The sequence below is a fragment of the Podarcis melisellensis genome (assembly GCF_964234715.1).
Source record: "Podarcis melisellensis genome assembly, chromosome: Z".
Classification (NCBI taxonomy): Eukaryota; Metazoa; Chordata; class Lepidosauria; order Squamata; family Lacertidae; genus Podarcis; species Podarcis melisellensis.
Window position 1 is genome coordinate 17,610,260 of NC_138547.1, and position 576,716 is coordinate 18,186,975.

The 576,716-nt window shown below is 45.5% G+C and overlaps 8 protein-coding genes and 5 long non-coding RNA genes across 28 annotated transcripts; 7 read left to right on the forward strand and 6 right to left on the reverse strand.

Moving 5' to 3' along the window:
• Positions 1 to 40,445: 40,445 nt before the first annotated feature.
• On the reverse strand, positions 40,446 to 44,965 carry LOC309362319. Of its 3 annotated transcripts, none has more exons than XR_014164898.1 (3): positions 44,691 to 44,891; positions 41,615 to 41,978; positions 40,446 to 41,263 (listed from the first exon to the last, which is right to left on the reverse strand). It is a non-coding gene; the product is annotated as an uncharacterized lncRNA (long non-coding RNA). The 3 variants fall into 3 exon arrangements; XR_014164899.1 differs by lacking the exon at positions 40,446 to 41,263 and adding an exon at positions 44,155 to 44,380 and having other exon boundaries at positions 41,274 to 41,975; positions 44,691 to 44,965; XR_014164900.1 differs by lacking the exon at positions 40,446 to 41,263 and adding an exon at positions 44,155 to 44,380 and having other exon boundaries at positions 41,274 to 41,978; positions 44,691 to 44,964.
• COL5A1 (collagen type V alpha 1 chain) lies at positions 43,543 to 218,020 on the forward strand. Of its 4 annotated transcripts, none has more exons than XM_081897750.1 (66): positions 43,543 to 44,248; positions 82,325 to 82,492; positions 84,929 to 85,142; positions 86,343 to 86,505; positions 117,395 to 117,526; positions 119,118 to 119,276; positions 120,513 to 120,755; positions 121,977 to 122,141; positions 122,652 to 122,708; positions 125,661 to 125,702; positions 126,027 to 126,089; positions 132,720 to 132,794; positions 133,212 to 133,304; positions 137,521 to 137,577; positions 138,289 to 138,342; positions 140,639 to 140,692; positions 142,642 to 142,695; positions 144,766 to 144,819; positions 145,444 to 145,497; positions 146,480 to 146,524; positions 148,955 to 149,008; positions 150,574 to 150,618; positions 151,956 to 152,009; positions 152,957 to 153,001; positions 153,981 to 154,034; positions 155,682 to 155,726; positions 158,222 to 158,275; positions 164,426 to 164,470; positions 166,913 to 166,966; positions 167,530 to 167,637; positions 168,553 to 168,606; positions 174,211 to 174,264; positions 176,738 to 176,782; positions 176,895 to 176,948; positions 177,070 to 177,114; positions 177,834 to 177,887; positions 178,062 to 178,115; positions 180,166 to 180,219; positions 181,976 to 182,083; positions 182,508 to 182,597; positions 183,173 to 183,226; positions 184,312 to 184,419; positions 187,153 to 187,260; positions 187,884 to 187,937; positions 189,135 to 189,188; positions 189,806 to 189,913; positions 190,015 to 190,068; positions 190,174 to 190,281; positions 191,093 to 191,146; positions 192,009 to 192,116; positions 193,026 to 193,079; positions 195,571 to 195,624; positions 196,054 to 196,107; positions 196,961 to 197,014; positions 197,123 to 197,230; positions 197,522 to 197,575; positions 199,632 to 199,685; positions 200,085 to 200,192; positions 201,054 to 201,107; positions 202,101 to 202,136; positions 202,644 to 202,697; positions 203,438 to 203,696; positions 204,361 to 204,473; positions 208,512 to 208,709; positions 213,170 to 213,403; positions 214,223 to 218,020. In XM_081897750.1, the coding sequence occupies exons 1-66, from the start codon at positions 44,143 to 44,145 to the stop codon at positions 214,367 to 214,369; spliced, it is 5,667 nt and encodes a 1,888-aa protein (XP_081753876.1). In that variant the 5' UTR covers positions 43,543 to 44,142; the 3' UTR covers positions 214,370 to 218,020. The 4 variants fall into 4 exon arrangements, with proteins under 4 accessions (XP_081753876.1, XP_081753878.1, XP_081753879.1 ...); XM_081897752.1 differs by having other exon boundaries at positions 208,641 to 208,709; XM_081897751.1 differs by having other exon boundaries at positions 43,550 to 44,248; positions 208,512 to 208,580.
• Positions 86,641 to 104,401, reverse strand: LOC309362339. Its single transcript, XR_014164925.1, has 4 exons — positions 104,075 to 104,401; positions 100,406 to 100,435; positions 99,763 to 99,859; positions 86,641 to 88,326 (listed from the first exon to the last, which is right to left on the reverse strand). It is a non-coding gene; the product is annotated as an uncharacterized lncRNA (long non-coding RNA).
• Positions 218,021 to 222,634: 4,614 nt separating the features above from the next.
• On the forward strand, positions 222,635 to 389,935 carry LOC309362340. The gene is made up of 3 exons (XR_014164926.1): positions 222,635 to 222,804; positions 383,541 to 384,197; positions 389,259 to 389,935. It is a non-coding gene; the product is annotated as an uncharacterized lncRNA (long non-coding RNA).
• On the forward strand, positions 275,613 to 323,511 carry OLFM1 (olfactomedin 1). 2 transcript variants are annotated; one of them, XM_081897881.1, is made up of 6 exons: positions 275,613 to 276,244; positions 305,119 to 305,268; positions 311,564 to 311,719; positions 314,079 to 314,298; positions 320,461 to 320,567; positions 322,170 to 323,511. In XM_081897881.1, the coding sequence occupies exons 1-6, from the start codon at positions 276,179 to 276,181 to the stop codon at positions 322,842 to 322,844; spliced, it is 1,374 nt and encodes a 457-aa protein (XP_081754007.1). In that variant the 5' UTR covers positions 275,613 to 276,178; the 3' UTR covers positions 322,845 to 323,511. The 2 variants fall into 2 exon arrangements, with proteins under 2 accessions (XP_081754007.1, XP_081754006.1); XM_081897880.1 differs by lacking the exon at positions 275,613 to 276,244 and adding an exon at positions 295,849 to 296,552.
• LOC309361865 lies at positions 337,548 to 350,688 on the forward strand. The gene is made up of 3 exons (XR_014164677.1): positions 337,548 to 339,489; positions 349,083 to 349,157; positions 350,202 to 350,688. It is a non-coding gene; the product is annotated as an uncharacterized lncRNA (long non-coding RNA).
• Positions 366,462 to 383,926, reverse strand: LOC309362332. Its single transcript, XR_014164919.1, has 3 exons — positions 383,806 to 383,926; positions 371,203 to 371,287; positions 366,462 to 366,920 (listed from the first exon to the last, which is right to left on the reverse strand). It is a non-coding gene; the product is annotated as an uncharacterized lncRNA (long non-coding RNA).
• Positions 389,936 to 433,146: 43,211 nt separating the features above from the next.
• On the forward strand, positions 433,147 to 550,774 carry PPP1R26 (protein phosphatase 1 regulatory subunit 26). 3 transcript variants are annotated; one of them, XM_081897784.1, is made up of 3 exons: positions 433,147 to 434,446; positions 435,714 to 440,135; positions 550,760 to 550,774. In XM_081897784.1, exon 2 carries the CDS (start codon positions 435,775 to 435,777, stop codon positions 439,177 to 439,179), a length of 3,405 nt encoding a protein of 1,134 aa, XP_081753910.1. In that variant the 5' UTR covers positions 433,147 to 434,446; positions 435,714 to 435,774; the 3' UTR covers positions 439,180 to 440,135; positions 550,760 to 550,774. The 3 variants fall into 3 exon arrangements, with proteins under 3 accessions (XP_081753910.1, XP_081753911.1, XP_081753909.1); XM_081897785.1 differs by having other exon boundaries at positions 433,147 to 434,325; XM_081897783.1 differs by having other exon boundaries at positions 433,148 to 434,353.
• On the reverse strand, positions 443,701 to 446,743 carry PIERCE1 (piercer of microtubule wall 1). The gene is made up of 3 exons (XM_081897975.1): positions 446,454 to 446,743; positions 445,744 to 445,822; positions 443,701 to 444,162 (listed from the first exon to the last, which is right to left on the reverse strand). The coding sequence occupies exons 1-3, from the start codon at positions 446,597 to 446,599 to the stop codon at positions 443,974 to 443,976; spliced, it is 414 nt and encodes a 137-aa protein (XP_081754101.1). The 5' UTR covers positions 446,600 to 446,743; the 3' UTR covers positions 443,701 to 443,973.
• On the forward strand, positions 448,103 to 452,170 carry MRPS2 (mitochondrial ribosomal protein S2). The gene is made up of 4 exons (XM_081897957.1): positions 448,103 to 448,241; positions 449,627 to 449,731; positions 450,311 to 450,440; positions 451,407 to 452,170. The coding sequence occupies exons 1-4, from the start codon at positions 448,202 to 448,204 to the stop codon at positions 451,942 to 451,944; spliced, it is 813 nt and encodes a 270-aa protein (XP_081754083.1). The 5' UTR covers positions 448,103 to 448,201; the 3' UTR covers positions 451,945 to 452,170.
• Positions 462,427 to 482,467, reverse strand: DIPK1B (divergent protein kinase domain 1B). 2 transcript variants are annotated; one of them, XM_081897901.1, is made up of 5 exons: positions 482,329 to 482,467; positions 466,743 to 466,877; positions 465,702 to 465,809; positions 464,073 to 464,249; positions 462,427 to 463,486 (listed from the first exon to the last, which is right to left on the reverse strand). In XM_081897901.1, exons 2-5 carry the CDS (start codon positions 466,797 to 466,799, stop codon positions 462,674 to 462,676), a joined length of 1,155 nt encoding a protein of 384 aa, XP_081754027.1. In that variant the 5' UTR covers positions 466,800 to 466,877; positions 482,329 to 482,467; the 3' UTR covers positions 462,427 to 462,673. The 2 variants fall into 2 exon arrangements, with proteins under 2 accessions (XP_081754027.1, XP_081754026.1); XM_081897900.1 differs by lacking the exon at positions 482,329 to 482,467 and adding an exon at positions 470,997 to 471,622.
• AGPAT2 (1-acylglycerol-3-phosphate O-acyltransferase 2) lies at positions 485,659 to 514,704 on the forward strand. The gene is made up of 6 exons (XM_081897944.1): positions 485,659 to 486,067; positions 503,613 to 503,746; positions 506,143 to 506,318; positions 507,357 to 507,452; positions 509,269 to 509,341; positions 509,975 to 514,704. The coding sequence occupies exons 1-6, from the start codon at positions 485,871 to 485,873 to the stop codon at positions 510,139 to 510,141; spliced, it is 843 nt and encodes a 280-aa protein (XP_081754070.1). The 5' UTR covers positions 485,659 to 485,870; the 3' UTR covers positions 510,142 to 514,704.
• On the reverse strand, positions 515,532 to 534,596 carry EGFL7 (EGF like domain multiple 7). 7 transcript variants are annotated; one of them, XM_081897948.1, is made up of 10 exons: positions 534,360 to 534,596; positions 531,741 to 531,812; positions 523,180 to 523,362; positions 522,414 to 522,536; positions 521,596 to 521,711; positions 520,468 to 520,563; positions 519,783 to 519,938; positions 517,981 to 518,051; positions 517,227 to 517,389; positions 515,532 to 516,559 (listed from the first exon to the last, which is right to left on the reverse strand). In XM_081897948.1, the coding sequence occupies exons 3-10, from the start codon at positions 523,257 to 523,259 to the stop codon at positions 516,537 to 516,539; spliced, it is 828 nt and encodes a 275-aa protein (XP_081754074.1). In that variant the 5' UTR covers positions 523,260 to 523,362; positions 531,741 to 531,812; positions 534,360 to 534,596; the 3' UTR covers positions 515,532 to 516,536. The 7 variants fall into 7 exon arrangements, with proteins under 7 accessions (XP_081754074.1, XP_081754071.1, XP_081754075.1 ...); XM_081897945.1 differs by having other exon boundaries at positions 531,741 to 531,815; XM_081897949.1 differs by having other exon boundaries at positions 531,741 to 531,808; positions 534,356 to 534,596.
• Positions 550,775 to 576,716: the final 25,942 nt, after the last annotated feature.

Here is a 576,716-nt window from a genome sequence, read left to right on the forward strand (position 1 = left end):
GATTCCCTTCCATGAGCACGGTTTTAACAGTGAGTTTGTAAGTGACTGTGGAGGTCAATTCTGGATCCACACGTCCTTCTGAAGTGGGGACATAGGTTTCCAGGCGGGAGTTGATCACAGTGAGGATTTGCTGAGTGTGCCTTCCTCTCACCCCTTTCATCCTGCGTTTGAGCATCTTCAAAGTCCATGACACCTTTGGTAAAGGCTGTTCTCCAGTTGGAGCGCTCACAGGCCAGTGTTTCTCAGTTGTTGGTGTTTATACTACATTTTTAAAAGATTTGCCTTGAGAGAGTCTGTAAACCTCTTTTGTTGACCACCAGCATTACGGTTTCCACTTTTAAGTTTCGAATAGAGTAGTTGCTTTGGAAGACGATAATCAGGCATCCGCACAACATGACCAGTCCAACAAAGTTGGTGTTGAAGAATCATTGCTTCGACACTGGTGATCTTTGCTTCTTCCAGTACACTGACATTATTTCACCTGACTTCCCAAGTGATGTGTACAAATTTTCGGAGACACCGTTGATGGAATCTTTCAAGGAGTTGGAGATGGCATTTATAAGTGGTCCATGTTCAGACCCCAGGAGTATGTACATGCAATGAAGATTTTTTTTTTTTGCCCCAACATGCATAACTCTTTACACTTGTTGACACTGAATTGCACTTTCCATTTTACCACCTATTCACTCAGTTTGGAGAGTTCTTTCTTTCTTTCTTTCTTTCTTTCTTTCTTTCTTTCTTTCTTTCTTTCTTTCTTTCAACCAGAACTGCACACAGCCTTCTGGGAGTCAAAGGCTCCTGGAATATCAACAAGACGTCATCCTCAGATGCATTTGTTTCAGCACTTCAGCTGAAATATAAAGGATGCTTCAAAGCTGGAAATGATTCAGGAGGAAGCAACTAGGGTAATAATAATAAAAAGGTTATAATCACATGTGGAGACAGTTGAAAGGGAGGGAGGCTCTTAAACGCTGAGGAAATATTACGAGGGGTATATCCTGACAGTTTTCAGATTTTTCAAAGGATGTCAAAGGGGAGAGGGGATGGTTCTTCCCTCCGCTGTTCACCTGATGTTAGGAAGTAGAATCATACAATTGTAGAGTTGGAAGGGACTCGAGGGTCATCTAGTCCAATCCCAGGTGAGCTCCCCCATTGGTCTGGAGGAATGCTGCAGGTAGTACACTTCCCTTGTGTGCCCTCTTTAACAGGCCAGCTGCAGCCAGATGCAACTGAAATTTGTATCACTTTTTATTTATTTTATTTGCTTATTTATTAAAACACAACCCGTTTTTATGTCATACATACATGCATTTGGGATTTTTGATAAAGAAAAAAAAGAACTTAAACTTTTAGTGTGGCAGCACCTACACTTTGGAACTCCCTGCCTCTTGACATTAGGCAGCTGTCTTCAATGTACTCTTTTTGACATCTGCTGAAAACCTTTTTGCTCAGACAAGCTGACTCAGATGTTTAGCATGCTGATGAGAGTTTTAGTTCATTTTTAGCTCATTGTTACATTAACTTTGTGAAAGGTTCAAATTATTGTTCTTGATTTTTCCTATTGATATTTAAAAAATATTTTTGTAAACTGATTTGAGGGCTTGTTTTACAATCAAGCAGTACATGAATTTAATGAAATAAAATAAAAAATACAAGTTTTTCATTTGTAAGCAAAAATAAAGGAGACTGCCATTTATCAAATGTATTAAATTATGTTTTTAAATGACTGAACTTTCAGTTAAACATAGTAGGTTTTTTTCACATTTAGACGTAGTTGAAAATCATCTACATGTAGTTCGCTGCCTCCTGTTTTACACTGATTTGATTCAGAATTGAGCCCCTCCAAATCCCCCCTCAATTTATCCATTTGCACCAAACTAAATTGGGAAGAGGGGTCACTTTGGTGACTCTTAGGGGGAGGGACTGTCCAAACTGTCCCAGCAGTTTTGCTTAACCTCAAAACCAGCTGCCACAGCAGTGTGGAACATCTGGGCTGGGAGCTGACTGAGTGGCCCTCCAGAGCCTTCTTGCTAAAAAACTAAGACACACCAAAAATGCAAATAACATTTTTAACTCTCTTAATCTGCTGACTCACTTCCTATACTTTGTTATCTCGTATTTTATATATCCTCAGAACAGCAGGGACTAGAAACTTGCTTGAAAGATGGATGATTATTCCCATGACTGCACACAGGAGACATATTCGTGGCAACCCTGGGCAAGATTCCCTTTAAGGACTCTGGTGGGGGCAGGGAGAGCTGAATCTACATCCTACAGACACCACATCCTGAGTCAATCAAAACAAAAAATTAAAATCCTGGGCACATCTGGAGCCCTGGCCTTGATGCTCTGCTAACTGAGCAGCAGGAAAAGGAAATTGCTTTGGGAGCGACTGATGATGCAACCATGGGTTAGAAAGGGTGGGGTGGAGCAGGTCAGAAGGGAGAGGTTGAATGACAATACCAAGCGGGAAAGAACAAAGAGAAGCTGTCCCAGAATGATGTTGTCTATCATCCAGAGAGGGAAAGGTTTAAAACAGCTGGCATCATGCAGGGAGCATCTCTTTGCCTGAGCCAGAACTAAACAAAGGGCAAGTCCCAGACCTGCTGCCCTTGTGGATGATATAATCATAGAATTGTACAGTTAGAAGGGAGCCCAAGGGTCATCTAGTCCAACCCCCTAAAGTGCAGGAATCATAGTTTTAAAATTGCCAACAGATGGCCATCCAACCTCTGTTTAGAAACCTCCAGTGAAAGAGACTCCACCACCTTCCAAGGGAGCCAGTTCCACTGTTAAATGGCTCTTACTGTCAGAAAGTTTTTCCTAAAGGCAGTGAATCTCACTGGTGTGCCAGGAGAGGATGGCAATCATGGTAGGAAGATTCAAGGACAATCAAATAAACATTTTAGTACTATACTACACTGAAATGTTTGTTTGTTTGTTTGTTTGTTTGTTTAGCAGAATATGGTTAGATATCTTTTCCAAATCAAGCACTGCTAGTTGCTTATTTTTGTTTTTCACTGTGTTTCTTATCAATAAAAAAATGTGGTGTGGTGCAAGCAAATTTTTATTCTGAAAGTGTTGCACAGAGGGGGAAAAAGCCTTTGAACCACTGTCCTAAGGTATAGTCAGAATCTCTTTTCTTGTCATTTGAATCCACTAGTTAATCTCAGGGTTATGGGTTCGAATCCCCACTTTGTGCAAAAGATCCCAACATTGCAGGGGGTTGGACTAGTTGACCCTCGTTGGGCCCTTCCAACTGTACAAGTCTATGAAAAAGGGTCCTTCAAACAGCAGAAAACAAGTTTGCTCCATATTCCATGTAACCAGGCTTAGAACAAGTCCTATAGGGTATCCTAATGCATATGCATGATAAATATAAATAAATATTTAAGGGACAAAACAAGCATTGCGTAGGAGATGCATTTGACAAATTAATTTCTTTATTTGAAAATGTATTTAGGGACCACCTTCCTGCCCACAGGGGCCCTGAAGCAATATAATGCAATATAAAAGTAGTCAGAGGACATCCTCAGTCCTACCTGGAGATGCCAATGGGCAGCTTAACCTGGGACCTTCTGCATGAAAAGCAGGTGCTCTAAAACTCCCAGCAACATAGGTAGTTGTCAGATAATTGGTACAATTAGCTCAGTATTGCTTGCACTGACCGGCAGTGGCTCTCCAGGGTTTCAGACGGGGATGTTCTCAACCCTACCTGCAGATGTGGGGAAGATGATGATATTTACTTATTTATACCACACTTTTTCCCCTGAGGGAAAAAGGTGGCTTACAGATGAAAACAAGAACTGCTAAACACATAGAAGGATCAATCATTAAAATACAATTAAACATGGGTAGAATTAAAACTATATACATATATAGAATCTGTTTAAAAACATACTGTTGTGAGTTGTAGGGCAGGGGAGTGGGGAGGAGGAAGTACCCTGTATGAGAGACACCTCCAACCCCTGGAACCAGCAAGTGTTAAAATATGAGCCAGGTTAGTGTTGAGGCAATCGCCTGGTTATGAGCCATTAAGAGAACAAAGGAAAGAGGGCTCTCGGCAAGATGACAAATGGGTGGGGCTTCTTGCTCAACTTGGAGATAGTTAGAAGGACAAAGCCTGAATTTAGAGCTGAGTTGCAGTGATGTGACCTAGAAATAAAGCAGCAAGCTGGAGAGCCAGAGAGCAATGTTTGATGTCTGTTTGGATCTAAGACTGCAGCTATGGGAGAAACAAGACCTGCTTGGCATGTTAATGTTGTGAACCCCTCCATCATAGGCTAAACCGTAAATCATAAAGACACCACAGTCTCTTCTGTGCCTCATTCCAAAAGCAAAAACAAGCCCTGGGTAAGCACCAGCAGCACCTGGAGTGGATTGAACCTGGGACCTTCTACATGCAAAGCAGATGCTCTACCATTGAGCTGCAGCCGTTGATTTCCCAGAACACTGTGCCTCTTATTGAAATCAGCTGCTTTTAGGCTGACCAACAAGATTGGAAACCTGTGATCTTCCATATCACACAATGGTTTAGGCACAACATGATTGACGGAACAGCAAACAACATGGATTTATTTTTGTTGTTGCTTGTTTTTGACATTTCCTTTCTTTCTGTATGACAACTGTGATTCGATTTCAAAGCACACCTTGGGAGCCAAGATGCCTCTTCCTAGAAAGCCAGAGACAGAGAGGACTCTCACGATGGCAACACCTGGGATTTAAGCCTGCAGGAGAGGCTTCCAGGAGAATGCAAAACGCATGGAGCAGGTCGTGCCTGCTTCTCCAAACTGAGGCCATGCTGTGAGTATGCAAGATTGCTTTTAATTTGTACATATCCCAAGAACAGCAGAAGGGGAGGGAGGAAGGCAGGGAGATAATGATCCTTTAGGGGAAAGCAGTGTCAAATCTCACTTCCTTTTCTAGATAGTTTTAGGAATCTTTGCTCCCCCTCTCTTAGTTGCCTTCATTTGGTCATTCCCTCACTGTGAGGTTACAGGGAACCAGGGGCCTTCTTGGTAGTTTCGACTGCCCTGTAGGTGCCCTCCTATCAGATGTCAAGGAAATAAACAACTATTTGGCTTTTACAAGCCATTTGAAGGCAGCCCTGTATAGGGAAATTTTTTAATTTTGGTCTTTTAAATATTTTTGTTGGGAGCCTGGGGCTGCCAGAGTTTGACTGGGGCAACCTACTCAGATGCGAATAACAACAACAACAACAACAACAATAATAATTCATTGAAATCATCCTGTAACTCAATCTGATAGGCCATGTAGTACCTGTCCCACCATCATGTTTGCTGTGTGATCCCTGATTTGCTGAAATCACCCCATGGTGTCATGGACTGGCTGCATGCAGATAAGTGGTGGGAGGCACCAGCAAGGAAAACCCCAAGGGAATCCCCAGGGGAAGAACGCTAGGAGCTTGAGGGCTGATGGTGGGATGACAATGAGTGGAGAAGAAGAGGCAGACTGGGAGGATGAGATATTGGAAGCTGAGGAGGTGACAGGATTTAGTGAGCAGGAAGAGGCTGTGGCAGAGAGCAGTCCAGAGGAAGGAGGGCAAGGGAGCCAGGAGACAGAGGTGGGGCAGGCTGCTGAAGAAGCCAGGGCGTCTCCTCCTCCTGCTGCAACCTGGTCCCCTCCCTGCTGTTCTCCCAGAACACGCAGAGAAATGAAGAGGGTGGAGCAACAAGAGGCAAGAAGACAAAGCCTTGGGTTGCTGGGGGAAGAGCCTTAGACATCGTGGGAAGGTGGAATATTCAGTCCTCACAACTGCCTCATCGGGGCAAGACCTACTGGGAAGAGTTGCTGCTATCACTAGGCCTGCAACATTTTGATTTCTTAAGAGTTTCTCAGACACTGCTTTTGGATACAGTATTCCGTTTATGTCTGGGAAATTCCGGATATATCGCAACCCTAGTTTTCTATGAATAAAGAGTTAACTTCACTGACACTGGGTGTTTTAATGCTGACCTGCTCCTGACTCCAGCTCCCGACACATGGCCACATTCACACAGCATTACGATACTACTGTCAACAGTCATGGCTTCTGCCAAATAATGCAGGGATCTATAGTTTGCTAAGGTTATTGAGAGTAGTTAGGAGCCCCTTCCTATCCCCCATGTCCTCCCAGAGCTATAGTTCACAGAGTTTCCTGGAAGAGGAATTGACTGTTTAACCACTCTGGGAATTGTAGTTCTGGGAGGGAAACAACTCTCAGCGCTCTTAACAAACTGCACTTCCCAGGATACTTTGCGGGAAGCCATGACTTCAAAGTGGGGCTTTAAATGCATGATGTGGCTATGGCTTAAGATCCTGCTCTTTCAGTTTGCTGCCAAAGATACCTGTGGCTGTTGGAGGGAGGTTGTTTTGGTGGGATATTGCAGTCATACACAACTATACACAACTACTACTTAGTGCATGAAGGGGTTAAAGACCACAAAGTTGTATTGCTAGATACAGTCAGTTCGGTCATGCCCCCACAGATTTATTCTGTTTTCAATGGCATAATGTATTCATCTGGATTTTTTAATGTGTTGTCAAATTGCTTATAGACCTTTGGGTAACAAGTGACTAACAAGCCATAATAATAATAATAATGATAATGATAATGATAATAATAATAATAATAATAATAATAATAATAATAATAATAATAATATCATATAGGACTTTTTTTAAGATCAGAAAGTACAGCAGAATGGGGATGGAGCAACTCCCCTATGAAGAAAGATTACAGCTTTTGGGGCTTCTTAGTTTAGAGAAAAGGCAAGTAAGAAGCAATATGATCGAAGATAAAATAGATAAATTAAGATAAAATGATGGATGGTGTAGAAAGAATAGATAACACCAGAACCTGTGGTCATCTGGTGAAGCTGAATGCTAGAAGATTCAGGACAGAGAAAAGAAAGGACTTGTTCACACAGCACAGAGTTAAACTATGGAACTCACTCCCACAGGATGCAGTAATAACCACCAACATGGGTAGCTTTAAAAGAAGATAGGACAAAATCATGGAAGAGAAGGCTATCCATGCTACTGGACACAATGGCTCTGCTCTGCCTTCACAGCTGGAGGCAGCAATGCTTCTGAATGCCAGTTGCTAGAAGCCATGGGAGATGAGAGGGCTCTTGTGCTCAGGTCCTGCTTTTGGGCTTCCCATTGGGGGCATCTGGGTGGCCACTGTGAGAACAGGTTGCTGGCCTAGATGGGCCATTGGCCTGATCCAGCCAGGCTCTTCTGTTGGAAGAAATGTTTAATGCATAGAATCACACGCCTCTCATGAATGCTTTGCAATGGGAAATTAAATCATGCACCCTCTTAGAATGAAATTCTAAAGCCAGAGAGAGAGAGAGAGAGAGAGAGAGAGAGAGAGAGAGAGAGAGAGAGAGAAATGGGAGCCTTCTTCAAACAGGTGAATAAAACTTTCCAGACAGCAGCAGCTACAAAAGATTTCCTCCACCCAGTCTCTAGCAATGAGGAATGGGGGCACCGTCTCAGACGCTTCTGCATCAGGAACCCGTAAGTGATTCATGAGTCACGAAAGCTTATGCCCTCTGGTTATGGAAATTGGAAAGTGACCTCCCGACAACTAGGGGGAGAGGGAGAAGTTCTTGATACAGGAGCGTTCACCTCAGGCTCCTGCTGCCGCCTGCTCCACCCTCCACTTTGCAACCAGAGCATCCTGTCAAAATGAATCAGAATCATCTAAGACATGCAGAACTACATGATGTCCTTTTCAGAATTGCCCTGGCATGTTTGCCTATGGAACATCTGTTCCTGCATACCGAGTGCCTTATTGTTTGTGTTCGCTGCCATTAGCTCAGGTGGAATTAAAGACTCCCCATCTTCTTTACAGCTGGTCCCATCTTAAGGTTGTTCTCATTCTCAGAAGACAGCAGGACGATAAGGTTCTCTTTGCTCGGGGATCTGCCTCTTAGTGACTTTTGGGTCCAGCTCTACCTGAGGAACATAAGCACATAAGAAGAGCCCCATGGGACCAAGTCAATGTGCCTTCTGGTCAAGCATCCTGGCCTCTCACAGTGATTCCTGGCAACTGGTATTTAGAGGTGTTCTGACTCCAGCAGTGAAGGTAAAACATAAGAACAGCCCTGCTAGATCAGGCTGGTGGCCCATAAAGTCCAGCTCCCTGTTTTCACCATGGCCAACAAGATGCCCCAATGGGAATCTTGCAAGCAGGTCCTGAGCAGGAGAGCCCTCTCCCTTCACACAGTTCCCAGCAACTGGTATTTAGAAACATTGCTGCCCCTGATTGTGGAGGCGGAGCATAGCCATTGATAGCCTCACCCTCCTCTGTGAATTCCTCCAAAATCCTCTTTTAAAGCCTCCAGTCCTCTTTTAAAGCCTTTGGAAAGTTGGTGACTTTCCAAAGGAGGCACCTGGTTGGTCACTATGAGAACAGGATCCTTTGGCCTGATCCAGCACCCAGGCTCTTTCTATGTTCTTACGCCACCTCCTGGGACTGGCCCCCTGGCCCCTGAGGTCATGCTCTGGAGCTGCTTTCTTTGCTGAGAAAAGGGTTGGGCTTGATGCCTTTCCAGCCCTGCTTCTGACGCTGCACTGATTACATTACTTTGTTGCACGATGTTCGGGGTGAGGGAAGGGGGTTTGCAATGGCGCCTTCCAGCAGATGCAGAAACCTTGCTAAATTACATCCTGATTGTAATCCCCTCCTGCAGATGCTCACCACCTTCCTTTTCGCCCCACAAAGCAGGCCGACAGGACTTTCGACAGACAGCATCCAATGAGAGCACGTCAGCAGTTAATGGGGAGTGATTATGTTTCTCCGACGTGTGTTTTCAAATGAAGCAGATGCTGGATCCTCCCTGCTTGCCAACATCTCTCTGTTTTTAACTGCTCCTCGGGGAGCCTTCCCTTCCCTTATTACCTTTGAAAGTAGGAGTGTGGCGTCAGTGTTCAAGGAGAGAGAGAGAGAGACTGCCTGTTTCCATCCCTCTCCCCTTCTCTCGTCAGTCCTGCACAGTCTTCTCCATTCCTCACTATAGAGCCACATTTCAGTGGCAGTGATATCTACTTTATACAAGGTTCAATCCCAGCAGCATCTCCGGGTAAGGTTGGGAATAAACCCTGTCTGAAACCCTGGAGAATTGCTGCTAGACAGTGTAGACAATACTGAACTAGGTAGATCAGTTTAATGACTCAGTACAGTGGAACCTCAGGTTACATATGCTTCAGGTTACATATGCTTCAGATTACAGACTCCGCTAACCCAGAAATAGTACCTTGGGTTAAGAACTTTGCTTCAGGATGAGAACAGAAATCGTGCTCCGGCAGCAGCAGGAGGCCCCATTAGCTAAAGTGGTGCTTCAGGTTAAGAACAGTTTCAGGTTAAGAATGGACCTCCGGAATGAATTAAGTACTGTACTTAACCCGAGGTACCACTGTATAAGGCAGCTCCCTGTATTCTTATTTAATTCAGCCCTTTATTCAAAACAGGACTAGAATCTTAAGGCTTCTTGGGGAGAAGGGCCGTAGACCAATAGCAGATCACTTGATTTGCAAGCAGAGTGGGATAACCAGCCTCATATAACCTACATCAGGGTGGTCCAAGGGCCACATGCAGCCCCCTAGGCCTTTTTTGGAGGCCCTCAGCAACATTTGACGCCCTCCCCTGCAGCCCTTGCCCTGCCTTTCCAAAACCAGGTAAGTGAGGTGCTGAACTTTGGGAGGGCAGCGTGCAGGCTCCCTGTTCGCAAGCAAAGAGGCCATAGAGCCAGAGGATATATCTGAACAGAAGAACAAGCAAAACAGCTTAAGGTATCCCCACCTCCTTGGGAGTTCCAACATCACAGTAGATCTCAATGGCAGCTACTCTCTTGGCATTACAATTTTATTTATTTAAAATTTATACACTGCTTGTTTTAGGGTTTTTTTAAGCAAAAAAGCACTGTAGTATATATGGAAGAGACTTAATATTTGGCTGGTAGAATAGTTTTTTTTTACTATATTGCTTGATCTACTTCAATAGAAACAGTTGAGAACAACTATTTAAAAACATTCCAAAAAATAAAATGAAAATGAAAACAGCAACAAACTAAAAACAGATTAAAGCACACATCAACATTCTGCATGTCTGGGCAGGCTTGTCTAAAGAAAAATGTTTTTAGCAGGCATCAAAGAAAGTACAGCGAAGGTGCCTGCCTGTTGTCACTAGGCAGCGAGTTCCAAAGTGCCATCATAGTATGGTGGCTATGGTGCCACCATAGTAAAAGATTAAATTCTTACAGATGCAGTGGGCATTATGTAGCAGCTGTGAAAGGGCCAGTTCTGCGGACTGAAGCAGTTGAGTGAGAGTATATGGGGCAAGGTGATCTCACAGGTAAACTGGTCCCAAGTTGTTAAGGGCTTTATAAATTACCAGTACAGTAATAGCAACACAGTCTTCAGACTCTGAGGACTCCAGCTCAGAGGACATAGCAGACCCCATACCTTTCAACATTTTTGCATTGAAAATAGGGATGTCCTATTCAATAATAATAGTCTATATAAATACATAGTAAAACATTAAACATTTTAAAAAATGTTTCCCTATACAGGGCTGCTTTTCGATTGGCTTGGGGGTCAGATAACTCCACATTCTCCAACATTTCTCCGATGAAAATAGTGACAACCTACCATACCCTCCAACATTTCTCCAATGAAAAATAGGGATGTGCTAAGGAAAAGCGGGGTAATTCCAGGGTCAAATCAGAAACCAGGATGGCTTCTTTAAATCCAGGACTGTCCCAGTAAAATAGGGGCACTCAGAGGGTTTGGCAGCCTCCCCCTACCAGTCTTGCCTGACCTCTAGCCTAGGCTCCAATACTGATCCGCCATGCTTCTTTACATTCGGGATTCTGCCTTCTTTTGATCTAGGCATAACCCTCAACTGTGCCTCACTTTGCTTTGATGGAACCTGACCTATGCTTGGACTGTCTCTATTTCTTGGATTTGGAGCTATGGCTATTGTGTTATGTGATCTGGTCTTTCTGTGCCTGCAGCAAGTGGACACTTGAGCTGTTAGGAAGATATAGCTTTCTGAGGCTAAGAGCTGTTCAACAGTGGAACAGACTCCCTAGGAAGATGGTGGACTATCCTTCCTTGGAGGCTTTTAAGCAGAGGTAAAAGGGCCAACTGTTAGGGGTTCCTTAGCTGTGAGTTCTGCATTACAGGGTGCTGAGGTAGATGGGCCATGGGGCCCCTTCCAACAGTTCCATGATTCTATGAAACAGCCCCTGTTTCCATCCAGCGACCTTTCTGTATTTGTTTTTTGCTTCCTCTTTTGCCCAGGTCTCCTTTCCACTCTTAAAATATTCATTTGTTGCATTTTTCTGAGCTGCCCCATAACCAGTGTTACATGGTCATCTCCACCACTTTCCAAAGAGGGGAAAAATGTTCCTCAACTTGGCATCTCTTGTGGAAAATGTTAGACATCTGATCAGAATCAACACACGCTTTTCGGAGGAGAGTGTCTGCCAGCTGGTCGAGGCCAAGCAGAGACAATTAAAACAGCTTTTTGTAATGTACAATCTCCACCACCTCCCTCCCGAAAATATTAAAGGACCAAAAAAAAAAAAAAGTGTTTTCCAATAAGGCCAAACAGCTGCTCCTTGTGAGTCGAAGACCTGGAAATTTTATTATCATTATTTTATTTGTTAACTTTATATATTAATTTATCACACACACACACACACACACACACACACACTTCATCTGAGGATCCCAGGGTGACTTACATAATACCTGAAGGAGCAACTCCACCCCCATCGTTCAGCCTGGACACTGAGATCCAGCGCCGAGGGCCTTCTGGCGGTTCCCTCATTGTGAGAGGTGAGGCTACAGGGAACCAGGCAGAGGGCCTTCTCGGTAGTGGCGCCTGCCCTGTGGAACGCCCTCCCATCAGATGTCAAAGAGATAAACAACTACCTGACATTCAGAAGACATCTGAAGGCAGCCCTGTTCAGGGAAGTTTTCAATATGTAACGCTGTATTGTTTTTAGCACTTGATTGGGAGCCGCCCAGAGTGGCTGGGGAAACTCAGCCAGATGGGCGGGGTATAAATAAATTATTATTATTATTATTATTATTATTATTATTATTATTATTATTTAAAAAAACTAAGCAGATCAATGAGAAATAACATCATGGAGAGGCTGTGTGGTGGAGCAGAAGGATTTGATGAGGGAGGATGTCCATACTCATGGGCAGCACATCTGCTGGGCATGCAGAAGCTTCCCAATGGCATTTCCAGGTAGGGCTGAGAGATACCCCAGCTTGGGACCTTGTGGAGCCACTCCTGCCTGTCAACGTAGAACATTGGTCTTCTGTGTTATTATTTCGCTTATAGAAAACAATGAGGACTAGAATCTTACATTGTTGGTTTTTTGGCAGAGAGCTATAGTTCTGTGGAAGAGCACCTGCTTTTATACAGAAGGTCCCAGGTTCAACCAAGTAGGGCTGGAAATGTTCCTTGCCTGAAATCCTAGAGATTGTTGAGCCAGATGAAGCAACATTTTGGCTCATTAGGCAGATTTCCAGATCCCCTCCTACCTCCAATGTCAGAGGCAGAACAATAATGACCACAATGTTTAGTTGAAGGGGATATAGATCAGCGGCATAGCATGAGGAAGATCCCGGGTTCAATGCAGAGCATTTCCAGGTAGGGCTGCGAACATCCCCTGCCTGAAACCCCAGAAAGTCCCTGCCAGTCATTGTTGACAGTACTGGATTCAACAATGCAAATCATAGAATAGTAGAGTTGGAGAGAACCCTGGGGATCATCTAGTCCAGTGCCCTGCAATGCAGAAACTTGCAACCTTGACATTATCAGCACCACACTCTAACTCAGTGTTTCCCAACCTTAGTTCTCCAGCTGTTTTTGGACTACAACTCCCATCATCCCTAGCTAGCAAGACCAGTGGTCAGGGATGATGGGAATTGTAGTCTGAAAACAGCTGGAGACCCAGGGTTGGGAAACACTGCTCTAACCAACTGAGCTATCCAGGCTCAGTGCACTTATTTGGTATAATCACACAAAGATTCTTTAGTTGTGCTTCCTTCATTGCAGGAGGTTGGACTAGACGACACTTGGGATCCCTGCCAAGTCTACAGTTCTATTGTTCATTTGCTTAAGCTGTACAATTGGGCTAGTCTGCAAGTCCAGGTATGCTCTTTCCGTCCCTCAAATTGGCAGAGTGGGTCAATGGGTCTTCTCAATAGAAAACTCCTTAGCAGACTTGTTTTGTACAAAACAACAACCACCTCCCTCCCAGAGCAGCTTCTACATTCCCACACGAAATGTCACAATGCAAGATGCAAAGCTGATTGTAGACTTGCATTTGAGGCAGTGAAAAGAAAGTCAGGTGGTTGGATGTGGGGAGGGAAATGATCTCCCACTCACCAGCCACCCCCCGCCACAACCTGGAGGTGTGTCGTTGAGATTAGAAGGCCTTTCGCTCCAGGCCACACATATCAAAACCCTGCCTTCATTTGCCTGACACTGTACCTTCTGCCAGGGGTGGATTATGATTAAGTTGGAACGTGTTTTTCCCGTGTTTTTCCCCACCTCTGAAAAAGAGCAAAGGCAGCAGAAGACCTGGGCACCCTGCCCCTGGCTTCATCTTTGAACACTTTGCTGTTGATTGATGGGAGAGCTGGGTCCCCTTCATTTGCCAAGTCAAACCCACCTTCCAGTCCCTGCTGGTATTTACCAGTAAAGGGACCCCTGACCATTAGGTCCAGTCATGGACGACTCCGGGGTTGAGGCACTCATCTCGCTTTATTGGCCGAGGGAGACGGCGTACAACTTCCAGGTCATGTGGCCAGCATGACTAAGCCACTTCTGGCGAACCAGAGCAGTGCACAGAAACGCCATTTACCTTCCCACCAGAGTGGTACCTATTTATCTACTTGTACTTTGAAGTGCTTTCGAACTGCTAGGTTGGCAGGAGCAGGGACCGAGCAACGGGAGCTCACCCCGTCGTGGGGATTCGAACCACCAACCTTCTGATTAGCAAGTCCTAGGCTCTGTGGTTTAGACCACAGCACCACCCCATCCCTCTTTTACTGGTACTTATTTTTTTAAAAAACACAATTCACTTTTCATTGTAAACCATCCCAAGGTGTTATACGATAAAAGGCAGCTTGGAACAACCTCAATCATAAGGACATAAGAAGCACTTGCTGGATCAGTCCAATGGCCCACCTAGTTCACCATCCTCTTCTCAGAGTCACCAGCCAGATGCCAGAAGAACTTCCTGACAGTAAGAGCTGTTCGACAGTGGAATTTGCTGCCAAGGAGTATGGTGGAGTCTCCTTCTTTGGAGGTCTTTAAGCAGAGGCTTGACAACCTTATGTCAGGAGTGCTCTGATGGGGTTTCCTGCTTGGCAGGGGGTTGGACTCGATGGCCCTTGTGGTCTCTTCCAACTCTATGATTCTATGATTCTATGCCCCAATTGGAAGCCCACAAGCAGGAGCCAAGTGCAAGAGCCCTCTCCTTTCCCGTGGCTTCCAGCTACTGGTATTCAGAAGCATTTACTGTCTTTGACTGTGGAGGCAAAGTGTAGCCATTGTGGCTGGTAAGCGTTTATAGACTTCTCCTCCATGAATCTCTCCAGTGTCTTCTTAAAAATCATCCCAATTGGTGGCTATCACTGCCTCCTGTGGGAGTGAGTTCCACAGTTTAACTATACATTGCATGGAGTAGGACTTTATTTTATCCACCCTCAATCTTCCAACATTCAGCTGCATTGAATGTCCATGAGTTCTATTCTTGGGAGTGAGAGAAGAATTCCCTTCTCTATCCATTTTCTACATACCTGGCATAATTTTATAAATTTCTAACATGTTGTCTTGTCCTCTCTCCAACCCTCCCCCCCCCCGGTAAGTCCCAATCTCTGCAAGATTTGTGCAGTTTCTCCATCCCTTTCATCATTTTGATTACCCTTTTCTAACTCTACAATATCCTTTTTGAGGTGAGGTCACCAGACATTTACACAGTTAATAAACAAATAGCTAATAATTGAGGGGGAGATGTTTAGGCAAGCGTACCCAGATATGTAATTTGATTTCATAATGAACATTTTTAACTGCTGGTTTTATTTCTGTTTTTATCATTCTTTTTAGACCAGCTTCCTTTTGGTTACTGGGAAGAAAACCATGGTGCCCATCAGATGTAGATATTGCATTTCAGCACCTTTAACAAACTATAGTTCCCAGGATTCTTTGTGGGAAGCCATGGCTGTTTAAAGTGGCATGGCACTGCTTCAAATGTATAGTGCAGATTGTTTGAGAGGGGCAAATTGGGTCAGTTCATTTAAAAATGGGAACCAGGCGTAGCCTAGCGAGAGATGTTCTGTCTAGCAGGTTGCATCAGAACAATATAACGAATCTGCCAGCTCTCTCTTTCTCTGCCTCTAGATCATGATGCTTTTTGTCATGCTCTCCACTAGCAGATAAAAAAACATCAGCCAACTGTACTCATCAGCTCTTTATAGGATCAAGCCCTCGCACTGCAGGAAAACCTCCCCCCCTCCCCAGTTTATTAATTTGGTTTGTGACAATCTGCTCTCCATGTGTTTGACTGGAGGTGGCTTTGTTATTCTGGCAAGCCTGTTGACAACTGCAGTGCACTGAAGCCACAACCCCCCACCCCTTTAGCTGCTATTTTTTTTCTTTTGGATCCCAGTCTTCAGTTCAAACTTCTGGAGAACAGGATGCCACACTGAGATACAGTCAGGAATGTCCAGCGTGTGTTTTTAACCCATAAAGGTTTTTTTGAGTTGGGAAATGTAAACCAAACAGGGGGTTATCCAGTGTTGGTCCTACTAATATCAGTATGATAATACATTTCTAACCTAGCTGCAATTATTTCAGTAGGCGTGTTTATTGCCTTGCAGACGATTGGGTCATATAGGCATTTGCAAAAATTCTCTCTGGGAATAATGCATTATATCCCAACTAAGTTTTACTCAGGAGTATATCACTGAAATTAATGGCCGTAAGGTAGTTATGCCCATTAATTCTGTATCTCACCAAGTAGAAGCAAGGAGCCCCACTTCAGATGGTGATCTTTGAATGCACAATGGGCTATGGGGATAGGAGGTGGAGCAAGCACACTTGTCTCCATACACACCCTTTTGCATGTGGAATTTCCTGTTTATGATGATAGAAATTGTGCTGCAATTGGGAAGAACAGTCGCTAATAGATAAAAGATGGTGTAAACTAGGGCTGTGCTCTTGCACACGCAGAGCTCAGTGGCAGAACATCTGCTTGGCATGCAGAAGGTCCCGGCTTCAACCCCCTATGGCATCTCCAGTAGGGCTGGGAATGTCCCCTCCTTGAAACTCCAGAGAGGCATTTCCAAGGAGCATAGACAGCACTGAGTTAGATGGACCAGTGGTCTGACTCAGTAGAAGACAGCTTTCCTTTGTTCCTATTGATGTCAGCCCTATATTTAGAACTGTGAAGACTAGAGACAGCAATGCTTCCAAATCCTAGTTGCTGGAAGCCATAGGAGAGGATAGTGCTCCTGTGCTCAGATCCTGCTTGCTGGTTTCCCATAATAGGCATTTGGGTGACTATGGTGGAAACAGGATGCTGGACTAAAGGTAAAGGTAAAGGGACCCCTGACCATTAGGTCCAGTCGTGACCGACTCTGAGGTTGTGGCACTCATCTTGTTTTATTGGCCGAGGGAGCTGGCGTTCAGCTTCCGGGTCATGTGGCCAGCATGACTAAGCCACTTCTGGCAAACCAGAGCAGCGCATGGAAATGCCGTTTCCCTTCCCACCGGAGCGGTACCTATTTATCTACTTGCACTTTCGAACTGCTAGGTTGGCAGGAGCAGGGACTGAGCAACGGGAGCTCACCGCATTCGAACCGCCAACCTTCTGATCGGCAAGCCGAGGCTCTGTGGTTTAACCCAAAGCGCCACCCGCCTCCCTGCTTTCCCATAATAGGCATTTGGGTGACCATGGTGAGAACAGGATACTAGACTAGACAGACCATTAGCCTGACCCAGCAGGGCTTTTGCTATGGAGGCCTATTGCGACAGCAGAACCTTCATGCTCAAGGTCAGCCTACCTTTGAATACCAGAACAAAAAATGGAGAATATTTTTTGTGTGCTCATGTCCTGCTTGTGGGTTTCCCACTGGGGGCATCTGGTTGGCCACTGTGAAGACAGGATGCTCATCCTAGATGGCCTAGCAGGCTCTCCTTTGTTTCTGTCTTCCTCGTCTGCTTCCTCCCCGTCTGGTATAACTTCTTAGTTGGAGAGCAATTTAGGCTCAGCTTGAGCCATACTGTTCCTGGATGAGATGTTTTGCTGGAAAGCAGTGGGTCTCTTCTGGCAAATTTTGGAGTCTGATCATTGAAGACCGTGATGTCGACCCTGGAGGAGTCGAGCAGACTTCGAACTCTTCTCTGAGGACGTACCCCACCTTCATATCTCACCTACGTCAGGATTACCTCATGTTCATAAGTTTAGGAATTTCCAGTCAGCCCTGCCAAACTGTTCAGCTGCTGCATTAAAAGTTTTCACCTTTCTTTGGACTGTACTTTGCCCCATCCCCATTCATTCTTTCTTCCTGTCATTCCTTTTCCACCAAGTGGTAAGAATGAAATCTGGTGCAAGTTACACTGTCTGTGGCTGGCTGCTGTGAGGGCAGAATCATAGAATCACAGAACTGTGGAATTTGAAGGGACCCCAAGGGTCATCTAGTCCAATCCCTTACAATGCAGGAAACACAGCTAATGGAAATGACTAATCACAGGGTGGAGACATTGGAAGCTGTCGTGCACCAAGTCAGATCCTTGGTGCAGCCTGTTGAGCACTGTCTATGTTGACTGGAAGCACCTCTGCAGGCTTTCAGACAGAGGATATTCCCAACTGTACTTGCAGATGTGAAATTCTAATCCTCATTTGTTTAAAACAAAGGGCTGAAGTAAATAAGAATATAAGAAGCTGTCTTTATTGCAAGTCAGGCCTTTGGTCCATCTAACTCTGTATTATCTACACTGACTGGCAGGCGCTTTCCAGAATTTCAAACCGGGGTCTCTCTTAGTCCTGTCTGGGGTTACTAGGGATTGAAGCTGGGACTTTCTGCGTGCAAAGCAAATGCTCTACTGCTGAGCTGTGTCCTTTCCTGTTATGTATAGTGGTACCTCGGGTTACATACGCTTCAGGTTACATATGCTTCAGGTTACAGACTCCGCTAACCCAGAAATAGTACCTCGGGTTAAGAACTTTGCTTCAGGATGAGAACAGAAAGTGTGCTCCGGTGGCGCAGCGGCAGCAGGAGGCCCCATTAGCTAAAGTGGTGTTTCAGGTTAAGAACAGTTTCAGGTTAAGAACGGACCTCCGGAACGAATTAAGTACTTAACCCGAGGTACCACTGTACTAAGCTTGGATCCTAAAACAATTGGCAGGTAGGATCCTAGAATGCAACAACTGATTGGCTTGGAGGACAAGACCAATCAGGCTCCAGGAGGGAAGCAGAATCAGCCAGTTGAACGGGATTCATTGTGTAAATAATGTATATAAAAGTCTGAGGTTTGGGGGGAAATTCAATCACTGTTTTACAAGCTGCAATAATGAGCATGAAATCACTACAGGACTCTGAGTCTATTTCATTTCCCCTAAACATAAGTTTCTAGTCCTCCTTGTTCTGGATGGAAGACTAAATTAAGTGTGAACCTGGGAAGCTGTCTTCTAGATGGGCCCCCTTTAGCCTGATCCAGCAGAGCTCATCTAATGTTTGGGACTATAACTTTCACCATCTTTATACTGGGACGGGGGGCTGTTGGGAGTTATGGTCCAAACCAGCCAGGGAAAGCTGCCTTGGGACTATTCTCCCCCACCTCCCCTATTCTCATCTACCTTTTTAAATACAGGGGGGTTTCTGTTGTCATGGCTATTAAAACAGAGGAACATTCTGGCCCTCAAATCCCCCACTGGCATTCTGAACTGATTCAACCCAGAAACAGTTTTACCAGCTCATTCTGTGGAATATGGAATAAATTTACTTTCTCTGTAACCTCAGACACACAGAGAGTATTTTCTTCTACTTCTTGGACAGGTGCTCCATAGGACCAAGATGCCAACTGCGTTGGGCTATGTATGAGTTGCAGGAATGAATGAGGTCAGTGGAGCAAAACTAGCCAGCCTGCATTTTCCCAGTTGCTCATGTGCTCAGCCTACTTCTCTCCTCCCAACTTTGCCCAAGACCTTAGCAGGGACATGTTCTCATGGTGGTCCATAAAACCAATGGAAAACTTGAGCCTTGATACTCATCAGGCTGCCCAAACTCTCCCTCTTCCCTCAATATAGGAAGTCGCTCATTTGGCGCCTTCCAGGATTGCGTTACATCTGTGTTTCTAGCTGTCCAAAGACTTCAGTGGAATGGAAGTCTACTTTGGCCGACTGAAGAGCAGAATGTAAGAAGAGCGCTGCTGAATCAGGCCAATGGCCCATCTGGTCCAGCATCCTGTTCTCACAGTGACTGAGCAAATGGCCATTATGGGAAGCCCACTCAATGATTTTGGTATAACATAATGTTAATAACCAGAAAACGAAAATGTTAATAAAGAGTATGACAACAGAAAAAGCAGGGTTTCAAATTTGAAAAAATAAAATACATAGGTATTTCTATGACAAATATGAATTGTATGTTGTTTCAAATTAACTATACCAAAACATGGGCTGAAATAAAAACAAGGTATGTCAAGATGGGAGGTGCTAGAACTGTAATTATTGAGTAGAATCTCAGTGATAAAGATGAATGTTTTGCCTAGAATGATTTTTTTTTATTTAAAACAATACCTATTTTGACCAATGATTTACTATTTAAACAATGGCAAAAAGATGTATCTAGCTTTCTATGGTGGGGGGGTGTTAAAGTATTGAACAATGCAAAGGAAAGGGGAGAAAGGGGTTTACTTGACTTGAAATTGTGCTTTGCGGCTTGTTGCTTAGTGTGGATGAAGGAGAGGGTGACACTGAGGAATAGGAAACTTGATTCAAGGTTTGGATGGCATGGATATTTGTGTTATGATAAAGTCAAAGTTAATGTGGATTTTAAAAATCAAATTAATACACATGCCATAGAACTTGGAATAGATATAAACCTAGGTTGTGTGCTCTTACAAATTTCATCACAAAAAGCTTTTCACACCAAAGAGAAATGGTTAAATCACTGGCTGAGGAAGAGGAGTGCGGGGGGGAGCGCACCGACCCCGGCAGTGTGATCTTGGTGGGGTGCTATCACGGCTGCCCCCTCGTCCGCACTGGGCGCCATGCTCCTGCAGGCAGCACACCACACCCTCAGGACGCGCACCATGCCCCTACAGGCAGCATGTCACGCCCCCAGGACGCGCACCAGCCCTGCCCCACCTGCTCTCCGCCCCCTGGTGCCAGAGCATTAAGTTCCACCACTGGGTTAACTTATCAAGAGTTATTAGAGTGGAGTCAAGGAGATTATAACATCAAAACAAGGGAACAGTTAACAGTGGAATGTGATAGTTCCCAATGGTTTTCTCATTTACAACTAACACAGAGATTTTAGTTGGATAAAAAGACTTTTGGCACAGAACAAAAAAAAGATTTTGAAATACAATCGTGTACAGATGATGAGCACGTTATAAACTTATTGAAATTTGAAATACAAGAACAAGAAGTTAAAGAATGCATGATTAAATGGGCAAAAAAAACCAAACCCCTGGTTATAATATGGAACAGTGGGAACATATATGGATTAAAGGGTTAAAATACGAATTATGTTATGATCTGAAATTTTTACAAAATGATGTATCATTGGCACCTAACTCCCGAGAAGTTATTTAGAATGTATAAAAATGTTCCACATGTATGTTGGAAGTGTAAAGAACATGAAGGGATGTTTTATCATGCTTGGTGGACATGTAAAAAAGCTAAAAAATATTGGATACAAATACATACACTGATACAGAATATTTTGAAGGTTAATGTTCAATTGAAACCAGAGCTCTTCGATATACAATTAGAACAACACAACGAAACATTTCAGTACATGATCACTGTGGTGAGACTTTTATATGCACAAAGATGGAAAAAATTCTTCATTACCTGGCATGGAGGAATGGTTGTTGACATTATTGGGCTTAGCTGTGATTGCAAAGTTGACTATTGATTCACTATCAATATTTACTAAAGATTGTAAACTCTATATATACCTCTAGCTTGAAAAAGAAAATGAACTTATTCTATCTGGGTTTAAGGACTGAAGAAAATATTGGTTTATAGACAGTGGAAATGTTGGGTGTTATCTTGAAGTAGATGCTTTGAACTATTTTCTAAGAAACCAAAGCTCCCCTCCCCTTTCCTTTTCTTCTATCTGGTTTTTTTTATTATTTAAAAAATGGTTTACTTATTTACCTTTAAAAAAAAATATTGCGTATTTGATAATCTTTTTCAAACTTTAATTATATATATAAATATATATATGCAGGTTTTGGTGTCCTCGGGTGTCTTCCCGTGTAAAAGTTGGGGTGTCTAGGCGACGTTTCGACGAGGTCTCACTCGTCATCTTCAGGCTGGTGCTTTCGGCTTCTTGTTACTGGAACAGAGCAGGATCTCAGTGTTTGAGTTCCTATAAATACTGTTGAGGGGGTGTGGTGTATAGCCTCCAATGTTCTGGGCAGAGAGGAAGTTCCCAGGCTAGTGTGCCTTTTCTTCTTTTGTTCCTTAATTACTTGAGGGATATCTTGAGTGATTTCTTGAGTGATATCCTGAGTACCACTTAGGTGGGTCATTAGGTGTGGATTAGTTGCTAAAGTCTTTGTGTCTTGACCTCTTGAACTTTGTGAAGAGTTTTTCTGAGAAGATGGCTGTACTGCACTTAGTTGTGCTCTGGCTTGGCTTCGTGTATAGGGGCGAGCTGTGGTTTTGTGGCCTGTGTCAGCCAGATCTGTGTAGGGATTGCAGGGGGGTGCAGCATCCGGAGGTGCCACCATGGTTTGGCTACTGGATGGTGTCTGTAATTTATCTGTGGAGAGGGTCTGGGTTTGGGTCTGGTGTGGTTGATTGGTGATGGCGTTCTGTGTGCCTCTGGATCTGGTGTCAGTTTTTGTGGGGAGGGCTAATTTCCAGATGTCTGGCAAGCGGGATGTGTCGTCACGCTTGTTCATGTTGTGAGGGTGTTTTAATTACTTAATTACTTGATATCCCTCAAGTAATTAAGGAACAAAAGAAGAAAAGGCACACTAGCCTGGGAACTTCCTCTCTGCCCAGAACATTGGAGGCTATACACCACACCCCCTCAACAGTATTTATAGGAACTCAAACACTGAGATCCTGCTCTGTTCCAGTAACAAGAAGCCGAAAGCACCAGCCTGAAGATGACGAGTGAGACCTCGTCGAAACGTCGCCTAGACACCCCAACTTTTACACGGGAAGACACCCGAGGACACCAAAACCTGCATATATATATATATATATATATATATATATATATATATATATATATGCTTCCGTAGATTTTCACGGGTACAGGAATGCAGGTTTTGGTGTCCTCGGGTGTCTTCCCGTGTAAAAGTTGGGAACGCCATCACCAATCAACCACACCAGACCCAAACCCAGACCCTCTCCACAGATAAATTACAGACACCATCCAGTAGCCAAACCATGGAGGCACCTCCGGATGCTGCACCCCCCTGCAATCCCTACACAGATCTGGCTGACACAAGCCACAAAACCACAGCTCGCCCCTATACACGAAGCCAAGCCAGAGCACAACTAAGTGCAGTACAGCCATCTTCTCAGAAAAACTCTTCACAAAGTTCAAGAGGTCAAGACACAAAGACTTTAGCAACTAATCCACACCTAATGACCCACCTAAGTGGTACTCAGGATATCACTCAAGAAATCACTCAGGATATCCCTCAAGTAATTAAGGAACAAAAGAAGAAAAGGCACACTAGCCTGGGAACTTCCTCTCTGCCCAGAACATTGGAGGCTATACACCACACCCCCTCAACAGTATTTATAGGAACTCAAACACTGAGATCCTGCTCTGTTCCAGTAACAAGAAGCCGAAAGCACCAGCCTGAAGATGACGAGTGAGACCTCGTCGAAACGTCGCCTAGACACCCCAACTTTTACACGGGAAGACACCCGAGGACACCAAAACCTGCATATATATATATATATATATAGATATATAGATATATAGATATATATATATAGATATATAGATATATATATCTGTTCCAGTAACAAGAAGCCGAAAGCACCAGCCTGAAGATGACGAGTGAGACCTCGTCGAAACGTCGCCTAGACACCCCAACTTTTACACGGGAAGACACCCGAGGACACCAATACCTGCATTCCTGTACCCGTGAAAATCTACGAAAGCATATATATATATATATATATATATATATATATATATATATAGGAAGCCCACAAGCAGAACCTGAGCACAACAGCAATACTCCCCCCTACTGCTGTTTCCAGCAACTGATATTCAGAAGCATTTCTGCCTCTGACTGTGGAGGCAGAGCACAGCCACCTTGGCTAGTAGACCTAAATAGCCTTATCTTGCATGAGAGGTTGAGAAGTAGAGGCTTTCTTGGTTATGCACAGAATGGTCATCTTGCGAAAAGCAGTCCTCTGCTTGGAGCAATATCTGGACCAATGCTGGGTACACACCAGACATCTAAAGCGCATTACTTCCCCCCAAATCCTGAGAACTGTAGTTTGTTAAGGGAGCTGAGAATTATATCTTGGGAGGGGTAAACTATGGTTCCCATAATGTTTTGGGGTAAGCTATGTGATCCTGTCTTCACAGTGGCCAACCCCATGTGCATTATGTGAAACCCACAAGCAGGACCCAAACACAACAACAACTCTGGGCGGCTCCCAACAGAATATAAAAAACTTGATAAAACATCAAACATTAAAAACAGGGCTGCTTTCAGATGTCTTCTAAAAGTCAGATAGTTGTTTATTTCCTGGACATCTGATGGGAGGGAGTTCCACAGGGCAGGCACCACTACCAAAAAGGCCCTGTGCCTGGTTCCCTGCAACCTCACTTCTCACAGTGAGGGAACCGCCAGAAGGCTCTTGGTGCTGGACTTCAGTGTCCAGGCAGAATGATGGGGGTGGAGATGCTCCTTCAGGTATACTGAGCCAAGGCCATTTAGAGCTTTAAAGGTTAGCACCAACACTTTGAATTGTGCTCGGAAACTGGGAGCCAATGTAGGTCTCTCAAGACCAGTGTTATATGGTTTCTGCGGCCACTCCCAATCACCAGTCCAGCTGCCACATTCTAAATTATTTGTAGTTTCCGGGTCACCTTCAAAGGTAGCCCCACATAGAGCGCATTGCAGTAGTCCAAGTGGGAGATAACTAGAGCATGCACCACTCTGGTGAGACAGTCTGCGGGCAGGTAGGGTCTCAGCCTGCGTACCAGATGGAGCTGATAAACGGCTGCCCTGGAAACAGAATTGACCTGTGCCTTCATGGACAGCGGTGAGTCCAAAATGACTCCCAGGCTGCACACCTGGTCCTTCAGGGGGACAGTTGCCCTATTCAGAATCAGGGAGTCCTCCACACCTGCCTGCCCCCTGCCCCCCCAAAACAGTACTTCTGTCTTGTCAGGATTCGACCTCAATCTGTTAGCCGCCATCCATCCTCCAAGTGCCTCCAGGCACTCACATAGGACCTTCACTGCCCTCACTGGTTCTGATTTAAGAGAGAGGTAGAGCTGGGTATCAGCTGCAAATTGATGAACACCCAGCCCAAACCCCCTGATGATCTCTCCCAGAGGCTTCATATAGATGTTAAAAAGCATGGGGGAGAGGACGGAACCACAAGTGAGAGCCCCAGGGTCTGAACACCCCCCCCACACACACACACTTTCTGGACATGGCCCAGGAGAAAGGAGTGGAACCACTGTATAACAGTGCCCCCAGCTCCCAGGCCTTCTAGACGGTCCAAAAGGATGCTATGATTGATGGTATCAAAGGCTGCTGAGAGCTCTCCCCACTCATTCAGTATTATTCAGAAGCAATGCTGCCTCCCAACTGTGGAGGCAGCCTTCCCTGGTGAATATGTGGACTGAATCTGGGACCTACTTCAATCAAAACACGTTCTCTACACTCAGCTCTGCCCCTAAACACTCTGCAGGTTATCTATAATTTGCTATTTCCCTAAACATAAAGTCAGATTCTAGTCATCATGAAAGTTCTGAAAATGGGCTGGATACTGTATCCATAAATTAAATAGGAATGTAGGAATCTTCCTTATCAGATTATTGGTCCATCTAGTTCAATACTGCATACACTGATTGGCAGTATAAGGAAACCCTCCCTGTGCCTTTACTCCATTCATGTTGTATGAATCTGAGTGTGATTTTGCTTGGGATTTTGAAAATCTTCAAGCCAGCATCACTGTGGAGAATATTACTAAGAGGAGAAAATAATAACCATCCATGCAGACAGTACCCAGTCAATGGAAGAATTAATCTTTCCGCCCACTTCTTAGCTGGTTCAACATTCCCCTGTGGAATAACCAACAGAATACGAAGACAGTTACTTACACTTTCCAGTTTTTTTGGACCTCCTTTTTTGCAACACACAGGCCCCACCCCCAAATTGCTCTGTAATAATGAAGAAATCTATTTCCAGTAGCTGAACTCACTCCGGACTCTCCTGGGATTAATTAAGTATCCTCACATTTCTGAGAAGTCTGTTTTCTGTCTGAGGAGGAACCTTGGCTTGGCAGCTGCCAGATAAATCTGCTAAAATATACCACAGGATTGAAGCACACTTTGCTGGGCTTTTTCTCTTTTTTTAATAAAAAGGAAAGGCACAGACTATTCTTGGTGTCTTAAAAAAAAAATCAAATAGGATTAGGAAAATGAGAAATTAGCATACAGATTTGAGACCGTGATTTGGGACTCTCAGAATGAAATGGGTTGGAGCTCACAGAATAATGGAATTGTACAGTTGGGAAGGAACCCAAAGGTCAACTCCAATGCAGGAACCACAGCTAAAGATTCCCAGATGGATGGCAGCCCAATCTCTGTTTTAAAACTTCCAGCAAAGGAGAGTCCATCACCTTCCAAGGGAGTCTAATCTACTGTTGAATGGATCTTACTGTTAGAAAATCATTCCTAATGTTTAGTCAGAATCTCATTTCTTGTAACTTGAAACCATTGGTTCAGGTCCTGCCCTCCAGAGCAGGAAAAAACAAGCTTGCTCCATCTTCCATGGGACAGCTCTTGAGATATTTGAAGATGCCTATCAGGTCTCCTCTACTCCAGGCTAAACATTCCTTCAGCCTTTCCTCACAAGGCTTGGCTTCCAGACCCTTGATCATCTTGGTCGCCCTCCTCTGCACACATTCCAGGACAAGCTACATGTTATATTTAATGAAAAACTTGCAATCAAAATAATTTATTATTGTTATTATTTTTTCTGGTGGTGGGAAACTCCCCTGTGAGAAAGGGTACAAAGGTCAGGGCTTTTTAGTTTAGAGAAAGGGCACGCAAGAGATGCCAAGGTCAACCTTTATAAAATTATGCAAGGCATGCAGAGAATGAACAGAGAAAAGTTCTTCTCCCTCTCTCATAACACCAAGACTTGTGGACATCTAATGAAGCTCAACATTGGAAGATTAAAGGCAGAAAAGAAAATCCTCCTTCACCCAAACTATTGAACTTCCCCCTCTAAGATGCAGTGGTGACCAACAACTTGGATGGGTTTAAAAGATTATTGGACATATATCAATGGCTATTAGCCACAATGACTATGGTTCTGTATTCACTGCCAGAGGCATTGTGTTGCTGAACACAAACTGCTGGAAACTACAGGAGGGGAGAGTTGCTGTTGCTCTTGGGGGCTTCCCACTGGGGCATCTGGGGGACCACTTTGATATTGGACTAGATGGGCATTTGTTCCAATCCTGCAGACTCTTCTTATGACTTCCACTGAATCAGATCATTGGTCAACACAGGTTGCGAATTGCTCAGCAGTTTCAGGCAGGAAGTCATTCCCAGCCATTACTGGGGATGCCAGAGACTGAAGCTGGGGCCTTCAACCTGCAAAACAGATGCTCTACAACTGAGCTGCAAACCTTCCCCTAAAAATAAAGTAAAACCATAGTCCTCATGGTTCCAAAGACTATCAGTGCTCTAGCATTCCTTCCTCATCAAGGAAACCCAAACGTCTTCTTGCATTCCCTCCATATCTCTTGTGCATAATGGAATGCCCCAGGACATAAAAGACCCTCCTCTGCCATCCTCCTCTAGCAGCAATCTTCATTCAACATCACAGCACTTATGGTAAGATGTATGCATACCCCTTAGACAATCAATGCCCTATTTGATTTAATTGCAATGTTCAAAGCATGTTGCCTTGTTGTATGTGGGACAATTGACATAGTGACATTTTTTTCCAGCCCAGGGAACAGCAATGAAAGACAGTCTTGGAGTCGTGAAGGGAAAGCAGTCCCTACTGATAGAGCAACAAGGCTGGTTTTGTAGGAATGGTAACTATAGATCAAGCTGTCGTTTTGCTTTTCCAATCTTGCCCTTGTAATGGGAATGCGGAGGGACATGGAGGAGCACTGTGCTCTCAGATGTCCAGATTCCAACTGGCAATCAATTGGCAATGGATGTTCTTTAACCTTGATATGCAGCTCAAAAGTATTGCGTTTGGTACACCTACATAAATCCCCAGAAAAACATGTTGCAGAATGTTGCTGTCACTTCAGTGCTGTTTAGAGATGGATAAATCTCTCTTATTTTCCAATTTATCCAGTCTTAAATTCAGTTTTTCACATTTCTGCAGCAATTTATGATTTAAAAAAGAAACTTTTCTCATAGTAAACACAATTTTGTATGCAGTTTTGGCTAACTTACATATTTTTTGCAGTGTGGTGTAATGGTTAAGAGTGATAGACTCATAATCTGGTGAACTGGGTTTGTGTCTCCGCACCTCCACATGCAGCTGCTGGGTGACCTTGGGCTAGTCACACTTCTCTGAAGTCTCTCAGGCCTAGTCACCTCACAGAGTGTTTGTTGTGGGGGAGGAAGGAAAAGGAGAATGTTAGCCGCTTTGAGACTCCTTCGGGTAGTGATAAAGTGGGATATCAAATCCAAACTCCTCCTCCTCCTCCTGCTCCTCCTCTTCTTCTTCTTCTTCAAATGCAATGCATTTTTATAACTTATTTTCTTCGATATCTGCTGATTTTATGTCCATTTCTACCTACCATATGCATTCTTGGAGATCTCCATTGCAAAATTCAGAGAAGTGTGGAGATTTGGGGTTTGATATAAAGGACTATCAAAAAAAACTGGCAAAGAGGAACTGAGAGAGAATGAAGAGCCTCGGATGTAAGGTCTCCAGGCTGATAGCAGATAGACTGACGGACATTGGGGATTGAAACCGGGAAAGGGGGGGGGGGGAGTTTGGGAATCCAAAGGGTGTATAACTATATTTTGATTTTTTCTTCTTTTTTATTTTGTTTTGTTATGAGTATAAAAATGGGGAAATCGTGGAAGGGAACAGGGGTCGATCTTAGAAAGATTCTAATGTATAAAGACTGAGGTTTATAAGGTAAAATTGGTTATATAAAGTGAACTAAATATAATAAGGAACTAAATATAATAAGGTCAAAAATTGGGGATAAGAACTTGTTGAACCAAATAAATGGAATTGGAATACAAGAAGGGGAGATGTGGGGAAGTCTTGGAAGCATGTCATTGAAAATAAGGCTTAAATGGTGAATGCTTTTTAATCTTTTTTCTCTTTTTTCTTTGTTTGTTCTTTTTTTCCTGTATTTTTTGAAAATTTCAATAAATATGGTATAAAAAAAATTCAGAGAAGTGTGAATCTTGAAGGATTTGCTTATTCTATGATTTGCTTATTAGTTTGATCATAACCAGTCTTTTCTCATTCAAATGCAAACAATTTCTCCTCTAGTGCTGTTAGGCACCCTTTTTCTTCTCTTTGGTTATTGCTCCTGCTTCTTGGCACCAATTTCCTTCTTCTCTATTCACAGGCCTTAGAAATCATCACCCACATGGACTATTGTCTGTGAGGGGAAAACCACATATATTGATTATGAACATGCAAAGTTGGTTAAGGAAAGCCATGATAGAGATGTAAAATTATGTGTGGCATAGAGAAAGTGGATAGAGAAAAGTTTTTTCGGCTTCTCTCATAACAATGAAACTCATGAACATTCAGTGACGCAGAATCATGGAATTATACAGTTGTAAAGGACCCCGAGGGTCATCTAGCCCAACCCTCTGCAATGCAGGAATCTCCACTAAAGCATCCATGACATATGGCCAATCAGCCTCTGCTTAGAAACCTCCAAGGATGGAGAGTCCACCACCTTCCGAGGGAGTCCACACCACTGTTGAATATCTCTTACTGTCAGAAAGTTGTTCCTGATGTTTGGTTGGAATCTCTTTTCTTGTGACTCGAATCCATCTGGAGCAGGAGAAAACAAGCTTGCTCCATCTTCCATGGGACAGCACTTCAGATATTTGTTGACCGCTGGAGATTCACCACAGATAAAAGAAAGTCCTTCTTCACACAGCACATAGCTGAAATATGTGGTGGCCACCAACTTGGATGGCTTTAAAAGAGGACTGGAGAGATACTAGCCACCATGGCTATGTTCTGCCTCCACAGTCAGAAGTAGCAATGCTAGAAACTGTAGGAGGGGAGAGGACTCTTGTACTTGAATCCTGCTTGCTGGTTTCCCAGAGGTAACTGTTTAGCCACTGTGAGAACTGGATGATGGACTAGCTGGACCATTGGCCTGACCCAGCAGGTCCTTCTTATGTTCTTATGCACATGTCTGATCAAGAACACCTGGTGGGGCTGAGGGCCCCCAAAATTTTCAAAGAGGGGGCTGGGCCTCCTCAATATTCCACAGCCAGCAGTAGGTCTTGTTAGGTCTTCCTGCAGCTGTGGCAGTGTTGGGAGATGCTGTGCGGGTCAGTGTGACCTCATGCCAGACACACTGGTCCCCACAGTGTCTCCCAATGCTGTGGGGAGCAGCACAGCTTAGCTAGGCTACACTGATTCCTGCAATGTCTCCCGATGCTGCGGGGACCAGCACAAAGGCTGCCCTGGCCTGCTCAGCACCTGGAGACACATGTGACAAGTGATGTCACATGTGTGCGCCAGGCTCCTTCAATCTTGGGGGCAACCCGGCTCCTGTATGGCTGATGCAGCTGGATCTACCAATAGCCTGACCTGGTATAAAGTCAACAGAGCTGCCAACATTTCTAATGATGGGCAGTGTTTGAGAAATTCGGAGGGAATTCAGGTGGGGTGGTAGCCTTCATGAATCTGGCATTTCAACAGAAATGGGGACGTTAGACGTTCCAAGTGTTGCTGGACTACAACTCCCACCATCCCCGGACCTTTGGCCATGCTGGCTGGGGCTGATGGGAGTTGGAGTCCAGATAACTTCTGGAGGGCCACAAGTCCCCTCACTTCCTGCGTTAGACAGATGGGAGCCATGGTCTGTGGAAAATAATCTGTGCAGGGAAGTCGAATGAAACATACCTCACCAGCCCCTCTTTCTCTCTCCCCCTTTTAAGGCCTGTTGTTGGAAACAGTGAACAGACAGAAGTTGGAGTTAGTCATGTTTGAGACCGCTTGGAAGCTGGATCCGATCCTTGGAGTGACTCACCCAAGCAAAACCACCGCTTTGCTTAACATTCCTGTGTCGCCCTGCAAAGCCTCATTTGCTGCCTTTGTTACTGAGTCTCCTCTAAATGGAGGGGTCGTTTGCTTCCTCGCATTGTGATTTGTGAACCATCAGTGCCAACGGGGGCAGAGTGTAACATAAAATGCTTTTTTTAAAAAAAGCCACAAAAATGAGAGGATTTGGAGCACTGCATAGTTCTTGGAAGAGGGAAACCTGTAATCTTGGGGCATCAAAGCTCCGACATGGGCTTCTCTTGGGGCTTGTTCTCATACAAACGGATTTTTTGAGTGAAGGAAGGGCTGACATATTCAGAAATTCTGATCTGAACTTGGTAGGCAACTTCTGCCTCTGAACTTTGGCTCTTTTTATATCCCTGCTTTATTTTTCAAAGGAAGGTCACAACTGGATATCAGACCCTCCAAGTGTCCCTATTTTCCAGGGACGTCCCTGATTTAGAGAAGCTGTTCCGGTTTCTGATTTGAACCCAGAATGTCCTGCTTTTCCTTACGACATCCCTATTTTCATTGGAGAAATGTTGGAGGGTATGGAGTTATCCATCCCCCAAGCCATCTGAAGGCAATCCTGTATGGGGAAGATTTTTTTAATGTTTAATGTTTTCTTTTGTTTTTATATATGTTGGAAGCTTCCCAGAGTGGCTGAGGGAACCCAGTAAGATGTGTGGGGTATAAATGGTAAAATTATCGATATGGAATGGGACAGTCCTATTTTCATCAGAGAAACATTGGAGGATATGGGATATGGGTGAATCTGTCAATCTTAAGTTTTCTCAGTCCCTCCATCATTGCATAAGAACATAAGAAGAGCCTGCTGAATCAGGCCAATGGCCCATTTAGGCCAGCATTCTGTCCTCACAGTGGCTGACCAGATGCCCCAGTGGGAAGACTGCAAGCAGTATCCAAGCACAATAGCTTCTGCCCTCCTGTGGCTTCCAGAAACTGGTATTCAGAAGCTGCCTAAGCCAGTGGAAGTAGAACACAAGGAGAGCTCTGCTGGAACAGGCCAAAGGCCCATCTACTACATCATCCTGTTTTCCCAAAGGCTATCCAGATGCCCCAATGGGAAGCCTGCAAGTTGGACATGAGTATAAGAGCACTTTCCCCACTTGTGGTTCCCAACAACTGCTATTCAGAAGCAAACTCAGTGGATAAGAGTAGCCCTGCTTCTGCATCTGGCCAAATGCTTGTCTGGACCAAAATCCAACCAAACACCTCTGGGAAGCTGGAATCCAGCTCTTCTTATGGATGGCTTTACAAGGGGATTTTAAAAATTCATGGATGATAAAGCTATCAATGGCTGCTAACCATGATGGGTGTTTGACCCCCATGGTTGGAGGCAGTAATGCTTCTGGATACTAGTTGCTGGATATGGCAAGAGGGAAAGGTTGTTCTTGCATTCAAGTCCTGCTTGTGGGCTTCTTCCTACTGGGGCATCTGGTTGTCCACTGTAAGGACTAGATGGACCCCCTTCAGTCTGATCCAGCAGCCAGGCTCTTTTTGTGTTCTCCCTTCACCATTGGAGGCAGGAAATGCCTCTGAATCCCAGTTGCTGGGAATCCCAAATGGGGAGAGTGCTGCTGCTGCATTCAGGTCCTCCTTTCTCATTGCAAAGGAGAGAAACTAGCAGGGCCTCTTTCCTCCACCACTGCCAAGGCAGCTTGTCTCTTACTTCAGTCTCTGTCATGTTCATTCATCTGCTCTGTTTGTAAGACAGTCTTGGAATTGACACTGCAAATGACTTTTCCAGCTGATTTGGGGCCATTTTTAATGTTTGACAGATGTGGACGGACTTTTTTTCCTGCCCCACCCCCTCTTTGTTTTCAACGGAGCTGGAACTGGTGATGTTTTTGTTCCAAAACTCCCTGGCCTTGCTGAGAGCCAGTTGCCAAGCTCAATCTGTTCCCTTGGTCGAGGGGAGGCTGCCAGCACAGCTTTGGAGATGCCTCGTTATTGATGAACCGCTGCGGTGCAGGACAGGAGGAGGGCTCAAAAGTGGTGCTGTGCAGAGATTTTTCCCACATTCCTTACTCTCTCTCTCTCCAGAATCATAAACTTTTAGGGTTGGGAGGGGATCCCAAGAGTCACCTAGTCCAACTCTTTGCAATGCAGGAATCCCAGCTAAAGAATCTCTGACAGGTGACCATCCAAACTCTGCTTAAAAACCTCCTGTGAAGGAGAGTCCACCTTTTTCTCCTGACCAGGTAAGGTTATGTTTTCCTCCCTTCTCCCCTAACCCCAGAATTTGTGGACAGTCAATCAAGCTGAGTGTGTTGGTAGATTCAGGACAGACAAAAAGTCCTTCTTCACACAGCAAATAGTCAAAACTGTAGAACTTCCTCCAGCAGGAGGCAGTGATGGCCACCAACCTGGGTGGTTTTAAAATAGGATGAGACAGATTCAGGAGGAGGAGACAGCTATCAATGTCTATGCTGTGCCTCTACAGTTGGGGGCAGGAATGCTTTTGAATAGCAGTTGCTGGAAACTTCATGGGGGGGGGGAGATGGCTCTTGTGCTCAGATCCTGCTTGTGGTTTTCCCACAGGCATCTGGTTGGCTTCCATTAAAGTCATTCTGATTGTTGGCCATCCCTGACACCTGTGGGAATGAGTTCCACATTTTAACTCCGTGCTGCTTAAATTAGTTCTTCATTTTATCTGCCCTGAATCTTCCAACTTTCAGCTTCACTGAATGTCAACAAGTTCTAGTGTTATGAGAGAGGGAGGAAATTTGTCTCTATTTTATGGGTGGTACCTGACTCCCAGTAAATTAGTAGAAATGTATAAGTTGGAATCAGAAACCTGCTGGAAATGTAAAAAGAGAAGGGGTGTACCTTTTTCCATATGTGGTGGTCATGTAAAGTAGCAAAAGCTTTCTGGGAAATGACTTATAATGAGTTGAAAAAACTGTTGAAGATAACTTTTGTTAAAAAAAACCAGAAGCTTTTCTTTTAGGTATAATTGGTGGAGAGGTACCTTAAGAACAGAAATATATATATATTTAAGTATACTACTGCGGCTGCCCGAATGCTTTATGCCCAGAGATGGAAAGAAGAAACATTTCTAACAAAGGAGGACTGGCATTTAAAACTGATGGAGTATGCAGAAATGGTGAAACTTACCAGAAGAGTGAGAAACCAAGAAGAGAGGCTTTAAAAAAAGGAATGGGGAAAATTTATTGACTGTTTGGAGATGTGTTGTAAACAACCTAAAACATTAGCAGGATTGACATAAACATGTGCAGCAAGAAATAATTAAAAGGGAATACAAAGAGAAAATTATTAAATAGGCTAGAACTGGATATGCAGTAACAAAAAGATATAAGCTAAGTAACCGCAGAAAGGAGGGGAGGGAAGTCGAGGGAAATGCAGATCGATTGTATAAAGACTTTGTTTATTCGTTAAAATATTTGTAAAACGAGAAGAAGAAAAAACGATAGTTCATTAATCCTCTTGGGGGCCCAGCACTTACTAACAATGATACAAAGCAGTGTTTTAATGATACATTGTTTATTTGTTAGACTGTACATAACTCAGAGATTTTTTGAAATATTAATCAGTATGTTAATGCTTTTAAATAAAAAATACATGACAAAATTTGCCTCCCTCCGCTTTCTCCATGCCAAGCATTATTTTATAAACTTCTATCATGTTGCCTCTTACTCACTTTTTCTCTAAATTAAACACTTCAACTTTTCTGCACAGGGCAATTGTTCCATCTTGTCGATTATTTTGGTGGCCCTTTTCTGAACCTTTCCCAAGCCCACGTTATCCTTTCAGAGGTGAGGCAATCAGATGTGTACACCGTATTCAAAATGTAGTCATGCCATAGATTTGCATAACAACATTATAATATCAGCAGTTTTTGTTTGCAATTCCTTTCCTAATTATCCCTAGCATGGGATTTCCCTTTTTCATGGCCACCGAACACTGGGTCAACATCAGGACATTTTCGCTTTTTACTATCTGTCTTGGACAGATTCTAATTCCATCTTTGGTGATTTACGTTCTGCTCATCAAATGATTGCAGTTTCTCAGACAAGCGAAAGCTCATCCTGCGTGTCAAAATGAACAAAGAGATTTTCATTTGGTAAGTACAGTACTACTGAGTTGGAGGAAGGAAAAAAAAAAGACAAACCCTCCTAAAACATCAGAAAGCAAAGCTGTTGGCTAGTTTAGGAATTGCTGTGTTAACAGACTCCTCTCTCTCCATCAGATTTCCAAGAGTTTCCCAAGAGCATTGACTTTATTTTCTTGCTTGTTCCTTAGCCATTAAAAAAACCCTAAAAATATTTAGGCTGCAGAATTGTATGGAAAGACTTGGAAGTCAGATTACAGTGCAGCCTTAAGACTCAGATATGAGTGAACAGAATCCAAATGATTATTTTTATTTTTTTGCTTTAAGTATCCTGGGCCAAAAATCCCTCCCACTTCTCCACCTCCTATCCATCCTCCAACAGTTAATGAGAGCGAGTGTTGCATAGTGGTTAGAAGTGTCAGACTAGGACCTGGGAGGCCAGGGTTCAAATCCAGCACTTGGCCAAGAAGCTTGCTGGGTGGCCTTGGGCCAGTCACTGCTTCTTAATTCAAACTACATTGCAGGGTTGCTATGGGAATTAATTCAGGATGGGAAGAGCCATGTGCGCCACCTTGAGCTTCTTGGAGAAAATGGTGGGATATAAATGCAACAAATTAATAATAAAATAAATTGTATTTGCACATTTTCAAAGAGGAGGGGAAATTCTGGTGAAACCCCAGGGCTGCTGTGTGCAATAGAATTGCTGACCAAGGGCTCAGAAAGCTTACTTTCCCTTTGCCTCTCAACTCCCTCCAGTCTGGTTAACACATTGAGCATCTACACTCCCACAATGTGCTCTGACCAAGGACTAGTTCTACAAGGAACTGGACCAGGCTGCCAGGAGGGTCCCAGAGTTGGGAACCATCATATATGGGACAACTGCCACTTTGATATTGACAGCATCAATGAGAACGGACAAAGGCTCACAGCCTCTTTATCGCAAACACATTCTTCTCTATCAAGGCAAAACACTGAGTGTCCTGGAGACATCCAAGGTCAAGGCTTCCAAGGTCAAACCAGTCTGGGATCTGTTGTTCTCGTTTGCCAAAGGAGGGCATAGCTGTGTTGTCTGGCACCAGCCAGACTTGATTGTCACCAGGTGAAGAGCACTGAACTGTGTTTGTGTCACACAGAGTTACCACAGTGCTGACTGCGACACAGATCACTCCCTGGTGGCAAGCAAGATCCATCTCCAGCCAAAGTGGGCCCATAGCACAAAGCAGAAAGTGTGGCCTCAAATCAATGCCAGAACAGTCATACCTGAACTTTGTGAATGCTTCTCTGATTCTGTCAAACAAGCTGTACTGAACTGCCTCACAGATAGTGTCGAAGCAAGGTGGAACCACATCAAAGAGGTAGCCTACAACACAGCTATGTTCTCCTTTGGCAAACGAGAACAACAGATCCCAGACTGGTTTGAGACTGACATTGAGCCTCTTCTGGCTGCAAAGTGTGAGGCTCTTGTGAACTACAAGCATCTGCCCTGCAGGAAGACATTCACTGAAAAAGGCAGGGAGCAATGCCCAGCAGATTGCCAAACAATGTGCCAGTGACTATTGGCTAAAGCTGTGTGGGAGCATCCAATTCACTGCTGCCACTGGCAAAACTCACATATGTACAAAGGCATGAAGGAAGCCTTTGGACCAACAGCCAGGAAAACTGCACTCTGAAAACCTTGTCTGGAGAGATCATCCCAGCAAGTAGATGAAACAATGGACCAATCATTATCAAGAACTGTACTCACTGACACAGCAATCGACAGCATCCAGACTTTGCCTGTCTTGGAAAAGCTGGATGTTCCTCCCTCCCTCAACTAGCTGAATAACGCCATCAACTCCCATGACAATGGCTTGCCTCTCCGAAAAAGTATGAAAGAATGTGATGAAGGTCTACAAGGCTTGCATGTTGAGCATGCTGATTTTTGGAAGTAAGTCATAGGCAACTTACAACTACCAGGAGCAACACCTCAACTTCTTTCACATGAGCTGCATCAGAAATTTTGGGTATCACATAGCAAGACAAAGTCTCAAACAAAAACGTGCTCTCCCAAGTCCACATTCTCAGTATGTTTGCACTCCTGTCTTAATGATGTCTACACTGTCTTGGTCACGTCCACAGAATGGAAGGCGGCAGGATCCCCAAGGACATGCTCTATGGGAGAGCTGGCTTCAGGCACCAGGTCCATTGGCAGGCCAACTCTATGCTACAAATAAGTCTGTAAACATGACATGAAGGCTTGCAACCCTACCATGTGGGAATCCCTTGCAAATAACCATGGTGCCTGGAGACAGATAGTCAGGTTATAGATCCACAGCTGTGACCATAGGAGAAATGACCCCTGGGAGGAGCGCAGGGAGAAGCGCCAAAGTGTATCTGCAGCAGCACAACCAGATGCCTTCATCTGTCCCAGAATACAATAAAACATGTCTCTCCCGTATCAGTCTCTTCAAATATGTGAGGGGTTGTCACATGGGAAATGGAGCAAGCTTGCTTTCCACTCCCGAGGGCAGGACCTGGACCAGTGGATTCAAATGACAAGAAATGAGATTTAAACCAAACAATAGGATAGAACTTCCTGAGGGCAAGAGCCTTTTGACAGTGTGATGGACTACCTGGCCCATCTAGCACAGTATCCTATTCTCACAGTGGCCAACCAGATGCCCGTGGGCATGACAGAGCTAAAATTCCCAGAGTTCCCTGGGAAGCGGTACTGGTGGTTAAACCCACTCTGGAACTGCAGGAGGGAAGTTGTCTTCCAACACTTCTCAGAACCTTAAATAAATTACAGCTCCCTGGATTCTTTGTGGGGGAACTTGACTGTTTAAAGTGGAATTGTAACGCTTTCAATGGATGATGTGACCAGAGGCATAGCCAACATCCTCCTGTCAGCAGCAGTGGAGGAAGCTGCTTGGGCAACTGGGGCACCACACCCACAGGGGCAGGTCTGCCTGCCTCCTCCCACTCAGCCGCCCTACAGCTGGTGGGGAGGCAGCTGGCAGACTATTTGGGCAGCACAGGAGAGAGATGGCTCGGGCGCGTTGCAGGCACTGTGGTGAATTCCACCCAGCATTTTGTCACCCCCCTCAGTGGTGACACTCAGGGCAGACCGCACCCATGGCACCCTCCCTTCCTCCACCCCTGCCTGTCAAATGTCAAAGAGAGAAATAATTATATGATTTTCCACAGAAGGCAATGCTGTATTGGGAAGTTTTTAATGTCTGGTGTTCTGTTGTGTTCGTTTATATTCTGTTGGAAGCCACCCAGAATGGATGGGGTAACCCAGTCAGATGGGCAGAGTATAAGAAATAAATTATCATTGTTGTCATCATCATCATCATCACTGCCTTACACTGTCAGAACATTGGTCCACCAGCATCATAAACTGGCTGAATGAGACTGAAAAACAGAATCCACATTCCCGGAGAAGAAAACTTTGGAGAACTTGGAGGGTAGATTTTGGACCAGCATCTAACCCTTATGAGAATAGGAATCTGCCTAATGAGTCAAACCCTTGGTTTAGCTGGCTGATTATTACCTACACTGACTGGCAGCAGTGGATTTATGAGGTTTCAGACAGAGGACATGCCTCGCCCTCCTTTGGAAAGGCCACCGGGGACTGAGCCTGGGACCTCCTGCCTGAAAAGATTGGGCCCTGGCACAGAGCTGTAGTCCATCCCCATAATATAAAGTAAGTTTCTAGTCATTTTTCTGAATACAGAACAGAGTTTCGTAGGAAGGAAGGCCTTATGCCAAGTCAGACTCTTGGTCCATCTAGTTCAGTATTGTTGATGCTGACTGGAAATGCCACCCTAGAGCTTCAAGTAGAGAAATTCCTAGTCCAAGCTGGAGATGCTATCGAGGCTCAAAGCTGGGATCTTCTGCATGCAAAGCAGGTGCTCAGCTTAGGAACCATGGCTCTTCCCCTGAAAATATAGATTCCAGTCTTCATGGTTCTGGATAAAGGACTGGATAAAAACAGGAGCATGGATCCATCCATCTCAATGCTGTCCACACTGAGTGGCAGCAGCTTTCTAGGCTGTCAGGCACGGTGCCTTCACCAGCCCTACCTGGAGATGCAATTGGGGATTGAATCTGGAGCCTACTGCACTAAAAGTTATTGTTGGCATTCATTGCTCTGCTTGTGGCCCCCAGGTTTCTCAGAAGGCAATGTGGCCCTCAGGATCAAAAAGTTCATCCACCTCTGTGCGAATGTGGATCTGTTTTGAGAGGTCAGTGGCTGGGCCCATGTTTGGCTTGCAAGAGGTCCCATGTTCAATTTCTGGTCTCTCTGATTAGAAGAATAAATTGCCAGAAAATAGGAACAGAGGAAGTTGCTTTATAGTATGAGTCAGGCCTTTGGTCCATCCAGTTCAGTATTGTACTGAGGAGAAGGAGGAGCAGTGAGATCCCATGAGAATTTCATGAGTACTCTCAAGATTTTGCTAGAAACTATCACTGCTTCACTATTCACCACCAGCAGCAGCAGCTGGAATGGAATGGGGTGAATGGTAAGGACATGGGTGTGTCACCCCCATGGGATTCCTCTGCCTGAGCCCTCTCCCTTAATCTGCGTGATCCAGCAGGCTTTTCTGATCATAGAAGCATTATATTGTAGAGTTGGAAGGAATCCCATAGATCATCTACTCCAACCTCCTGCTATGCAGGAACCTTAACTAGTGCACCCATGACAGATGGCCATCCAACCTCTGCTTGAAACATCCAAGGAAGGAGTGTCCACCAGCTCTTCTCGGAGTTTATTCCACTGCCAAACAGCTTTTCCCACCTGAAAGTTCTTCCCCATGTTTAGTTGAAACCCACTTTCTTGTAACTTGAAGCCATTGGTTCAGGTCCTACCCTGAGTCTATCTAGAAATACAGCTCTGTGGCCTTAATCCCTTCATGTACTAACTAGCAGTTGTGCATAGTTATGCTTGACTGTAATCTCCCATACTTTCCTGCTGACCAGTCTGTAGTCACCTGAGTCTTTCCCCTTCCCCCTTTTTAGAAGATGGGGACATTTGCCTGCCTCCAGTCTGCCGGGACCTCACCAGTTTTCCAAGAATTCTAAGATTACGTCCACAAGCTATATTAGAATCCTTGGTTGCAGCTCATCAGGCCCTGGAGACTTGAATTCTAGGTGATGTAGTTGGGTGATGTTCTTCTGCAAGCAGCAAAGGTGCTTCCAAAGCAGACCTCAGCAGGACTTGAACCCTCTTGCTCTAAGCAGGAATAAGTCCTCCAAGCCCTCTTGATATGTGTTTAATTAGGGTTTGAAAACCTCCCATTAATTTTTAGCACCGTCCCCAAATTGATTCAGACCTAGGCCAGATGTGGGTAGGGTGTTCCCCAAGGCTGGCCACAGATTTAGGGACAGGAGGGTGTCCCTAGCTCTAGCTACCACCACCAGATGGATTATTAAGAATGAACACTGTGGTTGAAAACAGTTGACTAACGTAACAACTTCAGAAACCTGTGTAGGGTTGTTGCAAAGTATCAGCAGAGAGAGAGATGAACCTTTTTCTTTTGGCACTCAGACATCTCTCCGGCACAACAAACAGATTTCAGGTATGCGCAAATTCTGGATGATGGTTTGTCAAGAAATAAGCAAAATACACTAACATCCTATTCCACTTTGGTTGTTTTTATTTTATTGATTTGTTTGATTTGCTCCAACAAAATCTTTTTTAAAAACAAAAAAGAATAAAGGCTGTCCCCACTAGCAACTATCTTTGTCTCTGAAATGTCAGAGGGCGTGCAAATGAGGGTGTGGGTTTGCACATTTCTATGTAACTGGGACGCTCCTAAGGAGGTCAGTGACCCTTCAGGCTCAAGTGATCCTCTCCAGTGGGGAAGATTCCAGCTTTTACCACAACAAAACCATACGTTTGACACACTGGAGAAATCAAGAGGGGAGTTGGCTAGGCTGCATTCGTGGCCTCTAAAATGACAGCATGCAGGTCCTGACCAACTTTGTGATTCACTTGATATTTGTCATTCTTCATCTCTCTCTCCTTTTTTTTTTTTTTTTTTGGTCTCCAGATGTGGGGCAACTCCCCCGCCCCTCATTTTGGTCGGCACAAATAGCTCATTGTCTGGAATCGTGACCTTTTCAGTTTAATGGCAAAGCACCAGCTACTGCAAAGAGAGATTTTGTGGATACCTTGATAGAGTCTCCATCGAAACTGTGCTGGAGATACTTCCCTTAGGGATACAGGGATGTGTGCATTTCAACTTCTCGTATTTAAAATCTTAACTTTGGTTCTCCACATTTCCAACAACACTTGCATTTTTTTTTTGAAAGTACACATGAAAATCCATGCATATGTTCATGTACATTTCACGTTCATACTTGGCTGAATGGGCTGCAGATCTTCTTATTCTCATATAATAAACATATGCAATAAGTCTCTCTCATCTTTTTTTCTGAAGCTTTGTACTCTACAAAAAAACAAAAACAAAGGTGAATAAGAGGAGACACGATAGAAGTGAATGAAATGGAGACACTGGATAGAGAAAAGATCTCCCTCTCTCATAACATTAGGACTTTGTGTGGGCATCCAATGAAACTGAATGTTGGAAGCTTAAGGACAGGTAAACGAAAGGACTTCTTCACATAGCGCAGTTAAACTTTGGCACTTGGGCTGGATCTAGACACATCCAACGTTTCAGTTTAAAGAGTTGTGAATTTAAACAGGGAAAACAGGTAGAGAAAAATGGGATTCCACATCACCATCTGGTGGCTCAATGTTATATTGCGTATACAACGCATATAAATTGCTTTTCCTTTACCAGTCTAGCTGACTCCTTGCTCCCACAGGAGGCACTGATGGTCACCAACTAGGATGGCTTTAAGAGATTATTTGACAAATTCATGAAGGAACAGAAGGCTATTGATGGTTACTAGTGACAATGGCTATGCTCCACCCACATGGTTGGAGGCAGCGATGCTTCTGAATACCAGTTGCTGGAAACAACAGCGGGAGAGAGTGCTCTTGTGATTGGTTCCTGCTTGTGAGCTTCTTCCTATCGGGGCATCTGGTTGGCCACTCTGAGAACAGGCTGCTGGACTAGATGGGCCATTGGCTTGATCCAGCAGACTCTTTGTATTTTCCATCTCAGCTGTTGGGGGAAGTATGTTTCTGTATACCAGCTGCTAGAAATCAAAGCAGAGGAGAATGTTTCTGTTGCATTCAGTGCTGGAGAAAAGCTAATACATTTCATTCTGTTGAATTTGTAGTTAATGCAAGTTTTACTTTAAACCACCAGCGGGCATTGCTTGTGTAGCAATCTAGCCAGCATTAGTTTGTAGCTCTCTGTTTAAGTTAACTCCACCCCCAAAAGCTGAGCTATTAAAAAAAAATTCTCTCCACTTGTTGAGGCAAAATGTCTGCTGTTTCTCTATCTCATCTCCACTCATCCTATAAACAGTTCCTGCATGAATAAAACCTTCGAACTCCAGAAACCATAAGTGATCTAATTCTCCAAGGTGCAAGCTCTCCTATCAGGTTTTGGGCCCAGACATTGATTTAGAACTCCAAACAAAGTTTCCCTGAATTTTCCCTTCCAAAAGCCTTTTCATCTAAGCTGCCCTTCTCCAACAAGAAAGCAAAAAAGAAGAGGAGTGGATTTCAAGTGAAGTGAAGAGAAGCAGGTGGTGAGAAAAAAATAAAAGAAAAGAGCAGGCTGCAAGATCTGCTAACACTTATATCCTGCTTATGGCCTTCTTTTTTGGGTATCTGTTCAGCCACTGTAAGAACAGGATGTTGGACTAGATGGGAGATTGGCCTGATCCAGTAGGATCTTCTTAACTATTAAGTTATTATTATTTATTAAATTTGTATACCACCCTTCACCTGTAGATATCAGGGCAGTTAACAACATAAAAATAGAAGAAAAACCACAAAATACGTAATAAAAAACTAAAACAAAACAATAACCACCCTCACCCTCTCCCACAAACACATTAAACAGAATACAGTGGTACCTTGGTTTTTGAACGTCTCGGAAGTTGAACATTCTGGTTTTCGAACGCCAAAACCCTGGAAGTAACTGCATCGGTTTTCGAATGCTTTTCGGCTTCCTTATTGAGTTTTCTGTAAGTAAATGCGTCCGGAAGTAACTGCTTCAGTTTTTGAACGTTTCGTAAGTCGAACCATCTTCTGGAATGGATTATGTTTGAAAACCGAGGCACCACTGCAAAGGATGTTACTGAGCCAAAGGCTTGGTTGAAGCGGAACATTTTAGCCTGGTGTCTAAAGGTGTATAATGAAGGTGCCAGGTGAATGTCCCAGGGGTGAGCATTCCACAAACAGGGAACCACTGCATAACAGGCCTGTTCTCATGTTGCCACCCTCTGTACCGCTCATGGAGAAGGCATGATGATCACAGGGCTTGGTAGGTTCCTATGGAGAAAGTCAGATTTGGTAGATTTCTACATTGCTGGCTGGGAAACAGCCTTCCCTGCCATCATGGTCAACTGCTGCCAGCCAGTGCAAACAGCACTCAGCTAAACAGATGAAATCTCTGTCTCTTTTACCCCCATGTTTGTTCATTTTGCTCTGTTATTTTATTTGAATGCATCATTTTTTAAATGCACGATTTTTTTATTTTCAAATGCATCACTTTTAATGCATCAATTCTCCCGCGACTGGATTTAAACTTCCCGCTGGGGTCTCCTCTGCCTGCCTGTTCTCACGCCCTAGTTGGAGGGGGAGCTTGAAAGGGTGGGGAAGACAGGCCTCTCTCTTTGCCACACACACAAAATTTTCTTTGCAAACTCCTTCCCTCGCCTCCCCCTCCCATCTGCGGAGAAGGGAAGAAGAGGCGGGGATTAGGGCTCTTCCGAGATCCTGATTGGCCGAGGCACTTCTGGATTGACATCCTATCCTCATCTGCTCTAAGAGGAGAAAGAAGAGAAGGAGGAAAGAAAAAAGTTTCACTCCCAGATCAGAGAAGGGAAAGGGGAACATCACGGTGTAGAAAGTCATCCCCGGAAGGCAGATCAAGCAGAGGGCCACTGGCAGAGGTGGAAGAGGACAGCAGTGGGCTCCCTTAAGGAAAGAAAGGAAAGGCAAAGCAGCGACCAAGCAAACTTTTTGCAGACTTTTTGGAGAAGAGGCAGAGCAGCTGGAAGGAGACGTCCAGTCTCCTCCTCTTCCATCCCAAGCATCCAAACTCATGGCTTCGTAAAGAGAACATTCCTTTGGGGGGTGGGGAGGGATATATATTAAAAGAAAGAAAGAATATTCCACCAGGCTTGAGGCTGCGTCTTTTGCACAAGCAAAATAATAATTATCCCTGTTTTGTCTCGGTGGACGATGGATACTCACACAAGATGGAAAAGGAGGACTTGGGTGATGAGGTCCATTCACCCTTGGAGTCTAGTAATGTGTCTTCTCTATTCAGTAGCCCAGAGCCACGCAGGTAAGTGGGACCAACAACTCAGTTGTTTTTGCTATAGATGCAGATTGTTTATTTTACTTCTTTTTATTTTTAAAGAGTTTTTGCCCTCGGGTCACGCAATTATTTTTTCCCCATCGTGTTCATACATGATTCCTAGAGGGAAAGGTTTGAGGCAGTGCTTAGATTTGGAATTGCCATATATATATATATATATATATATATATATATATATATATGCACATATATTCTCTCTCACACTCTCTCTCTCTCACACACACAGACACACATACATACAGTATATATATGCAGTAGCAACTGAAAGAGATGCAGGAGCAAATCTAGGTTTTGCACTGTTTTTGCACTATCATAAATAATTTTAGCAGCCTCAATCCTTTGAATGCCGTTTATCAAGGGCTGGGACGGGCAAAAGGAGAAAACTTCAGAAATGCAAAGTGTTTCTTACCCGTTTCTAGGGAGGGAGAAAGGTTTCTTGCGGAAGATGTTCTATACAGTTTGCAAAGGTCTGTTGCTTGGGATTATCTCTCCGTAGCGTAACTGTGTCCAGCTGCAAACTCCCGCCCCCCGCCTCGCTCCTGAGGAACAATCTGGGGATCAAAGGCAGGAACTTTGCAAACTCAAATGAACTTAGAAAACAGACGCCCCCTAATGTGCCTTAAGTGAACTTTATGGAAACAAATTCTTGCGTCTAAAACTCAGAGCGGGTCAGTGAGACCAACGCAGGAAATCATGTTACTCCAGTCCCAGATCAGGGTTTCATGAAAGAAGCCCAAAAATGTTCCATGATCTGTGTTGCCTTTGACTAGTGGGTCGTGGAAGAGATGTTTTCTTACTGTTACACCTGGATAGAAACCAGATCAGCCAGACTGTTCCAATAAGGATAGCTTTGGAACAGTATTACATTTTGTTTTTCAAAGAAACAAGATGGACTGTTAGTTTTGAGATTGGAAAATGCCATGAAGTGAAATATTTGCCATAAACATTTGTTCTGGGCTTCCTACTGCTTCTTATGTATGTACAGTATTTACAAAGTGCCGGAGATGGGTCTGGAGACTTGTAGAGAAGAAAGAGGAAAGTCTCTGCTGCCTTAGGAAATAACAGGAGGGAGTGATGAGCAGAGACACCTGTATTATAGTGGGTTGGAGTCCATAACCCTTGGGGATCCCTTCCAATGGTTTGCTTTGTATTCAGTTACAGCAAGGTTTATTGCAAGTCATAAGAACATAATAAGATCCTGCTGCTGCTGATTCCCCATCTAGTTCAGCATCCTATTATCACAGTGCCTGTCAGATGCCCTTAATGCAAAATCCACAAACGGGACCCAAGCAGGACACAGGCTCACAAAGGCTACGCTCCCTTAGTGGTTTCTTATCAGTTTCTTAGAATAGATACATTCATGGAGGACAACGCTATCAGTGGCTACTAACTATGATGCTCCATGTTGGATCTCTGGTACTGGGGCAGTATGCCTCTGAATGCCAGTTCCTCTCGTTTCTGCAGGCAGTAGTGCTGGAAGGTTGTTGGTAGTGTATAAAACAAGCTCTTTACATAGGGCTGACCCTCAAACTAGGGCTCTGCTTTGCATGCAGAAGGTCCTGGGTTCAATCTACACCCGCATCTCGAGGTAGGGCTAGGGAATGCCTCATCATAGATACCCTGGGAAGCTGCTGCCAGTCAGTGTAGATAACACTGAAGGAGATGGACCAACAGATCTGACACTTGGTATAAGACAGGCTCCTATTTATAATCCAAAACAATGAGGATTAGAATATTGCTCTATTGTAGAGAAAGGGCGGTAGCTCCAGAGTAGAGCATCTGCTTTGCTTTGCTTCCAGGAGTCCCCAGGTTCAATTCCTGCTGGAAACTCCAGGTAGGACTCGGAATGTTCCCCACCTGAAACCAGTTAGTGCAGATGGTCCTGAGCTAGAGAGACTAATAGTCTGACTCAGGATAAGGCAGCTTCCTGTGGTCCTATGTTCAGAAGTTGTTGCACTCCATCATCCCTGCTCATTGGACATGTAGGCTGCTGAGCCTGCTGGCAGCTTCTGTGGGGGCTGCTGGGAGTTATACTCTAGCCGTAATTAGATGGCAGCAGGTTAGGAAGGCTGCTTTATGAGTTGTTTGACAGTGTGGCTGGGCGATATATTGTCCAAAACTGTTTTGAAGTCCAATGTCATGATATCAGTTTCATAATTTTTGACCTGGCAATATATCATGAATCAGGATGTGTGTGTGTGTGTGCGTGCGTGCGCACACTATGCAAAAATCACAATGCAGGAAAAAGTGTGAAGCCAGCCTCTACATAGCTCCATCCTTATTTCAAACATCATGATATATCTGTACATCACAATGTATAGCTAGTGAAATGGCATGATGTTGAAAACCAGATATTGCCCAGCTTTATTCAACAGTGGAACAAACAAGAAAGTTTATCCTTTGTTGGAGGTTTTTAAACAGAGGTTGGGTAGCCATCTGCCAGGGGTTCTTTAGCTGTGAATCCTTCATTGCAGGGGATTGGGCTAGATGATCCTTGGGGACCCCTCCCAAATCTACAATTCCATGTTTCTATGACCTCATTTATCATTTTGCCTTACTGGAAAGCCTCTGGACTCTAGAGAATTCTGGAGACCCTTATGGGTATTCTGCTGTGGAGCCCTGGCATGGGCTGCAGCATCTCTCTTAGATTCTACAATCCATGCCAGAATTTTTGGCAGGACAGACCCTGTTTGCTAACACTTTTTGGAAAGGAATCCAGTGGTGTCCCTAAGAGTGACTTGTCAAGAACCATCCAGTGAGTTTCATAACTGCACTAGGAACACAGGAACACAGGGATCCGTTTTCTGCCACTGGTCCAGCTACCTCAGTACCATCTATGCTAGCTGGCAGCAGCTCTGCAGGGCTTCAGGCAGGGGCAGAGCATGTTTTCATAGCCCCTGGGTGGTACACATGTACAGGAAGGTGCAGAGGGCAAACAGAGCCTGCTGCATGCTAGCCCAGCCCTTGCTGCTGATGCTGCTAGAGCAACACCAACCCATGAGCCACTTTTCGAGTCTGGGATCTGGGGAGGGTGGCATGAGGGTGAGGCTGGGATTGAAGGGCACATAGTATCCTTCTCACACTGCCTGCCCCGAGCAGCTCTAGATCCCAGCCTCCTAAAGTGGTGCAGGGCTAGCTCAGGGAGGGTGGCATGATCAGCCAGCAGCTCCCCCACCCGCTACTTCCCTGAGCATTTCTGAACCTATCTGGAAATGCCACCAGGGACCCGGGACCTTCTTTGTGCAAAGCAGGTGCTCTGCCATTGAGCTATGGAGGCCCCCAGTTCCCCTTCCCAGAGCTACAATTCCCAGAGTGGTTTAACAGTCAATCCCTCTTTACGGGGAACTCTGGGAAATGTAGTTCTGGGAGAAGAAGCAGGGTTCTCCTACCACCTCTCACCACCCCGAACAAACTACAGCTCCCAGGATGCTTCAGGAGAAGAAGCCATGAATGTTTAAAGTGGCATTTGATGTGAAATGTGGCCTTGGTCACCCACCCCAAATCCAAGCTGTCTTGTAAAATAAACGAAACTGAAGGGAAAGAAATGTGATTCCCATTTCCTTCAGCTTTACCCCCACTGTGTGCCAGGCGTCCAGATGTGACAGATGAAAGGCTCTGAGTAGGCTTGCATGGGCGGGGGAAGGGGGGGCTCTGGGGAGTGACCTAATATTACAGGCTTGCGGTCCTGGTCCTGTAGGGTGCCAACTTACAAAGTTAAAACCCTCAGCGACTACCGAATAGAGCTTTGTGTTGGGAGAATCCCGCCCACACAGCTTTTAGGCTTTCTGCAGACAGCAGTTGTTGGAAATATTTTCATATGTAGTACAAGATGCTTTTCTCATCCTTAGCTCTTTGCCATGACTTTGTTAGGCAAAAGCACATAATCTGCAACCAGAGGCTGCAGGCTAAATGGTTTTTTTTTAATGCAGCTTCTCAATTGCAAATGATATTCTGAAGAAAAACTTCCAAGTGGAGTGTCCTGCATGCAAGAGCTTCCCATCAGGGCATCTGGTTGGCCCCTGTGCATAGGCACCATCTAGGGTGGGCCTGGGGTCCCCCCCAATTTAAGGCAGGGGGCCACATCTCCCCAAAATCTGCAGGGGAGTGAAAACATGCCGCATTACATGCTTACATTAACCAAGCAGTCCATGTGGCATACTTGTGTCACTCACGCCTGCCCTGTGGCATATGCGCGACACGTCAGCACATCATGCGATCTGCGCGCATGATGTCATCATGTCACATGGTGTGCTGACGTCACTCATGCACATCGCGTGGCACCAGCCCCTTCAATTGCGGGGGCAAGGCGGCACACTTGCCGCTTTGAGAACAGGATGCTGGACCAATGATCCAGGAACCAGGCTCTTTTTGTGTTTCACAAAGAGGTGTCTTAAATTCTCCCATGGAAAATCCCAGAAGCATTCAAGAATTTGAAGGGATGGGTTAGCCGCTAGCCAATAAGGCCCATGGGGAGTGAATCCCCCCAACATTGGCTGGGCGTCCATTCAACAAGGCGGCTGGGGAAGTGGCAGCGAGGCCAGAGACCCTTGTGGCAGCCAAGGTGGGATGGGGATTTTTGGATGTGTGGGGTGCCTGGGTTGCCCCCCCCCCCCCACAAATTGTGCACCAGGGACTACAGTTGCTTCTGGCTACTGCTGAGCTTGGGGAGGAGGAGGAGCTGGCACTTGTCCCAAGAGGTGCTAAGGGAACTTCCCGCTGCCTCTGCATGGTCTCTCCATGGCTGCTGCTCCATGGGGAGCTCATAGTGACTGCTGGAGAATGGGCGGGGAGAGGCTGTGGCCCCACCCTGTGTGACATGCTGACTCTGAGGGGCAGGCAGAGGGCAGGGCTGCCCTGGGTGAGAAGAAAGGGGGAGCAGAGCAGAGCACAAGGAATCTAGATATTTTATTTATTTTTTAAAAGCCCCCCAAACCCTTTACATCCATGCCCCTTTTGAAAATTTATATACACTCGTACCTTGGATCCCAAACGCCTTGGTACTGAGATGTTTTAGCTCCCAAACTCCACAACCCTGGAAGTGAGTGTTCTGGTTTGTGAACATTCTTTGGAACTCAAATGTTCGATGAGGCTTCCGCAGCTTCTGATTGGCTGCAGGAGCTTCCTGCAGCCAATCAGAAGCCGTGCTTTGGTTTCTGAATGTTTTGGAAGTCGAATGGACTTCCGGAACGGATTCCATTCGACTTCCAAGGTACGACCATATTTGTGTATGTGCTTGTAAATCCACTGAAGAATAAAATAAAATAAAATCGAGATTAAGGGGGTGTCTCAAGACAGTGGAGTGTGCATGTGCTGTGTCCTGTTTGTGCAGTGGTGGTGACACCCAACCTTCTTCTCTGTGCTGGGGGTGGGGAATGGTGAGTGAGAAGTGCCCGTATTTTCATCCAAAGAATGTTGGAGTGTATGAAACCTTAAAAAGAGTAAGGACTATCATTGGGTTATCTGGACCCTTCTTGAAGGAGCTGTGGAAAGAGATTAGAATCAACCAAGATGGAAACAGACTCAGCCTCCAGACAAATGGGATATAATGTTAAGATGCCTTCGGCTGAGTCACTGTGGGTGTGAATTTGCTTCTGTTTAACTTGGGTCATTCCCCATGTGTGAAGATAGGCTTGGGAAACTGGAGAGGTGATGATGTCACAGGGGCAGCCCTGGGGCTTGTCTGGGGCGACAGACTCCCTCTCCAAAGATGGGCATTCCGAGGCATGGAAACCTCAGTCAATGCTGTGTTGTTAATTCTAGTGATTTCCCAGCAAAGTGTTTGTTCTGAGCAGGATGTGATTGAAACATATCAGGTGAATAATTGAAAGCATCCCTCTGCCTGTTGTGACTTTGGATAGAGTCCACTGTATGGCTTGCAGCATAACACTTGCCTGGGGATGGGGATCCTGGGATAGATAGGGCTGTTGTTTGGTGGGTAGAGCACCTACTTTGCACACAGGAAGTCAGAACCATAGGGACTAGGATTTTACTTTATTTTTAGGAGAGTAGCCATAGTTCAGTTGTACAACACCTGATGCTGCAATGAACACTGGACCTTCTTCTGTGACCAAGTCTCTCTGCATCAGCTCAAATTACCACTGTACATGCCTCCACAGCTCTCTTTCTGCATTATCCAACTCCCCATTGCTTTGAATTGTATTCTGTGCCTATCTTTGGGGCAGGTGGGAGAAACAACTCCATTTTGCTTCATTTTACCAATGTTAGATTTGCGTGGCTTTGTCCAATCTCAGCTTCATTGTCCAAGTGTCACAAGGTCTGCATCAGCATCCCAAAGACATTCTGAGGAGTCAGATGACTCCCAGGTAGCTGGCAAATAAATTCAATTCAGTTCTGCTTTTATAGCAACTCAGTATTTTAGTGTGGCAGCACCTACACTTTGGAACTCCCTGCCTATTGATGTCATGCTGTACTCTTCCCTGTATGATTTGCAATGCCTGCTAAAAACATTTTGTTTGGGCAAGACTACCCACATGCTTAAAGGATGCGGGTGGTGCTGTGGGTTAAACCACAGAGCCTAGGGCTTGCCGATCAGAAGGTTGGCGGTTCGAATCCCTGCAATGGGGTGAGCTCCCGTCGCTCGGTCCCTGCTCCTGCCAACCTAGCAGTTCGAAAGCATGTCAAAGTGCAAGTAGATAAATAGGTACCGCTCCGGCGGGAAGACGTTTCCATGCGCTGCTCTGGTTTGCCAGAAGCGGCTTAGTCACGCTGGCCACATGACCCAGAAGCTGTATGCCAGCTCCCTCGCCCAATAAAGTGAGATGAGTGCTGCAACCCCAGAGTCGGTCACGACAGGACCTTATGTCAGGGATCCCTTTACATTTACCTTTGCCCAGATGCTTAGAAAATGTATATAAGTTTTGATCTGTTTTTTAGGCTATTTTTCAAAAGTCTTAAATTATTGCTGTTAATTATTATTACTGATAATCTTATTGTTTTATCTTTTTGTAAACTTATTTGAGGTTGTGTTTTTTTACTACCAAGCTCTGTATAATTTTTACAAAACAAAACAAATAAATAGAAACCTACCAAGTTTGCATATTCTGAAACAATATGCAAACCAAAATACAGCCATCCTTTGCAATTCACACTTTCTTGAATTTTGTTATCCCATTTTCCAGCCAAGCAATAAGGTCAGTGGTTCAAATCCCTGCAACAGGGTGAGCTCCTGTTGCTCGGTCCCTGCTCCTGCCAACCTAACAGTTTGAAAGCACGTCAAAGTGCAAGTAGATAAATAGGTACCACTCCGGCGGGAAGGTAAATGGCGTTTCCATGCGCTGTTCTGGTTCGTCAGATGCAGCTTAGTCATGCTGGCCACATGTTCTGGAAGCTGTACGCTGGCTCCTTCGGCCAGTAAAGTGAGATGAGCGCCGCAACCCCAGAGTCATCTGCGGCTGGACCTAACGGCCAGGGGTCCCTTTACCTTTGCCTAGTGCTGGGTGACATCTCGTTTTCAACCTTCACGGTTTTCCCCACATTGTGATTTTTGCATAGTGCATGCCCACACACACATCATGATTAATGATATATTGCCAGGTCAAAAATTATGAAACCGATATCATGAAAAACCAGTTTTGGACTATATATCACCCAGCCCTGGTGTATACTAGGATAAAGGGTTTATACATTGCATATATGCATGAAAACCATTTCCCCCATTCATTGCAAAATCATTTCCCCTATTATAATGGATGTTTGTATGAACATCCATTATAATAGGGGAAATGGTTTTGCAAAAAAAAAAAAATGTTTATGTCAGGCAGATGTGTGTATATATTGAGAAATTCCTGCTAAAATTCTGGTTCATGAAATTCATGATGGCTGTTAAAAAAGAAAACCATATAGTGCAAGCTGATGTAGAGGTGGGGAGAACTTTAGAATGGAAGAATGGGTAACTTAAATCAACAGATTTTGGAATTCACAGGCTGATAACAGAGCTGAGTGTGACTGAGATCTCAATGCCGTGTGAAGCTGAATGTTGGAATATCCAGGACAGATAAAAGAAAGCCCCTCTTCATGTAGCGACTAGTTAAACTATGGAACTCACTCTCATTGAAGGCAATGATGGCCACCCAACCTGGATAGCTTTAAAAGAGGATTGAATAAATTCATGGAGGAGAGGGCTATTCGCAACCACTAGGCATGATGGCTGAGCTCTGCCTCCATAGACAGAGGTGGTATGGCTCTGAATACCAGTTGCTGGGAACTGCTAGTGGGGAGAGTGCTGTTGCACTGAGGTCCTGCTTGCAGAATTCCCATTGAGGCATCTGGAGGCCACTGTGAGAACAGGACTCTGGAATAGATGGGCCACTTGCCTGATCCATTCGCCAGCAAGCCTCCCCCTTATAAAGAGGCAGACAGTCAGGTCAGGTATCCATAGCAGAGACCAGAGTAGGAATGGCCGCTGGGAGGAGCGCAGAGAGAAGAAATGCAATGGTGCATCTGCATCAGCACAAACATCTGCCCCAGCTGCAACAAAACATGTGTCTCCCATATCGGTCTCTGTAGCCACAGCAGGTGCTGTAACTTTCCAGCACTTTTACTTTACCTCCAATGGTGCACTCTTCAATTGTCTCCTGAGACAAACAGATGCCAACTAACAACTACTTTCTTAAGGTAATCTGTATTTGGGTAGGATTTGGCTCCTTGAGTGCCGAAAGTCTGCCTCAGCAAGATATAATCCAAAAGGACATTGACCCAGATTTGTTATCTGGGCTGGGATTCTGGGACTCATGGTGGTGTCTGCTTGAGGGGTGAGAGACAGCCTGTTCCACTCTGTTTGTTTGACTGTGCTCTGGTATCCAGGAAACAGATCTGGAGAAGAGGTATAGAAGAAGGCAGTGCAGAAAGGGAGCCAAAGGCAATGCAAACTCTGCCAAGGAGGTCTTGGCCATGGTGCTCTGACTCCCTGGCCACTCCTTGCTGGCTGTCAATGCTAGGGTCTGGTGAGGGTCAGGAAGCGTGTGCAGAGTGCATTCAAGAAGACAGGGCTTGGATCCAGCTGCATCTCAATCAGAGGGCTTTTAGGAGAGGATGGTGGGGATGCCCTGCCTCCTTATCTGAGTTGTTGAGGTCCCTCATTCTTGACCTAAAGGATATGGCTTCTGTTTGTGTGACACTGAACATTACCAGGCATGTTTGTGTTTGGATTAATTGCATTTGAGATCCTGGGAGCTTTGATTCCTATTGTGGACCATCGGAGCTAGTGGTTTTCCTTGGAACATTCTGAACAGAGCTAAAATGGAGACTCTTCCCTCACTCAACCATATTATCTGAGCCTTGTGGAATCATAAAAAAACCAGCAACTGGTATTCAGAGGCATACTGCCTCCATCAGGGGAGTGCAATTTCTTACAAGTCTGTTTCTTCATTCAGGAGAAAATGCTAAATTGTCCCTTAGAACATAAGATAAGTCTGCTAGTTTGGGCCAGTGCAATCTATTCCAGCATCTTCCTGCTCTTTCCAGCAACTGGAATTCAGAAGCATTTACAGCAACTTCCTACTGAAGCACATGCATATATAAAATAAGAATTCAGAATACTCCCAGTTTTTAACATATCCTCCAAAATTTCATCAACGAAACTGAGGATGTCAAGGAAAGAATGGAGCTGGAGACTCAGTGTAATTTCACCTAAAACTGAATGGCCACAACCTAAGTAAAGGGAAAAGGGACCCCTGACCATTGGGTCCAGTTGTGACCGACTCTGGGGTTGCGGCGCTCATCTCGCTTTATTGGCCGAGGGAGCCGGCATACAGCTTCCGAGTCATGTGGTTAGCATGACTAAGCCACTTTTGGCAAACCAGAGCAGCACACGGAAACACCATTTACCTTCCTGCCGGAGCGGTACCTATTTATCTACTTGCACTTTGAAGTGCTTTCAAACTGCTAGGCTGGCTGGAGCAGGGACCGAGCAACGGGAGCTCACCCCATCGCGGGGATTTGAACCGCCGACCTTCTGATTGGCAAGTCTTAGGTAGGCTCTGTGGTTTAACCCACAGCGCCACCCGCATCCCTAAGTAAAGGGTAAAGGGACCCCTGACCATTAGGTCCAACCTTTAAAAGAGAATGAGATAAATTCATGGAAGAGGAGGCTTTCAATGGCTACTATAAGGCAACAATGCTTCTGAATTCAAGTTGCTGGAAGCCACAGGAGGGGAGAGGGCTCATGTACTCTAGTTCTGCTTGAGAGTTTCTCACTGGGGCATCTGGTTGGCCACTGTAAGAAAAGGATGCTGGACTCGATGGTCCATTGGCTTGATCCAGCAGACAGGCTCTTTTTATGTCCTTATGAGCAAGTAACTCCAGATGGGCAAAGCAGCTGATCCAAGTAACTGTAAGTGACTATATGCCAAGTAAATAACATGGTGTATACGCAGGTCAAGGCTGGCCAGAGTACTTCTCTCCAGACGTGTGGACCACAAGTCCTACCTGCCTTGCCTAGTCTTGACTAGGGCTGGGTGATAGCTGGCTTTCAAAAATGTCACATACCAATATATCATGATGTCTGAAATAAGAATGGAACAGAATATGTTATCCTTGGGATATGTGTGTGTGTGTTTGAAAAATGAGACATTTTTGTGGCAAGACGTAAAACAGTAAAATACAGCTCAATAATTGGAAACAGGACTTTCCTGGAGGGAGCTTTGTTGCAGCTTTATTTCACGATACTCGGGAGTTGACGTATAAAATGAACTTCTGTTCCGATGTCCGATTCCTGGCTCAAAATAGCAAGGGGAGAGAGTTTCTGTTGCTCAGATCCTGCTTGCAAGTTTCCGACAGGTTGTCCACTGTGAGAAGCGGATGCTGGTCTAGATGTGCCATTGGCATGATCTAGCAGGGCTCTAATTATGTTCCTCCTCCACTGTTGAAGCCAGAATGCCTCTGAATACCAGTTGCTAAGAACCAGAGGCGGGAAGAGTAGCCCTTGTGCCCAGATCCTGCTTGTAGGTTTCCCATAATGGGCATTTGGTTGGGCACTGTGAGAACAGGGGGCTGGACTAAATGCACCCGCCACCCCCTTGGCCTCACCCAGTAGCCACGTTCTTCTGACCCTCTTATCACATACACACAGAATTCAGGTTACTAAACTGGCATGCCCCCCAACATTTTGGGACTGCAAATCAGGGCACACACACACACACATCATGAGTCACGATATATTGCCAGGTCAAAAATTCTGAAACCAATATCACACTATGAACTTCAAACCGGTTTTGGATGATATATTGATATATTGCCCAGACCTAAAACACACACACACACACACACATTTTATGACAAGCTCTGACTGCTTAGGACCATTTATTATTTTGAGCTAAAATGCATGATTCAGAGTAACATGGGGAACTAATTCTCTCTCTCCCCACCCCCAGTTAGATTCCTTTTGGGAGGCTGATGTCATCATTTTTCAAGAGGGTAGCTGGCAAGTATTGGGCCTGCCAGAAGTGACAGCCTTTATTCCAAAGGAGAGCAAAAAGTGTTCAGTAGGACAATCTGTCAAAATTGAAAATAATAGTTGCTGGATTAATATTTTTCTTAAAGAGGGCATCCATAACATTCAGCTTGTCCATGATATTCTCAGATTCCTCTAAATAAAAATAAAATCTGGCAACCATATCAGAAAACTTGAGTCAGCAAAAATAAACCCAGGCAGGCTTGGAACTGGATCAGTGGTCTCCACAATTTGACTTGTGTTGCACTTGATTAAAGGACTGGGAGTAAGATAAACCTTTTTGTTTTTAATTTCCTGCCCCCAAAGCATCATTAAAAAAAAAAAATTGCATGACTTTAGAAAACCATTAATCAAAATGGGAGCATGAGGCTTCGGGGAGATGGAAAGGGGTATATTTGCCTGTGGGTTTAAGACTATGGGCACTTGATATAGAAAGCTTGGGTAACAAATGGACCGTTCTCCTTGGATGAAGGCATGTTGTTGACTTAAAGCATGGAGTTGGTAGTAGCCACATTCACACCATACATTTTAAGCACTATGATGTGATGTAATGGTTAGAGTAAGAATATTTTATTTATTTGCTTATTCATTTATTGCATTTATATCCCACCTTTTTCTCCAAGGAGCTCAAAGTGGCACACATGGTTCTTCCCCTCATTTAATGCCCACAACAACCCTGTGAGGTAGGTTAGACTGAGAGGCAGTGACTGGCCCAAGGTCACCTACTGAGCTTCATCACTGAGTGGGGATTTGAACCCTTGTCTCCCAGGTCCTAGTCATCATTTAATCCCCACAACGATCCTGTGAGGACAACAGCACATCCATTTCTCCAAAACAAACTAAAGAAAATCCCCACAACAATGCACAAATCCACATGGTCCTGGAAGGGACAAGTTGGCAAGCTATCCCCATTCCCATCCCCACTAAATCCCATGGCCTATCGCCCACTATTCCAACACGCAGCACAAAACCTCCAGATAAAAACCTGGCAAGCCAGATGTCAAAGAGAAGAACAACTACCAGACTTTTAGGAGACATCTGAAGGCAGCCCTGTTTAGGGAAGCTTTTAATGTTTAACGGACTACTCTATTTTAATACTTTTTGGGAAGCCGCCCAGGGTGGCTGTTAAATCCAGGAACCTCACCAAGACGTTGGAAAGGCTGCACCTCCAAAGGAACATACCTCCACATGTGGTGGGAATGCCCTAAAATCCAACACTTCTGGACAGCAGTCCTATATGAGATGTGCAAAATAACTAAACAGGTATTAGAACTCACCCCAGAACTGGCCCTACTAAACATCTCCAAGATCATAATGACCACTTACATTATTCAGAGCTTATAACCCACATACTCTCAGCAGCCAGAAGCACTGGAGAGACCTGTCAGGAGGGAACATGGACCAGTGGTACCAAATTGTATGGGAAACAGCCTTACTAGAAAAGCTAACCAATAAACTGAAGCTGACACAGGGACAAATAGGACTCCTTCACCCCAGTATGGCTCCCCCTTATCACATACACAGCCCAACAAGACAACAACAAGAATCCACCGAGAGCATACAAATGAATCTGGCATACCTCACCCAACAAGTCCTCCCCCCCCTCACAAACGCAAACAAACCCCACTGCAGCCAACCACAGACAACCAACCACACCCTGCCCCCCAAAACCTCACAACCAAGGAAATGTAATAAGAGAACCTACCCAGTTGATGCTGACACAAAACTCTGCACGTACACTATACAAAATAATATAAGCCTCACCACCCCACCCCTCTTCTTCCCCAAGCTTATACAGTACTCAACACTAATGTCTCACAACAAATGTAACTGATTTGTAAGAAAGACTGTACATTACAACCTGAAAAAGAGGCATGGCATGTGCTTTTGTAAACCAAGATAATCTTTAATAAATTTTTTTAATAAAATCCCGTGAGGTAGGTTAGGCTGAGTAGTAGTGGCTGGTCCAAGTTAGCTTCATGGCTGAGTGGCATAATTGAACCCTGGTTTCCAGGACCCAATCTGACACTCTAACCACTGCAGCAGCAGTACACAGGTTCTCTTCACCAATGCATGTGGTAAGGTATATGTTGGTGTGAGTATCTCTGAACTTCTGCATTTTTATTCTTTTGTGCCTGGGCGTAAAAAATGCCTGGAATGATAAATTGTTTTGTCACCGAGCATGTTTTGCATTAATGTTGGCGTCGGGTCACCGTAGTGTCTCACTCAGGGGGTTGGAACATTCAGACGGAAACTGTTGTCACAGTTGGAGTGCTGGAGGCAAAAGGCACGTCCAACACAAACATGGAAGCTGTCAAACCGTCCACCGACTTGGAACCAATTCTGAGGGGGAAATGGGTCTCGGTTTGCTAGCAAGGCAATCTGCTAAGATGTCCCCTGTGCCAGCAGGGAAAGGGAGAGGGCGATTTGACCTCCACTCCTCACGCCAGTTTAAACTCTGACACCAATGCACAAATCGGTAAACATTATTATTCTTCAAAATCTGCACTGCTCTGTCTTTTGCAATGTGGTTCTCCAGTTGGTCACCTCACTTCAAAGATGATACAGCGGTACCTCTGGTTATGAACTTAATTCATTCCGGAGGTCCATTCTTAACCTGAAACCGATCTTAACCTGAGGTACTACTTTAGCTAATGGGGCCTCCCACTGCCGCCGCAGCACAATTTCTGCTCTCATCCTGGGGCAAAGTTCTTAACCCAAGGTACTACTTCCGGGTTAGCAGAGTCTGTAACCTGAAGTGTTTGTAACCTGAGGTACAATTGTATTGCAGAACTGGAAGAGGTTTCAGCAAAGGGCAACCAAAATGATCAAGGGGAAAGAGAAACTCCTCTCAGGAAAGGCTGCAGTATTTGAGAAAATGTTGCCACATTAGAAAAAAAGGTGACTAAAAGTTGACATGTTATAAGTTTTTAAAATTATGCATGGCATGGACAAAGTGGGCAGGGAATAGTTTTCCTCCCTCTAATAACCTTAGAACCCGAGGACATCCAATTAAGATGTTGGAAGATTTAGGACAGATAAATGAAAGTCCTTAAACTATGGAACTTACTCCCACAGGAGGCAGTAATGGCCACCAGTTTGGAGGGCTTTAAAAGAGGATTGGCCAAATCCATGGAGGAAATTATGCAACCGGTGGCTACTTGTCATGGCAATTCTTTACCTCCATATATGGAGGTAGCAATGCTTCTGAATCCCAGTTGCTAGAAACTGCCGGGGGGGGGGGGGGGAGAGAGATCTGGTGTTGCACTCAGGTCCTGCTTACTGGTTTCCCACAAGCATCTGGACAAACAGTGTGAGAAGTGGATGCTGGACTGGATGAGTCCCCTTTGCCCTTATGCAGCAGCCAGGCTCTTCTTATGTTCTTATCCGAACAGCATGTTTGAAAATGCACATATATGGGCACGGTGGTGCAAAAAAAAAGTGCATTACTGAAAATAATAGGACATGCTTGCCAAAAAGCTTGTAAATTAGGAGAAAGTAGGACCAAACAGGTGATGAATCTTCACGAGGGTGCAGTGCTTTGTGCAGAAAGATAGTGACTGTGCTCAACTTTTGAGACCAGGCAGCCCTTATTTATTTGTGTTCTCCTCATTGTACAGGGGAACAACTTATCTGTTCTTCAAACAAGTGTACTCTTGCTATCAAATGATGGTGCATCACTGCCCTAGTTTCTGAGTCTCAAGTTCCTCATCTCTTAGGAACACAGGGAGCTGCCTTATATTAAATCAGTCTTCTGAATGTGCTGCCATTGAGCTATATCCCGGCCCCTAAACACAGAGTGAGATTCTAGTCCTCAGCCTTCTGAAGAACAGGCTGAAGCTTTACCACTGAGTTACAGTCTGCCTCCTTGAGAACTGATGCTTACATAGGAAGCTGCCATATACAGAGACAGGCAATTGGGTTCAATCTAGCTTAGTATTATCTACACTGGCAGGCAGCAGCTCTTCATGTTTTCAGGTATGGAGTCTCTCCCAGCCCTACGTGGAGATGCCAGGAATTGAACCCAGGACCTTCTGCCTCTGAGTTATAGCCCCTCCTCTAAAAGCAAGATCCCGATCCTCCTGGCTGTAAATAAATATGCTGTCTTACATTGGTCTGTCTAGCTCATTATAGTCTACACTGATTGGCAGTGTCTTTCCAGGGTTTGAGGCAGGGGTCTTTCCCTCCCTGCAGGGAGATTCCAGCAGGGATTGAACCTGGGACCATCCAACAACCACCAGCTACCAAGTTACTGGAGCATACAGTTCCTGCGCCAATGAATCCAATTCAGAAGTAACCTTGAGGAAAAAATGATGATACCCTGCTTATGATTCTCAGCAACTGATGGAATGCGCAGCTATGGAGGCAGAGCATGATTACTTTATTCTCCATGAATTTGGCTAACCCCTCCCCCTTTTTAGGGCCACTTGAGTCTATGGCTATCACTGCCTCTTGTGGGAGTGAGTTCCACAGATTAACCCTGTGCTACAGGAAGAAGGACTGTCTTTTCTCTATCCTGAATCTTCCCCCATTCAGCTTCATTGGATGTCCACTAGTTCTAGTATTTAGGAGAGAGGGAGAAAAACCTCTCTCCATCCACTTTCTCTATGGCATTAGCTTGGCAAGTTAGCATGAGTGCATCAGGATGTGGTGTGTGTGTGTGTGTGTGTGTGTGTGTATTAGGTTTCATGCCTGGTTTTGTCCACCTCGTTTCACAGGGGACTGGGAAACTAGGTTAGAAATTTGAGGAAAGTACAGTCATACAGAGCATTTTCTTTTTTTTAAGGGAACAGGAATTCATTGTTCTTCAAAGGAATTTCCTCCTGCGAAGCAAGAAAGGTGGAATTGTGTAGCCTGCGGGCGAGTAGGAAATCATTGTCTTATCCAAATAAATAGAAGTTGGCATCTAGAGGGCTTCGGTCTCTCTTACAATTGCTGTTTCCACCAGGGAGGAGAATGCAACCCTCTTTGGTCATGAAGCAATTGGGCATTTCAGAAATACTAGGAATTCTGAGATGTTCCAAGGTACTGTACTGTGGATCAATAAATTGGGGGTTCATTGTTGCTGCTTTGCTGACAAGCTTTGGTTGGTAGCAAGCATACGAGGAGGAGGAGGAGGAGGAGGGGCTCGTTGGATCTGCTTTTTGCAGAGGACTGACCCAAACTGATGCTCATGAATTTGCAGATTGGAACACCAAGTTATTTAATTTAGGTGCATAAGATGAGCCTTGCTGGATTGGATGATAGGCCCACCTAGCCCAACATCCTGCTCTCACAGTGGCCAGTCAGATGCCCCAATGGGAAGTCCGCAAGCAGGATCTGAGCACAACAGAAATTCTCCCCTCCTGTGGTTCCCTGCAACTGATAGTCAGAGGTTTCCAACAGTGAAGGAAGAACATTCAGCTTCACTGAATGTCTGTGAGGTTGAGAAAGGATTGAACTCCAGTGGGCACATGGAGAGAAGCAGCGATGATCCTTGCATAAGGCTAGCATGAAGAGAGTTCTGGAGTTCAAGAGGGTGAGGAGGCAGCCAATGTTCAATGAATCCCATTACATAAAACACATACTGTATTTTAAAGGGCCCTTCTTGCCCATCAGAACTGCATCACAACTTCAGGACACATGTCCAACCCCATAATACCATTCTGGTTCCTTTTGGAATAGTTCCATTTGGTTTTATCTGTTCTTATCATTGTAAATTAACTGTTGTAACATACCTTGTGAATTTCTAGTGAAGAGCAGGTAGGAAATCTTACGACCCGAGGCAGCGATGCTTACCATGTGGACAGCTCAGTTGATTAGAGTGTGGTACTGATAGCACCAAGGTAACAAGTTTGATCATCATATGGGACAGCTGCATATTTCTGCACCTGCGGTGGGTTGGACTAGATGATCCTCAGGGTCCCTTGCAACTCTACAATTCTGTGATTCTATGCTGAATACTGGTGGCTGGAAACCACAAGAGGGGAAAGCACTCCTGTGCTTGAGTCCTGCTTGTGGGCATTGGGGTGACCACTGTGAGAACAAGAAGCTGGACTAGATACCTGAATGGGCGTCTCCACCCCCATCGTTCTGCCCGGACGCTGAGGTTCAGCACCGAGGGCCTTCTGGCGGTTCCCTCATTGTGAGAAGCAAAACTACAGGGAACCAGGCAGAGGGCCTTCTCAGTAGTGGCGCCCGCCCTGTGGAACGCCCTCCCATCAGATGTCAAAGCAATAAACAACTACCTGACATTCAGAAGACATCTTAAGGCAGCCCTGTTCAGGGAAGTTTTTAATCTGTGATATTTTAGTGTATTTTTTGTTTCTATGGAAGCCGCCGAGAGTGGCTGGGGAAACCCAGCCAGATGGGCAGGGTACAAATAATAAATTATTATTATTATTATATTATTATTATTATTGGCTATTGGCTTGATTCATCAGGCTCTTCTTATACTCCTATGATTACAAAGTGGACATGCTGAGCAGAGATGCTGATTCCAAGGCAAAGGCCTCTGGATCCTGTTACTTCAGTTAGCCGAACAAGGCTCTGTAGCAGGGGGTGGGGTGGGGGATCATTGTTCGGCTTCTTTGGGAGTGAGTGGATGGAGCAGGACTGAGCCAGTTTTTCCATTTTAGCAAGCAAGGGCTGACAGCAATGGGACAGATTCAGTCAGGTAATCCACATCTGCTTAATATCACTCAACACATGATTAAATGAGGCATGGTGGAAATTCCTGCTATGAAGCAAAATGGAGCATCTGCAAAAAGACGGAGAGAGCTCTGGAGTCTGAGAGGGTTGGGAGACAGGCCAGTGTGCCCCCACCGTCACCCCAGTTCCCTCCTCCCAACTAAAAGAGAGGAGGGAAATGCAGCTTAGCCCATACTTTTCCTGCTGAGCCACAGAGGTTAGGGAGGCCATTTTTGATGGATGGGTAACTTAAAATGTTCCAACATTATTATGGCAAAACTATTGGCTGTTTTGCAGAGATGGCTTAGCATCATAGAGTTAGAAGGGACCCTGAGGGTCATCCACATTGGTGTTATGTGAACCATGGGTTAAATTACACAGTGCTTGGGCTCATGTCTTGGGGAGCACATCCCCCACATCTGGATGTGCTGAGATAAGGGTGCCAGGTGCACTGGGTTACCATAGCAACACCAGCCAGGTCAACTGTGTTCCTTTCTGAGCCATTCACCCTCCCATTGGTCCAGGCCATATGCCTATGTGTAGAGACGGGCATTGCTTTCATTATGTCTAGTCCTGTTGCATGTTCGTGTCCTGCCCTGTTTTGAAGCAGGGTCTGACTCTGAATCTGTGAGAGTCAGAGGAAGAGACTGTGGGTTTTCCATGGCAGCATTAGCTAGCGTGTTGATAGTGTTGATGGATCTCTCCATACATATGTATCTTTACCTCAAAGGCCATAAGGACTGCACATAGTAGATAACAGTGTTTAGCATTGTCTTGCATCTGGAGACAATAAACACTTGGTTACTTTGAACTGTGTGGGAGAGGAGTTTTCCTCTTAATTGGGGGCTCTGGAAGAGGATGTTCTGCTGGGAGCAAGAAATCTCTGAAGACTCTGCTGGGGCTCCACATACTCTGCAGATAACATCACACTGGTTGGGGTGTGGTGAATGACCAACTGACTTCCACAAGTCACCAACAATCCAGTCCAGACACCTTCAGTTCAGGTGGCACAGCTAAAGAATCCATGACAGATGGCCATCCAACCTCCACTTAAAAACCTCCAGTGAATGAGAGTCAACCATCTTCTGAGGGAGTCTGTTCCACTGCCTGGAGTCCATGTCCAGTTCTGGGCACCGTAGTTTCAGACTGATATTGACAATTTGGAATATGTGCAGAGGAGGGTAACCAATATGACAAAGAGTCTAGCAACCAAGCCTTATGAGGAACAGTTGAAGGAGTTATGAATGTTTAGCCTGGAAAAGAGTAGACTGGGCTCAGTGTTAGAGCATCTGCATTGCAGGCAGAAGGTTCTAGGTTCAGTCCCCTGTGGCCTCTCAAGGTAGGGCTGGCAAAGGCCAGCCTAAGTGCCTTAAACTCTAGAGAGCCACTGCCAGTGTAGACAATACTGAGCAAAGTGGACCAGTGGTCTAGCTCAGTATAAGACAGGGGTTCTTTAGCTGTGGTTCCTGCTTTGCAGGGGGTTGGACCAAATGACCCTTGCAATCCCTTCCAACTCTACAATTCTCTGATTCTGTGATAGCCGTATTCAATTCTCTGATTCTGTGATAGCCATGCTGTCACATGGAAGATGGAACAAGCTTGTTTTCTGCTGTTCCAGAGGAGACACTTAGGAAGAATTAGGAAGAATTTTCTGATAGTAAGAGCTGTTTGACAGTGGCACGGACTCCCTAGTAAGGTGGTGGATGTGATGGTTCAGAATTTATCTGGTTAAATTCCCCTGGTGTGTGTCACCTGCTAACGTCAGCTTACAGAAGCTGGGCGGAGACAGAAGCTTTTAGAAGCTAAGAAGGAGGAGTTTTTCCCTGTACTTTCACTTCCCTCTGTGTATCTGTGAGGGAGACATGGCTGAAAGAAGCCCTGGACTTTGTTTGCTGTAATGTTTTAATAAAGAGCTGTAAATAGACGAACCTGTCTATGTGTACTTACAAGAAGCAAGACTGCTTTACACGCTGTGCTTCAACTCTGCTAAGCCGTGACCTGAAGACAGCAGGAGTTATTGCGCAGCTCGAGAGGAAGTGTGCCGGACCCGTTATAAACCGCTGTAGGTGATTGATGCGGATCGTAAAGCTGTCTGACGTTGCGGCTCTATCGATAAGGCAAGATCGATAGATATCCGAACAGTGGACTCTCCATCCTTGGAGGGTTTTCAACAGAGGTTGGATGGCTACCTGTCAGGGATCATTTAGCTGTGATCCCTGCATTGCAGGGGTTTGGACTAGATGACGCTTAGGATCCCTTCCAACTTTACAACTCTGTGAGTCTATGATTCACTACTACCACTGATATTTAATCTACATTTGTGTTCCTGAAATGTGCACCTCACCATATCAGAAAATATTTCCTCAAGGAGGAAAGGGTATGACCTCCTCCACATAAATTTATGATGCCATGAATGAGGAGTGGGTGTGTTATAGGTCTTCTCCCTCACCCTACCCTGGCAATTCAATCTAATTTAGTTCTTTCCTCCTGGCCCATATCTCATTTGTCAAAATCTTCATTATTCTTGGAATCAAAGTTCTGGGCTTTGTCTATAATACTCATTTCTGGATCTGCATTCGTAGCCGTTTTCCTGGAGGCTTAGGAGTGAAAGGTCCCAAGAGCCACACTCATCTTCTTATTCCCTTTCAGGGGTATTCAAAACCAGTAAGTCAAAATATTTATGTGGCTCCTTTCTGTGGTTCCTGGTTCATGCTGTGCCAAATGTCACAATTCCCTTTTGTGCAAATTTATTTTCTTTGCTTATCCAGGAAAATTGTGCTTGAGTTTCAGAAGCCCACCTCCGTGGGGGGGGGGGGGCTTTGGGCAGGTTGGTCACCTGCTGGGCTGGGGGCTTCTGTTCCACAACATAGGATCTCTATGTAGTGTAGATCTCCTATACAGTCCTTTTTCAAGCAGTTGGTGATCATGGTTTCCATCGGTTTGCGCAGAGGCTGCTTTGAAAAGCTTAACCCAGGAAAACTGTGAGTGAATTTGATGTGTACAGAATAGGGCTGGAAGGGTCTGTCGATGTCACTTCCCTGTTTCTCATTTTTTCTATCTTAAATTCAGTTGTCAACATTTACTTAACAATTTGTGATTTAAAAAAAATACAAATATTCATCAACATTTTGGTGCGACTCTTCTAATAAAATATATTTGTGTGCAGTCATGAGCAATGTACATATTTTTGCAAGTCACTTCTCTCAGTATGAAGCATTTTTGTAGGTTGCAGCAGTTCGAAAGCACCCCCGGGTGCAAGTAGATAAATAGGGACTGCTTACCAGCGGGAAGCTAAACGACGTTCCATGTGCTGCGCTGGCTCGCCAGATGCAGCTTGTCACGCTGGCCACGTGACCCGGAAGTGTCTGCGGACAGCGCTGGCTCCCGGCCTATAGAGTGAGATGAGCGCACAACCCTAGAGTCTGGCAAGACTGGCCCGTACGGGCAGGGGTACCTTTACCTTTACCTTATTCATAGACACACACATTTAACTGTAATATATGTACACAAATATTGAACCTTAATATATGCACACTTATTTTTTTGTAAATTCTGATTGGAGAACCACGATGTTAAATTTGGACAAGGGCTAATTTCAAAGGGTACCTGTGTATCAGTTCACAGATTGCTTTGGAGAGTGCAGATTTGATAGATCCAGAATTAAACATCAGCTGAACCAAATTCATTCCCCATCCCTGGTATGGAAATGTTGTTGATTATTTCGGAGTGGTGGTGGGGAGAAATAGCTCATTAGGGCTGGGTGGTATCTGGCTTTCAACTGGTGATATATCACCAGCTAAACACTGTGATATACTGATATATCAGGATGTCTGAAATAAGGATGGAGAGGCATTGGCTGGCTTCATGGTTTTCCCTCCATTGCAATTTTTGCATAGCACACACACACATCATGATTCACAATATATCGCCAGGTCAAAAATTATGACACCGTTATCAAGATATAGACTTGAGGCAATGATTTTCAATATATCGCCAGGTCAAAAATTATGAAACCGATATCACAATATGGACTTCAAACCGGTTTTGGACGATATATGGATATATAGCCCAGCCCTATAGCTCATGTAGTTTCTAAGCCAATCTGATGTGAGATATGGGGAGCTCTTTCTGGTGGATTTTTAAATCAAGGCTTGACAAATGTACAGAACTCACAGGAACTCAGTTCCAGCACCTCTCAGGTGAGCGCCATTGCCATTCTGAGAGAACAAGGGAGGTGTTCATGGTGAGTCCCAGCACCTATTTTTCTAGAAAAGGAGCACTGGATCGAACTATGTAGAGGTGAACAGTAGGGGTGGGTAATATCTGGTTTTCAACATGGTGATATATCACCAGCTAAACGTCCTGACATATTGATATATCACAATATCTGAAATAAGGATGGAATTATGTAGATTCATTGTCTGGCTTCATAGTTTTTCCTGCATTGTGATTTTTGCATAGCACACACACATTCACGATATATTGCCAGGTCAAAAATTATGAAAACAATATCACAATATGGACTTTAAATCGATTTTGGACGATATATTGATTTATCACTCTCCCGTACAGGGCTGCTTTAGAGAGGTGGACAGGGCCAGAGGCAATGGTATAAAAAGCAACAGGTGTGACCGTTACGTTTTGCACGGTAAACTGTGCTTCAGCCACATCTAAGTCAGAGGAGACATTCCAAACAGGCAAAAGCAATCAAGAGGAGAGAGCGTGGATCAGAGCTGCTCCTAGGGATGTGGAGTATGCCCTGAGAATCCCAAGCACTGCACGGGTTAGTCTGGAAGTTCCTCAGCTCTGTCTTAAAGCCTCTGGTCAGCCTCATTAGAAGCAGAATGATAAATAAGATGGCCTTTTTAAAAATAAAAAAAAAAATCTGTTCAGAATGATTTAGAATCCTGTATATTCATGGGAAGCTAAACCTTGTACCTTATCAGTATTTTCATAGAATTACAGTGGACACTTGGGTTGCGATTCGGCACTTCTGCAAATGTGCAAAGTGTGATTTAGCACTTCTGTGCACGTGTGACCACCAAAACCCGGAAGTCACCTGTTCCGGTACTTGCAGGTTCGCCGCAGTGCGCAACCCAAAACGTGCAACCCAACTGTCTGTAACCCGAGGTATGACTGTATAGACTTGAAAGGGACCTAAAGAGTCATTTAGTCCAACCCCTTGTGTAGGACCTCAATGTAGGAACCACATCAATTTGTTCTAAGAGTTAATTATTATTATTTATTGAGTTTATATACCGCCCTATACCCCCGGAGGTCTCAGGGCGGTTCACATAAAAGATCAACATAATAACCACAACATATATAATCAAAACATAAACAACAACCTAATAACACACACATACACACCAAATTAATTGTGTTTCAGGGCCAAAAGCCTTTGCAAACTGATGTTCAGGGGGGGAATGAAAGCAAAGAATCATAAACTCATAGAGTTGGAGGGGGTCCCAGGGTCATTTAGCCCAACCCCTGAAATGCAGGAATCATAACTAAAGGATCCCTGACAGATGGTCACCCAACCTCTGTTGGAAATGAAAATGCATTTAAAGGTGTTGGAAACTGAGCATTTGTTCATAAAACACATAAAGTTCAAATGTGAAATCTTCATACGATCTTGGGGTGGAACGTGGCGGTGTGTGGGATCTGCACAAAACAGAATGGAATGGAGCAGCGTGATGGAAACAGGATGGGATTTTACTGTTTGGTCCATCCCTTGCTTGTGGAGCTGCCTGTTCTGTTGAAGTGAGTAGCAGAAAAGGGTGGATTTTGCAAGTTAAAATTAAAAACCTGGCACCCTAGACCAGGGAAACAAGTCCAGTGCTCATCTGCAGCAAGAGAACACCGAGTCCAAGTAGTTTATTTTGCACACAGATCGGGTAAGAAAACAGCCTAGATTGTAAATCGAAAATTTCCAGTCATTTTTCTGTTGGGCAGAACTCCGTCACTTGACTTTGCTCCCTGCATCTGTGAAATCTAAAAAGTGGTGGTTTTTACCCGAGGGCAAGCAAAGCTGGAAAAAGGCTTTGCTTGTTAAGCGTGAGTTTTTCATCTGATTTTACAAAAGTCAGTTTAGGCAGTGGAGGCGGCTGCCAGCTCCCTCTACAGGTTGGCGGTGTCAACCAGTTTTGTGTTTCACACACAAAAGGTGCCAGATGTTCCCTGTGAAGAGTCACTCTGGGCCATGGGAGTGCCTGCACATCTGATTTAACATCCTGTCTTTGAAAGGAAATGCATAAGTGGGTGGGGGGCTCCAAGACTTAACAAAAGTAAATAAATTTTAAAAAGGCTTCTTCATGCAGTGATGCAGTACATACTTTGACTGTGGAATTGCCGCAGAACGTAGTTATTGCCACCATCTTGGATGGCTTTAATGGAGGATTAGACAAATGCAAGGGGACGCGGATGGCGCTGCGAGTTAAACCACAGAGCCTAGGACTTGCCGATCAGAAGGTCGGCGGTTCAAATCCCCACAATGGGGTGAGCTCCCATTGCTCGGTCCCTGCTCCTGCCCACCTAGCAGTTTGAAAGCACGTCAAAGTGCAAGTAGATAAATAGGTACTGCTCCGGCGGGAAGGTAAACGGTGTTTCCGTATGCTGCTCTGATTCGCCAGAAACGGCTTAGTCATGCTGGCCACATGACTGTACGCCGGCTCCCTCGGCCAATAAAGCGAGATGAGTGCCACAACTCCAGAGTCAGCCATGACAGGACCTAATGGTCAGAGGTCCCTTTACCTTACCTAGACAAATGCATGGAGATGCTCGCTTGCCACAATGCTTTTGAACACCAGTTGTTGGTAAATGCATGAGGCTCCCCTCATGCACAAGCACAAGCTCCTCTTGTGCTCAGGTCCTCCTTGTGAGCTTCCCATTGGAGCATCTGGATGGCGACTATGAAAACAAGACTCTGGACACTTTGGCCTGATCAAACAGGGCTCTTCCTATGCTTCCTGTATTGCAGGGGGTTGGACTAGATCTGCGATGGCCAAACTTGGCCCTCCAACTGTTTTGGGACTACAACTCCCATCATCCCTAGCTAACAGGACCAGTGGTCAGGGATGATGGGAATTGTAGTCCCAAAATAGCTGGAGGGCCAAGTGTGGCCATCACTGGACTAACTAGATGATTCTCAGGGTCCCTTCCAGTTCTACAATCCTATGATCCTGATGTGGTCCTGATCTTTTATCTGACTTGAATCAGGGGGTGTCTTTCCCAGCCCTCTCTGGAGATGCCAGTGGGGACTGAACCAGGGGCCTTCTGTGTGCAAAGCAGATGTTCTAACCACTGAGCCCAGGCCCTTCCGATTTCTTTAAGTTCCTGCATGGCTGAGGAATTTCAAGGGAAATCAAAAGTTTTATGCCTGTGTCTTTCAGTTTGATTTTGGGTTTTAAAAAGAGTAGTTTTGGTGGTGCAGAAATATTTCCTGCTTGATCCTTGTAGTGAATAGTCACACTGCATAACAGTGATGTTACGAATAAGGACAATTTAGATTTGGGGTAGGATCATCACAGTTAGAGATCACTGGCAAACTACTGAGTTAAGATTGAAGGCTTAGGCATTTCCAAGGAAGGAAAAAGTTTCTGTTGAGGCTTGTGGATTTTTTTCTTGGGGGCAACTTGCAATCCTCCTCACGCATCTCATTTAAAATTATTCTCTGTCCAAAAGGACATGCTGGCCCTGTATTTTTTATTTTGTTAGCCATTTAAACTGTCTTTATGGTTAGCCTCTTTCCAGGGTGTAGAAGGTCATCCTTATTGTACCCGTAGAATGACTCTGAATCCATCCAAAGTGTAGCTGTGGGTGGTCCTTTTTCCACTCAACACAGAACTTTCCAATTAAGTCAAGGTGTCCCCTCCATGCCCCCTGGTCCTGATGGACACTTCATTAAAGTCTGCTTTTCACCTTATTTCTTTAACCTTGGTGGTCTAACAACAGGCATAACTACAGCCAAACATTTCCCTTATGTGGACTGGCTTGTTTGTGTCCTTTTGATTCTGACTACATTGTCAGTCAATAGGATGTTGGTGGAGGAAACAGGCCCATAGCTGTATGGATTCTGAGAACATCTAGATCCATCCTTCAGCATCTGATAGGCATGGCGTGGTCATAGGGTGGAGGCCTCCATGCTATCAGGGGCACCAACTCCATAGATGCAGATGCTCTCCCTCTCTCGTGATGCAAGAACTCATGGGCATTCAATGAAGTTGAATGTTGGAAGATTCAGGACAGAGGAAGGACTTATTCACACAGTGCATAGTTGAAATATGGAACTCCCACAGGAGGCAGTGAAGGCCACCAGCTTGAATGGCATAAAGAGAGGACTGGACAAATACAGGGAGAAGGCCGTCAGTGGCTACTAGCCACAATGGCTCTGTTCCACCTCCACAATCAAAGGCAGTCAATGTCTCTGAATTATACCTGTTGCTGGAAATCGCAATAGGGGAGAATGTTGCTGCTGCTGCACTCAAGGTCCTGCTTGTGGGCTTCCCTTTGTGGCATCTGGTTGGCCACTGTGAGGACAGGATGCTGAACTAGATGGGACATTGGCCTGATCCAGCAGGCTTTTCTTATACAGTAATTGATTGCCTGAAAATTGCTTTTAAAAACTGGCAAATGATGTGGGTGTATGGTGTCTACAATTCATATGAGCTGCCATCTAGGAAAGGCAGGTTCAAATTGTGCAAGCCTCTCCCTTACAGCTTCAGGCATCCCAGCTGTAGCATGGGAACAATGGAACATAAATATTAATGTCATCTACAAGGTGATCACATTTATTCTGGCACATACTTTCATGGCTTTTTGAACTGCTTTTCTAATTCTTAAGAAAATCTAAAGTAAGAGTGAGCAAATCAGTTTTTTCCCCTCACACATGTATCACTTTAGCACACATTCACTCATATTTTCTCCTATTTCTGAATTAAACCTTCAGGGTTTCTTTTTTGTCGTGGTGGTGTTTTAACGATCCACATGAAAAATTATTTTTAGGTGTGTATTCCCTTAAAAAAATTAATCATCCCTTGAAATTTGCAGTTTTGCAATGCAGTTCTCCATTCATTCACTCATTCTTTTGATTTATATACTTCCCTTTATCATAAGATCTCAGGGTGGTTCACAGAATAAAATGCTGGATAATAACAAGTAAATAAATAGAACAGCAAAGCAACCCCCACCCCAGTAATGTGTAAAAAATTGCACATCCTTATGTAAAGTGTTCATAAAAGTTCATATGTTACCGAAAATAACACTTCACTGCCTGTACCCCTCCATTTCCCACTCCTGGCACTGTTCCAGGATCAGCATGGACTGCTCATCCATTTTCAACTTCAGGCACACATCGCTCCTAGCCTTCTCTCCAGGAAACACGGATCCCACGACTGACTCCAGTGTTACAAAAGCTGGGTGCCTGTCCCCCTCTCTATTCTGAGCGGTGGCAAGAGCCCATGAGGTCCCACACACACACCCAGGGTCCATGTCCCTTTGGAGAATGGAAGACATGGTGGAGACTGTCATGCTTTGAGAACTATAGTTTATTCACCTGTTTACACCTTCAGTTTGCATGGGGGGAGTCCAGATGTTACTGCATACACATTTCCAGAGGCTGCACTTAAGACAATCTTTAGGCTGCCTCCCTCCAAGATGGATCTCAGCTCTCCCCCCCCCCCATTTTCCCCAGAAAAACTTTTTCCTGTCCCCTCAAACACTCCCCATCACTTTGGTAACCTTTCAAACCGCTGTCTCTGTTCATACCTGGGAGCGGGGCTGGGGGCTGGGGATGGGCGGAGAGTTCTCTAGCATTGGCAGCCACCCACAATGGGCCCTCAATGGCCCCCTATTGTTGCCTTAATGACCCTGGCTTGGCCAATTTACCCAGGAATTCCTCTGCAGCTTATATTTCTCCCTTCCCAACCCAAGCAATCACAATCCTAGAATTTATTAATTTCCAGGGTTTACCCTAAATCTATAACAATTTATTATTTATTATTTATTTATTTATACCCCACATTTTTCCCTGGCAGGACTCAGGTGTGCTAGTTTAGGCAACCTTGCTTTGCAATTATGTGTATATTAGAGGAAATTGCATTTTTAAAATGCCCTTGGAGAAAACTGCAGCAAAATGCGCCTCTGTAAATCAATCAATCAATCAGAATGGTTTAACAACAATTATATTTAAAAACACACACATAAAGAAAGTTAAAATTGGAATTCAGCTAACTATTATGGACAGATGTATTCTTAATTGTTTTATGAATTGAGGCTTTAAAAAATAATAATCTCAAATTGGTGTTGAAATGAGGAGAACTGAACTGGGAAAAAATGAGAAATGGGGAGAAATGGAAATTGACAAATTCACTGCTCCCAAACTCTGAGTGTGGCTAACAATGGATCTCTTTCTCTCCCTCACTCACTCTCCCTCTTAATGTCCTATCTATATCCCAGCATACCAGTACTTCCCTATCTTGTCTACCTTCCTATCTATCTCAGCCATTCTGATTGCAATTTTTCAGCCTTCTGTATCGCAGCATCTTCTTAGCATATAATGCTCAGTTCTTGTTGTAGCTGAGTGGAACGAAGCAGGCAGGCAGTTGAGGAATTTGGAGGGGGGGCCCTTTGCAATCGTGGTTATGAGGCCATTCCAAAGGTGAAATTCTTGTAGAAAGTCCCCCATCTCCTCTCTGGCTTAGCAATGGAACGTTTTTGTGCTGTGGAATGTGGCAGTTTTCCCAGAATGACTAAGCAAGCAGGGATCTCCCAGATGGCCTCTCCAATAGTTGGTCTCTCTCAGCCACTCCATGCGACACTAAACCTCTCTCCTCCCCACCCCTAAACCTTGCAACTGAGCATTTGCACAAAATCCAGAGAGCGCTGCCTGAGCTGGTTGCCAGTGAACTTGCTTACATTTCTTTATATTTATTTATTGGTTTTATATCATCACATTGGTAAGCCCAAGGCACAACTAAATTAAAAAGACATTTCACAGAATCACAGAGTTGGAAGTGACCGCGAAGATGATCTAGTTCAAACCCCTACAATACAGGAACCTTTCACCCAAAGTGGTGCTCAAACCCACAAACCTGAGATTAAACAAACCCACTTGGCAAAAACGTCTGGAAGCTGAATGAATGAGCAGTAATACAGAGGTTGGATGGCCATCTATCAGGGATTCTTTAGCTGTGATTGCTGCATTGCGGAGAGCTGGACTAGATGGCTTTAGGGGGATTCCTCCAGCTGTACAATTCTGTACAATTGCTGTACAATTCTGTACAATTGCTGTACAATTCTGTAGTTCTATAACATCACATAACAGCGATGGGCCCAACCTTTGTGGTGACAGCCTGGAAGTGGTCCTAGTAAAGACATTCTGCCCTGCCAAGCATAAGGATTGTGGAGGACACAGGAGAAGCTTGGATTACACCATGGAGCTGCCATCGACAGACCCTGATTGACAACCTTAGTCAGTGTTTTATTACTCCATTTCTTGTAGGATATCGGAAACTGCCTTAATGAAAATGGTGCCTCCTGATTAGTGGGCCTGCTATTTATTTATTTTTTTAATAAAAAGGTTGCATTATTTTTCAAACCAGAAAACGTAGATGACAAAGAGTCAGAGAGAGAGAGAGAGAGAGAGAGAGAGAGAGAGAGCACATTTCCTAACACGTCGCCAACTGTGGCAAACTTTCTGTATCAGCTTAAAATCAAAGTTTGTTTGTTTTTTTAAAAAAAGGGAAACTCCATATCCAGATTTAATGAATTAACTGAATTAATGAATTAGCCAATATTCCAAAAAGAAAAAACAGGAAACACTTTAAAAAAACACACCCAATTGCTTGGGATTTATTTAATCTGAAGACATCTTGACATTTTACCTTGGAAAGACAGCCCCTGCCACATTCCATAATTGTGATTACTGGATTGGAGTAATATCCATTGAATTCCTTGTTCATGAAACACAAATACAAAGTTACCCGATTTGCACCTCTCGGATTAAGGGCGCAGCCGGTAATTCTTCTCTGCACCAAACTGAATATATGAAAAAACACATATTAAAATGTTTTGGGGGGAGGTGCGAAATGCTTTAAAATATGTGTTTCCCGTATTTTTTAAAGAAATAATTTGCAGATCAATGCAGAAATGGAATCCAATGGAATTATGGATAGAGTCATAGAATTGTAGAGTTGAAAGGGACCCCGAGGGTAGTTCAACCCCTTGTCCACCAGCTAGTCTGCTCCACTGTTGATAAAAAGGGGAAGCTCCATGAAATGGAACTAGACATAGCTGTAGGAAAAACCTTAGCTTCCTGAAAAATCTCCTGTTTTTATTTAAAACCAAACTCAAGTGGCTAGCTCTCATGGTTACAAAGATGACTACATGATTGTTAGGTCCTAACTGCCAGCTAAATTAGAATAAATCATTCCTATGTGGTTAATTTCCATGACATGCCTGGAATTTTATTCATTTAATCCAAATTTTGCACAGTTTAGCTAAATAGCAAACAGATTCCTTTGGGCTCAGTGCCTGGCTGCTAAGACGTCGCTTTGCCAGAAGGCAATACAATGGGTAATAGGTTAGTGCTGTGTCAAAAACTTATCCTGGGCTTTTCCTCTTTCACAGAATTGCAGAGCTGGAAGGGACCATAAGAGTCATCTAGTCCAACCCCCAGCAATGCAGGGACCTTCAAATGTTATCAATGCTGCCTTCAAATGTTATCAATGGGGAGAGAAATTCTCATGGGCAGTGAAATTCTCATGGGCAGGGTTCAGGATTTTTGTGGTGCTTACTTTTGAAGTGACTGAGTAGTGTTTGTGGGTTCCTTTTATTTCTGCCTGCAAATCCAGACTCTTTTGGAAAGTGGTGGACTCGCCTTCATTGAAAGCTTTGAAGCAGAGGTTGGGATGGCCATCTGTCATGGATGCTTTAGTTGATATTCCTGCATTGCAAGGGGGTTGGACTAAAAGACTTCAACATCCCTTCCAACTCTGCAATTCCAAGGTTCTATGGCTGAATGTGAATTTGAACCCTGGTCTTGCAGTCCCTACACTCTGAGCACTACATGACTCTGGCTGTCATGAACACAGGAGTGGCATGCTTCCACCTTCCTTTTACAACTTGCTGAGCTGAACTTGGTTTAACTGGGCAAATAGCTGAAAAGGGGATTTGATTCCACAGGAGATCTTGGCTTCAGCTGTGCTGGCAAGTGATGGCTTGCTATACCAGAACAGCGAGGGAGTTTTTGGGGCAGAGATGCCATTGCAAAATCTGTGGTGCATTGTGCCAGGTTTTGATATTGAAATTCTAGCCTGTGGTTTGTTTGGGCTGGTTGAGAGCCATGCTTAAACGCAGACACACACACACACACACACACACACACACACAGAGCAGAAGTGCACATTCCTCCTCCACAGCTGGTTCTAGCCAATGGTTGAATGGATTATAACTTACATCAGCTCCAGCCAGTATATCTGCCTGGAAATCGCCAGGTTGAGGGAAAGGCTCTGCTAGATGCAGCCAGGTTGAGCTCTGTCACATGTCATGAGCTGGTGTTATGAGGAGGGAAGCTGTATGTTATTGCCCTGCCCTGCCATACCAGTTCAATAGCATTTGTTAGAGGGAGAGGAGGGGTGCTCTTGTGCTTGGGTCCTGCTTATGGCATTCCCATTAGAGAATCTGGTTGGCCATTGTGAGGACAGGATACTGGACTAGGCCAGCAGGCCCTTTCTATTTCCTTATGTTCTGTAATTTAGGCACTTGGGGCTGCCCCAAAAAAGACCCTGTCAAGCATAGATTCTAGCTGGAAGATTCAGGACTGATAGAAAGAAATCCCTTCTTCATGCAGCACACAGTTAAACTATGGAATTTGCACCCACAGGATAGCCACCAACTTGGTTGGCTTTAAAAGAGGATTGGACAAATTCATGGAGGAAAAGGCTATCAATGGCTATTAGCCACGCCAGCTGTGCTCTGCCTCCATGCTTGAAAGCAGCTGTGCTCCTGAATACCCGGAGCTGAGGGTGATGAAACAATTGCTGAGATGGCTAGAGTGCCGGTGGTGGAAAACTCATTCTGAATCTGAACGGACACAGGTTAGAGCTCAACATAGAGCCTACCAAGTGGTGATAGCGACAGCAAAGAGGACCTTCTTCACCGCCTCTATTGCATCTGCAGAAAACAAAAGCACAAGTCTCTTTCAGGTGGTTCACAATTTAGAGAAACCACCTGCATCATTGGGGCCTGGTAAGGACCCCAAGATCTCCTGCAATGATTTTTGCAGATAAAGTCGCTCAGATTCAGAAAGAGGTAGACTCTACCATGGGAGTAGGGTGGGGGCAGGAGAATGCTACAGTCCTGTCTAGTCAAGTTGTGTGGGATCATTTCCAATCTGTTACCTCTGAGGATGTGGACAGGCTGCTTGGACGAGTGAAACCCACCTGTATCCTTGATCCTTGCCCATCCTGGCTCATAAAAGCAAGCCGGGAAGAGCTGGGCAGCAGTGGGCTTCGCAGGGTGGTGAATGCTTCCCTCTGTGAGGGAGCCTTCCTAGACCCGCTGAAAGAGGCGGTTATTAAACCACTACTTAAAAAAAATCTTTGGACCCTGCCAATATGGCCAACTATCACTCAGTCTCAAATCTTCCATTTTGGGGCAAGGTGATTGAATGGGTAGTTGCGGAACAACTCCAAGCACACCTGGAGGATGCAGACCATTTGGATCCCTTCCAGTCAGAATTCAGGCCTCACCATAGGACTGAAATTGCCTTGGTCATGCTGGTAGATTATCTCCGGCGAGCTAGGGACAAAGGTAAAAGCTGCTTCCTAGTTCTGCTGGATCTCTCAACGGCGTTTGATACCATCGACCATAACATCCTTCTGGACCGTCTTGAGGGGCTGGGAGCTGGGGGCATTGTCATACAGTGGTTCCGCTCCTTCCTCCTGGGCCATGTTCAGAAAGTGGTGTTGGGGGATGAGTGTTCAGACCCCTGGGCTCTCACTTGTGGGGTGCCTCAGGGTTCCGTCCTCTCCCCCATGCTTTTTAATATCTATACGAAGCCGCTTGGAGAGATCATCAGGGGGTTTGGGCTGGGTGTTCATCAGTATCTCTTTTAAATCAGAACCAGTGAAGGTGGTGAATGTCCTGTGTGAGTGCCTGGAGATAGTTGAAGGATGGATGGCGGCTAACAGATTGAGGTTGAATCCTGACAAGACAGAAGTACTGTTTTGGGGGGACAGGGGGCGGGTGGGTGTGGAGGACTCCCTGGTCCTGAAAGTGGTAACTGTGCCCTTGAAGGACCAGGTGCGCAGCCTGGAAGTCATTTTGGACTCACAGCTGTACTTGGAGGCACAGGTCAATTCTGTGTCCAGGGCAGATATCTACCAGCTCCACCTGGTACACAGCCTGAGACCCTACCTGCCCACAGACTGTCTTACCAGAGTGGTGCATGCTCTCGTTATCTCCTACTTGGACTACTGCAATGTGCTCTACATGGGGCTACCTTTGGAGGTGACCCTGAAACTACAACTAATCCAAAATGCGGCAGCTAGACTAGTGACTGGGAGTGGCCGCCAAGACCAGAAAAACCTACATTTGCTCCCAGTACGTTTCCAAGCACAATTCAAAGTGCTGGTGTTGACCTTTACAGCCCTAAACAGCCTTAGCCCAGTATACCTGAAGGAGCATCTCTACCCCCATCGTTCAGCCCAGAGGGCCCAACTGTGGTGCAGCTCCGAGGGCCTTCTGGTGATTCCCTCACTGCGAGAAGTGAAGTTACAGGGAACCAGGCAGAGGGCCTTCTCAGTAGTGGCACCCTCCCTGTGGAACACCCTCCTATCAGATGTCAAAGAGATAAACAACTATCTGACTTTAAGAAGACATCTGAAGGCAGCCCTGTTTAGGCAAGTTTTTAATGTGTTAATGTAGGGAAACCCAGCCAGATGGGCAGGGAATAATAATAATAATAATAATAATAATAATAATAATAATAATAATAAATAATGCCAATTGCTAGAAAGAACAGGAGAGTGCTCAAGCGCCCAAATCCTTTTCACAAGTTTCCCACAAGTTGACCACTGTGAGAAGAGCATGCTGAACTAGATGGGCCTCTGGCCTGATCCTGCAGGCTCTTCTTATGGCTAGTTGGACCAGTGGCCTGATCCAGTAGGCTCTGCTTATGTTCTTATGAAAACCTTTCCAGCCCAGTGCCACTCTAATGCCAGTGGCATTCCACCACTGGGGCACCAGCATCAAGAAGACCCTCATGTGTGCCTGTGTCCCAAATGCTCAGTAAATGCTGCATGGATAAGGGGGTCTCTCTGCACAAATGTACCACCTCAGCAGGTGTCTGTGGGAGCAGATGATCCACCAGATATTTAATATTTATATCCAACTAAGTTCTACTCAGAGTAGACCCAGTGACATTAATGGACCCAAGTTAGTCACCATCTGTTAATTTCAGTGGGGCTATATATGTCAGAGCAAGCACCCTGAACTTGGCTCAGTAGCAAATTGGCAGCCAACGCAGCTGCTCCTTCACCATCATTAATATGCTCCTGGCAAGCTCTCCTGGTTAAGAGCCTAGCTGCCACATTCTGTGCTGGATGCAGCTCCTGAATGGAGCCAAAAGGCAGTCCCATGTGCAGTGCATCACGTATAGCCTGCCCTGGCACAGCCTGTTTTATCACACCCTACGAGCCTTTGCATTAGGCAGGTGCCATCTTCAAGGGTGGCATTAGGAGGGAAACCATGTGGCATCCATAGAAAAGGAAAGTTGCTTTTGATCGGCGGTTCAGCAGAGGCATGCACCATGGCAGACTTCCAAAAGATACCCACTTCTTCCTTCCTTTGTTCTTGTCTTTTCCTCAGGCATATTACAGCTAGTGATTAGCCAAATCATATTTTAGTCATTTTCCCTCTGGCAATGAAAATTCATGCGCCTTCTTGTGTTAGCAGGCCACAGAGTAATCCTAGAGGAAAGAGGCAGGGGGGTCTGAATATTATGGAAGCCTGTTCCTGAGTCCCATTGAGACTTAAGCACATAAGAATAGCCTAATGGATCAGACCATTGGTCCATCCAGTCTAGCACCCGGTTCTTACAGTGGCCAACTAGGTGCCTGTTGGAAACCTGCAAGTAGGATTCGAGCACAAGAGCAAATTATCCCCACCTACCATTTCTAGCAACTGGTATTCAGAAGCATTGGTGTCCTTTCCTCCATGAATTATTCTAATCCTCTTTTAAAGTCATCCAAGTTGGTGGCCATCACTGCCTCCTGCAGAAGGCAGTTCCATAGTTCGACTATGTGCTGTTTGAATACTTTCTTTCTTTCTTTCTTTCTTTCTTTCTTTCTTTCTTTCTTTCTTTCTTTCTTTCTTTCTTTCTTTCTTTCTTTCTTTCTCTGTCTTTAATCCTCCAGTATTCAGCTTCACTGGATGTCCACAAGTTCTTGTGTTATGTGAGAGGGAGAAAAGCTTTTCTCTATCCTTTTTCTCCATGCCATGCATCATTTTATAAACTTCTATCGTGCTGCGTCTTCCTTGCCTGTTTTCAAAACTAAAAAGTGCCGAATGTTGCAACTAGGGCTGGGCAATGCCTGGTTTTCAACCTAGTGTTATATCACCAGTTAAACATCGTGATATACTGATCTATCACAACGTCTGAAATGAGGATGGAACTATGTAGATGCATTGGCTGGCTTCATGGTTTTTACTGCTTCGTGGTTTGTGCCAGTGCCTGCTCTTGTGATTTGCTGCCTCCTGCAGGAGCTGGCAGAGTAAACAGGGGCTGCAGGAATCAAGAGAAGCATTGCCTGCCTTCACGGTTTTTCCCACATTGTGATTTTTGCATAGAGGGTGCACACACACATAATAATTTGTGATATATTGCCAGGTCAAAAAACATGAAACTGATACCACCATATGGACTTTAAACTGGTTTTGGATGATATACCAATATATTGTCCACACCATAGATCAGCAGATTTTGTTCCTTTCCTAATGATCCCAAACACGGAATCTGTAATTTTCACAACTGCTGCACACTCGCACTTACTGGGGTGATGGTGTTAACCACCCACAACCTACAAACCTGGCAGAGCATGGTGGAGGACTCATAGTTGGTTCAGGGTTACTTCCGCAGGCGAGAACTTGGAATGTGTTAGTTAGGTTCTCCTGGCTAGAAGGCACATCCTTCATGCCATCCTCTGGCTCAGGAGAGGAGTCCCTTTCAGGACCTTGTAGAAACCACTCTCTGTAGGGAAAATGAGCTTTCCATCTGGTGGGAGTATTGTTATTTTGAGCCATCAAAGTCAAGCAGGCCATAATGCTGGCCAATTGGACATCCTTGCAACAATTTCACCTTTGACTTTCCCCATGGCACGTTGCAAGATGAATTTTGTAGTGATAGTGGAAGTCGAGGGGTGGGGTGGCGGGGCGTTCTTTTAATCTCAGACACTCTTTTTTTTCAATCTCAGAAAGAAAACTCTGCATGGGCACTTAAATCTTATTCCCTATATCAGTGGTATTGTTGTTTACACTGACATGTTACATTGGTTGTGTATTCTTTTTGTAAAGCGCTTTGGCTGGGTTTTTTAAACATTATTCAGATTTATTCAGATTTATATTTAATTTGTATATCATCCTTTATCTAAGGAACACTAGGCAGTTTAAAATATAAAAACAGTAGAATATATAACATAGTTACAAATAAAACAATTCCTCTCCTACCCACCGTTTAAAAGGCCATAGATTGTTTAATCAGCCCAAGGTTTGGCAGAAATGGATACATTTGAAGGAAGGAAGGAAGGAAGGAAGGAAGGAAGGAAGGAAGGAAGGAAGGAAAGAAGGAAAGAAGGAAAGAAAGAAAGAAAGAAAGAAAGAAAGAAAGAAAGAAAGAAAGAAAGAAAGAGAAATGCAAATATTTGTTTGTAATTTGGGGGGTAGTTTTTGTTTTCAAAAACTTTTTAAAAAAGAAAACTGTTACAGAAAACTATATAGGGAATATAATAAGTCATTGAAAAGAGGGAACACTGTTCTTCTGTTGAATGGAAACCACTGGGGTTTGGGATATTTAATGCATTTAAAGGCCAGGGAAAGCTTACAACATATTGAGGTTCCTGAGGAAAAGTGTCAGCGAGAAGGAGAATTTATTTTCCTCAGCCAAAATAAAGAAGTCACTTCACTATACTGAGTTAGCCCCGTTTACCTTGCTTCTGAACTTTCACCTGATTATTAGATTTGGGTTGCATCCAAAAGGAGAATAAGAGGTGACATGATAGAAGTTTGTAAAATGATGCACGGCCTTGAGAAAGTGGACAGAGAAACATTTTCTCCCTCTCTCATAACACTAGAAATCATGTACATCCAATGAAGCTGAATGTTGGAAGATTTGGGACACACAAAAGCAAGTCCATCTTCACACAGTGCAGAGTTAAACTATGGATCTTGTTCCCCCGGGGAGACAGTGATGGCCACCAAATTGGGTGGCTTTAAAGAGGACTGGGCCAATTCATAGAGAAGAGGGCTATTGATGGCCACTAGCTTGCGCTTGGGTCCTGTTTCAGGGTTTCCCACTGGGGCATCTGCATGGCCATTGTGAGAACTGGATGCTGCACTAGATGATCCAGGAGGGCTCTTCTTATGTTCATAATGTTGGTTCTACTCAAAGCAGAGGAACTGAAACAGATGGGCATGGCTAACTTAGGTCCATTTAATTTCAATGGGTCTACCCTTATTTGGATAAAACCTATTTGGATACAACCCTTTCTCTCTTTTCCTTGGAAATAAATTATTTGATGCTTTTGTTGCTGTTCTGTTTCATGCATGTGGTTATGTGGAATAACCAAATGGCAATCTCTTTTCACCTTTTAATCCCGGTGCTTCTTCTCCCCCCCCCCCCCTTACAGCTGAACCTGCAGATCTCTTGAAGGTATTAGATTTTCACAACTTACCCGATGGCATATCGAAAACAACAGGTTTCTGCACAAGCAGGAGGTCTTCGAAAGGCGCAGATGTGGCATACCGTGTGACCAAGGATGCACAGCTGAGTGCCCCAACCAGGCAACTCTACCCTGGTAAGACCTGTTTTTATTCTGAGGTTATACAGTTAGACCATGCATCCATCTACCTACTCTGACTAGAAGCAGCTCTCCACAGTTTCAGACAGAAGACGTTCCTTGCCCTACCTGGAGATGACATTGAGAATTGAACCCCGGACCGTCTGCATGCACAGCAAATGCTCTGCCACTAAGCTACAGCTTCCCTTTAAAAAGGAAAGAAAACAAGATTCCAGTCCTCATGGTTCTGAGAAAAAGGTCTAATTTAAAAAGGAGCCCGAGGAAGCTGTTTTATTATCAAATAGAACTCTAGGAAGCGTCGAGGTTTTTAATCTATTGTTACTTTTAAATTTGGGGAATTTGAAAGCCTTTAAGATACATGTGTAAAAACTGTCTCGGTGGCTTCTCTCTTTGAGTTAGTGTTGCAATTCTTCAAAACAAAACGCCACAAGTGTTTTCCCACTCCCCATGTTTTGCCACGCTGGCAGTGGCTAATGCAACAGGATGCAAAGACCCTAAAACTACCAGCTTAGGAGAACAAAACCTTCTAATTATCTCAAAATATGCTAAGAGGCAGAGGGTGCTTGGGTAGAAAGAGCTCTGTGGCTTTGTCTTCATCTCCCCATCTTGACACCCTTGATATTCAAATCCCCCAACCTCCATTTCCCTTGGAGATGCTCTGCAATTACTTCTGTTGTCTTTCTTTTAGCATCCCATCATTTGCTTGCTTGTGAGCTACAGTAACATCTAGTTATTGGGATGATGTGTGTTATTAAAGAAGAAAAGGGATGAACGGTTTCAGAAAGTCCTAGGCAGCTGGCCAACTGACACATCCAAGGTCTAAACAAGGCCCTTTGGCTTATTGAGGGGTTTCGTACACAGGGCTTGACTTCATGGAATCATGGAATTGTAGACTTGGAAGAGCCTCCAACAGGTCCTCTAATCCAACCCCCTGCAAGGCAGGACTCAAAGAATCACTGACGGGTGGTCACCCAACTCTTGTCAATCTGCTTTGCAAAGCTCTGTCCCAAAATATGCAAAAACTCAGAAGAGTTGAGGGACATCATAATGTTCTAGTCCTCATAGTTCTGAAGCATGGGCTGAATTAAATAGGGCCACCAGAATCTGCCACACCAAGTCAAGCCATTGGGCTTCCCAGTTCAGTTGTCTATACTGACTGCTAACCGTTTTCCATATTCCAGACAGGTGCTCTACCACTGAGGTTATGACCCTTTCTCTAAAAATAAATAAAGATTCTAGTCCTCATGGTATGGAATAAAGGACTGAAATAACCAGGAACATAGGAAGCTGCCTTCTGTCAAGCTAGCAGATTGCTCCAAATAGCTCAGCACTGTCTACACTGGCTGGCAGCAGCTCTCCAGGGTCTCAGAGAGGAAGTCTTTCCCAAGCTTACCTGGAGGCTTACCTGCTATTGAACCCGGGGCCTTCTGCATGCAAAGCATGTGCTCTTCTAGAGAGCTATGGTTCCCCCACGCCCACGCACCTTAAAAAAATGTTCTGGTCCTTGTAGCTTGGAATGAATAGCTGGATTAAACACAATGTAGGCAGTTGTTTTCTGCTAAGTCAGAACATGGCTCTATGTAGCTCAGTACAGTGGTACCTCGGGTGACAAACACCTCAGGTTACAAACACTTCAGGTTACAGACTCCGCTAACCTAGAAGTAGTACCTCAGGTTAAGAGCTTTGCCTCAGGATGAGAACAGAAATTGTGCAGTGGCAACGGGAGGCCCCATTAGCTAAAGTGATACCTCAGGTTAAGAACGGTTTCAGGTTAAGAACGGACCTCCAGAATAAATTAAATTCGTAACCAGAGGTACCACTGTACAGTGGTACCTTGGGTTACATACACCTCAGGTTACATATGCTTCAGGTTACAGACTCCGCTAACACCGAAATATTACCTCGGGTTAGGAACTTTGCTTCAGAATGAGAACAGAAATCGTGCTCCAGCAGCGCAGCAGCAGTAAGAAGCCCCATTAGCTAAAGTGGTGCTTCAGGTTAAGAACAGTTTTAGGTTAAGTACGGACCTCCGGAACGAATTAAGTACTTAACCCAAGGTACCACTGTACTGTTATCATTGACAGCTAGTGACTTTCCAAGGTTTCAGGCAGGGATCTCTCCCAGCCCTACATGCTTGTGATACTGGGAATGGAACCTGGGACCTTCTGCATGCAAAGCAGGTGCTCGACCACTGAATTACAGCTTTCCCCCAAGGAACACTGCCTTCTCTGCACATTTTGAACTCATTGCTTTGGGTCCAACTCTACAATTCTATCATTCTATGATATTTGGTCTCATTCCCATTTCCTTTTTGAAAAGGCCGCCTAAGCAAGAGGCCTTTGTCACCAATCTTACAATATTGTGGTTTGGGGGTTATGCTTCCATTGCAGGGAATTAACCACTCTCTCTCCCGCCCCCCTTTTCCAATGCCAGCCTCTCCATTCCCTGAAGACTTCTCGATCCTAACCACTGTAAAAGCAAAGAAAGGGGGCCAGTCCTTCTTGGTGTCTATCTACAATGAGCAAGGCATACAGCAGATTGGTGTGGAGATTGGGAGGTCTCCCGTATTCCTATACGAGGACCACACAGGGAAGCCAGGCCCTGAGGACTACCCTCTCTTCCGGGGCATCAACCTCTCAGATGGCAAGTAAGTCTGGCTTGGAACAGGTGGGTGAGACAGAGGGGTGTCAAAGATTTCTAATAAAACAGAAATGGGAGAGGACGTAGCCAGGGGTCATTTCTTCATCCCATGTCCTGAACCAAAACAAATGCAGCAAATAAGTACCTAAGAATAGCCCGCTGGATCAGGCCAATTACCCTTCTAGTCCTGCATCTTGTCCTCACAGTGGCCAACCTTGTGGATGAAACCCACAAGCAGGATCTGAGCACAAGAGCACTCACCCATCCTCTGGTTTTCAGCAACTGGTATTATTCAGAAGCATTATTGCCTCCAACCATGACCACTGAGATGCCTCCAGGATATTGTAGAGTTGAAGAAGGTTCAGAAAAGAAGATGGAGCGACTTCCCTATGAAGAAAGGCTGCAGCATTTGTGGGGCAGCAGCATTTGTGGGGCTGAAGCGCTTGTGGCTTTTAAGCTTAGAGAAAAGGTGATGAAGAGCAGACACGATAGAGGTTTATAAAATGATGCATGGCATGGAGAAAGCAGAGAGAGAAAAGTGTCTCTCCCTCTCTTATAACACTGGAATTTGTGGGCATCCAATGAAGCTGAGTGCTGGAAGATTCAGGACAGATAAAAGAAAGCCATTCTTCATGCTGCATGTAGTTAAATTGTGCAACTCACTGCCACTGGAAGGGGTGATGTCTACCAATCACCTAGCTTTAAAACAGAACTGGACAAATTCATGGAGGATGAGGCTGTAAATGGCTACTAGTTGTGACATCTGTGCTCTACCTACACAGCTGGAGGCAGCCATGCTTCCAAATACCAATTTCTGGAGACCACAGGAGGGGAGAGTGCCCTTGTGGTAACTGCTTGTAGGTTTCCTATTGAGGGCATCTGGTTGGCCACTGTGAGGACAGGATGCTAGACTAGATGGGCCATTGGCCTGATGCAGCAAGCTCTTCTTCTGTTCTTAAGAAGGACCTGAGCAAAGAAGCGCTCTCCCCTTCTGCATTTTCCAGCAACTGGCATTCAGAAGCATTATTGTCTCAGTCCATGGAGGCAGAGCATAGCCTCCATCATAGCTTCTATCCATTGATAGCCTTGACCTCTATTAATTTGTCTTTTATTGACTGTGGGCATTCTGACAGGTTGTCCTCCTGGAGGCTCTTCATAAGATTCGGAGTCTCCATTTAACGTTCCGGTGGGGCTTCTTATTTCCCAGGTGGCATCGGATAGCTATCAGTGTCCACAAGAAGAACGTTACCTTGATATTGGATTGTAAAAAGAAGGTTACAAAGTTTTTGGACCGGAGTGACCATCCCATCATCGATGTCAATGGCATTATTGTGTTTGGAACAAGGATCTTGGATGAAGAAGTATTTGAGGTAAGCATGAGAGAGAAAAGAGCTACTGAGAAGCCAGAATGGCATTTCAGGTTGTTGAAATATTGAGGGTGCTTTCTTTCTGTTGGAGAAGAATGTTCCAGATCAGAAATTGAGGGGTCACCAATATTGGGGGTTTTTTTAATTTCAGAGTGGCTTACATTACAAATGGTTAGAACACAACAGTCCCTGCACTCAGGCACACATTTTAAAAGACATGGCATGAGAGGAAAAATGGATGAGAAGGGAGAGAGGTACCAAAATCTGGAAGGATGCTTATGATTCAGAAATGCATTTTCCTAGCCCTGTCCAGGTTAACTATTACAACCCCTGTGTTGGGTGGGGGGCAGCTCCACCCCACCCCACCTAAGGGGACACTACTGATGGAGGGATAGTTATCTAGAGTATCAGGTGTCTGTGTTTTCCAGCACATGTGATTAGCAGAAAGGTGTGTGTTGTGTACAAAAGCAAGCATTCCATGTGGATCTGTCCAGTGGAAGGTGTGATCCTTAATTGTCAGTAATGGTGCACTGTAGCTCATGGCATGGAGCTTTCTCCCACAAGCCTCTAAGAAGCTCCAATCTAGATGTACCCAGGATGCCTTGATAAGAGCGAGAACAGGCAAAGCGGAAGGGTTTGTATTTTTCCAGAGGCTGTCATTCACCATGCATATCAGTGACAGAAAGTTCCTTGTTGTGAATTATTGTAGGGCAAGATCTGTAAGGACCTGATGGAACTGTTTTATGGAGTATTTAATTATGTATGAGTTTTATAACTAATTTCATGTGTGTAGAGCACTTAGAAGCCATTCTTTTTATAAAACAATAAACAAAAACAACATCATTTCAGCAGGACACATAGACACCCTAAACAAATCTGGAATGTTTCTAACCACGAATGGTTGCAGACTTGTTCCATAATGGTGGCTGTTTTTAAAATAAAATAAAATAACATACCTTTTGGCTGAGCTGACTAATGAGGAAGCAGATTCCATTAAAGGATAATGTATTTTGGTGCTGATTTCCATCATATTGTAACAAGATCCTCCAAATTGGACCATTTTTAAGCTTATGACCATGTAGCTGAATAGCCAAGGTTGGTTTTGGCAGCTGATTCAGACACCAGGCGGCAGATTTCATCACTGTCCCAAAAGCTAGACTTATTCCCTGCAAACTGGCTGGTCTTAAGTATCAACCAGACACCTATATTTTCCTTCTCTCCCCCCCCCCCCTTCCTTACCTCCTCCTCACTTTTTAAAGATATACATTTTATTGCTTCACCCACCACCACCCAGAAACTACCTTGCAAGCATTTACTCATTCATTATCATTATTTTGGTCAATGTGTGTTCACAATGAAACAAAAGCCCTGCCAGGTCTTCATGCTGGTGTAGCTGGGAGAGCATGGAGGCTCCCTACAACCAATATTTCATTATTTCCACATATTTATACAAGAAGCAGCAATCAGTATTCAACCATGCCACCCCCACCCTGCAAAAGCACCAAATGTCCATTTAATTGCATTTAACTTGCAAGTCATTTCAGTTGCCAGATGTCCTCAGAGGCCTATAACCATGTACTATCAGTGTTGCATATATTACAGAACTGTGCCAGGTTGAATGAACAGTAGTGGCTTGATTGTTAGTTTGACTCTCTAGGACATGTTTGCATTTGTCCATTAATATTAAGCCCCAGAGTGGTGAAGTCCAGATATGAAACAGGTCTGCACTTAAAGTCTACCGATAACTTGCAAGAGTAAGTCAAGGGAGTTTCTGAAATGGACTTGAAATATAAATTCTTCCTCGCTGGTAATTCCAAATGTCACCTAGAAATGAGGATTCAACAACAACAAAAATGTGTTGGTAGCTCTCAAGCTGCCACCTACTTTCTCTGCTGATCGGTGCTCCTTAGCTTATTAACTCACTCATTCAGGGTTTACATTAGAAACACAGGAAGTTGCCTTCAGACCATTGATGATGCAATATTATTGAACCTGCCTGGCAGGGGCTTTCCAGGATCCCCAGCCCCACTTGAAGATAGTAAGGGTTGATCCTCATACCTGCATGCTAAGAAGATGCTCCACCGCTGAACCCTAAAAAGTTCCTATCTCTTGCAGTTCTGAAGGAAGGACAGCATCAAATGGACTGACTGGCAGGGACTCTCCAGGGTTCCAGTCTTTTCTCAGTCCTAGCGGGAGATGTTTCAAAGGATTGAACCTGGGGCTTTCTGCTCGCAAATCAGATGCTCTACCAACGGAGCCCCTGCTGTTCTCCATAGGCCCCTTCCTGTTAGTGTCAGGATAGCTTTAAGATGACAGTTTCTGAAGCCTTTGTCTGAGGGCTTTGTCAGACAGGGCGGTATCTAAAATAAACAGCCTAACTTTTGGCTTGACAGGAGGGGTCATAATAATAGCGTTAATAAGCTCTGTGTCCATTGGGCTGTCATAAAAACTTAATCTGTCCACCCTGTCGCTAATGGCTTGATGGAGAGAAGAGAGTTTTCCAACTGTTTTTTTCCTGACATCATAGGCACCAACTCTGTAGGTCTGAGGTGTCTTCCGCCCCACCATAGTCTATTGGAATGGGGCTGAGCCCCCGCAATCCTGAGGGGCCAGGCCTCGTAGCAGCAGCAGTGGGCCTTGCTGGACACAGGAGTGGCAGGCCTTACCGGGCCTGTGACAACAGTAGGCCTCACAGGGCCTCGCTGTGGTGGCAGCAGGCCTGACCAGTGGTGGGTCTCACCCCCCCCCAACGTTGAGCACAACTCGGCATCTCTGATCTCAATAGAGAATGGGGGCTCATCTTATGTTTTTATGATTATAGACCACTTTGGTTGCCCTTATCTAGCTCCACTGCTTTGTATAATATATTTATTACGGTATTTACTCGAATGTATCTTGGCCAAATCACGTCAAAAATAGAGTGTGCATTAGATTTGATGGCGCATTTGCATTCACCAGCAAATACTTTTTTTCAGTTTCAAGGTTGTGAAAATGGAGGTCCGCATTAGATTTTGATGGCTCATTAGATTTGCATAAATACGCTTCCTTTAGAATCATAGGACTGAGGAGTTGGAAGGGACTGCAAGGGTCACATCTAGTTCAGCCTCCTGCAACTCAGGAATCCCAGCTAAAGAATCCTTGACAGATGGCCATTGACCCCTGCTTAAAAAACCCCAAGGAGGGAGAGTCCACCACCTTGCGAGCCAAGGCCCTGTGACTCCGTTGTTTCCCTCATTATGAAATAACCAGACAAGACAGAAGATATATACAGTGGTACCTCAGTTTACAAACTTAATCAGTTCCGGAAGTCCGTTCTTAAACCAAAATCGTTCTTAAACTGAGGCACGCTTTCCCTAATGAGGCCTCCCACTGCCGGTGCCCTTCCGCCATTCAGATTCCGTTCTTAGACTGAGGTAAAGTTCTCAAACTGGGACACTATTTCCGGTTTTGTGGCGTTCGTAAACTGACTAGTTCGTAAACAGGGCTGTTCTTAAACCGAGGTACCACTGTAGAATGGGTTCAAATTAGGCCACAACTTTATTGATTACAGATGTGAATGGTTTGGCTTAGGCACAGGGTGGAGCCATCCCCTCCAAGCCCTCTGCTGGGAGAGCATCTAAGGCTGAACTACCACTAGAGGAAGCCCTAATGAGCTACATCAAATAGGGGTACATCTGAGGGGTCCCAGTTGGAAGGAGTGCTATGGCCCTGGCTCCCATCTGGGCATTCGGATAGAAGCCCCTCTTCCTGGATCCCTTTACCAGGATACCCTTAACCAAGGAGGGGCAGGCAGAGGTAACAACCTTCCCTCGAACAAAGACTAGGCTTAAAGGTAAAGGTATGGATGGTTTCTGTAAATCTTGGGCTTTTCCCTGGAAAGCAGGGACACTTGGGGGATCTGTTGCTACAAGGTAGGTGGAAACCCAATGGCTAGTGCCAATTTGCCAAGTGGAAATCTTCCTACCTGGCCCTGAATATGGCAGCCAACAGTGCCATAGCAAAGTCTAGTCTGCAGAAAGAAACTTATGAAAAAGTGAAGGGAGGGTGGGAGAACTGATTATGGTGAAGTGGGAAGGAGGCCTGGTCAGGCCTCAATTTATTGCCCCTGGGTGCAGACCCAAGTGGCATTTATTGGTTGGTTGGGTCTGCCCCCAAGGGGAATTCCACCTCACACTTGCCTGCAATTGGCCAATCTTTGGGCAGGCAAATCCAACTAGACAACCTTCCCAGCTTGGAGATGTGGGCATGGTCAGGCTGCAATGACATCCAACTATGAAAGGTAAGTGGACTTCTGAGACCATAGAATTATAGAACTGAAGAGTTGAAAGGGATCCCAGTGGTCATCTAGTCCACCCCCTGCAATGCAGGAATCACAGTTGTTTTATTTTTGGGTTCCTTTTCTAATGATTCTTAGCAAGGAATTTTCTTTTTCTCAGTTGCCATGCACTGGGTGTGCCTTGTTGAAATCCTCTATCTGCCCACACCCCATCTCCTAGCTGCAATTCTGCCAATTCTTCAGATATTATATCAAGGGAGGGAGGAGATGGTTGACTTTATAAAACCCACAATTATGGCTAAAGTCAATAATCCCCCGTTTCATTGTCCCTGTTCACAAGCTTCTATTCTCACCCAATGCACCACCCTTTTTGCCATCTGTCATAGTTTAATGGGTTTATAGCAGGGATTATTTGGACTCATCCGCCTGTCAGATTAATGTGTCATTATCAGACTGAATGGGATCGCTCAGCCTGAACCAGTCTAGGAGAGACGCTCTGAGCTCATTAAGAGAGATAATAAAATGCTCTTGAAGCCTCATCTCCGCATTACACACTGCGAGCAGATAACTGAAAAGTCTAAGCTGTCGGAGTCAGGAAGGGGTTGTTCTATCTCAGCGGTGGAGTTCACACCTTGCACGGGTGATTTCAGTGTCAGTGTCTGGCTTACACACACACACACACACACACACACACACACGTCTCAGTAGATTTAGGGAAGCCACATCTGTGTTTGTCCATATGCCCCAAAGAACATGAGAACAATATGCTGGATCAGGCCAATGGCCCATCTAGGGCAACATTCTGTCCTCACAGCTGCCAAATGCCACACAGAATCTAGGATTCTGGATAGACTGCTTTTGGCCTTGGAGGTTCCACAAGAACATAAAAAGATCCTTTTTGCTGGATCAGGTTGGTAGTAGCCCATGTAATCCAGCACCCTGTCCTCGCAGTGGCTGACCAGATTTATTTATTCATTACATTTATTTCCCACCCTTTCCCAAGGAGCTCCATTTCCCCATTTAATCCCCACAACAACCCTGTGAGGTGGGTTAAGATGAGCAGCATCCCAGTGCAGGATGCTTCCCTTCCCCTCCTTTGTTTTCCAGCAACTAGTATTCAGAAGCATTGCTACTTCCAATTGTGGAAGCAGATTGTAGTCATCGTGGCTAGTAGACATTGATAGCCTTATCCTCCACAAATTTGTTCAGTCCTTCTGTAAAGCCACCCAAGTTAGTGGCCATCCCTTCCTCCTTTTTCTCCATAGAGCTCAAGGTGGCTTGCATAGTTCTGAGCCTTTTCATTCCCCAAAACAACCCTGCAAGGTAGGTTAGACCAAGAGTGAGCACTGGCCCAAAGTCTGCTTCATGGCCAAATGTGGGAATACGAACCCTGGTCTCCTAGGTCCTAATCCAACACTCGACAGTTCCTCTTTTCCCAGGCCTTTGGCTAATTAAACCATTTATGCCCTTTTAAACTGTGTGCTGGGGGTATTGTTTTTGTTTGTTATTACAAGGTGTGTGTGTGTGTGTGTGTGTTCATATTGTAAACCACCCTGTGTTCTTTGGATGAAGGGTGGCAGAGAAATAAAACAAACAAGCAAACAAACTATTACACCACACTGGCTGTGTTGACAAGGTTGTTGGGAAAACTAGGAGAACATGCCAGCAGAACTACCCTTCCCCAATATGCTGAAAGGGTGGGCACGGCCAGGGTAGGACATCATAAATAGATGTGGAAGGAAGCCTCCTCTTTGCAGGTGCCTGCTTTGGGTTCACAGCTGTGTTTGAATGATCCATTTCATTTGTTTCTGCAGACTGGTGGCAACTCTCCCTCTCCCAGCTCACTGTTTTGGAACAATCGCTGTAATTTGGCAGTGAGGCTGGTGCTCTGAAATGGGGCATCCTCCATCCCTCTGTTGAGTTGAGATCCAGACACCTACTTTAGCTATTCCTCCCCCATCCCACTTGAGTTAGCTGCCAGAGGGAGTAAATTTATGACCTTGGCTTTGTGTTGGACCACCTCGGCCAACAGTGATTTCACTTTTCTTCCTGCAAAGCCCTTTAAGGAAGTCTCTCTTTTTTTTTAAGCCTCCAGTACATCACATGGAGCGATGGAAAAACTAAAACAGCGAGTGCCAGCATTTATTCTGGCACTCATTACATTACAGGGAAATGGACGGTTCTTCTCCACAAGCTTGGGGTGTAATTTATGGTTTTCATCATTGGGGTTTTGCTTTGGTTTAGCTCCCCCTATTGTTATTGTTATTTTTCTTTTTTTAAAGAAAGAAGGGTCTTATTTTCTCCTGGAACAGTCAGTCACTTTGAGCATCTGGATCAAATCACCAGAATGTTCTGTGTGTGTGTGTGTGTGTGTGTGTGTAGGTGGTGAGTCGTAAGTTTTGCCTATTGGGAAAAAAATGAATGTTGTCATCTATCTGAGGTTCTACCTCTGGAAAAGTTTATGATTGCGTCGAGACGGCCTTGCGTTGACTCCAAGCAATGCTGTCACTTCAAGAAAAAATGGTCATCTACTCCAGTTGAGGGCAGACTCGTAAGGAATTGGGATTTTGTGGCACCCATGAAGGCTCAGAAGCCTCCTCTGGTAGCTGCCTGGTGATGTACTGACTAGAGTGTAATGGTTAGCAATAGGGAGATGGAGAAAAATCCAGAGTGTAGTAGTTGGAATGTCTGACTAGGACCTTGAGAGAGGCCAGGGTTCAAATCCTCACTTGGCCATAAAGCTCACTGTGTGTGACCATGTGCCAGTCATTTTCTCTCAGTCTAGTGTATGTCACAGGGTTGTTGTGAGGATAAAATGGGGCAGAGGAGAGCCATGTACACCACCTTGAGCTCCTTGCAGGAAAAGGGGGGGGGCATAAATGCAATATATAAATGCTTGCTCTTCCCTCATGCCTCTGTGGCTTGGCAAGAATCCAGGGGTAGGCCAGAACAATCATGGGTTCAATCTTTGGCATTTTCAGGTGAGTCTGGGAATATCCCTATACAAAACCTTGGAGAGCTGCAGCCCTGTGTTGACAAAGCTAAGCTAGGTGGACCAAAGTTCTGGTTCAAAATAAGGCAGCTTCCTCGATTTCTCTTTAAATCACTTCCCGTTTATACAGACGTATGAGGACGAGAAGCCTGTGCTAGTTTTGAGAGATGTAGCTTAGTGGCAGAGCATCTGTTATACTCACAGAAAGGTCCAGGGTTCAATCCCTGGCATCTCCTGGTAAAGCCATGGTAGCTTTTTATGCTCTCACCAGAGGACAGTGTGAGGAAGCTCACAAGGGCAGCAGCACTGAGTGTGTGTGCACTTTTGTGTTGGGAGAGGCTGTTGTCGGGCATTTGGATGAAAACACCAAAACTGAGAACACAAGAATGTAAGAGTAGCCTCCTGGATCAGGCCAGTGGCCCATCTATTGCCTGTTCTCACTGTTGCTAAGCAGATGCCTATGGTCAACCTGCAAGCAGGACCTAAGCACAAGAGCAACCCTCTCTCCTCCTGTAGTTTCCAGCAACTGGGATCCAGAAGCATTGCTGCCTCCAATTGTGGCAGCAGAGCATAGCCATCATGGCTAGAAGCCTTCTCCTCCTCTATGAATTCGTCTAATCCTCTTTTAAAGCTGTCTAGGTTGGTGGACATCACTGCCTCCTGTGGGAGGTAGTTTCATACTTTGACTATGCAATGCGTGAAGAAGGACTTTTTAATGTGCCCTGAATGCATTCAGCTGCATTGGATGTCCATGAGTTAGGAGAGGTCCACTCTACCCACTTTCTCCATGCCCCACATATTTTTACTTAACAGGTAGCAGAAGAGGATCTGAATATTCTAGTCCAATCCTCTCACCTAAAACCAACTAAGAATTTTTTTAAAGCAGGCCAAAGTTATTATGGAATGCAAACCGAATTTTAATAGACTAAAAGCAAATGGAGGAACAAAACGAGTCATTCTTGGTTCCCTGCTCTTGCATTTCCCAATGAGACAGGGAAAGAGGAACTCTTTTCTCAGGATGCAAATGTTTGAGAACCCGGAGGATGGATTTGAGCACGACACCAGTGCTGGCAGAGCAGACCCCCTTTGGCAACCAGTGGAGAGCAGTCCATGCATTGGCTCATTACAGGGGATGGATAACATGAAGCACAGCTCACCATCAGTCTTTTGGCTTGTGGCTGCGTTTTGGAGGTTAGGTTTCCCTGATGGATAATGAGAGAGCAAGGGTGTAATTTGTTCCATGGAAATTATAACCTTACCATGGTGCTGCCTCTTTGGATGCTCATATTCCCTCTTTTCCCGCCTGTGAAACAAACAGCTTCTCTGCTCCCCCACACCATTTCCCTGAGACAATCCTTTCCTATACAACCGTAGTGGAGTCCAATAAATCTGAAATATTGTTTTCTGTTGTATAAGTCATAATTTAAGGACATTTTTGTTATAGAAGTTTAAACACTAGGCAATATAGGAACATTAGTTCCATTCCTTCCATAACATCTGCATATCAAATTGATTTATTGATAATAAATATCTATAACAAGTAATCTTGGGGTGGGCTTTTTAGTTTTAAAGGATTTAACCAGTCATTCTAGTATCTCAGATGTCTCAGAAGCTGAACGAAGTTGTTAAGAAATGTTGTAGCTGTAGATATTGCCATTGGGTTGCATACTATAGCTGATATTTAGCTCTTAACAGCATACATTAAAAATTCATCTTCATCATGCATCAGTTGATCCAAGCACCATCTTTTCTCCAATTTTGAAAGTTGGGTTTCCCCATAAAGTCAATTTACCATGGGAAAATGGGTCAAATCTTTTTTTTATTAGACATTGTTTGCATAGCTTTCCAACTGATACAATTGTTTCCAGAGATAGCAACATTCGATTGTATTTTGAAACTAATACTGTCCATCCAACCAAAGGTGCACTGTATGTATGTATGTATGTATGTATGTATGTATGTATGCATACAGTGGTGCCTTGGTTGCCGAACGGCTTGGCTCCCAAACAAATCAGCTTCTGAACACTGCAAACCCGGAAGTGAGTGTTCCGGTTTTCAAATGGTTTTTGGAAGCTGAATGTCCAAAATGGCTTCCATGGCTTCCAATTGAGTGCAGGAAGCTCCTGAAGCCAATTGGAAGCCACACCTTGGTTTTCGAATGGTTCTGGGAGTCGAAAGGACTTCCGGAACGGATTAAGTTTGACAACCAAGGTACCACTGTATTCCAGAGTTGCTTCTAATATTTAATGCTTGACAATAAATGACCATGATGATATCACTGAAAACCACGAGCAGGTGGAGAGGAGAGTGGCTCTTGTGCTTGAATCCTGCTTGGGGGCTTCCCACTGGGGCATCTGGTTAGCTACTGTGAGAGGCTGGACTAGATGGACCATTGGCCTGATCCAACAGTTTTTAAGAAATATAGAAACCATCCACTTTGGTGGGGAGTGGAATTATTAGTAATAATAATACCCACCAATCTGGTTGGATTTTCAAAGCCACTCTGGGTGACTTACAGCATATATTGAAACATAGTAAGCTGGTTCCCACTGGCCTGTGGGAGCATCCAATTTTTCCCTTCTATTATGCTTCTGAGATTGAAACACCGTTGAGGTGTGTCATTGTTCTCTTTGAGCTGATGGTTGAAAATTAGCCACAGCTTGTAGTAGTAGCAAATACAGGATCTTGGAGGAGGTTGAGTTCCTGTGCCATCACCAGGATTATATACTTCCACACACACCAGAAATTAGTGGAATTTACCCTCACCCCAAAGATAAGGCAAGCCCTCCTGCTCACATACACCCCAACCAACTGTAAGGAGGAGCCCAGTCAGATAGGCAGGGTAGGTAAAGATAAAGGTACTCTTGACCGTTAGGTCCAGTTGCGGACGACTCTGGGGTTGCGTGCTTAGTTCGCTCTGTAGGCCGAGGGAGCCGGCGTACAGCTTCCAGGTCATGTGACCAGCATGACCAAGCTGCTTCTGGCAAAACCAGAGCAGAGCATGGAAACGCCCACCAGAGCAGTACCTATTTATCTACTTGCACTTTGACGTGTTTTCGAACTGCTAGGTTGGCAGGATCAGGGACCAAGCAACGGGAGCTCACCCCATCGCGGGGATTCAAACCGCCAACTTTCTGATTGGCAAGCCCTAGGACCTGTGGTTTATTATATCATAAATCATAATTCATAAATCATGATTCATAATAGGTAATTCATAAAAAGTAATTCATAAATTATAAATCATAAAAAGTAAATCATAAATCATTACTCATAATTCATAAATAGCAATTCACAATTCATAATTTATAAATTATAAATCATGAATATCATAAATACCATGATTCAGGGAACAGGAATCAGGAACCATAAATAAACCACAATTCATAATTCTTAATTCATAATTCATAAATATCATGAATCATAAGTCAAAAAAGAATTCATAATTCATAAATATCAGTAATTGTAAATCATGATTCATAATTCATGATTTATAATTCATAATTCATAAATATCAGTAATTGTAAATCATGAATCGTGAGTCATGATTCATAATTCATAAATACCATGAATCCTAAATCATGAATCTTAATTCATAATTCATAAACATCATGAATCCTAAATCATGAATCGTGATTCGTAATTCATAAATATCATGAATCGAAAATCATGAATCATAATTCATGATTCATAGGCTTGATTAGCCTCTCTCTGTTCTTCCCTCTGCACAAAATTACAGTGGTGCCCTGCAAGACGAACGCCTCGCAAGACGGAAAACCCGCTAGACGAAAGGGTTTTCCATTTTGGAGGCGCTTCGCAAAATGAATTTCCCTATGGGCTTGCTTCGCAAGAAGAAAATGTCTTGCGAGTTCCTGCGGGTTTTTCCCCCTCCCCCCCTTTTTCTAAGCAGCTAAGCCGCTTATCAGCTGATCCGCTAAGCTGATAAGCCGCTAAAAGCCGCTAAACCGCTAATACTGCTAATCCGCTAAACTGTCAATGGGCTTGCTTCGCAAGACGAAAAAACCGCTATATGAAGACCCTCACGGAACGGATTAATTTTGTCTTGCGAGGCACCACTGTACCTGTTCTTGTGACAGTAAAGGGCATCTCTGTCACCATAGAAATAGTCACAGAATGGAGTGAGATTTGTTTAGTCGCCATTTGAAAGAACCATGTGGACTAGGATCTAACTTTAGTTTTAGGGAAAGGGCCACAGCTCAGTAGTGGAGCATGTGCTTTGCATTCAGATGAGCCCGGGTTCTTGATGGCATGTCCAGGTAGGCCTGGGGGGAAAATCCCTGCCTGGAACCCTGGAGATCCAATGCTACCTGTCAGTGCACAGAATACTGATCAGTGTTCTGAAAGAGTGTAAGACAGGTTCCTAAGTACAGTACTATGAACAGCTGTCCTCCCAAGGAACACTCCCAAAATAATCAAAATGGACACCTCCATGGATTGGCTAATTGGAATCCCCATTTAGTCTCCATCCTAAGACAGACATGCCTAGTCCTCCTTGGAGTTAGGCAGATTTCAGAGTAGATGGGAAGCATTAAGTGCATCATCACTCAAGGGACAGGATGGGGGCCTGTAAGAGTGTGTTCCTAATGAGTTCCACAGGCTTTTTGGAGAGAAGGCTGTGTCTCGTTTTACCTCTCTGCCTGTGTCTGTTGTGCAAACGAACCGGCTCCAAGAACATGGAAAATCCATCTCCTGCCAGATGGATGGTTTTCTCCCTGGCACACAGTCTCCTACTGGATCCACTTCAGGAGATGAAACCCTTTTAAACAAAACCGTGTGTGCGGGTTTCTCCCTGAGTCAGGAAGACTAAAGCTTTGAGATGGGGATGGGGACATTGCTCCAGCATCATACAGAGAAGGCTCCACCCCTTCCTGGCTCTCAACCACTCAGCTGAAGTCAGGACACATAAAAGAAAGTTCTTAGTTATGCAACTATGGAACTCACTCCCACAGGAGGCAGTGATGCACACCAACCTAAAAAGGTAAAGGGATCCCTGACAATTAGGTCCAGTCGTGGCCGACTCTGGGGTTGCTACGCTCATCTCGCTTTATTGGCCGAGGGAGCTTCCAGGTCATTTGGCCAGCAGGACTAAGCCGCTTCTGGCGAACCAGAGCAGCGCCAGAGTGGTACCTATTTATCTACTTGCACTTTGACGTGCTTTCGAACTGCTAGGTGGGCAGGAGCAGGGACCGAGCAACAGGAGCTCACCCCATCATGAGGATTCGAACTGCCGACCTTCTGATTGGCAAGTCCTAGGTTCTGCGGTTTAAGCTACAGCGCCACCCACATCCCTGCACACCAACCTAGATTGGTTTTAAAAAAGATTGGACAAATTCGTGGAGGAGGAAAGGGCTATCAATGACTACTAGCCACAATAGCTGTGCTCTGCCTCCCGGTATTCAGAAGCATGACTGTCTCTAATTGTGGAGGCAGAGCATAGCCATTGTGACTAGGAGCCATTGCTAGCCTTATCCTCCATGAATAAATACATGATTATTCAGAAATAATGTAAGAATGAAAGAAGAGACTGCTAGATCAGGCCAGTGGCCCATTGGGTCCAGCATCCTGTTTTCCCAGTGGCCAACCAAATGCCTCAGTGGAATGTTCTCTCCTCTTGCAGTTTCCAGGAACAGGTATTCAGAAATATTGCTGCCTCCCACCATGGAGGCATAGCACAGCCATCCTGGCTAATAGCCCTCATTAGCCCTCTCCTCCATGAATTTGCCCAGTCCTCTTTGAAAGCCATCTAAGTTGTTGGCCATCACTGCCTCCTGTGGGAGGGAGTTCCATAGGTTCACTATGCATTGCTTGAAGAAGGCTTTTTTTTTAATCTGTTCTGAATCTTCCTGCAGTCAACATTGTTGGATGTCTGCCAGTTCTAGTAATATGAGAGAGGGAGCAAAACTTTCCCCTCGACTTTCTCCATGCCATGCATTGCATCATTTTATAAACTTCTGTCATGTTGCGTCTTACTCACCTTTTCTCCAGACTGAAAAATCCATTCCCTTGATCGTTTGGGTTGCTCTTAGATTGTGATGATTTCATTGGAAGGCACTAATTTGCTTTTTGAGTTCCTGATTCGACGAATTTAGAAATATGTTGCACCCAAACATACACTAAGTGTGCATGCAGTGTAGAAATTTCCTGAGCTGTTTTCCTGGCAATCATCTGGGGCTCCTCCCTCTTAACCCCCCACCCCACCCCACCCCCATGGCCCTCTTTGGCTATTCATGACTCACGGTGGAAAAATGTCAAAACAAGTGTAAGGACATTTAATTTGATTTGTTTTGGCTGGTTGGAACACAGCAAACCGGGCATCTGAGCAGGCTGTATTTTCCGCACACACCCCACCCCCTAACAAAGAAGTCAAGAATGGAATAATCTGGTGAGTGTAGGTAGCTCTTGCTTTAATTGGCCCAGCCTCCTTAGTAACTTTTGGAAGATCAGAGACCATCCGTAGTCTAGGACTGCTGAATTAACAAGACAATTTGGCCTGATCAACTAATTTTTCAAGTGAGCTTTGTGAGTATCTGAGTTTGGAGGAGCTTTGGGGGAGAACCACTGTCATGAGCCTTCCTCCCTCATTGAGCATACCTGCTTACCCCTATTAAAAAGGATACGAGCCCTGCTGGATGAGGTCAGTGAGCCTTCTGGAAGAAAAGAAAAGAAGAAAAGAGGAGATATGATAGCCATCTTCAAATATCAAATGAATTCAAGTTACAAGAAAGAAGGCTCCAAATAAACATAAGGAAGAACTCTCTGAGGGCAAGAGCTGTTCGACTGTGCAGCGAACGGGAGGTTGTAGAGGCTTTTAAGCAGATGTTGCATGGCCATCAGTCATGGATGCTTTAGCTGAGATTCCTGCATTGCAGGGGGTTGGGCTAGATGACCTTTGGAGGTGCTTTCCAACTGTACAATTATATGACAGTGAAAAGTTTGGGGAAACTGGAAGACAGATTTAGGCACATTTCTCCTTAGAATAAGCTCATGCTTGGCTTGGGGGCTCTTCAATGTGTAACACCGGTATGATTTTGAAAAATTAAACGGCCTGTTTCGCTGGGGCTGTTTTGATGGTTTGGAGGCCGGGGAAAATTTGAATCCCTGGATTAAATGCCGAAACCAAAACCCAATGGCAAATGGGGACTTATGCCAAGGAAGGAAACTTAATATCCAATTGAACAGAGAAAGAAAACACCAGAGTCAGGGGTTGCGACTTAACTCCCGAGAAGCTGCAGAGATGAAACCAGGGTTTGGGCAGCCTTTGGCAGTGCAGAGCCCCTTGAATTTGGCTGACGGAGGCATTTTTGGGATCCCTCTGGACTCACTCCGTTTCTCCAACAAAAACTTAGCAATTTCCATCACAACAGCAGCCTGTTTTGGATCAAGGGGCCAGTTCGGAGGAGACAGACGGTTCCCGCATCGATCTGCAGCGGGCAGGGAGGTGCCAGCAACAACATCCCAGTTCCCAGCCTCTATTTGGCAGCCAGCAATAGATGTGGAAAGGATCCGAGCCTTATTCTTGGCTGCTTCAGGACGCCATGTAGGAATGAGAAGTTGGTGATGGGGAACCAGGAATGGTATTGTGTTTTGCTGATTCCTGGCTCTGCCTGGTTCTTGTTATAATTTTATGATCGACTATGGTGTCGATCATGCCAACCTTACAAAGTAGCCCACAAACTACCTGGGCTGCCCACACAATACCTGAGAGGGATTCTTGAGCTGCAAATGATTCTTGCATTGCAGATGGTTGGCCTAGATAATCAGTGGGTTCTCTTCCAACTCTACAATTATATGATTCCAAGTAATTTGTGTGGGGTCAGCTCAATACATTTTTGCTAACCAGAGATAAAGGGAGGAATGTGGCTCAGAGGAAGAACATCTGCTTTGCATGCAGAAGGTCCCAGGTTTGATCCCCAGTAGTGTCCTCATAGTGTGACAGCAGAACACTTCCTTCTGTAAAGTTGGAGAGTCGCCACTACCGCTCAGTGCAGACAGTAGTGAGCTTAATAGCCTGTCTGAAGGCACCTCCTATGTTCCTTTTTAATTCAGCCCATTGTTATACAGAACACTGAGAACTCAAATCTTACTTTATTCTCCTCATCAGCTGTAGGGACGGCATGCCAACCTATGTCCATTATGTGTCAATCATAGGTCTGTTCCATCCAAGAGAATGCATGAAAACATATGCACGTAAAACATACATTTTTTGTACACACCTCTTCCCAGCCTCTACAGAATTTCAAATAAGGATGTTAAGTCTCTTCCTTTAAATTCCTGGGAGTCCATCTTAGGGAAGACCTTACTTGGAAGGTCAATACAGCCCAGGTGGTTAGGAAGGCCCAACAGAGACTTCATTTCCTTAGGGTCTTGCGAAAGAACAATGTTAGACAGCAACTGATGATTTCCGTCTATCGGTCCATGATAGAAAGTGTTCTCTCATACTGTATTATGGTGTGGTACACTGGTTTGACAGCCATGGACAGAAAGTCCCTACAGAGGGTGGTGAAGACAGCACACAATATCATGGGCTGTCCCCTGAGTCTGCTAGATGTCATCGCAGGAGACCCTTGCCTAAGAGGAGTGAGGAACATTTTCAGGGATGACTCACACCCTGGCCAGCACCTTTTTTAATCTCCTGCCCTCAGGCAGGAGATATAGAAGCATGATAAGCCGCACCAACAGGTTAAAGAACAGTTTCTACCTGTGAGCCGTGAGGCTGCTGAATGGAAGACAGCAACATTGCAGCTGATGTTTGGGATTGGTGGTCGTAGGACAGCACACAGAGTGTAACAAGGACTGAGAGATTGTGGGAGGGAGCGGGGGGCTCGTTTAATCTCACTGTAAACAAGTGGTACAGTGACAATAAAGTATTTATATTTCTTCCCCCCCCCCCCATTCTCAGCCCTACCTGGAGAGGCTTTTGGGATTCAAACTGGGACCTTCTGAATGCAAAGTAGATGCTTAGTCACTCAGCCTTGACCTTTCTCAAATAGATTGTGTATGGAATGGAGATCAAGGAAGGGCTTTTGGTGGTGCCATTCGCTTGTGAACATAAGGATATGAATGGCTCGGTTGGTTAGAGCATCATGCTGATAATGGCAAGGTTGCAAATTCGAGCACTGTATGGGATAGCTGCATATTCCTGCATTGGACTAGATGATCTTCTGACTCCTTTCCAAGTCTATGGTTTATCATCATAGTTGCCCATAGCAACTATGGTTTGAAGCTGTATTGTCAAAAACCACTACTCATTTTTACTTATCAGTAAAGTGTGTACGTGTGTGAAATACCTGTGCAAATGCAGGGGGGCATGTTTCACTCATCTCTACGCCTTAACACACTTTCATAACCCCATGCTTGATGGAGGCCATATGATAAATTGTTGGAAAGGGATTTGTATGTCACAGGGGGCCCAGCCAGAATCATGAGGGTGCTAGCAAAGTCACTTAAACGATGCTGACTGAGTCCAGAGAGAAAAGAAATGCTGATAAAACTTTACTGAGGAAACAAGGCATGTAATTTGAGCAGAAAGAAACAGATGTTCTGTCTTCCTTGAGACCTTGTACATCACAAGGAGACATTCAACCAGACATGGGAAGGGGTACTCCCTCTCAGCCACACAGCCAATCAGAGCACGGGTACCTCACAAAATAACATTGCACCTTCCCTGGTTGCTAAGCAGCACTTCTAACCGCTCCACTCTTGGCCAATTGACTTCCCAGCAGCAGAATTAATTCTTAAATTCCAAACTGAGTGATCCCTGCCCTTGCACTTCCAATGAAGGGTGCAGGTGGTCTTACCTACAAAAAGTAGATACAAAAAGCACCCAGATTTTAAGATCTATAACAAATGGGAAAACAAGGTTTGACATTATTTGTCCTGTTCTTTTTCCTTTTTATGGGCTCAAGAGAGGTACTTGAAAGGCTTTGTCGTTTTTGTTAAAATAGATTTCTGCAGAAAGAGAGAATATGGATTTATTGGCAGCAGACTTGACAGTCTACAGGCAAGAGAAACAAAATAAACTAGCTTCCAAATTGCAACCAAACCACTTTTGCAGACTGGAAAATATTAGGATGGGCTGTTTAGGGTGGACTATTTTGGTATCTGATTTTTTTTCCCCTTCTGCTTTTTTTTTTTTAAAATTGCACTGCTATTTTGCCTGGTTTGGCTGAGGTCAAATTACAGTAATCCACTACAAGATGCTTGTAATGATAGAGCTTGTAATTTGTTGACACTCCCTTAATGCTAAGAAGTTGACAATTTGAGGATTTGCCCTTGAGTCCCATTACCTAGACAGTTCCTTAGGTCTTCACTTTTGAGTTCTAGCAGAGATTACAGGAGGCTCCTCTGAATTAAGTTTCTTTAGAAAACTGCTGCTCAGTCCTGGGGCCTGTTGGTTGGACTCAGAAACATTACAATACTCCTTGAAAATGTTTGCTCTCTCTAGAATTGTTGCAGAAGGAACAAAGCCCTCAAAAGGTGGTAGTGGTGGGAAGAGGAGGAGTCTCAAAATAGGACAGGGGACATGAGCTGTGACACCACCTATCCCACAAGCGGTGTCACTGCATCTTCTCCACTATGAAGAACCTTCCATAGAGTGACACTGCCCAGACTGACCGTTGCTTCCTTCTGGGCAGGAAGCAGTATAAAATGACTTCCTGTTTCAGGAATTTATTTTTCAGCTTGAGAGTCAAGGTCTACTTGTGGTCTAGTGTCTCTGGTACTGATCTTTAGTCCTCTTGACACCTGGTCATTAGTCTGGTTCAGTTCTAAGGCAGCTTTCTATGTTCTTATTTAATTCAGTCCTTGATTCAGAACTATGATAACTACGATCTCACTTTGTTTTGGGGGATGCAGCTGGGTGCCGGAGTACCTACTCTGCATGTAGCAGGCCCCAGTTCAATTTCCAGAATCTCCAGAAAGAGCTAGGAGAGAAACCCACTGCCAGAAACCCTGGAGAGTGACTGCCAGTCAAAGTAGACAGTACTGAGCTAGATAGACCAAGCATCCGACTTGAGATAAGGCAGCTTCTTACATTGCTATTTAAATCTGTCCTTATTTCAGAGCCATGAGGACTAGAGTCATATTTATTTTTATGGGAAGGGCTGTAGCTCAGCATATTATTATTATTATTATTATTATTATTATTATTATTATTATTTTGCATGCAAAAGGTACCTAGTCCAATTTCCCACTGGCATCTCCAGGTAGAGCTGGGATGGTCTCCTGCCTGAAACCCTGGAAAGCTGCTGCTAGTCATCGTTGACAATACAGTCATACCTTGAGTTGAAGTAGCTTCAGGTTAAATATTTTCGGGTTGTGCTCCGCGGCAACCCGGAAGTAACGAAGCACGTTACTTCCAGGTTTCGCCACTCGCGCATGCGCAGACACTCAAAATGACGTCACACGCATGTGCGGAAGCGGCGAAGTGCGACCCGCGCATGCGCAGTTGCGTGTTACATTCTACTCAGGATGCAAACGGGGCTCTGGAACGGATCCTCTTAACATCCAGAGGTACCACTGTACTGAGCCAGGTGCACCCAGTGCCCTCCAAACACCGTTATAGTAACAATAACAGCAATCCCTGCTAGCTCATGTTAAAAGTCTTTCCAGCAGAGGAAGAAAATGTTGACTAGAATGTGGTGAAATTTGAATGAAAAGTCACACCGCTTAAATAACAACACACGCACATACACACACACACACATGCCCTAGCTGTTTTGGATTCTGTGGCTTTTCTCCATGTGTTTTCAATCAGCCAGGGTTTTGGAACAGGAGCCCAGAATGCCTTGCTCCATTCGAGGCGAGAGAGAGGAAAATGCTGATCTTGCAGATGTAATAACAGAAAGAGCTGTTCCCCCCTCCACTGCCCCGTAGCAGAAGAATGACATCTGAGAGCTCAAATAAATCAGCCTTCCTTAAATCAACCTTCCTTCCCCTTTAAAGGAGCATGAATTGGTAACTAAATATTACTCTAACGAAAGAAAGAGAAGAAACTGCCGTGTGTGTGTGTTTGTGTGTGCTGCTTATTCAATCATCACACCAACCCACTACATTTTTGGCCCAGTGACTGAGAGTCGACTGTAGAATTGTTATTTTTCTTATTATTTCAGCTATTTATATACTGGAATTTTGAAGGAGAGAAGAGAAGGCTATCAATGAATACTAGCCTCTACAGTGAAAAGAAATCTTATGCCAGAAATTATGGAGAGGTTCTGCTAGCCAGTGCAGACAATATTGAGCTAAAGGCAGTTGAAGGCAGCTTCCCATGCTCCCATCACTTTCTTCTGAATGATGAGGACTAGAATCTGATATTGTTTATAAGGAAAGGACTATGGCCTAGTGGTTAGAATGTCTGCTTGACATGCAGAACGTCTCGGGTTCAGTCCCCAATGGCATATCCATATAGATCTGGAAGAGACCCCTGCCTGAAATCCTGGAGAGCTTCTTGCCAGTCAGTGTACACAACTGCTCCCCAAATCCTGGCGTTAGTTGTTTTGCACAAATCTCCCATCAGTCCCAGCTGGTCCAGAGCATCTGGCAGACTTTGGGTTGGAAACGCAACACTGAGCTATGTGGGTCATTAGTACGACCTGGTATAAAGGTCCTATATGATCTGCAAGACCAGATCAAGGATTCATTCAGGGGTGCAACAGACATTAGGGCGGGCACCTTGGTCTCCCTCTCAGTTTTAATTGTTTAACGTGCTTACTTGCTGGATCGTGTCATCTGATTTTCAAGCCATATTGGAATTGCTGTTATGCAAGTGCATTAAATTAATACAGACTCTTATTTCAGAAAAGGGTATTAAGGGGGCAGAGTGACTGGCCTGTGTGGAAAAGTTGCAGCATTTGGGACTTTTCAGTTTAGAGAAAAGGCAAGTAAGAGGCAACATGATGGAAGTTTATAAAATTACACATGGCATGGAGAAAGTGGCTAGAGAAAAGTCCGTCCCCCCCCCCCCCCATAATATGAGGACTCGTGGGTATCCAGTGAAGCTGAATGTTGGAAGATTCAGAACAGATGAAAGAAATGCCTTCTTCATATAGCTCATAGTTACATCATGGAACTGCCCTCCACCCCCCCAGGAGGCAATGATGGCTTTAAAAGAGGACTGGACAAGACTGGACATGGAGGAGAAGAGGGCTAACGAGAGTTTATTGGTCACAATGGCTGTTCCCTGCCTCCACATTAGAGACAGCAGTGCTTCTGAAAACCAGTTGTTGGGAACATCCGGAAGGGAAAGTGCTCTTGTGCTTAAATCCTGCTTCCAGATTTCCCCAAAGAGGCACCTGGTTGGCAACTGTGAGAACAGGGTGCTGGACTAGATGGACTAGCAGCCTCTTCTTATCCTCTAATTTTATTTACAGTCATACCTTGGGTTACAGCCGCTTCAGGTTGCGTTTTTTCGGGTTGCGGTCCACCAAAAGCCAGAAGTACCGGAACGGGTTACTTCCAGGTTTCGGCGGTCGTGCATGCGCAGAAGCACTAAATCGCGCTTTGCGCATGTGCAGAAGCGCAGGGTCACAACCCACACGTGCGCAGATGCGGGTTGCGAACGCTGCGGGTTGCAAACACTGCGGGTTGCGAACGTGCATCCCGCACGGATCACGTTCACAACCCGAGCGTCCACTGTATTTATTTATTTAAGTACATTAATACGGACTCATTTTCCCAAGTGCATTACTGCCTGCCACTGAACTGTAATGATAGTGCTCAGGCAATCCATTTCTGGAGTCAGCCTGGAGTCACTAAAACTGTCACAGTGATGAGTGCAAGCAAATAGCCTAGTTTACTGTGAGCAAATTGGCATGGCATTTTAAGCACAGCATTTTAAGACTTGGCTGGCAATGATCAGTTAGCGCCCCTCATTCGCCAGAGCCTTGCCAGTCTCAGTTTGTCAAGAGTTGAGGTCCTGCTGTACTGATGCTGTCTGCTGAGCAATGTGCTTTTGCCAGTAGTGTCTTATTCCATTGGGTGAGCCATCAGTGATAGACTGGAGCTGGGAATCTCCTGCATGTCTGCAAGCCTAATATAATGCAACGTAAGCCACTTCTAAGTGGTTGGTAGATCAGTATGGTGGCAAATGCTTGTATTTATGCCTCCCCCCTTTTTTTAGAGGGTGGGATAACTCAGCAGGACATGCCCAGGCTTCATTCCTTTGGCTCTTCCTTTCTGCTGCTAGTTTACTTCTGGGTGTCCATGAATCCCAATGCTAGCAGAGGAGAGAAAAACCTTTCTTTATCCACTTTCTCCATGCGCTGCATCAATTTATTACCTTCTATCATGCCATCTCTTGCTTGCCATTTCTCTAAACTGAAAAGTCCCAGAAACTGCAATGTTTCTTCATGGGGAAATTGCTCTATCTGCCTTGACCATTTTGGCTGCCATTTCCTGAACCATCCTATCCTTGATGGGGTTGGGCATCTGGAAAAGAGGGTACTGGTCCAGGGTATCTGAAAAGAGGGTGCTGGTCCAGGAGGAAAGACTCTTCTGTTTTCATCAGAAACCTGGTGAACTTTGTCATTTGCCAGAAATATTTCACTCCCATCAGAGGTCTCTGGCATCTTTGTTGAAATTGTCCAAAATTTAGCAACCTGGATTATATACAGCTATGGAAAGATATTTTGGGGCAGAGGTGAAGGTTGCATATTGTTATAGGCCACCCCAATCCATGCCGAGCTGTGCATGGGGTTCCAGGGGTCTTGACCCCAACTGTGCTCCTTTGGAGAACTGATATTGCGGTGGTGACTGCTGTGCCTTTAGAAATATGGTTTGGTTAAACATGAGGGTGAAAGAGGAGAGCGCAAAATATGGTTTGGAGCTCAACATCAAAAAAACGAAGATCATGGCCACTGGTCCCATCACCTCCTGACAAATAGAAGGGGAAGAAATGGAGGCAGTGAGAGATTTTACTTTCTTTGCCTCCATGATCACTGCAGATGGTGACAGCAGCCACGAAATTAAAAGACGCCTGCTTCTTGGGAGAAAAGCAATCACAAATCTAGACAGCATCTTAAAAAGCAGAGACATTACCTTGCCAACAAAGGTCCGTATAGTTAAAGCTATGGTTTTCCCAGTAGTGATGTATGGAAGTAAGAGCTGGACCATAAAGAAGGCTGATCGCCGAAGAATTGATGCTTTTGAATTATGGTGCTGGAGGAGACTCTTGAGAGTCCCATGGAGTGCAAGATCAAACCTATCCATTGTTAAGGAAATCAGCCCTGAGTGCTCACTGGAAGGACAGATCCTGAAGCTGAGACTCCAATATTTTGGCCACCTCATGAGAAGAGAAGACTCCCTGGAAAAGACCCTGATGTTGGGAAAGATGGAGAGCACAAGGAGAAGGGGACGACAGAGAACGAGATGGTTGGATAGTGTTTTCGAAGCTACCAACATGAGTTTGAGCAAACTGCGGGAGGCAGTGGAAGACAAGAGTGCCTGGCATGCTCTGGTCCATGGGGTCACAAAGAGTCGGACACAACTAAATGACTAAACAACAACAACACCTTCAGTCTACACAGAGGGAGTACATCTCAAGAGGAGCTTGCTCCCCACAGTCGTGCAGCACTGGAGTCCAAGGCATCCCTCCCAGCCTGCCTTCAGCCAGCCAGCCAAGACCATTCTGCCCTTTCTCAGCTATTCCAAGCCTCATAGCAAAGGCCCCCAACTCTTCCTGTCACCTCACACCAACTTACTCTGGCAACCTTCTAAATCCCCTATGTCTGTTCACACCTCAGGGCAAGGTGGGGGGAAGACTGTTCTCTTGAATTACCAGTGGCCCTCAGTGGGCCTCTATTGTTTCTTAATTGTCCTTAATTGGTCAGATTGTTTTGCATAGACTAGCCCAGGAATTCCTCTACAGCTTGAATTGCCCTTTCATATTCCAAATAATCAAAATGCTACCATTTATTAATTTCTACTATCCACTAATAGACTCCAATGCCTCATATCTCTAACTATATATTTGACATCTCCCTGCCAGGGATGATAGTGGGTGGGAGAAGATAGGTTTTCTCCTGATATGTTTGGATTAAGACTTTGAGGGGGTCTGGTAGCCATCAGCCAGGAAGTAACACGAATTAACCTTATGACCTCTGCAAATCTCAGCTGCTAAATACAGAGCAATAGGTTATTCTCAGAGTTGTCTAGTTGGGTGAAGATTTGGAAAGAGCCGTGTTTAGAAAGTAAGCCTGCACAACAAGCTTTGCAGATCGTGTGTGTGTGTGTGTGTGTGTCTTACACACAGACACACAGGTAGGTAGCTGTGTTGGTCTGATGCAGTCGAAATAAATTAAAAAATTGTCCAGTAGCACCTTAAAGGTAAAGGTAAAGGGACCCCTGACTGTTAAGTCCAGTCACAAACGACTCTGGGGTTGCAGCGCTCATCTCGCTTTACTGGCCGAGGGAGCCGGTGTTTGTCCGCAGCCAGCTTCTGGGTCATGTGCCCAGCATGACAGCCCCTTCTGGCGAAACAGAGCAGCGCACGGAAACGCCGTTTACCTTCCCACCGGAGCGGTACCTATTTATCTACAGTACTTGCATTTTGATGTGCTTTCAAACTGCTAGGTTGGCAGGAGCAGGGACCAAGCAACGGGAGCTCACCCTATCGTTGGGATTCGAACCATTGACCTTCTGATCGGCAAGCCCTAGGCTCTGTGCTTTAGACCACAGTGCCACTCCCTCCCCATCGTAAAGGTAAAGGGACCCCAGACCGATAAGTCCAGTCGCGAACGACTCTGGGGTTGTGGTACTGTTAATGACTGCAATTAGTCCTACAGCTGCGCATGCGTGGGTCGCAATTCGGCACTTCTGCGCATGTGCAAGCACAATCGCCGAAACCTGGAAGTAACCCGTTCCGGTACTTCTGGGTTCAGCGTGGTGCGCAACCCAAAAACGCAGAACCTGAAGCGCCTGTAACCCAAGGTATGACCGTACTGGATTCTTGGCTCATTACACATGCTAAAGCTATTTTTGGTCATCTGCATACTATCCCTTGCTTTTTCCTGTCGGACTAATTGCAGCCGTTAACAGTAATCAACAAGTTTACCATACCCATTGAGTTAATTACCCATCTCCTACTACCCTTCTGAGAAAAACCCCAACCCACCCTCCCACTATTTATAAGGGTCTGGTGACTTCTCTTTCAGTGTATCTGAAAAAGTGTGCATGCACATGAAAGCTTATGCAGGGGTTAGCAAGGTTTACCTCACCTGGGCCAGTTCACTCCAGCGGAGATCCCTCTGTGGACTGGATTGCGCATGCGCATGAGTGCCCACACCCGCGATTTCCGGTGTTTGTGCAGACATGATTTCCGACACCTGCATCTGCGCAGATGTGATTTCTGGTGCTGCGGAAGCGAGTCCCTATGCCGCACTGCGTTGGTTTAGCGCAGTGCATGGGGACTCACTGAGTGGGCGGCTTGGTTTGGGGGTGGCTCATGGATCAGTTAAACAATCCCTGTGGGCCACTTTTGGCTCATGGGCCTTAGGTTGCCTACCCCTGCCTACCCAGAACAAACTTAGTTGGTCTGTAAGGTGCTACTGGATAATTAAAAAAAAAAATTATTTATTTCAACACATACACACACAGAGAGAGTAATTCCTCACATACCTTTCTCTGTCATTGAGGCACATACAGCATCTCAGCTGAGGGCATGGCAGATGCAATGGGAACAGGGATAGGCATTATTTTATTTATTGCATTTATGTCCCACCTTTTCTCCAAGGAGTCAAGGTGGAATCCAAGGTTCTTTCCCCCCCCCCTTTTAAACCCTACAACACCCTGCAAGTTGGGTTAGGCTGAGAGGCAGTGACTGGCCCCCAAGGTCACACTCAGTGAGCATCATGGCAAAGAGGGGATTTGAACCCTGGTCTCCCAGGTCCTAGTCCAGCACTCTAACCACAATGCCACCCTGGTTCTCCTAACCAAACAGTGTCCCTGCATGCATCCTTTAATCACCCCACTCTCTGCTCCCCCTATACCTAGAGATTTTGATAAACCATGGCTGGGTACAAGCTGGAAATTTGCAGGGGAAGCCCTAATCATCATAATCACATTGCTACTACTACTACTATTGTTATTGTTATTATTCACCCTTCACCTTAAGGTCCAACATGGGTTACAGCATTACAACACAATATTAAAAACAGTTAAAAACAACTTACAGAAAAAATAAATCACAATATATTACCCACCACCCACCCTAAGGTTCCGAGATGGGTTACAACAATTAAAAACAGTTTAAAACAATTTACAATCAGAGAAATAAGGAGGGTTATGTTGAATAGTGGGTAGACATGGCAGACGACACAGCGATTTCTCCAAGCAGCTCTTTATTTTGTAAGCTGGAACAGAAGACTGAACAGCAAACAGCTCAGCCGGCCTGCTTTTATAGGCAGCTGGCTGTCAACATTGTAGCAAGAACAACCCAGGGTTTCCCGCCTAAAATAACTGACGTGGACCTGAGTGAAAACTACATAGACAATACTCCTGGTGGCCAGGGTGAGAACTTCAATACATAACAGGTTATACAGCAATAAAAGGGAAAAAACTATACAACAAAGCCATTATTGTTTTTGTATTTGTTTTTGTTGTTATTTGAACAGACATCAATTAACCATTGTGAGGGGAATGCATTCTTACTTGCCTACATAGGCCTGGCAGAATTGAAAAGTTTTCAGCAGGCATTTAAAAGTTGGCACAGTAGGTGCCTGCTGAATCTCTAGCAGCAGAGAGTTCCACAGTGATGGCACTCAAGGCTCCACATACCCCCCTCAGGTGTCAGAAGGCAGGGTAAGGAGGTGTATCTTCAGTATCATCCGGAAGCTGCGCAATGAAGCTGTCAGATGCATCTGTGTGGAGAGATTGTTCCACAGCTTAAGGGCCTCCTCCCCTGGGCTGCCACCTTCTGAACTTCTGAGGGCAGAGGAACAGCTAAAAGGGCCCCCTCTGCTGATCAGCTAGCTGGCAGCAGACTATGTATTTGGAACCTACATTTGTGTCCACCACCCACATGCCTTCTAAATATTGAGCTCAGAGGATTTCAAGGATCTTTTTGCTAGAAACATAACCTATGTTTGTTTTTGAATACTGGCAACTCCCCATTTACGTGGGGCTTATACTCTGGGCTCTCCAAGCTCTTAAGTGAAATGCTTACCCTCCAACATTTCTCCAATGGAAACAGAGACGTCCCATTCCATAATGATAATTTTACTATTTATACCCCACACATCTTACTGGGTTGCCCCAGCCACCCTGGGCAGCTTCCAACATATATAAAAACATAAAGCACTATTATTATTACTATTACTATTACTATTATTACTATTAAACTTCCCTATACAGGATTGCCTTCAGATGGCTGGGGGGCGGGGCGGCAGATTGGATAGCTCCATACTCTCCAACATTTCTTCAATGAAAATAGGGACATCCTAATTCAAAGCGGGACATTTCGAGATCAAATCAGAAACCAGTACGGCTTCTCTAAATCAGGGACGTCCCTGGAAAATAGGGTCTGGAAGTGGCGTAAGTGGGAAGCACCCTGGAGAATCCTCGTTGCTCATGAGGAGACCCTTCCCTGTCACTCTCATTTCGTATAATAAATAAACCTTTTTAAATTCATTTTGGGGGGCATAAGGTTCAGTTTAAACGTTTACAGATTAACTCCCCACTTGCATGCGACCACACACACAAACAGCGCTTGGAACCCAGAAGTGGAGGCAGCTCATGAGGAGACCCTCCACAGAACCTCATGAGGAGGGTCTCCTCATGAGCCGGTGGTGCATGGAGGCTTTGTTGAGGCTGATCAGTGCGCATGGTAGTGCAGCAGACTCTGTCCTATGCTCAGCTGAGCAGCCTCAACAAAGCCCTGCTGCACCTCTGGCTTGCGAGGAGAGGGAGGGTCTCCTCGTGAGTCGCCTGCTATTTCTGGGTTCCCAGTGCTGCACATGTATGCGCTTACATGCAAGTATATCACATGCAAGTGGGGAGTTGCCTGTATGTGTTTCACCTTAACCTTACGGCCCAAAAGTTTCACACGTAAATGAATTTTTAAAAGGTTGATTTATTACATGAAACAACAGTGACAGAGTATCTGGGTGCTACTTCAGACATCGGAGTTACAGTATAAGCAGTACAGTACAGTACATACTGATCAAGAAGTTGCAGTTACTGCAGAATGCTGCAGCGCGATTGCTGACAGGAGTGAGGCCTTGTCCATGTATCTGCACTAGTTGCCGATTTGCTTCTGGGTCAAGTTCAAGGTGTTGCTATTAGTATATAAAACCTGACCCCAACATCACCTTACTGCATAGGTGCCCACCTGACCGATTTGATCAGCAGAAGTGGCACTACCACAGTTTCCACATAGTACCTGTTGCACATTTACGGGGGGAAATATTTTAGTGTGGCGGGACTTATACCCTGGAACTCCCTGCCTATTGACATCAGGCAGGTGCCTTCATTGCACTTGTTTTGGCACATGCTAAAACATTCTGTTTAGTCAAGCCTCCCCGGATGTTTCAAAGGTTGATGTGATGAATTTTGATTTGTTTCCATCCACTATTGCTTTAACTTCTTGTATGTTTTACAGTATGGTTGTAAACTTTTCTGGTGATAATTTGATTTTTTTTTTTTGTAAACTGCTTTGAGGTTTTTTTTTATTTCCACAATTAGGCCGCATATACATTTTATAAAATAATAAACAAGCAAACAAATACAGTGGTACCTCGGGATAAGAACTTAATTCGTTCTAGAGGTCTGTTGTTAACCTGAAACTGTTCTTAACCTGAGGTACCACTTTAGCTAATGGGGCCTCCTGCTACCACCACGCCGCCGGAGCACGATTTCTGTTCTCATCCTGAGGTAAAGTTCTTAACCTGAGGTACTATTTCTGGGTTAGCGGAGTCTGTAACCTGAAGCGTCTTGTAACCTGAAGCGTCTGTAACCCGAGGTACCACTGTAAAGCACACATTGAGCTAAAGAGTAAAAGAAGGAGACCTATCAAAAGCCTAAAGAGAGAGTAACTCTGACATTTTTCAGAGACTCGTATGTGAAGTAGAAAAGGGAGGGAAAAGGGTAAACCTGTCCGGAAGTGAAGGAGAGTGTCAAGCTTGTCCTTGAGAATGCAGATTGAAAAGGCGGCACATGTTGAAGCTGTGAGAGCTAACCAACCATGGACAATCTGGGGCTTAAATACTATTCTGAGCCCATGTTAGGTTATGGACAAGGGATGAGTGATTTGCATTAACACCTATATTCCTTTGTTCTGTTGTTTCTTTTCTGTTAAGTTCCTGTCTGCTGGTTATTCGGTTTTTCCTTAGTTGGTAACTGAAAGAATACAATCCCAGTGAGAAATTCCTAAACTGGATATCTTTATTCCCTGAGTTCTGAATTTACCTTACTACTGCCTATGTAAAACTCATTCATTTTACAGGAGATGCAAATTAAATTTTGCTCGTGACACCAGATTGCTGTCCTGATCTTTACATAAAATCACAGGAGATCAGGAAGCTTTCCAGAACACAAGAAATTTCACTGAGAGGTATATTTTATATCAAGTTTATGCCAGCAGTAATAAACCATAGGAAAAGCTCAGATTGGCATGCACCAACTGGCACCTGTCCTGGACCATGAAGCCCCTTGGTCTTTTGAGGGCCTCTTACTTTGCGCTGATCTTGAGCGACTGCTCTGATGCCCTCCTGTTGGCAGGGCCAGATTGTGGCTGTGATGCTGTCCACCTCCCTCCAGATGTTCTCGCTGTCTGGATAAATTTGGTCATTGGCATGGGAAAGCGAGCAAGAGTGGTCTGTTTACACACCTTCACGTCCAGCCAGGGCTAAAGTGAATTTTTGACCACCAGCCAAACAACAGCAAAATGGGTTTGCTAAGGCTTGGTGTTGGAGCCAAATTGAAAAAACGAGAAAGGGAAGAGAAGCCACAAAATATCCTCCTAAGGATGCACATTTTTGCACATTATTCTTATTATTATTAATCTCTTCTAAGTGCTGGTTTGCCTAGGAAACGGTAAGGCCTGGTGATCAGGCCTATTATGGATGAGACACTGCTGTTTGTTCCCTGTGGGTTAAGGGAGAGGAATGGCGGGGTGGAAAAAGAGAAAAGGGAAAAAAGAAGAGGTGGCTGCACGTACTCCTTGCTCTGTCCCTTGACAGATTCCCTTTGAGGGTATGCAGCCACACACACACACACACACACACATACACACACAGAGAGAGAGAGATAGAGAATATTTCAGTTGTACAAGATAAAGTGAAAAAAGAGAAAAAGAAGAAGGAAAGTACAAAGAAAAAGAAGAAAAAGTGCAATAAAAATACATAGTATAGCAGAATAAATGTAACCAGTTACACTTTCATGCACATTATATAGGTATATAAGTACAATTATTGTCCTAATACTGTATATGATTGTTGATAACCTACAATAGTCATTCCAAATGCCAATATATTTATCCAAACAGTCTGTATCTTTAAGCAATCCATTCATGTCATGTCTTCAGTCTATTGATTAAAGGGGACCATAACGTTATTATTCCAGTTCATCAATGGCAGTCTTTTGGCCATAGTTGGGGCACGTAGAATCTATTTTCATTGTCCAGTTGTCAACTTCCATACAGTAGGTATATACAGTGGTACCTTGGTTACAGACGCTTCAGGTTACAGGCGCTTCAGTTTACAGACTCCACTAACCCAGAAATATTACCTCGGGTAGAGAACTTTGCTTCAGGATGAGAACAGAAATTGTGCAGCGGCGGCAGCGGGAGGTCCCATTAGCTGAAGTGGTACCTAAGGTTAAGAACAGTTTCAGGTTAAGAATGGACCTCCAGAACGAATTAAGTTCTTAACCCGAGATACCACTGTAATTTAAAAAAAGGGTATGCAGCGCTTGACAATAAAAAACAGTTCCCTGTCCTCCCAGGTGATGGGGATGGTGTCCATCTTCTATCTCTCTCTCTTAATAAACTTTATTAAACAAGAAGATATCTTAAAATACACACAAAACAAACATACAGTACAAACATTCTATAAGAAAAAAGAACTTTTCTATAAGAAAAAAGAACTAAACCCATTGTACTATTTTGCATTCAATTTTTTTTACACAGTTTCTTATTAATATTTTTCTATATCTTAATTTAAACTTTTTAAAATACTTCCTTATATCACAAGACTCATTCGATATCTGCCAGGAAACGTTTATTATCACAGTACCCTTTGAGATGTTCCTTAATCATTATCCATTCCTTATTAAGTAACATCTTGTGTTGAGTTTCCTCTCACTGTCCCAGTTCTCCTTGCTATCTGTAAATACTCTATTAATTTGGCTTGCCATTCAATCTTTGAAGGGATGGTATCACTTTTCCAGTTTCTTGCTATTAGAATCCTTGCTGCAGTTGTTGAATACATGAATAATGGTCTAATTTTATTCTTGATCTGTGATGTCATGATTCCCAATAAAAATGCCTCGGGTCTTTTAGTGAATGGGATATTAAACATTTTCTTTAACTCATTATAGATGGTGGGTGTCCGCCTTGCCACAGTGTGTTGTCCCATGCTTTTGTGTCATCTGCATCTTTTCTGTCTCTCTCCTCCCAGGGTGACATCCAGCAGCTCTTCGTGGTAGCAGACCACCGAGCAGCCTACGACTATTGTGAGCACTACAGCCCGGATTGTGACACAGCTGTCCCAGATGCGCCGCAGTCCCAGGACCCCAACCCTGATGAATACGTAAGTGGAAAGAGATGGACGACTGTCACAATGTCAGTGCAAAATCTGGAGGCAGCCTGCTGGCTCAGCAGGGAGACAGAAGATCCATTGCTCCCCATGCAATCCAGAGCAAGGGATGGCAAGGCAACCCCATGCGATCCCTTCATGGAAGTGGAGTGATGAGCCAAAACCACCCCTTCCCCAATAAATAACACCCCACTTTTCTATGGGGAGGGAGGGATCTGCCTCTGCTTCAGTTTCACATCGGTTTATTCATAAACCCACTCCAGTCTGTTTTAGATACCATTCGACTCAGGGTAGACCCATTGAAATTAATTGAAATTAATTTTAATGGGTCTACTCAGAGTAAAACTTAGGTGAATACCACCTTGATTTTTTTTTGCTTTAAATACCTACGAAAATTCTAAGTGTCTTTTTTTTAACATGGGCTGTATGTACAAGCAAGTGTAACAGACTTTGTGTAAGCATATACACCATGCATTCAAAGCATATTCCTTCCTGCAAAGAATCCTAGGAATGGTAGTTCACCCTTGCAAAGCTACAGTCCCCAGCACCCTTAGGTAAAGGGACCCTGACCATTAGGTCCAGTTGTGGATGACTCTGGGGTTGTGGTGTTCATTTCGCTTTACTGCCCAAGGGAGCCGGTGTACAGCTTCTGGGTCATGTGGCCAGCTGCTAAGCCGCTTCTGGTGAACCAGAGCAGCACACCTTCCCGCCGGAGCAGTACCTATTTATCTACTTGCACTTTGACGTGCTGTCGAACTGCTAGGTTGGCAGGAGCTGGGACCGAGCAATGGGAGCTCACCCAGTTGTGGGGATTCAAACTTCCAACATTCTGATTGGCAAGCCCTAGGCTCAGTGGTTCAGACCACAGCGCCACCCACATCCCTTAAACTACAGCTATTACTACTACTACTACTACTACTACTACTACTATTATGTTGGGTGAGCTTTAAATGTATGGTGGGTATGCAGCCTAAGCTATAGCAAAAGAAAATAAAAAATGGAAAAAGCATTAATGGGCAGGAGCCTTGGCTTTTAACTGCAATGAGCTGACTGTTCCATGGAGTCTACACTCACACAAAATTCCGTTGACTAACACATCCACTCCCAAACAGGGCTCCGCTTCAGCCATCTCTATTTCATTTGCAGATATTTAGGTTAGAAGAGCCTTTCTAGATCAGTCCCATTAAAGTCCACCATCCTGTTCTCACAGTGGCCAACCAAATGCCCCAAATAGGAAGCCCACAGGCAGGACCTGAACCCAATAGAGTGTCCTCCCCCCCAACTTGTGATTCCCAGGAACTGGTAATTAAAGGCATGTTGTATCTGACTTGTATCTGAACTTGGCCACTGTGGTTAGTAGCTGTTGATAGCCTTTTCCTCTCCAGATGTTCATCATTTTAAAGCCATCCAGGTTGGTGGCCATCACTATAGCTTGTGGGTAACAAACCCCATAACTTAACTCTGTGCTGTGCGAAGAGGTTCCTCCTTTTGCCTCTTCTGATCCTGACTCAGTGAAACTGTGGATGGTGGTGACAATGCCTCACAGCCTCCCCATGTTCTAGCTGCTGTGCTTTCTGCCTTGCAGTACCCAGATGGAGATGGGAACCTCGAAGTGGAAGGAGAAACTTACTACTACGAATATCCCTACTATGAGGACACAGATGACACAGGCAAAGTGGTACCACCTACGACCCCAACTACAGATACTGAAGAAGTGGCACGGGAAACGGCTGAAACCATTGAGGTATGGAACAGGGGGGCCACAGCTGGATTGGTGAACTGGTTCCAATCCAGCCCCCTCCCCCTATTTTCAGATGCTGCACACATGGCATAGAAACATAGGCCATGTTTGAAGAAGCTTTCCCTGTGGCGTAGGGTGTAGAGATGCTATTGGTTCTCCCAGAGTGGCTTCCGTAAGCCCTTGTATTAAGATACTCTTTGAAATAACAATTTAATTCATAAGGGACACAGATGTCATCTATTTTTACCCTTTTGACATGTTGCAGCACTAAGCCAATGGTGTAGGGGGTGAAATATCCTAGGCTTTATAAATCCTAAAGTGGGGTGTCCAGTAACAGGGCACTGCAGAAGGTCATGCCTGGGCTCAGGCAGATGTTTCCAGATGGTTATTATGTGATATTGATATACAGAACTGGATGGCTCTCATTTTGGGGTGCCAACCCAATCCAATGTGCAAAGGTTTTAGTATTATTCCTGGAACGGTACCCCCTGATTTGCCCCTTGTCCATTTACACAGGCTGAGATGGCTTTTGACAGAATGTAGGTTAAATGCTTTGCAGGTGATGGGGGCGTTATAGGACTCAGAACGGCATATATAAATATTTCACGGCCATCTGCTTTAAAGAGGACAGCATGGTACAATTCTTAACAGAGTATACTCTGTGTTAGGAGAGCTTGAAGCTTGGGTGAATTAGATTGGAATAATCATTTATAGTTTCTGGAGTTCAAAGGGTTTATTTATATAGGAATATATTTACAAGATGAGTGTAGATGAGAAAGAGAAAATAGCAGGCATCTTTCTCAACTAGTCATATAGAACCGTCGCATTTGTTAAACAGGATTCAGAGAAGTGAGAGCCATTGATTGCACCTGAAGATCACACTGATTAAAATGGATTCGTTGTTCTGAATTTGTGGGGGAAGTTTTGTGAACGAGTCTTTTATGACAATGTACTTACTTTGATGCTTATTTTTTTGCTTTGTGGTTTCTCTATTAATATGATGAGTGTGTGGTATGGTTTAGGCTTGGTTGACCAGAAATCAGTAAACTATTCCTTTTCATATTTTAAATATCTGTTTAATTAATTAGGGGGCACAGGTATCAGCCAGTTTGATTCTTCTGACATGCTGCGGTGCTAACAGTGTAGAAGGGCATGTGTCTCCTAGCTTGTGTGCATCCTAAGAAAGGGTATCCTCAAATATCAGGTAACTGTGGCCTCTTCTTCTTTTTGTGGAAACAGGAACTTGCCCCTCCATCTACAGCATCCCCACCCATTGTAGAGAGAACTCAAGAGGAGACCACGGTGAAAGAAAGGGTAGAGGACCCACTGGTGGATGAATATAATTATGGAACCATAATTGATGAATATTACACTCCACTCCCTGATGAAGATATCAGCTATGATGACCTTGATAAGCTCCCAGAGGGTGGCGTCGAGGTGGAGGTTCCCACCAGCACAGTGATCACCCTCAACGGAACCAATGTAATTCTTTGTGGCCTCAAAACTGTGATCCGTGTTCTGTCTCGGTCTGTAGCCCAGGCATTTTGGGTTGTTAACCCAATCAAGTTCTACCCAGAGTAAACCCACTAGAATTAACAGGCCTGATTTTGTCATAAGGACATAAGGAGAACCTGCTGGATCAGGCCAGTGGCCCATCTAGTCCAGCATCCTGTTCTCACAGTTGCCAGCCAGATGCCTCAATGGGAAACACACAAGCAGGGCCTGAACACAAGATCAGCACCCTCTCTTGTGGTTTCCAGCAACTGGTGCTCAGAAGCATTACCATGGAGGCAGAGCATAGCCATCATAAGGGCTGTAGTTGTTGAGGCTAGTCAGTTTCAGATGAGTCTACTCTGTGTAGGACCAACATTGGCTACAGCCCACATTCTTGAACTGCCTCATGGGTTCTGAAGTTGTCTTTAAGTTTCATTTTAGAAAGTTGATGGCTGTTGGTGGATCCTAGTAAATTGGTGATTATGCCAAGGACCGCTGCTCTTTTGCAGGGGAACATTATGCATACCTGGATCAACACAGCTGCCTGCATTTTCAAACCTTGGAGGTGTACCTGTGCTGCTTGAGTGGGGTGGCATGTCCTCATGATGAGTTCCTGCTTTTCAGATTTTACAACAAGAGTATTCAGTTGGGTTTCTGTTCATGTGGGGCAGCAGTAAGGCCTAATCTACAATAAATCCATAATTTAGTGTGGCAGCACCTATACTTTGGAGCTATCTTCCCTTGACATCAGGCAGGTGTCTTTGCTGTACTCTTTTTGGCACCTGCTAAAAATATTTGTGTTTGGGCAAACCTTTTCAGACATGTGAAATGTTGACAGGTGTTTTAATCTAGCCTTTAGCTTACCATTGACTTTAATTATTTTTTTGAAAGTTTTAAATAGTCATTATTCTATTCTTTGCATAAACTGCTGTAAGGTTGTTATGAATTTTGGGAAATTAATGAATCATAGAATTGTAGAGTTGGAAGGGAACCCAAAGGCCATCTAGCACAATTCCCTGAATTGCAGGAATCACAGCTAAAATGTGCTACCCCCCAAACTTATGTTTTAGAATCCTCTGCAACCAGCAACAGCTTTGGTATGCAGAAGCTTATATTGGAATGGTCCACTGATGGTAGGAAATCTGGAAATCCCTCTGGCTTGGAGGAAAAGGTCTTAGCGCCTCCTGTTTTCTGTTCTCTTCCACTTAGGATGCAGAACAAGGGCGTGAAGGAGGAGAAGACCCCAACAAGGACTTCACGGAGGAGACCCTCACAGAGTATGAAGATGGGTACTATTACGGCAACTATGACCGGACAGATTCTCCGGACATTGGACCCGGCATGCCTGCTAACCAGGACACGATTTATGAAGGGGTAAGGGAAGACTTGGTTCCTTGAGAAATGAGGAGACTGGACTTCACAGTCCACGCTATGTGGAGGTGAAGCCAGTGCCTTGGATTAGTGCAATGGTTCCGAAGATGAGCAGTTGTGCCCCCTGGGGATTGCAGTGGGATTGCAGTGGGACTAAGAGGCAGGTGGATTCTTCCAGGTGGGTTCTTCCAGGAGCCTGGATTGCTTATTTACAATTGACTGGGCTAGAGTCTGGAGCAAAACACTTTCCTCGCTTTGTATTATGGTGGCCTAGTAAGCTGTTAAAAACTGAGATAGGTAGATAAAATATTTTCTTTCTGAGTTGTTTTTCCTAAAAGGATCTGTTTTAAAAAATATGTAGATGTCAGAGTCTCATTGGACAGATGAGATGTTCTGCTTCTGCAACACTCTGCTTGGTGGCAATCGATTTGGTGGCAATGAATGTAGCCAATGAAGTGGAGCAATGCTCATTGTTCAGTGAGTTCTTGCTTTTGTTTCCTGTGTCTGCTGCAGATTGGTGGGCCACGAGGTGAAAAGGGACAGAAAGGGGAGCCAGCCATAATTGAACCGGTAAGAGCTGTCGCTTTGCCTTTGCCTTGCAGCTGGAGAATCCATGTGGAAATTGTGCAATGATAACATTTAGAAATCCATCAATTTATCAAACCAGGGCAAGGATGGGGAAACCTCAAGCCTGCAGGTCAAATGTGGCCCTCTGGGCTGCTCTGTCTGGCTCTCAGGACAGAGGGCCTCGACCCACAATCTCCTTGAGTGTTTTTGCCTATTTGGAATATGTCCTTGAGCTGTGATAATGTCTCTTGCTAGCCAGGATGGGAATGTGTTTGTGTATTTGGCCGTGCCCACACCTGCTGCTCCACCTAGTTTTTTTTGCTTCTGGCCCTGTCCACCACTAGGGTTGCCATATTTCAAACAGTGAAAATGTGGACAGAAAAGTTGTGAGCTTCCTCTCTCTTTTTTTAGTTTTGCCCAAAGTTGTTGAGCTTTTGGGCAAAATCGCAAAAACCAACAACCCTCCCACCAATTTTTTGAGCTATTTTTATTTAAAAACTGCAAAAACGGCACTGCTGACATGGGTAGCCATACGGCTGGATTTTCCCGGACATTTCCCCAATTTTCGCCTGGACACTGCTGCTGACTGCAGTATTCTGGACGTGTCCGGGAAAATTCGGACATATGGCAACCCTATGCACCGTTGACATATGACCCCTGGAAGGCTGCTCTGAGTAGAACGAAGCCCATGGACTGCATAAGTTCTCAACCGCTGAAATAGTTGCAAGAGGTTCTCCAGTAACAAGGAGGGATAACTGCAAAGCAATCTGTTCTGCATTTCTGTAGTTTGGTGGCAGGGTAGAAGTCTATCCTATCTTTCTGTCTTCTCCTTTCCCAGCCTCCAAAAGTTCTCTGCCTAATAATAATAATGATAAATTTATTATTTATACCCCGCCCATCTGGCTGGGTTTCTCCAGCCACTCTGGGCGGCTTCCAACAAGGATTAAAAATACATCCAATGTCACACATTAAAAACTTCCCTGAACAGGGCTGCCTTCAGATGTCTTCTAAATGAGCTGGATCTTTTCACTCTGATGTTGAGGTTCCCGTCTTTTTTAAATTTGCGCAGAATTGTTTATGTGGGGGGACATGACAAAACAATGGCATCTGTTACATGCAATCTCAGGTCTTATTAAACCAATTCATAGAAGGGAAGGCCATCAATGACTACTAACCACAATGGCTACATTCTACCACTGCGGTTGGAGGCAGTCAACGCTGCTTCTTGAATACCAGTTGCTGGAAACCGCAGGAGGGAAGAGCTGCTTTTGCACTCAGGTCCTGCTTGCAGGTTTCCCCTGTTGGCATCTGGTTAGCCGCTGTGAGAACAGGATGCTGGACTAGGTGGGCTGCCTTTGGCCTGATCCAGCAGGCTCTTATGTTCCTCAGCCCAGCTGCTTCCACACCCTTTCAACAGCTATTGCCTTCTCTGTTCCGTAAAAAGAAAAAAAGCAACTCTGTTTTTCCAGCTCAGTCCTCCCCATCTAACATTTTCTGTACACTAGCGACCTAATTAACCCAGTTTTTTGCTGGCAGACCAGCCAAAGTAACAGCAAGCTTGTCTGACTTGCAAAGTTGAAAGGTCTCCATTTGCTACTTCTCCCTGATGATTTCCCTACAAGGGGAAATGAAGTCAGAACCAACTCCTCCTCTTAACTGTTTTCTAGCTGCCTCCCATTCTTCCCTCACCCCTGTCTCTGAGGGAGCTTGCAGCTGAAACACTAGTGTGTGTGTGTGTGCAACAGAGAAAAATCAGAGATGCCCTCAGCATGGAGGGGGATCTGCTGAAAATGGTTGCATAAGAATTTGGCAGCTCTGAGCAGGGTTTGAAAATGCCAGACCACCGAGAGGCTGCTAGAATGTAAACAAGACCAAATGCTTGTATTTTCTCTCTCTCTCCACTGTCCAAAAAAAGAAACATTCTGGAGCTTTTTGCTTTTTTTTTTATTAATGCACTCCTTATCAGGCTTAGATGCATTCCAAGCTAGGCTCGCTGGATGCCTTCCCCCTCCCCTCTTCAACTCCACAGAGGCCCTTCAAGTCACTACATAATAAATTTACTTGAAGTTGAGGCCTTGGGTTTTTTGGGGTGGGTGGGGGTTGCATTTCAGCTGCTTACTGTACTTTTCAGAATGGCCACTGTGTGTGCCAGTTTTCTTGAGCTCAACGTGCAGCAGGATCTTGCAACCCTGTCGTTTTTGCAGTGCATAAGGGGGTAAAAGCAGCAGCTGCTACAGAGGAAGAACACAAGAAAAATAAGAAGAGATGAGTTGCTGGATTAAGCACCTAGTCCACCATCCTGTTCCTACAGTAGCCAGCCAGATGCCCCAAATGGGAAGCCCCCAGGCAGGATCTGAGCAGAACAGCAACTCTTCCCTCTTGCATTTTCCAGCAACTAGGATTCAGAAGCGATTCTGCCTCCAGCTGTGGAAGCAAAGCATAGCCATTGCGGCTAGTAGCCATTGATAGCCCTGACCTCAATGCATTTGTCTAATCCTCTTTGAAAGCCATCCAAGCTAGCAACCATCACAGCCTCCTGCAGGAGGGAGTTCCACAGTTTAACTATGCACTGCATGAGTAACTCTTTCATCTGTCCTGAATCTTCCAACATTCGGCTGCACTAGATGACTGCAAGTTCTTCTGTTATGAGAGAGGGAGAGAAACTCTTCTCTATCCACTTTCTCCACACCATGCAGTTTTGTACAGTTCTATCTTACTCACCTTTTGTCTCAACTACTGCACCCTTTCCTCATAGGGGAGTTGCTCCATCCCCTTGATCGTTTGGGTTGCCCTTTTCTGAGCCTGTTCCAACTCTGTTATTCAAAATATGCAATTTTGTACTATTGCAGAATTCAGTTTTTAGACTGCATAATTTTTTATTTTTTTAAAAAAACAAGTTTAGATTCCCCACTGGCCTGTTTGTTAAATGTATTGCAATCTCTTTCTCTGTTTCAGGGGATGCTCATTGAGGGCCCATCTGGGCCAGAAGGACCAGCGGTGAGTTGCAAAATATGACCTATATATTCCGTGCTTTCCCCCTATTTTCTCTCACTCATCACAACCTTGTCTCTTTGTGTGTCTTTTGACTGCTGCCTGAGTGCAGCTGTTCTCTGGGTTCAATTACTTCCATATGATGGGCATGGTTCTACAAGCCTTGTGAGGTCAATTTGACCATGCTAAAGTAAACACATCTTTCTCATACTTTTCCTGTTCAGTGTGTGCATGCACACACACACACACACACACACACACACACACACACACACACACACTTCCTTTTGTCTTGCAGCTAATTTCCCTTCTTTTTTTCTTCCACATCAGGGTCTTCCAGGTCCTCCAGGTACGACTGGTCCAATGGGTCAAGTTGGAGATCCTGGCGAAAGGGTGAGTTATCTTGCAAATTCCCGATGCTCAGAGCACAGGGAGTGAGCCCTAGTACAAAATGCTGCTGCTGTCTTTCTGCAAATAATTTTTCTGCCTTGATCTGAAACCACCACTAACCACACCTCTGACATTGATGGGACTGAGAAGATGTTCTTTCTCAAGGATCAAAGTGACTGGGCAGGTTCACATAGAGAGATAGGTAGTTTGGGCCCAATTTCTCCATCTGAAGTTGTTCCCTAAGGAGATTCTGGCTGAAGCTGAATCAGAAGTAAATGTTGAGTTGAAATATGTTAGCATAAATCACACAGGATGACATTCTAAGCAAATCTGATTCACACCAAAATTGGATTTCATGGGAAATGGCGGTTTCCTTTGCTGGCCTGCCAGAGCAAACTCAACAAAACTTCTTTGTTATTATTATTACTACCCAGTGTCCAGATCATACTTGGACCACAACAATTGACTTGGGTTTCTGTTGCAATACGATGCTTGCATTTGTAAGATAATGTAATTTTTTTTAAAAAAAAGCATGCTTAAATTGAGTTTTTGAATGTAAGGAGAGCATGCTGGATCAGGCTCATGGCCCATTTAGTCCAGCAGCCTGTTCTCACAATGGTTGGACAGTTGCCTGTGAGAAAACAGCAAGCCTGAGCACAAGAGCCCTCTCCCATTCACATGGTTTCCAACAACTGCTATTCAGAAACATTACTGCCTCCGGCTATGGAGGGCACCGCATAACCACCCTGGCTAGTAGCCATCGATAGCTCTCTCCTCCTCCATGCATTCTTCCAATCTTCTTTGAAAGCCATCCAATTAGTGGCTGTCACTTCCTCCTTGTTCCCTGGTTGCCATGTAGTTGCATGGAGAAGGCTCCCTATGTGATTCTGACAGTGGCCAGCAGGAGGAGCTCCAGTATGCAATCTGTTTCTTCTAAATGGATCCTCCCCACCCCTGCCATTGGTATAATAATCTGGGATAAATTTTCTGCTCAGTTTGGATTATTTCCTGGGCTGGCAATTGTTTCCGCTTGAAGTTCAAAAGCAACTCTGGATGCCTTTCTTATGACACCTACTCTAAGCCCATGTGACATGGTTTTAGAGCTCTTGTTCAATAAACAATGCAGATTAGTCTGCAGGCAGCAGTCAATATACCGTGTTATATTGTGTGCGCATAGTTATATGCAACCTGTAATGCACAACACACAAACACACATTTCAGGTTGTACCTAGGGATGTAAGATGGTAAAGAGGAGACTGAGAGGAGTTACAATTTGTTGTTGTTGTTGTCTAGTCGTTTAGTCGTGCCAAACTCTTCATGACCATGACCCCATGGACCAAGAGCACGCCAGGCACTCCTGTCTTCCATGGCCTCCCGCAGTTTGGTCAAACTCATGTTGGTAGCTTTGAGAACACTATCCCACCATCTTGTCCTCTGTCATCCCCTTCTCCTTGTGCCTGCAATCTTTCCTAGGGAGTCTTCTCTTCTCATGAGGTGGCCAAAGTATTGGAGCCTCAGCTTCAGGATCTGTCCTTCCAGTGAGCACTCAGGGCTGATTTCCTTAAGATTGGATAGGTCTGATCTTCTTGCAGTTCATGGGACTCTCAAGAGTCTCCTCCAGCACCATAATTCAAAAGCATCAATTCTTCGGCGATCAGCCTTCTTTATGGTCCAGCTTCACTTCCATACATCACTACTGGGAAAACCATGGCTTTAACTATACGGACCTTTGTCAGCAAGGTGATGTCTCTGCTTTTTAAGATGCTGTCTAGGTTTGTCATCGCCTTTCTCCCAAGAAGCAGGCGTCTTTTAATTTCGTGACTGCTGTCACCATCTGCAGTGATCATGGAGCCCAAGAAAGTAAAATCTCTCACTGCCTCCATTTCTTCCCCTTCTATTTGCCAGGAGGTGTTGGGACCAGTGGCCATGATCTTTGTTTTTTTGATGTTGAGCTTCAGACCATATTTTGCACTCTTGTCTTTCACCCTCATTAAGAGGTTCTTTAATTCCTCCTCACAATACAATAGCCATCTCCAAATATCCCAAGGGCTTTCCCATGGAAGATGGAGCAAGCTTGTTTTCTCCTGCTCCGGTGGGTAAGACCCAAACCAATAGCTTTGAGTTACAAGAGAAGAGATTGCTACCAAACACCAGGAATAATTTTCTGACAGTAAGAGCTGTCTGACAGTGGAATGGACTTCTTTGGAAGATTGTGAACTCTCCTTCATTTGGAGGTTTTTAAGCTGAGGCTGGATGGAGATGCTTTAGTTGAGATCCCTGCATTGGGCTAGATTACCTTTGGTGTCCCTTCCAACTCTTTCAGTTCTATGATTCTGCTATGATTGGAGATATAAGAAGGCCTCGTTTTTCATCCCACTTGCATTTGTTGCATGAAGCACTATTTCCCTTGCACTGCAGTTTGTTTCCCACGAAAACCAAACAACGGTTATTCATCTTGCTGTCTAGTGTGACAAAATCATGGCACATTCCTAGTTCCTCTGGGCACAGTGGTGGAGGAAGCTGCTCGGGCGCCTGGGGTAGTGCGCCACAGGGGTGGGGTGCACCTCAGGGTCTCCGCGGTCTGCCTGCCTCCTCCCACTCATCTGTCCTACAGCTGGGGGGGAGGCATCAGTCAGACTGTTTGGGCAGTGTGGAGCCTGCGCACGCCCAAGTCGCTGCTTCTCTCCCAGGAGAGACGCACGGCTCAGGTGCGCTGCAGGCCCCGTGGTAAGTGCCGCATGGCATTTTGTCACCCCCCTCAGTGGTGACATCCGGGGAGGCTCACACCCACCGCATCCCCCTTCTTCTGCCCCTGTCTGGGCATATGCTGATGTCCAATGGTGGGATGAGAATTGTGCCCCTTAGAAATGCAAACATGCAGGGATTCAATTTGTGTGAGATTGTTTGGAGAAAATACGGAATAACAGACACAGACCTGCTTAAAATGTATATAGGAAGTGCAGTGTAAGCGATGGAAGTCAATCAATGAAATTTTATTATTATTTTCATATTGAGATATCTGAAGAATAAACTTGGAAGAAATTCTTCCAACATTTCTTCTTCTTCTTTTCTCTTTATTTTTTCTTCTTTTTTCTCCTATGTTCCTTTTTCATATATATGTACTTATTTGAAATATATATGTATGCATGTATTTGTAACATTTTCCTTATATTTTGTAACAATCATGGAGGGATTCAAAGAGACCTACTGGGTTTCCTTAGTACAGTGTTTCCCAACCTTGGGCCTCCAGATGTTTTTGGCCTACAACTCCCATCATCCCTAGCTAGCAAGACCAGTGGTCAGGGATGATGGGAATTGTAGTTCAAAAACAGCTGGAGGCCCAAGGTTGGGAAACACTGCCTTAGTAGATGAGTATTACTGTCACATCTGTTTTACAGCAATTGATTTAGGCCTGACACCTAGTGGCATCCTTGCAACACTGCAAGCAGTTTCTGGGTGATTGTTTTAGACTTTCTTAAAACTGAGCTGCACTGAACATTACAAAAATATATTTCGTTTATTTTAACCTTTCATTGAGTGGGTGGGGAGCGATACAAAACCCTCCCTAAAAATAAGTTATTTAATTGATGCTTTTGGGAGAGATTGCACCGTACCATATTTACAAGGTGCAGGTAGTCCCCCACCCTTTTTAAAGTATTTTAAACATTTAAGGCACTCTCTGCAGCTTCTCAAAGACTGCAATTCCTTGAACATCTTGGAAATGATGCCGCCTCACATTGCATTGAGGAAGTGTGGCCAGCAGGGGGCAGTGTGTGGCTCTTTCCACAACTTACAAATGTCTGCATTCCCTGGTTGATACCCAGTTTTCTTTCTTTTCTTTAATTTTTTTTTAAATCAGCATACTCCCTCTCCTAAAATTTCAAATTTTAGAGAAATTCCTCTCTCTCTGCTCCCAGAAATGAGCAGGAATCTCATCTGTGCTTTAGCTGAAGCAGGCCTGGGTATATCATGACCTCAGAGAGATAATTTTTGGGCTTCTTTGTTTCTGATCAGGTTTCCCTTCTGTCTGGTTCAAGACAACGGGCAACTGTTTTTTCTAAACAAATAAGTATGCTTTGCATCTATTAAAGGGATTACAAATCCCTTTATTTTAAAAGAAAAAGGAACATGGTGCTCATTCATGACATTGCAAAAGTATTTTTAAAAATCACAACAAATGCTCCGAAAGAGTTTAGGAGAAGAGATTGCTAGATCAGGCCAGTGGCTCATCTGGTCCAGTGTGCAAGCAGATTCTGAGCACAACAGCACTCTCTCCACTTGCGATCCATCCCTGGGATTCTATAAATAACACAATGGTGATGTAATTTAAGTAATTAATTGTGTAAGCCGTGTAATTTCACCACAGTGCATAGTGAAATGAATAGCATAGTTTCTGGTGGAAGACGCATTGCAGTGGAATGGAAACAGTCCTGAATGTGATGAATACAGGGTGGAATATGATGCCTTTGTACATCCCTGGGAGAATAAACTTTATTATGTACTGAAGTTCTCACCCTGGGCCAGCAGGGGGATACTGTAGATAGTTTTCACTCAGGTCCACATATGCAAATAAGGGATTGAAAGTGATGTTCAGTGATTGGATAGTTACAAAAAGTTGTTATAGTTGCATGGTAGTGGAGCTCTATATAAGCAGGCTGGCTGAACCCTTCAGTTCAGTTCTTTTCTGGCCTGTGAATAAACAAGAGCTGTTGAAGAATCGCTGTGTCTTCTGATATGTTCACCCACAACTTAACAAACTTCATTCTGAATCCTCTAATAAGAACTGATCATACCATTGGTCCATTTCAATGGTGCATTTCAATGGGATCCAAATGTCCCTGTTTTCCAGGGACTGTCCCTTTTGTATGGCATCCAAGACCCCTATTTTTGTCCAGACCTACAAACCTGGCCAATCACCTTGCCCCAAGAAAGATGCAGATGGAGAAAATGCAGGCTTTTGGCCCAAAGATGGAATGGTTGTCTACCAACCCAATAACCCCTTGGACAGCAATAGGCCAGAAAAAGCCTGGGGTGAGACCTGGCCACTATAAAAAACATCCTGATCAAGTTGTGCTCTAGTCTGAAAAATCAGGCGATTGCTATAATTTGGGAGAGGGATTTGGGGAAGGGCAGAGTATCTGCTTTGTATGTGCAAGGTCCCAGATTGAATCCCCAGAAAAGACAACTCCTACTTGAAACCCTGGAAAGCTGTTGCCAGTCAGTGTAGGAAATCTTGAGCTATCTGGACCCAAGCATCTGACTTGGAATAAGTTGGCTTCTTACATTGCTATTTAAATCTGCCCTTGATTTGGAACCATAGGGACTAGAACCTTGTTTATTTTTATGGGAAGGGATGTAGCTCAGTTGTAGAGCACTTCCCATCTTCCCAAGTTCAATTCTGGCATCTTCAGGTAGGGCTGGGAATACCCTTTGCTTGAAACCCAGGAGAGTCTCTACCAGTCAGTGCAGACAACCCTGAGCTAGTTTGACCAGTGCTCTGACTCTCTGTCCTTTGTTCACATTATCATTTGTTTTCTCCCGGGGCTTCCTTCTGCTCCCAGTCCTGTTGAGGGTTGGGTCTGTCAAACGGGTGGCACTGAGCTATTGCTTTTCCGATGCAGCGTCTTGTATTTACGACTCTTCGAGGGCCCAGTAATAATCTTCCCCACGGTTGTGACATGACAGAGCATGAAAGACTCAGCCATGCAGCATCAATCCTGCCTTGTAAGGAAGTCAATACTGCAGCTTGTCCTTTCGGAAGGGGCTGGGGCAGGCAGCTCCCTTGGTGGCTCCACCCAGCTGTGGGCCTCGATTCCCTCTGACTTTGTTTGGGGGAGGAGGGACAGGACTTGCACTTCAGGGCAGAGGAGGGAGAGGACTGGGATTTGTTCGGTCTGCTTTTCGAAATAACATAAGAGTTCCCAGTGGATCTTCTGGTTGGCCACTGTGAGAACGGGATGGTGGATTAGATGAGCCCCCTTTGGCCTGATCCAGCAGGGCTCCTCTTGTGTCCTGAAGTAACATTTGTGAGATGGTTTATAATTTAGTGAATAAAGGAAGATTCACAATAACAGGGGTCCCCAAACTAAGGCCCAGGGGCTGGATAAGGCCCGAGGGACTTGTTTATCCGGCCCGCAGCGACCCCTGCTGCCTGCTCTTACCGGTGCTGCTCTGCATGGCTGCCCACTTCCGGGTCAGAGGAGCACCGGAAATAGTTTGTGCGCATGCGCAAGCGTTATTTGCGCATGCGCAAGCATGTGTGCATGCGCAAGCATTATTTCTGGTGCACATCCGGGTCAGAGGAGGCCTGTGCACACGTGCACAAGCTATTTCCGGTGCTCCTCCGACCCAGACGTGTGCTGGAAATAGCGTGTGCGCACAAATATGGGCACGCACTCCCCCACCCTGCCTGAGGCACGGTAAGTTTGCTGACCCCTGATCTATAAAATTCCCTCTGCTTCCCACCACTTTTCCTCTCTCAACTAGAAAGGTCCCAAAAGGAAGAGAGTAAACACTTGGGTCTCCTCTCCACCTGACCGCTGCATCCCGCAGTCTCTGCACCGTTAATAAACCCAAAATAGTTGCATTGTCCAAAGTTTTTAACACCTGTTCTATGTTCTGTTCAATTTGCAGGGGCCTCCTGGACGAGCAGGCCTGCCTGGGGCAGATGGTTTGCCAGGACCTCCTGGGACTATGTTGATGCTGCCGGTGAGCACCCGTTAACTGGCAATTTTACAGTATAAAGACAACTTTTTTCACACAGGCACTTGCTGTTACCTGATACAGCATCTTAAGGTCATTTGGCTGTGTGGAGGAGAATTCCAGTGACTGTCAGTGGGGGGAAAAACCTGACTGTTGTAAGATGAGGTGGCAGAAGATTATTAGACCAGGTGACACACACGTCTTTCCTTTACAATCAAAAAGTAAATCTCACAGCCACTTGAAACAGCAGGTGGGGTTTTTTGCCCCCTACAATGTCCTGTTGGGAATGGTGCTACCAATCTACTCTCATTCCCAGCAGCCCTCCAGAAGTGAGATAATGTTGTCCTTCCCACCTCACCCCACCCCCCAAAAAAGGATGTCATTCTCCAACTGATCCTCTTCTTTCTGCTTTCTCCACTTCAGTTTCGGTTCAGCGGGGGAGGTGATAGCGGCTCGAAAGGCCCCATGGTCTCTGCTCAAGAGTCCCAGGCACAAGCCATCCTCCAACAAGCCCGGGTAAGTGACAGGCGCCACTTTGGCATGTGGGACACTGGGCCAGCTTCTCTCTACTTCGTTCGCATGGTGGTGGGTGGCATAAAAGCAGTAATGAAATTTGTAAAACAACTACGAAATATATCACCCATCAGCTGATGAGCTCTGATTCCTGCATTGCAGGGGGTTGGGCTAGATAACCCTTGGGTCCCTTCCAACTCAACAATTCTATAATTCTATGCTCAGCTGAGTATGCCAGATATAGCTGGATCACCCCTCAGGGAAAGGCTATGTGAGCAGGGGAGGTTTGGGCAGGCACCTGCATGACATTAGTGTAGACATCTGCTTGCTGTTTGCTCAGGGTGCATTCCAAAAGGAAGGTGCTACCATGCTAAACACCCTGCTTTTAATCAATGAAAGATGAATCTCCGGAGCATACAGCAACCCTAAGAGTGCCTCTCCTGAGAATTGAAGTGACTAGGCAAGGATACACAAGGTCAGGCATTCCTGGGCAGGGTTGCCAGGTCAGAAACTTACCAGCCTCTGATATTTCAGGATTCAAACCCTGAGACTTGGGGGGGAAACCCAGGTAAAGTCATTGCAGTGGACCCTGGAGACAGAGGTTAATTGGGAGAAGGGAGCAGAAGAGGGCAGACCCAACCAGAGTGTCTGTGCTATAATTTGCAGTGCTATCTTGCCTGGCTGAAGTTTGCAAGCTGCATTCGCAGTCTTCCTTTTAAAAATAATAATAATAATAATAAAGAGACTGTCACCCATAGTCCCTGGAGATGGAGGTTAATTGGGAGAGGGGGCCGGAGGAAGGCAACCCTCTACCATTTTGTAGCCAGCTCCTGGTGGGCTGAAGCTTGCAAATTATTATCAAAGGCACTTCTGCCCACCTGGAGATTCAGGACCTCCCCCTGATACCTGAAAGGGACCAGGCAAAGAGGGAAGTTTCAGGTCAGACTAGGAGGTCTGGCAACACCATTCATGGAAGTTTGTAGAACAGTATTGTCTGGCTCTGGAAGTCACTAATTTAGCATTCAAGTGGCCTGCTCAGATCCTAGGCTCAGGGAAAGGGCCATAGCTCAGGCACAGAGCATCTGCTTTATAAGCAGAAGGTCCCAGGTTCAGTCCCCAATGGCATCTCCAGGTAGGGCTGGAAATTTCCCCTACTTGTGGCTCTAGAAAGGCATTTCCAGTCAGCATTCCTGGCATTTCCTGACAATATGGAGTAAGATGGACCAAAGGGTCTGACTCTGCATAAGGCCTCCTACGTACCTCAGCCCCTGTATTCAGAACTATGAGGACTAGAATCTTACTTTTTAGGGGATGGAACACATCTCAGTGCCAGGGCCCGAGCTTTGCATGCAGAAGGTCCCAGGTTTGATCCCAGGCATTTCCAGTAGGGCAGGGAGAGACCTGCTATCTAGAACTTTGGAAACACAATGTCAGTCAGTGCAGATTGTACTCAGCTAGATGGACCAATGCTCAGACTCAGTGTAAGGCAGTTTTCTGTGTTCTGTGTGGCTGCATGAAATTTAAGCCAGGTCTCAAATCCCACCGATATCAGCTAATTGTTCTTTGCTTTTCACTTTATATATATTTCTCCATACTTTGGATTTGGCTTCCTAAGACCAAAGCAGTGACTTTTCCCCCCATTGGCCTTTTAATGGTGGAGCAGTTTAGTTAAACTCACAGCACACAGCTCACTAAATTATCTTGCACTTCTCTCCGCTGCCGCTCCCCCTCCCCAATGCATTATGATTGCAGCCCTTGGTTGGATTTTAATTACTGGAGAACACAGATAATTACAGGTCTTTTAAGGGATTGAATTCTTGCAATGGAACAAATTTGTCCTGGCGACGTTATAAAGTGCGGACAGGCCCATTACCTGCCAAAAGATTTATTGACTCTGGCCTAGCTACATGACTTTTTAATTAGTAGTTGAAAACAAAAAACAAAAAAACCAAAGATCCCTAGACTGTGACAATTTCTGAAGTTCTGGATCCTTGCTCTTTTCATAGAGGGCAGCGTTCCCCAACAAGGCACTCTGTAGGTGTTGTTGGAATCCAAGTCCCATCAGCCCTGGTCATTGCCATCAATATTCAGGGGTGATGGGAGTTGCAGTCCAAATAAATATATAGGGAGTACCAGGTTGCAGGAAGCCTGGCATCAGGGTACAAACAAGGAGCTGCTATTCCTACATCTGCTCTCTAGTCCCAAGATTCTACTCCTGTAAATGTCGCATTTACCTATTTATTACGTATTTACCATATTTTTTGCTCTATAAGATGCACCAGACCACAAGACACACCTAGTTTTTGGAGGAGGAAAAAAAATTTTTGAATCTCAGAAGCCAGAACAGCAAGAGGGATCGCTGCGCAGTAAAAGCAGCAATCCCTCTTGCTGTTCTGGCTTCTGGTATAGCTGCGCAGCCTGCATTCACTCCATAAGATGCACACACATTTCCCCTTACTTTTTAGCAGCGGAAAAGTGAGTCTTATAGAGCAAAAAATACGGTATTTATTCCATAAAATGTATGTGCTGCACGATTGTAAAAAGAATCTCAAAGTGATTTTAGAAAAAGAAAAACTGATAACAGTTCTTACTAACAAAAGTTAACCACAATAATTTAAGACTTTTGAAAAGCTGAATTAACTATATATATATATATATATATATATATATATATATATATATATATATATGTAAAGGTAAAGGTACCCCTGCCCGTACGGGCCAGTCTTGCCAGACTCTGGGGTTGTGCGCCCATCTCACTCAAGAGGCCAGGGGCCAGCGCTGTCCGAAGACACTTCCGGGTCACGTGGCCAGCGTGACATCGCTGCTCTGGCGAGCCAGAGCTGCACACGGAAACGCCGTTTACCTTCCCGCTAGAAAGCGGTCCCTATTTACCTACTTGCACCCGAGGGTGCTTTCGAACTGCTAGGTTGGCAGGCGCTGGGACCGAGCAGCGGGAGCGCACCCCGCCGCGGGGATTCGAACCGCCGACCTTTCGATCGGCAAGCCCTAGGCGCTGAGGCTTTAACCCACAGCGCCACCCGCGTCCCTATATACACACACACACACACACACACACACACACACATATATATATGGACTCAAACACACATCAACTTTCTGAACATCTGGGGTGGCTTTTCTAAGCAAGGATATTTCTAGCGGGCACTGAATAGACTGGTGTCAATAGGCAGGGAGGTCCAAAGTCTAGGCGCCGCCGCACTAAAATATTGAATTCATACAAATGCGGACAGGGTATTTATGTGGCGGCCCCTGTAATAGCGTCAATTCCACTGATCAAAGTGATCAAAATAAAAAAATTCCCTCCAGTAGCACCTTAGAGATCAATTAAGTTTGTTATTGGTATGCACACTTCAGATAACTTGGTCTCAAGTTTTTAAGGGCGTTATATGCTAATGGCAACACCCTGAATACGGCCCGGTAGCAGATCAATAACTAGTGCAGATCTCTGAGCACAGGTGCTACGTGGTGACAAGGCCTTGCTCCTGTCAACTATCATGCTGCAGTATCCTGCACTAACTGCAGCTTCCAGATTGAGCAAAACGGAAGCCCCCACATATTTATTGTCAACACTTTCACCAAGGTAGTGTCCAAAATACTATATAATGTATTTATATAATGAAATCAATAAATACTGGTTGGTTAATATGAAAGGGAAAGATTCGTAATTGCAAAGGCACATCCATGGAAGACAGTTTTCAGAAGAGTTCTAAAAGAAGGTGTGCTTGGTTTCTGCCAAACTTCCACTGGTGGGGAGTTCCATTGGGCAGGGCCTGCCACACTGAAGGCTCCCTGTTTACCCCCCCCCCCCGGTGCTTTCTTGAGGCTAAAAAAAAAAGTCCCAGCTGCATTCGGATTTTATCATTTTAACTGACAATTGTAATGGGATAGCATATAAATTGTCTAGAAAAGTAAAGTCGCTGGGTTTTCTAACCAATGCTTTTCCTAAGCAGAGTACACCCCTCAAAATTAATGGAAATGACTACCTTAGGTTGATTCATTTCAGGGGTTCTTCTCTGAGTAGAATTTAGCTGGGTAACAACCCAGAGGAATTACTTCTGAGTAAACCTAATTTGGAGAGCACCATATGGCTTCACCACTATGAGCAGCTATGTCCTCTGGTTGGCATACAACTCTAGCAAGGTGACAACTGCAAGTGCCATTTTCACACCCTCTTTTCTCTCCCCCCCCCCCACAGTTGGCGCTGAGAGGACCAGCAGGTCCAATGGGTCTTACTGGAAGGCCAGGCCCCATGGTAAGTAAGCAGTGCAAAGCTCACTATTTTATATCTTTCTGTATACATAAAAACCTGAGGCTGTCATCACGTTCTGCAGTCTGCAGCAGCAGGCAGGAAAGTTAGGAAGTAGCGCTGGTGGCTCACCTTTCAGCAAGCAGGTAAAGGTGCTTTGAATGGTGGTTCAGCAAACCACCTCTCCATTTTAAAGGGGGTCTGGAGTTTGGGACAAGCTGTGAGTAGAGGGGGAGGGGCTTTGGGAAGACTACTAGAGGAGCAATAAGAGACAATCTTGGGACATAATGTTCTGCACCCGCCTCCACTGAAGGCTCTAGGTGTAAATATGTGTAAAACAAGCTGTGTTTCTTAAAGACACTAGTCTCTCCTGTGTCCTGCTTTCCCAATGGAAGCACAAACTCTGGATAAGCATCTGTAACCTCCTGGAGTCTTGTTACCACTCAACAGAAATTGGGAGTGGCATGTAACAATACGCATGGGGCTGCAGGGGGGAAATGCGCATTACGATGCACACGTTGGTGCAAATGATGTGCATTGTTATGAGTGAGAAATTGCTTGCAAAAACTGGTGATTTGGGCATGGAAAGGATGCCAAAATCACCAGTAACCATAATCCAGGAATGAGAAGAGTTGGTTGGGGTGGGCTAAGAATTTACTGATTAATTTTTCAGTTCGTTCCTTTCCCCTTTCTTTCTGAATATTCCTCTTCTCTTAGGGACCCCCAGGCAGTGGAGGCATAAAAGGTGAATCAGGAGACATGGGACCGCAGGTAGGTTTGTTTGTTTGTTTGTTTGTTTGTTTGTTGCATTTATAGCCCGCCTTTTTCTCCATGGAGCTCAAGGCGGCTTACATAGTTCTTCTGCTCTTCATTTTATCCCCACAACAACCCTGTGAGGTAGGTCAGGCTGAAAGGCAGTGACTGGCCCAAGGTCACCCAGTGAGCTTCATGATTGAGTAAAAAATTGGAACCTGGTCTCCTAGATCCTCGTGCAGCACTCTAACTGATCCACCACATTGTACTTTCTTTAATCAATCAACACACTCATTTTGAAAAGCCTCTGTTGACTAGGTCGAGATAGCAGGTGACGTTTAACTCACCTCCTCCCAGGATGGATCACAAGGAAAGATCTGACTCGCAAGCTCTGCCATTAATTTAAATCATACACAATAGAGCCATTTTTACCTATGAGGTGTGCGCGTGCGACTTTGCCCTCCTAAGAAAGGCTGCTCCATTTATCTCAGAAAGGATATGGATACCTAGCAGCTTAATAAGCCCTAAAGGGCCGTCCCTACAAATTAATCTGAATGTGGAGCTTGAAGAGAGTAGTTAGAGGAAGCTATTATCCTCTTACTTTCCCTTCTGAGTTGCCTGTTCAATGCCTTCATCTCACTGCATATAACAAAATGAAATACCTTTAGGAGGCTTAAGTGCTCTGGGGCTGGTGATAAACTGTGCTTATCCCTTTCCACCTTTCAGGGCAAAGATGTTGCTCTTTGCACATAGGTACCACACGGAGCCAGGGACGTGGGTGGCGCTGTGGGTTAAACCACAGGACTTGCCAATCAGAAGGTTGGTGGTTCGAATCCCCGCGATGGGGTGAGCTCCTGTTGCTCGGTCCCTGCTCCTGCCAACCTAGCAGTTCGAAAGCATGTCAAAGTGCAAGTAGATGAATAGGTACCGCTCTGGCAGGAAGGGAAATGGCATTTCCGTGCGCTGCCTTGGTTCACCAGAAGTGGCTTGGTCATGCTGGCCACATGACCTGGAAGCTGTACGCCAGCTCCCTCAGCCAATAAAGCGAGATGAGTTCCACAACCCCAGAGTCGGCCACGACTGGACCTAATGGTCAGGGGTCCCTTTACCTTTACCACATGGAGCCAGGATGACTGCGCCAGTGGCCCTCACTAGGTTTTGCATCCTTGCCCTCCTTTGTGATTCACTTGAGGGAAGGGCTGTAGCTCAGTGGCAGAGCATTGGCTTTCCATGCAGAAGGTCCCAGGTTCAATCCATGTCATCTGCTCAGGTTCATGAGGACTGGAGCCTTACTTCCTTTTTAGATGAGGGGCAATCATTCAGTGGCAAAGCATATCAAAATATCAACAGAAATCCCCTCAGTACTGAGCTAGGTTGACAAATGGTCTGTCTCTGTGTAGGCAAATTCCTATGTTCCTGGTCCTATTATCGCAAGTAACTGGGAATATCCATAGCTCAGCAGGAGAGCATCTGCTTGGCATGCAGACGGCCCTAGGTATAATCCCCAACATCTCCTGTCTGAAACCACACAAAGCCACTGACACTCAATGTAGACAATACTTGAATTCAGTGGACCAATGATCTGACTTGGTGTAAGGCAGCTTACTAACTTTATTATTATTTATTAAATTTCTATACTGTACTGCACAAAGACCTGAGGAATGAGATCATCACCCCACTCGCACTAACCATCCCAGGACGCTCAAACACTGCCACAATGTCCTTTCTTCTATCAGATCAAAATGAGCAGATCACAGCAAAGGTTGCTAGGTTCATAGCAGGGGCAATCAGAAAAAGGGCCACTAACTGACTGCTGATTCAGGACTTTAAATTGTGCTCTTATATCAAATTTCCTTTTCTGTGTATATTGTAATGTTTTACTGTTGCTATGGCCATTGGCTAATGCGAATAAAGTTTTATCTATCTCTCTCTCTACTGTACTGCCCTTCGTCTGAAGATTACAGGGCGGTTTACGATATAAAAACACAAAAATACATACCATAATAACAAGCAACAAGGACACACTCATCCACCTCACAGATTAAATGGCTATAGATTGTTTGATTAGCCAAATGCATGTGAGAAGAGGAATGTTTCTGCCTGGTGCCTAAATGTATTAAATCATCCCTTTATTCAGAGCAGTGAGGACTAGAATCTTACTTTATTTTTTATGAGAAAGGCACATGGTAGAGCATATCCCAAATTCAGTCTTCACTGGCATGGTGGATGAATCATTGGTCTGCCTCCATATACAGCAGCTTTGTGTGTTCCTATGCTTATCTTTTTTCCCCATGCTCTGTTCCATTTGTTTCAGGGACCACGAGGGGTACAAGGACCTCCAGGCCCATCGGGGAAACCAGGACGACGAGTACGTGTGCAGTGAGATTAAAAGCATGCTTGGTATGGTCTTATGTATTGGGTCCACACAGAGTGATCTGGAGCAGTCTGGTGGCAAAGTGTGGGGAGAAGGATGTGTGCAGGCATGTTTAATTGTGGGGAAACCTCTCCTGGCTGCGTGACTGTGGAAGGCCCCCTGAATTGGTTCAGGGCCTGGATTTGGTTGGCCTTCAATTATCCTGCTTGCAGCTGCTGGATTGGTCTCCAGCCTCTGTCCAGCCCTAAAGATGGTTGGTTGGGAGGGTGATATGAGATTCAGTCAGCCCCAAACTTAGGATCCAGAGCAGCAAGCAGAGTTCAGAGGGGCAGAAGCAGGGGCGCTATCAATGGCACTGTTGACCCCCTTTGGCTTCCTTTAGGGAGGGATTCCTGACTCCCCACGTTCACAGCAAATTCACTTTTGGGAAAACGCAGGTGTCCATTTCTAATTCCTATTCAGTGGAGGTCCCGCCATCTGCACCTCCAGCTGTTCCTGAGTTGCATTATGTAAGAGGGAAGCAGATCCTTTTGTCAAGGCTTTCTGCAGAAACACGTGACTCTTGCAGTTGACTTCTCTCTGCTTAATTTGAGTTGGTGGCCAGTCCTTGTGTGTTTAATTGAAAAATTAAGAGGCCATTGGGCACATATTTGCACTGCTGATCTTGGCAGAACCCATCAATACTGAAATTATCATCTCTTTGGAATGGTGTTCCATGGACCTATTCTGTGGTCGGGATTGTGAGCTGTGCTGGTCCCCCATGTTCTGTCCTGCTCTCAAAGAGCTGTAGAATTGGAAGGGGCCCCAAGGATCATCCTGTCCAACCCTCTGCAATGCAGAAATAACAGCTAAGGAATCCCTGGGAGGTGTCATTCTGACATCTGCTTAAAAATCTCCAGTGAAGGAGAGTCCATGTTCCAAGTTCATAGAATGATAGAATTCAATCCATCAAAGTTTATTGAGAATGATAGAATTGTAGAGTTGAAAGGGACCCGCCGGTCAGTCAACCCTCCCCCCCCTGCAATGCAGGGATCCCAGCTGAAGCACCCCTGACAGATGACCATCCAACCTCTGTTTAAAAACTCCCAACAAAGTATAGTCCACCTCCTTCTGTTGTAATGTTGATTCATCCTTATTCTTCTGGAATAAGAATAATGCACCATATACCGAGCCATTCAGCTAACCATGATCAAAGTCATAGTGATGTGCCCTTTGATGCCTTGCTAGTGTTGGTGCTTTGTATAAGGTTACCAGATTTTTCCCCCAATGAATCTGGGGACACTTTAAATACATACATACATACATACTACACATTCAGGACGTTGATGCTGCAGCGATGGCAGTGGCAGAGGGGTGGCCGCTGCCTTGACCTCAACCGCCATGTTTCCCCTTCCTCCAAGGCTTCTATCTCCTTTCTCCATGAGTCTGGGCAGCCCCTGAGTTGTTTCTTCTTCAGTGGTGGTGGTGGGGAAGTGGTGCATGGTGGGTCAGGCATGGAAGGCGGAGAAGGAGGGCCGAGAATAGCAGTGAGGCTCAGGCAGTGCAATGCCTCCCTTCCCATCGGAGCAGCCCCAATTCCATTCCTACTTGCGTGCATGCAGGAGGGAGCAGGGATCTCTCAGCTGGGAAAGGAGGCTTCCCATTGCCTAACTGAGAGGTCCCGACCCCCTCCTGCTTGCATGCAAGTAGGAGTTGGGAGGCTGCTCTGAAAGGCAGCATGAAGCCTCCCTTCACAGCTTAGTTGCTGGGGTCAGGAGCTAACTGCTCCAGGCTGCTGAGACTGCCGTTGCTGCATTTCCCAGGGACATTAGATGAAATCCGGGGATATTCCAGGGATGGAATTTGTCCAGGGACTTATTCACAAATCCGGGGACTGTCCCCAGGAAACGGGGACGTCTGGTAACCCTAGCTTTGTACCTTAATTTCTTCCCCTCTCTTTTTAGGGACGTGCTGGAAGCGATGGCGCTCGAGGGATGCCTGGCCAGACTGGGCCAAAGGTATTTTTTTTAATCCCCATTTACTCTAGGAAACATACTGCCATTTACAAGGAGCAATCGCATTCCGGGTGGGATGAGCCTGTCGCCTAGGGGCCTGGTGCTCCCGTCAGCCCAAAAGCTGAAGATTTGCAACTGCAGATTTAATGGCCGCACCTGCCCTTTGTGCTAATTTATATATCTAGAAAGAAATTTCCCTTTTTCCTTTGCTCCTCACTTCCTTCAGAGTTCGCTCAGCTATCATCAAAAGGGATAGAAGCCACTAAACAGGAAATTTAAATATGGAGACATTTTGCCAGTGAGCTGCATGTTAGTGTTTAAGTGTTTGATTAAGTTGGTACTTAAGGTGGAAATGGATGGAGACAGGGACTGTTGCAAAGGAAGAGGACCACAAATCATTTGTCCCCGGAGATGTACAGCCACCATTGCCTGGTCCGAAAAATATTGAAAATTAGGGAGATGTTTCAGGGTCAGGGTAGAGGAGATGAGAGGTGGCTAAATAATTTTAAACTACAAAGACAGAGATTTTTCTGTGTACAGGCTTGGTGGTCTGTATCCAGCCCCTGTTCCAGAGGTTCCCCACCCCTGTTTATAGATCATGGGTAGGAAACCTGCACCCCTCTAGATGTTATTGGACTACATATCTCATCCATTGCTAGTTGGCACATCCAATGCTCATGCATGATGGGAGTTGCTTTAAATTACTTTTAAAATTGTATTTTAATGCTGTAACCCACCTTGGGACCTTCAGGTGAAGAGCAGGTTATTATTATTATCATTATCATTATTATATTTTCCAATTATTATATTTTCCTGACCCCTCTTACGGATAAATCTTGTTTGAAAAGCTTAAATATTGTGGGTGGTATTCAACAAAGTTTTGCACAGGGTAGGTCTATTGAAATGGATGGACCAAACGTACTCATTTTAATAATTTAATGGGTCTACTCAGAGTAGAACCTAGGTCCTACTTGTACCATATATTTAAATCAGCACTACACTTAAAAGAATGGTGCCTCCTTTCAAAGCATATTGGGAACTGTAGTTTCTTAAGGGTGCCGAGAGTTGTTAGAAGACCATTATTCCCATAGGTAAAGGTAAAGGGACCCCTGACCATTAGATCCAGTCTTGACCGACTCTGGGGTTGCGGCGCTCATCTCGCTTTATTGGCCGAGGGAGCCGGCGTACAGCTTCTGGGTCATGTGGCCAGCATGACTAAGCCGCTTCTGGTGAACCAGAGCAGCGCACAGAAACACCGTTTATCTTCCCGCCGAAGCGGTACCTATTTATCTACTTGCACTTTGATGTGCTTTCGAACTGCTAGGTTGGCAGGAGCAGGGACCGAGCAACGGGAGCTCACCCCGTCACGGGATTTGAACCGCCGACCTTCTGATCGGCAAGTCCTAGGCTCTGTGGTTTAACCCACAGCGCTACCCGCATCCCTGTTCCCATATTCCCTATTCCCATAACAGAGCTTCAATTCTCAGTTCCCTGTGAAGAAGGATTGACTGCTAAACCTCTCTAGGAATTGTATCTGAGGGGGCCTCCTGACAACTCTCAAACTAGCAAATTACAGCTCCCAGAATTCTTTGGGGGCAGCCCTGACTATTTAAAGTGGTATGATGCTGCTCTAAATGTGTAGTGCATATGCAGCCTTCATTGACTACCACCGTATGTGCTAAATATCTTCTAACTTAGCACAGAATTAGCTGTTGCTCCAAAGCTGTGGCCATTGTGGAAACAGAGGCCCTGAGATGAGATACCTTCCCCACATACTTCCACCTTCCTTTGCTCATTGCAGTCATGCCATGTGTGACTTGATGTCCATCCTCCATCCATTCCTGTTATAGGCAGCATCTATTCTGGGATGGGTGGCTCCCAATGATTTAACCAGGCAACAAAACCTGGATGTATTCTGTCTGAATGCTCAGCATATTTGGCAAGAAGAAACTTTGCCATCTCTTGATCTGACAAGCTGCTCGGAGAGCTCATTCACTTACAGCTTTTAGGAAATGGTAGGTGATTTTGTTGTTGTTTTTAAAAAAGTTACCTCTCCTTAAAATTTTACTGTAGGGTGACCGAGGTTTCGATGGTCTTGCTGGATTGCCAGGGGAGAAAGGCCACAGGGTAAGTCTATTACAGGTTTATATCTTGTTCTGGCTGAATTACTTTATATGCCATCATGAAGAGGCTGGCTGGTTTTGATAACCTCAACTTGGGATGGGTGGGGGGTGGAATTCAGTTTGGTTCATTAACCTACCTAATTCAAAATGCCCAAAGCAGGGCATTAAACCAAAATGCACCTATCCTTCAAAACTCACACTTCTCTGAATTTTGCAATGCAGTTCTCAAACATTAAAAATGTGAATAAAAAATGCATACATTAGTGAAAGTAATGTGCATTGTCTTAAGGGGAATTGCTTGCAAAGATGGATATATTAAGATAAATAACATTTCATATAGCCATTTGCAATTTTATAATGCTGGGAAGCTATATGCTATGGAAGGCAACTGAATAAAATTCTTTATATTTTTTCTATTAAAAAAATATTAGTGGCTACAAGCCCCAAAGACAGAATGGCTAGAATCCACAGGAGGGGAGATCCTGCTTGCATCCCACTGGGCATTTGATTGGCCATTGTGAGCAGAAGAAGCTGGACTAGATGAACTATCGGCTTGATCCAGCAGGGCTCTTTCTAGGTTCTTGTGTTCTTCAAGAATGTGGCTGATTTTGTCCTTTGTTTTTCTTAGGGTGAACCAGGCCCTTCAGGACCCCCAGGAGCCCCTGGAGAAGATGGCGAGAGGGTGAGTCCATTCCGCTCTTCTTTTGTCTGCAAGGAACCTAGACAGGTTCAGATGTGCTTGTTCCTCACTCTCTGACTGCAACCCTAAGGGGTAGCCCATGTGTGCAAATGGAGCTCTTGCAAATCATTCACTACTTTTTCATGCATTTAGGGATGTGAGAAGGCATCGCTTTCTGTCATGCCTTGAATCCATCACACGCAGCTCTGTTTCCATTCCACTGCAATTTGACTTCTGCCCCAAACTCCCTTTTTCATCCTGCTGTAGCAAAATGACGTAACTTACAGAATAACATCCTTACATTCATTTCCTGTCCAATGGAGACCTGTTGGTATAATGGGGAAAAGAGAAGAAATATAGGGAAGACCCTATATTTAACCCCCCTGTTGAGTTTGGATCATTTGATACTCTTAGCTGGCTATTTTTCAATGGTTCCCCCATTGGTTCCAACCATTTCTTCAGTGGTTCCCCCTTCCCTATGCTGTAAAAAGTATTATTCAGGTCAGTGGTTTGCAGGACCCATTAAGGAACATAATAACACAACAAAATATAAAACAGTAACAATTAATTGTCCATTTATTCGAAATCCAATTAAAACTAGTTTGATTAATTCAACAAAGCTGGCGAACTTGATTCAGTGATACCAGGGGTCAGAAGCACTTTGGGAACCACTGTGTTACATATTAACCTTCATTTATCAAAATTACACACACACCACTCTTTGTTTAAGCAAATCTATCTTCATAAATGTTGGCATGGATTATGATGATATTGCTTACAGCTTCTCTGATCTCATCAGTTCTATACATGTTGTATTATTCTCTTAGTTGACAAGGTCTTCTTTATGCACGGGCTACTCCTTATCACTCTCACAGAGCTGTTTTGCCTGTGCAATTATTTAATCACAAATGAAAACACAGTTGGTAGAGCCCATTTCTGATCTCTCTCTTGCCTTCTTCCTTCCCATTTCTTTGCATCCAAATAGGGCGACGATGGTGAAGTTGGACCCAGAGGTCTCCCTGGCGAACCCGTAAGTCATTCACCACAGCAATAGAAACAAAACAAAATACAGCATATACTGCATTAGCTACGTATTAGAGGTGTACACCAAAGATTCTTCTCTAAGATAGCATAATGCCCAGTGTCTCACATGAGTGCTTATGAAGTGTTGGAGATGTGGTGTACCCCTCCCCCCCCCGCAGAGCATATACTCAAAGGCAAACCCAGGTTTGCTAAAACATAATGTGTGAAAAGGTCCTCTGCAACTTACTTTGTCCATTTTGGCTAGCTCCCCACCGAGTCCCCATACTGCAGACAGGAGGACTGAGGCTGAATGAGAGAACAGGCTTCCTTAAGCCCACTTGATGAGTTCATGGCACAAATGACACTAGAACCAGGTGTTTCCTGGGTCATATCTCCTATTAATACCAGTTGGACTAGTACTTGGGAGAGCCAGATTCAAATTCCCCACTCAGCCACTGGGTGACCTTGGGCCAGTCACTGTCTCTTGGCCTGACCTACCTCCCAGGGTTGTTGTGAAAATGAAAATATGGGGCAGGAACCATGGACACCACCTTGAGCTTTTTGTAGAAAAGAGGGGGATACTCACATAACAAAATAATACATAGATAAATTACAGAAGCTGTCAATAAATCTGAGTGACAGATGCACGACTCTCCAGTTTTTTCCCTCAGCTCTAACAGAAAGCTGTCAATGGAGTTTTGAAAACATTTTAAAAGATTGCTGCTGTTGCAAAAACTGAGCTTACCAATATGACAGCCTTTGTCAAAAATGTCAGGAACTCTTCATTTGAGGCAAGTGTGTGTGATTTTTGTTGTGGGGTGGGCGTGGGGAGGAGAGATATGAATATCAAAAAGCTCCATCATATCTGGATGAGGTGAGGAGGCTGGTGAAGATCTGCCGAGGTGACGTCATCCTTCCTGTTTTCCTCAACATACTTTTCTAAGCAACAACTTCTAGGTTGTTTACCTGCCTTTAAAAACTGCTTTAAAATCCAGCAGGTACTGACAGTAATTAGGAAGGCATTTAGATGAGTATAAATAGCCAGGGCACTTTTCTGGATCATTCATGGCTGGGGGAAGAAGGAAGAGGATAGTGATGAGGGAGGGACGGGTGGAGCCTGACGCTCTCAATGTAACTGCCTGTCAGTCTAACCTACCTCATAGGGTGGTTGTGAGGATAAAAGAGAGCAGGGGGAGTGTGTACACACCACCTTCAGCTTCTTGGAGAAAAAGTGGGATATAAATGCGATAAATAATGATAACAACTTCACAGTATGAAACTGGGATGCAGCTAATTCCACACAGGCCCTGGATCCCTCTTTAGCCACTGGGGCATAATGGATTGTCTCAAAATGCTAGTCCTACTTAGAGTAGCCCTATTACTAAATCAGATCTATGGATTTCAGTGGGTTTACTCTGAGTAGAACTTGATTACAATTTTATAGAATAAAAATAAATGCAACCAGAGAGACAGAGAGAGACAGAGACAATGTGGTATAATTAGAGTGTCAGACTTGGACCTGAGCCATGAAACTCACTGGGTGCTGACTTTGGGCCAGTCATTGCTTCTCAGCCTAGCCTACCTCACAGGGTTGTTGCTTTTGGTTGACCCACAAAACCACATAGTCTTTGACTGGGCTGTAGCTAAGGAACTCCCTGTGATTATAGTTTCTGCACAGGCTTTGGCACTGGAAGTAAAGGGTTGTCCTCCAAATGCTCATCCTACTTAGAGCAGATGCACTGAAAAATAAATGGGCATGTGGGGATTAAATGGGGGGGGGCAATGCGTGCAACTAGGTGCTTCTTAGAGAAAAAGGTGGAATGCAAATGCAATAAATAAAACAATAAATAAATAGTAACCAACTGAGTTCTACCTGCTGAAATTAATGGATGTAAGTCCTGTCCATTATTTCCTTTGAGGAAAAGGTGGGATAGAAATGCAAACAATTTATCAATAAATCACATGCAATCAATTTCAATAGAAACAGAAATTTCAAAACCAATGCAGAGAATAATGTAATTATATTTATGCAACTTTAAAAACACACCCACCCACCCCACAATGCTGCTTATTTTCACTTGCATGATTTCCATTCCTGACTTCAGATGAACATGCAGACTGGGGGGCAATTTCTGTTCCCATTTCTGACAGAATTCTCCAACATCTTTGGTAGGCACTGAACAGTCCTTGTTTGGCTGTTGGATGAAAGTCCCACTTTGTTTGTTTGTTTGTTTGTTTGTTTGTTTGTTTGTTTACACTCTGGCAAACCTCAGGATTGCCCTGAGACTCCTGCTATTTCACTCCATGTATGGGTGAAATGTTTTTCAGCTACAAAAGTGACAGCATTCAGAGAAATGGATCAGAAGTCGAATATAGAATGTGATCTCCGTCTCACCCTAACGGACATGTTCAAACTCTTATTTGCTTCCTCTTATAGGGACCCCGTGGTTTGCTGGGACCCAAGGGACCTCCAGGACCCCCAGGACCTCCAGTGAGTAGCATTGTTTTTTTAGTGTCTCCTCCCCCCTGGCTTTGGAGCACGTCCTCATCTTACAAAAGAGTCAGCTGAGATAGCAAAAAAATAATGCTCCCACCACCTCTGTTTCTGTCCTATCAGATGTTACAATGTTGTAACGGAGGGGATTTAAGTAATCGGAGAAGAGCAATAGTGCAATGATGTAGTATAGTCCCTGGGGAGCTTATGGGAATTAAAAATGGGAGAAGGGGCATAGGTCAGTGGTCAGACAGTTGCTTTGCATGCAGAAGGAGCCAGATTCAATTCCTAGAGGCACCTTCAGGTGGGGTTGGGAAAGACTCCTTGCCTGAAAACCTGAAATGGTGCTGCTGCCAGTCAGTGTGGATAATTCTGAGCTAGACACCCTACAGATTCGCTGCTAGGGATGTGAGCAGGCAGCAGTTTCCAACCCCTTTATGTGTTGGTCATGCTGTTTTTGTTCCACTACAGTTCCACTTCCTCTGAAACCTATACTAAGGTTACCAGATGTCCCCGTTTCCCAGGGATAGTCCCTGGATTTACAAATCAATCCCCTGACAAAATCCATTTATTAGGAGGAAGTTGAAAAGTGCCCTGGAGTCACTGAAAAAAATCTGGTAACCTTAACCTATACTGTATGTCCCTCTGTCCTCTGTGGCTGAAACCTATGTGATAAATCATGTGATGAATTTCAATGGAAGGGAAATGTCAAAACGTTGCAGAAAATTAACACAATTATTGGAGCGATAGTGACTACCACTCACAAAGGCAGGATTTCCTATCTTCCTACGTTTGCAAGCTCTCCAAGGGGGCCATTCCTGCCTCTGTGCCTGTTGATTGGAAGGAGAGAGTGCTGTGATCCCTGCAGAGAGATGGCATCCAACCTCTTGGAGGCTGACTGATTAGGGCAAAATGGGACACTGCCCCACTATTCTTGCTCTGAGTTTGGCCAGCCTCCACCCGCTTTCCTTCTTATAGAATGTGTGGCTCTGGCTATCATTGTTTCTGGCTCTGGCTCCCATTTGCTGTGGCTCCTCCCACTGTTGGTCTTCTCACCTTCTATCCCCGTGGGAACCAGCCTCACTGATCCAAGGTGTTGTGGAGTTTCCTCAGTTGGAAGTTTTTAAGCAGAGGTTGGATGGCCATCTGTCAGAGATTCTTCAGCTGTGATTCCTGCATTGCAGGAGTTTGGACTAGATGACCAGTGGGGTTCTTCCCAACTCTGCAATTCTATGATTCTACATACCTCGTCTGTAGCTAGAGCTGATCATGACACACTGACAGTTCTGTTACAGCAGGAATGGGGAACCTTTGACCCTCCAGATGTTGCCAGCGTACAACTCCTATTAACCCCTAGCAAGCATGGTCAATTATGGGAGCTGTAGTTCAGCAATATCCAGTGGGTCAACATTTCACTATACCTTTATGTCCTGCATTTTGGGAATATTAGCCAGTTAGGAAGCTGGATCAGGTCTAGAGCTTCTTGGTTCTGTTTGATTTTCTCAGAAGATGCTGAAGACATCTCACTTTGTCTTGATTACCTATATTAAATTTTCTCCCAGGGCATAGCTGGCATGGATGGGCAGACGGGTCCCAAAGGGAGTGTGGTAAGTTCTTTCCTCCACTCTGTTTAACTATCCAGGTTTTGTGTGTATGTGTTGTGTAAATTACATTTACTAATTGCTTTCCTGAGCTGTGTTCGTTTCACAGCCGGAGAATGTTCAAGGTGCTGTTTTCTGGAAGGAAATGGTTGCTAATTAATTTTTAATTTGAAATTGATTTTCCAGTAGTGTTGCACATCCCTTCCCTTTGTGAGGGCAATATATCAACTAACACACTGGGGTAATTTATGGGCATCAAAACAGCCTTACACCAAATGCCAGTCTCTCTCGCTCCTTCTTCCTCCCTCCCCCCTCTCATTCTCTCTGATACACATAGCATTTGTCAGTGTGCTGGGCTGTATGTACGACTTATTCATCCCATACAGTAGGGCACTGAGAAGGAACACTAGAATTTGTGGCCATCTAATGAACTTAACGTTGGAAGATTCAGTACATATAACAGAAAACCCTTCTTCATGCAGTGCAGTTAAAACTATGGAATTCACTCCCCCAGGAGGAGTGATGGCCACCAGCTTGAATGGCTTTAAAAGAGGATGAGACAAGAGGAGAACAAGGCTATCAGTGGTAACTAACCAGGATGCCTATGCTCTGCCTCCCCAGCTGGAGGCAGCAGGGCTTCTGAACACCAGTTACAGGAAAGTGCAGGAGGGAAGAGGGGTCTTGTGCATGGGTCCTGCTTGCAGGTTTCCCATAATGAGCACCAGGCTGGTCACTGTGAGGACAGGGTGCTGGATGAGATGGGGCCCCTTTGGCCTAATCCTGATGTTTTTGTGTGATGTTCTAATCAACCCCTTTCATTAGGAGCAGAGGAGAATCTCAGGTGAGTTTGCAGCTAAGTGCAAACCCTACCCAACTTGGATGGCTTTAACAGGGTATTGGACAAATTTGTGGTGGCTGCTAACCATTAAGGTTATGTTCCACCTCCACAGTCAGAGGCAGTAATGGTTCTGAATACCAGTTGTTGGGAATCCTGCATGTGATTCCTGCATTGTGGGGGCTTGAGCTAAATTACATTTTGAGCCCTTCTGACTCTACAGTTCTATGGTTCTATCTATGATTCTATGAATCACAAGTGAGCAGAGTTGCTGTTCTGCTCATGTCCTGCTTGGGGGCTTCCCATTGGGGCATCTGGTTGACCACTGTGAGGACAGGAGGCTGCACTAGATGGGCCATTAGCCTGATCAAGCAGGCTCTTCTTCTGTTCTTAAGAAGGACCTGAGCAAAGGAGCGCTCTCCCCTTCTGCATTTTTTCTTAGGGACCTAATTTAACCTCAAAATGATCCTTCCCATTAAAATTTGGTCTTCTTCTTCTTCCTCTTCAGGGTCCTCAAGGTGAGCCAGGACCCCCAGGTCAACAAGGAACCCCAGGTGCTCAGGTGAGAGAATGCTTTTTGAGCCAAGTGAAAAGAAAAACCTTTGTGTCCATTAAATTGAAGTGCATGATGCAAAATTGTGGGTCAGTAATCTTGCTGCAGGATTGGAATATGCAGATCAAAAGGAGTTTCGTTTTCCTAATGTGGTTTAATTGCTATGTCAGGAAACTGCTGCATTTAGGGAAGCAACAAAGTTCAGTGATAGCACATCTTTCTTGCAGGCAGGAGATCCTAGGGTCAGTCCCTGGTATCTCTAGGTAGGAATGAGAAAGACACATTTGAAAGTCCTGGTACTGACCTATAAAGCCTTAGATGGCTCAGGACCTCAGAAATTACGTCTCCTCATGGTAATCATCTTCTGGGCCCCTTCTTCACGTGCTTCCTCCATGAGAGCTCCAGGAGGTGGCAACACAAGAAATGGCCTTTTCTGCAGTGGCTCCCCATTTGTGGAATACTCTCCCCAGGAAGGCTTGCCTGGTGCCTTCATTAAATATTTTTAGGCACCAGGAGAAAAAGTTCCTCTAACCAGGCCTTTGGCCGATAGAACGTTCTATAGTCTTAGATTGTATTGGGGGCGGGGTATTGGTTTGTTTTTGTGTTTGTTTTTATTATGCATTTTGTGTTCTCATTTCATATTTTTATGTTGTGAACCACCCTGTGATTTTGGATGAAGGACCGGATACAAATTTAATAAATAAGAATAATAGATTTATATGTGCTATTTTATAATGAGTTAATCATTGTTACTGTACACCAAATGTTATCAGACTGTTCACATGCAACAGGAGATGTACATTTTCCATAGTTCTTAGTGATCATAATTTTTGCAGCTGTTATAATTTCCTGATGGTTTTCAGAGATAATATGTTTCAAATAACAGAATACAACAATTTGGGCTTCTTGGGGTCTATGCTATCCCTATGTGTCTGAGATATCCCTTTGTTTTCTAGGGTCTTCCTGGTCCTCAAGGTGCAATCGGTCCACCCGGAGACAAAGTATGTTAATTAAAAGTAGTTGCTCTTTACAGTATTCTCTGCTGCTCTGAGTGCATATTCAGTCTTTGAATAAGTGTTTGTTTCCATGTTCAACATCTGCTTATTAAGATTTCTAGAGACTGTTCAGACTTGATAGAATCAACCCCAAAACAGTATGTTGTATACTTGAGTTGCAACTTAGCCAAAGAGTGAGAGACTGAAAACAGAAATCGGCCTCTGGTGAGAGGTTGCTTCTGTAGGTAAATATACAAAGGGACACCCTGGGCTATCTTTGTTCATGAACACATGTTCAAAGTGATGTTCTAGCACATACAAATAAACCATTACAGTTCCATCAGTTTCCACACAAAGAACTTTCCCTCCGAGGTCACATCCACACCACACATGTAAAGCATATTTAAGACCCCTGGCTTCAGCAAAAGAATCCTGGGAACTCTAGTTTACCCCTCATGGAGCTACAACTCCCTGAAACTTCAACAAACAGTATTGGTTCATGCATTGGTTACTTCAAGACTGGATTACTGCAATGCGCTCTGTGTGGGGTTTCATCCAGTGCTTGATCCAGAAACTGCAGTAGTTGCAGAATGCTGCAGCACAATTGCTGAAGGAGTGAGTCAACATATAGCACCTGTGCTCAGAGATCTGCACTGGTTGCCCATTTGCTACTGGGTCACGCATGGACATAGCCAGGGGGTCAGCTGCCCCCCTAAATCAAGAAAATATATATAAATTCTTAACTAACTGACCAATTGCATCACAGATAACTTGGTTCTGCCCCCTCCCATCCCCCGTGGGTCTACTCTGAGTATAGTCAGTGTTGAATACAATCTATAAGATTGAATTGAGATACGATGAATCGTGTCAAGGATCTTTGTAGTCAGAACACTATCAGCAGGGCAGATCAGGTTGATGATGCTTCCATGGTGGACATCAGTTGTAGAAGTGACTCACCTTCATGTTTCCTTTTTTTCTCCCTTAGGGTCCCCTGGGGAAACCTGGACTTCCCGGTATGCCTGGAGCAGACGGTCCCCCGGTAAGCCGTTTTGAGGATTTTTGGTGACCTTTCTTGTTCCTAGGGCAAGGCTGGGGAACCTTTTTCAATCTGAGGGCCGTGTTCCCTGGTCAATGATCTTCTGGAGGCCTCATGCCAGTGGTATAATAATAATAATAATAATAATAATAATAATAATAATAATAATAATAATAATTTATTACTTATACCCCGCCCATCTGGCTGGGCTTCCCCAGCCACTCTGGGCGGCTTCCAACAAAATATTAAAATACTGTAATACATCAAACATTAAAAGCTTCCCTAAACAGGGCTGCCTTCAGATGTCTTCTAAAAGTCTGGTGGTTGTTGTTCTCTTTGACATCTGGGAGGGCGTTCTACAGGGCAGGCGCCACTACTGAGAAGGCCCTCTGTCTGGTTCATTGTAACTTGGTCTCTCGCAGCGAGGGAACCACCAGAAGGCCCTTGGCGCTGGACCTCAGTGTCGAGGTAGAACGATGGAGGTGGAGACACTCCTTCAGATATACTGGACCGATGCCATTTAGGGCATTTAGGTCAGCACCAACACTTTGAATTGTGCTCGGAAACGTACTGGTAGAAGTAACAGTCAGAGCCTCTCCACCCCGGCAGGCACTATCACAGTTCAAGGATACAATCAGACAGAAGCAGCCCAGGAAGGTGTGAAGCTGAGCTGGTGAGGGGTTTGGCAACAAGAGAGTTTGGAGGGCCAGATGCAGAGTTCTGGAGGGCCACATTCACACCCTGGGCCTGAGGATCCTCACCTCTGTTGTAGCAGGCAGCATTTCCTCCTGGGTGACCTTCCGACAGCAACATCCCAGTTGTGGGCAGGGCCAGGGGAAAAGGTGGGTGGAGCAATCAATTGTAATTTTGTACACTAGCCTAATATATACTAAACTTACAAGCTCCGCTTAAACTGGAAGCGTGATGAGAGTTTACAGACATGTTCCATCCAGCCAAAAACATTTGGGGTATGAAGCGGGGCCAGTGGGGTGTGTTGCCTGGGGAGAGACTCCCAGGCTCCAGATAGATAGACCTGTAGGGCCACATTTGGTAATACAGTGGTACCTCGGGATGCGAACGGGATCCGTTCTGGAGCCCTGTTCGCATCCTGAATGGAACACAAGATGTGAGGGCGCAATGGCGCATGCGCAGGTCGTGTTTTCTGCTTCCGCACATGCGTGTGATGTCATTTTGAGCGCATGCGCAAGCGGCGAAACCTGGAAGTAACATGTTCCGTTACTTCCGGGTTGTCGCGGAGTGCAACTCAAACACGCTGAACCCAAAGCACATTCAACTCAAGGTATGACTGTAGTGGAAAGTGCCCATTTTGCATCACTGCCTGATAATGTTCTGTAGAGTGCCATGCCTTGAGTCCAATTTCCCTTTAGAAGATCTAAATCATTGTTCTTCAACATTGGGTAGGTGAACTGCAATTCCCATTGTCCCTGACCATTAACTAATGGTCTGGGGATGTTGGGAATTGTAGTCCAAGAATGGATGGGAACCCAAGATTGGTGAACACGGATCTAAGCCAATTTGGGCCGAACCACTGATCTAAGTGACCTTATGGGGTTTATGCAGGGTCAGGCGGTCATTCAGGTAGTAATACATCAGCTGATGTATCCCCCCCCCCACTTTTCTTCACAACAGGGTCACCCTGGCAAGGAAGGTCCACCTGGTGAGAAGGGAAGTCAGGTACGTATCTAGCCTACGGACAACCTTCAGCATGCTTGAATTGTGTTCTTTAGTTAGAAGTGTGTGTACGAGGGGGAGTTTAAAGACTGGGATTCAATAATTAGTGAGATCAATATCTGAATGGAACTCCCTCCCACAGGAAGCAGGGATGGCCACCAACCTAGATATAGCTTTAAAGGAGGATCAGACAAATTCATAGAGGAGTGGGCTATTGGTGGCCACTAGCCGCAGTGGCTCTGCTCTGCTTCCACAGCAGACTAAGTCAGCTTTCTGAGTAGAAAGGCCTGTTTCTCCCTCTCTCATTAAACTGGAACACATGAGCATAAGAAGAATAGAATCTAGGAATAGAATCATAGGATCATAGAGTTGGAAGGGCCATCTAATCCAACCACCTTCAGTGCAGGACTGACAGCTAATGATGGAGTCCAACAACATCTGGAGGGCTATGAGTTCCCCACCCCTGCCTTAAGCAGAATGGATGGAGAGGTCTCCTAATGAGCCCCGACAGAGTGAAAGAACACAAGGGAGAAGAGGGAAGGGAGTATTCCACTCATCCCTTTCCATTTTAAGGCTACAGGGAGGTGGCCCCTAGCCTTAGAGCAACATAAAGGCCTCTCAGTAGTCTCTGTTGAGGCCATGGGTCTCTTTCCCTCCCTTTGCCAGCTGCTGCACCTTAGCACAAGCAGGTCAGAGGGGGTTGGTCTAGATGACTCTTTGGACCCTTCCAACTCTATGATTCTATGGTTTAGCTCCCTCCTCTCCAGCATGAGGGTTGACCATAATTTAGAAAGCTTTGCTCAGGGACTTCAATTATTTGGCTGGCCAGTCTCCACACCCCATCCATTTATTTCCAAAGTATTTCATTATGGGTGTGTGTTTGCTGAGCTGATTGAAGTTCAGAGCAGCCTTGCCTTGGGACTGAAAGAGAGAGAGAGAGCCATGAAGAAATTGCAGCTGCGACTTCACTCGGAGGGCGTCCTGTCCCCATCTTGGCTGCTCACAAGGACAGGAATCTGCAAAGCGTCTGCGCCCACAGAATCCTCAAGCAGGCTCATCCATCATGGAAGTCACTGGCAGGGCTGGAAGTCATTTAGCAAATGGCAGGGAGTCCGCAGGTGTCCCTGGGCTGGGAGAGGCTGCCACATTCTCTGCAGATTGCAGGACAGGCTGTCTTGACCTCGGAGCAAAAGCTGCCCACCTAAGGCTGTTCTCGTTGACTTGGATATGAGATGATGGAGACACCTGGGGGGTGACGGTGTGGGCTGGTTGGGGGTGGAGAGGAGAGAGGCAGCAGGCACCTCCTTTCTTCAGTCTGAGGGAGAACTGGAGCCAAAGTAGAAACCATGTCAAATAATGTGTAAAAATACATATTTTTACATTGAATGTAGGGAGGGGAAGCAACGAGGACAGGGGCATGAGGGTTGAGGAGGCGAAGCTGGAGAAATACACTGACATACACTCTTTGTCTGTCTGTTTCTCTCTCCCTCTCCCCCTCCCCATTTTCTCACACACTCATACACACTTTCCCTCACACGCCCTCTTTCTCTCTCTTTCTCTCACACACGTTTTATCTGCCACACACACAAACCTTCACTCACTCAGTCATGCAAACACACATCCACACACATCCACACACACATCCACACACACACACACACATCCACACACACACACACAAACACACACACACACACATCCACACACACACACACACACACACACACACACACACACACCTGCCCAAAGAGGAAGAGAGTGTTACTGTGGGAAGCCTCTGTTGGTGCAGCAAATCGGCCTAAAATAATTCCTTAAGAACAAGAATGCAGAAGACAAATGCATAGCGCCACCAGAACATTTTCTTGTTTAAAAAAAGAACGCCCAGAATACTTTTAAAGGGGTCAGCGGGGACTTCTGTTGTTGAGAAATCATTAATTTATGAACTGTGCTTTTAAAACACCAACACCCACACCAACACCCACCCACACAACACAGCTGGAAGTCAGTTTGAAAAGTGAATCATAGAGAGCTGTGTTGTGAACAAAATTCACAGAGATAGATTTCAAAGGGCCCTGGCTGAGTGGGTAGAGCTCCTGCCTTGCATGCAGAAGGTCCCAGTTTTAGTCCTCATTAGCATCACAAGACATGGCAGAGAAACAAAACCGTAGAGAGGCACTGCCAGTGTAGGCGATACTGAATGGGAATAAGGCAGCTTCTTGTGTTGCTATTTAAATTAGCCCTTCAGAAAATTCAAAACTATGAGGACTAGAATCTTGCTTTATTTCTATGGGAAGGGACACAGATCAGCAGTAGAGCCCCTGTTTTATATGCAAACTGTCCCAGGTTCAATCCCCAATAGTATTTCTAGGTAGGGCAGGAACTCTCCTTTGTTTGGGATTCTGGAGAGCTGAAAGGATGTTTTCTCTGGGTGGGGTGAGAGAATGAGAATTACCACTGCTGAATAAAACCAGAAAAATCTCTTTTTGTTTTAATCGTAGGGTCCAGCTGGCCCCCAGGGCCCAATTGGATATCCTGGCCCTCGTGGTGTAAAGGTAAGAAAGTGGAGGGAAACAAACCTTTTGGTTCTGCTGAATACAGAGATGCCCCTGGAAAGCAAAACATTCCCCTTCTGACCGAAGCACAGAAGGTTGAATGAGCACTGGAAGAAATCTTTTGTGACCCAGGTGAAAAAAATGGGTGTTCCCACCCCATGCATCATCACTACCATCTGGTCACATAACATGAGAATTGGTGCTGAGAAACTGGAGTTAAACAGGAGTGCTTGAAGATGCCTTTGTGATGCATTGCAGGTCTTGTCATAGAGACTTAGTTCACACCTAAGGAGAGCTTTGTTGAATTTGACCAATGGCCCATCTTAGTCCACTATTCTGTGGTGAAAAATGTTTCTCCAGGTATGGCTGGGAAAGACCTCTGCCTATAACCACCTACCTAAACAACAACAACAACACAAGGCGTTGAAAATTAACTTAGATTAATCTTTTCTGTATTTTTTCCCCAGTTATTTCCTTTTAAAAACAGCAACCCTCTTAGCACAATGGTTGGTCTTTTGCTTGCCCAGCAAATAAGAATGTTTTCACAAAATGTTGTATCCTCAGCAAAGGCAACACTAATGCCGCCCCCGCCCCCTGGCCTGGCCCCTATTTTTTAAATTCATTTGGTTTATTTTTCTCTTGTTGAAAAGAGCAGACCGCCAATTGCTTACGAAAGAAGCTGCCTTCTGAGTGGGGGGAAGGGCACCCTTCCTCTGAACCGGCACAACGCATAATTTGATCTTCCTTTCCGTTTGATCAGAAATTTCTTTCCTGCCACCTGAGGGATGAGGCAAGCTCCTTGACGAGAGCTGATCGTGCAAAAAAGCAAAACAAAAACCCAGAGTCTCAATAAGAGAAAATGTCTTGGGTAAAAGCAAGAGAGTGTGTTGCAATGGTGTTGCAAACCAGCTTCTGGAAACCAAAGGAGGCAAGAACGCTCTTGTGTTCGGATCCTGCTGGTTGTTTTCCTTTGGGCCATCAGGTGGGCCACTGAGAGGACAGGATGCTGGACTAGATGGGCCTTTGGCCTGATCCAGCAGGACTCTCCTTAGACAACTACTGTGATAGCAGAACCTCCATGCTCAGGGGCAGTCACCTTTTGAGTACCAGACAATGGGGGACACAACTGGAGAGGGCTCTTGCACTCAGGTCCTGCTTACAGGTTTGCCATTGATGCAACTGGTTGGCCATGGTGAGACCAGAAGGCTGGACTAGATGGGCCATTGGCCTGATCCAGCATATGATGGGGTGCATCTGGTCAGCAGCAGGTATGTTCAAAAGCAGCTGGAAAGAGAACCTTTGGCCCTCCCAGTGTTGCTGAATTCCAACTCTCATGAGCCTCAGAAGGTAGCATGGCCAATGGTCAGGGACAACCAAGGGTTGCAACCACCCAGAGTGGCTGGGACAACCTAGTCACATAGGTGGAGTACTCCTACTACAACTACCCAACTAAGTTTTGCACATTAATGCACCTGTTATTTTATTTAAGAACATAAAATGCCCTAAAGGAAAGCCCCCAAGCATCCAAGCACCAGAGCATTCTCCACTCCTTTGGTTTCCACAACTGTTACTCAGAAGCGTTTGCCACCTTTGACCATGGAGGTGAAGCATAGCCATTGTGGTTACTAGCCATTGATAGGCTTATCCTCCATGAGAGAAGTTGAGAAATAGCAGCTCTTGCATAGGGTGGCCACAGGAGAGGAGAGGGCTCTTATGCTCAGGTGCTGCTTGAGGGCTTCCTACAGATTTCTGCTTGGCCACTGTAAGAAGAGGATGCTGGACTAGATGGGCCATTGGCCTGATCCATCTTCAGGGATCTTCTTAGGTTCTTAAGATGGGCAGCGTTCTGCACTGCATTTTGATATTATTATTATTATTTAAAAACAACAACAACATATGTATGCAACAGTACCTTAGAGAGCTCCTATTACTAATGCATCTCATCCACTTAAATAAATAAGACCAAGGATTTGAAACTTTGGAATCCAGGAAGAATAATTTCTGACCGACTGATCCTTTTTCCTCCCACTGGACTCTCCCAAGGAACGGCAGATGCCTCCTTCCTGTCTGCTATTGGCTTGATGCTGCTCCCTAGACAGAGCCCCTTCTTGCAGCCTTTGCCTTCCTCACCTTTCTTGGCGCCGCAACAGCCAGCTAAGAATTTTGTAGGCTTTCAAATCTATTAATATTGACTACATTCTATGCCAAGCAAGCTCCCCACTCCCACCCTTCAAGCCAATCCCTAGAGAAGCTGGCAAGATTGTTGAAATGCATGTTAAAATGTACACTGAGCCTGCCTGTGGATGAGATTCCAAAGCTCGCTCTCTCTCCTTCTCCCTCCCTCCCCGCCTCTCTTTCTTGGGCCTCTACCCAAAGGGCACAAGAAACATCAAGTAGGCATTAGTTGGAGTAGTGATAGGACTTGGCTGCCAATTCAGCCAACGGGGTTGTATCAAAGTCTTTTGGGCCATGGTTCAATGGCAGAGCAATTGTTTTCCTTGCAAGTCCCAGGTTCAATCTCCAATGGCATCTTCAGGTAATCCTGGGAAACACCTCCTGCCTGAAACCATGGAGAGCTGATGCCTATCAGCAGGGGTAAATCTTTCACGTGGCTCAAAGACCCACCTTTACACATTTGCACACACACACACAGGCTGAGAGCCTCAATAGCAGCCCTCTGGAGATTTCACCTGGGGCAAAAAACCTGGCTACACACACACACACACATACAGCTATGGCTCTGCCTGTCCGTGTAGACAACACTGAATTAGATGGATCAGAGCTCTGCCTGTCTGTGTAGACAACACTGAGATAGATGGAGCAGAGGATTTGACTTGATATAAGATGGCCTCCAGCTTCCCATTTAATTCAGAACCATGAGGACTAGAATACTTTATGTTTAGGAAAAGGTCCATAGCCCAGTGGTAGAACATGTGCTTTATATGCAGAAGGTCCTGTATTCAATCCCCAAGTGCTTTGCAAGGTAGGGTTTGGAATGTCCCTTGCTTGAAATCTTGGATAGCCACTGCTGCCAGTCAGTGATGACAATGCAAAGCTAGATGTACCACTGGCCTGATTTGGTATGGACCTTAGTTGCAACTGGCAGCCAAATAAACAAGGATTCTCTTACCTTTGTAGTGTTTGCTTGATTCTAATGGCAGGCATGACACATTTGTGCCACAAGAGGGGGTTTGGCCAATTGAGTCTCCCCCAACTTCTCCTTAATGCAAGTCTCTTTGATCTACCTTAGAGAGAGAGGTGTAAATTATGAGTGGAAGAAACTCACCTACCTAATACAGATCACAGCTTGAACCCCCCTTTTCTTATTATTATATTAAATAAAGGGGTTAAATAATTCAGAAAGAGAAAAGTGTTTAAAAGAATCTGTATGTACAATGGAGATGGCTAAGGAGGTTTCCTCTTAGCTATGGGAGCAGCCTCAGATTCTGGCTTCAAATCTTGGAAGAAAAGCTGGCTGTGGGCAGCAGGAGAAACTGGAGGGAGGAGAGAGGAGGCAGCAGGAGAGGGGGCACAGGGGGGGGGAATCTGCCCCCCCCCAAATCAAGTAAATAAAAATACGTATACTTAACTAAGAATAGAAATTGTATAAAGGTATTTTATACCTTTATACAATTTCTATTATACCAGACAGATTTTTCTGAGCACTTAGGGTCAAAAGAAAGTAATTTAAAACAACTGTTGTTGAGACAATTCATTCTGAATCTGCCAGACAGCCGGGCAGAGGATGATGAAAAGTAGGTGTCCTTCTCTCCCCCCCCCCCGCCCCAAATCCTGGCTATGCCCATGGGAGGGAGTGCAATCTTCTGGTTCCCAATTTACTCATTATAAATCCCATGATTCCCAGTCTTCTCATTTTAAATCTCATGTCTCCCGATCTTCTAGTTTTAAATCCTGAGGTTCCCAGTCTTCTATTGTGTGGACTGTTCTTTATAGTTCATGGAAATCTTTAATAAGAAATTATTTCAAAAAACAAACAACCTGCCGCTTGCTTAGTTCCTAACAGCTGTTAATTTGTTTTGTTATTCAGTTTGCATTTGCCTTGTTTTTAGGTCACATTTTTCTCATATTTTGCATCTGGTCAATTATTATTTATTATTTATTTTTGTCATACGAGTTATATGCCATTTGATCGTTAAAAATACCCTCAAAGCAGATTAGAAAAAGATAAAACAATAAAACCAAGGAAAAAACCACAACCATACTTTTGTATGTTTTAAAGTGTGGTTGCGAATTTTTATTGATTTTATTGTTTAGTATTAATATACTAAAACATATTAAAGATCACCTCAACTTCCTAAGCAAATTGGTAAGTGAAGTAGCACAACTATCCAAACTTTATATTGCTCTAGACACAAAGTAAGAACAGGAGTGCCTAATCTTAAATTATATTCTAATACATTTCAGGTTAAACAAATAATGCATATTTTTAATGATTCACTGGAGATCCCATGGGTTCAAGTAGAATTATTCTGCACCCTTCCTTCAATTTCAATTAATGCTCTGCCTTTTAAAAATCTTTCTTGAGTACAGAGTGGGAAAATACACAACCCGTTTCTTCAATTGACTTTTAGGGCATCTTTTTTTCCAAAAGACCAAGCCCTTCCTCTCTCTGCGTGTGAATGTTTGCTTCTCTTGATGTATGTTTTCAGCAGTTGAAATATTGCCCAAATATTGTTTTGTTTTGTTGTATTATCTTCGATACTTTTAGTTGTATCCTACTCAGAGTAGACCCATTGATTTTGCTGTCGTTTTCCATGAAATTGACTATCTCTTTCAGCTACCCTGTAGATGTGTAGATAATTTATTATGGTCAAAGACCAGCTCGCATAACACAATAAAAACAGCGTTCATAAAGATAAAATATACAATTAGAGCAGATTACCCTGTAGCCTGATGCTATGTGAAGAGAATGTCAAATTCATGTCAAATACTCCCTCCTCTTTATGGTGGAGGGCCATAGCTCAGTGGCAGAGGATATGCTTTGCATGCAGAAGGTCTCAGTTTCAATCCCCAGCCTCTCTACCTAGGGCTGGGAATGCCCTCTGTCTGTAAACCTAGAGAGCCTGTGTAGACAACACTATACTAGATGGACCAATGGACTGACTCAGAGGAAGGCAGCTTCCTATGTTCATCAGAAACACCCACAGCTAATCAATAGAACAGCTGCCTTGCATGTAGGTTCCAGTTTCAATACGTGGCATCTGCAGATTGGGCTGGGAAACCCTGGAGAGCTACTGCCAGTTAGTGTGAATAGTACTGAGCTAGAAGGGCATGTGGCCTTACTCAGAAGAAGATAGCTTCCTGTTAAATTCAACTGTTCACAGCCAGTAGTGGTATAGTGGTTAGAGAGCCTAGGAGACCAGGCCTCAAATCCCCACTTAGCCACGCAGCTCACTAAGTGCCCGTGGGCCGGTCACTGCCTCTCAGTCTAAGCCACCTCACAGGAAGAAAAGGTGGGGTAGAAATGCAATAAATAATTAAACCTTGAGAACTATTAATATATATATTTTTAGGCACAGGGGTCAGCAAACTTTTTCAGTAGGGGGCTGGTCCACCGTCCCTCAGACCTTGTGGGGGGCAGGACTATATTTTGAAGTGGGGAATAGAACGACTTCCTATGCCCCACAAATAACCCAGAGATGCATTTTAAATAAAAGCACACATTCTACGCATGTAAAAACACCAGGCAGGCCCCACAAATAACCCAGAGATGCATTTTAAATAAAAGCACACATTCTACTCATGTAAAAACACACTGATTCCTGGACCATCCACAGGTGGGATTTAGAAGGTGATTGGGCTGGATCTGGGCTCCGGGCCTTAGTTTGCCTACCCATGTTTTAGGGGAATGGCCATTGTTCAGTGGGAGAAGTTCCATAGTTCAATCTTTGACATCCCCAGGTGCAATTGGGAATTTCCATTGCCTGAAATCTCTGGGAGTATAAACCATCCTGAGCAAGAAAGGACAATGTTTTGACACCATATAAGGCAGCTTCCTGTGTTCCCTAGGAGTTTTAAACCATCACTAATGAACAAGTCGTGTTTCTTGCCCCACCTCCATCCTCTCTGTGCCAGACCTTACTAATTTGTTTTGATGTTGTTTCTCTCCCCCTCCCCACCCCCACAAAGGGAGCTGACGGCATCCGTGGCTTGAAAGGAACCAAGGGGGAGAAGGTGAGTAAATGCCCATTAGTTAAATGACACTCTCTCTAGGACATGGACCCCAGAAGGCTGGCCATAGCAGAATGTGGCCCTCGTGCCAAAAAAAGCTTCCCCATCCCTGGTTGACAGTCTTCCCTATTCCTTGGTAATAAAAAAACAAACCCAAATTGTGGAGGAGGGGGAACCTCTGCAATGCCTGTATCCCTAAATGCAGACTTCTGTGATTAATTTGCATGATAACCCTCGATGCAGAATTTCCTTGCTATGGAACCTGGAGGTCTTAACACACAGAGGTTTCCTTTCATATTTTCTCTTTGCAGGGCGGAAACCACACACACACACACACACACACACACACACACAAAACGATGCGACAGTCCCAATTACAGCTATAGATGTTTCTGAGTGATGCCGTTTGCAGAACGAGCTTAGGAGATTCCCTGGGAATTTGGCATGTGCAAAGGACTTAACAGCCAGAGGCAGCAGCAGCAGCATCTATTAAAATGCTGTGTTTAAAGGCTTTTTTGACAAGGAGGCTTTCTGTATATTTTCAGGTACACGGTTATGTTCTCCCGAAGGATGAGCAGAGGCTGTGTAATATTCCAGCCTGGTCCAAGCTTTAAATCCCCCTCACTTTTCCCTTTGTTCATGCCCATAGTCCATCACAGGGAAATCTGACAATTATAAGCAGGGAGCCCAGCTACCAGCAGCCTCCTCAAACCCACCCCCCCATGTTGTTTTTTCATTACCACATCCGCATTTTAGCACCTGACAGGCTTGCTTTAGGACTTGATACACTATCGATTGGAAGTCTGCGGTTAAAACCTGGAAGAAATATTAGTGCTGTCCTTGAGCTCTCTCTGAAAAGACTGGCGCGAGATGGCCTCGATGAAAATAATTTGTTGCTGGAGTGCCGGCAAGTTCCTGGTATTTATATCAGTTGAACTGACAGTCCTGCCTTCAGGAGCTTGAACAGACAGAGGGCACCCCTGGGTTTTTTAGTTGGGGGGGTAGGCAATGGTAGGGAGCCTTCGACAAGGTTCCTACACAGAAATTGATCGGATATATTGTTCAGGCCAAAGGTTTCCCTCTGAGAAAACATAGCCTTACACACTACAGAAGCTTATTTCTGGGAGGTGGGAGAGTGAGGAGGGGCACACTGCTATGTTGTTGCTGTTTTTTTTTATCATCACAGTATTAGCTGGTCCTCCTTTGCCCCAGGCAGGACCTGGTTGCTGTGGAAACAAGGCCTTCCTTTCTTCCCGCTGGACCGAAATATTACCTGCCTTACCTCTGTGTGGGAGATAAAAGCCTCTTTGAGGAGATGGGGGGCAGAGAATCACTTCTCCTGAGAAGTGGGTTTAATAAAAAGAACATTGGGGTTCCTCAGTAGCTTATTGGGGGGTCCTTCAGGAAGGAAATCTGTGCTACAGGGCAGGCATCCCTAGTAGACAAGCTGTTTCCTGAAAGCAACATGGGCTGTTGAGGTGGAGGGAAGGTTGAAGATCAGGAGTAGGTAATATGATACGTCTCCCCAAAACTGCAGCACTTCCCATTAACCCCAGTGGTAAGGAATGATGGGAATTGTAGTCTTTAATGTGAGACCCTGTGTGGTGCAGTGGTTACAGCGTTGAGCTAGGACCTTGGAGAACAGGGTTCAAATACCTACTCAGTGATGAAACTTACTGGGTGACCTTGGGGCTAGCCATAGTGTCTGAGCTCCCTTGGCTGTGGAGGGCATAGATAAATCTGAGATGTAGGGGGAGGATTATGATGTCCATCACTACAATGGAGGATTCCTTGAATAGAAGTGCAAAGTGCCATTTCAATCCTTCCCTCTATCCTTTAACTGTGGAGAACCCTCAAATATGACTTGCAAACTTCAGTTGATCCAAAATGCAGTGGCCAGATTCCTGGCAGAGATTCCATTTAGATCTCTCACAACCCCTGTTTTGAAACAGCTGCATTGGCACACTCCTCCATTGTCTCCAACCCATAACTATGTGCCAGTTCATTTCCAGGTCCAATGAAAGGTGCCCACACTGATATTTAAAGCCCCAAATATCTGAAAGGCATCCTCCTTTCCTACAGACCCTCTCAGGTGCTGAGATCAGCAGAGGGGGTGCCTCTTGGTAGTTCCTCCACTCTCAGTTGCTGGGGTGGCCCAAGGGAGGAGCCTTTTCTGTGGTGGCCTCTAAGCTATGGAAGTCCCTCCCCACAGAGGTGTGCCTGGCACCTTCATTGCTTAGCTTCTGGAGGATGCTGAAGATGCACCTCTTTTCCCTGCCCTGCCTTTTGGCACTTGAGGTGTATATTTTTAGGGTCCACCTTACTTTTGTAAGTCATTTTAAATTGTTCTTAATATTGTATTTTAAAGTTGTCACCTGTTATGGGACCTTGGGGTGAAGAACGGGTAATTAATCATAATGATGATAATGATTTGTCCTCATCCAGGGTGAAGATGGCTTCCCAGGTTTCAAGGGCGACATGGGCATCAAAGGAGACAGGGTGAGGTTTTTTTTGTAAACATGGTCTTCAAAGCTGGTTGTGATACTGAGGTTGCCACTGGGATTAGATCCCAGAGCTGCTACCCTAGAATAACCCCTTCTGCCTGCAAGAACGAGGCATTCCAGAGTGTTTCAGAGACATAAGCTTTCACTTCCTGCCTGCTTCTGAAATTCATCTGAAGGTATACAGATCCTCTGGGAAGGAACAGTTTTTCTCTAGACAGTGACAGAATCTGACACTCCCTTCTTCAGACAAGGCCTGAAAGTTGGAGAAGAAGAAGTATATTTTGTTGATAGATATTTTTATATTGTTTTAATTGTGTTAAAGTTTAATTACTGCTTAATTTTGATATTTGCTTTTAACGCTTTTTGTATTTTATATGTGTTTTGTATTTTTATCTGTAAGCTGCCTTGAGTTCTGCTCTGGAAAAAAGCTGGGATGTTGTTGTTGTTTTGCAATTATGTTTAACATCACCCTTAAAAATTAACCTGTAGCTTAATGGTGAGTGTGAGATGGGCTTTGTAAAGGATCAAGAAATTCATCTCTTTTCTGATTCTTGACAGGGGGAAATCGGACCCCCAGGTCCACGAGGCGAAGATGGCCCTGAAGGGCCAAAGGGTCGCGGAGGCCCCAACGGCGACCCTGGTCCTCTGGGCCCTGCTGGAGAAAAAGTAAGAGCACTATGTGAATGGTACTGGGGAACATGTGATGAGTTATGATAGAGCAGAGCTTTCCAGACTTTTCATGTTGGTGGCACACTTTTTAGACATGCATCATTTCGTGACACTGTAGTCCAGTTTTACTAGCATACCGGAGATTAAACTAACCCCTTTCCAGCTCTCGGAGGAGTGTGGGGAGCGTTTGCACGACACTCCTATGACACATAGTTTGGAAAGCTCTGTGATAGGGCTTTGAACAGTCAGAATTTAGGATTTATTCCACAGCATCTGTGTCTGTTCCAATCAGACTTCCTGCTAGTTAAGAGATATACCAGTTCCTACCTGGGCCATTTTACTGATGCCACTGGCAGTGTCTTGTCTGAGCAGGACTCTCTGGATTCAGGAGACCAGGGGTGGATCAAAGCCTATTCTGTTATTACTGTTACCATTTCTTGGATTACCCTGGAACCATGAAGTCGGGTAGAGAAAGGGCTGCCCATCATTCACCCATCCAGTGCTGACCTAGTCTTCATTTTGAATCATGTCCCAAAGCTAGGGATTCCTTCCCACCCCAAAAACACTTGAGCTGTGTCGCAGTTTTAGTCAAAGCAAATGAACTGAAACTAACAAACCAACGTTAGTCAGGTCTTTTAATTTTAATGGGTCTATTTGTCCTACTCAGAGCAGACCCATTGAAATTAATGGCTCTAAGGCATTCATGTCCATTAAATTCAGTGGATCTACTCTGAGCAAGGCTTGCACTGGGTACAACTGCACCACCCTGTTCTGAATAAGACGAATGATAGATACAAGTCCGTTTTTGGTATTGTGTAAGCATAAAGGTTAATTCTGGAGTTAAGTTAAATATAGAGTTCCCCAAATAAAACCTGTTCTCTTCATTTCTTAAATATTGGTTTGTTTTTACAGGGCAAGCTTGGCGTTCCTGGGTTACCGGGATACCCTGGGAGACTTGGGCCCAAGGTAAGCCTTGTTTTGTTTGTGAAGAATTATCTGTTTGGGATGCTCACATTAGAAAGTTTCAGAGATTGCTATACCTCTAGGAAGAAGGTCTTGTATCTGATAGATGCCTCTCTTCTCAAGTTTCTTTTTAAATTGTCCGAATTTATCCTCCTGTCGGAATGATGTATGGTCTAGCAGTGGAGCCAATGGTGAGAGCTTGGGGGCCAGAACTAAGTCCTAGTCCCTCCATTCCAGCAGCCTTTAAAAATGGAGTATGGATCTTTCTCCACTCTGTCCGGGATAGTTTTAGGAAAGGAAGTGCCCCTACTGATGGTGAAGGGGGAGGGGCCTCAGTGTGCAGCCATGGAATGTCATTTTGTTCCCTAATCAAGGGGATCTGAGATTTAATCTGAAATGCTCCAAGACGTCCCTTATTATGACATTTCATAATTTATTCTATATTTTTTCCCCTGAATGAGACAAATAGAATTAGCTTTCATTGCCATTTTTAAGCAGAGAAGAGAGAATACAGATGAGCAAAACCTGAAAAAAAATATGAGAACTTTAGAAGAATAGACATTTTAATCACAGCTATCCTGCCAAGCCAACTGAGATTTGAATGCTTCCATTTCACCAATTCTTGGGAAATATCTTTGAGCGAGTTTTATAGTTTCTGCAGCTAAGCTGCTTAAGATCTGATGTTAAATTAATGCCAATATATTTAAAGGCACCGTGAGCAATACTAAATTCTGATTGTGATATTAGTTGTTCAAAAGTCATTGTGGGTAAATTAATTGGAAGAATGGCAGATTTTGCATAATTTATTTCCAGTCCCACAGCTGCATGAAATGTATTCAATTGTGTTTTGAGTGGTTGGAGTGCATTAAGAGAGTCAGAAAATTAACCAGTGTCATCAGTGAACATACTGATTTTGTGCTCAATATTTCTAATTTTCACACTCTAAATAGTTGCATCTGCCCGCAAATGAATGGCAAGCACCTTTATCACCACTACAAAGAGCAGTGGCGACCTTGAAAAGTGCCCCTATTGAGGTGGATGGGTTTGGTGTCATACCCATTTACTGTAATGATGGTCTTAGACTGTAGGTAAAATTGATTGATCATATGCAGGAATTGCTTACCAAATTGTCATTTAGAAAATAAATATTTTTTAAAAGTGTCATTGAATTCTGTCAAAGACTTTGAAGGCTTCGAGAGAAATTAAAGTTCCAGAGGAGTTTTGTGTGTGGAGCTCATGAATAACAATAAGGATTCTCCTTACTGAGTCTCATATATTCCTGTATGGGATAGAGCCAGTTTGGCCGGTTGAAATATATTGTCCAATAAAATTATTAATCTTTTCAGCCATTACTGCCATGAAAAGTTTTGCAACGTTAATAAGAGCAATAGGTCTATAAGAGTCCCTGGTTTCAGCAATAGGGTCAATTCTGAGGTTCACCATGTTTGGGGAATTTCACTTCAATCTAAAATGGAACTAAATAGTCTAATTTACCAGAGTGAGAGCTCCATTTCAAATGCCTTATAACAGGCATAGGCAAACTCCGGCTCTCCAGATGTTTTGGAACTACAATTCCCATCATCCCTAGCTAACAGGACCAGTGGTCAGGAATGATGGGAATTGTAGTCTCAAAACATCTGGAGGGTCGGAGTTTGCCTGTGCATAATATTCCCATGAGGAGCCTTCTGGTCCTGGTTATTTGCCCAATGTTAGTCTTTTTATTGCTTCCTGTACTTCCTATTGGGATATTGGTTGATTCAAATAATCCCTGTGCACCTCCGACAAAAGGCACACTTGAGAGAGATAAAGCTCTAGAGAGGAATGTGAAGGATTGTCAGGATGAGTACAGGAAAGTATAATATTTTTGGAAGATTTTACCAATTGCCAAAGTATCAATGGCCCTTCCTGGAGGCTTTCGTCAAACACCGGACTATCATAATTGGTATGATACAGAACCAACCTTGCCAAACATGCAACCTTTAGCTGCCTTGGGAGCAGAAAGCTCCACTTGTACGGAATCACATGAGCAGTGGAGATCTGCCGCACAAATGCCCAGGCAAACATGGGAGCAAGCAGGGGCCATCAGCTTTACTCCAAGCCTTAAATTCCCATGACAGGATGATAGACACAAATACAAGTACCTTTAATATTTTGACACTGGATAACTGCACTCTTGATAGGTGAATAAAACAGACAGTATTGTGCTCAAGCATGTGGTGTCCTGTTTTTCTTATTTATCTTGACATTCCAGGGGAGATTGCCTTTTCCTAAGTTGTGGGAGGGAACCATCAGCTACGTTAACCGATGTTGAAAGTTGAAGATCTTTTAGCATATTTTCAGCTGGTTGGTTGTCACCCAGCGCACACTGTCTGTGCTGAGCTACTAATATTGAAAGGAAAGCCTCAATGGTAGGCAATGCCAGGCTCCTTCAGGGCGAAAATCTCGTTGCTGGGCAAGAGTGACCAGACCAGATTGATTTCTTGAAATATGGCAGTGCTGGATTCTTCATATTTTAAGCCCCTGATGTTACAGAGTGCTTTAACTATGGTAAAGTCTATAATGCTTAAAGCAGATGACAATATTACGCGAGGCTTCACCCATTTTGCTTCGGCCTCCAGGGACTCTGTGTGCCCTCTCCACATCTGCTATTGACATGGTGGTATTTATATTCAAAGTAATTATCCAATCCACCAAAAATTGAGCCACACCTCTCCTTTCCTGATTCTCTGGGTAGGCCTATGTTTTTTTGGGGGAAATACATCTATTTCTGTCTGATAGTTTCTCGAGCTTCAGGGCACGATCCTCCATGGCCTTATGCATTAATTGTATTTCAGATTGATTGGTGGTTGCAAGATTCAGCACTACATTTGCACTTTGAGAGCGGGTTAATTAGAAAGGATTTTAAATTTCTGTGAAAATGGTGCCAATGCTGTGGTCTAGTCACACGTTAGGGCATGGCAGATTCTGTCTATGTATAGTTACAGGTAGGTAGCCATGTTGGTCTGCCGTAGTCGAAACAAACAAAATCCTTCCAATAGCACTTTAGAGACCAACTAATTTTGTTATTGGTATGAGCTTTCGTGTACATGCACACTTCTTCAGATACCTTCAGATACCCGTCTTTTTATACATATCTGTCTATGTAGGTATCTGAGTCTCTATTGGCCTGCATAACTGCTGCCACTTTTCTGCCATTTTGCGGGCAACCGTTCCCATTAGACATATCGGTGTCTGAGGCCTTGTCTGAGTCCTCAGATATTGAGCCTTGAGTTTGCTCACACATTAGATTGAAATGTGTGGACTTGAGTTTAGATCCTCAAAATCCTTGAATCATTACTGTTCCCATGTGTTAATTTTTTTGCTGTTCCAAAGCCTATGGTTGTCCCTCAATGCGATTTTCACCCTGTTGTGTTCAGAGACATAAGATTATGTCTCCATTTAGCTTTGCAGTTAGCTATGCCACCCCCCCCCCCACCCCCCAGTTTTAAACACAAAAGCAATTTTAAATAAACAGATCTTCAGAGCCTGCAAACCTTTTGCAAATCTCTAGGAAAATTTACGCTCATAATAAATGTCTCTTCAAGACGAGAGCTCGTAGCATTCAAGCTGCCTCATCAACCTTAAATTATTAAGCAGGGATGCTACTCCAGGCGCCAGGAGTGCACACGAGAGATCCGACAGGGTACCAGGGGAGTAAGGAATCAAAGCATCCCGGGTGATGCCGCTGTAGGCGCTCTGAGGAAACCCTTTGATGCCGGCATCGACTGCCTCCCTCTCTGTGCTTCCACTCTGAGCAGTCTTAAGGAGGAGAGCACCAAAGCCAGGCTCCCATATTACTCTCCATGCAAACTGTTAGATAATTAATTACGGATAATGATTACAAAGGCAGTGCCACTGTAGCATAAAAGTGGTGGCCCCATTTCTAGGATAAGAGGGGGTGCCAACCCCATGCTCACTTTCATTTTGAGTGGGTGTCCACAAATTCTCTTTTTTAAGAAAATGAAAAATACCCTGCGCTTTGATTAGAAATCCCAATCTCTCTCTCCCTCTCATATTTTATCACAGCCTCTAGAGATACTGTGTGTTTGGAGCAATGTTAATGTTGTTGTTTTTCTTTGATTTTTTTAAATAAAGCATGGTGTTTTATTATTTATTTTTAGTGCTTGACGGGTGGGGGACAGATTTGTTTGATGTTTGAGACATAATTAACCAGAAAGATTCGTTCCTCGCCTGGATATATTTCACAGAATCATAAAATCATAGCGTTGCAAGGGACCCCAAGGCTTAGCTAGTCCAGCCCTCTGCAATGCAGGAATCAGAGTCTAGATAATATTGTTTGTATCAGTCAAGTAATATTCCACATAGCACTTCCAGTGTCCTTTCGGTGTGTTTCCTCATAACGGGGCAAAGTCACCTATCATGTTCTTCTCTGTGAAGATGACATTCGAAAAAAGCATCACCCATAGTTTTGACAACTACATTGGGCAATCTTTTGGGCCACCTCACCTCACCATGCCTTGTTCTGGGAGGACTCCACCATTTCCTTGTTTGTCCTGTTGCAATTGGATTCAATAACTTTTTTTCCTTTTAATCATTGTTGTTTTATTTTGACAAAGTAATAATCATAAATAAATAAGAATAAAAATGTGCACCCCACCACTGAGACCATTCCATTGTAACTATAAAACCTCCCAAAATTTCAACATCTCTTGCGATGGTTTGACCCCTTTCCGTTTTAACAGTACAAATTCTACAAACACCCTCCATATCTCCTCAGAATCATTTCTGCTGCATATTCCCAGTCTTACCTTAATGGCACATGTTAATTTGATGGCACATGTTAATTTATCATTAATAGCTATATCCCACACCTCTTTATACCATTCTTCCATTTTCTATTCTGCTTTCCCCTTCAACTTCCTAGCTATAATAATTTGTGCAGCTATCAGTAAATTTGTGAGCAAGTCCTTCATAGCCTGTGAACCTTCCACCCCATCGAAAATTAATAATAATGCTACCTCTGGACTTTCGGTCAGCCTTAACCCAGTGATTTCTGTTATCTCCTTAAACACCCTTTGCCAAAGAAATTGCACATATTTACAGCCCCACCACATGTGAACATAATTTCCTGTTTCCTGGATTCAATAATCTTGTTGTAGTGTTTTACTGATCACTATCTGATGCGTTTTAGTGATTGTAAACTGCTTTGTGAGAAGATGGGTGCTGGGTAGAGCCAGTATGGTTTGTGGCTAGAGTGTCAGACTAGGACCAGGTAGACTAGGCTTCAAATCCCAACTAGGCCAAGAAGCCCCCTGGGCTAGTCACTGCCTCTCAGACTAATCTACCTCACAGGGTTGTTGTGAGGATAAAATGGGGAGGAGGGGAACTATGTAAGTCAATATAAGTGTTTAAAACAAACAAAGGAATGGTCTTGGAATTTCACTCTTTTGGACTTGTTAAGGGCTCCACAACAACTTTGTTTCCTTCTCTTCTCTTGGAAGTGCAATTCTTTGGTCGCTAGGGTGCCTTGTGATGTTATTTTCGCAGCTACAGAATGTTCATAGTGACTTCCTACACGCTCTTTCTCTCTCTTTTCTCTCCCTTCAGGGCTCCATTGGATTTCCAGGGTTTCCAGGAGCAAATGGTGAGAAAGGAGGAAGGGTAAGAGCCTTTTTTTCTTTTTATGCCAATGCTTGACTCATTCCTATTGCAGAATTGTAGAGTTGGAAGGGACCCCATGGGTCATCTAGTGAAACCCACATCACTCTTTGCCCTGTTCCAAAGCCCCCATTTTTTCCTCCAGTGCATGTTTATGACACCTGAGGATGGGGAAACCAAAGCGTAAGGAACGTGACCAGGATCCCTTGTGATTAGGATAACACTGAGGGGCTGGTTAAAAGGCTTTTTGTTTATTTGTCCAAGTGCAAAGCAAACTCCATTTCCATAATTATGAGACCAACTGGCAGTTGGGGGGAGGGGGGTGGGCTCTCATGTTCTTCAACAGCACCCATGTTACAATGAGAGAGCATGGACAGCGTTAAATTTCCCTTTTGCTCTCATTTAAATTCAAATTGCTTCTAACAGGCATGCTTGATCGGAATGCAGGAGGTATAAATTGCTTTTCAACATGTTAATATTGTGCCATCTAAATTTAGTTTACATAACTTGAGGACAGGAGGGGGGCCATGTACTTTCTATCTCCCTCCCCCCAGCCCGGCTGCTCTTATTTTTCTGGTGCACAATTTTCATCCCTTGATTGTTAGCCACAAATCACTTCCCCACCCCACACCCCTAGCCTGCTATAGGGGAGGCTTTTGGCAGCTTTTCATTCCACTGAGTCGTGTCTTACGAAATGCCACCCTCTCCTTGCTGAATCATGGGACAAATTCAAATGCCAGGCAGTGAGGAAAACTAGCAGCGAAAGCACCACTCTACTGCAACTGTCTGAAGCCCAGCCCAACTCATAGAATTACAAAGTTGGAAGAAACCCTGAGGGTCATCTAGTCGAATTTCCTGAAATGCAGGAATCTTAACTATATAAGACATGACAGATGACCATCCAACCTCTTCTTAAAGGTAAAGGTAAAGGTACCCCTGCCCTTATGGGCCAGTCGTGTCCGACTCTGGGGTTGCACGCCCATCTCGCTTAAGAGGCCGGGAGCCAGCAGTGTCTGAAGACACTTCCGGGTCACGTGGCCAGCATGACAAGCTGCATCTGGCGAGCCAGCGCAGCACACGGAAACGCCGTTTACCTTCCCGCTAGTAAGCAGTCCCTATTTAACTACTTGCACCCGGGGGTGCTTTCAAACTGCTAGGTTGGCAGGCGCTGGGACCAAGCAACGGGAGCGCACCGCCGCGGGGATTCGAACCGCCGACCTGACGATTGGCAAGTCCTAGGGGCTGAGGTTTTACCCACAGCGCCAACCTCTTCTTAAAAACCTCCAAATGAAGGAGAGTCCACCACCTTCTGAGGGAGTCCATTCCACTGTCAAACAGCTCTTACCGACTTGAATCCATTAGTTTTGGTCCTACCCTCTGGAGCAGGCAAGAACAAGCTTTATCCATCTTCCATTAGACAGCCCTTTAGATATTTAAAGATGGCTATCATATCTCCTCTAAGTCTCCTCTTTTTTAGGCTAAGCATACCCAACTCCCTCAACCATTCCCCATAAAGCTTGGTTTCCAGACCCTGGATCATCTTGGTCACCCTCCTCTCACCCATTGAAAGTCTGCATTTTGTCCTGGGTAGCATTTGACTGAACTGATATGATGGAGCAGGATGTTCATTAACATTCTGGTTGCTCAGAGTAGATTGCAAACATTTGCAATCCAGATAGGGAAGAGGATGGTGTCAATTTGGCTGGGGGAGCCTATAACAGCCAGGAGACAAGAGTCAGGGGTGGGAGAAGCTGCAGGATTGGAGAGTGAAGAACAGGTACAGGAGGAGGGAGAGATCGGCCAGGCAAGTGTAAAGTCAAGGGCTTCCATACCTCCTCCACCTTTCCATATCTCTTCTACTCCACTGTCTCTTGGAACCAGAAAAGGATTGAAGCAGGAGGAACAGAAACAGGCTACACACAGGCAGAATCTTTGTCTGCTTGTGCGGAGCTTGGGTGGGGCCAACACATAAGCTGAGGTCAGGGGCAGGGCCTCTCTTTTGCTGCAGCTGCCTCATTGGGTGCATACCTAGAGGTAGCTGAGAGACATACGACTGATGGGCATGCCTTTTCCTAACATGCAAATACAGTGGTACCTCAGGTTAAGTACTTAATTCGTTCCGGAGATCCGTTCTTAACCTGAAACTGTTCTTAACCTGAAGCACCACTTTAGCTAATGGGGCCTCCTGCTGCTGCCGCGCCACCGGAGCACAATTTCTGTTCTTATCCTGAAGCAAAGTTCTTAACCTGAAGCACTATTCGGTTAGCGGAGTCTGTAACCTGAAGCGTATGTAACCTGAGGTACAACTGTATAGTTTTGATGATAAAGAGTGAATTCCTCACTCCGGACATCTCATGCCTGAGAGTGCCATGACATCCAACCTTTGCTTGAGCACCTTCAATGAGGAAGAGTCCACTACCTTCCAAGGGACTCTGTTCCAAGTGATTTAAGGTCACCTCTTTTTTTCTGCTTCTAGGGTACTCCTGGTAAACCTGGACCAAGAGGACAGCGGGGCCCAACGGTAAGCCACCCTGTCCCTTCCTGCTTCTTGGCTTCTCTGGGATTGGCTTTTGGGCCAATTTCTGCATCATCAGACAGGTCACACCGTAACAAGTTTCCTTCCTTATCTCAAGGGTCCCAGAGGAGAACGTGGGCAGAGAGGCATCACCGGAAAACCAGGACCCAAGGTATTTGGGATTCCAGACACCCTCCCCCCAGATCTATGTTGTGTGTTCAAACTGATGTTTATGTCCTTTTGGCCTTGGTAGCCCTCTCATTCTAATGTCCTTATTTTTTCTTCATTAAAAGGGCAACTCTGGCGGTGATGGGCCCCCTGGTCCTCCAGGCGAAAGGGTAAGAAAAAAACAGACTGAGACAGGAGCTTAGCTGAGAGATAAACAAGGGGCAACTTGATAGAAGTTCATAAAATTATGTCACAGCAGGGGGGAGAGGATAGAGAGAGGTTTCCCACCCACCTCTCCTGACACTGGAACTTGTGGGCGTTCAGTGAAGCTGAATGTGGGAAGATTCAGGATAGAGGAAAGAAAGTCCTCCTTCACACAGCACATAGTGAAATTGGGGAACTTGCTTCCACAGTAGGCAGTGATAGCTACCAACCTAGATGGCTTTAAACTAGAATTCAACAAGTTCACAGAGGAGAAGGAGGTTATCAATTTCTGATAGCCACAATGGCTATGCTCTGCCTACATGGAGGGAGACAGTAACATTTCCAAACATCCATTTTGGAAACCTCAGGAGGGGAGAGGGCTCTTGTCCTTGAATTGTGCTTGCAAGTTTCCCTTTAGGACAGGATTCTAGACTAGATGGGACATGGGCCTGATCCAACAGGCTTTTCTTACGTTCTCATGAAGGAAAGTTGTAGTAGTAACAACAACAACAACAGAAGAGCCTCCCTCTGCTGTAATTATGCACCTGCCTCTGGCTGATGGATCTTGAGGTTCTACCAAACCTACCCCACTCCTTGCTCTAGAGCCCACCCCCAAGTGAGAGGCCAATTGCTTTAGCATCACCAGGTGGCAACACTAACTTTCTTGTGTTCTTTTGTCTCTAAGGGTCCTCCAGGGCCCCAAGGACCTACTGGCTTTCCTGGACCCAAAGGCCCTCCAGTAAGTACAACAAGGAGAGAAGCATCTGCCCTTGACCCACCAATGCACCCAGTAAACCAAAACAGAGCTTTAAAAACTCTTACAAGACAACCCACTGGCTCGGATTCATCACACCTTGTATGTGAAGAAAATCTTGCTGGCTGTGTCCTCTTAGCATTTTCTTTCCTCCTCTAGGGTCCACCAGGAAAGGACGGGTTGCCAGGACATCCTGGGCAGAGAGGTGAAACTGTAAGTACACAGAGATATTCCCCATTCTGATAGGTACTTGATGTGTGGTTGTGTTCTGTGTATTTGCAGAGGATTCTTGGGCATGTTCCACTGCAGAATGAGAATTCAACTTTCTGCTGGGGATATGTGTTGGAAGACCAACTGTGGCAGTCAGGATATCTTGGAAGGCCAACCATGGCATTCATTATATCTTGTAAGACCAACCATGGGATTCAATATATTTTGGAAGGCCACCCATGGCAGTCAAGGTACCTTGGAAGGCTAACTGTGTTCAAGATCTCTTGGAAGATGAACCATGACACTCAAGATATATTGAAACACCAACCATAGCACTTAATAAATCTTTATGGGGCCTTGTCTGCCATTGCTGATCGTTTCATTGTAAGGAGCCACTGATAAACATCTAAGGGTCCCCCTAGACATTATTTGAAAATCAGTGGTAAGTACAACAGGCAACCTATTGTGCACCCTTTTCAGAAGGAATTAAAAGGGGACATTTCAGCATTTCAGGGGACAATAAAATGAGTGGGGGAATGTGGCACATAGCACCATCATCAGTATTCCTTTGGTTAGGTTGTAGCCGGTTGCCACCATTCTTTAAATGACAAATGAGAATTCCTGCCTCCTTGGGAACAGGAGTTTATGGCTTTACTCTTCTGCTAAGGTCCTGCTTGTGGGCTTCCCATTAGGGCATCTGTTAGGCCACTAAGTGAATAGGATGCAAAACTAGATGGGCCACTGGCCTGATCCAGCAGGCTCTTCTTATGTTCTTACAAATCCCTTTTTCTTCTTAGAGCTCATTCATCAGAGTCTTACAGCCTAAACCAGCCTCCTCTGCTGAAATCTGGTGTCCTTCTGATGTTTTGCACCCCAACTCTCATCATTACCAGCTAATTGTGCTGGATTTGGGGGGGTTTTGGTGCAAACCATCAGTTCTGTTGCACTTGATTCATACACCTTCCAATCTGTGGAAAGTTTTGGTTCAGTAACAACCAAACTTATGAACCTCATATAATCTGCTTTCCCATCTGATAACCTGCAAATATTCAGATACTCCTTCTGTCGCCTTTCATTTCCCTATCACTATCTCTTTCAGGATTTATTTTTTTTATAATGTATGTAAAACAGACAGAACAGTTATAGCAACAGATGAAAATGAAAACAAAATATGACAAACATAACTACAAAATAGGCAGCTAGAATGAGTCCACTTGCACATGGGTTAAAATAGCAAGGCCACTCTTAAGTAAAAACTATCAATATTATCTAATTATCAAGTCTAGTTCCAGATTTGCCAGGCTGGTGACAAGGGCTGTCTTGAAAATGATGGCTCTATTGTTTATGTCATAAAGGAATTCCAAATCATATTTAATGTATCTGGAGGTTCTGGTCCTTGTCGAAATTTAAAATTATGCATAATTTTATCCATTTTAGCTATATTCCAAAGTAGGTGGCACCATGTCCAGTGTCGGATTTTGCGCTGTTTTCCACTGAGTTGCAATTACTATCTGAATTGCCAATAATATAGAATCATAGAATTGCAGAGCTGGAAGGGACCTTGAGAGTCATCTGGTCAAACCCTTTGCAATGCAGGAATCTCAACTAAATCATACATGACAGATGGCCATCCAATCTCTGCTTTTAAAAACCGCAATGTAGTCTACCACCTTCTGAGTGAATTTGTTCTACTGTCATACATAAGACCAGTTCTTTTGACAATATATCTACATTGGTACCATCAAAAATATTCACTAAGATTAATTTTGGACAACAAACAATAGTTTCTTTAGTAATACCTATCATTTCTGTCAAAATTAAATTCCAAGAATCTTGCACCAACATACACTCCAAGCATAAATGATAATATGTATCAAGTCCTTTGGGATTTCTCCCTCTTTCTAAGACGATAAGAAAACTTACCGGTATTTGGAGAAAATAAGCTAATCAATGTCAGCTGGATCAGTATCTTGCATGATAAAAGATTGGCAATTTATTTAGCTATCCACTGCTCTTTTAAAACAGTAATTTCTTATTTACTTTTTTCAAACAGGGTTTCCAAGGCAAGACAGGTCCCCCTGGGCCTCCCGGAGTTGTCGGTCCTCAGGTAAGCACCCCCTGCCCACCCAGCCCAAACCACCCCATTCTCTTGCCAATTTCCTTCTCCCAACCTTACAGGGAGAGCTGCCAACTATCCAATTATCTAGCAATTAGTAGACCCTGTCGGATTAATGGCAGAGTTAATTCTGTAAGCCCATGTTTGTTTCTGCTTTCTGGGGTGTAAAAGTTGACTGCCTGGTAATTATTGTTTGGATATGCTAAAACGTAATTAGTGTAATCTTTGGAAACAGCATGTTGCCAAGGTATTGTTAATGGAGTCAATGAGAAGTTTTGCGATGTTTGCTTTTCCTTTGTGAGGAGATGCAGGATTGGGACACTTAGGGGTCTGCCCACACTCCCATTTGTCTCATGCTTTCTTATAATTTGCATCGGGTCAGTAGCACTGATCTGAAAGCTAAGCCCAATGCAGAAATGCGAAAACCTTTTTTTTTTTTTTACAAAAAATGGTTTTTTTACAGAACAAACAAAATACCCATTAAAACCCAGTTAGAAATTGGTTCTTCTTCTGATCCATTCTTTTTTGGGGGGCTCCTGAATGGAAAAACACACACTTTCCCTTGTGACACATTGTGTAGGTGTTCCTCTTTCACCTCCCCACTTCTGTCTCTGCCTATGCCTTGTGTAAAAATTTCCAGTTGCCTCAAGAGCCTCTTGATGTGCACTTCTGGTTCTCTGCCCTACACTATTTTTTTTAACAAAAGGGTTCCCCTTTTGCGCTCATGTGGGCATTGCACATATATGTGTACGTGTGTGAGAGCGAAAGCAGCTTCCCTTTCCAGTGCCAGTAATATCAGATGTGTGACCACAATGCAAAAATGGGCAATAACAGGGGAATGTCAACCATCCACGTAGCCCCCCATTCCTTGGCTGCAGCAGCGGTCAGCACCCTGTGCTATTGACACCTTAAATGTTTACATTATGGGCTATGTGAGTGGTCTTCCTTTAATATTATTATTTTTAACTTGCTCTTGTTGGACTTCCCCTTGGGGGTTCCAGAGAAGTGGCAATATTCTTTTAAATTATTATTATTATTATTATTATTATTATTATTATTATTATTATTTTATTAATTGTGTGCTTGTGAACATGTGCACAGGAACAAAATGGACTTCAAGAAGCTCTGAAAAAGAGCAATAGGAAAACAGGGCATGCACTGCAGTGCTATGGCACAAGGGGGCAGAGAAAGGGGTGGTTAAGAAGGAAGAAAAGTGGAACAGTGATGGACAGGATATTGTGAGCTTCTATGGGTGCCTCATTGAATAGTTGTGGAGGAAGGTGTGGGATGAGGACCCAGAATCCCAGACAAAACTTGTGGCAGTATTAATCTGCACTGCAACAAGCAGTAGAAAACTTGGGACAAATGGAAAAGTGGAAATGCCCTTTCAGTGCTGTTGCTCCCTCTCCACTGGTCTGAGAGTGGCTAAGGGAGCAGAAAGGTCAGGACCACCAAGATGTACATAGATGTATTCATTCATTCAGTTGCAGATTGCATAACTATTTTAAACAGTCCCAGTCCTTAGGCAGAATATACAAATATGCACAGACTTTTATAGATGTGAAAAGGTTGCAGCACTTGGGACTTACTTATTCTTGCTAAACCACAGAGCTTGATATACCTCTCAGATCAAGCTCCCTCTCTCTTGTTCCGGTATTTTTGCATGTGTTGTTCTTGCTTTCAGTGTCATATGGAAAAGAAGTCTCTCCTTCTGTGCATTTAATTACTCTCTATGCTTTCCTTGTAGGGTCCTACTGGGGAAACTGGTCCAATGGGTGAGCGTGGCCATCCAGGGCCCCCTGGACCTCCAGGTGAACAAGGACTTCCTGGGTTAGCTGGAAAGGAAGGAACAAAGGTGAGTCTGTTTTGATGCAATCAAGGACTGAACCTGAGCGAGACCTTCTACATGCAAAACAGATGCTCTACCTATCCCTGAGCTATAGCCCCTCCCCAGGTAGGATTGGTCTGTATTGACCATAAGGGAGAACTTAATGATGTCCCTCATCAATTTGATTTCTCTCTCTCTGTTAAAACAAGAAACTTTTTTAAAAATGGCCCAAGGAATAGGAATTGCTTTTTTAAAAATGCCTCTTGATTTGTTGTTTTTTTAAAATACGTTTTGTTTATTTTTATTTTACTAATTTCTGTTCTTAACATTTGAATCCTCACATTATAAACAGAATGTTAACAACAAAAGTTTTGTTTTTTAAAAAATCCAACTGTGCAAATAAGCAATGAGTTTCTCCTTCCAATTCTGAACCTTGAACCTTTCCTTGCAGGGTGACCCGGGTCCTGCTGGCCTTCCTGGAAAAGATGGTCCATCTGGTCTGAGAGGATTCCCAGGAGATAGGGGTCTTCCTGGTCCAATCGTAAGTAACAGGACTTACGTTGGAAGCATCATGCTGTGCCTTCTGCTAATTTCCCTCAAACAATTTTAATAGTTTCTGCATACCAATTTGAGTCTGAGATGACAGAACCATATAATTTGTGTACCTCAGTATGTTCCTTTTCTGTGAGCCTGGGAATGCTGGAAGGGTAGCTTTATTGGATGAGTGGACAATGATATCATTCACATATATGATAACCAAAAAAGGGGCCAGCAAGCCTTACACTTTTGTTGACTGTACAGCTGACATTGCCTGTCTACTCTAACTTACATTTTATTTCCAGTGCACAGGTTATTGATTATGGTCACCAGTCGACTAGCCATCCCTAGCCTCCATAATTTGAGCCAGAGCATAGCTTTGTTGGTTATATCAAAGGCTGAGGTCAGATAGACAAAAACATCATTTAAATATTTCTTGGGGGTGCCTGCATATTTCTCTCTTAAATGTTTTTTTTTTAAAGCACTAGTATACAGTTGACTTCCCCTAACAAAAGCCTGATTGGTCATCTGCTAATTTTCCATTTGGGTGACCTTTCTCTCCCATCTTCTTGCCTGCAGGGACCTGTGGGATTGAAGGGCAATGAAGGACCTCCTGGACCCCCAGGCCCAGCAGTAAGTACAAAACTTAGAATTGCCTTGAATCTTCACATTTGCCAACAGCCAAATTCTTCCACCTTAGAAATGCTGCAGACTGTTCAGTTCTTTGTTTGCTTATCTTCTATTCAAAGCAAATTGCTGCATCTAAACTGTGGCATCTGGTGTCTGGCCCTGGGTTCTTTGATAGGACTGGATTTCCTGTATTGGTTCTACAGAAAGTGGGGTTCTACTCTTGTTTGAGAGCCAGCAGTATGTTGACCCATTAGGAAGCTGGAAGAGTAGCCCTTATGTAGAGGGTGTAACAAGGCTGTGATTTTGGTTTTGACCTGCATTTGTCACAATCAGTGCTGTTTACATGCTGCTGCAGTTCAGTTTCTTCCCAATACTATGTTATTAGTCTCACTGTTCACTACTTAATGTAAGTTAGGTAACTTTTTACATCATGTAGGTAACAACTGACATTGATCTCAATGTAATGGAAACATCAGTGTGATGTTTAGAAAGCCGTTATACATTGTTTATGGATGTTAATTTTTCTATTTTGAGAACCAGTAGTTGTTAGAGGCATAAAAGCATAGAATTGTAGAATTAGAAGGGTCCCTGAGGATCATTTTAGTCCAACCCCCTGCAGTGCAGGAATATGCAACTGTCTCATACAGAGTTTGAACCTGCAATGCTCTGTTTACACAGTCAGAGGCAGTAATACTTTGAATACCAGTTGCTGGAAACCACAGGAAACAAGAGAGTGCTCTTTTGCTAAGGATTCTTACTGATGTCTGGTTGGCCACTGTGAGAACAGGGAACTGGACTAAATGGTCACTGGCTTGATCCAGAAGAGATCTTCTTATGTTCTACCTCCACTGTTGGATGCAATAATGCTTCTGAGTACCAGTTGCTGGAAGCCACAGGAGGTCTCCATCCCACAGGAGGTCTCCATCCCCTCACTAAAGAGGGCTCCAGGTCTGCAAGCAGCCTGAAAGAGATCACTGAACCTGAAGTTAGCAAATGCTGTTCACACTCACATTATTTTTGATGGTTTCATAGCAGCCTTTGTCTCGTTGTTGAATGTCCACCAACCCTCTCTCCATCCTTTCATCCAGGGCTCTCCTGGTGAGCGAGGTCCTGCTGGCTCAGCCGGCCCAATCGGTCTGCCAGGGCGGCCTGGACCACAAGGGCCACCGGGCCCTGCTGGTGAGAAAGGGACCCCGGTAAGTCTTACATTTGGATCACGGTCAGTGGGTGGGGCTGGGGTGGTGTGATCCTGCAAGTGATGCAAGTGGTTAGTTAGAATAATAGAATTTTAAACTTGGAATGAACTCCCCGCCATGCAGGAATCAAAGCTAAATTGTTTAGAATGGCAATATTTTTTGTAGAGATGTAACTCTGAGTTGAAAGGGTCATGCCCTAAGTTCTGCTTGGTGTAGGCCAATGAGAATGAGCAGACCTGAGTGAGTTGTGTGCATTCATTTCAATGGGTCTACTCTGAGTAATAATAATGATTTTATTATTTGTACCAGCATATACAAAAAATAATAAAACATTGAACGTTAAAGAGAAACGGAACAGGGCCCATTGAGCTCGCAAATAATAGGCTACAGCACATGCAATCTCAGCAGAATTCAGCAAAATAGCCTGTAACGTTGGGTTATTTATTTATTTATTTATTTTCATATCATTTATACACTGATTGATCCTAAAAAGACAACAGCCTCAAAATGAGGTTACAAAAAAAAGACAAAACAATAAGAAAAGATGAACAACAATTTAAGGCTTTCAAAAAGTTAAAATCAAAATAGGCTAAGCAAGATTAAAACTTGGATCAACCATCTAAACGTGTAATGTGGTGAGATGCGTGGGGAAGAAGCCTGTGTGTGTGTGTGTTTTAAAGGTATGTTAATTCAATAGAGAGCTTCCATGTTCAGTAGCAGTGTATCTCCTGGCTCCCAGTCGCTGGGGATGTACCACTGGGCAGAATGGGTGGGTAGGTGTTGATGTTGATGGTTGATGACCCTTCCTACATGACACCCCTTCTGTCTGGAAGGAGGATATCATTATTATTCTTGCTTTCCTTTCCCCTCCACCCTGGGCCATGTTGATCTCTCTCTTCTTTCCCACCACACACAGCTTGTGACTTTCAGAGGCACGGAAAACACAGCCTCAATAAGGCCTTTTCCCTCTTGCCTGCCCGACACCTCGAACTGAGTGTTGGCGTAGAGTTTTTGAAAGATGGCAGCCAGGCCTGAGGCACTAATCTCCCTCTCCGAGCTGTGTCGCAGACGTCTGCACCGTAGCGTTTATATATGTAATGTTTTCAGAGAGCTGAAATGGGTAGTTTATCTGATGCCAGATTGGTTACTGCAGAGAGCGCCTGGAATTCAAGGGAGAGGATGAAGTGATGCTCTTGGAAAGGAGAGAAACATCAAACATTCATCCTATTGCAGGCAGGGGGAGGGAGTGCAGGGCAACTACCTCTCTCCGCTCACACTCTAAATCTAGGCCTTCAAGTAAAGGAAATGCTTTGAAACAGCAGCTCATAAGAATGATAAAGCCATAGAAGTCTAGAGTTGGAAAAGACCCAAAGGGCAATCTAGTCCAACCCCATGCAATGCAGAAATGACAACTGAAGAAGCTAAGCTAATTTCAAAGTTTGCAGTATTTCTTCTCCATTCAGTACAAAGCATCAGTGACATTTGAAGCTAAAAGTCTGCCCACTGAAATGTAGCACCTCGGCTAGGATGTACGGCGGAATATTTCCACTGTGAAAGGCTTCAGCCCAGTGGCAGAGCACCTGCTTTGCATGCAGAAGGTCCCACTTTCAATTCCCACTTGTAAGGCTGGGAACACGCCCTGCCTGGAACCCTGAAGACTGCCTGCGGGCAGTCAGTGTAGACAATCCTGAGCCAGACGGACCAGCAGTCTGAGTAAGGCAGCTTCCTATATTCCAAATTAATTCAGCCTTTTCTTGAGAACTAAAAGGACTAAAACCTTACTTTGTGCTTAGGGAAGAGCCATGGCTCAGTGGCAGAGAATCTGCCTTGCATGCAGAAGGCCCCATGTTCAGTCCCCACTGGTTTCTCCAGGCAGGGCTAGGGAAAACACTCCTTGCCTGAAACCATGGAGATAATCCGATAAGACATTGTGGAACAGGAATGCAACACATTTGGCCCTCCAGATGTTGCTGTACATTAACTTGCATCATCCCTGACCATTGTTCATTCTGGCAGCAAGGGCTGCTGGGAGTTGGAGTCAAACAGCAACTGGAGAGCCAAAGGTTTCCCCATCCCTGATTTTTGACTCAATGTAAGGCACCTTCCTGTATTGTTATTCAGCGTCTTGGGTCAGTGGTACTTCGCATCACATTACATGCAGGTTCAGTTCCTGGTGGCAACTCCAGGTGCAGCTGTGAATATACTTAGCCTGAAATCCTGGAGAGGTGCTGCCCGTCAGGGTAGACAATACTGAGAGATGGACCAGTGGGTCTCACTCTGTATAAAGCTGCTGATATATGTGCTTTCTTAATATATGGTGTGTATGTATGTGTGTGTGTGTATATATATATATATATATATATATATATATATATATATATATATATATATTTTAAAGGGGGGGAGCTTTAGTTGCACATTGATGGGAGGGGAGATCCATCCTGCCTGAGCTCATTACTTACTCTCTGATATAGATCTCCTCCTCACCTTCTTGAGGTAGAGACAACTAGAGAGTTATTAATTTTTGATGTTTTGTTATGTTTATATACGTGTTGGAAGCAACCCAGCCAGATGGGTGGAGTATCATCATCATCATCTTACTTTACTTTTTATTCCTCAGAGCAAGGATCGGAGTTAGGCTTGTTTTAAAATGAGCAAGTTACATGTACCAATATAGTGGAGAGGAATTTGATCTGGGATTTTGATTTCTCCTCCCCCTCTAACCTTTCTTAGGGTGAAAAAGGCCCTCAAGGACCAGCTGGTCGTGATGGTATCCAAGGTCCAGTTGGGCTACCTGGCCCAGCAGGGCCTGTTGGACCACCAGGGGAAGATGGAGACAAGGTAGGAGACATTTCCCAATACCACCCTCTGCCACCCCCCAAATAATCAGGTTAGGAAAACCTGCCACTAATCAATTATCAATCTAGCATGTATCCAGTGAAGGATATCCTCTCCTTGCTAATGTTCTCACTGGGTTTTGTTTAACCTGCAGAGGGATTGCTCTACAGTACATTGTTGTGGAAATGAGCCCTCAAGATAATTGTTTGAAACGTACACCAGGGTATCCCTTTGTTTTCAAATGTGCATTTCTGGAGAGTCACCTTGGGTACTCTGAACATTGTACAAAGTGCAAAAGATTTAGTCAGTGGTTGACACACAACAAGCAAATATACAGTACTGGGAAATTAACAAAAGTTGCAAAAAGGTTTCAACAAGTTACTATAATCAGTTTGCCCTTTGAAAATCAGCTTTCTTAGCATTATGTGGCAAGCTGTGGTTATACATGATAGAGTGTTTTTGCACAACTAGTGCAGGATATGAACCAAACTAATGCCACCCTCACACACGCACCCCTTATCGATTGCTGACCAGAGCAATGCTCAATATCGTTAATCCTGAAACCAAACTTTATTGATTGCTCTAACAAAATATAATGCTGTTTGTGTTCTCCCCTTGTTGAATAGGGTGAAATTGGTGAACCAGGACAGAAAGGAAGTAAAGGTGACAAAGGGGAACAGGTAAGGTGTGGTTTTCCTCTTGAGGTGGGTTGTTGCAAGTGGCGATGTAAGAAGGTATTATTTTCTGTTCCCTGTGGGAATCAAACCACAGGACAACTTTTGTTCTTCACCTGATGCTCCTCTTTATTCCAAGTACCTGGGAGAGGTTCCTGAACTCCTGAGACCCAGAGTCCTCTGAACACACTACAAGTGCACAACATGGATGTAGTCATTGTCACGCAAATCACAGAGACTAACTTCCTCATATATAGTGGAATACTACAGAGTGTCCAAAGCAATGTTGCAGAAATAGTTTTTCATCTTTTAGATTCAGTTTGTGTAGCAGTTATTTAGCTCTCCTGGCAGTCTGAGGTTACTCAAGTTAGAACATTTTTGCACAGCTTATATCACCCTCATCCTTATTCCATATCACATTCTCTCTTATTGTTGGCCAGCATTAAGTTCATTATCCTTAATCCTGAAGCCAAACCTTATTGATTTCTCTTACACCTGTACCTGAAAGATGGTATTCCCTCAACCAAACCTGCCCAGGTTTTGAGATCTTCAGGGGAGGCCTTCTCTTGGTCCTGCCACCCTCGTAGGGCCACTTGGTGGGGATGTGGGAAAGGGCCTTCTTGGTGGCTGCTCCCAGACTTTGGAACTCCCTCCTTAGAGAAGCCAGACTGGCTCCCTCCTCATTCTGTTGGCAGGTGAAGACTTCCCTTTGCCAGTAGGCTTTAGAGATCTGCCTGCTCTTCATTAAAGAGCTGGTGCCAAGCTGTTTTTATTGTAATTATTGGTATGGTTTAAACTGATTTTATATATGTATATAGTTCTAATTCTATCAGTGTATAATTATTTTTTAATTATGGTTTTTGTAATATGTTTTTAGTAGTTCTTGTTTTTATCTGTAAGCTGCCTTGAGAACTGTCAGGGGGAAAGGCGGAGTATAAAGAAGTATATAATAATAATGGTCTCATGCAGCATTCTTTTCATTTTGCTACCAAACCTGAATTTCATTTCCTTGTGTTCATCTTCCACTGAACCTGGCATTATTATGTAATTTGGTTATCTTGTTATTACGTCATTCCACCCTGTTTGTTTCAATGAAAAGGAAACGCAGTGTGGGGGAGAACATAATCAATTACATGTCATTTGCAGGTAGGCAGCTTGCTATCCCCTGGTCATTTCACTGAGCATGCATCTCTTTTTTTCCAGGGTCCACCAGGCCCTACTGGTCCACAGGGCCCAATTGGGCAACCAGGTCCAGCTGTAAGTATGGCTACTATTCTCAATCATCCAATATCTTGTCAAATTTCACTTATGTGGGAACTGTACTGGACTTCATTCCAGGAATCCTTGAATATGTGAAGATCATAGTCTCTGATCATGTTCAGAGTGCCTTTCCTCTACCATTGAGAAGCCACAACCTGTTTCCTAGGATTAAAGGATCTAGTCTTCTGGCTTCAGGCTGAGCTGGGACCTCACAGCCCTTTCTCCTCAAAATTAAAGCAGGGGCAGCCAATGTGGTGACATCCAGATGTTTTTGGACCACAACTCCCAAAAGTCAACATATATTGATCGGGGTGGTGGGAATTGGAGACCACAACACCTCAAAGGCCACCCCCAAATCAAGCCCTGGGTGGGGACATGACTGTAGAAACAAAAAGGGAAGAGACTCATTTCCTTAAGTTTCTCTCTTGCACCAGTTACCAGCCATCCAAATGAAACATGCTCCGTTCTGAGATGGCAGCCACAGTAGGGTAAATTTGCTGTGCTGAAATCCGTCCTTCCTTCCTGATCTGAAAAAGCCCCAACCATATCCTTCATAAGGGATTTACTCCATCCCCTCATTCATTTTGGTTGGGTTTTTGGGGGGTGTTTTTTAGGGAGCTGATGGTGAGCCTGGCCCTCGAGGACAGCAGGGTCTCTTTGGTCAGAAAGGGGACGAAGGACCAAGAGGATTCCCTGGCCCTCCAGGACCTGTGGGGTTGCAGGTAATTTCCAAAACAAGTTAAAGGTGATTTATGGGAGGAAGGGAAAGGAAAGAAATGTGTGATTCAGATGCTCTACTCACTCTTCTGACACTGTTCCACAGGGCTTACCAGGACCTCCTGGTGAGAAGGGCGAAACAGGCGATGTTGGCCAAATGGTAAGGTTCCCATTTTCCCTGAAGTGTTGCTATTGTTGCAGTCTGCTTATGCCAAAAGGTTACCTTTTTCACCAATTAAATGTCTCTTTTTTTCCTATCCTCCAGGGTCCTCCAGGGCCTCCAGGGCCAAGGGGTCCATCTGGAGCCCCAGGAGCTGATGGGCCTCAAGGTCCACCAGGTGGGATTGGAAATCCTGGATCTGTCGGCGAGAAGGTAACCTATCTTTGTCTCATCTCTATGCCCAAGTCCTTTGGGGTGGTGATTTGAGAGGAGGAGATGAGCATCTGAGCAATGTTATTACCTGGATATAGGTAAAGTCAGGCAAGTGATGGATCTTGCCTAGGCTATAGCTCAGAGGGAGAGACATCTGAAGGAAAGCCAAGAGTATCGTTAGCTCCAGTGTTTTGAGGGTTCCTCTCACCAAGAGGCCATCAGGGGACCATCTAACCATCAAAGGGTGGAACTGGTCACGGCAAGGAGATTGAGAATCTGCTCAAGCATCCTTGGCCACTTAAACCTTTAAGCTAGACAAGACACTTGCTAGATTCCTCATTTCAGCTTTCGGTGGTCATGCAAGAGATGGCTATGATCTGCCTCCATGGTCGGCAGCAACCATGCTTCTGAATACCAGTTGCTGGAAACCGCAAAAGGGGAACTGCTCTTCCTCTCAGTTCCTGCTTGTGAGCTTCCCATAATGCGTTGGCCACTATGAGGACAGGGCACTGGACTAGTTGGGCCACTGGCATGACCCAGAATGCTCTTTTTATGCTGTTATGCCACCATGGAATCAGGCAAGCTTGTGGTCTGAGGGGTTAGGAAGTTTGGTTTCTAAAATACCCAGAGTGGCTCCTGCAGAGTGAGGTCATACACACCACTGGACGGAGGTTTGAGCTCCAGGATTGTCAGAGAAAGGAGAACAGGAGGCACAGGAATGTCAGTGGTGAGGGCTAGAGTACAGCTCTTCCCAATATCAAAAGCAAAGGGCATGGCTATATTTCATGGTCCTGACCTGCAATTTTTACAGGGTGAACCTGGAGAATCTGGAGAACCTGGCTTACCTGGAGACGGTGGACCCCCGGTAAGGCCTTTATCTTCTTATAAAAATGACTGTGTTTGGAAATAAGATGGTATGAAATGGTGCTGAGGTTTTGAAGTTGTCCTGTCTAAAGTTTTCAGTGTGAGGTTCATATAACCTCAATAGCAACCCAATCCACTTTTCTGCTATAGGCACAATAATGGGACATACAGGACATTACTATGTTACTGTAGAATAAGTAATTAATATAATCATAGAATTGTAGAATTGGAAGGGATCCCAGGGGTCATTTAGTCCAACCCTCTGCAGTGCAAGAATCCCAGTTAAAGAATCCCTAAGTGATAGTCACCCAGCCTCTGTGTAAAAACCTCCAGCAAACCAGAGTCCACATTAACTGAAAAGATAACTCATCAGTTATGTGTTGCCAAAGGCCAGCAGGACTCTGAAAAATATGCTGTTTGCCTTACATGCAGATACTCAGGGTTGCCTCTCCATAGCACAATATCAGATTTGCCTTTCCTGATGGCCTTAACTACTCTGCCCACCTGATATTAAGTCCCAAATATACTGTGCTGCTTTTGTGGACTTCTGTTGTTTTTATTGTATTGATTTCTTCTATTTACTTTAATGAAGTCTTTTGCCGTGAGGAGAGGGAGTCTTTCAGAAAAAGAAGAAGCAATTACTACTTGTCTTTACTGAGGACCAAGGCATTTCTGATGGGGAGGGTATTGGGAATAATAATAATAATAATAATAATAATAATAATAATAATAATAATATAAAGATGCTGAGTTGAGGAGGATCCTTTTCATCATTTCCTTAGAGATTCTGTGTATTACCTTTAACCGAAGTGGCAAGTGTTTCAAGAAGTTTGTGAATAATGTGATCTCTTTTCCATTTTCAGGGTCCTAAAGGCGAGAGAGGAGAAAAGGGAGAAGCGGGCCCCTCAGGTGCTGCTGGCCCCGCAGGACCCAAAGGTCCCCCGGGTGATGATGGACCCAAAGGTAGCCCTGTAAGTAGCCCCCACGTGGATTTCATAGGCCATGATCTCCAAAAGGACAGCTTTCCCCATATCTACATAACTGACTGATCTTGGCCAATCAATAATTGTGTTTGCAGTGTATTCTGGAACAATCACTCGTAAGGGTTGCTTTTGCTTCGGTTTCATTAATCATTTTTTTGATGAATCGAGTCTCAGTTTGCAAACTTGAGTGGTGGCCTCATGTTCTGATACCCTGTTTGAGTAACTGAAACCACAGCTGTTGCATGGAGCTGGGTGTGTCTCTGTACATCCTTGGATTGGCTCTAGATGTCTGTGGGTTGTATCCAGTGTTAGCCCAATGTTAGTAGGCCCATTAAAATCAGTGGGCTTAAGTGAGTAATTTCCATTGATTTTCAATTGACTGGCACCATTAACATAACACCTGTTTTACATTTGTAAGAAATCAGTCTTTCGGTATGGTAGCACCCACACTTTGGAACTCCCTGCCTATTGACATTGTTGTCATTAGCCATATGCTTTTGTGGCACCTGCTAGAAACATTTTTGTTTAGGCAAGACTGTCCAGAAACATTGAATGTTCATGTGCGTTATAATCTGCTTTTAATTTATTGCTGATTTTATCATTTGAATGTAAACTCGGATGACTTTGTTGCTTTATTCTCTTTGTAAACCACTATGAGGATTTGTTAGTTTTTTAACAACCAAGTGGTGTATAAATTTTATGAAATAAATATAAATACATATTTTTAAATATTGTTAAAATGAATTAACAACTAAGATCTAATATTTGATACAACCCTGTGTGCTGCTGAATCAGTGGCTCATACTCTAGGCTGCAGTTTACATTCTTTGTAAGATGCCCACCCAGGAACTGTAGATTTACATGGTTTCATTCTATCCTTTTTTTTTTTTTTGGTAGGGTCCAGTTGGTTTTCCTGGTGATCCGGGACCTCCAGGCGAACCTGGCCCAGCCGTAAGTACCAATTATGAAGCTGTTAATTTGCATAACTTCCTCCTCCTGGTTTCCTCTTTGAAATATGCCTCACAGTGCAATATTCAGAAGTAGGTCCCGGTGGGTTTGGTGGAACGGACTTTCTTGTAAGCGTGCACAGAATCAAAGACTTAACTCTCATTTTTACTCAACTGCCTCTGTAGCCTTACTGCAGGGGAGGGAAATGAAGGTCACAGAGGACATTTTCCCTTGTAATGAGCAGAGCAAGTAGTGGGGATGTGAGAAGCCATCATTTTCTGTTCTGCCATGTATCTGTTGAATGCAGTGCTGTTTCCGCTTCACTGCCGTTCGTCTTCCACCCAAAAACATTATTTGCCTCACTGTGGCAAAATGTGTAACTTAAATAATCAATTATGTAATGGTCGTTATACTATTCCACCATGTGTATTTTAATACAAAGGAAAAACAATGCAAATGAGGAAAGGGATGTGGCCAATTGCATATTATCTGTCCACGAAAAGCATAAAATCATAGCATTTGGAAGGGAGCCAAAGCACTATCCAGTCCAACCCCCTGCAAAGCAACAACAGCAGTAGATTCTGATCATATTCTTTGGGCTGATTTCTGTCCTGGGTATGGAACAAATAAGCAAACATTGTAAGTTTCCACTCCTGCTGCTTTTTGCTTTGGAATTTTTCTGACATCTCTACTTGTGACTCATTTGAGTACAGACAACACTGTTCCGCCTTCATCCACCAAGCCTTGTTGCCAAATTCCACCCCACTTACTCAGGCAAAAAATGGTTTCATTTTCACCAGTGAAATCGTGGCGGGTTTATGATTCTGCATTTCATATTTACCCAAGCCTCTGTTATCTATCGTATCCTTTTAAAGGGATTATTTAATAAGATGTGCAAATATAACAAACGAGACATCAAACTAAGCATATCACCAAACTAAACACCATCAAAATGGACATAGAGGCAAAATGAGTAGAAACACAACAATAATAATATAAAAACCTGTAAAAGAATGAATAGCATAAAATATATCCCATGGTGGATTACAAGGCTTATATTTATGCAGTACATATCAAATATTCATGAACATTGCTGGATAAAATCAAATTTAGTAGGTAGGTGCCAGCCATGAGATTCTTTGGCCAAATCAATCACAAACAGCCACCCCAAAAGAGTCAAAGTCTGAGGTGTCTACTTCACCCCCTTGAGGCCAGTTTTTTAGAAATAAACATGACTTTTTTAAAACTGCAAGTCTAAAGAGGATAAGATGTGTCCTTCTATCCTTGAGAGATCACTAGGTGAGCAGTAGAGGTGGAATTAGTTGTGGTCAACAATTATCTTAAAACTAGGGTTTTCTGAATTCAAAACCCATTTCAACACTGAACACAATCAACCATTTTTAGGTTGCTGTCCAATAAACATGCATGTATTTTATAATCTTTGCTTTTGCAATATATTTGCAAGATATGAAACTCTTCAAATAACCCTGGGAATCATAGTGTGGTAACTGGAATGCTGAAAACTGCTAGATTCTTAACGCCCCTGCAAAGAACAATAGTTCCAGAATTCCTGGGTTGGGAAAACCAAGTCTTCTCTGTAGATATGACCATATCTCCATATCATTAACAAATGTCATACAGTATCTCCATATCATTAACAAATCTTCTCCATATCATTAACAAATGTCAAGCTAAGTCCCTCATCAATTGCCAATTAATGGATCCTGTTTCCATTTTTCTTGAAATTTTCTGGCATAGGTTGCAATATTTTATTTTTAATTAGTTTTTATTGAATTTTTTCAGATAAACAAAAAGCACATAATAACAAACAAGGCACATACAACAAAGCTTGACTATAAGCGTAGGTGCTGCTTATAAATGCACAGAAAGCAGGAAAAACCCAAACAACATTTGCTGTAGAAACAGCAATCTGGTAGACCAAGATATTTTTTAGATTTTAATCTAAAGACCAAAAGTGTACAGTATAGGTATAACACCAGTCCATAATAGACAATGGAGATCTGCGGGGAAGACGGCTCCCCATTGTTTCAAAACAAATATGACAAATGGAGAGCAAATAACTGAGAAGAGTGTTTTGGATTTAAGCCCTCTAAGCTGCCTGTTATGCTCCATAACTTTTCCTGCAACTGCCAACAGCCATACCTTGTTCCACCATCCCTTTAGAGTACAATGGGAATAATGTCTCCAGTGCTGGACCAGTTCCAGCCTAGCCTAGCCATTGTCACAAGGTGGATGATTAGATCTTTATATAACAAATTTTGCATGGTTTTCTGGAAAGAGTGATAACAGTGCAATTGTAAACAGAAGGAGAAGGAGATCAGGGTCTTTATTCAGTGGGGCTCCCCTTCTGGGGTGTGGTCTTCAGCAGTCACTCAGTCTTAACAACCCTTGGTTTCCATATCCTGTGACTGCCTTCAAAGAACACGAGTTGGTGGATGGCAGAATATGAATCTATCTCTTGTCTTCTTTTCAGGGCCAAGATGGTCCACCAGGTGATAAAGGAGATGATGGAGAACCCGGTCAGACTGTGAGTAACCATTTGTGTGTCACATCTGTTTGTTAAAGGCCAGATTTACCAGCTGTCAAGCATTTGCACTCCTCCTCCCCAGAAGGAGATGGCGGCGGGGAGATGAGCCCAGCCTGCTGGGGTGAGGGCATGGGCAGGAAATCAAGGGGTACTTACCTCTCCCCTTCGCTGCCACTAGCATCTGATTCTCTCCCCTCCTCCCTGGTGATGGCCCCCCAAAACCCATTGGGCACCGCTGGTATTGTCCTGTCCCCATTTTGTGTTCCTGCCAGACCCATCCTCCTTCTGGCTCTGCCAGCTCCTGACACCTTTATAAGACAGCTAATGGCCTATCTTGGTTGGTTGCATGGGGTCAAACCATTTGGCGTCTTCCTGTATCATCTCAGAGGTGCAATGATGAACTGGCTCACATTCCTTTCATATATACAGGGCTCTCCTGGTCCAACCGGAGAACCAGGTCCTTCAGGTCCACCAGGGAAAAGGGTAAGTTATCGTTTTACGTGGTGTCCTGTAACCTCATGGCAAGGCTTATCAGAAATTTTCAGGGGAAGACCAGCAATGGTGGTGGGTGTCACAGAATCATAGAACTGTAGAGTTGGAAGGGACCTCAGTGATCCTCTTGTCCAATCCCCTATATGGGTCGTAATTCAAGAGTGACAATGTGAAGCTCAGTTCTATTGTTATTGTTGTTGTTGTTGCTGTTGTTAATGTGAACAGAGGCCATATCTGTTGCTCAGCCTGTGTATGGCAACAACAGAATCACACATGAGACTCTTCTGGGATGGGGAAGGCTTTCAGCCTTGTGAGCAACCCTTCTGGGGGGGGGGGACACCCAGCAGAGGTGGTACGGGCCAAAGGCAAAAGTAGGCAGGGCAACATACATCACTTCCCTTTGCACATTAGGCTACATTCCAGCCACACACATAAGTGAGAGGTTTCTACACATAGAGGTTTCTACCCTCGACAAAGGCCTTCTGAAAGGGTCAGGTCTGGACCCAGCATCTGCTGTTCCAAAGTGTTAATTCCTCCATGGAATAGATGTTGGTACCACCACTGAAAAAGCAGCTGCCATACTTCCATTGAACAAGACATGGGGGGGGGGGGGCGGAGAGAGAGAGAGAGAGAGAGAGAGAGAGAGAGAGAGAGAGAGAGAGAGCAGGGCCTTAGATACTGGATGAAACACACAGGGACATAGAGGCAAGGGGCTTACATATAAGGAGAATCATTGTATAATCAGAAGGGGCCCAAATGGTTGTCCAATCCCCTTCAATGCAGGAATCACAGGGATATATGGATCTGATTCTGTTTGTTTATCAACCTTCTTTATCTCTTTTAGGGCCCACCTGGGCCAGCGGGTCCTGAAGGCCGACAAGGAGAGAAAGGTGCCAAGGTAAAAAACGTAATTTTATTGAGGGTACAGAAGGTCAAATCCATGTTCAGCTTCAGCCTCTGTTTCCCTCCAACAACAGCCTGATTCTCTTTTACTTTTTCACCACAGGGTGAATCAGGCTTGGAGGGACCTCCTGGGAAAACGGGGCCTGTTGGCCCTCAGGGACCTCCAGGAAAGCCTGGTCCAGATGGACTTCGAGGGATCCCCGGCCCAGTGGTGAGTATTAAGAGCACAGAGGTCATCTATAGGAAAGCCTTCTGTTGTAAGAGAAGCAGGCCATTACATCAGCATCCTAGACTCTGTGCTGGTTCCCTGAAGTCAAAGCAGTATAAAAAACCATGAATGGGTTCTGCATCTTCAGAGGCTGCCGCATAATACAGGGGCATAGAAAGTTGCCATGTATCAAGAGAAGCTCTCAGAGAAGCTCTGCATGGGCCTGAATTGAACTATGGAAATTGCTTTAAAAATTCAACAAATGAATAAAAATGAGTAATCCTTTTTTTGCAGGGTGAGCAAGGACTTCCCGGTGCTCCAGGCCCAGACGGACCTCCAGGACCACTGGTACGTCTGGAAGTTTTGCAGGATTTTTGTTATTTGTTTGCTTGCCAATAATGGGGATGGTTGTGGAAGTTCACTTCCACTCTGATTCCACCATATTCCTGGGATCTGCTGTATTTCCAAAATCAGGTGTCCTGATCTTGTTAAAGAAGTCTGCTTTGTAATGATGGACATTGCAGTCATAAACTGTATGCCACTTTTTATCAAGCTGCTACCAGATATGTTTCGGACTCGCAACTCCCATCAGGCCCAACCTGGCAAAGCTATTGCAGAAGCTTAGCTGCAGTCTTAGCTGCCCAGCATGCCTTTGAAATGAGGGGTGTATTCCCATTTGCAGTCAAAATGCAGCTTGGAATTCCACTCTCTCGCATAACTTGTCTGTATTTTACAAAACCGTGTTTATTTGTGTGGAAGAAGCACCACTGTGGCTGGACTAAGTCTGCCAAAGACTCTCTTTATTAAGAAGCAGCAATTGCATTAGAGAAGACTTCCATCACCATCTCTTCTGAATTGTTAATTCAAGTGTTCTACCTATACACAGAGCTTAAGACCTTTTCTAGGGATGACAAAGTTATCACAACCTGGTTAATAAGAAACCACAAGAAACAAGTTACACAGGAAAAACAGCATTCCATCCTTCCTTCATTCTGACTCTTCTTACACTTGAACAGAGATGTGGGCTTAAGATAAAAGCAGGCTCAAGCCTGTTACAGGTCCAGATCCTTGCACACCCCAAACCCACACATTCTGCTTTAACATGTATGTTGCTAGAGCTGGGTGGTGGCAAGAAAGTTTGCATCTGAGAATATTATGAGATGCCAAAGATTCCAAATGTAAATTATGAGATTTACATTTTTGAAAACATGAGTATAAGTAGATGATTTGGGTCTGGATGGGGGAGAAATTTGATTCAGGTCATATTGCACCCCCATCTCTGAGTGATGCGAGATTTCAGGGGTTCCAAGCTCTTGCCAGGGTTTGTGTTTCCTTTTGGAATGAAGCACAGAGGAGACTGTGGTGTCTTTATAATATATGGTTTATTTTCATTTATACAACCTGAGCCTATGATGGAAGAGTTCAAAGCATTAACAACCCAAAGGGAGGGGCCCCACTCATATTTTATCTTGCACAGAGCCCCCTTTCCTTTGTTCTCTTGATTCATCACTGAGGCGACCACAACACAGGAATAATAATAATAATAATAATAATAATAATAATAATAATAATAATAATTTATTTATACCCTGCGCCCATCTGGCTGGGTTTCCCCAGCCACTCTGGGCAGCTCTCAACAGAATTAAATAAAATAAAACATCAAACATTAAAAACCTCCCTAAACAGGGCTGCCTTCAGATGTCTTCTAAAAGTCAAATAGTTTATTTCCTGGACATCTGATGGGAAGGTGTTCCACAGGGTGGGCGCCACTACCAAGAAGACCCTCTGCCTGGTTCCCTGCAACCTCACTTCTCGCAGGGAGGGAACCGCCAGAAGGCCCTCAGAGCTGGACCTCAGTGTCCAGGCTAAACGATGGAGGTGGAAACGCTCCTTCAAGTATACTGAGCCGAGGCCATTTCGGAAGGCCGAGGCCAGGAAGCTAACCTGGCTTATATTTTAATACATGCTAGATCCAGGAATTAGAAGGAACTGCATACAGCCTACTTCCTCCCCAACCCTCAAACTCATAACAGCACTTTGCAAAACAATTTGAGAACTGAAACACAACCCTACTTTGACGTTTTCCAGCTAAGTAATGTGTACAAAAAGGCAAATGCTAGTATAAATTATCCCTATAAATGCATGCATTAGTGAAATTGGCATGTGTATATCAGGAAAGATTTGCACCTAATGTTTTCATGAGAACTTTCTATAGAAATCACAAATTGATGTGGAAATAATGGAGAACCAAGCTAAAGACTGCAAAAATAAGAAACCAGAATCTGACATATTCACCCCTCCCTCATAATTTCCATCTAAAACAAGTTTAAGATCTTGATTATCTAAAGGAAAGTTTATGGTGTGGTGCTATTTATTTATAGTATGTTCCTCTTTCTTTCTTAAGGGACCGCCTGGTTTACCTGGCTTGAAAGGAGATTCTGGTCCAAAGGGAGAAAAGGTGAGTGGCCTGATTTTGGACTAGACTTGCAAGTGTACTTTTGATGATAAAGAGTTAATTCCTCACTCCAGGCCTAACAGCACTGTGACACACGAGTCCCAGTCCAACCCTCTAAGCACTAGGCCATGCCAGCTCACTAGTCCACAAGATTTGCTTACATCTCTTTTTTAAAAAAATAATGGTTTTTTAAGATGCTTTAAATTGTTCAGTACTTCAATTAATTAATTAATTGATCTATTTTAATGAGATTATTTTATCACTGATTCATTTCCTGTCCTGGGCTCCTTGGAGAGGAAGGGGTGGGATATAAATTTGATTAATGTGTTAAATTTAATAAATAAGCTTTTCTTTACCTTCACACACTTGAGATTTTGAAATGCATCATTTGATCTTTCCTAGGGTCATCCAGGTCTGATTGGTCTGATTGGGCCCCCTGGTGAGCAAGGTGAAAAGGGAGACCGAGGCCTTCCAGGCCCTCAAGGAGGATCGGGGCCTAAAGGAGAACAGGTGAGCACCCAGGAGCTTGATGGGAAATTTCCTTTCTCATTCTTATGTCTTCCATTCAATCAGCAAGACTGATTTCTAAGTGGTGACTGGGAGAGAAATTTGATTTTTGCTTGTGTTTTAATGAGAAGCTACCTAATCTGCACTACTCATACCAATACACTGTGCAGCTATCCTTCAAATTTCCACATTCCTATATTTTGCAATGCACTTAGAACCTGTACAAGAAATGCATTTGTGGGGGGAATGTGAGAACCCATTAGTAAAAATAGCATATAAAAATATGTTATATATGGAGAAATTGCTGTCAAACTGTTACTCATTTGGGGTAGAGTGTGTGGGAAATCATGCTAAGATGCTTATGAAATTTAAATTAATAAAATTGCTAGATTGGATTGAGAAAACATAGTTTGTCACAGATGTGGGGAGTCTGTTGTTGGATGTTGCCAGACTCCTATCCCATTAGCCCCAGTCAACGTGGCCAATGACAATGGATGAATGACTTTGTAGTTTAGCAACATCTGCAGGCCGGGGGTTCCCTACACCTGGTCAATTGTAATGATGATAGCATTAACTTACTTTAATGCTATCAATCAACCAAAGAGATTTATGGGGAAATATTTTGGAATGATAAATATGCAACATAACATAAAACCATACATTCCTTCTAATTTACTGTATCCCTATAAATATTCACGAGTACTTCTGTATTGTATAATAATTAATTAGTTTGATTAAATCTTTAAATATTTTTAAACATCCAAATTTAGAATTGGCTCCTCCAAAGCTTGTTGTTAACAACAGATACTTTCTGAATTCCTCTTGAATAAACATTGATTTTGCTGTTTGGGTTTCTTTCTATAGGGTATAACAGGTCCGTCTGGTCCAATTGGGCCTCCTGGTCCTCCAGGTTTACCGGTACGTAGCAAGTTCTCAGAGATCCTTATTCCCAAAACGATGATGCAAATGAGTCACTTGTGCATAAGAGAGGCGAGGTATTCAGTAAATACCCTGGTAGGCTACATGTCATTGTGACCTGTTGTGGGTTCAACAAGAAAATGGGAGGCCTGGAAACTACCAGAAACCTCCTGTTGCACCAGATCTTTCTCAGATTCTACTGATCAATCCCTAGAATTCACTGACCCTCTTCTATATAGAAGAGCATTCTAGGGTTTCAAGCAGCCCTTTTTCCAGCCCTACCTAGAGATCTTCGGATAGAACCTGGCATATTCAGCATGCAAAGCAGATGCACTAAAACATGAGCTATGGCCCATCCCGGAGCATACCTAGGAGTTGGCTGGGTTGGCCCCCGAATAGAATGAATGGACATGACTAACTTTGGAACATAAATTTCTGTGAGTCTATGATTCTATGATACTCTGAGTAAAATGTCGGTGGGATATAACCCATGGTAATTCTGGGATTTCTTTTTTTTTAATGTTAAACAGATGTTTCAAAATATTGCTTGGGGGCTTCATAGAATCATAGAGTTGTAGAGTTGGAAAGGACTCCAAGGGTCATCTAATCCAAACCCCTGCAATGCAGGAATCTCTCAACTAAAGCATCCATGACAGATGACCATCCAGCCTCTGCTTAAAAACCTTCAGTGAAGAAGAGTTCATTGCCTTCTGAGGGTGTCCTTTCCACTGTTGAAGATCTCTTACTGTCAGAAAATTCTACCTAATGTTCAGTTGGAATCTCCTTTCTTGTAACTTGAATCCATTGGCTCAGGAGAAAACAAGCTTGCTCCATCTTCCATATTTGAGGAGAGATGAATGTATCCCTAGCACATTCATTTGAAACCTGCAATAGTGTTTGGGTTTTAAATCAGTAGCTTACATTAATGTGAGTGATAATTTGTGTATGTGTGTGAATCTACTAACTGTTGGTTTGGCTCTCTCCATGGTCTAGGGTCCCCCTGGTCCAAAAGGTGCTAAAGGATCATCGGTAAGTCAAACCTATGCAACTGGGAACATTAATTTGGTGGAGTCATACCAAAGTCACATTTTGGTCTCCCATCTTGATTCAAAATGGCACCTGGCGACTGAACATCAAAGAAGATCCCTGCCCAAGGAACCCCTGAATTGAGTTTGGCAATGATATCTTGAGAAGCAGCCAAACCTACGCCAAAAAAGTGTGCAAAGTCACACCAATGTTGTTTTCTGGGCTACCATCTTGAATCAAAATGGCTCTCTGTATCCAAACATTGATGAAAACTGCCACCCCTATTTTGGGAATCCTTGTGTTAAGAGGTGGTCTTACCTGGTTTTTTTAACTACACTCAGAAGGCTATCTTTGTTCATCATGTTGCTGCTCCCATATAAAGGACTTGGGGTCAGAGGGTTGGCCCACAGCAAATAGAAGTTATCCTTTGATGACAAGCCTCTGATCTGTGGCTGCCTGTATTGCCCACCTAACTAACATGTGCTGGTTTCTGTTTCTTTGTCTTTCTAGGGTCCAACAGGTCCAAAAGGGGAAACGGGTCACCCTGGGCCACCAGGGCCTCCTGTAAGTACTGGTCACCATGTCCTTTGTGGTTTTGGAATGCCTCTCCCCTTTTTATTGGAAATATTTACAGGCAGCTGTTTCATAAACAAATAACAAAGTGGTTTATACCAAAAAGACATAGGACCATACAGTAAATACACAGGAAAGTTAAAAGCAGACATCAGTTAACCATTGTGGAAGGATCTCTTCTTAACTGCCTGCAGAGGCCTGGGAAAATAACAAATGTTTTCAATGGGGATTAAAAAGTTGGTATAGAAGGCTTCTGCTGAAACTCCAGTGGCATAAAGTTCCAATGGACTGGCCCAATGACACTAAAGGCTTAGTTTCTCTTTGTTGTCAAACAAGCCTCCCCAACTCAGGGGATGACTAACAATCCTCCTGCAGATAATTTCATTGTTCAGCGTAGAATATAAAGGCTCAGGCAATCTCTGAGGTACCCTGGATGTTAGTTGTTCAAGGCTTTGTAAATTAATACAAGGACCTTGAACCTGCCTTGGTAGAGATGGGCAGCCAGTAAATATGCTTTAACAGTAGTTCCCATGTTCTCAGCGAGATGCCCCCATCAGCAATCTGGATACCACATTCTGCACCAGCTGGAGCTTCCAAACCAGGCCCAAGGGCAGTCCCTTGAAGAGCAGCTTACAGTAGTCCATCCTTGATGTTGCCCCTTCCCTACATGTTGTCTTTCTCTGTTTTCAGCACCAGTTAAACCGTGTCACTCTACTTCTTCCTTGCCCCAGGGCCCTCCAGGGGAAGTGATCCAACCACTTCCCATCCAGTCCTCCAAGAGGACCCGGCGGAACATTGACGCCAGCCAGTTGGTCAACGAAGGCAATGCTGACAACTACATGGACTACGCTGACGGCATGGAGGAGATCTTTGGCTCCTTGAACTCTCTGAAACTGGAAATTGAGCAGATGAAGCACCCGCTGGGCACTCAGCACAACCCAGCTCGCACCTGCAAAGATCTGCAACTCTGTCATCCGGATTTCCCAGACGGTATGGATGGGCATCAGTGGATATGCAGGAAGGGGAAGGAGGGTTCATCTGGGAACCAGAACAGTGTACCTTAATTCGGTAGCTGGGATTACTGCATTGCTAGGATTGCTGCAGGTATTCAGACTAGTTGACCCACCTCCACAACTCTTGAGTCTAAAGCTGATTCCATCAAATTCACACTTTCTGAAACAATAGGTGAATCAAAAATTTGCACTTACCCAAATTTCATGATGCAGTTCTCCAATCAACCAGTGTTTCACAAAATGCATAGCTTAGGGGAAAGTGTGCATAGAAAATGAGGATATTAGTGAAAATAACATACAAATACAAATAACGTTTAGGGAAATCTCTTGCAAAAATATATTTGTTAGTGAAAACTGCACATAAGCATTTGTTGCATAAAATTGGTTTATTAGGAGAAATTCGCTCCAAAATGCTGGTGGATTTTCATGAGGATTCTTTTAAGAGAGATTGCAAATTGCTACTTAGAAAACAAAACAGATCCTTCCATCCCTAGTCCCTTTTTATTGTTGCGAAAACAATTGGTGTCATATAGTAGGATTTTCACAAACATAGGAATGTGTTAAATGATTAAATTGTAGGATTTGTATCAACTCTTCCTGTCTTCCTTCCTCCCCTCAAAAAAACATGGTCCCAACTCCAGGTGAATACTGGGTAGATCCTAATCAAGGTTGTTCCAGGGATTCCTTCAAAGTTTACTGTAATTTCACCGCTGGTGGGGAGACCTGCATCTTCCCAGATAAGAAGTCAGAAGGGGTAAGTGATTCTTGTGAGCTTTTTCTCTTTCTTAGTTACTTTCTTTCTTTCTTTCTTTCTCACCAATCTGGGCATCCCTTTCAATTTCATGTTGGAAGGCAGGCAGAAAAGTTGACCTTTCCATTGGATCCTTGATTTGGTTCTATAGGAAGCTTAAAATCATATAACTGTAGAGTTGGAAGGTCCCCCAAGGGTCGTCTAGTCCAACCCCCTGCAATGCGGGGATCACAGCTAAAGAATCCCTGATAGGTGGCTATCCAACAACTGCTAAGAAACCTTCAATGAATGAGAGTCCACCACCTTATTTAGAACCAAGCGGCCCCTATCTTGTGCCTAATTGCACCCTAAAAAGCTACTCAGTTCCAATAATGGCTTGATTTCCAGAACTATATTTGAAGTGAGAGGCCGTAGCTCAAAAGGCCTGTGTATAAATTATTGCGATAAAGAAAAAGTACTTGCTTATTCACAGTACATATTTTTTATAAGCCTAATAGCTCACTGTCCTGAAAGTAGCCTTGTCCCATGTTTGCATATAAAATGCAGGAAAAATGTAGCTGTGTTGCATTTCATAAAGAAATCATGAGAGCAGTTAATAGGCTGGGAGTGGAGAGATTATGTAGAACTGTATTAAGGAGGAACAGGAGACTTTGATATTTTTGTCCAGTGGGCTGTTATGAACATTTTAGGAAGAAAACATGATTTCCTTAATCATTACACTGGTCAGGATATAGTCAAAGCCCTCCAGGTCAGATCCTTTAAGATTATGCTTCAAAGAACTCCAGGCTTCAGGGCTCCATGGCAGAACATCTCCTTTGCATGCAAAAGGTCCAAAGAACAGCCCCCACTTGCATCTCCAGCTAGGACTGGGAAAGACCCCTGTTCAAAATTCTGAAGAGCTTTTGGCAATGCTAAGCTGAGTGGACCAATGGCCTGGCTCAGTAAAACCATATTTGATAGGGTTGCCATGTGGAAGATGGAGCCAGCTTGTTTTCTGCTGCTCCAGAAGGGAGGGCCTGAACCTATGGATTCAAATGACAAGAAAGGAGATTACAACTAAAAATTAGGAATAGCTTTCTGTCATTCAGTGGTGGAACAGACTCCATCAGAAGGTGATGGCTTCTCCTTCCTTGGATATTTTTAACATCCCATGGTTGAATGGCCCTCTATCAAGGATTTTTTAGCTGTTATTCCTGCATTGCAGGGAGTTGGACTAGATGGCACTTGGGGTCCCTTTCAGTGCTACAATTCTATCTTTCCATGATTCTAAGATAGCTTCCTATATTCCTATTTAACTCAACTTTTTATTCAGAACTACAAGGACTAGAATCTTTGTTTTTAGGGGAAGGACCACAACTTAGTGATGAAGCATCTGTTTTGTATGCAGGAGGCCCCATGTTCAATCCCTGATGGCATCTACAAGTAGGAATGTCGTATGCCTGAAACCCTAGAGAGCCACTGCTGCCAGTCAGTGTAGGCAGTACTAAACTAGATGGACCAATGGATTTCTCTCAGTATAATGCAGCTTCCCGTGTTCCTTTTTCAACTCAACCCTTTCTTCAAAAGTATGAAGACTAGACTCCTACTTCATTTTTAAAGGAAGGGCTCAGTAGTAGAACATATTATTTGCGTGCAAGAAGATTCTGGGTTCAGTCTTCAGGTTGTTGTTGTTGTTGTTTAGTCGTTTAGTCGTGTCCGACTCTTCGTGACCCCATGGACCAGAGAACGCCAGGCACCTCTGTCCTCCACTGCCTCCCGCAGTTTGGTCAAACTCATGCTGGTAACCTCGAAAACACTATCCAACCATCTCGTCCTCTGCCGTCCCCTTCTCCTTGTGCCCTCCATCTTTCCCAACATCAGGGTCTTCTCCAGGGAGTCTTCTCTTCTCATGAGGTGGCCAAAGTACTGGAGCCTCAGCTTCACAATCTGTCCTTCCGGGTAGGGCTGGCAATTTCCTGTGCCCAAAGTCCCGGAGAGCCTCTGCCACTGCGTACTGGAAATACTGAGCCAGATGGACCAATGGTCTAACTCAGTAGAAGGCAACATCCTATTTCTTGTCTTTCCCTAAGGATGGAATTGCTTCCAATTTCCTCCTTCAGCTCTGTGCACTTTTCTTCACTTCTTCATGCGGCACAAACCGGTAGTTAAACTATGGAACTTGCTCCCACAGGAGGCAGTGGTGGCCACTAACTTGGGTGGTTTTAAAAGATGACAAATCCATGGAGGAGAGGGCTATTGATCACTACTAACCACAATGGCTATGTTCTGCCTCCGCAGTTGGAGTCAATAATGCTTCTGAGTACCAGTTGCTGAAAACCACAAGAGAGAAGAAGGCTCTTGTGCTTGGGTACTGAGAGGTTCTCCTAATGGGCATCTGGTTGGCCACTGTGTGAAGATGATGCTGGACTAGATGAGCCACTAGCCTAATCCAGCAGGTTCTTTTGTTTTTATGACAACATGATGCTGGATTAGATGAGCCATTAGCCTCATTCCAGCAGCCTCATGTTCAAGGTAATCACCAACCTATGCAGTTAGCAAGTGGATTCTGTGGCATCATGGGTGCCCAAGAAAGATGTCAGGGGACCATTGCTCCGAAAGATTCAACACTGGTGGCTCCTGTGATACAAACCAATTGGGCTGACCCTACATGTGCTCTTCATTGGTTCTGGGCTCAGAGTAGCAGTTTTGCCATTCTGACCATTTGCTTCCAAACCTTATTCAGCCACCTCCAACCTTCCTGGATAAATGGACCATTTACCCAGGAGAGTGATATTTCTGCTTGTTCTTTACTGGCAGGGCTTGCTGATGGTTGTAGCCCAACACCTCTCCAGAGGTTATACAGACCATTAACCCCAAAGTAATGAGAGTTGTCACCGGGGGCATAATTGTTTTACAGCTGTGCATTCGTAAGGGTTGAAAAGTTTGATCTTGAAGTCAAGCAGTTAACTTTCCAGTTCAGGAATTCTTCCAAGATAAAGAGAGAGAGAGAGCTCAGATTTGGCACCAGGTCACCTTGATTTTAAACAGAAAGGAGGAACATAGCTGTCATGGTAACAAAAATACCTCTGGATGGGGGGGGGGGATTTGATCCGCTTATATTTCTAATGTGAACTTTTCAGAATTGCATTTCTGGAACCAAAACACCACTGTCCTTTGAAATCAACAGTTTTCTGAATTTTGCAATGCCGTTCTCCTACCTAACAGGGGCAAAAACATTTTTAAAATATATTTGCAGAAGAGGAGAACTGCTGTTGTGGTCACATCCTGCTTGCTAGCTTCTCCTAATGGGCACCTGGTTGGCCACTGTAAGAACAGGCTACTGGACTACTTGGGTCCCCTTTGGCCTCATCCAGGAGGTCTCTTTTTGTGTTTTCACCCTGCTATTGGAGGCAGTAATGCTTCTGAATACTAGTTGCTGGAAGCCACAGGAGAAAGTTGCTCTTCTGCTCAGGTCCTGCTTCCAAGGCTTCCCACTGGGACACCTGGGTGGCAATTGTGAGAATATGAGGCTGGACTAGATGAGCACCCTTTGGCTTAATCCAACAGCCAGGCTCTTCTTATTTTCTGTGTCAAGGGAGTGGGGAATCTGTGGCCCTCCAGGTGTTGCTGCACTACAGCTCCCATCATCTCCAACCATTGACCGTGCTGGCTGGGGCTGATGGGAGTTGGAGTCCAACAACAACTGGAGGGCCACAGATTCCAAAATCCTATCTTATATTCCTCCCCCAGTGTCTGAGTTGATATGCCTCTGAATACCAGTTTACATTAATTTCAAGTGGGGGTAGTGTTACTGTTGTACCCGGTCCTGCTTGTGGGCTTCCCATTGGAGCACTTGGTTGGCTATTGTCATGAAAGGATGCTGCACTAGATGGACCCCTTTGGCCTGACCCAACAAGGATGTCCTTATGTGTATTTTGGGGAGAAGTTGGAGATATTTCAATGTGAGTCTGTGCCCCTCCGAATATAACTCTTCTCTTTATTTTTCTCTCTCAACCCTTTTCCTTTTCTTCCTCCTCGCCACGCCTCTTCTGCCACTTTCAGGCCAGGATTACCACATGGCCCAAGGAAAACCCAGGCTCCTGGTTCAGTGAATTCAAGCGTGGTAAACTGGTAAGGCACTCCCTCTTCTCACTTTCCAGTTTTGCTTTAAACGTGTCTCATATTTTGCAGAGCAAAATGGCTCGATGGCCCAAAGAGCAGCCGGCCACATGGTATAGTCATTTCAAGCGGGGGTCCCTGGTAAGTTGCTCAGCTTTTGGCACCCCACCACGCCTCTGACTGGGAGGAGACACGCCAGACACGCCCGCTTCTTGGTTATGGCCATCTCCTGAAAAACCTGCCCGCTCACACACTGCATGATGGACTAACCAGCACAAGCATTGGGGGGCTCTAAATGACTACAGAGGAACAGTTTAAGGAGGAGCTGGGGTGTATCCTTGCTTCATGCCTCCTCCGAGATCTGCCTGTCACCATCTGGCTGGCCAATATTAGCCACAAGTGGCTGGCTAGGGCACTGGCGCAGCACACATGCACCCAGACCCAATCCAAGGCCCCAACCTGGGTAACAGCTGACCTAGATGTGTCCCTGAATCAGTTCTAATTAGGATGTGTCTCCTTCCACGCTCCTGACAACACTGAAAGCACAGGAGGATCCAATAGCACTGGGGTCTGATTCCCCAGTGCCTTTAGTCAGTGAGTGAATAGAGGGTTCACGTTGGTGTTCCCGTGCTGGGAATAGGTGTGTGCAGCTGACACAGTTTCTTTTCCACCCCACCCTGCAACGCCCCACTCCTGGGGTACTCCAGATTGCCTGATGCAACTGAGGGCAACCTAGGGCTGTCTCTACCTGACCTGGCCAAAGCCCAGATCTCAAATGCACTGATTTTGGATTTGGGCTTGGGCTGAATCTAGTGCACAACTTTTACTCAGTTCTGCATAACTTAGACAAGTCTCAGGATTCAGCCTTTCATGGTTCTGAACTTGAAAGTCTGCAAATTCGAACTTGAGCCATTGATGGAGTGGGAGCAATAAAAAGATTTTACTGACTGCTGAAGCTCCAAATTCATTAGATACCTTAATATGTTATTCATGGATACCTTTAACAAGGTACCAGTTAGTTTAATTAATTAAATGGGTTGGTTCCAGCTAAGTTGTATTCAGAGGACACCTACTGAACTGAACATACCCAAGTTAGTAATGCCAGTAGGTCTACTCAGAGCAGCCTTATGGAATATGAGAATCTGTTGGTTTTGGTTTAGATTCATCCCTTCAGTCTATGGCTCTCTTGCAAAACCTCTTTGAAGTTTATTGCTTGCATTTCTATATCACCTTTTTCACCAAAGATCTTCTGCATGGATCTCCCACTCCCCATTTAATTCCCACAACAACCCTGTGAGGTAGGCTAGACTGAGAGGCAGGGATTGGCCCCCAAGGTCACCTAGTGAGATTTATGACCAGGTGAGGATTTGAACCCTGGGCTCCCAGGTGCTAGTCCAACCCTCTAACCACTACACCACACTAGCTCGTGATGCTTCTGCCTTAAATCTTCAAAAACAAACGAAATGGGCATCCTGGTCCTTCAGCCACCATCACTTTGCATGCGACACTCTTGAATCTGCACCCACATGGCTGGCAAGGGAGCTCCCACTTAACAGAGCACAACTGCCATCTCCTGTGTACGTGTTAAGAGCCCTTCCCTCCCCGTGCAGGGAAGAGAGTTGTTATGTCCGCAAATGCACAGCACTGTACTAATTTGCAGTATCGGTGCTGCACCACATATAGTCTTTGTGCCTTGGCCAGTTTCTCTGCTCTCTGCTAGCCATAGGCAAAACTTTTTGTGCTGGGGTCAGGGAGACCTGAATGTTTAGCAACTACTCAAAATCTCCCTTCCTGCCTCTTTGCACATTTTGATGTCCTGCTGCTCTCCTTCTGCTTTAGTATTGCATCTTCTGTTCAAAATAGCTACCAGCATCTAGAAGACACCCCAACCCGATATTTTGGAAGGAGCAGGTGACTTGTTGGAGAAATGTCACTAGCCTCAAAGCAGAACAACCCCCACAAACTCTTCTGGTGCAGACAGAGAGGATGCTGAGGTCTGTGGGAGAGTTTCTCCTGCAAGTCTCAAAAGGTCTCAGAAGACCCCACTCCTCGGTGATGCACTGCAGGGCTTTTAATGTGGCTAACCCCATTTCTGAACACACTGTAGTTCTCAGGATTTTTGGGGGGAAGAAGCCATGACAGTTGAACGTGGCATCACTGTGCTCTCAATCTCTGGTTTGGATGTGGCTCTCTGAGTACCTTTAAAAGGGTAAAGGGACCCCTGACCATTAGGTCCAGTCACAGACAACTCTGGTGTTGTGGCGCTCATCTCACTTTACTGGCCGAGGGAGCCGGCGTACAGCTTCTGGGTCATGACTAAGCCACTTCTGGCGAACCAGAGCAGCGCACGGAAATGCCGTTTACCTTCCCGCCAGAGCAGTAGCTATTTATCTATTTGCACTTTGACATGCTTTCGAACTCCTAGGTGGGCAGGAGCTGGAACTGAGCAACGGGAGCTGACCCCGTCGTGGGGATTCAAACCGCTGACCTTCTGATCAGCAAGCCCTAGGCTCTGTGGTTTAGACCACAGCGCCACCCATGTCCCTTATTCACCTCAAAACTCCTAAGCTATTTAGAAGGAGGGTTCCCCCCTCCTTTAATTGCCCAGAGCACCTTTTCCATCCAGGAGAGTGAAAAATGGGATTACAAATTGTGAGTTTCACCTTGGGGGGTTCCCCCTCCCCCTGCTCCAGCCCTGGAACAAATGCATAACTCCCATTAGATTTTTATGAGCTTTTGCACCTGTTCAAGCTCATTATAATCTTGCAGCCATATGGCTCCAGTCACGAACTCTTATTATTATAATATTATAAGTAAACAAGCAGCTCTGAGGACATGTTGTCCTGTTGGTTTAATAATAATTATTATTATTTCACAAAATCTGCTTCGTTAAATATCCGCCCCATTCCCTTCACAGAGCTACAATTTCCAGAGTGGTTCACCTCTTCCCAGGAACTGTAGTTCTGTAAAGGAGGAACAGAGATCTCCTAACAACTCTAAGCACCTTTGACAAACTACAGCTCCCATAATTCTTTGGGGAAAGTCCACACAACAACCTTGTAAGGAAGGTTAGAAGTTGTAGTTTGTTCAGAATGCCTTAATAAGTAATCATTCTTCCCAGGAAACTATGGAGACCGTAGTTTTGGGAGAGGGAATAGAGGTCTCCTAAGAACTCTTAGTACCCTGAATAAACTCAAGCTCACAGAATTTTTTAAGGGGAACCATGACTGTTTAAAATGGTATCACTGTGTTTCAAATGTACGGTGGCCTGTGATTTGGAGAATTCTCCTGTACTAGAAGAATTCCAAGGAGGATGATAAGGCTAGTGACATTCTGCATTCTACAATACTCATTAAAAAGCAATGACCTGTAATAGTCTTGGAGAATGGCACAAGCGAGCTCCATTATCTTTTCCAATTTGATTTGGGATCCTCTGTTGGGTGAGCATTCCTCTTTCCCAATCGCCACCGTGGCTATAAATCAGTGCCGCCTCCCCGAAATGACTAAGAAAGGAATATGGCAGTTCTGAGGTGGTGACAGCTGGTTGGCCAGTTTGTCTTCTAAAATGCAGGTAGCGCCTTCTCTGTTGGCATGCTGAGCTTGCCATGATTAGTCATGTTGATCTCTCCGGATAAGCGTGGACACAGATCCAGATCATTGGTTGGTATACCTTTTCTTTATTTCTTTGTGATGCCTTCCTTGTGAGTCTCTCCTGTTTTCATTTGGTATATCCCTATTTCCTTCCGCCCCCTTCCAGGTTCTTTCAAAGGAACAGGCTGTCTGCAGAACACGTTCCTAAAATGCAGTCTATAATATCTAGCGAGGGCAGGTACTTCTGTCTGAGAGCAGTTGCAAAACCAGAACAGAATGCCCAAATATACCATCTGTTACACCCAGTAGCCTGTTCTTTGCTGCATACACATTTCCCTGCCTACCTACCCAGAGCAGATCCATTGAAATGAGCTGAGATTCCTGCATTGCTGGGGGTTTGATTTGAGGACTCTTTGTGTCCCTTCTAACTCTACAATTCTAAGATTCTATGAAATTAATGGAAGCCACAGTGGGTAGAGAGTGCTCTTGTGCTTGTGTCCTACTTGACATCAAAGGCATCTCGTTGGCCTGTAAGGACAGATGAGCCATTGGCCTGAACCAGCAGGGCTCCACCCACTGTTGGAGGCAGCATGAATAACTCTGAATTCCAGTTGCTTGGAATCACAAATGGCGAGAGCTCCGCTGTTGCATTCAGGTCCTGCTTGTGGACTTCCCATTGGGGCACCTGGTTGGCCACTGTAAGATCCAGCTGTCCTTTGGCCTGATCCAGCTGCAAGCCTCTTCTGATGTTCTGCCTTCCATACACCATCTGTTGTTAGCCCAGGATGCCTCCCAAGTTCATGGAATCATAGAATTATAGAGTTGGAAGGGACCCTGAGAGTCATCTAGTCCAACCCCCTGCAATGTAGGCATCTCAACTACAGCATCTCTGACAAATGGCTATCCAACCTCTGCTCAAAACCTCCAAGGAGAGTTCCACCACCTTCCAAGTTGTTGCATAGCCTTGCCTTCCCTGCTTCCTCCCTCTCCTCTTCTTCTTTCCCCCTCAGCTCTCTTATGTTGATTCCGATGGCAACCCCATTGGCGTGGTGCAGATGACCTTCCTGAGGCTCCTGAGTGCTTCCGCCCACCAGAACCTCACCTACAATTGCTTCCAGTCGGTGGCCTGGCACGACGCCATGGCTGGCAACTATGACAAGGCCATCCGCTTCCTGGGTTCCAATGACGAGGAGATGTCCTATGACAACAACCCCTTCATCAGGGCTGTCCTGGATGGCTGTGCAGTGAGTATCTGCATGTCTTAGAATCATAGAACTACAATGGTACCTCTGGTTGTGAACGGGATCCGTTCCGGAGGCCCGTTCGCAACATGAAAAGAGTGCAACACGCAGCGGCACGTCTGCGCACACGCAGGTCACGATTCGCCACTTCTGTGCATGCTCATGACATCATTTTGTATGTCTGCGCATGCGCGAGCGGCAAAACCCAGAAGTAACCCTTTCCAGTACTTCCGGGTCGCCGCGGGACGTAACATGAAAGAACGTAACATGAAGTGGCTGTAACCTGAGGTACCACTGTACAGAGTTGGACCTAAAGGGTTATTGAGTCCAACCGTCTGCAACGCAGGAATCATAGCTAATGTGATTCACAGTCCAGGCTGGACTAACAGCAAGAGCCTGGAGGTCGCAACTCAGGGGTGGAGCAGTTGTTTTGCAAACAGAAGGCAACAGACCTTGATTTTTGGCATGTTTTCTAAGAAGGATATTTGATGGCTAAGGATTTTAGCCCTGGGGTTCCACCCCTCTGGGTTGGATGCCAGCTCTACTGTTAAAGGCAGGATGCCTCTGAATACCAGTTGCTGGGAGTCCCAAGTGGGAAGAGTGGCTGTTCAGATCATGTTCTGCTTATGGGCTTCCTGTTGGGGCATCTGGTTGGCCACAGTGAGGACAGGATGCTGGACTGGATGGGCCCATTTTGACCTGATCTATCAGGCTCTTCTTGTGGTCTATCTCCACTGTTGGAAGCAGTATGCTTTTGATTGCCAGTTGCTCAGAATCATAAGCGAGGTGGCCTGCCTTTCAATTTTCTCCATTTCCCTCCAGGCAAAGAAAGGCTACCAGAAGACGGTCTTGGAAATCAACACCCCCAAAGTGGAGCAGGTCCCCATTGTTGACATCATGTTCAACGACTTTGGAGAAGCATCGCAGAAGTTTGGGTTCGAGGTGGGACCAGCTTGCTTCATGGGCTAAGGGACCACTCAGAAAACTAGTTCTCCAAAATGAGCAACCTCGTAACCTCATCGCGCTTTTGGTTTTTGGTTCCATTTTTGTGTCATCGTCACATGCACGTTCTAAAACTGGACAGTTTGATGGGATTGCTATCTATTTGGGTTTTTCTTTCCTCCCCCCGCTTCTGTTTTGCCTGTGCTCCAACTCTGCCGCTGGATCACCCTTCCCAAGCCATTTTTAAGCCCCAGGATCATCATTCCCACTGCAGACTCCAGAATCACATGACCTAAGGACATCCACTACCAGCAAAGGCCATCTCTCCAAAAACCCTCTTGCTCTGCATCTCCTCTGAGGCCACCAAAGAGTTTCCTGCACTTGAACATACAGCTGTTGTTTCAACACACTGAGACCACAAAACCAGGTCTTGTTCTTCCGTAATTTTGACAACCTTGCCAAAGCTGGGGGAAGACCAGGTACTGTGGATCGTTAAAGTTCCCCATCTCTTGGAAGGTTCTGGAAAAATCCTGCAGAAAACTATTCTCCAGGCGTGACACAACAACTCACTTGTCCTCGGCATAGGAGCGTAGACTTAGGATGCTCCAGAATCCTCCCAGGTCAGATTACCAGACCGCTGGTGTTTCAAACAGAACTCATATGGAATAAACTTTTTTTTAAAAATTGCTTTTTGTAAAACTTTGATCCTAAAAGTTACAACTGAAACCAATTACAGGAAAGAAAACTTTTCCCAGGTTCTGACTGTCTTCCCCATATGATAAAGGTGCTTCTATTTTTGTATGTTGTTAAGTAAATATTTGTATATTATTATATTAAATATAAAATGCCTCTGGTTCAAAGCATGCGTGTGACTTGCCCCATGTCCCTGATTGATAATTTTACGAGCCCACATTTCTTACCAGCAAACCAGCCCATCTGATGAAAAACACCAGTCCAGGAGGCATAAAATCATGTAGAGTTGGAAGGCACCCCAAGGGTCAACTAGTCCAGCCTCCTGCAATTTAGGCAATGAATTGCTGTTGCGGTTCCCTCCCTGCACCCGTGGGGTGGGTGCACCTGGTAAAAACATTCAGGCACTTTGAGCCTTATGCATAAAGACAGATGTAAGGCTGCATTTGAGTTTATCCCTCTTACTCCCGAGTAAGCGTTTCTTCCAGGATTTTACCCTTACTTCTGACTAAGTTGGTGCTTTCTCTATTGATGATTACACAATCAATATACACAATATTCCTCATGTGCCTGAGTGGTTTTACTTTTGAAATGGGGGGGAGGTGATCAGATAAACCATGCCGCAGCTCTCCAAAGGAAAAGAGAACCTGAGGAATGTCAGGATTGTGTGTGTTTTTTAATTAACAAAGCATATTGTTATACTGGAAATCCATGACTCTGCTGCAAAAAGAGAAAGAAAGTGCCTTTGTCAGCTCTGACAAGTAGTACAGACTTGGGGTCAGCTGTCACTCCACTTGATTTCAAGGTACAGGTTTCATTTTAAATATATATATATATTTCCCCCCAAAACTAAAAGCCTCTCCCCCCTCCCCAAAATTCCTCCTCCCTCGTTGGAGGATTGTACATGGCAGGGATCTCCATTATTATTTTTACTTTTAAAATAATTAAAAAAAAATAATAAAAACACAGGTGCTTATATTTTTTATTATTATTATTTACATTTTCTCTTTTTTTGTTGGTGCTATCTCTGACGACGACACTGGTGGACACCCCCCTGCCATTTACCTCCCTCCAAGGCTCATTTAATGATGTTCTGATTGAGCACCTTTCCAGCACCCCATTCTACCCCCCTCTCGACCCCCACCCCATCCACAGTCTTGAATGGAGTTGCATGCTAGTCTAATTATTTCAATGCATAGACCAGCCCACTTCTGTAGAAAAGTATTAAAGCTGTGCTTGCTTGCGGGGAGGGTTTTGTTTTGTTTTGTTTTTCCTTTTGTAACAAATAGAATATTCATGCATTTTTATAGGATGATTAACTATGCCAGATTTGTACTCGTGCGCTGAATATTTGTGGTGCTAATTTATGTATTTGTTTGATGTCCTGAAGTCAAGCTTGCCCCCCCAACCCAAAACAACTGCATTGCAACAGCAATAAGAGATGGTGTGATCCTGTGTGCCTTTTACCTAAAGACCACTGAGGAAGGGGAGGGCAGAAGCTTGCTAGCAATAAACTGTTTCAGTTGGGGCCTTCACTTTTTTTGTTTGTTCTCTCCATGAGTTGGGTGAGTGGTACTCCTAAAGAAGGAAAATAAGAAGCAGAGCACTTTTGCCAAAGACCCCTGTCCAAGGAGGTCAATTGGAGGTCAGTCTTTACAAAGGAAAATACATCATGTATACTGTGAACAGGAGCCTTTATATGATGTATTTTCCTATTTTTTAAATGAACCAAGGGGACAGGGCCCTGAGGTGCTCCATGGTGCTTTCTAGTTCAGACTCCATTCATATTTGTACCATAGAATTCTCAGAGCGTTTTGTGTTCTCTTGGGCAAGCTTGGAAACACACACCAGGGATCCCTCATTGATAAGATCAGGGAGAGCGAGGCAGCTTCCCTGGTGGATGTAGAACTGCTATCACATAGCATTCCTTGAGCTTCCCCCCAAAATGCAACAGGTAGAGGCAGAAATGCATTAGGTTAAGGATAATGACACCCTGAAATGAATGAGCAAGCCTCCCTTCTCTCACCCCCTTGGTTAAGGTGGTGTTTGACCCTAGATTGCACTTTTGGTTCATGGATATGAAGAGTCAGCCCCAAGAGGCTCGACTGGTGCCTATGCATTAGACCATCCCTCTGCAACCTGGTGCCCTCAAGATGTCTGGGAATTGTAGCCCTGAGGGCACCAGGTTGTGAAAGGCAGTTTCTGAACATGGTGGACATTCAGCCCCTTCACAGCTGATGGATCAGGTTCCCCGAAGGTTATAAAGTTTGAGCCCTACCATTCTAGAACAGCATCTTTAGCCAAAAAGACAATTTGGGAATACCATAACTTATTTTTATTTCCTTGCACCTTGAAAAATGCTAGGAAATCCAAAGGCTTGAGTGTTTGCACCTGCAAAAGAAATGGCTTATTAATTGGATGGATGGAGATACCTACTAAGCACACCCACACACTTAGGTCATGTGATTCTGTTCTGCTAATTTCTCTTCAATGAATCTTTAATTCCCCCCCCCCTTCTTTCTGTTGGGTGTTTCTGTCAAAAAAAATAATCCTACCAAGTGTTGTAAAACTGTACTGAAGTTTTGACCCTTTTTCCTTCCTCCCCTCCCAGACCACTTACCTAACGGTATATTGCAATAAAAATTATTCCTTGTATTTGCAGACATATATTTCTGTGTAATTTTATCCCCTCCCCTTTTCCTCTCTTAATATATATTATGACTTGAACAAATGTTGATTGAGAAAAAAAAATAAACCTATGAAAAAACAAAGTTTTAAATACATACTCCTCCCCCGGCTTTTTTTAAAGTATTATGGGATATGTGTGTGAATGCCCAGACCTCTTTGTACAGGTTCGAACATTCCAATCCAACAGTGCCCATCGAAAGGTAATTTTTTAAAGGGGAAAAACAGAATTTAAACCTGTGTAATAAAGGAATAAATGTAATAGTTTTTTTCCAATAAATCAAGTTTACTGTTTCCACCTGACCCACCCTGACGTTGAATGCTTCTTGAACAAGAAAGGCTTTAACAGAGGATTAGACAGGTCCATGGAGGAGAGGACCTCAATGGCTGATAGCCACGGTGGCTGTACTCTGCCTCCATGGTCAGAAGCATCAATGCTTCTGAATTCCAGTTGCTGTAAACCCCAGAAGGGGAGAGTTGCTCTTGTGCTTGAATCCTGAGTTAAGGTTTCCACTTGGGGCATCTGGTCAGCTACTGTGAGAACAGGAACCTGGACTAGATGGGCCATTGGCCTAATCCAGCAGGTTCTTCATATGTTCTCACGAGTGTGATTCCATCTGTCTTCCTGATTTGCTTTCACTTAACCTAAGCAAGATGGATTGATCGCAATTAGTGGGAAAGGTGAGCCAGGCAATGCATTTCCAAATGAAGACCAATGCCCCAAGAAGGCCCTCTTCGAATTCCTAAAACAACTGTGGTGGAGATCTTCAACGAACACACCATTATGCCAGCTTTATTTTGGACAATGCAGCAGCAGCTGTGGAACCCACAAAGGTAGAGTCCACAGGCCTATAAATCACACAGGCTTATACATAGGCATTTTCCTGCCGTAGCTTTACACAGGTGCAGAAATTAAGTCCCATTCTTAGAGGAAAAGCATGCCTGCAGTATCAGAGCCAGATGCCTGATTCAGCAAAGAGAACAGGCTGTCTCTTCTCTACCAGAAGCTGAGTTTTTCCTGCACAAATATTCTTGACACTTTCTTAATACAAGAATGAGAAAGTGGATTATCCTAACAACATCCTCTCACATTCTCTTTTACAGGTTTTACATCTCTTAGAATGCAGGCTATCAAAGCATATACTGTAATTTCCACCACACAACCCTTTCCACCCTTCAGTTGAAATCAATTACACTGTGTATATTTGACAAGAGATCTTTCTTGGAAAAGATGTATAGAATTATCATGTATTTATTGCATTTATATTCCCCCTTCCAAGAAGCTCAAGGTGATGTACATGTTTTATCCCACCACCATGTTTTATCCTCACAACAACCTTGTGAGGTAGGCTGAGAGGCAAGGACTAAGCCCCCAAGGTCCTCAAGTGAGCTTCATGGCCATGAAGTGCGGATTGGAGCCCTGGTCTCCCAGATCCTAGTCCTCATTTTAACCTGCACAACTATCCTGTGAGGTAGGCTAGACTGAGAGGATGGCCACTGTTGGACCTAGATACTGGACTAGATGGATATTGATGGCCTCATCAACCTGAGACACTGCATTCTCCCATAGTGACCCACAAATCATCATCACACCTCCCCACCTCTTTTCTCTTCCTGCATTCAAGATTCCAAATGAATCACCTGCAATGGATATCAAAGCCAATTTGGGCTTGTTGCTCAGCTCCAGGGCAATGTGCTCAGAGCTCAGATGTGGTGCTTGTTCCATTATGCAAGACAGATGTGGAAAGGGCACATTTTTACCAAAGGGGGAGCATCAGATCGAATACCTGCTTTGGAGCAAAGCAGGAGTTTCTGCTGACATGGCAATATGGTGGGAGGGCAGCTCAGCTGCTTGATTGATGGTGGGGAGCGGGGGAGACACACCTGTATTGAATAATAACTAGTGCTATGCCCAAAAGGGCTCCATATCCCTGCCACCCACTGGTTCGCCATCAGTCAATGTGAAGAGAAATTGCATTATTATTATTATTATTAACCTTAAACAGTGGTACCTCAGGTTACAGATGCTTCAGGTTACAGACTCCGCTAACCCAGAAATAGTACCTCAGGTTAAGAACTTCGCTTCAGGATGAGAACAGAAACCACACGGTGGAGGTGCGGCAGTGGGAGGCCCCATTAGCTAAAGTGGTACCTCGGGTTAAGAACAGTTTCAGGTGAGGAATGGACCTCCAGAACGAATTAAGTTCTTAACCCGAGGTACCACTGTATCCCGCCTTTCCTCTAAGGAGCTCAAGGTGTCATACATAGCTCTACCCATTTTTTCCTCCCAACAATCCTGTGAGGTAGATTAGGCTGAGAGTGAGTGACTGGCCCAAGGTCACCCAGTGAGCCTCATGGCTGAGCAGGGATTTGAACCCCAGTCTCCCAGATCCTCAACCAACACTCTAGCCACTGCACCACACTGCCTCTCCATGAACAAGGGGGAAAGAACGTTTTGCAGTAATTCTCTTTCCTCACTTTCATTCACCGTCAATTAATGCAAACACGGATTGCGTTTGAAAATGATCCAAGGGGAGTTAAAATGCTTGAGAAATTCTCTTTCCTCACTCTCAAGGAGGCCAGGAGTGTCCCTGTGAGTACCCTTTTTTTCCTTCGGCAAATCGCCTTGCCAGCAGCCCACATCTTGCAGCTGCTCCAGATGCCTGAACATTGAGAATTAAACCTGGGGCCTTCTGCAAGCACAGCAGATGCTCTGCCGCTGAGCTATAGCCCATCCCAGAAACATATAAAGCTGCCTCTTACATAGTCCGACTATTGATCCATCTAGCTCCATATTGCCTATACTGACTGGCAGTTGCTCTCCAGGGTTTCAGGATTTAGGAACAATTCCCAGGCCAACTTGGAAATGATATTGTGGATTGAACCTGGGACCTTCTATATGCAAAGCAAGTGCTCTAACCACTGAGCTACGGCTCTGCTGGAAGCCAGCTTGTGCAGGTTGGAAAACTTCACTGCATCTCCAAGTGCCTTGCCAGATGGGAGGAATAGCCTGCGACCCACTTAGCAATTTTATCCGGGAGGCTGGCACTTGCCCATTCTGCTCTGAGGAAATGTTGCAGTGTTTGGCAACAAGAAGTTTATAAAATGATGCAACACATGGTATGGAGAAAGTGGAGAGAGAAATATTGCTTCCTCTTTCATGACACTAGAACTGGTAGACATCCAACAAAACTGAATGGTGGAAGATTCAGGACAGATGGAAAAAGGAAGGACTTCTTCTATACCCTCCAACAGTTCTCTGAAGAAAATAGCGGTGTCCTATTCCAAAATTAGGGACGCGGGTGGTGCTGTGGGTTAAACCACAGAGCCTAGGACTTGCCAATCAGAAGGTTGGCGGTTCGAATCCCCGCGACGGAGTGAGCTCCCGTTGCTCAGTCCCTGCTCCTGCCAACCTAGCAGTTCGAAAGGACGTCAAAGTGCAAGTTGATAAATAGGGACGCTCCGGCGTGGAAGGTAAACGGCGTTTCCGTGTGCTGCTCTGGTTCGCCAGAAGCGGCTTCGTCATACTGGCCACAAACGCCTCCTCCCTCGGCCTATAGAGCGAGATGAGCGCGCAACCCCAGAGTGGGTCACGACTGGACTTAATGGTCAGGGTTCCCTTTACCTTTACCTTTATTCCAAAATTACAATAATAATGGTACCATTTATGCCCCAGCCACTCTGGGCAGCTTCCAACGTATTAAAAATAATAATAAAACAGTAAACATTAAAAAAACAACCTTCCCTATAGAGGGCTGTCTTCAGATGGCTCAGGGGTTTGATAACTCCATACCCTCCAAGATTTCTCTGATGAATATAGGGATGTCCTAAGGAAAAGCAGGACATTCTGGGATCAAATCAGAAAGCGGGATGGCTTCTGTAAATCCAAGACTGTCCCTGGAACACTTGGAGGGTCTGTTCTTCATTCAGCACAAAGTTAAACTACAAAGCTCTCTCCCACAGGAAGTAGTGCATACCACCAAATGTGGGTAGCTTTAAAATAGGATTAGACAAATTCATGGAGGAGGAGAGGACTATTTATGGTTATTAGCCATGATGGTGGGAGGGCAGAATGCTGGGTGAAGTCAGCCACTGGCCTGATCCAACATCAAGGCTCTCCTTATGTTCTTATGTTCACCTGTGAAAGGAAGGCACACCCCAAGGAGACTGAAAGACGGGATTTTCTGCTGTGCTGGAGTGAACAATTCCAAGGGAACACAACAACCTGACAGTCTGTGTTGTACAAGATGTAATTTTAGCACTCGCAGCTCCCTTTTAACAATGTATCATCGGGGGGAAACAGCAGGTTTACTGCCGTTGCTTCATTCGGTATAATTTGCTATTTGGAGGGGAAAACAAAATCACCTCAGGAGGGATGTTCATTTATCACGTGGGGAAGTTTCACAGCAGTCATTTGTGGGGGGCGGGGTGGATATATTATCCTGCAGAGAGAACAGAGCAGGTTATCTGCATGTTGACCCAGCGCTGGAGCCCTAAGTGCCTGGAAGCCACGGGCAATGAAATAAACCAACTGGGGCCTGCAAATGGCTCCTGGGTTTGTCCAAATGGCAGAATGCAGGTTTTCTCTCCTCATATCTGGAGCCCATGTCCAATACTATGTTCTAAGAGTAAAGTTGCACCCCTCCTTCCGAAGTCAACAGCTTCTTCTGCTTCAGTATAAGACAGCTCCCTACTTCTTGTTTATTTCAGAACCACAAGGACTGGAATTTTTTTCTGATTTTAGAGGAAGGGCCATAACTAGTAGAATGAACTTTGCATGTACAGGGTCCCAGGTTTAATCCCTGACATCACCAGGTAGGGTGGGGAATGTCCCCTGCCTGAAATATTGAAGAGCTGCTGCCAGTCAGTGCAAGCAACACTGAGCTAAATGGGCCTGTGATCTGACTAGGTATACAGTGGTACCTCGGGTTACATACGCTTCAGGTTACAGACACTTCAGGTTACAGACTCTGCTAACCCAGAAATAGTACTTCAGGTTAAGAACTTAGCTTCAGTATGAGAACAGAAATCACGTGGCGGCAGCACAGCAGCAGCAGAAGGCCCCATTAGCTAAAGTGGTGCTTCAGGTTAAGAACAGTTTCAGGTTAAGAACAGACCACCAGATCAAATTAAATACTTAACCTGAGGTACCACTGTAAGCAACTTCTTCTGAAGGGTTTTAGTTTGGTTTATATATATGATGATGATGACTTGTTCCCCAGTTCCTCTGATGTAAGAATTTGTGGGCCATGATGTTATTTTTAACCCTGGGTCCTTCATGCTTTGGAGAATAAATCCCATTAAAGGTGCGGGTTTCAAACTGCTTACAGGTGGAAAAGGAGGAGGAGAACCAGGCATATCTGGAGGTTCTTAATTGGGCTCCTTGATCTTGATCTACTCTCTCTTAAAGAAAAGAAAACGTTTTAGGTGTGTTTTAAGTGCAATATACAATGTGGCACTAGATGGCGATAATGAGCCTTATGGAAAATGTATTTTTAAGCACTTTTTTTAATAAAGCATTTTTCAAACATTTTTTATATGTGTGTAGATTCCACCACAGACATATGCAGCATCGCTGCAGAAGAGGTGTGGTGCAGGGCTATTGGGTTCTACAAGTGCTTTGTTGAATATTCCTCCAATTCTCCACCAATTAACAGTAAGATTAATTGCACTAAGCAGATGCATAGGAGGGATGTGGGGAGTCAAGCTGGTGACTTGATCACCTCCATCACCATCTGTTTTTCACTACTGTATGCTTTCTTTTTATTCTTCTTTTCTACTTTTGCTACTGACCTGTTTTAGCTGTTTTATCAAACTGATTTTTTTAAAATGATCAAAGGGTGGCAGGGATAAATTTTTGTGGGGTAGGTTTCTGCTTTTCCACCTCATTCTTGGGGCACTCAAAATAATTTCACTGCTCATGGGAATGGATTAAACTATAGAACTCGCTGCCACAGGAGGTGGGGACCCACCAACTTGGTCATAAAAGAGGACTGCACAAATTCATGGAGGAAAAGACTATCCACAGCTACTAGCACCATGGCAATGTTCTACTTCCACAGTCAAAAGGCAGTGACGCTTCTTAATACCACTCGCTGACAACCGTGGGAAGTGAGAATGCTCTTGTGCTCAGGACCTGCTTGCAGGCTTCCCCTTGGGGCATCTGGTTGGCCACTGTGAGAACAGGATGCTGGAATAGGTGGGACACTGGCCTGATCCAGCAGGGCTCTTCTGCAGTTCTGAAGGCTATATGGGTCTTGGCCTGATTCAGAGAGACTCTTCTTATGTTCTTCCTGCATTGTCCCCACCCCGCCCAGCCATCAATAGACCATTATATTAAGTCAAATCCCCCCCCTGGGAATCCACTAACGCACCTCCAAGCAGGGGCAGAGGAAGGGGGTGGGGGCGGTCCACCCCAGGTGTCACCACTGAGGAAGGTGACAAAATGCTGGACGGCACTCACCGCAGGGCCTGCAGTGTGCCCAAGCCACACGTCTCTCTTGGGAGTGACACGGTGGCTTGGACGCCCGCAGGCTCTGCACTGCCCAAACAGTCCACCTGCTGCCTCCACCTCAGCTGTAGGGTGGCTGAGTGGGAGGAGGCAGGCAGACTCCTTGGAGGCCCCAAAGAGTGTCCTGCCCCAGATCACCCCGCCCCTGGGCGCAAGGCACATGCGCCACCCCAGGAACCCAATCGGCTTGCTCCACCGCTGCCTCCTAGTAGATGTTGTTATTGCAAAGGACAAGTTCCCATAAGGTGGTCTCTTTCCTTACATCTTTGTTTTTAATTTCACAGAGATAGGAACACCCACCTGTGAGGCGGTGGAAGACAGATGCCTGCTGTTTGCACAGTAATAGTTTATGTCACCATAAATTGGGATATATCTTCTTCTGGGTATACAGAATCTCAAACCTGCTCTGCCAGCTGAGGGCTGGTAGACCAGAGAACATTTGCTCAAGCATTTGTAGTGGCTCTAGTTTGCTACCTCCTGTTAAATCCTTTATTAGTCTTTCTCAGGCACTGGAAATGCAATGTTAAGGGGGAATGGAGAGTCAAGAATGGGAATGTCTACAATCAAGGCTGGACTGGATCATCCCTTGGCCTGATGCAGGAGTTCTTCTTGTATCCTACATTCTTATGAAAAGTGCCTGCTATCTAGCTGCAATAATAAATTCAAGCTTGGGGGAGCGGGTTAATGGGGGGGGGGGACTAAAACAATTCTAGACTGCATCAGCAGAAGTCAAGTGTCCAGGTGAAGGGATGTAAGAGTATTGCTCTATTCTGCCTTGGTTAGACCTCACCTGGAGCGTGTCCTGTTCTAAGCACCACAATTTAAGGAGGATATGGACAAGCTGGAAACTGTGCAGGTACAGTGGAGGGAGTTGGGCATGCTTAGTCTGGAGAAGAGAAGACAGGAGAGCCAAATCTAGAATTCCAGACTTACAGTTCTATGAATCTATGAGAATGTACCATCAGTCTTAGGCCACATTAACACCCTCCATTGAAACCACTATGATACAGTACCACTTAAAGTACTGAAAGTATCCTGAGAATTGTAGAACCATAGAATCGTAAAAGACCCAAAGCGCAATTATTGCAAGAACCACAGCTAAATAATTCCTGACAGTTGGCCATCCAAACTCTGCTTAAAACCTCAAGAAGAGGAAGAAGAGAAGGAGAAGGAAGGAGATGGAGAGACTGAACTGGAGAGATTGTGTTCTCTCTGCAGATTTTAAAAAATCCAAGGCAGAATCTTCAATTCAGAATCCCCAGCTCTAGCTGGGCTCAGCCAAAGGACCAATTTCAAATCAGTGCCTCTTAAAGGTTTCACCTGCAATTCCTCTCCCCCTTGGTCCTCCTCTCTCTTGCCACTACTCATAAATTGCAGGTGGTGGGGTGTTAGCAGAATTATATTATCCAGATGTATGAGGTCCGTAAAAAAAAAAAATGCTTAGCTCAGCTGTGTTCACGAAATGACCCTCAGCATTGGGAAGAGAAATTTCATGCTGAAATATGTATCCTGAAACACAGCTCAGCTCCAAAACACCTTCTGTCATTCCCTAGGCGTGATGACTTTTAAGTGCCAGTATAATGGGTTTACCATCAGACTCCTGCATTGTTCCATTCATCACTTACGTTATGGCCCCATTCACCTCTGAACGTTCGGCTGAAAGCTCCTTTCAAAAGCAACCCAATCAAAAACTTAGCCCCTCGATGAAGAGCTATCGGCCCTAACAACTGATGCCCAATGGCCTCAGATGCACTTGGCATTTCCATTTCTGAGCTTGAGTGTTTTCCCAACCTTCAGAGCAACTGCACTGCAACAACAAGACCTTGAAAGAAGAACCCCACTTGATCAGGTCGTAGAGGTCCATTTAGCTCAAAATTTCATCATCAGATTCCTCTGGGAAGCTCACAAGTCATCACTAGTTGGATCCCACCTGAGTCATTCTAAGAACATACTGGATTAGGCCAGTGGCCCACCTAGTCCATCATCCAATCCTTATTGTGGACAATCAGGTGCCCTTAGAGAAAACCCACAAGCAGGAGCTGAGCACAACAGTGCTCTCCCCTTCTGTAAAGGTAAAGGGGACCCCTGACCATTAGGTCCAGTCGTGGCCGACTCTGGGGTTGCGGCGCTCATCTCGCTTTATTGGCCGAGGGAGCCAGTGTACAGCTTCCGGGTCATGTGGCCAGCATGACTAAGCCGCTTCTGGCGAACCAGAGCAGCGCATGGAAACGCCTTTTACCATCCCACCAGAGTGGTACCTATTTATCTACTTGCACTTTGAGGTGCTTTTGAACTGCTAGGTTGGCAGGACATTCTGATTGACAAGTCCTAGGCACTGTGGTTTAACCCACAGCGCCACCCACGTCCCCTCCCCTTCTGTAGTTTCCAGCAATTGCTGTTTAGAAGCACTTCCTCTAACTGTGGAGGCCTAATATAGCCATCATGACTAGTAGCCATGGATAGCCTTATCCTCCAAGAATAGCCTTATCTTCCATGGCATAAGAAGAACCTTTCGGATGAGGCCAAAGGGTTCCATCTAGTCTAGACTCCTTTCTCACAGTGGCTGGCCAGATACTTATTATAGGAATCCGTCAAGCAGTACCCAAAGTCAAGAACAACGCTCTTCCCCTCCTGCAGTTTCCAACAAACAGATATTGAGAAGCATTGTTGCCTCTGACTTTGGAGGCAGAGCATAGTCATTGTTGCTAACAGCCTTCTCCTCCTCCATTAATGTGTCTAATACTCTTTCAAAGCTGCCTAGGTTGTTGGCCGCGGTTGTGGGACGCGGGTGGCGCTGTGGGTTAAACCACAGAGCCTAGGGCTTGCCGATCAGAAGGTCGGCGGTTCGAATCCCTGCAACGGGGTGAGCTCCCGTTGCTCGGTCCCTGCTCCTGCCAACCTAGCAGTTCAAAAGCACCTCAAAGTGCAAGTAGATAAATAGGTACCGCTCCGGCAGGAAGAGAAATGGTGTTTCCATGCGCTGCTCTGGTTTGCCAGAAGTGGCTTAGTCATGCTGGCCACATGACCCGGAAGCTGTACACCAGCTTCCTCAGCCAATAAAGCAAGATGAGTGCCGCAACCCCAGAGTCGGCCACAATTGTACCTAATGGTCCCTTAACCTTTACCTTTTAGGTTGTTGGCCATCACTGCTTCCTCTGGGAAGGAGTTCCATAGTTTAACTCTGCGCTTTGTGCAGGAGGACTTTCTTTTATCTCTTCTGAATCTTCCAACATTCAGCTTTATTGGATTCCATGGATTTTAGTGTTAGGACAGAAGGAGAAAAACTCTTCTCTCTCCGCTTTCTCTGCAAATGCTGCAACAAGGGAAATGAGGATTCTGGAGTGTGATGACAGCATAGTTTGACTCCCTGATGTAAGGCATAAGAAGTTAGTTTCCAGCCTCCTGGGATCCTCATTTGAAACCAGTGACACCCTCTGCATCAGCTCATCCCCTCCCCTCCAAGATGCCCAGCTGAGCCTGCCAAAGATTCACTTTTGGTTAACTGATGTAATGCAGTTTTGTTAAGCTGTTTGCTCTCCTGTTTCAGCTTTTATTCAAATGTCAGGACTAATCTCCGGTGAAAAGCCAATACTGGGGTTTTTTTAATAAAAAAAGAAGAAAAAGAAAAGAAAGAAAAGAATCTGTGAACAGGCATGAATATTTGTTAATTTGCTCTGCAGCCTTTGAGATCCATCAAAATTGACGGATGCGGCTAATTTAAGGACATTAATTAATTTGGCTGTAAGTGGCTACTAACCATGATAGCTATGCCCTGCCTCCAAGGTCAGAGGTTGGCATGCTTCTGAATACCAGTTGATGGGAACTGCAGGAGGCGGAATGCTCTTATAAGAACAGGATGCTGGACTATATGGGCTATTGACCTGATCCAGCAAGGCTCTTCTAATAGAGGTCTACTGTGATAGCAGAACTCGTTGAAGAAAAGGAAATACATTTATTTCCCTTGAGTTCATTGTTAATGCATGTTGTTACTTTAAGCCACATGAGAGCACTGTTTGCAAACTAGCCAGCATTTGCTTGTAGTCTCTCTGTCTAAGTTAACTACACCACTTTAAAAAGCTGAGCCAGCTTGTTCTTCCCTCCCAATGAGATGTCTTTATTTTCATCTCCACTCCTTTTGTAAATAGTTCCAGCATGAATAAAGCCTTTGAACTCCAGATAGTTGTAAGTGACTATTCCAATCCAATTCACCGAAGCTGCAAGGTCTACTAACAGAACCTCCATGCCCAGGAATAGTCTACCATCAAATACTAGAAGATAAGGAACAACAACTGAAGAATTGCTGTTATGCTCAGGTCCTGTTTGCAACAGTTTCCTATAATGGGCATCTGGTTGGCAACTATGAGAACAGGATGCTGGACTAGATGGGCTTTTGATCTGACCCAACAAGCTCTTTTTATGTTCTTAATGGATCTACTCTGCGTAGAACTAAGTTATCTTGGCACCATCTCTGAGATAAGAAAAGCCTTTAATTGACTGATTTCTTTTTTCTCCCCCCCCCCCTTTCTCTCTCTCTCTCTCTCTCTCTCTCTCTCTCTCTCTCTCTCTCTCTCACACACACACACACACACACACACACACCCTTCGCTTCTGGATCATGAGTGATGCTAAAAATATACAAGTGCTGTCCTTTTTGCATCCAAATTGCATCCCACTTTCAATATCCTTCCCTCTCCCTTCTTCCTCCTCTGCTTCTCAGCTCCTTGAGAAGGGTGATAAATTAATGACTCCTTCCCCTGTAGCAAACTGCCAGGCTGCAATATGCGACTGATTACTCTCTGCACCTGTGATTTAGACTCAAAGATGACCTACAAAGGCACACACACAAACCCACCCCAGCCCTCCTTTGCAAAAGGCACTCACAATGACTAGCAATGAGCCACAAAGCTGCAACTCAGCATGCTGGTGACTTCAAAGTATTCTGCATTCCCCCTCCCTGACTTCCTTCATCTTTGGCTTCTGGAACACTGCAAACCAGAGATCAGGTTTTTTTGTTTTGTTTTGTTTTGTTTTGTTTGCTTCTCCTACAAATACAGAGGAGAGAACCTCCGAAATTCATTTTCTTGTTTTTTCCCCAACCTGAAATTTCGTTTGCCCCATTTCCACATCCCTTTGCAAGAAAGAAAGAAAATCAAAGTCTGCACAGACAAATCCATATTATTAGTGGTATTACGAGCTCCTCCTGCCCAGGCAATGTTGGTGACCTCTGGTGAAGAATGACAGACTAGGAAGGGAAGCTTTACTACATTTTATTTTTGTACACCTACACCTGCTGGATATTGGCAGGCGTGCGAGAGCTGCAAATGTTTCTGAACCTCAGTGAGGCTGTGCTTGGAAGATGCTGCACCATAATACAAGGGCAATAGACTGGGGCAGCCAACTTCTATCTGGCTCAGTCTTTTGTAGTCTTTGGGGAGTAGCTAGGTGGATCCTGAGGGTTGATGGAAGGGGGTGACCTCAAGGTTTGCACTATGCCCACATGTGTACATTTACAACATAGTGTCAAATCCAAGAAGAATGACAATTCTATTTCTTAACATTTGGGGGATACTACTACTACTGTTAAATTTATTACCTGCCCTTCACCAGCAGGTTTGGGGACATATCATTTCCCTCCCAGAGCTACAATTCCCAGAGTTCCCTGGGGAAGAGGGATTGAGTTCTAAACAACTTTGGAAACTGTCACTCGGGGGGGGGGAGAGGAATGTGGGTCTCCTCTGAACTCTCAGCCCCCTAAGCAAACTACAGCTCCAAAAATTTCCTATGGGGCTGTTTAAAGTGGTATGATACTGCTTTGAATGTGCACTGTCAGTGTGGCCTTGGTGCTAGGCAGATTATTGAGATAATATATGCCAAGTGTTACACACCCGTGTTTATTAAAAGCAATTATTATTATGCAATAATTGCAATTATCAGATGACTAGGATGCTGTTGAGTGCAGTGTGCATGCTAATTCTGTTGATTAATCACTGGTATTGCATTTAATCTCCGCAATTCGCTGAGGTCTTCCCGTCCTTGGCTGTGGCTCTGGTTGCAACATGCTTTCAAGGGTTTCAGTTGTCACCGGTTGGACAAGGTGAGATTTTCTAAAGCTCTTCCATGCAGTTTCCTCCCCCTCGGCCTTGAGCAGAAGGGAATCAGCCTAAGGCAGTGAGCAGCAGCACGGCACTGCTAATGAAGAAACACTGGGCTCCGTTGCCATTTTTAAAGTGTTTTCATCGGAAGCTGCCTTAGACAAAGCCAGACCCTTGGTCCATCTAGCTCAGTATTGTCCACACTGACTGGCAGCAGAGGCTTGCCTGGTTTTCAGACAGGGTTTAATTTCTCAGCCCTACCTAGAGAGGGTGCTGGGGTTTGTATCTGGGACCTTCTGCATCCAGAACAGGTACTCCACCCCTGAGCCAAGACTTTTCCATTAAAAAATAAAGTAATATTCTAATCCCTATTGTTCTAAAGAAAGGCTTGAATTTAATACTACCACTTCCCCCAAAAAGGTTCCTAAATCAAACTGAAGGCTCAAAAGGGGCTTTTATTGGGGGAGGGGGTTATAGCAAGATGTTCTGCCACTGAACAACAGCCCTTCTTCATTAAACAGGAAGGCATGTCAAGCCCTTGATGCTCAACTAAAATAACTATGCAAGTCATGCAAAACAATAACACAGAAATCGTGGAAATTTCATTTCTACTTTAGGAGAAAAGTATATTGAATGTGCAGTGGGGGGGGCAGGGAAAGAATATACTCCAGGATGTTTTTAACATCTGCATTCAGTGAAATGTCTCTGCTACTTTTCAGCGCCTCCTCCAAGGTACACTAACTGCCTGTGTCAAAACAGTTTGCTAGCAAAGGCACCTGCATGTAAAAATGAAAACTTAAAAGCCCTTATCCAGGGTTTGTCTTCAGGCCTCATAAATCATGGAGTGAGGGATCTGAGATCTTGAGGTATTCATGGGAAACTTCTGAATGCTGATGATCCAGGAACAGTACACATTATGCCTCAGGTTGGCAAAAAGGGATTGTGTAGTGATGACAGAGGTTCAATAGGATTGGCTGAGATGCTCTGATGTAACAGAGGAGCAGAAAGATTCACTTACTGGATCCAAATGGTTTCCAGAGAGTGGTAAGGGATGTTTATCCAATGTTGATGGCCTTTCAGCTGTTTCCCTGGTGATCTGTTGAAATGTGGAGTTAACCAGGGCTATTGACTGTCTGGCTCCAAAGCACCCTCCAAAGAGCCGGACAGCCCCGTGGTTTTCCCTGGAGCTGAGGGTGATGAAACAATCATTGAGACAGCTAGAGCGCCAGTGGTGGAAAACTCATTCTGAATCGGACCAGACACGGGTTAAAGCTCAATGTCAAGCCTACCAAGTGGCGGAGGCAGCAAAGAGGACCTTCTTCACCGCCTCTATTGCATCTGCAGAAAATAGTAGCAGGAGACTCTTTCAGGTGGTTTGCAATCTATCAGATCCACCTTTGTCATTGGGGCCTGGTAGGGACCCCAAGATCTTGTGCAATGCTTTTGCAATTTTTTTGCAGATAAATTTTGAAGGAGGTAGACTCCACCATGGGAGCAGGGCCGGGGTGGGAGAGTGCTGAAGTCCTAACATAACTAGTTATATGGGATCAGTTTCAATCTGTTACCTCCAAGGATGTGGACAGGCTACTTGGACGAGTGATACCAACCACCTGTCTTTTTGATCCTTGTCCATCCTGGCTCATAGAAGCAGGCCAGGAAGGGCTGGGCAATGGGCTCTGCAAGGTGGTGAATGCTTCCCTCTGTGAGGGAGCTTTTCCAGACCCACTGAAAGAGGCAGTCATTATACCGCTTCTTTAAAAAAATGTTTAGACCCAGCCGATAGAGCCAACTAACACCCAGTCTCAAATCTTCCATTCTTGGGCAAGGTGATTGAGCGGGGGGTTGTGGAACAATTCCAGACACACTTGGAGGATGCGGACCATTTGGATCCCTTCCAATCAGGTTTCAGACCTCACCATGGGACTGAAACTGCCTTGGTCGCTCTGGTCAATGATCTCTAGCAAGCTAGGGACAAAGGTGAGAGCTGCTTCCTAGTTCTGCTGGATACCATCAATCATGGCATCCTTCTGGACCACCTTGGGGAGGGACTAGGAGTTGGGGGCACTGTTATACAGTGGTTCTGCTCCTTCCTCCTGGGCCATGTCCAGAAAGTGGTGTTGGGGGATGAGTGTTCAGACCCCTGGGCTCTCACTTGTGGGGTGCCTCAGGGTTCTGTCCTCTCCCCCCCCCCATGCTTTTTAACATCTACATGAAGCCACTGAGAAAGATCATCAGGGGGCTGGGCTGGGTGTTCATGAATATGTGGATGATACCCAGCTCTACATCTGTGTTAAATCAGAACCAGTGAGGGCAGTGAAGGTCCTGTGTGAGTGTCTGGAGGCGGTTGGAGGATGGATGGCGGCTAACAGATTGAGGTTGAATCCTGACATCGCCCCCCCCCCCCGTTTTGGGGGGACAGGGGGTGCATGGGAGTTGGGGACTCTCTGGTCCTGAATGGAGTAGCTGTGTCCCTGAAGGACCAGGTGCACAGCCTGGGAGTCATTCTGGAATCACAGCTGTCCATGGAGGCACAGATCAATTTTGCCTTCTCTCTCTGCTTTTGCAAATCATATAATATAATGCGCCACAGTACTCTGTTTTTTCTTAAATCATTCCTTTTGGGAGGCAGTTTGTCCAAATTTTTTAAAGTACACATTTTGGGAGAGAGTTTGAGAACTGCATCACAAAATTCGGAGATGCGTGAATTTTTGAGAGTAGCTGAGGTTCTGTTTATGCATTCTTTCCAGAACTGCAGATTAAGGAGATTTACAGTGAAATACAACCCAAGACAGATTTCTATTTTTCTGTTACTGTTTTACCTTTGTTGGTGGGTTGTGCAAACTGCTATTCTGAGCAATGCTTTTTATAGTGTAGTGTAGGGGGCACAGCAGGTGAGTTTATGGAACTGAGAGTGTGGACCACCCCAAAAAATGGGAACCACTGCTTTAGACCATTATTATTATTATTATTATTATTATTATTATTATTATTATTATTATTATTATCATCATCATCATCATCATCATCATCATCATCATATTTCTATATTGCCCTTCATAGATTGTTTAATTAGCCAAAGGCCTGGGAGAAGAGGAATGTTTTTGTCTGCTGCCTAAAAATATGTAGTGAAGGTGCCAGGCGAGTCTCCCTGGGGAGAGCATCCCATAAGCTGGGAGCCACTACAGAAAAGGCCCTTTCTAGTATTACCAATCTCCAGACCTCTTGTGGAGGAGGCACATGAATAAGAGGTTCCGATGATTATCTCTGAGTCTGAGATGCAGTCCTTGAGGTATTGCAGTCTGAGCCATTTAAGGTTTTATAGATCAAAACCAGCACTTTGAAATGGGCCTGGAAACTAATCAGCAGCCAGTGCAGTTAGGCCAGGTTTGGTGTAATATGCTCAAACCATCTTGCTCCAGTGAATCACCAAATTCTCCACCAGCTGAAGTTTCTGAACCATCTTCAAAAACAGCCCCATATATAATGTGTTGCATTAATCTAACCTAGAGGTTATCAGAGCATAGGCAGCAGAAGTTAGGCTATCTCTGTCCAGATAGGACTGCAGCTGGGCCACCAGCTGAAGGTGATGGAAGGCCCTCTGTGCCACCAAGGCCACCTGAGCCTCAAGCAACCACAATGCATCCCAAAGTTGCATTCTCCCTCCTTCGAAAGGAGTGTAGCCCCATGAAGGGCAGGCAACCTCCCATCCATCCTATCTAGGGAACCACCCACTAACAGTCTTGTAACTGAAGCAAGACCACCTCTATCTTTATTGCAGTTTAAGCAAGACGAACACCATTTTGTACCAGGTGGCAGGCACCATTCTGATACTTCATAATCATTTATTAATCATGCTGAAATGCAAGCTGACGAGAGGAACAGAGAAAGAGCAAATCACAAGAGGGTGTGTAAAGGGGAGTTTTAGAAGTGTGCTAGGCCATGACCTAGTTGAGGTATGGAAGCATCTGTCTTTGCGGTTAAGCTGTGTATCTTGCATGTCTAACCTATATGACTATAAAAGCTATGTGGAAGCAGAGATTGGTGTTCCAGCCTTTGATTGCTTTCCTGATTACTTGCTGTAAGCTTTCCTGCTCAAGCAAGAAATAAAACTTTACTTTTAAGGAACTCTTGGGTGTCACTGATTGTTGCTAGTGAGCAAATGACTCGGCTGTGCAACAGATGTGAGGTGGGATTTTCCCACATCAGCCTTATCTGGATTGAGCTTCAGTTTATTGACTCTCATCGTGTCCATTGTCAAGGCAAAAGAACAGTCCAGCACATCCACTGCTACACCTGCAGATGTTAGGTAGGGCTGTGTGTCATCAGGATATTCATGACAATGTACTCCAAAACTGCCTGAATAGCTCAGTCAGTAGAGCATGAGACTCTTAATCTCAGGGTTGTGGGGTTTGAGCCCCACTTTGGGCAAAAGATTCCTGCATTGCAGGGGGCTGGACAAGATGACCACTCTAATCCCTTCTAACTATGATTCTGCAAATCCAGAACTCTGGATGACCCCACTCTGTGGTTTCATGTAGATGTTAAAGAGCATGAGTGATAAAAATTTAACCCTGAGGAACCCCACATTGAAGGCTTCACGTGGCTGAAGAACACTCCCCACTGGAAACAACCATCCAAGTAGGACCAGAACATAGCTGTCAATGTTTCCCTTTTTTAAAAGGGAAATTCCCTTATTCCGAATAGGATTCCTCGCAAGAAAAGGGAAAAGTTGACAGCTATGGACCAGAACCACCATAAAGTGGTGCCATCCACCCTTAACTCAGAAAGCTGCTCCAGAAGGATCCTATGGTTGATAGTATCTAAAACTGCTGAGAGGTCAAGGTGAATTAACAGGGACATATTTCCTTTGTCTCTCTCCCAACAGAGGTGGTCATGCAGGGTGACCAAAGCAGCTCCTGTACCAAAACTGGGCATAAACTCTGATTGAAATGGATCTAGAAAATCAGTTTCATCCAAGAGTGCCTATATTTGGTTTGACCACCCACTCAACAACCTTGCCCAAGAAGTGGAGATTGGCAACTCCCTGGTAGTTACTTAGATTTTCCAAATCCAGGGAGGGCTTCTCCTTCAAGCAGGCAAGGACCACCAGTGGCTCCCTGGCCCAGTCAGTTGTCCCCTCCCTTCTATTTTTTATTTGCCAAGAAGATCAAGGGTCCAGAGTGCAAGCAGTTGCCTCCACCTCTGCACATGTTCCAACCTGTTAATATCTTTCCTAAATTGTGATGCCCAGAACTGGACATGGGACTGTAGGTGTATTCTGACAAAGGCAGAATAGAGTGAGGCTATTACTTCCCTTAACCAGGACACTATACTTTTCCTAATGCAGCCTGGAATAGCATTGGTGTTTTTTGCTGCTGCATCACACTGTTGGCTCATGTTAAGTTTATGATCCACTGAGACTCCCAGATCCTTTCAGGTGTACTACTGGTAAGCCAGGTGTCTCCTATCTTATATTTGTGCAGCTTGCTATTGCTGCCTAAGTGAAGAGGACCTTCCACACTTCTCAGTCATCAAAGAAATTCTGATGAAGGAGGCAAGATTGGAGAAGTTCTACTTGTAATAGAAAAATTTATTGTGAATCACCTAGGAGATGATTAGTATAAGGCAATTGCCTTAATAAGCTTAATAAATAATAAGATTTCCTGATGTATGTGAGAACAAATGTACTCCTCCCACGCCTACTGTAATGAAGCCCTGGGAATAATTCCTCCCTGCAGTTAATTACAGATGTATTTATAACAAGGCTAAATAAGGAAGAGAAATATAACCCATTTATGAATGTAGAGGCAAGTTTGCTTGTCTGTTACATCATTTTTTGCTCCAGTTCAGATGGCAGATAATTGAAAGGAACATTTCCAGAAATAAAATTTCCTTCATGGAAATCCACATTTTCCTCTGCAGCTTTAATTCATATAATGCATTTCTGTATGCTTTTTTTACTAGTATAATTTGAGAACATTTACCAGGCCTTCTTGCACATGCTGCCAAGGGTTGAAATTTGGGCTTTTTACATACAATGCAGAGGTGGGGAGATCAGAATGGTTAGCAGATTCCCTGCAACAATTTTGTAATCCATAAATTGTGAATCCCTTTTATTATATTTATGCCAATGTAATGTGCTTGCTTCAAATGTTGCAAACCTCAAAAGCTTTCAGCTATATTAGTCACTGAATCATTCAACACCCAAGAAGACTGAGCTGGTAAGAGCTAAGAGATGCTGCTACACTTTCTTCTGCTCGGCTTCCTGTAATCTGTGGATTCATGGATAAAGTCAAAACCCAAGAAGAGCCCAGCTGGCTCAAGCCAATGGTCCATCTATTCCAGCATCCTGTTTTCACTGTGGCCAGTAGTATGCCCCAAAGGGAAACCTGGACTTGCAACAGAATTTGAGTGCAATAACCCCTCCTGTGGTTTGCAGCAACTGATATTCAGAAACATTGCTAGCTATGTGGAAGCAGGGCATAGCCTCCATCATGGCTAGTAGGCACCCAAAGACTTCTCCTCCATCTAGCTTGGTAACCACCACTGCTTCCTGTTGAAGGCAGTCCCATAGTTTAACTACGTGCTGCATGAAGAAGAACTTTTTGTTGAAGAAAAGCAAGCACATTTCCTTCTTCAGAACTTCTAGTTAATGTATTACTTTAAACCGTATGAGGTCACTGTTTGTGTAGCTATCAATCCAGCACTTCCCTTGTAGCCCTTGTGGTTAACTTAACTCCAATCCTAAAATGGCTGAACCATTTTGTTTTTCCTTGCTCAATTTGCTGATAAAAGATGTTTGCTATTTCTCTATCTCTTTTCAATTCATTCTGTAAATAGTTCCTGCATGAATAAGCCCTTTGAACTCCAGGAACTATAAGTAGTTATTTCAATCTAATTCACCCAAGCTGCAAGCTCTTCCAACACTTTCTTTTATCTGTCCTGAATCTTCCAGCATTCAGCTTCACTGAGTGTCTACGAATTCCAGTTTTCTAAGAGAGGGAGGAAAACCTTTCTCTTTCCACGTTATCCATGCCCTGCCTAACCTTATAAACTTCTATCATGTCACTTCTTAGTTGCATTTTCTCTAACCTAAAAAGTCCCAAATGCACCTTTTTCTCATAAGGCCACGACACCTTGATCTTTTTGGGTGCCCTTTTCTTAACCCTTTCCAGTCTCCTTTTTGAGGTAAAGCAAGCCATCTGTGGGAATTTTGAGGGAAGTAGATTTTTAAAATATTGTGCTAGAGTCCTGCTTTCTCTATTGTGTTTCAGGCCACTTTGGCCTGACCCAGGCAGGCTCTTCTTATGTTCTCATTATTGTGGAGGAGAGTAGTGATATATAAGTGTGATCATAAGTGCGAAACCCCATTACCTCTTCACAGATACAAAGCCATAAATGCACCTACATGTCTCCTCAAAGCACAACATCACACACACCACCCCAAAAACCTTAACGGAATCCTCAGTAAAGGCTCGCACCTGACAGACTTTAAAATTTAATGGGACAAGATGTCCAAACTTCTGCTGTCAGAGCTGTTGTGCCATAGCACACCTAATGGCCGGGCTGCTGTAATAGCAGGTAATACTGCTGGTCTTTATGAATGGGACCACTTGCTGTGTAAATGTAGCAAGCAGCACAGCAGGGTATGGAGGCTTTCCATTTCAACCAGAAACAGTTAATTAAACTGGTTTTGCTACAGAAATTGTGTACTTGTGAATGGAATACTGTATAAAATTGTTTGTGAATGACTAATTCTGTCAAATGAACTTCCGAAATCACATGCATACTATTGTGTCCTGGGAAACTGCTGCTGCCATAATCCCTGGAGTGTGAGGTCACACGTAGGCTGCAGCTCCTCTGGGGGAGTGTTCAGGCATGGTTTCTCCAGTACAATGGAACCTAATGGAGGTGAACGATAACACAAATAATGATGTTTGCCCAGACTGTCCAATGAACAAGACGTACCAACTCTGTTGATCACTCAAGCTGACATGTGAAGGTAACTTGCAAAAACTGTTCAGAATGTCAATACCAAATGAAAATTCTGCCCGGAAGGTGCAAGATCTGTAATTCGCAAAATGCTCTGATTGACATATTGTAATTTTGACCTGTCTGACCTGTGGAACCTGTCAGGGACTGGCTGGATGCAAAGGAGTTGTGGGAGGCACCAGACAAGGAACCCCCACTAGCTCAAAAGTGAGCCGTATTTTCGTGTATCATTTTGAAATCCCTTAGCTATGCTTGGGAGTCATTTTTGTTCTTGTGTGTGTGTTTTTTTGGAGGTGGGGTTGTATTTGCAGACTCAAGGCCAAGGTACCTAAATGCTGGTGATAATTGAACAGCAAGAGCTAAAAACAAGTTTAATGGCCTTGTATTATCCTTTAATGGAGATGTACAGCTCCTGTTTATCGCTGGATGGCTGGCACCCAGAGGAGGATTAATTGGCTCTGGTAGTAGGGAGTATCATGCTGTGGGCTTGGTGGGCAGGGAGCTGGAGATAATGGCCCTGATCACAGGAGATGCTTCTTGGCGTGGAGGCATAGTTTGCTTTTATGTTGGAAAGGAGATAAAAGCCATGTGGCCAGCCCATGAGAGAAATAGCTGAGAGAACACTTAGTTCTCACACATGAGTCTTAGAGGAGAGCCTTGCCAGTGTATTTCAAGGAAAGCTTTCTTACACTTAGTCAGATCGTTGGTCCATTGGCTCCGTGTTGTTGGCATTGACTGGCACCTGCTCTTCAGAGTTGCGGGCAGAGATTCTTTCCCAAGCCCTACCTGGGAATGCTGTCAGGGATTGAACCTGGGATCTTCTGCTTGCAAGGCGGATGCTCTAGATAGACTACTGATCTATCTAGCTCAGTATTGTCTACACTGACTAGCAGCAGCAGCTTGCCAGGGTTTCAGCCAGGGAGTCTTTTCCCAGACCAACCTGGAGATGTCTCTTTTTTTGGTTCCAAACTGGGACCTTCTGCATCCAAAGCATTTGCTCTACCCCTGAGCCCAGGTCCATCCCCTAAGACTCTAGTCCTCATCGTTCTGAATAAAGGGCTGGATTAAATAGGAACATACGAAGCTGCCTTATATTGTGTCACACCAATGGTCCATCGAGTTCAGGAATGTCTACACTGTCTATAAGCAGGTGTCAGGCAGGAGTCTTTTCCCAGCATATCTGAAGATACCTTTGAAGATTTAACCTAGGATAGTCTGCCTGCAAAACAGATTGCTCTGTATCTATGGACCTTCCTGGATTTTGCAGTGTACACAACAAGGTAAACAATGCAGAAAAATGAATCAATACTTGCTCTTGACGCGCTTTCAAGCTGCTAGGTTGGCAGGAGCTGGGACCGAGCAACGGGAGCTCACCCCGTGGCGGGGATTTGAACCACCGACGTTCTGATTGGCAAGCCCTAGGCTCAGTGGTTTAGACCACAGTGCCACCCACATCCCTTTGATTTGTTAGGAAACCCTTATTTCCCCTTGCTGAACTACATTTCCCAGAGTTCCCTGGGCAGAGGGACTGTTAAACCACACTGTGAATTGTAGCAATGGAAGGGGGGGTAGAGGGAGTCTCCTAATGAGCAACACTGGAGGTAGAACCATTGTTATTCATAGTCCCAAATAACCTTATCCAGCATGAATTTGTCTGACCCTCTTTTAGGTAAAGGGACCGCTGACCATTAGGTCCAGTTGTGACCTACTGGGGTTGCGGCACTCATCTCGCTTTATTGGCCGAGGGAGCCGGCATACAGCTTCCAGGTCATGTGGCCAGCATGACTAAGCCGCTTCTGGAGAACCAGAGCAGTGCACAGAAACGCCATTTACCTTCCTGTCAGAGCGGTACCTACTTATCTACTTGCACTTTGACGTGCTTTCGAACTGCTAGGTTGGCAGGTGCAGGGACCGAGCAACGGGAGCTCACCCCGTCGCGGGGATTCGAACCGCCGACCTTCTAATCCGCAAGCCCTAGGCTCTGTGGTTTAACCCACAGCGCCACCCGCGTCCCTGACCCATCCAAATTGATGGCTAAGGCTCCTTCTTGTGGCAGCAGGCTCCACAGTTTATACGCTGTGTGAAGAAGGGATTTCCTTTGTGTATCCTGAATGCTCTTATCATTCAGCTTCAGTGGGTGGCCCTGAGTTCCAATGTTATTGGGGGGGGGACCTTTCTCTCTCCCCTTTCTCCATGCCATGCGTCATTTCATAAACTTCCATCATATTGCCTCTCCATCGCCTTTTCTCTAAATTACAAAGCCTCAAACGCTGCAACCTTTCCCCACAGGGGCATTGTACGTTAGAGCCCAACACCTCTGTTCACTGCAAGCAGCTAAGTTAATTTGAAGAGATGGGAGAAGACAGAGAGACAGGTCAGGAAATGGAGGAGAAGACAGACGGCGATCCTAATAGAGTCCCTAAATTGTTTGGCACCTTGGGAAAAAGAAATTGCTCACAATTAAATGTCTCAGGTGAATGATTTAATTTCACTTTAATAAGACAGTGCCTGTATGTTGATTTAATGTCAGGCCATTATTAAAACTAGATTTAATGAGTTTCAGGGCGCTGGGAAGCTGTATAATGGAACATGACTACATCGACTACCTAATAGTTGAAACACAGAATCTTTTATATTATTATTCAACTCCTAAGAGAATGGCTGAGCCCCGCATAGTAATCCAGGGCGCATCTGTGAAGGCAGCAGCCTAAGCCCCCAATTTCACAGATTTCCAGAGCTTGAGTAAACAGGAAAGAGAACCTTAACTCTCATAGAGTCATAGAATTGTAGTGTTGAAAGGGACACCAAGGGTCATCTAGTTCAACCTCCCACTGGCGTAGTGTGGTGGTTGGGGGGCATGGCCCTGGGGACTTTTTTTTTTTTTTTTTTTTGAGGAACCGCAACCAGGCATCCCCTTGGAAGCTGCACCTGGGCTGGGTCTTCCCTTTTAAAATTCATTTAGTTAGTTTTGGCGCAGATCTCCAATCTGTTAAGGTCATCTTGAATCCCAATTCTGTCATCTGTGATATTAGCTGCCCCTTAAACCATCAAGGTTTTTTGTTTAATCACCTCTTACTATTTACTCCAGACAGATGTGCAGTTGTCCTTCTACCCTACTGTACAATTTAAGGCAGCAATTTTTAGAGATTGGTGCTTTTGTCTGTTTCTTGTCATGCATGATGTTGTCTTGCAGACAAGAACATCCTCCCAGCTTGTAAGCCAAATGCACTCCAGAAAAAAAGACCGGGATGGTCTGAGTCTGGGGGTGGGGGTGGAAAAGCAACATATAATCCACATTACCACACACTTCAGGAATCTGCCTGCTGCACCACCCACGCACCCAGGAAGCTCCTTTGCCCTCACAAACCCTTTAAAGTTGAGCAAACAACAACTTTCTGGGATGTTGGTATTGCAGAGAGGGAGAGAATATAGCAAAGGAAGCTCAGTGCTTAAATAATGTTTAGGGGTTTTTATCAGAGGACAGGTAAAGGACCTCTGAACAGTGAAGTCCAGTCAAATTCAACAATGGGAACTCACCCCACAATGCAGATTTGAACTGCTGACCTTGCAATCAGCAAGCCCAAGAGGCTTGGTGGTTTAGACCACAGCACCACCTGCATCCCTAAGGGGATGGAAGGAGAGAGGTGCAATGCAATCATCTGCAAATTTACTTGGAGATCCCACAGTATCAAATGAAGCTTGTTATTACATGGGCAGGTTTGGGAACAGCCAGGAGATGTTCGCTGCTCCTGTGTCACCTTCCACTAGTCCGAAGGGCCTGAAAGGATGATCTCAGGGTCCAGGTAGATTCCTATGGAGAGTAGCAGTCCTTAAGGTATTGCAGTCCTGAGTAGTTTGAGGCTATATAGGTCGAAACCAGCACTTTGAACAGTGCCCTGAAACTAATTGGCAGCCACTGCAGTCAGGCCAGGATCAGTGTAATACTGTATGCTCAAACTGTCTTGCCCCAGTGAGCAACCCGGCCACTGAATTTTGCATTACCTGAATTTCCTGAACCCTCTTCAGAGGCAGCCCCCCACATAATATGTTGTAGTAAACTAACCTAGAGGTTACAGACAACAGAAGTTAGGCTATTCCTGTCCAGATAGGGCTGGGCCACCAGCCAGAACAGATGGAAGGCACTCTGTGCCGCTGAGGCCACCTGAGCCTCGAATGTCAGCAATGGATCCTGGAGTACCCCCAAGCTGCATACTGGCTCCTTCAGAGGGAATGTAACCCCATCAAGAGCAGGCAGCCTCCCCACCATTCGGTCTAGGGAACTGCCCACTAAGAGTGCCTCTGTCTTATCTGGATTGAGCTCCAGTTTGTTGGCTCTCATCCAGTCCATGACCAAGTCAAGACAACCGTCCAGCACACCCACTGCCTCACCTTCAGGTGTAAAGGAAAGGTAGAGTTGTGTGTCATCAGCATATTGCTGACAACGTTCTCCAAACATCTGGAAAACTGCACTCAGTGGTTTCATGTAGATGTTAAAGAGCATAGGGGATAAAACATAACCCCAAGGAACCACACACATTGAGGGTTTCCTGTCACCAAGAAAACAACAATAATTTAAGACGTACAAAACATTAAAATAGCAATAGGCTAAAAACAGATTGAAAACTCACAACAACTTCTAGACATAGGCTTCTCTAAACAAAATGTTTTTTAGCAGGTGTTGAAAAGAATACAGAGAAGGCACATGCCTAATGTCAAGGGGGTTCCAGAGTGTAGGTGCTGCCATGCTAAAAGATGGAGTTCTTACAAATGTGTAATGAGTATTATGTGGCACATGTAACAGTGCCCGTTCCACCAACTGAAGCAGGTGGGTGGGCATATATGGGGAGAGGTGATCTCACAGATAAACTGGTCCCAAGTTGTTAAGGACTTTATATACTAATGGTAACACCGTTTGTTGCTGGATTGATGTTTTTTGACAGCCTGCTCTGCCTAGTTGGCTACCAGCCAGTGTGCTGCACTCGCTCTGAGGAGGCAGGATGGGATAATGACTTTGTAATGTATTCTGGGCTGACAATGGCCTTTCTCCACAAACGCGTGACCTTCAGCTCTTGAATATTTCAGGCTGACCTTTCAGGGGTGGAAGCATCCCTGTGGTTTTCCCCACCAGTCAACCGGGAACACACTCCAGAGTCCAATCGGAAGGGCCGCGAGGAAACTTATTCCTCATTTGGTATGAAGGTGTCACGGCAGCCATTACTCAGGAGGGCAGCAGCACGTTGCCATCCATCTTTAATGAAACAATAATTGCTTTATCTCTGTGTGACAAGGCTCCCTTTCTTCTCCATCTTGTGCTGGCTTCTCCCACTACCTCCCTCCAGCGTCATTCAGGGTCTTAAATATGTACAGCAATATAGTTGGCTTAATAAATCAGCACCTTTTGAACTAACTAGAAAATTTACTGGTGGTGCTTCTGATGTGGGTAGTGCAGGGGGTAGTTCAAAGGGCATTCCAGACCAGATCACTGAATCACAGGGCTGTGTCCATTGTTCACTGTCCAGAAGCGCATAGGTTCCTGTGCTAGAACAGTGGTTCTCAAAGTGGGCAGTAGCACCTCCTGGGGAAGTAGAATTACTTGGGGGCACAGAGGGTCGCTGGAGGTGGGTCCCTCTGAGTGTCAGGCTCCAGAGAATTTGATCCCCTTCCCTCACGGCTGGCAGCTAGAAATGGGAAAACAAGAAGTTCTTACAATGGTATTTTATTCACTATTCACAGAGAGAGACGGATGATGCCGACTCTCAGCTATTGGTGTTGCTCCAAGTTAAGTCCCACCGCCTCCATCTCTCCTATTCTACGTCATCCCTGATCTGTGCTTTCTGCCTCTTAGCTTTCTGTTCTACTGCTCTCAATGCATGCAGGGTCCTGGGGGGCGGGCAGTCAGGAATGCTTTCCAAAGACACTGAATCTGGCAGCTGTCTCTCCCCTGGTGCTTCTTCTTCCTGCTGCTCTCCCAATATCTCCCAGCTTTTCCCCTCTGCAGCCTCTGAACCATGACCTTCTGCAAACCACTGTTCTAAATCTATACAGTGGTGCCTCGCAAGACGAAAAGAATACGTTCTGCGAGTCTCTTCGTCTAGCGGTTTTTTCATCTTGCGAAGCAAGCCCATTGACGGATTAGCGGATTAGCGCTATTAGCGGCTTAGAAAGGGGGGGAGGAAAAAAAACCCGCAGGAACTCGCAAGACATTTTCGTCTTGCGAAGCAAGCCCATAGGAAATTTGTTTTGTGAAGCACCTCCAAAACGGAAAACTCTTTCGTCTAGCGAGTTTTCCGTCTTGCGAGGCATTCATCTTGCAGGCACCACTGTACTGTCCTCCTCTTCTCAGGAATGTTCAGGAAGAGGGGGGGGCAGTCCCCACCATTCCTCCTCAGTCCGGTCCCTGTCATTGAGCATGTTGATTGTGTATTTTCAATTGACCAGGTGAGAGCCTAGAGCAAAACACCTTCCTCACTTCTTACTTAAAGCTATGCTGCTCTTATCACTTTCAAATCTGTTTCCTTTGATCACGTTTGCTTGAGATTTTGTTTCTGTGTTGTCATGATAATAAAAAAAAAGCTTGCCAGTAGTACATATGAAAGGATCAAGCTTCACATGAGTCAGCAGTGTGATGCAGCAGCACAAGAGACGAATGCTATTCCTCGGCTGGACGCCAATGTGCAAACATGCTGTTGAGGCAGGGTTCTCGTGCCCAGTCACAGCTCCACTCCCAGGTCAGGTGTGCTCCCTCAGCATCCTGCTCCCCTTGGGGACACGCCCCATGCACCTGGCCCAGGTAGCTGTAGCATACATTCCACTGTTGCTTAGGATGATTCTAAGTCCAATTCTATGCCTCTAAGACGTGTTAGTCCCTCCTGAGGTGTCAATGCTGTGAACTCCTCTTCCTGCTGCTGCTGCTGCTTTTGGCAACCCCACTTTTGGCCACAGTTGTTTTGCTTGCTCTCCCTATCCTCCACTTACCTTGCTGCAAGATTTGAAGAAGGGGGGGAAAGGTGTCGGTACTGCATAACATTGAGTACTACCAGGGGAGGAAAAAAACACTGCCTGTAACAATATCAAACATTTCAAAGCATGTCCCCATAGTAGGTTCAGGCAAGCCAGAAAAGGAGGATTTCAAGGCAATAAATGAAACCATTCCTTTTGTATTTGGTAATTAATGATCTGAATCTCGTCCTTCCAAGACAATTGGGGGGGGGGACATAAAGTTGAAAGTCAAGCCGTTGACACCCACTGCCTCACAGCTCTGTTTGATGGAGAAGGGATTTAATGCCATTCATCATAATTTAATTTTAAAACATATCTCTTAATTAAATGGATTTATTAAAATCCCCCAGTGGCAAACCTTTTTCATGATTTGAGGAGGGATTTCCTTTGAATGTCACGGAGCAAGTTCATCAATGGCTTTGCCATAATAGCTGGGCAATTTATCCTCTCTGCGCCCTTCTATGTCCTGAATTTTTGAGGATAACAAGCAGCAAAAAAGGATATTGGGGCGGGGGAGAACTTGGAAATTGTGAATGGGGTCAGTTGTCACAATGTGGTTTGTCCTCACATCAGTGTATTAATAATAATGATTATTATTTATTTATACCCCGCCTTTTTTCCTGATGGAATGCAAGGCAGCTTACAGATACAAATAAAAAGGTAAAGGTAAAGGAACCCCTGACTATTAGGTCCAGTCGTGACTGACTCTGGGGTTGTGGCACTCATCTCGCTTTATTGGCCAAGGGAGCCGGCGTACAGCTTCTGGGTCATGTGACCAGCATGACTAAGCCGCTTCTGGCGAACCAGAGCAGCGTGCGGAAACACCGTTTACCTTCCCGCCGGAGCAGTACCTATTTATCTACTTGCACTTTGACGTGCTTTTGAACTGCTAGCTTGGCAGGAGCAGGGACCGAGCAACAGGAGCTCACCCCGTTGCAGAGAATAAGAACCACTTAAAACATGGGGGGGGGGGACAATCATTAAAAAGGAATTAAACATTAATAGAATTAAAACTATATACAGTTATAAAATATGTTTTAACCATATCAATAATTACAATAAAAACAGCTTGGCACCAGCCCTTGAATTAAAAACAGTTCCCCAAAGCTTGTTGGAACAAGAGTCTTCACCTGCCGGCAGAAAGACAGCAAGGAGGGAGCCAGTCTGGCTTCTCTTGGGAGGGACCTCCAACATCTGGGAGCAGCTACTTTTGTCTTCCACAACCACTTCCTTTACCGTTTGGTAGTGTGGGTGAACATTAATACCCCATTGGTACCATATATTTAAAGCACTATGATACCACTGTGCACAGTTCTGGTCATACCACCTCAAAAAGGATATTATAGAGTTGAGGGAGGTTTAGAAAACGGAGAAACAAAATGATCAAGCAGGTGGCTGTCTTCCCAAACCAATGGCTTCAAGTTACAAGAAAGGAGTGTGGCGATCACACAGGGCCCCCGGACGTTTCTCGGTCTATTGACCCTGTGCCACCACTGTGGTTGCTTTCTTCGCCTCCACCACCCTGCTTCTCATGGGGACACACGGAGTCCAGACAGTTGTTAACATAAACTAATAATCAAGTTTATTTTTAAGTGCAGGAATAAGCGTATGGTTTCGGTTTATTTTTCTCTTGTCAGTTTCTTAAATCTTCAAACTGAATTATTCCCAACTACCTATCTAACTCCCTAACAGTTCCTATCACTCTCTCACAATACAACTCGACCAACCCACTGCCTATCCGACCCTCTTCCTTCTCCAACACCCAAGCCTCAACTCCCAACTGACAATCCTCAATTCCCAGCTCCCAAACCTCAACTGACTTTTCAAAACCTCCCACTCTATCTTTTACTCCCCCCTTGCATTCACACTGGCCAATCACATCACATCCATTTTAACCCTTTCCTTGACCCATCCTAGGAGGCAAATGCCACAAGGAGATTCTAACTAAACATCAGGAAGAACATTCTGATGGGAAGAGCAATTTTACTGGGGACTCCTTGGAAGGTGGTGGGTTCTCCTTCACTGGAAGTTTTTGAGCCGAGGATGGATGGTCTCCTGTCATGGATGCTTCAGCTGAGATTCCTGCATTGCAGGGGGCTGGACTAGATGACCCTTGGGACTCTTATGCTCAGGTCCTGCTCACTAGTTTCCCAGAATGGGCATCTGGTTAGTCACTGTGAGGGCACGATGCTGGACTACATGGGACATTAGCAGGGCATTTTATTTTATTTTTCATCCAGAGCTCACAGGAGTTCAGCTATGGCACCTCTCAAGTGGACACCATTGCCATTCTAGGAGAACAAGGGAGAAGTTAATGTTAAGCTGCAGCACCTCTTTTCCTAGAAAAACAGCGCTGGGCTGATACAAGAGGTGGTTCTTGTGTTCTTACACCTATGAACTCGTCTTTCTCCTGGGCCAACCTTTGACAGGCATCTGCTCCAGGTTGGCAAGATGTCTCCAGCACTCTGCATCCGCTCCTTAGTAAGCCCCCAAATCCACACACAGCTTCAAAGGGGAGATCAGAAGCCTTGGTAAATCACTCATAAGTGAGTTCAAACTTCTCTAATAACTTTTCTCCTGAAGCCTTTTAAGTCTTTCCTTGGGAAGGATGAAATTTTGCGACGGAGACTGGCCTTAACAGCCTTAGTGAACACCACTTCCTGAATACCAATGAAGACTTTGGGGCTGCTGTGCCAAACACTCTCACTGGTCTTGAATGCTGGGAAATTTACAGAGGGAGCTGCACACCAGCCCTATTAACTAGAGGTGGAGAAATCTAATTTGCAGCACTCATTTGAGTCTGCTTGCATGCAACGTCACACTCAGTGAGCTTCAGGGCCAACTGTGGGGATTTGAACCCTGGTCTCCCTTAGGTCCTAGTTGAACCACTAACTCACACTGCCTCTCACTCTCCTTTCCAGAAACTTGCAAATATTATCCTTGCAATCAATATTGCATGGGGAGGACATCCTTGCATCTTTTCAAAGGATCCATTTTCTGTTTTGGTTTGGGGGTGTAATAAAGGAAGGGGGATCAATTCCAGCCACAATGTTTCATTCATATCTCCTGCTGCTATTCCCCAATATCTATTTGGTCTATTATATTCCCAGAGCATATGATAAAAATCCATTCCAGCTTTTCAACAATGGTTGCAATTACTCTTTTCAGTATCAGACTTATTGTCTTCCACTGACGGCTTCCTTACCATGGCTTGTGAGACAGAATTGTTAGCTTGCTCTGAAAGTCCAGCAGTTGCTCAGTACATAAGCTGGACCTGGGCACAAGAGCCCTCTCCCCTCCTGCAGTTTCCAGCTGGCATTCAAGTCACAACATAGAATAATATAATAATATAAAAGCCTGCTGAATCAGGCCAGTGGCCATCACTGTTCTCACAGTGGGTGACTAGATGTCTCAGTGGGAAGCCATCCAGAAGGACCTCTGAGGGCAACAGTATTATCCTCACTTCTGATTTCCAGCAATTGGTATTCAGAGGTAGACTGCTCCTGGGCATGGAGGTTCTGCTATGACAGTAGATGTCCATATGGAGAACCATACTGGATTGGGTCAAAGTCCAGCATCCTGTTCTCACAGTAGCCAAGCAGGAGGGGCGGAGGAAGGGGTGTGTGGTGGCGGCAGATCACCCCAGGTGTCTTCGCTGAAGGGGGTGACATTTGGCAGTCACGGATGGGTGGCGCGCCGAATGACCGCCATTGGCGACTCGTTCCGCACCCGGCTGCAGGGCGTGTGCGCCGCTCCATGCACCTGAGCCGCTATCACCCTCCATGCCACTCTCCCCTCGGGAACGCGCCCACCCTGGGCAGTGCAGGCATATGCTCCATTGCTGCCAAGCAGATGCCCCAATGGGAAGCCAGATAGCAGGACCAGAGCACAAGAGCACTCCCCCCTCCTGTTGATGGCATAGCAATCATGGCAAGCAGATGTTAATAGTCTTATTGTCTTCCAGGAATGTGTCTAAATCCTCTTTAAAAGCCACTCAAGCTAGTGGCCATTACTGCCCCTCATGCGGGTACATTCCACAGTTTAACTATGCACTGCATGAAGAAGCCCTGGGTAGCTCAGTTGGTTAGAGTGCGGTGCTGATAGTGCCAAGGTTGTAGGTTCGATCCTGGGACAGCTGCATATTCCTGCATTGCAGGGGTTTGGACTAGAGCAGCCTTTCTCAACCTGTGGGTCCCCAGATGTTGTTGGACTACAACTCCCATCACCCCTAGCTAGGAAGGCCAGAGCTCAGGGATGATGGGAGTTATAGTCCAACAACATCTGGGGACCCATAGGTTGAGAACCTCTGGAATAGAGGATCCTCGGGGTCCTTTCCAATTCTGTCATTATATGGAGGACTTTCTTTCATCTGCCCTGGGTCTTCCAACATTCAGCTTCACTGGATGTCCAGTTCTACTGTTATGAGAGAGGAAGAAATACTTTTCTTTCTCCACTTTCTCCATGCTGGGGATGATTTTATAAACTTCCATTTTGTTGCCTCTTCCTCACCTTTTCTCTAAACCAGTGTTTCCCAACCGGTGTTCCGCGGCACACTAGTGTGCCGCGAGACGCTGCCTGGTGTGCCGTGGGAGGGAGGCGGGCGAGTCAGGCGGCGAGAGGCCGGGCGGCGGCGAGCACACGCGGGGCGGCGAGCTCCCTCCCTCCCACATCCCATCGCCGCTCGCTTCGGCCGGCTGCCCCGTGCTCCGCGCTGGTGTCGGCAAGCCTTGCGCACCCGGGGGATCTCCCCCCGAGAGCGCAAGGCTTGCGGGCGGAAGCCGGCAGCACGGAGCACGGGCGCCCTTTGGAGGACGCCCCGTGCTCCGCGCTTGTGTCGGCAAGCCTTGCGCACCCGGGGGACCTCCCCCCGAGAGCGCAAGGCTTGCGGGCGGCAGCTGGCAGCGCGGAGCACGGGGCGCCCTTCGGAGGACGCCCCGTGTTCCGCGCTGGTGTCGGCCAGCCTTGCGCACCCGGGGGATCTCCCCCCAGGAGCGCAAGGCTTGCGGGCAGCAGCCGGCAGCACGGAGCACGGGGCGCCCTTCGGAGGCCGCCCCGTGCTCCTCGCTGGTGTTGGCCAGCCTTGCGCACCCGGGGGTCTCCCCCCAGGAGCGCAAGGCTTGCGGGCGGCACCCGGCAGCACGGAGCACGGGGCGCCCTTCGGAGGACGCCCCGTGTTCCACGCTGGTGTCGGCCAGCCTTGCGCACCCGGGGGATCTCCCCCCAGGAGCGCAAGGCTTGCGGGCGGCAGCCGGCAGCGCGGAGCACGGGGCGCCCTTCGGAGGCCGCCCCGTGCTCCTCGCTGGTGTTGGCCAGCCTTGCGCACCCGGGGGATCTCCCCCCAGGAGCGCAAGGCTTGCGGGCGGCAGCTGGCAGCACGGAGCACGGGGCGCCCTTCGGAGGACGCCCCGTGCTCCGCGCTTGTGTCGGCAAGCCTTGCGCACCCGGGGGATCTCCTCCCCCCCGAGAGCGCAAGGCTTGCGAGCGGCAGCTGGCAGCGCGGAGCACGGGGCGCCCTTCGGAGGCCTTTCCGTGCTCCGTGCTGGTGTTGGCAAGTCTTGCGCACCGGGGGATCTCCCCCCCCCGGAGCACAAGGCTTGCGGGCAGCAGCTGGCAGCGCGGAGCACGGGGCGCCCTTCGGAGGACACCCCGTGCTCCGCGCTGGTGTTGGCCAGCCTTGTGCACCTGGGGGGCGCGTGGGGCGCCCTGAAACAGAGGGTTCCCCATGCTGCGGACTGTAGCCTGCCGCCCGAAGCGCGGGGCGCCCTGAAGCAGAGCGCCCCTTGCGCCAGGCAGACATGGGCCAGCCCCACAAGCTCGGGGACAGCGGGGAGGCGCAGCACCGCCATCCCCCTGTTCCCCGACCTGGTTTTGGGAGGGGGGGAAATAAAGGAAAAAATACGGTACTTACTATTTCATAATAAAGTAATTATAAAATACTTTCTTTGTGTTTCTTTGATGCCTATTAACGAGAGTTACTTTATATATAGTCAATATAGGCACAGAGTTAATTTTTTAAACATTTTCTAATGGTGGTGTGCCTCGAGATTTTTTTCATGAAACAAGTGTGCCTTTGCCCAAAAAAGGTTGGGAAACACTGCTCTAAACTAAAAAGTCCCAGACCCTGCAAACTTTCCTCAAAGGGGAGTCGTTCCATCTTCCCTTGACCGTCCTCAGAGGTTTTCCTGCCTGTTGCAGTTTCCTCACAAAAGATGCTTTAACTGTGATGACGGGGACCCTTCTCTTTGTTTGTTCCCTCATGAGGTTCCGCAACGAAACTTTTACTGTCATCTTTTTTCTGAGGCACCAAGATTGAAAGCGGAGTGGCTCATTTGCATGATAAGTTGCTAGGAAACCATTAAAAGGCTGAATTAAATTACAATGCCCTGAATCTCCCCCCCCCCCCCGCCCAACCCAATATTTAATTAAAACCTTTGGTGTGACATTTTTCAAGAGTGATATTCCATCATCTTTTAATGGCTTATGTTGCAAAGAGAGAGAGGTTTTCTCGGATGGGGAGAGCAAAAATCAAGCACCAAGAATAGACTTGGGGGGGGGCACCTGCCTGGGAACCCACCCATGAAGGGACCCCCCTGCCATTTTTCATAGCCTTCTGTCTCCACAGCACCTCCTTGTTTAATCACTACCTGTATACCTTACCTCTCTGAGGTGAAGAGTTGGAGGAGCCACCATCTGGGATGTGAGCGTGGGGACTTTTTCAGTCCAAGCACCATGTTCTCTTCTGGGTTACCAAATACAAACTGGCAGGAAGGACTAGAGAAGAAGTTAGGAGGAGCAAAGGATGTGAATTTCCTTCCCTCTGTACTGTAGGCCAGTTTCTACACATAGAAAGCTGCCTTATATTGAGTGAGACCTTTGACCCATCTAGCTCAATATCATCCACACTGGTTGGCAGCAGCTCTCCAGGGTTTCAGGCAAGGGACTCCTTCCCAACCCCATCGGCAGATGTCGTTGGGGATTGAACCTTTGACCTCCTGCATAAAAAGCAAGTGCACTGCCACTCAGTTATAGCTGCTCCTGATGAACACTAGAAATTACATTACTGTATATCAATTATTATTATTATTATAATTATACCCCACCCTTCTGGGTTGCCCCAGCCACTCTCAGCAGCTTCCAACAAAAATACAGAGTGAAAGGGAAAGGCAAAAACACACATAAAAATCAAACATTAAAAGCTTCCTGAAACACAGCTGCCTTCAAATATCTATGAAAAGTTATATAGTTGTCTATTTCCTTGACATCTGATAGGAGGGTGTTGCACAGGGCAGGCACCACCACCAAGAAGGACCTCTGCCTGGTTCCCTGTAATCTCACTTCTCGCAATGATCTCAGTGTCTGAGCTGAGCCATGGAGGTGGAGACAGTGGTGTAGCGTGGGAGGTGCAGGCAGGCCAGCCGCACCGGGCGCAACATCTGGGGGGGGGCGCTCGCACTCGCAGCTCTCTGCCCCTACCTTGAGTGCTAAAATCCACGGGTTTGGGGGCGCAAATTACTTAGAATCATAGAATCATAGAGTTGGAAGAGACCACAAGGGCCATCGAGTCCAACTCCCTGCCAAGCAGGAAACACCATCAGAGCACTCCTGACATATGGTTGTCAAGCCTCTGCTTAAAGACCTCCAAAGAAGGAGACTCCACCACGCTCCTTGGCAGCAAATTCCACTGTCGAACAGCTCTTACTGTCAGGAAGTTCTTCCTAACGTTTAGGTGGAATCTTCTTTCTTGTAGTTTGGATCCATTGCTCCGTGTCTGCTTCTCTGGAGCAGCAGAAAACCACCTTTCTCCCTCCTCTATGTGACATCCTTTTATATATCACCCCTTATGGCTATCATATCACCCCTTAATCATGCCCAGCTCCCTTAGCCGTTCCTCATAAGGCATCGTTTCCAGGCCTTTGACCATTTTGGTTGCCCTCCTCTGGACACGTTCCAGTTTGTCAGTGTCCTTCTTGAACTGTGGTACCCAGAACTGGACACAGTACTCCAGGTGAGGTCTGACCAGAGCAGAATACAGTGGCACTATTACTTCCCTTGATCTAGATGCTATACTCCTATTGATGCAGCCCAGAATTGCATTGGCTTTTTTAGCTACCGCGTCACACTGTTGGCTCATGTCAAGTTTGTGGTCAACCAAGACTCCTAGATCCTTTTCACATGTACTGCTCTCAAGCCAGGTGTCACCCATCTTGTATTTGTGCCTCTCATTATTTTTTTTGCCCAAGTGCAATACTTTACATTTCTCCCTGTTAAAATTCATCTTGTTTGTTTTGGCCCAGTTCTCTAATCTGTCAAGGTTGTTTTGAAGTGTGAGCCTGTCCTTTGGGGTGTTAGCCACCCCTCCCAGTTTGGTGTCATCTGCAAATTTGATCAGGATGCCCTTGAGTCCATCATCCAAGTCGTTGATAGAGATGTTGAATAAGACCGGGCCCAAGACTTGCCTTGCCCCGGGTGCTGACAACCCACGCTATGCCACTGGGTGGAGACACTCCTTCAGGTATACAGAGCAAGGCCAAAGCCATTTAGGGCTTTAAAGTTCAGCACCAACACTTTGAATTGCACACAGAAACATACTGAGAGCCAATGTAGATCAATTATGACTGCTCCCAGTCCCCAGTCCGGCAGCCACATTCTGATTAATTGTAGTTTCCAAGTCACCTTCAGAGGTTGCCCCAAGTCAGACCACTGGTTCATCTATCTCAGTGTTGTCTACTTTGACGGGCAGTGCTTCTCCAGGGTTCCTGTCAAGGAGTCCCTCTCATCCCTACCAGGATATACCACTGGCAACTGAAACTAGGAACTTCTTGCATGCTAAGCAGATGCTGGGACACGGGTGGCGCTGTGGGTTAAACCACAGAGCCTTGGACTTGCCGATCAGAAGGTCGGTGGTTCAAACCTCCGCAACAGGGTGAGCTCCCGTTGTTTGGTCCCTGCTCCTGCCAACCTAGCAGTTCGAAAGCACGTCCTAGGGCAAGTAGATAAATAGGTACCACTCCAGTGGGAAGGTAAACGGCGTTTCTGTGCACTGCTCTGGTTTGCCAAAAGCGGCTTAGTCATGCTGGCCACATGACCTGGAAGCTGTACGCCAGCTCCCTCGGCCAATAAAGCGAGATGAGTGCCACAACCCCAGAGTCGGTCACAACTGGACCTAATGGTCAGGGGTCCCCTTACCTTTACCTTTAAGCAGATGCTGTGCCCACTGAGCAACTTGGCCTTTCCCCAAAGGCCACCTTTGCAGGTACACGTGGAGATGCGATGTTGATTTTCAGTGTTTATACAACAGTGAACATGGAGGAATTCACCCAACATGCTCGACTGAACTGCCTGGAATCCATGCTGGCACTTTTGCATCTAAGAAGGGCACCCACCAGTATTTATCCACCATCAAAACTTCTGTTACTCTCTCTGGAGCAAGGCTAAGCTCAGTCTAGCGTGGTTGATGGGGTACACACTTTCCTGTGTGGCCAGTAGCACAAGGAGGCTCAGCGGGTGGTTAGGAAGAGACCAGCTTGCTTTGAATTAATAAAATGTTCCTCTTAGAGGCTGGCTCCTTGTTGCAGGCTAGTACAAATCTCTCTTGACAACACTTATCAATTATTTGGGCTCCTCTTCTGAAGGAACAGCTCTGTGCTGGTGAAGGATACGGTAGCAGACAGTGGGATTTGCAAACAGCATTTTCGGCCGTGCAGATTTGTTCATTCCTGTCATTACCTGTAAATGTTTTGGAACAGCCAAGAGAAGGTGGCAGAACCAGCCACACACACCCTCCCACTTTCTGGGATTCTTTTTTGGGAGGGAGGGGTTATTAGTTGCTTTTTTTTTAATTAAAAAAATGTGAAATTCAAAGGGCCAAGCCATATTCTGGGAGATTGCAAATGCATAAATGTTTCCACTTTTAAACATTTTATTATAGATGTGGTTAAAAATAGAATTCTTTCTCCGATCCCCTTTGCAAACTGAATTTATTGCATTCCTTATCTTTGCTATCTGGCTTCCTTCACTGGAAACATCTAAATTTGCATGAGAAATTAAGAGAGCAAATTTAACGGAAGTCAGTGGTGGTATAGTAGTTCGTGTTAGACTAGGACCTGGGAGACCAGGGTTCAAATCCTCCCACTTGGCCATGAACCTTACTGAGTGACTGTGGAGCCAGTCACTATGCTTCTCAACCTGACCTACTGAGGACTCAAAGGGTTGCTTAATTTTTCTCTGTTTGTATGTATTAACAGCCTGTCCACTGCTTTGGAAGCATTTGGAACCAAAAAGCAGTATCCAAATGAGCCGTGCCATGTCATACAGAAACATAGAATTGTAGAATAGGAAGGTACACCCAAAGGTCATCTAGTCCAACCCCCTACAATGCACAATGCCAGCTAAAGATGGCTATCCAACCTCTGTTTCAACACCTCCAGTGAAGTAGAATCCACCACTTTCTGAGGGAGTCCATCCCATGGTCCGACAGCCCTTGCTCTCAGAAAGGTCCTCCTAGGCTGGATCTAGACACATCAAAAAAAGCGTTTCAGTTAAACGTGTTGTAAACTTTATAAAGGGAAATCACATTGATGAAAGTCAGGACTCCACAGCGCCATCTGGTGTCACAGTGTTATAATGCATATAAAGCGCTTTTTCTTTAAGACTATAGCTGAGTCCCTAATGTTTAGTTGGAACCTCCTTTCTTGCAATTTGAATCAAAGGATTTTTTTTTCTTTCAAATCCCCTTCTATTTAAAGCTCCTTTTCAAAAAGAGCAGCAGTTAAAAATGAGTTACATGAGTTTTCCTTCCAGAGAACATGTCCTCCATACCCAGGAGAGGCCCAGTTTCACCATGTTAACATACCAATCAATTTATGTTGTAGTTTATTACTTGGCAAGTCACTTTAATTAACACACCGTTAATATTATTTGAGATGTATTGTCACATGAGTCAGCAATATTCCGGCTCCCCCACCCCTGCGCGCGCGCGCGCACACACACACACACACACACCCTCCCAACACAAATGTCCAAAAGTGGTAATTAGAGACCAGTGCAGACTGATTGCTGTTGATTTAGTTGTAAAGTGGAGTAGTTATGGAAAGTAATTTATGAAGCTGTAAAAAGAAAGGTTTTAAAATGATTTTATAGGGTTTGGTGGAGAGAGTGAGGATTTGCTTGATACAGAAAAGTTTGGCACAGCATGCTTTGAAAATCCCGCAAACAAATTAGCCTCTACAGATGACAGGGCTTGTGGAAAACACACACACATACACACACACACACACACACACACACACACACACACATGGACCTGTATAATGCCATGGGGGGAAAGGGACCAACATTTTGAGGGCCCAGACGCTTGAACTGTTATGGACACCCTCTTGCAACCAGCAATGAGGTCTGAGTAACCACTGCTATCTTCATCAATGGGGCTTTTCCATGACAGCTCACAAAAAAACTACTACTCTCATATTTGGATTAAAATTGCTGTACTGAATTATCTCACATGTCACAGTGACTGGCGTGAATAAATTTTCCTGTGCCTTATACTTTTCAAGTTACCGTGACATTCCACCTTTACAACATCTCTGCCACTAACTCTCAAACTTTGGGATTGTTGAAATATACATATCAACAACAAAAATAATCCGTATGAGTCATGCAATTTCGCATTGGGTTTACTGGACCCATTTTAATTTTTTTTAAGAAATCTGAACTAAAGTCACTTTTGGGGCCCCTCCGGGATTAAGGTCCCTGAAGCTTAAGCTTCATTAGTGTCATAGTAGATCTGTTCCTGCATTAACATATACACAGTACTGTATAATAATATGACATATAATATGTCCTGGGACTGATGAGCTGCAACCAAGGAGTTTGCATTTAAGAGCCTCGGTCTATAATCTTTTGAGAATTCTTGGAGAACAGGTGTGGTCCCTGCAGACTGGAGGCAGGAAAATGTTGTCTCCATCTTCAGAAGCGGGATGGAGGACGAAACCCAGATATCAGCTTGACATTGATACCAGGAAAGGTATCAGTGCTATTCTAGACTGTATCTATTGAAGTCTAGTGTCCCAATTAAAAGAAGGTACTGTTCTACTCTATTCTGCACATGTGGAGACTCCACTGGAAGGTGGTGGACTCTTCATTGGAGGTTTTTAAGCAGAAGCTGGATGGCCATCTGTCATGGATACAGTACTTAGGTAAGGTTGAACTGATTGTTGGGACATTGTTGGGATATTCTGTTCCACCTTAAGAACAGATGTGTAGAATTGTTGTGTGTCCCATTGGACACGAAGGGGATCAGACATGTTTTCCTTTTGTCCTGCTGTATGCTGAATAAACTGCTTGTAAATATGCTCACACAACTTCTCCTGCCACTTCTGTTGTGTAGTTTTTACTCTGCTGAGTAGCGTGCCCTAGCTTCTGAAGCTCAGGTCGCAGATGCTGCACCAAGGACTGGAGATTGCCCAGCACACTGGGCAGTGGGCTGGAGCCAGCTGGGGGCCTGCCAAATGCCCCCATTGCCTTGGTTGCATGTCAAGATGGATGATACTCCGAGTTCCTTCCAACTCCACGATTCTATGATTCTACATAACTTATGGAAAAAACGTGAGTGCATTTGATATACAGTGAATAGTTCTGGGTTGCTTTACTTCAAAAATGATATTGTAGAGTTGGGGAAGATTCAGAAAAGGGCAACCCAAATGATCAAGGGTACAAAATACCTCCTCTGTGAAGAAAGGTTCCAACATGCTGGCCACATGACCCGGAAGCTGTACGCTGGCTCCCTTGGCCAATAAAGTGAGATGAGCGCCGCAACCCCAGAGTCGGTCACGACTGGGCCTAATGCTTCAGGGGTCCCTTTACCTTTACCTAAAGAAATGACACCGTGGAAGTTTATAAAATTATTTGTGACATTGAGAAAGTGGATAAAGAAAAGTTTTTTCCCCTCTTTCAAAACTAGAACTTGTGGACATCCAAAGAAGCTGAATGTTGGAAGTTTCAGGGCAGATAAAATGAAGGACTTATTCATGCACCACATAGTTAAACTATGGCTCTTGCTCCCCCAGGAGGCAGTGATGGCCACCAACGTGGATGTCTTTAAAAGAGGATGAGACAAATCCATTGAAGAGAGGGTTACGGATGGCTACTAGCCACAGTGACTATGCTCTGCTTCCACAGTTGGAGGCAGAAATAATACTAGTCGGAGGCTTCTGAATACTAGTTGCTGGAAACCACAGGAGGAGAGAGTGCTGCTCTTGTGCTTGCATCCTGCTTGCTGGTTTCCCACAGGGAACTGTTCAGCCACTGTGAGGACAGGATGCTGGCCTGGATGGGCCATTGGCCTGATCCAGCGGGTCCTTCTTATGTTTTTTATCTTCCTTCTTCTGCTCCTGGTTATTCAGCCTGTAGGTTCAGCTCATTCTGGAAAACTGCAATTCTGATGCGCTTGAGGATTACCCTGCACAGTAAGCAATTTGTTGTGATTCAGAGGCAAATATCAACTGTCCTTTTCAAGGTTTTTTTCTATCCTTGGATGGAAACTAGTTTGCAAAGAAATGTCTCTGATTACATGTATATCTGGAGTTCTTTGTTGGTGCATTGCTGGGAAAATTTGAATTCCCAAAATAATTTGTTATTTCACTCTCTCTCAATTCTGCTTTTTGAAATCCCTCTAGGGCAGCAAACAACACTCTTTTCCCCCTCTTTCTTAATCAGCAGGACATGAAAATCTGCTGATGTGAGCAGCTGCCAGTCAGAGCGTGTCTTTTTTTCTTTGCAAACCATGAACCTTGTATCCTTAATTAGGACTCCCTGATGGGCTGTGAAATGTACTGGGCTGGAGTTCACACGGTAGGTTTCTTTGCTTGTATACACAATTGCATGTTTCCATGGAATCATTGAGTCACTGGGCACTTGCAAGGCCATCTAGCCCACCCCCTGCTTGATGCAAGAAATCCAAATACATAAGACCCCCAACAGATATCTGTTCTGCCCCTGATGCACTCCACATGGCAACCCTAGCCTGCCTTTCCCAAAATTAGTGTGCATGGGGTTGGGATGGAGAGAGGAAAACAATATTTAGATCAGAAGAATAATTTGTTACTGTGGGGAAGAAAAGCAAGAAACACACAGCACAGGTCCTTTCCTGCCTCATTCTCCTTGTTCCCACAAAGCTGGGTGACTGTTAAGAAGGAGGTATACACAGCTGTCAAGGGAGTCCATTCCATGGTCAAACAGTTCTTACTGTCAGAAAGTTCTTCCTGATGTTTACTCAGAATCTCCTTTCTTCTAACTTGAAGCCATTGGTTCAAGTCCTGCCCTCCAGAACAGAAGGAAGCAAGTCTGCTCCATCTTCCAGGTGACAACCCTTAAGATATTTAAAGATGGCTATCATATCTTCTCTCTGTTCCCTCTTCTCCAAGCTAAACATACCTAGCTCCTTCAACCACTCCTCATAAGGCCTGGCCTCTGGGGGAGGGCGGGAGACAGCTGCTGCTTCTGCTGACTGGAGCTCAGCAAGATCTTATGGGGGGGGATCCTTCAGAGTTACATCCCCCCCCTCACCTAATGGCTGTAAGTTTCCCTTTGTGACATCTGAGTGGCCACTGTGAGAATGGGATTCTGGACTAGATGGGCCATTAGCCTGATCTAGCAAAGCTCTTCTTAGGTTCTCGTCTCTCCAGCCACTTGGGTGCCATCTCTTCCATTGAAAACCTATGTCACAAGGCCCATTGAATCAAGTGACCTCCACAACTCTAGCAAAAGCCAGCTCTATCATTAAAGGGACCCCTGACCATTAGGTCCAGTCGTGGCCAACTCTGGGGTTGCAGCGCTCATCTCGCTTTACTGGCCGAGGGAGCCGGCGTACAGCTTCCGGGTCATGTGGCCAGCATGACTAAGCCGCTTCTGGCAAACCAGAGCAGCGCACGGAAACGCCATTTACCTTCCCACCGGAGTGGTACCTGTTTATCTACTTGCACTTTGAGGTGCTTTCAAACTGCTAGGTTGGCAGGAGCAGGGACCGAACAACGGGAGCTCACCCCATCGCGGGGATTCGAACTGCCGACCTTCTGATCAGCAAGTCCTAGGCTCTGTGGTTTAACCTACAGCACCACCCGCGCCCATGGCTACTATCATTAGCCATGTGCAAATGTTAAGTGACGGTCTTCCAGATAGAGATAGAGTCTCTGGCTATCCAAGCAGACATAATCCCACTAAGAGCATCTTTTCTCTCGCACAAGCAGAAATCGTATGCGCCCCCCTTCCCCCCCCCAGTAAGAGGGTTAGCCAATCAGCTCAGAGCGCTGAGGTGGAGAAAGAAAATGTCTGCCTGATCCATACATCAAGCAGGCAAAGATTGCAGGGGGCACAAAGAATGAATTGAGCGCCCCTCTCCATACCGGCAACACTGCCAGCCTTTGTTTCTCTGCCAGTTTCACCCCCTCAAGTATTTATTCCCCACTGCCCTCATTCTTCACTCGCCTAAAAATGGGAGACCTGCTCCCCAGCCCTTGGAAGTTGATTTAATGCTACTAAATAGGAATATCAAAGTTCCAGCATGGGCCTGGCTTTAATTAAAATGACAAAGGGAAAGGGATCTACAGGGGTGATTTACTGTAGTAGGGGGCAGCAGTGGGGAGGGGAGGGGAATGTTATATTTGCCTCCAGCTTTTTTAATTAAAAAGAAAGCATGCCAGGCATCTCAGGTGTGAGAAGCTGTTGGGGGAGGATGGGAGAATGGGAGACAGGGATGCTTTCAGATTGAATCATGGTGGGGAAATATCAAGAAAGCCCCTCTGTACATGACTGTTAAATCTCCCCACCTGTTGCTCCGCCATCACAATCCAGCAGCCCAAAGCAGAGAGCCGTGAAGTTGTCCATGTCCCCCCCCCCAAAAAAAAAGTAGGGATGGTGAACAATGGTCAGACATGGCTGTAGATGCCCTGGGGAATCTCTGGTGAAAATGGGTTCATTGGGGGTTATTCATAATGGCCAGAGAATATGCAAAATTGATTTAAGATACACACATTCCCCAGGGATTACTGGAGAATATGCATATTTGCATTGGTATTGCATCTGTTTTATTTATATCCCGTCTTTTTCTCCGGGGATCTTATAGTGATATACATGCTTCTTCTCCTCTTCATTCAATCCCTGCAACATCAACCCTGTGAGTTAAATTAGACCAAACAGCAAAGCCACTTCCAGCCTGCCCAGGAGGTGGGGTTGCAGGCTTCATGCCCACCCCACGTGAGCGGGGGCCACTATTGATCCATGCAGATGGCTTACCCCTGACACGGCACCAGTTCACTCGTGTCATGCGCTTAACAGTGGCAGCATGCGGCTTACCCCCTGCGGAGTTTGCGGCGCACTCCTTTAGGATAGGAGCGGCCACCATGGCAATGCACCTGGGCCTCACTGCCGAGAGGATTAAGGACCTGGGCCGTTGGAAATCGGATGCTTACAAGCGCTATGTTAGAAAGAACCCATGACTGCTTACCTGGGGTTATCTGACCTTGGCCTGTTCTTTCAATTTCTTGCAGGAGCTATGAGGGCACAGCATTGTGCACTGTGCCAGGGTCCGCGCCATCAATTCGGTCTCGGGCCGCGCCTTGACTTACCGCCTGGCGTCAATATATCCTGGATCTCTCAGAGGGGAATGCGCTGGGCTGAAATGTTGCCTGCAATTAAGGCCAGAGCGGCAGTGGAGGGCCCCCCAGATGCTTTACTGATACAATTGGGAGAAAATGATCTAGCTTACAGAAAGGCAGTTGACTTGCAGTGGCACATCTTTAGTGACTTTGAGGAGCTTAAGGCCTCTTACCCAAACATCACCATTATTTGGGCCTCGTTGATGGAAAGGCGGGTTTGGAGAGATTGCAGGGGCCCGATAGCTATGAATAGGGCTAGGAAAGCCTTGGATCGGGCGGTGGTGCGTAGAGTGGCAGCCCTGGGTGGTAGGGTCATTGACCACCCGGGCATACATTTCAACTGTGAGGCCCTCTACTGGTTTGATGGCGTGCATCTCTCAGATGCGGGAAATGATATTTGGCTGACTGACATAGCAAGGGGGATAAGGGATTGGTTTCAGGCATGAGAGTATTGGCAGCGAGCGATTGCTCGTGTGGCGGTTAGGCATTGGTAAGAAGGGGTTTAGAGGATGTGCGGGGGGGGAGGAACGCCATCACCTCCCCCCAGAGAATGAAGGGTGGTCCGATAAAGGACTCCAGGGGGTGTGGCCCTGTCCGAAGCCTATGGAGGTGTGGGCCTAAGGCACGCCCCCAAGTGGTGACCCGGGGGAGCTCCTAGTTGACGTGCCTCAGCAGGAGACTCCCCCTCTATCGTGTTAACCCTTCCCGTGTCTCCAGCAAATGGGCTGGAGCCGGATAGTCGATAGGACCAATGCCTAAGCCAATGCTTCTCATTCCCGAATTCAATAAAGTTGTGGCCTAATTCGCCCATTTAACCTTAAATTCTGGTGTCTGGTGTCTTTATTTACCCTTAGTGGGAGGCGGGAACTCGCCACGCAACGGCTGGCCCAGGGTCAACCAGGGAGCTTCATGGTCAAGTGGGGATTTGAACCCTGGTCTCCCAGGCCTTAGTCCGACACTCTAACCACTACAGTACACTGGTTCTCATGGCTGGAGAGTGTACAAAGTTCAGCTTATATTTGCACATTTCCCAAGCCCTGTTGGAGATTAGACTGGGAAACTACCTAAGAATTATGTGCACTTTAACCACTCAACTTACACCCCCCCCCTTAACACACACATGCCAACCTGGGGCCCTCCCTGATGGATGCTCCAAACTACAACCAGTGGTGGAGGAAGCCTCTCAGGCACCTGGGGCAGCATTCCCAGGGGTGGGGTGAACAGCCCATAGGAGTGGGGTGGGGCGGGGTGGAGAGTGTGGCACCCATAGGGAGGGCACGGGATGAGAACAGCGCCCATAGGGAGGGACAGGACAGGCAGTGCCCATAGGAATTGCATGGGATGGGGAGCATGGCGCCCATAGGGATGGCATGGGATGAACAGCGCCCATAGGAATGGGGCATGCCGTGGGGCCTCAGCTGCCCTACAGCTGTGGGGGAGGCAGCAGGTGGACAGCATGGAGCCTGCAGGCGCTGGAGACACATGGCTCAGGCGCGCTGCAGGCCCCACTGTGAGTGCCATCCCCCATTTTGTCACCCCCCCTCAGTGGCACATCTTTAGCCCTAGTGTCATACAGCCATGCTGGCTGGGGCTGATAGGAATTGTAGTCACACCTGGGGTGGACCACATCTACTGTCCCCCCCTTGCTGCGCCCCTGACTACAATTCCTATCAGCCCCAGCCAGCATGGCTGTATGACACTAGGGCTAATGGGAGCTGTAGTACAACAATATCCAGAGTGTGCAAGGATGGTGAAAAATGTTTTATCACTTGGCTAGCATTCTAACCTTGGAAAACTTACAGAGCTGTTGTTGTGTGTGGATGGCTAAAGCTCCAGACCCTGTATAAACACAGGAGGGCTGGAGGTACTTTGCTGCTATATGACACAATTCTCTCCAACCTCGCCTCACCCCACCCTCCAGCCCTGCTTTTGTTTTTTGAAGTAGCAACTCATGTTCAAGGCCAGCTTGTGTTCAACCTTGCAGAAGAAGCAAATTAGTGGATGAGGAGTTTGCAAGCCCCTGGGAGCCCTTTGCACCATCCTGCAGTCTCTCACTATGTCTCTTGCTCCTGTCCTGATGTTTCTGCTTCCAGCCTATGAACTGCATCTCCCAGGTCACAAGGGGGTTTGCTTTCTTCCCTCAAAAAGCTTCTCTGCCATTCATTTATTGCTTCATGTCTTTGCATCCAGCCTTTCTCCCAAGCTGGAATTCAGGGTGGCTTCTAGTATTTTAAAACTGTCGTTATGAAATACAAAGTAATAGAGCCCTAAAAACTGTAGAGTTGGAAGGGACCCCGAGGGTCATCCAGTCCCCAGTCCCTTGCAATGCAGGGAATCGCAGCCAATAAAAGCAAACCAGTTCTTTCTAAAGAGTTACATCGGATGCATTTTAAAGATACATCAGAACAAGCAAATGAAATCCAGTTCGCCCTGAAAGCAGTGCAGTGGATCAGCATCGCCTGGAACCTTAGGGCAATTCCACACTTTTGTTTCCCTGTGCTTCCTAGGCATGGGTCCAATAAATTTTCAGTTTGCTACTTTCCCTGGGAAAAACCCACTGAATCAGAACGAATGTCAATCCTCAGAAAACCCAACTGCCACTTGTTCTGAATCAGTGGTAAAGAAGGGGTTTTCCTAGGGAAAGCAATGGAACTTGTGGAAGTGTTGGACGAGCCCTTTTGTTTCCAAAGGTCTGTTGGAACAGGGGTTAGGGGTTCAGGAACACACATTGCAACGAAGGGAGGTCTTCGCCTTTCGGATGCTGCTTGGTTGTGAAAAGAAAAGGATTTCCAAAAAGAACGAAAAATAGAATTAATCGTAAAAACAACTGAAGCTTTTTTAAAAAAAAAGAATTAAAAGCAGCAATAAAGTAAAAAACACATTGGCATTCTAGATATATAGGCAGGCTTGCCTAAACACAACTGTTTTCAGATGAGAAGAGTACAGTGGAGGTGCTCATCTGATATCAATAGGCAGGGAGTTACAAAATGCATAGGTGTTACTACACCAAAAATATCTATTTTTACAAATGCAAAATGCATATTGTGTGGCTCCTGTAACACTAACACAGAGAGAGGGGGGCGGGGAGGACTGGTAGCCTGTGATGTTATTTACTCATATTCCAGTAGTTTATTGCTGTTTCAAGCTACAGGCAGATGATCTCAATCCTAAAATCATAGAATTGTAGAGTTGGAAGAGACCACAAGGGTCATCTAGCCTAATTCCCTGCAATGCAGGAATCTTTTGCCCAGCATGGGGCTTGAACACATTATCCTCATGCTCTACCAGCTGAACCCTTTGCAGACAACCAGATTAAAAGCAGTAAGAGAACTTTCTGTGCTTTGTATATCCAAAGAACTCAAGGGGCCGTGCATAGTTCTTCACATCACATTTATCCTCACAACAACCCTGTGAGGTAGGTTATTTCTCTCTCTCTCTCTCTCTCTCTCTCTCTCTCTCTCTCTCTCTCTCTCTCTCTGTGTGTGTGTGTGTGTGTGTGTACACACAGAGAGAGACAGACAGACAGACAGAAACAGAAACAGAGACAGAGACAGAGAGAGATTCTTTTAGACCTTACTAGAAAAAAGTAGATTGCTCTTGCTGTTCTTGATATTGGTCTGTGTGGCTGTGGGGAAGATATTCTGCTTGATTTACTGGTAGGCTGGCCTTGACAGGGACCAGATCCCCAGACATATTTTCTTTTAAACCCTGGGAGGTTGTCTGCTCTGCCTCACAAATGGAATTAAATAATTATTCTCTGTTCCTTGCCTCCCTCCAGGATGAGGCTTATTAAAGGCAAGAGCCGGATTGCAGACTGTCTACTATCTCCTCACAGCCTGTCTAGATTGGATTGTGTTCTTTTATCTCCATAATCCCCCAAGCGTTTTAATGCTGGGAAAGTAATGGCATCCTAAAGCCAAATTTAATTTAAGACTTTCCCTCGCTTTTCAGAGTTGGATTTTTTGCAGAGACAGCGATAAGTCTTGCTCACTGTCTGTATTTAAAATATCAATCATGTTTTGAAAGCGAGGGATCTTTGCGCGCCCGTACGCACACACACACACAGCAGTCTGGGCTAAAGAGACAGCTGTATGGGTACGTGTTGTATTGAGATGTGATAAAAAGCAGGAAATTGCTCATATATAGAATTGTAGAATCGTAAAGGGACCCAAAGGGTCATCTAGCCCAACCCCCTGCAATGCATGATACTCAACTAAAACACCCTTGAAAGATGACCATCCAGTCTCCAAAAACATATGACAGCCCTTTATATATTTCAAGATGGCTATCCTGTCTCCTCTCAATCTCCTCTTTTCCAGGCTAAACATACCCAACTCCTTCAACCATTCCTCATAAGGCTCAGTGGGAGAGCATCTGCTTTGCCTGCAGAAGGACCCAGACCCAATCCCCAGGTAAATCTTGGGAAAGACTCATCTCTGGAGAGCTGCTGCTGGTCAATGAACATAAGAACTCAAGAAGAGGCTGCTGCATCAGGCTAAAGGGAGTCCCATCTAGTCCAGCATCCTGTTCTCACAGTGGCCAACCAGATGCCCTGATGAGAAACCCACAAGCAGGACCTGAACCCAAAAGTCCTCTCCCCTCCAGCAGTTTCTAGCAACTGGCAGTCAGATGCATAACTGGTTTTGATGATGGAGCCCAGAGTTGCATATGCTTCAGGTTACAGACACTTCAGGTTACAGACTCCGCTAACCCGGAAGTAGTACCTCGGGTTACTCGGGATGAGAACAGAAATCATGCTCTGGCGGTGCAGCGGCAGTGGGAGGCCCCATTAGCTAAAGTGGTGCTTCAGGTTAGGAACAGTTTCAAGTTAAGAATGGACCTCCGGAACAAATTAACTACTTAACCTGAGGTACCACTGTATAGCCATTGTGGCTAGTAGCCATTGACAACCTTGTCCTCAATGTATTTGTCCAATCCTCTTTTAAAGGCATCCAAGTTGGTGGTCATCACTGCCTCCTGTGGCAGTGAGTTCTATAGTCTAGCTGTGAAGAATGGTTTTCTTTCTTCTGCAGCATTTCTTCCTAGGGGAGTTGCTCCACCACCTTTTTGTCAGTTTGGTTGCCCTTTCCTGGACCTTTCCCATCCCTGCTTAATCTTCTCTAAGTGTCTGAATAATGAGCAAGATGGGCCTAAGGCAGTTTCTTATAATATGAATGACCAAAAATTGTTGGAAGGTTGGAAGGCATCCTGAAAAATCAAACACACATGAGGTTTTAATTTTAATTTTTTTTTCAACCATTCTGCCAAGAAACATTCATGAAAAACTGTGAGCAGTTTTTGGCTCAGCCTGGACTGCATCAAATCTAAAAATATAATGCTATGTGTGAGATAATTACAGGCTATTGGACTTAGATCAATGTTAGCTTTTCAATGCATTATGGGGGGGGCAAGTGGGCAAGTTTGTTTAAGAACAGTTGCTCTGGCAGAGGCCCTTGTTCATAGAATTGAAAGAGAACCCTAAGGTCCTCTAGTCCAACCCCTGCAATGCAGGATTAACATTTAAATAATCCCTGATAGCCACCCAACCTCTATTCAACTAAAGCATCCTTGACAGGTGACCATCTAGACTCTGCTCAAAAACTTCCAATGAGGCACACCTTTCCATAATAGGTGGGATATAAATATTTTAATAAAATATATGTTATTCAGACCATCATTTTTTAAAAACCAACCGTTATCAACCAATGGCTTTTTAACTGATGTTTTTATTCCCCTCATTGTTATTTTACCTGGCATATGTTGTCTTGCTGTAACTTTATGAAAGTGTAAATTACCAAGTACCTCCATTGCATGGAGTTGGACTAGATGACTCTATGGGTACCTCCCAACTATAAAATTATATGATTCTATGAAATAAAATAAACAAAGGAATTACCACCCCCACCCCCAATTACAATTAAACCTGACCTTCATAAACCTTCTATCTGAGTGTGGGAGGTGAGAGGTGCTCTTTCTTGCCAATATTCTTCAGCAAAACACTTTCTCCTGATTATGTCCACCACCCTGAGCAGGACTGCATGCTGAGCCTTGCCCTGGAAGAGATGGGATTCTCATGCGTAACAACTCCATCTGGCTATCTTCATGAGTGCAAACCCCAAAGAAGTGTCTCAACTCCCTTTAAAACTTCAGTTGGGATATTTTGTTTTGATGCACACACATGCACACACAGAGAGTAGTGTGTGTTGTTGTTGTTGTTGTTTTTACTGCTCAATTATAATAAACAAAGTCATCTGATTCTCAACCATTGTACCTCAGTATAAGGAAGTTGAGAGCCTAAGCAAATGAAGATTTTGTATTCTGCAAAAACTCTGCAACACTTCCGATTTATTTTTTTTTAGCATGAAGCTGGTCAATTATTTCCAGGTGTTACTTGATTTGGTTAAAACATGCACAAGAACATGAGAAGAGCCTGCTGCTGGATCAGGACAAAGGGGGCTCACCCAGTCCAGCTTCTACTTTCCCCAGTTGCCAACCAGGTGCCTATTCTGGGCCTTAGCACAACAGTTCTCCTCCCCTGCAGTTTCCAGCAACTGGTGTTCAGAAGCACTGCTGCCTCAAACCGTGGAGGCAAGTAGCCATCGATAGCCCTCTCCTACATGAATTTGTCCAATACTATTTCAAAGCCACTTAGATTGGTGGCCATCACTGCTTCCTGTGGCAATGAGTTCCATAGTTTACCTGATAGGTCAAAAACTCGATGGACATCCAAATCATTGTTGCATCTCATTATATACAACACATTTCATTGTGCAATGTCTTGCAAACCCATTTTTCACCCCCGCTGCCCCAATAAATTCACTGGTGGTGATGGTAGTACTAGTTTTGGATATTTATCCCTGCTTAACGTTAATATCTCATAAACTATGGAACTTACTCCTACAAGTGGCAGTAATGCTCACCAACTTGAACAGCTTTAAAAGAGGATTGGACAAATGAAGCTGTTGATGGCTGCATGCAATGGTGGCTTGGCTTTGCCTCCGCAGTCTAGAGGCAGCAATGCTTCTGAACAGCAGTTGCTGAAATCGTAGGAGAGGAGGGGACTCTTGGGTTCAGGTCCTGCTTGGAGACTTTCCACTGGAGCATCTGGTTGGCCAGTGTGAGAGCAGGATGGTTGACTAGATGGGCTGCATTTGGCCTGATCCGGCAGGCCAAATGGACTTCCTATTGGGGCATCTGCTTGGCCACTGTGAGAAAAGGTTGCTGGACTAAATGGGCCATGGGTCTGATCCAGGAGGCTTTTCTTATGCTTTTGCATTACAAATTGGCTAAAACGTACAAAACTCTTGTCAGCGCATTGCTGAACAGAAACACACATCCACCAGAATTTGCCTCCTCCTTTGCAACCTGCTCTGTTTCAATCCACTGCGTAGCACAAAAGCCCAGTGGAAGTATTTATTTCCAGACGGTCTCTCTTCCTACACTAACGGAAGTAAAATTAGACTTCGGGGAACAGATTGCTGGAGGGGCGGCAGACTGAGGCTGCCAAATCACTCTCCAAGCGCGCCATCTCAGGCTTTGTAGCAAAATGACTGTCATTGTCACCATGAATTAAAACAAACTCAACTGTTGATGGATGGTTTCTTGAGAATGGCTGAGGGAGAGAGGGCGGGTCTGATGGATGGATGAACAGTGCCGTTCTAATTCATGCACTCCAATGAAATTTTAATTAACACAAACAGGAACCATTTTGTATTGATACAGCAAGCAGCGGTGGTTAAGAACATATGAATGCAAGTGCCTGCTGGGTCATCCCAAAAGGAGCCCATCTAGTCCAGAATCCTGTTCTCACAGTGGACCACCAGCTGCCCTAATGGGAAGCCAACAAGCAGGACCTGAGCACAAAAGCAGCACCCTCTCTTCCTTCTTTCCATCATTATTCAGAATCATGACTGCCTCTCCAACTTAAAATAAAGCAAGATGCTAGTCCTCATAGTTCCAAACTAATGGACTGGATTACATAGGCACATAAGAAGCTGCCTCAGACTGACTGAGAGAATTGGGCCCATCTAGTTCAGTGATGCCTACACTGACTGGCAGAGGTTCTCTGGGGTTTCAGGCAGAGAGTCTTTTCACAGCCATATCTGAGACACCATTGGGGATTGAACCTGGGGCATTCTGCATGCAATGCAGATGTTCCACCTCTGAGTTACAGCCCCCTCCATGTTGTTATTATAGAAGCACTTGTTCTAAACCAAACAGCGCTTGGATTGACTTGTTTATTACATTTCTCTGTTACAAGGCAGCAGATGCTACATAAAAGAAAATTAAAAATCCTGCCATGTTAACATATAGTGGGAGTGGAATTGTAGGTGCAGATTAAATACAACAAACCTCCCTAGCCTCCTCTTCTCACAGTGGCCAGCCTGATGCCCAATGGCAGGACCTGAGGACAAGAACACTCTCCTCTCCTGCAGTTTCCACCAGCCAAGGGAGCCGGCATTTGTCCACAGACAGCTTCCGGGTCATGTGGCCAGCATGACTAAGCCACTTCTGGAGAACCAGAGCAGTGCACGGAAACGCCGTTTACCTTCCCGATAGAGTGGTAACTATTTATCGACTTGCACCAAGAAACGGGAGCTCACGCCATCACAGGAATTTGAACCGTTGACCTTCTGATTGGCAAGCCCTAGGCTCTGTGGTTTAGACCACAGCGCCACCCATGTCTACAATATCCTTTCTCAGGCAGGTGAGTGACCTTCACGGGCCAGTCTGTAGACAGATAGAAAAATAGATAATTAGATTTACTTACTTACTTACTTACTTACTTACTTACTTACTTACTTACTTATTTCAACAGATTTATAAACCACTTGATTGCCAAAAAACCCCCACCCAAACCACAAAGCAGTTTACAAAGAGAATGAAGCTATTTGTAACTCGTGTAAAATATTTGCCCCTAACAAGATACATTACCCAATAAGCCATCAATTGCCTTTAGGAAGAGACTCTAGGAAGATACTGGTTGCAGCGTTAGCTGGTAGAGAAGGTGTCCAAGTCGACACTTACCTTTCAGAGTCAGAGGTTGGAAAATAAACAACAGGATGGGAAATTCACTTTCATGCCTAGCTTTGAAATTCCCAGTATTATTATTATTATTGTGGTGTTGTTCCTGGAAATAGTAAATGGTATCAAATCTTTGCTGTGATCTAGCAAAGTCAGTCTTGATGCTAGACCCAAGGACTGAGGAACTATCAATTATTTTATTTTATCATGAAATTTGTACACTGTTTGATTGTGTTTTTGGGAGGGGACATAACCTCAAAGGGGTTTACAAAAAGAATAAAACAATAATGTTATTAGTATTTTAAAAATCAGCAATACACTAAAAACAGATTAAAATGTACATCAACATTCTACATGGGGTAAAAAGGTAAAGGTACCCCTGACTGTTAGGTCCAGTCGCGGACGACTCTGGGGCTGCAGCGCTCATTTCGCTCTATAAGCCGAGGGAGCCAGTGTTTGTCTGCAGACAGCTTCCGGGACATGTGGCCAGGATGACTAAGCCGCTTCTGGCGAACCAGAAAGTGCACGGAAACACCCTTTCCATTCCCGCCGGAGCGGTACCTATTTATCTACAGTGGTGCCTCGCAAGACGAAATTAATCCGTTCCGTGAGGCTCTTCGTATAGCGGTTTTTTCGTCTTGCGAAGCAAGCCCATTGACAGCTTAGCGGATTAGCGCTATTAGCGGTTTAGCGGCTTTTAGCAGCTTTTAGCGGCTTATCAGCTTAGCGGATCAGCTGATAAGCGGCTTAGCTGCTTAGAAAAGGGGGGAGGGGGGAAAAACCCGCAGGAACTCGCAAGACATTTTTGTCTTGCGAAGCAAGCCTATAGGGAAATTTGTTTTGCGAAGCACCTCCAAAATGGAAAACCCTTTCGTCTAGCGGGTTTTCCGTCTTGTGAGGCGTTCGTCTTGCGGGGCACCACTGTACTTGCGCTTTGACGTGCTTTCGAACTGCTAGGTTGGCAGGAGCTGGCACCGAGCAACGGGAGCTCACCCCATTGTGGGGATTCGAACCGCCAATCTTCCGATTGGCAAACCCTAGGCTCAGTGGGTTACACCACAGCGCCACCCACGTCCCTTCTACATGGGGTAAGGTAAAGGTAAAGGGACCCCTGACCATTAGGTCCAGTTGTGACCAACTCTGGGGTTGCGGCGTTCATCTCACTTTATTAGCCAAGGGAGCCGGCAAAAAGCTTCCGGGTCATGTGGCCAGCATGACTAAGCCGCTTCTGGCGAACCAGAGCAGTGCACAGAAACGCCGTTTACCTTCCTGCCAGAGTGGTACCTATTTATCTACTTGCACTTTGAGGTGCTTTTGAACTGCTAGGTTGGCAGGAGCAGGGACCGAGCAATGGGAGCTCACCCCATCGCGGGGATTCGAACCGCCGATCTTCTGATCGGCAAGACCTAGGCTGAGTGGTTTACACCACAGCACCACCCGCATCCCTTCTACATGGGGTAGGCTTGCCTAAATGAAAATGTTTGTAGTGGACTGTGAAAAGAGTACAATGAAGGGACCTGCCTGGTTTCAAGAGACAGAGTTCCAAAGTGCACAGGTGCTGCCACACTTAAAAAAACAACAGAGTTCTTGGAAACGTGGAATGGTTATTCTGTGCCAGTGGTTGAGTGAGTGAAGGTGGGGCAAGGCAACATTGCGAGTAAACTGGTCCCTGTATCTCGCAAGATTTGGCCCTTTTTCCCTACTGCAAAGCTCACCTATTTCAAGCACTGTGTGCCATCAAACTTCTTCCTGGAAAATGCAAGTGGTGAGGAACAGGACCCAGCTTCTCCAGACAATTAAAATCAGTGTGTGTCCCTTTAAGAGGGGGCTCCCCATCCCTCAGGCAGAGCATAAAGCTAATGCAATGAGGCAGTTGCCACGGTAACAGCACCAACATCCTTTTTTGAAAGGGGTGGGGAGAAAAGAAAGCAAAAGGGAGTCTTCTAGAGCAAATTGGCATCCAGCAGTAAAACCCACATCTGATGCCAGCGCATATGTTAATCTGGCCGATGGGTAACATCTATTTAAGAGATGGCTCTTCCTTTAAAAAAAGAAGTGTATTTGTGTTTCATGAGTGTGTCTGTGTGTGCCAGAAGTATGCGTGTTTTAAACTGCTGTTCACACCAGGAGATTCTTCCCTCAATCCCCAGATCCTGACTGCTTGCTAAATATTATTTTTTTCCTATCCTCCTCCTCTTTCTCCATTGCTCTATGAAGCGCGTTAAGAGTACTGCCATTATTGATTTATTTAAATGCTCACTATAGACTATTAAATTATTTGATGTTGTTATTTATTTATCTATTTGGTTTTTTAAAAAAATATTTGTACACTGCTGTGGTTTATAGCAACGAAAACATAAAAACATACACTAAAAGCATTAAACTGTTTAAAACAGACATCAATTAACCACTGTGGAAGGATGCACTCTTGTTTTGTTGGAAATAAATGTCATTCATAAAAAAGAAAAGATCACTGGTATCCACTTTATGTTTGCATCCATGGTCAACACTGTTTCTCTTCTAGAAGAGTCAAAGATGAGGGTGTCAAAGAATCATAGAATTGTATAACTGGAAAGGCACTCAAAGGTCACCTAGCTAAATAATCCCTGGCAGACTTCTAAAAAGTCTCCAGTGAAGGAGAGTCCACCACCTTCTGAGGGAGTCCTTTCCACTGCCAAACAACCCTTGCCACCAGAAAGCTCTTCCAAATTACCGTATTCAGATTCTCCTCTCCTGTCATTTGAATTTCCTTTGCTGGTGGCTTTTAAAGAGAGGTTAGAATCTCACAGGGATTCCTTAGCTGTGCTTCCTGCATTGCAGGGGGTTGGACCCTTCTATGATTCCATGAGGGGAAAGTGTGTTGTGGTTTGGGATAAATGTCCTCCTTGGCCAAATTGGGAGCCAGTGCCTAGAGGAAGCAGTGGTGCAGTTGCTCACCCTTCTATAGATACCTACTCTAGATTTCCAGAGATTATTCTTGGCAAGCTGTTAGAGCATTGCTGCCTATACATTATGCCTCTAAAGCACATTCTTTCCCTCAAAGAATTCTGGGTACTGTAGTTTGTGCCTCATGTAATTGTGATTTCCAGAAACCCTGAACAAACCACAGTAGTCACTATCTTGATAATTTGTGTCCTATTTTTATACAAGAAGCATAAGACAGCATGTGATTTTCTTCTGAATTTGTAAATATTTGTTTTTTTTAAGCACTCTGCTACTGCCACTGCAGTTAAAGTCTATCATTAGATGGTGACCTGTTCAGGATTCTTTGGCTGTGATTCCTGCATTGCAGGACAGAATGACCCTTGTGGTCACTTCCAACTCTAAATATTCGATGATCCTATTATTATTATTATTATTATTATTATTATTATTATGTCCATATTGCAGTTGGAATGAACAAGCAAAAGGGGGAAGATGCTCTGAGTCAGGATCTCACTGGAAAATCCTACCACTGTGAGTTTCTGGGTGGGAAGAGGCAGCAGCGTCAGCATTTGGTGCATCAGGGCTTTGGAATATAGGATGCAGCTCAGAGGTATATCTAGGGGTTGGTGAAACTGGTCTCCACCATGGGCACAGGCCCAGGGTGGTGCAAAAACCACTCCAGAAAACCATCTCCAGTTATCTGTGTAAGGTTGTGAGTTTAGACAAGAGCTGGGAGCTGAGCCGTAAGAAAAGTGCCAAGGTGATGTGAAGGTAGACCACTGGAGACTATGGCGTGTATAATGTATATAATTGTGGCAATGTGACACCTCTGTCATGGTGAGATCTTGCACCATGGCACAAAGATGCGTGAATTTTTTCGCCCTTCCTCCTTGCCACACAATTACTCCAGATGCTTCGAGAACTTGAGTCACATAAAATGTAGTCATTTCTAATGTGGCTAATGCAGTAAAGTGTGTGGTTTTTTCCCTGTGGGGGTGCTGATACAGCTTGCCAAAGGCAAAAGGGACCCTAGGTACACCTCTGAAACTTCCTTATACAGTCATGCTGGTCCAACTAGCTCAGTGGTGTAGACACTGACTGGGAGCAGCAGCAGCTGTCCAGGGTTTCCCAGCCCTATGTGGAGACACCACTGGGCTTGAACCTGGGAACTTCTGCATGCAAAGCAGGTGTCCTGTACGTTGAGCTACCTCTTTTCCACAGAGGGACTGTTCCTCCTGGGAAGGCTATTACTGCCAGGGCATGTCCACTCAGTCGCTGCCCCCCCACCCACCCACAAAGCTCCTTCAACTTGCATATTCAAAGCAAAGCAGATGTCATTATTGGAGGGGGGAGCACCCAGTATTTCCCAGTTTATCTCCAGTAAAGGTTCACTGAGCACGTGGATCGGCCCCTGAACTACCCCATCCGTGGGAATTTTGGGGTGAGGAGGGCATGAAGCGTAGTTGAAACGAGAGGTTTAGAGGAGGGGCTACGTTTTCCCATATGGAGCTGGGGTGCATCTTCAGAAGTGGAGGTTGACCATAGAGAGCTGTTCTCGATCTGGGGGGGAGGGGAAGTCTTTCCAAACACCCTGGCCCCCTGGTCAGCCCCCTTCCCCTCCCTCCCAATGCATCCACCCACCCGATCCAGCCTCACTTTCCCTCTGTTTAGTCAAATTCACCCCGCCTTGGCTGATGTCACATCCTGCTCCGACAGCCCCCCCCCCTTCCCAGTCAGTGCCTTGCAAAGCTTCCTCTCTTTCTCTCTTTTTCTTATTTTTAATCCTTACTTTAGCCCCCCTTCTTTCCTCCTTCCTCCTCAACCCCCCCGCTTTTTTTCCAAGGCAAACTTTTGGCAGGAGAGAGAAAGGAGAAAGACACACCATCCTTTGGGGTTGGCTTGAAATCCTTCCTCTCCGATGCTTTTCCGATCAGGGGAGCCATTGAAACACCCAGTGGGGGGGAATCATATAACCAGAGACCGGGAAAGGAAAGAGCTCTGAGAGGACGAGAGATAGAGGGGAACTGGGGGGCGCATTGCCAGAAATAGAGGAAGATGCCCGGGGCCGCTGAAGCTGGTCGCTGTCCCTTCCCAGGGTGGTGCTGAACCTCCTCAAGAGAGGCAGCGAAGCATCCTTTGCAACGGGCTGCGACGGAATCCGGGAGCTGAAGAGGCGGCGGCAGCAGGAAGGAAGAGACCCCCACCCCACCAAGCCCCGAGGACGAGGCGGCTCAGTCTATGCCCGAGCCTGGAGCCCCCCGCAAGAGCCATGCGACCCGCCAGCAAGCTCCTCAGCCTCCTCTTCCTCCTCCTGATGGGCACAGAACTCACCCAAGTAGGTGCCTTTCACCCTAACGTCACCCCATCCTTCCTTCCCCCTCCCATTAATGCCATGCACAACCAACACCACTTCTCATACACACACAAACACACACACACACACACCAAAGCACCGAAGCTTTTCAGCTGTCCCCTCTCCACCGTTTCCCCTCACCCCACATTTACAAACCAGCATGCCATTAAAGGTCATTATTTTCTCCTCCTTCTGTGGGGCGGGGGGGGGCTAAAATTGGTCTGGAGAGGGTGGGGGTGTCTAAGGCTGATGTATTTCATTTGTGGAGAACCGCTGCATCTTTGGAGACCAGATGCTCCCCCGCGCGCACACACAAGCTGCAACTTCAATTAAAAGTTGAGGTCCTGCCCCAAAGGGCAGAGTCCCTTTTTCTGTTGTGCTTTCGCACTTTTCGTTTGGGGCGAAAGAGTGGGAAGGAGAGGAGACTGAGGTCAGCGGTGGCAGGAGCTATCCAATGTCCTGAAGACGGGTGCTGGGTGCTTCCCCCACCACCCACAAGCTTGGGAGTGGTGCGGAGCAGGTGGGACGCTAGGGAGGGAGGGAGGGAGGGGGGAAATGGGGGCGTTGCTTCTAGGGGAAGCCTCTAAAGGAAATCTGGCCTGGCAGATACTTCTCAAGTTACTTAGCAAGAGGATAAGCCAGGGGGAGATGGGCAACCAAGACTTGAAACTGAAAAAGAGGCTGCAGACCTCAAAATATCTATTATTTCATAGATTTCAAGAATTGTAGAGTTGGAAGGGACCCAAGGGGTTTACTACTCCAACCCCCCTGCAATGCTTCTGACTATGTATGCTTCCAAGTTCAGATTCTACAACCTGTGTCTTTTCCTACCCTTTCAAGAAAAATCAAAGGAAGTGGAGGGCGTTGGGATTTGTAGAGAGTGGTATTCAAATGTTTCTTGCTGGAAGAGTGTGGGAGCCCTTCCCCCACCTTCACATTCCCCTCCCCCAACCAGGTAAATGAGTCTGCAAGGGAGAAAAAAGATGACTTTTTTCATGGGGAGTTATTTGCTTTTCTTCAGCCCGTTTTTCCATCCCGTGCTGGGGAGAGGGCATGGTGAGAAGTCCTCCGGATATGTTGTATCCAAGCTGTGACTAAAGAGAGAAAGGAAGGGAGTAAATAGGAATAAGAAAAGGACCCTCTCTTAAAGAAACCCTGTTCTCTACTCTGTTCAGAGGGGGAAATCCTGCCATTTTCCTGCCTTTTACATCCCTTCCCTTGTTTCCCTGCCTGGTTTCCTTTGAACCTGAAATGTATTGAAGAGAGCACATCTTTAAAACTGCTTCCAACACAGGTCTGTTAATAATACAGAGGACTGGTGGCTAACTGGGAGGGTGTTAGAAAGATGTGGGTTTTTTATTTAAAAAAACCAGGGATGGGGAGAGAGGGTTTGGGAGTGGGGAGGTCTGGCTTTTGGGGGGAGGCTGAAGAAGGCTTGCACCTGGCAACCAAAATTTCGGTGTGAGTGTGTGGAGAGAGGGGGGGGTGATCATGCCTATTAAGGGAAACTGCGCATGTCCCAGGGTTGGACAAAGGCAAGGGTGAAACGCGAAAGACTTGCTCTGAAATTGACAAAGAGCAGCTGGTCTGTTAATGTGCTGAGACAACACTGTGTTAAAGTATCCCTGCTGAGTGGTACAATTCTCTATCTCCCACCTACCCCCATAGATGAATAAGGGAGGCTTTCTTTCATGGGGTGTCTCAAACTGGTAGCTGGTGCCCCTTCCCTACCCACCACCCCCACCCCTCCAGTGCAGCCCATACCCCTCCAAATTGCATTTATGATCAGAGGCACCTGTTCTCCCCACACTGATTCCCCCCCCCATCTTTTTGATCAAGGACAATGGTGGCATTTGTCAGGGAGAAAAGGAGGGGAACAGGTCCTTGCATTCTGCATCTGAACACAGGAATAGTGTGGGGAGAGGCAGGTGGGAAAGTAGATGAGGAGGACAAATGAGACAGGGACAGGCTTCACTCAGCATCACTCTCAGGTTTATTGCATATACCCCAGAGATGGAGGGTGGTGGGTGAACCAGGTGGCAGAAAGGGCATGGCTTGTCTCCTGTGTCCTGAGACTGGTGGTGGTGACAATAATAAGAAATCAATTATTACACACAAACACACATGCACACACACCATGGTTAACTGGGGAAGGGCCATGGCTCAAGTGACAGAGCACCTGCTTTGCATGCAGAAGGTCCCAGCTTCAGTTCCCAATGGCATCTCCAGGTGGAGATGAGAATGTTCTCTGCCTAAAACCCTGAGGAGCAGCTGCCAGTCAGTGTCTAACTCAGTACAAGGCAGCCTTATGTGTTCCTATTCAAATTAGCCTTTTACTCAGTGTTGTATGCAGAAGGTTCCCCCATTTCTATTTATTCAGAACAATGGGGACTAGGTTGTTACTTTTTGTTTAGGGGAAGGGTCATAGCTTAGTGGTGGAGCATCTTCTTTGCATGCAGAAGGTCCCACGTTCAACCCCCAATGGCATCTCCAGGTGGGGTGGCCTGAAGTCCTGGAGAGCTTCTGCTGCCAGTCAGTGTAGACAATACTGAGCTACATGGACCAATGTTTGGACTCTGCACAAAGCAGCTTCCCATTAACTGAATTATGATTTGATAAATGCATATCCAGAGATTAATATTAATGTTGTTGTTATTTCCAAACCAGAGCATCAGTGCTGATGACCACAAGTTGCACAACAGTTTACGATACTGAAAGCATGTTACAGGGATTCAGTCATCCTTACATAACAACTCTGAGAGGCAGTTCAATATTGTTGTTACTTATCCCCTACAATGCAGGCTGAACAGGGGTTGGGGAGTGGCAGATAGGCCGAAATGAATTTATGGCTGAGGTGAGATTTGGAGGAGGGTCCTCTGTGCACTCTTTGCCAGAAAAGTACTGGTGTGGTAATGGTGGCATTGGAAAGAATGTCTCTGAATGTGTGGGTTTCATTCTCCTGGCTTGCACTGCTCCATTCCCATCACAGGCCCACTTCCATCATCCTGAAGACCTCCTGATAGGACAGTGTCTGCAGGGTGCCTTCTCCTGCACAACACAGGGGTTGGTTGGAGATGTAGGGGATTGTTATATCTTTATTTCATGAAATTTATGCACTGCTTAATTAAAAAAAACAACAACCTCAATGTAGTTTCCCCCCCCCCAAAAAATGGCGAATAAAATTATCAATAAGAAAAATTAAGAGTAATTTAAGACTTCCAGAAAAGTTAAAATAACAGTAGGGATAAATCAGATTAAAACTCGGAGCAACTTTCTAAACATCCAAGTAGGTTTGTCTGAACATAAATGCTTTTAGCAGGTGTCGAAAAGAGAAGGTGAAGATGCCTGCCCATTTTTAATAGGCAGGGAGTTCCAAAGTGTAGGTGCTGAGACACTAAAATATCAATTCCTTACAAATGCACAATGGTTATTATGCGGCTCTTGTCACAGTGAGAGTTCTACCCATCACAGCAATCAAGTGGGCATATTTGAGGGATGATGTGATCTTTTGGGAAATCTGCATAAGGCTTTATACACCAATACCAGCACCTCGAACCTAGCCTAGATTTATTATGTGAATATTGTGTAATGGATTTGAAGGCGTGATTGTGTGGGCTTTCAGGAGAATAGCAAAGGTGCCTGTCTGATGTAGTTGGTTGTTGGGCATGCAAATAGATCTGAGGCGAGGGCTATGGAAATATTTCCACTTCCACAGTTCCAAGTTAGAAGCAGCAGGGCGGTGTTGGGAGCTCACTTCTGGAGGAAATGCTTCTCTCACACACATTTCTGACCGTACATCTGACTGGATGCTGCTAAAGCATCTCCAGGCTCCCAGTTAAATCCTGATGAATATAAGGGTATAGGAAGATAGATGGATGGATGGTCCATTGCTGTACATGGCAACTTTCTAAATTCTATTGTAATCTCGCCCTTTGTTCAGAACAATGAGGACTGGAATCTTGCTTTATAGAGGTGACGAGCCACCGCTTAAAGGTAGATAAACTGCTTTGTGTGAAGAAAGTCCCAGATGGCAATTGCCCCAGTTGCATCTCTAGACAGTGTGGGGGAAAGGCTCCAACTTGAGCAGAGCTGTGGCCACTCAGTGTGGACCCCACACTGAGCTAGATGGACCAATGATCCAACTCAGTGTAAGACAGCTTTCTTATGTTCCTGGGGAGGGCAGTAGATCATGTAACAGAGCATCTGCTTTGCATGCAGAAGATTCCAGATTAAACCCCTGGCATATCCTAGTAGGGTCAGGAGTTTTCCCTGCCTGAAACCCTGCTGAGATGCTGCCAGTCAATGTTGAGAATTCTGAACTTGATGGACCAAGAGTCCTATGTTCCTGCTCCTTACTTTGCTACCTCAATGCTATTTGATTTCTGCAAAGGAATCTTCCTGGGCTGTTCAAATTGAAGCTCTTGCTCTTTCACCACATAGCCCAGTTTCTAATTCCTGGACTCCGCAGGGGTTTCAGATTTCCATTAATCTTGATCACCTGACACACACAGTCCTCACTAATGGCTTTGTTCCAGACTCCACCCAGTCCCCATTGCCTGCAGGATCTCATTTATATTTATTTCTGTGCCAAATCTACATTTCCAATTCCTTCTCCTGGCCTCTCTCTTTCTCCTCCAAGCCACTGCCTCCCCATCCCTGATGAAAACCAGCCCAAGAAAGGCATCATTGACCTTTAAGGAGATATAATGTTTTGGTCCATAGGGAAAGGTTTGGGTTTATTCATGATGGCTCAAAAAAACAATGTTCATGGCTAAATGCAACAATATGCATTCTGCTTTCAGAACAGACGTTGCAATAGTGTAGCAAAGGTTGACCCAAAGATTGGGGGGGGCTGATGCACGTTGCCCTCATGTGACATCATACATGTCTCCCAACACTATGCAGGCCAGACCGGCGCATCCTAGCAGAAAGCTGGACCAGCCTGTGTGGTGTAGGGAGACACCATGCAGGCCAGTGCAGCCTTCTACTAGGCCTCACTGGTGTCAGAAGATGCTGCAGGGGCTGGCCCGACCTAACACGAGGTCGCACAAACCTGTGCAGCATCTCCCAACACTGTGCAGGTCAGTTCAGCCTTCCACTAGTGTCAGGAGATGTTGCACAAGCAGGTGAGAACTTGCATCTCCCCACAGTATCTCCTGACACTGTGCAGGCCATTGCAGCCTTCCATTGATGCTACGCTGTGCTTGGCTTGGCAATTTGGCCTTCTCCGCCCTCTCAGTATTTGGGGGACTGAGCCCCCTGCTAAGGAATATTGAGGAGGCTGATGACACCTCCACCCCCTAAAGTCTACAGCACATGCCTGAGTAGAGTAGGAAGATCGGCTCAGAAGAGCATAAGAAGAGCACTGCTGCTTGATCAGGCCAATGGCCCATCTGGTCCAGCTTCTTGTTCCCACAATGGCCAACCAGATGTCTCTGATAAAATGGTGAATGAAAGCAGATCAGAGAAGGATGAAATGGGAAGTGGAATTAAAGAGGACTCAGAAACTTTGTAGAACAGTATGAATGATTGCTAAATTAGGAGGGCGAGGTGGTAAGAGTTGGAGGCAACAGATGGTAAAATGGAAAAGTCCTTCACACAGGTGTCTCGAGGAACGGAACAGCCAAATGGCGGAGTTGTGATGTTGGAGGAGTGGAATAGAGCCATGGATGGAGAGATGGAGAGAGATTCTGAGCTGGCAGAGATAGAGTTGAGAGGGAAAGGACTCTGTGTACAACTTGGAGTGAATTCAGAGGGGAAAGCTATCGAACCTCTGGCACTTTTCTTGGAAAAAATAATGAAAGAAGCATAAATGGAAGGGATAATTTTTTTAATCAAGATGTAAAACCACTGCAAATACAACAGGAAATGGGAATGGAAGATACAGATTTGGGTGCAATCATTTGTGTGCAATAATTAGTACATTATAAGTAAAGAACTATGGAATATAATTTAATATATTATCACAGCGGAGGGACTCTTGTGTGGACAAGGCTGGAAGGACTTGATTTGATTAGATAAAATCTATTGCTGGCATTTATTATTAATAATAATTATTATAAATGTATTTTTGGACTTTATTGTACAAAAAGGAAAATCTGTTTTGTGTGAAAGGGAAACTGTGTGGGTCTGAAGACTGGGAAAATATTGCCTAACAGAAAGTTGATTGGTTGGGTGTCATTCTAGAGTGAATATTTCGAATAATTTCCTTTATGTAACTGACAGGTGGAAAATTGGAAATCCTTTATATTTTCCTATTTTTTGAGTTTCCTTTTCTCTCTCCCCCCTCTGTTTTTGTTTTTATTTAGATTTGTTTCTTTTATCTTACTGTAATCAAAAAAAAAAAACCTGAATAAAATCTTATTTAAAAAGCAACAATGATGAAAGGAACCAGGTTCAGTCCCTGATAACACGCAGCTAGGGCTACGGAAATAAAACCCTGGAGAGCCACAGCCTATCAACAGTACTTAGCTAGACAAAAACAATGGTCTGACTCTGCCTAAGGCTGTTTTCAAGGTTCCTATTTAATTCAGCAATTCATTCCAAACTAGGGGGCACAGCTCTCTCATAGAGCACCTGCTCTGCATGCAGAAGGTCTTGGATTCAATCCCTTATGGCATCTCCAAGTGAGGCTGGGAATGTCCCCTGCCTGAACCCCTGTAGAGCTGCTGCCAGTCATTGTAGGAAGAGTTGAGCTAGATGGACCTGGGATTTGACTCAGTATCAGGCAGCTTGCTTCCTTCCTACTTAATTCATCAGAACTAGGTGGAACAGAATCTTCTTTAGTTTGGTGGTCAAGGGCCATAGCTCAGAGGTAGAGCACCTGCTTTGCATGCAGAAAGTCCCACATTTAATCCGCAGTGACATCTCCAGGTAGGGCTGTGAATGTCCCCTGCCTGAAGCCCTGGACAGATACTGCCAGTCAGTGTAGACAATACTGAGCTGGATGAACCAGCGAGCTGATTCAGTATAAGGCAGCTTTTACATTCTAGATTTGTCAATTCATAGCAAGTCCATGACTGAGCTGGGTCTTTTCATGCTTTTGATTGCTTTATTCCGACCTGTTCTCTTATGAGGTGTGGGAACCTATAAACTGAGACGATGCACTAAACATGTCGGTAATGAGTAGCACTTAGCAAACTGTGTGCAGATCACTTTGCATTCATTATCTTAATAATCTTTATAGTAATCAATTATGGTAGGATGTGTTTGGGGGCCTTTGCTTTATTTTGCCACCTCTTCCCCTGAATCAGACTATTTCATTCCATTTCTCATTTCTCCCGTCATAACTTTATTCCCAACCCCTGCCATTTCTGCATCAATATGCAAAAAAGAAATATCCCTTGTAAAGATTTGCCTGTGTTTTCACACACTTCTCTCCTAATATGCCCCCAAACATGTACATTTTTGCAAGAAATCTTCCTTAATCAACGTAATGTTACATACCACCCCAATCTCCATGAGTGGTGCAAGATTCCAGGGGTTGAAAGCAGGGCCAGATTTAGGTTTGATGAGCCCTAAGCTACTGAAGGTAATGGGGCCCTTTATATGTCCAGCTGTCCTTTGTCAACAACAAATTGTCGCTGTTTTGTTTTGAATATGCTATATGGTAATTTATGAAACTAATAATTTATTAAATCCCTGCAACGGGGTGAGCTCCTGTTGCTCGGTCCCTTCTCCTGCCATGCCAACCTAGCAGTTCAAAAGCGCGTCAAAGTGCAAGTAGATAAATAGTAGGTACTGCTCTGGTGGGAAGGTAAACGGCGTTTCCGTGTGCTGCTCTGGTTTCGCCAGAAGTGGCTTAGCCATGCTGACCACATGATCCGGAAGCTGTCTGCGGACAAACGCCAGCTCCCTCAGCCAGTAAAGCAAGACGAGCACTGCAACCCCAGAGTCGTCTACGACTGGACCTAATGGTCAGGGGTCCCTTTACCTTTACCTTTAATAGGTATCTAAAGCCATTTGCACACAACAAATAGGAGCCTACACAACACAAGACAAAATACAGTCTTCAGGGAGTAGCTGGAAGAGGGGAGGCAGAAAAAGGTCCTCCTTTCCTTCCACTCTGCTTATATCCCTGCCTTTCTGCTCGAAAGAGCCTGAAGTGGCAAAGAACAGGCAATAAAATCATAATAAACATCTTTAAAACAATTATAGTGCAGATGCAGACTGGGAAAGATCTCCATTTCAAAGGCTTGTTGGAAGAGGAAGGTATTCAGTGGGTGCCAGAAACAGTGCTTGTCTAATACCAAAGGGAAGTGAGTTCCAAAGGGAAGGTGCAGCAATGCCAAAGAACTGATTCCTTTTACTGTGCAGACCAGACCTTCTGATAAGATGGCATTTGCAGGAGGCCCTCTCCCACACAGCACAGTAATTGACTGGGTGTGTAAGGGGTGAGACAATCATTCTGGCATCCTAGTCCCAAACTCCATGGGGCTTTATGCACCAAAAACTGCACCTTGAAATTAGCCCATGGTCTACCTAGAGAGCCAGCCAAAGAGCCTCCTCCCTTCATCACCAACAGTCCAAGAGAGGGAAGGACAGAATGGATACAGGATTCAGCCATGGACTAGAAAGAAGTGTGTGTGTTTTATAAGCAAAGTTCTGTTTATCTTGAGTGTAGGTAAGTAGATGGTAAATAGATGATAAATAGATGATAGATGATAGATAGATGATAGATAGATAGATGATAGATAAATAGATAGATAGATAGATAGATAGATAGATGATAGATAGATAGATAGATAGATGATAGATAGATAGATAGATAGATAGATAGATAGATAGATAGATAGATAGATAGATAGATGATAGATAGATGATAGATAGAAGATAGATAGATAGATAGATAGATAGATAGATAGATAGATAGATAGATAGATAGATAGATAGATGATAGATAGATAGATAGATAGATGATAGATGATAGATAGATGATAGATAGATAGACAGATAGAAAGATGATAGATATAGATGATAGATAGATGATAGATAGATAGATAGATGATAGATAGATAGATAGATAGATATAGATAGATAGATAGATAGATAGATAGATAGATAGATAGATGATAGATAGATAGATAGATAGATAGATAGATAGATAGATAGATAGATAGATGATAGATGATATATGATATACTGTAGATAGATAGATAGATGATAGATGATAGATAGATAGATAGATAGATAGATGATAGAGATTAGATATATAGATAGATGATAGATAGATAGATAGATATAGATAGATGATGATGACAGATGATAGATTAGATAGATAGATGATGATTGATAGATAGATAGATAGATAGATAGATAGATAGATAGATAGATGATAGATAGATAGATAGATAGATAGATAGATAGATAGATAGATAGATAGATGATAGATAGATGATAGATAGATAGATAGATAGATAGATGATAGATAGATAGATAGATAGATAGATAGATAGATAGATAGATAGATAGATAGATGATAGATAGATAGATGATAGATAGACAGACAGATAATTTCATTTGTGATTCCACATTTTTATGAAAGTCTTGGTGTTTTCTAGTATTCTGTTATGGGCTATGGAATAATGCAATAAACACAATTCACTCATTTGTATTGATGAAAAACTCTGGAAGCTCATATTGAAGAAGGTCCACTCTTGTGGAGAAATCCACTTCCCTTCAAAAGTAGCCCCAGATATATATATATATGGAGGCCCCTGGAACCCAGAGCAGCTGGGTACTGAGATCTCCAGCCTCATCTTGGCATGCACAGGATTGTGTCGAGCACTCTCACTTTGTTAAGCAGCATGGAACCAGGTGCCTGGTGTTGTAAAAGAGGTCTCATCCATGCAGGATTGAGCAGTGGAAAAAAGGGCTGGACTCTTTGGCCCTCCCCACAGCTCCCACCATGCCTGGTCATTTGACACAATGATGGAGTCCAGAAGCATCTGAAGGGCACCAAACTCCCTGACCAATGTTAGAAGCGGGACCTCTTGATGCCTTCATGCTCCTGGTGGAACACCGGGGGCCCTAAAAGAAGCCAGAGTGACTTGGGCCTTGTCCACCTCTCTGTTTGTCCTATGCCTAGAAAGCATGGGGTTGAGATGGGGTTTTTGCTTGTCCCATGCTTTCTAGCCACATGTCTGAATGGTCTTTTCTGTTTGCTCCTCTACTTTCCCCAGGAAAATCCACTGTTTACGACTGAATCAGAGCAAACATCAATCCAATCCATGGAAAACCCAACAGGCGTATGCTCTAATTCAGTGATAAAGAGTGGGTTTTCCCAGAGAAAAGCGACTGAAGAAGTGGAAGTGTGGACGAGCCCTTAACCCAGAGGCAGCAATTCAAATGGGCAAGTTGCAAATTGGATGGTGGTGGACTGAGTTCAGATCTTGCCTCTCTGCCACAGATCAGACCAACCAGCTCCATATCTTTGCTGCTCAATCAATTCCAGCAATGCCTGTGGCTCAAATCGAGGGGGGGGGGGAGGAATAATCATGCCGCATGCTACTCCTTGCCACCTGGCCATAAAAGAGCAAAACAGATGAAGGCCATGTGTGGATCAGGAAAATTAACTACGAGGCCCCCAAATTTGGGATCCTCTCCAAACTGGCACCAAGGATTTTTTCCTGCAGCATTTTGCAGCAAACCCCCCCCCCCCCCGTGTTTTGCAGTGCTCCACAGGCTGAGCAATTGATATATCAAACATGGGGTTTGTACTTAGCATGAACTATGAACCCCGACATTTTGGATCCTCTCCAAATGGTGCCAAAGTGTGAATCCACAGCCAAGCAAATGAAATGGATGGCTTCTTGTTCATAAGCTAACCTTGGGCCCTCTCCACACAGACACACACACACACACACACACCTCCACTGGTCAATGCCTCTTACACTCTTCACCTGTCCAATTCAGTTCAATGGCAATTAGTTTGGCATCACTTTGCACAAGGACACTAATCCTGATTATGAGGACAGATAAGACCAGTAATAAATATAACCTGAGGCTGAAAATGACCTCTCTCTCTTTCTTTATTGGTGAAAGCTGAAGTTGGTGAAATGTGACATGAATTGGCTCATGAGATGAGGCAGCTACCTCAAGTGATGGACTGGAGGGTTGCCATTTGATTCTTCCTCCGTTTCCACAGGTATCCTCCTCTCATCATGCTGATAACACACAGGTGCGGGGAGGAATCAAGGGCAGAGGTGCCTTAACAGGCAAGGCAAGATTGGGGCCATCATTATAATTTATAACATAGCAGGGCGAGAGGCAGGCAGGCATGATATCTGGGACACAATCTGCTAGCAAAAATGGAAATTAGCTGCCAAACAGCAACTGAGCTAAGTTCAAGGCACTGTTTCAGTTTAGGACCTGGATACACCGATCGAGCACTGCACTCTGCAAGGGAGGGCCTCCTGTAGATGCCATCACCCCACTGGCAGAGGAAGAGGCATGTGGGGGGAGTGCACCGCCCCCGGCAGTGCGATCCCAGCAGGGTGCCATTGTGGCTGCACCCCCACCTGTGCTGGGCGCCACGCCCCTACAGGCAGCACACCACACCTCCGGGACACGCATCACATCCCTACAGGCGGCACGCTCCACCTCCTGGGGCTGGAGCATGAAGCTCCGCCACTGCATCACCCCAGGATGTCCCTTATGCACAATATAGGAATCAGGCCTTTAGTGTTGTGCTGCCTGCCTTTGGAACACCCTGCCCTTGGGTGTTAGATATGCTCCATCTCTGCTGTCTTTTTGGCAACCACTGAAGACCTTTTGAAGAGCCTTTTAAGTGGAGATCTTTCACAGTCTGCATGTGTACTGGAATTCTTTTTAGCATGCTTTTACTGTCTTATCGCTTCCTGATTGCCGGCCTGGGCTCCTTTTATTAAATATAAATATATATAAATAAATAAAGCTATCTAATCATCTCTTCCCTGTCTCTTCTTCTGGCTACAAGCTGACCCCATCCACCTTTTCCTCGCTGGCCCTGATTTCAAGGCCACACAATATCTTTGTCCCCTTCCTCTCGGGACATGCTCCAGTGTGGTCAATACCCGACTTAAAACATGGAGTCCAGGTCCTGAATAATTTAAACCCAACAGTACAAATTAAGCAAATGTTATTTGGTCAGATGCCATCAGATTTGATTGATGAGGCAGACACCTGATCTGGTGTCATCTCATGGATCACTCCCAGCTTTGCTTGCATGAAGACACTCTGTGCCAAGGCCCATATGCCAGAGGATGACGCAGGAAGCCCCTTCAGTCTCTAGTATCTTGGGGTGCTGAAACCCCAAGTTCTTTGAGGGGAAGAGTCAGTCAATAACCAAAACTTCAAGAGAAAGAATAGAGAGGAAAGGAAGGGAGCAGATAAAAGAAAGGACTGCTTCACACTGTGCATCGTTAAACCATGGAAATTGCTTTTTCTGCAGAAGGCAGTGATGGCCACCAACTTGGATGGCTTTAAAAGAAAATTGGACAAATTCATGGAGTTTTAGTAGAAAGCTACCAGTAGCTACTAGCCACAGTGGCTATGCTCTGTCTCCACAGCTGGAGGCAGCAATGCGCCTGAATACCAGTTGCTGGAAATAACAGGAGGGAAGTTCTGCTATTGTGCTCAAATCCTGTTAGCTGGTTTCCCACAGGCAACTGTTCAGTCACCGTGAGAACAAGATGCTGGAGTAGATGGACCCAGTCCAGCAGGCTTGTCTTATATTCTTAAAGCTTACTCTCCCACCCCCAGTCCAACTGAATGACTATTTTGCAAGTTGTCTTGCGATTCACATCTTTAGCAACTTTCCAACTGATCCAGCTTTCTCATTTTGCTCTTAAACAGCACAAAGCCTGATCAGCTGGAATGTTGCTAAAGTTCTCACGAAACCCTCAGCTGCTTAGGCATTGCCTCGGGAGGGCTTATTCCAATCAACTGAAGCCATGGTTCTCAAAGCGAACAGGGACTAGGGAGGGCTAGATGGCTTTAAAAGAGGTTTAGACAAATTCACGGAGGAGAGGCTTGACAATTATGTTCTTCCTCCACAGTTGGAGGCAGCAATGCTTCTGAATGCCAGTGGCTAGAAACTGCAGGAGGCAAGAGAACTGCTGTGCTGAGGTCCTGCTTTTGGGCTTCCCATTGGGGGTATCTGGTGGGCCATTGAGAGAACAAGATGCTGGCCTAGATGGGCCACTGGCCTGATCCAGCACACTCCTCTTGTGTTCTTATGTTAAGGGAGGTACTGAAAACTTATTGTAGGGAGTTTTTTCCTCTCTTTTGCTGAGTTTGCTGGGGGGGGGGAGGGGACGTATTGTCAAAAAGAAAGGGAATAGGAAGAATGGATTTTGGGAAAGCAGGATGGTCATGCCCCATCGATATTTGCAAAGCCAGACCAAAGTAGGCACCTCCTAATTCAATTTTAAAATCTTGATAGAGAGCCACCTGTTCCCATTTAAAATTAATTGTCATTTTTTCATGTACTCAAAATGAAATGAAGACTTTCCCCGTCAGCTCTGCTTTATTCTGGGGCCTTCACTGCTCAGCCTACATGCTTCTGCCATATGTGGCTTGTTCCATTGCTGATGTAAGGACCAGCTGCTCTGAGAAAGGAAACATCCTCCGCGCAAAGCAGAGACATCTGCCAAGTGGGAAGAGGAGCATCACTAGATGGGCTTTAAGGATTTCAAAAACATCAAAACATGTCTTGATGTCCCTCTGCCAGTCCTCAGAGTGGCAGGTGGTTGGGTGGGAGGCAGGTTGGAAACAGAGCCTAAAGTTGCATAGAATAATCTCCAGTTTCATTTTGGGGTTACCAATTGCAATTTCAGAGGAGCAGAAATATTTATTGACAAGAAGGAAAGGGGGGAAAACAATTCACATGAACTCATGCAATACTAGGCTGCATCAAAAGAAGTCTCCAAATCAAGGGGTGGAATAAGACTGCTGTATTCTGCCTTGGTCAGGCCCCACCTGGAGTCCTGTGTCCATCTCTGGGCACATTAGTTTAAGAAGGATATTGACAAGCTGGAACATGTGCAGAGGAAGGTGACCAAGATGATGAAGGGCCCAGAAACCAAGCCTTAGAAGGAATGGTCACGGGAGCTGGGTATATTTAGCCTGAACAACAGGAAACTGAGAGGAGCCATGAGGGCAATCTTCAAATATATGGAGGTCCATCCCATGGAAGACGGAACAAGCTTGTTTTCTCCTGTTCTGGAGGGTAGGACCCCAAACTAATGGATTCAAATGTGAAGAAAGGGGATTCTGACTAAAACTTAGGAATACAGTGGACACTTGGGTTGTGAACGTGATCCACGAGGGATGCACGTTCGCAACCCGCAGTGTCCACAACCCGCAGTGGCACGTCTGTACATGCATGGGTTGCGATTCAGCGCTTCTGCACAGGCGCAAAGCACGATTTAGCGCTTCTGCGCATGCACGACCGCCAAAACCCGGAAGTAGTCCGTTCTGGTACTTCTGGGTTTTGGCGGTCCGCAACCTGAAAAACGCAACCTGAAGCGTCTGTAACCCAAGGTATGACTGTAGCTTTCTGGGGGTGAGAGCCATTTGACAGTGGAATGAACTCCCTCGGGAGGTGGTGGACTCTCCTTCACTGGGGGGTTTCAACCAGAGGTTGGATGGCCTTCTGTCAGGGATCCTTTAGCTGTGATTGGAGGGGGTTGGACTAGATGATGCTAGAATTCATTCTCTCAGGCTTTAGGGCTGCAGAGAAAAGTATTTCTCAGCCATCAAATACCTGGGTAAAGAAGAACATTTAAAAATCCCCCCTGAAAGTCATGTTGGAGACAGGCACACCTCACCAGGGAAACCATGCCACAAGTGAGGAATTTGGACGGAAAAGGCCCTGACAGGGGTTAAAGCCAGCTGGTTAGCACCCCAGCGGTGTCACCACCTACAATGTCATGTCTGTCAATCATAGGATATTATTGTTACAATTATTCAATTCAGGCTTGTGTGTGCACGATACAATTTTTATTGAATTGTGTTTTGTTTTGTTATGTTTTATCATATATATATATATTGTAAAGAACTTTTGAGACTTCCTTTTTTATGTGTATTGCAATATGCAATAAATCAACTCAAAATCAAAGCCTGTACATATGCGAATCACACACAGAGATACAAGAAGGGGAAGATTTGGTTCTGCAGAAGTATTAATGTAAGCATCTAAAGACAAGTTGAGCATAAGCCATTCGTGTGATGCAGCAGTTACTAAAGCTAATGCAATCTTAAGGCTCTATTAACACAAGTGTCGTGTCCAGATCAAGTTTCCTTCATATTTGGTGCTGGTCAGATTAGTCCCTGAGCTCTGCATCCAGGTGTGGGCACCACTCTTTTGACAAAGAATTGACATAGGAGCCTGTCCGGAGAGAATGCATAAACCATGATGTTTATGCAAAGGCTTTATTAAAGGGAAATCAATGGGCATCAAGAACCCAAAAGGGAGGTGCTGTAGCTCAGTGGTGGGGCAGAACACCCCAGGTTCAATCCTCAACTGCCTCTCCAGGTAAGACTGGGAGAGATTCCTTGCCTGAAACCTGAAGAGTCCCTGTCAAGCAGTGCAAGAAATCCTGAGCTATGTGGATCCAGGGCAGTAGAAGTCAATTGCCTATGATGATTTATTTACACATTTAATCATGAAATATTTATATACCACTATATCACAAAAATAATATATATCAAAACAGTTTACAATAGTAAAACTAAGACATAACAATACAATAAAAGCTTAACAAGCTAAAAACAAAAATGCTAAAAAAAATATTTTATATATTGTAAATAACTCTTCATTCCTTTATTCGGAATTATGAATATAGCCCTTTTTCAGGTGAGAGCTGTAGCTCAATGGTAGAGCATCTACTTTGCATGCAAAATATCCTGGGTTCAATCCCCCAGTGGCATCTCCAGGTGGAGCTGGAAATGTCCCCTGTATGAAACCCTGGAGAGATGCTGCCAGTCAGTGTTGGCAGTATTGAAAGAGATGGACCGACGGGCCAACTCAAAACAAGGCAGTGCATATATATATATATATATATATATATATATATATATATATATATATACACAAGGCAGTGCATATATATATATATATATATATATATATATATATATATCCTATACAATTATATTTATTTATACTCCATCTTTTTTTCCAGACAGGCACTCAAGGTGGCTTACAGCTAAAATAAGAACAGCTAAAAACATGGGGGTAATCATTAAAAATCAATTAAACATTAATGAAATTAAATCTATAGCTATATACACAGAGAAAGAGAGATAGCTATAGCTAAAGAAATATGGAGAGACATATACAGAGATATGATATATTTTTAAAAATACAGACCGTCCCAATAAAAACAGCACAGCACCATCCACCTCATTAAAAGCAGTCAGTTCCCAAAAGCCTGTTGGAACAAGAAGGTCTTTGCCTACCGGCAAAAAAAAAACCAGCAATAAAGGGAGCCAGCCTGGCTTCTCCGGGGAGGGCGTTCCAGAGTCTGGGAACAGCTTGTTTATTTAGAATCATAAGGACTGGGATCTTAGTTTTGAGGGAGAACCATAACTAAGTGGCAGAGCACCCCTTTTGCATGCAGAAGGTCCCACGTTCAATCCCCAATGACATCGCCAGGTAGGGCTGGGAGTGATTCCCTGCCTGAAACCCTGGACAGCTACTCCCAGTCAGTGTAGACAACCCTGAGCTAGGGGAACCAAAGTTCTGAATTGGCATAAGGCAACTTCCTTTGTTCCTATTTAATTCACCCCTTCTAACTGCGGCACCTCCTTGGGGGGAGACTGCAATTCCAGTCTACTCTAGAAGGTGGCACCAGAGCCCAGCAATTCCTCAACATCTCTGGTGGCAGATGTGTGTCACCCCTCCTTTACGGTCCTTTGTCTGCAAAGAGGACAGAAACTCTGAACATCTGGGTTTTGAGGGGAGGTTACTGTTTTTGTTTTGTCTTCTTGAGGAGTCCCCTGGAAAGGAAGGAAATGAATTATTATTCCGTGCTTTCTCCCTTCGCAGCAAAATATTGCACGTACTTCAGCAAATATTAGCCCCTACGGAGTTCATGGAGACTTACATAGAGAAACGGGTGTAGGATTGCAGCCTTTTCTTCAGGTATCTGGAGAGTGAGAAAGAGTTTGGTATTGGCGTTGAGGGACACTCTAAAGTGACATTTGGGGCTTCTGGACTTTAGTGATTAATTCAATGGGGAAGCTTCATTTCACAGAATCATAGAGTTAGGAGGGACCCAAAGGGTCATCAACTCCAACCTAAGAATGCATCAAAAGAGTCAGTGGGTGCCTCACCAGGTAGCTGGTGTGTGTGGGTGTGTGGGTGTGGGGGTGGGTGGGTGGGTGGGTGGGTGGGTGGGTGGGTGTAAGGAAAACACCAGCCGGTCCTGTAACTCCCAGACCACCTTGTTTGAGGAACATAACTCAGTGGCAAAGCATCTGCTTTGCATGCAAAAGGCCACAGGTTCAGGACTAGAATCTTACTTTCTTTTTATGAGACAGGGTACAGTTCAATAGCAGAGTGCTTGGTTTGCATGCAGAAAGTCCCAGATTCAGTCCTCTGGACACATCTCCAGATAGCACTGGGAATTCTCCACAACTGACACCCAGGAAAGAGTTGCTGCCAGTCAGTGTTGACAATACTGAGCTACATCCTAGAGCTTTGTGTCTGACTCGGTATAATGCAGCTTCCTATGTAAAAAGAACAGCAGGATTGCAGATCCTGATGAGAACTCATGATCCAATACAGCTCATGATTAGACCAGATTGAATCATGTCAGTCTGTTTTGGAATCTGACTTTGGCAGAATCCTCTCCCATCCCTTATGTGGACTTTTGCATGACTGGGGTGTGTCACCAACTGTACAAAGGCACTTTTTTTCCTCTGGCACCGCCCATGACTTGCAGGAAGGGTCAATCATGAGGGGAAGTGGCCCTTGGGCTGAATCAAATGTTTATAGCCATTTGGAGAAATTAAGATGCTTGCATGATCTTTGGCGACATTTTGGTTGGGCTCATTTCTTGGTCTCCAATTATGGATTTTTGAATTTAAGGAACAGGAGACTTTAAAGTTGCTGAGGGTGGAATGATAGTTGCAGGGAGGGACGTGAACATCAGAAGAATCCTGCACCTGGATCAGGCCAGCCCCCGAGTGCAACAGACATTCTCCCTACCTGTGGTTCCCAGCAAGTAGAAGCATAGAATCACAGAGTTAGAAGGGCCCTGAGGATCCTCTAGTCCAGTGGCGTAGCGTGGGGGGTGCAGGGGGGGCCGACCGCACCGGGCGCAACATCTGGGGGGGCGCGCTCGCACTCGCAGCTCTCTGCCCCTACTAAAATCCACAGGTTAGGGGGCGCAAATTACTTGCCTTGCCCCGGGTGCTGACAACCCACGCTACGCCACTGCTCTAGTCCAACCCCCTGCAATGCAGGAATAATCAGCTGTCCCATACAGGGATCAAACCTGTGACCTTGGTATTATCAGCACCATGCTCTAACCAACTGAGCTAGAGACGACCCCCCAAGGTACTGTATACTGTCTCCAACAGTGGGGATGTCTGGCTGCAGGATCAGCACAGAAGCCCATCTAATCCACCAGGCTGTTCCTATAGTTACAAAGCAGATGCCCCAATGGAATGCCCACCACAAGACAAACGTGAGCACAACAGCAGTTCTCCCCACCTGTGATTCCCAGCAACAGGTATTCAGAGGCATCCTGCCTCCAATGCTGGGAGCAGAACATATGAAGAGCCCTGCAGCTGGATCAGGCCAAAAAGGGTCCATCTAGCCCAGCATCCTTTCCAGACAGTGGCCAACCAGATGCCCCAATGGAAAGAAGCCCACAAGCAGGATCTTAGTGTAACAGAAACTCCACAGTTGTTGTTCCCCATCATCTGGTATTTAGAGGTAGACTGTCCCTGGGCATGGAAGTTCTGCTAACCCAAGAGACTTCCATAAGAAAGGCCCTGCTGGATAAGGTCAGTGGCCCATCTGCTCCAACATCCTATTCTCCCAGTGGCCAACCAGATGCCCATTATGGGAATGAGCTAAGTGCTACAGCAACTCCCCTCACCTGCATCTCCTAGCAAGTGGTATTCAGAGGTGGAGTGTCCCTGAGCATGGAAGTTCTGCTATCACAATAGACTTCCATAAGAAAGGCCCTGCTATTAAAGGCCAATGGCCCATCCAGTCCAGCATCCTGTTCTTACAGTGGCCAACCAGGTACCCCACAAGCAGGACCTGTGTGCAACAACAATGCACTCCTGTGATTTCCAGCAACTGGCATTCAGAAGCATTGCTGCCTCCTGATGCAAGGAAGTTGGATCCCTGCTGGATTTTTCTTTCTCCCCTTTCCCTTCCCGTTTGATCTGAGGCAGTTCCTAGGCAGGATTTCTTCTCCGCGCCTTACCTAGAGGGGTCCTTTGCGCTCCCCTCCTTTCTTTGCTGCTGGATGCCGCCAGGGGGCGTCAGCGGGCGTCAGAAAAGGCCGGGCGGGAAGAGGAGGGAGGGAGGGAGGGAGGGAGGGAGGGAGGGAGAAGAAGGTGGGCTCTGGAGGACGGCAGAGTAGAAGGATGCTTTAACACCAGCCTGCGCTTGCTGGGCACGGCGGCTCCTCCTACCCTCTCTCTCCGCCACCCGTTACATCCCCGCCCCGCTCACCCAGGCAGAGCCAGCGCAAGAGGCGCAGGAACAGGGGATGCTTTTGCAGAGCGGGCGCCGTCCAGCTTTGCAAAGGCGAACAGAAGCAGAACCGTTAGCCTCCGCCCCTTGCGTCTCCGTCTCTTCAATCTCCTGCTTTTTTGCAGAGCTTCCTGACTGAACCATCAGCCTGGTGCGACGCCCAGGAGCGGGTGAGGAACGCCCAGGAAGCCTAGAGGGAGCTAAGAGGTGGTTGTAGTAGCCACCGGGTAGGGACCAGGTTGCCAGGCGCCAGGGCGAGCGGGATGTGGCAGGGTTGGCCGGCTGGTTTGGGTGGCTGGTGGGCGGCGGAGCCCAGCCTGGCGCGAAGCATGGAGCCCGGCTCAGAATGAAGGCGGCGGCGGCCGGGCTGCCCGTCGAGGCGAGGAAGGGGCGAGTCAGAAGAGGAGGAAGGAGGTGGAGGCGCCCCCCGACGACGCGATGTCGGTGCCTTTGCTGAAGATCGGCGTGGTCCTCAGCACCATGGCCATGATTACCAACTGGATGTCCCAGACCTTGCCGTCCCTGGTAGGGCTCAACACCACCAAGCTGACTGCAGCCTCCGGGGGCACCTTGGACAGGAGCACTGGGGTGAGTTGCCCCTTTCTTTGACAGGGGATGGGCTTGGGAGAGGGCGGGGAGGAAGGAGCAGCAGAGGAACATGGACCCTTAGTCCATCCAGCTCAGTAGTGTCCACACTGACCGGCAGCTGTGGCTCTCTCCAGGGTTTCAGACAGAGGACCTTTGTAATTGAATCTGGGACCTTCTGCATGCAAAGCAAATGCTCTACTCATTAAGAAATAGCTGCTCCTGGTGAATGTAGGAAGCTGCCTTATCAGACCCTTGGGCCATCTAGCTCAGCAGCACCCAGACTGGCAGCAGTAGCTTTCCAGGGTTTCAAGCAGGGGATTGAACCTGGGACCTTCTGCATGCAAAGTAGATGATCTTCCTCTGATTAACCTTAAGAGCTAGTCAGACCCTTGGTCCTTCTAGCCCAGTCCTGCCTGAACTAACTAGAAGAGGTTATCCCAGGTTTCTGGCAGGGACATTCCCAGTCCTGTCTGAAGAGGCCGTTGCAGGGTCAAACATGGGAACTTTTGCATGCTAAGCAAGCGCTATCACTAAGCTATGATGGCCTTTCCCCAAATGGGTGGGTTCTTGCAGAACTGGGAGCCTCCAAACTCTCTCCTCCTAGGAGACACGCCTTTAGGAAGGTAGGGTGGGTGCTGGCTGGCTGGAAGTGTGTAGATCACCTTCTGCCACCTGTGGTCAACTTGGCAAGCACCTACCCAATAGGGAAGGTTACATACACAGAGACAGACACACAGACCGACAGACATATTGCATCCAATCCATCAGAGTCTTTTTAGCAGGTGACTTGGAGAGGGGCATATATCTTGTGTCACTCCCTTCCTCTCTTTCTAACTTAAAATAGTGTGTGTATGTGTGTGTGTGAAATCATTCACCCTATAAGCAAAGTTGTCTTAAAATACTAACTTTGCTCATAGGGTGGATGGTTTCACATACACAAACTCACACACACACACACCATTTAGTCGCCTCCCACCACTTAAATCCCCCCTCTGTAGATCATCAGATGCAAATTTCATACAAAGGCTTGCCATTGCAGGCCTCACTGCTTTGAGTCCTTAGCAATGCCCTGACCACCAGCAGTCCTGCCTGCAGTTAGACATTTTGGCTTTCAAAGACTTCAGCTCTCTTTTCTCCTCATCCAGTCCTTGGGTGTCTTAAGATTGGGAAGTGGCTGAGGATCCTCTTTAAAAAAGAAAAAGCAAGCAGTGTTTTGCGGGGGAGGGGGGCTCTCCTCTCCATCCCATCCATCAGAGTCAGAAGGAGGAGAATGTGGTACCCAATTTTTGCATCTGTCCACACATATGACCTGGTGCAGCACTTTCTAAATGGAGGGATGGTTTGCATACCATCCTAGGACTGAAACATCATATGAGGTCTTGGAACACCTGAATATGCTTCCACATGTCAAACAATGCAGAAATCCCCCCTAAAAAAACAGAATCACAGGAACTGTAGTTTTATCCCCCACAAGGTGACCATTTTCAGCACCCTTCACAAACTAGTGTTCCCGGGATCATCCAAGGAAGGACTATGCTTTAAATGCATGGCATGTATTTAGTCATGTACAATGCTGACCCAACCCTATTGCATGCAGAGTTTCATTCATACTTCTTTTAAGAAATGGCTTGTTCACCTTCATGTGTGAGCAGGTTCTGGGGTGAGATTTGGAAGTGTACTGTGGAGCAGGACAGTGTGCGAGCCTCAAAGAAAGAGAGCTTGCATCAGGGTCCCAGTCCTGTGCACGCTTATATGTCCCATATAAAAATAAAATTGGTGTGTAGAAAGATGGATTGAGTGGTGATTGTGATTGGTGGGGAGCATTGAAATACCCACTCTAAGGGGAATCCTCTTAGTATTGGTCTAACAAGTGGACTTAATGCAGCGGGTTTGGAGTCTGTGATGTGCTTTGCTGGGGGGGAGAGAGCACTTTGTGGCTGAGAGCATGAACCCCCCCATAATCCGTCTCCCTAATTGTAAGCCCAGTGAACTGTGGCTGACCATGTTCATTCTCCTCCTTCCTGTTTATCAATCTCTTGCCCTGTGCAATGTCAAAATTGTGGTGGTTTTTTTATAGCCACCTTATGATGTTGTGCAAGAAAACGGTGTACAGGTGGAGAAGTGTGATGGGGCCCACCAGTTCCCACCTGTCTCCTCCTCCATCACCACCATTCCCTTCCCTCCCACCCCACCCCCCAAAAAGAGGCATGAAGGATATAGGAAGGAACAGCCTTGATTTGTGCAGCAATTCATTTTATTTTTTCATCTTCAAAACGGGAGGTAGTTTTTGTCCAGGAATTAAGATGGCAGGGTGCAGTTGACTCTGGATTAAGCCCCATCAAAAACAGTGAGACGTCCTTCTGAGCAAACAGATGCTCAGATTTCTGCTGCAAATCACGCTGTTCATTGCAATATGGGGTGTGTGTGTGTTGCTCAGAAATGATTGCTGACTAGGTCAATTACCGTGTGTATAGGGGGTGAAACACAAGATTTATAAAGCAGCTGTAAATCTTTGTGTGTGTGGAGGGAGTAAAAACAACAACAACCAACAACACCATGTCCTGTATTTGCTGTTAAAACACAGGCTCTTTAAAGGATTAGAGCAAATGAAATTGAAAGAAGCAAGCTGAAGCGTGTGCAGAAAAGGGCGGCCAAATTGATAAGAGGTCTGGAAACCAAGCCTTATGAGCAATGGTTGGGGGAGTTTGGGGTGTTTAGCCTGGAGAAGAGGAGAAGGAGAGGGGATATGATGGCCAGTTTCAAACATCTGAATGCCTGCCACATGAACGATGGAGCAAGCTTGTTTTCTATTGCTCCAGAGAGCAGGACCCAAATCAATGGATTCAAGTGAGAAGAAGGGAGATTCCAACTAGACATTAGGAAGAACTTTCCAACAGTAAGGTCCATTCAACCGTGGAACAGACTTCCTTGGAAGGTGGTGGACTTCTTTACTGGAGATTTCCAAGCAGAGGTTGTGTGGCCACCTGTCAGGCATTATTTAGTTGTGATTCCTGCATTGCAGAGGGTTGGGCTGGATTACTCTTCCAATTCTACAGTTCTACGATTCTATGAAACCAATATGCTTTTGGGAATATTCCCTGTTGCTGAGGCTGATGTGCCATTTTTACAGTGGATGTCTCAGCTGAGCAGGGAAGATTAATGATCTATTTAGGGTCAGGAAGAAGAGAGGGAAGAATCTGCTACCCAAACTCTTTTTAGACTATTCCCTCCACACTCTTCAGATGAAATCCCACCCCACCCCCAAGAAATCTCTTGGTTGTGATCATTATAGCTATGATTTAAGGTGTTGTTTTGTTAGCCAGTTTCCTGGATTTAGGTTATTTTAGAAAGCAGAAGTCTAATGTGGGTGGAGAAGGGTCTGATATCTTTTCAAGGTGTGGTTTGGGGAATTTGCAAAAGGACCAGAGCTCTTGCATATGTGAGCCCCTGGATTTGAAAAGTACATTATTATTTAGGTAGGTATCCCACCTTTCCTCCAAGCAACTCAAGGTGTATAGTTCTCCTGCCTATTTTATCCTCGCAACAACCCTGTGAAGTAAGTTGGGCTGAGAGTAAGTGACTGGTGTAAGAGTTTCCTGACTGAGCAGGGGGCTTGAACCCTGGTCTCCCAGATGCTAGTCCAACCCTCTAACCACTATGCCATGCTGGCTCTATTAAGATATTGTCTTTCTATTTCCAGGTGAGAAAGACAAAGGGGAGTTTGAGAGAATGTGACTCTTTGGAATCAGTGCCAAAAGGGTGTGTGTGTTGTTACTGAAGCAGGATAATGTTGTGATGGGGGTGGAAGGGGTGTGTTGATGTGGGAAGGGGAGACAGTGTGTGAAAGCAGAAGACATCCAAGTGTCCCAGAAGCTGGGTCGGGGATGGTTTTGCTATGATTCCTGTATTGCAGGGGGTTAGACTAGATGAGCCTTTGGGGTCTCTTCCAACTCCACAATTATATGATCCAGTGATCCCTGCCCATCAACCATGCTGGCTGTCGGGGCTGGTGGGAGCTGTAGTTTATTTATTTCATAAAATGTATATACTGCTTGGTTGTATAAAACCTCAGTGTAGTCCAACAACATCTGGAAGGCACCAAGCTGGAGTCAACTCTGGCTGGCAGCAGCTCTTTGGGTAAGGGAATGCAGAATCTGGGGTCTCAGTCCTCTCTCCCCTTGTCTGAAACATACAGATTAAATGTGGAAGGAACTATTTTCATTTGTAGGATTTTTTTTACTTCTCCTTCTCCTCCCCCCCTCCCCACCCACTTTGGTGAAACAGACTGACCATAAAGATGCTTTTAAAGTGGTTAATTATTTACAGAGCTACAAAAATAGTCCCTAGAGCCGTTCTCTGGAACTCCAAGTACCTGGAAAATTTGGACAAGATGTTTCTCTGCATTCTAAAAGAATCACAATAAACAGTAATGTGCATGATTGCAAATGGAAAGGTGGGAGTTGTCCAGTTTATCTGAGCATTGGGTTCTAAACAACCAGGTTCATACCCTCCTACATTTCTCTGATGAAATAGGGATGTCCTATTCCAGTAGTAGTAGTAGTACCCCGAGTTGCCCCAGCCACTCTGGATGGCTTCCAACTAATAATAAAATAATAATAATAATACATTAAACATAAAAACTTCCCTATGCAGGGTTGCCTTCAGGTATCTTCTAAAGATTGTATAGTTACTTGTCTCCTTGCCTTGGGGGTCACAAAACTCCATACCCTCCAACATTTCTCCGATGAAAATAGGACTGTCCTAAGGAAAAGCAGGACATTCTGGGATTAAATCAAAAATTGGGATGGCTTCTGTAAATCCAAGACTGTCCCTAGAAAATAGGGACACTGGGGGGGGGTCCTGCAGGTTTCACTCAGAATAGACCCACTGATATCAATTGGCAATGTTAGTCACAAGTGTTGATTTTAATAGGCCTGCCCCAAGTATGACTAATGCAGGATACAACCTCATGGAGGAGAGGGCTATCAGTGTCTACTGCTTTCACAGTCAGAGGTAGCAATGCTTCTGAATGCCAGTTGTTAGAAGCTGCAGGTGGGGAGAGGGCTGCTGCACTCAAGGCATGCTTGTGGGCTTCCCATCTGGTTGGAGCCAAGGTCTTCTTAAGGAGGTCTGTTGTGACAGCACAACCTCGATACCAGATAATGGGGAATAACAATTGAAGAGTTCCTTGTTTTGCACCGCTTTCCCATGCGGGCGCAAAGAGGGAGATTCAGGGCATGAAGCAGATCCCGCCACCTTCAAAGTTAAGTGATGTGACGATTTCTCAGCATCCCTCCAAATCTCTCTCATGCGCAGATTAAAGGGGTGGAATAACTGCCCTGAGATCTGCAGATGAAGGATGGATAAGATAGAAGATAGATAGATAGATGATAGATAAATGATTGAAAGATAGATGATAGATAGATGATGATAGATGATAGATAGATAGATGATAGATAGATAGATAGATAGATAGATAGATAGATAGATAGATGATAGATGATAGATAGATAGATAGATAGATAGATAGATAGATAGATGATAGATAGATAGATAGATAGATAGATAGATAGATAGATAGATAGATAGATGATAGATAGATAGATAGATAGATGATAGATAGATAGATAGATGACAGATAGATAGATGATAGATGATAGATATAGATAGATAGATAGATAGATAGATAGATAGATAGATAGATAGATGATAGATAGATAGATAGATAGATAGATAGATAGATAGATGATAGATAGATAGATGATAGATAGATGACAGATAGATAGATGATAGATGATAGAAAGATAGATAGATGATAGATAGATGATGATAGATAGATGATAGATAGATAGATGATAGATAGATAGATAGATAGATAGATGATAGATAGATAGATATAGATAGATAGATAGATAGATGATAGATAGATAGATGATAGATAGATAGATAGATAGATAGATAGATAGATAGATAGATAGATAGATGATAGATAGATAGATGATAGATAGATAATAGAGTTCATGGTGGGTCCAAGCATCAAGGAGTTCCAGTGTGTGCTGGAGGGGGCCACTTTTTTGGTTCTTGGGACCTTGCAGTTTACCCTCAATTCAAGAGAAATTGTCCTCACACAACCTTCAGACCAAAACATCACAGTAAAAAGGCAGATTTTTTAATACAACTGTATGATGGCTATGCCCTGCCTCTACAGCTGGAAGCAGTAAATGCTTCTGGACTTCTGTTGCTGGAAACTGCAGGAAGGGAGAGGGCTCTTGTGCCCAGGTCCTTCTTTTGGGGTTCCCATAATGGGCATCTGGGTGGCCTCTGTGAGAACAGGAGGCTGGACTAGGTGGACTAGATAGCGTGAACCAGCTACAGAGCTCTTCTACCTCCACTATCGGAGGCAGTGTGTCCATGAATACCAGTTGCTGGGAACCACAGGGCTCTTGCACCCAAATACTTCTTTCAGGCTTCCCAGGAGAGGCATCTGGTTGCAGCAGCATAGCATGGGTTGCCACGAGAGCCAAGCGGGGCCTGCCCACCCACGCAAGGGGGAGCCTGGCTGGCCAAGGCAGCTCTTGGTGGGCAAATCCCCCTAATGTCCTCAGAGAGGAGCGCCGGGCCGGGCTGCACTGGGGTCTTCCCTTCCCACCTCCCTCCATCTGTGCCTGCCCACCGTGGGCCTGGGCTGCTCCCGCTGCTGTCTGGGGAGCACAGTCTGCTGAGCGAAAAGCAAGTGCCTCTGTGGTTGCCAGCCTCTGCTGGGGTCGGGGTGGTGAGGCCAGGCTGGGCTCTAGGGCTCAGAGACCCCTTGCAGACAGGCATGGAAGCCACGAGAGCCAGGGATGAGGCCTGCCAGAACCTGCATGGGCAGTGGCAGCAGCCCCTGACAGGCTGCTCTGTCACCTTTGCAGGACGGGACAGAAATCCTAACAGAAGCTGTAGGGGTGCCTAGTTGTACACTCGGGGCCATGGCCCCCGTAGTCTCCCCCATGCTACGCCACTGTCTGATTGTCCACTATGAGAACACAGTGCTAGACTACGTGGCCCCCCTTTGGTCTGATCCAGCAGAGCTCCTCTTATGTTCTTAAACTCTTGGCAATGTTAGATGTGGAGATTGATGGGTCTGTGTTGGGCAAGGAGGGACCTCAGAAGCCCCCTCCCTCCAGCTTGAAGCATTGTGAGGCTCTAAACATTACATCTCCCATTAGTTCACTTAAAGGTAAAGGTAAAGGACCCCTGACAGCTAAGTCCAGTCACAAACAACTCTGGGGTTGCGGCGCTCATCTCGCTTTACTGGCCGAGGGAGCTGATGTTAAGGCCACTTAGGTGATCTTAAATGAGTGACACCCACACACCCAAAGCTACACATCCCACCATCAGCTGCAAGACAGGGACAAGAAAGAATTCTGGCCTACCCAGTGGTGTTGCATGAGCAAGCAGCGCCTGGGGCAGGCACATGCGTGACGGAAGGGTGCATGTGTGCCAGGTGCAGGCAGGGCAAAGTAGGTGAAGGAACCAGCCATGGCCAACTCCATCAGAGCGACCCTGCCCCACCCTGGAGCCAAGCCGGGGCACAGTGTGCCCACCCACACAGAAGGGAGCCTGGCCAGATGAGGTGGCATTGGGCTGGCGCAAAGCAGGTGCCCCCACACTGGGACCCCCAGCATGGCCTGTCCCAGTGCTCTGCTCCATGAGCATTGGTTCCACCAACATCAGGAGAGGAGCACCAGACCAGGCCGTGTGGGGGTTGCCTGTATGGGGGCAATCTGCGTCCGGGGCAATGGCCCCTCTGGCATCCCCGAGCTACGCCCCTGGGCCCACCTTATAGGATTGTTGAATAGATTACTGAGATGATGTCTGTACTCTGAACACTGTAGTTACTAAACATTTTTATCTGTAGCATCTGGATGTATAATACTTTGAATTTTGTTCTTTCTCTATATAATTATCATCCTTTGCATTAATTGTCACTCACAACATGAAATAAACAGAATACAAAATTCAAAATAACACCAAAAGTATAAAAAGAACATGATGGACTAAAGCTGTCCACTCTGTAATAAAATAAAAAAAGGACAAACCCTACCCCACCTGGCTGAAAAAATGTGGTGGTGTTGTTTTAATCTCCACAGTAGAAGCTGGTAATAATGGTGACATGCATTCTTTCTTTCTTTCAATCTTTGATCCATTTCCTTATCTTGCCAGTCCTCCCCTTTCAACTTTCTATCTAGCTCCCTATTGTCTGTCTCCGGTATGTGGGGAGGATGTGGGGAGGGCTATCCCTCATGCATGCACCCGCATTGCCAGTTCCCCACAAGCATCTAGTGGGCTGCTGTGGGAAAAGAATGCTAGGCTAGATGGCCCATTGGCCTGATCCAGCAGACTCTTCTTATGTTCCTACGGACCCTATGGAACCTCCAAGTCCAGAGGCAGTTCCTAGGTTCTGTGGGGTATTTGTCCCCTGTGAGAACAGGACGCTGGCCTAGATGGGTCCCCTTTGGTCTGATGCATCTCTCAGGTTCTTATTCTGTGTTCTCTTATGCTTCCTTCCCCTCTACCAAACTAGGTGTTGCCTACCAACCCAGAAGAAAGTTGGCAGGTCTACAGTTCTGCTCAGGACAGCGAAGGGCGGTGTATATGCACAGTGGTGGCCCCCCAACAGACAATGTGCTCGCGCGACGCCAGGACGAAGCAACTGCGGCAGCTATTAGAAAAGGTAACCAGGTGTCCCAGGAAGACCCAGAGGGTGGGAGGGCGTAATGACTACTCTGGGATGCAAACGGAGCTGAGCTTAACTACTGCATAACCAAGTATGGATTTGAGATAAAGATTGCCCAATTGCTCTCTTGTTTTTTTGGGAGGGGGGAGGAGTGAATATTTGTAACAGAACTTCAGCTTGAATGTGTTGTTTCCCTACACTTGCCTTGCCCCACAACTACAACCTCTAATGGATTTTGGTGATAGGTTAATCATCTAAAGTGTTAAGTTGATTAATTGGTGGAACTTGCTTTTTAAAAAAACAAAAAACAACCACAACAGGGGGTTATGTCCCTCTACCTTCCACCAACCTACTGCTATGATCTTTAATGAACTTCAGTAGTAGATTAATCTTGCAGGTCCTCCTTTCCAAACACAATGCATCCTGTTCACTAGGCAAGCATTCATGTCATGAGCTGATTATTTCCCTTATTTCCCGTGGGAACATTTCTCATCTGGGATCTGTCCCTGCCACTCTCCATAGTTTCTGCCTGGAATTGGCTGCTGTTGACCAGCAATGCAAAAACAAGGGAGTGGGCAAACTCCTGCTGCTCAAATATGTGAATCAGCTATGCTTGGAGTGTGGCTTCAGGGTAATTCTTTATGTTCGGGTAACTGAATTGCAGATAATTAGTGTTCCAATAGCGGGACCTGCATGCATTTTTAAAGGGTTGTGTCTCCCATCCTTACTTCACTCCAGAAATACAATATTTAATGAACTTCAGTGGTAGGTTAATCAACTCAACTTTAGTTGATTAATTGGTGGGGCTGAAAGTTGGGAACTTGTTCCTTTTAAAAAAAAGTCTATTATTATTATATTAGGAAATAGAAAAACTGGTGATGAGTTCCAGCTGAGTCATCCTGAATGTCACACAACAACTCTCCCTTCAGTGTATAAAATGTCAGTTATTTGCAATTTTATTTCATTTGAACCAACTGATTGAGAAAAAGGCAGTTGGTAAAATGGCTAAAATGTTTAATCTTTGCATAAGGTTTACAGTTCACAATTTTGAAATTCTTGCATTCGATCAGTAGAATTATATTGGTTGGAGAACATAATACCAAGTCCAGTTGTACGGGTGAAAACCTGGGTAATTATGAAATTGTGAGCAAAAAAAATGCATAAAATCACACACACACACACACACACACACACACACCCTTCTCCAGTTCTGAACTGTGATATCTTTATAGAGGATTTGGCCTTCTCCCTTCTGCAGGTACCTTTTATGAGATATAACCCTTCCACGGTCAAACTCTAAATACCGATGCATGTCTGCTGCCAAACCCTGCCAAATTTCAAATATAGCAATTGCATGTCATGGGGTTCTTCTCACATTTTAAATACCTGAGCACCCAGGAGCATCTACCTAGGGAGAATATCTGACATTTAAAAACTTGCAGGGGAAACTTACCGGGAAGAGCAAATTTTGTTCTGGCTGTGGAAGGGATCAATTAATTTGCTTTCATTAATTCGCTATGCTTGGATGTTACGGTGCTGAAAGCCGCAGGAAAAAAATATTTTTGAAAGCTTGAGGCACTCTGATGCATTCTTGTTAATTAAAACCGTGAAAAGATCAAAGCCTTGGGTGTTGTCCCAAATAAATCAGCAACAGGAGTGGGTGAGTATTACTATCATCATCACATCGCCAATTGGCATGGTTTGCATTACTCTCCATTCACAGAATGCTTTAGCATTTTCAGAGAGCCAGTCGGCCCAATTTTTCCCTGATATATATATTTTTAAAAAACTATAGGAAGGAAGCAAAATTAAAATGGAGCACCATGCTGTTGTCCCTCTCCTCCTGACATTAAAGAAAAGCTAGAGTAAGATGACAGCATGGCCCACATCAAATGCTAGCCAAAAAAAAGGAGTTGTGATATGTAGCGATGTATATTTTACACCAACACTCACGTGATCTGATTTTAATAGCCTGCAGGGCAGAGAGATCAGAAGAATCTTATTAAGGGATATAATCTTGGGATCTAGGGATTCTTTGCTTAATGGTTTCCACTGATCATGCATAAATTCTTATGAAATGAACATCTTTTCTGCCCCCTCCCTTTGAATTAATTGGATTCTTGTGGGTGATACCATTATCCCTGGCATTTGGAAGACTATCTGCCAGGATTTGATTAATATTTCCATATCTATATATCTATCTATTTTACCTCCAACTCTGGAAGTAAATCTTAGCTGGTCCAGAATTTCTGAATCTATACTTCTAAATCCTTGCATAGGTTCAAGCTGAAGTCCACTTGAGCTGCTGGTTCCAAAAAAAATTCTAGCCACCGACTACTTTCTTCCATAAAGTCATCCCCTGTGCCCCCTACCATACCCTACAAAAAAGAAAAAATCAGAATAGCAATCTGCATGAACCACTAAGGAAGATAATAACAATAAAATTCAAAGCAGTCTCCATGAATTGCACACCTATTCAAAATCCAATTAAAAGTATTTAGTTTAATTATTTCAACAAAATTGGTGAACTTGATCTGTTGATATCAGCTTTTAAAAGTCTGGTAGTCCTTTACCCCTCCAGCACGTCCCTGCCAACCGCCTGCCTCTTAGTGCATCCCAGGTAATCCCATCTCCCCACAGTGGGTGTACTGCCTACTTTGGGAACCATTGATTTAAATGGACACTCCATTTCTGACTGTGGACAGCCATTTACTTCTGGGAGGTTATGTCCTTCCGCTGACAATGGCCTCCGAATGATATTCAGAGGTATAGTTCTCCTGAGCATGGAGGTTCCATTGAATTGTTAGAGTTCGTAGCCAGCCAGCAGGCCAAATCCTCTGTGAAGAAAGGTGGACTCTTGTAACTTTTGTATTACGAAAAATCACACCATACTTCATGGAGACGTTCTAAGCAGCAGGGCTAGCATAGCTTAACCCCTGGGAAGGGAAAGCAAGCTTAACTATGAATGATCAAAGATGGACTAGCCTTAGAGTGGAGGCTTGTACTATACTTCCAGAGGGGGGATTATCCTCCCAGGAGACTGGCGTGTGACAGAGGTGATCCCATAGCTGAAGGCATTTTGAAGGATCATATGGTGCCTTCTCCCCATCCCATTTGCAAGAAGTGATGGATCCCATGACAGAAAATGAATCCTCCCTTTCTCATGATAATAGAACTTGTGGATATCCAACAAAGCTAGATGTTGAAAGATTCAGGACAGATAAAATGAAGTCCTTCTTCATGCAATGCATAGCTAAACTATGGAACTCATTGCCGCAGGAGGCAGTGATGGCCACCAACCTAGATGACTTTAAAAGAGGATTAGACAAATGCATGGAGGAGAAGTCTATCGATGGCTACTAGACACAAAGTGCTATGCTCCGCCTCCGTATTCAGAGGCAGCAGTGGGAATCTGGTTGGCCACTGTGAGCACAGGATGATGGACTAGATAGGTCCTTAGCCTGACCTAGCAGGGCTCTTCCTATGGAGGCCTATTATGATAGCAGAACCTCCATGCCCCGGAACAGTCTACCTCTGAATACCAGACACTGGGGCTTAAGAACTGGAGGATACTATTGCACTCAGGCCCTGCTTGCAGGCTTCTCATTGTGGCATCTGGTTGACCCCTCTGGGAACAGGATGCTAGACCAAACGGGCCTACTTTGGCCTGATCCAGCAGGCTCTTTTGATGTTCTTGTGTTGATTTCCTTATGCTATTTCCACATCACCATTTTTGCTTTTAAAGAACAGAATAGAGACACTTGTTCATCAGCCTCCCACACACCGAGAACTGCAAAAAAGAGGAAAAGGAAAATCTAATTATGTTTGGAGAGGTTGAAAGTATAACATACTATTAGTGGATTGTTATAGCAAGGCAGATCTGTAACAAATGGAAATGAAGGTGGTTAAACACACACACACACGGTTCAAATATAGAGAGAGAATCTCCTAGAGTGGCTTTTCACAACATTTTAAATAGAAAGTTGACATTTCTATGAAGGGGTGTAACCCTCTGCTGTTTGCAAAGCATGAAGGCTGCATGCAGAACTGGATTAAATGAGTATTCCTGGGCTCATTGTTGCTCAATGTCTTTGTAAACAACTTGGATGAAGGTACTGAGGGAATGCTCATCCAATTTGCAGATATCACCAAACTGGGAGGGTACTCAATGCTGCAGAAGTCAGAATTAGGATTCAATATGTCCTTAAAAGATTGGAGAACTGGGTCAAATCTTACAAAGTAACATTTGATAGGGACAAATGTCAGGTTCTATGTTTAGGCAGGAAGAACCAGTTGCACAAATATGATATGGGGGTGCCTGGCTTGCCAGTAGTGCATGTGAAAAGGATCTAGGGGTATTAGTAGATAACAAGCTTCACATGAGTCAACAGTGTGATGCAGCAGCAAAAAAAATGAATGCTATTCCAGGCTGCATCAAAAGAAATCTAGTGTCCTGACCAAGGGAAATAATAGTACTTCCCTATTCTGCCTTGGTCAGACCACATCTGGAATACTCTGTCCAGATCTGGGCACCACAATTTAAGAAAGCTATTGACAAGCCAGACCAAAGCTAACAAAAGGAATTTCAATGGGGGAAATGTCAGGTTCTGTGTTTAAGCAGGAATTAGAAGCTACACAAATACAGGATGAGGAAAAGCTGGGAAATGTTATGTACTGTGTGTTATGTACACAGCCTAAGTTTATAAAATCAGGCTGCATACATGCCATACATTTAAAGCATGCAGAAGCATGTACACACACACACACACAGAGAGAGAGAGAGAGAGAGAGAATGAATTTTGGGAACTATAGTTTACCCACCACAGCTGCCAATTTCAAGCACCCTTCAGAAACCACAGTTCCCAGGTTTATTTGTTTTTGTTTTTAATGGTGGGGTTCTTTAAATGAATGGTGCATAGCCAGCCTTGGTCTCATTCATTAGATGGCTTTTTACATGGCACCCACCTCTTCCTGAGTCTCTTCTTGTGATTGATGCTGTAATATATCAAGGTGAGTTCATGGTGCCTAGCAACTGTCTCTATCGCTGGGGTTCCCGCTTTATCTGTATCCAGCAATCGATGACTGTCGGGTGTAAATGAAGAGGTGATCATTCACCTTACAGTGAAGACATCCTTCTTAGTCAAACACACCCAGGCGGTAATGAATCGCCTCCTCTGCTTCAGAAGACAGGTGAGTGAACAGAAGAATGAAAAAAGAGGCTCCATGATTGTCCTCATTTGCACCAAAGATGATGAGTTTAACTGATTATAAGAACATTGGGGATGGGCTATAGCACCTACATGCTTATTCAGAATCATGAGGACTAGAATCTTGCTTTATTTTTAGAGGAAGGTTGGTAGCTCAATGGTAAAGCAACAGCTTTGCATGCAGAAGGTCCCAGGTTCAAGGCCCAATGGGATCTCCAGGTAGGACTGAGAGAGAGACCCCTGTCTGAAATCCTTCCAGTCAGTGTTGTCAGTACTGAAGTACTTGGATCAGTGGCCTGACTCTACCTACTGACACGACTTTCTGTTTAATTGAACCTTTTATTCAGAACTATGAGGACCAGAATATTGCTTAATTTTTAGGGGAAGGGCAATAGCTCTGTGGGTAGTGCCTGCATCCTCACCAATTTCATGGATAATAAAATGAAACAGCACCATAAGTTCAGACCAGGAGTCCATCCAGTCCAACAGCCAATTCTCACAGTAGGCACCCACAACAAGAACACTCATCAGATGTTCCCCATTCTCTGGTATGTAGAGCTAATACTCCGTGGGCATGGAGGTTCTTCTCTCACAATGGGCATCTATGAAAAGATGTCCTGTTGGATCAGGCCAATGGCCCACCAAGTCCAGTATGCTGTTATCCAACCAGATGCCCACTAGAGGAAGCCCCGCCCCCCAGCAGAACTTGAACACAAGTGTCTTCTCCATTCCTGTAGTTTCCAGCAACTGGTGTTCAGAAGCATTGCTGCCTCCAACCATGGAAGCAGAACATGGCCATTATGGCTATTGAAACCCTTGACCTCCATGAATTTAATCTGTCCAATTCTCTTAAAAGCCTGTGATTCAGAGGGAACCTGGCTTCCAGCTGATAGCCACATGGATTTGCCCATTAGAGTACCAAGCATAAGTAGAAACATATTCACTATTTTTCCTCCATTCACCTGTCTGTTGAAGCTGTGCTTGTGGGGCGGGGGTGGGAAACTGGCTGCTTCTCAAGTTAACTGCTTCTGTTTATCTTCTGTGTGTCCCTGACCTGCCTCCCTCCAACCCACCTTTCTGCTCAGGTACAAAACATGTCCCAGTCAATAGAAGTGTTGGACAGGCGGACCCAGCGGGATCTACAGTACGTTGAGAAGATGGAGAACCAGATGAGAGGCCTGGAGTCTAAGTTCAAGCAAGTGGAAGAGAGTCACAAGCAGCACCTGGCCAGACAGTTCAAGGTGAGCTTGCTTCTTGCCCAGGGGATGAGACTGAGCTGCCTTTGGGGGGGAGGGTGGTCTTAGCTCAGCAGGTAGAGGGTTTGGTTTGCATGTAGAAGGTCCAAGGCTCAATCCCCAGCTAAAGCTGGGAAGTTCCCCTGCCTGAACCACTGAAGAGCCTCTGCCAGTCAGTGTAGGTAATGCTAAGCTAGATGTACCAATGGCAGAAAAGGGCAGTTTCCTATGTTCCGATCGACTCAACCATTTATTCACAGCCATGAGGACTAGAACCTTGTCAAAAGAAAGGCACTAGCTCACTGGTAGAGCATCCGCTTTGCATGCAGAAGGTTCTGGTTCAATCCCTGACTTCTCTGGGTAGGGTTGGGAAGAGATTCCCTACCTGAAACCCTGGAGAGCTGCTGCCTGTCAGTGTTGGCAATACTGAGTTAGAGAGACCAATGGTCTGACTCAGTATCCCACAGCTTCCTGTATTCCGATTATTCAACCCTCTCTTCAGAATTGTGAGTGCTAGAACCTTTGTTTGTGTGTGAAGGGCTGTAGCTCAGTGGCGGAGCATGCAGACAGCTCCCTAGCAGTATCTCCTATTATGGCTTAGAAAGTCCCCTGTCTAAGACCCTCGAGAGCCACTGCTAAGTCAGTGTGGACAATACTGAGCTAGACAGACCAATGTTCTGCCTCAGTATAAAGCAACTTCCTATGTTCCTATTTAATTCAGCCCCTCTTCCAGAACTGTTAGGACCGGAATCCTAATCTCCTCTTACCTGGAGGTGCCTAGAGCCAAACCATTTTAGGACTGCATCGCAGATGCTCTATCACTGAGTTATGATCTTTTCTCATAGAAAGGATGCAGGGCTGTGCACTTATAGTGCAGTCATGATGTGAAATCATTGGAAGGTTCCCCCCCCCACACACTCACACTCCCTCCCTCCCTCCCCGATGTATTCATTTAGAGGAGGAAGGAAATTGTCCAGCCGCTCAAACTGGCTATTGACCCTTCCGCAACTGAATTTAGAAGGGGTTTTTTGTTTTGTTTTTGAGAGGGACCTCTTAAACCTCAGGGTCCTTTCCCCTTTACAACCCTACCATTGACAAAGTCACTGTGTGGATGAGAGAAGGATCCCATTCACACCATACATTGAAAGCATGACAAAAGCCACTTTAAGCAGAGAATTCTGGGAGTTCTAGTTTGTTAAGGGTATGCTGAGAGTAGTTAAAAGGACCCCTTAGTTTCCTCTCAGAGTGGTTTAACAGTTAATGCCTCTTTCAAGGGAACTCTGGGAATTGGAGCCCTTTGAGGAGAAGGGGGGAGGGGCGTCTCCTAACAACTCTCGGCACTCTGAACAAACTACAGTTTCTAGAAAACCCATAGCTGTTTAAAATAGTATCACAGTGTTTTAAACATAGGGTGTAACTGTGCCCAAGTCATTAAAGTGTTTTTCTTTTCATGGGGGTGGGCTGGGGGTGGGCACCTGTTTTTCCAGATTGCAATCCCGCTAACTGCATTGACTTCCGAGTAAACTCACCGGGCTAAGACCAGAGCCCATTATTTTATTTTGCTTTAATTGATTAATTCATGTTTTAAAAAGAAAAGAAACAGTCTGTTAATAGCTGCTGTCTGTTTAAGGAGGTTAGCAAGCTAGCTGTTCAACCGCCTCTCATTTTCTTGCTTTCAGGGCTAACTTAAAAGAAATTTTAACACCCAATGTCGCACTGACTGAAGAAGCCGTTCATTCCCCCTCCATGTAACCATGAAAAAAAAAGCAGAAAGCAGAGAGCCTTTCCCGCCATCCTTTGATTTCCTCTTCATTTGATTATTCTTAATTATTTTTGTTTCCGTTTTTTGGCAAATTAGCACCATTATTCCAGCGTCACAAACAGCCGAGAGTTCTAACTTTTGCATGTAAACTGTTAGAGATGCATTTCATGACTAGTTTTGCAAAAATCCTTGTTGATGCATTAATTATTTATTATTATTATTATTATTATTAATTTATGGAAAAGGGAAAAAAAGAATTTGTGTATGTGACTGAAGCATGTAACCTTAAGATGTTGCATTCTAAAAAAAAAGAAAAAAAATTCTAAATAAAGGCCTTTTTTCCCAAATAAGACGGTGTGCTCCAGACTGTTTAATATTATATTATATAATATATTTATATTTATATATCCTTTCCACATTTGGACACCCACCCCCACCCCTACTCAGCAAGCATTAATAATACTAATAATAATGGTGGTCTTTTGTTGTGAGGGTGTTGGAGAAAGCACATCCCAGGCAGGCAACTCTCTTAGAGGTAGGCGAGGGGTGAGCAGGGCTTTTGCAGACCAGAGCATTGAAACCAAGCTTATTTTAACCTTGCAGGCGATTAAAGCGAAAATGGAGGAGCTTAGGCCCCTGATCCCTGTGTTGGAGGAGTACAAGGCCGATGCCAAATTGGTTTTGCAGTTTAAAGAGGAGGTCCAGAATCTGACGTCAGTTCTTAACGAGCTCCAGGAGGAGATTGGCGCCTATGACTACGAAGAGCTTCAGAACAGAGTGTCAAATCTTGAGGAGAGACTCCGGGCTTGCATGCAAAAATTAGGTAGGCCTGCACGACCCAAGCGAGCAGGAGGAGGAGGACCTGCCCTGGTGGAGGAGAGGGCAGGGGGCACATGCCTCTAACCCGTTTAATGTCAACCAGTCACCAAGACTCAAGAGGTTTAGGAGCTATGTGTACAGATCCGAGCTTTATGTCAAGATGACATAACCCTTCCTTGAGGGGAAGGGGGTGGTAGCGCAGTGGGTAGAGCATCTGCCTTATGTGCCAAAGACTGCCCAGTTCGATCCCCTGCATCTCGTGGTAGGGCTGGGGAAAACTTGCTGGAGAGCTGCTGCCAGTCAATGTCAGAAACACTAGCTGTGATTCCTGCACTGCGGGGGGGGGGGGTTGGGACAAGATGACACTTGGGGTCCCTTCCAACTCTACTATGTTATGATTCCATGACCTTGACAGATGGTGGACTCTCCTTTATTGGAGGTTTTACGCCGGCTCCCTTGGCCAATAAAGCGAGATGAGCGCCGCAACCCCAGAGTCGGCCACGACTGGACCTAATGGTCAGGGGTCCCTTTACCTTTACTAAGCAGAGTTTGGATGGCCATCTGTCAGGGATTCTTTAGCCTTGATGCCTTCATTCCAGGGAGTTGGGCTAGATGACATTTGGGATCCCTTCCAACTTTACAGTTCTCTAATTATATGATTCTACTGGGCAAGATACACCAATGGTATAAAGTAGCTTCCAATGTTCCTATTTAAGGCAGCCCTTTATTGAGAACAATGAGGACTAGAACCTTACTTTATTCTTAGCAGGAGGACAATAGCTCAGTGGCAAAGCACCTGCTGTTTATCCTCCCAGGAGGTCCCAGGTTCAGTCTCTGACATGTGTAGCTGGAGCTGAGGAAATACCCTTTTCTGAAAGCCTGGAGAGCCAGTGTCCATTTGGCCCCTTAATTCTGAACAATGAGGACTAGAAATGTAATATTTAGGGGAGGGTCCATTACACAGTGGCAGAGCACGTATTTTGCATGCAGAAATCTCCATGGTCAGTCCCAGGTGGGGCTGGAAATGCCCCCCCCCCGGTCTAAAACTCTGGGAAGCTGTTGCCAGTCAGAGCAGATAGTACTAAGCTAGGTGGAGCTTGTGTTCCTAACCCAGCACCTGTTTTCAGTGCCAAAGTTTTAACCATGGAAAAGAGAGGGAGGGAGAAAAAAAGAAATAATGAGAGAAAGCGTAGGCAAAGGTGCTCATGAGGTGGTGCAGAGTGCATTTCCTTGAGTCTCATAGGATCTCCACAGATCAGGAATCAGGTTTCCAAAGTATCAGGCAGCATGTTTCAGCTGCTCCTTGGGGCTTTGGAGCAAGTGATTCTTGGGCAGCACACCCCCATGGCGAGCCACATTGGAAGTGATAGGGAGTACTTCGATATGTGTTTAGGGGGTGTGTGTGCATTTGCTGTACAGAGGGAGAAGTGAAAAATCCCACTGAACACACAAATCCTTGCAAGCACCAAAATATGTTCTTTGGCAAGCACTCTGAACATGCTCAGAGATACTCTCCTTTTTATCCAGTTGGCAAAAAAGAAGGAGGAAGGGGGGAAATAAGTCCCAGCTACTGCATGATTATGGTTCCAGCCCCAACATGTCCTAGATGACTATAAGCTGGTCTGTGAACTTGGAGACAGCGATGCTCTTGCCTTGTTCTACATCACACATTCCTGGAATGCATTGCTCATTGGCTACCATTGGGGTCAAAGTTCAAAGGAGAACCTTGAAAGGAAACAAATGATTCAGGTAGCAAGGATATTGTTCATTAACTGCACATGTCAGCACATTCACACAGTAGGGAGATTTCAGAAGCATTGGAGTAATGCCCACAACTCTGTGCCAGGAGATAGGCTTGACATTCAGAAGGCCCCAGCTCCAATCCCCAACAGATCTCCAGGTACAGCTTGTGAAGCCCTCCTATCTGAAATTCTGGTGAGCTGCTACTTGTCAGCATCCACTGAACTGAACCAGGGGTCGCCAACCTTTCTGGAGTGTGATTTTTCGGGGGGTGGGGGAGTGCTACCACTCACCAAATGGCTGCCATGGAGGCAACAGCTGGGAATCACAAGCAAGGAGAGTTGCTGCTTCTGTGGTCAGGTTCTGCTCATTGGCTTCCTATTGTAGCATCCAGTTGACTGCTGTGGGAACAGGACACTAGACTTTAGAGGCCCCCTTTGACTTGATGTAGCACCCAGGCTCTCTTTAGGCTTATTACGAACACAGAACTATGAAGTCTTGGTCACCCCCAACATCCTGCTGCTGATGCTTTTACTCCTGGGTCCACAACAGGTAGACCTCAAGCCCTATCTGTTTTCCTGGAGGGTGACTTCTGCTCTGCTGCCCTTCAGTTTCCAACAAAATAGGTGGCAACCTGGATGAGACTGCTTGAAAGGATGAGGTGGAGCCTTTTCCTTGTTTCCCATTACTCCTGTCTCAAAGTGATCCTCAGGCCAAATGAATCAGTTGTAGCCAATGATACTCCTACTTAGAGAAGACCCACCGAACTGATGGATGTGGCAAATTTAGGTATATTAATTACATCACCTCTTTTCTGACTAGAACATAAGTTGGATGCCACCATAATTGTCCAGTGTTATTTATTGATTATATGCTGCTTACATGCCAAATTGGCCCCCAAGCGGTTTACAACTCTAAAACTAATCTGTAATTAAAATAGACAATAACAATTCCATTGGGGCACTAAGACATCCTTCATTAAAATACACAATAAAACAAGCAATTGAGAAGCAAAACAGTTTTTAAAAATCAAAAGAGGTAAAACTATAAAATCAGAAGTTCGGTTCAGGGGAACTGTTCTCAGGAATCAACAGGGCTCATATTTGAAATCACTGCACTGAAGACCCCTAGTCTGCCCACTTTCTGATTCATCAACTCTGTAACTGGGGCCAAATTGTTATCTTCTATTTCACGCACACACGTTCATCAGAACTTCAAAACCTGGGTGCTGAGTACCTTGACAGACTGAGATCATTTTGAAAAAGGATTAGATGCATTCTCTGAACCCACTTTTTGGGGGGGGCAGGTAAATTTTCAGTGTGGGACAGAAAAATGGATTCTTGGTTCATCTATGTATGAATGCTAGTAAATGAAGTTTATATAAGAACATAAGGACAGGCCTGCTGGATCAGGCCAATGGCCCAACTAGTCCAACATCCCATTCTCACAGTGTCCAACCAAATGTTCCAATGGGAAACTCAATCATGACCTGAGCAAAAGAGCCCCCTCACTTCCTAGGGTTTCCAACTGGTTTTTAGAAACATTGCTCTCTCCAGCTGTGGAGGCAGAGCACAGCCATCATGGCTCCATGAATTTGCCCAGTCCTCTTTCAAAGCCATTCAAATCAATGACCATCACTCCTTCCTGCAGGAGTGAGTTCAATAGTCTTAACTATTTGCTGTATGAAGGAGCACATCCTTTTATCTGCCCCGAGTCGCTATCTACTTTCTCCATGCTATGCATCATTTTAGAAGTTCCTATCATGTCACTTCTTACTTGCCTCTTCTCTAAACTATAAAGTCCAAAATGCTGCAGCCTTTCCTCCTAAGGGAGTCACTCCATCCCCTTGATCATTTTGACGGTCCTTTTCTGAACCTTTTCCAACGTCCTGTCTGAGATGAGGGGACAAAAACTGAACATAGTACTCCAAATGTGGCCACACCATAGAACTGTATAACAGCATTATGCTTCAATTCAGCAGTTTTATTTTCAATTCCCTTCCTAATTATGTTCCAAGGTGTACTTTGTGCCTCCTGTTTTGAGTGCGAGGTGCACATAAAATTATGGAACTGGCTAGGGGTTTGTGTCTTATTTCTGTGTTCCCAGTAACAGCTAGGGTCACAGACAAGAATGTAGGAAGGAAGGCCCATGGAAGGCTGTCTTGAACCAGATTCTTTCTGGAGAGGGTCAGGACCGTGGACAGGGACAACGGTGCAGGGTGGAGTACATGTGGAACACACATGTCAGGACCATGGACGTTGCAACTGACAGCAGGAAAGCCCTGTTTCAGGCATGGCCAAACTTGGCCCTCCAGCTATTTGGGGACTACAACTCCCATCATCCCTAGCTAACAAGACCAGTGGTCAGGGATGATGGGAATTGTAGTCCCAAAACAGCTGGAGGGCCAAGTTTGGCCATGCCTGCCCTATTTGAACATACTTGGAACTGATCCTGGGACCTTTTGCATGTGAAACATGTAAAAAAAAAAAAAAAGCCCATCTCCTGAACTGGCTTAAACTGAGTCCATCAGAGAATTGATCCATCTAAATCCATGAAAGAGGAAAAGGGGTCTTTGGACATCTCCCAACACCCTTAACAAACTATAGTGCCCAGAATTCTTTAGAGGAAGTCATGATTGTTTAAAGTGGCATCATAGTGCTGACGTGAACATGGCATAGGCAGTCCTAACAGCACTGAAAACATCAAGCAAGGAACTCTCAGTTAATACAGTGGCATGCCAGTGATCAAAAATGCCAGCTTAGATGACTGAGAAGCACTATAATTTTTGGCTCAATAGCAGCTGCCAAATACCAGTCATCCAACAAATCAGTGGTTTTGTAAGCAAGAGTGAAAACATGAAAGAGTTATCTCTGCTCCATCATCAAAAGTCCTGATTCTGGTCAATTTCCTTTCTTTGCTCCTTTGAACCATTAGCATCCCAGCTGTTTTCAGAACAATTTCCTTTCTTAGGAGTGCCAGAAGGCAGTTTTCTTAATAAGGCTGCTGTTTGTTAAGAGAAGGAGGCCAGTGGATGTGGCTGACAATTCTCAATTTAATTACCATTAATTAGAGAAGGAGGAGGGAGTCATAGGCACTGTAACCGCTCACCGTGATGATGATGTCAGCTGCTGTTTGGAATGTGCTGTTCAGATCTCCACTGCTGCCCATTGTTTAGCACTTTCACAGCTGACTCGAGGTTACATTTTGCTACCCAGAAAGAATCCTAGAATTGGAGTATTGGAACCCCAGGGGTCTAGTCCAATCCCCTGCAATGCAGGAGTCACAGCCAAAGAATCCCCAACAGATGGCTATCCGACCTGTGTGGATGATCATTGGATGATCCAAGAAGGGAACCCCTGGATCCCCACAAAATCAATCTTTTTGTTTTTGTTTTCACCTGAGCAGTTTATGAGTGTTCTGTGGCATCACAAACACCCTGGATGGTGATTGAATCATAGGATGGTTGAGTTGGAAGGTTCCCAATGGGCCATCTAGTTCAACTCACTGCAATGCAAGGGGCTACATGCCTATCTGGGTGCAAGGTGCACTGGAATCCTAACATCCTGTGTCTCCTTCACTTACTTTGGTAAGGTCATCTCCAGGTAACAACTGGGAAAGTCCTGAAACCCTGGAGAGCTGCTGCCAGTCAGTGCTAACAATGCTTATCTAGATGAACCTGTGGTTTGGCTCAGTTAAAGGCAATGCCCTGTGTTCCCTCTTGAAAGAGGAGTGCTTTCTTTGTAAATTCAGTTTTTGAAAAGAGGGAATTTCCTTGCAGATGGATAGAACAGAATAAGCTAAGAAGAGCCCAACTGGATGAGGCCAATGGCCCATCTAGCCCAGCACCCTGTTGTCCCAGTGGCCAAGGAAAAGTGTCAATGTGAAATCCATAAGCAGGACCTGAGCACAACAGCAGCACTCTCCCCACTTGTGATTTCCCAGCAACTGGCATTCAGAGCTAGACTCCTCTTGGGCATGGAGGTTCTGCTCTCACAGTTGACCTCCACACGGAGAGCATTGCTGGGGCCCCATCTAGTCCAATCTCCTATTCTTACAGTGGCCAACAGATGGTTATTATGGGAAGCCCTAAGCAAGACTGAGCACAATAACAACTTTTCCCTCCTGCAATTCCCAGCAAATGTTACTAAGAGTATGACCACCAGGGTTAGAAAAGGGTCTACTCAAGACACAGTGAAGTGTATACCTGTATAAGAATTCTGCACATGGTCTGCTAATGTTTACAGGGGCTTTTCTGTTCACATTCAGTGATAGTCCTCCAGCCAAGGACCTGACTGGGTGGCTTATGAAATGGAAAGCCACTCCCCCCCCCCAAAAAAAATAATCCCAAGATAATGGCTGATTTAGACAGGGCACCATTAAAATTCATATAGTTTGCTCACTCCCATTGTGTTCAACCTTTCTGCAGCCTGTGGGAAACTGACAGCAATAAGTGACCCAATCACAGTCAAGACATCTGGATCCAGGTTTGGCTCATGGATGACAGACCCACTAGCTCCAGAGGGTGAGAGCAAGGTAAGATGATGAACCTCACTGCACCTGTAACATGATCCTGAGCTTCTTCCTTTGATCCCATACTAAACCATGGACTGCCACCAAGGGATATGTGGCAGTTCCCATTCACAGAATTATGTTTTCATGGGGGACACACACACACACACACACACAACTTTCCATTGTTTCTCAAAATGTGTCCATTATTTCGTAGCCAGGGTCAGGTTCCCTAAGGAACTGCCTTGTCCCATATATTCCTATGCTCCTTAGATGGGATGCTGCAGAGAGTGTATCATGCCCTCTAGTATGTAATAGAAATGGGGCTTTTAAAAGTCATCGCTTGATTGCAGGGTATTTAATTACTATATTGCTTTACAGGACATGCAGTTAAATGTGTGAACTGACTCCGTAGAAATATATTCCATCTGTAATGGTATTGTGGAGACCCCAATTTCCCAACTGAACCCACAAGCTGTTGATTAGCATTGAAGCAGAAGGTTGAATTAGTTCTCAGTTCATTCTTGGTGCTACTTACAACAGGCAGCAAATCAGAGTGTTGCATACAACTACTCAGAGTAGACCAATTTAAATTAGTGTACCTAAGTGGGTCAAGTGCAGCAACATAAGAAGAGTCTGCTAGATGAAGCTAAAGGCCCATCTAGTCCAGCATCCTGTTCTCACAGGATGGCCATCCAGATGTCCATTATGGGAAACCAGTAAACAGGACCTGAGCCCAAGAGCTCTCTCCCCTTCCTGCAGTTTCCAACAACTAGCATTCAGAAGCATTCCTGCTTCTGACTGTGGGGACAGAGCACAGCCATCGTAGCTGGCAGTCATTTGGCTCCTCTTTTAAAGCCATCTAGATTGGTGGCCATTACTTCCTCCTGTGGAAGTCAGCTCCATAGTTTAACTATGCTCTGCATGAAGAAGCCCTTCATTTTATCTGTCTTGGATGTTGCAATATTCATCTTCTTGGAATGTCCATGAGTTCTAACCTTATGAGAGAGGGAGAGAGAGAAATCTCTCTCCACTTTCTCCATGCTGTGCATAATTTTATAAACGTCTATCAACTTACAGTTTCTCTAGACCAAAATGCTGCAACCTTTTTTTAAAAAAATTGTTATTGTTGCTGCTGTTTGTCCTACACCCTAAGGTCCCAGGCATTAAAACACAATAAAAAACCATTTAAAACAACTGACAAACACAGTTGTACCTCAGGTTGAGTATTTAATTCGTTCTGGAGGTCCGTTCTTAACCTGAAACTGTTCTTAACCTGAAGCACCACTTTAGCTAATGGGGCCTCCTGCTGCCACCGCACTGCCATAGCACGATTTCTGTTCTCATCCTGAAGCAAAGTTCTTAACCTGAAGCACTATTTCTGGGTTAGCGGAGTCTGTATCCTGAAGCGTCTGTAACCTGAAGCATATGTAACCCAAAGTACCACTGTTTATAAGGTGGCTTCTAAAAGCATGCACGTCAAGTGTCAAAAGCCTGGGCAAAGAGGGTGATGGATCTACTCTGAGTAGGACTAACTTTGGACACAACCTTGTATCTATACAGAATGTTTCTCAAACATCTTTTTTCCTTCTTCCTAATGCTGACATCTGTATGCATTTTCTGTAGGTCTGGTATATGGACAGCTATCACAACAATCGCTTTGTCCGGGAGTACAAATCCATGTCCGATTTCATTAACACAGACAACTTCACCTCCCACCGCCTCCCTCACCCATGGTCTGGGACTGGACAAGTGGTCTATAATGGCTCCATCTTTTTCAACAAATACCAAAGCCACATCATAATCAAATTTGACTTGAAAACGGAGACCATCCTTAAGACTCGTAGCCTGGACTATGCCGGCTATAACAATGTCTACCACTATGCCTGGGGTGGCCACTCGGACATTGACCTCATGGTGGATGAGAATGGCCTGTGGGCCGTCTATGCCACCAACCAGAATGCGGGGAACATTGTCATCAGCAAGCTGGACCCCAACACTTTGCAGAGCATCCAGACTTGGAACACCAGTTACCCCAAACGCAGCGCTGGAGAAGGGTTCATCATTTGTGGCACATTATACGTCACCAATGGTTACTCGGGGGGTACGAAAGTGACCTACGCCTATCAGACCAACACTTCCACTTACGAATACATCGATATCCCCTTCCTAAACAAATACTCCCACATTTCCATGTTGGACTACAACCCCAAGGACAGAGCTCTCTATGCATGGAACAACGGTCATCAAATCCTTTACAACGTCACCCTCTTCCACGTGGTCCGATCAGATGAATTGTAGTCCACTTTTTTCGTCGGGAAAGGAACTGAACCATTAAACAAAAAACAAACAAACCTGGAAGGGATACATACTATGGAAATATATTTTAAAAGAAAAAAATAGATATAATGAAAAAGGAAAACAGCTGCCAAAATGTCAATGTGGGAGTCTCCGGTATTTAAACCTGCAAGAGATCTGCGCTCATACCTCTCCGAATTTTCAATCAAACATCTAACTCGTGTTATAGACCTTTGGGAGGGGGGGAATGAAACCAACTTATTTGCAGCTGGAACTGCACTTGACAAATTAATTTTCTGTTCTTGGGTGTCTTATTTTTCAAGGGCAGGTGGTCTGTCTGTTCTCTTTCCCTACTGTTCTGATAGCAAAGTTGTAGTTATAAAGTACAAAGTAAAAGGCGATGACTGTTGGGGGGAAAACTTTATCATGGGGATGTGGGGGGGAAGGGGGGGCACCTGATTCTTCAATTGCTCTCTTATTTTTTGGTGCATTGCATGGACAGTTCCTTCCATCACAGTCAGCTATGATGAGGTGTTGAAGTTGACTCACATCAACGGGCTTCTCAATTTTAATTTTTTGATTTTACTTTTAGAAGGAATGTTGCAGGTAGATATTGTCTCCCATGGCGCCTACTCTCGAGTATTTCACTCTCTGCTTCTTATTCTTCTTTTTTTAAAAAAAAACAAACAAACGAACATCTCCCCCCTCTGTGTTTTATGTCACCTTTAGATTCATTGTCCTGGGACCCAAAGTAGCTAATGGATCTGTGTCTCTTTAAGTAGATATAAATACACGAATAAAAAAAAATGAAAAAAATATATAAAAAGGTATGTATTCTGGACAAGTTGTTGTACCCAAATATTTGTTTGAACATGTATCCAGCCAATATCTTGTACAATGTTATGTCTGTTATTAACCAGAGGTGGTAAAAAAACAAAAACTTTGTATGTCCAAGTTTATGCAATGAATGTTGTAAATGCCAATGATGTCATTTGGATTAATAAATGAAGGTTTCATATCTTAAAAAGTGACTAACTGTGTGGAGTTTAAATTCATAGCACCATAGAACTGTAGAGTCAGGGTTGCATGGGGTGTATGGGGCGTTAGAAGAGGGGCGATACCTTTGATGGGGGACACAACTTGCTTCTAGGGTACTTCATACACCCTTGTTCCCCACTCTTACCTGTGTCTCCTAGAAGCTGTCTGCAAGTGACAGCAGCCACATCCCGGGAAATGGCTTTGACTGGCTGGCTAAAACAGCTGAAGGTGGGTCTCAAACCCTCAGTGAGTTAGGAATTTTGCCTGCATACGAAGACAGGCTCTGGTAGACTGAGCGGATGAGACCACTAGTGGGCCAATGGTCGAGAAGGCGGTTTCTGCAGCTGGGGCTTGTCAGTCTGAGAAGGTAGCCCTTCTTAGAGAAGGAAAACTCTGTTCCTAAACCTTTATTGCCTTGTGGAATATATTCGGGAAAAGAAAAGGCTTAAGGAGTAAACCTACACAAATCTGGAGTGGGTCCCTAAGGCAGTTGGGTGGTGCCTTGTACGTCTCCTTTGGGAAACTCCATCAGCCAAGTTGGTGCCAAATGCATTGCTCTGGTTTCCTTTGGACTACATCAGCAAGGCCAAGAGGGGTGTTGTGTTGTCTGGGCACCCCAGGACCTCCACACACACTGTGCTGCTAACCCAGCAGTTTGACTTCACCCCCAAAGGCACACTCCATTGTCTCTCAAGGCAGATAGATGCCAACAACCATTAGAGGGGATCCCAGAGGTCATCCAGTTCAACCCCCTGCCATGCAGGAAACACAACAAGCCTGGGGGAGGGTGGGGAGAGGCTATACAAACCTTATTAGCTTGCTTCAAGCAATTCACACTGTTGGTGTAATGTGAACCATGGGTTAAATTACACAGTGCTTGGGCTCGTGTCTTGAGGAGCACATCCCCCACATCTGGATGTGCTGATATAAGGGTGCCAGGCGCACTGGGTTACCATAGCAACACCAGCCAGGTCAACTGTGTTCCTTTCTGAGCCATTCACCCTCCCATTGGTCCAGGCCATATGCCTATGTGTAGAGACAGGTATCATAGTCTCCAGGGCATTGCTTTCATTATGTCTAGTCCTGCTGCATGTTCGTGTCCTGCCCTTTTTTGCTGGCAGGGTCTGACTCTGAATCTGTGAGAGTCAGGGGAAGAGACTGTGGGTTTTCCATGGCAGCGTTAGCTAGCGTGGTGGTAGTGTTGATGGATCTCTCCGTACATATGTATCTTTACCTCAAAGGTCATAAGGACTGCACATAGTAGATAGCAGTGTTTAGCTTTGTCTTGCATCTGGAGACAATAAACATTTGCTTACTTTGAACTGTGTGGGAGAGGAGTTCTCCTCTTAACTGGGGACTCTGGAAGAGGATGTTCTGCTGGGAGCAAGAAATCTCTGAAGACTCTGCTGGGGCTCCACATGCTCTGCAGATAACATCACACTGGTTGGGGTGTGGTGAATGACCAACTGACTTCCACAAGTCCCAACACACACAACCTAAGAGATAGCTGATGAACAGCACTGACTTTGCAGAGCCTTCGTGCCTCACCTTCAATGCTGCCCCCAAACTGTGGGAGCTTTTCAAACAGGCAAAGCATACCATCCGTTGTTCCCTGTGGCCCCTCTGGTGTGCAAGTTAACTGAATTTGGTAGCTGCTGGGAGCATCCACAGCATATTACTTTTCAGAAAAGCAGAGGTTTGTTCCACTGGGAGAGCTGACAGATCTTTAATTACCAGCAGTCATTACTGCATTATCATAATGAGAGTACACACAGAATTCCCTTTCAGCCTGCCAGCTGTTCTCTTGACTTGGAAACATTTCAGCCCTCTGGCATCTGCTGCTTGACTTCAAATCATTCTTTCTAGGTGGCCTGAAAAACCACAGTCAGTTGTATGAAACTACGTGCATGGCACTGGATGATCAGCAACGATTGTGGCAAGACTGTGTAACTGCCTGTCACCAGGCTCTCCAGTCGTGCCATGCACCTGACGTCAACCAAGGATCAAGATAAATTTGTGAGGTTTGGGAGAGTCACAGTTTGCAAGCAGGATCTTGAAATTTCTACCTGGCTCACCTTTCAGATTTGTATTTTATTTGTATCTAGTCATCATAGAGTTGGGAGGGACCCTGAGGGTCATCTAGTCCAACCCTCTGCAATGCAGGAATCCTGCCCACAGCCATCGCTGGGTGGGCTTGAACAACCAGCCTTCTGGTTAACAGTCAGGTGCCCTGACCTATTAAGAGAAGTCAACTCAGACCCAGGTCAACTGCAGCATGAACGGATTTTGTTTGATTTATTCCATTTATATCCCACCTTCCCCCCCCAAAGGAGTTCAAAGTGGTGTGCATGGTTCTCTCCCTCCGCATTTAATCCCCACAACAACCCTGTGAGGTGGGTCAGGCTGAGAGGCAGGGCAAGTGGGGATTCGAACCCTGGTCCCCTAGGTGCTAGTCCACCACTCTAAACAGTATACCACCCTGGCTCAATGTTAAGATCTGTCAAACTTTCCTCTTTTAAAAAGGAAAGACTCATTTAACAATTATTGGAATGGAATAAAATGGAATGGAATAAAATGAATGTATACAAATCTGAACAAAATCTCTCAAAACCTAAAAGCATAAAACAAGATCTAGACACTCCCTAGGAAGATGTACCATCCCCTCCTAGGAATCCTCCCATCAGTTGCTGAAGATGAAAAATGTGCTGTCTTCACTGTTGGATATTTCTCATGTGTACCCAAATGAAAGATTCATAGCCTGACGTCTTCTCATCTCTCCTTAAACTTTGTCCCAAGTATTGTTTTCTCGGTGCATTATATACTAGACAACAATTGATGCTGTGGGTATCAGGGGTCAGTCTGGAAAATGCCCTGAGTCCCTTCCAGTTCTTGGGATCCTGTACCCAGTGAGGATTAGAATTTAATAGAGGATTGTATTGCTGAGATAGTAAGAAAAGCTTCTTTGTAGGACCTTAGCCGGCCACTTGAGTATCCTCATCAGCACCCCAAAGAATGGCCCAGGTCGCAAGATCCACAACTAAGTGATGGGGCCCTCCAGGTTAAGGGGTGGTGGGCCTTTCCTCCACCCCTTATCACTTAGCTCCTAGGAGAAATCAAGAGCCTGAGTGGAATGTGAGAGTTGAGCTGGAAGCAGCCTGGAAGCTGGAGACACAGAGACCTGCTTGCTCTGCGCTGCATCCAAAGCTGAAACTAATGAAGAAGCAAGATCTGTTCAGAGTGTTAATGTGATGGCCTGGAAATCAAATTCGGAGGCTGAACCTGAGGAATCCCAGCCTGCACAGGACTCCCCGCCTCCAGAACCAACTGAGCCAGGGCGGGGGCATGAGCCTGAAGGGTCCTCACCTGTGCTGGATCCTCAGGTGAAGGCACCAGCTAAGTCTGCTCTGGCTCCTGAGGGGAAGGAGGACCCATTGCCTGCAGGTGCTCCACCCTCAGCCCCATCAGAGGAAGCTGAGGTTGCCTCTGGGTCCGGTAACCCTCCAGCCTCTCCTGAGCTGCAGAGGCTCAGGGCAGAGAGGCGGAGGGAACTAAGTTCCCACAGGAGGAGTGTTTGCCTCCAGGCCAGGAGAGGTGAGTCTCCTGTGGACTGGGGCTGCCCTATGCCTTGGGGCAGATAAAAGCCAGCCAGCCCCAGTCCCAAGTTGCAGGAGCAACGTTGTTGGTAGCCAGTTCCAGCCTGATCCCTGACCTGCTTCCCTGCCGGAGCTCCCGACCTCACCCAACGCCCTGCCCTGCACCCAGCTTCAACTTCTACGGACTGCCTTCATTGCACCATCGACCTCGGACTGGACTCGGACCTCGCCTCTCAGTTAGCCCCCGGGACCAGCACAGTTAATGCTGTGAACCCCTCCGACTTAAGCTCAGGTTGTATAGATGTGTAAATAAAACCATGTATCCTAATGATGCCACAGCCTCCCAAACCAACATTATGCACAAAATCTTCAACCCAGTTTAAACCACAAGCACCGTCACGTTCTTGGCCTATTGACTAGGATCAGGAAAGCAGCTGATGTCTATCCACAGTTCAAAAGTGTTTTCATTTTAAGAGATCAAAAGGCATGAGGACTAGAATTTTACTTCCTCTTTTTGAGAGGATAGGCCATAGCTCAGTGGCTAGGGAATCTGCTCTACATGCAGAAGGTCCCAGGTTGAAGCCTGAAAGGTTCAGGCACAGCTAGGAAAGTCTCCTCCAGGACTAAACCTTTTTAGGATTGCAAAGCATCACTGAGCTGTGATAGAAAGGATCCTTGCTGACCTTTTGCTGGTGTGCTCTGGTCCATGGGGTCACGAAGAGTCGGACACGACTAAACAACAACAACAACGTTTGGGAAGTCTATATTTAAGGAATTGACTTTTTATTGTTTTTTATCTGTAATTTTAATAGATTTGTTTTGTATTGTTTTAACCTCATTAGTTTTTAAATAATTGTCTTTTCTATGGTTGTAGCTTTTTTATATTTTATCTGTGTTTTGCATTTTTATTTCTAAGCCACCTTGAGTCCCAGTCTGGGGAAAATGAGGCTTGTAAATAAGAAAAAGAAAAATAATGTATAATGAATTCACTAAGTTTAAATAAACTTCATGATGTGGAAGCCCCAGACTCAGACACAGACTCAGACTGATGTATTCACATAGGCGCCGACTCCATGGGGCCTGAGGGGGCCCGAGCCCCCTCAAAAATTCGTTTGGGGGGGCTCTGCCCCCCCAATAATTTAAGAAAATTATTGCCGTATTTTTCCCTCAAAAAGAGGAAGCGGCTGCTTTCCTGCATTCTGCCTCAGGGTCTTACTGCCCACCCTCCTCTGTTTCCTTGCTGTGTTTGCTCAAACGGAACAAAGAGCAGGGAAAGCCCCTCCCCTCCAGGCAAGGAGAGGGCTGAAAACATGCAGGAGAGAGAGAGAGAGAGAGAGAGAGAGAGAGAGAGAGAGAGAGAGAGAGAGAGAGAGAGAGAGAGAGAGAGAGCTCGCGCGCGAGCTGGCTGGCTTGGGTGGGTAGGTGAGGGAAAACTTTTGCCTTCCTTTCCTCCCTGCCGTTATACCCCTCCCCTGCATTCTTAGCCAGCTGCTTCTCTGCACACCCCTCTTGTGCTCCTTGTCCGTTCTGTGTTTTTCCTTCCCTCCCCACTTAAAATGTGGTTTAAAAGCATGGATCCACATGGATCCTCAGGATCTTTGCATTGGGTCACCCCAAATTCACCATCAGATCACATAGCATGTCCATGGCTACAGCCTGCCCCCCAAAATCACACACCCACTGTTGCCCGGGGCTGCAATGGTGCAAAAACGTGGTTACAAAACATGGATCCACAGGGATCCTCAGGATCTTTGCATTGGGTCACCCCAAATTCACCATCAGAGCACATAGCATGTCCATGGCTACAGCCTGCCCCCCAAAAATCACACACCCACTGTTGCCTGGGGCTGCAATGGTGCAAAAACGTGGTTACAAAGCATGGATCCACAGCGATTCTCAGGATTTTTGCATTGGGTCACCCCAAATTCACCATCAGATCACATCTCTGTGGCCACAGCATGAAGCACAAAAATGATACATCATTAATATTCACCGCCCACGGCGGCAGCCAATCGGCTGCCGCAAAGGGCGGGCCCTCACAGGTTCACTTAAGGTCGGGGCAGCCCGGGGCTCGCCCCTTTCGTTCCCCCAGCAGCAGCGGTTTGGAGGTCTTGGGCCCCCCAATATTTTTTATAAGTCGGTATGGGCCCCCCCCCAATATTTTTTATAAGTCGGCGCCCCTGTGTATTCATTTCGACAGGAGAGGCTGCTGGCTAGTGACTCTTCAGGAGAACACTGGGTTGGACTGACCAGTTGCTGACTCTCAATATTATGCAGTTTCCTGTGTTTCTATGGAACCTCAGACCCATCACGCTCCTTGGGTCACAAGGAGGTGCAGATCTTAAGTCATCTATAAATACAAATACCATCTCCAGCCTTGCCATAAACCAGCTTCACTAAGTCTCTCCCTTTTGCTTGAAATGGTCCTCAGCTCTCCCAGGGAGAGAGAGACAGATTCATCCTGGGCAAAGCAGGATTTGGATTCCAGGGCCATATGGTCCTCCTGCAGCAGGAGGAATTGAAAAGGAAATTGCTCTCTTTTCAGATAATCAGCTGAGGAGGGTGGGGGGAGAAATGACAAGAAGGCCATCTACTTAATGCACGCGTTCTCGAGACTGATTGACGTGTTGTAACAACATAAGCCTTCCACTGAGCGATAGAGAATCCCCTAGCTGCTAGAGTTAAAGACTGGATTGCTAGCTCTGCTCTGAATGACACACAAACGCGCACACACAGAGGATTAGATTCCTTCAGCTGGAGACAGAATCAATAAGGTGATTATGACCTTGTTTTTCTTGCTACGGTTGGGAGATATCCGTGGAGCTGGGGCTTCCAAAAATGGGAAGGGAGAAGCAGCCGCTAGGCAAATTGCAGGTCTGAGGCTGCATAAGCCTATTTTTTTTTTAGCATGCTGTAGCAGATGGTAGATAGAATAATAGAATAGTAGCATTGTAAGGGGCCCCCAGGGGTCAACTAGTCCAATGCAATGCAGGAATCATAGTCCTCCTGGCAGGGCAGCCCTCCAGCCTCTGCTTGAAAACATCCAATGAAGGGGAGTCCACCACCTGGCCAGCGAGTCTGTTCCACTGTTGAATGGTTCCTACTGTCAGAAAGTTATTCCTAAGATTTATTTGGAATCTCCTTTCTTGCAATTCGACTCCATTGGTTCAAAACCTGCCTTCTAGAGCAGCAGAAGGCAAGTTTGCTCCATCTTCCACATGTCAGCCCTTTAGATAGTGGAGCCCTTCCAATATTCTGGAAGGAAGACAGTTAAATTTGGCCCTGCAGAAGCCACAGCAATACTTAGGGAAAGTCAGATTATGGCATAGGACCATTTGAAGGGTTCTTTTACTGAGTCAGATCCTTGGTCCATCTAGCTCAGTATATTGGTAGACTTGTAAAAAAGCTAAGAAATATTGGATACAAACATATACATGAGGTCCAGCTCCAAGGGCCTTCTGGCGGTTCCCTCACTGCAAGAATTGAAATTACAGGGAACCAGGTAGAGGGCCTTCTCAGTGGTGGCACCCACCCTGTCAGATGTCAAAGAAATAAACAATTACATGATTTTCCAAAGGCATCTGAAGACAGCCCTGTATTGGGAAGTTTTTAATGTTTGAGGTCTCACTGTGTTTCTACATTATGTTGGAACCTGCCCAGAATGGCTGGGGCAACCCAGTCACATGGTGGGGTATATGTATTATTATTATTATTATTATTATTATTATTATTATTATTATTATTATTATTATCTTCATCATCATTACTACCACTACTAGTACATTGATGCAGAATATTTAAAGTGTAACATTAAAATGAAGCTTCCTAGGAATAATGAATATAAAACTGAACAATATTTCAATGCATGATCACAGTGGTGAAACTTTTATATGTACGAAAATGGAAATATTCATCATGCCTACGATGGAGGAACAGTTATTGAAATCATAGGACTTAGCTGAGATTATGTGCTTAATCACAGAAAAATAATTGTCAATATTTACTAAAGATTGGAAACTCGTGCAAAATTTTTGCATGAAAAAGAAAACAAGCTTAAATCTGGGTTTTAGGATCAAAATATTGTCTTATAGAAAGAGGAATTGTTGGGTGTTATCTTGGAGTGGATGTTCTGAATAATTTTTTTGTATATAGATGACAGATGAAGAAATGTAAGGTCTCCTCCTCTCCCCCCTCCTTTTCTTTTTCTTTTTTCTCTTTCTTCTTTCTTTTTTTTTTCTTTTTCCTTTTCCTTCTTTTGGTTTGTGTTTTTATTTAGATGAATTAATCTTTGGTGAAAAGCTATTGAATATTCGCTAAGAACCATGGTAGATCTTCTTTTTGATTTTTAATCATAATAACAGGGTGAGCTCCAGTTGCTCGGTCCCCGCTCCTGCCCACCTAGCAGTTCAAAAGCACATCAAAGTGCAAGTAGATAAATAGGTACCGCTCCGGTGGGAAGGTAAACGGCGTTTCCGTGCGCTGCTCTGGTTCTCCAGAAGCGGCTTAGTCATGCTGGCCACATGACCCGGAAGCTGTACTCTGGCTCCCTTGGCCAATAAAGCGAGATGAGCACCAAAACCCCAGAGTCGGTCACGACTGGACCTAATGGCCCTTTACCCTTTACCTTAATAACATTATTGGAAAATAAGAAAAGTATTGTCTACAATCACCGGCAGCAATGGCTGTCTGGGGTTTCAGGCAGGATTTCCTCCCAACGCCTACTTGCTGACCCTGGGGATTGAACCTGGGTCCTTCTCCTTGTAAGACAGATGTTGTAATGCTGAGCTGCTGCCTTTCCCCACAAGGACTGACAGGACCACAGGCACAGTGGTGTTGAGCTTCTGTGGACACCCTCTGTGGCAACTTCCCACCTAAAGGTAGGCTGGTCCCTGTTGCAGCATCAGGGAGAGCAGCACAGAGTGGCTGCAGAAAGTGACCCACTTTCCAAACCAGCTGGATGCTGATGGGGCAATACAACAGCAGTCAAGATCTCCATGGCAACAGCCTTTAATTGCTTCCCAATGCAGATTTTTTGGGATCATTGGTAAAGAGGTGTGGGGATTTTATATATTTATTTATCCAGATAAATATCTGTGTGTTGCTTTTCGGGATGCGGGGTGTATCAAAGTGGATCAGTGAAAAGCACACACATAGCCTCACCACAGCCCAACCTACTTGGTGTGTGGGTGTGGGTGCAGAGAGTGAGGAAGGAAGGGGAAAGCTGCAGACTCTGGTCCCAAAGCACCCACACCGTGCCTCTGTCCGACAGACGTGGAACCATTTTTCCAGACAGTACACCTAGCTCAGTGTTGAACCTGCAGACTAGCAACAGACCCCAAGGGTTTCAAGACACAGGGGGGTCTCTCCCAGGACTACCTGGAGAGATAATAATAATAATTTATTATTTGTATCCCGCCCATCTGGCTGGGTTTCCCCAGCCACTCTGGGCAGCTTCCAACAAAGATTAAAAATATATCAAAATGTCATGCATTAAAAACTTCCCTGACACCTTCAGGTGTCTTCTAAATGTCAGGTAGTTATTTATCTCTTTGACATCTGATGGGAGGGTGTTCCACAGGGCAGGTGCCACTACCAAGAAGGCCCTCTGCCTGTTTCCCTGTAACTTTGCTTATCGCAGTGAGGGAACCGCCAGAAGGCCCTTGGCGCTGGACCTCAGCGTCTGGGCAGAACAATGGGGGTGGAGACGCTCCTTAAGGTATACTGGGCCGAGGCCGTTTAGGGACTGAGCCCAGGACCTTCTGTATGCCAAGCAGGTGGAAATAGGGAACTTACTCCCATAGGAGGCAATGGTGGTTGCCAATGGCTAAGTTGTCCTTTAAAGAGGATTAGACAAATCCATGGAGGCCGATAAGGCTATCAGTGACTACTAGCAACAATGACTTGGCTCTGCTTCCACAGTCAGAGACAATAATGCTTCTGAATATTGTTCTATGCCACCCCAGTTGCCAAGTGGTGCAAGATCCCAGGGGCTTGGGTTTGCCAGGTCTGGGGTTTCTTTGGATATGAGACTCCTGGGAATTGTAGCTTATTAAGAGAGCTGGATATTTTAGGGGTAAATGACAGCTCTCGGGGATTCTTTGGGGGAAGCCGTGTGCTTGACGTATGTACAGTGCATACGCAGCCCAAGGGTATCAAATATCTGTCACAATATTAATATGCCCACAAAGTAAAGCTGTGATTTACTGGGGGCACATGCCAGATAAAGGGCTTGTCTGGGCAAAGGAAAAGCTAGGTCAACAGTGCACAGAGTGAAGCAGAATGAGGCTTCCCCACCCGCCTTGCAATGTGCTCCATTCCCTTGCCCCCTCCTCCTCCCCTTTGCTCCCTGGATGATAGATGCTACCGGGTGTTTGTATGAGCACCATAGAAACTGGATGGGTATGGTTTAATTACTAAATCCCCCAGGTGCATTCTTGGGAAGATAAATGGGTGCAATATTTTATATATATATAAAAAAAACCTATTGCAGCTCTCCCTGTATCTATATTTAGAAACCATTGCTCCCCCATTTATCCACATATGGCACACAGTCAGTAGTAGCACAGTTCAGAGAAGGTGAGCCAAGAGATGGCACAGGACTGCAGGTGCTTTTCTTCCCCAAAGCTTTTCTTTGCTGTGAGAACACACAAAATGAAAACATGAAATGCCATTGTTAGCAAAGTCATTTAACAGAGTCCAAAGAGAAAAGTCCTGGCCTCACTTTACTGAGCGAACAAGAACAGCCTATAATTATTATATTTATTTGTATCCCACCTTTTTCTCGACCAGGACTCACAGATAAAATACAAAAAGCTAAAAACATATCTATAAGACCATCATTAAAAGTTAATTAAATAAATTAAAACAACATAAAACAAATCTATTAAAATACAGATGAAAAAATAGCACAGCACTGTTGAAAGCCCTTTTCTTAAAATGTAGCCAGTTCACAATGGCCTGCCAGAGTAAAACAGTCTTCACTTGACAGCAGGAGAACCAGGAGTGAGACAGTCTTAACTTCTCCAGTCTAGCTTCTCCTGGGCCTGAGCCGTATGGGGCTTTATAGGTCATAACCAGCAATTTGAATTGTGCCCAGAAACAGATTGGTTCCCAGTAGATTAAGAGTCTCATGGTCTGCTGACTGAGTTTACAAATGTGAAGGAGGTACCGTGTGGCACCTGGAACAGTGCCAGTTCTGCCAGCTGAAGTGGTATAGTGGGCACAGGTAGGATGAGGTGTTCTTACAGGTCAACTGGTCGCAATTTGTTAAGGGCTTTATATACTCATGGGAACACCTTGAACCTGGCCCAGTAGCAGATCAGAAACCTGTGCAGGTCTCTGAGCAGGTTTTATATGCTAACAAGGCCTCACTCCTATCAGCAGCCATGCTGCAGCATTCCACACTAACTGTGGCTTCTGGATCAAGCGCAAGGGAAGACCCACATGAAGCGCATTAAAGTAATCCATGATTAAAATCAGTTTGCAACAAATTACAGCCACAGGAACAGATCTTTGTTTTGGTCTACATGGTTTTGTTTTGTTTCGTTTGGAAAATGCAAATGTTGAAGTCTGCCTTTCTATGCAGAATGATGCAAATTTCTCTCCATCTCCTACCTGGTATGCATTTATTAGTTTTCTAAGTGTTGCAAAGCAGGTGAGGCGACTTTGCACTGAGATGGAGCGACCTGTAGACTTGCCAGTAGGCTTACAATTGAAAATTCATTTAATCTGACATTTTGGCCAGAAAAACACACACGTGCCTTGATTAGGGTGGGATTACTCCTTTGCAGCATGGATTAAAGTTCAAAATCCAGGAACGCCTCTGATGTTTGGAAGCCACAGCAGGAAAAGCTGGCCCATTCAGAGATTCCCCTGATGGAGCCCAAACACTGGGGATTACAAATCATTTCTGAAGGATAAAGCACTGGGTAAGGGGTTCAGAAGTAAGGCTGTAGATTAGCGGTAGAGCATCTGCTTTGCATGAAGAAAGTCCCACGTACAATTCCCAGCAACATCTCCAGGTAGGGCTGTGTAATATTCCCTGCCTGAAATCCTAGAGGGCTGTTGCCAATCAGTGTGCAAAATGCAACAGAGGTATGGCTCAATATAAAGCATCTGGACTAGATGGGCCACTGGCCTGGTCCAGCAGGGCTCTCCTTATGGAAGTCTATTAAGAGCATAATAACACAAGAGCTTCCTGGATCAGACAAATGTCCCATCTAGTCCAGCATCCTGTTTTCACAGTAGCTCACCAGGTGCCCATTATGGGAAACCAGCAAACAGCCCTCACCCCTCTTGCAGTTTCCAGCAACTGGTATTCACAAGCATTCCTGCCTCTGACCATGGAGGCAGAGCATAGCCACCAAGGCCTGCAGCCATCAATAGCCTTCTCAATGAATTTGTCTAATCCTCTTTTTAAAGGCATATAGTTTAATTATGCACTATGGTAGCAGAATCTCCATGCCCAGTCTACCTTGCAATGCCAAATAATGGTGAAGGACAATTGGAGAATACTTTTGCACACAGGTACTGCTTTGGGGCTTTGTACTGAGGCATCTGGTTGCCGCAGTAAGGACAGGTTGCTGCACTAGATAGGCCCCCTTTGGCCTAAACCAATAGGCTCTTCTCATGTTCTTATGAGTGAATCTTTTGGTCCTCCTAGGTAGGTATTGTCTACACTGAGTAGCAGCTGCTCTCCAGGGTTTTCAGACACTGAGCCTTTTCCAGTCATATCTGGAGGTGTCTGCTTGCAGTCCAATGTAGCTGCCATCTTGCTCCAAAAGACTCCTAAACTGCTGCATCATTTTAGCTCTTGCCTCTTCCTTATGCTGTTGAGTGAAAAGAGAAGAGGCAGGTTAGCTTCATCTCTCTGCTCCTTTTCCTCTGAAAAGTGACTCTCTTCCTCTGAAAAGTGTTCTATTGTATTTGCTTTCACATCTTAAGCCCTAGAAATAAGCAGCTCAGAGGTTTCCCTTGCATTCCTCAGCATTGGGGGGAAGGGATCTGTTTTGGCAGATCTTCCCAGTATAAAAATACAGGGTTGGGAGATTGAGGACTAGGCACCATCTGCTCTGCAACAGAGGCACCCAACTGATTAACAGGTGCAAACACTACATTATACTTCATTGGGTCCCTATTAGCTCTCTATTGGATTTTCCAACGTATCCAATTAATGGTGTGCAGACCAGCACCCTAATAGTCCTAGTAGTCCTCAGTGGACACCCGTTAGCTCTCAGTTTGATTTCCCGAGTTGGCAAACAAGGCACATTTGACACAAGCAGACAGTGCTGGATCTGTCAGATCGTTGACCTTTGCATCTGAAGCAGGTCACTCCGATAATGAACTTGCCCTAAGCTCCTGCAGCTCATATTCTCCAAGTGCCCAACTCCACAGATTTATGCCCACCCATCAGTGTTATTGCTTAATTGGAAAATAGATTAATTGTCTCTTTCAATGCAGCTTAATTGGATTTGCATTCACACCCTCAGGTCTTTCCCCCATGCAGAGTTCCCCTTCCTATGCATAGAGGCGTAGGAGATAATGGGGCCATCAATCTGGAGAGGAAGATGGGCTGGAGGGGTCTGTGTGTATGTGTGTGTGTGTGTATAAAATATCTCCCTTCAATATCATATTGATAATCAAGGACAAGATCAAACCCAGGTGTTAAATTAACTGCATCTCTGAGAAGAATATTCCCATAGTGAATCTGAAACAAAACCCCATGCATATTCCAAACATGACTACGGTATTGTTCCATCTGTTAGGAGATGAAGTGAATTTGCCATGGGGCATCAAGAAGAAAGTTGAAGGGGAACCCCGGTGGTATTGGATGGGATCCTGGAATTGTGGCTTGAAGCTGCTGCAGATACTATTTTGGAACTGAGGTGGGCTCACAATCCAAGGGAAGGCGAAAGCTCTACATGGGAACCTCAAGAATCCCTGGTAGATAGCAATCCCTGGAATGTCCCCGGATTTCATCTAATGTCCCCGGGAAATGCAGCAGCGGCAGTCTCAGCAGCCTGGAGCAGTTGGCTCTGGCTGGCTCCAGGAGCTGCTCGGAAGTCTCCAGATGATGGTGGTGCAGGGGCTCTAAGATGCAGCTTCTGGGCTGCCTCCACCTTCCCTGACCCCAGCAACTAAGCTGTGAAGGGAGGCTTCATGCTGCCTATAGGAGCAGCCTCCCAACTCCTACTTGCGTGCAAGCAGGAGCAGGGCTGGGATCTCTCAGTTAGGCAACGGGAAGCCTCCTTTCCCAGCTGAGGGATCCCTGCCCCCTCCTGCTTGCATGCAAGTAGGAATGGGATTGGGGCTGCTCCGATGGGAAGGGAGGCATCGCACTGCCTGAGCCTCACTGCTATTCTCGGCCCTCCTTCTCCGCCTTCCATGCCTGACCCACCATGCACCACTTCCCCACCACCACCACTGAAGAACCAACAACTCAGGGGCTGCCCAGGCTCATGGAGAAAGAAGATAGAAGCCTCGGAGGAAGGGGAAACATGGCGGTTGAGGACAAGGCAGCGGCCACCCCTCTGCCACTGCCATCGCTGCAGCATCAACATCCCGAACGTGTAGTATGTATGTATGTATGTATGTATGTATGTATGTATTTAAAGTGTCCCCAGATTCCTTGAAAAAAGTCTGGTAACCTTACTCTTACCACCAGAAAGTTATTCCTAAGGTTTGGGCAGGATCTCCTGCTTTTGTCATTTGAAATGATTGTTTTGTGTCATTCCCTCTGGAGCAGCAGAAAGCAAGCCTGCTGCATCTTCCATGTGGGAGCACTTCAGATATTCAAAGATGGCTATCATGTCACCTCTCAAAAGCGAAGAACAGGAGAGAGATGGTTAACCACAGGAGACTCTTTCAGATTTCAACAACCTTATCAGTGACAACTTCATTTTTTCCCCTAAAACAAAAAAACAAAAGAAGACAAAAACTCCAACCCATCTGTGAAAGGTGAGTCATCAGAGTGTCGGTGATGTTTTGAAAGGAAGAGCTAAATTTGGCCCGGGAACTCACGGGCTTCAACACGGATTTCTTTCTTAATTAGGACTAGGTGAAATCTAAGCCTCAATTAGAGGTGGAAATAACACCAACCAAGGCCCTGAAAACTTTAAACAGGTCTTCTGTCATTCCCCACCTGCCTTTTATACTGATTAGTCAATGGCTGATCTAATTAAATGTCAACAAATCTGCATATTACTAAGACCTCCTGATAGGGGGCAATTTTCTTGCACAGCAATGCAGAGGCTCATTTACCGCGTAATAATGCTCAAATTCTCTGCTAAATGAGAAAACATCTTTTTCCTGTTTTCTTCCTTGTTACTCTTTTGGACAGTCAGGCACTAAAATTAAAACAGGCCCAGTGGACCACTCACTGGATGGAAGCATACAAAGTAGTCAGAGGTGAGATGGAAGTGTATAAAACCAGGGGTCAGCAAGGTTTATCTTGCCAGGGCCGGATCGGTCCTACTGAGATCCCTCTGAGGGCCGGATTGTGCACAGACGTGATTTTTGGCGCCATGGAAGCAAGTCCCCATGCCGTGCTGCGCCGGTTTAGCGTAGCGCATGAGCGGGCAGCTCAGTTCGGGGGTGGCTCATGGGCAGAGCCAAGCGACCTCCACAGGCTGCTTCCAGCCCATGGGCCTTAGGTTGCTGACCCCTGGTATAAAACTATTGGTGAGATTCCTGCATTGCAGGGGGTTTGACAAATGACACTTCCAACTCTTTAATTTCATGATTATGGAGAAAGTGGACAGAGAGAAGTTTTTCTCCATGTCTCTGTGGGAAAGAATATTGCAGCCAAAATTAATTTTTAGGTTTTGCCAGATAAGCAAAGGGTTAAGACACATGGAGTTCCCACGCAACTCCTCCATGCAGCTGAAGAGAAAGTATGCTTGTTCTGACCTCTCACCGACTGTTTTTCTTTTTATCTCAAGTATGTGTTTTTTAACATAAGATTCTCCCTATCTTGCTTTCACTGCTGCTTTTTGCTGGAATCAAGTCTGAAAATTTATGTAAGTAAACAACTTTGTTTTTCTTATATTACATACGTGTCAGGGAACTGACATCTAAAGCGCCGCAGGTGCAAAGGCTCCCTGAGGTTGAGAGAGCAGTAGCAGCGGAAGAGGGAACCAGTAGAGGGCGAGCAAGAACTCCAAGGGAAAGTGAGTCGGAGGGATGGCTCAGAGACGCTTCAAGCGAAACCAGTGGGGAGGTCTCAGGACCTCCTATAGGGACACCCACACCTCGACGGAAACTGTCACGCCGAGAGGCCAGACGACGTGTTTCCGTTAAGGAGCTTTTATGTTGGAAACGTTTCCGAAAGCAGCCACTTTCGGATTCTACTAGTGATTGACGCAGCCATGCTGGAGGGGCTCCGTCACAGGCAGAGGTTTGAAAACCTGATCAAACTCTGAGGGACTTGCATTTTACGCACAAGCAGCTCATCGTCCCATCACAGCAATCCGAAAGTCACCGAAAGCCAGCTTGTGCAGAGAGAAGCATCATGAGCAACCCAGCCGGAACCGGGGGTGCAGGAGCAGCTGGAGGGGGTCCAAGCCTGGAAGAAAGGTACAGAGCGTTGGAGATCCAGTTGGCGCTGCAAACGGCGAGGCTTGAGGAGAGGAGGGCTCAGGATGCAGAAAAGGGAAAGGAGAAAACCACCCCGCTCGCCAGAAAGGTACCAGGATTGGTGCAGAAATTCGGGGGGGATCCCAGGAACTATCATGCCTTTAGAACAGAGATGCAATACGCTCTAAACTTGCAGTTTGATGACTTCCCCGACGAGGAATCGCGAGTGGCGTATGTGATTGGCCATCTCGAATCCGGGGCGAAAGATTGGGTTAGACCCCTGATGGCAGCGAATAATGAGATCTTAAAGGACACGAGGAAGTTTTTTCGTGCCATGGACCTGATGTTTTCCAGCGATATTGAGCAGGGGGTGGTGCGAAGGCAGTTAATGGCTTGCCAGCAAGGAAGCAGATCTGTCCGTGAGTACTGGACTGAATTTACTATGCTGATTCATAAATTGGGGTGGGACCTATCGGCGGAGCCCATCCAAATGCTTTTCGAAGAGGGGCTTTCTTCAACCGTCAAAGATGAGCTTTCCCGGGGGCCCAGGGCGGAGTCTATGGACCAATTAACCAAATCTGCGCTGGCCATAGGAGCGCGCCAGGAGGCGAGGGCTTTGGAAAGGCGGGAAGGGAAAGGAGACCGTTGGAGGGAGTTCCGCATTCCAGACATTCCAGAGCCATCTTTCCCGCCGGCAGAGCCGATGGAAGTTGGAACAGCGCGGGCGCGCGCAGTTTCAAATCCCAGTGAAGGGCGGAAGAAGGAGGGAAAGAGCGCCAAGAGATGTTATCTCTGCCAACAGCCAGGGCACTTTGCCAGAGTCTGCCCACAAAGAAAGGAATGGCAAGGGATGGCAGGAGCTGTTGGGGGAAAGGAAGAGGAAAGCAAGGAGCAAGTAAAAGCCAACGCCTGGCTGCCACCGTCGGGGCACAGCAGCCAGGCCAAAGAGCAATGAAAGTGCCCATGCCAGAACCTCCCAGACCTGCTTTAGTGATAGAGGTGTTACTAGAACTGCCAAACGGACACCCACTAAAGGTCAAGGCGCTTTTGGATTCAGGCAGCTCCTGTAATTTCATGAGTAAGGAGTTTGCAGCTGAGCACCAGATACAGACCATCCCTTTAAGTAACCCCTTGCAGGTGACTACGATTGACGGCAGAGAGCTGTTGGGGGGAGAAGTTAGCCAACAGACTGTCCCGATGATAATGAGAGTGGCAAGGCACACCGAACAGATAGCGTTTAATGTGGCCATCCTGGGAGGAGCGCCCATCATTTTGGGGATGAGCTGGCTGGCGCTACACGATCCGCTAGTGGGCTGGCATCAGAGGGTGGTCTCCTTTGGGTCAGCGCATTGCCTAGAACACTGCAAGGAGGGGAAGGTCTCGGGAGGAGACAGAGTCACCCTAGCGGGGATGGAAGTGATGGGCAAAGGGAAGGTGCCCCCGCAATACGCAGATCTGAGCAACGTATTCAGCGAAAGGGAAGCAGACAAACTGCCACCGCATAGACCCTTTGACTGTCAAATCAACCTACTCCCAGGGGCCCAACTCCCAGTAGGCAAGCTGTACGCCATGTCAGACAGGGAGATGCAGGAGCTGAGGGAGTTCATTGACAAAAACTTGAAGCGAGGTTTCATCAGAGAGTCCCGAGCGGTGGGGGGCAGCCCAGTGTTTTTTGTGGACAAAAAGAACACAGACAAACCGAGACTGGTGTGTGACTTTAGGGCCCTCAATGCAGTGTCGGAGCCCCTGGCTTTCCCTATGCCCCGAATTGACGACATTTTGACCAGAGTAAGGAAGGGAAAGATTTTTACAAAACTGGACCTGCGGGGGGCGTACAATCTGATACGCATAAGGAAGGGAGATGAATGGAAGACCACCATGTTTACCCCTTTGGGAGCCTTTGAATACCTCGTTATGCCCTTCGGTCTACAAGGGGGCTCCGCCTGTTTTCAAGCTTTTATAAACCACGTTCTGGGACCTTTGCTCTACAAGAACTGTGTGGCCTTTTTAGACGACGTGTTGGTGTATTCGGAAGATGAGGAACAGCATGTGAGGGACGTTCGAGAAGTGTTGGGCAGGCTGCAAGCCAACCAGCTGTGGGTGAAACTGGAGAAGTGCCAGTTTCATACCAAGGAGGTGGAATTCCTGGGGTACCGCTTGTCAGACAAGGGATTGGCCATGGATCCAGGCAAGGTTCAAGCGGTACTGGAATGGAAGACACCGAAGACCAAGAAGGACGTGCAAAGATTCTTGGGGTTTGGGAACTTTTATCGGAAGTTCATCAAGAACTTTGCCCACTTGACGGCGCCCATCACCGACTGCCTCAGCAGCAAGAAGAAATTTGTTTGGACGGTGGAGGCGGATCGAGCCTTTGAAGAACTGAAAAGGGCTTTCGCCTCGGAAGAACAACTTCTGCATGTGGATTTACAAAAACCCATGAGAGTGGAAACAGATGCATCCGACCGGGCTATAGGGGCGGTCCTTCTTCAACCGGGGAGGAGTGCGTCGGAGTGGAGACCGTGTGCATTCTTCTCGCGGAAACTGAATAAGTCCGAGAGGAATTACACGGTGTATGACAGGGAACTACTTGCCATTCACGAAGCATTCCGGAGGTGGAGACATTTATTAATTGGGGCACAACACAAGGTGCAAGTGTGCACCGACCACAAAAATTTAGAGTATTGGAGAACAGCTCGAGTGCTCAACCAACGACAAGTGAGATGGGCACAGGAATTCTCCAAATTTAACTTTGAGATTTGTTATATGCCAGGCCCAGAAAACGTCAGGGCGGATGCGCTCTCACGCAAACCAGAATATTGGGAAGGGGAGGAGGTGATCGAAGAGAGACATGTCATCCCGGAGGACCGCTGGGTGTGTGGGGCGGCGCTGGTGGGGCAACGGGAACTGGTGGAGGAAACAGAAAATGATGAATATGCCCAGGATAAGCTCAGAGGTCTCAGGGGGGAGGGCGAGAGCCCCGGAGGTTTTGAGGAAAGAAATGGGGCATTGTATTACAAAGGGGCACTGTATATACCCGAAGGTGAATTGAGGGGGAGAGTACTCAAGCAGTTGCATGATAGCCCCACGGCGGGACATTTTGGGCAACACAAAACCATGTGGTTGGTTACCAGGGAATTTTGGTGGCCTAAGGTGAGGGAAGATGTAAGGGAGTATGTAAGAGGGTGTGACCAATGTCAGCGAGCCAAAGGGGAAAGAAGGGCGCCGGCAGGGTTATTAGAACCTTTACCCACACCAGAACGGCCTTGGGAAGCGATATCAATAGATTTTATGACGGATCTGCCAAGGTCCAAGGGGAAAACAGCCATCATGGTAGTAGTAGACCTGTTAACTAAGATGTGCCATTTTGTAGCATGCTCACATGCAGTCACAGCGGAAGAAACGGCGAAGTTGTTTGTGGAACATATCTTTAGGTTGCACGGGGCTCCCTCGAGGGTGATCTCAGATCGAGGCAAACAATTTACTTCCAGGTTCTGGAGGAAGCTCATGAGCTTGCTACACGTGGAAGTTAATTTTTCAACTGCCCGGCACCCTGAAACCAACGGGCAGGCGGAAAGGGCAAATGGCATTCTTCAACAATATCTTAGGTGTTATGTCAATGACAGAGAGAACGATTGGGTCGAAAAGTTGGCGTTGGCAGAATTTGCCTACAATAATGCGGAGAATGTGTCCACAGGGATGAGTCCCTTTTTGGCTAATTACGGGTGTCACCCCAGGGCATTTCCAGGGGAAGGAGGGGAGAGATGGAGCGTTCCAGCGGCTGAACATTTTGTAGAAGAGATGGAAGCCATCCATCAGCAGCTCCAGCTCAACTTAGAAAGGGCCAAGGCACAATATAAGAAGCAGGCAGACAAGAACAGAAGGGAAGGTGAAACCATAAGGGTGGGGGATCAAGTGTGGTTGTCAACCCAAGGGTTGCCGTTCAAAGGGGGTTGTAAGAAACTGAGGCCCAGAAGATTGGGACCCTTTGAGGTGATTCAGCAGGTCAACCCGGTAGCTTTCAAACTCCGATTACCCAACCACATGAAATTGCACCCAGTGTTCCACAGGTCGTTACTGTCACCATACAGGGGGGGACGTGAAGGGGAGCACGTCAGGGGACCAGCCTTGGAAGAGAGGGAACGCCGCAACCATGTAGCGGAAATCCTCGATTCCAGGTGGAAGGGTAATCAGGTGGAGTATTTGGTGGCGTGGGAAGGGGAACCGGAGTCAGAAAACACCTGGGTAAGTGCAGAGGAAGTCAATGACGAGGTTTTAACAGAAACGTTCCACCAAAGGTTCCCGAGGAAACCTCAGCCTATAGCAAGGTTTAGGAGGGAGTATTTCGGCACCACCGATGAGGAAGAGGAAATGGAAGGGTTCGCGGAGTCGGAGTTGGAAGATGGAGTGGACTCTGATGACGAAGAGTACCTAGAGAGTAGGAACAGCAACAAGTGGAAGGAAGTGTTCGCGACGTCGGAAGATGAGGGAGGTTCTTTCAGGGGTTTTACCTCCTCACCGCCAGTAGGAGAGGAGACGGGAGGGGGTGAAGGGGGCCCTGGAGGGGAGGTGGATGTCAGGGAACTGACATCTAAAGCGCCGCAGGTGCAAAGGCTCCCTGAGGTTGAGAGAGCAGTAGCAGCGGAAGAGGGAACCAGTAGAGGGCGAGCAAGAACTCCAAGGGAAAGTGAGTCGGAGGGATGGCTCAGAGACGCTTCAAGCGAAACCAGTGGGGAGGTCTCAGGACCTCCTATAGGGACACCCACACCTCGACGGAAACTGTCACGCCGAGAGGCCAGACGACGTGTTTCCGTTAAGGAGCTTTTATGTTGGAAACGTTTCCGAAAGCAGCCACTTTCGGATTCTACTAGTGATTGACGCAGCCATGCTGGAGGGGCTCCGTCACAGGCAGAGGTTTGAAAACCTGATCAAACTCTGAGGGACTTGCATTTTACGCACAAGCAGCTCATCGTCCCATCACACATACGTCTGTGCAATTCTTTGGTTTTAGAGCAATAAAAAGGGGGTCATCCAGTCTCCTAAAGGGCCATTAAAATTATTAATAAGGTTAAGCAACTTTGTCCCAGAGATTTCTACATTTTAAGCTGCAAAGGGACTGCAATTTTAAACGCTGCTAACTCAATGTTAAACTCACATGTGAGTAAGGGAAATAATAAATATGATCTATGTAGCTCAGAATTGTCTACACCGATGACCAAGAATATCAGGCAGTGGTACATTCCCAGCCCTACCTAGGTATTGAACCTGAGACCTTCTGCATGCAAAGCAGGTGCTCCACCTCTGAGCCACAGCATGTCCCCAGAACAGATGGTTTCATCTGTATAGGTGGTTCATATTCCTTAAATTTGCATTCAGTCTTGATATAGTTCTAATTCACCACCCAACCATGTCTGAAAACTACCTCGTTACCTTTTTAAATAAAATTAAATTAAGTTAAACTTTTCTCATCAGCAGTAGCAGACACTACTGGGGAAATACCTGCTCTAGCTAGCCTTTTATATCTAACCCATTAAGAAGACATATATTTATAACACATCTAGTCCACTCACATTAGCCAACCAGGTGCACATTTTGGACAGGACTTAAGTGCAACAGCAAATTTCCTCACCTGCAATTTTCAGCAGCTGTTTTGCATCTGATAATAGAGGGAGGGTAAGAGTCCTGCTGAATCGGGCCAATGTCCTGTCTAGACTAAAATCCTGTTCTGCTTACTCACAGTAGTGGCCATATGCCCATTTTGGGAAATCCGTAAGCAGTATCCAAACACATGAGCTTCTCCCTCCTGTGGTTTCCTGCATTATTGTCTCCAACACTGGAAAGAGAATGGCTAGTACCGCAGAATCCAAACACCTTGTGGATGTGGCTAAACCAACAGCATGGTGCTCCTGACCCAGTTACATGCTACTGGAACAGGAAAGTGCTTTTTTCTGTTTGAAAGGGAAGGCAAGTGGATAACTGCACAGCCTGCTATGAGGTGCCCCCATGTGCCCTACACACACACATAATTAAGTAAAACTTGCAAATGGTTATATGTACTATGAGCATCTGGAGAGTGAGAGCGTGTGGAGAGTGGGGGCACTAGCTTCAAAATCCTTTACCCTCTCTTGAAAAAAGTAGGGGAGAGTTAAACCACCAAGCTAATTGTTCATGTTTAAAAGGAAGATTTACAGCTGTAGCGACAGCTCAGTTTCTACATTCAATTATTTTAAATTATGCCCACAATTATGTTGCATTAATTTGCGCTGCATATGGTGGGTTGCGTTGGTTTGGGGAATTGATGCAATTTTGAGGCTAAATTGATGTTGCTGCTCCTTGATAGGATAGAGATTGATCGCTTAGAAATTTGGATCATGAAAATCATAATTAATTGGAGCAATATGGCAGTGCCATCTCTCCTGCAAGTCAATTGTCTCCACCCCTTTGGAGATGACTTGTCTTGCACTAAGGTCACAGTGACACCCCGCTTCTAAGATTATACATTATTGATGCATTGTGTCACAGGAGCCTGCCAGTCAGTAATCACACAGTTCAAATATGGAGTTAACTCTTTATTAGCAAAAACACAGATATGGCTGAGTGTCAGGCAGCCTAATGAGCAATTGTGCAGCTCATTCCCAGTGGTCTTCCCTCCCTTAAAATCAGTTGCCAAGACTGAAGTCCCCGCCTACTGATCAGGGCTTTTTCCAAGCAATTGGAGACTACGCCTCCATACAACCAACATCTCCTCTGCCCTTTTCATGCCTCTTCTTGGTGTCAGCTGTCACAAAATTATGTAATTTGCCTAATTAATTATGTTATTCATCCCCATTCATTTAGTATATGCAATGAAAGCACAATGCAGATGAGGGGACAATGTAATCATTTATGTATTCTTTTGTGGACTTAAAGCAACAACAGTGATTTGTGCTAATGTCATGGAATGAATAAACGCCAGCAATTTCTGATGCCATTTCATCAGAATGCTTTAACAGCCCTATTTATGAAGAGGAGGAGGAGCAACTACATTTATAATCAAGCTTTTCTACTATAGATAAAGATGGCACAGAATGGCTTCCCCACCCTCATTTTATCCTCACAACCATCTTATGACGCCACATTCACAAGAACAGATATCACAATAAATTTATGTTCCTACTTCTCTACCAAGTCTCTGTTTTTTTAATTAGCAAATGTAAAAATGAAAGAGGATCTCAGCACAACCACAGTAACTTTAATGGTTGGGGTAAAAAAAATCTCTTTTCTCAGGGTACATCAGGGTCGGCAAACTAAGGGCCAGATCAGATCCAATAGCCTTCAGGATCCAGCCCATGGACTGTCCATGGATCGGAATGGAGATTCTGTTCATTTGGGCTGCACCATATTTCCCCTGCACCATTCTATTTCCCTCCCTCACATACACCGTGGCAGCGCCTCCTCCCTCCCTCCCTGTGGCTTCTCCCTGCCCTGCCTAGAGGAGGAAGGGGGCTGGGCTGAGCTGGCTGAGCGCCATTTTAAGCAGCCCCTCTCCAGAGCCAGCCCTTTCACACCGCTCATCTTCCCTCCGCCGCTGCCGCTGCAGCCCTGGTGCTCTTGTGGGCCAGAGAGCGGAGTGGATAAGCTTGCTCTTCCTACCCATGAGAAGCGGCAGCGGTGGCGGCAGCAGCGGCAGCCCCTGGGAAGGTAAGTGCAGCAGCTGGGGTTGGGGGTTGGGAGGAAAGCTACTTGCCCCCGCTTGCCTCTTCTTCCAGCTCTCCCCCTCCCGGTGCTGCTTCTCCAGCCCACCACAAGGTTTGAGGGACAGTGGACCAGCCCGCTGCTAAGAAAAAATTGCTGACCCCTGGGGTACATCCTTCATTGTCCTTCCATTGATATTTAAAGACCTGCTCAGCCACCTCAACACAGCCAAGGCTCACCAAGCAATTGGTGATAGTCTTTTAGGCTCCTACCTAGTTCACACCAACAATTGTGACACAGCCACACAAATGATTGACCATTTACAGAAAGCCTTTGGAATTATTGGCAAGCATTCCCATCAAGCTTGGAAGAAGGAACTGTTCATAGAATCATGAAATTGTAGAGTTGGAAGCAACCCTGAGTGTCATCTAGTCCAACCCTCTGTAATGCAGGAATCTCAACTAAATCTGCTAAGGTCGTATTGAATCCCACTTCTGCCTAGTATGGCATTAGCTAGTCCTTCCAGTTTGCTGTCATCTGCAAATTTTATGTGCATCCCCTCAATACCTTCATCTAAGTCATCTATAAAGACGCTGAACAGCAAAAGGTCCACAACAGAGTCCTGCAATACCCCACCTGTCACTATTTTCCAGGCTGAGTAATCATTAGTACAGTGGTACCTCAGGTTACAAACACCTCGGGTTACAAACACTTCAGGTTACAGACTCCGCTAACCCAGAAGTAGTACCTCGGGTTAAGAGCTTTGTCTCAGGATGTGAACAGAAATCGTGCGGCGGCAGCTGGAGGCCCCATTAGCTAAAATGGTACCTCAGGTTAAGAATGGTTTCAGGTTAAGAACGGACCTCTGGAATGAATTAAGTTCATAACCAGAGGTAGCACTGTAAGCACTCTTTGAGTTCAGTCAGTCAACCAGCTACAAATCAACATAACAGTTTCCTCATCCAGCCTACATTTCCCCAGCTTCTCCACAAGCATGTCAAAAACCTTACTGAAATCAAGATACACCTGCGCAAGCAGAGGATATGACTTCACAGAGTGCTCTCTAGGAATCTACAGGGAACTCCATGTGTTGTAACCCTTTGCTCACCTAGCAAACATGATATTTTGACTGGAGCATCATTTCCCCAAGAACCCCTTCTCATGCGAAGGTATAACAATTTCACACACATTTTATCAAACCACCCAGAATCCCAGCTTGGCTTGAAGGTTCTGGAACCGGCCTCTTGGCAGAGGTTTGGTGAGAAGATCAGCAGTCATCTCTAAGTGTGGCATACTGGGTGTATGGGATGTTAGTTGCTTTGGCTACTTAATAAGGTTACGTTTGGTATGTCTATCATCCCTGCAGGATCCATAATTATAAAAATAACAGTAATCTTCTCCCACCATGTCATGGCTGGAAACAGCTGACTTGCAAATTGAGGTAAGGAAAACTCCATTAAGGATATTCTGAAAATGCATTTAGAGGCAACAAGGAGTCAAGTACTGTATTTTGCAACACCGCCAGTACTGCTGGGATAGATGTTAAGATAGAACAGAGAGGGACAGTTGCATTACACAAACACCATTCTTTCCTGAAATGAAGGAATTACTGCTAGCCAACTCCGATGGCTGTTGACACCCCTTGATTGTTCCAAATTATGCCAGCCAAGCTCTCATCCACATTGCCCAGGTAACTGATCCAGATGTAAACTGCCTTATATTACAGTTTCGACAGAAAGCACAAGAAGCAAAAGTTGTTACCTTTCCTGAAAAAGAGGAAACTCAAAGTATTGATAGGGGCAATGCTTCTGAATGCCAGTTTCTGGAAAGCGCAGGAAGGGAAAGGGCTCTTGTTTTTGGGTCCTGCCTTTGGCCTTCCCATTGGCACATCTTCTAGACCTCTGTGAGACCAGGAGGCTGTACTAGATGGGCCCCCTTTGGCTTGATCCACTAGCACTAGCACAGAGCTGGAGGAAGCACTGCTTTTGAATTACCGGTTAATTGCAGGAGCAGAGAGTTGCTCTTCTGCTTGGTCCCAGCTTGGGGTCTTCCCTTTGAGATACAGTAACTAGTTGGCCACTATCAGAACAGAATGCAGCACTAGACACACCATTAGCTTGATCCTGCAGGGATCTTCTTATGTAGGGCACCCTGTAAAGGTAGACTACTAGGGATGTCCTGTGTCTATGTAAAATCAGGGGCCAAAATGGCAACTCTGTCATTTTGCACTAATGTGGCAGCTTCCAGATCAGGCTCAATGGAAGCCCAACAGAAAGTGCATTGCAGCAGTCCACCTGGAACTTGACACAGAAGCATTACCACATTTTCATTTGCTTTCCCCCATAGCATCCAGATCCTTTGGTTGCTTAACCTCTCCCCCCCCCCACCCCAATCCAGTCGGTATACATATATTTGACCGTATTTTTAAAAATATGTAAGCCATTGTTTATTCTGCACTAATTTTAATCTTTCTCTTCACTTACAGCTGCCGGTTCCTCTGGTGTTGACTTATATCTTACCCATGGGTAATAACTCCTTGCCTTTCTACGTTCTCAGCTATAAATCTCAAAGCACTTTAAAAGGGAGCATATTAAGAGCCGGAGAGAAGACAGCTTTCTACAGTTCATGAATATTAAAATTTGGAGGTTCGAACCCTTTGATGGATTTCCTGGCTGCTCTTTTGCTCCCTTCCACAATTTATGTAGCTTTACATTGCGTGGTTCGTTTCCTAAGAAAAAGTGATAGGAGCGTCATATGGAATCATAGAAATTGTCGTTGGAATGGAATCTGAGGGTCATGGAACCCAACTCACTGCTATGCAAGAATCTCAATTAAGGCCCGCTTGAGAGATGGCCATCCAAACTTTGCTTTGAAACCTCCAATGGAGGAGAGAGTCCACCACCTTCCAAAGGAAGGCAGCCCTTCAGCTGCTGAGCAGCTCTTACTATCAGAAACAGTGTGTCATACCAAATGTAAACAAACTGTGAAAAAAGACTCTATGAATTGAAAGTGGGAATGCTATATGTAGTTCTTTGTTACACAAGAAAATCTTTAATAAAAACTGATTTTAAAAAATAATGGAAATTCTTCCTGGTGTTTAGTTGGAATCTCCTTTCTTGTCATTTAAAGCTATTGGTTTGGGTCCAGGAAGTCCAACTTATCAGTGACCTAAAACCAGAGCTTTCTGTTTCAGCTGGAGCTCACAAAAGTTCAGTTCCAGCACCTCTCGTGTGGGCGCCATTGCAGCTAAAAAACTATATTCCAATCTTAGTAGTGAGAAAAACAGGAGATTGCGCGACGTTTTTGGGTGCACTTCCTCTCACTGATTTGTCATGTCTGTAAGAACAAGGCAGCTCTGACTCTGTCCTTCTCCATATCATCAACCAGCAAAAGGCTCTAGGCTATGAAAACTGGCTCTTGAAACCCCCACCTCTGCTAATGAGGCTCTTCCACCCTCCTCTGATATTCGTTATTCCTTTTATTCCTTTCATTATGTCTAAATGTGGGCCGACAGTTACACAGCTCCTTTTTCACGCTGCATATCTCGTTCCTAATTTGCAGGATCTTCCAAATGCCTGACTTGAATTCATTTGTGCATAATCATTTTTTTTCCCTTTTGCATTTGCTTCTATTATAGCTCAGAAGTGACAATTGCTGCTTGTTCAAGGGGCTTATATTTGCACAGTTTGTTTCCATAGATACTTGCAGGTCTTTGGAGGTTGGTATATTGGTATATACCTATCCAGCGATATATTAAATTAGGAAGAAGGAGACTATCAGTGGCTACTAGCCACAATAGCTATGCTCCGTTTTCACATTTTTCATTGGTGCTTTTAGACATCAACAATGGATTCCTTAGCGTAGTTCTCCCTGTTGAGTCTTCCATTGGTCTATATCATTTATTTTCTGCCCTAAACCACTGGTGATATCTACTCCCATGCTGTAATAATTGCATAAGTGCATCATGCTTTTTTTAAAAAAAAGAAAAACCCTACTCACACGCTGCAGCTTACATTCATAACTATTCTAGTTCTTTCCTTGTCCCCTGTGAACTGCCATTTCCACACAATATGGGCTGAAAGGACATTTAGCATTGTAGCCAGAAATGATCACCCCAAAGCAGACCCAATGATATTAAAGGCCATGGCTAGCTTAGATCCATTCATTTCAAGGGATCTACTCTGGAGCATGATTTCATTGCATGATATTTTCAGTTCTTTCTGCTTAGATTCATGGAATTGTGGGGACCTCATGGGTCATCAAGCCGAACCCTCTGCAATGCAGAAATCACAGCTGAAGAATCCCTGGCAGACTGCCATCCAGCCTTTCTTTCAAAAACCTCCAACAAAGGAGATGAGGTAGTCTGGTTTTGTTTTTTGTTTTTTTGCATCTGTTTCTTATCTGTTCCAAAAGCCATTTGTAATTATCCTCACAAATTCTCCAGATGTTTCTTCAATTCCCATATATCTGATGTACTTTTTTTGTATCTATTAACCAGTTATTCGTATCTAATCCCTCTTGCCTTATATTCCTTAAGAACAGCTGGCATTTAGCTATACTGTAGTCACTTTAAACCCCCCATAACCTAGCCTTCCAGAAACAGTCAGAGATATATTTCATAGAATCATAGAACTGTAGAATTGGAAGGGACCCTGAGGATCATCTAGTCCAAACCCCTGCAATGCAGGAATATGCAACTGTGCCACAAGGGGATAACCTGCAACATTGGCGTTATCAGCGCCACACTGTAACCAAGTGAGCTATCCAAACTGGCTAATTTGTTTTGAAAGGTTTTATAAATTTATTGCATTTATTAGCTCTCACTTTTCCTCCAAAGGGCTTCAAATGCAATATGTAGAGTTCCCAGTGAGCTTCGTGGCCAGGTGGGGATTTGAATCATGGTTGCTCCTAGGTCCTGTTCTAACATTCTAACCACTACAACATGCGGGTCTCTGGTTTTCTAGTTTGGGGTCAGATCTACACTCATGGTTTTTAACGCTAAAAAGAGTTAAGGAATTATTCTCATAATGTTCTTTTTTAATTTTCATAATGCGACACCAGAGGGCACTGCAGAGCAACCCCCTTACCAGAAACCAAGTAGAGTAGACGGTGTGGAAACAAAGCAAAAGAGAAGCCAAAAAGGACTCTTCCCTGTCTTGACATTTTAGAACGATCTTTCTACTATCGTTCTAATAACGTTTAAAAGGTGAGTGTAGATCCAGCCTCCTGAGTTGGATAAAAGTATGTGCTGGTCTTTGTGATATTACCTTTTCTTTTTGCTGTTTTTTAATTGTACATCACCTTGAGATATGGACGCAGGTGGCGCTGTGGGTTAAACCACAGAGCCTAGGACTTGCCAATCAGAAGGTTGGCAGTTCGAATCCTCGTGACGGGGTGAGCTCCCATTGCTTGGTCCCTGCTCCTGCCAACCTAGCAGTTCGAAAGCACGTCAAAGTGCAAGTAGATAAATAGGTGCCGCTCCAGCGGGAAGGTAAACGGCATTTCCATGCGCTGCACTGGTTCACCAGTGGGCCACATGACCCAGAAACTGTATGCTGACTCCCTCAGCCAGTAAAGCAAGATGAGCACTGCAACCCCAGAGTCGGCCACGACTGGACCTAATGGTCAGGGGTCCCTTTACCTTTACCTTATACCTTGAGATAATTTTGTATATGATTATCGGTAATTATAATTATTATTCTCTTTCTTTCTTTCTTTCTTTCTTTCTTTCTTTCTTTCTTTCCAGATCCCAAAATCCCCCTACCTTCCATCTAGGAATTTTAAAAAACAATCATAAACCTCTTAATGTCTTTCATATTTGGTTCTCGATTTTATATAACGTACCATAATCTGTAATACATTATTCTTTATTCTATAATCAAGCAATTATATTACTTCATTTTTTATCCCATTCCCCTTCAGCCTATTTGCTAATACTTCAGGAATGGGGGAACCTGTGTCCTTCCCAATGCTGCTGGACTCCAACTTCCAGCAGCCACCAGCCAGCATGGCCAGTGATCAGGGATGATGGATGTTGCCCATTGGTAGCTAAAGGGAGGCTAAATACATCTCAGCATTCTGCATGTCTGGATAGGCTTGACGAAACAAAAATGCTTTAAGCAGGCTCCTGGAAAGAGTACAGGGAAGGCACCAGCTTGCTGTCAACAGGCAGGGAGTTCCAAAGTTCTGCCTCACATTAAGATAAATTTCTTACAAGTGTGGAATAGATATTGTCCAGCAGCTGTAATGATACCAGTTCTGCAAACAGGAGTGACTGAGTGGGCACTTCTACAAATATCTGAACGGCTGTCCCATGGAAGATGGAGCAAGCTTGTTTTCTGCTGCTCCGGAGGGGAGTACCTGAACCAATGGATTCAAATTGCAAGAAATTAAACCTTAGGAAGAATTTTCTGGTGGTAAGAGCTGTTCGGCAATGGAGCGGACTCCCTAGGAAGGTGGCGGACTTCCCTTTGTTGCAGGTTTTTAAGCAGAGGTTAGATGGCCACCTGTCAGAGATTCTTTAGCTGGGATTCCTGCCCTGTGGGGGTTGGACTCGATGATCCTTGTGAATTGCAACACAGGGCAATCAACATCCAACAAAACAAACAAACAAACAAAGGTAATCCGGAGAAAGTGTTATAATGCAAATACTGCTGTCACTCTATAATGCGTAAGTCTTATTCCTGGCATTAATCCAGCATCTTCAGCGAAGAGGCTGTGTTCTTCTGACACTCGAACCAAAGTCATTACTATTTCATAGATAAAAGCTTCTAAGGCCCACTCCTTCAGGACACTCTTAAAAAACACACCACATTGCCAGTTGCTAATAGATTGTGTATTTGCTAAACTGTAACTGCAGACACTCAGATTTTCCATCTTTCTTCCGATTAAGAGTTCGTTTTGGCTATGAGCCTGTTTTCAGGCTTTCTGGTAACAACCAAATCTTCCCACCCTCCCCCTCTACAGCTAAAATGACTCTACCCAGGCAGCTCCATAATCCACCTATGGCCAGGAATGAAAATCAGGGAGCCTGTTGGCAGACAGCAAGAGAGAGAGAGCTGCATCACAGCTATAATAATTTCCTCCTTTCACAAGGAAGTAAAGCATCCTTGAGGCTTCCCAGATCACTACGGGTGCATTTAAAAGCTTTATAAATGGCTCTGCTCCCTCTCAGGGTCAATTTTCCTCAAACAAAAATCTGAAGGAAGCTTTTGAGAGGGTTGTGTGTCATGGCCTCGTGAATATTCATGTCACCTCGTCTGTCTTCCCACCATCCTTTCTGCTGGTTGACACACATCTCTTTCCTTCCCTGTTACCCCATCTATTGAAATGTAAATCGTGAGCTCCCAGGGGCAGTGACTGTTATGCTGGTGCCTCCCTTCTGGGCTTTCCAGGGGTATCTGGTTGGCCATGGTGAGAACAGAATGCTAGGCTTGATGTGGCCCCTTTGGTCAGATCCAGGCTCTTCTTCAGCTGATCTACTGTGATAGCAGAACCTCTATGCCCAAGGGCAGTCTACCTCCAAATGTTAGATGATGGGGAACAGCAACTGGAGATTTGCTGTTGCCCTTGGGTCCTGTTGGCAGGGGTTCCTTCTAGAACATGGGGTTGGTCACTGTGAGGAGAGGATGCTGAACTAGATGGACTCTCTTTGCCCTGATCCAGCAGCCAGGCTCTGACTCAATAAGTCAGAGAGACTACATCAGTTCATTGTGGCATGGGATTTTCAGCAGGAAGATACTTCCTTCTCGGGGACTCCAGGATGCCAGCTAAACCAGGTGAAGGCAGCTGATGGGTCTCAAGCCCTCAGTGGGTTAGGTACTTGCCCTGCATGCGAAGACATGCTCTGGCAAATTGAGACCAATAGTGGGTCCATCATTCAAGTAGGCAGTTTCTGCACATAGAAGGAAAGTGAAGAGGCCTATTAGCCTGGGAAGGGGACCCATCTAAGAGAAAGAAAACTCTGGACCTAAACCTTTTCTGTCTTGTGGCCATAATTATTCGTGAGAAAGGCTTTGGGAGTAAATCCTGGGGAACATTTTGTACCCACTGCCTTGTGGGACATCTTATGAGCAGCACAAGGTATGAGCTTATCTTCATCTGTGGGAGAGATCATTGTGTCTCACTGGTCAGCTACTGCCTGCTTTAAGCCAGGCAACCCCTGGTCAACAAAATGCTGGCCTGCCACTGTCCACCTGCTTCAGTGGGTGCTTGGAGCTCAGAGTATCACTTAAACAAACAGAACGAACTTCTGCACCAGGAAAAAAAGAAAAGAAACAAATCTCCTTGCACCCCAAGAAGCTGGAATGTTAGGACCATGTGTCCTGGCTTGTCCACTGACCTGTTGCAGATCAATGGTTCACAGAAGTTGACGATCGTTGACTGTGAGCTGAAAACACTCAATATTGATGTTGCCACTCGACAGGAGACCAGACTCGCTTCAAATGGCAGACTCAGAGAGAAGAACTACACCTTCTGTCATCCAGAAGAACTATGTATTCATGACGTAGGTTTCTCAGTGAGGAACTCCATTATGTCTTTGATAGAATCACTGACCCAGAGCTTTTCCTTTTTCTCTCATCCACCTCCAGCCTGGTTAAAACCTTGAGCGTCTGTGTGCCCTGACATATGAAACAAGGATCAGTTCTACAAGGAACTAGACCAGGCTGTCAGGAGGGTCCCAGACTGTGAACACCTATTCCTGCTGGGAGGTTTAAAGGCTAGAGTTGGGGGCGATCACCACACATGGGGCAACTTTGCATAGGTCACTTTGGTAGTGGGTCAGGATGTCTCCAGCACTCCACAGATCAGCAATGGTGACCACACACTTGAGGTGGTAGACAATTTTGCGTACCTTGGTACCACCATAACCAGCAACCTCTCCATAGAAGCTCAGCTGGACAAGTGTATTGGCAAGGCAGGTACAAGACAGATATTTCAGGCTTTCAAAACCTTCAATTGGGCCTGGAAATAAACTGGCAACCAGTGCAAATTTTAAAAAACAAGGTCTATACGATATCTACGTAAATGGAACTCCAGTAAGCAGTTGCATTTTGGACCAACTGTAGTTTCTGAGTCATCTTCAAGGCCCATCCCATGTAGGGTGCACCAGAATAATCTCACCTGGAAATTACTGAAGCGTGGAGTACAGTTACATTGTCACTATGTTAATTCACCCTACTCATTCCAAAAGAAAGGAAAACCAGGGGAAATGAGGGAAGGGGAAAGCGTAATTGTATCATAAATGGAATGAAAGCAACAGCAATGGATTCTGTACGTATTTGCTGGATTGTTTTGCATTCCAAACCGAGGATGAGTAACTGAATATATGCAATTCCCACCTCCTGTTTTTCCTCTGAGTTCTCTGACTTCCTGGAGGTAGTGAAGCATTGTTACCCCACATATGGTCAATCAACCACATCAATCAGTGGAACTGGCAATGTTACATGTGCCAAATAATACCAGTTCCACATTTATAAAAGCACAACCTGCACTTTGGAACTCCCTGCCTATTGATATCAGGCAGGTGCCTTCCCTGTCCTCTTTTTGGTGCTCGCTAAAAACATTTCAGTTGTGTCAGAGTTTATTTATTAAATAAATGAATGAATAAATAGTTTTACAGCCAAATAAAGGGGGAGGCTGTTTTCTCACAAAGCAGGGTGATTCTCAAATAAATGAGAACCCCAATGAGCTCCTTTGAGCCTCGGTGTCTGGCTGGCTGGACTCCCTTTGCAAGAAGCTGAGCAGTCTGATTCAATGACAAGAAATTCAATTATGGTGCCGGCCTGCCACTGAGTCTTGTTCAAAGCATCACAGGCCTGATGAAGCTTAGTAGGAATTAGCCCCAGTCAATGAGACTTGAATCAACTCAATTAAATGCAGATGGAGCTGACAATGGGCCTGGAGGCTCGCCGCCTGCCCTTCTCACCGGGCTCTCCAGAGAAGGCGCAGTGTGGAAATGTGAGAGAGGGGGCAAAGGTGCCATTATTGAATTCATTAGGCCCTGATGATCATCTTGGGGCAGCCCTTCCTTGACTCCCACTCTAAGCAGGAAGCAGACGTTGAATTTATTTATTGTTGTTGTTGTTGTTTAGTCGTTTAGTCGCGTCCGACTCTTCCTGACCCCATGGACCAGAGCACGCCAGGCACTCCTGTCTTCCACTGCCTCCCGCAGTTTGGTCAGACTCATGTTTGTAGCTTCGAGAACACTGTCTAACCATCTCATCCTCTGTCGTCCCCTTCTTCTTGTGCCCTCAACCTTTCCCAACATCAGGGTCTTTTCCAGGGAGTCTTCTCTTCTCATGAGGTGGCCAAAGTATTGGAGCCTCAGCTCCAATATTTATTTATTATTATTTATTTACTGCACATACCACCTTTATTTCCCACCTTTTCCTCCAAGGAGCTCAAGGTGGTGTACACAGATCTCCCCCTCTTAATTTAATCCCTACAACAACCCTGTGAGTGGCCCAAGGCCACCCAAGGAGCTTCACTGTCAAGCAGGGAACTAAACTCTGATCTCCCAAGTACTAGTCTGACACTCTAACCACTATGCAACACAGCCCCCAGTCTGAGCCTTGACAAGAGCTCTTGAATTTGGCACAAATCTTCTCCCAAGCCTTTCAGGGGGAGAGGTTACAAAGGACCCCTTATTTGTTTGCTGCTTGCTGTTGTTGTTGTTACAGAACAGTCTGTGACTTATGCCAGGCTTAGATCATAGAACTGGGAAAGGGCCCTGAGGGTCATCTATTCACACCTCCTGTAAAGCAGGGTGGTGTACAAAGGTTAGAACTGCATCCATTGCTCTGCCCTCTTTTCCTCTGGTCCTAGAACCATAGAATTGTAGGGCTGGAAGGTACACACAAGGGCCATTTGGTCCAACTCCCTGCAGTGTAGGAATCACAGCGGAACAACCCCTGACAGGCAGGGCTGGCCCACCCATGAGGCAAGGTGAGCTGACTGCCTTGGGCAGCAGCATCCACAGGGGCAGCAGATCTGGCCTCCAAGAAATGCATTGTGAACGTGACACCTATGGTGCTCTTCTTGAAGGCAGGATCTGCCACACCCATGGCAGCACCTCTCCCCCCCCCCTCACACCTTTGAAGGAGCCTCTTGGCAAATAGGAGGAGCTGCTGGTTTCCTTCCAACCTTGCTCCCAGTGTAAATCATTACTGCCCTCCCCGTGGCCCCATTCTTGATGTAGATCTTCACTCAACCCTTCTTCTCTTGCAGGGGTGGGGGAGAGTTTTTTTTATTCGCCTCAGGTGCCAGCCCTGCTGACAAGATGGCCGTCCAACCTCTGTTTAAAAACCTCCTAGGAAGAAAAGTCCACCACTTTCTGAAGTCCGTTCCATTGTCAAATGGCTCTTTACCACAGAAAGGTCTTCCTAATCTCCATGTTAATTGTGCTTTTATTTCTATATAGCTATATAGCTTTCTATGGTATAGATTTCTATGGCAACAAAAGTCTGGACTGCGTGACCAATGCCTCTGCCCCCCCACACCACCCCCCGCTTCGGTATTTCATGCCTCTTTTCCATGATGACTCTATTCTAAGCTGCGTTTTGCATTTTAATAAAAATACTAATTCTTTAAAAAATGTTAGAGGGTCTGTAAGCAGGGTTTCCCAAACTTGGCCCTCCAGATGTTTTTGGACTACAATTCCCATCATCCCTGAACACTGGTCCTGCTAGCTAGGGATGATGGGAGTTGCAGTCCAAAAACAGCTGGAGACCCAAGTTTGGGAAACCCTGATATAAGGATAGTATGCACCATTCTGCTTGCCCTCTCCCCATTAACACAATTTTAGGTAGATCTCAAACTTGGTGCATTGTGAACCCAAATAACGTTAAGAAATGAGACAGGAAGCAATGGGCAGTGAGACTGTGGGTGGGTGGGTGGGTGGAGACTATGGGAAAGTATTGCATATTTGCATATGCCTGAGATGTGCTTACATATCCGGTTAGATCTGGACGTGAGCAGATAATATCAATATCATGTAGAAAATTGGAGCTGTTTTGTAATATCATTAGAATGGATACTGTAATCAGCCTGTTGCCATGGAGATAGGATAATTCTGAATAGATTGCTCAACCCATTTGGAATTGAGCTAAGATATGAACATGAGTTTATTCTCCAAAGTATTGCAACTCATTTTGGAAGAAAGATGGAAGCTGTTTCTTTCTTTTGTTTTTTACTTATAAAAGGTAAGAGAGAGATAATTCTGCAGATTTAGCTTTGCATTAAGATGACAATGAAGGTTTTGTTTTAAAAAGCTCTTAAAACATCAATAACTCATGCTTTAAAAATAATAACCACAGGATTCTAAAATAAATACGAAAAGGCAGTGATGCCTGCTCAGAAATCTAGCAGAATGCGGGAGTCTTAGGGGGGCAAAGGAAGCATCTGTTCATTTTGTTCTCCCAATTTTTCATTTTCCTGTCTTTATATTTAATTTGCCCCCTCGCCACATCAACTTGTGAATATTCTTTTTTAAAAATAAAATCACACTAAAATTCCTTCACATTTCTCCTCACATACACATTTCCCCACCAATTTTGCCTACATATTTCCTTTAAATACATGCATTTTGCCAAATTTTCCCCAAATATAAAAATGCATTTTCATAAACAATTTTCACTTGATTAACACATTCTGGTAGAATTCCCAGAGTGTTCTTACAGTCAATCCCATTTCCCAAGAAACTCTTGAGAACTGCATCTCTGAGGATGGGAATAGCGTTGGGATCGTGTCACTTAACAACTCTCAGCACCTGTAATAATCAGCTCCCAAGATTATTTGGGGGGAGGCTTGCCTGTTTCAAGTTGTTTCAGTGCTTTAAAGGCATGGTTGTCGCCTTCATTTCAGGAAGTGTGGATTGCATAGGCCTTCATTTCATGAAGTGTGGATTGCATAGGCCTGCATTAAAATGAGAACTGAACCAATTTCTTCTCCCTCCCTAAATATTAACAAGATGAGACTCTCTCAAGCCCCCTCAGGAAACACTTTTCCTGTTGTCTTTTACATGGGCTGGGAGCTCCAAAGAATCTTCATGTTTATTAAGCAATTGCCTCAGCAGGTACCCAAGGCACTGTTTCAACAGTACACTGGACAGCTGGACAACAGTACAACAGTACAGGGTCCAAGCTAGAGAGTCTCTGAGAACAATGCTCAGATGTTGTTGCAGCACAAGTAGGCCTCAGACTGAGCCTTAAATAAGAGTTGTGGCTATTGCTCTTGCTAGATCTACCTTTTATAAGAAAAGCCTCTTCATTTAAAGGATCTTAGGGCCAGATGCCAGTGGTGGGGTGGAGTGGGATCAGAGGGAAAAGCAGGCAGAATAATTAGAAGAAAATTGTGTGTGTGCGTGCAAATTGGAAAACTAAACTGGTCTGGAAAGAAATCGATAATGGAATGAGACCAAGCAAGTTTCCATGGCTAGCAGCTCTTTACAGAATTAAGCTGGAGGTTAGTCTGTGGCGATGGGGAAACCAGAAATCCTATTACAGTGGTACCTCGGGTTACAGACGCTTCAGGTTACAGACGCTTCAGGTTACAGACTCCGCTAACCCAGAAATAGTACCTTGGGTTAAGAACTTTGCTTCAGGATGAGAACAGAAATTGCGTGGCGGCGCCAGCGGGAGGCCCCATTAGCTAAAGTGGTACCTCAGTTTGAGAACAGTTTCAGGTTAAGAACAGACCTCCGGAAGGAATTAAGTTCTTAACCCGAGGTACCACTGTATATCCCTCCTGAACTTTAACTGCAACCCACACTCACAAAACAGCATTGGCATCCCCCAATAGTTTGACATCTTCTGATTTATTTTCAATTTTTTAATGCATAAAATGACTGGAGCCTTCATGCTAATGCAGGTCAAATGCAACTGAGTTCCCTTCTTCATTTTGGACCACTTTGGGGAGCTAATAAATTCTGTAGGCAGTTGACTAGCCACATTCTGTCTATCCAGGGGCGGGGTGAGTGGGAGGTGAGAAACAACATCACCATGGTTACAGGCTCTTTTCCACAGTGGTGAGAAAAACTCATAGTACCAGATGCACATTTATTTGTTGCTTTCGATAATGGGTGTTTATGATGTGTATGGCAGGGGTGGGGGGGGAGAGAGAGAGTTGGTCTAGGGTGGCTCTTTGACACACCACATTTCACATGAAATTTCTCTCGCCTTCCAGGCTCCACCCGCTACACCAATAGATGAATTGCATGTGACACTGTTTCACTGCCATTAGACTGTCCATCTTTCCCTCCTCCCATTAATCAGTGTACAGTCATATCTCATGTTACGCTTGCTTCATGTTATGTTCTTTCAGGTTACGTCTAGTGGCGACCCGGAAGTACCTGAAAGGGTTACTTCTGGGTTTCACTGCTTGCGCATGCGCAGAAGTGCTAAATCGCGCTTCGTGCATGCGCACAAGCACCAAATCGTGCCACACACCTGCACAGATATGGCGCTTCAGGTTGCGCTCTTTTCATGTTGTGAATAGATCCCAGAGGTACCACTGTATCCAACCCCCTGTGCTGTGCCAAAAATCCACCTTCTAATTTCTTGAAAGCTTTCTCCACCACCACTTCCAAAAGAGGTTTACAGAGCTTTCGTGGAAATTTGCTAGAGAAAACTCTGTGAGATCATTTCCTTTTGTGCCCTGCAGAAAGAGGGCATAGCTATATATGCTCCGCCCTGCCTGGTCACACTCTCTTCCTTATTTTTTCACAATGTCTGCAACGTAACAACATCTGCATCTCTGAGCTCCAGCATTTTGAGCCAGGCTTAGTATGTCTTAATAACTTAATTACCATTTTAAGCCTGCCTGTACCAAGTTACTGTACCTGTTATTCTTCAAGACGTATTCTGAGCAAGTAAATGTTATTTTTACCTTTCACAAGCCTGTTTTTGTGTGCTTCTTATTTTAAGGGGGAGAAAGGGGGGAAATACCAGGGAAATCCAGTCTGCCTTAAAGCAGCCTGGGTTGCTTATACTAAAAGGCTAAAACTAGCTGATCTAAGCTTCCCTTTAAGCTGCAAAGGGATGGCACTCTGCTGAACTCACATATGCAAGGAAAAAAGGATAATAATAAATATATCCTCTCCTAGCATCTAATCAAATCCCACAAACAAAACACATCTCTTCTGTATTAGTCTCTACAGCCTCGGCAGCTGCTGTAACTCTTCAGTAGTCTGGCTTCATCCCAAAGGAGTACTCTTCCACTGTCTCCTGAGACAGACCGAAGCCAACTAAGGGCCACATCTTGATGGAGGGTGGGGCCAGAGGCAAAAATTGGTGCAACAACAAATGTACATTTTTATCTTTGTAGAGTAGTTTCTATACACACCCCTGATTCTCTTTCTCTGTTCTCCATTCAGGCAGGCAAGAGGCACTGCCAGAATTTGACTATTTGCTTACTTGCTACATTTATATCCCACCTTTTTCTCCAAGGAGCTCAGAGTGGTGTACATATTTCTCGCCTTCCTCATTAAATCCCAACAGCCCTGTGAGGTAGGCTAGGCCGAGTGTGAGTGATGGGCCCAATACCACCCAATGAACTTGACAGCTGAGTGAGGATTGGTTTTATTTATAATTTTCAGGTTTATACAATAATTTTACAGTCATTTTAACATTTCAGAACCTGACCTCCTTACACCTCTTTCTGCGGTTCCTTAAATTTATTTTTAATATTTTCTGCATATCCAAATTACCTTAATTTATTCATTTATTCATCTTCTTTAAATATATACTCTTACAAAACTGCAGGTTGTTACAGTAATCCTGCCAATGTTCTTATCTGTTTACAATTGGTTTGTAAGCATTCAATAAACCATTTCCATTCTTTTGTAAAAAGTTTGTTGCCTTTCTTATTTTTCCATTAAGTTTTGCCATTCCTGCATATTCCACAGGTTTTTATATCCATTCTTCTTTTGCTGGTACTTCTTGTTCTTTCCATTTTTTGGCAAGTAACATTCTTGCCGCTGTAGTAGCATACATGAATAGGTTTCTGTACAGTTTGGGTAGTTCAGTCTCTCTAATTCCCAAAAGGGGGGATTTGAACCCTGGTTTCCCAGGTCCTAGACCTCATTTAATCCTCACAACAATCCTGTGATGTAGGTTAGGCTAAGAGTGAGCAACTGGCCTAAGGTCACCCAATGAGATTCATGGCTAAGTGGAGGGGACCTGAACCCTGGCCTCCCAGGTCCTAGTCTGACACTCTAACCCAGGGGTCAGCAACCCACGGCTCCAGAGCCGCATGTGGCTCTTTTACACCTATGCCGCGGCTCCGGGGCGGATACTAGCGAGGGGAGGAGGCGCATTGTGTGGCCCGACACTCCCCACTGTGGCGGGCGCTGTACTGGCTGTGACGTCGCATGGGAGCGGTGCGTGCGTTAGTCACGCACCGTCCTGACGTCACCTTCCCGCCCGCCCGCTACATTGTAAGGGGCATGTACGCTGGTCACTGGATTGAAAGGGGGCATGTACACTGGTCACTGTTTTGAAGGGGAGTGAAGAACACACACACACAAAAAGGTAACTTGTTAATTTAACGTTTATTTCTATGATGAGGAGTAATTCTGAGGGGTCAAACAAAGAAATAATAAAAAAGTGACAAAAAAGTTATTTTTATAATGACGAGTTTTGCGGCTCCCAGTTTTTTTTTCTTCGGAAATGGGTCCAAGTGGCTCTTTTTGTCTTAAAGGTTACAGACCCCTGCTCTAACCACTACACCACAGATCAAGGACACATCCCAGCCAGGTGAAAACAGAAGGAATGCAAACCAGGGATGGTGAAGGGTGCAGTTCTTTTTTGGGGGGGTGATTGGCCTTGGAGACATCTGGAGGGTCAGCTAGGCAGTGTTTCCCAACCTTGGGCCTCCAGCTGTTTTTGAACTACAACTCCCATCATCCCTGACTAGCAAGACCAGTGGCAAGGGATGATGGGAATTGTAGTCCAAAAACAGCTGGAGGCCCAAGGTTGGGAAACACTGAGCTAGAGGACCCCCAGACCTTAGGTTCTTCATCCTTGCACCACCACCACCAGAAATAATATTGTGGGGTAGGGGACAGGACTGTGCCATAACTAATAATATCCAGACAGCAAATAATATCCAGACAGCAAACTGTGACCCCAGGGACGCGGACTTATAAAAAATATTGGGGGGGCCCGGGAAAGCTCATGAATAATAAATAAGCTCATGAATATGCAAATAAAGTGGCGCCGCCTCCTCGTGAGCGAATAGGGGAGAGCGTGCTGCGCCTATTAATCAGCTCCAAAGGAAATTGGGTGGAGCTTTTGTTCGGGAGGGAGGGCAGGAGGCATGCAGCCCGCCCCTCCCTGTGCATTTTGGGCTGGGGGAGGGGCGGTGATTGCGCTCTGCTGGAGGGGCACCGGAGATTATTGGGGGGGCGGAGCCCCCCCAAACGAATTTTTGAGGGGGCTCGGGCCCCCTCAAGCCCCATGGAGTCGGCGCCTATGTGTGACCCTCTGGAAATCAGCACAATTCATAGCTGGGCACGTTAAGCCACACATACATACACGAAACATAGACTCCAAATGATTTTAAAAGATAATGTGTGTTTCTCAGAAGCCAACATTTCCACATAAATCTACTGGGACCCACCAATTCCGCTGACCTCAGAAAAGTGGCCAGTTAATCCCATTTGCTCATTCCACACTCTGCAACAGAAAGATGTTTTCCAAGCATGTAAGCCAAGCGGAAGGCTAACACCAGAGGGTAATGTTTATCGAGTCTCAAGGACAAATGTGGCCTGTGTTACAAGACTGCAGGGGGCAGCAGGCGGAGTTTCCATGAGAAGGGCACTGGCGGGGGTAAGGGAGAAAGTCTATTACAGAGCTCCGGCGAGAAGCTATGGAAAGCTACAGAAGGGCTTTATTATGCCTTCTTTATAGCCTATTATTTGATTCCCATCATGCAGAGGGCCAATAAAAGTGCCTAAGTAGCTGTGTTGATCTCAGTCTTGTTTCTGTTATACTGGCACCAGCTGGAAAGAGAAATCTAGCCAGCAAAATACACACAAACACATACACATTATTTTATTTTATTGCTGTTCACAGGAAAGAACAACAGAGAGGGTCCAGCATGGGCTATAAGCTCATTGCTCACATCCTCTAGAAAGCTGCTGCAAAGTGGCACGTCGCATCCATATCAAGTGCAAATCAAACCTTTATTTTATTTTACCTTACCGTAATTTTTATTAAATTGTTTCAACATATAACAATATCATGCAGATATAGATATATAATGAAATAATGCCCCCTGAGCATTATTTTGAAAAACAACAGCAAAAACCAAATAACATAAGAACGTAAGGGGTTTTTTTTATCACAGACCGTTATTATTATGCTCAACGACTGGCACGAAAGAAACAAAATAAGTAGCACATGGAACACAAGCATCCAGATGTGTATATGGTTGGATAAAACAGAATTAATAGATTTTTAAAAATAAGGTAGCATATAGTGTTTAGGGGCTCAACATTTCAAGTACATAAGAGCCTGCTGGATCAGGCCAATGGCTCACCTAGTCCAGCATCCTGTTTCCGCAGCAGCTGAACAGCAGTCCCAATGGAAAACCCAACAGCAGGATTCAGTGGAATAGCGTGGGTTGTCAGCACTCGGGATAAGGCAAGTAATTTGTGCCCCCTAACCCGTGGATTTGCGCCCCCTAACCCCCAGATGTTGCGCCCGGTGCGGCCGGCACCCCCCATGCTACGCCACTGGCAGACTTTGAGCCCAAGATCCCTGTTCCCTCCTGTGGCTTCCAGCAACCAGTATTGAGAAGGGTATTCACTGCCCCTGACTGTGGAGGCAGAGCACAGCCATCATGCTGAGCAGTCATTGACAGGCCTCTCCTTCAGAAATTTGTCTTCTTAATTTCACATACATGCACCATTGTAAAACTGTACAGAAAACTGACAGGTCCCGATCTCTGCATTCAAATGAGTTCATAAAACCTGGAGCAAAACCAGCCTCTTGGAAAGCCTAGCTGGGTTGGAGAGAGGGAAAGTCTGCCTTTCGTTTGCCCAAAGTTATCTCTGGCTGTGGCATTTTATGAAGTGTCCTGGCACACTTCAGAGCTTTACATCAAAGCCATCAAAGGTCTGCTATGCCACCCCATGCCAAGAATCTTGCATTTGGAGAGAATGTCCATCTGGTGGTGAGCATTAAAGAGCCCGCTTGTCTTCCTGTTGGGAGAGAAAAGGGAAACAAGGGGACTTGGTTGCCAAGTGGATAGCATATGAAAAGGAGAACAGAACAGGTGATGGGATTCATTTGATCGCTCCTGGCTAGGTTTCCAGAGGCAGCATAGTTCTGAATGCCAGTTTGCTGGAAGCCACAGCAAGGGAGAGTTGCTGTTGTGTTTAGTTTCTCCTTGCGGGCTTCCCATGAGGGCATCTGGTTGACCACTGGGAGAACAAGGGGGATTCCCCCCCATTTAGAAAACTGGAATTCATAGACATCCAGTGAAGGTGAATGTTGGATTGATTCAGAGTCATACAGCACACAAACTATGAAACTTCCACGGGAGGTGGTGATGGCCACCAACTCTGAGGCCAATAGCCCAATTTAGTCCCACTTCCTCTTCTTACAATGTGAAGCCCTCAAGCACGATCTGAGCACAAGAGCCTTCTCCCTTTCTGTGGTTTCCAGACACTGGTATTCAGAAGCATTGCTGCATCCAACCGTGGAGGCAGAGGCAGAGTCATTGTGGCTAGTAGCCATCAATAGCTTTCTCCTCCTCCATAAATTAGTCCAGGCCTCTTTCAAAGCAAACTAAGGCAGGTAACTGAACTGGTTGCAGCTTCAAAAAAAGGAGAAGCGGGGGAAAGGCCACCCAGCTAATTACAGCCCAGAATTTGTTTCCTCATTTAGGTATTTTAATTATATCCTCTTTCTCTTTCCAGTAACTGATGCTAGAAGCTCACAATTCCCTTGGAGTGGCAATGGGAGAGATTAACATATTACTTCTGCAAATGTGCTGGCAGTGGCCTCATAGGTCCTGCAGGAGAGGAGAGCTTGTCTTCCAAGGCTTTGTTTATGGCTAGCCCCTACAGATGCCCCCTATGAGCCAAGCAGCATCCCCAAAATAAAGCCATTAATTTATTGTCATTGCCAGAGTCCCTTTTGGCCTGCTGTGTGTGTGGAAACTGCCAGAAGTCCTTCAGCAGCGTGTTTAACAGAAGCCAGAGCCTTATGCACACATTTCCAAGCCATTCTTCCACATATGACCTTTTTAACAGTGGATTAGACAAATTCTGAGGAAGGAGGCTTGCAGCCCATGAAAGCCAATGCCACAGGCTGGCCCAAAATATTTTGCCACCTAGCGCAAAAGCAGAGATAGCTCCCCGCCCCCACTTTTCACAAACAGAAACTGACTGGACATTTTCCTTTCTGGGGCAAAGGACAAGATGACACCCCACCTTTCCATGCCCAGAATCTCTAGCACAGGGATAGGCAACCTAAGGCCCGTGGGCCGGATGTGGCCCAATCGCCTTCTCAATCCTGCCCATGGGTGGTCCGGAAAGTAGCGTGTTTTTACACGAGTAGAATGTGTGCTTTTACTGTATTTAAAATGCATCTCTGGGTTACTTGTGGGGCCTGCCTGGTGTGTTTGCATGAGTAGAATGTGTCCTTTTATTTAAAAGGCATCTCTGGGTTATTTGTGGGGCCTGCCTGATGTTTTTACATGAGTAGAATGTGTGCTTTTATTTAAAATGCATCTCTGGGTTATTTGTGGGGCCTGCCTGGTGTTTTTGCATGAGTAGAATGTGTGCTTTTATTTAAAATGCATCTCTGGGTTATTTGTGGGGCCTGCCTGGTGTGTTTGCATGAGTAGAATGTGTCCTTTTATTTAAAAGGCATCTCTGGGTTATTTGTGGGGCCTGCCTGATGTTTTTACATGAGTAGAATGTGTGCTTTTATTTAAAATGCATCTCTGGGTTATTTGTGGGGCCTGCCTGGTGTTTTTGCATGAGTAGAATGTGTGCTTTTATTTAAAATGCATCTCTGGGTTATTTGTGGGGCATAGAAATTCGTTCATTCGTCCCCCCTCCAAAATATAGTCTGGCCCACCACATGGTCTGGGGGATGGTGGACCAGCCCCCTACTGAAAAAGGTTGCTGACCCCTGCTCTAGCATGAGCATATGGCTTTCCTCACTACTGCAGACAGCTGATCTCTCATTCATTTATGAATCATTCAAGAATAGTGGCAATACCGTATTTATTCAGAGCTCTACTCTGAATCATTACCAGCTAGGATTGCAGGAGGGTTATCCATCATAGTCAGTTCTTATAATGTGACTTATAGGAAGGTTTTTTTATAGCAGAGCTGGAGAACTACTGATCACATACCGGTACATCCTAAACCATTGTTGTTGGTAGTGTTGTAAATGGTTCCCTTTCTCCCTTCCAGTTCCTCCAGTACAATTTGGAAATTAACAATATTAATCCATCCATCTCCTCTCTCTCTCTCTCTCTCTCTCTCTCTCCAGATTTCATTTGTTAATTTCACCCTCACCGCCAGCCTTTCCAAGGCCATAATCCCCAAACCGCTGCCATCAGAGGGATGAAATTTCAAAGTACCCAGCAAGCATAGATGGCTTTTCTCATAATCATGTAAAATAGTAATTAACATGAAATGATTAAACAATGGTGATGGATGTCACCCTCTAGCAAATTTGCAAAGGCAGAGTGGGAAATTAAGAGATAGTCAGCTCACTCCCGTGATGACTTTCAGTGATGATTTTAATCATTTTAAGTTGTTCTAAAAGGAGAGCAAGAAGGCATCAGTGAGATTCATTTTGTTTATTTACTGAAGAATTTATAGATCACGCTTTCATAAAAAGTGTATCAAGGCAGCACACAGTATACAAAGTAATAATAAAATCAGCCAAGCATCCATAAAGACAAAGCATCAAATTAAAGCATCATTAAAAACATCAGTAATAAATCAGTAAATATTGGTGGGTTAAAAATAAGGGGGGGAAGTCATGTTCTAAAGGACTGTCTGAACAATATGGCTTTCAGAAATTGTCTTTTAAAAAAGCAGGGTACACCTGGTCTACATCCATCAGAGGCCGTCTAGCTCTGAATGCCAGTTGCTGGGAATTGCTTGGGAGTGATGCTGCTGCTGTGCTCAGCTCCTGCTCATGAGCTTCTCCTCTTTGTTTGTTTGTTTGTTTGTTTTTCATTTGGCAAAACAGTTTTATTCATCACAGCAAGCAGTTTTTACTTCTAATAATATTTTTTTTTAAATAATATTTTTATTATCAGATGCCCTCTTTGGCATCTGCCCTCTTAATAATATTATTATTATCAGATGCCCTCTTTGGGGCATCTGATGAACCACTGTGATGACAAGATGCTGGACTAGGTAGGGCAATGGCCTGATCCAGCAGGCTCTTCTCATGTTTTTATTGCCCTTGAAGGCCAGGATGCCAATTAGTTACTATAGCTAATGAGGCATTGACCACTGTGGGGTGGTGGGGATGTGTGTGGATTTTGGCATTGCACAGGGTGCCACTGAAAATTGAGATGCCAAAGTCCACCAGTACTGCTAGACTAGATGGGCCACTGGCCTGGCCCAGCAGCGGGACTCCTTTGATGCTCTTACCTTTAATTCTGCCCCATGTCCCACTTTCTGCACTCCTACCCAGCCGCAGCCTGCACAGAGCCCTAGCAAATTCCCCAGACAGGCTTTGAGGATTGTTCTGTCTTTTTATCATACCAAAACCAAGCATTATCACCCTGCTAGAGCTTACCAGTCTCTTCCTGCTTCATAACAGATCAGCTTTTAAATTAGGCGTGTAGCCAAGGTGTTTTTTTAAAAGAAACACCAAAAAAAAACCCTGACTTCAACTTTCTCTGGGGATCCATTCCTGCCTTTAGCATATGCATGGATGGATACATGCATTAAAATATATTTCCTTCCATTTTTTGTAGCTCCCTTTAGTGCTTCTGGGCACGGATGTGCAAGACTTAAAGGGGAAGTTTTAAAACTCATTGTGATGAAATCAGGTTGAGATAAAATCCTGTTTGGGGCTTGAGGTTCCTGGTGGCAGAGAGTGAGCCCCCCCAAAAAATCAGTAGAGCCCATGAGCTGGAATGGCTAGACTGTTGGATTAGGACATGGGAGACCAGGCTTCAAATCCCCACCTGGTCCTGAAGCTCACCTTGGGGGGCCAGTTGCTGCCTCTTAGCCTAACCTACCTCGCAGGGTGGTTGTGGGCTTAAACAAAGGAGGGAGAACAACGTACACAACTCTGAGCTCCATGGAGAAACGAATGAATGAATGGATGTGTATATTTCCAATAGCATTTCAGTGCTCCAGCTCTATACAAAGCTTGCCTCAATGAATTATAACCATTTTTATTAACCTCCCTCCCAACAATGCCCACCACACCAAAGGTCGTAAAGGTTCAGTTGCTTTGGGGATCCGAGGGACTTGGAATTAAAATGCTGCTTACATATTGGGATGGCAAGCTCTCCTGCAACGTCCTTTTCTTGGTAGGTCAGAAGAGTTGTAAACCATGCTCTGTTTTAAATATTCACCTAGGGAAACAGAAGCTCAATGAGAGTTTGTTATGAGCAGTTTGTTATGATTTGTATTATTTTCTGGGCTTCCAGCTTGGGAGCATTATTCTGCACCAGCTGCAGTTTCTGAATATCCATGTACCACGAGCTTCAGTATATGACCAAGGCACCCACAATGGCTGCCTGATTCATTTTTTCCAGGAATAGCACAGTGAGAATATTAGCCAAAGCTGAGTCCTCCTAGCCACATCTGCCACTGAAGTGTTGAGGAGCATACAATAAGATTATCAATAAGAAAGATTAACAACAATAATTTTAAACTTTCAAAAAGTTAAAGTAACAATAGAAACACAAAAAAAGATTAAAATTTGCATCAACTTTCCAAACATATGGGTAGGCTTGTCTAAACAAGAATGTTTTTAGCAGGTACTGAAATGAAGACAGGGAAGCTGCCTGTCTGATATCAACAGGCAGGGATGCCCAGCAACAACAAACCTGACTCAGGAGCAGATTGGTAACCAATGCAGGTGTCTGGGCACAGATGCTATATGCTGACAAGGCCTCACTAGTGTCAGCAATCATGCCGCAGCACTCTGCACTAACGGAGGGTTCCGGAGGGCACAGAGTGTATATTGCAGTAATCCAGTCTTGAAGTAACCAATGCATGAGGTTTAGAAGCTTGGCATCCATTGGTCTTCAGAGATAATGGAGTGCACCTCCAGGGGTGAAGACAAACCGCTGTGTTAACAGCACCCAAGTCACCTTCCTGGGCCACAAGCCTGGTTGGTGTGTATGGAGGCCCTGTCAGTCTCGTGGTTCGAAGCAAAGCAATACATTTGGCTGGAGGAGTTACAAAAAGGAGGCGACAAGGGGGCACTTCAACTGTTTAAGCGACTCCGGATTTGTGTAGGATTAGCCTTTTCTTCTCCCAAAGATAGCTCGCAAAGCACTGGAGGTTTAGGATCAGAGTTTTCCTTCTCCTAGATGGGCTCCCTTCCCAGATAGATGAGCCCCATCTGCCCCTCTCCAGCACATGCAGAAATGCCTTATTGACCACTGGACACACTACTGGTCTCGTCCACTCCAGCCGCATGCCTGTCTTCACATGCAGGGGAAGTCCCTAATTCATTGAAGTTTGAGATGTATCAGCCAGCCTCACCTGGTTTAGCCAGCCAGTCAAAGCTGTTTCCCACAGTATGGACACTGTCGCATGCTGTCAGCTTCTAGGAGCCACAGGTGAGAGGTGAGTGCAGGGTGGGAGCCAAAGGTGGACAAACTACCCCTGAAGGAGCACTATGGGTTCCTCATGAGAGGTTCAACCCAACCTCTAACATCCCATGCACCCCAATATACCACACAAAAGAGAGCTGGGAGGTACTAGCCCTCTCCTAACACCCCAAACACTTCCGTATTGTCTGGATAAAAACTGGGTTTGTTCAGCTCACTTCCTGCTTAGCACTGACCCCCAAACCTACAGTGACCTCCCTGCAATCAGATGGGAAAGAGAGATGGAGCTGGGAATCTTACATTTAAAAAGGATGGCGAATTCACTACACTTGGCAGAAAGAAACTCATGACTTATTCATTGCAATTGTCATGCTAGGATACCTCAGCGTGGATGGTGCTTTGCAGCTGCTTCCGAGACTTTGTGGCTCGTGGTCCTTCCACCGAAGGAAATAAATATGATGGGGAACACATGTGAAAAAGATGTAGGGGTCTTAATAGACCACAAGCTTAGCAGACCACAAACATAACATTTCCTCACAAATGAAATATATTATGGTTACAAATCTATATTATACTTTACCTCGGTATCAAAAATCCAAGAGGTTGAATTAGATTCTGGATACAGGGGTTGGAAGCACACCTTAGAGTAGACTCAAAATACATCTTGCATTCCAGGGGGTTGGAAACTTGGCGTCCCTTCCAACTCTACGATTTTATGGTTTTCTGATTCTACTCTATATGACATATTGAAAACTGAAGGGAATAAATCATGTTAAATAACAAAACAGCAGCCTAATATGCATTATTTTATTCCTGCCACAGAATTATTATTTTTCTTTGCAGAGAGTGGGGGGAGAACTCTGACAATAATGGGGTTATACACAGTTCACAGCTCAGATTTGGGGTGGCCATATTATTGTAGAGAGAACCCTGGGATTGAGCAACATTCCTCTGGAATGAGGAAAAGAACAAGCTATTCTTCTAAATTTGCAATTCTCCAACCCCCAAAAGTGCTTTTTAAAAGGAAATGCATATACTGTATTAATCACAAGGGCCGGATCTGATGTTGGGAATCTCATAGAATTGTAGAGTTGGAAGGGACCCCCGAGGATAATTCAGCCCAAACCCCTACAATGCAGAAATCTCCACTAAAGCATCCATGACAGAGGCTGCCCAACTTCTCCAATGAAGGAGAGTCCACCATTTTCCGAAGGAGCCCGTTCCACTAACAGCTCTTACTGCCAGAAAGTTCTTCCTGATATTTAGTCTCCCGAGTACCAAGAAGCCCTAACCTTTGGAACTCCCTGTCTATTGATATCAGACAGGTGCCTTCACTGGACTCTTTTTGGCACCTGCTAATAACATTTTTGTTTAGGTAAGGTAAAGGTAAAGGTACCCCTGCCCGTACGGGCCAGTCTTGACAGACTCTGGGGTTGTGCGCCCATCTCACTTAAGAGGCCAGGGGCCAGCGCTGTCCGGAGACACTTCCGGGTCACGTGGCCAGCGTGACATCGCTGCTCTGGCGAGCCAGAGCTGCACACGGAAACGCCGTTTACCTTCCCGCTGGTAAGCGGTCCCTATTTATCTACTTGCACCCGGAGGTGCTTTCGAACTGCTAGGTTGGCAGGCGCTGGGACCGAGCAGTGGGAGCGCACCCCGCCGCAGGGATTCGAACCGCCGCCTTTCGATCGGCAAGTCCTAGGCGCTGAGGCTTTAACCCACAGCGCCACCTGTTTAGGTAAGCCTGCCTAGATATTCAGAATGCTGGTGTGTTTTTCGTTTATTTGAATGTTTTTATTGTTTTTATTAATCATCCTATTCTATGCTTTTTGTAAGATGCTTTGAGGTTTTCCACAATCCAGAGCTGTGCAATTTTTATTAAATAAGTAGTGAATAAAACCCAGCTCTCTTATTTTTGAGCATCTTTTTCTCCCGTTTTTCAGAATGTGCCTGGATTTGGGGGAAACATTAAAATGCCCTACCTTGCTTCCCCGTCCCTTTGTGAAAAAGTTAATCCCCGAAAATAGCTCTCAACATCAATTTTTCTTTCAAGGCTGTGATGGGACGATGAGCTGCTTGTGCGTAAAATGCAAGTCCCTCAGAGTTTGATCAGGTTTTCAAACCTCTGCCTGTGACGGAGCCCCTCCAGCATGGCTGCGTCAATCACTAGTAGAATCCGAAAGTGGCTGCTTTCGGAATCGTTTCCAACATAAAAGCTCTTTAACGGAAACACGTCGTCTGGCCTCTCGGCGTGACAGTTTCCGGCGAGGTGTGGGTGTCCCTATAGGAGGTCCTGAGACCTCCCCACTGTTTTCGCTGGAAGCGTCTCTGAGCCATCCCTCCGACTCACTTTCCCTTGGAGTTCTTGCTTGCCCTCTACTGGTTCCCTCTTCCGCTGCTACTCCTCTCTCAACCTCAGTGAGCCTTTGCGCCCCCGGCGCTTTAGATGGCAGTTCCCTGACATCCACCTCCCCTCCAGGGCCCCCTTCACCCCCTCCCGTCTCCTCCCCTACTGGCGGTGAGGAGGTAAAACCCCTGAAAGAACCTCCTTCGTCTTCCGACGTCGCGAACACTTCCCTCCACTTGTTGCTGTTCCTACTCTCTCGGTAATCTTCGTCATCGGAGTCCACTCCCTCTTCCAACTCCGACTCCGCGAACCCTTCCATTTCCTCTTCCTCATCGGTGGTGCCGAAATACTCCCTCCTAAACCTTGCTATCGGCTGAGGTTTCCTCGGGAACCTTTGGTGGAACGTTTCTGTTAAAACCTCGTCATTGACTTCCTCTGCATTCACCCAGGTGTTTTCTGACTCCGGTTCCCCTTCCCACGCCACCAAATACTCCACCTGATTTCCCTTCCACCTGGAATCGAGGATTTCCGCTACATGGTTGCGGCGTTCCCTCTCTTCCAAGGCTGGTCCCCTGACGTACTCCCCTTCACGTCCCCCCCTGTATGGTGACAGTAACGACCTGTGGAACACTGGGTGCAATTTCATGTGGTTGGGTAATCGGAGTTTGAAAGCTACCGGGTTGACCTGCTGAATGACCTCAAAGGGTCCCAATCTTCTGGGCCTCAATTTCTTACAACCCCCTTTGAACGGCAACCCTTGGGTTGACAACCACACTTGATCCCCCACCCTTATGGTTTCACCTTCCCTTCTGTTCTTGTCTGCCTGCTTCTTATATTGTGCCTTAGCCCTTTCTAAGTTGAGCTGGAGCTGATGATGGATCGCTTCCATCTCTTCTACAAAATGTTCAGCCGCTGGGACGCTCCATCTCTCCCCTCCTTCCCCTGGAAATGCCCTGGGGTGACACCCGTAATTAGCCAAAAAGGGACTCATCCCTGTGGACACATTCTCCGCATTATTGTAGGCAAATTCTGCCAACGCCAACTTTTCGACCCAATCGTTCTCTCTGTCATTGACATAACACCTCAGATATTGTTGAAGAATGCCATTTGCTCTTTCCGCCTGCCCGTTGGTTTCAGGGTGCCGGGCAGTTGAAAAATTGACTTCCACGTGCAGCAAGCTCATGAGCTTCCTCCAGAACCTGGAAGTAAATTGTTTGCCGCGATCTGAGATCACCCTCAAGGGAGCCCCGTGCAACCTAAAGATGTGTTCTACAAACAACTTCGCTGTTTCTTCCGCTGTGACTGCATGTGAGCATGCTACAAAGTGGCACATCTTAGTTAACAGGTCTACTACTACCATGATGGCTGTTTTCCCCTTGGACTTTGGCAGATCCGTCATAAAATCTATTGATATCGCTTCCCAAGGCCGTTCTGGTGTGGGTAATGGTTCTAATAACCCTGCCGGCGCCCTTCTTTCCCCTTTGGCTCGCTGACATTGGTCACACCCTCTTACATACTCCCTTACATCTTCCCTCACCTTAGGCCACCAAAATTCCCTGGTAACCAACCACATGGTCTTGTGTTGTCCAAAATGTCCCGCCGTGGGGCTATCATGCAACTGCTTGAGTACTCTCCCCCTCAATTCACCTTCGGGTATATACAGTGCCCCTTTGTAATACAATGCCCCATTTCTTTCCTCAAAACCTCCGGGGCTCTCGCCCTCCCCCCTGAGACCTCTGAGCTTATCCTGGGCATATTCATCATTTTCCGTTTCCTCTACCAGTTCTCGTTGCCCCACCAGCGCCGCCCCACACACCCAGCGGTCCTCAGGGATGACATGTCTCTCTTCGATCACCCCCTCCCCTTCCCAATACTCTGGTTTGCGTGAGAGCGCGTCCGCCCTGACGTTTTCTGGGCCTGGCACATAACAAATTTCAAAGTTGAATTTGGAGAATTCCTGTGCCCATCTCACTTGTCGTTGGTTGAGCACTCGAGCTGTTCTCCAATACTCTAAATTCTTGTGGTCGGTGCACACTTGCACCTTGTGTTGTGCCCCAATTAATAAATGTCTCCACCTCCGGAATGCTTCGTGAATGGCAAGTAGTTCCCTGTCATACACCGTGTAATTCCTCTCGGATTTATTCAGCTTCCGCGAGAAGAAGGCACACGGTCTCCACTCCGACGCACTCCTCCCCGGTTGAAGAAGGACCGCCCCTACCGCCCGGTCGGATGCATCGGTTTCCACTCTCATGGGTTTTCGTAAATCCACATGCAGAAGTTGTTCTTCCGAGGCGAAAGCCCTTTTCAGTTCTTCAAAGGCTCGATCCGCCTCTACCGTCCAAACAAATCTCTTCTTGCTGCTGAGGCAGTCGGTGATGGGCGCCGTCAAGTGGGCAAAGTTCTTGATGAACTTCCGATAAAAGTTCCCAAACCCCAAGAATCTTTGCACGTCCTTCTTGGTCTTCGGTGTCTTCCATTCCAGTACCGCTTGGACCTTGCCTGGATCCATGGCCAATCCCTTGTCTGACAAGCGGTACCCCAGGAATTCCACCTCCTTGGTATGAAACTGGCACTTCTCCAGTTTCACCCACAGCTGGTTGGCTTGCAGCCTGCCCAACACTTCTCGAACGTCCCTCACATGCTGTTCCTCATCTTCCGAATACACCAACACGTCGTCTAAAAAGGCCACACAATTCTTGTAGAGCAAAGGTCCCAGAACGTGGTTTATAAAAGCTTGAAAACACGCGGAGCCCCCTTGTAGACCGAAGGGCATAACGAGGTATTCAAAGGCTCCCAAAGGGGTAAACATGGTGGTCTTCCATTCATCTCCCTTCCTTATGCGTATCAGATTGTACGCCCCCCGCAGGTCCAGCTTTGTAAAAATCTTTCCCTTCCTTACTCTGGTCAAAATGTCATCAATTCGGGGCATAGGGAAAGCCAGGGGCTCCGACACTGCATTGAGGGCCCTAAAGTCACACACCAGTCTCGGTTTGTCTGTGTTCTTTTTGTCCACAAAAAACACTGGGCTGCCCCCCACCGCTCGGGACTCTCTGATGAAACCTCGCTTCAGGTTTTTGTCAATGAACTCCCTCAGCTCCTGCATCTCCCTGTCTGACATGGCGTACAGCTTGCCTACTGGGAGTTGGGCCCCAGGGAGTAGGTTGATTTGACAGTCAAAGGGTCTATGCGGTGGCAGTTTGTCTGCTTCCCTTTCGCTGAATACGTTGCTCAGATCTGCGTATTGCGGGGGCACCTTCCCTTTGTCCATTACTTCCATCCCGGCTAGGGTGACTCTGTCTCCTCTCGAAACCTTCCCCTCCTTGCAGTGTTCTAGGCAATGCGCTGACCCAAAGGAGACCACCCTCTGATGCCAGCCCACTAGCGGATCGTGTAGCGCCAGCCAGCTCATCCCCAAAATGATGGGCGCTCCTCCCAAGATGGCCACATTAAACGCTATCTGTTCGGTGTGCCTTGCCACCCTCATTATCATCGGGACAGTCTGTTGGCTAACTTCTCCCCCCAACAGCTCTCTGCCGTCAATCGTAGTCACCTGCAAGGGGTTACTTAAAGGGATGGTCTGTATCTGGTGCTCAGCTGCAAACTCCTTACTCATGAAATTACAGGAGCTGCCTGAATCCAAAAGCGCCTTGATCTTTAGTGGGTGTCCGTTTGGCAGTTCTAGTAACACCTCTATCACTAAAGCGGGTCTGGGAGGTTCCGGCATGGGCACTTTCACTGCTCTTTGGCCTGGCTGCTGTGCCCCGACGGTGGCAGCCAGGCATTGGCTTTTACTTGCTCCTTGCCTTCCTCTTCCTTTCCCCCAACAGCTCCTGCCATCCCTTGCCATTCCTTTCTTTGTGGGCAGACTCTGGCAAAGTGCCCTGGCTGTTGGCAGAGATAACATCTCTTGGCGCTCCTTCCCTCCTTCTTCCGCCCTTCACTGGGATTTGAAACTGCGCGCGCCCGCGCTGTTCCAACTTCCATCGGCTCTGCCGGCGGGAAAGGTGGCTCGGGAATGTCTGGAATGCGGAACTCCCTCCAACGGTCTCCTTTCCCTTCCCGCTTTTCCAAAGCCCTCGCCTCCTGGCGCGCTCCTATGCACAGCGCAGATTTGGTTAACTGATCCATAGACTCCGCCCTGGGCCCCCGGGAAAGCTCATCTTTGACGGTTGAAGAAAGCCCCTCTTCGAAAAGCATTTGGATGGGCTCCGCCGATAGGTCCCACCCCAATTTATGAATCAGCATAGTAAACTCAGTCCAGTACTCACGGACAGATCTGCTTCCTTGCTGGCAAGCCATTAACTGCCTTCGCACCACCCCCTGCTCAATATCGCTGGAAAACATCAGGTCCATGGCACGAAAAAACTTCCTCGTGTCCTTTAGGATCTCATTATTCGCTGCCATCAGGGGTCTAACCCAATCCTTCGCCCCGGATTCGAGATGGCCAATCACAAAAGCCACTCGCGATTCCTCGTCGGGGAAGTCATCAAACTGCAAGTTTAGAGCGTATTGCATCTCTGTTCTAAAGGCATGATAGTTCCTGGGATCCCCCCCGAATTTCTGCACCAATCCTGGCACCTTTCTGGCGAGCGGGGTGGTTTTCTCCTTTCCCTTTTCTGCATCCTGAGCCCTCCTCTCCTCAAGCCTCGCCGTTTGCAGCGCCAACTGGATCTCCAACGCCCTGTACCTTTCTTCCAGGCTTGGACCCCCTCCAGCTGCTCCTGCTCCTCCGGTTCCGGCTGGGTTGCTCATGATGCTTCTCCCTGCACAAGCTGGCTTTCGGTGACTTTCGGATTGCTGTGATGGGACGATGAGCTGCTTGTGCGTAAAATGCAAGTCCCTCAGAGTTTGATCAGGTTTTCAAACCTCTGCCTGTGACGGAGCCCCTCCAGCATGGCTGCGTCAATCACTAGTAGAATCCGAAAGTGGCTGCTTTCGGAATCGTTTCCAACATAAAAGCTCTTTAACGGAAACACGTCGTCTGGCCTCTCGGCGTGACAGTTTCCGGCGAGGTGTGGGTGTCCCTATAGGAGGTCCTGAGACCTCCCCACTGTTTTCGCTGGAAGCGTCTCTGAGCCATCCCTCCGACTCACTTTCCCTTGGAGTTCTTGCTCGCCCTCTACTGGTTCCCTCTTCCGCTGCTACTCCTCTCTCAACCTCAGTGAGCCTTTGCGCCCCCGGCGCTTTAGATGGCAGTTCCCTGACAAAGGCCTTTCTGGCAAATAATACCAGCTGCCACCCTTTCATAATGGATGAAAGATGCTTGCAGACCAGGTCCCGCTTGCAGGTCTCCTGGCTACAAGTTGGCCACTGTGAAAAGGAGGCTGGACTAGATGGGCTAATCGCCTGATCCAGCAGGACTCTTCAGATGTTTTCTGGAGCTTGGGGAGCAACCTCTGTCAAGCCAAATGGTGAATAATTTAGAATTTGCTCACGAGAAGAAAGGAAACTGAAATTTGTGTGCGTGTGAACTTCTACGTAGAGTAGGATTCTGTCCTCTCCTTCCTATACATGCCTTTGATACAATCTAGTATAAATAATGCACACATCAATGATACACAATGAAACTGGTGGATTTGGTTCCTCCCTACCCTGTAAAGTGCGGGAAGGTTTTGGGATGCGGGACAAGCAAAGGCAAAAAATCATTTTGGCTCATAACAAGAGGAACTGCAAGCATCTTTCACCCATCATGAGAGGATAGCAGCCTGTGCAGAATTTTGGTTTGGTTCTGTTTTTAATGCAAAGCAAGGGAAACACATGAAAAGGCTTTTGTGGCAAAGAAGGTATTATTTGCCAAGAAGTCATTGAAATAAAAATTGATTTTGACAGCTGGGGCTTAGTAATTATTTCATAAAATTTGCGATCCACTTGATTATAGAAAACCTCCAAGCAGTTTACAGAAAGAATAGAGCAATTGGATTGTTAGTAAAAACAAAGAAAACATTAAAAAAAATTAAACTAAAAATACACCAGCATTTTGAATATCTGGGTAGGCGTGCCTAAACAAAAATAGTTCAATGATTTCAAAATCATTGCGCCAAATATAGTTCAATGATTTCAATAGGCAGGCAGTTCCAAAGGGTTATGGTTCGCCATTTAGTGTTCCCGCCTGCCGCCTGGTATGTGTGTGCACGTGCGCTGGTGGGCAGCACACTTACCCACTGGAGGCCCAGCTACCACGCTGTGGCTGGCAGCTCCCTCACATGCTGGATCCCAGTGTCGGAGAGGGACTCCACCTCAGCCCCTCTCTCTCTTCCGCCCTGGGTCAGGCTTGACCTGGGGGTGCAGCTGCAACTTGCTGGCGGCTGCACCCTCCCCCATTGAGAGACATTTGGGGAAGGGAATGAGGCACAGCTTGGCAAGGCATGGAACTGTTCCTAAGCCTTTCCCCCCTTGCAACCATGTGGTCTAGAAACTTGTTTTTATCCACCATGCAATTTAAGGAAGCTGAACTGCATGCAGGAAACTATTTCCCGCATACCAAGCCAGCATCTGCATGTCTGGGGCTGCTCAGAGTATGTGTGTCCCCTTCTCCATTTTAGGACTGAAATGAGGCTTCAATCCTGAGATAAGCTGGGGGGTGCTTTTAGGCTGTGGCGTGGAAATAAACATCTAGGTTTCCCCACCCCCGCACATGTGCCAATCCCAACCATCATCACTGTTTATTTGTAAACTATGTTCAAGGCCACTTTACAGCATGAAAATATTCACCTATTTACTAAAATATAACAAAAGTAGTCATAAGCAATAAATAAAAACATTGTATGCCACAAAATTAAACAATTCCCACAGAGGCCACAATAACGTCTAAGATTTTTTTTTTAAAAAAAGCAAAATTAAATACTGATCCCAACAAAACAATACTGCTAAACAATATTCCACCCCAAGAGCCTGTAGGTATCCTCACACATCCTGCTCAGGAATGTAAACCTGCATTTCAAAGCTTTTTCCCCCCATTTCTTTTTTGGAATGGTCTGAGTTATTATGAAACATGGATTTCCCTTATATCATTCATAATTTAAACAACAAGAGGCTGGTTTCCATGGTACCCAAGAGAAGGATGCTATTAAATGTTGACAAAGCATCTTTGATCTCTGCAGAACTGAGAATTCTCTTATTCTCCTTTCTCCTCCTGGCTCATAAAAAGAATCTCTCTTTCTTTAAAGTCTTTTGTCACATGTAATTACTTCGTAGTAGTAGTAGTAGTTGCAATGTTAGAGCTATTCACAGTAGACCTGCTGAACAGCTTTCTCCCCACTCAAGCCACTGGAATGACTTGACCTATATTAGTCACAACCAGTCAGATTTGTGGCCAGGTGGGGGAATTGAACCCTGGTTATAGAATCATAGAATTATAGGGTTGGGAGGGACTTCAAGGTTCATCTTGTCCAACCCCCTGCTCATCTAAAGCATCCATGACAGATGGCCATCCAACCTCTGGTTAAACACCTGCAACAAAGGGAAGTCCACCACCTTGCCAGGGAGTCTGTTCCACTGTCAAACAGCTCTTACACTCAGAAAGTTCTTCCTGATATTAAGCCTTTCTTCTATCTTGAATCCATTGGTTTGGGTCCTAACCTTTGGAGCAGGAGAAAACAAGCTTGCTCCATCTTCCATGTGGCAACCCTTTACACAGCCATTGGTACAGGTCCTATCCTCTCTCAGGTCCAAGTTCTCATTTAATACCCACAATAACCCTTTGGAATAGACTAGGCTGTGAGGCAATGGCTAGCCTTCAATGTCACACCCAGCAAGCTTCATGGCTGAATAGGGATTTGAATCCTGGTCTCCCAGGTCCTAATCCAGCACTGTAACAACTGCACGGCACTGCCTCTCCAAAAGTTACACAGAAGTAAAAGGTGTGTGTATGTGTATGTGTTTAAATGAATGCTCAAAGATGTTGGGGGATTTGCTCTCAGAGCAAACTGCAAGAAACATTCAAGCAGAGGGGGAAAGGCTTTTGCGGAGGAGGGCTGTGTATAATTCATATCCCCCAAAAGCCCCTCTTAGCAGGCAAAACATGGCCCTCATCTTTAATTAATTCCTGGTGAAATATTTACACCTATTAAGCAGAGTAGCTTTTTAGCGCACCCCCTTCCAGTTTTTTGGGTGGGTTTTTGTTCTGCTTTTTCTCTCTCTCTCTCTTCTCAAGTGAGATGAACAAGGAGAGGAAAGGCGCTGGAAGTAGAAATCAGTTAAGAAAGTGTCAAATCTGAGAAAGTCATTTTCCCCCCCTAAGATTTACACAGTGCTTGATGGGGTTGTTGTTTTTTTAAACAACAACAACAAACAAACCTCAAAGCAATTTACAAAAAAGATAAAACAATTATCACCAAGAAAATATAGCAGTCATGTTAAACTTCTGAAAAGTAAAAATAACAATAGAGTAAAAATAGATCAAAACTCTTATCAACTTTCTAATCATCTGGGTAGCATTGTCTAATATTTTTAGAAGGAAGCAAAAAGAGGCTAGGGAATGTAGGAATTGATTTAAGAACTCGGAGAAGATATATTATTCAGCTACAGTGGTACCTTCGGTTACAGATGCTTCAGGTTACAGGCTCCGCTAACCCAGAAATATTACCTCGGGTTAAGAACTTTGCTTCGGGATGAGAACAGAAATTGTGCTCCGGCGGCGTGGCGGCAGCAGGAGGCCCCATTAGCTAAAGTGGTGCTTCAGATTAAGAACACTTTCAGGTTAAGAACGGACCTCCAGAACGAATTAAGTTCTTAAACCGAGGTACCACTGTATTATCCTTGCTCATGTGAGTGAGATCAGCAGAGTACCATCGTTTGCAGCTTAAACTTGGAAACTAAGGTTTATTTAACCTAACCTTATAGAAACAAAAATTCAGCTAGCTTTATTGGATTTTCCTTGGTACTATCCCATTTCTCTCCCTTTAAAAATAACAATCACACACACACATTGTTCTGTGAAGAAATAAAAGTAGCATTTACTTACAAAACCTAGGTATTGAAGCAGCTATTACAGAAGCAAAATGAAGGCAGGTTGATAACTGCTATTTAAGTTACAAAAGTATAAAGCTGAAATTTAAAAATGGTATCTGAGCTGCTTGGTTCAAACATACAGGTGGGGTCAACTTGGAAACATGATAGGGGGAAAAGAGAAGGCCGCCCAGGCAGGAAGGAAGTATGTAGTGTTACAGCTTCCTGCCAAGGCAGACAAAGGAAGTGATTTCACAGAGTTCTTCCTAGCAAATTTTACAGGAAGGCTTTGTGAGCCTCGGCCCCTTCATATCACCATCTGGCAAAGCATGAATTGTTGGTTTGACTGCAATAATGCCCCACAGGGAAGGCGCCTGCCTGCTGTCAATAGGCAGGGAGTTCCAGAGTGTAAGTGAAGCCACACTCAAAGATCAGTTCTCTACAGATTTGGAATAGGAATTATTTGGCACATGTAACAGAGCCAGTTCCACCAATCGAAGTGATCAAGTAGATGTATAGGGGGTAAGGGAATCTTGTAGGTTTGCATTTAAAATCTGGAATGCTCAATAGTTAATAACTTTCTGGGCTCCTGAGTCTCAAGGTTTACTACCCTTAATTGGGCTGGCTTTATTATTAGACAGAGTGGTAGGATCTGTGGACAGGGATGGCTACTAGCCATGGTATCAGCTGCTGGGAATTTTAAGTGGGGAGAGTTGCTGCTGTTGCACTCGGGTCCCGCTTCAGAGCTTCCCATTGGGGCATCTAGTAGGCCATGATGAGGATAGGATGATGAACTAGAGGGCCCCTCTTTAGCCTGATCCATCAGTCTCCTCTTTTCCATGCTAAACAAAGCCAGCCCCTCCTACGGCCTGGTTTCCAGATCCTCGATCATCTTGGTCGCCCTCCTCTGCACATGTTCCAGTTTGACAATATCCTTCTTAAATTGTGGTGCCTAGAACTGGATACAAAACTCCAGGTGTGGTCTGACCAAGGAGGAATAGAGTGGAACCATTACTTCCCCTGACCTTGGCACTAGACGTCTGTTGATGCAGCCTAGAATAGCATTAGCTTCTTTTTTGATGTTGTTGCTGCATCACACTGTTGACTCGTGTGAAGCTTGTGGTCTACTAAGAGGTCCTTTTCATGTGTACTGTTGATTAGGGGTGTAGCCTGATGTGGGTGCTCATGACTTGATGAAGCTGCTCAGCAAAGAAAACCAATCTAGCAGAAGGTCTAGCAGAAAGTGCCTTACTGCAGCAAGCTTGGCTTCTTCTCTCTGATGTCTCCTTTTCATCTGCTTTCTCTGCCATTCATTCTCAACAAGTTTTCAAATAATCTGCAATATTAAAGTGGGTTTGAGCGGAGTGGGGGGAAGGAATCAGCAGCATCTCTTGAAATCAATTCTGAACGTCTTTTTTATCACTTGTGTCAAATCTATTTTTAAGAGACTGTCAAGATTGAAATTGTATATTCAAAGCAGGGCGGGGGGTTGGGAACACATTAGCATCCCTGCACTGTGAGGCATAAATATGCAAGAGTGGAGGAGAGAGGATTTCTTAGGGTGTTGCCGATGACATCCTTCTGCAGATATCAAAGCACATCCTCAACAGGTTTTAATTCTGGAGTGAGATCTGGCCTCCCTGCTCCCAATGCTAGAGAATTATCTGCTGGACTGTGCATATACAGCATCTACCTAAGCCTTTTAGTCTCTGTCCCCTCCAGAAACTCCCCAATCCCCACCCCACCCAATACACTGACTCTTTCTACCATACAGGAATGGAGGGGAAAATAATTTGGTCTGCATTTTAAAACTCAGCTGACCTAAGTCACACCTCCAGGGCAGGTACATTTACAGGGAAAGCTGTTTGACACTTGAGGGGGACTCCCATGGAAACTCACCTCTTCTGTCTTTGGAGGCTTTTAAGCACAGATTTGATGGCTACGGGTTCGACTAGACCAAGGGTGCCCCAACTTTTTTCAAAGAGGGCCGATGAGGTGAACATGTGGTGAGGACCGACCAAAGTTGTTGAGTTTTTTTTTTTACAATTTTACCCCAGGACATTTACTGCCAAGGGGGCCATATTAAATCAGCTCGCAGGCCAGATTAGGCCCCCAAAACAGACTTTGGACATGCCTGGACTAGATGATCCTTGGGGGTACCCAAGTATTTTGCAGTTCTGATTCCATGAAACTTTTGGCATGCCACCCTCCTTCCAGCCTCTTCAGCTATCACAATTTGCTCCCCAGCAAGACCTCACAGGCTTGAACAGGTTCTACTTCTCCATATAGCAAAATTCAATGGTGGTGTGGCAGAACAGGAAGAGCCCTTGGGGATCAGGAGGAGGTAGTTGGGGCAGAAATTTGCCTCCCCCCCCCCGCCCCACATTTGTGTTTGTATGGTGCAGAGCCAGGGAGAACTCACACCTGTCAAGGCCAACCACAAAATTGTTGGTGCTGGAGAGATTATCAGGGAGAGATTATTTTAAGCACCAGCCTGTTGTTAAATATTCACTGGTGCAGACTTTTCCTTTTGCCTCAGACGACCAGTGGAAAGATGGAAAGTGTGGGTAATAATTAGATTTGCTGCCTCAGACCCTGCTTAAATCATTTTGGGTGAGGGGGTGCATTGCAGTAACAAGAATTGAGCCCAGCTGCTGTTTCCATCTGCACTAAAAGCCCTTTGCAAGGAACCAGAAGAGGGGGAAGGGAGCATTTGTTACATCCTTCATTTGCAAGAAACTGACCCAGTCCAATGCTCTTGAGCCTAGCTGCAGATCCCAGTCAGCAGACACCCCCCCCCCCTTATTTCCAAATTTTGCAATTGGGTTTTGCTGCAGTTTGATTATTTGGGCTTGATTCGTTTCATTTATTTGTTATATATAACCTGCCCTACCTGGCACTACTTTGGGGGGGAAATGGCTGCAGCACCTCTGGTTTGCACACTGTCTCAGAGGGATTCTCTCATCTGTGTAGGGGAACATCTCACCTGACTGCCCCTCTCACGAGGCAGCTTTATTTAGACCCTAGGAATTCCAGCATTTACACTGGTGTGGTGCCTGCCGTGGATTATGCAATGCAGGTGGCCAGGAGGCATGGATTTACTTTCCTGCCTTCACAAAGGAGGTGATTTAGGGTGAGAGAAGAAGGGGAGGCCTCCCCCCAGAAGCTGCTTTTCTCTCCTGGTATGAAAATTACATCAAGCGCCTAATGGGCTGTAGAGTGCTGAAAAGTTCATGAGTCACGTCAGCAAAAAGAGAGAGAGAAAGCTCTTTTGCACATCATAAATATTTCATCTGAAATATCATTATATTTCCATTATCCTTCTGTCTTCACTACAGGCACAACCCCGCTGTTTTCAACACAGTTTGGGGCACCTGGCCATTTCTTCATCTTCACACCGCACCCAGAAGGAGCAGAAATTCATTAGAACATACGAAGAGCCCAATTAGTCCAGCATCCTGTTGACACAGTGGACAACCAGATGCCCCCCATAGAAAGCCCACAAGCAAGACAGCAACTCTTCAGTTTCTGTTCCCCATCATCTGGTATTCAGAGGTAGACTGCCCTTAGGCCTGGAGGTTCTGCTATCAGAATAGACCTCCATAAGAAAAGCCCTGCAGCTGGATCAGGCCAATGGCCCATCTGGTCCAGCTTCTTGTTCTCACAGTGGCCAACCAAGTGCCTCAAAGGGAAACCTCCAGCACAAGGGCACCATTCAGGCCAACTCACATTTTTAATGCAAACCTAATTTGCACTTTGCAAAACAATATGCCAAGCAAAACATAGCTATCCTTCAAAATTTGTACTACAGTAGATGCTGGGGTTGCAAACGTGATCCGTGCAGGATGCACGGATGCACGTTTGCAACCCACTGTTCGCAACCTGCATCTGCGCACGTGTGGGTTGCAATTCAGCGCTTCTGCACATGCGCAACCGCCGAAACCTGGAAGTAAATCGTTCCGGTACTTCCAGGTTTCGGGGGTCCACAACCCGAAAGACGCAACCTGAAGTGGCTGTAACCCGAGCTATGACTGTGCTCTGAATTTTGCAACACTTTTCTTCAACCAAATAAGGTGTACCAAAACAATGCATATATTAGCAGAAATTGATGGCAAAAAATGTACATATTATGCATATTCCTCGAACCCTGTTGGAGATTATGAAGAATTTTTAGCCCATTCCATGTGTGAACTGGTTTACCAACGCCAGGAGGCCCATATTTTGTGAATGACTAGAGCTCAGTTCATATCACCCATGACTTCCATCAACCTGCAAAAAAAGCCTTTCAGAGCTGTTGTATATAACATATTGACAAAGGCATGACTGGCCTGGATTAAGCAGAGGATGTGGGAAGGGAGATAATTAAATAAAGCCAGCCGGCATGCTTAAATTGAGATATCCATAAAGGGGGCCAAAACTGGCTCATCAGACAGTTTATCTGACTTTCTTTTAAAAACATCACTCATGGCAACAGAGTCAATGTAGAGCCTGGGGCATCGCTACTGGGTCTCCCTTTTTTCCTCCCAGTTGTACATCAGATCTCAAATGATTTTTCTATCTTTTCTCTTTTTTCCATAAAATTTTATTGAAGCTTTTTCATACTACAATAAGATTAAAAAAACAAAGTAATCTAAATAAAAACAAAAAAGAAAGTAGGGAAATGTAAAGTCCTCTCTCAAAGGTAAATCTTAACCTTTGTCTCACACTGAAAGGGATGGACCCCCTCCCCCAGCTCTCACCTGGGAGCTCCCCTTCCTTCTCCCAGCCTCCCAGCCTAGAATTCCTCCATTCTCTGCCTCTCACACAGGGTTCTTCACCGACCAACAATCATCTTCAGTTCTTGAACCCCACTAATGGTTCATGTTACACAAATTTTAAGGTACACAGAAAATCCATCCTTTGCCCTTCAAAAATTAGGAAATATTCCCTGAAAAGAATAAGCACTTTTGAGTTCACAGAGCAATCCTCTTGACTCTCTTAATGACCCCAGATATTTTCTCTGCCATAGAAGGAAGTATCTTGGGAAAACCCTTCCCAATGGTTCTTTTCACCAGCAAAATCCTTCAAATCCTGTAAAAAACATAAACATCTTGCAAAGTCTGTGACCATGGATCTTAGAACTAAGGTATTTGCCATTTCAGAAGAATAGCCCAGGCTGGCCATTATCAGGTATCTTGACAGTCACACTCCCAAATTTCTGTTGTAGATCGCCTCTTTCTGTGACACCTGTCTGATGCTTTTGGGTGGTCTTTGGCTACAGGGTGGGCAATTTCTAAAGTATTTTAAAAGTTGTTTACATACATTTGTTCTGGGTCCTCCTCACCTCCTTGCAAGTGGAGGTGTGTGAACTCTGTTGCAACAGAAAATAAAGATCTGCCTTTCTTTCTCTGGTTCCTGCCTCCACTCATTCTTTTCTGACCGATAATAAACTTGTAAAAGCCAACCCCATTTTTTTCTTAAATCACCCAGAGCAAAGGACTCAAAGGAAAACAAAGGAAAAGAAAGAAGAAAAAGAAAGGAAATAATACAAAAAGAAAGAAGAAAGATAAAAAGTATTTCCAATTTTCCATCTGTCAGATTTCAGATGATTTTAACCAGAAAGAAGGAACATGTGGATTCAGACCACCCTCCTTCCCTCACCTTCCAGCCCCCAGTTCTGCCCCATCTATGCTGCTTTTTGGAAGTCTCCCTTTTTAAAATTTTTTTAAAGATTTGATAGGAGTTCCCTCCTGCAGGCTTTGTCTGCCTTCTGCAGGAAAACGCAGGCACAGACATGAAAGGAGTTTCAGTTGAAACAGAAAATAACAAGAGGAAGGAGAGTAAAAAGAAATTCCCTGTGGCATCAGAAATCCAGGAACAGGGAATGGGTGGCAAATCCTTTCCCTGCCCAAATATGAAAGTGTCATATCTTAGCTGTGATTTCTGCATTGCAAGGGGTTAAACCAGGTGACCCTTGGTTTCCATTCAGACTCTACAGTTTTTTTATTCTATTATTCTATGACCTCAAGAAGAATGGATAGTGAGCAGGAGAGGGAACCTGGGAGAGAGATGGTGGATGGATTTTTCTGTAATTATTTATTAATGCCTATCTTTCAATTTATTATTTATTTCATTAAATTTATACACTGCTTCACTGTAAAAAAAAAACCAACTATACCCTACATGTGATTTACAAAAAAACTAAAACAATAAAATAATCATTAAGAAAAATTAACAACAATAATTTAAAAATTTTCAAAAAGTTAACAACAGACTAAAAACAGATCAAAAAGTGCATCAGTTTCCTAAACATCTGACAGGCTTCTCTAATGTTTTAAGCAAGTATCAAAAAAAGTGCAGCAAAGGTGTGTGCTTGGTGTCAGTAGGCAGGGAGTTCCAAAGTGCAGCTGCTGCCATACTAAAAGATGGAGTTCTTACAATTGCAGAAGGGGTGTTGGGTGGCACCTGTAACGGTGCCAGTTCCTCCACTTGAAGTGGTCAAGTGGGCATATATGGGGGAAGGCAATCTCACAGGTAAATTGGCCCCAAGAGAACTAAAACTGAAAGATCCTTCCATCCTAGAGAAGCAAAACTGGCAGATCCTTCCATCCCTAGTAATCAGGCAGCGATCTCATAACAACAGCAATTACCAGATTTAGCAAAGGTTTTTCTTTGAATGCTCAAACCCTCCTGGTCAAAGAGCCCTAGATTTGTCTTTCAAAAGACAGGTGTTATTTATCGCTGCAGCTAATTGCAATCCCTGCTTAAAAGTGGAGGTCATATATGCAACGGTTGATTCATAACTGACAAACAGAAGTCAATAAGGCAGCAAACAGTTTGCAGCCGTTGGTCTGATTAATGGGCTCTTTCCTCGGTGCCAGCTGCCATCGACAGGCATCTTTTTCTCCTACATGGATAGTGCTTCAGTGGTCCCAAAATCCAGCTGATAGGATAGATTTGCTTCTGCCTTCACACAAGGCAATCTATCAAGATTCCCTTCAGGGATTGGAATTAGTGGGTATTTTAATGTTTGGGATGGGGGAGTGTGACCTTTCACAAATAGTGATATAATACTAGTGATATAATACTAGAACTCAAACGGGTTATTCAGTGTTGGAAGATTCAGGACCTATTCAACACCCATTCAGTGCTGAAAAATTCAGGGCAGTCAAAAGGAAAGACATCCGTCTTCACACAGGGCAGAGTTAAACTATGGAATTCAATCCCACAAGAAAAACTGATGGCCACCAACTTGGATGGCTAAGTTCTACCACGTCTGTCAGATGCAAGTAAGGAGAAAGCTGTTGCGCTCAGGTCATGGCGCATGGACTGATGGTGATTGCTAGCCACGATGTCTGTGCTCTGCCACAGCTGTTGGAGGCAGTATGCCTCTGAATGCCAGTTGCTGGGAATTCTGTGGCGAAAGTGGACAAGAGAGTTTGTCAACCTCTCTCAGAATGCTAGAACCCAGTGGGGGCATCCAGCGAAGCTGAATGTTTGAAAATTCAGGACAGTCGAAAGGAAAGACTTTCTGCACAAACAGTGCATAGTTAACCTACGAAATTTGCTTCCATGAGGCATAGTGATGGTCAACAACTTGAGTGCCTTTAAAAGAGGATTGGACAAACTGATGGAGGAGAGAGCCACCAATGGCTACTGGCCATGACGGCTGTATTCCAAATTCAGAGGCAGTATGCCCCTGAATGCCAGCTGCTGGGAGGCACAAGATGGGGGAGTTGCTGTTGCACTCAGGTCCAGGAGATCCTGGCCTTTGGTTCAAATAGTGCAATGACTTTTCTATCCACTTTCTCCATGCCAGGCACCATGTTATGGTAAAGCAGTGTTCATGCAAAGAGACCACCCTGTTGCACTTCCGACAGCTCAGGGAAGCAAGCTGACATTTCTTTCCTGCCCCTCTTTATTTCTCTCCGTCATCCTTCAATTAATGCATTTGCCTCGCCTGTCTGGCCTGACAAGAGGGCCAAAGAAATGCAAGCCCCCAAAGGCCGCTCCCCATCTGAGATGTTTTGATAGGCTGTGACATTTTCAAAACAGGCTGTCTGCTGCACAAGGGCCCTTGACAATATCCGGAAAGAGAAAGCAATTCAGAGTACAAAGACGGGTATCGATTCAGGCCGGGAAGTAAACTGGATCTTTCCAAAATAGCTTGGCAGGGCCTCTTGCCTGCCCTCTGCCCTCAACACAAAGGGTTTTTTGGGTGAGCAGAGTCAAGGTTGGGAAATGAAAGACAGGCCTTCGCTTTTGAGGTCTCCCCTCAGGTCGGGGTCCCTTGCCAATCTGGTGCCCCAGCCCACTCTAGCACACACACAAACACACAGGTCACAGCTTACCAAACCCCTGCATAGATTCATCCAAAATCATCCTCATCCAAATCCATCTGAGACAGCTTTAATGAGGGTCAAAATTGCAGGGAGCATTTGCTACAGTAGAAAAGGGCAAATGTCATCCTAAGAAAGGCATTGAGAAATAAACCAGCACACATAATAAAGCCTTTGTCTTTAATCTGTGGCATGGTTGTGCTTCAGACACTAAATAAAGCTCTCCTTGCTCCACTGAAAGAACAGAATTCTTACAGAGCTGGAAAAGGCTTTATTAGCCATCAATCAGCAAAGCGAGAACATGAGACTAGTGGTCTATCTACTCCAGCAGCCTTGTCTTCACAGTGGTCAACCACATGCCTATCATGGGAAACCTGCAAGCAGGTCCCAAGGGCAAGAACACTCTCTCCTCCTGTGGCTTCCAGCAATTTTGGGTTCAGAAGCATTGCTGCCTCTGACAATGGAGGCAGAGCATAGCCATTGTGGCTAATAACCATTGGTAACTTTCTCTGACTCCATGAATTTGTCTTTTAAAACCACCCACGTTGTTGGCTGTCACTGCCTCCTGTAGGAGAGAGCTCCACAGTTTAACCATGTGCTGTGTGAAGAAGCACTTTCTTTTATCTGCAGTTTAAAACTTCGAAATAAACATTGTGGGGTTGGGAAAGGGCTGTAGCTTGGTAGATCCTCTGGCTTGCATGCAGAAGGGTCCCAGGTTAAATCCCCAATGGGATCTCCAGGTAGGTCAGGAAATACCCCTTATCTAAAACCCCACAGAGCCAATTAGTGTAGACAATACTAACCTAAACTGAACAGTGGTCCAATTCAGTATAAGGCAGTTTCCTATATTCTTTAATTCAGCCTATTATTCAAAATCATGATGACTAATATCTTTATGCATACTAATTTTGAAGCCCCAGCAGGGGAAGGGCGCCACTATTTGGAGTTTTTTCAAACAGGAATATATATTGATCTTTCCTGTAGGCACTATGTGCGCAGGGGCCTCAAGGAAGATAAGAGGGCCCCCATTGTGGCTTCAGGAAAGGTAGGCTGGGGCTGCCATGTTGAATGTGTCGGCTCAGCCCTGCAGAGCAGTGGCACTGCTTGGTTTGACCTTCCTTGAGGCTTCTATAAGACATTCAATGTACTCCAAAGCCCGTACTTGGATAGTATTAGCAGCACCCACAAAGCCACATAGGTTGGTCCTCTCCAGGGTCATCTGAGTTCATGAATAAAAGTATTCCCCCACCCCCTGCCACCACTCCAAAAAAAACCAAAACATTTATTTACTGCTATTATTTGCATGCTGCCCAACTAAAGATCTTGCAATAAATAAAACAATTTGGATTAAAAAATAAGATATAAAACTGTAAAATCAAGGCAGGTGTCAACACTGATGGCATTCTCTTATGGACTGCCAGTAATGACTGTATTGCCAACTGGGCTGACATTGCTATTTTATTCTTTCTGCTTCTTGCGCCTGCAAAGATTCTTTAGTCTGACAAGCACTAATAAAAAATGAAACAGGGGAATCCCCACTTGCATGCTCCCATTTACACTTACATTTACACTTATACTTACATTTACACTTGCGTAGGAAGCATCGCGGGTGGCACTGTGGGTTAAACCACAGAGTCTAGGGCTTGCTGATCAGAAGGTCAGTGGTTTGAATCCCCGCGATGGGGTGAGCTCCTGTTGCTCGGTCCCAACTCCTGCCAACCTAGCAGTTCGAAAGCACACCAAAAAGCAAAAGTAGATAAATAGGTACTGCTCCGGTGGGAAGGTAAACGGCGTTTCCATGCGCTGGTCTGGTTCGCCAGAAGCAGCTTAGTTCTGCTGGCCACATGACCCAGAAGCTGTACGCCGGCTCCCTCAGCCAGTATAGCGAGATGAGCGCCGCAACCCCAGAGTCGTTCGCAACTGGACCTAACGGTAGGGGGTCCCTTTACCTTTACCTTTAGGAAGCATCGCCAAAAACAGACAGGGATGGAATGAGATGGGGCAGGGGCAGACCAGGGGAATCCCTACTTATGTACATCCTGATGGTACGATTCTGCTGTATCTCATAAGGGAGCGACAGAAAGAATGTGGTTGGCCAAGGGAGCCATGGACTCAAAAAGGATGAAAACCACTATGTTAAAGGGATCCTGGAGGTGGTCTCCTGTCTGGAGTACTTGGTTGATGTCTTTTACAGTGGTACCTCGGGTTACATACGCTTCACGTTACATACGCTTCAGGTTACAGACTCTGCTAACCCAGAAATAGTACCTCAGGTTAAGAACTTTGCTTCAGGATGAGAACAGAAATCGTGCTATGGCGGTGCGGTGGCAGCAGGAGGCCCCATTAGCTAAAGTGGTGCTTCAGGTTAAGAACAGTTTCAGGTTAAGAATGGACCTCCAGAACAAATTAAGTACTTAACCCGAGGTACCACTGTATATGACTCCCTCATCACTGGCTCGACTAGTGGTGGGCTTGTTGAAACAGGTTATATACTCAGTGCCTAAGCCAAAGCCACTTCCTTCTATAATCAATAAAGTCGTGGCCTAATTTGAACCGAAGAACGTTGTAGTAAGTGGTATTTTCAATACATGTTGCAGTGTCTGGGCACGCACGCCACAGCTTTTTTTGCTGTCTCAGGCCCCTTGCTAGGAAAGACCGGGTGGCCCAACCCCTCCCACCCCCAAACCCAAGATAATTTCCAGACACGTATTTCCACAATGAAGACAAATGAAGGTGTTTTCGTCTGCTGGCGCACCAGTATTGTTCAGCTCTGCCAGTAACGGGGTGAAAATGAGATGCTGCAGCAGCAGACACCTGCTGATTTACAGGCCAAATGCTGCATTTTGCAAACAGATGGGCACTGGGTGGGTGGGGGAAGGAGAAAAAAAAACACCTTGCATGTTGAACTTTAGCGTAGGCAGAGAAGGAATGTAAAGAAACAGATCTATTTAGGAGCAGGAATCTCTGATTATGCAGTTATTTATCAGTATTCAAAGCAATAATAATATTCCCACATGTGCCTAAAGTGATCCAGATATTATTTTCAGAAAGGCCATTCACTGCTACAGCTGTATGAACAATTTGAATTAAGGCTTAATTATTCTTATTACTTAAACCAATCTCAGTGCATTATTTATCTTCAGATTTTGCCCTATATTTTTGTTTGTTTTGATGTGCATCGTGATCTAGTGCATATTGTTTGCAGTTCGTTTCGTCTGTTGTATTCTTTTATGATTTTGTATGTTACTTTATTATGAACGTTCCAATTTTGGCATTTTATACCTCCTGCTTTGGAAATGTGATTTCATTGCACTTGTTGTTGAAATTTAATTAAAAATATTTTTAAAAGAAAGGCCCTTCACTACATGTCTGATTTGGTAATTGCCCTTGGAACCTAAAGTAAAATGTACACAAGCTCATAAGCATTGCTATTAAACAATGAGAGGAATCAATACTTTAGAAGCTGGGGGGGGAGCTGGGAGGGAGGGCTTGGTTCTTTGTCCTATTGCAATGTATCAACCAGTTTGCAAAACCAAGCTCCCTCGAGACGTCAGTCTTAGCTCTCAACACCCACCACTGCTGCAGAAGAAGGAAAAGCTGTGGATCAGCCCAACTCCATGCAAGGAGGCAGGGGGTGAGAGGTAGAGTTTAAATTTACTTTAATAAATAAATAAATAAATAAATAAAAAGAAAAATTATTACTGCAGTATTATAAAATAGGGTGCGCTTATTCATACATTTTCCTCTACTGAAGTTTCAAGTAAATCTTCAGACACACCCTCACCACAGCAAAGGAGGTTTAATGCCACCATTATGAAGGACAACTTTTGGGGGCTTAGCAGGGCTTAAATATTGCATTTAAGTAGGATTGCCATATTTCAAAAAGTGAAAATCCGGACACAAATGTTGTTGAGCTTTTTGGGGCAAGGTTGTTGGGCAAAATCTTGGGGGGGGGGAATTGCAGCTTTTAAGCTATTTTTTAGAAAATTCGCCAAAAAAATCAACTCTTCCGATATGGGCTGCCATACGCCTGGGTTTCCCCAGACATTTTGACCGTTTTTCGGAAATTCTGCTATGTCCAGCAAATTCCAGACATATGGCAGCTCTGATTTAAGAGATTAACTTCCCAGGAACCGTGTTTTATTATGTATTTCCATGGAAGGGGCAATCTCTATCCTATGTACACTTAAAACATGTGGAAGATTTTGGATTCAAACCTAACAATGCATATCTATGCTAGTTAGTGAATGAAGGTGTTAAGGACCACTGAGTTCTAAATTACTAGAGTAGAATCTGTGGTGTCATGTCCCCTCATATCCAAGGTGGGAGGAAGTAAAGTTTACTTCCTGTTCTTTTTTTTATCTTTCTAAGCCTCTTCCCATTGAAGTATGTAACCGGGGCTTCAGACTCAGACTGCATGTTTGAGAACAACTTCTCTATTTTATAACCAATAATACCTTACCTATATTGTTTCTGCTGTAGTATTGAGCAATGCATGGGTGAGACCTCTGATTACTGTAAGTAAAGCATTTAAACTTACTTAAGGTTGTAGTCTATTCACTCCGAGATGGGTAGAGGTGGGGGAGCACATGTCCGAACTTAATACTGGATATTTAAGGGTCTAACAAACACTGTTTTAAGTGCAGCTAGGGGTTCTTTTTGACCAGAGATTGAGTCAAGTCCCACATTTTTTAAATTCAGGCAGTCAGCTGTTTTTCTTTTGTAGCTTCCCACACATGGGACTTTGGGATCAACTGGTATTCCCCAGTTATTTCACAGCAAAACATAGAGTTACCTCCATTGAGCACATTGGATTTACTTATGTGTAAACAAGTCTGAGTTTTCACAGGAAGCAATTAAATCTTCAATCCTGGATCATGGTTGCTTGAGATTAGGCAGCCCTGTTAAATTAGCAATGCTGATGTTGGCTTCTGGTTCCCAGTTCTGTACTGTATATTTGCATGGCTGATCAAAACCCAGCTCAGTCAGCAAACTTTCTCTTTTAAAGAACTAAAGTTTATATGTCCCTGAAATAAGCTTTAATTTCTCCCCTAATAAACCTTGTCTTGCTAATGCTTTTGACAACGATAACCTTTTCTGACTGGAAAACATTTTACCAGAAATTTCCTGATTAGCCTTAGTAGGTATATATTCAAGTTAGGTCTTGGCATGTTTAAAGCACTACTATTATATCTTATATTTTGTAATGGTTTCAGCTAGACAACATAAATAAACAATGACTATTGCATCACTTTGAACCATGAATACTTCCCCCAACGCATCCTGGAAGCTGTAGTTTGTTAAGGGTGCTGAGAACTGGAGGGAGCCCCCTATTCCCATCCCAGAGCTACATTTTCCAGAGTGGTTTTAAGAACCAACCCCTCTTCACAGGGAAGCCTGGGAATTGTACTTCTGGGAAGAGAATGGGGTATCCTAACAACCTTTAGCATCCTTTGCAAACTACAATGCTCAGGGTTCTTTGGAGGGAAGCCATGTCTGTTTAAGAGTGGTCTAAGAGTGTTTTCAGTGGTGCAGATGGGGTCCAGATGAACAGGCAAATAAATCCAAGCACGCTAGCACAGCAACCCTCAAGCAGATCATGCTTTCCAGCCAATGCAGAACTGCTTAGCCTGGCTGTGTGCCGAAAACGGCAAAGTGTGCCACTACTGGGTTTTATACTCCTGGCTCCGAGGCTTATAGCAGCAACTCTGCTGCTCATCCTTCCTCCCTGCTGCCTGACCACCATGACCATTTTCCTGTGTCCTGTGTCCAAAGAGTCTCCCAACAAGAGCAGCTGCACCAGTCAACTGTGCCCACCCATCACCATCCCAAACAAGGGCAGGAAGAATTGTGCAATCCCAAAGACCCTCCAGTGGGCAGACTCCAAAGGAAGGTGGTGCTCAGGGAGCTGTGCTCCTAAGCACTAATCAATGCATATTTTAAAAAAGAAAAAGAAACATGGTTGGGGCCATGGGAAGCCCCAACAATATATCAAGTGACTGCAACTTCAGGGAGTAGAGATGTTTTTGTGTGCCTTTAACTAGAAATAGAAGAGGGATCCATTCATCTAAGAACATAAGAAGTTCCTGCTGGATCAGGCCAATGGCCAATCAAGTCCACCATCCTCTTCTCACAGTGGCCCACCAGATGCCTATGGGAAATCCGCAAGCAGGATTGGGCACAAGAGCCCTCTCCAATCCTGCAGTTTCCAGAAAGTGGTACTCAGAAGCATTACTGCCTCTGACCACAGAGGCAGAGCATAGCCATTTGGGCTAGTAGCCATTGGGAATCTCCTCCTCCTCCATGAATCTATCTAATCCCCCTTTAAAGCCATCAAAGTTGGCAGCCATCACTGTCTCCTGTGGGAGGGAGTTCCACAGTTTAACTATGTGTTATGTGAAGAAGGGCTTTAGCTGTCTGGAATTTTCTAACATTCAGCTTCATTGAAAGTCCACAAGTTCCAGGTTATGCTGTGCATGATTTTATAAGCTTGTTAATCATCATCATCAAGTTGAATGGTTTTGAAGGGAGTTTAGACAAATTCATGATGGGGAATAAGGCTATCAGTGGTCACTAGCCATAACAGTTATGTTCTTCCTCCACTATCAGAGGCAGTATGCATCTGAATACCACTTGCTGGGAATAACAAATGGGGAGAGTTCCTGTTGCGCTCAGGTCCTGATTGTAGGTTTCCCATTTGTAGGTTTGGCCACTGTGAGAACAGGATGCTGGACTCATCCTTTGGCCTCATCCAGGAGGGCTCTCCTTATGCTCTTAATGCCTGGAAGGCACAATGTTGGTTAACCCCCTTTCCTAGGGAATTAGTAGCACCTCTGACATTAAGAGACCTTAAAGGCTGTCTTAACTGCCTGGACACCCACCCCATACTGGCCTGCCTTCTGGCAGAGTTTGGTACAAAAGAGCCTGGTTTCAAATCACCACTCACAGGAGTCAGGAATGCCATACTCTCCATTTATTGTTGAACTCAAAGACCGGGAGACACAGTCTGCAGCCCAAGCTGAGATCTCCCCTGTTTTTCTCCCATTTCTGTTGTGAGAGCTGAAAAAGATTCTAGCCTCCCAACACTCATAGATTTTGGATCAGAGCCAGTGAGATATTCCCCCACCCGCCGCCCGCCTTGAGTGTCTAGTGTTGGTTATTCTCTGTCTCAGATTCAGATCACTGTATTCTCTCTCTCTCTCTCTTTCTCTCTAGCTTCTTCTTGTTAATATCACCACAAATCAATTTGAAATCACGGCCTGCTGTCTGCCTAATATTTCTAAATAATTTATGATCAAGGACCTAATTCTCTTGAGATGCCACCAGCGTTAAAGGCAATTCTGCATTCAGATCATGTTCCTAGTTGGAAGGAGTCAACTCCACGCAAGCTCTTTTGATTTGTTCTTGCCGGTATGGGATTTGTGAATTTTTTTAGAGTGGAGCATTCTCCCTCCTTTAAAAAATTGAGTTATTTCCCTCTCTCCCTCCAACTGAAGAATAAGTTGTTATCACTGCAGCTCCTGCTGTAGACAGCCTGTTCCATATTGATGCTTTGGGATGTAGCAATACGCTAATGTCGTACAGAAATTAAAGTGTTTACTGTGCATTTTTTGTTCAAGCTCCATTCATCACCAGCTTTAAATTTCCATCTCATGCCAGTTACTCTGGTGGAACAGCATTGGCATAAACTGTGAAAACAATGCTGAGAGAGAGAGAGAGAGAGAGAGAGAGAGAGAGAGAGAGAGAGAGAGAGAGAAGACATTGTGCAGTGCTATAAATAGTGCTTACCACTAGGTTATAATATTACAATGATGGGAAATTTTTAGGCTTGTCCAACACTGCAATAATCTTCGTGCTGACTTTTCCCCTAAACCCCTCAGCTGAAGGAGCTTATCTCGGGCACTGCAAATTGTACCTGATTCTAACTGGAAGGGGTGCAGGGTTGTTGTTGCCATCTATCTGTCTCAGAAGACCGTGAAGGAGTGTGCTTTTGGGGGTGAGGTCAAACTGCTGGAAGGTTGCCGCACCTGCTGTGGCTGCAGAGACTGAAATGGGAGGGACATGTTTTGTTGCCGCTGGGGCAGTTGAAGGCATCCAGTTGTGCTGCTGCAGATGCACCGTGGCGTTTCTTCTCTCTGCACTCTTCCCAACGGTCATTCCTCCTCTTGTCACTGCTACTGATGCATGACCTGATGGACTGCCTCCAGCATTCCCACATGGCAGCGTTGATGTTGCCAGCCCTCATGTCACGTTTGCAGACATCTTTGTAACACAGAGTTGAATTTGTCCAATCTGCTTTTAAATTCGGTAGAAGGCTGTTGACAGCTATTAGCTATGATGGCTATGCTCTGCCTCCATGGTCAGAGACAGTAATATGAATGCCAGCTGCTGGAAACCACTGGTGGGGAGAGCGGCTACTGTTGCACTTGGGTCCTGCTCGTGGGCTTCCCATTGGGGCATCTGGCTGGTCACTGTAAGGACAGGATGCTGGATTAGATGGGCTCCCTTTGGCCTGATCTGGGAGGGCTCTCCATATGGGCATCTACTATGATAGAACCTGCAGGGACATCCTAGCTCTAAATGCCAGCTGATGGGGAACAAGAGCTGGTCAGATACTGTTGCACTCAGGTCCTCCTTGTGGGCTTCCCATTGGGGCATCTGGCTGGACACTGCGAGAACAAGAGGCTGGACTTGGACAAGATGGATTGTTTCAAGAAGTGGCAGAGAGATATTTCCAGATTTGTCTGGCAGGGCAAGAAGCCTCGAATAAAATTTAAGATATTAACTGATGCTAAAGAAAGAGGTGGATTTGCCCTGCCAGACCTTAAACTTTACTATGAATCAGCTGCTTTTTGCTGGCTGAGAAAATGGCTGCTTCTTGAAAACACTGATGTGCTGGATTTAGAAGGTTTCAATAATGCATTTGGTTGGCATGCATATTTGTGGTATGACAAGGTAAAAGCTCATAAAGCGTTCAAAAACCATATCGTTAGAAAAGCACTGTTTAATGTTTGGATAAGATATAAGGATTTGTTAGAAAAGAAAACCCCAAGATGGTTGTCACCAATGGAAGCGAAGGCACAGAAAAAGCTCAATATGGAGGCCAAATGGCCGAAATATTGGGAAATTCTGGAACAAGATGGAGACAGAATAAAACTGCAGAGCTTTGAAAAATTGAAAAATAAAGTGCGAGATTGGCTCCATTATTACCAAATAATGGAGGCATACAATTTGGACAAAAAAGTTGGTTTCCAGGTGGAAAAATCAAAATTGGAAACAGAATTGTTAGATTCAAAAATTAAGAACTTGTCAAGAATGTTTAACTTGCTGTTGAAATGGAACACTCAGGATGAAATGGTGAAATCTGCTATGATAAAATGGGCACAAGACGTTGGACATAACATAATGATGGCTGACTGGGAACAGTTATGGACCACAGGTATGAAATTTACGGCATGTAATGCCCTAAGAGAGAATTTAATGAAAATGATTTACAGGTGGTACATGACACCAGTCAAGCTTTCAAAAATTTATAATTTACCTGACAATAAATGTTGGAAATGTAATGAGACTGAAGGTACATTCTTTCACCTTTGGTGGACATGCCCAAGGATTAAGACATTCTGGGAGATGATCTATAATGAAATGAAAAGGTATTTAAATATACCTTCCTGAAGAAACCAGAGGCCTTTCTCCTGGGTATGGTCGGCCAACTGGTGCCAAAGAAGGACAGAACTTTTTTTATGTATGCAACAACAGCAGCAAGAATACTTATCGCGAAGTATTGGAAGACACAAGATTTACCCACCCGGGAAGAATGGCAGATGAAGTTGATGGACTATATGGAACTGGGGGAAATGACTGGCAGAATCCGAGACCAGGGAGAAGAGTCAGTGGAAGAAGACTGGAAAAAATTTAAAGATTATTTACAGAAATACAGTAAAATCAATGAATGTTAGAAAAATGTTGGAATGAAGATATATGGCTTTAGTAGAAATGTTAAAGGAACTAAGTACAAATAGATTATTAATGTATTAAAGGGGAAAAAATAAGGTTAGAATATGTTAAGATAATTACAGGACAGAAAACAGAGGAAGATGGAAAGGAATTGCTGAAACAGTTAATTGAAGTGGAATACAAAAAGGGAGGTGTGAGGAGGTCGTGGAAACAAGTGAATGAAAGATAAGATATTGAAATTATTGGATGTGTCTTAAATTGTTTTTGTTTTGTTTTGTTAGTTTAATGTCTTAGTGTTAGTGTTATGTAGTGTTTTTGTTTTGTATTGTACTGTATTGTTTTGTTTAATTTTTTTCTTTTGTAGTGTTTAAACTGTTAATAAATATTATTTTTTAAAAAAAGAGAGAACAAGAGGCTGGACTACATGGGCTGGTTCCCTCTGATCTGATCTAGCATGGCTATATTTTTCTTCTTAAGAGCACAAGGAATGAAAAATACAATTGAATAGAAATTAAAATTCAGCACATCAAAAAAAGAAGAAGTACAAATTGGGTTGTGGCATTCACAATCCCTGAGGGAAATGATCATTATTAGTATTGGTGGGCGATAAGTTTTGTGTTGTTTGTAAGTCTCCGGCTCACGTCTTCAAAGAGGCTCTCTTGAGATATCTTGGCTTGAAGCTGAAGAGTCACTAAGAATTCCAAATAGGGGCATATTTTACTGGAGGCATTTGAACATTTGGGGCATCATAGAATCACAGAATTGTATGTAGAGTTGGAAAGGACACGAAGGGTCATCTAATCCACCCCCCTGCAATGCAGGAATCACAGCTGAAGAATCCCTGGCAGATGGTTATCCAACCTTTGTTGGAAAACCTCCAAGGAAGAAGAGTCCACCACCTTCTGAGGGAGGCCGCTCTACTATCAAACAGCTCTTCCCATCATATTCTTCTGTTGATATACAAGTAGTCATTTCTAGCTTAGCACACACACATACAAATTAGTACACACAAGTTTTATGACAAAAACCTCTGACTCCCCCACCCCCGAGATTCATAAGTAGCTCCCATACACCCTTGCTCAATCTTAATACAGCTACTGATTCTGGAGCAGGAGAATTAAGGAGTCAAGAGCCCATTGGGTAGTTAATTCCTGCTCACCTCTGAAGTTATAAAAAGTGATTAATGGGTTGGAGCAGCTACTTTTCAAGGAGAGGTTAAATGTCTGGGGGTTTTTAGTTGAGAAAGGAGCATTGCCAGGGCAGGAATGTGAAGGAAGTTTATGAAATTATGAACACCGCAGACTCAGTCTGGAGGGAAAGGATTTTCATTCTCATATAATATTAGAAAGCCCAACTGAGAGGCTTGTCGGTTGGTTCACGACAAGCTAAAAGAACGTATTCCTTCAAGCAACAAGTTGTTTATTCATTTATTCATTTCATATACTGTAATTTATACACTACTTGATTGTTTAAAAAACTTGAAGCAGTTTACAAAAATAATAAAGCAACAAAATTATAATACACTCAGAAAATCAAAACCAGCAATAAACTAATAACACAAGCATTCCAGATATCTGGGCAAAACAATATGTTTTTTCCACTCACCAAAGGGAGTACAGAGAAGGAGCCTGCTTGATGTCACGAAGCAGGGAGTTCCAAATTGTAGATGCCACCACACTAAAAGATTGATTTCTGACAAATACAGAACAGGTTTTATGTGGAACCTGTAGAAGTGCCAGTTGCTCCAAATGAAGTGGTTGAGTGGATGTAGACTCCCTTGCCTGAAACCCTGGAGAATCACCACTGCCAGTCAATGTAGACGATGCAGAGTTAGACTGAGCAGTGGTCTGACTTGGTATAATGCACCTTTCTATATCTCTGTTTAATTCAGTCCTTCATTCAGAACCATGAGGACTAGAATCTTACTTAATTTTTTTCAGGGAAGGGCTGCAGCTCAGTAGTATAGATCACCTGCTTTGCAGACAGAAGGTCTCACGTTCAATCCCCAAAGGCATTTCCAGGTAGGCTTGGAAATGAAACCCTGCCTGAAACCCTGGAGGGCTACTGCCAGCTAGTGTCAACAGCACTGACATAGATGGACCAATTGGCCTTGCTCCGGGCAAGGCAGCTTTCTGTGAGTTGTGCCCCAAAAGCACCTTGGGCATGTCCTCATTTGCTCCTCTGGGGAGGAGGCAATGCTGGACTAGATCAGCCCTCTTAGGCCTGATCCAGCAGACCCTTCTAATGTTCTCACACACCACATCAGGATATACACAGCACTGGCTCACAGAAGCCCCTGCATATCCTAGCAACCGTCTGAACCTCTTGATCTTGAAAAAACTGGAAGACACTGCTGGATTGCAACACACATTTTAGTGCATTCGAGATGCATGCATTGCCGCTGTCAACCTCTCCACTTGCCAAAATGAAGAGGAATGGGCTCAAAATAGCAGACCTGGGTCTCCTTGAAGTGCCGGGAGGTGCATTCTCTGTTTGCAAATGCAAAGTAAAGCAATTGCCTGCCTGTCTGCGGATGGCACGGACGTCATGAGATCTGAGCGTACAAGATGATGAAGCAGAAGACAAATGGGGCAGGTGTTTGATTTTTTTATTTTTTTGCAGCTGTGACTTCAGTTCTACCCTAAACAATGTGCAAGTCGTACCCTCTATTACAACCCTGTAGTCTGGGGTGGGGGTGTTGCACTGATCAATGAGAGTGACACATATGGATTAGAGAGCTGTTTCTATCACACAAATCCATCTCTGACCCCTTTTTTGAGAGGCAGAGAGTTGCATCTGTAAGCAGCATCAGACCAGTTGGTGGGGCAGCACCCCATTTGGATCAGCCTCCGCTGGTAGGGCAAAAGCCAGAGAGCCTATCAGTAGGTGGCACCAGAGCCAATGACAGGCAGAGGCAACTAATAATTGTTTTACCCAGTCCTCTTCCTTGCTGAATTCCACAAAGAACATAAGGGGAACCCTGCTGGATCAGGCCAATGGCCAATCTAGTCCAGCATTTTGTTCTCACAGTGGTCAACCAAATGCCTGTGGAAAACACACAAGCAGGACCTGAGTACAGAAGCACTCTCGCCTTTTGAAGCTTCTAGCAACTGGTGTTCAGAAGCATTGTTGCCTCTGTGGAGGCAGAACACACCCATCGTGGCTAGTAGCCAGTGATAGTCCTCTCCTCCATGAATTTGTTCAAATTAATGGCCATCACTGCCTCCTGCAGGAGTGAGTTCCACAGTTTAACTATGTGCTATATGAAGAGGTACATCTTTTCATCTGCCCTGAGTCTTCCAATGTTCAGCTTCATTGGATGACCACGAGTTCAAGTGTTATGAGAGAGGGAGAAACCACTTTCTCTTTCCACTTTCTCCATGCCACACATAATTTTATAAACTTCTGTCATGTCACCTCTTACTTGCCTTTTCTCTAAACTGAAAAGTCACAAATGCGGCAAACTTTCCTCATAGGGAAGTCACTCCATTCTCCACCACCACCTTGATAATTCTGGTGGCCCTATTCTGAAACATTTACAGATCTACAGTACCCTTATTGAGGTGAGGCACCCAGAACTGCACACAGTAATCCAAATGTGGTTGCCCCATAGATTTATGTAATGGTAGTTATATTTTCAATTCCTTCCCTAATGATCCCTAGCATGGAGTTTGCATTTTTCATGGCTGTTGCACACTGAGTTGACAGGCAGCATCGCCACCCCCTGGACCGGTTGTTGTAAGTAAGGAGGATGGTAGGTAGTGCTGGCTGGGGTTGCTGAGGCAGTGCTTCTTTGTGCCCTAATGGTGGCCTGCACCACAAGAAGGACAAGAGGTAAGGGTGGAAGGAACAAAGCAGAGGGGGCAGGGAACCAGGGGGAGATAACTGACAGATGGGGTGAAGAGAAAAGTAGGTGGGAGGGGAAAGCGGAGAAAGGAAGAAAGGGGGAAGATTCAGGAACAAGGAAAGTGGGTCACTTCCCAGGAGCATTTGAAACTTCCCTCCATGGTGAGCAGCAGCAGCAGCAGCACAGGAGGGAGCCGGGAGCAACAGCTGAGTTGCCACCTTGCCTTTCAATTAATTAAAGCTTAAGAAGAGGAAAAAGAAAGACCCACACAAACACATCGGCCCACTGGCCACCTGTCTTCCTAGTTAGGGATGGGGGAGGAATCCTGTTCGGTTTGCCTTTTAACGCCAACCTCCCTCATTTGCACTTCCCACAGAGAATGCACGAAAGGCAACCAACCCTTTGAAATCTCTGAATTTTGCAATGCAGCTCTCCAGCCAAATGATGTGTTACCCAAATGCATTGTGTTAGGGAAGCCTTGGGGGGACCTTGCGTATGGCAAAGCCCCATGTGGCCCTCCAAAACTCTCAGACTGGCCCTTGTGTCCCACCCTTTTGCTCCAGGCTGCTTCCCTCACTAGCCCTGCTCTGCACCCTCCAAAGGATGACTTAAGGAGCTGCTTGATAGTGGAACTGGCTACTTTGGAAGGTGATAGACTCTCCTCCATTGGAGGTCTTTCAACAGACATTGGATGACTGTGTCTGGCATTCTTTTGGTGTGATTCCTGCATTGCAGGACATTAGACTAGATTGCCCTTGAGTCCCTTACAACTCTATAACTCTTCAATTCTATGATCTGTCATGTGTTGTTTCTGGCAGCAGCCATTAGACGCAGTCACTATCCTCCAGAAGGATTTTTTAGTCCAAAGGCAGAGGAGTAAGTTAAAATTTGGCCTTCAGGGCCCCCTATAAGCCGGGCCCCCACTGTCCCCAGATGGGCACTCGCCGCTTTGCCTGCCATGTCTCAGCAGCCCGCCCCACTGATCAAGTCCTTTTGCATCTGTGATTAAAACTGCTTTAAATGAGCAAGACAGAGACGCGTGAAGAATCTAATGCCTCATTGCGAGAGGGAGACAGCGTTGATTTACATTATTCCCCTTGAATGCTTTTAATCAGGCCTCGTGAGCAGGCATTCCAGCACCAGTGCAAAGGGAGCTGGTTAGCTACCTTAACTTAGTCATGGGTTTCTCAAAATAAATACAAAAGTTTGAATCCTTACTCAGCCCTGAAGCTCACTGAATGACCTTGGACCTCTCAGCCTAACCAACCTCACAGGATTGTTGTGGCTGTGAAATGAGAAGGGAAGGGGAAACATCCTTGGGCTCCATGGAGAAAAAGCTGGGATATAAATGCAACAAATGAACAAACAAGAAATGTATTGCAAAACATAATGTATTGCAAATCTGCCCCAAGCAAACCACAGATCATGCAGCCGGATCCTGGCTTTCAGGGCTGGTCCCATTGTACATGACGACCCAAAGTAACCTTTGATGAGGAAGGAAGGAAGGAAGGAAAGGAGGGAAGGGGGGAGGGATCTGAAAATCTCTTCGAACCAGAGGATGGCTTTTAAGGTTCTTTGTGTGGGGAAACAAGCAAATGCACGAAGCATGCCTCCATGCCCCCCTGGAGACCAGTGCAAAATAAAGCAGCTTATGCCAGAAATGGGGGCAAGCAGCTGGAGGGTTCCTGCATGAAATATTGAGAGCCTGAGACTCACTGGAGGAGGCTGTGCGACTGAGCACCTCATAAATAAAGCATCCAACTAACCCGTTTGCAGGCAGTGACGTCTGCCAGGGAAGGGTTTGGGGACTCAGCACAAGATCTATTTGTGTGCGCAAATGTGCAGGATCTATGTTTATACATACACACACATGTCGCTCCCTAATAGTGTTTGCTAAAAACGTAACATTCCATTTATTGCAGCCTCTAAAAAGCTCTCTGTCAACCTGCTAAGGTGTCTCAAGGTCGCTTTTTACTGGTGGGAATATAAACTGCTGCAATATTTTTGAAGTATGATTTTGACAGAATTTTTTTTTTAAACTATTGTTTGTTGTCCATGCTTAATTTTGATGCATGATTGTGACAGCTCAAATAGTAATTGCAGTTCAATGGAAAACAGCCCAAAATCTGACACTGTGTCAACACTTGGTGCCACCAACTCTGGAATGTTATTATACTGGAGAAAATTACACATAATTTGAGATTTCAACAAGGACTAAAACCAGGCACTTTTTATATGATTTGGCATTATTTTATTACATATACAGCAGAACCATCATTTTCAAGATAAGCCTCATCACAAGCCTGGCAAATCTACAGTTCTAAAATTCTATTATTCTAAGACTTCATAATCAGATCATGCTGGCAGTCTTTACTTGGACTTTGTTATTTTAACCCATGTACTGAATCTATTTTAGTACCTATTTTATGGTTTTGTTTTTCATTTTTTAATTATTATCTGTTGTTACAGCTGTTCTCACTGTTTTATATACATTATTTTAAAAACTTTAAAAAATTATAACCCTACCCCCACCAAAAAGGTTGTTCTGCATGTTAAAATAATTGAAGATTGTGTGAAAGGGGTGGCTTCCAGGATACCTGGGGAAGGGTTCAGATCATGTCATGGATGACAGTAATCAAGGAAGAAACCCAAAGTCTCTCTGGAATTCAGAAAGCGGAGGGGGGGGACCTTTTAAGGGAACACCTGCATGCTAATTTTGCATGTAGCACTGGGCCAAAAATCTGCCCTCCAAACAGCTCAAAGGTTTTCTCCACCTACCCCCATTTACATATTTATTTTATTTTATGAAATTGATATAGCACTTGATGGTAAAGGAAAACTTCACAGTTATTTGCAAAAAAAAAAATAGGGTAGAACGACAAGAAAAAACAAAAACAGCTATTCAACAGCAGAATACAGGCTACAGGTGAGGGCACAGAAGCACAAATTTGTAGAGTTCGAAGGGACCCAAAAGGTCATCTGGTCCAACCCCTTGCAATGTATGAATGGTAGACTGGTAAAACAGAAGAAAAGATCACCCAGTGAGCTTCATGGCCATGTGGGAGGTTTCCAACACTTGAATCACTACACCACACTGGCAAAAGATGCCTCATCTGCTCACTGTATATCCATCCATTCAATAAGTGACTGGTATACATACACACATACACATAATGTATCATCATTAAGATAGCTAAATACCATTTTTGGTCTCCCTTACTGTGAAAAGGAGGCGGGGAGAAGAAGGGAAAATTTGTCTGCAAAATGAAAACCTTGCCAGCCACAGAGTGAAATATAATTCAAATAGCTCCTGACAGGTGTTCTAACACTGATAGATGACTTAGAGAGAAAGGAGCTATCTATACAGATGGCATGGATCTCATTTTGTGGTGGGAAACCACAGGGGCCACAGGGAGTCAGATGCCCCCTCCGCTTTGCAGGCACTGCCAGACCAAAGCAGCCCAACTTTTCCTACCAAGTGGACCACAAGAGTACTTCAAGACCCCCTCCCTCCAGCCTTCACCCTGCCTTCCCCAAGTCAGATAACTGAGGCACCAGGCTTTAAGAAGGAGGCACAAGTCTCAGGCAGGGTGAAGAGCCCTCTCATCTCCTTCCCAAAGTTGGGAAAGCGCTAACTAGGCTTTGGGCAGGAGGAACCTAGGACCCTGTCAGAGCCCTCATACCTCCTTTCCAAAGCTCAGCACCTCACTTACCTGGCTTTGGGAAAGCAGAGTGAGGCCTGCGGAGGAGGGCATCAAATCTTTCTGAGGGCCGTCAAAAAACGTCCTTGAAGCATGTTTTGGACCACTCTGTGTTAAGACAGTCCCCATGCTTCCCAAACTATTCAATTCCCCTCTTCAAGTTAATACAGGAGGTTTGATATGTTTGCCATAGAATCATAGAAGTGTAGACTTGGAAGGTACCCTGAGGGTCATCTAGCCCAACCCCCTGCAATACTGGAATTCCAATTAAAGCATCCATGACGGATGGTCATCCAACCTGCTCGAAACCTTCAAGGAAGGACAGTCCACCATCTCCCGAAGGAGTCTGTTTCACTATTGAATAGCTCTTACCGTCCGGAAAGTTCTTCCTGGTGTTTAGTTGGAATCTCCTTTCTTGTAACTTGAATCCATTGGTTCAGGTCCTACCATCTGAAGAAGAAAACAAGCCTGCTCCATCTTCTTCCATGTAACAGTTCTTTATATATTTGAAGGTGGATACTGAATCGCCAAGGGACACAGGTGGCGCTGTGGGTTAAACCACAGAGCCTAGGACTTGCCAATCAGAAGATTGGCGGTTCGAATCCCCACAACGGGGTGAGCTCCCGTTGCTCAGTCCCTGCTCCTGCCAACCTAGCAGTTTGAAAGCACGCCAAAGTGCAAGTAGATAAATAGGTAAATCTGGTGGGAAGGTAAATGGCGTTTCCATGCACTGCTCTGGTTCGCCAGAAGTGGTTTAGTCATGCTGGCCACATGACCCAGAAGCTGTACGCCGGCTCCCTCGGCCAATAAAGCGAGATGAGCGTCACAACCCCAGAGTCAGCCACGACTGGACCTAATGGTCAGGGGTCCCTTTACCTATCAAATCACATCACAGTCTCCACTTGTCCAGGATAATCATACCCAACTCCCACAACCATTCCTCATAAGGCTTATCTTGGTCACCCTCCTCTGCACATGTTCCAGCTTGTCAATATCCTTCTTAGTGGCCCCCAGAACAGGACACAGTATTCCAGGTGCACTAAAGGAGTTTGCAGATGTCCTCCCAGAACCTCCGTCTATAATCTTGGATAATTCTTGAAGAACAGGTGTGGTCCTTGCAGACTAGAGTGGGCAAATATTGGTCCCATCTTCAAAAAGGAGGGGGGAGGGTACCTGGTTGGCCACTGTAAGAACAGGATGCTGGACTAGTTGGGTCATTGGCCTGATCCAGCAGAGCTCTTCTTGTTTTATTAGGAAGAGGGGGGGAAATATGTCTTTAGATGTGATACCTGAATTGCAGGGGCTTGGACTAGATAACCCTTGGGGTCACTTCCAACTCTACAGTTCTATTATTCTATTCTCTTGTGTTAGAGCACTTTCTCTCTACAAAGCTTCTAGTTTCCCAGGCTAGTGCTTTGACCTCTTTTCCCCAGAAAACTATACAAAAATGGGGCAAAACTGAGAAACCGTCAATACAAAAATATGCAAGAGAACTGAGCTAATCGCCTCAGATGCCTTCAGTCCAAACACACTTTTTCTTCCAGGAGATCCATTAGTTGCATCTCTGAATACAAAACACTTCTGTGAAGGCTCTGATGCGAGGAGAACAAGCCCTGTGCCCTTTTCCTGAGATTCTCCGCTGCCTAATTTCAAAATAATATTGTTCTCTGTTAATGATCAATCGCAATTACTAAGTCATTTATATCCAATAAAGGCTGCCGCAGGAGGTCCGCGCAGTGATGCCTGGGTAAATTCGCACCCTGGCAATGGCTTAATAAAGCATTATGATAAGCAATCATGTTGCTGGTAGGAGCACAAGTCTTAGGTGCTAATTGAAGCAATCCAGCAAAATGTCAATGACTTTTTTCCCCTTCCCCGAGCCTATGAAATATTCATTAAAATCAGGCATTTGCATGAGAGGCAAATTGTTTATTTATACCTTTTTATTGGGCTTTTCTAGGAGGTTGCAGGAATGCACAGCATTTGGGATGCTTTCGGTTTTGTATGTCAAGTGCCTTTTTCAAGTTGTACGTATCACTATTTCCCCATTCCTTTGGGGGAAAGAACTGTGCCTCTGGATTGCATGCAGAAAATCCCAGGTTCAGTTCCCAATGGTATCTCCAGGTAAGCTTGGGAACGTCCCATGCCTGAAACCCTGGAGAGCTGCTGCCAGTCCATGTTGACAACTCTGAGCTAGATGGACCAATGGGTCTGATTCAAAAGAAGGCTGCTTCTTAGGTTGCTATTTAAATCAAGGCTATTCAGAATCATCAGGACTAGAATCTTAATGTTTAGGGGAGGGGATGTAGCTCAGCAGTGGACCATCTGCTGCGCCCGAAACCCTGGAGAGCCACTGCCAGTCAGAGTAGGCCCTACTGACTTAGCTGGACCAATGGTCTGACTCAGGATAACATAGTTTCTTTTGTTGCTATTTAAATCAAGTCTTTATTCAGAACCATGAGGACCAGAATCTTACTTTGTTTTCAAAGGAAGGGTCATAGCACAGTGCTAGAGTGAAAGGTTCCAGGTACAATCCCTCCAGATAGGGCTGGGACAATCAATTTCTTGAACACTGAGTCTTTATGGACCAAGGGTCGCATCCAGTGTAATGCAGGTTCCGATGTTACTGTGATCACCCAACCTGGGATAGGGAGAGTTTGGAGGGCCAGGAAAGTGTAAGGTAACTGCAGTGAGATTTGACTCAGTATGTGAAGTGGGATAATGGAGGAGCAAATGGAGGTAAGAAAGGTCAAGTCTGCGAAAAAACCAGGCACCTCTATTAATGTAGGTCTCCATGTCAGGCAGCTAATGCCTACTATTTAGGATGGGATGGATGCCAGCAAAATCCTCCTATGCGATTTTCCATCACTAGTAACATTTTCATGAAAAACACGGCACTTTCCTGCTGCCCTGTCCTTTAAAAGAAAAGTGTTTAATTGTAACCAAATATAATGGACTATTGGGCTTTCATAGCTTTCTCCTCCACATATTTGTCAAATCCTCTTTTTAAACTATCAGGTGGGGGGGAGGGGGAGAGAGATGGTGTCAGAGGGCAGGGTAAAGAGGTGTGCTTCCAGCACAAGGTGAAAGCTATGCAATTAAGGTAACAGGCACATCTCTACAGGGAGCAAATTCCACAGCTTAGGGGCTGCTAAAGAGAAGGCCCTTTTCCCTGACTTGCCAAATCTCTGAGGGCAGCAGAGCAACCAACAGCTCTACCAAGCTTAACACTGAATTGAAGGAGGTGGCTCCTCAGACAGCAGCTACGTGAAGCTACTGATAGCAGGTGACATAAGGCCCATGGAACAATTGAGGAGTCTACACTACCCTAAACTCTGTATAGACAAAGCCATTGGCAATCTAGTGCTTTCTTGTTATTTTAGATTGGCTTTGTGTGACCAAAGTGCAATTGCTGGGCTCTGCTGTTGGGGGCAGCAAAGTGCTGTTAAGAGCTCCTGTGCTTTTAATTAAAAGCTTCCACCTTGCTGATTCTGTCCCATTTATTGCTTCCTGGGTAAAGAAGTAATAAATTGCCTCTTAATTCCTCAGCTTCTGTTCCATTCAGGGGGTGGAGGTAGTAATTACTAATTTCTTTCCGCTGTTTTCTTATAGCTGCTGATACCATGTTTTTTTGTGCCATCCGCTACTAGTGGAATTAAAACAGTTCCAGGCCATTTAAAATCTCAGTCGACAGTTTATGTGTTACTGTGTTTTAATGCTTTAATTGCTTGACTGTGTTTTTTATTGCTACTTAATTGATTATTGGCTATTGATTTTTTTCTTAAGGTTTAATTTTGTGAGCTATTCTTGAGTGCAGACATGTTGCAAACAAAACACACTGCTCTTGCAGCGCAGGGGAGTCAGTAAACAATGTGCAGGAAAGAGAAACACCCAATAAGTCTCTGGGTGTACAGCAATTATCACCCCTAGTAGGGAGAGAACAAATGGATGAATCTGTCAATGTTTTTCATTCTTCTCAGCTTCTCATTTTTCCAGCCTTCAGTCCAGATTGCCAAATGTCTGCATTGTTTGCAAAAGAAATTTAAGAGTCTTCACAAAAATTCATCATGGATTTGTAGAGTTGGAAGGGATTCCCAAGTATCATCTAGCCCAACCCCCTGAAAAGAAGGAAACTCAGCTGAAGCACCCATGACAGATGGCCATCTAACCTTTGCTTTAAAACCTCCATTGTAGGAGAGTCCACTACCGTCCAAGGGAGTCCATTCCCCCCCCCCCTTTTCACACAGTCTCTTCTGGTGGGATGCTGAGTTGAGCCACAGTGGTCTCTCTTCTCCTGTGTCCTCCTAGGATGCTTTGAGAAAATCAAATAAAATTGACAACCAGGCACCTGATCAAAATTAAATAATGACAGGGACTTGGCAGCATCCCATATTATTGCTGGCAGCAGCATGACAGGCATCATTAGACAGAAAGAGAATGTGGTGTTTTTTTCACGAGTCAAAGCTACAAATGATCAAATTCCAAAGCTTGGTTATAAGAGCTAGACAGTACACTGCGGATTGAATGGAGGGGTTAAAGAAAAATCCTACAAGTGTTTTTTGTATGTCTATAAAGAAGTGCTGTTGATAGCAAGCCGGCACAAAGTATGACCCCCGTGGACCCTCCTCCTTGCTCCACTGCCAAGGTTTCTCAGTGTGGGGTGCTGCTCAAAACGAAGCCCTGGATCAATAAAGCCTTTTCCAAACAGGGAAATCAATGCCGATGGCGCAGTTTGAGAAAGCAGCCTGGTGATCACAAAGCTATGTTTGGCGTGCCCCAGGCAGCAGGAACATGGTGTCATTTTAAGCCAGGGCAGTTGTAAGAGGCCTCCCCCACAACACAATGCCTTGGCTCCTGAGAAAGGTGGTTTTTTTATAATAATAAAAAATTGCAGAGAAATTGAAGCACATTGATCTCAATGGCACGGGTAAATGATGGCAGAAAAGCGGGTGGGAGACGGGAGGAGAAGCACTGCAGGGGATTGGACCGGATGACTCTTGTGACCCCTTCCAGCTCTACAATTTTATGATTATATATACATATATATATGTTCAGATTTCCATATAAAGAAAAAGAAGTGGGGGAGAGAGAGAGAGAGACAGAGAGAGACAGAGAGAGACAGAGAGAGACAGAGAGAGACAGAGAGAGACAGAGAGAGACAGAGACAGAGAGAGAGTCAGAGAGTCAGTCCCCTGTGGCCATGTATGTTGGTGATCCCCATGGGGCAACTGCGCTGCAGCAACACAGGTTATTAGGAGGGCATCTCTCTCCGAGAGACCTTCCCAAGCACCCCATTGGGCGCCATTGCCACGGACACCAGAGCTGTTAATCTTGCAATGCCCTCCTGGTGCTTTATGTCAGCAGTGAGAGAAAAGCTCTTCAGAGATTTACTAAGAATGTTGGCAAGGAAAGGTCTGTGAATAAAAATAAAAAAAAGCTTTGCTTTTGCAGCTATTAAGGCTCGGCATCATGCATCTAGGTATTGGATTCTGGAGCAAGGTACTCCCAGCTGCCCGTTATTTGTCCTCTGCAAATAGCCGTCTCTTTCTGGTCACAAACTGCATTATGATTCTTTAAATTGAGTTAACGGCTCCATGGATGGGATGGGGCTCAAAACATCCGCCGCAGATGAGTTCCATGAGGCCAAGCATTTGGAAGTACAGGCAAGAGGGTGGCTCAGGCATAGGGGAAAATGTTATTGGCACTTAAAACATAAGACGAGTACTGCTGGATCCGGCCAGAGGTCCAACTGTTCTAGCATCCTTTTCTCAAAGTGGCTGACCTAGAAGCCAACTCCAGGGGCTGAAGGTGCTTGGGCACCCACAATAATATAATTGTGGGGGCCGGGCATCCAAAAAGTCATTAAAAGAGCCGGCAAGGACAGAAGCAGTTCAGCTCTGTCCTCCGCAGCCAGCCAGCGAGGCATCTTTTTCTGGGTGGTGGGGCTCAGGTGACTGAGTCTGAGTGGAAAAGGGGGCCTTGCTGGCTGCTGGCTATATGACGTCACACACACTACGTGCAGGTGTGTGTGTGATGTTGCACATCCGCGTGCGGTGGCAGTCACCCACAACCCTGAGGGCAAGATGGCACCCCTGGTGGCCGACCTGATGCCCCCATGGGAAGCCTGCAAGCAGGACCTGAGCATCACAGCAGCAACACTCTCCCTCATTTTTTATTTGCAGCTACTGGCCTCTGGCAGTGGAGCTGGAATATAAGGAGAGCCTGGCTGCTAGATGAGGCCAAAGGGGACCCACTTAATCCAGCGTCCTGTTCTTACAGTGGCCAACCAGATGCCTCTTCTGGGAAGCCCAGAAGCAGGATATGAGTGCCCCAGCAACTCTGCTCTCTTGAAGTTTCCAGCAACTGGCATTCAGAAGCAACTAGGGAGGTACAGCATGGCCAATATTTTAATTAATATTCTCCTGGTAGCTGACAACCTCCAGGGTCCACATACCAGTTGTGGGTGGGGCTAGCGGCAAAATAAAGCAGAGCAATACATGTATGGTAGGTTGTATCTCAAAGTCGTGCAAAATCCAGAGGTTTCTACACACACACTACACATCTCTCCATCCTTCACCCAGGTTAAGCAAGAGGCACCATCATGGTTCAAAGAAACTCAAGGAGGAACATGGCCTAGGGAGGGTTTGAGGGTCAGGCAGAGAGCCAGAGAGCTATGTTTGGCCCCCGGGCCTTGTTCCAAAACTTCCTGGGCAAGCTAGAACGTGGACTGAGGAGGGCAACCAAGATGATAAAGGGTCTAGAAACTAAGTTATGAATAATGGTTGAGGGAGTTGGATACATTTAGCTTGCAAAAGAGGAGACTGAGAGGTGATATGAGAGCCATCTTCTGATGATATCTGAAGGCCATCTTCCATCACGTGGAAGATGGAGCAAGCTTGTTTTCTGCTGCTTCAGAGATTTGCATCCTAACCAATGGATTCAAATGACAAGAAAGGAGATTCCAGCTAGGAATAATTTTCTGATGGTAAGAGCAGACGGTAAGAAGAACGGACTCCCTCGGAGGGTGGTAGACTCTCCTTCATTGGAGGTTTTTAAGCAGAGGTTGGATGGTCATTTGTCAAGGATTCTTTAGCTGTGATTCATCATTGCAGGGGGTTGGACTAGATGACCCTCAAGATCTCTTCCAACTAATTATACAATCCTGTGTTTCTATGATTGAAGCACATACGCTTTAGAGCACATCTCTCCTTGCAAGAGGATGTTCCTTTGACTTTGTCATGACTTTCTCTGGTGTCCTTGTCTATTTTTAAATTCAAGGATGCCAACTAAAATAAATTACTACGTTTCTGTGAAGTCTTTTTTTAAATATATATACATTGAGCTGGGTCCTTAAACTGTTGGATTCTTTGCAATCTGCCAGGAGCAAGCGAATGCCAAGGGCAAACCTCCTGCATTCTACACCCCCCATTACATCTTCTCTGCTGCAACAGTCCTTACCTCCACATTGTGTTCTGCTCCTCAATGACAAACCGCAACAAACAGGCAGTGCTGCCTCTCAGTGGCGCCTGCCAGAATCTCCTTGTAGGTTTTACACATTGATTGCTTGCTGCATGGATACCAATCACATTTTTCTCTGGGTGGCTTTTGAAGCATCAAAGCAGTGGCTACCAACCCTGATGGCTATTTTCTACCTCCCCTGTTAGAGTCCATGTGGCTCTGGATGCCAGTTGTCGAGAATCAGACGTGGGAAGAGTTGCTGCTGCATTCAGGCCTCGCTTTGGGGTTTCCCGTTGGAACAGCTGGCTGGCCATTGTGAGAACTGGATGCTGGGCAAGATGGGTTTATGGTACAAAACAGCAGAGCTCTCCATATGGAGGTCCACTGTGAGAGCAGAAGCTCAGGTTGACCATCCTGAAAACAGACTAGATTCCCCCTTTAGGGATGATCCAGCGGCCATGTTTGTCTGATGTTACACCACCCCTGTCATAGATAGTATACCTGTGGATACTGCCCGCTGGGAATCACAGATAGGCAGAGTTGCTAATGCACTCGGGTCCCACTTTTAGGCACATTCTTAGGTTTAATGACAGCACCTGCCTAATATCACTAGGTGGAGAGTTCCAAAGTGCAAGTGTTGCCACAGTGAATGATTCCTTACAAATTTGAATCCATTCATTTAGAGGATAGGACCTGAACCAATGGATTCAAATTATAAGAAAGGACATTCCGACTAAACATTAGGAAGGTTGGAGATTTTTAAATAGAGGTTGGATTGCCATTTGTCAGGGATCCCTTCACTGTGATTTCTGCATTGTAGGAGGTTGGACTAGATTACCCATAGGGTCATTTCCAACACTATGAAATGCAAAACAGACACTGTTTTGCCCTGTAGAAAAGTCTGACACTTTGGACTGAGCTCACAAAGGCACTGGCAACTGGGTCAGCATTAGTGCAATGTGTCTGGAACGATGCATCCTAGCAGCAACTTTTCCACCATTGAAAAAGAGCAGACCTGAGCCACTGCAAGCCCCAAAGTAATCCTCAGGATAACCTGCATCAATCTTTCAGGCCCTCTGCTGCACCCGTACAGCAAAAAGGCTCCTGTCAGATTACATAATGGCACATTACAAAATCAAAGCCATCAAATTGGTGCTACCCAGCAGAGGCTCTTCTGGGGGCCGGTGATGAAAGATTCCCACAAAAAACCAGGGAAGACATTAATAAGCTGTTTGTTCTTGCTAACACACAAATCATCATACAGGAGAACCCTCCAGACCTCTCTGTGCTTCTATAAGATGAGAAAACCCTGCCCAGGGAAGGCAGGGGGGGCCTCCAGGAGGGGAGGATCTGCTTCCAAATGTTCATGGGCTGAGCAAAAGGCAGCTGGGAAAATTTTCCTGCTAGGTGATTTTAAATCAAAGAACCTAAGAAGAGCCTGCCAGATCAGGTCAATGGCTCATCTAATCCAGCATTTTCTTCTCACAGTAGCCCACCAGAAGCCTCTTTTGAGAAACCCACCAGCAGGATTCAAGCACATACACACTCTCCCTTCCTCTGGCTTTCAGCAGCCAGTGTTCAGCAGTATTACTGCCTCTGACCATGGAGGTGGAGCACAGCCATTGACAGCCCTCTCCTCCATGAATTTGTACAATCTTCTTTTAAAGTCACCCACGTTGGTGGTCATCACTGCCTCTGATGGGAGCAAGTTCCATAGTTTTAGCTATGCACTACGGGGAGGACTTTCTTTCAGCTGTCCTGAATCTTCCAACATTTGGCCTCACTGGATGCCCACAAGTTCTAGTGTTACGAGAGAAGGAGACAAAGTTCTCTCTCTCCGCTTTCTCCATGCCATGCCTAATTTTATAAGCTTCTATCATGTCACCTCTTACATAATGTTTTTCTAAACTAAAAAGCCCAAATGTTGCAACCCTTCTTCATGGGGAAATCGTTCCATTCTTCCTGCCTTGAGTTGCCCTTCTGCAGGTAATTTCCACAGCTGGAAGCAGCAGTGCTTCTGAATACCAGCAGCTGCTGCACTTGGGTCCTGCTTGTGGGACCTATGGTACCGTTGGAACATTTGGGTGGCCACTTTGAGGACAGAAGATGGATCTTTGGTCCAATCCAGCAGGACTCTCCCATATGGAGGTCCAGTCTGAGAGAAGAACCTCCATGCCCAGGGGCAATCTAGCACTGAATGCTGGTTGCTGAGAATCAAAAGTGGGGTGAGTGGCTATTGCACTCAAGTCCTGCTTGAAGGTTTCCCACTGGGGCATCTGGTTGGCCACTGTGAGAACTGGGTGCTGGACTAGATCGGCCATTGGCCTGATCCAGCTTCAGGGCTCTTTTAATGATGTCCAGCAACATCTGGTGTGCACAGGCTTATTCCTCTGCAAGGGAGAGGGGGGCAGGGTATGTGTTTTGATGTGCTTCGTGCCACACGAATTCCTCAGTGATGCCTGAATTTGCTGGCAGACCTATTACTGAACTAATTATCACTTTCCTCACTGCTGATCTTCTGGAGGCAGCTGCGAAGGCCGCTCAGAGCCCAGGAGCAGCACAATCTCACTCTCATTTTGAGAGAAAGCATGGGGGTCACATTCGTCTTAGGGAAATGGTCTTGGTGAGAAAACAGCAAGGCGTTTTTGGTCAGCAATGTGAGGAACGTCTTTTCTAGGGAAGATTCACCTCAGTCAAGGATACTGCTGAGTGCTGGCTAGGTAGATGAGATCAGAAGGTGTAGTGCAGGAGGGGGGAACTATTTGAGGCAAGGACTTTATTTGAGAAGGGCCACAGCATAGTGAGAGAGCATCTGCTTTGCATGCAGAAGACCCCAGCTTCCTATTTATTCAGAACCATGAGGACTAGGGTCTTACTTTATTTTTAAGTGGAGGACCACAGCTCAGTGGCAGAGCATCTGCTTTGCATGCAAAAGGTCTCAAGTTCAATCCCCAGTGGCATCTCCAAGTACAGCTGGGAGAGACTCCCTATCTGAAACCCTGGAGAGCTGCTGCCAGTCAGTGTAGACAATGCTAAGCAAGTGGATAGCTGATGGGAAAAGTTGTTAGAGATATTTTTTCCTCCTTCTCTTAGTTCTAGTGCTATACTACTTGAATGACTTTTAAAAAGGATTGGACAAATGCATGGAGGAGAATTCTAACCAGCCACAATGGCTCTGTTCTTCCTCCATGCTCAGAGGCAGCAATGCTGCTGAATACCAGTTGCTGGAAACCACAGGAGTGGAAGGTGCTCTTGTGCTTGGATCCTGCTGGCACAGGCATCTGCTTGGCCACTGTGAGAACAGGATGCTGGATTAGATGGGCCCCCTTTGGCTGGATCCAGCAGAATACTTTAGGCATCTAAAATGATATCATCTGCCTAATGTCAATAGGTAAGGAGTTTCAAAGTTCTTACGATCTTAATTGTTGGAGAAAAGCAAATACATTTCCTTCTCTTTACAAACTTAATGCATGTGTTACTTCAAACTACATAAGGACACTGTTTGTCTAATTACCGAGCCACCCCCGGCTTGTAGCCTCTCTGTCTAAGTTAACTCCACCCCTAAAAGCCAAGTCATTCTGTTTATCTTCTCTCCAGAAAAGATGTCTGCTATTTTCTCTCTCATCTCCACTCATCCTATAAATAAGTGTTGCATGAATAAAGCCTTTGAACTTCAGAAACTAACTCTTTATTCCAATCTGATTCACACAAACTGCACTTATCGCTTTTCAAAAAAATAAAAATCACAAACTAATGAGGAAATGCAGCAAGATGAACCTAAAGACTAGAAAAGAAAAAAGAAAAACCGAGAGAAACAGAAGTCATCCCTACTCCATGGTCAGCTTGCTCTCTTATGTTAGGGTAGTGAGAGCCCGGATGGTTCTGCAGATGGGATTCCCCATTGAGGAGAGTGCTGCTGTGGTGAGCATCAGCTAAAATTTGATCAAGCATGCTCTAATGCGGAACGAAAGCAATTCTGGTTAGCGAGCCTACAAAAGCAACCACAAACACACACACCCGGCTTGACCACCTCCTGGTTTTACTTCATGTATATTGAACACAGAAGAAGCTGCCTTTGGATTCCCTGGCAGCATTGTTGAAAGGAAATTCACCTGAGATAATTCACATAAGAAGAGCCTGCTGGATGCCCCTACAGGAAATATGCAAGCAGCACCCAAATGCAAGAGCTCTCTCCCTTTCTGTGATTCCCAGCAACTGGTACTTAGAAGCATTGCTGCCTTGTGGATAGTATTATGAGAGAGGGAGAGACAAATCTTTCTACTCGGGAGACTGCCCTTGTTCCGAGGGATTTTTATTTATTTATTTATTGGTTGCATTTATAACCCGCCTTTTCCTCCAAGGATCTGAGGATGGCATACATGGTTCTCCCTCTCCTCAATTAATCCCCACAACAACCCTGTGAGTCAGTGACTGGCCCAAGGTCACCCAATGAGCTCCATGGCTGAGTGGGGATTTGAACCCTGGTCTCCCAGGTCCTAGTCTGACATTCTATCCACTTCACCACATATAGCAATCTTCAGGGCTGTGAAAGAGCCCTCAGTAATGCAGGAAAGAGGTCCATCCCCAAATTGAATTAAGTCTCAAGGACCTGAAGTTTTTCACAGCAACCCATCTCCCACGTTGAGAAAATAAATCCGCAACCAACGCAGGTCCTCATTTACACTTCTGCTTTCTTAACTTTCCCCAAGATGTGATCAGAATGCAAATTATAAATATGAGAGGAAATGATTCCATTCCTGATAATAATAACCACACACACACACACACCAAACATGAAAAGAAAAAAGTCAGGCAGGAGCTGGGTGGGAGACGGAGATGGGGATTAATGCAGATGGAAGGAGGAAAGAGGTAATTAAAGCTGCCTGGATCTGTGCTTAGCCCCAAAGGAGCCCCTTGAAGCAGGCTGGGTGCTCATTAAAGAGGGATAATTAGAAATCCGACTCCACTCATGAACCACTTTGAATCCCCAGCTCTGATCAAGAGGCCTCCAGCTCTTCCCTCTCCACGCCCGAAAGCCCTAATGAGCAGGAGGCAGTCAGCACCAGGAGATTTAGGGGGCATGGCAAATCACACCTCTGCCACCCATGCAAGCAGGAATCTTCCGAAATGACACCTCAGTGAGAGGAAGGAGGTCCAGAGAGCAACGGGAGAATGCCCAGCTCTGCATTGTCCTCCAAATGCTGGACATGGGTCTCTCTGGTTGCCTCACCTTCAAAAGGACATTGTAGAGCCAGAAAAGGTTCTAAAAAAGGATTCAAATTCATGGGAAAGAGGGCTATTGATGGCTACTAGCCACAATAGCTATACCTCCACAGTTGGAGGCAGCAATGCTTCTGAATGCCAGTTGCTGGAAACCACAGGAGCAGAGAGTGCTCTTCTGCTCTAGTGCTGCTTGTGGGCTCCCCATAATGGGCATTGATTGGTCACTGTGAGAACAGGTTGCTGGACTAGGTGGGCCCTCTTTTGGTCTTCTTATGTTCAAACTGAAAGGCACAGGAGCCATTCCAGAAAGAGAATGGGACATCACCTCTTTGCTCATGGCTTGCCTCTGTTTTGTCTTTAAGGACACACCAGCCATCAGAAGCATCTCCTTGGTGCTTCTGTGTCCCAGCATTGAGCATCATTTCATTCTCACACGCTGCATCCCCAATATCTTTATTCAAGCTTCACTAGGGAGACCAGCTCCTCTCTTTCCCCTCTGTCACTTCTCTGCTCAAGGAAATAGAGGCAAAAGACATGGATCACATTACTAACCTCGCCATTTTCCGTCATAGGAAATGGAGTGTACAGCAAACTAGGAAGCAAACGCAGCTAGCCAGCCGTTTGCTCAGTGACCACAGGTCAGTCATCCTTGAAAGCAGCAAGCAAAAGGCAGGACTGCATATCAAAAAGGACCAGCAAATTTACATCTAGAGGTGTAGTTCATGCATTGGTGACTTCTGTGCTCTCTGTGAGGCTTCCCTTGTGCTTGATCCAGAGGCTGCAGTGAGTGCAGAATGCTGCACATGATTGCTGACAGGAATGAGGTCTTGTCATACAACAGCTGTGCTCACAGATTTGCACTGGTTGCCAATTTGTTAATGGGACAAGTTCAAGGTGTTGCTATTAGTATATAAAGGCCTTAACAACATGGGATCAGTTTACCTATGAGATTGTCTTACACCAGACGCGCCAACTCAAACACTTCAGTGATCAGAACTGGTATTACTACAGCCGCCACATAATTCCTATTCTGCATTTATAAGTACTCAATCTCTTAGTGTGGCAGCACCTACACTTTGGAAGTCCCTGCCTCTTAACATCAGTCTTTGTTTAGGCAAGCCGGATGTTTAGAAATCTGGTGCCTATTTTAATCTGTTTTTAGTCTACTCATAGAATTGTAGAGTTGGAAGGGACCCTTGCGGTCATCTAGTTCAACCCCTTGCAATGTAGCAATCTCCGCTAAAATTTGAACTTTTTCCCCTGACAAGGGCTTAAGTGGCTTACAGCTAAAACAGAAACAGGTAAAAACAGTTGGGGGAAGCAATAATTCAAAAACAATTAAACATTATTAAAATTAAAGGTAAAGGGGCCCCTGACCGTTAGGTCCAGTCGTGACCGACTCTGGGGTTGCGGCACTCATCTCGCTTTATTGGCTGAGGGAGCCGGCGTACAGCTTCCGAGTCATGTGGCCAGCATGACTAAGCCGCTTCTGGTGAACCAGAGCAGCACACGGAAACACCGTTTACCTTCCCGCCGGAGCGGTACCTATTTATCTACTTGCACTTTGACGTGCTTTCGAACTGCTAGGTGGGCAGGAGCTGGGACTGAGCAATGGGAGCTCACCCCATTGCGGGGATTCAAACCGCCGACCTTCTGATCAGCAAGTCCTAGGCTCTGTGGTTTAACCCAAAGTGCCACCCGTGTCCCCCATTATTAGAATTAAAATAAAATAAAAATGAACCTAAAGGTCACTTGCCTTATTCATAGGGATAGGTGGATCTGCTCATTTCAGTTTCTCTTTTTTGCCATTCTTAAGCTCCATTCTTCACATTCCCAGATCTGCATATTAAAAAAAAAAAAATCAGGAAAATTCATTTGTGTGAATTTCTGCTCCTATGCACATTTTTACATGCAAGTCTCCCTAAAGTAAACCCATCTTACCACAACAATTTTTCCTAATATAATACATTTTTTAGTGTTATTTCCACTAATGTATGCATTTTTGTATACACTTTTCCATAGCACATGCTATTTTTTGTAAGCATATTTCGGCTAGAGAAAGTTGCAAATTTCAGAGAAGCCTGTGGGATTTTGAAGGCTGGCTGTGTTTCTGGTTTCTGCATTGTTTCAGAACCTGCAAATCAGGGTAAGGTCACATTTAAATGCAGACTGACTTGAACTTCCTCCCACCCACCCCACCTCCGCCTCTACTTGTTACTTTCTGCAGCCTGTTGCTTAATATGGTTGTGGTGGGAAGTGAGGAGAAATGCAACCGGCTGGCTTTTGCGACACCTGCCTCAAGGGAGAGGAGGATGTGACAAGAGAAAATATGATGTCTTCCTGGCCTGCCTCCCACCACCGGTCCGGCACCCTCCCACTGGGAGAGACAGCTTCTGGGTGTTGGGGAACCAAATGTCCTCATCACAAGAAAGCAAAAAAATGTCCTGTGAGGTTTCTTTCCCCATTTGGTTTTGTTAAAGCTTTTTCATAATATAATACAACGAAATAAACTAATCTAAATAGAAACAAAAGGGGGGGAAGGAAAGGAAAGGCAGAGTCCTCTCTCAAAGGTAGCTCTTAACCCTTGTCTCACAAAGAAAGAGGTGGACCCTCCCAGCGTTCACCTGAGACCTTCCCTTTCTTCTCCCAGTCTCTCACCTTAGGAGATCTTCCCTTCCCTGCCTCTCACACAGAGTTTTTCACCAACCAGCTATCACCTTCATGTGTGTGTAATCCTTGGATTCCAATAATGGCCCAGAGCAAAGGACACCCAGGAAAACATAAGAAAAGAGAGAAAAGGAAGAAGATAAAAAAGAGATAGAGTGACTGATTGTGTGTGAAAGCGGGGAGAGAGAGAGAAGTCTTCCAATTTTCCATCTGCCAATTACATAAAAGAAATTATTTAAAACATTCACTCTAGGATGATATTCAGCTGTTCTACTTTTTGCTAAGCAATATTTCCCCAATCTTAAGACCCAAATGTCTCAGAAAAAGGTGGGATAAAAATGAAATAAATAAATAAAATTATGAACTTATAAGCAGCATGTTATGCATTATCTCCACATTGCCAACCATTGACTAATGAATCTGTGGACACCCAAACCCTCACATTCCCACATTGCAATGGCCACCCCACAACACAGCAGAGAAGGTGGCAGGGTGTAAGTCATCACGAGACAGAACCTGCAGGTGTCTTCTAACTTCCAGGTGTGTGTTTGGCATACAGAATCCATCAAATTAGTTCTGGCAGATGTTATTTTGAGATGCTGAGTGGGGCAGCCACCGCAGTGAGGAAGGAGAGAGGGGAAGGTGCAAGGAAGAAAATCACCTCTGCTGAGATTCCCGTCAAGACGCATTTGCATAATTAAAGCTTAAATTAGTCCCTCTCCTGTCATAACTATTGGAATGCTTTCAGAGCATGTAAGGTGGTGTTGACTGCAGAAATGTTCTGTCCCAGTAGAGGGTCAAGCGATGCGGGCAAGAATTCAGATGAAGTGTCACTGACAGCTGGGGGCAGGGCACTGTTTCTGTGGCTCTCAGTGGCCCAAAAAAAATCAGGAGGAAAATGCAGCTTCTAGGCAATAACTACTAGCCTTTGCCTTAATCAATACTAGGACTCTGTCCCTTTAGCTCTGATTCCTGTGTTGTAGAAAGTTCAGCTAGATAACCTTGGAGTGGCTTCTAACTCTACAATTCTATGATTCTCTAGCAATATGCAGTCCATTGGCAAGTGATGGGCTTCCTCAAAGATCTATCCTGGGGAAACGTTACTGATTTGCCCCACTCCTCCACAACTAGGACTTCTGACTCTTCCATTGCTACTGCTACAGGAAAAAAAGCACCAAATTAGTTCCTGGGTTTATCTTTATCCTCATCCCTCCCCATCCCTTTTCTGTGTGTAGTGTCTTTTAGTCTATGAGCCTGTGTGCAGGGATCCTTCTGCTGAACCAAGGCCCTGCCCCAAAATAGATAAATTAAGATTCCAGCTGACAAAGACCTGGAGAAAGGGCTGGGTTAAATAGGAACCTATGAAACTGTCTTCTGCTAGCTCAGTATTGTCTACACTGACTGGCAACAGCTCTCCAGGGTTTCATGCAGGAGCCTTTCCTAGTCATTGGGATTGAAGCTGGGACCTTCTACATGCAAAGCGAGTAAGTGCTCCACCACTGAGATACAACCCCTTCCCAAAGTTAGCAAGGTCATTAACATTTCACTGGCTCAAAAACTGAGTGTTGCTAACATCAGACACACACAACCCATTGTCTTTTAGTCTGAGAATTTGCTACTCTTTGGGAATAGCGGGGGTTGACTAGGGGGAGAGCATTCTGTTTGTGAAATGACAAGTGTCTTTCTCAGGAACATCCTGGCAGGACACTCTGTGCCGAGAACAGATTCTCCAGAAATAGCATGGGAGACAGATTTTTATCACGAGGTCCACAAAACATTAGGCCTGCTGTTTCTACCTCCGTTTCTGAGAGCAATGCTGCTGTCTATGGAATGGATATGGGAGAAAAACTTTGGAACTCTCTGTGTTTCCAAAGAGGGCTGTGCTGGAACATCTTGTCATCACCGCCACCTCCCTTCATAGCTAGGGAAGCGGAAATCAGTCAATTTCAGTTTCTCATTTTTTCCTAATCTGAAGTTTGAGTCTCCACATTTCGACATCAGTTTGTGATTTATTTAAAGACCTTGTGGAAATTCACTAGCGTTTTACCAAGAATTTCTCCAAATGCCTGTGTGCACAGACATCACTTTCCACTACCTCTCATTTTAATAGCATATGGACATCAGTAGAGGCTGCTGGATCAGGCAAAAGGCAGCCCATCCAGTCAAGCGTCCTGTTCTCACAGTGGCACCCCAGATACCCCAATGGTAAACCTACAAGCAGGAGCTGAGCAAAAGAAGAGATCCCTATTGCCAATCCTCTGTGTTCCAAATAAACAAGTTTTCCTATGATTCAGCAGATTAATGGAAAGGGGTGATCACCCTTAAAGTACAAAGACTTCCTCAGACCACTGCAAATCTGAAACAACCAAGAAAAACAGGTTTGCAAAGTGCTATTGTGGGGCCACAAAGGGACGCGGGTGGCCCTGTGGGTTAAACCACAGAACCTAGGACTTGCCGATCAGAAGGTTGGGGGTTCGAATCCCCGCGATGGGGTGAGCTCCCATTGTTCAGTCCCTGCTCCTGCCAACCTAGCAGTTCGAAAGCACATCAAAGTCCAAGTAGATAAATAGGTACCACTCCAGCGGGAAGGTAAACGGCATTTCCATACGCTTCTCTGGTCCGCCAGAAGCAGCTTCATCATGCTGGCCACATGACCCGGAAGCTGTACACTGGCTCCCTCGGCCAATAAAGCAAGATGAGCGCCACAACCCCAGAGTTGATCACGACTGGACCTAATGGTCAGGGGTCCCTTTACCTTTTATTGTGGGGCCACAGCATGACAGCTCACTTTTATGGATACTGTACCAGAGGCAGCAGCTGCAAACACTGAGCACATTCACCGCCCCTCCCTGAAGATTCCTGGGAACTGTAGTTTATCCCACACAGGGCTATAATTCCCAACACCCTAAACAAACTACAGTTCACAGGATTCAGGGGTGAAGGTGCTTTAAATGTGCACGGCTGACATCCATAATGTTTCTGTATGGAAAACAAAACATCCTTGTCCATGCAGTCTGTCCCTCATCTTCTTGACAAGTCGTAACATTCTTGGCAGCCGCTCACAATGATCCTAATAGGACTGGATAATGAGCCACCGCCCCTTTTTTCCACACTGATAGGTAGCTCTAAGATTTTCATAAGCCATGTGGGTTTCTGATGTTAGAAGCCTGACATCATGTGGACATAAGTGATATTCCCACCAAAATATAAGAGCAGTCAAAGCTGTGGTGGATTGGGGCCTTCCCACTCTTGGGGTCCCTTCCAACTCTACAGTTCTACGATTCTGTGAAACGGCTCATTTGGATGCAATGTGCAATTTCTTTTTAACAAGGATTCCAGCTACAATGGAAGCTGGTTTTATTACCAGTCCACCATGGAGCTGTGCTGAGATTATTTGGGGGGTTGGGGAGGGGAATTACCTTAACGTGAAGTGTTGAGCTTTTATTTTTGCTCAGGCACTGTGATGGATGAATGTCCAAGCCATTACCATCTAAGAGACGCCACAGGTATTTATTCGGGACAGCGAGCCTGCCAAAAAAGCAAGCCTGGGATTTGGCAGCTAGGGCAGAATGCCTCGCTCAGGGATGTTGTTTTCTTTGCTATTCCTTTAAAGCAAATTTCTACTATACTGGTTTGATGAATAGACTACAAAGATTTGAGAAGTTATTTAAATGTGCACAATAAATTTTAATAGAGGCTGTTCTTGTCTGTGACCAGCAAAGCATTTCCAAAAAAATCTATAATTCAATTCGTAGAATGGCAGAATTGTAGAGTTGGAAGGGAGCCCAAGGGTCATCTAGCCCAACCCCTTGCAATGCAGCTTTGAAAAGGCTTTTTAAAAATTGTGAGTCATTCATCACCCTGCTCAATGATGTTTTTGTAAGATGGCCCCCAATTTAAAAAACTGAAACAGGATTCCTAACAGTCCCAACTGGCAGTGACTTAGTGCTCAGGCCTCCCCACAGCAGCTGGGATCATAGAGATGGGCTAGAGAGGTGCACACTCAGGCAGCAATCTTCCAATGGCAACCAGCATCACATAGCACAAAGATAGATGAAAAAGTAGAGAGGTGCATCTTGTTTGTCTGTCTGAGTTTCTGGCTTTGCATTGGAAGCTTGGGGGTTTTCCCCATCAGAAGAGGGAGGGAAGGAAGGCCGGATGGCGGCCAGTGTTGCTCGCAGCATCCCTGACCATCATTCAGGTCACCCCAGGGTGCCACAGCACACTGGTTGTAAAATGACTGCTTTAGATACTTGAAGGTGCCTCTCATATCTCCTCTTCTCCAGGCTAAACATCCTCAAATCCCTCAGCCATTTCTAATAAGGCTTGTTTGCCAGACCCTTCATCATATCAGACACCCTCCTGCTAATCAGTATCTTTCTTAAACTATTGTGCCCAGAACTGGACCCAGAACCCCAGGTGGAGTCTGGCTAGGGCAGAATAGACTGATAGCATGAGATTTGCAAAATTGGGAGAAGGGAACTTCACAGAGCATTGCCCTTGAGGGGTGTAAGGTAAAGGTAAAGGGACCCCTGACCATTAGGTCCAGTCACGGATGACTCTGGCGTTGTGGCGCTCATCTCGCTTAATCGGCCGAGGGAGCCAGTGTAGAGCTTCCGGGTGACGTGGCCAGCATGACTAAGCCGCTTCTGGCGAACCAAAGCAGCACACGGAAATGCCGTTTACCTTCCTGCTGGAGCAGTACCTATTTATCTACTTGCACTTTGACGTGCTTTCGAACTGCTAGGTTGGCAGAAGCTGGGACCGAGCAACGGGAGCTCACCCAGTCGCGGGGATTCGAATTGCCAACCTTCTGATCAGCAAGCCCTAGGCTCTGTGGTTTAGACCACAGCACCACCAGCGTCCCCTTGAGGGGTGTAGAAAGGTACAAAGTGCCCTGGCAATTAAGCCTGTAGTTTTATTATTTATTAAATTTATATTCCACCTTATTTCCTCCAAGGAGCTCAAAGTGTTATACATGATTCTCCTCCACATTTAATCCCCACAACACCTTGTGAGGTAGATTAGTCTGAGAGGCAGTGACTGGTCCAAGGTCACCCTGTGGAATTCATGGCCAAGTAGGGATTTGATCCTTGTCCACCAAGATCCTAGCCTGACACCACTACACCACACTTGCTCTCACAAGGAGAAGCCAAAGTAGAGTCATAGGACCAGGTATCCTATTTCCCACAGTCGCCCATCAAAAAAATGGTTCAGGAAGCCCACAATAATCTGGCTTCTTGCTTGTCCAGCAGAATTGGACAGGTATCGTTTTAGCTTGAAACTGATACCTGACATAATTTGCTCCCTGGACCATTATAATATCTTTTGCCTGGGGCAAGAATCAATTATCTAAAATGGGTTTGCTCTGGAGAAATGGTCAAGAATGGTAGTTTGTTAAAAAAAAATAAAAATTGTGGCCCGGGGGTAGTAAAAAATCAGCTAGGCAACATTTTTGGCAGAAATCGCTACCTGTCAGGATCTGCTGATTATACCACGCTTGTTTCCCAGCCTTAGGAGCAGATCAGGCTTGCTTAATCCAGACTGATCTTTTCTGGAACCAGCTCCCTGTCAAAACAGCTGACCATCTGCTTCCCAGTGCCAAAGGCAACAGAATATGATGGGCAGCATGTTGGAATGACTCCGTTGCCTGAATTGCTTCCTTTCAAATATCTGATGGGATATCATTAATGACAGCCAGGTCATTGAAACCTGCCTGTCGGAATCTCCTGCCTGCCCCAACTCTTAAACATTTTCTACAGGAAAAAATTAAACCCATTTCCCACAGCAAGCATATAAAGTATGGGTGTCACAGATGTGTGTACATGCATATTTGTTTATAAACTTCTACCTTCAACCAAATAAAAATTATTAATAATAATAAACCTCCATGTTGGCTCACAACCAAGGCAATAGAATAGAGTAAAACTGTTAAACCAGATCCATAAAACATCAGCAACTAAGATCAATAAACATTGGAAGCAAAATCTACTTAACAGCTTTTGAGTCCAGGCTCTAAAGTATGAAGCCCTGGTGAAATAAATGTTGTTGTTTTTCAGGATCCCCTAAATTATAGGGCTTAAAAGAGTCGAAATCCCTTAGGTACATATGAAGCTGTGTTCTACCAAATCAGACCACTGGTCTATCTAACTCAGATGTTCTAAACAACGTTTAGATGTTTTACGATCAGGCATTGCATTAATTTTAAAATAAATAAATAAATCTGTATTGTCTATACTGACTGACAGCATTTTCCAAGATTTCTCCCAGTCCCACCTGGAAATGCTACTGGGGTTTGAACCAGGGACCTTCTGCATGCAAAGCATCTTCTCTGCCTCTGAGCTACAACCCCTTCCCCAGTTTCTGATATTTCTCTTCTGGATAAGGGACACCCCCCCCCCACACACACACCCAAGGATGCCCAAGGAGGCATCACCTGAAGAAGTGATCTTCTGGTCTTAAACTACAGTGTGTATACAGATTCAATAATACTCCCTCTCAAATATCCCAATTTGTATATAGAAGGGGTAACCAGCATGTTGCTCCCCAGAGATACTGTGGACTTTAAATTCATCGCTTGCTGCCTGGGACTGATGGGAGCTGTGGTCCATGACATCCGGAGAGCAACACATTTGCACCTTTGTTGCAAAGGGTGCCGCTTCTTGAATTTAACCTGGAAAGTAAATTGTAACCAACAAAGCCATAGAGGACTGGACAAATTCGTGGAGGAAGCTATTATTGGCTACTAGCTACAATGACTATGCTCTGCCTTCATGGTTGGAGGCAGTAATGCTTTTGAACACCAGTTGCTGGAAACTGGAGGAGGCAAAGGTTGCTGTTTTGCTCAGAACCTGCTTGAGGACTTCCTATAAGGAGAATCTGCTTAGCCACTGTGAGAACAGGATCCTGAACTAGATGGACCACTTTTGGTCTGATTCAACAAGCTCTTCTTATGTTCTTAGTGTCGGGGGGGGGGGGGAGAGACGACAAAGTTGAAGCCAGCACCTTTAATTCTGAAGTTACCGTAATTTATATCACGAGATCTCTGCTCCTTTATGTATTTTGTGTGTGGAGAAGTGACCTCACATTAGGAGGGAAAAACAACTAGCGGCTTCTGAATAGACAGGAAACAATTCCTCCCACGAGCAATTATAACTCCAGGAAAGCAATTTGAGATGGAGGCACTGGTTCCTCATACTGTGTTTCAATTTGAGGGTCAACAATCCAGCTAGATGATGTAGTTCTATAGCTGTAGCAATTGAGTTTTTCTGTGCATCGTGAAGTTGATGGGTACCAGAATCTGAGGCCGAGACAGCTAGCATATTGCTACAGGCCACCTCAATCTCTGCCAAGCAGTAGCAAAATTCTAGGGCTTCTGGCATTTAACCAGTGTTTGTGTTCCTTTGGACACTGTAGTGTTTTTAAGAAATCCTGTAGTATTTCTGTACTGTAGTGTTTTTAAGAAATATGGTTTATCCACACATATTTACACCTGAGTTTAGGTGAAGGGGGTGCAAAACTACATCCAAGTAATGTCTCTTGTCGCTCTCCTCCTGTGTATCTGAAGAAGTGTGCATGCACACGAAAGCTCATACCAAGAACTAACTTAGTTGGTCTTTAAGGTGCTACTGGAAGGAATTTTTTTTGTTTCTCCTCCTAAGTTTAGCAAGCTTGGGCCCAGAGCACACCCAGCCATGTTCCCTGGTCTTTTGGTGCAGCATCTCACAGCCAGCGCACATGGAGTTCTGCCCCTCCCTTCTTCTTCCCAAAAACCATTATTCTAACAGTACTCAAGCCTCGTGTAAAAAGGGCATCTTTTTTCCTATGGCGACATCATGCCCCTGTAACCCTGGCAACGTCCTCTCCCAGCTTTGCTATTGTCTTTTCCTAACATATAGCTTGGGGATGAATTCCAACCCCCTTTCTTTCTGACACTTTTTGTCTCTCACCTATTGTCAGGGTAATGACCCTGCCATCACCTGTCTTTGTTCTTTGATGGCACCTCTGTCAGCCAATCTTCTGAACAGGAGAACTGACTCTGCCTATATTTTTACACTGTGCCTGGCACCTTCCCGTAATACTCCAAATGCTAAATTCTACCATATACTAGCAATAGCATTATTATTATTATTATTATTATTATTATTATTATTATTATTATTATTAACAACAAACAGTGAATATATTCAACTGTTCTCAGATAGCCTATTCCAAAGTTAGCCCCCTGATGTGACTCACCTGGGGCTGGGGGCATGAATCAGAGAGTGGTCCAAGCTATCTTGCCCTTGGCACTTTAGCACAATTTCCTTGGTGGTCTTTGAGTGTCACTCAAAGAAAAAATATTGTTATGAAATTGTAGGGGAGGGCAGATCCCCCATAAATTTTTAATTTAGTAAATCTGCACAAACAGAAAGAGTTTTTGAGAGAAAATGAGCTCAAATGAAATAAATAAATTAGTAAATAAATGCACGTTAGGGAAAGAAAAGGAAGAACAGGAAACTATGGTGGGAGGCAGGTATGAGGAAACAATAAATGAATAGATTTAGGAAGGGAGGAAGGAAATGTTAGAAAATGAGAAGAAAGGAAGCAGCCTGAAAGAAACTAAGGCAGTGCAGAAGAAATAAAGGAAGAAAGGAGGTGAATAAGTTTAGGAAGGAAAGAAAAGGAAAAGATTTTGCAGCAAGGAAGGAAATAAATGTTAGGAAATAAAGAAAAGGAAGAAGATGCATTCTGAGGAGAAACTGAGGCAGAATGGAATACTAAAGCAAAGGTTTAGAAAAAAAGGAAGGAAAGAAGGAAATTTAGGAAGGAAAGCAAAGGAAGAGGGAGCATTTTGTGGTTGACTAAGGCAGAGAGAAAGTCAGGAGTGGAAGTAGTAAAAAAGTGGAGAAAGGGAAAATAAACGTTAGGAAGAGGAGTTTGAGGTAAAACTGAAGCAGAGTGGAAAAAAGTAAGGAATGGTTTTGAAAAAGGAAGGAAAGGTTGAGAAGACATCTGGGGGTAACTGAGGCACAGGGAGACAGAAAGCAGACAGGGGGGGAGAGAAGGCCCCACCCCAAATATCTCCCTGTGGTGGGAGGGGGTTGCCTTCATTAACCCTTTCTTCTACTTGCCAACCTCTCCCCGCCACAGGCACAGCCCGGGTCTCGCCGTCTTCGCCGCCGCCTCCCCGCTGCTTCTCTTCTCGCGGGCGGAGGGAGGAAGGCGGGCGGACGGGCGGAGGGAACAGCCGGGCCGGTTTGAACCAGCGAAGGCGGCGGCAGCAGCAGCAGAAGAAGAAGAAGGGGGAAAGGCGGCGAAAGGGACCCCGGGATAAGTCTGGGAGGCGGTCCCGACCGTGCCTCCCGGTGCCGACTGCGGAAAAGGTGGAGGAGCTGGGTTCCCTCCGAGCATGTGAGGCTGGGGAACGAGTAGCGGAGGGCGGGAAATGGAGGCGGCTGGGCCCGGGTCCGGCTGGTACTGCGCAGGAGGCTGCTGGCGGTGGCGGTAGGCCCGGGAGTTTGCCTTGGCAACGAGGCCTTAGGGGGAGGAGGGCCTGGCAGGGGACGGGAGCGGGGCGAGCGAGACAGGCAATGGCTGTTGCGGTTTTAGAGTGCTGGTTTGGCGCGGGAAGGGAGCCCCAAGGCGGGCGGGGGTGAGGGGGCGTTTCCCCCACTAATAATAATAATGTATTAAGTTTATTTGCCGCCTTTTTTTGCTGTCAACTCGAAGCGACTTACAGAAAAAAAGAAAACGAAATACACGTTGAAGCGAGGTGTGGCGAATACGTTCGTCAAAACACCTCATGCTCCGTACCCTTCAGGGCGAGGGTCCACCTGCCGAGGCTCGCTCTTTAAAGCGGATATTTAGCGTGTATTTGGGGACACAGGATTTCATTGAAAACCGCCTTGTGCTGAGTTAGGCAACTGGGTTCCGTCCAGCTCAGTACTGTCTGCACTGACTGGCAGCAGCAGCAGATCTCCAGGGTTCGCCCCTGCCTGAGGATGCCAGGGGTTGGGACTCAGCATGGGACTCAGCATGCAAGGCAGGTGCACAGGAAGCTACCTTCCACAGATCCAGAGCAACTGGTCCATCTAGCTCAGTATTGCCCACACTCATTGGCAGAATCCAGATGGACTTTCTCAGCCCTACCTGGAGATGCCATAGGGCAGGCATGTTTAAAGTCCGTTTTGGGGGCCTAATCTGGCCCACCGGTTGGTTTAATCTGTGGCAGTTTATTTCCTGGGGTAAAATCCTAAAAAAACCCTCAACAGACTTCAATCCTAAAAAAAAGCTCAACAACTTTGAGGTAAAATAATTTTTAAAAGCCCAATAACTTCAATCCTTTAAAAAGTCAACAACTTTGGTTGGCCCTCACGGCCCTTCGTTTCATCAAATATGGCCCTCTTTGGAAAAAAGCTTGGACACCACTGCCATAGGGGATTGAACCTGGAGCTAAGCAAAGCATGTGCTCTACTACTGAGCTGTGGCCCTTCCCTAAATTTGCATATCCTAATTTACATGTACAGGTACAAGTTTAGAAATTGTGATTGTGACTTTGTCAGTGGTGGTGCATTTGCTTTGCATGCAGGGGGTTCAGTCCTCAATGGCATCTCCAGATAGGACTTACCAGCCCTCCATCTGCTATTGAAAGGGTATTAGTTAATATAGAACATGTCATATGTAGGATTTGATTGGGAAACTTCAGTGCATTGGTTTTCTGCATAACTGTGGCATTGTGTTAATATGCATCTTTTCTTTCTTTTTGTGTTAGGACGGTGTAACAACTTGCCTGAGAACCAGTACCTGAGTGGGCCTCCTTGCTACCAATTAAGATGTTTCTCATGGACACCCCCCCTTTGGTGGCCCTTCAGAGGACATGGGAGCCCTTTGTCCCATCGAGGAACTGCAGGTACCCCATCTGCTTCTCAGAATCCGAAGATGATATTGCTAGGACAGCTGTCAGTGCCAAAGTCCAGATGATCATTAACAACCTCCAGAGCGAAGAGGCATCCTTGGATGCCAGCTGCAGTGAATATGGCTGCCTTATGCAGAAAAAGCAGAAGGGAACCAAGGTCAGGAGCCCCAAGCTAAGGGCCAGCGGCAGGACGCTGCAGAAACACATTGAATACACCCAGAGTCACTGTCCTGCCGACTCTGATGGCATGGAGGTGGAAGAGAGCTCAGAATTTGGCCCTCTCTCACTGAATTCTGACAGTGATGATTCCGTTGACCGAGAAATAGAAGAGGCCATCCAAGAGTATCTAAAAAACAAAGGCCAGTGCATTTCACCACTGCCAAACGAGGCCAAGAGTTTGCACAGTGTAGACAATGCAGATTGTAGTTTGTTCCCTACAGATGTGAAGTTGAATGAGGTTCAGTGCCCCTGTTCCCCCAATTACTTTGAGGGGGATATCGCTCCCTCCCCGTGCAGTGTGAGCAGCAACGACTCTTTTGAACAGAGCATCAAAGCTGAGATAGAGCAATTCTTAAATGAGAAGAAACAGCAATCAAGGAAAAAGGATATAACACTGGGGAGTAGGAAACCTCACCAGAAAGAGACCCAAGAGAAGTTAGCAGTTAGGAACCGGAGAGAAAGTCGGCAAAGGTATCTGAAGCGAGAGCAGGGCAAGCCGCTCTTCTTAAGGCACCACCTGGAACTCGGAGGTGCCAATGCTCCTTCTAAACAGGAGTCAAAAACCAATGGAGAAGAGCTTGGTGACTTCAGTACAACTGGCCAAACAACCTTGAAAACACCTTTGGCTGGTCATTCCTGCATCCTGGAGCAAAGCAGAACAGGCAAGAAAAGGCAGGCACTTTGGAAAGCCAGGGAAGAGCAAACCTTTCAAAGCATAGACATCTCTGATTCAAGTAGTGACGATGGCATTGAAGAAGCTATCCAGCTGTACCAGCTGGAGAAAACCAGGAAGGCAGCAGACTCCAAAGCAGGCCATGCTCCTTTTCCAAAGGAAGAGTTTGGGGCCATCAGGATAAAAGATATATCCGCCAGGTTGATGATCCGTTCAGTAAAAGGTGCATTGCCAGAGATCCCCAGGAAAGCTTTGAGCAGGAAAGGGAGGCAAAGCTGCTCTAAAGCAGCAGAATTAAATAAGTTGGATGCCATTTGCAGCAAGACAGCAGAGAAAGGCAATGTTGGCCCTACTCTGGAAGATGACTTTGGCAAGTGTGCACTCACCTTCCAGGCCTCTTGCAGGACAGACACTGCTGCTGAGCTGATGTGTGCAGAAGCCATCCTGGACATCTCCAAGACCATTTTACCTCTCCCTACAGGAAGCAGCAACAGCAGGTCATTTGCCACAAGTGATCCTTCATTCTGCTCCCAGAGTGTACCACCTTTTCAAATTGAAAGTGACAGCCACAGCGTGAACAGTGATGACAGCATTGAGCAAGAAATAAGAACTTTTTTGGCGGTCAAAGCACAAGCAGGAGGCCTGGTAGCAAAAAATAAAGGGGTCTCACATATTGCTCAAATTCCTCCCTTCTCTGGGCAACCATTAAAACTGTCACCAAGTCAAAAAAGGAAACCCAAGGCAGGAAGCAAGCGAGACCAAAGCACACAACTGATGCTGTCAAATACACCCCAAGGGGAAGGTGGTCTGAGCATACTGAAAAACAGTAAGGTTGGAGGGGCAGTGGCTAGCTGCCAACAAGATGCTGTATCCATTGCCAGATTAATAGATTTTGGAAATTCACAAGGACAGCTTGGTGCTAGAGAACTTTTTAAAAGCATGGCATGGGGTCAACAGAAGTACATCATAGAGGATAAGAGCAGTTCTTTGGACAGTGATGAAGACTTGGACACAGCTATCAAGGACCTCTTGAGGTCCAAGCGAAAGTTAAAGAAAAAACCCAAAGACCAAAGAATCCCATGCAAGAAGAGAGTCCGGTTTAGTGAGACAGAGATGCAGATTCTGGAGGATAAAGAAACAGACTTCAAACCCAAAGCTCCCACCTTGCTGAAGAGTTGCCTCATGAGCCCTGGAATAAACTTTGGGGAAGAGGTTGCAAAGAAAGGGCCCCGAAGCATCATGAAGTCCCAAAGTCCAAAAGCCACACAGTGTGTGTTGGAATTTAAAAAGGAATGCCACACTAAGTCAGTGGCAGGGCCCAAAACTCGGGATGGAGCAAAAAGCAATCAGTGTCTTTGGGCTGCCACATCCCTGACAGACAACAGCAGTTCCATGGATAGCGATGACAGCATCGAGCAAGAAATCCAGAGGTTCTTGGCAGAAAAGGCTAAAGATTCCACAGAAGTACCCAGAGCCGATGGGATTGTTGAGAACTTGCAAATTGATAAAACCCAAACAGCCATATCTAAAGCCAAGCACCAGCTGTTTAGAGACGGAGGCAATGCCTTGCTGGAATGGAGTAAAAAAGCGAAGAAGGCAGGTCCACTTATGGTTGTGTTGAGAAGTTCTCTGAAGGCTGAAGAAGAGACAATGCAAAATGCTTCTCTTTGTGACATGCAGGTGGTCTCATCTGAGTGGAATCTGTGCAGTCAAGGTACTGTGCAGACAAAACGATCCGGTTTACCTGCAAAACAGGCAGTGGTTCGAAGAAAGGTTGGCTATGATAGCAAGCTTGACAAAATAAACATTCTACCTGGGAAGGGCAAATCTGAGAACTTTAAATCACAAAATTACTTTAAGCCATTGTCTTCTTTCCAAAGGAAAAGCCCATGTGAGTTCAAAGTTTCCAGCAAGTTTATAGCAGGCCTCAAAAGCACTCAGAATAAAAAAAAACCTGTGCTTGTGGGGAAAGGGCAGGGTGAAGATCTGTCATTCAAGAGGCAGGGAGGTGTCCCAGTATCAGATTTGCTTGGTAAGAGGCAGGTGGTGAGACTGCAGAGAGAGGGGGTTCTAAGATCCAGGTGTCAGGCAAGATTTAAAGAGGCAGATGTATCTTCAGGAGGGCCTTGTCCCTTTTTGACTGAGAGGCAAGGGGAAACAGAGGAAGCTTATTTATGCAAAGAAGCAGTCAACCTAGCAGATACTAAACCTTTGGAGCCTTGCTGCAGGAGGGACTCCAGCCATGGTTTTCCTTTGCACATACCCAACACAGCTAATGAGCAAGGGGTCAGAGTTAGCACAGTGTCCCTGCGTGGTGAGTTCCCTGATGGGGTAGAAGAAGGGAACACCCAGGAGCTTCACACCAGTTGGGAGGAGTGTAGTAAAGTTCCCAGCAGCTGTTATAGCTTGCGACAGATGGAGAATCCTTGATTGGGCAGGATAGGATAGCAGAGAAGCAAGCCCAGAAAGATTTAGAGGAAGGCTGTGCAGAATTTGTAGGTGTAACCCCAATGGAGTATGCACGCTGGTGAAAAGCAAGGACTTCAGTTTGTAAGGGCTTTATTTTTTACAGCATCCGTGTGTGGTTTTTTTTTTTTTAAAGGTAAAAGCCTGCATTACAGTTAGGTTTTCTGACATCTTGATTAATCTCCATGCTGGAAGGGGTGAGGATTTTGTTGCAACATTATGAAGACTGGGGTGAATGTTCTTTTCCTCACCCTCCCCTGCATCATCCTTGAGTTACAAGGACAGAATCTTATAATTGTAGAGTTTGAAGGAATCCAAAGGGTCATCTAGCCCAACCCCCTTACCTACTCAGCACCTCAAGATTCATCCACAGTGGAAAACTTATGCCCCCACCCCCGACCAAGAGATTTATCCTTATCAGATAAAGAAAATGTAATCTTTATTAAGCAGCCCAGAGTGTCTTCAAAGTATTCAAAATGGAAAGAGAATTTGGGACAAATGCAGACAGTCTATCTTTCCATTGAAGGAATCTGTCACCTATTACATGGACTTGATTCCCCTCCCCTCCCCCCTTTTTAAAGACTATTCTAAGTTATTTAAAAAGTGCTTTAAGTGAGTCTTTTTGTAACAGTGTATAGAGCACCCCTAACTGCAGAGAACTGTAGTTCATGTTCATTGTACTACATCAGGATTGGAAAACTTGTGGGGTCTCCAGATGTTGCTGGAGTAAGACATTCCTGGAGCTGATGGGAGTTGTAGTCCAGGACTTCTGGAAGGCACCTGGTTGGCAAGGGCTGTCTTAGACGCTTCCACAGAGTCAAGTGTTTCTTTCCAAGAGCAGGTATATTGAAGTTACTTCTTGCCTTCCTTCATAGAAGGTAAACGTGATAGCAGAAAGTGGTTGCATCTCAGACTAGTCTGTATTTTTTTTAAAAAAATATGCTGCTTTCACATCTCATTTTACATTGAAACCTCATGACAATCTGCCTCTTCTCACTATAAACCTTTACTATACATTCTTCTATTGCTCTTTAAACCCCCAGATCAGTTTATGGGGACCCTCGGGGTGGGGGGCAGGGAGAGAGGGTGCATCTGTATTCATCAGTCAAATTGCAGTACTTTGTAGCTTGTGGTTTCGATTCTGTCTGACTGAAGAAGCACTTTTGAACTTGTTTTGTATATAAGAAATGGTGTACATTCATACATTTATAAGATTTAATAAACTGGTTCAGAGTTTGAACCATGAAACCAAAAGTTTTCTTTTTTAATGTCTCGGATGTTTCAGAGAGATTTAGGTCCACAGCCACCACTTGGTCCTCTGTCGTTTATCTTACTCAGGCTGTTTCTAAAGGGGCTTTGTCCACCCCCTTAAGGTGTGAGCAGAAAGGAACAGTTGTATTCTGTACCCCAGTCAATAATGGAGCCTACTAGATCAGGCCAGAGGAGTCCCATCTAGTCCAGCATCCTGTTCTTACAGTGGCCAACCAAAACCCTCAATGGGAAGAAGCCCACAAGCAAGACCAGAGCAAGAGAGCAACTCTCTCCGCTAATGATTCCCAGCAGCTGGTATTCAGAGGCATTCTAGCTCCCAACAGCAGAGGAAGAACAAAAGAAAAGCCTGCTGGAAAGGCACCTGCCTGGTATCAATAGCCAAGGTGTTCCAGAGTGTAGGTGCTGTCATACTAAAAGATGGATTTCTTACAAATGGGGAATGAGTATTATGTGGCACCTGTAGCAGTGCCAGTTTCACAGGTTAAAACAAAAAAAATCCTTCCAGTAGCACCTTAAAGACCAACTAAGTTAGTTCTTGGTATGAGCTTTCGTGTGCATGCACACTTCTTCAGATACAGTACACTGAAACAGAAGTTTCCAGACCCTTCTATATAGTGAGAAGGTGGGGAGGGGTATTACTCAGAAGGGTTAAAACCATGGAGAGACCTGATCTGAACAAAGACATTGGATTCTTATCTCATTATACATGACAAAGCCATTTTTCACCTTCTCACCCCTTGCTTTTTCCTGTAAGACCTATTGCAGTCGTTAAGAGTTGTCAACAGGCTCATCACAGCTATCTGCCAATCACCCATTCCCACCACCCTTCTGAGTAATACCCCTCCCCACCTTCTCACTATATAGAAGGGTCTGCAAACTTCTGTTTCAGTGTATCTGAAGAAGTGTGCATGCACACGAAAGCTCATACCAAGAACTAACTTAGTTGGTCTTTAAGGTGCTACTGGAAGGAATTTTTTTTGTTTTGACTATGGCAGACCAACACGGCTACCTATCTGTAAGTTTCACAGGTTGATGCGGTCGTGTGAGCATTTATGGAGTAAGGTAATCTCACAGGTAAACTTATTCCAAGTTTCTGGACTTCATTGTTCTGAATCAAATAGGAACGTAAGTGGCCATATTCCAGCTCTGACTGTTGGCCTACCTAGCTCAGTATTGTCTACAATGACTGGTCTTCCCACAGTTTCCAAAGCCTTTCCAGGGTTTCGGGCAGAGCATTCCCAGTCCTAGCTGGAGATGCCAGCAGGGATTGAACCCGGGACCTTCGACATGTACCACCAATGAGCTACAGCCCTTCCCCAATTGTGAAGGCAGACAATACATGCAGATTGCTGCAGATTCCCAACATTTTAATGTTGGACACAATACTATTGTTACATGGTAACCTTAATTAAACCTAACAATGATATGCTCTCCGCGGGGACCCTTAGAAACCACAGGTGCTGATACCTGTGGACCTGGTGACTCGGTGGGCACCTTAAGCGCCCTCCTCGACAGTCGAAGAGCCTTTTTAAAGGCTGCGGAGAAGGTCTGAGGAGCGGCGTGGCGCTGAGAGTCGACCGCTACCTCGGTGGAGCGAAGCCGCAAGCCATTGCCGGAGAGCGTCAACTTTCTTCCTGACATTTGGACTGAAACAAATACCCTCGTGAGTAAAACGAAATTTGGATTTTAAAAGAAATTAATCCTTATAATTTGGCGAACGGGGGGGCTGTGTCAAAAGGAAGTCCGCACCCCCCCCCTGCATGTACGATCTGAAGCAAGGAGCGAAAGCCTAAGATCGGATTTAAAAGATCTTCTTTTTGTCTTTTGGGACTGATAAAAGATTCCATCAATTTGGGAAAACAAGCTTTTTTCTGTCTTTTTAAGTTGTGCTGGAGGAAGAGGTGTATCTGGAAAATTTTTGGGAACCCCCACTCGGGATCCGGGAGTGTCCCGCATTAGCCTAGCCTGAAAGAAAGGGAGTTTGACAGCTGTCATCTGAGCTGTCAAACAGCAGAATCAAGACAAGAACTGTATCTTTATATCTCTCTGATCTAAAGGTGTTACATTTAACCAGAAGTGGCTGGAAATTAAGTAACAACAAGTAACAACAAAGTAATAGACTGTTGGTAAAGGGGAAAAAATGGTAATCCCCCTAGGGGAAACCAGAGACATTACAATGGCTGCAGAAGGAAAATTACAAGCAGAAATAGAAAGAGCCCTTTTACTCGTGGGAATTCTACAAGAGCAAGAGATAGCTATGGACAAACAGCTCACGACTTTGATTTCAAAAACAAGCAACTCTATTGATGGAACTGAGGATTTGACCTTGAAAGATTCTGCAGCTGAACTGGAAAAAGTTTCTTTGAAGTTGGAGGACAAGGAGTCTGGAGGGCAAAAAGTACAGGAACAGGACTTCATGCAGCAAGGGGACAGAGAAGTTTTTTGGACTATGGATTTTGAAAAGAGAAAAGTAAAGGAGGAAGTTTTTGGACACTATAGATGGGAAGCTGAAATAATGAAGAAATATAACTGGGACTTCCTCCTCTTTTCTGGCACTGGTGAATGTGATTTAAGGGAACATCTGGCAGAACCCCTGCAGCAAGTCTTTTCAACTAGGATTGATTGGAGAGAAGGTGAAGAGACCGCACTAGACATCCCTCGAGAGCTGAAGATTAATAAGAAGGATTATCAACAAAACAGGCAGAGAGAGACTCAAATGGTGTTAGAAGCCTCAGATGTGAGGAATCCGGGCTAGGAGTTATATAAGAGGGCAGATATCTAGGAAGGGACAGATATCCGGACAAGGAGGGAGGGGGAAAAATAGAAAGTTCTAAAACTATTTTATGACTTTTGGGTTTTATAATTTTGACTTATATTTTAATATGAAAATGGGGAAATTTATGGTATAAGAACCTTGATCGATCTTAGAAAAAGAATTTATATAAGAAAATGGGATAAATAAGTTGGGCCTAACAAAGGGAATTAAGTTCAAATATAATAAGAAGAGGTTTAAGGAATGAAACAAGAACTTGCTGAATTAAGTTTGATAATTGGGATGCATGGGTGGGGGTGGGGGGAAGTCAATGAAAGAGGGTTATGAAAGAATCTATTTGTGTTTATTTTTTTCCTTTTCCTTTTCCTTTTTTTCCTTTCTTCTTTTTTTCCTCTTTGTTTTGTATTAAAATTTGAAAATTCAATAAAAATTATATTAAAAAAAAAAAACAATGATATGCTCTGCAAGCTCTTTGCCGTGGATGCAATCCAAAGCCATTTAACCCCAATTGTTGAAGCCTACAAGAGTTTTCTAGACAGAGAGGAGTATGTAAGCAGAAATTGTTCACTGAAACTAGGGATGGGAGCCACAGGAAAAAGTTGTTTTTTCAGGAGCTTCAAAATAGTCAGTTTCCATAATCATTCCTTGGTGTCGTTCCTTAGGATGAAGGAGTGAAAGCTTAAATGGGCAGCAACTTGGCTTCCAGGTGTCCCCTACTCGCAAAAGGATGGCCCCCCAGTCCTGTAACTGGGGTGGAAATTCAGTGTGTCAAAGCAGGTGATGAAGTTTTCTGCGCCAGTCACATAGCTCTTCTCTGTGTTGGTGTTGATACCGGTATTCCGGTATGGGCCAAACTTCACAAGGTGGTTTGAGAAGGCATGTGGGGAAACATGGAAGCTGGTCTGTTGGGAAGAAAGTGGGATATGAATGATTATCTGGAACCCTGAGGCTAGTGCGTTAACTTGAGTAGCTCAGACCACAAGCAACCCCCTCTAGGCAAACAAAATGAAAGTTTTGTTTAGGAACCTGTGCACTAAGGACACTGACTCCTGCCTAGAAGGCAGGGAGGTCACCCTGCAGTCTATATAAGAACATAAGGAGACCCTGCTGGATCAGAACAAAGGGGGGCCACCCAGTCAAGTTTCCTGTTCTCACAGTGTCCTACCAGAGGCACACTATGGGAAACTCACAAGCAGAATTCCTAGTGGAAAAGTCTTCTGCCAGTTGGCAATTCCCAGCAATGTATTCAGAGGCATACTGACTCCAGCACTAGAATTAGCATGTAGGACCTAAGGATCTAAAAAAGAGCTCTGCTTGATTAGGCCAAAGGCATATCTAGTCCAGCATCCTGTCATCACAGTGGCCATGCAGGTGCCCACTATCAGAAGTTCCCAAGCAGGACCAGAGCAGGACTCCCATCCTGCGGTTTCCAGCAACAGACATTCAGAAGCATTATTGCCTCTTAGCTTATGGAGGCAGAGCGTAGCCACCTTGGCTAGTAGCCATCAATAGCCCTCTTCATGCACACTCAGTTGTCCATGTCCCTAAATTTGCCCATGTCACCCAAAATTATGGCACCCTAGAGGACTATCATAATGAGGATAACTTCTCTCAAAGAACGGGTCCTTTTCTAAGGGGCAATTTCCCTCTTTCTTGGGGACAATTAGAAGTAAAGTTCCAGCTGCATTTTGAATGCTCTTCTCATGGAGCAACTCATGATATTTTATTCATTATTATAATATCTGTAGGCCACATTTCCATTAAAAATGAAGCAATACAAAATTGCTGGTGTTACTGCTTATCTTCTTGTAAAAAAAATCAATACATACTTATTGGGGATTTTTAAAGCCATGCTCTAAAGGCCTGTCTGGATAATACCATTTTAAGGAGACATCTAAAAAAAGGAAAAAATGATTCCTACCAAACCTCCACTGGCAGGGAGTTACACAGGGCTGGTCCTCCCTAATAAAGGGCTGAATGAACCAGTGTGGTGTAGTGGTTAGTGTGCTGGAGTAGGACCTGGGAGGCCTGGGTTCGAATCCCCACTCGTCATGAAAAGCACTGGGTGTGATCTTGAGCCAGCCTACCTCAAGGGATGTTAGGAGGAGAAACCGGGGACATGTACAGTGCAGTGCAGTGCTGTGGTCAAAGTTGTCGGACTAGGACCAGGGTTCAGCTCCCTACTCACCATGAAGCACACTGGGATGACATTGGGCCAGGCCCTGCCTATCACCCAAACCTACATTGCAGGGTTGTTGTGGAGAATGAGAAGAGGCAGAACCAAGTATGCCACCTTGAGCTCCTTGAAGAAAAAAAGTGGGATATAAATAAAATACATAACCTCCGTGATTGAGGTAGAGCATAAGAGATCAAGTGGTTCTTAAGGTGTACTTTGGCCTCATGATTTCTAGGGCTCTGGATTAACAGAAGGACCATGAACCTGTCTGGGGCACAACTTAACAAGTCAGCAAAACTGCTCATACCGGCATTTCATGCACCGTGGGGGGTTTCCCACCGTAGTCCATGTTGGTGGTCCTGAACAGTGGGTTGGGCTCTTTAAATCTGAAAGACAGGATTCCAGTTGAATGTAGGTAATCACACGTGTCCTAATACTATTAGGACAACCAATGTTGGCAGAAGAATTGGTCATATATATGATCTTGGCAGCTCGGACAGTAATTGCAATTCAGTGGGGGTGGGGAACCCCTAAAACTGGCATTGGACACTCTGTGCCACTCACTCTGGAACAGAGCTAACATGGAGAAAATTACATATGATTTGTGATTCCAACAGGGACTAGAACTTCCAGACACTTTTAATATGATTTGGCATTCCTTTATGACGTAAACAGCAGAACCATCATTTTCAGGACAAGCCTGGCAAATGTGGAAGTAGTCTTTACTAGCAGTTTCGTTATTTTAACCCCTGTGCAACTGGATTTGTTATGTGCCTACTTTGTAGTTCCATTTTTCATGTTTTAATTTGCATCTGTTATAACAGTTCTCTTTGTTTTATATACATGATAAAATGATATTTAATCATATTTACCAAAATAAAAAAGCAGGCACTGACTGGCAGCTGTTCTCTAGAGTTTGAGGCAAGGTTCTTCACTCCCCCCTCTCCAACCTGGTGATTCCTTGAGGGGAGGGCACATCTGTTTGAAAAGCAGGTGCCCACCATCCATCCCTCTCACCTGTAGCCCCGGAACCATCCAGGGTTGTTGAAACGGCGAGGCAAGGTTGGCTCCACTCTGTAGTAATCAGAGGTCCTCTGGCCCACCTCTCCATCCTTTTTCTCAAGGGAGACTGTTGCGTCTGGGCATTGCTGTTCCTGGGACATTGCAGAGAGTAGGGGCAGTGTGGGGGGGGGGGTTGTAACTCTCTTTCTGAAAGCCAGCAGTGAGGGCGGGGGAGTGGCAGGAAAGAACCCAGACCTCAAAGATGGTGGTTGGTTCTTGTGTAGAAACAAAGCCACTGGGTTGCTAGGAGACTGTACCAAGCAGGAACAGCTCTTAAAGGGACCAGCGTCTGATTTGGACACCTTTCCAAGAATATCAGTATGGATTTGACACCCAGTAAGACTAGGCAGTGTTGTGTGGTAGTTAGAGCAAGGCTCAAATCCCCACTCAGCCAGGAAGCTCATTCAGTGACCTTGGGCCTGTCACTGACTCTTAGCCCAATCTACCTCACAGGGCTGTTGTACACCACCTTGAGCTCCTTGGATGAAAGATGGGCTGTAAATCAAATACATAATACATAGGACAGGGCCACGAAGTCCCACCCACCTCCACCTCTGGATTGATAGTGGGTCAAACCACTGGTTCATCTAGCTCAATATTGAGGACACTGACTGGCAGCAGCTCTCCAAGGTTTCAGATGGGACGTTCTTAGCCCTATCTTGAGATGCCAGTGGGGATTGAAGCTGGGACCTTCTGAATGCAAAGCAGGTACTCAACCACTGAGCTATAGTCCTCCCCCTGAAAATAAAGTAAAATTCTAGAGCTACTAGCCCTGAAAAAAGCCTGCATTAGAACAGGAGCATGGGTCCATATAGCTGGGTGCTGTCTACACTGAGTGGCAGCAGTTTCTCAGGGCTTCAGACATAAGGCATCCCCCAACCCTACCTGGAAATGTTTCAGTGGGCATTGAACCTGAGACCTTCTGCATGCAAAGCAGATGCTCAACCACTGAAATATGGCTTTTCCCCTTGAAAATGAAGTAAGATTCTAGTCCTCATGGTTCTGAATAAAAGGCTAAATTAAATAAGAGCATGGGAAGCTGCATTAAACCAATCAGGACATTTGTCCATCTAGATTAGTATTGTCAGCACTGACTGACAGAGACTTTCCTGGTGGTGGTTTGAATTTATATACCGCCATATACCCAGTTCCTGCGGATCTTTTCGCGGGGCAGGGTTGAATTGGATCTGCTTAATAATATATATATTAAATTTGGGGAAGAGTCCTAGTTTGGTGATAGATAATCTGCTTTGCGTACAAAAGGTCCCAGGTTCAGTCCCCAATGGCATCTCCAGGTAGCGCTGGAAGAACCTTTCTCGCTGAAACCCAGGGGAGCAGCTGTCAGTCAGTTGGCCACACAAAACAAGATGGAGCAAAGTCTTGCCTGGATATAAGGCAGCTTGCCCTGTTCCTATCAATAAGATGTATTATTTGATGACCCTTTCAGGGTGTTTTGAATGCTTGTTTTTGTAAGTTAGGTCTCTGAGCCAGGCGTGACCAAAAAAAAGGGCCTTGGAGATCCGCATTCACCGCGCACGATTCACTTCGTTCTGTAAAGCTGCATTGGCGGGGAGGGAATTGCGTTTGAGTCCGCTTTGCGCTTTTGCAACAGCAGGTGGAGCTGCTAAGCGCAGAGACAGTCGGCCTCTCTCTCCCTCCCTCCCTGCGACCTTCCTTCCTTCCTTCCTGCGGTCAGGAGAGGCATGATGGCGGCGCCCAGGCTCCTCCGAGGAGCAGCAGCAGGTAAGAAAAAGGAAGGGCGAACGCGGCGGGCAAAGGTCCCCCCCCCGCTGGGCGCCCCGCGCAAAGCAGTTTTTACACCTGCAACGCAGGAGGAGGAGGAGGTGCAAAATAGCCTACCTCCAAGCGCGATTCAGAACCCAAGCCCCGCGTGCACGCGTGTACGGAAAGGAAAAAAGCACGTTGTACATGCTCCAGAACTGCGGAATCGGGGTTAGGGGGTTCTCCTACTCTTCTGTAGGGAAGGAAATTGGAGACGGGGGCTACAAACCATAATGCAGACTTGAGGACTTAAGAAGTGCCTGGCTGCTGGATCAGGCCAAGGGGGGCCCATCTAGTGCAGCATCCTGTTCAGGCAGTGGCCAAACTTCCCTAAAAACCTAGGGATCTAGATAGAGAACACCTGCCTTGCCATTAGTATGTGTGAAAAGGATCTTGGAGACTTATAAGATTACAAGCTGAACATGAGTCAACAGTGTGATGCAGCAGCAAAAAGCACTAATGCTATTCTAGACTGCATCAACAAAAGTATAGTGTGCCGGCTGTAGAAAGTAATAGTCCTGCATTATTCTGACCGCACTTGGTGTACTGTGTCCAGTTCTGGGCAATACCATTTAAGAAGGCTATTGACAGAGGAGGGTGACCAAGATGATGAAGGGTCTGGAAACCAAGCCTTATGGTGAACAGTTGAGGGAATTGGGTATATTTAGCCTGGAAAAGAGGAGACGAGAGGACATAAGATAGCCATCTTCAGTTATCTAAAGCAGTGTTTTTCAACCTTTTTTGGGCAAAGGCACACTTGTTTCATGAAAAAAATCACGAGGTACACCACCATTAGAAAATGTTAAAAAAATTAACTCTGTGCCTATATTGACTATATATAATTCTCTTGAAAGTAATTCTCTTGAATAGGAATCAAATTTTTCCCACGGCACACCAAGCAACATCTCGCGGCACACTAGTGTGCCATGGAACAGTGGTTGAAAAACACTGATCTAAAGGTCTGTCACATGGAAGGTGGAGCAAGCTTGTTTTCTCTTGCTCCAGAGTATCAATGGATACAAGTTTAGAAGAAAGGCTAAGCATCAGGAAGAGCATTATGACTGTAAGAACGGTTCAACAGTGGAACAGGCTCCCTCAAGAGGTGGTGGATTCTCCTTAGAGGTTTTTAAGCAGATGACCATCTGTCATGTATATTTTAGTTGAGATTCCTGCATAAAATCTGTGCTGCACCAAGAAGTACTTTTATCTGTCCTGAATCTTCCAACAGACTTAGTTACCATGCCCGTCTATTTCAGAAGTTTGTTGTGTCTTACCTTCTACAAAATTGTGGTGTCCCCCCACCCTCACCCCCACCCCGGTTTCTCTCTACTCTCTGCCTGGATCAGTCTTCCCCAGACTTTGCAGCTTGGGCGCTTGGACCAAGACTCCTCCCACCCTTCAGAGGCTTTATACGACTCTTCCAGCAACAAGTCCAGAAGAAGCTCCCACTGGTGAGCATCGCTGGGGAAAGAGGAGGGTGGGATTGCTGCTGATGGGAGTGCTGGATTTGGCCCTGGGATTCAAAGCCACTCCAGTCACAAGTTGTGGCTGGATGGGGGCGGGAGAGGGATCCTAGGCCATTTCAATCCTCTCTTCCATTCAGAAAAGGGCGGGGAGGGGGAGGTGTTGACGAAAGGAAAATGGGGTGAGTGACCCTATGAGAACTGGTCCTGCTGAATCAGGCCCAAGGGGGCCCGTCTTGCCCGGCATCTCTGTGGCCAACCAGATGCCCCAACAGGAAGCCCATGGGCAGGACCCGAGCACAAGAGCCCTCTCCCCTGCTGTGATTTCCAGCAACTGGGATACAGAAGCAGCATAGCCATAATGGTTAGTAGCCATTTCTATGAATTTCAAAGCCACTGAAAGCGTAGCCTTAAAGGGTTGTGGGGTGAATAGCTGGCAAATCAAGAGGAGCTGTGATGTTTTTGTGCAAGGTTTTGATGCAGTTCCCAGTGATTTCCTCTGCTCCTGTGCTATGTCATTTGGCAACTAAGTTTGAGCCAATTAGCCACTTTCCCCCCCTCTTTCAGTCAATTATGACAGGCTCCTAGGGGAGCCCCTGAAAAACCCTGATTTCTTCAACGTGCAAGAGCTCTTCTCCCTAAGGGACCTCTTTGATGCCAGAGTCCACCTGGGCCACAAGAAGGGTTGCCGTCACAGGTCAGTGATTCTACCAGTTTTCTTGTAAACAGTGGTTTAATAGCATGTCAGACCCATGATCCATAGCTATGGCTTGTCTCCTAAAAATAAAATAAGATTCTAGTCCTCATGGTTCTGAAGAAAGGGCTGAATCAAACAGAAGCAAAGGCCCATCTGGCTTAGTCAGTGTACTGTCAACACTGTACACTGCCTACACTGACTGGCGCAGCTCTCCAGGGTTTCAGACAGGGGACATTCTTGGCTGAGAAGTGGCCCTTCCCCTAATAAGAAAATAAAACTCCAGTCCTCATCATTCTGGAGAAAAGGTTGGATGAAATAGGGATATAAGAACTGCCTTGTACCGAGGCAAGCCAGTTGCCCATCTAGCTCAATATTGTTTACACTATCTGGCAGCTGTGACTTGCCAGGTTTTCAGACGGAACATTCCCTTCCCTACCCGAAGATGCCATTGGAGACTGAACCTGGGGCCTCCTGCATGCAAAGCAGATGCCATGGCATTGAGCCATGGTCTTTTTCTTAGGCACTAAATAAGATTCTTATCATTCTCAATAAAAGACTGAGTTAATGGATTGCAGCCTATGGCAGTTTTTCTCATCCTAGAACCACCGAAATGAATGGGCTCAAGCAGCTCCTCCGCATTTCATCCTCACGAGAACCCTGTGAGCTAGGTTAGGCTGAGAGCGAGTGACTGGCCCAAGATCACCTGATGGCCGAGTGCGGGGGGGGACGGGGACGTCCTTGTCCTACACTCTAACCACTACACCACACTGGTTCTCATGCATTAAGACACCCTGCAGGTTGACTGGTCCCAAGTTGTGAAGGGCTTTATGTTCTTTAGGTAGGTAGATACACATATACGAGAGAGAGAGAGAGAGAGATTTTAAGATGTATCAAGTCTCCCATGGCTTTAGGAAGACCAAAAACCAATCCCCACCACTGCTCATGTTTGGCGTCTCTCTCCTGCAGATTCATGGAGCCATACATTTTTGGGTGCCGCCTCGATCAGGACATCATCAACCTGGAGCAGACGATGGTACACCTCCAGCAGGCTCTCAACTTCATGGCTCACGTCGCCTACCGCAAAGGTATAATCCTCTTCATCAGCCGGAACCGTCAGTTTTCCCACCGGATAGAGGCCACCGCCAAGGAATGCGGCGAATATGCTCACACTCGCTACTGGCAGGGCGGCCTGATGACCAATGCCGAAGTCCAGTATGGGCTGGGTGTCCGCCTGCCTGATCTCATCATCCTCACCAACACCCTCACCAACGTCTTTGAGCCCCACATGGCCATCCGGGACGCAGCTAAGATGAACATCCCCACGGTGGGCGTGGTAGACACGAACTGCAACCCAACCCTTATCACCTACCCCATTCCGGGTAATGACGACACCCCCTCGGCTGTCGAGCTCTACCTCCGGCTCTTCAAGATGACCATCATGAGAGCAAAGGACAAGCGCAGGCAGATGGAGGTCTTGTGCAGAGGGCAGGACAAGCCTTGCTAAGGAGGCCGGAGCGGCTTGGTGGGAAACCATCCCCACCCCACTCCTGAAAAATTCACTAGCTAGTCCCAGGTGCAAAATCTGTCAAACTGTCTTGGCTACAGGCAACTGAGCCACATTCACAGCATGTGTTTAAAACACCATGGTGCCATTTTAAAGCCATGGTTTCTCAAAAGAATCCTAGGAACTGTGGTTTGTTAAGACTGCTGAGAGTTGCTAGGAGCTACAATTTGCAGAGTGGTTTAACAGTCAATCCCTCTTCCCAGGGAGGTCTGGAAATTATAGCTCTGTGGGAGGGAAGAGGGGTCTCCTAACTCCCAGCACCCTGAACAAGCTAAAGTTCCCAGGATGCTCTGAGTAAATCCATTACTGTTTGAAGTGGTATCACAACACTTCAAACATCTGGTGTGAATGTGGCTTGTGTTAGGTCCTGTCCATACATTTCAAAGCATTCTTCACAAAAACTTTACTTCAACCCCACAAGATGTGCCATTCCGCCTCACCTTTGCTGTACGTCTTGACCAGGCTTCCTCAACCTCTGCCCTCCAGATGTTTTGAGACTACAAGTCCCATCATCCCTGACCACTGGTCCTGCTAGCTAGGGATCATGGGAGTTGTAGGCCAAAAAGCATCTGGAGGGCCAAAGTTGAGGAAGCCTGGTCTTGACTGTCCCATCATCAGTTTTAAAGCAACAGCAGCTCTGAAGTAGGATGTGTATCTGAAAAAGTTAATTGTGAGAAGAGGATAGCTTACAGCATTTCCTAGGACAGCAGGAGTGGGAAACATCTGGGGCCGTGCAGGTGCTTCTGAACTACAACTCCCATCATCTCTGGCCGCTGGCCACTCTGGCTGGGGCTGCTGCAAGCTAGAGTCCAGCAACATCTGGCGGGCCACAGATCCCCCAGACATCCCAGACTGTCCCAAAGTATGGGTAGAGAGCAGTGGTAGACTGGGCCAAATGTCTTTCCTTCTGCATTGGAAGTTGTTTCTCTCTTGCACCCTTTTTTCAACCTCATGTATGTTTTCCCTTATAAAAAATAAAGATATGTTTGCAAACAGAAGCATTTATGTATTTAATTAACAACATAAAAAGAGCCCTGCTGCTGAATCCAGCCAAAGGGGCCCATCTCCAGCATCCTGTTCTCCAGCTGCCACTTAGATGCATATTATGGGGAGCCCCCAAGCAGGATCCAAGCCCAAGAGCAGCCTCTCCCTTTCTGCAGTTTCCAGTGACTGGTATTCAGAAGCATCACTGCCTCCAACTATGGAGGCCAAAGGATGGCTACCATGGCTAGTAGCCACTGACAGCCATCTCCTCCCTGAATTTGTCCAGTCCTGTTTTAAAGCTATCCAAGTTGGTTATCAACGCCTCCTGCGAGAGCAAGTTCCACAGTTTCAACTGGAATAATTAATCTAATTAGTGTGTGGGTTTTTAAAATACCCTGTCCTTTCTCAAGGCAGCGTTGAACTTAGCAAGCAGGGGAGATGTGCCAGTCTTGTTTCCAACATTGTGTATTACCTGGAGTTCCTTCTCTCATTTTATACCTGCTGACCAGAAGCCTGTGCTCCTCTTTCTGTTTTCCAACTCTGCCTTCTGTTTATCTACTCCAGCGTCAAATGGCTCTTAGCACCAGAAAGTTACTCCTAAGGTTTAGTTGGTTGGAATCTCCATTCTTGCAATTTGGATCAGTTTGTTCAGGCCCTTCCCTCTGGAGCAGCAGAAAATAGGCTTGCTCTGTCTTCCAGGTGGGAGTCATTTAGGTATTCTTACAGTATTCCATGCGCTCTGGTTTCCGTCACAGTGTTCTGTTCCAAAAGCGGTTTAGTCATGCTGGCCACATGACCCAGAAAGCTGTCTGTGGACAAATGCCAGCCCCCTTGGCCTGAAAGCGAGATGAGCGCCACAACCCCATATTCGCCTTTGACTGGACTTAACCGTCCAGGAGTCCTTTGCCTTTTTACCTGTTACAGTAGGTGTCTGAACCCACCTGCATATCCAAGCACTCATGTGTGTTCATACACACACTGACAAGAGGTTTAGGATCCTGTCAGTTAGGACATGCACTTGCTATGAATATGTGTTTACCTTTAACCTTATGCCAGAAATTAAGCTTTCACACTAAAGGAATAAAAAGCTTGGTTTGTTTTATGAAACAGAAGTGACAGAATGTATATAAATGCTGCTTTAGACGGCTAAATATACAATTTGTGAGGCAACATCTCACAATAAATACATACACACCTTGATCTAAAGAGTAACAGAAATACCTATTTTCAAAAAACCTGTAGAAAAGTGAGCTTGGCAATTTTGCCACTGAAACCCACACTAAATAGCAAAGCAGAAATAGAAAGCGAACACTGTACCTGTTCTTAAACACCTGTATGCTGATCTTGAGAGCCTTGCGTAAGTTCTGTTGAAGCTAGCAAACTGACTACTTGGGAATTGGGGGTTTAAAATACAATGGTACCTCGGGTTAAGTACTTAATTCGTTGTGGAGGTCCGTTCTTAATCTGAAACTTCTTAACTTGAAGCACCACTTTAGCTAATGGGGCCTGCTGCTGCTGCCGCACCACCGGAGCACGATTTCTGTTCTCATCCTGAAGCAAAGTTCTTAACCTGAGGTACTATTTCTGGGTTAGCAGAGTCTATAACCTGAAGCGTATGTAATCCGAGGTACCACAGTAATATTGAACTAATGCCTCCTAGTAGGGAAGTGAGGGGCTTTGAAATGAACAGTTCCTGCCCATTTCTCACCTTTGTCCATCCTGGTCATCCAGTTTGCTCCCCACTGTGATGTTTTGCTTAACAAAAGGATGAAAGCCTGTGATAGTGAGCCATTAACTGTACTTGGCCATCTCTTCATCTGCTCTCTGCCTTATCTCTTTCCTGCTGGTGAAAGTGCTTATAAGGGATATACACATATGTAAAAATAATAGTGCAACACCTTTGAGTTCAGTGGGGCTTACCCTCAGGTAACTGTCCATGCAGGTTAGCAAGAAATGGCCAAACTTACCGGAAGAATAAGAAATGAAGATAACAAACTTTTTATAAAAGAATGGAAATTGAATATTTACAGATAAATTACAGATAAGATCATTGGCAGGATAAGATAACAGATAGGATCATTGGCAGGATTATTGTAATAACCTGCAGTTTTACAAGAGTATATATTTAAAGCAGATAAATAAATGAGCAAATTAAGTTAATGTGGATATGCAGAGGATGTTAAAAATAAATTTAAGGAACCGCAGAAAGAAGGGGAAGGAAGTCAAGCTTTTAAATGTTAAAATGATTGTAAAATTAGTGACATGTATAAAACTAGTGAAATGTATAAACTTGAAAAGTATAAATAAAATTTGTAAAATTCGGGGGGTGGGGAGAACAGGCTTCCATGCTCGGCCAGATTTTTCCCAGCTGGTAACTTGGAGGCTGAAAAGATCTGGTTCGTCCTCCTAGGCTTTTCAGGGCTGGCCCTTGATGCCTTCCTGGATTCTAGAATGGCATCAACCAATCGTATTTGCAGCATGTCCTGGAAGCCTTACCTGTCTCCTTGTTCACAGTTTGGGGTGTAGCCTCTCCCTCGCAACATTCATGGTTTTCCTCAGTTTCTTCAGGAAGGGAGAAATTAGGAGCTTAATGTCAGCACCCTCAAAAAAAGGTGGCCTCTCTGAGCAGTATTTTTTATCATCTGGCTAGGGATCCATTGAATTCCTATCCTACGTATAAACATTTGTTTGAGGGAGTTGTGTTGGCCTGCTCCCCTGTCATACATAGATTCACTCCTTGGAATTAAAATTGGGCTCTCGCAGCTCTCAGGGGTCCCCATTTTGATCCACAACTCAGCCCTCTTCATCAGGATAAAGCTGTGCTATCCCCACATCTTTTCTCATGCCTAAAGTTCATTCAGATGTAAGATGCATAACTGGTAAGCTGAGCAGAGCTGATTGTGCATCAAAAACCAGCCACACAAATACAATCACAAACAACACGCCTTAAGTTAATTATATGTTCCAAAGTTACTCTCACTGGTTTCTCAAAGGTGATCCTTCCTTGCCAGAGGTGACCTGATTAAAACGCCTTTCCTGGTTTCTCTTTGCAGGATGGGAAATGTATAGGTCAGTATTCCAGGCTAATAAACTCACGCTCCCTGAACTGTGGTGAGAGAATCTCCTGAGACACCCATGCCACAACAGGTGTTGCAGCTCTGGCTGATGTGCCACAGTTGTGTCAGTAGGCGGCAGAAAGGAACAGACTATGTCTATGTTCAGTGTTCTGCAACCATGAGCATTCAGAATGATTAGTAGCCTGACAGGTGTCCCCAACTTCCTCAAATGTGATGCTAAGGTTCCTGCAAAAATCATGTTCTATCTGTCAAAAATTGAGGGGTCTTAGCAAGTTTCTAGTCTTCATGGTTCTGAATAAAGGGCTGAATGATAAGGGACGCAGGTGGTGCTATGGGTTAAACCACAGAATCCCCGTGACGGAGTGGGCTCCTGTTGCTCGGTCCCTGCTCCTGCCAACCTAGCAGTTCGAAAGCACGTCAAAGTGCAAGTAAATAAATAGGTACTGCTCCAATGGGAAGGTAAACGGTGTTTCTGTGCGCTGCTCTGGTTCACCAGAAGCGGCTTAGTCATGCAGGCCACATGACCCAGAAGCTATATGCTGGCTCCCTTGGCCAATAAAGCGAGATGAGTGCCACAACCCCAGAGTCGTCCGAGACTGGACCTAATGGTCAGGGGTCCCTTTACCTTTAAATAGGAACACAATAAACTGCATTCTACTGAGTCAGCCCTTTGCTGTCCACCTAGCTTAGCACTGTCTGCTGTGATTGGCAGGGGCTGTCCAGAGTTTCAGGCAGGGAGCCTTTCCCAGCCTTTCCTGGAGTGATCAGGGATTGAACCTGAGACAGACATCTGCACACAAATGAGATGGTCCACCACTGAGCTCCAGGCAGTGCCTCCCGCAATTTCCCCACCCAGTAGAGCAACTTTCAAAGCCTGACAAAGTTGCAAGTTCACCTCTCTTCACGCTTGTAAAATGCATGTTGCTGGGTTTAACCTGGGAAGTTTCTGGGTTAGTGAGGAGAAAATAGTGTTTTTATAAACTGTGTTCCAGTAGATAAGATGAGCAGACAACAAGGACCTTTTATAATGTAAGGCTGCAGATCTAGCTTGCTTTCACCCAGGCACCAAAGTTGTTAAAAGTCCATCCTCCAGGGATATTTGAGCTTCATTCTGTATAACTACAAACTAAAGCAGGAATATCTGGCTTGCTCCAGGTCAAATAAATAACCACATATGATTTGGAATGGGGATGCAGATTTCTTGTGCTTAATGCAGCACAAGCCTTCAGCGGCCTTCAATTTCAGCATATAATTTCAGGGTCTGTGGATTAGTTTTTTTAATACCCTATTTTCTTCCATTCAAAGGAGAGTTGGTGCTGGATTTCTGCAGCAGATATTTTAATGCACAAGGTAAGCCTGGCAACAGGTTCTCCAGACACAGATTGAAGAACTTTGCTGCCAAGCAGCAGCTTTGTAGAGTTTGCACTTGTAAGATTAAAAAAATACCAGGGTTTGCTTTAGGGTTTTCGGGTGTGTGTTTTTTTATAGTGACCCAGATACATGCAGAGTGGAAGCAGCCAGGTACTCTTGCACCAGGCCTTGGAGGGCTAAGTTGGCCGGGGACATCACTAGGTGCCTGCCAGACTTATGATGTCATGCCAAGAATGTCCTATGCCTCCCAGGCAACCAGGGACTTACTGGGCAAAACAGCCATGGGCAAAGCACCACGCCTGCCTGCCTATATACACTGCAAGGCTTCGACAGTAAAATCTGGACCTGCATTACTGTATACAGTACAAACGTGTAGCATCAGATCAGATTAGCCAACAGTGCTGCAATATCACTTCTCATGTTTGTTGGAGCCATGTGTCTATTTCATCTTGTGCCAGCAGGGCTTGGGTGAAAATGAGGCGTGTAGAGTTAGTTTTGCAAGCCTGGTTGAGAAGTGCACAATACTTGTTAAATCAGTGTAGAATGTACAAGGTTTCTGAACATCCATTTTTTTCCCTCTGTTTAAATTTTAGCTCAGCTGGAACAATAAAACAGGTACATCCATCGGGGTGAAAAGGAGAGAAAAGAAGCAGAAAGCAGATGCTCAGAGAGCAAGTCAGTTGCTCTCACAGAGGATTCGTGCTCATGGGCAAGACCAGTGTGACCAGGACAACTTCAACGACTGCGCCCAACAACAATCCACAACAAGGGACTAATCATGAAGAGTCTACTGAACAACCAGAGCCGTTTGAGAGACCTGATTCTGGTAATTATGGGTGCGTCGATGAAAGCGATTTGGGGAGATTCTCACCTGTATTCTTCAAGATATGCATCTTCTTGCAGACCACAGTCAGACAGGAACGAAGAATACAATTATTGTTTTCAGCTATATGTCAAATAGAATTCAAAATGACTTGATTGCAGCATATGCAGAAAAGGTGGTGAGCATATTGCAAAAGGATTCGGAGATTTCTACTACTACTATAGCATCATAGTTGATGGTATACCTGATGGTTGTCACAAGGAGAAGCATGTGTTTTGGCTTCATTTTGTGGTGAAGATCAAGGAGCAGTGAGGAGTTGTCGAGTGTTTTCTGTGCATGGAAGACTGTAGCAATAAGACTGCTGAAGCTATTGCTAGTCCAGGGCATGGACTTTTCCACATGCCCTGGCCAGATAGTGTTGCAAACATATTATGAAGCTCATAAAGGTGATCAGGACAGAAGTACTGTTTTGGGGGGACAGGGAGCGGGCTGGTGTGGAGGACTCCCTGGTCCTGAATAGGGTAACTGTGCCCCTGAAGGACCAGGTGCGCAGCCTGGGAGTCATTTTGGACTCACAGCTGTCCATGGAGGCGCAGGTCAATTCTGTATCCAGGGCAGCTATCTACCAACTCCACCTGGTACGCAGGCTGAGACCCTACCTGCCCGCGGACTGTCTCGCCAGAGTGGTGCATGCTCTAGTTATCTCCCGCTTGAACTACTGCAATGCGCTCTACGTGGGGCTACCTTTGAAGGTGACTCGGAAACTACAACTAATCCAGAATGCGGCAGCTAGACTGGTGACTGGGGCGGCTGCCGAGACCACATAACACCGGTCTTGACAGATCTACATTGGCTCCCAGTACATTTCCGACCACAATTCAAAGTGCTGGTGTTGACCTTTAAAGCCCTAAATGGCCTAGCCCAGTATACCTGAAGGAGCGTCTCCACCCCCATCGTTCTGAGATCCAGCGCCGAGGGCCTTCTGGCGGTTCCCTCATTGCGAGAAGCAATGCTACAAGGAACCAGGCAGAGGGCCTTCTTGGTAGTGGCACCTGCCCTGTGGAATGCCCTCCCATCAGATGTCAAAGTGATAAACAACTACCTGACATTCAGAAGACATCTTAAGGCAGCCCTGTTCAGGGAAGTTTTTAATGTGTGATATTTTAGTGTATTTTTGGTTTCTATGGAAGCTGCCCAGAGTGGCTGGGGAAACCCAGCCAGATGGGCGGGGTACAAATAAATTATTATTATTATTATTATTATTATTATTATTATTATTATTATTATCACGAATTTTCAGAAAGTGCCCAAAGATTTCTTTTCAAATTGTGTAATGCGCTTAATTTTTCAGTATGCCATGATGCACAGACCAGTATCCAAACAAAGTTTTTTCAACTATGTGCAAAATACATATATATTTTTTTCCACTTACAGTCCACCACTCTGAAAAATACTGAAGCGAGTCCTCAGCACATCACTGCATTCATCAAGCGCAACTTATCGGAGTGCATACATCAATGCTATGTGACCAGTGTATGAAAAGCCAGCAAATATAACTTGAAAAGATAACTTCATTCACCAAACTCTCAACTGGAGAGCCTGTTACTTCCCTGAGTGACAATGTCTTGAAAAGATCTATCTATTGATGTGTATCAGATGACACATAAGGACAGGAAAACTTCCCACAGATATGGTCCTTCTTGAACTTGCTCCAGTGAGTCATTCAAAGTGGTTAGGAACAGCAAACAGGCTTGGTCGCATATGGGTTTCAAAGCATGACCTTAAAGGCAAAACCCTCCACAACTTAAGACTGATAGCGGAATACATCTTTTGTGTGTACTACCAATGCTGGTTCAACATCAAAATAACATACTCTTGAGATGGAATGCCCACATCTTGTTTCAGGTGCAGTGAGTTAGGCTGCAAAAAAAGGTTATAGTGGGTGCTGTTTTGCCACCCATCCAACGCTCAGCATGGTATGCATTCAGGAAGATGATAAATCAGACATTCTTGTGCTCAGATGGCAGTGAGGAGAGCTGGTGTCCAAAAGATGATTGACTTGAGGGGTGGATATGATGACACTCTGGGAGATCTTTCTGTAAATCTCAGGAATATATCGTTCACAAATCCCAAGTGTTTTGTCCCTGTTGGAACTGATAGATGAACCAATGCAAGACTTGATTAAACTTGTTTAAGTTTCTTATTAGCTGATGTCATTACCTTGTAATTAGAAAACATTAGAAAGTAATGTTGTATGTTTAGTAGGATATGTTTTATGTACAGAAACTAAAAATTTTATAGGATTACCATGCACTTTCAGAAGTTAAACTTAAAATTCTTTGGTTTTCTGAGAGCAGTTTATGTGCTTTTTAATGAAATGTGGATTGATCAAGCTAAATGTTGTCCAATCACAAAAATAATAACAGATTTTAATTCCCCAGACTCAAAAACATATTTTTAAGACCCTTCACTGAAGAAATTTGGAAAAATTAACTTTCAGTCCTTAAAATGACATGCCCTAAATTGTGGTGGGCCTCTTGCGGCGTCTTGAATTGTGATGCTTATGTAAACTGATAAAAACACACAATAAAATTACTAAAAGGGGGTAGGGTGGGGTTGCATAAGCAATCATTTTATCCCAGAAAGCCGCTGTTGCTCTGGGGGAGACCAGAGGCCACCTTCACACCATACTTTAGTATGCTATGATACCACTTTAAACAGTCATAACTTCACCCAAAGAATCCTGGGAGCTATAGTTAAGGGTGCTGAGAGTTGTTAGAAAACCACCTGTCTCCCTCACAGACCTGCATTTCCCAGAGTGTGTGGCATAGGGGCCTCCTAATAACTCATGCTCTTAAACTATAGTTTAAGTATGATTCTTTGGTGAAAGCCAAGACTGTTAAAAGTGGTATCCAGTGCAGTCATAAAATTCCAGGAGCCCCCAAAGAGCCCCCTGGGAGTTTGTCCAGAGTTGTTAAGAGGACCCCTATTCCCTTCCCTCCCCAAGCTACAATTCCCAGGGTGGTATAGCAATCCCACAGTACTTTGGGAAATGTAGCTTTGGGAGGGGAATAGCAGACTCTCTTAACTCCCATCACACTGAACAAACTACAGCTTCTAATTGATCGGTGATGTGGTAATGTTATATTGTATTATTTATGCAAATTGATTTTCTCTAGAGTTAAAGATCTGGCTGGGACAAATGTTGTTATGCTGAACTTGTATTTTGCACAATTTGTATACGGTGATTGACTTTTTTTAAAAAAAAACTACAGCTTCCAGAATTCATTAATGGAAGCTGTAACTATTTAAAGTAGTATCATTGCATTTTAAATGTCTGGTATGAATATAGTCATATGCACAAGCAGACAAGAAGATCTCAGATAGCCCAGGATCTGGCTTCTCGCTGTTTTTTGTACTAGCAAAAGAATTCCCACCCACCCACCCCCAGTGTTGTTCTGCTTGCATCAGTTGCCAGCCATCCCTTTTTGGGTTTCTCTTGCAGGATGAGGTGTTGTCACCACCCAAAGATTTGAGAGTACAGCGGTGGTGTTTATGTGTCATGTGCGGCATGTATCTGATTGTCAAAGCTCCCCAACCCCCAGGTAAAATTAAAAAAAGAAAAAAAATGTGTTGATGTTGTAAGATGTGACAAGACTGGTAAGATTGGGGAATTGCCCAAACTAGCAAATTCTAGTTTCTAGGAGTGAAGCATGCTAAGGCAGCATTTTGCAAAAGATCTCTGCACCCGGTCCAGAGGCCGTGAGGTTTGTGGCTCTCTTGGAGCTTGAGAAGACACAGATTCAAACCCTGGCATTGCCAGCAAGCTGCTCGGAAGCTGGGGATGGGTGGTAGATCAGTGGCCCCAGGGTCAATCCCTTGGAGCATCTCCAGGTGAGACTGGGAATGTCCCCTGTCTGAATTGCTAGGGAGCTGCTTCCAGCCCTTCTGGACAACACTAAGCTAGATGAACCCAAGGGTGTGACTCTGCATAAGGAGACCAGGATTCAAATCCCCTACTCAGCCATGAAGCTCACTGGCTGACCTTGGGGCATTCGCTTGCTTCTTAGCCTATCCTACCTGGTTGTTGGGATAAAATACATTCACTACCTTGAGATTCTTGAAGGAGAGGTGGGGCATATAAACCTAAGGACAAGGCCAAAGAGATAGAGAGAGCACTATTTATTTACATCAGAAGCTGTTCATCCAAAACAATTTCCCTTGCTTCACTGACAGTCTGTCCATCCAAAAGGGAGGAGGACCCACTGGTTATTCCATTTGTCTTTTCCCCCATTGCTAAATCTTCCTTCTTGTATGCTTTTGGGGGAGGGGGTGGAGAGCAGAGTGCTCCCTGGCCCTCTTCCTATTCTGCGATCCTCTGTGTGCAGCATCAGTGGTTTTCGGCATCCCACACCTATGAATATTTGGTATTTGAGATTTTCTTCCACAAGAGTGTCTTGAGGCTGCTGAGCACCAGTGAGTGGTGGACCTCCATCTGGCTGGCCAAGCCGCTGAGGGTTGTGCAGGTCTTGAGCTGCTTCTGAAGCTCATCTTTCAGATCGGAGGGCGCCCCGTGGAGCAAGTACTCCTGCAGAAGCCCACATACCTTGGCCAGGTTGGGCTGGACCACGTCACTCTTGCACTGCTTCATGAGCTTGTCGCAGGGGGCCACGCAGTCCCTCCCATAGGTGCAGTCCACGTTCTGCTCGCAGTGGCGCCCTTTGAGGAAGCCCCGGATGGTCATCTCTGTCGCCACCTTCCGGAGGTCCACCATCTTGAAGTCATGCCTGTCGTTGTAGCCCATGTTCTTGAAGCCCGCCTCGCAGATGTAGAAGTTGCCGTACATCCCGTGGAAGATCTCCTCCACAAACTCCAAGAGGCCAATGGCGATCTTCGCTCTCTGCGGCCAGGCTGGGGAGAACCACCGGTGGAGGACCCTGTGGATGGCCGCGGGCAGCAGTGGCTGCAGGAAGCGAGGGACCTCCACAGTATAGAGGGAGGTGTGGCGGATCTTCTCGGTGACGTACAGGTCCCCACAGTGCCCCAGCAGTTGGGAGGTGTGCTCCTTCTCATGCAGGGAGAGCGTCAGCAAGAAGTCGTTCAGCTGCAGCAGTGCCCAGATGGATTTCGCCTCCGCCAGCGACAGTTTCCCATCTCGACTGACATCCGCCATGGCCATTATCTTGTTCACTAAGTTGGTGAAGGAGACCTGGTCACCTAGATTGGACTGCAAAAGACAGATAGTTTTTCATTTCATTTTACAGTCATACCTTGTGTTGCGTTTGCTTCAGGTCGAGTGTTTTCAGGTTGCGTCCCGTGGCAACCCGGAAGTACCGAAAAGGGTTACTTCTGGGTTTCGCTGCTCGTGCATGAGCAAACTAACGTCGTGCGCATGCACAGAAGTGGTGAATCGCAATCCGCGCATGCGCAGATGCGGGTTACATTCTGCTCATGTTGCGAACGGGCCTCTGGAACGGATCCCATTCGCAACCAGAGGTACCACTGTACTTCATTCCTTTTTTCTATCCTTTTTTCCCCTTTTGCTTCTAGCCTTTATTTACCATTATTAACAACCCTAAAATTGCAGTAGCAGGGTATTACAATCATCCCATATCCAAAGCAGATAAACAGTAAATAATATTGTTAGGAGCTCGCTGGCTTCCCGCCGCTACCCCCACGCCTGCTGGCAACAGCCCCACCCCTTTGCCCTCCTTCCAGGACTTCCAACTGCTAGTTCTGTTGTTTTGGATCCTCAGCTCCCTGAAAACAAGAAACCCTTCCCCCATTCCCTGCTGGTGTAGTGACAAATTCACTTTTAAGAAATTCAGGAGCATCTCCTTGAACTCATCCATTGATGTCCCCCGTGTCGGCTTGCTGAAAAGGACCACATCTCTCCTGGGGGCTGAGTCAGGGTTGCCATCGGCCTTGAGGGCCTCTTCAATGCCACATTTGATGATCACCTCCTTCTCTTTCCAGAGGCCGCTGTATACCTGCACCGAAGGAGAGGAATGTAACTTAGAGAGACAAACTGGATCTGCAGGACACAGATTTATTTGACAGGTGCCCAAAGTTCACAGAACGTAGCATTGGAAGGGGAGACACCCCCCCCCCCACACACAAAGGGACACTTAGTCCAACTTCCTGCATTGCAGGATTCACAGCTATGTTGAGCAGTTGAAGTATGTGCCTGTCAGTATAAGAAGAAAGATTCCAAAAAGGGCAGCCTGAATGATCAGGTGGATGCAACTCAATGTGTAAAGTGATGCATGCTGGGGCAAAATAAATCTTAATTCAACACATGCACTCCTGAGGTCTAAATTGGAAGTGGTGGACCATGAGCAAGAACTTGGTGCCATAGCAGAGAGCTTGATGAAGGTGTTGGGCCAGTTTGGTGGTCATGAAAAACACAAACCAGGCCTAGGGATCATCATGGAAGGAATTGGAAATAAACTGCCAGTGTCATTGTGCTGTTAAACAGATCTAAGTTGCAACTGCGTTTGGAATATTGTGTGCCATTTTGGTTGCCTCACCTAAAAAGGGATATTGTATATTATCATTTTTTTAGAAATCATTTTTATTGGCTTTACAAATACAAAATACAAATAAACAGAGAATAAAAAAGTATATCTATATAAAGAGATTCTCTGAATCTCAAGACTTCCCCCTGTCGCCTCCATGGGGTCTCATTTTAAATATCGACTACTGCATATTCATCAATACTCCATTTTTTATATCAAATCATATTATACATCATAATTTTTACACTACAACTAAAATCAAAATCCTGCCTTTGTTTCCATCTGCTTACAGTGGTCTCCTAAATAACTTATATATTTTTCCCATTCTTTTATAAAGTTTTTGTCCTTTCGGTTTCTGAGTTTTCCAATAAGTTTTGCCATCTCAGAATAGTCCATCAGCTTGGTTTGCCATTCTTCTCTGGTAGGGACTTTGCAAAAAAGGATATTGTAGTGTTGGAAAAGGTTTAGAAAATGGCAAGCAAAATGATTGAGTTGATGATGGAGCGACTCTCCTCTGAGGAAAGGACTTTTCAATTTTGAGAAAAAGATAGGCAATAAGATAAAAAAAATTACAAAATTATACATAGCATGGAAAGAGGAATGGGTTTTCTCCTTCCCTCATGGACTCATGGACATTCAGTGACACTGAATATTAGGAAGATCCAGGACAGACAAAAAGTCCTTCATGCAGCACACATTTAAGCTTTGGAACTTGTTCCCACAGGAGGCAGTTGCAGCCAGCAACATGCATGGTTTTAAAAAGAGGATTGGACAAATTCACCAATTTAAATGACCACCTTCTCACCAGCATACGGCAAGACTTAAGCAGCCTGCCCAGCACTGTGATGTCTCTACCTCATCCCTGCTCCCTGCCAACTTCAAAGTCTTTCCATAGCTCCAGCCAACGATGGAAAGTCAACTTACCTGCTGGGTGGGAGAGGACGAGAGGCAGTGCTGGAACACCAGTGTATGATCCTTGCAAAGGTCTTTACACGTCGACCCGGAAATTATTCCTTTATTATATTGGTCACACTAGAAAGGAGGAGGAGGAGAAAACAAAGGAATCAATAACTGTTAGCTATCATATCCCACCTTTCCTCAAAGGAGTGTGAGGTGGTGTATGTGGCTCTGCTTCCCCTGTTTACCCTCCCAACAACCCTAGGGTAGGGCTGAGAGACAGTGACTGGTCCAAGGTCAACCAGTAAGCTTCATGCCCTGGGGTTGGTGTCCCCTCAAACACTGCAGTTCTATGTTTATACAGCTCAGTTTCTTCAGCAAAGCAATGCGTTCCCATGTTACCTCCTTCTCTCCTGAACCAGGCAGGAAAGAGGATGTCATATTTGTCAGGGGAAGGAGAGTCTCACGTTTCTTCACTCCGGCCAAAAGCCTCTCCTGCTCCTTCCCCAGCAGTCGGGGACCATTCCTCATTGAACCATCATTAAATCAGAGCTCAAAGAACTCTTCATTAGAAGGCACCACTCTGGGCAAGTAGCAGATGGCAAGCAACAGCCACCTGGCCATTGAAGCCTCTGGGGGCTCCTTATCCAGCAGCCAAAAGTTCCAGGCTTCTCTTCTGCTCACTTGGCTTCAGATCCATTATAGGTCCAAGTCCATGCAGCACCCCAGCAGACAGGGAACTTTTTCCAATGGAAATGCTATCACAATAGACCTTAAGAGAAGCCTGGCTGCAGCTCCATCAGGCCAATGGCACATCTAGCCCACCATCCTGCTCTCACAGGGGCTGACCAGTTGTCCCGAAAGGAAGCCCAAAAGTAGGACCCGAATGCCTAGGACCTGCAATTCCTAGCAACTGATATTCATGCAGTCCTAGAATTGTAGTGTTGGAAGGAACCCCAAGGGTCATCTGGCCTCCAGCAAATGAGACCTCACTGCCTTCTGATGCAATATTAATCATAGTAATCATCATAATAAATAATTTTGCAAATGTGGATGGGGGACACTCACGATGATCATCTGGCAGACGTGTCCTCTGCAGAGTTCTGAATAGGACGAGTAATGCATGTAGACCACCCAGCTGCCCACAAAAATGCCCAGCCAGGCAAAAAATAGGTACTTGACCTTGATGCCAGGAAGACGGCTCTGTGAGGTTGGGAAGAGAGAGCAAAAGAAATTTAAGGAGAGCCAAAACAGGTATGGAAGGATATATCTATATATACACAAAACCCATATCTGTCAACGGGTTACAGGCAAGGTGATGGTCCCAGGCCAAGTACAGTGTCCCAGGCCCAGAAAAAATCCTGCTGGCACCACAACAGCTCAGGAGTAAACCCAGAGTTTCAGTTTTGCTTTTCCTTTTTCGAAGTCTGCCTGGATCGGCACCTGTGCATGCCAGTAGGCCAGTCAGCATGGCATATTGGTTAGAGTGTCAGACTGCTAGTACTTGGGAGAGACCAGGGTTCAAATGAGAAAGAGGTTCCCTGTCTGAAACATTGGAGAGCTTCTGCCAGTCATTGTAGACAGTAATGAGTTAGATAGAACAATGATCCCAGCTTGATAAGAGGGCAGCATCTTATTTAAATTGGCTTATTATTTAGAACATGAGGACTAGAGCCTTATTTTTTAGGTAAAAGCCTCAGTGGTAGAGCACCAGCTTTGCCTGCAGAAGGTCCCATGTTCAATTTCCAATGGCATCTCTAGGCCATGCTTGGGAAGACTCCTTGAAACCCTGGCGATCCACTGCTGCCAGTCAGTGTAGTCGATACTGGATAGACCAATGGTCTGTGTTGGTTTAAGGCAGCAGCCTTATTCAATTCACCTTCCTTCAGAACTTTGAGGACTAGAATTTTGCCATGATTGAGGGAGGGAGGGCCATAGCTTCCTATGTTCTTGTGTTAGAGGACTGTAGCACAGTTAGTCCTTGTAGTTCTAAACAAAGTGTTGAATTAAACAAAGGTCTGAGAGACTAGATGTTTGAGTTTCCAGACAGATTTGGGACGCAATGGCTGTTTTTCTTATAAACTCTCCAACTTCAGTAATAATAACTCTTAACATCTCCACCCCTAGGAAAGGTAACCATATTTACGTTTTGAAATCAGGAAAGCTTGCACACTATGTTGTGAAGTTTCTGGTTAGCCTAATACAGATTTTGGATTTATTTTTACAGATTACCTTTATTTTACTTTGTGACTCTTAGGTAGGAACTTGACTGTGCTGATTTCTTCATGTGAGTTTTGGGACTGGCGGTGGCGAGGGACGTTGTCAAGTTATCTCAACCTTCAACAACCTGGAGCCATCCTGATGTTTTGGACTACAACCCCCATCAGCCAGAAACACACAAACATCTGGCAGGCAAAGGTTGAGTTAGATGTATAACTAACTGGCTGATGGAAGAACTGGCTGGTTCCTCCCCCAGTGGAGAGTCAGCACTCTGGATTGTGGACTTTGCAGTTATGTAATGCACATTTTGCCTCTTTTGGGGCTTACTAGATGGAAATTCATGCCACTCTCACTGATAAAGGCCATCTCAGTCTTGCAAAGCAAAGGTGAATTATAATCTTTTCAGCAGCAGGTTGGGAGTCCTCTATTCTCAGACATTTGGTGGGATAGTTTTTTAATTTTGGCATTGTGTTGACAATTATTCCTGATGTGTTTAGTGAATAGGAGGGCTGCTTTGATTTTAACACGATACAGATATTTCTGTCTGTATCCTTTTAAAATTTTTGTGTATTTCAATGACAGAGATTCCTTGATTCCTTTCCTGGAAAAGGCATCAAAGAAATTAAACTGACAAAATATTCTACTGAGATGTTCCCAATGCAAACTAATAAGTCTGATTTGGCTCTGGGGCTGTGAACATTTCTTTCCTTACTTGATAAGTAGCTCTCTCCTTTCGACCTGAGAGTTAAAGGGCACCCTTGCCTAACCCTTTCAGGTGGGCAAGAAAGTATGTTGCCATTTGGCTAATTGAAGAATGGAAAGGAATCCCACCAAGTTTAGTGGGTGTTACTCCCAGGTAGAAGACAGGAGTGCCTGGCGTGCTCTGATCCAGGGGGTCACGAAGAGTCGGACACAACTAAACAACTAAACAACAACAACAACACTCCCAGGTAAGTATAATATAAGATTTTGGCCTTTCTCTTCAACAATGACCTGTACCTCTTAAGATGCAATTCCTAAAGCATCTCAAGAAGGCAGCCACTATTGAGGTTTTCACAATAGGCGAAATATATTGAAGCTTAATTCATCTGCCTTGTCACTGTTTCATCAGCTTAAAAAAAAATCCAACACGCTTGATTGACATGGCCCAAATTATCTCAATTTAGTGAGGGGGATATGGGGAGAAGTTGCAAAACAGTTTTTTAAAAAATGTCCCTTACAATACAATCCTATATTTGTTTAGTCAAATGTAAATCCCCTTGAATTCAATGGAGCTAATTGTCCAATGTGCATCTAGTCCAGCCTCCTGTTCTCACAATGGGCAACCAGATGCCTCTTCCGGGAAACCTGCAAGCAGGATTTGACCATAAGAGCACCTCTTCCCCTCCTGTGGATTCCAGCTACCGATATTCAGAAGAATCATTACTGCCCCTAATAATAACAATTGATAGCCCTTTCCTCCATTAATTTGTCTAATTCTCTTTTAAAGCAATTTACGTTGGTCACCTTCCTTTCTGTGGGAGTGAGTTCCGCAGCCTAAATGCACTGGGTGAAGAAGGATTTTCTTTTTCCTACCCTGAACCTTCCAACATCCAGCTTTGTTGGATGCCCACAAGTTTTAGTGTTATGAGAGAGGGAGGAATTATGCTATGCATAATTTTATAAACTTCTATCATGTTGTATCTTAAACTAAAAAGCCCCAACCTTTCGTCTAGGAGAGTTGCTCCATGTCCACTTTCAGTTGCCCTTTTCTGAACCTTTTCCAGCTCCCAGGCCAGAACTGTACACATTATTCCACAACTGGTCCCGCCCCCATAGGTCCATTGGCCTTTGAACTTGGGAAAGAGATGCCCCCTATTCTAACACATGCACAGACCCACTGGGAGCAGAGCAGAGCAGCCTAGCCACAGCCATGCACTATTTCTTACCATCGTCTGCAATGGATGTTGGGAACACTGGAAGCTACCTTCTGCAGGGCCAGACCCTTGGTCCACACTGACTGGCATTCACACTTCCCCACACTTCAGGCAGGGCATCTTCCCCAGCCCAACCTGGAGATGCCATTAGGGATTGAACCTGGGACCTTCTGCATGCCCAGCAGCTGTTCTGCTACTGAGTAGAAATCCTCTGGAAATATTTTCAACACTGACTGGCAGCACCTCTCCACCCATTCTGGCAGGAAGTCTCTTTCCTTTGCCCTACTTTGGATATCTGGACACTACTGCCCCTCTCCTGAGAATGGCAGGATTCAAGAGACGTCTCACTACCATTTCCAAGCCAGTTTTCATTCTTCACACACACACACACCCTTGCTTGATTTGAAGGGCACTTTGTGTTTCCCTGCTGCAGCATTTGCCTGGCATTTGGGCACCAGAGATGTTGCAGTGCAGAATGCCCCCAAACTCTTGGCCTTTTGCGATTGCCAGCTGGCCTGGCTGATTTGCATGGCTGCCTCCAAATGGGCCAGATATTATTCTCCAGCGCTCAGAGGCATCCCACACTGTCTCTGGCCTTTCCTCAATATCTCCCCTTCCCCCCCACACAAACCAGTCCCCCAGGTTCATTAAAAATAATAAATACACGTGCTTCCACAGTGAACACACTTCTTGCAGGGGCTTCTGCTTGTAGAAGCTAAAACCCAAAAACCAGAAAATGAGGGGCGGGTGTACTAGAAAAGCAGATGAACTGGTGCAGGAGTTCTCCACCTGCTTGTGGAGCCAACCAGGGGGGCCTCCTTCACCCCCAGGAGGTTCCTCCTGCTTTTTTTTACCTGCTGCACCAGGTAACGCCCAAGTACCCCTTTGGCGCTTAAGCAGTAAATGGTCCAGTGGTGGGGAAGAAGCTGCCTTTGACATTGACAAGCTTGTCAATTGCAAGAGGCAAAGGCGCGCGGCGCCCCAGTATACAATCTCCAACAAGAAGGGCGGCCTTTTTATCCTTATTTTTTTGCTCCGAAGCCTCAACCCATCTTCAGAGATCAATTCTCCGCCCCCGCCCCCACGCAGTACCTGCAACGGCACTGAGCTTCAGCTCGGAGGCCAGAGAGACACCCCCTCCCCTTCCATCGTTTCTCTCTCCATCCGCGCCCGCCTTCGCTCTCACCTGCAGCCCCATGGAGAGGGGGCAAAAAAGTACCAGCTGCACAACCCTTCTCATGCTGGGCTCTGGCAGTGCAGGGGGGTGTCTCTTTTGTTCCAAGCCCCCCCTGGAAAGAAGGGGGGAGGCGCTGCGCTCACGCCAGGCTGGAGAGGGCAGGGACTGGGGGGCTCGGTGGGTCCAAGGCAGTGGGTCTTCCAGGCTGGCCGAGGTGGGGGCCCCTGCTGCCTCCCCGTTTCTGCCGCATCTTCCTCCTTCTTCCTCCTCCTCTTCTGGATGATGCTGCGGAGACGCTCCTTAAAGGGGACGCCTGCCCAGGCACATTTCTGCCCGCCGATGGAAAAAGAGACCCGAGGGGGAGCTTCCCCCCTCCCCTTCTCCTTCCGTCCACTATCAGGTCTCCAGCTTCCGCTTATAAGTCTTTGTGGCATCTTCAGGCAGAAGGGAGGAGGCTTTTGGGGGAAGAAGGGGAGCCCAGCCCCCCCAAAAAAACATCCCTGGAGGAGAGAAGGGGGTCTCCCAACCCCAGGAAAGGCAGCTGGCTTGCCACATTTGGAAATGGGTGAAGTGGCGTTGGTACCTTCTGCATAACACACTTGGCATCCTTCAACCTTAAAACTCGCTCCTGCGAGAGGCTAGGAGGACCAACCACCTGGGCAGCGATGCTCTTATTACTCGCCCTTCGTCCTAAGGTCCGAGGGCACGTTACAACCATTTAAAATATAATTTTTTAAAAAGGAAAAAATAAGAGCGTTTCTGTATCAGGCCAGTGGCCCACCTAGAGCAGCATCCTCTTCTCAGTGACCAACCCAGTGAGAAACCTGCAGGCAGGACCCAAGCACAAGAGCAACATTCTCCCCTAATGTGGTTTCCAGAAGCATTGCTGCCTGCAGCTGGGGAGGTAGGCCAGAGCCATTGTGGTGAGTGGCTATGGACAGCGCTCTCCACCTCCATGAAACTGTCTAATCCTCTTTTGATGTCATCTTGCTTGGTGGCTGTCACTGCCGCCTGTGGGAGTGAGTTCCACAGTTTAACTATTTAAAAATTTAAAACAAGTTTTCCAAAACTTATAGTTACAGGAGGTACTATAGCAAAAAAAAAAAAAAAGCTAGAAGTCCATACAATGGCTTATATTTTAGATTTCCAATCTTTTTGCATCAGAAATCTTCAAAGCTCGAAAGAGGGTGAGACCAATTGGAGGTGGAGGCTACTGATAGCTACTAGCCCTGGTGGTTAGGTTTTGTGTGTGTGCAACAGGACCTCCACTGCAGGATGCTCTTAAGACAGGATGCTCAGTCTAACCCACTTGTGTAGAAATAGAGGAAGCTGGCTTAAACTAAGTCAGGCCACTAGGTCCATCTAGCTCAAGACTGTATACACTGATGAGCAGTGGCTCTCCAAAGTTTCTGGCAGGGTTTCTTTCCCAGCCTTGCCTGGAGATGCCAGCAAGGATTGAAGCTTGAACTTTCTGTATGCAGGACAGGTGCTCTGTATCTGTATCTACAGCCCTTCCCCTAAAAATAAACTTGAGGTTCCAGACCTCATGATTCTTAGTGAAGGGCTGAGTTTTCCAGAGCTTTTTGGCAGAGGGTCTTTCGCCAGTACTGTGTGCAGATGTCTCTGGGGACTGAACCTGGGGACTGAGCCTTCCATGTGCAAAGGAAAAACCATACTCTACCCCTTCAACATAAAATACGATTCTAGTCCTCATAGTTCAATTGAACAGGAATGTGGGGATCTGCCTTCTATCGAGTCAGACCGTTGGTCCATCTAGCTCAGTACTGTATACAGTACACTGGCTTGCAACAGTGGCTCTCTCCAGGGTTTCAGGCAGCGGTCTTTCTCCCCCAGCCTCTGGAATAAGATGGATCCAGAGCAGAATGGATTCTGAGTAGACTCAGTTGCCTCTGGAATAAGACCTCAGCCAATCCTCAGTCTGATGTTTTCTTTTCCTTTGCAATATTTTTGCCCTCTTAAGCATCTCATCTCTGCACACCACAAACTGAAGGAGCTCCCAGGAAATGGTGCACAGGTCAAAAACACCACCCACCCTTCAAGAGAACAGCTGTGTTGGAGTGCATCTCCCACAGAGGGGTTGGCACACCTGACATAGCCAGTAGGTGGCATGTTGAACTCAAGAAAAATAAAGTCTCCACCTGCAGATAGTTTGGAGTTAAAAGGAAATAATGTATTTATGCAAGTCTAATGTGCCATCAAATCTAAAGTGCACCTTAATTTCCACAACGTAATTTGGCCAAAAAATGTGACCATTAGATGTGAGTAAAAATGGTAGTTGTTATGTTTTTCTGTTTCTTCTTCTGAAATATAAAATCTCTAATAAAAGCAAAGTTAATAGGAAAGAAGGAGAACATTACTGGAACTCCAGACACACTCCGGCTCCCAGCAGCCACTGCAGATCATCTGCTTTGGTTGCAGTCAGCCCCACGTTTCATCAATGGCATCTCCAGGTGGGGTAGGGAATGTTCCCTGCCCGAAACCCTAGAGAGGCACTGCCAGTCAGTGTGTGCAGTGCTGAGCTAGGTGGACCAAGGGTCTGACATGATCTAAGACAGCCTCTCTTAGCCCCTGAAATTACTTCTGTTTATTAAAAGTCACCTTATTGTGATCTATCAGTGTAACATTCAGAACAGCCTAAGGTCACCAACAGTTCTGTGTCCCAAAAATCATACAGCAGGCATAGGCAAACTCGGCCCTCCAGATGTTTTGGGACTACAACTCCCATCATCCCTAGCTAACAGGACAAGTGGTCAGGGATGGTGGGAATTGTAGTCCCAAAACATCTGAAGGGCCGAGTTTGCCTATGCCTGTCATACAGTCTACATGAGGAAGAACTTTCTGATGGCAAGAGCAGTTCAACAATGCTGTGGAACAGACGCCCTCAGAAGGTGGTAGACTCTCACTTCCTTTGAGGTTTTTAAGCAGAGGTTAGAATCCCCGCGATGGGGTGAGCTCCCATCGGCTCTCTTGGCTAATAAAGCGAGATGAGTGCCGCAACCCCAGAGTCGGTCACAACTGGACCTAATGGCCAGGGGTCCCTTACCTTTACCTTAGATGGCCATATGTCATGGATGCTTTAGTTAAGATTCCTGAATTGCAGGGGGTTGGAACAAAATGACCCCACTGCCAAAGTCCTGGCTCCACAATCCATTGGAGGAAAAGCCCCTGAGCTCTCAGGAACTAGCCTGACCCCATGGACGCAGGTTTTGGACCACTTCCAACATCCCCTCTCACTTCCAAAGGAGGCATCCTTGATATGTGCATAGCCAGTCTATGAGGAAAGTGGTTTCTTGGAGGGTTTCAGGCAGGGGACATTCCCAATCTCACTTGGAGATGCGAGGGGTTGAGCCTGAGACCTTCTGCATGCAAAGTGAGTGTTCTGCCACTGACCTTCCAAAGGGAATGACCCAAGCACAAGAGCATTCTGCCCTTCTTTGGCTCCCAGGAACCAGGATTCAGAAGCATTACTGCCTCTGATTGTGGAGGCAGAGCATAGCCTTATCCTCCATGAATAGCCTCATCCTCTATGACAGGGACATCCAATTTCTAAGAAATTCCTTCCAGTAGCACCTTAAAGACCAACTAAGTTAGTTCTTGGTATGAGCTTTCGTGTGCATGCACACTTCTTCAGATACACACTTCTTCAGATACACAGAGTGTATCTGAAGAAGTGTGCATGCACACGAAAGCTCATACCAAGAACTAACTTAGTTGGTCTTTAAGGTGCTACTGGAAGGCGGTCCTGGAGGTGCTCTTGAACACGATTAGAGGGGACAGGTTGGTGGAAGGGATACAGGTCGGAGCGAAACAATACAAACTTAAAGCGTTTGCAGATGACTTAGTTCTGACATTACAGGAGCCAGAATCTAGTACGAAAAGAGTACTACAACTAATCCAAGATTTTGGTCGGGTGGCGGGATTTAAACTAAATAAGCAAAAAACCAAGGTGTTGGGAAAAAACTTGACAGATATTGAGTCGGAACGGTTTCAGAGAGAGACAGAGTTAACTGTGGTTAAGAAAGTTAAATACCTAGGGGTAAACATAACAGCAAAGAATTTGAGTCTGTTTAAAGATAATTATGAAAAATGTTGGTCTGAAATTAAGAGAGACTTGGATAGCTGGTCAAAATTGAAACTTTCATTGTTAGGTCGAATAGCTGCTATTAAGATGAATGTATTGCCAAAAATGTTGTTTTTGTTTCAGACATTGCAGATTGTAGATAAAACGGAGTGCTTCCGGAAGTGGCAGAAAGATATCTCCAAATTTGTCTGGCAGGGCAAAAAGCCCAGAATTAAGTTTAAGATATTAACGGACGCAAAAGAAAGAGGGGGCTTTGCCCTGCCAGACTTAAAGTTGTACTATGAAGCCGCAGCTTTCTGCTGGCTAAAAGACTGGCTACTTCTGGAGGACACGGATGTGCTGGATTTGGAAGGTTTTAACAATGCATTTGGATGGCATGCATATTTATGGTACGACAAGGTTAAGATTAACAAGGTCTTTAAGAACCATATTGTCAGAAAAGCAATATTTAATGTCTGGACAAGATACAAAGACTTATTAGAAAACAAAACACCGAGGTGGCTGTCACCTTTGGAGGCTAAGGCCCGAAAAAGACCCAATATGGAGGCCAATTGGCCAAAATATTGGGAAATACTAGAAAGGGATGGAGACAATTGGAAACTGCAGAGTTTAGAGAAAATGAAAGATAAAGTGCGAGACTGGTTACACTATGCTCAGATTAAGGAAGTGTTTAAGATTGATAAAAAGTTAGGATTCCAGGTGGAGAAATCGAAACTGGAAACAGAACTGCTAGAACCTAAGACCAAGGTACTTTCAAAAATGTATAACCTGCTGCTGAAATGGAACACACAAGACGAATTGGTTAAATCGGCTATGATAAAGTGGGCCCAGGATATTGGGCACAACATTATGTTTGAGGACTGGGAAAGGTTATGGACCACCGGGCTGAACTTCACAGCATGTAATGCTCTGAAGGAAAATGTAATGAAAATGATATATAGATGGTACATGACCCCAGTGAAATTGGCTAAAATATACCATTCGTCTGATAACAAATGTTGGAAATGTAAGGAAAATGAAGGAACATTCTTTCACCTCTGGTGGACCTGCCCTAAAGTGAAGGCCTTTTGGGAAATGATATACAATGAGTTAAAAAAGGTATTTAAGTATACCTTCACCAAGAAACCAGAGGCCTTCCTTCTGGGCATGGTCGGCCAGAACGTGTTAAAGAAGGACAGAACATTTTTTATGTATGCTACAACGGCGGCAAGGATACTTATTGCTAAGAGCTGGAAAACCCAAGATCTACCCACACTGGAAGAATGGCAGATGCAGCTGATGGACTATATGCAACTGGCTGAGATGACTGGCAGAATCCGCGACCTGGGAGAGGAGAGGGTTGAAGAAGACTGGAAGAAATTTAAGATCTATTTACAAAAGTACTGTAATTTGGTTGAATCCTAACAAGGAAGCCAGAGCAGAAATAACTGTCTACCATTAAATTATAATTTTTTATTTGAGTTTAACCTAAATACTGCACTTAAGAGCATAAACAAGATGATAATTTGCTTGGAAAAACTCGTTTTTAATGATGAAAGTGGAAGCGGGAGACGTGAGGGAGTCCACAATAGAATGAAAGGATGTTATGAAACCTATTCTGTTTGTTAAATATGTATCTGTAAAAAATCTTAATAAAAATTTTTATAAAAAAAAAAAAAAAAAAGGTGCTACTGGAAGGAATTTTTTTGTTTTGACTATGGCAGACCAACACGGCTACCTATCTGTAACAATTTCTAAGAGACTGCTATCTACTCCCACAATAAAAACAATGACAGTGATCTACCCATTCAATTGACCAAAGTGGTTGAGCTTTTCAGGGGAGGCTTCAGCAAAGTTGTTGAGCTCTTTTTTGGTTTTGTTTTGCTTTTTGGTCGATCAATCAGGATCAGGCAATTGACCAGGAATGCCCCGCGATTGACCGGTACATCATGATTGAACAATTGGACATCCCTGCTCTATGACATAAGAAGAACCTGCTGGATCAGGGCAGCGGGGGCCCACCTAGTCCAGCCTGCTTTCACAATAGCTAATCAGGCGCTCCCATGGGAAGCCGGCAAGCAACAGCAACTCTCCCATTGTTATTCTCCATTATCTGGGTATTCAAATGTAGACTGCCCCTGGGCATGCAGGTTCTACAAACACAACAGACCTCCTTAAGAAGAGCCTGCTTGCTGGATCAGGCCAGTGGCCCATCTAGTCCAGCACCCTGTTCTCACAGTGGCTAACAGGATCCCTATTATGAAAAACCCACAATCAACACCTGAGCACAAGAGCCCTCTCCCTTTGTGCAGTTTCCAGAAACTGGTATTCAGAAGTGATACTGCTTCCTTCAGCGGAGGCAGAGCATAACCACCATGTAGTAGCCACTGATAGCCCTCTCCTCCTCCATGAATTTGTCTAAGGCTCTTTAAAAGCCATCTGCGTTAGTTGCCATCACTTCCTCCTGTGGGAGTGAGTTCCATAGTTAAACTACATGCTGCGTGAAGAAGGACTTCTTTTTATCTGTCCTGAATCTTTCAACATTCAGCTCCACTGGATGCCCATGAAAGAGGAAGAAGGACTTCTTTCTCTTCACTCTCCGTGACCTGCATAATTTTATGAACTCTCTTTTACTTGCCTTTCCTCTAAACCAGTGGTTCCCAACCTTTTTGGGGCCACACCCCACCTAAGCATCTCTAAAATTCTGAACCACCACCCCAATTACATATAATTCTTATTATTCAAAAAGTGAACTCCTATTCACATGGAGGAAGCCTAAAAGGCCATTAACTTGGTCTAAATGTTCTCGAATTGCCCCCCTTTAAAAATCAAATTGCCCCCCTGTGGGGCGTGTGCACCACATTAGGAACCACAGCTCTAAACCAAAAGGTCCCAAACTCTCAGGAGCCACTCGAGATAAATCAGGGTGCCCCAGTTCTAGAGCCCCCAGCAACTCAGTTCTAGGCTAACACCTGTCTTGACATTCGTCCCTTCCTCAGCCTGCTGCAGTTGCCAGGGCCTTGAGTTCAGTTCTCCAGGGAACTGGGTGCCTGATGGTAGCTGAGTCAGGCTCCTTTTCCCCCCCTTAAAGCACGGGTTTCCAGATTTTGCTGAGGCAAGACCTTTAAACCTTGTGATAGATTGGGAAGAGGCAGCTGATCCAGATTTCTGTATTTTTGTTTCTGAGCTGGCTGGCCTCGGCAACATTAAGTGGAAGAATTTCTGCCCAAGATAGAGGGGAGGGCTTGTTCCAATTGCTTGGGGGGGGGGGTGGAGGATTTTTCTATTCCAGCTAAACTTCGTGTGATGCCTTTGCAGAGGTCTCTGGTGGTTTGCTCAGTCTGGTGCTGACCACAAGCACTTCCTGGCTAAACCTGCAAAAATGTGCAATCCTACTTTCACTCTTGTTATAGATAGGGGGGCGGTAGTGGCTAAACCCAATAAACTAACAATTTTTCTCTTCAATGGCTGGCCTAGTGAAGAGCAAATCTGTTAACATGACAAATGAGCCATCTGAGAGGAATCCTTTGGTCTGGGGAGACAGATGTTGCCAAGGTGATGGGGTGTGTGTGTTTGAAGTGACAGGAAAAGTGAGCTTTTAGCAAGGTGTTCTGCGAAAGAGGAGGAGGCGAGAAAGACTGGGATCCATGTTGGGCAGGCTGGCTGAGGGCTGGCTGGGAGAGATGCCTTGGATTCCAGGGCTGCTCTGCTGTGGTGGACAAGCCCCTCTTGAAATGACCATGCTGTAAGATCTGGACTCCCTCCCTGCAGAGTGAAGGTGTAAATAGGTGAATAAACTATATTTCTTAAAACTATGACAGTCTCCGTTGTGTCTCAATTCTTCAAAGGAACACAAACCCTGGTTGAGTGCTGGCAACTCCCTGGCCTCTTGCTACTGCTTAGCAGAGAGACGGAGAGGCATTCGGCTTTTCTAACAACTCTGAATGAGAGCTGAGTTGGGAAAGGGCTGAATGACAGAGCACCTGCTTGGCATGCGGAGGATCCCAGTTTCAACTTCTAGTTTCTCCAGGTAGAGTTCCTCCATCTGAAACCCTAGAAAGTCACAACCAGTTAGGTGTGAACATTACTGGGTAGGTGGACCAAGGGTCTCAGTAGAAGGCAGCTTCCTATGTTCCTATTTAACTCAGAACTATGAAGACTAGAATCTTACTTAATTTTTAGGGGGAGGGCCATAGCTCTGTGGTAGACCAGCTGCTTTCTGCCTGTGACTCTGGGGCATCACTGCCAGTCAGAATAGACTATGCTGAGCTAGGTGGACTGATGCTCTATAACTCTGTGCCATGCAACTTCTTATGTCTGATCCTTCAGTGACTTTGCAAAGGTTTCTGGCCCTGAAAAGCAGCCATAACTGGAATGAATGAATGACTAAATAAATGCATGGACTAGGTGTTTGGAGAGCAGTGGCGTGGGGGGAAATCCACTGACCAGCCTTGCAAGCTCAGCAACTGGTTGGCCTCCCCACTCCCTGGGGTTGTCCCTACTATCAGCACAGCATCTTGCTGGTCCTGGTAGGCACAATGGCTATGCTCCTGCTCTGCAGATGGAAGCAGCAGGAGAGGAGAGGGCTCCTGTGCTCAGGGTCAGCTTGGAGGTTTCTGTTTGGAGCATCTCGCTGGCTACTGGTGATAATAGGATGCTGGACTAGGCGGGCCATTGGCCTGATCCATGAGGGCTCTCCTTATCTTTTTATTTAAGAGGCGCCCTGCTAGATCAGGCCAAGATGGCCAACCCCACCAAACCCAGAATCCTCTTCTCTACAGGAACCCAGGAAGCCACAAGCCAGGTATCTCTTTGCCTCTTTACAGGGGGACATCCCTAGGTGCCTGGAGTCAATAAAACATAGTTTTGTGGTTGCTTTTATGTGATTGTTCTCATTTTAATAACAAGTTTGTCCTGTAGATGATGATAATTGCATAAGAACCAGCCCCTGACTTTATCAGAAAACAAAATACTTGGCTGGCTGCCTTTCCCAACACACCCTGCTCTTGTTGTTTGATTTTGTCAACCCTTCCCCCAGCTGGGGAAATTTTGTGTTGAAACCAGAAAGTGTTTCTGCTGGTGGTTTAAGTACAGGGAAGCAGAAGGCACCCTGTGGTGGGCAGAGCAGCTTATTACTGGGTGAAATCTGGGCTCTGGAATGTGAAGCAAGAAGAGACAACAGTGCTCCTGAGCCAGGTACAGACTGCATTTCCCTCCCTGCCAAGAAGCCACTGAGAATCTCATTTACATCAAGGATCAGGGAGAAGGATCACAGATGTGTGTGTTTTCTGGATATGTTCTGGGTCATGCCATTTCTGCTGGCCACAGAGCCCATAGCCAGACACCACAGAGCCCATAGCCTGACATCATATCCCTAGTCCATCTTGATTCATATTGTCTGCACTGACTGGCAGCACCTGTTCTGGCTTTTAAGCAGGGGGCTCTTTTAAGCAGGGGGCTCTTTTAAGCAGGTGAAGGCCTTCTGGGAAATGATATATAATGAGTTGAAAAAGGTATTTAAGTATACCTTCACCAAGAAACCAGAGGCCTTCCTCCTGGGCATTGTCGACCAGAAGGTGCTAAAGAAAGATAGAACATTTTTCATGTATGCGACAACAGCAGCAAGGATATTACTTGCTAAGAATTGGAAAACTCAAGATCTACCCACACTGGAAGAATGGCAGATGCAACTGATGGACTATATGCAACTGGCGGAGATGACTGGCAGAATCCGAGACCTGGGAGAAGAAAGGATGGAAGAAGATTGGAAGAAATTTAAGACTTACTTACAAAAATATTGTGATTTAATGGAATGTTAAGAAGGATGCTTGGTTATAAATAATTGGCCATCACTAAAATAGATCAGGAATTGATGATAAGAGAGATTAAGAGAAACAAATTTGCAGGAGAACTATTTTATTGTAATTAAATAAGCGGTCACAAAATTTGGAAATAAGATGATAATTTGCTTGACAAAAATTTATTAATGATGTAAATGGGAGCGGGAGGCGCGAGGAAGCTCAAGGATGATATGAAATTTTGTTAAAACAAAGCAATACTGTTTATTATTATTGGATGTTTTTTTTCTGTAAAAATCTTAATAAATATTTATAAAAAAAAAAAATAAGCAGGGGGCTCTTTACCAACCCTATGTGGAGATGCCAGCGGGGATTGAACCTGCGACCTTCTGCATGAAAAGCAGGTGCTATACCACTGATCTAGCTACTAAAAATTAATAGATTCCAGTCTTCAAGGTTCTGAATAAAGGGACTGACCTTCTGCATTTAAAGCAGCTGCTCCGGTACAACAGAGGTACTGCATTTTCCGAACTGGTGTTTATACTGGCAGGCTATGAACAAGGGATAATTTTGAAAAGCCACATAGACTCAGTGCAGAACACGGAGAATTCCCACACAGACCTACCCTTTTTTTCCTTTGCAGATTGCATTCTACAGAAAGGAAGAAAACAAAAACTTGATGCTCCCCCCCCCCCACTTTCTCTTTATAAGCTGCCTTAGACAATATTTCCACCAGGGGCAATAAATCAAAGCTAACACCACCAGGTTCTGTCAGTGGGCGCCAAATCTCAGCTACAATGCAACCCAACGAGCTGCCCACCCAAAACTCTCACCTGGGAAATGATATATAATGAAATGAAAAAGGTATTTAAATATACCTTCCTGAAGAAACCAGAGGCCTTTCTCCTGGGTATGGCCAGCCAATTGGTGCCAAAGAAGGATAGAACATTCTTTATGTATGCTACAACAGCAGCAAGAATACTCATCGCAAAGTATTGGAAGACACAAGATCTACCCACCTTGGAAGAATGGCAGATGAAGGTGATAAACTACATGGGACTGGCAGAAATGACTGGCAGAATCCGAGACCAGGAAAGAGAGATAGTGGAAGAAGATTGGAAGAAATTTAAGGACTATCTTAAGAAACATTGCAAAATTAATGAATGTTAGAATGACGTTGGTTTAGAAATTATGTGGTTTACAGCTGTAATGGTTAAGTAAAAAGAAAAGAAAGGCTAAAAATTAAATGAAAAATAAGGGAGAGGATTTGCTGAATTAATAATTAGAAATTGGAATACAGAAAGGGGAGGTATGAGGAAGTCGGGGAAGTAAGTTACAAGAAAATAAGGGATTGAAATTATACTTGTTTTTGTTTTTGTTTGTTTGTATTGTTGTTTTGTTTTGTTTTTATGTAATCTTTGAAACTTTAATAAATATCTTTTTTAAAAAAAAAACCTCTCACCTTCCCAATCTGCGTTTATGTAATACTGGCTTTCAACAAAAGCATCCAAAGTCCATCACCACGGAGAGGCCCTTAGGACATATCCTGCCACTGCCTTTTGCCAGAGTCACGATGGAGCAGTCTAACCTGGGAATAGCAGTGCACTTTGGAACGCAGCAACACACCCATCAGTACACAAGCAGAGCTGTCACATATAATAAATGATATGTACAGATGCAAATTTAGGCCAATACTCAGGAACCCTTGGATGCCAGATCTTACTCTGAGGAAAGGGCTGCCAGCATGATATTATGGGCCCAGCTGGGAGGGGGCTTTTTCAGCCTGAGGGCCACATTCTCTTCTGGGCAACCTTCCAGGGGCCATGTGCCAGTGGTAGGTGAAGCCAGAGGCAAAAATGGCTAGAGCAATTCATGCAATTTTACCTTTTGACAGTAAGCTAGATTCTACACTTGTATAAAGAGCCTGCAGGATCTGACCAGTGGCCCATCTAGTCCAACATCCTCTTCTCACACTGGCCAACCAGGAGCCTCTTCTGGGTGGCCCACGAGCAGGACCTGAGCACAAGAGGCCTCTCCCCTCCTGCACCTGGTGTTACAGAAGCATTGCTTTCTCCAGCTGGGGAGGCAGACCATAGCCACTGTGGCTTTTGGCCATCATCAACTACCTCCTCCATGAATTTGTCTAATCCTTTTTTTTAAAGCCACCTAGGCGATCTTTTCCCAGCCACCTAGCTTTTCCCAGTAGTGATGTATGATGTATTTTCCCAGTAGTGATGTATGGAAGTGAGAGCTGGACCATAAAGAAGGCTGATCGCAGAAAGAATTGATGCTTTTGAATTATGGTGCTGGAGGAGACTCTTGAGAGTCCCATAGACTGCAAGAAGATCAAACCTCTCCATTCTGAAGGAAATCAGCCCTGAGTGCTCACTGGAAGGACAGATCCTGAAGCTGAGGCTCCAGTACTTTGGCCACCTCATGAGAAGAGAAGACTCCTTGGAAAAGACCCTGATGTTGGGAAAGATGAAGGGCACAAGGAGAAGAGGACGACAGAGGACGAGATGGTTGGACAGTGTTCTCGAAGCTGGTGGCGTAGCGTGGGTTGTCAGCACCTGGGGCAAGGCAAGTAATTTGCACCCCCTAACCCATGGATTTGCGCCCCCTAACCCGTGGATTTGCGCACCCTAACCCTAACCCCCAGATGTTGCGCCCGGTGCGGCCGGCCCCCCCTGCACCCCCCATGCTACGCCACTGCTCGAAGCTACCAGCATGAATTTGACCAAACTGTGGGAGGCAGTGGAAGACAGAAGTGCCTGGTGTGCTCTGGTCCATGGGGTCACGAAGAATCGGACACGACTAAATGATTAAACAACAACAACAACAGGCCATCACTGCTTCCTGGGGATGAGAGTTCCAAAGTCTAACTCTGCACTGTGTGAATAAGCCCTTTCTTTTAACTGACCTGAATCTTCCAACATGAGAGAGAAACTTTTCTCTCCCCGCTTTCTCCACACCATTTTGGACACTATTATCATGTTGCCCCATGCGCACACGCACCCCACAGACCTCAATAGGTCAATGTTTCCTTATGATTTTTAGTAGGACCAAAGAAAGCACTTGTGCAATGGGAGGAGTCGAGCTGCAGATTTAGAAGCCGCCCCAATTTGCTCTCCAGAACCAATGGCTATACTTGCATCTCTTCTAAAGCATTAAAGCAGCTTAGCAATCAGATCCTCTTTAAGAGAGACAGTAAAAATACAAGCTCAGAGAGATGCAGGGTTTCCCCTTCCTGGTCTTGGTGCCGGCAAAGGAGAGGTCTCTTATCTGGTGCAAAGAGCCGGAGAGGATTCTGCACAAGAGGTGAAGAGCAAGAGAGGATTTAACTAAAATAACCACACCCTGCTGGTTATCTGGGGCATGGCCTGTCAGGAATATCCCCATTGAATCAAGAAGGGGCTGGTGAGCTCCTTTCCATGTGGGGTGAGTGTCTCATAGAACAATGCTGAATAGTGGAAGATTCAGGACAGATAAAAGAAAGGATTTATTCATGTAGCACATTGTTAAACTATGGAACTCAGTGCCACAGGAGGCAGGGACAGCTTAGGTAATTTTAAAAGAGGATTAGAAAAATTCATGGAGGGCTGTTGATGGCTATGATAGAATTGCTGTCTCTACCTTTGAAGGCAGTAATGCTTCTGAATTCTAGTTTCTGAAAGCCACAGAAGGCGAGAGGGCACTTGTTCCTGAGTCCTGCTTACAGCAGGTTTCCCACTGGGGCATCTGGCTGGCCAGTGGGAGAACAGGATGCTGGACTGGGCCCCCTTTGGCTTGATCCAGCAGGCTCTTCTTATGTTCTTATGAGATCCTGAAAGATGGGAGCGGCAGGATGGGAGAAGAAAGTGGGGGGAGGGTGGACAAAGAAAGGAAAGAGGAGGCACCTCCCATCTCTGAACCTTTGAAGAACCACTGCTGCCAGTCAGTGCAGTCAATACTGGGCTGCTGGGCTGACTCATTTTAATACACTTTCCCATGTAGCTCAGTGTTGGAGCATCTGCTTTGTTTGCAGAGAGTACCCTCTTCAATCCCTGGAACTTCCAGGTACAGCTGGGATTATCTCTTAAATCTGAAGCACTGGGAAACCACTGCTGCTAGTCAGTGTAGTCACTAGGGAACTAAATGGACTGCATTTAGTCCATGACTCAGAAGCATCCAGCTTCCTGTATTCCTGTTTGATTCAAACTTCTTCAGAACTATGAGGACTGGAAACTTATGGAGAAGGGCTATAGCTCTGCTGAGAATGTCCCCCGTCTGAAGCTCTGGAGAGCAGCTTCTGCTGTCAGCTGGTGCAGCCAGTCCTGAGCTTCAGTTACTTCAGAACTATGAGGACTAGTATCCTAACAAAGGCTCCTCCAGAAGCCCCGGAAAGACACTGCTGCCAGTCTGTGTAGACAATACTGCGCTAGATGGCTCAATAGTTGGACTCAGCGCAAGGCACTTCCTACCTCCCTATTTCATCCAGGCTTTTCTCTAAAACTATGAGGACTAGCATTTTACTCGGCGGGGAATGCCTCCTGCCTGAAATTCCTGGAGAGCTGCGGCCAGTCCATGTTAGACAGTGCTGAGCTAGATCGACATGTGCTTCTGTTTAATTCAGCTCTTTCTCCAGAATCGTGAGGACTAGAATCTTTCTTTCTTTTCAGAGGGACGACCTGATCAAAGCTCTGACTCAGCCCTAAAGCAGCTCCCTCTCTTGGAAAGCCAAGCCCGGGCGCCGAAAAGCAACCGTGAGCGACGAGGGCGTGTCCGCCGGGTGTGTCCGCCCATTAAGGGACGGGACGGGCCCGGCTGAGCCGCCTGGAGTTGCGTGCCGTCACTGCTGCTGCCACTGTCACCTTTCCTTCCGCGCCTACAACGTTTCGCGCTCCACTACGCGGCTCTCCCAGGCTGTGCGCTGCGTGGAATCCCGGCAGCACCTCTCCACAGGACCCACAAAAGGGGAGAGCGAGACTTTTTATTGCGGTCCCCCGGCGCCCTTTTGCGCGGAGGATGGAGAACCAAGGCGGGTGGCTCTTCTTCTGGGTGCCCCTCATGCTGGTTCTGGTGGCACTGGCGCTGGAGCTCAGCCCACGGGCCAAGTTCAAGGCGAAGATTGGCTTCTACTGCGTCCTCTGCGTGGTTGCCTCCACCTTCACCGCCCCCGTCTGCCTCCTATGGAACCGAGGAAGGACTGTCCACAACATGACGTGAGCTTGGAAGCTTCTCCGCTTCCCCGATCTCCTTTATTTATTTTGGGGTGTTCTTTGCAATAATAGCTGAGAGTTTGGGCTATACACACACACACACACACACACACACACACACACACACGCATCATAGCGGGTTGGACTAGATGATCCTTTGCGTCCTTTCCCATTCTACGATTCTGCGACATCCCTCCCACCGTTTCCTTTCCCGGGTTGGGATTCCTTCCCCACTCAGGGCGTGGAGCTCTGCGCGCGCTCGCAAGCTCTCCTCGTGCTTTTCTTTCACGGATGTTTAGCAGGCAGTTTGCAAAGTGTAGCAACGTTTGGAGGCTCACCTCTGCCAAGGACAGGCTCCTTGTTTTCCCCACACACGTGTCTTAATACAAGTGACTGCTTTTTTAAAATATTTGCAAAAATCCACAGGACGCGGCTCATGCAATGTCTTTGGAAGCCGTTTTCTCTGCTGCCTTCTATCAAAACTCTTAATGCAAGCTTTCCGTTTTGGTGACTTGTGGAGCAAGCCTTTTCTGGAGGGAGAGTTTTCCTCCTCCGCTCTTCCGGGTTTGCAAGTCCTGCCTCTTCCTGGAGAGTAGAGAGCAAGCTAGGATAGAGAAATCTCGCTTTAAACCAGCGGTTCTCAACAGGTTGAGAAAGGCTGCTTTTGCTTTCCATTCTCTTAAGAAACCTTGATCCTTCACTTCCTCAAATCTCACGCGCACACACTTTACAAGAGCCCCAAATCTCACACCAGGGTAGGGGGGGGCGGACTCTCTGTGCATAGTCTAGAAGAGCAGCGCTTTTCAAACTTTTTCGGCCACCGCCCCCTTGCCTCCATAAATTCAACCCCAGCGCCTGCTACCCTACCTACCCTATAAAAAGACATTGTTCAGAATTTTTTTGTTGGCATCTATCTGTCTCGAGAGACAGTGGAATGCGCCTCCGGGGGTGAAGTCAAAATGCTGTAGAATCACGGTCCCAATAACAGACAATAACAGTAAAATTCAAAACAGCAACAATAAATTGCACATTTACTCAAAATCCAATTAAAACTCTTTGGCTTAATTGGAGGAACTTGATCCAGTGATAGCAACTTTTCAAAGTGTAATAGTCATTTACACCTTCAGCGCCATTCTGCCCCACTCGTGTCTCTTAGTGCCCCCCAGGGAATCAGCCTCCTCCCGCCCCCTCCCCAATGTTACTGCACACTTTGGGAACCACTTGGTCAGGGTGTCTTTTCACACCTCTACCTCCCCTTGCTATTGCAAAAAATAACAACCCCAAGAACAAAATACGCAGCTGGCTGCTCAGAAGACTGCCCCCCTCTAGACTTGGGAAAATTGTGCACACCCACCCAGCTATGACAGTTGTCTCCAGCATTCCTTCCTGACTCCAGTCTAAATTAAACCTGCCCAAAGCATTGATGCGTCATCTGTGTATGTTTAAAAAGTTCAGACCCTCCAAGTGCCCCTATTTTCCAGTGACGTTCCTGGTTTAGAGAAGCCGTCCTGGTTTCCGATTTGAGCCCGGATTGTCCCACTTTTCCTTAGGATGTCCCTAATTTCATTGGAGAAATGTTGGAGGGTATGGAGTTATCTGACCCCCCAGCCATCTGAAGGCAATCCTGTATAGAGAAGGTGTTTTTTAAAAAAAAGTTTAATCTTTTATTACGTTTCAAATATGTTGGAAGCTGCCCAGAGTGGCTGGGGCAACCCAGTAAGATGTGTGGGGTATATATAGTAAAATTATCATTCTGGAATGGGATGTCCCTATTTTCATCGGAGAAATGTTGGAGGGCATGAAAGTTGCTTTCTGGCTTGCATTTGCACCACATATTTAGAGCATATTTCCACCCACGCACCCACCCCTAAAGAATCCTGGGAACTGTAGTTTAAGGGTGTTGGAAATTGAAGTCTTGTGAAATATAGTTCCCACAATTCTTTTGGGGAGGGGTGTTTTTAAATGTACAGTATAGCGTGAATTTAGCCTTTTTATAATAATAATATTGTATTATATTTCTTACTATCACTCTCTCTCTCTCTCTCTCTCTCTCTCTCCTCTTAAAAAAAAAGTAGACTGAGATCTCATTTCTCTTCCCTTATTAGTTTAGCATAATCCAATGAAACATTAATGAAATCGCCAGCATTTACTTTGCAAGCAGTTTCTTTAAAAAATAAAAAATCAGCATGTCACCCAACATCTTCAGAGGTGTTTTATCCAACAATATCTCCTTAGAGTAGACACATTGGAATTAAAGGGCTTGACTAATTTGGGTCCATTGGTGTCAATGGACCTATTATTTAACGTGTTTATATTTACACCTGCTTCCTCCCAAGGTGGTATGCAAGGCAGCTCATAGCATTCAAAAGCAACATTCTAAAATACAACAATTATAATACATCAAAGTTGGACCACAACTCCATTGCTTTTCTATCCCCTCCACCCACTTTAGTTTTGGAAGCCAGCTTGTGCTACACAGAACGGGGGTCATAGTTCCCCCTTCCATGAACTTGATTTCTTTCTCTGCAAGAGATCCATGATATATTTCCCCCTAATTAAATGATGTTGCGTAGTGGCTGGGAGCTGCAGCAAAGATAATGAGCTGCTATTTTGAATCAACTCTAATTACAGCACTCTTGCTATGTGTGGTTTCTAGAATCAGGCCCTGCCTGGCAGGTCAGTCTGGATTTCCACAGCATATTTTTTTAAAACACATGCTAGTATCCATACTGCTGATTAACCAACTGCAGAAATATTATGGCAATTTAAATGTTGCCATTATTTCGCGTTTCCGTGTGCTGCGCTGGTGCTGGCTCGCCAGAGCAGCTTCGTCACGCTGGCCACGTGACCTGGAAGTGTCTCCGGACAGCGCTGGCCCCCGGCCTCTTAAGTGAGATGGGCGCACAACCCTAGAGTCGGACACGACTGGCCCGTACGGGCAGGGGTACCTTTACCTTTACTATTATTTTGCATGAAATAACTAGGCCTGCATTTCCATTTCAGAGAGAGTGAGAGTGTTGGGTGGATGTTTTAGTGCAATAGTGTGAGTTGAGGTGTCTTCGTTTGGCTGCACATACTGACTTCTGAGCAAGCAGAGATCAGCATTCCAGACCCACCCAAATTTTACTTCTTCATAATGCTTCAGGGCATCTAGGTCTGTTGAAAGGAGTGAGAAGAAGATAACCTCTCTTTGTGGACCTTCACTTCCTTGAGTGATCAAGGGACACAACTTGAATTATTTCAAGCATCTAGCCCTCATGGTTACTGAGAGAATCTTGAAATTCATGCAACAGCCTTTTAATTATTATTATTTTAAAGCCCCAATTAACTTGCATTTCAACTGGTTTTGATGTTGGCTTTATTGGGACATTTCAGAATTTAATGTGCAGAAGTTCAGAGGTTGGGCATTGGAACAAAGCCACTCCTGTCAATCATGTGTCATGAAGTGATTGCTAATTGTTCTTCTGGTGTGTTTGCAGAAAATGTGTGTGTGCATTCCCTTTACTGCAACTGGAAATATATTGCACCAACATGGCTGTTCTCCAAACGTGTACCAAAGTGTTTTTATGCAATAGGCACACATATTCCTCTTGTAAACAGTGTAGGAGAAATATAGTACGGTGGTACCTTGGTACTCAAACTTAATCTGTTCCGGAAGTCCGTTCCAAAACCAAGGCGCACTTTCCCATAGAAGGTAATGCAAAACTGATTAATCCGTTCCAGACTTTTAAAAACAACCCCTAAAACAGCAATTTAACATGAATTTTACTACTGAGACCATTGATCCATAAAATGAAAGCAATAATCAATGTACTGTACTGTAAAATAAATAAGATAGTATTGTAGATGATAAAAATTAAAATATAAAAAAATTCTAACCTGTACTGATGATAGTCATTGTTTGGATGGGGGCTTTTATCCATTTCTACAGTCACACAGTCAATCCAACAATCACTAGCTGAACTGGGTTGCACACAAAATAAATAGCAAAAACAAAAGCGCCAAACTTAATCCGTTCCGGAAGTCCGTTTGGCTTCCGAAATGTTCAAAAACCAAGGTGCAGCTTCTGATTGATGCAGGCGCCCCCGAAACAATAGTCAACAACCACATTGCACATTCACCTTCCGAAAAGCGATCGAAAACACTTCCGGGTTTTCGGCATTTGGGAACCAAGGCGTTTGAGAACCAAGGTACCACTGTATTAAATAAAAGACCTCTTTATTTAAAGTTTCTTTAAACACTTTTCCTGAAATGCCCTACATGGGAACATGGGTGTAGTCTGGATTTTTGTTGAAAGGACAGGCCTTTTGTTTTCTGGGGGGCAGAACACCAGTTAGCTATGTATTTTTATTGATTTTGGAGGGGCAGCTGCCCCTCCCTGTCCCCCGTCCCCCACAAGCTGCACTCATGGGTGGGAAAACTGAGCTGGTGTGAAAGGGAACCTCAGTTCCACTCCACCCCCACCATCCGCCATGCCAACTGTTTTCTCTCATCCAAAATTGTGTGTCCCTTTCCCTGGTGGATACAATACACAGAAATGACTGCCTTAATAGTATTAAGTTCAGGGTCTAAATTAACTTGAGCTGCACCACCAGCAGTTTCGTGGTGTAGGCCTCCCCAGTGTGCTCTGCCTAGCCACCCCCACCCCCACCCCCACCCCAAAACCCGTGGTCACTTTTGTCAGCTGCCAAGATGAAATCTGGTTACTGAATGCAGCCCTTTCTTCAGTACTATGAGGACTAGAACATCGATATATATATATATATATATATAGAGAGAGAGAGAGAGAGAGAGAGAGAGAGAGAGAGAGAGAGAGAGAAGAGGTGTAGAAAGCTTGTTGGAACCTCTATATATAGCTGGGAAAACATCCCCTGCCTCATACCCTGGAGTACAACTGCTGCCAGTCAGTGTAGACAATATGGAGCTAGAATGGACCTGTGTTCTGACTCCATAAAAGGCTGTGCTCCTATTTAATTCAGCCTTTTCTTCAAGTCCATGAGGACTAGAATGTGAGCAAATGTGAGATTTCTCTCCCCCTCAAGCAAAAATAAATGTGCCGGGTTGTGAGTGGGGCATGGGATGTGGGTGTCAGAATTCCCCTTTCACACCCCTTTCCTCCTTTCCAGACTGGAATTGTTTGGGTCCCATGAGGTATTCAGAGGTGTGTGAGCTCCAAACACACGTGTGTGTGTGTGTGTGTGTGTGTGTGTGTTGCTGTAATGATGCTTTCATGTCAAAAGCTTTACTTAAAGGAGGCAAGTTGAGGCAAGAATTTTGTTTAGCAGGAATACCTGTGGAGAGGCCTGACACTTTGCCACACAGTCACTTATTTGCATGCTTTTTACAAGGACAACACCCACCACACAAAGGGCAAGAGGTGAGGAGCCTTCCTTTTGCGAACTCCCCAGGTGCGCATTCCCTTACAGGTAACATTCCAGGGGTTACAGGCCACTTGTAGGTATAGCTGCACACAAGTTGGAGGGTTAGATATGGAGTTAGTCATGTGCAGAGTAAAGTAAAGGTAAAGGGACCCCTGACTGTTAGGTCCAGTCACGGACGACTCTGGGGTTGCGGTGCTCATCTCGCTTTACTGGCCGAGGGAGCCGGCGTACAGCTTCCGGGTCATGTGGCCAGCATGACTAAGCCGCTTCTGGCAAACCAGAGCAGCGCACGGAAACCTTCCCGCCGGAGCGGTACCTATTTATCTACTTGCAGTTTGACGTGCTTTTGAACTGCTAGGTTGGCAGGACATGTGCAGAGTAGACCTGTTTAAATTTTAAAAATGTGGCCTGCAGACACCCCATGCCTTTGGAGTACATGGTTTCTTCCCCCAAAGAATCTTGGGAAGTGTAGTTTTGCTCCCCAGGGAGCTACAGTTCCCAGTGCCTTTAACAAACTCTGGTGCCTATAACTCTTTGGGGAAAGCTAAGTGCTTTTAACTTTTTTTATTTCATAAAATCTATACAGCGCTTCATGATTTAAGAAAAAAACTTTAACACAGTTAACAACAGAGACAAAAACAACAAAATTATCAATAGGAAGAATTAACAATTTTAGACATTCGAACAGTTAAAATAGCAATAGACTCACATCTGCTTTCTAAATAGCTGCATAGGCTTGTCTACATAAAATTGTTTTTTGCAGGTTCCGAAAAGAGTATAGCAAAGGCGCCTGACCAATATCCATAGGCAGGGAGTCCTGGGGGTTAGAAAAAATTGAGTTCTGAGAGATGTGGGATGGGGATTATGTGTGATGTGTACACAGCCTAACACTGGCATGTTAAATATAGGATAGATCTGCACCCTATATTTATATATTTGGACTTCCCTCAATGAATCCTGGGAACTGCAGTTCACCCTTCACGGAACTGCAGCAGGGGCTGTACCTTGGAGCAGCAAACCTTCCCCTAAAAATGAAGATTATTGTCTTGGTTCTCAGTAAAGGGCTAAATTTAATAGGAGGTTGCTACTTATATTTAACTTAGGAAGATGCCTTCTACTAAGTCAGACTCTTGGTCTACTGTCTACACTGGCTGACATCTGCTTCACGAGGGGCCTTCTGGAAGGGAGTCTTTTCCCAAGACCTACCTGGAGGAGATCTGCTGGGTGTTGAACCCAGGACCTTCTGCAAGCAAAGCAAGTGATCTGCCACTGAGCTGCAGCCCTTCCTCATACATTTGGTGCCCTCCAGATGTTTTGCACTAAAGCTCCCATCAGTCCCAGCCAGCAAGTCAAAGCCTTGAACAATTCAGTTAAATGCTTGTTTGCAGAGCCTGCATTAAAAGCCTGTCCTAGAAATATTGGCTGGCTAGTTTGGGATCCTTCTGACACACAGGAACTCTCTGAGATTGTCCTGCAGACCGGACAGCAAACAACTGATTGCTCAACCAATCTGTTCCCCATCACCACCCCTTACTGCCAGTCCTCACATTCCCCTCCTAGCAGCTCTTCCCACAGGCCCAGCCAGATGAAGCCTGCAAAAGAAGGAGCAAAAGAAAAATCCTAATGTGTGAGCATTAGCCCCAGAAGCCATTTAAAAAGGGATCAAGGATGCAGCGTGGCCCACATGCAAAGGGGCGGTGATCACACTTACTCATCCTCTTAGAGCCTATAAATAGAAATCCTAGAAGCACATTCACCAGGGGTGGCAGAGTTTATTTATTTGCAGGGCATAGTAAGTTCTGGCATCAAGCAAACACAAAGGCCGTTAAACAACAAGAGATTTTAAAGTCCTAAAGCAGCAGCTGGAAACTTCTCAGGCCACATGTGGCCCTTTGGCCCTCTCTGTCCAGCCTCCAGTGCTCTTTCCTTGACCACCCCTCTGCCCCCAACCCTCTCCCCATGGGCCCTGCTGCTCCTGGAGTACATGAGTGTGCTTGGAATGTGTCCTTGAGCTGTGACAACACTGCTGGCCTGCCTGAACTGAGACATGTCTATATCTGTATATCTATGTATAGAGCAACCTCTGGGGCTGCAGTTGATGAAACTCTACTCAGAGTAGACCAATGAAATTAGGCAAGGGTCGTGGCTCTGTGGAAGAGCCCCTGATCTGCATGCAGAAGGTCTTGGTTTCAATCCCCAGTGTCATCTTCAGGTAGGGCTGGAGAGTTACTGCCAGTCAGTGTAGACAATATGAAACTGAATGGACCAATGGTCCAATGACTCAATAGAAAGCAGCTTTTTATGTGCCAGGTTTGCACCAGAGCAAAAGACTCCTGTTCATTATCAACCAGGGTTCCAGAACAGCCTCAGAACTTAACAGTGTGGTTCTGGTTTTGCAGTTCTGGGGTTGCACACTTTTTGCAGCAGCCGGATGCCAGGCCGAATAGCGAGAGGTCAGTGGGCCAGTTTTGGGGATACAGTTTGACTTTTTTTTAAAAAAAAAAAGTAGTAGTAGTAATGTTGTTTGTTATACAGCCTTAGTGTACCAAGGGGTTGACCTGACCCAGAAAGGTCACCCTGGCCAGTAGGTCACCTCCAGAAGGGATTGATCTACTCCTGTGCCACAATTTAGTGGCTAGTGTGGTTCTTTGGAGCAGGTTCTCTGGCCTCCTTGGTCATCAAATATCCCTGCCCTGAGATTTATATGCAAAGGGGGTTAATCTGGCCTTGCCCACAAAGGCTGTGATCTAGCTAACTTTGGATTCCAAGAGCGAGGACTGGGTTTGTGTATAAGGCTATGTACACACTGCAAATTTAAAGCAACCCACCCAACCCCCTTAAAAAGAAAAAAAGAATCCTGGGAACTGGAACTTTGTGAAAGGTAAAACAAGTCCCCAGGGCTCTTTGAGGGAAAGCCATGTGCTTCAGATGTTTGGTATGTACACTCAACCAATGGAAGGGAGCCTGTTTTGTTGGCTGGTTCTTGTTTTACAATAATCTTGTTAAGTTTATATTGCTCCTTATTCTTTCCTAGAATGGAGCGGCTCCCCTTTGAAGAAAGTTTGCAGCAATGGGGACTTTTTAATTTAAAGAAAGCCTTTCTTTGCACAGCACATAGTTAAACTATACTTCCACAGGAGGCAGTAACAGCCACCAACCTAGACGGCTTTAAAAAAGGATTATACAAATACATAAAGGAGGAGAGGGCTAATGAGGGCTACTGGCCATAATGGCTGTGCTCTGCCTCCATAAGTAGAGGAAGCAATGCTTCTGAATAGGAGTTCCTGGAAACCACAGGAGGGGAGAGAAATCTTGTGCTTGAATCCTGTTTGCTGGTTTCCCCTTTGGGGTATCAGGTTGGTCACTGTAAGAACAGGGCACTGATCCAGCTGGTGGTTTGTAAGAAACAACAACAACAACAACAAAATTTCTTTATACCCCGCCCTCCCCGGCCAGAGCCAGGCTCAGGGTGGCTAACACCATTAAAATTTCAGTGAAAACATAATGGGGGGGCAATTTAAAATACAGGTTAAAATGCATTTTAAAAGGCAGCCTTATTTTAAAAGTAGCCCATAGATCAAAACCATAAGAGGAGGGAAACATAAAGGTCAGACTGAGTCCAAACCAAAGGCCAGGCGGAACAGCTCTGTCTTGCAGGCCCTGCGGAAAGATGTCAAGTCCCGCAGGGCCCTAGTCTCTTGTGACAGAGCGTTCCACCAAGTTGGGGCTAGTACTGAAAAGGCCCTGGGCCTAGTTGAGACCAATCTAACCACCTTGCGACCTGGGACCTCCAAAATGTTGTCATTTGTGGACCTTAAGGTCCTCTGCGGGGCATACCAGGAGAGGCAGTCCCGTATAAACTGATTCAAGGCTGCATATATGGGTCTTCTGCGTCAGCCCTTCCAATTTTATTCTCACAACAACCCTATGCGGTAGGTTGAGTTGAGAGTGAGAGGGGTTGCCTCAGACTTCACGGCACCTGGGCCTCCCTTTGTGCTGATGCTATGAATAAAGTGTGGCATTTTCATTTGCGCCTTTTCTGGGGAATCTTCAAAGTCCTTAGAGGTGCATGACCAAGTTGTGTGGCAGTGCTGGCTACTCCTGTTTTTCAGAGAATTTGGTGCCTTGAATCAAGCTTACTGTATGAATTTATGGTTGAGGCCTTGTCAGAATGAGGCCACCCACACAGGCAAGAATAAGGAAACAAAACAAAAAAAGGCATTCTACATACCTAGGGATGCTTTTGCCTTTTATTTTTTAAACTGTTTTCTTGGGAGGGGGGTGGATTTCCTGGTGCAGCCGACATCTGTGTCATGAGGGAAATGTTGCAATGCTTTCTGATAGGGCTGTGGTGGTGGTGGAGCTGAGTGTAACATCATGACCCTTTCGTCATTTCAGTCCTGGGTGAGGGTTCGAGTAATCAGAGAGTGACTAAAAATCATGACATAAGGAGGTCAGAGGAAGCTGACTGTTGCAAAAACGCCGTGTTCCTTTTCGACAAACACTGTTTCCTGTGTGCAAAGTCTGTCTCTGTGTGTGTAAGGTTGTGTGAGTGGAGGAGGAGGAGGGGGAAGGCAGCAAGTCTGCTCTGGACTCGCCCCAGCACAAAGAGAGGCTGCCTTAGACTGAGTCAGCCCATTTAATTCAGTGTCACCAACATTGACTGACAGCAGCACTGGCTTTCCAGGGTTTTAGATTGGAGACATTCCCAGCCCTACCTTGATATTCCCAGAGGGATTGAACCTGGGACCTTTGCATGCAGAGCAGGTGCTCCATCTCTGAACCCCTGGTCCTTCCTCCTGGACAGAAGGTTGCCATAGAGCAGGGGTCAGTAAACTTTTTCAGCAGGGGGCCGGTCCACTGTCCCTCAGACCTTGTGGGGGGCTGGACTATATTTTGAAGAAGAAAAAATGATTTAATTCCTATGCCCCACAAAAAACCCAGAGATGCATTTTAAATAAAGGGACACATTCTACTCATGTAAAAACACACTGATTTGTGAGCTGGATTTAGAAGGCGATTGGGTCGGATCCGGCCCCCAGGCCTTAGTTTGCCTACCCATGCCATAGAGGATGTTCCTCCCCCCTGTCTGCAAAAAACAACAACTAAAAAACTAAAAACTAGGATGCTCTGTTGATTTTGCAAAGGAGGAGATGGAAGTGCCATGGCTTGCAAAACTGCAATGCATTGGCTCTTACTTCAGAACCATGGAATGGAGTCTTTCTCCATAGGAGTGGACCATTGCCAGAGGCAGGGCATCTCCAGCTAAGGCTGAGAGTGAACCCCCACCCCAGTTTGCTCTGATTCAGTGAAAGACAGCTTCTTAAAAAGAAGAATACCACCTCTAGTGTTTCTAATGCTCTTGGGGTGGCTAACAACTGTGAAGCGAGGGCAGAAATTTTAGCAGTGCTTTACAGTGGTATCTCGGGTTACATACACTTCAGATCACTAACCCAGAAATAGTACCTCGGGTTAAGAACTTTGCTTCAGGATGAGAACAGAAATTGTGTTCCGGCGGCGCGGCGGCATCAGCAGGCCCCATTAGCTAAAGTGGTGCTTCAGGTTAAGAACAGTTTCAGGTTAAGAACGGACCTCCGGAACGAATTAAGTACTTAACCCGAGGTATCGCTGTATTTATTTATTTTCCTCTGGCAACAGAAGAAAAGTTTGTTTCATAAGGTTGTTATTAGAACTGGATGTCCTCCCATTAGATGAGGCTAGGTACAAACGCAAGCATACCTGTAACGGATCCTGGAAGTCCGGTTTTTCCTTGGCTGTGCTTTTAGAGTACTAGGCTACGTGAGGACATAACATGAGCCTTGGTGGATCAGGCCTAAGGGGATCTTAGTGTAGTCCCTGGACTACACTACACTTAGTGGGACCCTGGACCCAATAAATTCCCTATGCAAATTACTCTAATTTGCACATGAAGATTTCCCAGCAAATTCACATCACCAGATTAAGAACATAAGGAGAGCTGGTTGGATCAGGCCAATGGCCCATCAGGCCCAGCATCCTGTCCTCACAGTGGCCAGCAAGATGCTCCCAATAGGAAACCTGCAAGCAGTTGGCACGAGGGCGCTCTCCCCTCCTGTGGTCTCCAGAAACACATTCGTAAGCATTACTGCCTCCAACTGTGTATGCAGAGCATTGACATCAGGGTTAGTAGGCACTGAACACCTCATCTCCTCCATGAATTTATCCAATTCTCTTTTTAAGCCATAAAGGTTTAGCGGGCATCAGGGCCTCTTGGTCCTGACCCACTGATGAGGCTGTGGGAGACACCCACCATGAATGACAGACGCCCAGGAAGGTGGCGCCCACCTTGCCTCTGTCTCAGTGGAGTAACGTCACCCTCAAGTGGCACAAAATTCTGGAGAGGTCTCTTTTATATATTGCGAGATCTCATGGAGCACGTGAGACTTCACAAAACTTTGGCGGTATCTTGCAAGATGATATCTTGCAAGACAGATGTCAGACTCTGGATTCAAGAAATTGGATACATGGGTCCAAACTGACAAGAGCTCCACCTGCTCAACTGCTTAGAAGCGTGAGGGAAAAGCAGCCAGGCCAGTTTCTGGGGACGCGGCCTTCTTGCTGATGAGTTAATTTGCTGGAGAGCATCTAAGGGAGGAAAGGCGGTTCCAAACCCCAAAGCACCATGTATATTTCATGTCTAAAAAAATTCCTCCCAGTAGCACCTTAGAGACCAACTAAGTTTGTTATTGGTGTGAGCTTTCATGTGCATGCACACTTCTTCAGATACAGGTTTACTACACCTATCAGCTAATCACCCATTCCCACCACCCTTCTAAGTAATACCCCTCCCCACCCTCTCACTATATATAAAGTTCTGGTGACTTCTGTTTCAGTGTATCTGAAGAAGTGTGCATGCACATGAAAGCTCATACCAATAACAAACTTAGTTGGTCTCTAAGGTGGTGCTGGAAGGATTTTTTAATTTTTGTTTTGACTATGGCAGACCGACATGGCTACCTACCTGTAACTATTTCATGACTGTTTATTAAGTTTCTGTCCTAGGATACAAGAAAGGTAGTCTCTCTAGCATAAGATCACCCCCAGTGAGCTTCAGGACTGAGTTGGGAGGGATTTGAACCCTGGTCACCATCGGGGCCTAGTCCTCATTTAATCCCCACAACAACCCTGTGAGGTAGGTTATGCCGAGAGAGGTAGTTACAGGCCCCCAAGGTCACACCCATGACCTTTGTGACCAAATGGATGGATTTAAACCCTGGTTTCTCCCAGGGCATAGGGATGTGGGTGGCCTCTTGGGCTTGCCAATCAGAAGGTCGGTGGTTTGAATCCCCGCGACAGGGTGAGATCCCGTTGTTCGGTCCCAGCTCCTGTCAACCCAACAGTTCAAAAGCATGCCAGAAAGTTCGAGTAGATAGGTACCGCTCCGGTAGGAAGGTAAACAGTGTTTCCTTGCTCTGCTCTGATTTCGGTGTTCCATTGCACCAGAAACGGCTTAGTCATACTGGCCACATGACCTGGAAAAACCTGTCTGCGGACAAACACCCGCTCCCTCAGCCTGTAAAGCGAGATGAGTGCCACAACCGCAGGGTTGTCTGTGACTGGACTGAACTGTCAGGGCTCCTTTACCTTTACCTTTTGTCTCCCAGGGCACCCTAGCAACTATACTCCAACACACTACAGAGGCAATAAGCCATTCTCGGCTTTTGAAGCTGGAAGGTGGGGCAAGTTACACATTATCCCAAGAGTGCACACACTAGCTGGAACACTCATCCACCACTCGTCTGCTCTCACCTGAGAGAGGGCAGGGTCCACTCCACTGCTCTCATGTGCCCAGGGAGGAGTTCTCAGGAGAGAAGCCAGCTACAGAAAGGAAGAGGCTTGGTGCCTCGTGAACCAAACAACTGAGGACCTCCCTGTACTCCAGCCAGGGTGGCAAAGCACTTCATGCTGGTCAGTGTAGACAACAAAACTGCGCTAGATGGACCAAGGGTTTGACTCAGGCAGCTTCCTAGGGACGCGGGTGGCACTGTAGTCTAAACCACTGAGCCTCTTAGGCTTGCTGACAGAGCTCCCATTCCTCGGTCCCAGCTCCTGCCAACCTATCGGTTCGAAAGCACACCAGTGCAAGTAAGTAAATAGGTACCGCTGTGGTGGGAAGGTAAATGGCATTTCCGTGCGCTCTGGCACTCGTCATGGTGTTCCGTTGCACCAGAAGCGGTTTAGTCATGCTGGCCACATAACCCAGAAAAAATGTCTGCGGACAAATGCCGGCTCCCTTGGCCTGAAAGCGGGATGAGCGCCACAACCCCATAGTTGCCTTTGACTGGACTTAACCATCCAAGGGTCTTTTACCTTTACGTTTACCAATGCAGCTTCTTATGTTCATCATCATCACCATTATCAATATGTTCCTGTATAATTCAGCTCCTTATTGAGAACCATGACGACTTGCTTGTTCTTCTTAGGGGAAGGTCTACAGCTTGATGGAAGCACATCTGCTTTGCATCTCCTAGGTTCAATCCCAAAGACAATTACAATGCAGCAATAATTTGTCATGATTCGACACAAATCCAGCTGTTAAGGGGTGTCTGGGGTGTTGGTGAGGCATAGTACCACTGGTGGGGGACATGCCGTGCTTCTTCCGGGGATAGTCTGTCCACCTTGGGTCTTCACCCTGCACTCAGCTCTCACCTGTGGCCCCTAGAAGCTGTCAGCATGCAACAGCAGCTTCAACTGGCCAGCTAAACCAGGCGAGGAACTTCCCCTGCATGTGAAGACAGGCTGCGGTGGACAAGACCAATAGTGGGTCCAATGATCAAGAAGGTTTGAAGGGAGACCATCTAGGAGAAGGAAAACTCTGACCTTATCCCTTTGCTGCCTTGCGGGACATCTTCTGGAAAAGAGAAGACTAAGCAGTAAACCCTACACAATTCCAGAGTGAAGTCTGTGGGACGGTTGGGTGGCACCTTGTATGCCTCCTTTGGGCAACTCCTTTAGCCAGACTAGTGCCAAACATATAGCTCTGGCAACTACCAGGTGGCTTTAAAAGAGGATTGTGGAAGGAGACAAGACTATCAATGGCTACTTGACATGATGGCTATGCTCTACTGGAGGCAAGATGCCTCTGGACACCAGTTGTTGGTAATCACAAGTGGAGAGTTTCTGCTGTTACGTTCCTGCTTGTGATCTTCCCATTGGAGGCATTTTGCTGACAACTGTGAAAAGACAACGTTGGATGAGATGGGCCTTTGGTTCAATCAGCAGGACTCTGTCCATGGAGGACTACTGTGTTTGCAGGCCTTCCATCCCCAGGGGCAGTCTAGCTCAGAAGGGCAGTTGCCGAGAGGTACAGGTGGGGAGAGTTGCTGTTGCATTTGTGTCCTGCTTGGCAACTTCCCTTTGCAGTACCTGGTTGGCCACTTTGAGGACAGAAAGGTGGACTAGATGGGCCATTGGCCAGATCCAGCAGGCTCTTCTTACCTTCTTAAGGTGGGTGGTGTAGATTTCCTGGGAAATTTTCATGTGCAAATTAGAGTGATTTGCATAGTGAATTTATTGGGGTCACTAAACTTTAAGCTTACTGAGATCATCTGGTTGACTGTTGCTAGTTCTCCTGTATGTTGCAGAGGCCAAGCTGGCCTCCATTAACAGCGCAGAATTGAAGAGTTGGAGGAAAACAGAGGGTCATCTAGTCCAAACTCCTGCAGTGTTAGGAGTTGTGCAGAACAGTCTTCCAGCAAAAAAAATTCCTTCCAGTAGCACCTTAAAGACCAACTAAGTTAGTTCTTGGTATGAGCTTTCGTGTGCATGCACACTTCTTCAGATACACTGAAACAGAAGTTTCCAGACCCTTCTATATAGTCTTCCAGCAGAGATTCATCAGGCACCCTCACTTTTGACTTTCAGGCATCTTGGTGTTGTTTTGTGTTTATGCTGTCCTTTTATATTTTTTTGTTGGGGAGGTCAGTCTGGATGATGCCCCAAGCCCTTTCTGATTCTGGGGTCCCGTGCCCAGTGAGGGTTAGCATCTAATGGAGGAGGTTGCTGAACAGGTCAGGCAAGTTTCTTTGTAAGAACTTAGCTCAGAGGTTTTCAACCTTTTTGTGTCCATGGCTCCCTTGACCAACTACATTCTTTCTGCGGCTCCCCTGTGGGGAAACATGCTCTGAGCCTCAGAAAGCTGTTATGCCACCCCTTGCCCACAGCCCCTCACCCCCTTTTGAACACCCTCCCTTGTGTTCACTTGGCTTCCTCTCCTTTCCCCCCTTCTTGGGAGTCTTCTGGGCAGCAGCTGCAGCCGCCCCAGTCTCAGAACCGCCAAAGAAGACTTGGCAACTGTGAATGTGAGGCTTGCACCTTACTCACCTTGGGTGGCAGCAGTGGGCACCACCGGGCTGCCTGCCAAGCCTCCCACTTGTCTGCCCATTCCCAACAGCCAGGGCTGACAGGCTGGCTGGCTGGCTGGGCTCCCTCACCCACTTGCTTGCTTACTCCAAGGCAGCCTCAACTCCTGGCCAGCCCCAGAGGCCCCATCCACCTGTGGAGCTTTTAGCCAGGGCTGCTGAGGCAAACAGCCACACAAGTCTTTGGGAGGCAGAGGTGCAAGAGGGCAACAGAGGAGGAAGGGGAGGAAAGAGGGACAGAGGCCAGTGTTGCCCGCAGCACCCCTGCCCATCATTCAAGGCACCCCAGGGTACCACGGCACACTGGTTGAAAATCCTTGCCTTTGCCGGCCACATACACATTCTCATCAGCATCCCCAAAGAATGAGCCAGGTTGCAAGAACTACAACTAAGTGATGGGGCCCTCCAGACTAATGGGGGGGGGGAGTGAGCTTTCCTCCACCCCTTTCACCTACTTGCAAAGGGGAAACAAGAGCCACAGAGGTGTGTTATGAGCTGAGCTGGAAGCAGCCTGGAAGCTGGAGACACAGAGACCTGCTTGCTCTGCGCTGGATCCAAAGCTATGACTAATGGAAAAGCAAGATTTGTTGGTGCAATTATTATTATTATTATTATTATTATTATTATTATTATTATTTGTACCCCACCCACTCTGGGTGGCTTCCAACAAAGATTAAAAACACATTAAAATGACACACATTAAAAACTTTCCTAAACAGGGCTGCCTTCAGATGTCTTCTAAATGTCAGGTAGTTGTTTATCTCTTTGACATCTGATGGGAGGGCGTTCCACAGGGCAGTGCCATTACCGAGAAGGCCCTCTGCCTGGTTCCCTGTAGCTTTGCTTCTTGCAGTGAGGGAACCGCCAGAAGGCCTTCGGCGCTGGACCACAGCATCTGGGCAGAACGATGGGGGTGGAGATGCTCCTTCAGGTATACTGGTGCCGAGGCCGTTTAGGGCTTTAAAGGTCAACACCAACACTTTGAATTGTGCTCAGAAACGTACTGAGAGCCAATGTAGGTCTTTCAAGACCGGTGTTATGTGGTCTCGGTGGCCGCCCCCAGTCACCAGTCTAGCTGCCGCATTCTGAATTAGTTGTAGTTTCCGGGTCACCTTCAAAGGTAGCCCCACATAGAGCGCATTGCAGTAGTCCAAGCGGGAGATAACTAGAGCATGCACCACTCTGGCGAGAAAGTCCGCAGGCAGGTAGGGTCTCAGCCTGCATACCAGATGGAGCTGGTAGACATCTGCCCTGGATACAGAATTGACATGTGCCTCCATGTACAGCTGTGAGTCCAAAATGACTCCCAGGCTGCACACCTGGTCCTTCAGGGGCACAGTTACCCCATTCAGGACCAGGGAGTCCTCCACACCAGCCCACTCCCTGTCCTCTAAGAACAGTACTTCTGTCTTGTCAGGATTCAACCTCAATCCATTAGCCGCCATCCATCCTCCAACCACCTCCAGGCACTTGCCCAGGACCTTCACCGCCTTCACTGGTTCTGGTAATGCTATGAGCCCCTCTATCCTATGCTCATGTTGTGTATATGTGTAAAAAGAACCACATATCTTGAAGACACTGCAGCGTCCACTGACCTTCATTCCAAGGAAACCAAACCCAGGGTCAAGCACTTGGAATCCCTGGAGTCTCTCACTATTGGGGTGGTGTGTAACAATTTTTCCTCAAGTAGCCAGTCACTTTGCATGTGATTTTATTTGTTTAAAATGCTCCTGTTACCTGACCTCTCATTTCCTCTCCTGCCTACAGGATCATCAAAAATGTTGTCCGGAGCTTCAAGTACTTATATGGGCTGAGGTTTGACAAGAAGGGCCTAGAGCACTTTGAGGTCGAGGGGCCCTGTGTCATCGTCTCGAACCATCAAAGCATCTTGGACATGATGGGTGAGAATAGCCAGAAGAAGCTTCCCCTTGACCCAGCACTCAAAACTGGTTCACGTGATGATGACATTTTCCCAGAGTAGAACAGAAATACAGAATACAAAATGCAACATAATTTGTATAAACATGAACAGCTAAGTGAGGCAGCAGTAACTAAACAACAACAACAACAACCAGTGCTCACCTAGCCCAGAATATAAAATACAGTTCATTGCACAGGCTGCCTGAAACATGGTATTCATATCCTTTTTTAAAGAGTTGTTTGTGGTGATGTTCAAGAGGTTAACAGGCAACGAATAGCAATGATCTACAAAGCTGTAGAACCACCACTAAAAAGGCACCCTCTCTCTAGAATCCCCACCAATTTCACTACCCGAAGGCAGAGGGCAAATGACTAGGGCCAACATTTCCAATCTTTAATGTGCAGGCAGGTTGAAATGGGTACAAATGGCCTTCCAAATAATTGTTGTCCCAAAGCATTTTGGGCTTTAAAGAATTACACACACAAAAAACCCACAGTGCTTTGAATTGGGCACCTAAGCACAGCAACCAGCAATACAATGGAGATGATAAAGGCATTTTGAAGTCTGGTGGCTGCCTTTAAAACCATCTGAAGTCTCTGAGCCATCTATAAGGGCAGCCCCATACAGTGCTCATTACAGAAGTTAAGCCTAGATCTAATTAGAACACAGATGGCTGCAGCTAGGTCCTCTGTAAGACATTTTTAAGTATATATATTAGTTGACTGAATATCTGTTAGCTGCTCAAGCACAGGTGTCTAAAGATTAAATCAGGGCAGGGAACCCTTTTTAACTTGAGGGCTGCATTCCATTAGAAACCCATAAAGGCGTCGCATGCTGGTGGGGGTTGGAGCCATAGACTAGGACCTGAGTGTTACCGCAGATGTGACACTTAACCTTTTGTCCAGTGAACCCTGAGAAAATGGGAAGTTTCGACAAAAGGACACCCTGCACATCTCTCCATCTTCTAAATTTAGATCAGGGGTTGGCAACCTGAGGCCCATGGGCCGGTAGCGGCCCACAGGGCTTGTCTAACCGACCCATGGCAACCCCTGCCACCCCCCAGCCCACTCTTACTGGCACAGCACAGGGACTGACTTCTGGGTTGATGGAGCCTGTGTGCATGTGCACAGGTGCTCCTCTGACCTGGATGTGCACCAGAAATAGTTTGTGTGCACGGGCACTCCCCTGACCCAGAAGAGCGCATGTGCACAAACACTCCAGCCCATCCTCCGACGTACGGAACATGGACCGGCCCATCATCTGGTAACCTTGCCAACCCCTGGTTTAGATCCTATCAAAGCATCAACATAGTTTTGAAAGAGGTGCAAGGTTTATCCTGTTTGTTTGTTTGTTTGTTTGTTTGTTTGTTTGCTTGTTGTTACCTGCCCTTCACCCCAAGGCCCCAGGACGAGTTACAAAATTAAAACAGTTTAAAACAACATACAACTATAAAAATGAAGTGGGTCCTTATGCAGGAAGAGGGCCCTCTGTGTTAACCTCAGCACCCAAGAGGGTCTGTAGGGAAGGAGGGGGTCTTTCAGGTATTTGGATCCTGAGTTGTTTTAGGGCTTTGAACACTAAAGTGAGCACCTTGAATTGGGCCCAGAAACGAACTGGTGATTGGTAACTCTCTCACCAGCCCTGTAAGGTAGGTCAGGCACCAGCGGGGTCTTCTCTGTCCAAATCTAACACTCCTGACCTGTGTTGCCGCAATGGGGACTCCCTGATAAGGGAAAGGGAGAGGATCCGTACTGGACCACAGAGCAGAACTCAGCATCCCGCCTGCTCTCCTAGAATCATAGAATCATAGAGTTGGAAGAGACCACAAGGGCCATCGAGTCCAACCCCCTGCCAAGCAGGAAACACCATCAGAGCACTCCTGACATATGGTTGTCAAGCCTCTGCTTAAAGACCTCCAAAGAAGGAGACTCCACCACACTCCTTGGCAGCAAATTCCACTGTCGAACAGCTCTTACTGTCAGGAAGTTCTTCCTAATGTTTAGGTGGAATCTTCTTTCTTGTATTTTGGATCCATTGCTCCGTGTCCGCTTCTCTGGAGCAGCAGAAAACCACCTTTCTCCCTCCTCTATGTGACATCCTTTTATATATTTGAACATGGCTATCATATCACCCCTTAACCTCCTCTTCTCCAGGCTAAACATGCCCAGCTCCCTTAGCCGTTCCTCATAAGGCATCGTTTCCAGGCCTTTGACCATTTTGGTTGCCCTCCTCTGGACACGTTCCAGTTTGTCAGTGTCCTTCTTGAACTGTGGTACCCAGAACTGGACACAGTACTCCAGGTGAGGTCTGACCAGAGCAGAATACAGTGGCACTATTACTTCCCTTGATCTAGATGCTATACTCCTATCCCTTTAGGCTTGATGGAGATCCTCCCAGAACGCTGCGTCCAGATCGCGAAGCGGGAGCTCCTCTACTTCGGCACCGTGGGCCTCATCATGTACCTGGGTGGTGTCATCTTCATCAACCGGAAGAGAACCAGCAACGCCAAGTCCGTGATGGCCGGAGTGGGCCAAGCCATGATGAAAGACAATGTGAGTTGCAGGCAGGAGGCGGGTTGCAAATATGTTTGCATGTGCACGCACTTGAGAATTGCACTGTGGCATTTCATCTCCAGTAGTTTTATCCAGTGGTTTTATCCTAAAATGCCACTGATCAACTCAATGAAACCTGCAAAGTATTACCTGTGTATATCAGTCACTTGTGAGAAGGACAGTTATCCTATATTTCATTGTATTTAACTGCGGCAACTTAAACGTTGGGTCCCAGGTGGCGTCCTGCAATGAGCACATGCAATGACACACAGGGTGGTCCTTCTGACTAGGTAAAGGTACCCCTTCCCGTGCGGGCCAGTCGTGTCTGACTCTGGGGTTGCGTGCCCATCTCGCTTAAGAGGTCGGGGGCCAGCGCTGTCCTTCTGACTATTCTTCATTTATTCTTCCGTGGGTATCCCTCTCTCCCCCCCCCCAAAGGAGCTCAAGTTCATGGTTCCCTCTTCTGCTCATTTAATCTCCACAACGACCCTGTGAGGGAAGCTAGGCTGAGAGGCAGTGACTGGCAGCCAAAGTACCTCCAGTGAGCTTCACTGCCAAGTGAGGAGTTGAATCCTGGCATCTCCCAGGTCCTAGCCCACATTTAATCCCCGCAGCAGCCCTGTGAGGTAGATTAGACCCAGAGACAATAACTGACCCAACGTCACACCCAGTGAGCTTCATGGCTGAGTGAGGATTTGAACCATGGTCTCCCAGGTGCTAGTCTGACACTCTAACCACACTCGCTTTATAGGACATCATCTCAGTAATCCTAACAACAATCCTGTAGGGTGGGCCAGAATTATTTCTTGCCTCCCACCTTGTAGCAGATGGTAGACAGAGGGATCTTACTCTCTTAAGACAAAGTGAAGTGAATTCATAGGAGACACAAGGTTTGAACCAAAGCTCTGAGAAGCTGAAGTGCTTCTAAGCATCATGGCAGAGTGGGGGCTTAAACCCTGGCCTCTCAGGTCATGATCTAGCACTCTAACCACTAGGACACACTGTCGGACTTTGAGAGTTGTATGTGTCTTTCTACAGGTCAAGGTGTGGATCTACCCAGAGGGTACCAGGAACGGGAATGGGGAGTTGCTGCCGTTCAAGAAGGGAGCTTTTCATCTTGCCATTCAGACACAGGTAACCAACGGATTTGTTCATGCAAAGCATGCACAGTGGTTAGAGACCCCACCCCATCTTTATTCAGCATTTTGTACTTGTTTAAGGGGTGGTTACAAGCAAACGGAGACTCATCCTGATTTGCTTGTGTTTAGTATTTACATACCTTCCCATTAATCATTAGTTTACCACCCTTTAAAGGTAAAGGGACCCCTGACCGTTAGGTCCAGTCACAGACAACTCTGGGGTTGCGGCGCTCATCTCACTTTACTGGCTAAGGGAGCTGACATTTGTCCGCAATCAGTTTTTCTGGGTCATGTGGCATCATGACTAAGCCACTTCTGGCGCAACGGAACACTGAAACCAGAGCAGCGCATGGAAATGCCATTTACCTTTCCGCCAGAGCGGTACCTGTTTATCTACTTTCACTTTTTGGTGTGCTTTTGAACTGCTAGGTTGGCAGGAGTTGGGACAGAGCAATGAGAGCTCATCCCGTCTTCGGGATTCAAACCACCAACCTTCCAATCAGCAAGCCCTAGGCTCAGTGGTTTAGACCACAGTGACACCCTTAAACCCCCTTTAAACCATTAAACCCCCTTTCATTGCATGAAATTTGGAAGGCAATGGAAGAGTGCGCCTTTGTAGGTGAAGTCAAACTTTTGGAGGGTTACAGTGCTGGCTGTGGCTGTAGAGACCGATGCAGGAGAGACATGTTTTGTTGCAGCATGTTGTTGCAACAACATGGTTGTTATGCTGCAGGTGCAGCATGGCATTTCTTCTCTGTGGTCATCCCAGCAGTCATTTCTCCTGCTGGTCACTGATATGGATGCACAACTTGTCTGTCTCTAGGCACTGCTGTCATCTGCATGGGATTCCCACACGGTGGGATTAATGTTGCCAGCCTTCATGCCATGTTTGTAGACATCTTTGTAATGTGGAGTTGGTCTGCCTGCAGGCCTGGTGCCTGAAGCCAGCTCCCCAAGAGAGCATACCTTTGGGGATCCCCAAGGACGTGCATGAACCAAATGTTCCAGTACATGCAGTGGAATCACCCCCATGAAATAGTGACAGACACAGGCCAGCCCATTATATGAAGCCCAAAAGAAGGTCCTGAGTGCAGCAGTCCTCCTCTGCCATTATTCCTCAGCAACAGAGGTAGACTGCCTCTGAGCATGGAGGCTCCATTTTCAGCTATCATGCTTCCTGCAGTTGGATCAGGCCAATAGCTCATTTAATCCAGCATCCTATTCTCAGAGTGGCCAACCAGATGGCTATATGGGAAACACACAAGCAGGGCAAGCAACAACAACTCACACCTCTATCAGTTTCCAGCAACTGTTATTCAGAAGCATTGCTGCCCCCAACTGTGGAAATGAAGCATAGCCTTTATGGCTGCTAGTGCCCTTCCATAGCCCTCTCCTCCAGTCATTTGTCTAATCCTCTCTTAAAGGCATCTGTGCTGATGACATTGCTGCCACTTCCACAGTGTAACTCTTTGTGCACTTTGTGAAGAAGGACTTTCTTTTCTCATTCAGTTTTATTGGATGTTCTCTCATTCAGAGGGAGTGAGGAATAGCTTTTCTCTATCCACTTTCTCCACGCCAGGCATCATTTTGTAAACTTCTATCATGTCGCCTCTTACTTGCTTTTAATTGCACTGCTGTTGCATCAGTGTCACCTTGCAGAAGATACCCATTCCAAAATCTGTGAACCCAGAGGGATCCTAGGGCCAAAAGTGGGGTATAAATCCTTTTTTTAATATGCATGCAGTAGCAACAACAGCAGATCTCTTTGAGGTCAGTTGCTAACCATCCTACATGCCTTCTCTTGTCTCCAGGTCCCAGTAATTCCTGTGGTGTATTCCTCCTTCTTATCATTTTACAATTCGGAGAAGAATCTCTTTACATCAGGTATGGTAGTGGCTGGTCTGCAAACTGTCCTCTTCCCAGACCCTGTGCATTATTTTTAAAAGGAGAGATCTGCCTGGTGGTCTGGACCCTTGCACAAAATAGCCAATATTCCAAAGCCCTTTCAGGGTTAATTCAGGGGGGTTGCTGTCACTGGAGGCTGCCCCATTGACAGGGACTTCTTGGTGTTGGCTCCCCATTTTGTGTAATGCCCTCCCTGGCAAGGTGCAACTGTATCTCTCACTACTGATTTCCAGGAAGAATGTTTAAACATTCCCAGTTATCCAGGCACTTGGTGGCGTTTTTTAGTGTGGCAGCACCTGCACGTTGGAACTCCCTGCCTGTTGACATCAGACAGACACCTTTGCAGTACTCTTTTCGGCACCTGCTAAAAACATTTTGATTAGACAAGCTTGCCCGGATATTTAGAAAGTTGATGCCACTTTTAAGCTGGCTTTAGTGTATTGTTATCTTAACCTTTCAGAAATCTTAGATTATTGGGGTTTTTCTTCTTATCGATAATTTAGTTATTTTATCTTTGTTACAACCTCTTTGTTTTTTGTTTGTTTTTTTACAGTCAAGCGGTGTATAAATTTGACAAAATAAATACATAAATAATTTGTTTACCCTCACCAGGCAAAATCCAGGTCGAGGTCTTGCCCCCCATACCAACCGAGGGTCTGACTACCATGGACGTTGACGACCTCACCAACAGATGTTACAGCAGCATGAGGGCGACCTTCCTCAGGCTGTCGGGGAGGCCCAGTGAAGTCAACGGAGAGGCATCCAGCCTTGCACAGTGACAACTTTTTGAAGACCCCCGTGCAAAAGATGCACACTTTTTGAAACGACCTGTTGCCAAAAACGAAACTTTGTGGTGATTCTTCTTTGCTTAGGATGGAGGAGGAAAGTTCGCAAACTCTTCCTCAAAGTCCTAGGGAAAGGGAGATGGGGAAGGGAACGCCTCTGCATATATCTATCATTATCATTCCTGTTCTCATCTTCGGCTTCCCTTCCCCAGACCAACCACCACCAACGCACAGATTAAACTCTTCAACTTGTTGCTGTGACCCTTCGGAGTTTTGGGGGAAAGCCCCTTTGACTGTCCAAAATCCAGGCAGAAATGTGTTCATTTTTTCCCCTCTCTCTCTCCTCTGCTTACTTGAAAGGGCTTGGATCTCACCTGTTCAGCCATTCCCTATGTTCTAGGGTTATTGTTCCTTCAGCCACACCTCATCTCCATGGGGCTCTATGGGGCTCTAGGTCCCGTCCCCCCTTCCCTTTGGAAGTTGAGAACAGTGTTAACAACTTTGCCTCAAGTTTGTGTAACTGGACAGGGAATTATGAAATGATGTCTCTCAGCACTGTGGAGGTCTTTCACTGCTTGGGGTATGTGTTTTCCACACACACATTCCTTAGACACACAATGTCTCCCTTCCTAAATATCAGTGCAATTCCAACAGTCTGGGGCCCACTTCTCATTGGGTGGGAGCAATGTCCCGAAATGGGTTTCTGTACAGAAAGAAGTAGTAGTAATGGGAGGTGCTGGCTTTTTATCATTTTAATCATATGTACTTTAGAGGATTTGGGTGCAGAGTTCCAGGATGGGTTGGAGGGGGAAGCCCACCGAGGACGGTCTCTGTGAAACTCCAAGGATGAAGGGTCTCCATTGGAGTTGCAAAGACGGGCGACCTTAGCTTGTCCTTTTGTGTTGGTTCTCTGTTTTATGTTGTGGGTGGAGGGGAATGTCTCTGGGAAAGGGGTATTGGAGGTAGGAGAGCTTTGGGCTTCAAATACCAGAGTTTTGTGTTAACTTGGAAAGTCGTCCTTGCTTTTTAACAGGGTTGGGGGAATCTGGATGTTGTCGGATTTCCATCTGCTCTAACCACAGTGATGGATGCTGGGAATTGTAGTCTCGTCAACATCTGGACAGCTACAGATGTTAGCCTTCCATGAGGTCAGGCCAAAGGCCCATCATTACGATGGGAAGCAAGTGACATCTCCCCATCTGTTGGGAGCTGCAGATGTCAAATGGATGTACGTGTCAGGGGAGTTTGGTAGCCAGAATGAAGCTCAAACTCACTCAAGAGCAGGGTAGCATTTTCTTAAACATTTGGCTAAGTTCCCTGCACTGCCTGCCTCCTTTTGTTTAAAGGAAGGGAAACACTCCCAGTAAGTTGCAATTGCAGGTGGATCCTGCAAAAATCTCGCAGTTGCATTTTGCTTCAGGGGTGTGATCCTACAGCCAGCTTCTGCTGGCCAGGATCTTGTGATCTTGTGTAGGGCAATGTTTCCAAAGGATTTGTTCCATTCTGTTTTTAGGGCACAATCTGGAAAAGCTCCACTATGCGGGTGGCTAACCCTGCTTGCCCACCAGAGGTTCTTGGGGCTTCCCATCAGCCAGCATGACCAGTGGTCAAAGACAACAATGATGGGAGTTCCACTCCAGCAAAATCTGGAGGGCAACAGGTGTTATTCGGCACTTCTTTCATACATAAGAAATGCCCATGAACTAGAGTTGTTGGTGTTGTTTGGGGCCGGGGCCTTGTCATGCAAGTGTGTCCCTCTGGCCTGAGTTCGTGGCCTGCTTAGTTCACCATCTCTGGGCACAAATCATCAGTTTGGGTGTCGTCATAGGGGACAGGTGTGTGGTGAACTAGACTGGCTCGTCAGATGGGCAGGGATTGCTCAAGGTCATGCTATGTTTTAATGTTCTTAGACGGCAAGTTGGGGAATTTTTGGCCACTGTTTTTGTTGAAAGGGCTGTGTGTGCGCAGATCCGCTCTGATTCCTAAAAGACCAGCTGCTCTTCAAGAGTGCCTGTAATAGGTGCGTCTTCTTGGAGCAGATGTATTTTCTCCAAATGAAAAAATAAAATAAAATCATAGGATTTGAGAAACTGCAAAATCTCCCCAAGCACTTGGGTGCTTCTCTTTCAGCTGGGGAAAAACCCAAAGCATTAAGTGTGGGGCACAAGATCTGTAGACAGGTAGGCAGTGGGGGGGGGGGACTTTTACTCCTGTTAACATGGTGACTGGTGGGGCATGTCCTTCTGCACCATGAAGGGGGGCAGTCTGCCAACCTCCATGTTTCAGACTTCAAACACTTATTATCATCATCTCTGAAACTTGGCCACCTTGACTGAGAGCTGATGGGAGATGGCATCCCAACACCATCCTGAGGGTACCCACCCCCATCCAGGCTGAGGGGGGTACCCTTCTCTATTTGGGTGTCATCAACCAGGACACAGTACCACCCTCCCACCCAAATACAACCCTGGGCATAATAATGGATTTTTGCTTAAAAGAAGGCACACACACACACTTTCCGAAGTTCTTTGTGTAAAGAGTGTCCTCAGCATGGACTTGAAGGGCCATCAGCAGGTCCTGATCCATGCTCAACCCTCTCTTCAGAGCAAGTGGGGCTTATTTCACTTGCCCTCTTGTTCCACATCTAAGGCAGGAATGCACTCAGGGAAAAGAAGCCCATATGCCCTTGAGCAGAGCTGCCCCCTCACTCCAAGAACGGAAGGAGGCTTGAAAGCCAAATTGCTTCTGGGGTGTGTTTGTTTTACAAGACTTGTTCCAGTTTTACAAACATGCTTGCACAAAGGCAAGTTAGGCAAAAGCGACCAGCACCAGGCAAAGTTTCTGTCTGGCCTGCTTTTTTGGCTCTCAGTTCCAAGTGATAATTTTGTTTCCAAGCCACAAATAGGATGTGGCCATGGTCTCTCTCTTGCTTAGCGGCAGGTGAGCGCTGGAGTCTTCATCTCCATGGCTGGGCATGGGCAGGGCAGTGTGGCACAGGGCACCCAATTGCTGAAACTGCAAAACCCAGCAGATTCTCTGCAGCCTGCCTGCCTTTCAAAACAGCTGTGCCAGTGTCCACCAAGTTTGATTAATAACCCCACTCTGGAGGAATAGGGATAACAGGGATCGGAGTAAGGCAGCCTGCTTCTACCTGCCTGCACCTTCCAGGTGTTGCTGGACTCTCAGCCCCCATCACCCTCTCTGGCTATGCCCATGGGACCAACGGCACTTGGGAGTTCAACTCTGATATTCCAGAGGCTGCCAAGTTGGGGAGGCTGCAAGTAAGTCACACCCCTTGAAAGCATTTTTGGGTGGGAGGAAATAAAGGGCTGTATCCAGCATTAGTCCTATGCAGAGTAGACCAACTGAACAAACTTGATTTTCCATGGCTGTAGTTGGATAAAGCCTAGAGGTTTTCTGTTTCAAGTTAGGAGTGCGAGGTAAGATTAAAGACACAGACCCCCCAACTTGGGCAGCTGAGATGCTTTGGCACAGATGATGCCGTCCACAAACTGGTACCCTTCAGATGCTGTTTGTTTCCCCAACTCCCATGAGCCCTTCCCAGATTCCCATGGCAAATGTTCTGCAGTGGTGATTGGAGTTGCTGTTGAACACCTGGAGGGTACCATGTTGATGAGTAGCTGATGTGGCCAAGCCTTCATAGTCCATTCTGAGGGCTTCCTAGCCATGGGTCAGAGTGGTTTTCTATCTTCCCCACTGCTTTTCCAAGGAAAACCCACTCTATACTAGCTTCTATAGGAAATAACCATTAAGGTGTTGTCATTTCCAGTAGCTCTTGATAACTTGTCCACACTCTATATAAACTACTTATACAGTCGTGCCTTGGTTGTCGGAACGTCTTATGGCTCAAACGTTTTGGCTCCTGAACACTGCAAACCCAGAAGTGAGTGTTCCGGTTTGCGAACGTTCTTTGGAACCCGAACGTCCGACGGGGCTTCCAAGGCTTCCGATTGAGCGCAGGAAGCTCCTGCAGCCAATCGTAAGCCTCATATTGGGTTTTGAACATTTTTGGAAGTCGAACAGACTTCCAGAACAGATTCCATTCATCAGCCAAGGTACAACTATACCATGATTCAAAATATCAAAGAAAACCAAATTGCTGTTTGCTGGATAAGGAGTGGGTTTTCCAGGGAGAAAGTGGCAACACAAATGAAAGTGTGGGTCAGACCCATGTGCTTATGTACAGGAATTGGCCAGGGATGGGGGGCTGCCACCTTCTTGCCACTTGTGTTAGGAAGACAGGATTAGGGACTAGCTGCCTGTTCCAGGCCAAACTGTTCCACTTCTAGGCTAAAGATATTTTTTCCAGTGATCATTTTGGGGGGTGTTAATGGGGACCTCCTTGGACTGTGCAATCTGGGACACTGTGTTTGACCCTGGCTGCAGGAGTGGGGCTGCCTTCGTGCACAGATCCTCTACATGGGGGACACTGAGAGAAAGAAATGCCTCTAGCAATCAGTGGCTGCATGCTGTTGATGTTTGATGGGGGGAAATGTGTGGTCTGATTTTTATAAAGCACAATTTATTTAAAGAGAAGTGTCTCTGATGTGGTGTGATTCATTTTGCAAAAAGAGCTTTGCTGTTTGGGGCAGCGGGAAGAGGTCTCAAATGCTCCCTTGGTGTTTGCACAATTAGGCTGGTTGTCACCCACCCTGCAATGTATTTAATAGTTTGAGATGAAATGATTGGCCTTAAAACGGTATGACTTTGAAATTTCATACCAGGGTTATCACAACAACTATCCAACAGAGCCTTATTCCACCTTCCCCCACCCCCAAAATTTGCAGATATATTGCCACTGAATGGGGAGGCTCTGTGAAGTTCTAAAATCCTCTACTTTTGAGGCCTGTGTTTATTTATTTCATACAATTTATATACCACTTGATTGTGTAAGAAAACAAAAACAATCCTCAAAGCGGTTCACTAAAATAATAAAATTGTCAAGATGAAAAATTAGCAACAATAATTTAAGTCTTTTGAAAAGTTGAAATAACAATAGATTAAAAAGAGACTAAAACTGGCACCTGTATAGCCTTGTCTAAACAATGTTTCAGAGGGCACCCATGGGGTATCAAGACAGGGAGTTCCCAATGTAGGCACTCATTATTAAATATGAGTGGGTGTGTATACAGCCACTAAATTCAATGGGAGGCTCTATGGATTTCTTAAAATCATCTACTTGGAGCCCAGAATTTGGCAACAGCCACCACCATTTCTGGCAGTAAATTCCCCCAATATGATTACTTGTCATCTGAAGAGAGGTCACACCCAGTGACCCTATTTCTGCCCATGGGCGCTATGCCACCCTCCTCTCTTGAAGCCCATTATTGCAACCTCTTCCCAAAGAATAGCATTTAACTCTCTTTGTGTATTTGTGTCTTTTATTGGAGAAAAAACAACTTATTTCCAAAAGGAAAAATAATAATAATATTGCATCAGGTCATTACTGGTGTCGAGCCTTTGCACTTTTGCAGAAGAGTGAGTAAATTGTACCATTAAGTTCTCTCTAGACAATTATTTTCAAAATAGGAAGGTTTTGTACACACTTATGGTGGCAGAAGAAAACAGGAGGCATGGCTCAGAGTTGGGTGGAACCTGCAGCTCTCCAGAACATAAGTATCATACAGTTGAAAAGTTGGAAGGGTTCCCAAGGATCATCTAATCCAATGCAGGAATCATAGCCAGGATGCCACTGGACTCTTGTGAGGATGCTGAACTAGATGGGCCACTGGCCTGATTATGTTGCCGGATGCTTAACTCCCATCAGTCACCCACCCACCCCAGCTGGCATGGCTCAAGGGCTAGGAATGATGGGAGTTGTAGTCCCAAAGGTATCAGGTTTGGGCAAAGCTGCTTTAAGATAACACAGCCTTCATCCTCTCTTCTCCTTCCACCAACCAAAAAACAAACAAACCAGGTAGTTTACTGAGCTAAAAAGGCCAATGGTCTAACTTGGTATAAAGCAGCTTCTTTTGTTGCTACTTGAGTCCTTTATACAAAACAATGAGGTCTAGAATCTTGCTTAATTTTCAAGGGAAGAACTGAAACCCTGGATAGCCGCTGCTGCCAGTAGAGACAATACTGAGCCAGATGGACCAAGGGTCTGACTCAGTATAAGGCAGCTTCTTATGTACCACATTTGGGGATGAGGGTTGCAAGCTTCTCTATTACCAGAAGCTGCAGCTTGCTTAATTTTCAGGACGCCAATAAGAGTTCCTTTCTAGCTGACATCCTGTGTTTCTTTATCGCCTGATGGCTTCACTTTGCTTCTTTAGTCCACAAAGTTATTCGCTGCTGTACAGATGCATATTTTGGTGACACAGAAGAGGTTAGGAGTCCTGCTCCATTTGAATCTTCTGTTGTCTTCCTTAACGTTCATTTTTGCAAGAACCTGCAAGGCAGAGAGAGAAGTGATCAAAGCCATCAAAATGATATTCCCATCTGTTTGAAATCCAACAAGATGTTGTCCCCCGTCCCTGCCAGCTTTTATTGTATTATTATTAATAATAATAATACCCAGCCTACTTCCATGATTCAAAGCAGTTAAATCATCACACAATTAAGTCAATACACATAAAAATACAAAAAAGTACAAACGTATAGAAGATTATTGTTAAATAGGAATTAAACTCTTAATAGAAGTAAAACAATATAAAAGCAGATATATTAAAAGACAAAATAATAAAAACATGAGTGGGGATTTGAACCCTAGTCTACCAGCTCCACAACAACCCTGTGAGGTAGGTTTGTTTCAGAGGCAGTGAATGGCTCCCAAGCTCACACCCAGTGAGCTTCAGCACCAAGTTGGGGGGGGGGATTCAAACCATGGTCTCTCCTTGATCCCTAGTCCGACACTCTTAACCACTGGCTCTCCCAGGTTGTATCACTTTAGAAGGGGTGTAATTATCAAGAAAAGACGTTGCCCTTCTGAATTTGCCACTATGCTCCTGTGTGTTTCCCATTTCCCAGCATTTGTTGAAAGGGGAATAAGCAGGGTTAATGAAAGGGAGGCATGTGCAGTCCCCCCCCCTCCCAGCACACACTTTATTGCCACTTACAAATCTCCAGCCGCTCCTCCAGGAAAGAGATCTGCTCACTGAGAGAGTCGATTCTGTCCAGCTTCTGCAGAGAGTGCACCAGGAGGGTGATGGGGTCGGCAGGAATCCCCTCCAACCCTGGTACCTCCACTTTGAGGAATGGCGCTAGCGTGAGCTGAAATTTCTACCCAAAGAAGTTTGGCAGGCCGGGGGGGGGAGGGGAGAGAGTGGTGGTGGTGGAAGAGAAACAGGTAAACCTTTAGTGAGTAGGTGAGCAACAGGTATCTACCCACAAAGACCAGGTGTGACCCCAGCTGCCGCTTTTGATTAAAAAAAAAAAAAAGAACCATTGCTGCCATGGTTAACTAAGGCAAAACTACAGCAGGAAAGCCACTCATGGAGAGGTTCATAACCAAGACCAGCCAACAAGCCACTCAAAACTCCCACACCAGGAACCCTTCTCTCACCCACCCCAGCATCTGTTAAATGTAAGAACATTAGACGAGCCAGATCAGGCCAAAGGGGGTCCATCTAGCCCAGCATTCTGTCCTCACAGTGGCCTCACCAGCAGCCCTGATGGGAAAAAGTCCCCAAATGCAATAGCAATTCTCCCCGCCTGTGGTTTCCAGCAACTGGTACTTGCAGGTAGACTGCCCCTGGGCATGATGTTCTACCATGACAATAGTAAATTACTTGCTAAGGGCCAGGAGCCTGCTCCCTACCCTTGCAGAGGGACCCTCTTCCCACCCACCAAGAACTAGCAGAGAAGACTCACTTCCTCCAGAGCGGCCATCCTGGTCTTCAACTGCCGAACTTCATCTTCCACAATCAGGTTGGTGGTCCTAGCTGCACAGGTTTCACGGCAAAGAGGGAGAAAAAAATACAAGTAAGACCGTGGTTCCTTGAACTAAAGAAACTGAAGATTCAATCAATCAGTCTGGTATTCATAGCTGGAATGCACCTGGGCATGGAAGTTCTGCAGTAACAGTAGATCTATGCAGAGTCCTCATGGATCTGGCCAAAGGGGGCTCATCTAGTCTAGCCACCTGTTCTCACAGTGGCTAACCAGGTACCCACAGCAAGACCTGAGCATGAGTGTGCTGCCCACCTGTAATTCCATCATCTGCACAGGAAGGGTTTCCATTGACCAGTCCCGCCCAGGCGGAAGGAGGCCACGGGTGGCAGCATGGGGTCATTCCCACGGCACTGGGGGATGTCCTCTGCAGCACACCTGAGAATCTGAAGACGATGTGTGGGTCCTCTCACGTCCTTCTGGCGCAGGTGCCGGGCTTCCGCGCATTATTACTCACGGTACGAGTTTGAAGTGGCACAGCGCGTACCAAAAGTAATAATGGGCGGCAGTCAGCCTTGGCTCGGGGTGCTTCTCTTCTTCCAGGAGGCTAGAGGGCAATGGAGGCAAACAAACCATGGGGGAAGCAGCTCCTTCAGCCCACTGGAGCTCAGACTGGGCACTTAAGAGGAGTCACGGCATGCTCACACTCGGAGTCGACTGCTCCTGGCAAGGCCAAGGCCATGCACGGATATAATGCAAAACAGGTAGGCAAAGGTGACAAAGAGCACGTGGGCTGCCCCAAAGCACAACTTATGGATGATAGAAGAAAGCTGGTTTTCTGCTAGTTAACAATGTGGTGCAGCAGCAGCAAAAAAAAAAAAAAAGGTAGTGCAATTTGAATGCCTCTGATAACAAAGGGCAGAACCTGAGATGAGCCTGCTGGATGAGGCCAATGGCCCATCTAGTCCAGCATCCTGCTCTCACAGGGGCCAACCAGACGCCCCAATGGGAAGCCCACAAGCAGGATCAGAGCACAAACACTGGTGTGAATGGATCAATGTCCTCCAAAGGCCTGGGTGATATCCAGTGAAGCTTGAATGTTGGAAGATTCAAAAGAAGGACTTCATCATGCAGCACAGAGTTAAGCTAGGGAATTCACTGCCACAAGAGGAAGCGGAGGAAGAGGAAGATTCCAGTCCAGAATCTTGCTCTCCTGGGGCTTTTCTACACTTCCCCTTGTCCCACCGCTTTCCCCTGAGGAAATTCACTGTTTACTGCTGAATCAGAACCAATGGCAATCAGTTTTTTCTGCAGTTTGATTTTGTTCCGATTCAGTGGTAAACAGAAGTTTTCCCTGGGGGGAAAGCAGCAGGGCAAACAAAAAACCCCCACTCAGACCCATGCTTTCTAGGCACAGGACAAGTGGAAGTGTGGGCAAACCCACAATGGTCACCCAGAGGTCCCCATGGGAAGAAGACCGCAAACAGGACCTGAGCACAATAGCAACTTTCCCCTCCTGTGACTTTCAGCAACTGGGATTCAAAAGCACTACTGCCTCTGACCATGGGGACAGAGATTAGCCAACCTGGCTAGTAGCGACTGACAGTCCTCTCATCCGTGAAATTAGTTTAATCCTCATTTAAAGCCATCCGAGTTGGTGGCTGTCTCCTGCAGAAGTGAGTTCCACAGTTTAACATATGCACCATTTAGAATAATGATGGCTGAAATGCAAGGCAAATCTATCAGGCCACCCGAAGAGTTTGCCTGGTCTACCTTGGCCTTACCTGGGCTCACAGCATCAGTAGGCACCCCCAGAGCCTCACAGGTCCTTCCATCCACACCAAGTTCGTAACCTTGCTGGCAGGTGCAGCGGTAACTCCCAACCACGTTGTGACAGGTGTGGCTGCACCCGTGTCTCCCTCCAGCACATTCATCCACATCTGAAACCACGAAAGGAATTGTGTCCTAAAGGATGGGTCTTAGTCCAGCCACAAGAGCAAAGTCACAAAGCCTCAAACTATATAGCGTTTGATTGCGGGGGTTGTACTAAATGACCCTAGGGGTCCCATCCAACCCTACAATTATCTGGTACTATGATCTCAGCCAGCTTCCCTTGCATGTAGCTGTTTTCACCACCATCAGATCAGATACAAGTATGTTTCTCATTGCAATCATAGAATGGTTTTAGTTGTAAACTGTTTTTATATGCTTCTAACTGGGGATGAAGGGCCAGCCTTATTCAATAAATAAACAAATTCAATGGTTTTTTTTTTTAAAAAACTGCTTTTGTTTTCTTTTTTTGCAAGGGACGTTGAGATTGTGACCACCAGAGACCTGCACGCGCAAATTCATTCTGAGCGCCCATGGAAGGCAGCCCTTATGTATTTGGATAGACAGATAGAAAGGGAGAAGAAATGGTTAGAAAGGTCCTCAAGGACCAATTTTTGGGGGGCAGGAAGTGGCCTTTACCTTTCTGGCAACTCTTTCCACTCCATCCTGAAGGGCAAGAACACTTGTTAGGGGACAGACACTTCCCACCATTCTGGCAAGGGGGGCGGCAGATTGCTGGAAGAGAAGGCCACGGTTAAAACAGGGGTGTGTGGGTAGGAAGATCCTTAAACTTGGCCCAGGAAAATGTTTCTGCTTTCAAACTGTGTGTTTTGCTTCTCAAAAATCAATTAGTAATAGGTAAAAGGCCACAGTGGTCTGTGGAACAGACTCCCTTGGGAGGTTGTGGACTCTCCTTCACTGGAGGTTTTTAATCAGAGGCTGGGTGCCTGTCTGTCAGGGAAGCTGTAGATGTGATTCCTGCCTTGCAGGGGGTTGGACTAGATGACCCTTGGGGTCCCTTTGAACCCTACAATTCTATGATTCTATGAACACTGGACCCGAGACAGACCAGGGTTCAACGCCCACCACCACCACAACAACTTGGCCCTGAAGCTCAGTGGGTGTAACACAAGGAGGCAGTCACTGCCTCTCAGCCTGACCTACCTCACAGGATTGTTGTGGGGATTAAACAAGGAGGGAGAGAACCATGCAGGCCACCTTGAGCTCCTTGGGAGTAAAAAGGTGGGGTTTGAGTGTAACAAATAAACAGACACTGGCAAATAGTGGTGTTCCCCCTGCTCACTTGCAGCCCTAGCAAATGGGCATGCATTCTTTATATGCAAAGCAGCATACATAGTTGAGGGAGATGGGTATGTTTAGTCTGGGTAAGAGACGAAGAGGAGATACGATAGCCATCTTCAAATAACTAAAAGGGTGTCCCATGGAAGATGGAGCAGGCTTGTTTCCTCCTGCTCTGGAGGGTAGGACCCGAACCAATGGCTTCAAGTTACAAGCAAGGAGATTCCAACCAAACATTTGGAAGATCTTTCAGTAAGAACTGTTTCACAGTGAAACAGACTCTCTCAGAAGGCGGTGGACTCTTCTTTGTTGGATGTTTTCAAGCATACGCCTGTCACATTTGACCTCGTTGAGATTCCTGCATTGCAGGGGATTGAACTTTGGGTGCCTTTCCAACTCTACAATTTTATGAGTATATGGTTCTATGACTGGGAAACCAAGTGAAGAATGAATGAATGAGAGGCTGACCTATACTGCATCCATGCCCAGGGGCACCATTTGCCCGTCTCCACCCAGGACAGCAGGCATATGTTGGATAGGACTGCTTCCGATAGGCTAGGCGCTGGGCAGTTTTGTAGATGGTTCTGCAAATAACACCAAAACATTAAGATTTATTATTCAGAGTTGCAAGGCTTTTTAAAAGAGAAATGGCTATTTTTACCATTTCCGTGAGAAAAAGGAAACAAAAGCGTTCAAAAGAAAGTAAGACGAACATCTGGATGGCCAGAAGAGGCCCATCCAGCCCAGCATCTTGTCCTCACAGTGGCCAACCAGATGCCTCATTGAGAAGCCCCCAAGCATGATTTGCCCCCAAGCCCTCTCCCCCTCCAGCAGTTGCACGCAAATGGTATTCAAAAGCACTGCAGCTGCCAACTGCAGAGGCAGGGACAGAGTCCCACAGTTTAGCTATGTGCCGACTGAATTAAGTCCTTCCTTTAATCTGCTCTGAATCTTCCAGCATTCAACTTCATTGGATCTCTGCCATTTCCAGTGTTACTTAGAAAGGCAGTAAAACATTTTTCTTCTTCTATCCAATTTTTCCCATGCTGTGCTTAATTTGATAAAACTTCCAGCTCTTATTTGCCTTTAAAAAATAATAATAATCAGGGTTTCCCAAACTTGGCTCTCCTGTTGATTGTGGACTACAGTTCCCATCATCCTTGACCACTGTGCCTGCTAGCTAGGGATGATGGGAGTTGTAGTAAAAAAAAAAAACCAACAACATCTGGAGACCCAAGTTTGGGAAACCCTGCTCTACACTAAAAAGGCCGAGTATGATTCCATACCTGTACATACTGCAGAGCCTGTATCCCTGGCACAAGGTGAGGTAAGGCTGGTACATAGGTTGGGCATGGGACACGACGTAGGACACCACCTGGCTCTTCAGCCCCATGGAGCACACTCTGGGCCTGCAATGGAGAAACCAAATACAAACCCCCACATCAGGTTTACAGCAGCACAATACGAGCCCCGCAACACGTGCCACATCCTGTCCGTTTTGCACTTGCAAGGATCCATCCTCCAGAGAGGAAGAAATTTGATTCAAGGCAGGAGCCTGTTTTTGGCCTAGCTGTGAAAAACTTCCTCCCTTAAGCAAACCTCCCCAGACATGCAAAAGCTGACATGTATTTTAATATGCAAACTTGTTTTCAACGTCTGATTTCACTGGTAGTTTTAGTGTGGGTTTTTTTTGTATTTTACGTAACCCACTTAAATGTTTTGATGATTATGCAGTATATAAATCCAGTTAAATAGTTGCATATGTCAGAATCTGATATCTGGCCTCCTACGCACGCATTTACACACACATGTACATATTTTTAAATTACTTGTGGAGCCTTCCTTAGAAAGAAAAGGAAAAAGGAGGGCCAGTGAAATCAAGTAGAAAGCAACACAATATCCCAGCTTTCTTGCAACCTACTAGGCAGTGTGGTGCAGTGGTTAGAGTGTTAGATTAGGATCTGGGAGATCAGAGTTCAAATCCCCACTTGGCCATGACGCTCCAAGCAAAGCAGCCTTGGAAATGGTGCTCCGAAGAGAAAGGGCACTTACCCTGGTCTAGAGGAACACTCAGCATTGATCACAGCAAGGATGAAAAGGACCAATGCCAGAAGGCAGCTGATCCTCCTCATTTCCTATCCTCTGCTGGGCCTTTTCTCCCCCACCCCTCCAGTGTAGCAAATACAGGTGTGGGTGGAGGGTGTTTCACAGCAAGGGGCTTTTCAGTGCGCACACCTGGAAACAAAAAGAGAGAGCGAGATGAAGGAATTTGACAGCACTTTGCACGCATGCAGGAGACTACAGCTGAAATGAACAGGGGTTGTGTGTGTTTGTGTGTGTGTGTGTGTGTGTGTGTGTGTGTGAAGAGAGAGAGAGAGAGAGAGAGAGAGAGAGAGAGAGAGAGAGAGAGAGAATGAGAATATGTCACACTTGCAATCCCAGCCTCTGAAAAGGAAAGAAGTACAACTCATGCAACACGTTGGCGATTAATATACACAGAGCAATACAGTAATTATATATACTTTATCAATCTTCTGAGAAAAATACAAAACATTAAACGAAGCCACAGAGACTTGCGAACTACCCAGCCTAAAATGAACTTATAATGTCTGGTTTCAATAGATTTTTCAAATGCTTAACTCAAGTCTTTTAGATAAGTTCATGAAGAACAAAATGTAAGTTCGGTGTTATTCACAATACCGAGAGATGCTAATGGAGTTGTAGATAGATGTTAATAAAGTTGTAGACAATGAAGTTGTAGATGAAAGGGAAAGGGCGGGTAAGAGGTAAAAAAAGATGCACCTGTCTGTGGGTTTTCAGGGGCTCCGTCAAAAACAATGAAAAGTCAAATAATTGAAACAATGAAAACAATGAAAAGTCAAATTTAAATCACCAGAGGTGACATAGAATCACAGAACTGTAAAGTTGGAAGGGACCCCACGAGTCATCTAGTACAACCGCCTGCCATGCGGGAATCCCAGCATTTATAATAAATATGACATAATAATAAAGAAAAATAAAATGAATAACAAACTCCTGGCAAGTAAAAGGTGGACGGGGACGACGACCCTTTTTCTCCCTTTCCCATAGCACTAGAACTTGTGGACATCCAGTGAAGTTGAATGTTGGAAGGTTCAGGACAGATAGTTAAACTATGGAACTCCCTCCCACAGGAGACAACGATAGCCACTGACGTGGATGGCTTTTAAAAGGGGATTTGACTAATTCATAGAGGACAAATTCATATTGAAGGCTATTATCACAATGGCCAGGCTCTGCCTTAACAGAGGCAGCAATGCTTCTGAATCCTAGTTGCTGGAAGAGAGGGGAGAGGGCTCTTGTGCTCAAACCCCACTTGCTGGTTTCCCTTTTGAACACCTCGGGAGCCACTGTGTAGAACAGAGTACAGTGGTACCTCAGTACCTCGGTTTAAGAACTTAATTCGTTCCCGAGGTCCATTCTTAACCTGAAACTGTTCTTAACCTGAGGTACCACTTTAGCTTATGGGGCCTCCCGCTGCTGCCGCGCCACTGTTGCGCGATTTTTGCTCTCATCCTGAAGCAAAGTTCTTAACCCGAGGTACTATTTCTGGGTTAGCGGAGTCTGTAACCTCAAGCATCTGTAACCCGAGGTACCACTGTACTAGATTGGAACCAGCAGGCTCTGCTTATGTTCTTAATTATCTGACAAGGCACCTTCTTCTTATATCCCAAGGGGAACTGTCCCATCAGGGCCTCAACACTTTTAGGGGAAAGTTTAGCAACCCAGGAACAGAGCTGATGGTTCAATCATGAGCACTGTCATGCTTGCATCCTGCTCACTGTGGGTTTTCCAAGGGGCATCTGCCCGACAACCAGACGCAGGATGAGGCAGGCTCTGGGTCCAATCCAGCAGCCAGACTCCTCTTAATGTAGAGAATGGGGGATTTTTGATCAGCACCTGAGAAAATCTGCAGGAAACTGTTCTGCAGAGTAATTTACACTCCTACATATAAAGCATTATTATTAACTTGGGGAGAACCATAGGAGACAAAATATTCCTTAATGGAGTGGTGATAGATAGATAGATAGATAGATAGATAGATAGATAGATAGATAGATAGATAGATGATAGATGAATTATATGAAATGCGGGAAAGTTTCACCCCCAGCCGTCAGAATTATCCAGCTTTGTAAAGGAAGAAGCACTAACCCACCCCACACCAGGCAGATGAAGAGATTTGATCATGGAAATAAACTTTAACCAAAAGATAGATATGCTGGATGCTTTTTAGAAACCAGATGGCTGAAAACACTTTTTGGCATTTCACATTTGCTACTGTCATTGATCTCCTGGCTTTGCCCTAACCACTGCTGCTGCTGTAGTCGTGCCTCTGGTCCAGAAGTTCAAACCCTGATTTCTGGACATCTGGCTAACTGGACATCTGGTTAGCAAAGCTGGACCCGGGATCAGCTGCCAGACCGGTTGCCATCACCATAAAAAGCAGGGGAAAATTCGAGGTTCTTCAAATAACGGGGTGTCCCTATAGCACCCTGCTCCACCCAATGCATTTGGTGAGAATTTCTGATCAAAATATGCCCATGAGGAATTACTTAAAGTCCACACTTGATTAAAACATGTAAAATGCATTTGACACACATTTAAAACATACCCATGAATCCTGGAAACTGTGGTTTGTTAAGGGTGCTGGGAATTGCGGCACTGTGAGGTGAAAACTCACAGAGTGCCCAGGGTTTTTTGGGGGAAGCCATGTGCTTTAAATGAATGGTGTAAATGTGATCCTGCACCAGAGAGAGAAAACCCGAAGCAACTGATTCAAACTACAAGAAAGGAGATTCTGACTAAACATACTAAACATTCCAGCTAAAACTTTCTAAAAGTAAGAGCTGTTCAACAGTGGAACAGTCTCCCTCGGAAGGTGGTGGACTCTCCTTCTTTGAAGGTTTTAAAGCAGAGGTTGGACAGCCATCTGTCACAGATGCTTTAGCTGAGATTATTGCATTTGGAGGAGGTTGGACTAGATGAGCCTCAGGGTCCCTTCCATCTCTACAATTCTATGACTAAGTAGCACACAGCATGTTGGGAAACGTCAAATATCCGAGCCAGCCCCCCTTGGGGTCTGGACATTACTAAACATTCAAAATGCATAGTTGGCAGTTAAGAGCCAGGAATTAGCAGAGGCTCATTTGAGATGTAAAAATCTCTTCCAATTCATGCCGAAACTGTGTTAACTCTCATACAACTCCCTTATGTGCATTCCAGGTCCCGTTCCTCCACTCCAAAACAATAAATAAATCCCAGAACACCATCAACTGTGCGGTCATGAAATTATGCTTGCAGGAAGATAAATTCCAGCAGTCAGACCGACTCAAATCTAGATGCATTCCCACAACATTCCTCTCCATCAGCGCCACCAACTAAATGAGAATGATGCCAGATAATGGGAAACATTCACAAATATCTCCACGTTATGAAGGGACAGTGCTGGTTTCTGAAAATTTGTAAGCAATGTCAATGCAGCACAGCAGCTGTGGTTCTTGAACTACAAGGGGTTCGACTAGATGGCCCTTGGGGGTCCCTTACAACCCTAGAGTTCTATGACTCTATAGTAAATAGGGCACACTGTGGCTTAACTGCAATCCTAGGTTTCACTTAAAACCAACCCGTTCCTCATATAGGTTGCAATCAACAGGGAGACGCTTGAGAGCTCCACTGCAGAGCTTATATCCTGTGTTCCAGTCCTACCTCATCTCCAGATAAGGCTCCCAGCAGCCAGCATCACCCATGGTAAGGAAGGACATTTGAACCACCAGCTCTGCTCCTGTGCTGCTAAACTTTTTCCTTCCAAGTGTTGAAGTTTGTCGCTGATAGGACAGTTCCCCTTGGGACCTGCTGTTTCAAATGGGTTTTCCATTATTTTACTGCCCATTGAGTAAACACTGTTTTTGACCAAGTTCCGGAAAACCCACAGACAGGTGCATCTTTTTACCTGTGATATGCCCTTCTCCTTCAAAGGCTGAGATTGAAAGTGCGATTCTCAAACACACACACACACACAAACAAACAAACACACCCGTTCTTTCCAGCTGCTCAACTTTGTGCTGGAGAATTATCTTCGGTCTCCTACATGCATGCAAAGTGCTTCCAAATTCGTTCAGCTCATTTGAATAGGACTGACACCTAGGAGCAGCGGGAATCTCTCAGTTAAATTAGTGAAGCTGATCATTAGACAATTTCATGGAGCAGTAAGAGGCTATCAACGGCTACAAACCACAATTACTATGGTCTGCCGCCACAGTCAGAGCCAGCAAAGTGAAATCACAAAAGCATAGAATTGCGGAGTTGGAAGGGACCCCAAGGGTCATATAGTCCAACACCCTGCAATACAGGAATCTTAACTAAGTCATCCATGACAGATGGCCATCCAACCTCTGCTTAAAGGTAAAGGTAAAGGGACCCCTGACCATTAGGTCCAGTCGTGACCGACTATGGGGTTGCAGCGCTCATCTCGCTTTACTGGTTGAGGGAGCCGGCGTTTGTCCACAGACAGCTTCTGGGTCATGACTAAGCCGCTTCTGGCAAACCAGAGCAGCACACGGAAACGCCGTTTACCTTCCCGCCGGAGCAGTACCTATTTATCTACTTGCACTTTGACGTGCTTTCAAACTGCTACGTTGGCAGGAGCAGGGACTGAGCAACAGGAGCTCACCCAGGCACGGGGATTTGAACCGCCAACCTTCTGATCGGCAAGTCCTATGCTCTGTGGTTTAACCCACAGCGCCACCCGCGTCCCTAAACTCTGCTTAAAAACCTCCAATGAAGTCCACAACCTCCGAAGGGAGACCATTCCGCTGTGGAACATCTCTTAGAACAGCTCTTGCCTTTAGAAAGTTCTTCCTCGTTTCTTGTAACTTGAAACTGTTGGTTCAAGTCCTACCCCTCAGAGCCGGGGAAAACAAGCTCACTCCATCTTCCATGTGACAGCCCTTTAGAGATTTGAAGATGGCTATCATATCTCCACTCAGTATCCTCTTTTCCAGACTAAGCATGCCCAACTCCCTCAACGGTTCAAGGGATCACATCCCTCCTCCTCCACAACCAATTTGATCTTACTAGCTCTCAACATCAGGCCTCCCTCACAGGACAGTTGTGAGGTCAAAGCAGCATTTTTAAAAAGCATGTTTGGTTTAAAGTTTTAAATAGCTTTTAAAAACTTTTTTAAAACTGATAATCTCGTTGTTTAATCTTGTCATAAACCACTTTGAGGTTGCCGTTCCTTTGCAATACATATACATATACGTATTATTAAATAGATAAAGTTTGGGTTTGAAAAACATTATTGGTCAAAACAGGTTGCATCAGCTATCTAAAATATCCTGTGCATTATTTTTTTAAAAAACACGCGTAAATACTTTTCTTTATGCATTTGTTAAAAAATGAAGTTTTTCTGTGTTAACGGCAAGTTAAACTTTTTTTTACCACCACTAGGTGGGGAGGTCCTCTCATTATCATACATATACAATATATAAATTTAAAGAGCTTTACACTTTGTGTAAAAGGAGTCTTCTGTGCAACGGGGTGGGTAGAGAAATAACTATTGTTCAAGCGACAGAAGCGAAGGAGATTCTCTCCGGGGGCGGGATTGGAGCCCATTCACAACCCGCCCGCCCCGGTTCAGTCCTATTGTTTAAGCAACAACTCCTGCAACAAATCTGTGCAGGAGATTCTCCTAAATTCTGCTGCCTTATCTGCCCTCTTCTCCACCTCTGCAAATTCTACTTCCCGCGCCACCGAGAGGGACCCTTCGCCGCCCGCTGCAAAATGTTTTGCAAAAGTTGCATTGCACGAGCGAACGAGGCTCAGACAAACAACAGGCACCCACCGCCCCAAACTCCCTCCCTCTTTACTAAAAAATCTTGCATTAGCAAAAAAGGAAAAAAGAAACCGGATTTTGGAATCTCCCTCTCTCTCACACAAAACTCCACACAGGTCCCTCTTTCTCCTCCCAAATCCAGCAGCTGATTTAAGTCTCGATTTGCCTCAACCAAAGCGTGCAAACAAGAGAGAAAAACGGGGCGGGGGAGCAACATTAAAAGCCCCCAGCAACGGTCCTTGCAGGCGCTTTTCCGCTTTCCAAAAAATAAATAAATGCTACTCACTTTTCCTGCAGAGGCGCTTTTGCAAACCGGCCGCTTCCTTCCCACCCCCTGAAGAAACCAAATCTCCCTGCCACCCCGCTTCCTTCTCCTCCTTTTCTTCCCGTTTTTTTAAAAAGTAATATCCAGAATTGCCTTTTAACACACACACACACACACACCATGTCTACCTCGCCTTCTTTGCTCGCTTCTGTCTCTCAGCCAGTCCACTGATCTCAAGGAAAGGATTATCAAGAAAAGATTTGAGCTCTGCACCATCCTTGGACGGGGCGTAGGGGGGAACCGTCCACTTTTTTGGCAAAGAGGTTGCAGATTGCAAGAAGAAAGGAAGGAATTCTTTCTGCGCTGTTCTCTCCCCCCATTAAAGATAAGAAACTTGCCTTCAGAAAACTGTCCCAAGAGGACAGTGCCTCCTCCTTCTCCATAAACCGCCTGAACACGTGTTTGTGTTTTTGAACCAAAAAATGAACAGGGAGGTTACTTCTTCAGGAATCAAGAGAACCAGAAACTTAGGTCTGGGTAACAGCAGGTGAGAAAGCTAGTGAAACTGGTCCTGAGTTGCTATCGACAGCCAAATCCTGTCCACTCCCCCCCCCCCCAGATAAGCTCTTCCTTGTTACAATGGGACTTACTCCCCAAGGGAAAGCTAGCACATTAGGGCTGAGAGCCTACAACGTGTGGACAAGGTACAGTGGTACCTTGGGTAAAGAACTTAATTAACAAAAATCCATTTTGCATTACTTTGGTTTTGGAATGCTTTGGTTTTGGAACAGATGTCCGGAACGGATTAAGTTTGAGAACCAAGGTACCACTGTAAACAAAACAAAAATTTAAAAGGTATCCATTACAGTGGTACCTCGGGTTAAGTACGTACTTAATTCGTTCCAGAGGTCCATTCTTAACCTGAAACCATTTTTAACCTGGAGCACCACTTTAGCTAATGGGGCCTCCTGCTGCCGCCGCTGCACAATTTCTGTTCTCATCCTGAAGCAAAGTTCTTAACCCGAGGTACTATTTCTGGGTTAGCAGAGTCTGTAACCTCAAGCGTATGTAACTCGAGGTACCACTGTATCAGTTTTGGGCCTTCAGTTGGACATCTGGGAATGGGGTGCAATTTTGCAGTACATCTTATTTCCCCTTGTTTACAAACAAAGCCCTACTCAAACTTGACCCCATGAAATAAATGGGCCTGTTAGCAATGCCCATTCATTTCAGTGGGTCTACTCTAGATACAACCAGGAGTTTGCATCCCACCATTTCAACATTTTTAAACATTTGGCAAGCAATACAATTAAATAATAATTTTGTTATTAAATCAGGGCATCATCACGACAATATATACCGGTAGCTATTTTTGAAAGCACTTGTCCATGGATCCTTGTGGCGATCACAATGAAAAGCGTCTACACACCAAAAATTACTACTACTATTACTACTACTAATAGTAATAATAAACCACCCTTCACCTTAAGGCCCCAGAGCCAGTTGCAACAATTAAAATAGTTTAAAACAATTGTCACCGAAATAAGTTAGGTCCTAAGCACATTCTTTCCTCTTTCCGAAAAGAATCCTGAAAACTAGTTTGTTGAGAGTGCTAGGAACTGTAGCTGTATGAAAAGTAAAATGTGCTTTAAATATCAAGTGTGTGTATGCAGCACAGAAAATTCAGTATCTGTCAACAGATATGCAGTTTGCAGCAGATCATGAGAGACCCTAGTTGTCATGAAACCTTGGAGAGCTGCTGTTGGTCACAGAAAATGTTATCGGGCTAGACAGACAGTTAGCTTATGCCTCACAAATTAGAGTCTACATACGGCAGCCTCGCTTGGAACAGAAGAAGAGGCCAATGGCACATTTAGTCAATCATCCTGTTCTCACATTAGTCTAAAGCTTGACTGTAGGAAACAAGCAAGCAGAATTCTAAGACAAGAGCCCTTTCCCCTCCTGTGGTTTCCAGCAACTGGTATTCAGAAGCATTGCTGCCTCCCAACTGTGGAGGCAGAACATAGTCTTTATGGCTAGTGGCCATCAATAGCCCTCTCCTCCTCCATGAATTTGCCCAATCCTCTTTTAAAGCCATCCAAGCTGATGGGCATACCTGCCTCCTAAGGGATTGAGCTCCACAATTTTGCTCTGCGCTGTGTGAAGAAATTATCCCTTTTTATCTGTCCTGTATCTTCCAACCTTCAGCTTCGTTTGATGTCCCTGGGTGTCACCCTCCATGCTTTCTCCATGCCATGCATCATTTTATAAAGTGCCATGCCTCTTCCTTGCATTTTCCATAAACCCCAAAGTCTCAAATGAAGCAGCCTTTCCTCTAAGGGCAGTCATTATATCCCCTTGATATTTCGGTTGCCCTTTTCTGAGCCTTTTCCAGCTCCACAATATCATTTTAGCCTTGTTTTATTTACTTGGCAAAAGGTTAGGGACTGTATTGCAGCATTTAAAATGACTCACCTGAAGCATCTTGATCCGTCATCTGTCATTAAACCGAAGTGGATTCTCTCCAAAGGGCACTTTGACTTCTTACTGCTGGAGCAAGAGGAAAAAGCACAGTTGTGCATAGTCTAAGAGGTGGTTTTGGGGGATGCCTTAATCAGGCGTCCATTAATGAGGCGGCTAATGCATGCAATTTGCTCAGATTGCCAACTTTCTGACTGACTCCTGCTCCTGTGTTTGGTTTGGGGTTTTTTTACAGCAGCTGAACCACCACCCCACTGCCACATTGATAGGTGGCAGTGCTTCATTCCAGCTGTGAAAAGAGTCCCTTGCTGGTTTCTGCAGAGCACATTAAAGGCATTAAAGGTTGGGGACCCTGGACCCGAACTCACATCTCCCATGAGGGTTGGCTATGCTGTCTCTTGGGCCTGATGGGAGCTGGAGTCCAATAATATATAGGGGTGCAGAAGACCCCTTCCCTGATATGCAGGAAAGTATTTCAGCTACCGTTACATCCTTTTTGTACCACGGATGTCAAAGATTAAAAAATTTAGGAATATGTCAGGATTTCAAAATCTGCCGTAGCATTTTAGAAAGTCAGCCAAGAACATTGGCAGAGCCTTTTCATCTCGCTTACAGGGAAGGCGGATTTGCTCTGCCACTTCCCTCACTCAGGTCCAAAAGAGAGAGGCAGAAGGAACAGTTGTGAGGGGCTTGGCATGGGTAGTCTGAGGTTGTCACACCCATTCCCACCCACCATCCTACTCTCTGCTGCTTTGACCAGATGCAAATGAGACGGCCAGCCCCCCTGCCCACTCCCCTACTGTATCTCATAGTAACATCAAATTTTAGAGCTGAAAAATCATCTAGTCTAACCCCCTGCAGTGTAGGAATCACAGCTAATCTTCACGCTCTGGAAACAGCAAAAAGATGACTGGAAAGAGTCATGCAAGAGTTTCTGCTTGCCATGCAGAAGAACCCCGGTTCCATGCCTGGCATGTCCAGATGAAGCTGGACTCCTGTCCAAAATCCTGGAGAGCCACGGCCAGTCTGTGCAGACAGCACTAAGCTAAAGGAACCCATGGTCTGACCCTTTCTAAAGTAGCTTCCTGATTTCCAGTTTGTTCAGAACTATGAGGACTAGAATCTTGCTTTATGCCTAGGCCATAGCTCTGTGGTAGACAGCACTGTAATATATCACCTGCACTAGCTTAGTACTGTCTACACTGACTGGCAGAAGCTCTCCAGGATTTTAGGTTGGAGTCTTTTTCCCAGTCATTATGTGAAGAAGCTCAGGATTGAACCCAAGACCTCTATACTACAGTCCTCTTTTTTTAAAAAAAGAAAAAAAGTTATTTTTCCTTTTTTACGCATAATTTTTATTAAACTTTGAAATATTTCCATACCAATTCCAGCTTTTAAGTTTGTTATACATTTCCTCTTTAAACTTTTACTTCCCACCTTTCCTTACATGCTGTTCTTCATCCCATCCCATCCACGTAATGCATTCTGATAAACATTTAACCTAAGACACATTCTTCCATTTCAAATATTATCATTTTTCTTCCGCTGCTCTCAAAGTTATTTTCCTATCAAGTCAGATCATTGGCATCTCTAGCTCAGCATTGGCAGTATAAGGTTTCCAGGCAAGGTACTTTAGTTATTCCCAGCCCTACCTGGAGCACCACTGCGGATTGAAGTTGGCACCTTTGGTATGGAAAACAGGTACTCAGCTGCTGAGTTATGGGTCTTCCTATAAACATAAAGTAAGCGTCTAGTCTTCATGGTAATGGCCAAATGGCTGAATTAAACAGGAACACGGGAAGCCACTTTACATTCAGTCCATCTGGTTCATTATTGCCCGCATTGACTGGAAAGATTTTGGAGAAGAGGTCTCTCCTAGCCAGTCCTGGAAATGCCATCAGAAATTGAACCCAGGACCCTCTGCATGCCAAGCAGATGCTCTGCCACAGTACTACAGACCTTCTCCCCGAAACCAAATAAGGTTCCAGTCCTCATTGTTCTGTAATAAAGGGCAGAATTAAACAGCAGCATAGGAAGTGCCTTCAAACACTATGTTCTGCTCAGTTCTGTCTACACTGAGCAGCAGCAGGAGCTCTCTAGGATTACCGGTAGGGAATGACTCCCAGTCCTAACTGGAGTTGCTGCCAGTGGGGGTGGGAGCCCCTCAAACCTGGCACCTTCTGCTCTTCCACAGAGCTATGACCCTTTTCCAAAAAACAAAGCAAGATTCTAGTCCTCATGGCACTGAAGAAAGGACTGCATTATATAAAGCCACAGGAAGCTACCTTATAACAGAGCCAGACCACTGGCCCATGTAGCTCAGGACTGCCAGCACTGACTGGCAGCAGTGACTCTCAAGGGATTCAGGCAGCGCATGTTCCCAGCCCTACCTGACGGTGTCATTGGGTATTGAACCTGGGTCCTTCTGTGTGAGAGGCAAATGCTCTGCCACTGAGCAACAACCCCTCTCCTAAAAATAAAAGACCACGGTCCTCATAATTCTGAATAAATGGATTGAACCTCGCACCTGCCACTGAACGACAGCCATCCTCTGTGACCTGGCTCCCCAAACAACCCCAAGCCTTAGAACCTCAACAGTCATACGATACCTGCCATGTGTCCTTGTCAGCTGTCTGTGCCCCTCTGCGGCGGCCAGGCAAGGTGGGCCACTCTCTGTCTCCCTAAGCAACTCCCATTGAACGCAGTTGCCACCATGGCCAGAACCACCTCTGCCAGCCTTTGCAGCTCCATGGCCCTCCCCAGCCGGGGCTGCTTCTATGCTTGCTCCCTCTTTCTCTCCCTCCGTGGTCCCACTGTGATGCTGTCTGGAGACAAGAGGTCCCTCTGGATGGGGAAGGGCAGCCTTTTTATTCCCGCCTTCCTGTGCAAATCAGGGCTGGGATGGACAACCTGGGCAGGAAATCCCTGCAGGTGTCACTGGCTGATAAGGAGCTTTGCAAGCAGAAAAAAAAAACCACACAAGCCAACTCAGGAGGGACTTGGAGAGAGAGAATTTAATACCTTCTCAGTCTGTAAAGGGATAGGACAGTTGAAAAGACTCCCTTGGTAGATGTTGGGCTCTCCTTCCTTAGAGGTTTGTAATCAGAGGTTGGCTGGCCATCTGTCATGGATGCTTTAGTTGACATTCCTGCACTGCAAAGGACTAGATGAACCTTGGAGATCTCACCCAACTACACAATTCTATCATTCCATGAGGAGGCAGATAGGACTTGTGAACAGGAGGCCAAACTTTCATCCCCAGGAGGGTGGCACTTGAGGATCGGGTGATGGGAAAAGCATCTGCCAGAGACCATGAAGAGCTACTGCTGGTCAGAGCTGGAAGAATCAGGTCCTTGGTCCATCCTTCTCAGTATTGTCCACACTGACTGGCAGCTCCTCTTCAGAGATCAAGACAGGGGGTGTTCCTATCCCTTCCTGGAGATGCAGGGATCAAACGAGGGACCTTTGGCGTGTAAACCAGATGCTCTGCCACTGAGCTACAGCCCTTCTCACCAAATATAGTGAGATAGCATAGTTGATTAGAGCATGATGCTGCTAATGCCAGAGTCATAGGTTCAATCCCCGTATGGGATGGCTGCATATTCCTGCACTGCAGAGGGCTGAACTAGATGATCCTCAGGGTCCCTTCCTACACTACAGTTCTATGATTTTATTATTCCAGTTCTCACAGTTATGAACAAAGAGCCTCTTCCAAAGGCTTGTTGGTATCTCTCCGTGGCTGCTTTGATTTCAACAAGCATTGGCTATGAAATCTCAAATGCTATCTATCAGGATCACAGTTATACTGCATGTTAAAAACTGAACACTATCCAGGGCCAAATTTTGAAATCAAACACCAAATACTCAAGGTAAATACAATCACATGTCAAATATCTAACAGGCTGCTACATCTAACAAAAGCATCATTTCCTGTGGTGAGTCTGTGCTCATCTCTTTTATCCTGATATTGTCTCTCCTCAAACAGGTTCTGCAGGTTTTGGTAGTGCTTGAAAAACCTGCAGAACTGTTTTAGCGAGAGCAAATTCTAGGTGCGCCTATCGCAGGGGAAATGTTTGGGGAATATGAAAATATTCAGAAATGAGCCGAGGCTTGGATAGCTCAGTTGGCAGAGTATGATATTCTTAATCTCAGGGTCGAGGGTTCGAGCCCCACATGGAGCAAAAGATTCCTGCATTGCAGGGGACTAGACTAGATGATCCAGGTGGCCCCTTCCAACTCTGTAATTCTATCACCCTGTGAACATTGAGCACCAAAATTAGAGACCTTTTTGAGGAACAAATTCAGGACAATTCTGACATGGTATAAGATTATGCATGGCCTGGAGAAAGCAGATACAGAAAACTCCCCCCCCCCTCCTAACTGGTGGATATCCTATGAAGCTGGATGTTGAAAGGTTCAAGGAAGGAATGCAGAATGGAAGTCAATATAGCATATACATTTAATAAATAACCACCCCAGAAAACAATGCACAATCCACACTGTACATTTAAAGCAAGTTCCTCCTCAAAAGAACCATGGGAGCTGTTGTTTGTTAAAGGTGCTGGGAATTGTAGTTCTGCCAGGCATAAACTACAGTTCCCAGCATTCTTATTGGGAAGCCGTGTGCTTTAAATGTATGGTGTTCAGTCAGCTTGAGTCAAAACTAATTCCACGTCAAAGCAGTCTTAAATTAAGGGTTGTAGCCACATTCAGTGGGAGTGTTCAGTAATATTAATGGGCCCTACGAACCAAGCCCATTCATTTAAATGTGTCTACTCTGTGTAAAAAGTACTGGGATACAACTCATTATCTGTTAAGAATTAATGGAACAAAGATTTATGCAGCAGGCCATCTGAAAAAGCCCCCACTCACTGCCCAGTGTTTGGCCATTTCTGCTTCTTAAGAGTTCCACAAGTTAATTATACATTAAAGGGGCACCACTTTGGGTGACTTCTGAGTTTGTATGAAGGAAGGAGAAAGGGATTCCGCTAACCTAAGCGATTCTTTATTTCTGGTGGCTGTGGGATTGTGTAATAACAGAGGAAGTGCTTTGCCCAAATGAAAGGCACCTACCCTTTTCCTCTGTGGGTGGTGGTGGTGGTGGTGTCTGTGACAGTTGTCAACACACTCATGGATAAAATTGCATAGTCAGTCAGTGGCGGTGCTTTCTAAGAGCATAAGAAGAGGCTTCTGGATCGGGCCAATGGCCCATCCAGCCCAGCATCCTGTTCTCACAGTGACTAACCAGGTGCCTTTTTTCTGGGAAATCTGCAAGAAGGGTTCAAGCATGAGCAAGGAACTTCCCTCCTGCGGTTTCCAGCAACTGGTATTCAGAAGCATGGAGGCAGAGCATAGCCATCAGGGCTTGTAGCCAAAAACACCCTCTATCACAATACCCTGCATTTAGACCCTGCTAAGCCTCATTTGAAAGATGAACAGCACCAGAACACTCACCCAGAAGCCCACCTGTATACAACACGCCTACACCTTCTCACTTTTACGACTCCATCAAGTGTTCTTACAAAGAATAATCTCCAATTTCCTGACTTCCCATGCTAAAGGCTGCACTCAACCTTAAAATATAGTTAAGAAAGAATAGTGAGGGTGTGTTGTTGTTGCTGCTGCTGCTGCCATGTGCATTGATTCTCCCTCAACCTCTTGGGTTTCAAGGGTATCAAATGCACACTCACATTGTTTTAGCCACTTATCTCTCTTCATCAGGGGCGAGGGAAAGTGGGGAGGAGAAAAATGCTATTATTCTGGTGAATGCACAGTCAGTATTTTTAAAAAACAATGATTATTTTGGGGAGCGAAAACTTCCTGGTTCAGCAGGACACTTCTGGCAGGGTTGCTTTGCAGTCAGGAGTTCAAACCCTGATAGCGCTTATTTTATTTCTGCATGTGTGCATTTTAGTAAAGATTCCTTTAAAAAAATCATTTTATTATGCATATAAAACAGAGAGAACTGTTATAAGAACAGATGAAAATTAAAAGATGGAAAAACAATATTAGAAAATAGGCGTGTAGAATTCGCCCGGTTGCACATGGAATGAAAGGACAAAAGTCCAAGTAAGGACTATCAGTGTTATCAGATTATTATGTCCAGTTCCAGATTTGCCAGATTTGGGTCAAGGGTTGTCATGAAAGTGTATATCTCATAAAAGAATGCCAGGTCTTATATAGAAATGCCTGGAGGTTCTATTCCTCAGCTCTGTGATATCTGAAAATATGCATAATTTTCTCCATTCTGGCTCTATTCCAGAGTGAGTGGCACTAAGCACCCAGTGTAAGATTTTGGACTGATTTCTGCTGAATTGCAATTACTATTTGAGCTGCCAAAATCATACATCAGATGATCAAAATCTTTTTGACAACTTAGCTACAACATGTCTACTTTGGCATCATCAGAAATATTCAGTGATATTAATTACGGACAACAAACAATAGCTTCTTTAATAATAGTACCCTTAAGAGTAAATACTTTATTATTAAGAGCATAATAATAATATGCAGGATTTAGGTACCAGTTTGGGGAATCCATGGCTCTCCAGATGCTGTTGGACTAAATCTCCCATCGAAGGAGGCTGCCTTATATATTGGTCACAGCATCATTGAATACTAGAGGTGAAAGTGACCCTGAAGGTCAACTGTTCCAACCTGCTGCAATGCAGGTCCACTGAGCACCTCAATGCTGTCTACACTGATTTGCCCCTGGAGGTGCTGTTGAGGATTGAATCTGGGACCTTCTGCATGCAAAGCAGGTGCTCTGACCCTGTGCTATGACTCTCCCGCTCCCCCGAGTATAATAAGGTTCTAGTCCTCATAGTTTTGAATAAAGGGATGAATTGAAGAGGAGCACAATCAGCTGGTTTATACAGAGTCAGACCCTTGGCCCACCTAGCTGAGTATTGTCTACGTTGTCCGGTAGTGGTAATGTTAATTTTGGACAACAAACAATGGTGTCTTTAATTTATCATACCTTTCCAAATTAAATCTCAAAAATCTTGCTAAGGCTTATTTTTATTATGCTGGAAGCCACAAGGATTTTGTTGCTTTAGAGTTATTCAAGGCCTTTCCCCCTTCAAAAAAAAATATGCAAAGGGATGAAGATTTGCAATGAGGGATTTCAGCTCATTCCGTTCCTGCCCCTTGCTAGTTTGCACCCTCGACTACAGCTCGAATAACAGTTCACGTACCCCTAGAAATATCTGTTTCTGCCCTCTGTCAGGAAACAGGAAGTGGATGTGAGAAAGAGATTTGGAAGTCTGCTTGGGAGAACAATTAGAATCTCAACAGAGAGGAAATGGGAACTGCGTCAGGAGTAAAAAATCACTTTGTTGGTCAGGGAAGAGAGAATGACCTTTGCAGTCCAGAGCCCGTGAGGCTGATGGAGCCTCTGCACAAATATATAGCCTTAAAAGGCCTTTTTCCTGGAGTGGGGGGTGGGGGCTGAGCAACAGGACCCACCACTCTGGGAGAGCCACAGACCTCACTACCTGAAATTCAACAACGACAAAACATTGTTCCATCTTATCTTTAAAATTAGACTTCTAGAAAGCTGTCAAGGCAATAACCGACCATTTACTACAAAAATGCCACCTCTAAAAACAACAACTGGATGATGGTAGCTCAGAGGCAGAGCATCTGCTCTGAGTGCAGAAGGTCCCAGGTTGAATCCCCAGCAGCATCCCCAGGCAGGGCTGAGAGAGATTAATGTGCAAAACCCTGGAAAGCCACTGCTGCCAGTCAGTGTAGACAATGCTGAGCTAAATGGACCAAGCACCTGTCTCTGAATGAGGCAGCTTCCTATGTCCCCCTTTAACCCAGGCTTTTCTTCAGAACCATGAGGACTGGAACCTCACTTTGATTTTAGGGGAGGGCTTGCAGTTCAGTAGCAGAGCACCTGTTTTGCATGCAGAAGGTCCCAGCTTCATTAGCTGGCATCTCCAAGTGGGGCTGGGAAAACCCCTGGAATCTGAAGCCCTGGAGAGCAACTGCTAGGCAGCATAAACAATACTGAGCTGGACCAGCTGTGTATAAGGTATACTTGGTATAAGGCTGCTTGCTCTGTTCTTATGAGTGAAGGTCAGAGCTTTGCATGCAGAAGGTCCCATGTTCACTCCCTAACAGCATCTTCAGGTAGGGCTGAGAATGACCTGAAATCTTGGAGAACCACTGCTGCCAGTCAGTGTAGGCAGTACAGAGCTAGATGGGCCACAATGGTCTGGCTCAGAATATGAACCCTTCCTCCACTCCAGTGTTCAATATGTAGTACAGAAATGAGTCTGAAGGGAGAGGCAATGCCCCCTCAAAGATCTCCAACTCCTCCATTCTTTACCATTCATTTCACAGAAACATAGAAGGGGTACCAGGGGTCACCAACCCCCTGCAATGCAGGAATCACAGCTAATTTCACAACAAGTACAATTGACAGGGGAGCAAGGATTTGATCTCTGTGATTTAGGACCTTAATAGCCTTTGTCATCCCTTTACTTCTATATATATATATATATATATATATCTGGAGTCATAGAATCCTAGAGTTGGAAGGGACCCTGAGGGTCATGTGGTCCAACCCCCTGCAGTTCAGGAATATCATTTGATTTTGTGTTTTTAATGCATTACCGGTATATATTTGATGTTAGCTGCCCTGAGCCCAGTCTTGGCCGGGGAGGGTGGGGTATTATTATTATTATTATTATTATTCACCTGCCCCATACAGGGATCGAACCTGCCACCTTGGCATTATCAGCACCACATTCTAACCAACTGAGCTATTAAGGCTTCTTATCTGATGGTATGTATATGACATTAGAGAACTGTTCCAGCTGGAGAAGATTCTGAGTTGTACCTTTTGACCAGCTTTTTAGCCCATTAATCCAGTGGGTTTGCAGCAAGCAAAACTTGGGATACACATGCTCACATACAACAAATCATATTTCCCTGACAATGAAGCTTATCGCACATAGAAACAAAAACCTTATCTGTCTCCCTATTTATAACTTTCAAGAGTCAGAAAGTCTTAGTTCGAGGACGGGTTCTCCACAGAGCCAGAAGTTAAGCGGGCACCACCCAATTCTCTCTTTTTTATAATGGTCTTTAAAGTTGATGATAAACTTCCTCTGAGTTCAGTGAAACAAAACAGGAACCTTGGACCTTTTGTCAACAGGAATGAATGGCTGGATGAAGCCAGCCAGCTTTTGCTAGAGCCACGTCTCAGGGGTTGGGAGAAGTGTGAGGAATCTCACTCACTACCAGATGTGTAGGCTGACAAAGAAATGCATTTCTGTATATTGCCTTCACCAATATATGATTTTCAAATGGACATTTTCTCCCCCTTAATGCATACATTTTTATGTATATATATTCTCTGATTGGAGAATTGCATTGCAAAATTCAGAGAAGTGTGATGTGGTTTCCAGAAGCCAGTTGTGAGAAGCGTTTGTGCCTTTGACCATGAAGGCAGAGCATAGCAAACATGGCTAGTAGCCACTGATAGCCTCCTCCTCATTCATAAATTTGTCTAATCCTTTTTTCAAAGCCATTCAAGGTGGCCATCCCCCGCTTCCTGTGGGTGTGAGTTCCATACAGTAGTTTAACTGTGTGCTGCATGAAGAAGTCCTTCCTTTTATCTGTCCTGAATCTTCCAACATTCAACGTCAGTGGTTGTCCACCAGTTATGAAAGAGGGAGGAACACTGTTCTCCATCTGCTTTCTCCATCCCATGAATTCAAAGCACAATTATGCTACTCTAACAAAGCGCGGGTGGCGCTGTGGGTTAAACCACAGAGCCTAGGACTTGCCAATCAGAAGGTTGGCAGTTTGAATCCCCGTGACAGGGTGAGCTCCCATTGCTCGGTCCCTGCTCCTGCCAACCTAGCAGTTCGGAAGCACGTCAAAGTGCAAGTAGTTAAATAGGTACCACTGTGGTGGGAAGGTAAACGGCGTTTCCGTGCGCTGCTCTGGTTCACCAGAAGCGGCTTAGTCACGCTGGCCACATGACCTGGAAGCTGTACGCCAGCTCCCTTGGCCAATAAAGCGAGATGATGAGCGCCGCAACCCCAGAGTCCTAATGACTGGACCTAATGGTCAGGGGTCCCTGGCCCCAAAGCACAATTATGCTACCCATTATCTTATTCCAGAACCATTTGCATTGTGTTATGAGTTGGCTGGGGGGCCCTGCCAGGGACTAGCTGCTCTTTTTTTTAGTTTATAACTTTATTCAGAGAAGACTCTTGCCCCAAGCCTTACCCAAACTCTGCATGGGCAGTTAAATTGGATGACAGACTCCTAACCTGTGGACCCAGCTTCCCATGTTCAGGAGATTACCTGGGAAATGTGCCATTAAGAGAAGAAAGCAAAGGTAATGAGCCGTTAAGAAAGCCAAGGAGAGGGAACTTTATGTCAAGAAGGCAAATTGGTGGGGCTCCTCTTTGATCTCTGAGATACTTAGAAGAACAAAAGCCAGAGTTGAGTTGGCAGTTGCCTGCGTTGTGACTGAGAGGAAGAAAGGTTGCAGGCTGGTAAAAACTTCTGCTTCATTGACTATGCAAAAGCTTTTGACTGCATCGACCACAGCAAACTATGGCAAGTTCTTAAAGAAATGGGAGTGCCTGATCACCTCATCTGTCTCCTGAGAAATCTCTTTGTGGGACAAGAAACTACAGTTAGAACTGGATATGGAACAACTGATTGGTTCAAAATTGGGAAAGGAGTACAACAAAGCTGTATATTGTCTCCCTGCTTATTTAATTTATATGCAGAATTCATCATGCAAAAGGCTGGGCTGGATAAATCCCTAGCCGGAATTAAGATTGCCAGAAGAAATATCAACAACCTCAGATATGCAGGTGACACAATGTAGATGGCAGAAAGTGAGGAGGAATTAAAGAACCTTTTAATGAGGAGAGGAGAGCGCAAAATATGGTTTGAAGCTCAACATCAAAAAAACGAAGATCATGGCCACTGGTCCCATCACCTCCTGGCAAACAGAAGGAGAAGAAATGGAGGCAGTGAGAGATTTTACTTTCTTGGGCTCCATGATCACCACAGATGGTGACAGCAGCCACGAAATTAAAAGACACCTGCTTCTTGGGAGAAAAGCAATGACAAACATAGACAGCATCTTAAAAAGCAGAGACATCACCTTGCCAACAAAGGTCCGTATAGTTAAAGCTATGGTTTTCCCAGTAGTGATGTATGGAAGTGAGAGCTGGACCATAAAGAAGGCTGATCGCCGAAGAATTGATGCTTTTGAATTATGGTGCTGGAGGAGACTCTTGAGAGTCCCATGGACTGCAAGAAGATCAAACCTATCCATTCTTATGGAAATCAGCCCTGAGTGCTCACTGGAAGGACAGATCCTGAAGCTGAGGCTCCAATACTTTGGCCACCTCATGAGAAGAGAAGACTCCCTGGAAAAGACCCTGATGTTGGGAAAGATGGAGGGCACAAGGAGAAGGGGACGACAGAGGATGAGATGGTTGGACAGTGTCCTCGAAGCTACCAGCATGAGTTTGACCAAACTGCAGGAGGCAATGGAAGACAGAAGTGCCTGGCGTGCTCTGCTCCATGGGGTCACAAAGAGTTGGCCACGACTAAATGACTAAACAACAACAACAAAAAACATAAAGCTGAAAAGCGAGAAAGGAGAGCACAGTGTTTGATGAATCCAAGGCTGTGGCTATAGGAGAAACAAGACCTTTTTGGGGTGTTGATGCTGTAAACCCCTCTATCATAGGCTTAAGTTGTATATATGTGTAAATAAACCATATGTCACAAAGACACAACGGTCTCTGCTGTGCCTCATTCCCGAAAGAAAACACGAACCCTAGCTAAGAACCTGGAAACACTCAAGAGATTGAGGTTGTGTGCAACAATAAACACTTTATTTCCTGAGCAATTTTCCTTCCAGGGAAAATATTTGTTCAGATCTCAAAACTATTCCTGGATAAGATCAGCAGTAAAGTGGATGTTAGAAAATGATAGTTAATTATGAACTGGGTTTCCCCCATTGCAATCTGAAGTTAAAGACCCCCCTAAGTGGGTGGGTGCAGCTGGCCCAAATTAGACACTATTTTGGCTAAAATGCATTGAATGCTAAAGACTTCCATTCCAGAGAAGCTGATTGCTGCAGTTGGCTGGAAGACCTGAGAGCTAATTTGGGGCCTGTTTCTTGCACCAGAACGGAACAATTAAAATTTCACAGAGCCTTGGAAGCTGTTCGGGAAGAAACTAGCTGCACTAGATATTTAAAATGGTTCTAACAGCCATTCCGAAGAATTGATGCTTTTGAATTATGGTGCTGGAGGAGACTCTTGAGAGTCCCATGGACTGCAAGAAGATCAAACCTATCCATTCTTAAGGAAATCAGCCCTGAGTGCTCACTGGAAGGACAGATCCTGAAGCTGAGACTCCAATATTTTGGCCACCTCATGAGAAGAGAAGACTCCCTGGAAAAGACCCTGATGTTGGGAAAGATGGAGAGCACAAGGAGAAGGGGACGACAGAGAACGAGATGGTTGGATAGTGTTCTCGAAGCTACCAACATGAGTTTGAGCAAACTGCGGGAGGCAGTGGAAGACAGGAGTGCCTGGTGTGCTCTGGTCCATGGGGTCACGAAGAGTCGGACACGACTAATCGACTAAACAACAACAACAGCCATCCCTTCTTTCTAGAGCAGGGGTGGGGAATCTCAAGTTAAGGAGTGGCAGATAAAGCTCCCTGGGCTTCTCTGCCTGGACTTCCCTGGGGCCACGCTCCCTCTCCTCAGACCATGCCCCTCCCAAGTCCCACCCATGGCTGCTCCTTGAGGGCTTTTGGCTTGTTGGACCAGAATACATTCAAAGGACATCTCACTCCCCACCCCACTAAGAATCCTGGGAACTATAGTTGGTTAACGGTGCTGGGAATAGTAGTTCTGTGAAGGGGTTAACTGTCACTTTTATTTATTTTATAAAAAAAAATATACCACCTGATTATAAAAAAGAAAAAGAAAACCCCCACAAAGCGGTTTACAGCTCTATTGGGGAAGCCACTTGCTTTAAAGGTGTTGTGTGGAGGCAGGATAAAGAGATGGGGTAACAGAAAACATTTGCCGCTTGGCCCACTCTCATCTCTGGCTGCTCCCACCACTGCCCTGCAGCCCCCCAGAACCATTGCCTGGGAGTTGGCTTGGCCTCAGGCTGGAAAATCCATAGGGAGTTGCTATTCTGTTGTTGATGACTGGGCATAAGACTAACAAAAAGCTGTCAGAGGAATGAATATGTGTTTGTGTGAATGACTAAAATGGCAGAGTTTTGAAGCTTTAATCCTGGCAGCTTTAGGAAGGGTTGGCTGAACACAAGCAAAGCCTTCGCTTGTGACATGATTAGAGGACTTGCAAGCCGGACAGCGAAACAGGATCTCTCCTCCACCCCCACCCCCCAACCCTGGCTTTGCTTCTCCTTCCCAGCCTTAATTAGCTCAGGGCTTTGTGTTCAGGGCCCAAGCGGGAACTGTGAGCTCAGCATTTCCAGACAGAGCCCCCCCTTTTTTTGTTTTTGCAGAAGGCCCCCTGCAACACAGGAAGCTGTTACTTTATAGTCCAACTGTTGGTGTATCTCACTCAAGGTTGTGGGCACTGGCTGGCAGCAGCTATGGCTTTCCAGGGTTTCAAGCAGGGAATATTTCCCAGTTCTACCTGGGCATTGTCAGGAATTGAACCTGGCATCTCCTGCATGCAAAGCGTGGGCGCTGCACTGATCTATGGCCCATCCCCTGAAAATAATGGTTCCAGGCCTCGCCTCATGATTCTGAATAAAGGACTGAATTACATAGGAATGAAAGAAGGCATTGCATTGCAGAGGGGTTAGACAAGATGACCTCTGGGGTCCCTTCCAACTCTACCATTCTATGATTCTAAGGCACCTTATAGAGAGTCAGACCATTGGTCCATCTAGCTCAGTATTGTATACACTGACTGGAAGCAGCCCTCCAGAGTTTCAAATATGGCATATTCCCATCCAGCAGGGATTGAACCTGGGACCTTATGCACACAAAGCACATGCTCTACCCCTGAGCTCTGGCTCTTCCCAAAAAACTAAAGTAAGATTCTAGTCCTTATGGTTTTGAAGAAAGGAACACAGGAAGCTGCCTTGCACCAAGTGAGAACCCTTGGACCATCTAGTTCAGCATTGTCTACACTGACCGGCAGCGGCTCTCCACAGTTTCAGGAGGATCCTTTGTTAAGACACTAGTCCTCATTGTTCTGAATAAAGAGATGAATTAAATAGGAACAATGGAAGCTGCCTTATACTTAGTCAGACCATTGCCCCGTCTAGCTCAGGACTGTGCACAGTGATAGGTAGTGGCTCTCTGGGCTTTCAGTCAGGGAGTCTTTCCACAGGGCCACCTGGATATGCTGCAGGGGGGTTAAACCAGGGACCCTTTCTTCACAAACCAACCAGTCTTAGACTGAGCCAAGAACCTTCCTATGTGCATCCTAAGAAAAGCAAACTCCACTTTATTCAGAGCCAGTGTGGTGTAGTGGTTAAGAGCGGTAGTCTCGTAATCTGGGGAACCGGGTTCGCGTCTCCGCTCTTCCACATGCAGCTGCTGGGTGACCTTGGGCTAGTCACACTTCTCTGAAGTCTCTCAGCCCCACTCAACTCACAGAGTGTTTGTTGTGGGGGAGGAAGGGAAAGGAGAATGTTAGCCGCTTTGAGACTCCTTAAAGGGAGTGAAAGGCGGGATATCAAATCCAAACTCTTCTTCTTCACTAAAGAGACTGAGCTGGGGAGCAGGGAGGTTACCCTCTTTGTTTTGGTAAGTGGTTTTGTTTAGTTCTGGTGGTGGTGATGGTGTTTGTCCTGCTGCCTTTGAGAAAATCCTGGTTCAAATGACAGGCTATATAAACAACATGAGACCCTCCAGACAAATGGTGAGGGTTTTTAACACAAAGTCAGGACACAGCATTCACTGGCCACTACTAGCAAAACATGGCAGGGCTGGCAGGGTGGGGGAAGAACCCAAAACAAATTAAACCTTTTCAGAAACATAAAATGGTTGGCTTTAAAAGAGGATCAGACAAATCCATGGAGGAGGGCAGTGGGGTCTTTAACATAAGTGCCACCGGGGTGCAACGATCCGTTCAGCTTGTGAACGACAAGCTGACGTGGCGCATCTTTGGTAAATGAGTGCACAAAGTTGAAAGTCCTTTAGTGAAACAGTAGGTATACATTTCGGTAATACCTAGGTGTATATATATATATATTGTTTTTCTAGCTTGATCAAAATTATTTATTAGTTCATAACAGGTAGATAGTTAAGAGCTTAGGCGGCTTCAGCAGCTGGCACCTGGCGCCCCCCAGAATTTGGCACCCGGGTGCCCCGTACCCCTTGCACCCCCGGGTAAAGACGGCCCTGGAGGAGGGCCATCAGTAGCTACAAGCCATAATGACTATGTTTTCTCTTGCCTGGCGGAGGCCGCGTGCTTCTGAAGACCCGTTTCTCGAAGTCATGAGTGCGCAGAGTGTGGCCATTGTGCTCAGGTCCTGCCCATGGGCTTCTCATTGAGGAATCTAGTTGGCCACTGAGAGGACAGAAGGCTGGACTCTGGCCTTATCCGGCAGCAGGTATCTCAATACAGAAGTCTACTGTGACAGCAGAACTCCCATGCCCGGAGCAGTCTACTCCTGAATACCATAGGGTGGGGAACTGGATAAGGTCGGTGGCCCATCAAGTCCATCATCCTGTTCTTACAGGAGCCATCCCATTGCCCCCAAATAGGAAACCCACAAGCAGGACCCCAGCACAGAAGCATCTCTACCGTCCTGTGGTTTCCAGCAACTGGTATTCAGAAGCATGGCTGCCCCTGACATGATGGCTAGCCATCATGGCTAGTAGCTATCAAAAGCCCTCTCCTCCATGAACTTGTCCAGTCCTCTTTTAAAGCTGTCCAGATTGGTGGACATCACAGCCTCCTGTGGGAACGAGTTCCACAGTTTATAGTGAATGAAGGAGTTATTCTCTTCCATCTGTCTTGAATCTTCCAATGTTCAGTTTCATGGGGTGTTCAGATAGTTGCAGTGGTAAACGCTTTCCCCCCCCCTCTCTCTCTCTCTCTCTCTCTCTGTGTGTGTTGATTCAACTTTTGTTGCTGGAGAAATCTAATTAATTTGGGGGGGGGGGTCCAGTTCTTAAACTGCAAACCTCACTGCAAACGTTAAAACGCCATGGCAGGAAGCAAACTGTAGGAGGAGGGGAGGAGGGTTTCCTGCCTCTCTGGAGCGAAACAGTCAAAAGATCCCATCTGTCAACAGCCTTTGCGAGTGCAGCCCCAAGATAACTCCCCTGCAATCCTCCATCGCTTCCGCCTTTTGTCCCCTGAATTTTTTCAGGCTTTCCTGCCCAGGAGCGTCCAGCATGGAAAGAATTTTATTTCCTCATGCGCTGGCCTGCTATGCCTTTCAATTCTTTCCCCCCACTTGTCAATAGCATTTATTACCACTACCACCACCACCACCAAGTCATTGTGCACAGACCCCTAAGTGCATAGAACCCTGACAGCCACCCGTAAAAACACCCAGTTTATTTTAAGGGACAGGGAAGAGGAGTGAGCAAGGGGTCCTTAATGTTAGGCCAGGTGGGTGGCTGAAAGCAGCACAGATCAGTGTGCCAGGTGAGCCCAGTTCAGGCCACAGGTGACAGCACTGAGGTTTTGGGGAAGTTATGACTCAGTGGCTTCCATAAACACAAGACAAGCTTGTTGGATCAGGCCAATGGCCCATCAAGTCCAGCATCCTCTTCTCACAGAGGCCAGTCAGATGCTGGCAGGAAACCCACAAGCAGGATTTGAGCATTCCTGGTGCTTTCGAGCAACTGATATTCAGAAGCTTTGCTGCCTCCAACTGTGGAAGCAGAGCATAGCCATTGTGGCTAGTAGCCATCATGGTTAGTGGCCATCAATAGCCTCCTCCTCCTCCTCCCTGAATTTGCCCAATGCTCTTTTAAAGTCACCCAAAGTGGTGGCCATCACTGCCTCCTGTGGGGGGGGGGGAGTTTCATAGTTTATCTAGGGATTGTGTGAAAGATTTTTATTTTCTCTGTGCTCAATCTTCCAACATTCAATCACACTGGATGTCCGCAAGTTCTAATGTTATGAGAGAGAACAGAAAACTTTTCTCTAACCACTTTCTCAGTTTCATTTCTCTCTGATCTCATTGCTGACAGTTCCACTTTCACCTCTCTCTATACCTGCTTTGTCCAACCTGGTACACTCTGGATTTTAGACTATGTAGGAAGTTGTCTTATCCCAACCAGACCATTGGTCCATCCCACCCAGTGTTGTCTACACTGGCTGGCAGCATCTCTCCAGGTTTCCAGGCAGCATTATTTCCCAGCCTTACCCATTTCAGCCCTTTCTACAGAAATCCAGTCCTTTGTACAGAATCTTACTTTATTTTTCAGTGGAGCATGAAGAAGGTTGCAGGTCAATCCCAGGCGGCATCTCCAGGTCGGGCTGGAAATGTCCCTGTCTGGAATCCTGGAGGGCTGCTGCTGCCAGCCAGTGTATGCAACCCTGAGTAGGATGAACCAATGGCCTGGCTCAGTATAAAGCAGTTTCTGATGTTCCTACATACATGGCAATGTGGAAACCAATGCCGGTTGAGACAGTACAGAAATGTTATGAAGAACTGCTAATATCATAATGCTGTTATACAACTCTATGGTGCTGCCATATTTGGAATAAAACCATATACAGTTCTGGTTGCCTCACCTCAAAAAAGGATATTGTGGAGTTGGGAAAAGGTTCAGAAAAGGGCAACCAAAATGATCAAGGGGATGGAGCGAAGAAAAGGTTGCAGAGTTTGGAGGTGGGGTAGGGTTTGCTTAGAGAAATGCATGCAGGGTATGAAGAAAGTGGAGAGAGAGAAAACTTTCCCCCCTCTCATGACAACACTTAGGGACATTGCACAAAGCTGAATGTTGGGAGATTCAGGATAGACAAAAGGAAAGACTTTTTCACACAGTGCATTGTTAAACTATGGAACTCACTTGCACAGGAGGCAGCGATGGCTACCAACATGGATGGCTTTGAGAGATAATTTCAGAAATTCATGGAGGAGGGGAAATTGATAGCTACTAGCCAGGATGTCCCTGCTATGCTTCCACAGTTGGAGGCAGCAGTACTTCTGAGTACCTGTTGCTGGAAGCTACAGGAGGGAAAATGGCTCTTGTGCTCAGTTTCCAGCTTCCCAGAGAGGCATTCGGTTGTCCCCTGTAAGAACAGGATGCTAGACTATATGGAGGGGCCCCCAGCACAGTTCTCCTTATGTTCTTATCTCTGAGAGTACAAGAGGGTGAAGAAAGAATCTTAAAGCTCGTCAACCGGGAGTGAGGGATCTCTTTCAGTCCTGGGATCTCAGTCCCTTGTAGGAAAGCTTCCAGGGGTCAGAACCGAAAGGGGCTGAGGCAGCTCATGTAGCTCTTTACCTCTGTACAGTGGGACACATTCCAGCTGCGAAAATGTCCCTCCACTTGGAGGTGGGGGGAATGAGTACTTGGAATCTAGTGAGGGCATTTTCACCAGTGAAGCACACTGAGCAGTCAAAATTATTTCTGCACCTCCAACATTCCCATAAAAACAACAGCACAAAGTGCCTCCCTGCATGCACACATCCAACTTATTAGGGACAGGGTGCCAGCACCCCCACCCCACCCCATTTGAAAGCTACACACACACACAGAGAGGAGATGGTCAGAGAGAGCTGTCCAATCTTTAGGAGCAGACGTTTCCTCTGGGCTGTGCTTCACTCATCCCCTTTAATAAATCACTGATACCTCGTGGCCTGTGACTCGCCCCAGAGAGGAAATAGGAGCCAGGCAGTAAAAAGGAGGGAGGCTGCTCAGTTTAGGGGCATGGGAACAACACCAACAGCCCAGCAAGTATCAAGCACCCTTCCCAGAAAGAGGCACACAGATATTTGGAATGAGCAATGGTCCTGCCAAGCTGAGCACCTGTGCCAAATAAGACCCCCCCCTCCAACCCATCAACACACACTTTCCTGTGACTCATTATGGCCCAGCTGTTAATTTATATGTCTGAACATAACACAACTAGCATCTCATCTCCCGAGAGTCTGCCATCAGCAAAAGGCTCTTCAAAATTAAACATCCTGCCCACCTGGGGAGGGGAGGGGGTGCAATAGCCAGCCCAAGAGCTGTGAGATGTGGTCAACCTCTTTGCAAAAGTTGCCCAAGCAACAGGGATCCAAATACTTCACACCAGCCATCAGGGTAAATAATTGGTTTTCAATCTTTTTGAGTCCACGGCTCCCTTGACCAACCACGTTCTTTCTGAGGCTTCCCTGCGGGATACAAGGGAATCCTCACTTATGCAGGGGTCCCGTTCTGGGCCACCACATGTGTCACTGGGATGCATGTAAGTAGGAATTCCCCCATTCTGCCCCCCCATACCGCCCCTGTCCCTTTTTAGCAACATCTTCTGCACACATGTAAGTGGGAGCATGCAAATGGGAATTTCACTTTTTGTTAGTGCTTGCCAAACTAAAGAATCCATATTGCTGTGTTTTTAAGCGTGGGACCTAGGTGCAAGAAATTCTGGAAGCAGAAAGAATAAAATAGCTGGCAATATTAGGCCAAAACACATATCAGTTGGCATTGATTACTGGCAGTCATAAGAGAATGCCATCAGTGTTGACACCTGCCTTGATTTTACAGTTTTACATTTTATTTTTTCATCCAAATGGTTATATTTATTGCAAGATATTTTGTTGGGCAGCATGCAAATAATGGCAGTAAATAAATGCTTTATTATTTAGAACAGGGGTGGAATACTTTTTATTTATGGCATTGAACCAAAGGTGAACTGTTCCAGAAGCTTTGCTAACGCCATCTTGGTAGTCAAGATAACCCCACAATTAATTGGTAGTTGTTGCAGCAATGAACTCATATATATCTCTATTCACTTGTTTTGATATAAGCAAATTGGCTTGCTTTGATGTTACCCTTAACTGTAGGGTTTGGGGTGCTGGGATCTGAGCCCAGAAAGGGAGCCATCTGTAAGACTTGAGTTTTTGCCACCTATGTCCTCATCTGGTTAGGTGAAGTGATGGGCAGTCTTGTGATATATGCTGCTTTGTGTATAAAGAATGTATGGACGTTTGCTTGGGTGTAGACAAGCCATCTCCTTGCTGCAGTGTCCGTCCCACATCTGCAAAGGCTAGGAGAACTGGCAAGGCTGCTTTGCTGTAAGCCTACACCTTCTCTAGAATTGGCCATTGTGAAGTTTTTGACATTACTCTTTGGTATCCTTGCACCCCTCCTACCACCCCTCCTTTGGACCAGTGGTTCTGGACACCTGAGGTGATCCTGGAGAGGACCAACCATTGTGGCTTTTGGGTTACTGCTAATATTACCCAAGTATGGGCTTTGGCATAAATTATCTGTCTTACAGATGCTTTCACCTCTGCAGCTTTGCAATCAAGCAAAGAGCTCCAGTTGCCCCATTTTGAAGACTTAGAAAAACTGAAGAAAAAGAATAATGGTCAAACCAACTAGGGGGCTGGGGCAACTTCAAGGCTTCAAATCCTCCACTCAGCTATGAAGTTCACTGGGTGGCGGCTGGTCACTCCCTCTCAGCCTGACCTACCTTGCAGGGTAGCTATGTGGAGAGAATGGGGAAGTGAGAGGCAAAAGATAGCATTGTGATAATATACACACAATAGCCCTAAATACACAAGACACAACCAAGCAGGAAGTTCTCCTGCACAAGGCCCCTTTCAAACCAGCAGGAACCCAAGCAGCGCCATGGCTCTGCAGGGCCAAGCTAATTCCCTTGTGCTTACCATTTATAGGTTTCCCCTTTGGGGCATCTGGCTGGCCACTGTGCGGACAGGCTGCTGGACTAGGTGAGCTATTGGTCTGGTCCAGCAGGTTTTTCTTATGCTCTTTTATTACATTCTTAAAATGTTTCCCACATATACTGTCATGAATTCAGCGCCATTGCTCCTCACTTTAAGAGCAGATTCCAGTTTGGGAATTTGAGGCCATTTCCAACAAACACAGAAAGAAATCCATTTTCCTGCAGCAATTAATTGGATGGCCATGGAGGCAGACAACAGCCATTGTGTCTAGCAGCCACTGGCAACTTGATCCTCCACAAACACCCTAATCCTTCCTGACTTAAGGAAAGCCTGCTGGATCAGGCTGATGTCCCAAGTAGTCCAGCATCCTCTTCTTACAAAATCTTCCAACATTCAGCTTCATTTGATGTTCATTAGATGTCACCCGTTTCCTTGTAGGTCACTGATCAATTCAAACCAGAAGCACTGTTCTTCATCTACCACATATGTTGCATTGCAATTTAATTCTGGTTTAGTTTTTTAATAATAATAATAATAATAATAATAATAATAATAATAATAATAAATTTTATTTATACCCCGCCCTCCCCTGCCAAGGCTGGGCTCAGAGCGGCTAACAAGCAATAATAAAAACAAGTTGAATGAATACACTTTAAAACAAAATTAAAATACAACATTAAAATATTAAAATGTAGCCTCATCGCAGGAGGAGAAGGAAAAGAAAAAAGAAAGAGGGGGAGGGAGGGAATCAAAATGGCTCCAAGCAAAGGCCAGGCAGAACAACTCTGTCTTACAGGCCCTGCGGAAAGAAATCAGATCCCGCAGGGCCCTGGTCTCATGAGACAGAGTTCCACCAGGCCGGAGCCAGAATTGAAAAGGCCCTGGATCTGGTTGAAGCTAATCTAACTTCCTTAGGGCCCGGGACCATTAGGGTGTTGCTATTTATGGACCTTGAGGCTCTCCGTGGGGCATACCGGGAGAGGCGGTCCCATAGGTACGAGGGTCCTAGGCCGTGAAGGGCTTTAATGGTCAAAAATGAATGAATTTTTGGTTACGCATGAAGCATTTTTTTTAAAAAAAAAAGGTTATAGCTATAACAGTGGGGTTTTTTTTATCCAGGAGCATTGTTTTATTTTTCTCTTATTCATTGTTGAGCTTCAGAACTCCAACCTCCAACCCCACACCCAACAAGCCCTTCCTCCCTCTCTGCTGTTGTATTTCTCCAAAAAGCACAATCCACAGGAAGAGATCTCGCTGCCCCTTGGCTGGATAGGGAAGAGAAATCCATTCAGCATTCCCTGGGATGCAAACCAGCCTGACACTTCCTGAAACATGAGGCAGCCTTTGTGAAATTTGTACTTCTTTGAATTTGGCAGGACAATTGTTATTATTTCTCTCTCTGTGTGCCCCTCTGTGTGTGTGTGCGGGCGTGCGCACGTGCTCAAGGCAGTTTACTCAACTTAAATAAAAATAAAACACAAAAAGGTAAAAGCATAAAAAAGATTTCAAAGTAATTGAACTCAAATAGAATTAAAACATAAAAAACTATTAACATACAGATAATAAAAACTTTTTTTGTTGGAATGTGTCTTTCTCTGGAGACAATGGAGTGAGTGTCTGGGGGTGAAGCCTAGACAACAAGACCCTCTTTTAGGCCTTACTAATGTGGTCCAAAGGAAAGCTGAGCTATACGTTTGGCACTAACTTGGTTGCCAGAGTTGCCAGAAGGAGGCCTACAAGGCACAATACAAACACCTTAGGACTCCACTCTGGACTTGTGTAGGGTTTCTCCTTAGTCTTTTCTTCTCCCAAAGATATCCCACAAGGCAGTGGAGGTTTAGGATCAGAGTTTGCCTTCTCGTAGATGAACTACCTCCCCAGGTTGAGGAGCCCCATCTGCCCCTCACTTCCTTCTACAAACACATGCAGAAACCACCTTCTTGACCATTAGACCCATTATTAATCTCGCCCACTCAATCTGCTGGAGCCTATCTTTGCATGCAGGGGAATTCCCTAACTCATCAAAGGTTTGAGACCCATCGGCTCCCCTCACCTGGTTTAGCCACCCAGTCAAAGCCATTTTCCAGGGTGTCTCCACAGTCTCATGCTGACATGCTGACAGCTTCTAGGAGCCACAGGTGAGAGCTGATTGCAGGGTGGGGGCCAAAGGTGGACAAACTGATGTGTTCCCCCATTAGAGGAACTGCCCCTTCTCTAACACCCCATACAACAACCCAGCAGTCTTAAAGCCCTTTCCTTTAAAAAGGCAGTTCCTTGACCAACAACAAAAAATGAAAATGTGCATGGTACCATTTGGTACCACTGGGAGAAACTCCCTGCCTGAAACTCTGGTGAAGCTGCTACTGGTCAGCACGGACAATAATGAGGTAGATGGACCAAGAGTCTGATTCAGTAGAAGGCAGCTTCCTTCACTGTGATTTTGTCCAGCCCATTCTTCGGAACTCCTGAGAAATTATTTAGAATGTATAAAAATATTCCAAATACATGTTGGAAATGTAAAGAACATGAGGGGGCATATTATCATGCTTGGTAGACACGTAAAAAAGCAACAACAAAAAAATATACGAATACATACTTTGATACGGTGAACAATGAAGATTTTCCTGCTGGTACTCATGGATATACAGTTAGAAAAGGAGTGTGGAACTTAGTTACAATTTATGATTATGGCTGCAAGACTTCTATATGCATAAAGATGGAAGAACCCATTATTACCAACAATGGAAGAATGGCTATTAAAACTAAGACTTAGCTGAGATGACAAAACTGACACATTTAATCAGAGAAAAGTCATTGTTAACATTTGTTAAAGATTGGAAACCTCTCACAGCTTTTTTTGGGTGAAAAAGAAATAATGATATCTAGATTTGAGGATTGAAGATAATGTTTGTTTATAGAAAGTGGCTTCATTGGGTGTTACATTGGACGAAGTATTGTTTTTATATGGTGGGAAGGAAGAATCAGAATTTCTTTATTTTCTGAATCTTATTTTTCTATCTTTCTCTTTTAACCTCTTTCCTCTTCTTTCTTATTTCTATCTCTATTTCTTTCTCTCCCCACCCCCTTTTCTGTTTTTATTGTATCTAGATAAAAATCTTTGGTTAAAAAAAAGAGGGGCGATACTATGTTTTGTATTTTTTTCTCTATAAACCTTAATAAAATTTATTTTTTAAAAAAACAGCTACGAGGACTGGAATCTTTAAGGGGGAGGGCTGGACATGCCCCCTGCCTGAAAGCCCTGAAGAGGTGTTCCCCCTCCCTTGAATCCTTCCCTTTATCTATCCTGAATCTTCCAATGTTCAGTCTCATTTTATGTCCACCACGGGCTCCAGTGCTATGAGAGAGGGAGAGAAACTTTCCTCCACCACATTCTCCATGCCTGCACCTCAACCTTTCCAGTTGGGGAATCGCTTCGGCCTCTTGATCATTTTTATGGCCCTTTTTAAAAAACCTTTTCCAACTGTTTAGGGCGCTGGGGTGTTGTGTGCATGGTGCATTCCAAGGGGTATGTGGCAACATCATGACCAGGCTAGCTGTTTCTGGTGTGCTTGCAAAGCCTTCTTGGTGGTGGAAGCTGCACTCCAAAGCAGCCAGAGGGGGGTGCCAGGTGGCCTGTGACATAAGTAGAGAGCTTTCTACACTGTGGTTTGGCCACTGGATGGCAGGCTTGCCCTAAAATCCATCCTTCACCGTCATCTGAAGGCAGCTTAGAGACACTGACCATAAGCACATAGGCAGGTGCTTTTCACTGGGCCCACCAAGCTCAGTATTGTCTACACCGACTGGCAGCAGCAGCACTCCAGAGTTCCAGGCCACTGGTGTCTACAGTAAGAGACTGTAGCTCAGTGGCTGAGCAACTGCTGGTTTGCCAATGGTCCGGGTTCAATCCCAAAAGGACTGGGAATGTCCCTTGCCTGAAACCATGGAGAACCACTGCCAATCAGTGTAGAAAGTACTAAACTAGATAGAGCAAGGGTCTGACTTGGTTCCTATATAATTCATCCCTTTATTCACAACAATGAGGACTAGAATCTTAGTTTATGTTTAGGGGCAAGAGCTGTAGCTCAGTGGTGGAGTTTCTGCTTCTCATGCAGAAGGTTCAATCCCCAGGAGCATCTGCAGGCAGGGCTTAAAGAGAGCTCTGCCTGGTGAGCTGCTGCCTGTCAGTGTAGGCAATGCTGAGATGGGCCAAGGGTCTGATTTGGTACAAGGCATGTTCCATGACTCCATGCAATTTTTTGCTAAGGGCTGTGTTATGTACTAAGCTTGGATCCTAGAACAATAGGCAAGTATTGTAACACACAGGGGAGTGTTCCGTGTCAAGTGGCTGCAATTTGGCGTCAGCATGGCACCAGGCATATTCCAAAATCTAATGGAGTCTCTCCTCAAAGGAATTCCTGGCGTCACCCCCTTCTTCGATGATGTGTTGATCGCCAGGGCCATGCTGGGGGAGTTCGGGGACCAACTGCGCACCATCCTGCACCGTTTCCAGACAGCCGGCCTCAAGGTGAAGCGGGAAAAGTGTCTGCTAGGAGTGCAACAGGTGGATTTTCTAGGATTTACGGTGGACACAGACAGAGTCCACCCGACTGGGGACAAGGTGCGGGCTATTTGTGACGCCCCGGCACCTAAGGGTAAGGCAGAACTCCAGGCCTTCTTGGGACTATTGAACTTTTACCATGCCTTCTTACCGCACAAGGCAGCAGTAACAGAGCCCCTACGCAGACTGTTAGACAAGTGGGCCCCATGGGTGTGGGGGCAGCGCCAGGAGGCCGCGTTCCAAGCAGTCAAAGATCTGCTCGTCTCGAACTCAGTCCTGGTGCACTTTGATGAGAGGTTGCCGGTAGTGCTAGCATGCTACGCCTTGCCCTATGGTGTTGGCGCCATACTAGGCCACCAACTTCCGGATGGAAGAGAGGTGCCGCTGGCTTGCTTTTCCCAGACCCTCTCCACAACCGAGAGGAACTATTAGCAAATAGACAAAGAGGGCCTGGCAATCGTGAAGGGAGTAAAGAAATTTCACAATTTCTTGTATGGGCGCCCCTTTACCATCATGACCGACCACAAGCCACTGCTTGGCCTATTCGCCCCCAAGAAGCAGTACTGTTACCCCGGGTCCTCAGGTGGTCGATTTTCCTCACCAGCTACCAGTATACACTGATCCACCGGCCCAGGAAGGCGATGGGCCAAGTGGACGTCCTCAGCAGACTGCCACTACCTTAGACCAGCCCCGACCCAGCACCTGCACATGAGCCTGGAACAGCTTCCTGACCGCCCCATTCAGGTGCCGGAAGTAGCATGCTACTCCATGAAGGACAGGGTCATCTCCGGGTCCTGGACTGGGTGTGGCGGGGATGGCCCAGTAGCAATCCTGGGCCGCAAACACAAACTGTCAGCCCACAAGGGGTGCCTGTTATGGGGAAGCAGGGTGGTCTTTCCCCAAACTCTGTGCCAAAAGGTCCTCAGAGCCCTACACGAAACACACCCTTGCAAGGAGCCATGTGTGGTGGCCAGGAATTGACAGGGAGATAGAGGCCTGGGTTAAATACTGCCAGACCTGTCAGGAGTCCCGCCCAAATCCCCCAAGGGCCGCCATCCAGCTCTGGGAGTCCGCCCAAGCGCCGTGGTCCCACCTGCATGTGGACTTCGCTGGCTCCTTCCAGGGAAGGACATTCTTCGTAGTGGTGGACTCATACTCCAAATGGCTGGAGGTAACCCAGGCACCATCCACTTCCACGGCTGTGGCCCCGAGTACTACATAGGCTGTTTGCGATCCATGGGCTCCTTGACACCCTCGTCTCGGACAACAGGACAGCATTCACGTCAGAGGAGTTCCAGACCTTCGCAACGCAAAATGCCATCCACCACGCACAATCAGCAGCGTTCCACCCCACCAACAACAACCAAGCAGGTTGCAGACCACCAAGGACGCCCTCCACCACATGATACAAAGGGACTGGGAGTACCACCTCGCTGCATTTCTCCTAGCCCAGCATAGCACCCCAGCACAACGACCAGCCGGAGCCCAGTGGAAATACTCATGGGCCGGCATCTCACAACAAGACTGGACCGCCTTCACCCCGACAGGGCCCATGACGAGGCAGCTGTGGCGGAAGGTAGGAACCCCTGGACCTTCCAGCCCTGCGACCCAGGGTACGCAAAGAACTTCAGGGCGGGCCCAGCATGGGTACCCACCAAAGTCACCAAGGCAACTGGCTCCATGTCGTACGAGGTGCTAACGGAGGGGACAAGCCTGGCGCCGCCACTGCGATCAACTACGGCGACAATTCCCAGGGGAAAACTGCGAGGAGGGCTGGACAGAGGAATCCCAAAGGGACAGCAGAAAGATGAGGCCCATAGAGCAGGAGGAGCGGGTAAGGGAGGCAGAACTAGGAATTTCAGAAGTGACCCCCCGAGGCCGAGCGGCCACAGGAACCAGAACCACGACCGAGTGGACCAGCGGCGCCCAACCCAACGGACCAGTCACAGCCGGCAGCCCCGGAACAAGAACCAGAACCAGGAACCCCTACTGAAAAACAACCGAAACCACAATCCATACGTAGGTGACCAGCATACCTCAATGACTATGACTGCTAACCTTCTGGGCACAACGGGAACTTGGAGGGGAGGAGTGTTATGTACTAAGCTTGGATCCTAGAACAATAGGCAAGTAGGATCCTAGAATGCAACAACTGATTGGATTGCAGGAAGAGACCAGTCAGACTCCAGGAGGAAGTTAATCAGTCTATTAGGCTGGTAGGATCGTAGAATGCAACAACTGATTGGCCTGCAGGAAAAGACCAATCAGGCTCCAGTAGCAAAGCAGAATCAGCCATTCAGATGGGACTTATTGTGTAAATAATGTATATAAAAGCCTGAGGTTTGGGGGGAATTCAATCACTGTTTTGCAAGCTGCAATAAAGAGCATGAAATCATAGGTTGAAATCATAAATGAAATCATAAATGATATCAAATCATAAATGATATCAAATCATAAATGATATCAAATCATGATATCAAATCATATATGATATAAAATCATAAATATATATGATATGAAATATATGATATGAAATCATAAATGATATCAAATCATGAATGATAGGTTGCACTAGCGCCAAATTAATGAAACGTTTAAAGAGGATTTAAAGAAAAAGGGATTTGGTTATACCAAATCGAAATTTGAAATGGAAATTTTAAATAATAATTTTAAAACATTGTCTAAAATGTATAAATTGCTGTTGGAATGGCATTTGAAAGATGAAGAGGTTAAGTTGGTTATGATACATTGGGCCAAAGACTTTGGTTATGATATACAGTTAAAAGATTGGGAGAAATTGTGGAAAGAATGTAAAAATTGTGGGAATGTAAAAAGGTGAAAGGTTTCTGGGAAATGATTTATAATGAAATGAAAAAGATGTTGAAATATACATTTATAAAAAAGCCAGAAGCATTTTTAATTGGGATTGTAGGCATGGATATTAATAGGCAGGATAAATAAACTGTTTTTACATGCGACAAAGGCAGCAAGAGTATTATTGGCACAGAAATGGAAGTAGGAAGAATTGCCAACAAAAGAGGAATGGCAGATGAAATTAATGGACTACGCGGAATTGGATAAGATGACAGGAAGAATTCGAAACCAGCAGGACCAGAAATTCTTGAAAGATTGGAGTAAATATGCGAGTTATTTGAAAAAAAATTGTAATCAGCTGACTACGCTTGTAGGATTACAAGAAGTTTTGTAAGGAGAACTATATGAAATATTACAGAAAAAAAATAGGAGAATGGATTCTAAAGTATGGATTATTAAAAGTAATAGTTAAGAGAAGGAGATGCAAGACTAAGAGATGAAAGTCGAAAATCACTAGACACGGTTGATGGAAGTCGTAGGCTTATAGCCAAAATGTGGTATAAGATGAGAGACGTTATGGTATGTTTTATTTGGAAAATATATGTAAAACCAATAAAAATATATATTAAAAAAAAAAAGAAATCACTATGGGACTCCGAGTATATTTCAGGCTGTGAAGCGGCAATAACCCCTGGCTTCAGAATAGGGGCTGGAAAGGGCAGGGAAGGAAACCTAAACACAGAAAGGGAAGCCTTGGTGCAAAGGAGAGGCGTACGTTGTGTACCTGCTAAAACCACAGTCATTTTTTAAAGCTTGAAACCTCATGAAAAAAGCCTGGTGGTGATAAGTATGAGCTAAGTTTGGTTGAAGACATATCCAGGGCGTACAGAAGGCATAAAAGGAGAGGCACATGAACTTCTGAAGCTACCTAGGGACAACCTGGCTGGCTGAATCAGGCCAAAGACCACTATTGGGAGTGCTCTCGGCCAGATTTTAAAAGTATCCTGAATTAGTTGGAGACAATTCACCCACAATTTCTGGGTGAAATGAATGTTTTGCTGTTCTGCAAGGGGGTGCACTGAGTCTAAGGCCATACTCTCCAACATTTCTCTGATGAAAATAGGGATGTCCTAATCTATAATAATAAGAAGAATGTTACTATTTACAGTGGTACCTTGGGTTATTGACGCTTCAGGTTACAGACGCTTCAGGTTACAGACTCTGCTAACCCAGAAATAGTACTTCGGGTTAGGAAGTTTGCTTCAGGATGAGAACAGAAATCGTGCAGCAGCGGCGCGGCGGCAGCGGGAGGCCCCATTAGCTAAAGTGGTGCTTCAGGTTAAGAACGGTTTCAGGTTAAGAACGGACCTCCAGAATGAATTAAGTTCTTAACCTGAGGTACCACTGTATTCCCCACCCATCTGACTGGGTTGCTACTCTGAGCAGCTTCCAACATACATAAAAACATAATAAAACATTAAACATTAAAAAAAAACCTTCCCTATATAGGGCTGCCTTCAGATGGCTCAGGGGTTGAATAACTCCATACCCTCCAGCATTTCTCCAATGAAAATAGGGATGTCCTAAGGAAAAGCGGGACATTCTGGGATTATATCAGAAAACTGGGATGGCGCTGTGGGTTAAACCACAGAGCCTAGGACTTGCCGATCAGAAGGTCAGTGGTTCGAATCTCTTCGACGGGGAGAGCTCCTGTTGCTCGGTCCCTGCTCCTGCCAAAGTGCAAGTAGATAAATAGGTACTGCTCCGGCGGGAAGGTAAATGGCGTTTCCGTGCGCTGCTCTGGTTCGCCAGAAGCGGCTTAGTCATGCTGGCCACATGACCCGGAAGCTGTACGCTGGCTCCCTCGGCCAATAAAGCGAGATAAGCACCGCAACCCCAGAGTCGGTCACGACTGGACCTAATGGTCAGGGGTCCCTTTACCTTTAAGGAAAAGCGGGACATTCTGGGATTATATCAGAAAACTGGGATGGCTTCTGTAAATCTGGGACACCCTTGAAAAATAGGGACACTTGGAGGGTCTTGTAAGGCCCTGTGTGCACTGCCCATTTAAAGCAGGCCTTTACCATATTAAGCAGGCATGGCTTCTCTCAAAGAATCATGGAACCGTAGTTTGTTGAAGATCCTGAGACAGGGGTGCCATCTTGGTGGGGTTGAGGCCTGTCTGTTGGGATGGGGCTCAGCCCCCCACTCCCAATCTTGAGGGGGCTGAAGAGGCCTGGCGGGAAGTTGCCAAGGGCCGCACTGCATCAGGAGATGTTGCACAGCCTGGCAGGATGTTGCCCCAGGCCACATAGCGTTGAGAGAGACCACCTGGACCAGTGCGGCCTGGCGGACAAATGTTGCATAAGGAAGAGGCCTGGTTGGCCTCTCCCAACAGTCACATGCACATGTGCGCTGCGTGCATGACGTCAAACCCTCCCCCCACCCCCATGTCGGATGAAACTTGGCCCCCGTGCCCTGAGAGTTGTTAAAGAGACCCCTGTTCCCCTACAATTCCCAGAGCAGTTAAACAGGCAATCCTTGATCCAGCATGGCTCTCCTTAAGTTTTTATGGATTTCAAAAGCACTCTGGAAGTGATCATTTGCAGCCCAAACCATCTAGAGGGTCCCACGTTGTTGATGGTCATGATTCTCTCCAGTACTGTATTTCTCAGATGATAATACGGACATCCTATAAGTTAAATATAATAAAATAAAATCTTAGCTGTAAGCTGCCTTGAGTCCCTGCCAGTGAAAAAGATGGGATTTACTGGTATTAGTAGTAGTAATGGAAACTGTGTGATCATTCCAGCGAGTAAATCCTATTGAACTCAGTGGGACTTACTTCTGAGTAAAAATGCAGTGCAAGGCTGCACAGAGTAATGGGAGTAAGCTCCACTGAATACAGTGGAACTTACTTCTGGGTAGACATGACAGTGTAATGCTCGATTTACAATAAAGGAATAAACACTCCAAGCGTTTCCTACAAAATTGCTGGCTTTTGAAGCATCGCAATTAAAGAATTTAGAGTGGGTTGGTTATATTTTCCTTCAGAATTATAGGAAGGGCCTTGTATGCTATCATCACCGTTTTCTTCCTTTGGTGCAGGTATTTTATTTTCAGTATAAACAGGACTCCATTTTTGCATCTGCACACACACACACACACACACACACAGAGCAAAGGCTGCTGTTTCCAAAAAGACCATGGGGGCGTGTCTGATCTCTGCACCACTTTTAATTGTTCTGAGAGACGTGGAGAGAAAGAAAAAGGAAAACCGGGAAATTCTGAGATCCAAGAAGAAACTGGGATGGTTTTTGTAATTCTGGGACTGTCCCTGGAAAATATGGACACTTCGAGGGTATGCTGTCTCTAGGGACACACAACACACTGTAGCAACCTAACCAAGGTGGCTATCAGAGCATGGGCCGCTGCGGCCACCTCTCCCTAGAAGGAGGCATAGTTGGGGCGCACCAGCCACAGGTGGTGTTAAGACTTGCCACAATATCAAATCACAACAAAGAGGAATCACAAGAACTTGCGTGGAATTGTCATGCAGTGGTGATTCCATCCCTGTTCAGGTCTCTGGAAAACAGATAAAGAAATTTTTTTCTCCCTCTCCCCTAAAGCTAGATGTTCAATGACGCTAAATATGGGAAGATTCAGGACAGATAAAAGGAAGGACTTCTTCACACAAAGCACAGAATTTAACTATGGAACTCCCATCCACAAGAGGCATTGTTTGGCCACCAATGTGGATGGTTTTAAAAGACAAATTGATGAAGAAGAATAGGGCTATGGGTGGCTATTCACCTCAAGCTGCTGTGCTCTGTATCCCCAGTTGGAGGCAGCAATGTTTGTGAATACTAGTTGCTGGAAGCGGCAGGAAGGGAGAGGGCTCTTTTGCTTGTGGATTTCCTATAACCGGCAACTTGTTTGCCGCTGTGAGGACAGGATGCTGGACCAGCCCCCTTTGGCCTGACCCTGCAAGCTTTTCTGGTGTTCTTATGGGACACTGTCTAAATTAGTCAACCTGGATGCTTAGAGCTGACTTCTATGCAATCGTTCCCCTGCGTTGGATTCTGACACCAGCACATGGTCCTCAGAGGGGGCCAGAGATCCACGTTCGAAACCACAGGGAAAGGAATCATTGTTTGATGCGCACCGCCTGGCCTTTTCCTGCAACCGCTTCAGGCAGGGTGGCCATCTGGGATCTAAAAGCATTCAATTGTTCTCGCCAGCCTTTCTTTTGAAGCTCTCATTCATCCCTCCAAGGTCTGCATTGATTGGAGGCTCCAAGAGGGCCTGCATCTGCCTCTCGCCTCCCCCCGCCCTTCAGCCTCCATCAATGCTTTTCCCACATTAATCTACTAGGTCTCTCGATAACCAAACTCTCATTATCTTCATCTCAGTCAAATTCAGCGGGGTGGGGGGAGGCAGCAGCTGAGGAGGAAGGAAGAGATCCACTGACTGGACCTTCTGGCTGCTTCATTGTCCAAAGCAGAGCAAATGGCCCTCTAGAGGGTGCCTGCCTGTACAGTACAAGAGTCAGTGTAGTGCAGTGGTTGGAGTACCAGACTAGGACCTGGGAAAGACCAAGGCTGAAATCCCCTTTCAGCCATGTGATGCTTAAGAGCCAGCTGTTGCCTCTTAGCCTAGCCTACCTTGCATGGTTGTTGTCAGGCTAAAATGAGGAGGAGAATGATGAATGCCACTGTGACCTTTTTGGAGGAAGAGGTGGGAAGTGAATGCAACCAACCAACCAACCAACAAACAAACAACTAAAAAAATAAATGTATCCTGTACAAATCCCATGAGTTGTGATATGGCCAGGATCCGACTTGGGGCTGCTTCTAGTTAATTTGTCGACTGAACATTGATCTTTTTTTCTTTTTTCTTTTTTGTGGAGTGGTGAGAGGGCATTGCATTAAGTGTCATCCTTATGGGTGCCAGGGATTCCCATCGAAAGCAGAAATTCTTGGCCTCATTTATTCGTTCCCTGTCCAGAAAAGAAGTCAATCTGGCAAATGCAAAATCAAGTATCCACTGTTGTTGTTTTCAGTCTGCAAACGATACATAATTGACAATTAATTAAGTCCGTACAGCTCAATAGGAGGGTCAAAATCCATAACATTGTGAGGCTTTTAAAATCAAGGATTACCAAAATGCGAAAAACGAGCATGCAAACTTTGGGGAAGCTCTGCATGCTGAATGTCATGTTGTTATGTTATGTTATGTTATGTTTTATGTTATGTTATGTTATGTTATGTTATTGTTATTGCTATTGCTATTGTTATTATTGTCATCATCATAATCACAATTAATTTATTAATTGCCTTCCAAACTGCCACCCCAAGGCTATTTAAACATAAGATAATCAAAGACAGTTATACACACAAAACAACAAATACATTAGAAGCCAGACTGAAACCTGAACCAGAGGCTCCTTGCAGTAAACCCCCATTTACCCAGCTAGAAAATCCTGCCAGAACAAAAAACATCTCTTCAGTTGTTTCCAGAAAGTGCAGCTAGGGGATGCCTGTTGTACTTCGACAGGGACAATGTTCCACAGAACAGGGGCAACCACATTAAAGGCCCTGCTCTGACTGACTGCAGAGTGGGGGCTTCTGAGATCTTTGGAACCCACGGGAAAGACTCTTGGACTCCTATTTAATTCATCCCTTTCTTCAGAACTACGAGCACTAGAACCTTCAAGTGGAGGAGCAGCCATAGGTCTGTGGCAGATTATTTGCTTTGTGTGCAGAAGGTTCCAGATTCAATCCCCTCTGATATCTTCAGGAAGGGCTGGGAAAGACTCCCTGCTTGAAACCTGGAGAGTTGCTACCAGCCAGTGTGGCAATCTTGAGCCAGGTGGACCAGGTGGAGACAGCCTTCTTGGATAGTCCAACAGCACCAGGAGAGCCAATGATTCCCTAAACTTGGTGCATGAATCCAAAATATTATTATGTTCTTAATAATAAATAATTTACTGATAAGAGTAATATACACTAATTTAGGGACCAGTGCCAAATCACTAAGAGGAATTAATACTAATTTAGGGGCCATTGCCCAATCTGCTGCTATCGCAAAACTCCCATGAGACTCTCCATCCTGCTAACATAATATCTGGGGTCCTTTTCCAGGCAACCATTTACCTGCTGTTTGCTCATAATTCTCCCACAAGTCCTAGGCAAACAAACAGGGAGATAATTGGAGATCATAAGCCAACCAGGAGTGGCTTGCTTGCGTTTCCTTTTAACAGAATTGTTTTATGGACAGGACTTTTAAATCACTTCTTTCTTTCTTTTATGATTTGCTGCCAGAAAGATCAGCTCTGAGGCCCAATTGCATCTGGTCCCTCTTGTTGCTGTTCTCATAGGAAACACCCCATAAAAAAATATGGGGATGGAAGGTAAGGGTAAACACTTTCTCTGGGGCCCATCAAACTGGCCAGCTGTCAGCTTAACACACTTGGTTAAGCCTCCTGAGTTAATTGCTTGCTTTGAAGTATGAATCTGGCTGCGATACATTGCATTGCACCAGGGCTCTGGAAAGACCAACACAATGTTTATTTGGCTTCCTTTATCATGTTTTCCAGAGGCTGATAATGCGGTGTAGAATCTGCACCCAGAGCCCCTCTTGACCTATTCTGCAGGAACAGGGCAGGCGACAGAGATGTCTCCTCAGCTCAGGCACCAGCAGAATACAGAGGGCCTTAGATAAGATGAGCCAATGCGGGGAGGTGGTTAGAGTGTTGAACTAGGACCTGGGAGACTAGGGTTCAAATCCCTACTCAGCCATGAAGTTCATAGGCCAGTCTCTCTCAACCTTACCCACCTCAAATGGTTGTTGTGAAGATTAAGTGCAGACTATGACCTGGGAGAAGCCAGGGTTCGAATCTCCCCACCTTGGTTATGAAGCTCACTGGCTGCAGTCTTGGGCCAGTCGCTGCCTTTCAGCCTAATCTACTTTACAGGGTTGTTGTGAGGGTAAAAACATGGAGGGGAGAACCTTGTATGCCAGTGTAACCTCCTTGGAGAAAAAGGTGGGATATAAATGCAATGCAACAAAGTGATGAAAGTGTGCATGAACAATAAAGTTGCCTGCACTAGGACTGAGTGCCCCAAATCAGTTTCCCAATTTTGCAAAAGTTTCCTTACTCCTGCAGAAGAGACTTCTGTTTTCTTTGGTTAGGGAGCACATATGCATTTCCCCCAAAGAAGAAATCCATCACCAAAACAAAGAGCAAGATGGCTTGGCTCTCCCCTCCTGTCGGAGGCGCTAAATGCTTTTGAATACCAGTTGCTGGGAATCACAAGTGGGGAGAGTTGCTGTTGCACTCAGATCTTGCTTGTGGGCATTGATACTGCAAGCCCCTCCATCTTATGCTTGGGGTGGGTAGGTGGGTGGGTAACTAAAACAGCATATCCTAAAGACACCACAGTCTTCGCTGACCTTCATTCCAAGGAAACCAAACCCTGTATAAGCCCCTGGAACCCCTGGAATTTCTCACTGCTCGGAGAGTGGGGTGGCATGCAACATTGGTGTTAGAATTGGGATTATATTTCTGGGAGGGCAGCGTGTGAGCCTCTCCATCCTATGCTCACTTTGGATATGTGTGTAAACATCTATCCCGAAGACACCAGAGTCTCCACTGACCTTTGTTCCAAGGAAACCAAACCCAAGTAAGCACCTGGGACCCCTGGAGCCTCTCGCTGCTCAGAGACGGGGTGGTGTCAACAGTACGGTCAGAGCCAGCCTCACATGCCAAGAATCAGGCTAAGAAGGACTTTACATGATACTCCAGTTTTTAAAGGAAAGAGCAGCTGCAAAACCTGCCCCGAGTTGACCTGGCCTTTCAGCCTCGCCAGAAACAACATCCATGTGTTGGATGAGCTAGGATGTGGAAGAAGAATCTGGGAGGTGGCACGATAGGGCAGGGGGGTTGGCCTTGTTATGGCTGCTCTGGGCAGCACAAAATAACTCCTGGTATTGGACTCTGCCGTGCAGGGGGAGGTGGCCGACCCTTCAGAGACGTGACCTGCTCCCGGTGCAGGCACTGCTGTTGACAGTCCTTATCGAGCTCTCCCAGTGACCAGGGCTGTCTTCGCTGGAAGACAATGAAGGTCAGGGGTGCTGAGGGATGTTTTGAGTTCTTGCCATCCAAACAATCCTTTTTAGACTGGCTTCCTGCTTCCCAAATTCCTGGTGGGGCCGGACAGAGAGAAACCAGAGAAAAATGCATGTAGGAGCTTGTCAGCGCTGCTAGGGAACCAGAATGGAGGCAGGTGGCGCACTGTTTCTGGCCCAAGGGCCACATTCATCCTTAGTCAGCCCTCCAGAGGCCACGTGCCAGTAATAGGTGTTGACACTCCATGTACACACATACTCACGCACACAAACATAGGACACACACGGGCACGTAGGCTCCTTCCATTGCTGATCCTTGAGCAGGAGGCATATTGCCCAGTGTTATCTCCACTTTATTTTGGGGAGAAAGTTTCATTGCTGCTGCCAGAATTAAGAACATGAGAAGAGCCTGCTGGATCAGGCCAGTGGCCCATCTAGTGCATTATCCTGTCCTCACAATAGCCAACTGGATGCCCATTATGGGAAGCCCATAAGCAATAGCAACTTTCCAATTGTTATTCCACATCATCTGGTATCCAGAGGCATGGAAGTTCTGCTATCTCAGCAGACCTCCAGCAGATCCCTGATGGATCAGGTCAGTGACCCATCTAGTTCAGCATCCTGGCCTGCGGTCAGCCAGGTGCACCAAGTGGAGAAAGCCCACAAGCAGGACTTGAGTGCAACAGCATTCTCCTCTCTCAGCAACTAGTATTCAGAGGTAGAATGCCCCTGGGTATGGAGGTTCTACTATGACAGTCTCTATGGAGAGCCCTGCTAGGTTGGGTCAAAGGCCCATCTAGTCCAGCCTCCTGTCCTCACAGTGGCCAACCAGATGCCCATTATGGGAAGCCTACAAGCAAGACCCAAATGCAACAGCCAGCTCAATGCAGTTCTGCAGCCAAGTAATGCGCACAGAAATTTGTATAATGTGCATATAAATGTTTATCTTAGTCAAGTGACATAGAAGAATGTTCGTTAGGTGAACGTGGGTAGTTCCTTTTGCAAATGCGTGTACACTAGGTAATATAACATATTCTAAGAAATATAGTAGGAGAAATTCACGCAAAATGCAGATGAATTTTCATGAGAACCCTTTTAAGGAGGGGAAAATGCAAACTGATGTGGACAGAGGAGATTGGGAAAACCAAGAAGCTGAAATTGACAGATTCACCATAAACATGTGAGCCTTCATTTGGATCTGACATGAGCTGCTTTATAAAGCAAGGTTTACCTGATGCTCTGAGCCACTGAATCCCTGGAGAGTGGAAGCAGCACTTGGAAATCTTTTTTTCACCTTCTGCTGCGTTGAAGTGGGGAAGAACTTTCTGAGGGCAAGAGCTGTTTGACAGTGAAACAGACTCCCTTGGGAGGTGTGGACTCTCCTTCACTGGAGGCTTCTAAGCAGATGTTGGGTGGCCTTCTGTCAGGGCTTATTTAGCTGGGATTCCAGCATGGCAGGGGGTTGGACTAGATGACCCCTGGGGTCCCTTCTATGATTTTATGATTCTATGGTCCCTTTGGGTGAAGCCAGGAAGGCCGCTGGCTGTTTGGCTTTGAAACCCAGCACTAAGCAATGGGGACCTCCTTTCCCTCCTTTAAATCAATTGGCTCACCACAGCCTATGGTTTGAAGGGATGGCCTGGCATGGAGAGCTTTGTGATTTTATTTTTTAAAACTGCTGTTTTGTTTGTTGTGGCAAGGAAGGTTGTTTCTTTCCAAGTGGGTTGGCTGATGAAGGGCTGGGTGTGGCACCCACTTGCCCTGATCCTCTGCATGTTCATTAAGAGGCCTGGCGCATGCGGGTGCTGCCATGTATCACCCTCGATGGTGAGCCGAATAACGACAGGACTCTACACAAGGAGTTGCCTCCGGGCAATACAAATTAATACTTCAGGAAGCCCTGCAAAAAGACTGTCTGGTGCGGTTGTTAGAATATTAGACTAGCACCAGGGAGACCAAGGTTCAAATCTCCACTCAGCCATGAAGCTCACTGGGCGTGACTTGTGCTGGTTGTTGCCGAATCTACCTCACAGGGTTGTTGTGGTGACTAAAAGGATTCAGATCCCGCCCCCCACAACTCAACCATGGAGCTCACTGGGTAACATGCTTAGCACAAAGAAAGTCCCAGTTTCAATCCTTGGTAGCGTCAAAGATGCGCCTGCCTGAAACCTTGAGAGCTGCTGCCAGCCAGTGCAGACAACACTGAGCTGGACGGACCCAGTACAAGGCCGTTTCCTGTGTCCCTTGGAGCACTGCCACCAGAACAGGCCTGCAAGAATAAACATTGCTTTGGGAAGGGTTAGCAAATTCACCCGCAATGGGGAAATCATCAGGCTGCCACGGAAAACAGAGCAGGGGCTCCCCTGTGTGAGAGTCCCCACCCTCTGGCGCTCCCCTGGCCCATGTTGCAAGGAGGCTGCTGGAGAGCAGGCAGTTTGGGGCCTGTGCCAGAGGCCCTGCCTCAACTTGCAGCTCTCCTGGGCCTTGATGAGCCAGATAGAGAGAGTCAGGGTGGGGCGGCGGGACAAGCCCCAACACTCCTGCCTCCACTGGCTGCCAACAGCTGAGCGTGAGAAAATACTGGGACAAGGCAGGCAGCTCACAGATGTACAAGCATGAGTGACATTTTAATAGCAACAAGAGGATGATGGAGGCGAGGGGGCTTGCTGTGTTTCCCTTCTCTCCCCCCCACCACTCCTCCTTCTGCACCAGATTTTAGGACTTTCATGTCATCAGTGAAGCTGACCCCACTCTCAGAGGTAGTAAATACATCTGAAAGCCAGTTGCTGCTGTTGCTGTGCTCAAGTCCTGCTTCTCAGCTTAGAATAACAGAACTGTAGGGAAGTTGCTCTGGCTATCTTTTCCTTCAGGGCACATGTGCTCCTAAATGCTCTGCTGTACGATGCTGAGGATAGGATGGGGGGGGTGGGCATCCTGACCACATCTGGAGAGACCCTAGTTCAACCCGACTATCAACCGGACAAAACCTGAGATGCAAATATTTTAACTGTTCACGACTTGCACAATGAGCAGCAGTGGAATTATAATTCAGTGGAAAGGATGCTTCTACTGTGCGGAGACTGGGCACATATAGAGAAACTGCCCCCTCTGGTTAAAAAACAACCACGCCTCTGAAGAGGCCTGGCCACAGAGTCATAGCACCACCAGGAATCAGCAACCTCAAAGAGGACCACTGTCCGAGAGGCTACTGGCAGACTTTAATGAATATTGACAATTTGAAGGAGTTTCCATCACCCCTCTACTCCAGTTCCCAACCATCTCCCTCTCCACTAATGACCCCATCTGCACCATAGAAATAGATAGGCATCTTTACCAATGCTTACCTTTAAGGAGATTGCTTGAAAGCTCCATACACTAGATCTGAGAGACTTGCTAAAAATACATCTTATTCTTATTTCCTTAGTATCGTTTGTTGATTTTCCTATCCCGACCTAACTCAACCCATTCCTCTCCTGTGGAGAACTGGATTTACAACATTATTATTTGGGATGGCAGACACTGCAGGGAAACGGGGCCCAAATGGACATGGAGATTTTAACTTCTGCCAACTTGTGACCTGTGTTTTGCTGAGTCACGTGGCAAGTTCTGCCCTGCAATGTACCCCAAGCTGGGAAGTTCTGGTCTGGAGTCCCAGGTACCAGTTACTGGGAAGTGCTGTTTTTACTACTGACAGGGGTTGGAACTAGGTCAACTGCTACAGCTATATCCAACTTCTGCACGGTAAGACAATCCGAATGGTAAGACAGACCGTAACCTTTATAAACGACCTGAAGAACAAAGGAATTGAGGGGATGCTCATCACATTTGCAGATGACACCAAACTCGGAGGGGGAGCTAATGCCACAGAAGAGAAATATCTGAAGGGCTGTCACATGGTAGATGGAACAAGCGGCTATCTCTATTGGTAAGGAGCCAACAAAAGACATCCCTCCCTTGGAAGTCCAAGATAGGAAAAGAGGTATTAAGTGAACACATAGTAACTTTAAATGAATTCAAATCTCCGGGGGCTGATGAGCTGCCTCCAAGGATACTAAACAGCTTGCAGATGTAATCTTAGAACCCTTGTCTATGATCTTTGAGAATTCTTGAAGAATAGGTGAGGTCCTTGCAGACTAGAGGCAGGCAAATGTTGTCTTCAAAAAGAGGAAAAAGAAGACCCAATGGGTGAGCTTGACATTGATACCAGGAAAGGTCCTAGAATAGATACCGTAACTCAACAGTTGGTGTGTGAGCACTTAGTAAAGGATGCTGTGATTACTAAGACCCAGCATGGGTTTCTCAAAAATAAGTCATGTCAGATGAATCTCATTTCTTTCTTTTTTCTTTTCTTTTTTGATGGAGCTACAAGCTTGGTGGATCAGGGGAATGCTGTGGACATAGTGTATCTTGATCACAGTAAGGCTTTTGACAAAGTCCCCCATGATATTCTTGTGAGGAAACTGGTAAAATGTGGGTTGAACGAGGTTAACTGTTAGGTGAATTTGTAGCTGATTGACTGAACATACCCAAATAGTACTCATTAATGATCCTGAGAAAAGGTGACAAGTAGGGTGCCACAGGGTTCTTTCTTGGACCCACTGTTGTTCAATGTCTTTATAAACAAATTGGGTGAAGGAATTGAGGGGATGCTCATCAAATGTGTAGATGACACCAACCTGGAAGGCGTAGTTAATGCCACAGAAGACAGAACCTGAATTCAAAATGACCTTAACAAGCTGGAGAACTGTGCCCAAAGCTGACAAAATGAGTTTCAGTAGGGAAAATGTAAGGTTCTGTACTTAGGCAGGAAGAACAAGATAAACAAATATAAGATGAGGAACATCTGGCTTGCCAGTAGTAAATGTGAAAAGGGTCTAGGGATCTTGGTGGACTACTAGCTGAATGTGAGTCAACAGTGTGATGCAGCAGCAAAAAATGCTAATGCTATTTTAGGCTGCATCAACAGAAGTATAGTGTTCAGGGAAGTAATAGTACCACTCTATTTTGCCTTGGTCAGACCACACCTGGAATAGTGTCCAATTCTGGGCACCACAATTTAAGAAGGATGTTGACAAGCTGGAACTTGTGCAGAAGAAGGTAACCAAGATGATTAAGGGTCTGGAAACCAAGCCTTATGAAGAATGGTTGAAGGAGCTGGGGATGTGTAGCCTGGAAAAGAGGAGACTGAGAGGATATATGATAGCCATCTTCAAATATCTCAAGTGCTGTCACATGGAAGAAGGAACAAACTTGTTTTATCCTGATCTGGACGGTAGGACTCAAACCAATGGCTTCAAGTTACAAGAAAGGAGATTCTGACTAAACACCAGAAAAAACTTTCTGACAGTGAGAGCTGTTTGATAGCCAAACAGCCTCCTTCAGGAGGTTGTGGACTCACCTTCCTTGGAGGTTTTTAAGCAGAGGTTGGATGACCATCTGTCATGGATGCTTTAGCTGAGATTCCTGCATTGCTGGGGGTTGGACTAGATGACTACCCTTGGGGTCCAACTCTACAATTCTGATTCTATTAAATGTCTGAGTGGCAGACTTGTATATGTATTGCAAAAAATTGTATTCTGTACATGTTCTAATTTACCTGTACAGCCCATTTTTGTGGTGCTTATCTGAGTGTAGGTAAAAGGCAAAGGACCCCAGATGATAGTCAAAGGTGACTATGGGGTTGCAGTGCTCATCTTGCTTTCAGGCTGAGGGAGCCGATGTTTGTCCACAGACAGCTTTCCAGGTCATGTGGCCAGCATGACTAAACCACTTATGGCACAACGGGACACTGTGATGGAAACCAGAGCGCACGGAAACGCCGTTTACCTTCCCACTGCAGCGGTACCTATTTATCTACTCATGCCAGTAAGCTTTTGAACTGCTATGTTGGGAGCTGGGATAGAGCAACGGGAACTCACCTAGTCACGGGGATTCGAACCACCGACCTTCAGATCAGCAATCCCAAGAGGCTCACTGGTTTAGACAACAGTGCCACCTGTGTCCCTACCAGAGTGTATGGATGTTAGAGGAGGGGTAGTACCTTTGGTCAGGTACATGTCATGCTCTTTCTGGAGTAGTTTGTCCATTTTTGGTCCCCACCATGCACTCAGCTCTCAACTGTGGCTCATAGAAGTGTCCATATGTGACAGCAGCCACACCCAAGGAAATGGCTTCGACTGGCTGGCTAAAACAGGTGAGGGTAGCCGATTGAGCCGATGATGCCAATTAATGCATCAGATGGTTAAGAAGGTGGTTTCTGTACCTGCTGTGGGGACAGAGGGGGCTGGTCAACCTAGGAAGGCAGCCCATCTAGGAAAAGGAAAACTCTGATCCTAAATCTCTGGTGCTTTGCAGGACATCTTCTAGAGAAGAAAAGGCTATGGAATAAACCCTACACAAATCCGAAGTGGAGTCCCTGTGGCGGTTGGATGCAGTTTGTATGCCTCCTTTGGGCAATTCCTGCAACCAAGTTGATGCCAAACATATTGCTCTGCTTTCCTTTGGACCACATCAGCACAGCCAAGACACACCTTCTCTGCACCCTGGGAAGGTGACTTTGGTGCTGCTAACACAGTGGTTTGCTTTCACCCCTGAGGTGCACTCCATTCTCTCTCGAGACAGACGGATGCCAGCAACAACAATCTGATGTTTATGGGTGGTCACCTTGTCACTGGGACTCCCCGATCCAAAGGAAAGGCTTTTCAAAATAAGTCTCCTCTGCATTTTTTAGGACACAACTAAAGGATACCTGACAGGTGGCCACCCAATCTGTTTAGAAACCTCCAGTGAATATGAGTTGCTGGAAACTGCAGGGGGGGGGGAATTGTTTTTGCACTCAGGTTCTGCTTGTGGGCTTCCCATAATGGGCATCTAATTGGCCACTGTGAGAACAGGATTCTGAACTAGATAGGCTTTGGGACTGATTCAGCAGGATCTTCTTATGGAGGTCCATTGCGATAAAAGTCCCTCCATGTCCAGGGACAGTCTACATCTGCATATGAGATGGGGGGAAAACAATTGGAAAGTGCTCTTGTGCTCAAGTCCTACTTGCATCTGGTTGGCCACTGTGAGAACAGGATGCTGGACTAAGGGGACCCCCTTTTGGTTTTATCCAGCAGGGCTCTTATTACGTTCCTACATTTTCATGCACAAAGCTGAGCCCTCCTCGTGTGAGCTATGGAGCTCCCAGGATCCCTTGTGGGAGGTGAAGTGTTTCAAGTGTGTGGATGCAGCCACCGTATGAAGACATCCAGATGTGATTTTAATGCAATTCGTTATTATAAAAACAACCTGTGTTCGCTCGATATCTGCTTTGCACAGTTAAAATGGGGCACACAGATATCTTCCAGGAACCAAAATGATGACAGGCAGAAAAAAGGGAGGATGTGAGTAACATCCTTATCAAAGAAGCTTTGCTTCAGTCATGGAGTGGCTGGTGGTCACCCAGTATCTGATAGCAGGCAAACTGGGGAAACTTTTGGTGTTATAAAACACTCTGCAGATGGCGTAAAATGCCAGGCTCTGGAAACTCATAGAATCCCTTCCTGTGGTTTCCAGCAACTGGAATTCAGAAGCATTGTTGTCTCCTGACTGTGGAAGCAGAACATAGCCATTGTAGGCAGTAGGCCCTGAAAGCCTTCTCTTCCTCCATGAATTTGTCAAATCTACTTTTAAAGCCATCCAAGTTGGTGGCAATCATGGCCTCTTGTGCGAGAGAGTTTCGTAGCTTAACTACGAAACTTTTTTTTTTAAAAAAAAAAATCTGTCCCAAATCTTCCAACCTGCAGCTTCAATGGAACGTCCACAAGTGTTATGAGAGAGGTAGGAAAACCTTGCCCTGTCCACTTTCTCCAGGCCATGCAACATTTTATAAACTTCTATCATGTTCCCTCTTCCACTTGCCTTTTCTTTAAACTAGAAAGCCTCTACTCTAAAATTCAGGGTAAATATAACCAGTCAAAGATGATGTAAAGCTGGAAATAAAAAGATTCCGGATCAGGAAGGATCATTCACCTTGAACATTGGCATGAAATAGTGACCAGGCCGGCTCACCCCAGTGTTAAAGGTTGGTTTCCAGGGGCAGAACAAACTTCAGGGACATTTTCAACAACAGGTTGGCTGGTGAATTTGGATTCCTATAGAAGTCAGCCCCTGACAAGGTACACTAGAGCCTTTGTGTGCTTTTTTATTCACAAGGCTTGTTTGGACTGGTCCCTTATTTATTTATGAACCTTGGCTTGGCTCCAAACAAGGTCCTGTTTTCTTCAGAAAGCAATGAATGAGCCTGGCTTAAGGGTGGAAAGCCATTGCCAGAAAGTTTCTGGTAGAATCATAGTGGCAGGAAAAATGATACGCTTGGAAGGGACCCCAAGGATCATGTAGTCCAACCCCCTACAATGCAGGGATTGCAGCTAAAGTACCTAGAAGAGATGGTCACCCAACCTCTCTTTAAAAACCTCCGATGAAGGAGAGCCCGCCACCTTCCGAGGGAGTCCGTTCCACTGTTGAATGTCTCTTGCCCTCAGGAAGTACTTCCTAATGTTTAGTTAGAAACTCCTTTCTCGTAACTTGAAGCCACTGGTTCAGGTCCTACCCTCC

Bases quoted from the DNA above. Each gene is read 5' to 3' on its own strand.
- COL5A1 (XM_081897750.1), top strand. From the start codon at position 44,143: ATGGATACTCACACAAGATGGAAAAGGAGGACTTGGGTGATGAGGTCC. The intron at 142,696-144,765 runs GTATTTTTTTTA...ATTTTACTGTAG, and splicing joins CTGGCCAGACTGGGCCAAAG to GGTGACCGAGGTTTCGATGG. The intron at 174,265-176,737 runs GTAAGAGCCTTT...TTCTGCTTCTAG, and splicing joins ATGGTGAGAAAGGAGGAAGG to GGTACTCCTGGTAAACCTGG.
- OLFM1 (XM_081897880.1), top strand. From the start codon at position 296,403: ATGTCGGTGCCTTTGCTGAAGATCGGCGTGGTCCTCAGCACCATGGCC. The intron at 296,553-305,118 runs GTGAGTTGCCCC...CTACCAAACTAG, and splicing joins CCTTGGACAGGAGCACTGGG to GTGTTGCCTACCAACCCAGA. The intron at 314,299-320,460 runs GTAGGCCTGCAC...ACCTTTCTGCAG, and splicing joins GGCTTGCATGCAAAAATTAG to CCTGTGGGAAACTGACAGCA.
- PPP1R26 (XM_081897784.1), top strand. From the start codon at position 435,775: ATGTTTCTCATGGACACCCCCCCTTTGGTGGCCCTTCAGAGGACATGG.
- PIERCE1 (XM_081897975.1), bottom strand. From the start codon at position 446,599: ATGTCCCAGGAACAGCAATGCCCAGACGCAACAGTCTCCCTTGAGAAA. The intron at 445,823-446,453 runs GTGAGAGGGATG...CCTGTCTTTCAG, and splicing joins GGATGGTTCCGGGGCTACAG to ATTTAAAGAGCCCAACCCAC. The intron at 444,163-445,743 runs GTATGAGCAGTT...TCTTCCCAACAG, and splicing joins CCACGGTGCATGAAATGCCG to ACCAGCTTCCATGTTTCCCC.
- MRPS2 (XM_081897957.1), top strand. From the start codon at position 448,202: ATGATGGCGGCGCCCAGGCTCCTCCGAGGAGCAGCAGCAG. The intron at 449,732-450,310 runs GTGAGCATCGCT...CCCCTCTTTCAG, and splicing joins TCCAGAAGAAGCTCCCACTG to TCAATTATGACAGGCTCCTA. The intron at 450,441-451,406 runs GTCAGTGATTCT...TCTCTCCTGCAG, and splicing joins AAGAAGGGTTGCCGTCACAG to ATTCATGGAGCCATACATTT.
- DIPK1B (XM_081897900.1), bottom strand. From the start codon at position 471,050: ATGAGAAGGGTTGTGCAGCTGGTACTTTTTTGCCCCCTCTCCATGGGG. The intron at 466,878-470,996 runs GTGAGAGCGAAG...CCAACCTCACAG, and splicing joins CCCTCTCCATGGGGCTGCAG to AGCCGTCTTCCTGGCATCAA. The intron at 465,810-466,742 runs GTGAGTGTCCCC...CCTCCTTTCTAG, and splicing joins ACGTCTGCCAGATGATCATC to TGTGACCAATATAATAAAGG.
- AGPAT2 (XM_081897944.1), top strand. From the start codon at position 485,871: ATGGAGAACCAAGGCGGGTGGCTCTTCTTCTGGGTGCCCCTCATGCTG. The intron at 506,319-507,356 runs GTGAGTTGCAGG...GTCTTTCTACAG, and splicing joins AAGCCATGATGAAAGACAAT to GTCAAGGTGTGGATCTACCC. The intron at 509,342-509,974 runs GTATGGTAGTGG...TACCCTCACCAG, and splicing joins GAAGAATCTCTTTACATCAG to GCAAAATCCAGGTCGAGGTC.
- EGFL7 (XM_081897948.1), bottom strand. From the start codon at position 523,259: ATGAGGAGGATCAGCTGCCTTCTGGCATTGGTCCTTTTCATCCTTGCT. The intron at 518,052-519,782 runs GTAAGGCCAAGG...AAACCTGTGCAG, and splicing joins TACTGATGCTGTGAGCCCAG to CTAGGACCACCAACCTGATT. The intron at 517,390-517,980 runs GTGAGTCTTCTC...TTCTTTGGGTAG, and splicing joins GGATGGCCGCTCTGGAGGAA to AAATTTCAGCTCACGCTAGC.